Raw genomic sequence first — 461494 nt, forward strand, 5'->3', positions numbered from 1 at the left:
GGTTTGTGTGCTTTGGGTCATTGTCCTGCTGCAGAACCCAAGTACACCTGAGCTTGAGGTCACTAAGGAACAGATGGTCGGATATTCTCCTTCAGGACTGTCTGGTAAAAACAGCAAAACTCCTGCTTCCATCTATTACAGCAAATTTTTCAGGCCCCAGACCATCAAACTACCACCACCATGTTTTACGTCTACTACGATTTTCTGAAATTATGCGTAATGTGTATTAACGTTTGTATCAGTATTAAAGTAAATATCAGTATGACAAAAGCAAAAAAAAAAAAAAGGGGGCAAATACTTCATACTTTCATGCAACTGTACATTTATCATTAGAACAGCACTACTGAGGTAAATTAGTGCTAAGGTAGCTTAATGTAATATCATTCTATGTTGGCATGTCTGCTGGGACAATAAAGTAGAAATAATATTATTATCATGATGATATCATACAAATAAATATTTTTAATTGTAGATTTTATTTAATTCATTTTTGAAAAGCGAAAAAAATTAGTTTAGGCTATGAAACAGTTAAGGGAAGTGAATTAAAAGCTGTAAATTAACTGAAAATCTGGGATCATTTCTAAATAAAATCCATTCAAATCAAATCAAAGCTAAACAAAACACAGTACAACTAGTAGTGTGACTTATCAAAGCTAATGAATAAAGTGAAATGATAAGTATGCAATATTACCTGTATAAACAGTGATTAAATCTGAATTAAACTGCTGAATAGAAGTCTGAAGTCCTTAGCCTGCGAGGGACGGTGTTTGACAGCCATTTCCTGTTCATGCCTTATACACTTCCTGTCATTCCTTTACCATCCCATTCCCTTAGGGGGAGACAAGCACGCACTAACATGCTTTAAATATATATACAGTACCAGTCAAAAGTTTGTACACACCTTCTCATTCAGTGTTTTTTTAATGCCTTATTTCTTTATTTAATATATTTTCTACACTGTAGATTCATATTAAAGACATGAAAACGATTAAGAGACACATATGGAATTACTGAATGTAGTAATCAGTAAAAAAAAAAAAGTTTTTTTATCCTCCACATTAATCCCCTGATCTAAGCCTGATGACCTGAGATGCTGATTTGAGGTGATTTAATTGGGATGAGCTGGAGCTTCACTATTGCTCAGCACCTCCAGGAACTCCTTCCTTCAAGACGCTGAGAAAACTATTCCAGGTGACTCTCCCTCATGAAGACACTGAGATTAACCCTTTCAGACCTGAATTATCTCCAGTGATGGAAATAAATGGAAGAATGCTGTTTTCTGTCTGTAATTTATTTGCTATATAGATTTTATAGTAGAATATTAGATTCTAATATTCTACTATAAAATCTATAAAGAAAATAAATTCAATTAACTAAAATATTTAATTGTTTTTTTTTACTATTTCCATTGTATTAGTAGCCTGTGTGTAATAATTTATATTTTAAATTGACCTTTTCATTTCATGAACCGTCCCTAAACAGTAAAAAAAAAAAAAAAAAAAAAAAAAAACATGGTTAAAATGTTTTAAAAATCAAATTAAATGAATAAAAAAATCATCTGTTACTTTGCCCTGTATGGCTCAAATACTACTGTTTTTTTTTCAGTGCAAGTTTTTTGTAAACGTGTTCATTGGCTGGTTCATGGTCTATTCTTATGAAAAACAAATAATGCTCTCAAATAGTGTTATGAGCAACAAAACATTTAAAAAATAAAAAAATATATGATGTCCATTGTAATACCAAGCATGTGCAGATCTGTTCTTTAAAGATAAATGTGATACTTATTAAAAAGAATATAAAGTATAAAACATATTCTAGTTTGTTTAACACTTATTGTTTAATAAATAACTCAGCATGTGTATATGTATATGTATAGCTTTAATATATTGTAGTCTTCTATATTAAATTTACAATGAAAAAAAATCATAAATAGAAAGAAAACACATTGAATGAGAAGAGGTGTATCCACACTTTTCACTGGTACATGCACAAGGCATGTCATGATGCTTGTTGCTATCTTACACCCCGTCAACAGTCTATTTTCACGCCTTGTGTCCACGCTGTTAAAATAGCATCAGAGTTTAGGAATAAATCTACACTAATGGGTGTGGTGGTCTGGAAGTGAGGTGTGTTCAGTTAAATTTCTGCCGTGTTTATATTGTGGCAGTGGGAATTACAGGTGCGCCACTGACTGATTAAAACCCTGACAACAGTCAACTAGGGCTGCAACTAATGATTATTTTAGTAGTCGTCTAATCTGCCGATTATTTTATATTTTATTAGTCGATCATTTTCTCTGCTTGACGTGGGTTCTGTTACTAGCTTTCATTATTGGTTCAAAACGAAAGAAACAGCTGAACATGGGCTTTAATGTCCTTCAAAAGTCCAGATCATTGTCCTTTGAATGTGGAAGGTGCTGATATTTAGTAAAGAAATGTGAAATCTGTTGTGATTGGGCACTTTTAAAGACGCAGGCCGTGTTTGTGTCCCCAGTACTTTGTGTAGTGCAACTAACTGACGATTAGTCGACAACAAACATTTGGAGTTGACAAATTTTTATATTTGACATTGTCGATTATACTGACTAATCGTTGCAGCCCTACAGTCAACAGTCAATCCTTTCCTTTTCTTTTTTAGCCATGCAGTGAATACCCCACTCCATACACACACAAATAAATGGACTGCAGAGCACAAAAATGAGCTGCTGGTGTATCTTTACAAGTGTAAACACACCTATGATTAATAAAGAGAATTTGTACACGAATTTTGTGCGCTTTGAGCCGAGGATATCGCCCTCACGATACACAAGACACACTGACACGCCTATATCCGGACTAGTGCGCTATTGAATTTCTGGCGTGTTTCTCTCTTGGCGGCGGGAAATACAGGTGCGTCACTGACTGATTAAAACCCTGACAACAGTCAACAGTCAGTCATTCACTCCTATCTTAGCAATGCAGTGAACACCCCCACTCCTTACACACACCAATAAACACACTGCAGATCACAAACCCAACTTTTGACTCAACAATAAACAGAATAAAGAATAAAATAACATTAATGTTCCTTAAATTCTTAAATAAGCTGCTGGTGTATCTTCACAGCGTTAACGAAAAAGGTCAGTATCTGTCTCTGCTGAGACGCACAAAAGTGTCGCGCTGTTAAGATACGAACGCGCCAAAGTCAGAGCTCACCTGGAAACTCTTAAAGGGGATGATAACTGGCACACTGATTGGTTTATTTTCTTTTACATTACGCCCAAAATTAACCACACCCCTGATTAATTAAGAGAATTTTTTACTTTTTTAAAGACACACTGATACGCCCTAAATCCAGCTGTGCAATCCACAATTGACTGGTGTGCTATTGATTGCTAAAATAGGGCACCGAAATGAGTAAATCCTAGTAAAACATAGCGTGTAGCATAAGAAGCTCATTCTCTACAGATTGAGATGGGCCAAGTAGACACCCACATCTCTGTCTGACAGTAAGGTGGTCATTCTCTCAGGGTAAAAACTGTATCAACAGGAATGTTCCTAGCGTGCTACATGCTAACACACGCCGGAGGGCGTAAACGAATATGATATGAAAGCATATCATCACCACCACACCAAACTCACCTGAATTACACACTTCAGCACCTCTTCTCCAAGCAAGTCAAACTCAAAGAATCTCACTCTTACATCTAAGTTTCATGTTCTTAACCACAAACGCTTCCTCTCGGAGAGGAACCGTGCCTTTCAGGACCTTCCTCAAAGCCAGACAGAGGGGCAGGAATTTGCCCAAGAGGAGTAAATGTGTGGAGATGTGAAGATGGCTGGGAAATCTCTTCCTGCTGGAGTTTTGAAGGCCTACATGTGGATTCCAGAGCTGCAGTGTGTTTTATGATCATGTGTCTGCGTGATGTATTATTGGGAAACTATTGGGGATCTAGCACTGCTGGAGCAGGATAAGCATTAGCCAGTAAACGTGCTAAGCGCAAGCTCTTTTACCATTCAGTGGTGAGCTAGCAGTTAGCCGTTGAAGCTCTTTACTCACCCAAATAAACAGTTTTCAGGAGAGAAATCTGCGTAGATTAACATCCAGCACTCGTTTGACGTCAAAAGAAAGTTTAGCTTAGCTTTACTTAAAGGTACATTCTGTAGTTAAAGAAAGCGAGCGTGAGAAATAGCTACAGCAGTTCAAGTTTTTAAAACATTACAGAGAGTAGTCTGCACCGCCCACCCCTCCCCAGACACGAAGCTACATCGGGTTGCCAAGTTGGGCCAGGCTGGATCTACACAATCCAGTTAAAGACGCGTTCAGTAACTTCTACCATGGCAAGAAAGTCATATTTGTGAACTTTATCCATAGCTAGCTAAACTAGCCTCATGCACCGCTAGCTGCGTTAGCCTAAGCCAAGCCTGTTATTTCTGAAAAATCTCACTCTGCTCCTAGTAATATAACATATAACACTGCTTAGCTTAGCAAAGCCAGTTTAGACTGAGGACTAGGAGAGACAGAGAATGGAAAGGGACTCTTCTAAACCCTGTAAATAGCGTTATATTGACTGCTAAACAGCTGAATAGCTAGATAGTCGCTAGGGATGGCCATAAGTAACGTTTACTATTAATCGTTTTGGACATAACAAATCGCTCAATACATAAACACATTGAGAGCAAAACTGAGTTTAGCTAACTTTGCTAACTTATCTATCTCTCTCAGATACCCTGTGCCTTTTTATCCCAGCTGCACTCAGATCACTGATATGAATGTGAACACTCATTTTTAAATTAATTTAAACACCATTTCTCTATTAAGCACCTCTAGTGGTGATGATAAATTACCTGACTAAATTAGCTATAGCCAGTTAGCTTATACCTGTTCAGGAGAAAAGCAGCAGCTCTGGGATCTCAGCTCTTGTTGTCTTTTTGAGCTCTAAGTCTCCAACTTTTAAACTCACTGCCAATATTCACTCTTGTTATATTCCTTCTTTGGTCACTGAGCTTTTTTGAGACATGTGATGCTTTTTAACCCTTGTGTGGTGTTCATATTTTTGTTACTCGTTTACTTTGTTATTTGTATTTAATTCAGCAAAATTAAGCAATTTTGCATTAAAATGCTTTACACATGCTCGCTTCACCTAAATTGCAAGCAATATAAACAGCTTACATGGTTAATATTTGCCCTTTACCTTTCTTATGTTACATTTCTTTTAAAAAGTGCTACTCTTTTTTTATTAGTTTTTTAATAAAATGTAAAAGAAAATGAATTAAACTCAAGATATGAGTAGAAAATTTGTTTAGTTTCAAATTTACAAATGAAACAATGTTTATTAGCCCTTGGCCTAACATACTGTATGTAATATAAATGTGTGGGGGGGGGGGGGGGGGGGTACAGTGTGTGTTTATCGAAAATGTGTTTTGATATGTGTTTTTCACAAAAAATGAACCAATGCCAATGAGTTTGAGTTAGAAAAAATATTTTTTTTAGGATCATTTGATAAAAAATGAAAACGGGTCCCACAGACCCGAACACCACACAAGGGTTAAGCTGTGTAGCAGCTTTAACTGAAACAGCTCTGCTAGCTCTAGCTCTTTTGCTGCAGCACCCATCGCTGTAGTGTAGTGTGGGTGCTGGCAACCTCTGGGGTAAAGTTAGTGTTGGGAACGAGCAGCAGGTGGAGACAGAGGACAAAACAAACACAAAACTCCGGGACGGAGTGCACATTTAAAATAGAAACATACTGCTGAATCCCTGCTGACAAGAGCTGCCAGTGCTTTCACTCAACATGTTTCCTTAATAGCTGATGATAAAAGGATCATTTACTACTGAATAGGGCTGGGGCGGTATTGATTTTTTATAACCGCGGTAAAAAAGTAACGCATCACCGCGATATTGCGGTTAACCGCGAGACCCCAACACCCCCCCCCCCCCCCCCAAAAAAAAAAAAAAAACACCGCAAATTTATTGGTAACAAATCTTTATTCTTCAAACCATACAGCCTACATACAACTTCTACATAAACCATAAATACAGCATAACAAGTGAACATATGCTGCCTGTATAATTCGTCATTGTACAGCTAACCTGTCTTTTTCCGTGCAGACTTTTTGAAGGAGGAGCTTGTCCGCCTCCCCCTTCTCCATCCATAGATCTATTTTAGGGCTGGCCCGAATAGCGGTTTTGAGCTCAGGATATTCGGCAGTAATTGGTAGCGAATATTCTAATATTCGTTTAAAAAAAAAAGACGAATTAATCCACAGCAAAATTTTCCACTGACCCCCGGCCCCGAAAAAAATATATTTCTCACCCCTTTCCTCGGGCCGTTCGGGCTCAAGGCTCAAGAAGTCTGTGATAGGCGTCTGTTTTTTTTTTATTCACACTCTTCTTATTTCTCATTAAATATCTACTACATACAGATTATATCTGTACAGTATCATTTATTTCACTTCCCTCCTGAATATTTGGAGTGCATTATGTATCCTTATGTTGTGTAGTTATGTAGTTTTCACCCCAGAATTTCTGCTGCTGCCCAGGCTTCGGCTGCATCGCAGGGCAGGAGCGCAGCTGCGTTACGGCTATTTCGTTTGAATTGTGCAGTGCAGAGTATTACAGATTTTGTATTTTTGCACTTGGGCTATTAGCTCAATATTAAATATTTCGTTTGTTTATAAATTATTTTATATTCTTAAACCATGTTAAATTATATTCGATTGGAGGAAATTAATTCAGACATCATTTCTTTTTTGTCCCGTTACCGTTCCGCAAAAAAAATCCTTCTTTTAATCCCGCATCAGCCCGCCACATACACAGTTTTGCCGCACCTGCCCCGCGGTCCTAAATAAATTTAATAAATTACATTTAGTGCTTAAAATTAAAAAAAATATTTATTAAAACCGCGCGCGGTCAAGTTTCTTACCACATTACAAAAAAAAAAAAAATCGGTGTGTGTGTGCGCGTGTCGGTCCATTCTCCGCTCCTTTTTTGTGCTTAGGGTTTTTTTTGTTGCGTGCATGAGAATCACTGCGTGATTATTACAATTTTCTTAACTATTTATTAATGTGCTCCCACATCCTCTGGATTGATTAAACTCCTGTTCCCGCCAATAACAATTCAGTTCTGTCTGTGCCGCAAGATATCCTGACGGGACCCGCGTCATATAATATGTTGATTAAAATGTCGTGACGTTAAGAAATCGGCTCGCAAGAGACAACCGACCAAAAAAAGACATTAGTTCCATTTTAAAATAATAGAAACCTGTCCTTTATGTTTGACAATTTTTGTTTCACTTTACGTGTCCTTACTCATCTGAAGTTTATTTATCTGAACTGAGTTTCATATGGTTATATTTGTAGCGGTTCTGAACTCAGTTCCGCGTGCTGTGAAAGAGACAAGGCGCAGCGCATTTTACCTCAGACTTGGTCAGATAACAACATTTCAGTAAAGATGGTGGTTATAGTTTTATATCATTGCTTTGCTGTTTGAACTACACTTCAACCAACCTTACTATTTTTACCAAGACTGAGGCGCAATGCCGCGCGTTCTCCGCGGTGCTCACGCAGAACAGCCAGCAGCCAGACAATGAATTAATATATTTTACTTTCTCAAAATGTGACCACGGAACACCTTACATGGCTCTATGGTTTACCTTGAGGTGGGTGAATTAGTTTGATGTGTTGGCGAGAGGTGCAGACACCACTTTCCGGCAAATCTTGCAGATGATTCTCTTCTGTTCTGAGTCTTTTTCTTCCTTTTTTCTCAACTTACTGAGCCTGCCCTGTAGCTTCCATTTCCGAGCCAATATTAGTGCTGCTAATCTTCACTCTCTTCAGCAGCCTCAATGGAGACGAAGTGAGCAGGACCTCAATGAGTACCACGCACCGCGTTTTGCTTAACCCATTCGCTGCCGCGCCAGTGCAGCGGCAGCACAGATAAATGACAAAAAAATTTATATTCGATATTATGAATTTTGAGATCGTTTGACACCAATATCTATCGCGATCAAAATATATTTGATATATTGCACAGCCCTATAGTGTAGGACTTACACTTGACATATTAATACTGAATTCACCACAGTTGTGCTTATATGGAGCATTTTACTACCGCTCAAAACGCAGTCAATCAGATTTGACAGCCATAAAAAAATGCGGTAATGACGGTAATGAGCTCATCACCGCGGTGACGTCCCATAACCGCGGTATTGCGGTAATAAAATTATCGTCACAGCCCTACTACTGAAAATGAGTTACATATTGGTCCTCTAATTAAGCAATAGAACACGAGAGGGAGTGTGTTGTCGCAATAACACACAGCCCCAAGTGTTCTATTGCTTTTATACAGAAGTTTTTTTTTGTTGTTTTTTTTTTACAAAATAAATAAAGAAAATAAATCAAAGAACTTTAAGTAATTCAGAATGAATATGCTTTAATATGGACTGAGCCTTCCGCCAAAAGTAGTTCCACAACAACTGTAACAGAACTGAAACTTAACTACAAAAAGGCGTGTAGTTTATACAGAATAACACCACGAAAGATAGCTTGAAATCAAAATTGGGAATAAGTGAAGATGGTAACTTAAACGTCAGGACCATAAAATATTGCTAATACTCTCCTCTCCTGCTCCGTGGAGTCGTCTTCAGGTGAAAGCTGTGCGTTTTTTGAGCATTTCTGCTTGCTTTGCCGGGTGTTGTTGGTTTTAGCTAGCCGGCTGGACTGTGGTTAGGTTAGCGTAGCTTGCTTTAGCTCAGCATTAACTTAGCTTAGCCTAGCCTGGCCTGGTTAAGTTACCGATCTGGCTGTCAGACGGCATTAGCCGAGGTGATTTTCTTTCTCTTTTCCTACAAAAACAGCCAGCGTTGCGGGCGAGCATGCCGTGGCTGAGCGCTAGCCTGTGCTAAGTTAAAGCTAATGCTGCTGGTGCCGCTGGAGGTGATGATTCAAAACTGTCCTGTGTGTATATATATATATATATATATATATATATATATATATATATATATATATATATATATATATATACGCCGTTACTCAGCAACGCGTCGTTGGAGTGATACAGATTTAGTGTGAGAAGGCGGTGATGTTATCACAAATATATGTAGCACTGCTAGAACACTTCTCAACCAATCAGATTGTGAGGTCGGAACTAACCGTTGTATAACTTAAGTTATCTACCACCCCCTTGCCCTAACCTTTCAGCGGCAAGACCTACCTGCTGAATTAGAAGAGAAACATGGTGACACTAGTGTTGCATAATGCACCTTTTAATCCGGTGTGCTATTATTTACATTACATTACATTTGGCAGACGCTTTTGTCCAAAGCGACTTACGATAGTGAAGTACAAAGTAATAGAAGTTTAAAGGTAAAACATCTATAGACAGGGCTTAAAGGAGGTCGAAGGGAAATAAAGGGATAGAGAAGTGAAGGAGGGGGAGAAGGAAATGAGGTTAGAAGTAGTTAGTGTGTTAGAGGTGTTAGGAGAGTAAGTGCTCTTTGAAGAGCTCAGTCTTCAGGAGTTTATTAAAGATAGTGAGAGATTCTCCTGATCTGGTAGTAGAAGGTAGTTAGTTAGAGGTGTTAGGAGAGTAAGAGCTCTTTGAAGAGCTCTGTCTTCAGGAGTTTCTTAAAGATAGCGAGAGATTCTCCTGATCTGGTAGTGGAAGGTAGTTTGTTCCACCATTGGGGAACTCTGTATGAGAACAGTCTGGATTGCTTTGTGTGAGTGTTTGTTTGGTAAAGTGAGGCGACGTTCATTGAAGGAGCGCAGCGGCCGGGAGGTAGCGTAAGTCTTCAGGAGCGAGTGCAGGTAGGAAGGAGCTGTTCTGTCATCACCTTGTAGGAGATTGTAAGAGCTTTGAATTTGATGTGAGCATCAACTGGTAGCCAATGGAGCTCAATGAGCAGCGGGGTGACATGTGCCCGTTTTGGCAGATTGAAGATCAGACGTGCTGCTGCATTCTGGATTTATGTATGAAAATAGACCAGAAAATCAATGAAGATGTTCATTGATAGTGTTCCTTATAATCTGGTGCGCCTTATAGTATGAAAAGGCCCTCTGCCCAGATGTGAGCTGAGGATTATGAGCTAGATGCAAACCAGAGTTGGGCTCGACTTGAGGTATTTGGCTCTATTACACATTATTGTTTTAATGGATATTATCTATTAGAAGGAAAATATAGTTTTATTAACTGTATAAATGCCCGCACCATTTCTCACTTAGCATAAGATAAAGTGGTACACTCTTCTAAGCGTTTTGAGGTGAAAGCCATATTTCAGAAAGTGAATTTTGCAAGATGCAACAGGTAGGCCTTTCATGGCTGTCTGCATACCACGCTGACCGCAGTCTAACTATTACTTTCTTCTTCCCCTCTTTCGCTCTGCTCCCCCCGGGGCTGCGCACCAATATCCTGTGTAGTCTTTCCAAAAAAAAGTTCTTCTTCTATGGGATGCATAGGTTTGTTTGTGTTTACCCCTACAGCAAGATCTTAAAGAGGATCTGGATTAGAGCTGGAAGCAGGAGGAGAAAAACACACAGCGATTCTGCTTCTTCTTTCTCCTGATAGTAAAGAAGATAACAGGAGCAGAAGAGCTGAAGGCAGGATTCATTAAGATGAATTACTGAACTGGATCTGTGCTTTTATTCAGTGTTTGTACTCGTGAAGGGTCGAGATGATGAGTGTATTGTTGGTTATCTGATCTGTGTGAATCAGAGATTGAAGGAGATGAAGAGCCATCATATTTACTGAATCATCAGAGAGCGGAAAACAAACAAAGAGTCAGATAAGAATAAATGCTAGATACATTTTGCCGGGAAACATACACAGTAAAATTAGCAGTGCTGGATCAACTCCTGAAGAGTTAACTTTAACACTCCTTATTGGGAGCATATATGGTCCCACTCTACAGAGAGTAAAAATTCCACTGATAGCAGTGTTAAATGTTCAGTGTTAATATGACACTGTGCAGTGTACTGTTTACTTATGCTAGTGATGTTCATTAGTGTTATAGCAACACCTAAAGTGTTAATTTTACACCGTTTGGAGTATGTACACAGCAAAAAGGCAAGTGTTAAATTAACTCCCACAGAGTTGATTTTAACTATTTTTCAGGGAGTTAAATCAACACTTTCAAAATAGTTCAAAACATTTAACACCTTGCCAGAGTTCCTTTTTAACTCACATTTGTATTTCTTTAACTTCCTAAATTGTTACACTGTAACACTGAAAAGAGTTAAAAAATTATGAATTATGAATGAGAAGAAGATTAGTCAATTGATATGAATTTTTATTCATAAATTTTATTCAGGACAGGTTAGCGTGTAATTTTCCATTGTATTTCTTAGTGCATTATCAACACTTTATCACAATTTACTGTACAAAGGATGGTAACTTGCTCTTATAGCCTACAATATATTGGCTAGACAAACAACCATTAAACAAAATATAACACAATACCCAATGGAAGGTAGCCCTGGTGGGCTAGATTTCACACTGATGGTAAGTTAGGATCTGGGGGACACACCCATTATGTAAATAACGTGTTTAACTGGGCGGAGTTTAATTAAATCTCTGTGGAGTTGGCCAGTATTTATAGGTTTAGTGGGATTAACTACTGAAATATTCAACTCTGTCAAATAACTCCAACACTGAACACTGTTTAAATCTGAAAGAGTTAAAATTACACTTTGAGAGTGAAAATCAACTCTCAGCTGTTTAACTTACCTATTGTGTAGTTTAAGATGAACCAGAAAAAAATCCACCTTAAATGGTAGCTGCAGAAGTTATCTAGCTCACCTACATGCTGGAACTTCAAACACCAAAATTTAACAACCGTGCCATTTAGCTAGATAGCTAGCGTTGGTTAACTAGCGTTGGTTAGCTAGATAGCTAACTTTTTAATTTCGCCTTAGCTAGCTAGCTAGTTAACTTCAGGTTGTTTCTTGTGATAAGTTGCCCGTTTCACGTAAGCTAAGGCTAGAAAGCTAGCTAGGTTAGCTAACCTAGCCTTTTCTGGCAAGAGGTCCGCATTTAACCCAAGTTAAAGCTAGCTAATGCTACGCTTTTTGTTTAACTTTAGGAGCAGAAGAGCTGAAGGCAGGATTCATTAAGATGAATTACTGAACTGGATCTGTGCTTTTATTCAGTGTTTGTACTCGTGAAGGGTCGAGATGATGAGCGTATTGTTGCTCATTTATCTGATCTGTGTGAATCAGAGATTGAAGGAGATGAAGAGACATCATTTGTACTGAATCATCAGAGTGAGGAAAACAAACAAAGAGTCAGATAAGAATAAATAGCAGATAAATTTTGCAGGGAAACGTAAGAGTGCATAAGAGTGAGGGAGGATCCTTTGAGTTGTTACATTACTTTACATTTAACTTACAGTAATGATGTACATTTAGCAATAGAGGACATAGAAGTTTAACGCAAAAAAAAATAGTAATAAATCATTTTAGGAAGGGTCTAAAGCATACCTGTCAAGTCTCCCGTTTTGGCCGGGAAACTACTGGATTTTACTCCTCTTTCCCGCCGTCCTCCCGTTTTAGTATTTTCCCGTAAATTTCCCGTATTATATTAAAATAAAAAGATATAGAGACAGGGCACTGACCGTTCTGTGTCTCCTAACCAATCGTGGAGCCGGATCAAAGAGAAAGTCCCGCCTTTCAGGAGAAACAGCCAATCAGCTTGCAAAGGGGGGTCAGTGTGGGGAAGCCCCCCCGTCGCTGTGAGTTCAGGCAGCTAGTTGGAGCAGCTGATGTTAAAACATATCTGGACATACAGCGATTTTTCTAAAAGAAAGGTAACGGGAGGCTAATCATGTAAACTGTGATGAGATTTGTCTGATAGCTGCTTAAAAATACCTGTCTTAAAATGGAAGGGATACTGAACCTTCGTTGGGCTGGTGGGACGACTTTAAGCGGACAGAGGAAAATATCCCTTATTTTTAAATCTAAAAATTGACAGGTATGGTCTAAAGGAAGCTAAAGGGGAACAGTGGGATAGAGGAGAAAAAGAGTTTAAAAAAGAAATAAGGTTAGAAGAAGTTAAAAGGGTTGTAGCGATAATATCTACTTAACCACTTAACATGCCAGCATTTTGCCTGATATTACATAGCTATATCTTGATTTCTATTTAACCTCCTGAGACCCGAACGTTTGCTTGGTGTGCATTTTTAATGTATCATGTGGGATCAGTAGGACTGAACTGAAACTGAAACTGAAGTTTAAAAACTAAATTTTGTCTTTGTACAGAAAGTCTACAGTAAGTAAATAAACTAGTTTGAAACGTAAAATTGGATGAGAATTTTTACCTGGTCCATGTTTCTGTCTGGACTGGCTGTAGAAACCTGTGACTGGGATGCCATCTTATTTTAATCAATTGAGGGTAATGTTGTCATGCAACCACCAGGCAGTGTCTTCATATGAGGACAAAGGGTTAACGTTTTTTAAAAATGTAGAATCATGATGCAGAAACATGATGTTCTCATAAGAGGACAAAGGGTCTCTAGAGGATAAGCATAAAATATAAATGTTTGACAAGAAACATTACTGAAATTCTTAATAATTGTTATTGTAATAAAAAAAGAAAAATATTGAAGTGAATCTGCAACTGTTAAAATGTGATGAATAAAAATCATAAAATTGGCACTCTCCTAAACTTTTCACATTTTAAAATCAATATTTTCTTAAATATAAATTTATTTGATTGTCCCCCAAACCTTTAATTTCTTTAGATTTCCTAGTTTTCATGTATTTTACAATCATGCCTAATTGGTGGCTGATTCTTCTTAAAAATGATCTGAAATGATTAAGTGTATTAAGAGTACAATACAGCTTCCTTAAGTGTTTTTAGGAGTCTTCAATACTCTTAAACCGTTCAAAACGTGAATAACTTATTTTACTGCAGAGATAAAGAGATTTATTTTATTTCTCTTTGCTATTGTGGCTAATTGGCACCTGATTAGTGTAAAAAAGCAAATTATTATCTTTTTACCTGATGTATTTTTTGAGAAAAATTATGTCCACGTATGAGGACTTTAGTTTTATATTTGGATAGAACACAATGAAGTCGCAATTAGTATTATGTGGAAAACATTTATTTTGTGCATTTTTGGATGAGTGCAAAACAAAAGTAGAAAGAACAATAATTGTCATCCTTTGAGCAATATGGCTCATTTGAAGTGCTGCTTTAGCACAAAGACATACAGTAATTTCTGAACAAAAACTGTAAAAAACTGTAACGTGTTAAACTATTCTGCTACCAATAGGTGACAGTATAATGGACTCATACGAGGACACCAGGTCCTTGTAGAGAAAAATTTAGTGTTGTGGATGTCAGGTCCTAGGAGGTTAAATGAAAAACACTGATTTTACAAACTTACAAAATATTTTACTCATTAATTTTACATAGTTGTTCGATTATAGTAATTTATTTAAAGTTTAATTTGAAAATTAATCTTCTCTCCAATTTGGAAGGTAATCTACCCAACCTACTCATTTGGTTTCCCACTATGTAATGCCTAGTAATGTCTAGTAATGTAATGTCCCCAACACCAGGAGGATGAAGACCAGAGCATGCCTCCTGCGATCAGTGATGTCAGTAACGCGTTACTTAGTACGAGTAATCTAACGCGTTACTATTTCCAATCCAGTAATCAGATTAAAGTTACTTATTTAAGTCACTGTGCGTTACTCTCTCTCTCTCTCTCTCCACCTCATCTCCTCCACACACACACACACACACACACCGCTCCCTTACCCATTCCCCTCCGCTCTTCCCCAATCACACGCGTCTCGCTTTCTCCCCTGTCTCTCTCTCGCGCGCTCGGCGTGTCTTTAGTTTCCGCCCGTTTTCGTTTTCCGCCAGTTGTGGGGCTCCCAATCTCTTTATAAAGGCGTTTTTTTGCGGCCGCGTCCCAATTCACTAGCCAGGGCAGCGGTCTGCCACAAATTTGATTGGCAGAGGAGAGCGTTTGAAGATTTTACACCACACGTGATTGGAAGTTCACTGTGGCGCAAGAAAAGACAAGAAAAGTTCCGGTGCTTTAAATGAACACTGTCAGAATTAAATCCTTCACAGTAGTTGGGTATGGGTATGGGTCCGTATTGGACAACGTCTGGGTCCGGACCCGGACCGCAGTCCGCATATATGTGATCCCTGGCCCAGACCATATATACAGTTTTATCTTATAAAACCACTCCTTGCGTCCCTGCAGAGAACAACAGGTTCAATGTTCAGTTTTAGTGTTAAATATGTCAGGTCAAGAAAGACTTTCTTTATTTTATATATTTTTTATAAAAACAAGTATTTATGTTTAGTAAAATCAAGAAAGACCGTATTTTATTTTTTATAAAAAAATATTTATGTTAAGTTAATTTTCTTATTTTTATAAAAAAAAAACTTATTTTTTTAGAAAATAGTTCAACTTAATAGAGATAAATTGTTGCTGTTAAAAATGCATTTTCCAATAAAGGGAGTATTGGCAAAACTGGTTATAATGTTTATGTTAAGGCGGCGGGAGGTGGTGTCTGCAGCTGCTGAAAGTAACTAATAAAGTAACTTGTAAAGTAACTTAGTTACTTTTAAAATCAAGTAATCCATAAAGTAACTAAGTTACTTTTTAAAGGAGTAATCAGTAATCAGTAATCGGATTACTTTTTCAAAGTAACTATACCATCATTGCCTGCGATACATGTGAAGTTTGATTCCACCTCTTTTGCACCTGCGTCCAAAATCAAATCTGTGTCCCAAATCAACAGACTAAAGAATATATTTCTCTAACTTTCAGACACCATGACTGGATAATGGAAAGACACCTGTTGTTCATGTGCTATTTTAGACGTTTAGAAGTTTGAGTCAAGTCAGAAGTCTAGAAATAAAAATGGATCAATAGAACAAATAGAAACATATTTTTTTCCCTGTGGGACTCCACAAAATATGCCAAATGTAAATGGCTCACAAATCTTTAAGTATTCTTATATGTTGAACTTTGTTCAACTGGTTCTTCTGGTAGTACACCCCTTCTTCTTAAACACACCCCCTCACACTTTTTTTTTATTATTATATCTTTTCATGTTTTTATGAAAACACTGAAGATATGACACTTTGATACACCATACATTTGCTAGTGTTCAGCTTCAGTATAACAGTGAAAATGTACTGTACTATTAAAATAAGTCAACACAGCCATTCATGTCTAAATCCTGGTAATTGTGAAATTGTGAAAGTGAAAATGACAAAATTGTGCCCAACTAGAGCTTCACAGGTTCCTGCCTGACTACATCACAGAGCTGGTGGATGTTAGAGACTTTGTCCTTAGATAGATAGATAGATAGATAGATAGATAGATAGATAGATAGATAGATAGATAGATAGATAGATAGATAGATAGATAGATAGATAGATAGATAGATAGATTATTATTATTAGTTATTTATATAAACTTATTAGTTATTATATTATGTTTTATATACTATCCAAAAATATGACCTAACTTTTTGTTTGTTTTTTCATACTGCAGTCCTATAGTACATTTAGAAGTGCACAAGTTTTGGGTCTGTTACTTTATATTTATATTTTTTGCAGTACCTGCTCCTTTGTATGAGTTTAGCCAACGTTACCTACTGTACTTCTACTACAGATTAAATGATCCTGTAGAGAAACAGATAAACTCACTCAGTTGTTTGTTTGTTAATGTAATTGTAATGCTTTAGCTCTGCATTATATTATATCTCACCCTCTATAATCAGAAAATGCAGAAAGTGCACTGTGTCTGACAGCAGGTGGCGCTGCACCTATGCAGAGTACACCATTCACTTTCCACAACCAGCTCCAGCCAATCCATCTGTCTGTCTCTCTATCTGTCTGTCTAACTCTTTGGTGTGTGTCTCAAAGTGCAGACTACTGTCAGCATAGCTAAAATGAGATAGATAGATAGATAGATAGATAGATAGATAGATAGATAGATAGATAGATAGATAGATAGATAGATAGATAGATAGATAGATAGATAGATAGATAGATAGACAGACAGACAGATTTTTAAAAGTTTTTAAAGTTAAGTTTTAAGTTACATTTTTAAACACATAAAAACTAGACTTCAAAAAACTGCCCAATTGTTTTATAGGTATGATAGGAAAACATGTAGTAATGCTTATTTTCAGTAAATACTAATTATTCAGTATTTGCTAATAATTTGGTAATAATGTGTTATTAATTATTTATTTAGTACCTACTATGTATTCTCTAAGCACAAATTGTTCAGTACCTACTAAGTATAACTTCTTTAATTAAGTATTAGGGAGTGCTATGATGTGTAATAGTGCCAATATTACACGTTATAGCACAAACCTCAAGTGTATTATTGTGATTATACCACAGTTATATTTTCGCGGTTTATTAAAAAGATTTTGTTAGTTAAAGAAGAGAAGAATATACGATCTGTTTGGTTATAAAAATATTTCCATTGCTGCTCTGTTTGTAGCTGCGCTGTTTGGCTTGTAAGCGCTGCATCGTTGCTAGGTTACCTGTATGTGGCGGAGTAATACTGTACATGGAGAGCTTCGGTTACAGCAGTGCATTACCGGCTGATAACGGCACTTATAGAACGCCTCTCATCCAATCACATTGCAGGGTCGGAACTAACTGTGGTATAATCTGGATTAGAACATTAGTGAAATAGGGCTATTCACTGATGCTCTCAAACACATTAAGAGGCAAGAAATTCAAGTAAGCAAATTTCATATGTTTTTCTTGTTTTTTCTTTATCAGTACTTTTAAAATAATGAAAAACACCAAATTTAATGAGGTATAAACTCCCGGCAAAGGAGAGCTGCATGCGCTACCGTGTGGAGGGAGGTGGGGGAGCAGGCAGATAAAAGCCAGGGAAAATGACATGTGATGAATGTGATCATTGTTTCCCGCCGCTTTGCTGTTTCACATCATGAAGCTCTCGGAATGCAGCTACATCAGTGTTTGAGTTCCGTCTGCTCAGCCATTCACCACCTTTTGTTGTGCATTCACCTAGATCACACTGCGCAGCGACTGCACGCCCTCTATCAGTCATCTACTCAACGTTCACGCCGCCACTGACCTCAGATCTGCCTCAATCTACAGTAAAATCACATCGCTCACATGTGCACATCACCTACATGTGATTGAGGTGCAGCATCCTGATGCACGTCCTGCTAAACACGAGGAAAACTGTTTAATAAGTTTAATAATTGAGGTACTGCACTGATTAATACAGTGTATTTCGTGCATATTTACTGTGTTATTAGGCACAGTAAAGAGCTGATCTCAGGTCAGTCAGATCAGCCCGGTCGGCCCGTTTGAAGCACAAATCTCTGGATTCACACAGTGATAAGAGACCTGCATTCACAGCTTTCACAGCCACAGGCCGTGCTTCAACAATATAAGCAGCAGCAGCAGCAGCACAGTGGTGGGGTTTTGTCACTGGTATCTCAGCTGGGTGGAGGTTTCTCAGATGCTTGTCTCCGTGAAAGAGATCCAGCGATCTCCTGCATGATCCAACACCATAAGAACTAGGACAGCACTTAAGCTCAGAGACACAATCTTTCCACTTATGGATGCGAATGCTGTTCAGTGAATTCTCAACACTGTGGCACTTCCTTAATCACCACTATAAAACACACAGTCAAAGCATTCTTATAATGATAAAAACCTAAGGGCTGTGAATCAGCAGCACTGGTTTGGTGAATCAATTTGATTCTGATTCACTAGGTCCAAATTTGATTAGATTTCATATTCTATATTATTTAATTCCACATTCGGTTAGATTCTATCAAATTCAATTTGATTCTATATCGATACCATTAGTAATATTTCAGTTACAATGACAGATTTTAGGTCTGAGTATCACCACAGATTCATAGAATCGATTCAATTCTGATTTTAAAAAAAAGGCCCGATTCGATTTGATTTCTGACTGATTGGATTCAATATAGAATAATTTATAAAAAAAAAAAAAAATTAGTTACAGTTAGAAAGTTTAGAGCTGAGAATCAGTCAGTTTCATGAATCAACTTGATTCCGATTCACAAGGTCCCGATTTCCGATTTGATTTTAGATTTTATTCAATTCTATTCGATTTCCGATTTGATTTGATATTGATACAGTTAGGAATATTTTAGTTACAATTACAAATTTACAGAATCAATTCAGGTCTAATTCACAGGTCCCAATTTGAATAGATTTTCTATTCTATTCTATTCATTTCCTGATTTGGTCAGATTAGATTCTAATAAATTAGATTTGATTTGATTTCCAATTCAGTTAAATTCTATATCGATTCATTTAGGATTATTTTAGTTAAAATTACAAACTTCAGGGCTGGGAATTTCTTTGATTCTGATTCACAAGTTCATGATTTCCGATTCAATTCAATTTGGTTTGATTTCAGATTTCATTTAATAATAATACAGTTACTAATATTTCAGTTACTATTGCAGATTTACAAAATTGATTTCAAATTCGTTTAGATTTGATTATATTCGATTCAGTTGTATAGGATTTGATTCTATATCGATTAATTTAGTAATATTTCAGTTACAATGACAGATTTTAGGTCTGAGTATCACCACAGATTCATAGAATCGATTCAATTCTGATTTAAAAAAAGGCCCGATTCTATTTGATTTCTGACTGATTGGATTCAATATAGAATAATTTATGAAACTTTTAGTTACAGTTACAAACTTTAGGGCTGAGAATCAGTCAGTTTCATGAATCAACTTGATTCCGATTCACAAGGTCCCGATTTCCGATTTGATTTTAGACTTGATTCAATTAGATATGATTATATTAGGAATATTTTAGTTACAATTACAAATTTAAAGAATTGATTCAGGTCTAATTCACAGGTCCCAATTTGATTAGATTTTCTATTCTATTCTATTCATTTCCTGATTTGGTCAGATTAGATTCTAATAAATTCGATTAGATTTGATTTGATTCATTTAGGATTATTTTAGTTAAAATTACAAACTTCAGGGCTGGGAATTTCTTTGATTTCCGATTAAATTCAATTTGGTTCAATTTCAGGTTTTATTTAATATCAATACATTTACGAATATTTCAGTTACTATTACAGATTTACAGAATCAAATCAGTTCTTATTCATAAAGTCACAATTTGATTAGATTTCCTATTAAATTTTCTAGATTCGCTTAGTTAGATTCTATTGAATTCAGTTCAATTTGATTCAATTTTGATTAATTTAGGAATGTTTCAGTTACAACTTTAGGGCTGGTATCACCACAGATTAACAGAATCGATTCAGTTCTGATTCACAAGGTGCCAATTTAATTAGATTTCATATTCTATTCGATTGCAGATTCTGATAGATTAGATTCTATTGGATTCGATTTAATTCCATATCGATTAATTTATGAATATTTCAGTCACAATTACAGATTTTACCACAGGTTTCACCACAGATTTACAGAATCAATTCAATTCTGATTTAAAAAGGCCCTATTCGATTGGATTTATGATTTGATATCCGATTTGATTTAATATCAATATAGTTAGTAATATTTTAGTTGCAATTACAGATTTACAGAATCGATTCAGTTCTGATTCACAAGGTCCTAATTTGATTAGATTTCCTATTCTATTTGTTTCCTGATTCTGTCAGATTACATTCTATTAAATTCGATTTTCATACATGCAGATTCTGTTAGATTAGATTCTATATCTATTAATTTAGGAATATTTCAGTTACAATTACAGAATTGAGGGCGGGGTATCAATTTAAAAAGGCCTGATTCGATTCAATTTCTGATTTGATTCAATTTCCTATTGATTGGATTCAATATAGATTCATTTATGAATAATATTGATACAGGATCGAATTCTGATTCATAAAGTTAATTAATTTGATTTTTAATTTGATCCGATTCCCAAACTGTTTGGATTAGATTCTATTCATTTTGTTTCAATTTGATTAGGCATATTTTCCTGGAAAATGTCTCTCTCACTGTGTGGGGGGAGCATTATCCTGCTGAAAAATGGTATCAGTTGGAAGTTCTGCAATGAGAGACAGAAACACATGTATCTGCATGATGTTCTGCACAAATCACTGAGCTGTTCCTCGTATCACTACTAGGGGTAACTGACTGTCGCATGAGATGCTCCTCAGATCTTTCAGTATGTCGTAGAGATGCTACAACTATATCTATATATGTCTATAACTGTCTTCAAGGCACAGCTTGTTTAATTGTGAGGTATTAAAAAGAGATAATGTACACTGTTTAAATTTTACTGTCTGATTATTGCAGCTGGTTTTAATAACCCTGCAGCACGCGCCACGAGAGCAGACCTGCGGAGATGATGCATCCTTCCTGCTGTGAGCAGAGGGATCATTTAGAGAGCGACCTGTTCTTGGTCCCGATCCCAGCAGGGAATTCCCGATCCTCTCATTGAGAAACCTCAATTGTGATGCTTAATTTCAGCTCTTTCATCTGAGCTGTTTACGTTGCGGCGCGGAGGATCATTAATCATCACATTTGGTCTCAGGCGATGTTCTCAGACGCGAAAAAAAACACTCGTAAAAAGGGGATTTCAATCTTTTATTGTGATATCATTCAGTTTCCTGCAATCAGCCAGGCTATTTTAGATATCGTAACCTCATCGCTCACAAATAACAACTTTACTGCATCAGAAAAAACACCTACTTAACTTTTACTGTGAGTCAGTTTTTTCTATTGGCTCAATAGTCACGAATATAACAAAAGTGGCATTATGTTAAAAAGTACAAAGCAACCAAATGAACAAATGAGCATGTTTTTTGTATAACACCAAAGATAGTGTTGAATGAGACAAATTCTGACACCCCTGCTAAATAAAAAATACTATTTTTCTTATTTTTTGTATTTATTTTCTTATTTTTTCTGTTTTTTTTTTGTTTTTTGTTTATGTATTTGGCAGAAGTATATCGACATAACAGTTATGTTCCTACTATTTTTATTTACTAATCAAAGAATACTTTTTTATTGCCAAAAGTTACTAAAGGCAGTTTGCATCTTAAAACTGTTAAAATAAGATTTGATATATTCCACAAAAATTTTTAAAGTCTATTTTCATCCAATTCTTCTGAAAAATTTTACTATGCAGCCAATTTACAGTTATGTTCTGTTGAAAACTGAAAATATTCAGTTTAAAATCTGTTATTTGTCTGTTAAAAAATATTTGTTTTTGTTAAAAATCTTTTAATTTCTGTTAACAAATCTGTAATTTCGGTTAATAATTAGATATTTTTGTTAAAAAAAAGTTTTCTTTCTGTTAAACAATCTAAATTATTTTCAGTGAAAAAATTGTTATTTTGTCCTAAACATTTTATATTTTCTGTAAAAAAAAATTTTGATTTTCTGTTTGAAAAAATATTAATTCCTGTTAAAATCAGTAATTTTCTGTTAAAAATATATATATTTTCTGTAACAAAAATGCTATTTTCTGTTTTTTAAGAATCTGTTATTTTCTGGTAAGAAACATTAGATGTATTCTGTTATTTTCTATATCAGTTATGTGTTGTTAACAATTTGATATTTTCTGTATAAAAAATCAGGTATTGCATGTTAAAAAATCTGTTATTTTCTGTTAAGAAAATGTCATTTTCTGTTTAAAAAATCTGGTATTTTTTTTTTAAATGGATATTTTCTGTTAAAATATCTCTTACTTTCTGTTATTTTTTTATTTTAATGAAATAAGCTATTTTCTGTATAAATTGGATTTTTCTGTTAAAATTTTATATAGACAGTTAAAAAATATTCAAAATGTACTTTTAAATTAATTTAAAGCAATGAACAATACAATTGCATACAATCAATTGTATTTTTAAATAGGGTCATACTGTAAAGTAGCCATTTAATATTATAGATTATATTTTAAATTCTGAGTCTAAACCCAACCTTAACCAACCAACTAACCTCAAATAGTATCAACTTAAATCTGTTTTTTCCTAAATTCCACTGAATTCTTCATCTGATCAGATGATTCTACCCTGATCTGAAGCCCTGGGCCTCTGCGCTCGTCTCTGAGCACGCTCAGTACCACCGCGGCCCCAAGGCCCTGCAGACACCTGGAGGAGCATTCCATTCTGCTGGATTTGGAAATGAATGATTTTATTTATGAATTAACTTGATCAAAGATGAGGATGAGCATGACGTGACATGTGATTCTGTGTTTTTTACTGTGCACTGTGAGCTGCTGATGAGGCAGAAAGAACACAGGCGTGCAGTGGAGCATCGGCGGCGGCACTGTTACAAAGAAAGAAACAAAAAATGTGAAAAATGAAAAAGCAGCTAAAACAAACCAAGATTAAAAACTAATATATATATATATATATATATATATAAAATTTATTTTTCACAAAACAATACATGTTCAAACTTTTTTAATGGTTCACTATTTTATTACTTTTGAAAGACCAACATAAAAAAACAGAATACTTTTACATAACATTGAAACATAAAAACATTGAAACTTTTATTTTAATAAACTACAAAAACTCTGAAATATAATCAAGAGAAAGATGAGAAGGATGATCACAAGCCATCAAACCAAACTAAACTGCTTGAATTTTTGCACCAGGAGTAAAGCAGCATAAAGTTATCCTCCAAAAGCAGTGTGTAAGACTGGTGGAGGAGAACATGATGTTATCGCAGAGCTGCGTTAGAGTTACCGGGGAGTGAAATGAGCTGGAGGATCCTGATACTGGAACATCTCGAGACCTGCTGAACTTCAAAGGCTTCTCCAGCCAGGCAGACACTGCAGTGCCTGATGACTGTGTGCAGATTAAAGCTCCGGCTGGAAAAGGGCTTTTAGGCTTCGGCTCCAGTTTGTTTCATCCAGCAACGTCGCCTTTGCTTTTAAAAGGACTGTAAAGACAAAAGGCTTTACGGTGATGTCACTGCAGCTTTTGAAGTATGACATCACATACATGTGACATAATGGAAATGTGAAGAGGAACAGCGGTGGTCACCTGTGTCTGTGTTTGAAAGAAATGAAAAGATGTATCTACTGCATGACATCATAAGACTTTAACCCTCCTATTATGTTCATTTCAATCAATCAAACTTTATTTAAAATCAGAGTACATTGAGGGTGGCCCTCATTTACAATGTAGCCAAGCAATTACATAGGAAAGGAATTGACACTTTTTTTTTTAAATAAAATAAAATAAGTAAAAAAAAAAAAAAAAAAAAAGCATTTTAATAAGATTAATATATATATATATATATATATATTTTTTTTTTTTTCAAATATTAAGACATAAAACAAATAAGGTAAAAATAATAATTTAACAGTAGGAATCATAAAATCATGGGTAAAAAACTAATAGGTAATAGAACTAATAAAAAGTTAACTACAAATGAATAAATAAAAAATAAAAACACATAAAAGCATAAAATATAAATAAGCAATAGCTAAAAACAATACAAAGAACTACAAAGAAAGAAACAAAAAAGAAATATGAAAAAATCAGCTAAAACAAACCAAGATTAAAAACAAACAAAAAAAAAACTAAAAATATAAAATTAATTTTTCACAAAACAATACATGTTCAAACTTTTTTAATGGTTCACTATTTAAAAACATATAAAAACTGAATACTTTTACATTGAAACATGAAAACATTAAAACTTTGATTTTACCAAACTACAAAAACTCTAAAATATAATCAAGAGAAAGATGAAGAAGGTTAATCACAAGCCATCAAACCCAAATGAACTGCTTGAATTTTTGCACCAGGAGTAAAGCAGCATAAAGTTATCCTTCAAAAGCAGTGTGTAAGACTGGTGGAGGAGAACATCCCAATATGCATGAAAAAAAAAAACTGTGATTAAAAACCACCAGGGTTATTCCACCAAATATTGATTTCTGAACTCTTAAATACTTTATGAATATGAATTTGTTTTTTGTTTTGTTTTTTTTCCTTTATTTAAGGTCTGAAAGCTCTGCATCTTTTTTTTTGTTATTTCAGTCATTTCTCTTTTATTTTCTGCAAGTAAAGGTTTAAATGAAAATATTTTTTATTTGGAATTTGGGAGAAATTTTGTCCATAGTTTATAGAAAAAAACAACAATGTTTTTTTTTACTCAAACATAAACCTATAAATAGCAAAAACTGTTGTGTTGTAGGCTGTAAGAACAAGCATCATTTTGCGAGCTCTCTGTTTTGGCTGTGTGTTCTACTCTCTGTTCACTCTACAGTGTTTTATTTCCCCATCTATTTGCATATCAGAATTTCAAATCTATATTTTACTTACATAATTAAGTACTTATAACTTTAGAGCAGAGTACGTGGGTGGAGTTAAAATGCTGTATATTCTAAGTGTTAATAAGCTTTTTCAGAGTGAAAAAAGCTCTTGAGACCCTCAAGAGAAGAAATACACTGACTGACTTTATGCTTAATATCCTACATATCAATTGATTTTCTTTCCTGGAACAGAATGCCCAACCAGGAACCAGTAAAAAAAAAACGTATTCTTCCAAAATGTACTTTTGGAGTAATCTATTCTATATAGAAGCTATACTGTTTAAAGAGTTATGAATTGATTTATGGTTCATAAGGTACAGATTCTAAATCCAGTTGAATTGAGTTGAGGTTTAGTGAAGGCAGCAGTCTGAACACGATTGTGAATCTACAGTAATTATGATTCTGTAGATTTTTGGACTCCTGCATTGGGGTGCCTGAGGGGAACTTTGTGGATTATTGCTGAGATTAAGCTTGACAGCTTGATGATCACGTGGGGAGATAATATCCGGACCCTGCCCATGACAGCACTGGGTTGAAAGTCACGCTGACGCTGTAACAGGAGGATGTGCAGACAGGAACAGTAAAAACCACAGAACAGTTTAGTCTACTGATTGTGTAACAACTTCTAAATCAAGGTTACTAAATTATTTACGGAAGAACTCAAGGAAACATTTGCATGTCTTCTTGTTGTTGTTATTATTTGATTTGATTAAAAGGTTTTCTACTATTTCAACTAATAAGAGAGAGCAGTGCCTCTTCCATTTACTGGTTTCTGTCTAGAAACAAGCTTATGCCCATTCACAGGCTTCTGTCCATTTACAGGCCTCTGCCCAGTCACAGGCTTCTGTCCATTCACAAGCTTTTGCCTATTTACATGGCTAGCTTCTGCGCATTCATAGGCTTCTGTCCATTCACAGGCTTCTGCCTATTCACAGGTTTCTGCCCATTCATAGGCTTCTGTCCATTCACAGACTTCTGCCTAGTCACAGGTTTCTGCCCATTCACAGGCTTCTAACCATTTATAGGCTTTTACCCAGTCACAGGTTTCTGCCCAGTCACAGGCTTCTGCCCATTCACAGGCTTCTGCCCATTCACAGGTTTCTGCCCATTCACAGATTTCTTCTGTCCATTCACAGACTTCTGCCTAGTCACAGGCCTCTACCTAAACACAGGCTTCTGTCCATTCACAGGCTTCTGCAAAATCACAGGCTTCTGCCCAGTCACAGCCTTCTGATCATTCACAGACTTAAACCCTGACACAGGCCTCTGCCCAGTCACATATACATATGGTATACTGATTTAAACGTTCTCTAAAACATTACATTAGAGAGAATTTAAAGGGTTAACATCAAATTATCATGTTGAAGCAACAGTTGTTCAGGTTAATGACTATTTCAGTGTGTGCTCACCCCAGGCTGTTTGTAGGAACAGGTTACTGGTGAAAAATTAGCACAAGCAGGATGTTTTGGGGCAGAAAGACGTCTCGGGGGCAAAGGCAAGAATTGACCTGATCTCTCAATCTCTAGACCACAACTCAACACACAGGAAACCATGAGCTCCGGGGATTTCACACACTAATTTAAAGTTAAAAAAAGTGAAGCCACAATTGTATCTCCACCCATTTCCATCCTGTATGTTCTAATGACAGAACAGCCTTGCCCATTTTTCCATTTCATTTTTCTCTCTTGAATTGTCTTTCCATCTCACAGGTTTCACAGCAACACTGACCTACTGTTTATCTCTAGATCTACAGGTCTTCACCAAGATCTCCTTCAAGGACTCATTGGTCACTTCATTGGCTTGTAGTAATTATGGGTGACAGTTATTATTCTCAAATCTGACCTTTATAACATCTGGAGAATTCCATTTTCTCTCTTGAGATTAGCCACTCAAGTGCTTGTGCAGTCTCAGTCTCTTGACAATCGTCACCCTGACTCTTTTCTGTCCTGCACCAAGGTGGTGAAATTAACTTCCACTGGGTGTTCAGAACAGCAGAGTCACTTGCTGTGTCCCAGTTAAAGTCCCGAGTCCTGAGAGAGCACAAATGTCCTTGCTCTCTCTGGGTGGGTACAGTAGATGGCGCTCTTTTCTTTCCCCTCATCACTCCTAGGGTGATGTGGATCAGCACAAGGCTGCGTCTGTGAGCTGATGTATCAGAACCGAGTCGCTGCGCTTTCCTCCGAGCGTTAGCGCTGTGATGCTACTTGGCGATGCTGCATCAGCAGCAGTTCAGAAACAGCCGGTGTTTGGCTTCACATGTATCGTAGGAGGCGTGTGCTAGTCTTCATCCTCCTGGTGTTGGGGCATCACTAATGATAGGCGGAGTCCTAATGAGTGTATGGGGTAATTGCTCATGCAAATTGGGGAGAAAATGGGATAACAAAATAGAAATAAACTTGACTGGGTTTTTATACTGTGTGCCGCAGCACTGAGCCTGGTCAGTGCTGATTTCCGCTGGGGAATCTGGGAGTTTTTTGCCCAGATCCACCACCAGCTCTTTCACAGCAGGTTCCAGGCCCTCTGCTGGTGGCTGAGGGCACATGCAGCTTTCAAGACTGATCAACTTTCCTGTTAAACAGTATAATGTACAAAAAGCTTAAGCAAGCTGTCAGATAATTAACCAGTTAATCAGAACAGCTTTTTTAGTAATGCTCCTGTCCGCTTTCGCTTGTTTTAGTCCCATTACCGCACGCTCCTGCCAAAAATCGCTTGTTTTAATTCTGCGCCCATCCGCCACATACACATTTCTGCCGTTCCCACCCACAGTCCTAATATGAAATTAACTGTTTAAATGTAGTGCTTGAAATGTACTTATGTGCTTATTAAAACAGCCATATAGTGCTGGATATATAGCGTTATATTACCACATTCAAAACTAGGGCTGCAAGAAATTGAAAACATTTTACATTACAGATGTCCTTTTTCGACTATGTATATTGCAATATTAAACAATGCAGGGCCCATGACATCACCAGCCCCGCCACCTGCACGCTGTCTCGTGTCCGGACTGATCAAGAGCTGAGTCAGCGCTGAGCTCAACTCAAAACCCGAGGAAAACAGCAAAACAGCAGTAATCAGCCCTTTAATCAGGAATTTGAAACCCTCTTTAAAAGGTAAATAAGAGCGTAGTTTTTCTGGGATTAAAGGTGTAAATTAAGCTGTAACTGGAAATATCTGCGCTGCAAAACTGTGCAAAGCTTTCTACACGTACGTTTACAAGCACGTGCCCAACTATGTGGATGGAGGCCATTTACTTCTCCCTCCCCCTCGCGCTCTCCCTCCCCCTGGTGCTTCTCAGGCAGCAGCAGCCTGTCACTCACACAGACACAGAGACAGCACTGTGTATCTACTTCTTGTGTCAAGAATAAAAACATTGTAACATGACATGTTTAATTCAATTGCCTTAAGTGAAATTGCACGTCCTGCGATGTGACTACTGCGCATGCGCACATCGCAATGAGGATGCTTAAACGGTATATCGTGCAGCTCCAGTTCAAACACGTGGCGTCAGGTGAATTTACTAATATGACAACATTACGCAATTCTCACAAGTGTTCACCAAAGTTAGCAGCATGCTGAGCATCAGACTTCCACATAATGCTGCTATATATTTATATTTCATCACTCTATATATAAAACTGGTGCTTTATGTTCAAGAACTGCTCTTTAGTTCAGATAAATAAAGGTCCCGGTCCGGTTAAACACCACCTTTAGCATCACTGTGTGAAACACAGGAACGAGGGCACGGTGGGTAAAGCGTGAGGCGTGTAATACTGTGGTAACAGAGCTGTTTCATGTTTTATGGTGACACATAGCTGCACAACTTCAAATCAAACCTCAAAGTGCCACGTGAAACCGGGACCATTCACATCAAAGCACGAAGACCACAGAGGTGCACAAGGCCACCCACCAAATGCAGCAGGCCTCGAAGAACACGCAGATAAGCCCAGAGCTTAAATAACAGCAAGTCTGTCCTGAATTCCTGAAACTCTCGCTGTAACGCTTCCAAACAATCACTGTAGAAAACATGGAGGCTGCGGTTCAATTCCCTTCTGCTCTGTAGAAATTAAACAGTAATTTTGCACACAAGAGTCAGTAGAGTAAGCAGTAAAGAGTAGAGAGGGAACCAGACTATCCTATACATTTGGTAGTGCATACCTACGTATGTCTCAGACTGCCTTCATTGAGTTTAAACCAAAGCCTAAAAGACCAGAAGAATAAAAAACACCACATAAGAGGTCTGCACTCCCACGGGACTAGCAGGACCTGTATATCTTGCGGCACGGGATAGAATTTAATTGTTATTGGTGGGAGCAGGAGTTTAATCATAAATCCATATACATAATCAAAGCACATATACATCTAGAAAAATCCTGCAAATGAATAAATAGTCTAGGAAATTATAAACATAGCAAACAGAAGGAAAACATGGCAAAAGTCATGAGAAACCATGCTGTATTCCCTTCAAACAGTATAATTACACTTCTGCTATTTGATTGGCTGATTGGATAGTATAATATTTCCCAAATCAAATATAACAATAGAACAATGCATTGTACAGAATATATACTGAATGTTAATTGTTTTACGTCTATATTTATTCATGTTTATTTATACTTATTTATACTACACAATTTTTCAAGAATTTCCATACAAAACCATTTTCACAGAGTAATCCAAACAAGATCAAAGACAAACAACAATAATAAACATATTTACAAAAACATATTTTGAAAAGATATCCAGAGTGTTTTTCTCTTAAATTCAATTAGTTCAAAAGTTTGTTTAAAAACGCATTCACTTGTGATGTTAAATTTTTCCGTTGCAATTTTGCACCGACTTCCCTATAGTTTACGCTTTAAAAAAAATAATAAACCATACAATTTCTTTTTTTTTGTATATACCATATTTTAAAGTTTTTAATTTTTTTTTTTTTTTGCAAAAATGTTTTATTTTATTCCACACCTCCTTTAGACCTGTAACATTCAAAAAAAAAAAGAAAAAAAGATCAACAGTTTCTATCTGTGAACAATTTGTAATGACAGAAGCAGGGCTGTACACATTGAAACTCCATTTAATAAAGTTCTTTAATAAAATCCTTGCCTATCGAGATGAGCCAGGTAACGTCAGGTAAAATTCAGGTAAAATTTACTTTGTGATATTTTAATTGCCTGTTCTGATTCTGATTTTTTAAAATTTATATATTTTTAACTATATTGCCATACAAGACATTGCTTATGTTTTTGTATATTCTTTTATTTGAGTCAAACACCCAATTAATTTACATTTATTTAGCCCGGCCAGTTCAGCTCTTTGCTCAGGTACTGGGTGATAATGGGAAGAACAGTGAGGCAGACAGTGAGACAGTGAGACAGTGAGAGCGGTGGCGTGTCGGATCACATAACTCCACAGCAGCTTCTCTCTCACAGGCCTGAAGCCTGCAGGGACTAAAGCAATTTTTCACATAATTGCAGTAAACCTGCCGGACTGGCTGGGGTACAGGCCTCTGTACAGGTCGGCTGATATACAGCGCTGGAGGAACGGCGTTCGGCTTGTTTACTCCTTACAGAAGCTGCTGCATCGAGACCCGGGAGAAAGCAGGTCCGCCTGCATGCCTTCATACAGCGGATGCTTTCTCTCTTCTCTGAGACGCTCAGCAGAACCACAGGAGCTGAATCTCTCACTCAAACACACTCACACACACTCAGCAAATACTGTACGAGCCAGCAGTTAACCCCTTACACTCTGAAACTCAGAGAGTTACTGGGCCAAATCTGTTTTTAGTATTCAGCCCATGTACCTGGAATTATACCCATGTACAGTACAGTCCACCTTCTCTTTTTCAATGAATTTTCTTTATTTTCATGACTATTTACATTGTAGATTCTCACTGAAGCATCAAAACTATGAATGAACGCATGTGGAGTTTTATGTAATTAACAAAAAAGGTTTTATATTCTAGATTCCTCAAAATAGCCCCCCTTTGCTCTGATTACTGCTTTGCACACTCTTGGCATCATTCGCTCAATGAGCTTCTCTTAAAGAGGTGGCCACCTGAAATGAAAAGTTTTCCAACAGTCTTGAAGGAAGGAGTTCCCAGAGGTGTTTATTAGCACTTGTTGGCTCTTTGTCTTCTTCACTCTGTGCTCCAGCTCACCCCAAACCCTAAATCTGGATTGGGTTCAGGTCCGGTGACTGTGGAGGTTCAGCTCATTTTTTGTTAAGAACATAAAACTCCACATGTGTTCATTCATAGTTTTGATGCTTCAGTGAGAATCTACAATGTAAATAGTCATGAAAATAAAAAGAAAACGCATTGAATGAGGTGTGTCCAAACTTTTGGCCTGTACTGTATTTCTTTATTATATAAAAGGACTGACAAGGTTAAAGTGTTAACACAGGTAATTAATTAGGAATCAATATAGTGATATATATATATGTGTGGGGTATATATATATATGTGGGGGGTGTGGGGTAGGGGTGGTTGGAGAAACCCCCCCCCCCCCCCCCTTTTTATGCTAATGCCAGCGACCAGTATTTTTAGTGTTAGTATGTAAAATACATTTGGGACGCAGCCTTTTCTACACATAGCTTGTTCTAATCTTTTTTCTTTTTTTATAGCAACAGTTGCTGTAAAATAAAACTGGGTAGACACTTCAGATATGTGATATCACTGTATAGAACATTATGGTTAGTGTAATAATACTGCTTGCTGCGATTATCATTGATGACACATTGGTGGAAATTTCGAAATTTAATATAAAGCCATTTTTAGGATCCTGACTCATTTCTGAGTTTCAGTCTCAGTTTCCGTCTCAGTCTCAGAATGACTCTAATTAGCATATCTACGATCTTTTCTTTGAGTCATAAACTTCATACCCTGGTGAAAAAAATATATACTTTATTGTACTATACTAAATACTAACAGATTTATGTACTTACTTAAAATATATATAAAAAATCATCTCGTTATTATTTCTGTTTTCATCAAATGTTTAAAAGTAAACTTTTATCATACTTTTTAAAAAGTACAATACAGTGTATTTAAAAAAATAGACTACTATGAAGTACACTTTTAGTTGTAATTCAATATACTTCTAAAATACTTATTTCCAAATATACTTTTGTACATTTTTAGCAAAGTGTGTTAAAAACAACTGTTACAGTAGTTCACTTAAATTACAATGTATCATATAAGTTTTTAGAAATGAAATGAAATTACTTTTTTATTGATAAAAATTTTAAGTAAATCTGTAACACGCTTAAAATTGTAGTACAGTATATTAAAATATATTTTTATACCCAACGAAATATGGTAGAAGTGTGCTACTTACAATAGACAGGAACAAGAGGCATATATATTTGTACTCTAATGTAAATATAGATCACATATATTTAACATCAATTCTTAGTACATTTTTAATCTAATATACCTGGTGTATAATATAGTAATAGTGATACAGTTGTAATGCTCGTTATATTAAATATATTATAATTTTACTGTAAACATATTTAAAATATGGGGTTACATACATGAAGTATTTTATATGTTTAAATGTTATTTAAGTATATTTAAAATAGTTTTTATTTTAGTACAGTTAAGTACACTTAGCACAATTTAAGTTAGACTTTTGTACTATTTTTATACTGTAATTAAAGTATAATAAGTACACAAAAAAAGTTGTTCCATTTTAGCACTCTTTAAATATACTGATTAATAATAATGTGGCTACAAGAATACTTTAGTGCACTATAGCATAATAATGCTTAGTATACTTTAATCTACTTTTTATCTACTTCACAGAGTTTACCCTGTGAACGTTACAGAGGGGTAAATACAGTGTGTACAGCATGGGTTAAACTGAGATAGGAATTAGCCCGAGGCCGGATCCGTCCTGCTCACACGTCCCGCTGCTTTCAAGAAAACAGATCCTGAAGCGTCTGCAGAGGTTTGAGCTGATACGGGATGAAGAAGAAGAAGAAACCTGGTTTCCAGGTGTAAAAAAGAGATATCTCCATATACGTCCCTTCCTACCAACCTTCAGAGGTAGCCAGTACTGAAGTATAGGTTCTTGATTACTGTAATAAAGTATATTTTTGTATTTAAGTAAGTAAGTAAGTTTTTTTACTTTTATTCTCTACAATTTCAGAACAGCCTCGTAAAATTTTACAGGTTGTTTTAATTAACAAGTGAATCTGCTTCGGTTCATGAGAATCAAACCTCCGTACCTATCCCAGAAGTAAATATTTCACCTGTTTTTTTTTTTATAAATTGTATGTTTACTACCAGTATATTGGAATACCTGAAAACCAGTTTGCAGTTTAAAAAAAAAAAAAATCAGTATTTTTTTTTATTTTCTCATTTCTAGTTTTTGTTGTAAACTGCAGTTAATAAAATATAAAATGTTATTTCTTATGTATGATTTTACAGGTGTTTCTGTAGTTCAAGTATAAACCATTAGTTATATTTATATTGTAAAAAAAGTTTTTTTGGACTTTGAACACACTTCGAAGCATTCACTTTAATATTTTATGTGTTTTATACATCACTAATCACACTTCACCTTTTACTCATATTTTTCAGCTGGATCTTGTGTACTTCTGCCCAACTTTTATCAATGTATAGATGTATTTTACTATTAACTTAATATGTTATTGTAATATTTGTGTTAATATATTAGTTGTTTTAACCTGCCTTAAGAGTACCGGTCATCAGTTCCCCCTGGGTTCTTTAGTAAAGCCAATAAAGAGCCAACAGAAATCCTTTTTGCATAAAATTAACAATGTGAATTCTACTCAAACATATACCTATTAAAAGCAAAATCAGAGAAACTGAAGTGCTCTCTTATTTTTTTAATGAGCTGTAAATTGTTGCTGTCTGTTTTACTGCAATGCCCTGCTAACTGGCCTCCCGGCCTGTGTAGTAAAACCACTCCAGATGATCCAGAACGCAGCAGCACGTCTGGTCTTCAACCAGCCAAAACGGGCACATGTCACCCCGCTGCTCATTGAGCTCCATTGGCTACCAGTTGATGCTCGCATCAAATTCAAAACTCTTACAATCGCCTACAAGGTGATGATAGAACAGGCTCCTTCCTACCTGCACTCGCTCCTGAAGGCTTACGCTACCTCCCGGCCGCTGCGCTCCTCCAATGAACGTCGCCTCGCTTTACCAAACACTCACACAAAGCAATCCAGACTGTTCTCATACAGAGTTCCCCAATGGTGGAACTAACTACCTTCCACTACCAGATCAGGAGAATCTCTCACTATCTTTAATAAACTCCTGAAGACAGAGCTCTTCAAAGAGCACTTACTCTCCTAACACCTCTAACACACTAACTACTTCTAACCTCATTTCCTTCTTCCTCTCCTTCACTCCTCTATCCTATTATTCCCCTTTGACCTCCTTTTATCCCTATCCAAAGTTGTTTTTACCTGTAAACTTATTTTACATTGTACTTGACTATTGTAAGTCGCTTTGGACAAAAGCGTCTGCCAAATGTAATGTAATGTAATGTAATGAAAAACAAGTATCTCCAAAACATCTCCTCAGTGTAAAAAGAGTTTATTTCAGGTACTTTCTATTGGTCCTTTCAATTGTTGTAATTAAAATATATCAAACACACAGAAATGTAAGTGGCACAACTACCAAAGTACAAAGCACTGTGGTCAAACCCCTGCAGTTCCACCAGTCACAGGGATGGTGATGCATTTTTCAACAGGACAGTACTAACTAAACCACACACTGTACACATTATTATAAAGGCATGGCTGTGGAAGTCCTGACCCGTCCCTTATAGAGGAAATATGCAGAATTTTAAAAGTGCCAATACACACCTTTAAATATTGTTTGTAGGTAGCAGTATGAACGGGACCAAAAAACACCTGAAACTCTTCGTCACCTGTTATTCTCACAGCCTCAACATCTTTTAAACAAATGTTTTACCATCCTCCCTATTTTTTATTACATTTTTCAGTAGAACTAATAGCTGTAAGAAGAGGCTGGGTGAACTCCAGTACCCTCTGCTTGAGTTAACTCCAAAACAAACAGTTATGTAAGTAACCATATAATCATATAATTATACGGATTTGCTTAAATAACAGTGCTTGGCTCGAGTACAATAAGTAACTAACTGAAAAAAAAAACATAAATAACCTTTAAATTCATCAGAATGATTTAAAACAGATAATAAGATCAATAATAATAAAAGATCAAATAAGCAGATAAAATTAAAAAACTCACTTGTATACAGAAAAAAAAATTATTACATAAAGAAAAAAAAAATCTAAATAGAAAAATAGGCAGTGCATTATTTTGTATGATTATTATGGATTTTCTTTTCAATATAATTACTTGTACATAATAAATAACCACATAAATATATAAATATTAAAAATAATTACATTTATAAGTAAGTAAAAATTAGTGTATATGCATGTAAATGCATTATTTATGCATATTATCAATATTACTGTATTTAATTAAATCTTGTCTTGGCTTGACTTGAATATAAAAATAAATAAATAAAAAAAAGAATACAAAGAAGACTGGTGCATTATTGTGTGTGCATATAATGGTATGTAGCATAAAAATATATATATATTTTCGCTGTCACTTGTAAAAAAAAAAAACCAAGTACCTCTATTTTTTGTTGATATTTAGTATTTTTGTATTTAGTATATTTTCATTGGCTTCCAATGAAAATTAAAAGGTTTTATCTCCTGTAAAGTTTTTGATTGGACAGTGACGATATGTAAAATTGTTTATAAGAATTTTGGGGAGTGCATTGTTATGTACGCACATTATAGAAGTTATTTAATTAATAAAATAAAATAAAAAATAAAATAATTTGAAAAATTCAAGTATCATTAATAAAAAAAATGTAGACAGTATAATACTAAGTATGTATATGATGTGTTTACATGCAGAGCATTTCATAGATAGTAAATACTAAATCCTTCAACAAAACATGAAGTTTATCACAATATTCGTCTACAATATATGTCTATATATTTACATTGAGTCTGTCAGTGCAAAATTCCCAACATACAGGTGCATCCCAAAAAATTAGAATATAATTGAAAAAAGTTTCTTTATTTCAGTAATTCAGTTTAAAATGTGAAACTCATATATTATATACATGTATATAATAAACACAGAGTGATCTATTTTAAGCGTTTATTTATTTATTTTATTCTTGATGATTATTTAATTCAATTAAAAAAAAAATCAGTGTCTCAAAAAAATTACAGTAGAATATCATATGGATAGACATGTCATCTGCTGGTGTTGATCCACTGTGTTTTATTATCAAGTCTAAAGTCAGTGCAGTTTTGTTTTCCCACAAAATCTTACAGCACTTCATGCTTCTTCCCTCTGCTACTGACAACTTTTATGGAGATGCAGATTTCATTTTCCAGCAGGATTTGAGTACCAATTGGTTTTATATAAAATTCTAAATTTCTGAGACACTGATTTTTCGGTTTTAATTGGCTGTAAGCCATAATCATCAACAATAAAAGCAACAAAAGCTTAAAATAGATAATTCTGTGTTTAATACATCTATATAATATATGAGTTTCACATTTTTTAACTGGACTTTTCAATTATATTCATTTTTAGGATGCACCTGTAGCTGTTTTATATCCTTATATATCCACTTCATAAGTGTTTAATTATAAATACAAATTAACAAAGTCTGAGGCTCAGTATCTAATTTCCTGCACAGTTATTACTGATGTAGCAGCAGCGGCGGCGGTGGTGGTGGTGGAGGAGTCCAGGCCTGAGGTCTGCAGAGTGGAGATGTTTTAATGGTAGGGTTGGTAAGTGGTGAGGGGGTGTTGAGAGAAATACACAGAGCTCAGACTGCGGTGAGCACGACCAGAGGAAGACACCATCACCTCGGGACATCATCCAATCGCACGCCGAGCCGCTGCAGGACATCGCGACTTCCTGGAAGTCCCGGAGCGAGACTCATTAACACCTCCACCTGAGCCTGGGATCTGCAGAGACCTCCAGAGCAGATGAGAGCTTTGGGATGGTGAAGGCGGTGACAGAAGGAGGATCCAGCTTCTTTCAGCATTCCTCTCCAGTCTGAGTCTGATTTTACAGTTTCACATTAAAGACAGCATCAAAAAAGAGGAGCTGTACCCAGAAGGAAGTGTCAGATTGCAGTGATGCTTAGAAGAAAGATCAAAAAGACACCAGAAACGATACATTTTTAAACATTTAGAACAGAGGTCACTAATAGGCGGAGTGTGGACCCTGAGATTTAATTCTGACAGTGTTTATTTAAAGCAGTGGCACTTTTATTGTCTTTACGGTTTACATGCTTTGCAGCGCAGTAAACTCACAGACCAATCACGTGGGGTGTAAGATCACCAAACGCTCTCCTCAGCCAATCGGATCTGTGCAGATTTGGCGAAGTACACAGTGAGAAGCAGCATAAAGCATAAAGAGAATAAAGCGAGAAAGACTAATTCAGATGGTGCGCACCAGAAAAAGAAATTAAAATACTACATTAATAAAACATACTACTGCAGTTTTTAAACAAAGCTGATATTCTGGCCGAGTTCAGCAAACATTTCTCTCGTTTATATATTGTACGATTTGTCATTCATGTAATTATCATCATGACAGGCAGGCCTATATCTAATATAAATAAAATCAAATAGAATAAATATAGCATTGTGAAACAAAGTTAACTTTCAGATTCACATTATTAGACTCCGTTATATTTTTGAGGGTGTTTCCATTCATTGTATGATAAGTTGATCGTGTAATTATGTTTAAAACAACACATATTGTTGAAATATACTGAATAATATGTGTAATTTGTTTTGTCTTTCAGTTGTTGATGACATTAATAAAACACTGACAGAATGACAGAAGTACTACTAAGCCTCTTCAGTATACAGGATGTAATACTGAATCATAACGCAAGTTAAAAATGACGACGTAATGAATTCTAAGTAAATACTAAGATTTAGACTGTTACAGGCAATATTTGCTGACCTACACAACAAGACAAAAGCAGAATACCAACACAACCATTCCAACAGGACAATTATCAATCACCCACATACAGCTACTATCTCAAGGGCTCTCCTTGGAGATTTATTGTTGAGCTACACACCAAAAGAAAAGCAGAATTCCAGAAGGAAAAAGCTTGCCCACACACTGCTGCCATCTTAAAGGTGTAATTTTGCATAAAATACACTTTTTCTTGTTCTTTGTGAAATACAGTATATACAGCTAAATACAGGTCTCTATGAGTTGTTTATGATGCTGCAAATGAGGAAACTCTTCCTCAACCTCCATTGTCTGCAGCAGCTAGTAAAAGAAAATATTCAGAAAAACGAATCAGTCAAGAAAAGCACCATGTCTACACATCAACCCGTGGTTTAGTATTCATGGCCCCACCCACCTTGGCTCACGACCTCCCACAAGCAGAGCTGAAGCCGGGTAGCGACGCCGTCTCGTCAGATAGGAGCTAACAGCGCTAGGAACAGCATGGCGGAAATTCATTCCTGTGTTATTTGTGCGAATAACACATCAGTGTTTATATGCTTTACCCAGTAATTCAGAGCTAAGGAACAAATGATTAGAATTCTATTCTATGTCTACGGAGGAACACCAGCAGCCAATTACAATTGAGATAGGTAGGAGTATGTTTAGAACAGTTCTGATTTTTTTTTGCACTACTTAAAAGTAAAAAAATCCAACCCGGGTTTTTGTTCTAACTGCCTGGGCGACTCTGCTGCGACTCAGCCAACAAAAACCCTGTGTGGATTTTTACTTTCTGGACCTGGACTACCCACCTCTCTGTGTGTGAGTAACTATAGGTTTACATAGGATCTCCGGTGGATGTTGTGTTTTACAGAGACTCTAAGGTCAGTGGCTGAACTGCACTTACGCATGTTGTAAAGTAACATATGACATTAAAAAATATATATATATATATTTTTTGCTCATGCAGCTTTGCCATCAGCTGCCGGTGCTTAGAGGGAGCACAATTGGCTCTGCTCCCTCTGGGGTGGGTAGATGGAGCTCTCTCCCCATCATACTCAAGGTGGCGCTGGGCGGCACGAGGCGTCTGTGAGCTGATGAATCGGAACCTGGCCGCTGTGCTTTCCTCTGAGTGCGCTGTGATGCTGCTCAGGCAATGATTCATCTGCAGCAGCTCGAAAAAAGGGGTGATTGACTTCACACGTGTCGGAGGAGGCGTGTGCTCGTCCGCATCCTCCAAGGGTCACGGGTGTCACCGGTGATGGGGACGCACAAAGGGGTGGGACAATTGGATATCCAAATTGGGAGAAAATGGGGAAAAATCAGAAATAAAATTATAAACATTTCTAACTGTTGTCCGTCTTGCTGGTGTTGCAGTGCTGTTTAGCCAATCAGAGGCGATATATTTGCATGTATGAATATTCACGAGCAAGAGCCGAAATAGTTATATATAGTTACTCCCTGCCTCTCCACTCCTTCAGCGGACTAAAGCAGTGTTATACCGGATCACCAAAGCACTTTTTTTTTTCACAAAAACCAGCTCACATGGCATTAATTCATACAAGAGACCACAACTAGACACTTTAAAATGAATTTAAAAATGATGGAATGAGATCTTTAACCATTTGCCTTGAAGGTTTGTTGAGATACACATCAAGATGAAATCAGAATTCCAACAGGACAATGCTGCTGTACCAAGTTCGTGCCTTGGATATTTATTATTGAGCTCCACACAAAGAAAAACAAAAGCAGAATAGCAGTGGGTCACCTTCAGAGATGAGTCTTGCTTCTTGGTGGAGATGTTGAATGAATGAATCTGTGTGTAGACACCCCTTGGTCAGCACCAAGATCAACAGTACGCCCAGAAGGTCTGGTGTCATGGTGTGTAGTGCAGTTCAAGTCAAGTCAAGTCAAGAGGCTTTTATTGTCATTATATCTGAGTAAAGGTACACAGTGTAGTGAAATTACGTTCCTCCGGAACCATGGTGCAACATGGAACAAGTGACGACAGTGCAACATAAAACTATAACACTAAATAACAATAAATACAAAAGACGAGACAATTTAAAAGACAGGACAGTGCAGTATCAATACAGTATAATAAAGTGTATAATAAAGTGTATAGTGGGGATAAGGTGCAGAGATGTGTAACATACTGTAACATATAGAACATATATAATCACAGCAGTTACTGAGGTAGATAGTTTATAGTTTTTTGAGAGTGGCTGCAAATATTGCTGAAGGGAATAAAGTCATTTTAAGTCTCTGTGTGCTGAGTGGGTGTGTGTGTGTGTGTGTGTGTGTGTGTGTGGGTGAAGTTCAGTCTTTGTGTGTAAAGGGGGGGGGTCAGTGCAGTTTGTGTGAGTGTGTTGGGTGAGTGGTGGGTGGGGTGGGGGTTCAGTTCTGTCTCTGTGTGTGTTGAGGAGTCTGACTGCCTGGTGGATGAAGCTGTTGCAGAGTCTAGTAGTGGAGGCTCGGATGCTCCTGTATCTTCTGCCGGATGGCATCAGAGCGAAGAGTCTGTGTGAGGGATGGGTGGGGTCGTCCACAATGCTGGTTGGTGGCTTTGCGGATGCAGCGTGTGGTGTAGATCTCGGTGATGGAGGTCACTATCCGCTGTACAGTTTCGCACAATGCCTGAAAACCTTCAGTCTTTGTTAGACACGTTACAGACAACCCAACATTACATTAAAAAGGTAATGTGATGTAGCATTAGGATCTACTTATCTTACACTTCTTGGCATGTTGAAATGGAAAATGTGGACTTAATGAAGACAAGATGAACATGCCTGGTGAATCCAAAGCACTGGGAACGTGAGTCATCAACCACAATAGCGATACGACACTCCACAGTCCATCTCTTACCTCCAGAGTGATTCCTCACATCATACTGTACGTCTGTTTTAAGTCTTTCTGCAGAGTTCAAACTCCACTTCAAACGAATCACTCGGTGCCAGCGTTCCACTTTGCTTGGTCTTGTGTGGTTGGTGTGGTTGAACCAGATGAAGCAGAGTATCAAATTTATATATTCATACTTTGTGTTTATATAAAACAATGTCAGGAGGATCTATGCTTTAGTTTGTCTTATATTATTTAAATATGTACTTTACTGTATTGAAACATGCTGAACAGCATCAGAAACCACATTTGAGAATAGATTTGGCAACTTTACCCAGTTTGAACAGTGTAGGCCAAGTGTGTGATGAATTATATGTGCATTTAGCACAGCGCTAATTGCTGGGGCATATCCCCATATACCCCATGGGCCATTTATCTTCATCTTTAAATATAAATCATGGAAATGATAGTCCTCTCTCCCTTAATGTGTTGTGATTTAGCTATTGTACATAAGTTTGGACTGAATTTGAAAAGACTGCTTCATTAAAACTAAAATATGTTACCATTGAAGAGTTTTAAGGCTATGTTAAAGTCAGTTAAGTCCAGGTTTTCTTTGTGTTGCTGCCAGTCTTGGCCAGGTCTCCATTTGGAAAGAGATTTGTGGTCTCAATGGGACTCTACCTGGTTAAATAAAAAAAAATCAAACAATGTTTTGTAACATTTTAAAAAGGTTCCAAAAGGTTAGCTTGTAATCTGATAATGTATGACATAAAAGTTTGCGTCACAATGTTTCTGTCACATTTCTTTCTCTGCATCCTTATTAATTGCCACAGTTTGAAAAAGATGCAAAACATTGAAACTGTTTTTTATATGGAGAAAAATTACACACACATTGCATTACTTTATTATTTATTGCTCATAATCTGTCAAACCATTTGCATTTGTGAAATGAAAGGATCTCAAAAAAACTTCCCTTCTTAAAAAAAAAAAAAAATCCAGCTCAAAACTTAGACTACATTCACATTACCAAGCTGAAGAGACTTAAATCAGATTTTTGCTCAATGTGTCTCAGATCAGATTTTTTTTATGGCTGTGTGAATGTGCCAAATTAGATTTTTTTCAAATCAGATCTGAGCCACTTTCATATGTGGTTTTAATCAGAAACGTATCCAATCCATGGACATGTGACATGAATGTGAACGGTCAAATCATGTGGAATTCAGAAGTCTTTTTGCTTTTACGCATTAGCATTAGCGCTACGTGCTTCTCTCTGGTACCCACACTTTTCTTGGTGCAGCTATAGCTGCAAAAACAGCAAAAGCAAACCGCCTGGCCTTTTTACAAAAGCACCACATTTACCATCACTACTGTAGAACATCAAAACAAATCACACAAGTTTAGTAACACATGGAGAGAGCAGGCCACACTGCTCACTCCAATTCATGGTCTGGCTGGTTGGGTCTGGTCATGGTAATGAAAAGAAGGAGGAGCCTAGAGGTGGCTGGTTCACTTGGTTATAAACCATCCTCCAATCCCAGTCCAACCAATCAGCACACAGAGTCTGATTCAGCTCAGCAAGCACACCTGTAGACTATTAGATAATCACAGATAGAGAAGGCAGAGAGCTCAGAAAGGTAAAAGAGAAGGTGACACAAAAAAACAAAAGTTATATATCTGTAATTTATATAATCACACCACACAGATTCATCAGATTTTTTAATGGATGAACTTTTAGGACCCTATCATACACCTTTTGCAAGGCACGTCGTGATGCTCCTTGCTATCTTACACCCAAATAACAGTCTATTTTCACACCTTGCGCCCACACTGTTAAAATAGCATCTGAGTTTAGGACTAAATCTACACTAATCTACACAGAAAAACACAGGTGCGCCACTGATTGATTAAAACCCTGACAACAGTCAATCATCAGAGTCCATTCCTATAGGTTTGCAAACCCAACTTTTAACTCAACAATAAACAGAATAAAGAATATAAGAACATTTCTGTTCCCTTAAATCCCTAAATGAGCTGCTGGTGTATCTTCACAGTGTGAACGAGCAGGTCAGTATCTGTCTCTGCTGAGACGCTCAAAAGCGCCGCACTGTTAAGATAAGATGGCTCTTAAAGGGTTTGACAACTGGCGCACTGATTGGTTTATTTCATGTTTTGCCCAAAATTAACCACACCCATGATTAACTAAGATGATTAATTTACGTATTAAAGGCGTATTTGTGCGCCTTCTCAATGCCAAAGACACACAGACACGGCCTAAATCCAGCTGTATGATCGCTAAAATAGGGCCCTCATTTTTATTCATAACTTTTGATGGTAATCTTCAGTACCTGCGTCACACTTTCATCTGCTGTAAGAGCAGATTACCTCTGCAGTTTCTCTCTGAAGTTAATGCGGAGTGTCACTCAAACATCTTTACCCTCTCATCACACTTTTTCCATCGTATAAGTTCTCATCAAGCAGATTATTCCTATCTAAAGCAAAGCGCATTTTCAAAGCCTTTTCAACGACTGTATAACCATTAACGACTGCGTGATTATACCAGCCCGAGAGTAATTACAATGTATATTTATTTGTTGAGAGGAAGTAAAATACACTCTTCCACTTTACAATGAAAATATATCACCGTCTTCTTTAACAGCTCTGTGATAAAGGCCAAGACAGGAGCCGAGCTGAGCCCAGGCCTGTCCCGACCTGCGGATTCCTCTCAAATCACCTCCGAGTCAACAAAAAACACGCAGCAGCAATTAATCAAAACTGTGATTCCAGCTCGGCTCGGGCTGACAGAGAGAGCCGCGCTCATGTTTTTCTACCTGTGGAAAGAGGAACACTTCAAAAGTGCAGATCTGGAAATGCCCCATATCAAGATAGCGCTCCAGAATCTCCTCAGATCAGCTTTGATCTTTAGATAAACACATTTAGAAATAGATTAATAGGTTCTATTTGGGATGATTGAGTGTTTTATGGAAAGGTGGACCTGTTAATCATTGATCATAAACACACATATATATATATATATATATATATATATATATATATACATATATATACAGCTCTGGAAAATATGAGACCCCTTAAAAATGACAAGTTTCTTTGATTTCAAAAAGAAGGTGGATGATCACAAGCCATCAAACCAAACTGAATTGCTCGAATTTTTGCACCAGGAGTAAAGCAGCATGAATGTATCCAAAAGCAGTGTGTAAGACTGGTGGAGAAGAACATGATGCCAAGATGCATGAAATCTGTGATAAAAAAAAAACAGGGTTATTCCACCAAATATTGATTTCTGAACTCTTAAAACTTGAACTATGAATATGAACTTGTTTTCTTTGCATTATTTGAGGACTGAAAGCTCTGCGTCTTTTTTGTTATTTCAGCCATTTCTCATTTTCTGCAAATAAATGCTCTAAATGAGAATATTTTTATTTGGAATATAAAAAAACAATATTTGGAATCACCCATTCAGCTTTTTCAGCTCCTGCTGATGCAGCATTGCCGAGTAGCATCACAGCGCTAACACTCGGAGGGAAGCGCAGCGACTCGGTTCTGATACATCAGCTCACAGATGCAGCCTTGTGCTGATCAACATCACCCTAGGAGTGATGAGGGGAAAGAAAGAGCGCCATCTACTGTACCCACCCAGAGAGAGCAAGGCCAACTGATGGCAAGCTGCATGACCGGGATTGGGTCCAGCAATCTCCGAATCATAGTGGCAGCGCTTTAGACCACTGGACTACTCAGCGCCCTTTTTATATGTAAAGGAGAGTTTCAAATATGGAGGATACACACTATTCCCCCATTCCCATACTATTATGGGAGAAAAGCTATTCAAAATATATTTACCAAATATATTTGGCATATATGATATTGACCAATGTTTTTAGATTAAAAAACATCACAAAAACCACTTTGTTTTAAGCATTTGATAAGGTGCCAATAAGGTGCCAATAATTTTGTTCAGCTCATTTTTGGAGCTTTGTGTGAAATTATGTCAGATTTGCCTTTTTTTTCTATGCTGATTTTGTGTTGTGTAATATTAATAGTTATATGGGAAATTTTCAGGTATGCCAGCACTTTAGGCAGTGACTGTGTATGGGCATGCATTTCTTATCTATCACATCAATACTTTTATATTTATGTTTCATTTAAAAATGCATTCCAAACAGTTGCAGTACATCCATTTGCTGAAGGAAAAACACACTTAATCACATTTATTTCACATGTATTCCTGTTTCTGTATGTGAAACATATATACTATGAAGTCAGTGAGCTGGAATTACTTCACGTGCATGTGAATAGCTCTAAGAAACACTCCTGTAAAACCCTTCCTGTAAAACCATCAAACCAACAAAGCTTTTTAAATACCATAAATACTTTTCTCAATTGACCCAATAAAGTATTGTAAAGTATTGTTTTACGTTTAATGGATTTACAGCGTTTTAAAAAAAGGGGGTGGTCTTAGTTCTTAGTTCTGCTTTAAATAAATGATTTAATTGTCCTGCAAAGACAATACGACCGTGCTAATGCAAGCTAACGTCCTTTGTTTGTGAAGCAGGGAGGCTAAACCGCTAGGCTAATGCTTTTATGGCCTGGTTACATTAGCATTATGTGTGGCATTAGCTATTCAAGACCCACACTGGTCCCACTTGCTGGTGCTGCTTTCTCCCAGGTTTCCCACTGCTGTAATGGGAGATGGTGGCTTTTTGAGGCACTGTCATTGCTAAGGGGAGGTTAGCATAGCGCCGCTTTCAACAGAGAATGGCACTGTGCTACATTCTGCTCCCAAGACGCTGGTAACAATGGAGGACGGGGGCAGCGGTAGCAGCAGCGGCGGTGTAGTCTTTCCCCTCCGGGATGTGGTTTGAAAGCGATCCCTCAACACCTTCCCACAGTTAGCAACTAGCGAACAACCTCAGAGAGACAAGCAAATGGATGAGATGTCCTGTGAAACCTGGGAAGCTTCTCAAACGAGACAATGCTGCCCGCCAATTTAATTTGTCTCTGTCCAGCCCTGCCCTTAGACTCCATTGTACGGCCTATAATATAACCGGCGAAGCTGCCAGGCTTGTAAAAAGAAGGTTTGGGTAGATGGTGAGCGAGGCCGATAGCACCTCACCGGTTCTGATCAGAATGGAGGACCAAAACTTGGAGGACAAAATTAACAATAAATAAATGAATAAATAAAAACATAATTAAATCACTCAATAAAAATAATATGGTGATTAAAATGATAAAGAATAATTAAGATTAATATAAAAATAAGTACATATACATAAAAATTAAAATCTAAACAATTTGTTATTAATGTGTTTCTTTTTTAACGTTTCTTTTTGATTCATTTATTTATTTGCCTAACTATTTATTTCTACATTCATTTATTTTCCAATTTATTTATTTCTGCATTAATTTATTTCCCGATTTATTTAATTTCTGTATTCGTTTATTTGCAGATTTATTTATTTCAACATTCATTTATTTCCCAATTTATTTAATTTTTGCATTCGTTTATTTCCCGATTTAGTTTATTTCTGCATTTATTTATTTCCCAATTTATTTAATTTTTGCACTGATTTATTTCCCAATTTATTTAATTTCTGCACTGATTTATTTCCCAATTTATTTAATTTCTGCATTCGTTTATTTCCCGAATTATTTTTTTCTGCATTTGTTTAGTTCCCAATTTATTTAATTTCTACATTTGTTTATTTCCTGATTTATTTATTTATGCATTAATTTATTTTCCAATCAATATTTTTTGCATTCATTTATTTCCCAATTATTTTTTTCTGCATTCATTTATTTCCCAATTTATTTATTTCTGTTTTTCCTTGTCCTTATATGATAATGAAGGGGCGTGTTTTTCATGTACAGGTTTAGCAAACAAGAGTCTGTAATACGATCTAAAAGATCTTTATTAATTAATCTTTCACGTTACCAAAGTTACTGCCAAAGGAGCAAGACATGTACAATGGATCTAGGGTATTTGACATCGATCAACCAATAGGAATGCTGAGAAACCGTGACATCATTGCTGGACAGCCCCTTCATTATCATATATGGACAATGAAAAACAGGAATAAATGAATTGGGAAATAAATTAATACAGAAATGAATAAATTGGAAAATAAATAAATACAGAAAAAAAATAAATCAGCAAATAAATAAGTATGTAAATAATAAACAAATGAATAAAAACAGCAATGTTAATAGAAAAAAACATAAATAAAAATGTATTAAGATATTTATTTTTATATAAATTATAATTATACTTTTTTCCATTTTAATCACCATATTACTTTTATTGAGTGATTTACATACGTTTTTATTTATTTATTTATTTATTTTTAATTTTGGCTGTTTTGGTCCTCCACAGGTTGGCGCCCTGCAGTTGATACGCATCAGTACAAGAGTCAAAAAGTCAAAAAGGGAAAGGACACCGCTGCTGCCTTTTTTGTCGTAGAGATAACAGAGACTCATCCTCCTCCTTTATTCCTCCACCTTTTGTCCCCTAAGTCCCCACATTTACATCACTGTGACTGTCCTCACAGCACCGCGTCCAGCTGGGCTCCTCTAGCATCCAGCGTGACATTTGACCCGGCTCTGAACTGCTGCGGGTGGGGGTAATTCACCGTCGTTAAAAGGCGTGGGGGGTGGCGTTTGACCCTTTTTGTCTCGTGTCCTAATGGTGACAAACTAGTGTCCTAATTAGTGTTTGAATATGAAAGAAGGAGCAACAGTAGATGCTCCAAATGCACTGAATTCTCTTTGAACTCTCATTAGTTTAAAGGAGCCGTGAAAAAATCTGACTTTTACTCTTTACCAGAGTTTCTTTTAGCCTTTATAGGAGAACTCTGGTGTAAAAAGGACTTCTGTTGTGGTAAAACATGATAAAATGTTCTTACCTTTGATGAATAGCACACCTCCATTCTCCCACAGCGTTCAGAGATCCAGAAATTTTAACAGTTTGTCCAAACACCCTTCAGACTGGGTGACACGGGGCATAATTTACCCTGATAAATCTCTTTTTCCATCATTATCCAGCTCAAAGTAGCTCCACACCTCCTTGCTAGAATCCGGAGAGCCCTGACATTTAAAACGAGGCATTAATAACTTAAAAAGTGCACAAGAAGCTTATTAAAAACCACAGTTAACATCCTATAACGTGAACGCATAGCGTAGCAGCCGGCGCCAGGAGGCAGGCTTTGCAGAGTCTATGTATATATATGTCTACTTCATTATCAGTACAGTGATGGCGGTGCTCGGAGCTGAAGCTAGCGTTGTGGGATGTGCAAAAATTCATTTTTATTTGGCATCAATGAAGATTATTGAGCTCATCAAATAATAAGCCATAAAAGCCAAACTGCTTGAATTTTTGCACCAGGAGTAAAGCAGCATAAAGTTTTCCAAAAGCAGTGTGTAAGACTGGTGGAGAAAGAGAACATGATGCCAAGATGCATGAAAACTGTGATTAAAAACCACCAGGGTTATTCCACCAAATATTGATTTCTGAACTCTTAAAACTTGAATATGAATATGAACTTGTTTTCATTCCATTATTTGAGGTCTGAAAGCTCTGCATCTTTTTTTTTTTTTCAGCCAAATGCCAATATTTTTATTTGGAATTTGGGAGAAATGTTGTCTGTAGTTTATAGAATAAAACAACAATGTTCATTTTACTCAAACATAAACCTATAAATAGCAAAATCAGAGAAACTGATTCAGAAACTGAAGTGATCTCTTAATTTTTTCCAGAGCTGTATATATGTGATTGCTGCTTTGTGACTGATTAGCACAGTGATTTATCAGTCTACTCATGCTTGAGCAGAGCTATACACCATGAGTGTATGGGTTTAATGTTCACCACTTCAGTTTCTGAATCAGTTTCTCTGATTTTACTATTTATAGGTTTATGTTTGAGTAAAACGAACATTGCTGTTTTATTCTATAAACTACAGACAACATTTCTCCCAAATTCCAAATAAAAATGTTGTCATTTAGAGCATTTATTGTATTTGCAGAAAATGAGAAATGGCTGAAATAGCGAAAAATGTGCAGAGCTTTCAGACCTCAAATAATAATGCAAAGAAAACAAGTTCATATTCATATTCAAGTTTTAAGAGTTCAGAAATCAATATTTGGTGGAATACCCCTGGTGGTTTTTAATCACAGTTTTTTTTTTCATGCATCTTGGCATCATGTTCTCTTTCTCCACCAGTCTTGCACACTGCTTTTGGATAACTTTATCTTAACTTTCAGCTTGGTTTGATGGCTTGTGATCATTCAACTTTCTCTTGATTATATTCCAGAGCACAATCAGAGATTAAAAAAAATCATTAAACACTCCTGATTTAATGTCTGGCAGGTTATGAAAGATTAAATGTAGTGTTGTTTGTTTGATTTATTCAGTTTAGTAATGAATCTGAACTCAGATGTGACGGAACACACCCAGGCTTTGTTCCGTATCACACGTCGTGACTTCTATATCGAGGTCATTATGAAAGCTAACATTGTGCCGCCTACAATGCGCTTCTTCACAGGTCTGATGGTGTCACGTCTTCCAGGTACTTTTTCCACCAGAAGCTCTGTAATGTAAGAGGATTTTTCCCCCCCGTTCTGCATCTTCTCACTTGCCTGGACCTGTTGTAAATGTATCATTGCAGAAAGCCATGAAACAATTTAAGCTGATACTCCCAGTTTAAATTACTAAACCATGCGGTCACAGTCATTATGCTATCAATCTTCCATCTCCCTCACATGGAGAGAGAGCGCGCTCATCCTCACCTCCTGTCTTCTGTCGAGCGGGGAAGAGGTGAGGGGTTATTTTGAAAAGGTTAAGGGAGGCTTATAGGCTTTATTTACTCAGAGATACACCCATTTACTCTGCAAGCACTTTCTTCCTCTTTACTGCCTGGGAAAAAAGAAAGAAAGAAAAAAAAAATGATAATATTTCCAGAAGAGCAAACACACACTGGTGTGGTCTGGCTTTGGTGCTGAAGAACAATTTTTTTTATTTTGTATATATTGTGTATATATTATTCAAATGTTAGTTTTAGCTTAATTTAAAAAAATATTTTGTTGTATTAATCTTATCTTCTTTTGATCTATCTTAATTTCTTATCAATTAAACCAAGCTTTAATTATAATAATTATTATTATTATTTTAAGTTTTATTTTTTATCTATTTTTTAAAATTGTATTTACTGTTATTTTAAAATAATTAAATTTAGCAATTTTTTTTTTTTATCCCTGTCCCAGTCCCTTTTTTGGTAAATGCTCGGCTACACTGAAAATTAGGGTAGGGGTTGGCGATATGGCTCTAAAACAATATCATGATATTTCATGGTATTTTCACGATACGATACTCTTGGCAATATGACAAAACACTGAATTAAAAAAATATATATATTTTAAGAACACACTACTGCAACAAAATGAAAATTAAATTGAGATGAGATATAAAAAAATACAAGACTTTTAAGCAGATTTGTAACAGAAATCAATTGATCCAGAATGTCATGATACTAATAATAATGCACTCTAGTCTAAATATCTCCATATATCCAGAATTAAAGTAAAATAAATGATACTGGACAGATATAATCACTAGTATGTCTCTAGTAGATATAAAACGGAAAATAATGAGAACAGTGTGAATTTTCTTTTGCTAAAAACAGTAAAAAGTGATGTGATAATTAGGGGTGGGTGATATGGATGGCACGATATTTCAGGGTATAATATCGTTTATGTTATTCAAAAATATTGGCGATATTATTGCATACGATACGATAGGACACACCCCTTCCTAGTCAAAATAAAAGTTGATTTATTGATTGATTGATTGATTGATTTAAGAACCATACATCCATAATGATTAGAATACCCTGGTGAAAAATAATATAAAAAATATATACTTAAATTGTACTTAAAACATATTGAGAAATGTCTACAGATTTATGTACTTACTTAAAATATATTAAAAGTACATTCATAATATGTTTTCATCAAATGTTTGAAAGTTAACTTTTATCATACTTTTTAAAAACTACAATATAGTGTATTTTAAATGAATATACTACTATGAAGTACACTTTTAGTTTAATGTAATTCAATATATTGACTTCTAAAATGCTTATTTGCAAATATACTTTTGTACATTTTTAGCAAAGTGTGTTAAAAACAACTGTTACAGTAGTTCACTTAAAGTACAATGTATCATGTAACTTTGTAGAAAGAAAATTAAATTGCTACATTGGTCATTTATAAAATATTTATATTTTGGTATTACGTTAATATACCAGTTCTTAAAATATATTTCCATGTTCTGTAATTAGAATTAGGAAAATGTAATTATAAGTAAATTATAGAATAGTGTTAAATAACACATTTAAATGTCAAACAAAAAAAAATAAAGTAAATGTATAACACTTTAAAAATTGTAGTACAATATATTAAAATATATATTTTATACCCAATGAAGTATACTAGAAGTGTGCTACTTACAAAAGACAGGAATAAGAAGCATATATATTTGTACTCTAATGTAAATAGATCACATATATTTAACATCAATTCTTAGTACATTTCTAATATACCTGGTGTATAATAAATAGTGATACAGTTGTAATACTCATTAAATATATTATAATTTCACTGTGAGCATATTTAAAATATGGGGTTGAGTTACATACATGAAGTAGTTTATATGTTTAAATGTTACTTAAGTATATTTAAAATAGTTCCATTTTAGTACAGTTAAGTACACTTAGCACAATTTAAATGAGACCTTTGTACTATTTTTATACTGTAATTAAAATATAATAAGTACAAAAAAAGTTTAAATACACTGATTAATATTAATGTGGCTACAAGAACACTTTAGTGCACTATAGCATCATAATGCTTAGTATACTTTAATCTTTAATTATTTTATAGTGCACCAGAAAGTGCACTCAGACAGCTCAGCCTTTTAATTATCAGTTTACTCATAATCACGTCAGTGAAGGTCTGGTACTGAACATACGGTACCCAGCTAACGTCAAACAACACCTTTCATTAATTTAATTTACAGCCAGAACGATTTGTATTCAGTGATGTAAAATCCTCATCTCATCTGTTAAACTGTTAAACATGGTGGTGGGGGCATTATCATACCAGAATGGAGATTTTTCTGGTCTTGTTTCTGTCTGAGGGTGAGGTAATCTCGGAGAAACAAATGCTTCTGTCTATATTGTTTTATTTATTATACCACAGTTAGTTTAGACACACCAATCTGATTGGCTGAGAGGCAATCTGTACCGTTATCAGCCGGTAATGCACTGTAACCGAAGCTCTCCATGTACAGTATTACTCCGACACATACAGGTAACCTAGCAACCTAGTGCAGCGCTTACAAACCAAACAGTGCAGCTACAAGCAGAGCAGCAATGAAACTATTTTAACTGGAGTGTTTATAACCAAACATATTGTATTTTCTCATCCTTTTTAACTCAAAATCTTTCAATAAACAGCGATAATAGAACTGTGGTATAATCACAATAATACACTTGAGGTTCTTGCCATAACGTGTAATATTGGCACTGCTGTACTGATCTACGGCCACTTAATATATTGCAAATTTAATACTGTTAGAGCTGATAATTTGCGGTTTCTGAGGCTGTGAACTCTTCAGCAGGGAACTCTTGCTCTTACTTTCCAAGAGCAGTCCTGATGAGTGCCAGTTTCATCATTTATATTTTTTAAAGGTCTTTTTTACTACACTTGAGGATACTTTTAAAGTTTTTTTTTTTCCACAAAAATATAATACAATTAAACATTCACATTAATACATTATCCAGAAAAAGATGAAAAACAATAAAAAAATTATAAAGGATAAATTCAGAAAATGTTGTCTATTTTTGGGTTTGTTAATGTCCAGAGTCCTTCTTTTTTCTAGTTTGGTCATTATTTGTTATTATTAAAAACACATTCGATAGTAATGTTGCAGTTGTCCATGGCAATCACTCACTGAGTTTTCCACAGACTACATTTAACAACACAAATAACCAACCAAAGAATTTCCTTTTCATTAAAAATTCCATATTTTATGGTCATTTAACTAAATATCTTTTTTTATTTATTTGATTTCTTTTTTTCACACTTCTTTGGATCTGCAGCAGTCAAATAGTCTTGCTACTCACCTATTCACTGTGTACCTGTAACTCTACCTCTTCACTACTTTACAACTGATGCTCTCAAACACTTTATTAAGAGGCAAGAAATTCAAGTTAATTTAAATTAACTCTTGATGAGTTCAGCACAGCTGTTAACTGAAAGCCTGAATTCCAGGTGACTCTACCTCATAAAGCTGACTGAGAAAATCCAGCAGAGATGTTCAAAACTTGGTACCACTTTAAAATAAGACTACCTTTATAAAGGGTTTATAAATGGTTTACAATTACAATTAGTTTACTAATGGTCAAATGCCTTAAAATCATCAATAATCAGTTATAACACATACATAGAAAGGGCAACAATGACCTGTTGTTTGCCAAACAGTGAACCCACAGCCATCTATACTGTTGCCCTTTCTACATATGTGTTATAACTGATTATTAATGATTTTAAGGCATTTACAACCTAATTAGTAACCATTAACTATGTGTAAACCATTTATAAACCCTTTATAAAGGTAGTCTTATTTTAAAGTGGTACCCAAAACTCTCTAATCTAGGCAATATGTTTTTCTGGCTACAAATCGTTGCTGTCCAATGAAAAACACTTATCTCCAAAACAGCAACTTTACAGGAGAGAGAAAAAACCTTGTAAACTTTTAATGGAAGTCAATGTAAAAAGAGTTTATTCCAGGTTATTTTAAACAGTTTCTATTGGTCCGTTCATCAAGAAATTTTGGCACAGTGTAAAAGACAGTTTGTCTGTTCAAACTATGTATTAAACTAAAAATCGACAAAAATGGAGATAAGTGTTTTTCATAGGACAGCGATGATACGTTTTTCTTCATAGTTTGAATGACTTTAGTATTAATCTACAACCACTGAATTTAAGAAGTGTCCAAATGTATTCTCCTCAAATTCTGCTTTTTATATAAGATATCCTGTATTTTACACACTCACTTATTCATTTATTCAGTTGAAAACCTGCCCAGAGAGTTCTGGCCTGCAACCTTTAGTGGGTAAGTAGCTGTTTACAGTACAGCCATCATGGAAAAAGGCTTTATCTCTGTGGTTCACAAAGACACAGTGTGATGAGTTAATCCTCACCGTGCCCTTCTTGTTTCATTCAATCTGAGATCTTAACTTCTTTGACAACCGGTCAGGCTGACCATTTAGAGTTCAACATCTCTTTTATTCATTTTATGTTCAATATGTGTCCAATTCACTGACTCTACGTAAAGGGGTCGGACAATGAAACTGAAACACCTGGTTTTAGAGCCCAATAATTGATTGTGGTGACGGACAGTTCTGGTGGAAACAGGAGAGTTGAGGTGCACATTGAATTCTGCGTGATTTGATCAGCCGTGGTTTTATGTTTTTTGGATACAATCTGGGTTAGCACCTGAACATCCCTTTCAGACAGCTTCCTCTTACAGCGTCCACAGTTAATCCTGTTGGATGTGGTTGGTTCTTCTTGGTGGTATGCTGACATTACCCTGGATACCGTGGCTCTTGATGCGTCACAAAGACTTGCTGTCTTGGTCACAGATGCTCCAGCAAGACGTGCACCAACAATTTGTCCTCTTTTGAACTCTGGTGTGTCACCCATAATGTTGTGTGCATTGTAATATTTTGCTAATTGAACCTTCACACTCTGCTCTTACTGGTGCAATAATGTGCAATTAATGAAGATTGGCCACCAGGCTGTTCCAATTTAGCCATGAAACCTCCCACACTAAAATGACAGGTGTTCATTGTCCAACCCCTGTATATAAACATGGATGTTCAAATTTTATTCCCTTCATTCTACAGAAATAAAGCCAAAAATATCCACCATGAAGTGCACTCCAATAAACCATGCGAGCACATTGTCTCCTCTGATTGGTCAGAGCTGTCTGGTGTGGGAGTAAAATATAAATATACGAAAATAGTAAATAAAGCGATAAGATTCTGTGTTTCAGTGAGTATATCTGTGCTTTAACATTAAACGCTGAAACGCTACACTTTTAAACACAGTGTTTGGACGTGCAGCAGCGCAGATGCAAACATAGTAAATCGAGTCACGTGGCTGTGAGCAGTGAACGCAGCATAGACCACACGTGTAAACAGCATGAACACAGCGTTTGTTCATAGCTGTGGTAATTAGTGTTATCTGGCTAATATATCACTTTAAACTGCACCTAATCAGCAGTTTAGCTCAAATGAGGACTGGTTAGATCTGGTCTCGATCTGACTCAGCTATCAAATATACTTCTTTTATTTAAACTAAACTGCTGATTAGCTGCATTTGAATCTGATATATTAGGCAGATAACACTAATTAGCACAGCTATGAACAAACACAGTCTCTGCTGCTACTGCTCCATGCTGTTTGCAGTCATGCTATGTGCAGCGTTCACTGCTCTGCTGAGAAGTGTTGGACATGTCCAGGTAGCTGTGCCGTTAAAATAGCAATCCGCCACAGTCAGAGCTCACCTGGCAAATGATATGCTCACGCTCATGATTAATTAAGAGAATTAGTATATGTCTATTGCACATTTTTAGCCACAGAAGGCTTACTTTTCCTGTAAGTTCTGAAGTTGTCAGTCAGCCTACCATGAACTCTGTTGCACACACTAAAGACTCCAACTCCAAGCATGCACTTACTCCAGACCTTCCGGACTCTGCTGATCACATGACGCTTGGGTGTTCTAACTCGCCAGCATTCTAATCACACACACCTGGTCCTCCTAGTATAAATAGCCCCCTGTTTCTGTTCCTACTTGCCCAGAATTTACCTAATACACCGCCACCTATAGCTATAAGTATATGATCACCTATATAACTACGTATATGATTATATGATGAGCTGAATAATGGATGTAGAAACAATGAGTTGGTCTTAATGTAATGCTTTAGTCAGTGTAAGTATAAGTATGAAAGTAGGCATTTTTAAACTAGTGGGTAATAATACAGGTATTTGTAAGTTCATAACACTGGTATGAAAGGGAAATCATGAGATCCCATCAGCCTGCAGGGCCTATAGCTGCAGAGTAACTATCACTTATTAACTATAACTCTGCTGTATCACCGTTATTACTGGATCTGCTCAGAATTAGACGTAACACCAGGGCTGAATCACTGATATACAGGAGTCTATAGGTGTGGATCTCTCTGAGCTAAGCTGTGCAGCTGGCAGCCTCCTTATGAGTTACTACAGGCGAGCGTGTCGTCTAATTTCGTACGTAGTCATCCACGGCAAGACCTCGAGGCTGTTGTCACAACATGGCTGATCTGCACACGTGGTGATTAAGGCAGATGACATCAAAGGAACGCAGGAGCTTCAAAGGTAAATATCCACTCGTACCCGGCCCGGAAAAACACACCATTATGATGTCAGCGCTAATGCTAGAGAACATTTCATCAAGGTTATCTCTCATTTACGACCTTCAGCGGAACCTGCACTGCAAATACGACTCTTCGTGAACCTGAGGAGTTTTAATCAAACAAAAAAAAACCCTATCCAGATACTGTAAATCTGTCCATCCGGGGGTCGGACAATGAAACTGAAACACCTGTCTTTTTAGTGTGGGAGGTTTCATGTTTAAATTGGAGCAGTCTGGTGGTCAATCTTCATTAATTGCACACTGCACCAGTAAGAGCAGTAAGAGTGTGAAGGTTCAATTAGCAGGGTAAGAGCACAGTTCTGCTCTAAATATTGCAATGCACACTATAACATTATGGGAGACACACCAGAGTTCAAAAGAGGACAAATTGTTGGTGCACGTCTTGCTGGAGCATCTGTGACCAAGACAGCAAGTCTTTGTGATGCATCAAGAGCCACGGTATCCAGGGTAATGTCAGCATACCACCAAGAAGGACCAACCACATCCAACAGGATTAACTGTGGACGCTGTAAGAGGAAGCTGTCTGAAAGGGATGTTCGGGTGCTAACCCGGATTGTATCCAAAAAACATAAAACCACAGCTGATCAAATCACGCAGAATTCAATGTGCACCTCAACTCTCCTGTTTCCACCAGAACTGTCCGTCACCACAATCAATTATTGTAGTCTAAAACCAGGTGTTTCAGTTTCATTACAGAAGTATTTCTTAAAATCCATCCAAACCTCACATCACCAAACACAGCAATGCAGACCAGCTCATAATACTTTTACAGGCAATATAGTGTGAATACTATCCAGGAAACACAGGAGCGTTCAAGAAGAGGTGCAATTATTCATCCCCTCCGGCACCAAACGGTACAAGAGGATAAAACAAGCTGATCTGAGGTGATTCCTGGAAGAGGAGCCATTAGGAACTGGCATGGGTAGAGCCGCAGACATGTTGAGTATTTATTTATTAGGAGAACATTTTATGTCAAATCCTATTTCACCCTTTGGCCCTACCCCTCACCCAAACTGTACCGATTCAATGATTTACGGTCGAATTCTTCATAACAAGCATTAAAAAGATCACTAGTAGTTTGTCTCAGTAGCTACTGTAGCTATCTAACTTTCCCATTTCACCTTAAATAGTGCAACAGACGGCAAGGGCTGCAGCATTTAAGGCAGAATGGAAAAATAAAATAAAATAATAGCTAATTAAAGCTAATTTCAGTTAAGGAATGGGCAATAATAATTCATTTCTACACCACTTCTCCCCCCTTTCTGAAGACATACAATCAAATAAGCCCTAAAGTTAACTAGTTAACCAGCAGAAGCAGCGGCTAGGTTACTGAACTTTAGTGCTCCTGATGATGTATCGAGTAATTGAAGGGTTGTCCCAATTCTTAGGGGGAGGATTTTATCCCTTCTCGTTGTAGCTCTGTTCCAAGGGGAAGGGTTAGACTCTAAAAGAAGGGGTAGGGGTAAGTGGTAGGGCCAAGGGGTGAAATAGGATTAGGCCCTAATCTTAATTCCCTCTGTTCTGTGAAAAGTGAAGAGTTGATTATATCCTTACTGTGAGTTAAAAACTGCAATCAATGGATTTTTTTCAATTTCTTTTGTTGGGTAATTGGATTTTAGCTCACTTCTTCTGGTACATTCTGACATTTATTGGTCTTTAGGTATGAACATACACTAAAGGCTGGACTACAGAGCATTCTGGTTGGGACTGAGCTTCATCACTGTCTCAGAAACCAACCCTATATGTCCAAACATCTTTCAGATGTGCAAATGTACATATTGCAAAAAAAATAGAACACATGTACAGTAGGACTGCAACTAATGATAATTTTCATTATCGACTAATCTGATGATTATATTTGTTCAATTGGTCGATTAGTTGATTAGTCAACTGTTATTTCTGCCTATGATTCATGATTTAGTCTATGATTCTTTTCGAATGCATGTTTTACCTCACCTGCTCAAGTCTGCACACCTGTGAATATCACACTGTTGTCCAGTCTCTGGGCTCTATCTTACATCCTGTGCAAGGTGCATTACAATGCTCATTGCTAGCTTACACCCTGCAAAACCCTAGCAAACCCTGCCTATATTGTTTTAATAGCAAAGCAATAGGTGATCTGGAAGTGAGTTGTGTTCAGGTAAATTTGTGGTGTATTGCTATCTTGGCAACAGAAAACACAGGTGCGCATTCATTGGGATCTTGGCAACCAAACTTTTACATCAACAATAAACAGAATACTAAATAAAATAACATTGATTTCCCCTAAATGAGCTTTTGATGCACCTTTACAGTGTAAACAAGCAGGTCAGTTTCCTTTGTCGAGAAGTGTTGGACGCGTCCAGGTAGCTGCACCGTTAAAATAGCAATCCGCCAGGGCGCAAAATGTCAGAGCGCACCTGGCTCTTAAAGGGAATGGCAAGTGACACAGTGATTGGTTTATTTTACCTCATGCCCAAAAATTAACCACACCCCTGATTAATTAAGATAATTAGTACATGCCTTGTGTGCGTATTTCGAGCTGCTCAAAGTGTACTTTTCTCATCGTTACAATAGCAAAGACACACTGACATCTAAAATCACTAAATCAAGACCTAAAGTTTCAATTCAATTGAGCCATGGGTTAATGGTTAAATGAAAAAGTAGGTTTGGACTAGAAGTTGACTGGCAGAAGACTGGCAGAAATGGAAGTGATGTGGAGTGAAGAAATGGCATTTTATTCTCCCGTAATTAAGAACCCAAATTCCCAATTGACTAAAGTAACCCAAAACTCTGTGTGTATTTGAGTGTGTGTTCCCGCCCTTAAATTCCCCTAGTGTCTACTGTGTGTTCTACTGCCAGTTGAACTCCCCTCCCCCAGAAACCACGAGCTGGTCCATCTCAGAACGTTTAGGTGCATGTAGGAACCTCAGATGTAGGAAGATTACGCCTCACCCAGTGAAGGCTGCATGTGGGACCACTATACCCCACACCGAACCGGGACAACAGCACGCAAAAGTATCATATGGGGTTCAGAGATCGTTAAGAATACCACAACACATGCCAGAATTCACGCAAGCCCTTCAAAGGAGCTCTTTAGAGGAGTTCAGTCAGAACGCCGGCTCCCCATGTCTCCAACTCTCGCTTGCGAAACACGTACTTAAAGGGATTTTTTTCCTTTTTTTATGCAAACACTATCAGTATTAAGAGCTCGTCTCAGCGCTGCACCCTCGCCTGCCTAATCTCGCCGTCTAGTAATGTTCCCTATGGGCTTTGTGGAGCTCATTTTGGAATGTTTACAAGCAGCAGAAGCTTGTCAGGAAAAGGGTGGCTTATAGAACAGTGGCCTACCTGAAGCACTGTTTTGCACAAACAACGATGAATGCAGTAATGTAAAAAGAAAGAAAATGGACAGTTTACCTTTTCTACATCTGTAGTAAACATGCAAATCCATATTACTGCAGATTAATTGCTGATAAAGTTGCTGGTAAACTGGCCAACCCAAAAAAACTTTTTTTTAACCTTTTGGTAGTAAACTAATTGGCCCGAACTTGTACCAACATCCCGGTTGTTGAGTAGGGTATTGGAATTGGTCAGAGCTGCTTGTACCTACACCTGGTTGTTGAGTATAATATGGGAATCAGGCCCAAGCCGGTTGTGCCAACACCCCGGCTGTTGAGTATAGTATGGGAATCAGCCTAAGCCGGTTGTTGAGATAGAATGGGAATCGGCCCAAGCCGCTTGTGCCAACACCCCGGCTGTTGAGTATAGTATGGGAATCAGCCCAAGCCAGTTGTGCCAACACCCCGGCTGTTGAGTATAGTATGGGAATCAGCTCAAGATGGTTGTGCCAACACCCCGGCTGTTGAGTATAGTATGGGAATCGGCCCAAGCTGCTTGTGCCAACACTCCACATGTTGAGTATAGTATCAAAATCAGCCCAGACAGCTTGTGCCAACAACCCGGTTGTGGATTATAGCATAGAAATTGGAGCAGGTCTCTTGTGCCAACACCCTGGTTGTTGAAGATAACATGGGAATCAGCCCAAGCTGCTTGTGCCAACACCCATCTGTTGTGTATAGTATGGAAATCAGCTCAAGCCACTTGTGCCAACACCCCAGTTGTTGAGTATAATATGGGAATCGGCCTAAGCCGCATTTGAGTATAGCCCGTTGTTAAGTACAGTATGGAAATGTTGGAAATGTTGTGCCAACACCCTGGTTTCTAAGAATAATACGAAAATCGGCCCAAGCTGCTTGTGCCAACACCCCGGTTGCCAAGTATACTATGAGAATCGGCCAAGCTGCTTGTGCCAAGACCTTGGCTGTTATGTATAGTATGGGAATTGGCCCAAGCCGCTTGTGCCAAAACCCCAGTTGTAGAGTATAGTATGGGAATTGGCCCAAGCTGCTTATGTTAACACCCCGGTTTGCCAAGTATAATATAGAAATCAGCCCCTAGACGCTAATATTAATATCCTGGTTGCCAAGTATAATATGGGAATCGATCCCAAGCCGCTTATACGCCAACACCCCAGTTGTTGAGTGTAATATGGGAATCGATCTAAGCCGCTTATATGTCAACACACCCCGGTTGTATAATACAGGAATCAGCTCCAAGTCACTTATGTCAATAGTGTCAAAGTGCTATAGTATACACATGCTGTTTTTGTTTTTTTTTAGTGGAGGGAATAAGTTGATAACAACATTGTGGTAGAACAGCCAAATACACCACTTTTTACCATGAATAGTTCTAGACTATTAAAGCCAAAGTTAGTGTTGGTAAGCCTCTTTTAACTTTCTGAATAGGAAATCTGACTTGTGGGGGCGTTACAGTTTCAGTTACACTTCATTCATAAGCACTGAATAAGGTATTTCTAAAGCAATTTTTGGATATTCATGACTAGTTCACGCTATTACTTTATTCTAACTTCTATGAATGATTTTGAGGCTATTCAAACTATTTTCCATTTAGAAGACCTTAATTAGGCAGAACTCAGTAGACATGTTATGTATTGGAAATGTGATTTCATGCTTAAATTAATTAGCTTTTTATGTTTTTTTCCTCTTATAAATCTATGAAGTTTTTAAATCTAGTATTCAACAATCACATATTTATTTCAAAACTTAAAGTCTTATGTCATGTTGCATGTAATAGCATGAGCTGTTGAAAAATATATAAATAATATTTTATGAATGTGCATTACCCCTTTAACCATACAGAACTCTACTTATGTAGATGCAGTATTGTTCTTCCAGTGCATTCTTGCTCTACAGAACATTTTCAAAGTATTTATTTAATTGTTGGCAACCCATTCACTTTAAGTGTGCAGAAATCTCACGCAACCCCGACCCTGTAGAGCCCCCCATAAGTACACTGTGTGTTTGAAGGCCTTTCAGGCCTTCAAGCTTGCCTCGCACTCTGCAATTTGCTGCACACGTCTCAGGTGCTCGTGCATGTCTCAACCAGACGAAAAAAACAAAAGTATGACTGACGGAATTATGTGCCGGGTGATTTATGGACGGGCAGAGGGTGGAAAAAACACATTTGCCTCCGCGCTCTCCTCTTCAGCGTCCAATTACTGTCTTTATTGTTGTCTTTTGACTGCAGCCGCAGCTTATCTGCGCTGATTCGTCTTTTGATGAGCAACCAGCACTTTCTTTCTTTAGTCCCGTCGCAATCAAAGACGCTTCTGACACCATAAATTACGGCATTAGTCTAATATCTGTTTTAATATCTGAGTGGAAAATAAAAAAAAAACTATATCTCATATCTCATTCGTAGCAAATTTATAGGAACCTTCTGGAAAGGTCTGGAAACGCCTCGAGCAGGAATGTGGGATGCTGACTCCAAATTTTAAAAGCTCCAATAGATACATATAAATGAAGCCATTTCCATAGCAAGTGGCAAAAAATATGAAGCTCTGGCGAAGATCCAAAGCTAAAAAGCTGCCGAGAACGGACTCGGACACGAGTGTAGCACTGAAAACTCAGGAATGAAGTAGCACGCTGAGCCTGAGTTGCATTGACCCGAATCTGGGTTAAAATTAGTCCAGTTTCAAGCCTAGACCATGTGCTGCATGTGCCAAGACCCTGCTTCTTATAATATATATTATATAAGTATAATATAGGAATCAGCCTATGCCCCATGAGCCAACACCACAGTTGTTGAGTATAATATGGGAATTAGCCCAAACCTCTTGTGCAAACACCTCGGTTGTTGAGTATAATATGGGAATTTGCCCAAACCTCTTGTGCCAACACCCCGGTTGTTGAGTATAATATGGGAATTGGCCCAAACCTCTTGTGCCAACACCCCGGTTGTTGAGTATAATATGGGAATTGGCCCAAACCTCTTGTGCCAACACACCGGTTGTTGAGTATAATATGGGAATTGGCCCAAACCTCTTGTGCCAACACCCCGGTTGTTGAGTATAATATGGGAATTGGCCCAAACCTCTTGTGCCAACACCCCGGTTGTTGAGTATAATATGGGAATTGGCTCAAACCTCTTGTGCCAACACCCCGGTTGTTGAGTATAATATGAGAACTGGACACAATCTGCATTTGTCAACACCTAGTTGCTGAGTATATTAAGAGAATCGGCCCAATTTGTAATATAATAGGGCATTGGCCTAACCACATGTGCTAACACCCCAGTTGCTGAGTATAATTTACAAATCTGGTCAAGCCACGTGTGCCAAAACCCCAGCTGCAGAATATAATATGGCAATTGACCAGAGCCAGCTGTGCGAACAACCCGGTTTCTGAGTATAATATGGGAATCGGCCCAAACTGCTTGTGCAAACACCCCAGTTATATAATATAATATGGCAGTTGGCCTGAGCCACATGTGCCAATACCCCAGTTGCAGAGTATATTACGCTAGTCGGCTCGAGTTGTATGTGCCAAAACCACGGTTGCTGAATAAAATATGAGAATCTGGTCAAGCCACATGTGCCAACACTCCAGCTGCGGAGTATAATATGGCAGCTGGCCCGAGCCACTTGCTTGGGCCAACATGCCAGTTGCAGAGTACGTTATGTTAGTTGGCTCAAGCTGTATGTTCCAACACCCCAGTTGTTGAGTATAATATGGGAATTGGCCCAAGCTGCTATTGTCAACACTCCAGGTGCTGAGTATAATAAAAGAATCGGCCCAATTTGTAATATAATAGGGCAGTTGGCCTGAGCCACTTGTGCCAACATGCCAGTTGCTAAGCGCCAGCACTCGAATGGTGTGTGCCAACATCCCAGTTGCTAAGTATAATATGAGACTCTGGTCAAGCAGCTTGGGCCAACTCTCCAGCTGCGGAGTATAATACAGCAGTTGGCCAGAGCCACTTGCTTGAGCCAACACTCCAGTTGCAGAGTATATTACGCTAGTCAGCTTGAGTCGTATGTGCCAACACCCCGGTTGTAGAGTATAATATGGGAATTGGCTGTTTATTGGCTGTTTAATTGGCTGTTTAAGCTGTTTATGCCAACACTCTAGCTGTAGAGTATAATACAACAATATTGACTAGCTACTTGTTTCAACACCCCAAATTTTTTGTATAATATGGGTATCGGCCACAATATGCATAGTATATTATGGCAGTTGGCCCGAGCCACCTATGCAGAGTACAAAGTACAATCGGCCCAATTCTGCATGCCATTAACATTTTACCATTGTGACCTATTTAGCTGTTAACCAGCCAGCTAACTGTGCCAGTTCTTTAGTATTTAGTATTTGTTTTTCAGCCTTGGCCAGTGCTCTAGTCACATGTGTCTTCTGGTCAGGTCTTAGTTTTAATATTGTTTATACCATCTTTTTGGTGAAAAAATTGGATGAAATAATATTTTAATTTGTCACCAGAGCATGCCGACTCTCTCACAGCAGCTCAGGGGTTAAACTGTACTGTGGTAGCTTTGGTTAGCCCATTTGCGGCAGCCAAATATCTGGCTCTGCGGCCGAGTTGGAGGCGGCTCAGGTGCACGTCTGGGCGCTGGTGAACAGCGTGCAGGAGTCTAAGCAAAAAGAGCTCCACTTCAGATCATCCTACACATCAAACATTGTCTATATTGGCAGCGATACGTCTCTGTTTACACAGAAACACAGCTAAGAATATAATTGGTATCTGCCTGATCTCTTTACTACACAGAAAGATCTCCAGCACATGCTCGTCAAACACACAAACCAAAACAGAAGCTTTCCAGATGACAAGGCTGAGGAAGGCTTTGTTGTAAAGATACACGCTCATCATCCCCTTTTAACACTGTCAAAGCAGGTCTTCTTCAGAGAACAACATCTAAAGACCTGCAGATAGTTACCTGTAGCTTGAACTGATACATGAACACTGTGTATCAGTATTTTTTAAACAGTATTTACTCTAAAAGAAAACATAATTAGACATATAGAGGAATAATTGTGTGGCGAGACCTGTAAAGCTAAGCTAAGTTAAGTAAATAAAACTTTTATTCCTTAAAAAAAACATTTCTTTTAAAGTTAAACGAGCACTGGATGTTAAAACTGCTAGCGCTTTGCTTTACTTCTGGGCTAATTTTCTCTTTTATGGGGTCCTCCGTGATTTTATTCCTGTCCGGAACGACCATGTATGTGTTTTTCTCAGCCTGTTTCTCGCTGAACTCCGTGGTCCTCCGGTAATTTTAGTCCCGTCCGGACGCACATCTCTGAGTTTCATCTCCTCGCCCGCTTTGGGTGGACGTTTCCACTGAGATCCACTTAAAAACACAACAGAGAGTGGAAATGGAGGAGCTACTGAACGCGATTCCATGTGACCGAGAAAACCTCCTGTTTTTTCAATTGCAGTCTGGATGCAAGAGTTTTATCACTTAGTAGAAGTGTGGATGTTAATCTACACAGATTTCTCTCATGAAAACTGTTTATTTGTGTAAGTAAAGCACTTCCATTTATTTATAGTAAGCTTAGGTTTCCAGGTTTCCAGCAGCATTACCAGCTAACCGCTAGTACTAGTCGCCTGACAGAGCTATACTGAGGAACCCTGAGTGTTCTGGTAAGCCACGGTGATATTAGCTAGCGGATCGTCCGTGTAGCTTGTTTTAACATGATAGACATACAGACTACAGTCAGATAATACTCAGTGGCTAATGCTAATGCTGCTCCAGCAGTGCTTGCCAGGGTTAGAAGCAGGCTACACTCTGATTGTACTCCCTTATGAACGGCGCAAGAGTTAACGCTTAGCATAGTTAGTGGCTAATGCTAATGCTGCTCCAGCAGTGCTAGTTGGGGTTAGCAGTAGGCTACAGGCCGATAATACTCAGTGGCTAATGCTAATGCTGCTCCAGCAGTGCTAGCCAGGGTTAGAAGCAGGCTACACTCTGATTATACTCCCTTCTGAACGGCGCAAGAGTTAATGCTTAGCATGGTAGTGGCTAATGCTAATATTGCTCTAGCAGTGCTAGTCGGGGTTAGCCGTAGGCTACAGGCCGATAATACTCACCTCTGAATGGCAAAACTGCTAGCGCTTTGCTTTACTTCTGGGCTAATTTTCTCATTTATGGGGTCCTCTGTGATTTTATTCCTGTCCGGAACGACCATGTATGTGTTTTTCTCAGACTGTTTTTCGCTGAACTCCGTGGTCCTCTGGTAATTTTAGTCCCGTCCGGACGCACATCTCTGAGTTTCGTCTCCTCACGTTTAATAAAAAGATATTTGTCCACCCTAATTATGCTTTGGGCGGGCGTTTCCAGGGAGATCCACTTAAAAACACAACAGAGAGTGGAAATGGAGGAGCTACTGAACACAATTTCATGTGACCGAGAAAACCTCCTGTTTTTTCGATTGCAGTCCGGATGCAAGAGTTTTATCACTGAGTAGAAGTGTGAAATATTTTGAGAAATTAATCCCGTCCGGATAGGGCTTTATATCTATCCACCACCTTCCAAAGAAGAGGAGCTGTGTCTATGGTTGAAGAAGCTAAATTTGAAACATCTATATCACTTTATTTGGATGGTCAAACACAGATGCTTCATAGATGCTTAACTAACTGTCAACCATGTGTCTTTTGAATGCAATTGAATAAATGATTTTCTGTAGAATGTAACCCTAAAACTAACTCTAACCCTAACTCCAACTCTAATCTTAATATTTAAGGGCTAGGTTTAGGATTAGATTTAAAGTTTATCTTAAGTGTGATTGATGATTGAGATTAGGTTTAGAATTAGGTGTAGGTTTGGTTCTATAGATCAGGGGTGTCCAAACTTTTTTTTGTTGGGGGCCAGAAGGAGAAATATATTTGAAGTCACGGGCCACAGACTCTGTAATAAAACAAATAATGAAATATACCACTTTAAATAATACATTTTCCTGATTACTTTCATTTACACACCATTTTACTTGACTTACTATCTTTATCTTTGACAGTGTTGCGTAAACTAAGATTTTTTCAAATTGATGTTTAATTTCATGATGTCTCTTAATATTAAACTCCTTAGAGCAACTTTTAGACTCTTTGGCCCGTTTTTCAGCGCTAGAAATGCTCACTCTCTCCGCTTTTAGACTCTTTGCTCTTTTTTTATGTGCTAGAAATGCGCACTCTCTCCGCTTTTAGACTCTTTTGCCCCATTTTTCTGCGCTAGAAATGCGCACTCTCTCCGCTTTTAGACTCTTTGGCCCGTTTTTCTGCGCTAGAAATGCGCAGCCTCTCCGCTTTTAGACTCTTTGGCTCGTTTTTCTTCACTAGAAATGCGCACTCTCGCTGCTTTTAGACTCTTTGGCCCGTTTTTCTGCACTAGAAATGCGCACTCTCTCCGCTTTTAGACTCTTTGGCCCGTTTTTCTTCACTAGAAACGCGCACTCTCGCTGCTTTTAGACTCTTTGGCCCGTTTCTGACACCTAGCGTTCAAACTTTGAATCTCACGTTATAAAAATCTGCTTAACAGCGGGCCAACTTTCATTCTATTTCTAAAATACCTCCAAAAAAGGAAAACGGGCCGCAAATGGCCCGCGGGTCGTAGTTTGGACACCCCTGCTATAGAGAATCATTTACATTCAAAATAAATTTTCAGATTTAAGTTGCATTAAATAGACATTGAGTTAAACACTAGTTAAATGTATGCTGAGCATCTCTGAGGTATCTATATAATAGACCATCCAAATAAAGTGTTACTAAAGCAACCACCCAAACGGCCATAAATCTGCTCTGACCATTCTGTGGAGGAAAACCTGCACCACAATTTGGATTGAGGAACTTTAGTTTTTCAATAGAAATTCAGCAGCATTTAATGATTAACTCCATTCCTGCCGTGAAATTCCCCGTCACTAAGAATAACTACCCAATGACCTCAATGGGCAGCAGCTGATGACTCATGCTGAAGCCTCAGAGATGCTAAAGAGTTAGGACTCACTCACAGTCCTTTAGAATGGGGATGAATGTGATGAATGTTATAAAGGCTTTAAAGGTTCTGGTTTAACTTTAACCAGGTTGGTGTTCTGACCCAGCTGGCCATTATCCAATGCCTTGTATGCCTATTGCATCCCAAACTCCTCTTTCTACATCAGTATATCTCAACCCTGGTTCTGGAAGCCTACTGTCTTTACGCTTTTAGAGATTCCCTTGCTGTAAAGCTAAACTATAATATAAGAGAATCTGCCTGAGCTGCTTGTGCCAATTGGCCAATTGTTAAATATGATATAGGAATCATCACCAAGGTGCTTACATCAACACTCTGGTTGTTGATTATAATATGGGAATTGGCCAAAAACCCTTGGGCCAAAACCCCAGTTGCCAAGTATAATATGGGAATCAGGCCATGCCTCATATGCAAACAGCCAATTTGCAAAGTATTATATGGAAATTGGCCCAAACTGCTCTGGTTATTGAGTATAATATGAGAATTGGACCATGCCTCATATGCAAACACCCTGGTTGCAGAATATAATATAGGAATTGGCTCAAAACCCAAAACCCCAGTTGCCAAGTATAGTAAAGTAACTGGCACAAAACACTTGTGCCAACACTCAGAGTATAATATGGAAATTGGCCCAAACTGCTTGTGCCTACACCCTGGTTGTTGGGTATAATATGGGAATCGGACCATGCCTCATTTGCAAACACACTGGTTGCAGAGTATAATATGGCAATCTGACCGAAACGCTTGTTTCAAAACCCCAGTTGCAGAGTATAATATACAAATCAGACCATGCCGCATATGCAAACAGCCCGATTGCAGAGTTTAATATGGGAATCTGCCCATGCCTCATATGCAAAAATCCCCGGTTGCAAAGTACAATATGGAAACTGGCCTACTCTGCTTGTGCCAACACTTTGGCTGTTGAGTATAATATGGGAATCAGACCATGCCTTATATGCAAACACCCCGGTTGCAGAGTATAATATGGAAATTGCCCAAAACACTTGTGCCTAAACCCCAGTTACCAAGTATAATCAGGTAACTGGCCCAAGCTACTTGTGCCAACACTCCGGTTGCAGAGTATAATACAGGAACGGGTCAGGCTGCATGTGCCAACACCCAACAGGAGTATAATACTCCTGAGTACAGTATAATACAGCAAAAGCCAGCTAACATTGCCTATAGCTCAATACTGGGAAGAGTTTTTTACATAACCTTCAAGCACATGCCTGGTATTATACATGCTCCAGAGGCTTTTATTATTGTGGCAATATTTATTTAGCAGGAAATTTTCTTTACCAATAGGATGACCGATAGTTAGCAAGGTTTGCTTACTCTGTGTTCGAACTTCAAGTTCAGCAATGGATCATTGAATTCTGTATAGATTACACCCACAGTGATAATAAATGTATAGAAAGACTACTATAATAAATTCAGTTTGAAGAAAATTAGAATTTTTTGAACATTTTGTGGAGGGAAACCAACAACAGAACATCCTTCACCAAAATATACTAAATTCAGTTGCTCTCATCAAGACCGCCCCAGCAAAGGAAGAGCAAGAGTTTCCTCTGTTGTACAGGATAAGTTCATCAGAGTTACCAGCCTCAGAAACCACATGTTAACAAACAGCTCCCCAGATAAGAGCACCTAAATGCTTCTCCTCCACCAGTCTTACACACTGCTTTTGGATAACTTTATGCTGCTTTATTCCTGGTGCAAAAATTCAAGCAGTTCAGTTTGGTGGTTTGATGGCTTGTAGTCATCCATCTTCCTCTTGATTATATTTCAGAGGTTTTCAATTTGGTTAAATCAAAGAAAATGTTTTAGAAAATGCATTTCAGTACTGTATACTGTAAATGTTAATGTGTGTGTATTTGAATGCATGTTTAATTGGATTTGTAGAGCATGACGATTCCAGCATTCATCCCACAGTCTAAGCTCTGAGCAGTTAACGGTTCTGCTAATGGATGAACTGTCCTCTGTTGGAGACTAGCTTACATTTTGTGGCTCGCTGGAGGAGTTGTTGTAGCAACAGGCAGTTTAGGACTGAATGAAGAGGACAGTTAACGCCATTAATCACCCAACAGGACTGGCCCCGCCCACAACAGCAGGCCATCACCAGGCCATCACCATGCACCCTGTGACCCTTTGACTTTAAGCTTTTACTGGTATATAGTAAAACGTTTTGAGACACAACGGTTTTTATTATTATTTGGGTGGTGGATCATTTATTCTCAGCACTGCAGTGATTAGCAGTGATTAGCATGGTGGTGGTGTATGAGGTGTTAGTGAGTGTTGAGCTGGTGGTACAGTGAGTGGATCAGATACAGCAGTGCTGCTCAGGGTGTGAATTATACAATGATAATTGGGGGGGGGTCAAGTATTTCTTTGGGTTGCTGTATATCTACAACATGTAAAAGATAAATCCATTACATCAGCTAATGTAGCACTTATATACCACACAACAATCTTTATAGTCATAAATAATACATTATACAGCTAAATCCACAGTTAATCCTGCAAAAACACACACAATGCTATTGGCTGCTATATCTTTCATCAACTTTCTTATCATTACATTTAAAATTCCTATTCTACAGGATCTCTCCCACAGGAATCATTTGTTATTCACTTCTAAATAAATAGAAAATAACAATGTAACTGAAAAAAATCCCTGAAGATAAATAAGGCTTTTGTACCATCTCAGTCACATTTTATGACACTATTAAGACTGCAATATTAAATGTAAAGGGGAGATATGTAGGAATGCATGTATATAGATTGGCTATATATTTGTTTAGGCAGCCTAATAAAAAGATCAAGAAAATAAGTCTTACCTTAAAAAAATGTGTAATACATCAGTTTACTGTAACTAATTCCTCATTGAAGTCTTACAGTCCTTACAGTGTCTCGCTTCCTTACTGTAATGTGTAACATTACAGCACATAAAATATAAATCCATTACATCAGTTAATGTAGTGCATACATAGCACACAATAACCTTTATAGTCATAAATAATACATTATACAGCAAAATCCACAGTTAATCCTGCAAAAACACACACACAATGCTATTGCCTGCTATCTTTCATCAGCATATTCCTATTACTATTCCAGGATCTCTCCCACAGGAATAATTTGTTATTCTATTCTAAATAAATAGAAAATAACAATGTAAGTAAAAATCGCAGTAAGTAAAAGGCTTTTGTCACATATTCTGACGCTGGGACTACAATATTAAATATCAAGGGGAGATGTAGGAATGCACTTATATAGATTGGCTATATATTTTTAAATTGCCTAATAAAAAGATAAAGAAAATAAGTCTTACCTCAAAAAAATTGTGATACTTCAGTTTACAGTAAAACTACTCATCTGAGTTACTAATTCCTCACTAGGTCTAACTTACTGCAGCGTATGAACCTTTTAGTTTCTTGTTCACATTTCCCTTCCGCCTTAAAACACATTTCCATTCCACCTTAACAGTTTCCCTGCATTAAAACTAATTTTACATTTCATTTCATTTCATTCATTTTACTAATCTTTATGTTAAAACACAGTTTAAGTTCCTTCTTTAGACTGTAGTTAGTAGATGATAAAGTGTTTTAAGAGTTTAAAAGTCCATATAAATCAGAACGTGGTTTCCCATTTAAATGTAGATTTGTTCCACCTTAAAAGCGCCAAAATAGTATCTACAGCCTGAAGCTTGTGTGCCATGACAGCGGCATTTAAGGTGGAATGATAAATTAGCAGCATTTAAGGTGGGATAGCAAATTCATGTTGTTCATGAGTTATTTATGTAAGGAAAAGTGTGTTTAAAGTGCATATTTAATAAAGCTACGAAGATAGCGCTACTTACAGTAATGCTGTAACTCGAGCAGCTTGTGCACCTTAATTTAGATGCAAGTCACCTGACCAATAATGAGGCAGCAGGCAGGTAAACGAGAGGAATGGTATGATCCACATATTAACATGGAATAATGGTATGAACCACTTTAGGGGTGCTTGAAATCCTATCACAATAATCTTCCAGGCAGAGATAATGCATTGTTTATGTAGTATTTAACATTATATGTAAGAATAATATATTTAAATATTTTAAAACCCCTAAACTATTGTTTTTACCCCTTTAGGGGGGGTTGAAGTCTTAATTGGTGGTGTCTGACACCTTGTAGATATTAAAGGTATGAAAAATATCTCCATTCATTACTCTGTAGGTAGAAGTATATTGTAGATACTCTGGTTTAAAATACTAAAATACTGTAAATGTAAAAGTTGGAAAAAAAAAGTATCAGCTCAAGCTTTTTACTCTTTAAGTAAAAGTGTTTAAAAAAGTACTGGATTCAAATCTACTTAAAATATAAAAGTAAAAGTAATATAAGATTTAAATAATAAAGCCATTAAGAACAAAAGCTTAGGCCACGCCCACAGAGTCCTATAGTGCACTACGCCCCCTCCCCCCCAAAAAACACATTTTACTAACATTTTTCTAAAAGCCTTAATGACTATAATGTTCTATTATTAAAAGGCTAATGTTGATAATATAATTTGACGGGATGCACTAGGCTGTTCCCTAGTGTTTCAGCTGCATATATGCCCCATTGTAAATTAATGTATTTATTTTAGTAGAATGTAAATATATTATATATATATTTAAGAAGCTTAGTTGGACTGGAGTTTGTCTGGAGTTCTCTTCAGTCTCTGCACGCATCGGGAGTTCGCTGGTTCGAATCCCAGTCATGCAGCTTGCCATCAGCTGCCGGAGCCCTGAGAGAGCACAATTGGCCTTGCTCTCTCTGGGTGGGTACAGTAGATGGCGCTCTCTCTTTTCCCTCATCACTCCCAAGGGTGATGTCGATCAGCACAAGGCTGCGTCTGTGAGCTGAAGTATCGGAACCGAGTCGCTGCGCTTTTCTTTGAGTGCGCTGTGATGCTACTCAGCAGCAGTTCAAAAAGAGGCGGAGTCTAACTTCATATGTATCAGAGGAGACATGTGCTAGTCTTCACCCTCGATCATCTTCATACTAGGCTACATACGTCTGCTATGTTCTTGCTGGGGTGTGCAGGTGTGGTAGATCACAGTATAAACCAATAGGGAGTCGGAATGGTATATGTTTATACTTCTCTACATCCAATCACAATCAGATTCACTCTATCTGGATAAAGGAGAGATTTATCTGGATAGGGGTTTTATTCTTGAACAAGTTGACAAAAACGAAATACGAGTAACAAGGTAATTTTTTTTTAAACGTAAGGAGTAGGAAGATCAGATAATGACTAATTACTAAAGAAAAGTATAGATAACCATTTTTTCTACTTAAGTAAGTGGGAAAAAAACATTTATACTCCATTAATTGACACCTATAGTCCAATTTAATTGGATTAAAATGTGCAACTGTTTAAAAAACGCCCATAAAATCCAGATCCAGTGTAATTACACACAAACACTGATTTATAAAAGAAAGAAGAAAGAATTACTCACAGGACACAGTAAATCAGCGGAATGCATATGCTTGATTTTAATGACACTACCATCTTCAGGTATTCACATATAACCATGTAAATGTCACCCATTATTCCATTACTACCGCATGACTAGGTTGAGAGGTGTTGCAAAAAAATTAAGCTGAAAATAAAAACAATATAAATAAAACATCCATATAAAAATACTCTTTCACAAAATATATTCTCTTACCAATTATTTTCAGTGTAAATTCAAATTTGTCTGGGAATATCACTATTCCAGGTCAAATTAAGCTTGTAATCAGTAGTTCCCTTGTTTTCTCCAGTGTCCCACCAAATGTGATTCTCCAGACTAGCAGCAAATAAAAGGGAAATCGCTCACGGAAAGCAATTCGTTAGTAAAACTGATTTACTCTTTAAAATAAAGGTGCTACAATGGGTTCTTTGAGGGATGCCATAGAACAGAGTTCATGAAATCTGGACGTTGAATCCAGTTTCTAGCCCTGGATTTATTTTCTAGTTCTTACTGAAAGTTAATGGAAGAATTATAAACAAAATATTCACCATGTAGTGTCACACCTACCAGGAATCACAAGTCAAAGAATGGACACTGGATTCATGGTCCAGATTTGAAGACCTCTACCATAGAATTACCATTTGTTGCCATTTTTGGTCTCATAAAGAACCATTTTATCATGGTGGAGATCTTTAGTGATGCTTGAAAGTTTGTAAAACCTATAAAAATATAAATATTTCTGCATGAATTTGCTTTAAAATGTTAAAAAAAACATAGGTAAGAAGAACCAATTAAAACAAACAAATTACACCAAAAATATTATACTTTTTTTAATTTAGTTACTAAGGAAATGACCCAATATAACACAAGTAAGTGCCAAAAGTACATTAAACTTTTTAAACGATTTTGAAAAAGGTGTTTTTTAAATCAGTGGGATGATAAACAGGGTTTAGAGGATGGGCCCTGTCTAATCTGTGACACATGGTGGTGGTAGTATCATAGTTTGGGGCTGTTTTGCTGCATCTGGGCCAACAAAAAAACACTGTTGGAACAGTAAATTAGTAAATTGTTGGTAAAAAGTAAATTTGTCTGTGAGCTGAAGCTCAAGAGAACGTGGGTCATGCAGCAAGACAATGACCCTAAGCAAAGAAGTGGTTCTACCAATGAATGAGCAGATAGCATAAAGAATCTGCCCAGAATCAGCCATTCAGAATTGACCCGACTGTGGTTAATACTTGGCAACCGTGTTGTTGGCACATGAAGAACTTAGCTTAAATGTAAACCAAGCAATTGGGCCAGAATTGGGCCTAGATACAAACCTAAGCCAAGCCAAGAAATTGCATTGGTAATTTTTGTTATCTGAGTGGTTAAAAAAGTATAAATTTAATGTTTTGGAATGAGGCTGAGTCAAAGTCTTGACCTTTATCCAATAGAAATGTTGTGGGAGGGGCTAAAGCAGCAGTTCAGTGGAGGATGGGCAGAACTAATCAATAATTATTGATTACTTAAAAGAGAACACAAAATACTGAAAAAAATCATGTATTTTTTTTACCTATTACAGATATGTAATATTGAATAATTTTCCTTAAGCCAGTCTAATTTGTGTCTAACATTTGTTTCATTTGGTTATATATATATGTACTTTTAGAACTTGGATGAATTAAATTTTATTAAAGTTTTTAGCTCATTTTTAAGCAGAAATAATTAAATTTCTAAAGGGTTTACAAACTTTTATGCACCAAAAATGGTTCTTCTACTGCAGATATCTACTAATCTGGACCATGAATTAAATCCCAATCCCTTTACTTTGTGATCCTTGTTGGTTGCAACACTACATGGCCAAACAAATACCTTGTTTTTCAGACTATAAGGCGCACTTCAAATCCTTTAATTTTCCCAAAAATCGACGGTGTATGAATTCTACCAGTCGGGTATTAAGGAGCAGTAAAGCTACTCTGCTGAAGTACAGCGTTATAACGGTGAGTTTTCTTTTAGTGAAGTTTCTCCAGCACTAAGGCTAGGTGCAGCAGCATTAACATTAGTCGCTAACCACAGCGCTAGCTCTCTTGCCGTTCAGAGGTGAGCATATTAGATTGTATCTGCTGGTTTACAGTATTAAAACAAGCTACGTGAGACGAACCGCTAGCTGAAAGCACAGTTAGCAGCTAATGCTAATGCTGCTGCACCCAGCCTTATAGTGATGGAGAAACTTTACTAAAAGAAAACTCACCCTTAAAACTCACAAAATATTGGAAATCGTAGCTTACTGTAGACAAACAGAAGCGCATTACTCACACAAATAAACAGTTTTTAGCAGAAAAATCTGTGTAGATTAACATCCAGCACTCGTTTGACTTTAAAAGAAAATGTTTTGTTTTTTTAAGAATTACAGTTTTGTTTGCTTAGGCGCTTCCCCCAGCTTCCAAATTAGGAGGGAAACATGGCGACACTCGATGTAGCATCCTTACTAGTGTCGCTTAATCCAGTGCGCCTTATAGTCTGAAAAATATGGTACATTACATCTTTTAAAAGTTCTGAAGGACTATTTCAGGCACTATTTCATATGTTAAAAGACTTTCATAAGTCTCTTGATTGGTTTTTACTGGTTCTAAAAGTGGTTCTTAGTTGGCATCGCTCTCAGACACTTTTGTAGCATCTTTATTTTACTTTATTTTAAAGAGTGTAGACATGCAATGCTACAACAGGCCACCTCTGTATTTCTGGAATACACTATACTGTATCTCAGTAAGCTTTTTTTTCAGGTTCCAGTGTGAATCTACGTACTGTCAACGTTTGAAGACATGCAAGGCTCCACTCACTACAGTATTTCGTACAGTAAGCCATCAAAGGCGTGACAAACGACAGTAGCTTGCTTAATTAATAAATAAATAAAAGTCGTCCTTTAAATGAAACGTCAGCGTCCCCGTCCAGGGAGGCTTATCGTGTAATGTCCCACAAAGTCAAGGTGCACACACCTATCATTATCAGTCTAACATCGATCCAGGGTGGAGAAAAGTCTAGTAGCTTAGACACATTTCAGACAGCTCCAGACTCGCCCGAGCTGCGCCGACGCCGCGGGCCTAATAAGGTCAGCAGAGCCTGATGAAGACGTGAAGAGCGCTGGATCCAGGATGGATTGGACTTTAGAAGGAATGGACAACATTGTGTCTGGCAATTTCAGAGCAAATGTCATAGGTTTTATCCATTATATAGACACTTTCAAGTCTACTGGACCAGTACTGGCCAACAGAATCTACCCAGTAATGTCCAGCAGATGGTGGTCCATGGTTGTACTCTCCATTGTAATAAAAAGTCCCTATTGCTTCAGTTGCGTACTCTGCTGGATTTTTTTTTCTGGTGTCTTTCCAAGAAGAAAGTCCAGGTTTCTCCAAAAAGAAGAAGAAGATCCAGTTTTCTTAATCCACAAGTTCCAGAGGTCCATTGATATGTTTTATTCCATTGTTTTAAGTCATTTAAAATTCTGCTACATACCTTCCCATTAGAGTACAGCACGTCTAAAAAGCCCACTTCCACTGTTTTGTCCCATTCTGCTGTCAGTTCAAACTCTACTTGATAGATCAACCAATGCATGGTCCAAAGCCACTGTTGCATAGTGTTCAGCAGGTCTAGAAAGGCCAATTTCAATGGTTCGTTCCATTTACAGTCAGTTTAAAGTCCACAAGATGCCTCATTCAGTCCAGCAGATCTAGTAGGGCTACGTTCACTGCTTTGTCCAAAGTCAAGCAAGTCCAAAACCATTGCCTTTGCGTTTTTCTCCATTGCATAGTCATTTTAAAGTCTGCTAGATGCTTTCATCAGTGTAAAACACAGACATTATTGAGTCCAGCAAGTCCAGAAATGTTATTTTAGCTGTTTTTCACAGTTTAGAGTCAATTAAAAGTCTGCAAATGCCTCATTGAGTCCAGTAGATCCACAAAGGCCACTTCCACTGTTTTGTACAATTCTACAGTCAGTTTAAAGTCAACTCAATGCTTTTTTCAATGAAAAGCCTTAACACTGGATTTCCTCCATTGCATAGTCCTTTTCAAGTCTGGTAAATCCAATGTTCATCAATGTAAAGCACCTTTACTGTTACTTGTTTCCTCCACTAAATGCTTTTTTTTCCAATGGAAAGCCTAAACATTACTGAATCCAGCAGGTCCAGAACCACTATCATTGATTTTCTCCAATGCATAGTGCTTTTCAAGTCTAGAAGATGCTATTTCTAATGTAAAACACAGACCTTATTGAGTCTAGCAGGTTCAGAAATGTCATTTTAACTGTTTCGACCCAATCTAATGTCAGTTTTAAGTCAACTAAATGCCTTTTCCCAATGTAAAGCCTTAACATTATTTAATCCAGCAGGTCCAGAACCACTGTGATTGATATTCTCCAATGCATAGTCCATTTTAAGTCTGCTAGATGCTTTCTCCAGTGTAAAGTAAAGACCTTATTGAGTCCAGCAGGTCCAAAAATTTAATTTTAATTGTTTTGTCCCATTCTACAGTCAGTTAAAAGTCAACTAAATGCTTTTTCCCAATGTAAAGCCATAACACTACTGAATCCAGCAGGTATAGAACCATTGTCATTGCTTTTCTCTATTGCTTAGTCCTTTTAATGACGGCTAGATGCTTTTGCCAGCGTAAAACACCAACATTATTGAGGCCAGCAGATCCAGAAATGTCATTTTATTTGTGTTTTTTTCCCTCATTCTAGAGTCTGTGTAAAGTCTAGAGTCACTAGTTGCCTCATTGAGTCCAGCAGGTCCAAAAAGGCCACTTTGACTGTTTTAAAGCAATCTAAGGCCTTCTCCAATGTAAAGCATTGACCACATTGAGTGGTTTGTCACTGCTTTGTCCCATTCTACAACAATGTAAAGCCTTAACACTATTGAATCCAGTGGATCCAGAACCATTGTCGTTGATTTTCTCCATTGCGTAGTCCTTTTCAAGTCTGGTAGATCCAACGCTCATTGATGTAAAGCACTTTTACTGCTTGTTTCCCATTCGATAGCCATTTTTAACATCTGATAGATGTGTTCCCAGTGTACAGCACCAAATCTCTGAGGTCCAGCAAGTGCAATAAGTCCAAAATTTGTGTATTTTAGTAGTGTATTCATAGTCAGTCATAGAGTCTGGACACTTTGTCCTCCATTGTAAAACAAGACTGCACTGACGGTGTCGAGCGTAGGAGTCCAGCAAAAGCTCAGGACTACTGAAGATATTTTTGTTTCGTTTTCTAATCATTCTCAGGTCTGCTGGACACTTTCTCCAGTGTATAGCACTTGACGCTCATGGTTACATCCCATAAGGAGGCACTGTGCAAAAAAGACAACAGCAATTACATCTCAATTCAGGTCCTGGAACGCTGCATCCTGGAACGAACTCACTGAACCGCCGCACGCCGAGGCGGCCAATCCCAGCAATAACCCTCATTTACAGGTATACACCTCTGTCCGCTCGCTGCAGGTGTTGCATTTGACGTAGCAGCACCACAGGAACTTGCAGTTGCACTGCCACACCCGCGAGTACTGGTGCGTGTTGTAGCCTCGGCCGCAGCACATCAGGTCGCAGCCGCCGGCGTGGTGGGTCAGGGTCTTGTTGCAGACTCGGCCGTGGGTGCCCACGCTGCCCGTGATGGGGTCCGGCTCGCAGTAGCTGGGCGACTTCTCGATGTAGACCAGGTCCGTGTCCATGGGCTTGCGGTAGGAGAAGGGTTTCTTGATCTTCAGGAAGGTTGGACGCTTGTTGCGGCTGGCCTTCACCGGCTCCACGTGCACCGCCTGAGAGTACTTCTCTTTGAGGAGGTAGCCGAGCTCGCGGAACTTGGGTAACGTCGTCCAGCAGGTTTTGGTGGTGCACGAGCCGGAAACGCCGTGGCACTTACACTCCAGACGCATGTTCCTCTCCAGAACCTGGACAGAGGGAGAGATTGTAGATCATCAATTGGTCATTTTAGGAAAAAAGTTCAGAGTTCAAGAGTTAAGCACCATTTCTGATATATGAACAAAAGTATTAGGACACCTGCTCTCTTTTATTAAGTATCTTCTCAATTTTCCTGCTTTTGTTGGACATCATGGACACAGGTACAGAACATTGCATAGTTAAAAGTAGGAGTAGCCGATATGACCCTAAAACTAATATCACTATAAAATAAATAAAATTTTATTCTATTGTTGCATACAATATGGAATGGCACACCCCTAACTGAGATATAATAAAAAATACAAGAATTTTATCAGATTTGTAACAGAAGTCAATGATCCAGAATGTCATGATACTAATAATAATGCACTCCAAATATCTCCATCCATACATATTCAGGATTAAAGTAAAATAAATGATACTGGACAAATATATATATATATATAGATTATATAGGGGCTGCACACTGAAACACCTGGTTTTAGAGCACAATAATTGATTGTGGTGACGGTCAGTTCTGGTGGAAACAGGAGAGTTGAGGTGCACATTGAATTCTGCCGTGATTTGATCAGCCGTGGTTTTATGTTTTTTGGATACAATCCGGGTTAGCACCCGAACATCCCTTTCAGACAGCTTCCTCTTACAGCGTCCACAGTTAATCCTGTTGGATGTGGTTGGTCCTTCTTGGTGGTATCTCACTGACATTACCCTGGATACCGTGGCTCTTGATACATCACAAAGACTTGCTGTCTTGGTCACAGATGCTCCAGCAAGACCAACAATTTGTCCTCTTTTGAACTCTGGTATGTCTCCCATAATTTTGTGTGCATTGTAATATTTAGAGCAGAACTGTGCTCTTACCCTGCTAACTGAACCTTCACACTCTGCTCTTACTGGTGCAATAATGTGCAATTAATGAAGATTGGCCACCAGGCTGCTCCAATGTAGCCATGAAACCTCCCACACTAAAATGACAGGTGTTTCAGTTTCATTGTCCAACCCCTGTATATTGCATAGTTAAAAGTATGGGTGGGCAATATGGCCCTAAAATAGTATCACAATATTTCATTGTATTTTTTTGATAATGATACTCTTGGCGAAATGACAAAACATTAAGTAAAACTAAATTATATTATTGCATATGATATGATATGGCACATCCCTAACTGAGATATTTAAAGAAATGCAATAATTTGATCAGATTTGTAACAGAAGTCATAATCCAGAATGATCAGTCATGATACTAATAATAATGCTCTCCAAATAGCAAAGAGCATCAAAACAATTATAATGATGAAACTGGCACTCATCAGGACCTCAGGATTCTTCAAGCCAATTTTAGAAGATTGAAATTTGACTAGCTAAATCTTCTATATATATAAAACACCTTCTAAATACCTTAAAATACCTTATTCTATACTATGTAAATTGGGCAAAAATTGTGTAACTTTTCTTCTAAAATCAAGGTATAAAGAGAGTTTATCCTGCTTTTGTTGGAGTAACTGCCTCTACTGTTCAAAGAAGGCTTTCTACTGGATGGTGACTCCCCCAACTCATCCTTTTCCAAAAGTATTGGATGGAGCTCCATTATTCCAGAGAACACCTTTCTCCACTGATCCACAGCTCAATACTGTGGTTGAATGGCAAAAAACAATACTAAACAATACTTTGAGGTACAACCACACACACATACATACAGTACAGGCCAAAAGTTTGGACACACCTTCTCATTTTCAATGCGTTTTCTTTATTTTCATGACTATTTACATTGTAGATTCTCACTGAAGCATCAAAACTATGAATGAACACATGTGGAGTTTTATGTACTTAATAAAAAATGAGCTGAACCTCCACAGTCACCGGACCTGAACCCAATCCAGATGGTTTGGGGTGAGCTGGAGCACAGAGTGAAGAAGACAAAGAGCCAACAAGTGCTAATAAACACCTCTGGGAACTCCTTCCTTTAAGTTTGTTGGAAAACTTTTCATTTCAGGTGGCCACCTCTTTTAGAGAAGCTCATTGAGAGAATGATGCCAAGAGTGTGCAAAGCAGTAATCAGAGCAAAGGGGGGCTATTTTGAAGAAACTAGAATATAAAACATGTTTTTTTAGTTATTTCACCTTTTTTGTTAAGTACATAAAACTCCACATGTGTTCATTCATAGTTTTGATGCTTCAGTGAGAATCTACAATGTAAATAGTCATGAAAATAAAAGAAAACGCATTTAAAAAGAGAAGGTGTGTCCAAACTTTTGGCCTGTACTCTACACACACACAGCCTGACACCTGATCCGCATGCTGTGTGTACACTATAGACAGAGTTACTCCATCAGTCACACTGCATTCATTCATGGAGAAAGTGAACTTCTCCTGACGTGGAGATAAGTTGAGGGGCACCTTGCTGGTGATCCACCTTCACCTGATCTCATTTGGTGTCAGATTGCAGATCTTCTCCAGCGTTAAGCATGTTTATATTGTTAGTACACACTCGTATTTACAGGTGCATCTAAAAGAATATATAAGAATATAATTGAAAAGTTACTTTATTTCAGTAATTAGTAATAAAGTACAGAGTGATCTATTTTAAGTGTTTATTTCTTTTATTATTGATGATTTTGGCTTAGAACCAATGAAAACCCAAAAATCAGTGTCTCAGAAAATTAGAATATTATATAACTAAGACCAATTGGTACTTTTGTCAGTGTGGGCCGTGTGCCAAGTCCTGCTGGAAAATGAAAAATCCGCATCTCCATAAAAAGTAGTTGTCAGTAGCAGAGGGAAGCATGAAGTTCTGCACTGACTTAAGACTTGATAATAAAACACAGTGGATCAACACCAGCAGATGTTGAGACATGTCTCTCCAAACCATCACTGATTGGTGGAAACTTCACACTAGATCTCGAGCAGTTTGGACTGTGTGTCTCTCCACTCTTCCTCCAGACTCTGCTCCCTTGATTTCTTTTAAATGAAATGTAAAATTTACTGATGATCAGTGATGGTTTGGAGAGACATGTCATCTTCTGACGGAGATGCGAATTTCATTTTCCAGCAGGAAAATGAAGGTTTTGATGGTCTTTGCGGTGACTGCACTTGAAGATACTTTTCTTTACTTAGTTGAGTAGTTCTTGCTTTTCATAATATAGATTAGAGCATTACTCAAATATTCTATTATCTCAAACACATAAAGAGACAAGAAATTCAAGTAATTAACTCTTGATGAGTTCAGCACAGCTGTTAACTGAAAGTCTGAATTCCAGGTGACTCTACTTCAAAAATCCAGCTAAGATGTGACAAACTTTGTTTTGTCGCTTTTGTAGTATTAATCTACAATGCAGAACATTTTAAAATAATGAAAAAACACTGAATTTAATGTGTGTCCAAACTTTTGGCTGGTACAGTATACTTAAAAATATTTTTTTAAATACTTGCTTTGAAATTTAATGCATCACATTTTCCAGTGTACCAACAGTTCAGTGAGATACTACTAGATACATCTAGCTAGGTCTGTTACAGAATCAGACTGTATTTGTTCCTCTGACATTTTCTTCTTTCTTTCATCAGCATGATAGCAATACTGGGTATTAGATTTCCATTATCACTATTTTTTCATGTCAGTACACTCATGACTATACGCCAAACTGGCAGTTCCAGGCTTTTATCTGTCAGGTAAATGATGAACACACTGTGATAACACATCACGGAGAAAGAGCAGTTCCGTTAAAGCGCTGCGCTCCTCGAAAATGTCATTCTAAAAGTCAATCTGCAAAACAAGCCCGGCCGTATTGTCAGCCTGGCACAAAGTTCCTCTCTTTTCCCCACACCAATCAAATGGCCTTTTCGGAGCCACTTATCCGTTAACAGCCTTTGTTATCTCCTGTTCAGCGGTGGGCAACGATAGCTGGGATCTTACCCAATGTCATTACACCGGCCAGCATAAATTACGAGTCGGGAGGGGAGCCTTCCCAACAGAGGCCTCTTTTAGCAGCCTGGAGACAAAACCGCTCAGATAGAATGAACCTGGAAGCGAAGTCGGTACACTAAGAGGCAATTCTGCCATTTAGATAAGCCAGCGTGAATTCAGCTATCGGCCAAGAGGGGGAAAAACGTCCGCTGTGAATCGGCCGGGTGAGCGAGGGGACGTCTCTCTCCGGCCATGAATCGCCTCTCTGTGACAGAGAGAGGAACACGCCAGACACAAAGATGGAGACCGCTTTTCCTCCTCATTAAACCCAACCGGGAGCTCAGAGGGGGGTCAAGAACATAGTCTTTTCTAAAGGGTTTGAGCTATAAAATTGATTTTATTCACTTTTAAACCCTCCACACCTCTGCAGGGGTCGGCAATTAAGTTTGGCTGCGGGCCAGACATTTTCCAAGCCATTACGTGGTGGCCACAAAAAACAAATAATCTGTTTTGTAAAATGAAGTGTAATGGGATGGAGTGCTACAGACTAGTAGCTCTCCAGCCCAGAGGGTTGTTGAACTAAATTGCAGAACAGTTCATCTCAAAGCAGGTAAACCCAAGAAGAAAGGACGGGTAGTGAATTGGGACATGGCCGGGAAAAAGCGCCTTTATAAAAAGATAAGGAGCACAAGAACGGGCGGAAAAATGAGAACGGACACTAAAGTCACGCTGAGCGCGACAGAGAGAGAGACAGGGGAGGAACGTAAACAAAAGCTCGCCAGAGAACAATTTTATTTTATTTAAATAAATAGAACATTACATATTAAACACACACACACTGTGCTAGTTCTGGAAAGAAGATTAAACCACTGAATAAAACACAGATTTTTTAATAAAGACATTTTAAAAGGGGGGCTTATTCTGGCCGTGGAGCTAGAGAGGGAGAACAAGACCCTCTAAGGCCATCACAACCCCATCCAGAGAGGCAAGAATCAAGATAGGTAACACTGTGGCCTGAATATTTTAAGAACACTCCAGGTCTGGTTCATTGCGCACCTGACTCTCAAAGGGAATGGAAAGTGATGAACTGATTGGTTTATTTCACATTACGCCCAAAATGAACCACACCCGTGATAAATTAAGAGAATTTGTACATGCCCTTTGGATGCTTTGAGCCGCTCAAGGTGTACTTTTCCTGACGTTACGATAGCAAAGCCACACTGACACACCCTAAATCAAGCTACACAGCTGATGGCTCACCTATAGGTCACTAAAAAAAGAACCCCATTTAGTACAGTATGATGTTGTTCCGATTGGTTGCTCATAAGACTTTTCCTCTACTGGATACGTCCAGGTAGCTGCGCCGTTAAAATAGCAATCTGCCAAAGTCAGAGCGCACCTGGCTCTTAAAGGGAATGATAAGTGACCAATAACGCTGATTGGTTTATGTCACATTCTTTTGCGTGTTTTGAGGTGTACTTATCCCATCGTTACGATAGCAAAAACCCACTGACACACCCTAAATCAAGCTGCACGGTGCACAGTTGATGACTCACCTATAGATCACTAAAATAGGGTTCCATGTGGTACAGTATGATGTTGTTCCGATTGGTTGCTCGTAAGACTTTTCCTCTACTGGATACGTCCAGGTAGCTGCGCCATTAAAATATCAATCTTAAAGGGATTGAATCTTAAAGGCTCTTAAAGGGAATGATAAGTGACCAATAACGCTGATTGGTTTATGTCACATTCGTTTGCGTGTTTTGAGCCGTGTAAGGTGTACTTTTCCCGTCGTTACGATAGCAAAGACACACCTTCACGCTCTAAATCAAGTTGCACAGTGCACAGTTGGTGGCTCGCCCTTCTAGTTTGCTAAAATAGAGCCCCATGTGGTACAGTATGATGTTGTTCTGATTGGTTGCTCATAAGACTTTTCCTCTACTGGATACGTCCAGGTAGCTGCGCCGTTAAAATAGCAATCTGCCAAAGGGAATGATAAGTGACCAATAACGCTGATTGGTTTATGTCACATTCTTTTGCATGCTTTGAGCCGCGCAAGGTGTACTTATCCCATCGTTACGATAGCGAAAACACACTGACACGTCCTAATTCAAGCTGTTGGCTCGCCTATAGGTCTCTTAAATAGGGTTCCATGTGGTACAATATGATGTTGTTCTGATTGGTTGCTCATAAAACGTGCGAGCTGTTGTGAACTGCAGGAGATGTTATTTAGTTATTAAGTCATTAAGTTGGTGAGATGTGTTCTCCTGTCAGTTTCCAGCGCCTAAAGTTGTCAGAAAACTAAAGCCGGCCCGAGGCCTCGGGGTTCACTTGATCTGCCGGTGACGAGAAGAATGCGTGTTTTTTTGGTGCGCCGGCACGACAGCGGGCTTTTATCACGACGATTCGGGCTGGAGATTTAGCTGCAGATATTAACTCGCACCACATCAAAGGCAGCTGGAGGTGTGGAGCACTTTCAGATGCAGGTGAAAGTGAAAAACGCATTTAATAGCGCAAAAAAAAAGAAAAAAAAGAGAAACGCTCCTCAAAAACAAAAACAGGGCGTCAGAGATGAAACATGTTGCCTTTCTCTGAGCAGCAGATGAAGAGATGTGGTCTATAGGGGATCGCGGTGTGAGTCAGTGGCGTAAACTGAGCAGAACATGGGGGAGCGCAGGCTTTTGTGCAGATCCAGTCTGTTTGCCATTCTCTGATCTAGTTTGTAATCAAACTCTGCCACTTAAACTGCTCTTACCCCAAAAAGCTTCCCATTATTGCGCTGCCAGCTCAGTCTTGGCCCCAGCGCCAGCCTGTTGACGAGCGGGCACCGCCGCGCCAACTCCGCTGACTCCCTTCGGCCTCGCTGACTTGTTTCTAAACCACTCACTTGAACCGAATTAGGCCAAAGCCATCATTTAGAGGCCAATAAGGGATAAGCAAATATATATACAATATAATATAATGATATAATGATAATAATGCAATAATTAACTAACAGCAGTGCACAGCGCAATAAGCTGTAATTATACAATACCAGTCAAAGGTTTTAATACTTCAGTTTCTGAGGCTGGTAACTATGGTGATAAACTTATCCTGTGCAACAGAGAAAACTCTTGCTCTTCCTTTCCTGGGGCGGTCCTGATGAGAGCCAGTTTCATCATCATCATCTGATGGTCTTTTTTTCAACTGCACTTGAGCATACTTTCAAAATCCTTAAAAATTCTTCTCTTCCAATTGACTGACCTTAAAGTCGTTTTTTTTTTTCTTTACTTAGTTGAGTAGTAGTTTCTAATCTGAATTAGAACATTACTCAAATAGGGCTATTCACTGTATACCAACTCTACCAAATCCAGCCAATATGTGCAAAGCTGTAATTTAATCATAAAATATAAAACATATACTGGTTTGTATAACACTTTTTTTTTATTTTTATTAATCTCTTTGTCAGTCCTGACGTTGTCAGTCTGCCTGCTCTGGACTCAACAAACACTCCAATTCCCAGCATGCACTCACACCAGACCTTCCTGACACTGCTGATCAAATGACGCTACGGCGTTCATGCTCTCCCAGCTTCTGATTGCTCTCACCTGGTCTTTTCTATATAAATACCCCTATTATTCCTTAGCTCCTTACCCAATATTGAATCTAGCTCTCTAACTCTTTCACTAAGCATTGATTTTGTTTGTTTCCGATTGTTACCAACCTTTTTTTCTTTTTATTTTTCTTGCTCACTCTGGTATGTTGTTTATTATTGCTACCATTTTGATTCTCACCTTGTCTGTCCCCTTTGTTAATAAATTGTTTGATTGGTATCTGCATGTGTCTGTCCGTTTGGCCTGCGTTTGACTCTTTTATCTTCTTTTTATCTTAATTTCTTATCAATTAAACCTCAAGTTTTATTTCTATCTGTTTTTAATCTTTTATTCACTGTGAATAAAATGATTAAATGTAGTTATTATTTTTATTTTTCGTGTCAATCCCTGCCCTCAATGTACTTCCGATAATAAAAATTAATAATAATAAAAAAAGGTTGATTGATTGATTGATTAACATACTGCTGTCCCAAAACATTTGGCATGCGGTGTAATGGATTCAAATGCCGCCAGTAACACAGTCTGACTATAAAAGCTGTTAAACAGAAGCAGACGTTCCAATTTCAGTACCGTACCTTTCGTCCCACTTCGTTGTTGTGGAGGTTCATGAGTGTCCTGGCGCTCTGCTTGATTTCTCGAGCGTCCACGAACACTTTGGAGAAGCCAAGGCCGTAGCGGATGTCGGCGGAGCAGCCCCCCCACTTCCAGCCGTCCCCCCGGCCGTGAAAACCCTGTTTCTCCTTATCACAGCTGCACTCGCTCAGGTTGCCCTGCGTACACGCCGCCGTGATGGCGTGAGCCACCCCTGCTGCGATGATGGCGTAGGTGAAGGCTGCCTCTTTACTTCCTGTTGGACAAAAAAGCTGCTTTATTAATAGAGAATATGGAGCATATCGTTGCTGTCCTATGAAAAACACTTATCTCCATTTTTGTCGATTTTTAGTTTAATACATAATTTGAACAGACTAACTGTCCCTTACACTCTGCCAAAATTTCTTGATGAACGGACCAATAGAAACTCTTCAAAATGACCTGAAATAAACTCTTTTTACTTTGACTTCCATTGAAAGTTTACAAGGTTTTTTCTCTCTCCTGTAAAGAGTTCAGAAATCAATATTTGGTGGAATAACCCTGTTTTTTAATCACAGTTAAAATCATGCATCTTGGCATCATGTTCTCCTCCACCAGTCTTACACACTGCTTTTGGATAACTTCATGCTGCTTTACTCCTGGTGCAAATTCAAGCAGTTCAGTTTGGTGGTTGATTATATTCCAGAGGTTTTCAATTTGGTAAAATCAAAGAAACTCATCATTTTTAAGTAGTTGCTTATTTTTTTTGCCAGAGCTGTAAATGAAAGAAGCTGGAGTTAGACGTTTGTCTGGAGTCTCTGCACAGATCATCTTCTTATACTAGGCTGTGATGACAATATAAACCAATAAACCAGTATAAACCAATAGTTTTGTTCATAGTTATAACAGTCACTCCAAAGGGTGATGTCGATCAGCACAAGGCTGCGTCTGTGAGCTGATGTATCGGAACCGAGTCGCTGCGCTTTTCTTTGAGTGCGCTGTGATGCTACTCAGCAGCAGTTCAAAAAGAGGCGGAGTCTGACTTCACATATATCGGAGGAGGCATGTGCTAGTCTTAACCCTCGATCATCTTCATACTAGGCTACATACGTCTGCTATGTTCTTGCTGGGGTGTGCAGGTGTGATGGATCACAGTATAAACCAATAGGGAGTCGGAATGGTATATGTTTCTACTTCTCTACATCCAATCACAATCAGATTCACTCTATCTGGATAATGGAGAGATTTATCTGGATAGGCGTTTTATTGAACGATGAGGAGCCGGAATTAAAAAACGAGCTGTAAAGAGGGAGCTGTCTGGATGAATAAATGAATGAATGAGAGTGAGGAGAAGCTATTGATTGGTTTATGGGTTGGACACACTTACATCCTGAGGTTATCACACATCTAGCCTTTCATAAATCATTTACACACGCTGGAGTGTTTGCATTATCGGCATATAGATAGCAGCTGACTGGGATGAGGGGCTGAATCTGACAGGCTGGACAGCTCAAGTCCTAAATCATGAACTACAGTAGATAATGCTGCTGAAAAACCTCAGCTCTCAGGTTTATGGGAAATATTTGAGAATATACCACAATCGTGAGGACTATACTCAGTCTCTGACCAACTTAAAGACCCTGTTGCATCAGTACTTATCTTATTTTCATTATTATTTGAATATATTGTCGCTGTCCTATGAAAAACACTTGTCTCCATTTTTGTCGATTTTTATTTTATTACATAATTTGAACAGACAATCTGTCCCTTACACTCTGCCAAAATTTCTTGATGAACGGACCAATAGAAACTCTTCAAAATGACCTGAAATAAACTCTTTTTACAATGACTTCCATTGAAAGTTTAGAAGTTTTTTTCTCTTTCCTGTAAAGTTGCTGTTTTGGAAATAAGTGTTTTTCATTGGACAGTGACGATATAAACTTTTAGAAGAATGAGAAAAACTTGTAGTCATTTTGGAGCATTTCTATTGGTGCATTTATCATGAAATTCTAATACAATATACTAGTGCATCTCAAAAAAATATATATATCATTGAAAATGACTTTATTTCAGTAATTCAGTTCAAAATGTGAAACTCATATATTATATAGGTATATTACACACAGAGTGATCTATTTTAAGCGTTTATTTCTTTTATTGTTGATGATTATGAAGCTTACAGCCAATGAAAACCAAAAATCAGTGGCTCTTTGAAAATTTGAATATTATATAACTAAGACCAATTGGTACTTTTGGCAGTGTGGGCAGTGTGCCAAGTCCTGCTGGAAAATGAAATGACATCCGCACATACATAAAAGTTGTCAGTAGCAGACGGAAGCATGAAGTGCTGTAAGACTTTAGACTTGATAATAAAACACGGTGGATCAACACCAGCAGATGACATGTCTCTCCAAACCATCACTGATCATCAGTAAATTTTACATTTCATTTAAAGGAAATCAAGTGAGCAGAGTCTGGAGGAAGAGTGGAGAGACACACAGTCCAAACTGCTCGAGATCTAGTGTGAAGTTTCCACCAATCAGTGATGGTTTTGGTCCACAAATGTTTGGAGATCTCATAATCATCAACAATAAAAGACATAAACACTTAAAATAGATCCCTCTGTGTGTTTAATACATCTATATAATATATAAGTTTCACATTTTAAACTGAATTACTGAAATAAAGTAACTTTTCAATGATATTCTAATGCAACTGTATAAAGAACAAATGCCAGGTTCACATTTTTATGTCAAAGAGTGAAAAATGGACAAAAGAGGATAAACAAGCTAAACTACTTTGTGAAAAGTATTCGTTCACCCATTTAATTCACTAAACTCAGATGTTCCTGAATCACTTCCATGTTGGTGTGTCTTGAAACATGCAAAAGGCTTGTACTAATTCTCTGAATTAATTATGGGTGTGTTTAATTTTGATTGTAACGTGTAATAAACCAATCAGAGTATCACATGCCATTCCCTTTAAGAGCCAGGCATGCTCTGACCTTGGTGGATTGCTATTTTAACAGCGCAGCTACCTAGACGTGTCCAACAATTCTCAGTAGAGGAAACTGACCTGCTTGTTCATTCTGTTTATTGTTGATTTAAAAGTATGCTTTGCTGCCAACAGGCATGTGCAATGTGTGTGTAACAAGCCGAAATGTACGTACATTGGGGATGCACCAGTATTGACAATTCACTGCCAAGATAGCAATGAACAATATAACTGGTGACTTCAGTCTAGGTTGTATTTAGTCAGTGGTGCACCTATGTTTTCTGTTGCCAAGATAGCAATACCTCCACACTCATCAGCGTAGATATATTCACAAGCACTCAAGCACTATTTATAGTTGCTATTTATACGACACAGGCAGAAGGTGTGAAAATAGACTATTGGTGGGGTGTAAGATAGCAATGAGCATCGCAACGCACCTTGCACAGGGTGTAAGATTGGGCAACAAGTGTTAATAAAAAGCTTTAGCATGAAGTTTCGGTTTTATACATCTTTTTTTTTATACATTTTGTGGTTACAAAGCAGAAATCTGATTATTGTCTGACTCGTGTAAACTCAGATTTCTCCCATCATCTGATTACCCAAGCTGATTAAAATGCATTGATCAGATTTCTGACAAACTCCGCTGTTCTGCAGGCAGGATGATGGGATGATTGAGTACGTGTAGGCACACACTCTGTCACTGATGTTGATTCTTGAGGAGGAAATGCACTAATTTGTCTCCCTCTTTTATTTTGAGTTAAATACCTTGTAACTCATACCCGTGGAAAGAGCATGCTATCCGTCAGTGCCAGCGACACAGATAAGATGGCACAAAAAGATGGTGAATGGCTCTCTCAGGAGACCGCGTTCAGGAAAGTGGAGTGATTAACATTGACACTTTTTCCTCCTAACCCGCCGTGTTAAACTCGATACAGCCCTGCAAACCGGAGCCTGGCACAGCTGACATAACACAGCTTCACAGGGAGCGATAAACCAGCCAGAAACAACTGTGTCCCTTTCAGATTGTGTTGCTGGCGTGCAAAAACCTTGTATCTCTAAAGTGGTAACTTTACAAGAAAAAGAAAGAACATTCCTAGCTTTCTAACCTCTATTGATTAAGCCTCATCTAGGAAAGTACAGCATAAATAAATATAGTCTATTCCAGGGGTGTCCAAACTTTTTTTGTTGGGGGCCACACTCCGTAATAAAACAAATAATGAAATATACCACTTTAAATAATACTTTTTCCTGATTACTTTCATTTACACACTATTTTACTTGACTAAATATCTTTATATTTGACAGTGTTGTGTAAACTAAGATTTTTCAAATTGATCTTTCATTTCATGATGTCTCTTAATATTAAACTCCTTAATTACGGCAACTTTTAGACTCTTTGGCTCATTTTGCTGCACTAGAAATGCGCACTCTCTCTGCTTTTAGACTCTTTGGCCCGTTTGTCTGCGCTAGAAATGCGCACCCTCTCCGCTTTTAGACTCTTTGGCCCGTTTTTCTGCGCTAGAAATGCGCACCCTCTCCACTTTTAGACTCTTTGGCTCAATTTTCTGCACTAGAAATGAGCACTCTCTCTGCTTTTAGACTCTTTGGCCCGTTTGTCTGCGCTACAAATGCGCACTCTCTCCACTTTTAGACTCTTTGGCTCAATTTTCTGCACTAGAAATGAGCACTCTCTCTGCTTTTAGACTCTTTGGCCCGTTTGTCTGCGCTACAAATGCGCACTCTCTCCGCTTTTAGACTCTTTGCCCCGTTTTTCTGCGCTAGAAATGCGCACCCTCTCCGCTTTTAGACTCTTTGGTCCGTTTCTGACACCTAGCGTTCAAACTTTGAATCTCACATTATAAAAACCTGCTTAACAGCGGGCCAACTTTCATTCTATTTCTAAAATACCTCGCGGGCCGCTCCAAAAAAGGAAACGGGCCGCAAATGGCCCGCGGGCCGTAGTTTGGACACCCCTGGTCTAGGGTTAATCCCTGTCTGTGAAACTAAACCTATTTACAGTACAAATGTTTTTGGACACTCTGCTAATGAATGCATTTATCATATTACTTCAGGTCACACCTATTGCTGACTCAAAGCTTATCTAGTCCCTGTTTTTTTAAATGTTTAAAGAGATCTCACCAGCTCTATTCTTGCCTGTTTCAATCCCTTTTAGAATAAGCCGTTTAAGTGCTCTGTCACTTTTATGCAAATACGCTGTTGCTGGCCACGCCCCATGTATATGCTGAGCGTTTATCACACATTAGTTTTAGCTTGTGCTACAGTAAATGGCAAAATATTAACAAGCTAGTTCATGCGTAACTGCGATAGAAGCACACACACAGTAGGGATAGATCCACCCCTCAGAAGAAGTCTGCTGGCCAATTCTGCTGTGTACTATGACCGAAATGGCGGAACTTTAACTAAAAGATCTAGTAGTGTCATTTTGCTTACAGTTAATAAGAGGCGTATTTGCAAGGGAGCTAGCTTGATAGCTAGCATAGCCTTAGCTTCATAATAAAATTAAAGAAGCAAATCATATCATTATCATACCGAAAATGATACTAAATCTGACTGTGTTTGGAGGAAACTAATCACAGTAATGTAATGAGGAAGGCTCTGGATCTTCTACTACTTTTATTTTGTATTAAGCTCTGGCGCTCTGATTGGGCACGCACCTCCATGTGCTTTCATGACCATGAGTACCAAGCATGCATTCACATCATCCTGCAGACATCTCAGGCATGCGGGGAAAGAAGTCTGAGCTGAACCGGTCAATCACTTCCTCAACTATTCAAGTCAGATTAACCCGTCTCATCGCTCTGAGCCCTGAGAACTTTCAGATCTGGCTTATCTATCAGTGTATAACCAATCGGTGGCCAACGAATCATTGGCCAGCGAATCAGTGTACAGCAAATTAATACTAAGTGAACCAGTGGCCAGCGAATCAGTTGCCAGTGAATGTGTGTACAGTGAATCAGTAGGCAGCAAATCAGTGTAAAAAAAACAGTTTACAGCAAATCAGTGATCATCAAATCAGTGAATAGCAAATCAGTGGCCTGTAAATCAGTGGCCAGTGAATCAGTGGCCAGTGAATCAGTGGCCAGCACATCAGTGTATAGTGAATCAGTGGCCAGCACATCAGTGTACAGTGAATCAGTGGCCAGCACATCAGTGTACAGTGAATCAGTGGCCAGTGAATCAGTGGCCAGCACATCAGTGTACAGTGAATCAGTGGCCAGTGAATCAGTGGCCAGCACATCAGTGTACAGTGAATCAGTGGCCAGTGAATAAGTGGCCAGCACATCAATGTACAGTGAATCAGTGGCCAGTGAATCAGTGGCCAGCACATCAGTGTACAGTGAATCAGTGGCCAGTGAATAAGTGGCCAGCACATCAATGTACAGTGAATCAGTGGCCAGTGAATCAGTGGCCAGCACATCAGTGGCCAGCACATCAGTGTACAGTGAATCAGTGGCCAGTGAATCAGTGGCCAGCACATCAGTGGCCAGCACATCAGTGTACAGTGAATCAGTGGCCAGCACATCAGTGTACAGTGAATCAGTGGCCAGTGAATAAGTGGCCAGCACATCAATGTACAGTGAATCAGTGGCCAGTGAATCAGTGGCCAGCACATCAGTGTACAGTGAATCAGTGGCCAGTGAATCAGTGGCCAGCACATCAGTGGCCAGCACATCAGTGTACAGTGAATCAGTGGCCAGCACATCAGTGTACAGTGAATCAGTGGCCAGTGAATCAGTGGCCAGCACATCAGTGGCCAGCACATCAGTGTACAGTGAATCAGTGGCCAGCACATCAGTGTACAGTGAATCAGTGGCCAGTGAATCAGTGGCCAGCACATCAGTGTACAGTGAATCAGTGGCCAGTGAATCAGTGGCCAGCACATCAGTGGCCAGCACATCAGTGTACAGTGAATCAGTGGCCAGTGAATCAGTGGCCAGCACATCAGTGTACAGTGAATCAGTGGCCAGTGAATCAGTGGCCAGCACATCAGTGTACAGTGAATCAGTGGCCAGTGAATCAGTGGCCAGCACATCAGTGTACAGTGAATCAGTGGCCAGTGAATCAGTGGCCAGCACATCAGTGGCCAGCACATCAGTGTACAGTGAATCAGTGTACAGTGAATCAGTGGCCAGTGAATCAGTGGCCAGCACATCAGTGTACAGTGAATCAGTGGCCAGCACATCAGTGTACAGTGAATCAGTGGTCAGAGAATCAGTGCATCAGTGTACAGTGAATCAGTGGCCAGTGAATCAGTGCACAGTGAATCAGTGCACAGTGAATCAGTGGCCAGCAAATCAGTGGCCATTAAATCAGTGGACAGTGAATCAATGTACAGGAAATCAGTAGCCAGCGAATCAGTGGAAAGTGAATCAATGTACAGCGAATCAGTTGCCAGCAAATCAATGGCCAGTGAATCAGTGCACAGTGAATCAGTGGTCAGCGAATTACTGTACAGCGAATCAGTGATCAGTGAATCAGTGCACAGCAAATCAATCGCCAACGAATTAGTGGCCAGTGAATCAGTGTACAGTGAATCAGTGGACAGTGACTCAATGTACAGCGAATCAGTTGGCAGCAAATCAATGGTCAGTGAATCAATGAATCAGTATACAGTGAATCAGTGGCCAGCAAATCAGTGTCCAGCGAATCAGTGTAAAGCAAGTGAGTATACAGCGAATAATTGGCCAGTGAACGAGTACAAAGTGAATCAGTGGCTTGCGAATTAGTGTTCAGCGAATCAGTGTGCTGTGATTCAGTGGCCAGTTAATGAGTGTACAGAGTATCAGTGGCCAGTGAATCAGTGGCCAGTGAATCAGTTATCAGCGAATCAATAGCCAGCCAATCTTTAGGAGTGTTACATTGCACACTTAGCAGCATGCCCAGCCCAGAGTTTACAGTTTCCCTGCAGTAATTACCATTTAAATCTACTATGGTAAAGTTTGGTAGTGTGTTTGGTAAAGTTGTGTAACCTACCCACTTTCAGCTCCTTCCCAAACACGGTTCTTTCTCCCAGTGCGGAGCAGTTCCAGCGCCCATGCTTAAACTGGAACTGGCACTCGTTGATGCCCATCTGTGCCCCCTCTCCGATCACGATGATGGCATCAGGGCGGCTCTGGCAGATGATCCTCTGCCGGGGGGCCAGGCCGGGGATCTTGTTGCAGATGATGCTCGCTCCCAGAGCTATGACCGAGGAGAAGCCCCTGAAAAGTGAGCAGATCCAGGAACAGTTCAGTAAAGACAATAAATAGGTGCTGATGTTGGATGATGGGTTCTAAGACACGACAGATCACAAAGAAACACAATATATCAGACTAGTAGCTCTCCAGCCCAGAGGTTTGTTGAACCCAATGGAAAAAAAATAAATGATGCTAGTAAAAGCTATTGTACATCTTTCTAAAGACATACAATAAGAGCCCAAACTACAAGACCCATTTAGAGAGAGCACGGTCAATTGTGTGAGCTCTCTCTCTGACTCCGGCTGCTGATGCCAAAGCAGCATGACCCATAACACAACCTCACAATCCTCAGGCTATAGTGTCAGTGTCTTAGTCTGCTGAGCCAATCAGAGCCCTCAAAACAATTCTCAGTTCACTCTTACTGACACTGCAGGCATTTAGATGCATGCATAGCCTTTTTGTTTAACCACCAAAGAAAAGCACTGTCAATATAATAGGATGCTCTGGAGCCTGCAGCCAGTACCTCAGAAGATTTAGCAGACTTTTAGCTGCAAAAATTAGTTTTAAGTTATTTCTATTTCTATGTTCCTATGTACATTATTATCACAGGAAAGACTATTAGAGCAGATAGAGCAATTATTAAGACCTGTTTACTCAATTTACAATTTTAAATGAAGTGGACTAGATGCTGTAATTATGCCTAAAACCTGTCAATAGTGAGGACAATGCAGGTTTAATCCATTTTGTAGACTTATTTTTAAGGATTTTTAAGTATTAAGACCCTTATACTCATTTTACATTTCTAAATTAAATGGAGTACATGATGTAATTAAGCCTGTTAAAAGTAACTCAAAGTAAGGGACTTTTTTGTAGACTTTTATCTGCTAAAAGTAGTTTTAAGTGGGTGAAACACACATTTCTATTTCTATGTTTCTAAATAAAACATTATTATCACAGGAAAGACTATCAGAGCAGATATAGCTTATGCTAATTTATGCCATAGCAATTGAGCCCTTCCAATGAATCAACATATATATATATATCAGTCAAGCATGTGAATAAAGCATGTTTCAGTTTTTAATGTTACAAAAGGCCCAAATAAAAAAAAGAAAGTAAATGATTGATTTATAGATTGTTATTTATTGTAAGAGCTCAATTGAGGTCCACATAAAAAATAAAGCCTAAATTTATTTAAATGTGTATTTCACCCATTAAATAATAATAATAATAATAATAAGTCTACGGAAATTGTTTTTTACACCTCTTAGGCTGCTTTTATCAGTCTGACAGTCTGTATAAGAAAAGTAGCACACCTTCATTTTATACATTAGCAATTGAAATCCACATAAAAGCATTTTTTAAACAAATTATGAAGCGTAAATCAGTTTAAACTTGCACTTTACCCACTTAAAACCACTTTTAGCAGAGAAAGTCTATGCATATCATGTTTATCATGTCTTTTAAGTTAACACCTGTATTCCAAACATATAATAATACATATATAATATGTTTCACAAAGAAGGTTTTAATATTTCTAAGTAATTTCCCACACCTTTAGCTAGACAGTGATGTCAAACAATGACTGAGCTGATTTCTGTTGATTTGTATCTGATAATAGTAGTTTTAAGGTGGTGTAATATGTGTTTAAACTGATTTAGGCTCTGTCTCGATTGTTTTATGTCAACATCAGCTGCTACAGTATTGAATAAAAATGCAGGTCTATTTTTACAGCCTTTCATGTGGTTTAAGGGGTTTAAAATGAGAGATTTATACATCTTTAAAAGCAAAAAGGTGATTTATATAGATGCCATTGTTCTTATTTATACTGGCAGCTGGTAGAAGCAGAAATATATGTAAAAATTACAGCGAATAATGTTTTAGATCTGCTAAAAGTAGCTCAAAGTGAGGGAAATGCAGACAAGTGGTAGCAGCAGACATATATGCAAAAAAATACAAAAATTATGATTTCTATCTGCTAAAAAGTAGTTTTAAGTGGGATTAAGCATCATGTTTTGTCTGGAGAAATGTTTTATTTCTATATGTTTTATTTATATAGTAATTTTATGACTCATTTGATCTAATATAGACATATTTTTAAGTATTAAGTCCATTATACACATTTCTATTAAACACACATTTCTAGTTTAAGTGGGGTAGATGCTGTAATTAAGCCTAAAACCTGTAAAAAGTGGCTAAAAGTAAAGGAAATGTAGATTTAATCTTTATATAGAATTATTTTTAAGTATTAAGAACTTTAAACACAATTTATCATTCTAAATTAAGTGGATTAGATGCTGTTATTAAGCCTAAAATGACAAAAAGTGGCTTGAATTGAGGAAAATGCAGGTTTTAAACTCATTTGATCTTCTTATAGATTTTAGAATATAACAGTATTTAAAAGAATTAAGTCCTGTATTTCTAAGTATGTTTAAGTAATAAGACCCTTATACACAATTAAGTGGAGTAGATGCTGTAATTAAGCCTGAGACCTGTTAAAAGTAGCTCAAAGTAAAAGAAGCAGACATGTGTGGGGACAAATTATGAGAAATAATGATTTTGATCTCCTAAAAGTAGTTTTAAGTGGAATCAAGTGTCATGATTTGTCTGGAGAAATGTTTTATTTCTATATGTTTTAATTGTATAGTAATTTTATGAAATAAAAGTAGCTTGAATTGAGAAAAATGTGGTTTAAGCTTCATATAGATTTCAGAATATAGCAGTATTTTTATACTTCTATATTATACATAAGAATATAGAAGTATTTTTAAGTAATAAGTCCTTTACACACATTTCTATGATACATATATTTCTAATTTTAGTGGAGTAGATGCTGTAATTAAGCCTAAAACTTGTCAAAAGTAAGGAAAATGCAGGTTCAATCTATATTAAGACTTATTTTAAGTATGTTTAAGTATTAAGACCTTTTAAACACAATTGATATTTCTAAATTTAGTGGATCAGATGCTGTAATTAAGTGTAAAAACCTGTTAAAAGTGGCTAAAAATGAGGGAAATGCAAGTTCAATCTATTTGCAGCCTTATTTTTAAGTATGTGTAGGTATTAAGACCCTTATACACAAATTATATTTCTAAATAAAGTGGAGTAGATGCTGTAATTAAGCCTAAAATCTATCAAAAGTAACTCAATGTGAGGGAAATGCAGGTTCATTCTATATTAAGACTTATTTTTAAATATGTTTAAGTATTAAGACCCTTAAACACAATTTACGTTTCTAAAGTAAGTGGAGTAGATGCTGTAATTAAGTGTAAAGACCTGTTAAAAGTGGCTAAAAGTGAGGGAATGCAGGTTCAATCTATTTGCAGACTTATTTTTAAGTATGTTTAAGAATTAAAACCCTTAAACACAATTTATATTTCTAAATTCAGTGGAGTAGATGCTGTAATTAAGTCTAAAACTTGTTAAAAAGTAGCTCAAGGTGAGGGAAATGGAGGTTCAATCTATTTGTAGACTTATTTTTAAGTATGTTTAAGTATTAAGACCCTTAAACACAATTTATATTTCTAAATTCAGTGGAGTAGATGCTGTAATTAGTGTAAAAACTTGTTAAAAGTGGCTCCAAGTGAAGGGAATGCAGGTTTAAACCAATTTAATCATTAAGACAGATTTTAATCTTTTGATTTTTAGGCATTAAACATATTTCATTTAATATTTTTGGTCTAGTTTATCTAGAAGCTGTAATTTAAACCTGTTTAAAAGTAGTTGAGAGAAATGAAAATTAGGAGAAGCACAGGTAGGAACTCACCCAATCTTCAGGTAGATGATTCCCACACACAGCAGAATTCGGAATATCCACAGACGAGTTCTTCTGCTCATGGTGAAAGTGTGTGTGAGTGTGTGTGTGTGTGTGTGTGTGTGGTAGCTGTGTTGAGTCACTGAGCTTCCTGAGCTCCTTCAGGATGTAAACACGCCGACTGATCTCGCATGGTGCCACAGGGAGATGGGCATGAAGCACAGTGATCACACTGATCTCCAGCTGCTTGCTGAACGCTGAATGCTGAGTGCTGAGTGCTGACTGCCTGCTGTGCCGTTGTCTTCACCCTCAGCTGCTCTCAGCAGGGGCGTGGACTCGCACCACAGCTCCTCATTCCAGCCCACTGGAAGAACCGGCCCAGGTTTTCCCTGTGCTCCACGCTCTGACACACCTGAGCCAGGTAAGCTGCAGGTGCTGCACACTGCTGATCGAGTGTGTTACTGCATTACTACATGTGTATCATACCGACCTTACACTGCAAGACCTGGAGAAGACCCTGAAGATTACACACTTTTATACACGTTTAAAATCTAACAAAATCTATATTTCTAAATTCAGTGCAGTAGATGCTGTGATTAAGCCTAAAACCTGTTAAAAGAGCGGGAAATGCAGGTTTAATCTATTTGTAGACTTATTTTTAAAGTATGTTTAAGTATTAAGACCCTTATGCACAATTCATATTTTTAATTTTAGTGGAGTAGATGCTGTAATTAAGCCTAAAACCTGTTAAAAGTGACTTAAAAAGTGAAGGTAATGCAGGTTTAAAAACAATTTAATCATTAGGACAGGCATAAATGTTTGTATTTTTTTAATTGTTGCATGTTTTTAAGATCTTTAAACGCAATTTATATTAATTTCTAAATTAAGTGCAGTAGATGCGGTAATTAAGACTAAAACCTGTCAAAAATGAGGGAAATGCAGGTTCAATCTATTTGTAGACTTATTTTTAAAGTATGTTTAAGTATTAAGACCCTTAAACACAATTTATATTTCTAAATTCAGTGGAGTAGATGCTGTAATTAAGTCTAAAACCTGTTAAAAGTGTCTAAAAGTGAAGGTAATGCAGGTTTAAAAACAATTTAATCACTAGGACAGACATTAATGTTTGTATTTATTTTTTTTTTTCATATTTCTGGTCTAGTTGAAAAAAGCAGGTTCAATCTATTTGTAGACTTATTTGTAAGCATGTTTTTAAGATCTTTAAACACAATTTATATTAATTTCTAAATTAAGTGCAGTAGATGCGGTAATTAAGACTAAAACCTGTCAAAAATGAGGGAAATGCAGGTTCAATCTATTTGTAGACTTATTTTTAAAGTATGTTTAAGTATTAAGACCCTTGTGCACAATTTATATTTCTAAATTCAGTGGAGTAGATGCTGTAATTAAGTCTAAAACCTGTTAAAAGTGTCTAAAAGTGAAGGTAATGCAGGTTTAAAAACAATTTAATCATTAGGACAGGCATAAATGTTTGTATTTTTTTTTTTCATATTTCTGGTCTAGTTGAAAAAAGCAGGTTCAATCTATTTGTAGACTTATTTGTAAGCATGTTTTTAAGATCTTTAAACACAATTTATATTAATTTCTAAATTAAGTGCAGTAGATGCGGTAATTAAGACTAAAACCTGTCGAAAATTAGGGAAATGTAGGTTCAATCTATTTGTAGACTTATTTTTAAAGTATGTTTAAGTATTAAGACCCTTAAACACAATTTATGTTTCTAAATTTGGTAGAGTAGATGCTGTAATTAAGCCTAAAATCTGTTAAAAGTGTCTAAAAGTGAAGGTAATGCAGGTTTAAAAACAATTTAATCACTAGGACAGACATTAATGTTTGTATTTTTAGGCATTAAAGATATTTGATTTCATATTTTTGGTCTAGTTTATCTAGAAGCTGTAATTTAAACCTGTTTAAAAGTAGTTGAGAGAAATGAAAATTAGGAGAAGCACAGGTAGGAACTCACCCAATCTTCAGTTAGATGATTCCCACACAAAGTTTATACACTTTTGTACACGTTTAAAATCAAATTAGTGCCAAATGGAAAGGCAAACACTAACATCAAAGAACATGTAAATGCAGTTTACAAAATGCATGTATTGCTTTTCCTCACTTGCATGCAGACAATGTGCTAAAATGCAATGCAAAACCAATATTGCTCTATTACACTCTATTACACTACTGCACTAGATTTTCAAAATCAAACACTGTATTTGTATAAGAATTGCACTTTAAATGGAATCAGCTTAACTGCTTTGTATTTCACTGTGGCGCTGCGAATGCTAAAGCAAAAGCAAATCACAATGCACAGGATTGCAGTTCGTCTAGGAGCAGCACAGAATTCGTGCCAAAGATTAAATGTAATCACTGTCCAATCAGAACCCACTACTGAACTTGGGGCGGGGCTGAGAAACCATAAAGTCAGATAGGAGTACTCATAGCTGTACTTTAAACCAGTGAAAATGTCTTTTTTGACAGGATATAAGACAGAAAATAAAAAAACTGTAATTCTATAGATAAAAATAAGTTAAAAAAATCGATAGATTAAGGCTGGCACAGTTACATAAACTGTGTGCTTTTCAGAGTTTAATGAATTTGAACAAACTGGCCTTATTTCCAGACCCAGGTGTGCTTTCTCCAGGGCTTTGGCAAGTTTGTTCCAGCGTGAACATTGCTTTTAAACCCAGGCGCGATCAGTGCAGGATACTGACCTCTGGTCAGTTGTCTGGGGTTCGCCGGTGCAGACTGTGCCGTAGGTGTAATTGATTAATTTTTTACCATGCAGCTTTCCCTTTTTGAATTGTACTCTGACTGGTTTCTCAGCCCCGTCCCAATTCCAGTAGCAGGTTCTGATTGGACCGTGATTACATTTTATTGTGGCACAAACTCCACAATGCTCCTAGACGAACTGCAATCCTGTGCATTGTGGTTTGCTTTTGAACATACGCAGCCCAGCCACACAGTGGAATACAATGCAGCTGAGCTGACTGACTGCATTTTAGGGAGGTTTGTGTGCAATTCTGACACCAAAATGTCAATTCTTGTGTATTGTTTTTTCAATAAAGAAATCAACGGTAGTCAAATGTAATGTAATAGTGTTTTTGCATTTTATATTGGCAGGTATTCTGCATGTTAGTGAGGAAAAAAATTAATTAAAGACTTAAATTAAATTAAAGAATGCATTTTGTGCATATTCATAGTCTTCATATCTATCTATCTATCTATCTATCTATCTATCTATCTATCTATCTACCTACCTATCTATCTATCTATCTATCTATCTATCTATCTATCTATCTATCTATCTATCTATCCATCCATCCATCCATCCATCCATCCATCCATCCATCCATCCATCCATCCATCCAGTCTGGCCCAAGGATAACAAGGATTGGACTGTCATTAAAGCCAATTCAATTCAGTTTAATTCCAATAAATTCAGTTCAGTTCAGTTGGGGCTGCTAACAGGTTCATTATACAATTGTGGGACAATCATATGGCCTGTGGTTGTCATGGTCATGATTTAATTTAATTCAGTTTTATTTAATCCAATCCAGTTAAATTCAGTTTAGTTCAGTTAATTTCTGTTCAGGTCAGTTTAGTTTAATTCAGTTCAGTTCAATTAGTGTGAAAAGACTGATAGGTTCACAAGCTGATTGAGGAAAAAACCCAAGGTTGTCATGGCTCAGATTTATTTCAGTTCAGTAGAAATTACTTCACTTTACTTTATTTTTCATTTCATGTTAGAAAGCTGATAGGTTCATTAAAGAATGTTGAGATAAAGTTATGGACTGGTCCAAGGTTACGTCAAGTCAATTCAGTCCAGTTTAATAAGAGAATTAGAAGAGCTGTATTAGAGAGAGGCAGAAGTAAATTATGGACTGGCTCTCTGCCACCAGGAACCGGAGTGGAAACCTCTGTCCTATAGATAAATGTACTTACTGATCCCCCCTGTGGAATCCAGGAGATGCTGCAGCACATATTCAACTTCCTAGAAAGCAGAGCTGTGACTGCATTTAATTATTTCTATTTTAGATTAAAGAGCAAAAATGGAGAAACTTAACTAAAAATTCTTTATATAAAATGAATCAGAATGATTTATCCTATGTAAAAGAAAGTGTTAAAGCAGAATATGCTTTATATTTTAGATTGATTATATTTAAATGTTTAGATTAGACAGTTTTGCACATCTCTGCTGGATTTTCTCAGACGGTTTTATGAGGTAGAGTCACCTGGAATTCAGGCTTTCAGTTAACAGCTGTGCTGAACTCATCAAGAGTTAATTACTTGAATTTCTTGTCTCTTAATAAAGTGTTTGAGAGCATCAGTTAAAGTAAAGTAGTGAAGAGGTAGAGTTACAGGTATACAGTGAATAGTGAATATTTGAGTAATGTTCTAATCCAGATTATGAGAAGAACTAAATAAATAGTTTAAGAAGAAATAAATCTACAAACACAAATAATGCAATCAATAATAATAATGATTTAAATCTTCCTCAATATGCTGCAATACCAACGCAGTGCAGTCTATAAAAATAGAATACAAACAAGATATACATTTTATTAAATGTAAAAGTTATAAAAATTCAATACAATCCACAACGTTTAATCAATGTCGAATAAAAACGATGGATTTCTTTGATTTTACCAAATTGAAAACCTTTGGAATATAATCAAGAGGAAGATGGATGATCACAAGCCATCAAACCACCAAACTGAACTGCTTGAATTTTTGCACCAGGAGTAAAGCAGCATAAAGTTATCCAAAAGCAGTGTGTAAGACTGGTGGAGGAGAACATGATGCCAAGATGCATGAAAAAAAACTGTGAATAAAAACCATCAGGGTTATTCCACCAAATATTGATTTTGTGGAACTTTTAAAACTTGTGAATATGAACTTGTTTTTTTTATTTATTTATTTATTTTTTTTTTTGCATTATTTAGCTTCGTTTTTTTCTTTTTATTTGGAATTTAGGAGAAATGTTGTCCGTAGTGTATAGAATAAAACAGCAATGTTCATTTTACTCAAATATATACCTATAAATAGCAAAAATTTGAAAACTGATTCAGAAACTGAAGTGATCTCTGAAGATCACTGAAGTGATCTGATTGCTCCCCCTGCTGGAAGAAAACATCAATTACTATCTAAATTATTTATGCAAAAGACTGATTTCACGTCTTGTTGAAGTAAATTACAGACACTGAAGACTTTTTAACCATTTAACCAATTACATGCAAAAATACATGCAATATTTCCCTTTTAAAAGGACAAAACATTGCATAACCACAGTCTTCACTGAAACACCAGCCCCTCAGACAGAGCTATTAAATTGTATTTATAAGAAAGTGGAATGTTTATAGTGATAGTTTATTCTAAAGAGTTATAAATCTCCTGATTCATGTTTCTAAGGCAGTTATCATAATTGTGATCCACCCTTCCATTGTCCTCCTTTCAGATAATTATCCTCACAATTGTTTCCCCCTCAGTGCTCTGATTACGGCTTTTCCTCGCTGAGGGTACCAGGCTAAGTCTCTTTATACTGTTGGGTTTTCTGACAAACTGTATTAAAGAGTCCAGACACTAGACCCTCAATCTCCTGCATTAATATAGCAGGTGTGGTTAACTGCCACAGTTTAAAGGGGATATGTTATGCCAAACTCACATTTTGCGTGCTGTTGTATTTCCACTTGGGTCCCGAATGCCCCTATAAACATTCCAAGTGTGAAAAGAATCAGTCTTATTCTGTGAATAAGAATCAGTCATTAGCCATCAGACTTCGTCTGAGGGAGGAATCTGTACCTGCTGTCCATGGAGAGTCAGCGGATGAGGGAGGTTTTGTACTTCTATCACAGTTAAACATGATCTAGCTTGTTCGTGTTTTGCCATTTAGCACAAGCTAACACTAACCTGTGGAAAACGCTTAGCGTAAACATGGGGCGTGGCCAGCAAGTGCTTGTTTGCATAAAAGTGACAGAGCCCTTAAACAGCTCATTCTTGAAAGGGACTGAAACTGGTAAGAATAAAACTGGTGAGATATCTTTATGTGAGAGTAATTTTGTGTAAAGAACTTCAAGAACATGTTTTGTTTACTTCATAGACCTATTCTATCTTGGGTAAAAAAAAAAAAATAATAATAATAATAATATGTGTCAATTTAGGATATTGAGAAATTGAGTTTTTTAGTTATATTTCCCAGCCTGTCAATACATCAACTTTCAGAACTGAGCTGTTTGCTAATATATATATGGCAGTGGTTGTAATGTTATGGCTGACTGGAATATATGATTTTTTCTTCTTCTTTAAATCCCATGTAACGAGTCCCTTCATTTAACCTGGTGTTTAAAAAAGAAAATGAAAGAACTTAACTGTAGCCTTTTAGTATAAAAAGAGGTAATATATTTTAATATTTAAATTATCTTCAGTGTTTTACAACAGCATAAATTTATTAGGCCATGTCCACATTATTTTTTTTATATATTCACATACAATATGTAATATTTTCTCTTTTATTTGTTTGTTTCTTGTCTTGTCTTTTTTCTCTTTTCACCCACTGTCATTGGTCACCCCTCTACAAAGATGCGACAGAGAAGTGAGCTTTGACTGGGGCTTTTATACTGTGTCCCACAGCTGAGCCTGGTCAGCACTGATTACCGCTGGGGATTATGGGGGTTGGAGTCTTTTGGCCCAGACCCACCAACAGCTCTTTTACTGTAGCTTCCACACCCTCTGCTGGTGACTAGTGGTATAGACTGACTACTGCTTTCATATTTAAGAGCATTCACATTCATTACTCTGTAGGTAGAAGTATAGATACTAGGGTTTAAAATACTAAAATACTTCTGTAGAAGTTGAAGAAATATCAACTCAAGCTTTTTACTCTTTAAGTAAAAGTGTTTTAAAAAGTACTGGTTTCAAAACTACTTGAAGTATAAAAGTAAAAGTAATAAATAAGAAAAAAATAACGTCATTAAGAACAAATAATGCCCTACCCTCTTCCCAATACATATTTTCCTAAAAGCCATAATGACTATAATGTTAAAATATTAAAATAATATAATATATAATGTTATATAATAAGGTTATATAATGATATAATGTTAATAATACAAGTATGTTTTCTTGTTTCAGCTGCATATATGCCCCATTGTAAATTAATATATTTTAGTAGAATGTAAATATATATTAAAGGGTGTCGGAATGATATATGTTTATACTTCTCTACATCCAATCACAATCAGATTTACTCTATATGGATAAAGAGATTTATCTAATTAGGGGTTTTATTGAACGATAAGAAGCTGGAATAAAAATGAGCTGAAATGAAATGGGAGGTACGAGGCTATTTTTTGTTAAAATGTATAAATGAGTAGAAAGTTCATATAATTGTGTGAAAATGTAAAATAATGACTACAGTAAAGTATAGATAACCAACATTTCTACTTAAGTAACGTAATAATGGGCTGTGGATGGTCTGGGTCCACTGGGTTCTTCCCTATCTGCCTCTGGATCGCAGGGGCATGGTGGCGGTTTCTTGCCTCCATTGTGGTAGGCATTTCATGACATAATCCGTAACACATGACATATTTTTGCAAAAAACAATAGAATAGAAGTAACTGTGCGTGTGTGTGTATGTATTTATGTGTATGTATTAATATGTATGTATATTTATGTATGTGTGTATATGTATAAGCATATGTATAGTTAGATATGTGAGTATGTGTATATATGTATGTTTGTTTATTTTATGTTTATTTTATTTTATTATTATTTTTGTTTGTTTGTTTGTTTGTTTGTTTGTTTTTTGTTTAGTTTTTTTTTTTTTCTCTTTTCTTTTTCTTCTTCTTGTACCCCCCTCCTTTACCTCACACTCCGACCCTTCCAACCCTGAACTTCCACAACTATATCCACACAAAATATATATATATATATATAAAAAAAAATAATAATAATAAAAAAAAAAAAAATAATAATAATAATAATAATAATAAAAAATAAAATAAATAAATAAAAATAAAGTATTAATTGTCCTCCGAAGAGGGGGGGTGGTGGTTGGGCCAAAAAAAAAAAAAAAAAAAAAAAAAAGTAACGTAATAAAGTATTTATTACTGTTCCTCTATAATGAAAAGTACAGTATATATCCAATATTTCTGATAATTCTATAAGACATTTTATCACGATATAATAAGGTACTCAGCTCTAATTAATTATAAGTGTAAATCCAGTGTAAATCAGTGAGTGTAATGCATACCTGTCAAGTTTTAGATTTAAAAATAAGGGATATTTTCCTCTGTCCGCTTAAAGCCGTCCCACCAGCCCAACGAAGGTTCAGTATCTCTTACATTTTAAAACAGGTTTACAAAAAATCTAAAATAACCACATGTGAACCACTTACACACTACAATTAGATTATCAGAATCTGAACATGTTGTGGACATTCCTACATATGTCATTCTTTTAATACAGCCAAATTAAAAACCCTTTTCTATATCTTTTTTTTTATTTAAGATTTCATGTCTTTTTTTGTAATAAATGCACTCTTTTATATGATATATTTTTTATTTATTTAATGGATTTAAAATTGAACAAAGAGTGCACAAATTCTGCAAAATGACTGTTGGTGACCTAAAATAGTATTATGAGCTTTTACTAAAAGGACATGGACCAGATATATTCCATCAGTAAAAATTAGTCCTAAGGGGCCTACACAATAATTTTTAATTAATACTAATTCCTTTTGATCACTCCACCCCTGATCAGTTCAGTTAATGTCGGTCCTCTCCACATTTCTAGAGTCACAAGCTGTAATTTTTTTTTATTTTAAAAGGTTTAATCTGTGTGTTTTATTTCGGAGTATTTTTAAGCAGCTATCAGAAAAATCTCATCACAGTTTCCATGATTAGACTACCGTTACCTTTCTTTTAGAAAAATCGCTGCATGTATGTTTTAACATCAACAGCTCCAACTAGCTGCCTGAACTCACAGCGAGGAGGGCGGGGCTTCCCCACACTGACCCTCCTTGCAAGCTGATTGGCTGTTTCTCCTGAAAGGCGGGACCTTCTCCTTGAACCGGCTCCACGATTGGTTAAGAGACACAGAGCGGTCAGTGCCCTGTATCCTCAATAATATATATTTTTTTATTTTAATAAAATACGGGAAATTTACGGGAAAATACTAATACGGGAGGACGGCGGGAAAGAGGAGCAAAATACGGTAGTTTCCCGGCCAAAACGGGAGACTTGACAGGTATGGTGTAATGCTGGATCAGTCCACTAGGAGTGAGCAGTGGCTGCGCTTGACTCCTCTGGGCTGCCGTAGTAAATACAGCTGATACAGTAAAGCGAAACTCTTCCTGAACAGATCAGTGTGTGTGTGTGTGTGTGTGTGTGAGAGAGAGTTTTAGTGTGTGTGTGTTTCTGCAGCAGTATGGAGGAGTGTGTTTACCCCAGTCTGCATCTGGACTGTCTGATCAGTATCTTCTCTTTCCTCAGTGAAGATGATCTGGTCACTGTCTCCTATGTGTGTAAGGTGAGCTGCTGTATGTGTTTAGCTGTGTTTAACTGTGTTTAGCTGTGTTTAACTGTGATTAACTGGGTTTACTGGGTGTAGCTCTGTGAGCTGCTGGGCGACGCCCCTTAAAACTACTGCAGCCATTCAGTAACTATACTAAATTGTTAATATACTGTTAATATACTGCTTTATTACTCTTTATTACTCAGCTCTTTATAATCAGATTATCCTTTACTGCAACACAACAGCACAAATACACTGATTTACTGTAGTGCTTTATATAACGTTCAACTTAGTCTATACAAGTTAGTAAGGAGAATCTAGTAGTGCTGTCAATCTATTAAAAAAATATTACTGTTACTGTCAGTGGTGTTGCTGTCGGTGATGTTAATGTCAGTGGTCTTTCTGTCCATGTAGTTACTATCACCGTGTTACTGTGAGTGATATTAATGTTAGTGCTCTTTCTAACATGTCTTTCTGTCATTGCTGTTAATGTCAGTGTTGTTAATGTCAGTAGGCTTTCTGTCTTATTGTCACTGCTGTTACTCTCAGTGTTTTTTTATGACAGTTGTCTTTCTGTTCGTGTAGTTACTGTCACTGTCTTATTGTCAGTGGTCTTTCTGTTACTGTGGGTGGTGTTAATAGTGGTCCTTCTGTCACTGATGTTAATGTCAGTAGTGTTTATGACGGTGGTGTTAATGTTAATGGTGTCTATAATATAAATGTCAGTGGTGTTATTGTCAGTGGTGTTACTGCCAGTAATATTAATGTCAGTGGTGTTATTGTCAGTGGTGTTTATGAAGGTGGTGTTAATATTAATGGTGTTACTGCCAGTAATATAAATGTCAGTGCTATTACTGCCAGTAATATTAATGTCATTGGTGTTATTGTCAGTGGTGTTACTGCCAGTAATATTAATGTCATTGGTGTTATTGTCAGTGCTATTACTGCCAGTGATATTAATGTCAGTGGTGGTGTTATTTTCAGTGGTGTTACTGCCAGTAATATTAATATCAGTGGTGTTATTGTCAGTGGTGTTACTGCCAGTAATATTAATGTCAGTGGTGTTATTGTCAGTGCTATTACTGCCAGTGATATTAATGTCAGTGGTGGTGTTATTTTCAATGGTGTTACTGCCAGTAATATTAATGTCAGTGGTGTTATTGTCAGTGGTGTTACTGCCAGTAATATTAATGTCAGTGGTGTTATTGTCAGTAATATTAATGTCAGTGGTGTTATTGTCAGTAATATTAATGTCAGTGGTGTTATTGTCAGTGGTGTTACTGCCAGTAATATTAATGTCAGTGGTGTTATTGTCAGTAATATTAATGTCAGTGGTGTTATTGTCAGTAATATTAATGTCAGTGGTGTTATTGTCAGTGGTGTTTATGACGGTGGTGTTAATGTTAATGGTGTTACTGCCAGTAATATTAATGTCAGTGGTGTTATTGTCAGTGGTGTTACTGCCAGTAATATTAATGTCAGTGGTGTTAATTTCAGTGATGTTACTGTCAGTTCTGTTACTGTCAGTGCTGTTACTGTCAATGTTTTTGTCAGTTGTCTTTCTGTCTGTGCAGTTAATATCACTGTCACTGCCAGTAATGTTAATGTCAGTGGTATTAATGTTTGTGGTCTTTCTGTCACTGCTGTTACTGTCAGTAGTCTTTCTGTCAGTGGAGTTACTATCACTGCTGTTACTGTCAGTAGTCTTTCTGTCAGTGTAGTTACTATCACTGCTGTGGTGATCAGTGGTGTTACTGTCAGTAACGTTAATGTCAGTTGGGTTTCTCCCACTGCTGTTACTGTTAGTGCTGTTATTGTCAGTGGTCTTTCTGTCAGTTGTCTTTCTGTCGGTGTAGTTACTGTCATTGTGTTACTGTTAGTGGTGTTAATGTCAGTTGGGTTTCTGTCACTGCTGTTACTGTGAGTGGTGTTCTCGTCATTGATTTTACTTTCAGTAATATTAATGTCAGTAATGTTAATGTCAGTGGTGTTACTGTAACTGCTGTTACTGACAGTGGTGTTATTGTACACATGTGATTGTTAATGGCTGATAATCAACTTCCCAGTCTGTTTTTTTTTTTGTCAGTGAGTATATTTTTTTCATAATCGGCTTATTTCACTGGGCTAATGACACTCTGTTCTCTTGTTTAGGAATGGTATGAAGCTGCAGAAACTCCATGGTTATGGAGGTAAGTTTATATCAAACTGAGATTATAAGTGCTTACAATCGCCTACAAGGTGATGACAGAACAGGCTCCTTCCTACCTGCACTCGCTCCTGAAGGCTTACGCTACCTCCCGGCCGCTGCGCTCCTCCAGTGAACGTCGCCTCGCTTTACCAAACAAACATTCACCCAAAGCAATCCAGACTGTTCTCATACAGAGTTCCCCAATGGTGGAACAAACTACCTTCCACTACCAGATCAGGAGAATCTCTCACTATCTTTAATAAACTCCTGAAGACAGAGCTCTTCAAAGAGCACTTACTCTCCTAACACCTCTAACTAACTACCTTCTACTACCAGATCAGGAGAATCTCTCACTATCTTTAATAAACTCCTGAAGACAGAGCTCTTCAAAGAGCACTTACTCTCCTAACACCTCTAACTAACTACCTTCTACTACCAGATCAGGAGAATCTCTCACTATCTTTAATAAACTCCTGAAGACTGAGCTCTTCAAAGAGCTTTACTCTCCTAACACCTCTAACTAACTACCTTCTACTACCAGATCAGGAGAATCTCTCACTATCTTTAATAAACTCCTGAAGACTGAGCTCTTCAAAGAGCTTTACTCTCCTAACACCTCTAACAAACTAACTAATTCTAACCTCATCTCCTTCTTCCTCTTCTCTACTCCTCTATCCCATTATTTCCCTCTGACCTCCTTAAGGCCCTATCTATAGATGCTTTATTTTTAACTTCTATTATTTTTGTACTTAACCTCTTCTATTATTTGCACTTCAATATTGTATGTCGCTTTGGACAAAAGCGTCTGCCAAATGTAATGTAATGTAATGTAATGTAATGTAAATAACAATGCTGCATTTTTACACTTATCGTCTAATAAAAGCTCTCTCCATAAAAATCTCTATTTTCCAGAGAACTGTGCCTGCACCGCTGGGGTTTCTGTAACCTGGGCCAGCTGCTCTGCGACAGTGAGCAGCACACCTGGAAGAGGTATTTCCTGCGGCGCTCCAAACTGGAGCAGAACATGAAGTCCGGAAGGACAGGTGGAGACTACACCTGTAAGAGCCTGAGAGGTCATAAAGGTAAATCTGTCCAACAACTACGAGTCTAAGGTTATAATTGTGAAGAGAATTTAGATATTTGACTATATTTTGATCAAAAGTTTACTTCGAAAAGTAAAAAAAAAAATACAATTCTGCAAATTTTCATTAACACAGGGTTAATACATTCATTTTGAAGCCCAAAAAGGTGGATTAGACATAATGGACAACTGGTGATGCTAACTGTTTTCTGAGCGGAATAAATTGCTGATGTTTGGTAACAGATAGATGGCACTGTGCTGGTCAGATCAGTTAGCTAACCTCTGTATAAGTTTACACAGCAGGTACAAGTCCCCTGAATCTAATATTTTTCGTCAAATATATCACCGATATACGGCTCTGGGGAAAAAAATAAGAGACCATTTAAAAATGATGAGTTTCTTTGATTTTACCAAATTGAAAACCTCTGGAATATAATCAAGAGGAAGATGGATGATCACAAGCCATCAAACCACCAAACTGAACTGCTTGAATTTTTGCACCAGGAGTAAAGCAGCATAAAGTTATCCAAAAGCAGTGTGTAAGACTGGTGGAGGAGAACATGATGCCAAGATGCATGAAAAAAAACTGTGATTAAAAACCAACCAGGGTTATTCCACCAAATATTGATTTCTGAACTCTTAAAACTTTATGAATATGAACTTGTTTTCTTTGCATTATTATTTGAGGTCTGAAAGCTCTGCATCTTTTTTTCATTATTTCAGCCATTTCTCATTTTCTGCAAATAAATGCTCTAAATGACGATATTTTTATTTGGAATTTGGGAGAAATGTTGTCTGTAGTTTATAGAATAAAACAACAATGTTCATTTTACTCAAACATAAACCTATACATAGCAAAATCAGAGAAACTGATTCAGTAATTGAAGTGCTCTCTTAATTCTTTCCAGATCTGTATGTGTGTTTATGTGGCAGCATAAAAGTCCAAAAAACATTGAATCTGATATTTCTTAATACAATTTGTGCCACTTCAATATGTGATATTGAAAACGGATTCACAAACTGCACAGTTCAGTCTGAACAGCCCAACTGGACTACATGCAACAATGAAAACAAGTTAAAAAGGAATGATGGCAGTGAGTAAGGGTTTCAGTGATGATATTCTACAGCGAGGTAACAGCGTTTATAAATAAAAAAATATTTAGGGAAATTAAACACATAAAACTATTGTTAAAATAAACCAATGGTGCAAATTAAGCATTGTATTCCATGCATCAGTGGCTGCATAAAATTCTCGTTTTACATCAAGCTGCAATGCTGTATAGCTGCTGTCTTTCTGGCAGGGATAAAACCGAAACTTAATGTGAATTGTTGCTTTTTTTGGTGAGAAATTTGGATTTGGGCCACTTTTGAGACATATTGTGCTGTTCATGCTTTCTACAGTCAAATCTGTGACATATGTGTTGAAATAGTTGATTTTTCCATCTTTTTTATCAAGGCAGGCTTGTTGGTTTCTCCTACCTGGTGGAAAACAGCAGCGTCCAGGACAGCTGGAACTGCTCACCAGTGGTCTGCAGCGCCTCCAGTGATGGAACAGTCAAAGCATGGGACATTCACAAGGTAATATATACATATATTGACTTTTAGGAATGCCCCAAAAAGCTAATTTTTGGTCAACAAAATTAAACATATGGCTGAAGGACAAATACCAGACTGCAAGTTTTTAGTAAATTTGTCTTTTCTTCGCTACTTAATTGATTACATAGAATAAATTACATTTTCTAAGAAGAAACAGTTACAAAACTATTTTAAATTGATATTTTGTATTATCACAGCAGGCATATCAAAAAGGAATTTACCTCAGCAGTGCTACTCTAACAAACATTTTAGTTTCACACACATTATTATTAAATGACACATTGACCTTGCATAAAAATATATCTGATGCATGCATTTTGCATGTGTTCCATATATTTCAATTCAATATGCTGTTGCTGCTTAAAAAGATCCTATTTTTCGGTACATAAGGCGCTCTTAAAATCCTTAAATTGTGTTCCTTTAATTTTGTTTTCCATAAATCGTCACTGCGCCCTTTAATCTGGTGCGCCTTATGTATGAATTTTACCAGTCAGGTATTAAGGAGCAGTAAAGCCACTCCACTGAAGTACAGCGTTATACAGGAGTTTCAGTTTAGTTTTCCAGCAGTATTAGCATTAGCCACTAACGGCGCTAAGCGCTAGCTCTTTCGCCATTCAGAGGTCAGTATATCTCACTGTAGCCTGCTGCTAACCCCGGGCTAGCACTGCTGGAGCAGCATTAGCTTTACCCAATAACCGCGCTAGCTCTTTTTTTTCCGTTCAGGGGCGAGTATATCGAACTGTAGCCTGCTGCTAACCCCGGGCTAGCACTGCTGGAGTAGCATTAGCATTAGCCGCTAACCCACTGAATTAGAAGTTCCTTATGCTCCTTATGTATGAAAATAGATCAGACAATAGACTTTATTATTTAAGTGGTATACCTCTAAAACACCTTATAGACTGAGGTAAAAAAAATTGTTTAGGTTTATATATAATAGCTTTTTTTTCTCACTTGCAGGCTGTTAATCTGTGGACCACCACTGGTCAGAACCCCCTGACGGCCATGTTCACCGATCCTCAGCGGTGCCTTGTAGGAGCTTCTGATAACACTGGAACCATTAAACTGTGGAACGGGGAGACTGGAGAGGAGATAGCCTCTTACTCCGGCGGCTCGTCTCAGTGCACTCTAATGCCCTTTAACAAGGACGAAAACGCATTTCTCATGGTAACTCTTATAAAGTATACTGTATTTCTGAAAAAGGCAAAAAAAAAATGTGAGGAATAGTTTGGGAGGGGCACTGGGTGATGTATGGGTTTAGGGGTGGGACAGAAGAAGGAGCTGATAGGACAGCAGCAGCAGTGAGCCTCTAATAGCGGTAAGACGCAGATGGTTGGATGTCATGAGGGGGTGGAAATGACCAAAATTACTTCAGAGGAACACATTTTAACCAATAATGAAAAAAAAATATGGTGTAGGGTTTAGTTCCTTTTTTAAAAAGTGATAAAAACAAATATGAATAGGTTTAAAAGTATCAGAAAAAAACATATCTAAAATAACATTTGGTTAAAATGAACTACTTTAAGTTTAATGTTATTTTATTGTGAACAGTAATAATATTTAAACACTATTATTGTCATTTTAAGAGCATTTAAATGCTACTGACATAATGATAATAAAACAGTACAATGAAGCTTTCATACCCTTTTAAAAATAACAGCATTTTAATTCCTTATAGTTTGGAATATATATATATATATATTTTTGTTTATTCTCCTACTGAAGTCTATGCACACTGTGTGTATGGAATCACAGTTAAAGCATGACTAGCTTAATTACTGGTCACTGTTATATACTGCTCTGGGAAAAAAAATATAAGAGAGCACTTAAAAATTATGAGTTTCTTTGATTTTACCAAATTAAAAAAACTTTAAAATATAATCAAGAGGAAGATCGATGATCACAAACCATCAAACCAAACTGAACTGCTTGACTTTTTGCACCAGGAGTAAAGCAGCATAAAGTTATCCAAAAGCAGTGTGTAAGACTGATGGAGGAGAACATGATGCCAAGATGCATGAAAAAAAACTGTGATTAAAAAACAGGGTTATTCCACCAAATATTGATTTCTGAACTCTTTGATTTTACCAAATTAAAAACCTCTGGAATATAATCAAGAGGAAGATGGATGATCACAAGCCATCAAACCACCAAACTGAACTGATCAAATTTTTGTACCAGGAGTAAAGCAGCATAAAGTTATCCAAAAGCAGTGTGTAAGACTGGTGGAGGAGAACATGATGCCAAGATGCATAAAAACTGTGATTAAAAACCAGGGTTATTCCACCAAATATTGATTTATGAACTCTTAAAACTTTATAAATATGAACTTGTTTTCTTTGCATTATTTGAGGTCTGAAAGCTCTGCATCTTTTTTTCATTATTTCAGACATTTCTCATTTTCTGTAAATAAATGCTCTAAATGACGATATTTTTATTTGGAATTTGGGAGAAATGTTGTCTGTAGTTTATAGAATAAAACAACAATGTTCATTTTACTCAAACATAAACCTATAAATAGCAAAATCAGAGAAACTGATTCAGAATCTGAAGTGCTCTCTTAATTCTTTCCAGATCTGTATGTGTGTTTATGTGGCAGCATAAAAGTCCAAAAAACATTGAATCTGATATTTCTTAATACAATTTGTGCCACTTCAATATGTGATATTGAAAACGGATTCACAAACTGCACAGTTCAGTCTGAACAGCCCAACTGGACTACATGCAACAATGAAAACAAGTTAAAAAGGAATGACGGCAGTGAGTAAGGGTTTCAGTGATGATATTCTACAGCGAGGTAACAGCGTTTATAAATAAAAAAATATTTAGGGAAATTAAACACATAAAACTATTGTTAAAATAAACCAATGGTGCAAATTAAGCATTGTATTCCATGCATCAGTGGCTGCATAAAATTCTCGTTTTACATCAGGCTGCAATGCTGTATAGCTGCTGTCTTTCTGGCAGGGATAAAACCGAAACTTAATGTGAATTGTTGCTTTTTTTGGTGAGAAATTTGGATTTGGGCCACTTTTGAGACATATTGTGCTGTTCATGCTTTCTACAGTCAAATCTGTGACATATGTGTTGAAATAGTTCATAATTCTGAATTATGAATATGAATTTGTTTTCTTTGCATTATTTAAGGTCTGAAAGTTCTGCATCTTTTTTTTTTTGTTATTTCAGTCATTTCTCATTTTCTGTAAATAAATGCTCTAAATGACAATATTTTTGTTTGGAATTTGGGAGAAATGTTGTCTGTAGTTTATAGAATAAAACAACAATGTTCATTTCACTCAAACATAAACCTATAAATAGCAAAATCAGAGAAACTGATTCAGAGACTGAAGAAAACTCTATACACTATTTTTTTCTTTCAGGTGGGAACTGTTCTGGGATCATTGATCACACTCAGCTCTCCACAGCTCACTGAAGTCTCCAGGCATATGGTGTGCGACTCATTTAAATTAAATGTTCTCGTCTCTTCGCCTGATGCGAAATGGATAATCGCTGCTACAAAGGAAAGCTCTGATTTAAGCCTTGTGGTAAGTCTGTTATATTACCCTGTACTTTCACACATCTGTTAAAAAAACGAGTAATATACTGTAGAAATGAGTAATCAGTATAATAAAATTATTTTAAACATAGTGGGAACTCAATACTCTTCATTTAATATGATAAAATTCATGACAAAAAAACCCTATTTTATCCATCTATAGTGCAGCTTGATTTAGGGTTTATCAGTGTGTCTTTGCTATCGTAACGACGGGAAAAGTACACACCTTGTGCAGCACAAAACACACAAAAGGCATGCACTAATTCTCTTAATTAGTCATGGGTGGGTTAATTTTGGACGCAACCTAAAATAAACAAGTCAGTGAGTCACTTACCATTATCTTTAAGAGCCAGGTAATCTCTGACTTTGGTGGATTGCTATTTTAACAGTGCAGCTACCTGAACGTGTCCAACGATTCTCAGCAGAGGAAACTGACCTGCTTGTTCACGCTCATTCATTCTGTTTATTGTTGATGTAAAAGTTGGGTTTGTGCACTGCTGTGTGTTCATGTGCGATGGGGCATGCGCCTGTGTTGACAATTCACTGCCAAGAAAGCAATAAACGTCTGACTGTTGAAGTCTGTCTAGGTTGAATTCAGTCACTGGTGCACCTGTGTTTTCTGTTGCCAAGATAGAGAAATTTACCTGAACACACCTCATTTCCAGACCAACACTCCCATTAGTGTAGATAAATTATGTAGACATACCGGGCGGCATTCACTAGTGCTAAGCACTGATATCCATGCTAAAATATTGGAAATCTAAGTTTACTGTAAATAAACAGAAGCTCTTTACTCTTTACCCAAATAAACAGTTTTCAGGAGAGAAATCTGTGTAGATTAACATCCAGCGCTCGTTTGACTTTAAAAGAAAATGTTTTTTTAAGAATTACAGTTTGGTTTACTGGGTGCTTCCCCCCAGCATCAAGACCTGCTGAATTAGAAGGAAAACATGGCGACATCCCTGTTCCTTACTAGTGTCGCTCAATGTTGTGTGTATGTACTTATTGAAGCACTGATTTGTCATTAAAGCATGACTGTCTAAAATACTTTGATTTTACCAAATTGAAAACCTCTGGAATATAATCAAGAGGAAGATGGATGATCACAAGCCATCAAACCACCAAACTGAACTGCTTGAATTTTTGCACCAGGAGTAAAGCAGCATAAAGTTATCCAAAAGCAGTGTGTAAGACTGGTGGAGGAGAACATGATGCCAAGCTGCATGAAAAAAAACTGTGATTAAAAAACAGGGTTATTCCACTAAATATTGATTTCTGAACTCTTTTCTTTTAAAGTCAAACAAGTGCTTTATAATCCTGTGCACCCTCCCTATGTATGAAAATGTTTATTAATATTGCACCTTATCATTCGATGCCCCTTATAGTCCGAAAACGTTTCTGCTGGCAGGTGTTGTGGAGTGAGAGTGTGTGTTCTCCGGTTGCGGGTGAGAAAGTGGTCAGTATGAATCTGCCGGTCTGCGGCTGCAGCGCTGCGGTGTTCCTCCCCTCTCAGCGCTCCAGACTGGCTGTAATCCACACCGACGGTCTTCACGACCAGAGAACGGTCACTGTCTTCGACTTAAGCCTGAAGAAATCCCTGTACAAGGAGGAGCCTCAAGGTAGGGCAACTTACAGTACAGTCCTGTAACCTGGGTAACAGGAATTCATCATAGTAGACAGCTCAGCGCAGTGGGTGCAAATGATGGTGACTGGCAGTGTCTGGCTACAATTGTCCATTAGGGGTGGGCAGTATTATATCGTATACAATATATCGTGACACAGAAATATCATAATATTAAAAATCCATATCGTGATAATAGGGCTGTTCTGTCTTAAAAGTAGTCTATTATTTACTGTGAAGCTTTAGGTGTATTTATTGTATAATTGTTTTAGTTTGCAGTTTATATGCATGCACTAAATATTCTGCAATATTTTTTGCTGCATGATATTATTTTACGCTATATTATTTATTTTGCCACATTATGATTATACTGTTATACTATTATACTATATTCCTGAAATGAATGAATTATTTTAGTTTTCCTATATCGCCAAGTATATCGTTATCGCAAAAATACCCTGAAATATCGTGATATTATTTTAGAGCCATATCGCCCACCCCTATTGTCCATTCAAAAAGATAAATAAATTACACATACATTCAATGCTGACCAAGACACACACACACATATCCCACACATCACTGCAGCATTCTTTAGCTTCCATGGGACATGGCAAAAGTCATGGGACAAGATACTAGTTCGTGTGCCAGTGTAGCCTCATCACAATACACTATAAATGAGTTTCGTTTTAGGTTTGTATTCAACCTTCACAACTATTAAGAAAAACATATGGAATTAAACAAAGTGTTAAACAAACCAGAATATGTTTTATATTTTACATACTTCAAAGTAGCACCTCTTGCTTAGATTTGACAGTTTTGCACATCTCTGCTGGATTTTCTCAGTCAGCTTTATGAGGTAGAGTCACCTGGAATTCAGGCTTTCAGTTAACAGCTGTGCTGAACTCATCAAGAGTTAATTACTTGAATTTCTTGTCTCTTAATAAAGTGTTTGAGAGCATCAGTTAAAGTAAAGTAGTGAAGAGGTAGAGTTACAGGTATACAGTGATTAGTGAATATTTGAGTAATGTTCTAATCCAGATTATGAGAAGCAAGAACTACTCAACTAAATAAAGAATCCAAAAAGAAGACCATCGAAAACGTTATATAGTAAATGATGAAACTGGCTCTCATCAGGACCGGCCCACAGAGTATTTTGTTTTTTTAACCACTGTCCACCCTGTTTTTGTTCACCCTGTCTGAAAATAAAGACTGATTAAGCTTGAAAACTTGATTTCTAAGTTTATATATAGTCTTATAAATATGATAAATTGTCAAAAAATATAAAATCCGGTCTTTTTTTTAAGGTTTCAAGGGCCAAAATTCACAGTATCCTGATAATGATGACCCTTTATATTGAACTCGGGTGTTATGGTTCACAGCACAGCCTCCTTACTGTGTCAGCTACCTAGTACCTAGGTAGATAGTAGGACCCAAGGGATGAGTAGACGAGATTGAGAGCAGATTGAGTTGAACTGAATTAGAGCTGGGCGATTCATCGATTTTATCGATTAATTCGAATTTACATTTAAGGACGATGTGTTTTTATGAAAATTGGAGTTTCTCCAACCCTCCCTCCCTCCCGCTCGTGTATTTGTTTTTTGAGGGTGTGTTTATTTATTTATTTTTTTAAGTTTGAGAGTGCATTGTGTCAGTACCTAAACTATGTTGGAGAAAGCTTTCTAAAATTACTGGATGTTCTCACTGTTTACAATTGTTTTGCTTGTTTCTGGTTGCACTTTAACCAAAAAGAAAACATTTTAAGTGAAAACAAATAAAATAAGAACATCTTTGATTTAAATCGAATTTTTTTTTTTTTTTTTTTGGGCCATATCGCCCAGCTCTGAACTGAATTAACATAAACTTTTTTTTTAATTTCTAAGACAGGCTTAAAAGGGTTGGGTCCTGAAAACAGATGGAAAACAAAAGAAAAGCCCACACCTGATGTGTGGATTTTGGCGGGAAACAGAACAAAGGACTGCAAGAGGAGCCTGGCTTTCCCAATAGAGATGGAAAATAGACAAACTAAACAAAAATGGCTCCTTTAACAAAAAAAGGAAACTTACACAGTTAAATGTAAGTTTGTAACTTCAAATTATTTTTTTCTGTTTCTCTCTTTGAGTTGAGAGAGTAAAAAAAAAGAAGAGAGAAAGAAGAAAAGAAGCTGTAGAGACTCAAGAGCTTGAAATTAGAAGGAGTAGCAGCAACTTGGCTGCTCACACACACAAACAAAGACCCAGCAACTGGCGGCCTGTGTTCCTCCCTCTCTTAAAGCCAGGCCACAGGTGTTGCTGGTTAGGCCTGATTGCCTGCAGAAGTTACCTGTCGACTCCCTCTATTGACCGTAGGCTGCCGAGCCCTAGAGCTAATCCTTAAACACTTATTGTACAATAATCACACATGACAGTGTTCAAGAATGTGTGTGGGAGTTTTAAAGTTAAAGTTTAAAGTATTACACAGGTTTTACTCTTTCTGAAACCAAACTAAACAAAATTCACACCTCTCTCCTTTGTAAAATAGCTGTAAAACCTCAGAAGGCTCTTTAATTACAATAATAATAATATTTTATTTATATAGCGCCTTTTCTGAAAACTCAAACCACTTAACAACACAGCCATAGACAGTAGGTACAATGCATAAAATAAAGCTTGCATACAAGAAATATTCAGAATAATGCAGGTAAAAAAACATGTGCATGTAACAGATAAAAGATATGAACAGATAAAAGAACATGATGAGTAACAAAATTAAAGTATCCAAGTAAAAGTATACTAGCAGCAATAAGCGTCCCTAAAGAGATGAGTTTTAAGTAAAGATTTAAAAGAATTCAGGCACAGTCTGCTGGCTGGGTTTTGGTACCATGAGTAATCCAGAGCTCTCTAAGCGGGCAGCGGGACGGACATTACGGGGTTAAAAGTTCAGAAAGGTAATCCGTTGCAGTGTTGTGTAGGGCTTTGTATGTAAAATGTTAGCATGTGCCAGAGATTTCTGTAAATCATCAGCCGACACTCTAGGATTCTTCCTCACCTCATTGATCATTCTGCGCTGTGCTCTTGCAGTCATCTTTACAGGACTTTACCACGCCTAGAGAGAGTAGCTCCAGTAACAGTGCTGAACGTTCTCCATTTGTAGACTGACTGACTGTCTTACCGTGGACACATGAACATCAAGGCATTTAGAGATACTTAAACGATTCTTGAACGTAGGTCTTCTGAGAGCTCTTTTGCGCGAGACATGATTTACCTCAAGCAATGCTTCTAAAGAACAGCACAGGGACAGGGCAGCTTTAACCTCCCTCCAATTAGCTCTTAAAAAAGTAATTAGCTTAGGGTTCACATACTTTTTTCACCCTGCACTGGGAATGTTAACATGTTGTGTACAATATAACCATGCAAATATATATATATATATTTTTTGTGTGGTTTTAGTTTAAGCAGACTGTGTTTGTCTATTGTTGTGACTTAGAGGAAGATTAGGACACATTTAATGACCAATATATGCAGAAATCCAAGTATAATCCCAAAGGATTCACATACTTCTCTTTCTTGCAACTGTAAATGCTAAACAGAAGTGGTCTGAGTACAGAACCTTGTGGAACAGCACAAGCAGGACTGGAACAGGATGACTATGTCTCATCGCCTCTCACATACTGTACTGCTGTCGAGGCTGTGCATGTGCTCCCTTCTCACCCTCTCAAAAGCATTCAATATAGACATTGATTGCCCCAGATTACAAACTTGTTGTCTTCGGCTATTCTGGCGGCTCTGTTTGTTTCGAACCCCCGCTTATGCAGCTTTGCCATCAAGCTGCCGGCGCTCAGAGGGAGCAAATTGGCCCTGCTCCCTCCGGGTGGGTAGATGGCGCTCTCTCCCCACATCACTCCTACGGTGATGTCTGCAGCACAGGGCGTCTGTGAGCTGATGTATCAGAACTGAGTCGCTTCACTTTCCTCCAAGTGAAAAGAAGCGGTGGCTGACTTCACATGTATCGGAGGAAGCATGTGTTAGTCTTCACCCTCCTGGTGTGTTGGGGCATCACTAGTGATAGGGGGAGTCCTAATGAGTGGGTTGGGTAATTGGCCGTATAAATTGGGGAGAAAATGGGAAAAATTAGAAATAAAATTATAAAAAGAAATACTTATATTTTGGAAATCCCCTGTGGCGCCATGTTTTCAAAGGTGTTTAACTGAGATATTATTCATTGTACAAATGAATCGGTTACATTGCAATGACTTTAAATTGTAGAAATTATTTTGCGGTTTTGAGTCACCTCGAAGGGACCTAGTTTGATACTAGTCCCAGTTTTAGATTTGATATATTGTCTTATATTCTTTATAATGCTTGTACTTCTTCTTCTTCTCTCCTTTCTCTCTTTTCGTTTTAGATGCTTCGGCGATAGTTTATATTTTTGATAGTAAATTGGTATTATTTGCATATGTATTGTGTTTTTATGTGATATTTTATTGAATCTGTGTGTATCTGAGGGAGACCCGTGGTTTTGATGTTGTGTTGCAGCTCAGCAGGTCGAGTCGTTTAAGCTGGAGTTAAATCAGTGGCATTCGGACCTCATCCTGAAGGCGAAGGGGAGCAACACCCTCCTGCTCACTGACGGCAACGATCTGAAGGTCTACACCCTGAAAGGAGCTCTTATTGCTACTTTTAAGGACCACACCCAGCCAATCATCTCTTTCTGTGTGGTAAGCCCCTCCCTTCCTCTCCTTCGCTTAACTTGTTGCACCCATTGATAACTTTTCTAGTTTCTGTTGGAAAGAATCACTGCCAATACAATAGGACTCCGTCCAATACTTCAATACTTGTGGATGGGTTTACACCGTAAACATGTCTTCTACCCTGACAAGTAGAGACAGTTACTCCAACAAAAGCAGCATAAAAAAAAGAACAACATTTGTAAATCTTCTGTATTTTGGCCACATTCCTCCTGTTTATGTTCCTGACATAAATAGTCAACATTTCTAAACTGTGTTAATATAAAATCATTGCATAACTATGATGTCATTGATTATGTCATCATGTTTTTTGTAAATAAAACATGTATAGAAAATGACCCACAAAGGAGGAAAATGAGGAAGTGTTATAAAATACAGACTTCAGGAGAAACTGATTCAGAGGTGAAACTGAGTCTAGAAAACAAAATTATCCTTACAGAACAAAAGAAGTGTTTAAAAAGTGTTTTACACTGTGCTGGTTCTGCAGGATAACTTCCGGGTGGTCACTGCATCACGTGACCTGTCTCTAAGAGTGCTGACGTGGAGAAATGACCGAGAGGCTGGTCTGACCCTGGAGAGCCAGTACCACCTACTGGGAGGCTCCCACAGTATGTCCAGGTACAGTATTACTGTTATACTAAATAAATACTGAAGTGATTCAGACTATGAATGAAGGAACACATCAGGAATCATGTAGTAACTTAAAAGTGTTAAACAATCCAAAATACTCTGAGAAGAAGCATCTAGGTGCTCCTATCTGGAGAGCTGTTAACTTGCGGTTTCTGAGGCTGATAACTCTGATTGCTCTTCCTATCCTTGGCCAGGCCTGATGAGTGCCAGTTCCATCATTACACCATTTTTGATTGTCATTTTTTTTGGCAACTGAGGATGCTTTGAAGTTCTTGAAATTCTTCGTGTCGGATTGACTGACCTTCATTTCTTAAAGGCTGTGTTCACATTACAAGCCACATTGCTCAAATCTGTTTTTTGGCTCCATTCACTAACATAAGTGATCTGTATCTGTGTGTAATGTGAACAAATCTGTTCCTGAATCCTGGGGTGTTGTTTCTCGTTTCGCGGGGCCACGTCACGTGTCTTTACGCACTTGCGTCACACCTACAGCCTCTTAAAGAGGATCCGGCTCAGTTTTTCTGAACGCGAGCGGCTGGTGGAGCAATGGAGACTTCAGAAGAGGAAACTCAGAGCTCAGTAGCTCATTCACTCATAGTAAAACCAAAGAAACAAAGGAGTGAAGTTTCTGACTGAGCTCTCTCTCTCTCTCTCTCTCTCTGACTGAACATAACCTGGAATCGGATTCATCCGCTCTGAAAGGAGGAGGCCGCATCACACCCACCCAGTTTAAAGCGATTCTTCCGCATGCTCTTTGCTAAATTACCCATTCTCACCAGAGAGGCACTAAATCCCTAAATCCTAAAACCTACGGACATCAGCTTTAAGAAGCAAGAAATTCAAGTAATTACTTGGACTCTTGAGGAGTTCAGCACAGCTGTTAACTGAAAGCCTGAATTCCAGGCGACTCTACCTTATAAAACTGACCGAGAAAATCCAGCAGAGATTAGCAAAACTGTTTAATCAAAGCAAGAGGTGCTACTTTTGAAAAATCTAAAATATAAAACATATTCTGGTTTGTTTAACACTTTTATTTTGTTTTTAAATAATTCCATATGTTGTTCTTCATAGTTTGGATGACTTTAGTATTAAACTACTAATAAATAATGTCAAATAATGTGTATATACATAACAAAATCCAGTGTTTTTTGATATAATATTTGATGAATGTTTCTTTCTGCAGAGGATTCAGCCAGGTGGAGTGTGATTACGCCAGTATAGTCGCCTCAGTGGAGGCCGTGGACGGGAAGGATGTGCTGAAGGCTTATATTTTTAATTCTTGATAAAAGTTTGAATTTCAAGAGAAATAACATAATAACTCTATATACTGTTTGTTTATGGATGAATGAATATCATTCCAGAGTTGAAAACTGTGGTTTACCTTTATTTTATATATATTTAATATGACTGTGCTTCATTTATATTCAAAGAAACTCTCATTATTAAATGCTGCAAGAAATAAAAACACTTTTATTACAGCAGTTTACATTAAAACAGTTCTACTGAAGTGTTTAAACCAGTGATACATCTTAAGGCTGTTAAAGGTACAGATGCCTGAGGTATTTTCTTGTTTGCTGTGTTTGCCTTAAACCATATGACTTAATCCTGTAAATAACTGCTGATATTTCCAACAATAAAATATATAATAGAAAATATTCTTAAATGTCTTTCTCAAAATTATTTTTCTACATTTAAACTGTATGTACAAATATGGTACAAAATAGTATTATAAAACCAATAGATTCAAGTTTAACCATCATGGCACAACTTTTTTTTTCACTTTGTGTCATTAAAGTGTATTTTCTAAAATATATATAAAATACAGCTGATGCCTTGGGCAAAGAGCAGCAGATTAATTCTCATGATCTGCATCAGGGCTGGATGATTAAATATATTTTTATTAAAAATATTATTTGAAAGAGTGCAAATCTGCAAGAAGTGCAATATTAATTAATATTATTATTATAGATTAATCAGTAGACACCAACGAAAAAAACCCATGTGCTGTGCCATGCTATGCCAACACAAACACCAGGTGCCAATAGAAAAGAAGTGGTCAATGGCAGATTAAGCTCAATTGTTATATAAGGTTAATTCAAGTCAAACATCCCATTTAAATGTACTGTATACAGGGGTTGGACAATGAAACTGAAACACCTGTCATCATTTTAGTGTGGGAGGTTTCATCATGGCTAAATTGGAGCAGCCTGGTGTTCAATCTTCATTAATTGCACATTATTGCACCAGGAAGAGCAGAGTGTGAAGGTTCAATTAGCAGGGTAAGAGCACAGTTCTGCTCTAAATATTGCAATGCACACTATAACATTATGGGAAACATACCAGAGTTCAAAAGAGGACAAATTGTTGGTGCACGTCTTGCTGGAGCATCTGTGACCAAGACAGCAAGTCTTTGTGATGCATCAAGAGCCACGGTATCCAGGGTAATGTCAGCGAGATACCACCAAGAAGGACCAACCACATCCAACAGGATTAACTGTGGACGCTGTAAGAGGAAGCTGTCTGAAAGGGATGTTCGGGTGCTAACCCGGATTGTATCCAAAAAAAATAAAACCTCGGCTGATCAAATCACGGCAGAATTCAATGTGCACCTCAACTCTCCTGTTTCCACCAGAACTGTCCGTCACCACAATCAATTATTGTGCTCTAAAACCAGGTGTTTCAGTTTCATTGCCCAACCCCTGTATGTAGCCACAAATGTTGACTTTAGGGCTGTAACTAATGATTATTTTAGTAGTCGACTAATCTGATGATTATGTTTTCGATTAGTTGACTAGTCAACAATTATTTCTGACATGTCCTCCATCTCTAAAAAAGATAGAAACAGCTGAACATGAGATTTAAAAGGCGTTTAAATGTTTGGAAATGTTTAAATATGGAGAGTACTGATATACAGTGAGTAAATATGTAATCATTTACCCATCTCCCATTGCGTTTCTGTCCCCAGCACTTTGTGTAATGCAATGCCATAACAAATTAACGATTGGTCGACAATGAAATTTGTAGTCGAAAAATTTTAATAATCGACATTGTCGATTATATCAACTAATCGTTGCAGCCCTGGTTCACTTAACCCAAAGTAATTGAGTAATGTTTGGAAATTTTTAATTTTAGATAAAACAGACTTTAATATTTTCTGTATTTTACTCAGAACTGTTTTTTTATGTAGTGTGATTTCACAGTTATCAGGTGGCCCTGCGATCTAACTGCAAGCATTTTAAGTTGGCCTGACTGTATATTATTTACAGTGTTGGCAAATACATACAGTCACAGTTGTTTCCAACACAAAAAAAGTTCTCCAAATTAAGAAAAGGGTCACACTTGAACACAGAGGCACTCAGCAGACTCTTCCAGTAATCAGTACCACTGACTTCTATTGCTGTGGCGTCTCCTCCATGGCAGTGCTCCTCATGTCCCGTAAAACTCGCTTCAGGACTGTCTCCATTATCCTGTAGACGTCCTGCCCGTCGCTCACCTTCTTCACCTGTAGAGAACATGTTAGAAACATGTCAGAAATTAGCATGTTTACATGAGTAGTAGTGTAGTATAGCAAAACATAGTATAGTATAGAATAGCATAGTATAGTAGTACAGTATAGTATAGAGTATAGTATAGCATAATCTAGTATGGTGGTACAGTATAGAATAGTAAAATGGAGTATAGCATAAGATAGTATATTAGTAGGGTATAGTATAGCATAGTATAGTACAGTATAGTTTAGTATAGTATGGTAGTACAGTATAGAGTTGTATAGTATACCATATTATAGTACAGAGGAGTATAGTGTAGTATATTATGGTAGTACAGTTTAGAGTATAGCATAGTAAAGTTTGGTAGTACAGTATAGAGTAATATAGTATAGTATGGTAGTACAATATAGAGTTGTATAGTATAGCATAGTATAGTACAGAGGAGTATAGTGTAGTATATTATGGTAGAGTTGTATAGTATAGCATAGCAAATAGTACAGTGTAGTATAGCATAGTATATTAGTATAGCATAGTATAGTATGGAAGAATATAGTATGGTAGTACAGTATATAGTAGTATAGCATAGTATAGTATGGAAGAATATAGTATGATAGTACAGTATATAGTAGTATAGCATAGTATAGTATGGAAGAATATAGTATGGTAGTACAGTATAGAGTAGTATAGTATAGCATAGTACAGTTTGGTAGTACAGTATAGAGTAGTATAGTATAGTATGATAGTACAGTATATAGTAGTATAGCATAGTACAGTTTGGTAGTACAGTATAGAGTAGTATAGTATAGTATAGTATGGTAGTACAGTATATAGTAGTATAGCATAGTACAGTTTGGCAGTACAGTACAGAGTAGTATAGTATGATAGTACAGTATATAGTAGTATAGCATAGTATAGTATAGAAGAATATAGTATGGTAGTACAGTATATAGTAGTATAGCATAGTACAGTTTGGTAGTACAGTATAGAGTAGTATAGTATAGTATAGTATGATAGTACAGTATATAGTAGTATAGCATAGTACAGTTTGGTAGTACAGTATAGAGTATTATAGTATAGTTTGGTAGTACAGTACAGAGTAGTATAGCATAGCATAGTATAGTACAGAAGAATATAGTATAGTATGGTAGTATAGTATAGAGTAGTATAGCATAGTATGGTAGTACAGTATAGAGTAGTATAGCATAGTATAGTACAGAAGAATATAGTATAGTATGGTAGTACAGTATAGAGTTGTATAGTATAGCATAGCAAATAGTACAGTGTAGTATAGTGTAGTATATTATGGTAGAGTTGTATAGTATAGCATAGCAAATAGTACAGTGTAGTATAGCATAGTATATTAGTATAGCATAGTATAGTATGGAAGAATATAGTATGGTAGTACAGTATATAGTAGTATAGCATAGTACAGTTTGGCAGTACAGTACAGAGTAGTATAGTATAGTATGATAGTACAGTATATAGTAGTATAGCATAGTATAGTATAGAAGAATATAGTATGGTAGTACAGTATATAGTAGTATAGCATAGTACAGTTTGGTAGTACAGTATAGAGTATTATAGTATAGTTTGGTAGTACAGTACAGAGTAGTATAGCATAGTATAGTACAGAAGAATATAGCATAGTATGGTAGTAAAGTATAGAGTAGTATAGCATAGTATAGTACAGAAGAATATAGCATAGTATAGTTTGGTAGTACAGTATAGAGTATTATAGTATAGCTTGGTAGTACAGTACAGAGTAGTATAGCATAGTATAGTATAGTACAGAAGAATATAGTATAGTATTGTAGTACAGTATAGAGTAGTATAGCATAGTATAGTACAGAAGAATATAGTATAGTATGGTAGTACAGTATAGAGTAGTATAGCATAGTATTGTTTGGTAGCATAGTATAGCATAGCACATAGTATAGTATAGTATATAAATATCAGGTAAAGCGTACCTTTGTGAAAGCCTTTATAATTCGCTCCACAAAAGCATCCTCCACCTCTTCAGGTACGACCAGCAAATGAGCAAAACAGTCCAATATAGAAACGAGTATTTCTCTAGGTGCCTGAAATAAAGCATGATATTAATAAATACAGGCCTGTAATTGACTCTGTAGTATTGGTATGATTTAAATGAATAATCTAATAGCATACATTACACTTACATGCCAAATGTCATGGGATAGGAAGTAGTATTATAGCATTTGCCATGTTGCATTAAGCTAAAGCATGCTGCACTGATATTGAGTGCATTTCCCAAAATGCTCCTAAAGCTAAGAACTTCGTAACCTTGTGCCTAGGAACATTCTTAAAATTTCAAGCATTTCCTAAAAACCTTCGTAAAGTAAGTAGTTCTCAAACTTGTTTGTGACTTAAGATAATTGTGACCCACTTGTAACAGTTCCACCTAAAAAAATGTCAGATGCCACCAATTTTCCTTTAAAAAACGTACAGATGTTGCTGTCGCTATGATCAAGAGATTGCTGGAACGAATCCCGGTCATGCAGCTTGCCATCAGCTGCCGGAGCCCTGAGAGAGCACAATTGTTCTTGCTCTCTGGGTGGGTACAGTAGATGGCGCTCTTTCCCCTCATCACTCCTAGGGTGATGTGGATCAGCACAAGGCTGCGTCTGTGAGCTGATGTATTAGAACTGAGTAGCTGCGCTTTCTTCTGAGCGTTAGCACTGTGATGCTACTCAGTAATGAAAATACTCAAAAGGAGGCGGAGTCTGACTTCGCATGTATCGCAGGAGGCATGTGCTAGGCTTCACCTTACTGGTGTTGTGGAATCACTAGTGATAGTGGGAGTACAGCTGAGTGGGTGGGATAATTGGCTCACAGATGCTTTGTGCAGAACGACATCACTCTAGGAGTGATGAGGGGAAAGAGCACCATCTACTGTACCCACCCAGAGAGAGCAAGGACAAGTGGGCACTCTCGGGGCTCCGGCAGTAGATTGCAAGCTGCATGACTGGGATTCAAACCAGCGGTCTCCCAATCATAGTGGCATAGTGGCTCACTGCACTCACTGTCCACTCTGAGTGGAAATATTAGCCTTTTTAAAGGCACACTACACATACATTGATAAATAAATGTGATGATTTTAACGTTTATCTTTTAACCTGGTTATAGAGCAAATCAGAACACATTTCTCACCCGCTCTAGTGAGCTGAGGACAGTCTTTGGGTCTGGGTTGGGGAGATCCAGGGCCTGGATGTCTTTAGCTGAGAGGATGGGCTCCTTTAGCTGCTCCAGCCAAGACCACAGTATTCCAGTGAGAATGAAGGGGTCTCGCTCCAGACACAGCCGCTCCCACGCCCCCTGATAATTCAGATCTGTCTACAGAATCACACATTACACCATTAATCCATTAACCAGGGAAAGAACCACTACATTTAAAAAAAATTAAAGGTCCTAACATACAGCCTGGTGGGATTCAACATAGTTATAGTTTCTACTTTAGGACTAATAACTGAATAATAAATCTCGGTTTCAAGATTTAATCAGTATATACTGCATATACAGTGCCAGTCACAAGTCTGGACACCTTCTCATTCAATATTTATTTCTTTTACATAGTAAATGAATAGTAAAATGATCCAGACTATGAAGAAACTCATAAAGAATCATGTAGTAACTTAAAAGTGTTAAACAAACTAAAATACTCTGTGAAGAAGCTTTTAGGTGCTCTTATCTGGGGAGCTGTTAACTTGTAGTTTCTGAGGCTGGTAACTCTGATAAACGTATCCTGTGCAACAGAGGAAATTCTGACTCTTCCTTTCCTGGGGTAATCCTGATGAGAGCCAGTTTCATCAGAATGTTTTAATGGTTTTTGCAGCTGCAAAAGATTTTTAAAGCGTTTTGTCTTTACTTAGTTGAGTAGTTCTTGGCATAATATGGATTAAAACGTTACTCATACATTAAGAGGCAAGAAATGCAAGTAATTAACTCTTGATGAGTTCAGCACAGCTGTTAACTTAAAGCCTGAATTCCAGGTGACCCTACCTCATAAAACTGACTGAGAAAATCCAGCAGAGATGTGAAAAGCTGTTAATCTAAGCAAGAGGAGCTACTTTGGATAATCTAAAATATGAATCATATTCTGCTTTGTTGATTGGATGACTTTAATAGTCATCTACTAATAAATAATGTAAAATAATGTGTATGTATAGCAAAATCCAGTGTTTTTTGATATAATATTTGATGAATGCTTCTTTCTGCAGAGGATTCAGCCAGGTGGAGTGTGATTACGCCAGTATAGTCGCCTCAGTGGAGGCCGTGGACGGGAAGGATGTGCTGAAGGCTTATATTTTTAATTCTTGATCAGACCAAGGTTTGAATTTTAATAGAAATAACATAATAACTCTATATACTGTTTGTTTATGGATGAATGAATATCATTCCAGAGTTGAAAACTTTTTTGCATACTAAAAAATGTTATATGTTTTTCTTTATAGTTTAGATGACTTTATTATCAAACTGTAATTAAGAACATTTTAATATAATGAAAAAAACAAAAAAAAAACACTGAATATAAGGGGTTTCCAAACTTTTACTTTATATATACTGTTTCTACACTCTTTGAAAGACTGTTTAATATAGTACAGTATATAATATAGTACTAAAATGTGTAAAACCTTTTGGTGCTCAACAGAGTAAACATTTAAGCATTTAAACAGTTCTGTAAGTTGTCATGGTTATAAGTTACATTGAAAACCTCCTTTAAAAATGTTACTTGTCATAAGATATTTAACGTTATTGTTTCCCAACCCTGGTGTTTTCCAGCTCAAACACATCCACTTAACTGTGCCTATTTATGACTGATTGTGTTAGAACTGTTAGAAACTCTAGCAAGAGAGTTTCTCATGCCTACCTGCCAAGCAGAGACCTTCTGGATGTGCTCCTCCATCCCATCCTGGTTGAGATCCACGGCCAGCGACTGAGCCACCAGCAGGCGCCGAGCCTCCAGGTTCAGCTCTGACTGGATGGTGATGAAGGGTACCTCCGACAGCCGGTCCTCCTCCTCGTCTCTAGCGTGATTCACTTTGCCAGTTTTGGTCCCTTTATGGTCAGCATCATCTTTGGTCTCCTTCTTCCAGGACAGCAGCCTGGCGAAGGTGCTTCTCTTGTCTGAATTATCGGATACGCCGAGGGACTGGCTGCGCTGCAGGACGGACTGCCGCCGGGTGTTCAGCAGAAAGCATCCCTCCTTCTGATCCTTGATTGTCTTCAGCTCCCAGAGGTTACTGCAGGAACCGTGGGTCACCAGCTTGTTTGGAGTTCCATGGGGGTTGGCGTTGCCCTGTTGAGACGGGTCTCTCTGGGATGCATCCTTGGCCGGGGTAAGGGAGGCTAAAACAGCCAGAGGGTTTCCGGTGAGGTTGAGGGTGTCAGCCAGCCTGCGGAGGTCCGAGTCGCTGTAGCTAAGGCTCTTGCGGGCGTAGTGAAGAGGTGGCTGAGACGCATCCCTAGGAGACACGGGGAGACCGGGAAGTCGTGGCTGGATCATAGTAATCCCTCCAGACACCATATGGTTGGTAAACTGTGGCACAGGAGTATAAGATACAGAGCTTTCATCGTCTGACGTGACGTCAGGAACCTCCAGGATGTCCTCCTCGATAACCTGCCGGTTCTCCGCAATGTCCAGTAAGAGTCTGCAGATGATCAGGACGAGCTTTGGCATGTACCTGAGCTGCCGAGCCTCGTACCCGTGCAGCATGTGCTTCTGACGGATCAGGTACTGGGAAAGGGTGACGGGGTTGGCTCTCGGCTCAGCGTGGGCGAACAGGTTCCTCAGCGGAACGAGGAACTGAGCAAACTGCCTGACGCACACCAACTGTCCTCTGGTTTGGATGGAGTTGGGACGCTTAGATCGCACAAATAAAATGGCCTGGTCTGCGGTCATCCGTGAGGTGAAGACCAAGAAGCAGGCTAATAAAACACCTGTGGAATAAGAGTATTTAGTGTTAAATCAAATTAAATACTATAGTCTTACACCATTATAAAGATTCGTATAAGGCACTGTCGTACCTGTTCTACCAAGGCCTGCGTGACAGTGAACAGCCATTTTTCCTTCCTGTAAGGCGAAGGACATGACCTTCACCATATCCAGGATTGTGGCGAGAGAAGCCACGCCATAGTCGTTCCATCCAAAGTTGTAAAAGTATACTGCAACACAGAACATTGGTATGAGTCGAAGAGAAAATTATTACTGTATAAAAGAATAGTGAAGTGATCCAGACTATGAAGGAACACATAAGGAATCATGTAGTAACTTAAAAGAGTTAAACAAACCAAAATACAAAATACTCTATGAAAAAGCGTTTAGGTGCTTTTATTTGGGGAGCTGCTAACTTGCTGTTTCTGAGGCTGGTAACTCCGATGAACTTATCATGTTACGAAAGAGGAAATTCTTGCTCTTCCTTTCCTGGGATGGTCCTGATGAGTGCCAGTTTCAACATGTTCAGCATCAGTTTTTGATGTTTTTTGCGGTGACTTCACTTAAGGCTACTTTCAAAGTTCTTCAAATGTTTCGGATTGACTGACCTTATTTCTTAAAGCATTTTTTTCTTTACTTACTTTCTTTCCATTACTCAAATAGAGCTATTCACTGTATACCAACTCTAGATGTTCAAAACTCTAGACGTCATCTAAGCAAGAGATGCAACTTTTAAGAAACTAAAATATAAAATATATTCTGGTTTATTCAACACTTTGTGTTCAATAAATAATTCCAGATGTTTTTCTGATTTGAGTTTTGGTGATTTTTGTATTCATTTACAATGCAGAACATTTTAAAATAATGACAAATTACAGAATTTAAGGTGTGTCCAGACTTTTGAGTGGTACTCTACTTATAAAACTGATAAATTACCCATGCTTAATACTAACATTACATAACTGTAGATCAGGGGTGTCCAAACTTTTTTTGTTGGGGGCCAGAAAGAGAAATATATTTGAAGTCACGGGCCACAGACTCTGTAATAAAACAAATAATGAAATATACCACTTTAAATAATACATTTTTCCTGATTGTTTCATTTACACACCATTTTACTTGACTTACTCTCTTTATCTTTGACAGTGTTGTGTAAACTAAGATTTTTCAAATTGATGTTTCATTTCATGATGTCTCTTAATATTAAACTCCTTAATTACGGCAACTTTTAGACTCGTTTGCCCCGTTTTTCGGCGCTAGAAATGCGCACCCTCTCCTCTTTTAGACTCTTTTGCTCCGTTTTTCTGCACTAGAAATGCGCACCCTCTCCGCTTTTAGACTCTTTGCCCCGTTTTTCTGAGCTACAATTTCACTCTCTCCGCTTTTAGACTCTTTTGCCCCGTTTTTCTGCACTAGAAATGTGCACTCTCTCCGCTTTTAGACTCTTTTCCCCCGTTTTTCTGAGCTACAATTTCACTCTCTCCGCTTTTAGACTCTTTTCCCCCGTTTTTCTGAGCTACAATTTCACTCTCTTCGCTTTTAGACTCTTTTGCCCCGTTTTTCGGCGCTAGAAATGCGCACCCTCTCCGCTTTTAGACTCTTTTGCCCCATTTTTCTGCACTAGAAATGCGCACCCTCTCCGCTTTTAGACTATTTTGCCCCGTTTTTCGGCGCTAGAAATGTACACTCTCTCCTCTTTTAGACTATTTTGCCCCGTTTTTCTGCGCCAGAAATGCGCACTCTCTCCTCTTTTAGACTCTTTGGTCCGTTTCTGACACCTAGCTTTCAAACTTTGAATCTCACATTATAAAAACCTGCTTAACAGCGGGCCAACTTTCATTCTATTTCTAAAATACCTCGCGGGCCGCTCCAAAAAAGGAAACGGGCCGCAAATGGCCCGCGGGCCGTAGTTTGGACACCCCTGCTGTAGATGATATGCACTCTCTACACACTTCTTTAGGACCACTGTTCTAATGGACCACTGGGCAAGGTGCTATAAATCTCAAGTTCTATCACATCCAAAAGGCGTTTTACAGGATTCTGTTCCTAATGATCACTCTTTATAGTAAATGAAAGACTTTAATGGTTAATCTGGTTAATCTGTGGTCATTAAGGGATGCACATGGTCAGCAACAAAACTCAACCTATGGCATTTAAGTGATGACTGAAGTCAACAGCCCTAAATTTATATTACTGAATACATTGCCATCCAAATTATATCACACATCTCTACAAGCCTTATTTTTACACAGACCTAATTCTACCTCAGCTTTCCAGCTCAGTAACACAGACAGCAAACAGACCTACTAGGCAGACTACCAGACTACATCCTCAATCACAATCCACAATCACAGGTAAGCACTTAATCACTCACTGCCAGCCTCCATGAAGGTCTCGGGCCGGTAAGTGAAGCCGCTCTCGGGCTCTAACGGATTGCCACAGTTGGCATGCTCTCCGGGTCGCTGCAGGTTTATAACCGTCCTCAAACCACATCTCAACATGCAAAGACACAGAGACGGCAGAACGTAACAGACACTGACCCACATCTCAGCAAGGTGAGGGTTAAAGACACACTATGCAGCCTTTTTCAATTGATTAATGTGTTTCAAACTATAAGGCACACTATCTATGAACGTCTTTTGTCTGGTCTATTTTCATACATAAGGTGCTCTGGATTATAAAGTGCATTAAGTGACACTAGTAAGGATGCTACATTGAAGTGAGCAAGGGTGTCGCCATGTTTCCCTACTTATGGTAAAGCTGAGGAAAGCGCCTAAGTAAACAAAACTATAATTCTTAAAAATATATATTTTCTTTCAAAGTCAAGCGAGAGCGCTGGATGTTAATCTACACAGATTTCTCTCCTGAAAACTGTTTATTTGTGTAAGTAAAGCGCTTCTGTTTATTTACAGTAAGCTTAGAATTTCAGTATTTTGTCCAAAGGATACCCAGACCCAGTTAGCAGCAATACCCAGACCCAATTAGCAGCGCTAGCCTGACCCGGCTAGCAGCGATACCCAGACACAGTTAGCAGCGAAACCCAGACACAGTTAGCAGCGCTACTCAGCTCTGGTTAGCAGCGATACCCAGACCCAGTTAGCAGTGCTAGCCAGTCGTGGTTAGCAGCAATACACAGACCTGGTTAGCAGCGATACCCAGACCCGGTTAGCAGTGCTAGCCAGTCGTGGTTAGCAGCGATACCGAGACCTGGTTAGCAGGGATACCCAGACCCGGTTAGCAGTGCTAGCCAGTCGTGGTTAGCAGCGATACCGAGACCTGGTTAGCAGCGATACCCAGACCCGGTTAGCAGTGCTAGCCAGTCGTGGTTAGCAGCGATACCCAGACCTGGTTAGCAGAGATACCCAGACCTGGTTAGCAGTGCTAGCCAGTCGTGGTTAGCAGCGATACCCAGACCTGGTTAGCAGTGCTAGCCAGTCGTGGTTAGCAGCGATACCCAGACCTGGTTAGCAGAGATACCCAGACCTGGTTAGCAGTGCTAGCCAGTCGTGGTTAGCAGCGATACCCAGACCTGGTTAGCAGTGCTAGCCAGTCGTGGTTAGCAGCGATACCCAGACCTGGTTAGCAGAGATACCCAGACCTGGTTAGCAGTGCTAGCCAGTCGTGGTTAGCAGCGATACCCAGACCTGGTTAGCAGAGATACCCAGACCTGGTTAGCAGTGCTAGCCAGTCGTGGTTAGCAGCGATACCCAGACCTGGTTAGCAGTGCTAGCCAGTCGTGGTTAGCAGCGATACCCAGACCTGGTTAGCAGAGATACCCAGACCTGGTTAGCAGTGCTAGCCAGTCGTGGTTAGCAGCGATACCCAGACCTGGTTAGCAGTGCTAGCCAGTCGTGGTTAGCAGCGATACCCAGACCCGGTTAGCAGTGCTAGCCTGTCGTGGTTAGCAGCGATACCCAGACCTGGTTAGCAGCGATACCCAGACCCGGTTAGCAGTGCTAGCCCGTCGTGGTTAGCAGCGATACCCAGACCAGGTTAGCAGTGCTAGCCAGTCGTTGTTAGCAGCGATACCCAGTCATGGTTAGCAGCGATACCCAGACCCAGTTAGCAGCTCTACTCAGCTCTGGTTTAAGTGAAGGTTTGTTAAGATAGATAGTTAGACAGTTAGACAGTAGAAAGGTCACAGGTCCTTACCTTTGAAACTGTTCAACGATGTTGTACTTTTCTATGATTTCGGTTGACGGCCGTGCCGTAGCGAGCAGGTTTTCAGTCACCCTGAATGAGGAAGAAATATAACAACCATAACAAATATAAAACAGGGTTTAATGCATTACTGAAGACAATATTAGAACTGAGGGGGGACTGATTATGTGGTAAAATGTTTGGAGACTGCGGATTGGTTGGTAGCCAAATCCCATTTCACCACTGTGTAGCCTTACCCCTTTGTTTTGCACATTCACGCCTAGGGTTAGGGAGTCCTGATTGTTTTTAGGCTTGAGGGGTAGGGGGAAGTGTTACATTACATTATATTACACAACATTATATTTAGTGGACGCTTTTATCGAAAATTACTTACAAATAATGATTTACATTGGCAATAGAAGACATAGAAGTTCAAGACAAAAACATTTTAGATAGGACCTAAAGAAGGCGAATAGGGGAATAGTGGAGCATAGAGGAGAAAAGGAGGGGAAGAAGGAAATGAAGTTAGAAGTTGTTAGTGTGTTAGAGGTGTTAGGAGAGTTAGTGCTCTTTGAAGAGCTCTGTCTTCAGGAGTTTATTAAAGATAGCGAGAGATTCTCCTGATCTGGTAGTAGAAGGTAGTTAGTTAGAGGTGTTAGGAGAGTAAGTACTCTTTGAAGAGCTCAGTCTTCAGGAGTTTATTAAAGATAGTGAGAGATTCTCCTGATCTGGTAGTAGAAGGTAGTTAGTTAGAGGTGTTAGGAGAGTTGGTGCTCTTTGAAGAGCTCAGTCTTCAGGAGTTTATTATTAAAGATAGTGAGAGATTCTCCTGATCTGGTAGTAGAAGGTAGTTAGTTAGAGGTGTTAGGAGAGTTGGTGCTCTTTGAAGAGCTCAGTCTTCAGGAGTTTATTAAAGATAGTGAGAGATTCTCCTGATCTGGTAGTAGAATGTAGTTTGTTCCACCATTGGGGAACTCTGTATGAGAACAGTCAGGATTGCTTTGTGTGAGTGTTTTTTAAAGCGAAGATGGCCCTGGCAAAATTGACCAAAGACACAAGCAAATTAAGTAGTTTCCTTGTTGAAAATTGTGATGGCCACTGCAATACCATAGTTTAATGTGTAGTTTCAATGTTTATATAAATCCCTAAAGTTTAGTAGTTAAATCAGCAGCAGTTGCTGAACTTTAGCGCTCCATTGCTATAACGCTATAGCTATATCTGTATTGGGTGCTTGAAGGGTTGTCCCAATTCTTAAGGGGAGAATTTCAACCCTAAGTGTACCAGGAGGAGTAGAGTCCTTTGATGGCCTGTTTGTCTGGACTCCAGTAAGACGGGTCTTCGTATTTGCACGCTCGGCCGCCACATCCGATGGCACACTGCATGTGGCTGGGTATGACCAGCCGAAGTGTCTCTCCAACCAGGGTGTACTTCGCTGTGGCCATTGTGGTTCTCACTGGGAGAAAAAAGAAACAGGTGATACTTCATAATACTGATTCAAGATTCAAGATTTTACTGTAATGTCACAGAGTACAGGTGTAAATGTGAAAAATTTGGGTGCAGATTCCCACCAATGTGCAAAGAATAATATTTACAAGAAGAGTAATAAAATAACATATAATAAAAATAAGACATACAGATAGCTTTACAGTATAACACTATACACAATACACTCAATAACAATACACATAATAACTTGCTCTATAGACAAATACTGCACAGAACAAATATTGCACAGATGTAGATATGCAGATATCTAGAGTGCAGTAGGTGACAGAATAACTATGAGTAAGTGAAGGTAAGGAATGAGTTGAGTGGGGAGTACAGGGTGCAGAATGGTGTATAATGTGGGAAAGTCTGATGGATGCAGTGTAAAGTGCAGGGAGCAGAGTTTGTATGGGTACACAGTTCTACTGGCTGTTCCACAGCCTGGCCGCCTGGGGGAAGAAGCTGTCTTGAAACCGGCTGGTTCTGGCCTTCAAGCTTCTGAGCCTCCTTCCACTCGGCAGCTGTGAGAACAGGGAGGGTTTGGATGGGACGTGTCCTTCATGATCCTTTTGCATTTCCTCAGGCAGCGGTTGGTGTATAAATCCAAAAGGTTTGGGAGCTGACCCCCAGTGATGAACTGCGCTGCATGCACTACCCTCTGCAGGGATTTCCTCTCCAGAGCAGTACAGTTCCCGTAACAGGTGGTGATGCTGCCCGTCAGAATGCTTTCCACAGTGCAGGTGTAGAAAGTCCTGAGGATGCTCGGGTTCAGACCAAACCTCCTCAGCCGCATTAGGAACTACAGGCTATGTTGTGCCTTCTTCACCACCCGTGTGGTGTGTTCTGTCCACGTCAGATCCTCGCTGATGTGAACACCCAGAAACTTGAAGCTGCTGACCCTCTCCACCGCAGTCCCGTTGATGGAGATGGACGAGTGTGCTCTCTCCTGCTTCCTGAAGTCCACGATCAGCTCCTTGGTCCTGCTGACATTTAGCGAGAGGTTATTCTCCTGGCACCAGTTTACCAGGATGTTAACCTCCTCTCTGTAGGCCGATTCGTCGTTATTGGACGATTCGTCGTTCACTGACATGAACATTCAGGAGCATTCAGCTTGTGATCATATCATATTAATGGAAACAAATAACATTTATTAAAAATGGTGGCTAAAGGTCTATGTTACCTCCCGGCCCCTGTTTTCTCTCATTGTTGCCTAGATTTGCCAAACATTCATATAAAGCAATCTACACTGTTCTCATACAGAGTTCCCCAATGGTGGAACCAACTACCTTCCACTACCAGATCAGGAGAATCTCTCACTATCTTTAATAAACTCCTGAAGACTGAGCTCTTCAAAGAAGTAAAAAAAAGTTTTTGCCTTGAATTTCTGTTCTAACTAGAATATTATATAAGACCAATTGGTAGTGTGGGCAGTGTGCCAAGTCCTGCTGGAAAATAAAATCAACATGAAGTGCTGTAAGATTTTGTGGGAAAACTAAACCGCACTGACTTTACTTGACTACTTGACTTGACTTTAGACTTGATAATAAAACACAGTGGATCAACACCAGCAGATGACATGTCTCTCCAAACAAACCATCACTGATTGGTGGAAACCTCACACTAGACCTCAAGCAGCTTGTACTGTGTGCCTTGAATTCCAAATGAAATGCTAAATATACTGAAGGTCAGTGATGGTTTGGAGATGCGGATTTCATTTTCCAGCAGGACAGGAAAATAGTCATGTGTAATACATATATATATATATATATATATATATATATATATATATATATACAGTGCCCTCCATAATTATTGGCACCCCTGGTTAAGATGTGTTCTTTAGCTTCTCATAAATTGAGTTTTGTTCAAAATAATATAGGACCACGATGGAAAAAAAGAGTAAAATACAACCTTTAACTCAAGTGAATTTATTCAGTAGGAAAAAAATCCCACATTAAGAAATAATTATTTAACATCAAATCATGTGTGCCACAATTATTAGCACCCCTGATGTTAATACTTTGTACAACCCCCTTTTGCCAACAAAACAGCACCTAATCTTCTCCTGTAATGTTTCACAAGATGGGAGAATACAGAAAGAGGGATCTTTGACCATTCCTCTTTGCACATTCTCTCTAAATCATCCAACGACCTGGGTCCTCTCCTCTGCACTCTCCTCTTCAGCTCACCCCACAGGTTTTCAATGGGGTTGAGGTCTGGGGACTGAGATGGCCATGGGAGGAGCTTGATTCTGTGTGCGGTGAACCATTTCTGTGTAGATTTGGCCACATGTTTAGGGTCATTATCTTGCTGAAAGACCCAGTGACGACCCATCTTCAGCTTTCGGGCAGAAGCCACCAGATTTTGTTTTAAAATGTCCTGGTATTTTAGAGCATTCATGATGCCATGCACCCTAACAAGGTTCCCAGGGCCTTTAGAAGAGAACTTTTCTGCATACTCAGCTCTTGTGTTACGCCAGACCCACTTAGAGCATTTGTTGCCAAAAAGCTCTATCTTTGTTTCATCTGACCAAAGCACACGGTCCCAGTTGAAGTCATAGTACCGCTTAGCAAACTCCAAACGTTTGCGTTTATGATTGTGAGTGAGAAATGGTTTCTTCCGTGCATGCCTCCCAAACAGCTTGTTGGCATGTAGATAGCGCCTGATGGTTGTTTTGGAGACTTTGTGACCCCAAGAAGCTACCATTTGTTGCAATTCTGTAACAGTGAGCTTTGGAGAACTTTTTATTTCTCTTATCATCCTCCTCACTGTGCGTGGTGGCAAAATAAACTTGCGTCCTCGTCCAGGCTTGTTTACCACTGTTCCAGTTGTTTTAAACTTCTTAATAATTCCTCTGACAGTAGATATGGAGAGTAGCGATTTTCTTGTAGCCATTGCCTGACTTGTGAAGGTCAACACACATCTGCCTCACTTGAATGGTATGTTCCTTTGTCTTTCCCATGTTGAAGATAAATGGCCTCTGTGTCACGTCATATTTATACCCCAGGGAAACAGGAAGTTGTGAATTACTAATTAAATGTTCCTACATACTCTGATCAACTTCGTAAACTACTGTAGAAGTGACAGAAATACTTTTATTAAATTTATTTCCTAAGAATTGTTAGGGGTGCCAATAATTGTGGAACAGGTGATTTTATGAAGAATAATTATTTCTTAGTCAGGGATTTTATTTCCCCCTTAAAATTTACTTGAGTTAAAGGTTGGACTTTACTTTTTTTTCCCATCGTGGTCCTATATTATTCTGAACAAAACTCAATTTATGAGAAGCTAAAGAACACATCTTAACCAGGGGTGCCAATAATTATGGAGGGCACTGTATATATATATATATATATATATATATATATATATATATATATATATATATATATATATATATATATTATATATATGAGTTTCACATTTTGAACTGAATTACTGAAATAAAGTAACTTTTCAATGATATTCTATTTTTTTGAGATGCACTAGCAATTCTCATCATATCAGCAGGTAGTTTGATGGTAAATCAGAGCTTAATGATGGTAAATTATGTAAGCTGCTGCTGATGGACTGAGGCACTACTTTCTCTCTTTTTACTGTACACTAACATGCCAAAAATCATGGGACAACAGTAAGTTGAATTAATCATGGGGTGTTACTTTAGGGGATGGCTTCGAGTGAGGTCTGATAGTGGGTTCAGATGTGTTGAGCGGGTATTTAAAGAGGACATATTCTATTTTTTGTTACCCAAATTACATGCTGATGAGGTTCTTTTCACAAAATCACTCTCATATAAAGAGATCTCAACGGCTCTATTATCACCAGTTTCAATCTCTTTCAGAATGAGCTGTTTAAGGGCTCTGTCACGTTTATGCAAATAAGCTGTTGCTGGCCATGCCCCTTGTTTACAGTGAGCGTTTACCACAAGTTAGTGTTAGCTTGTGCTAAATGGCAAAATACAAGCAAGCAAGTTCATATTTAACTGTAATAGATGCACAAAACTCATGATTTGAGAGTTCTTACATCTCCCTCTTTTGTTGACTTGCTACAGACAGTAGATACAGATCCTTCCTTCAGACGAAGTCTGCTGGCTAATAATCCTATGTACTGTCTGAGGTTCTTTAACTTATCTAATGGGTGGGGTTCTGGTTCGGGTTAACGAGTGGGGGTGGAGCCAGGATGGTTTATAGGGAGTGTTTATAGGGCCAGTCTAGACCCAAGTGAAAAAATACAAATGTGGATTTTTTTTAACAACTTTAACATTCCTCTATCCACAGTGTCACATATGTACCGGTAATACCAGTCACAGAAGACTAATATTACCACCCACAGTGGACAGGGTAGTAGGTCTTAATGATCTGACGATAACAGCCCAACTAAAAGGAGAGAGCCAGAGGGTAACATAGACACAAAGGTACCCAGAAACACTATTGCTGATACTCAATACTCCAGGACCTCAGTACACACAGCATCCATTTGTATTGTTGTAAGGTATTGTTTTAAGGTATTTGGCTATAATTGTCTAAAGTTAGTATTATTATGTGTATAGAAACTCCTTACCAGCCTCCATTGGAGCTTACTGGAAATCTGCAGTTTCATCAGAGTTGAACTATAATCAGACTGATGCCCACCTCCATTATTAAACCTGTAAATTACAGTATAAAATAAATAATGAATAAATAAAACACAGCAGAATTGAGAGTTCTCATTTACAAAATACACAATTAAAATGATAAACATTTACCTGTGAAATCCTGGAGAATGCACCATCCATTAGTTTAAATTCTCAGACAGTCCAACACATGGATCTTCACACGGCAAATGAACCTACGCTGGATTACCATGAAAATTAGCATTTCACACCCAGTCCAGGCCAAAGAACTAGAGAGAATCTAGTTGGAGAAGCTGGTCAACAGTTCAGATTAGATCAGGCAACCCGTTTTACAGTTATTGTGACCAGCATGATGCTCCAAGCTGCCCTATCTTGTCTTTGCTCACTTTAAAAAAAAAACAAAAAAAAACTCTAATCCGATGTAATCTAAGCTTAACTAATTTTACAAGGGTTCTGATTTGGGATTTTCAGCCTATAAAAAAATGTAAAAAATAAAATAAAAAGGTAAGTAATCCACGGTGCAACAAAGGTTTCGATGCAGCTGATTCTGTAGGTTGGAGACGCCAAATGAGGCCGCTATTTCTGACTCCTCCTGCTTTAACCCACTAATCCAATTAGTCCTGAAGCAGCACGAGAAAAAGCTCACCAGAATCAAAGCCTGGGAGAAATCCCTCTGACCAGGCAAGTCCATTTATTTACATTCAGCAAAAGAAAAAGCTGAGAAAATACTGTATGAAATTGTGTTTTTAAATGATATACAATTATATATATATTTATAGCAGCTCTGGTCATTTTGATTCAACTTATATTAAAACGAGACGTCTTTTCTTTAGAGAAATTACAGATAAAGCCAGAGAGAGGTGAGTACTGTTTCCTACATCTTCAAACTCAGACTTTTGGAAACTGGAGAAAACTGCTACAGGAAGAGTCACGTCTGGCTGACCCACATGGAAACAGCAGCTTTAGCCTTCAGCTCAGCTTAACATGATTAGACTAAGTCTCAGTTTCAGCAGAGAAGAGAAGAATTAGACTACTAAACAATAGGGATGTTCTAAAACTTTTGACTGGTGTATATTTGTGGGTATAACAGTTTATCAGTCATTAGAATGAAAGGGTCCAGTTTTTTTGTCAGACATACAGTGGTGTGAAAAAGTATTTGCCCCCATATAGATTTTTTCTGTTTTTGCTTTTTTGTCATACTGAAATTTTTCCGATTATCAAGCAAACTTTAATATCAAACAAAGATAAGCTGAGTAAATATAAAAAGCACTTTTTAAATGAGAATGTTATTTAATAAAGGAAAAAAAAATATTCAAACCAATCTAGTCCTGTGTGAAAAAGTGTTTGCCCCCTAAACCTGGTTGTGTCACTCTTGGCAGCAACAACTGCAATCAAGCTTTACCTCTTCTTTTTTTGTTTTAAAGCATAAACGTCTGGTTTAAGATCATCCACAGCATCTCAATCAGCATTTAACTAGTGGACTCCAAAACCTTAATTTAGTTTTTCTAAGCCATTCATCGGTGGACGTTTTGTTTGTGTGCTTTGGGTCATTGTCCTGCTGCAGAACCCAAGTACACTTGAGCTTGAGGTCACGAATATTCTCCTTCAGGATTGTCTGGTAAAAACAGAAGAATTCCTGGTTCCCCAGACCATCACCACACTACCACCACCATGTTTTACAATTAATTCATGGGGGCCAAACACTGTTCACACAGGGTTAGATTAGTTTGGATATTTTTTATCCCTTAATAAATTAAATCATAAGTTTATATTTGTCTGAAATACTATTATCAGGAGAGCCAGACAGGATTTTCAGTGGACAGCAACTGTAACGAAGAGCTGTGAGAGAAACGTCTGAGTAAACATGGCTGAGTCGACATGTTTCACAGCCTTCAGACCGAACGCTGCCAGGTCTGACAGTCCAGGAGCGGACAGTGGGAATCGGGACAGTCATTGGCTTATTTACAGCAAATCAGATTAAAGCACAGCGTCCTCAGCAGGAAATACCCTCCACGGTTTGACCTACTGACGGCCGCCGTGACGGGGTAATGAGCAGGTCAGGAGGAAAATGACCAGTCAGCACCAGTCTGAAGGCTCCTTGCTCCTGGACACTCCTTCTTAAACGGTGACTTAAACCCCGTGGCCCTTCGCCTGCAGAGTCCACACTCAGGTGACGTCAGCAGCGTTCACACCTATATATAGTGCACGAGTCCTCGAGAGCACCAGGAACACAAGAGTTCAAACTTCAACACAAGACTAAAGAATGTTTGCTGGACTGGCTCTATTAGTGCCAATCAATACATAGCAACCACCTAGAAACAATTTACCCTCCAATGGCTATACTACAGCAACACCATAGCAACCACATATAAACAATTTACCAGCGAACAGCTATATACTACAGCATCACCAAAGCAACCACCTAGACTCAATTTACCCTCCATTGGCTATACTATACTATAGCAACGCTATAGATACCACATATAAACAATTTATCAAACAACAGATATATACTATAGCAACACCATAGCCATTACCGTAGATACCACCTCAACCACTGTGGAATTAACCAAAAAGATTTACTACTGCAACACCACAGCAACCCGTACACAGTCACTCAGTAACACCCTAATAATCCCCCATGATACCACAGCAACTTGTGTGGAATCATTCAAAAGCTGTACTACAGCAACACCTTAGCAACCACTTAGCAAAACCACAGCAACCAAAAGCTTTACTAAAGCAACACCTTTGGTACCATAGCAACCATCTAGCAGTCACTTAGCAACACCATAGTAGCCAAAAGCTACACTACAGCAACATCTTAGCAACCACTTAGCAAAACCACAGCAACCAAATGCTATACTAAAGCAACACCATAACCCCATACTTTTGGTACCATAGCAACCATCTAGCAGTCATTTAGCAACACCATAGTAGCCAAAAGCTACACTACAGCAACATTTAGCAAAACCCCACCCAATGTCAGACATAGGTGGATTTGTTCCCCCAAAAATGATTCCAAAGAAAAAGCAGAAATTGTTTCAATAGACTTTTATTTTGAAAGTGCGCTGAAATCTGCACCCTCACCATGAAAAGCACCCCCTCTCAGGAGCGCGTTTCTATTTAAAGTTAAAGAGGGTTAAAGAGGGTGCTTTTCATGGCGGGGGTGCAGATTTCGGCACTACTACGTTTAGTCTGCAATAAAGACAATAACAGTGTATAGAATTTCATGGGATTCACCTTTTAATAAAATCCTTCATCATCATCTCACATAATCCAGCATAGATCCATTTTACATTATAAAACCATCACATTAATGAATTTACATGCAAACATATTTTGCACAGAAAGAAAAATGGTCCTCAGTGTGATTAAACAGTACATTATGGGGTAGTACAGCATATGGAATTAAACTTCTTAAAATAAAAAAAAAAAACAGATTACAGTAACACTAGCAATGCAAAATCTATTACTGATCTAATTAGTAATAAGTGCAAATTATTTCAGATCACCAAAAAAAAAAAGAAAATGAACGTAGTGGTGAATAATGTGTAGAAACTGCTGCTGCTGCTGCTGAATACTCCTGTAGTCTGTAGGTTAAAGTGAGTCCTGCCATAAAAATACCTGAGCCCCTCCCACAGTAAACTACTGCAAAGTGCTACATCATTCCTCGCCCCAGTAAACAGTCTGGTCCTGCTGGTTTTGAGCGGGTGATGGTCAGTCTGGGTTCCTGTGTTCTTTTATTTCTTTTTCTTCTGATTCCCTTAAAGAGAGAAGAATTAAATAATATCAGTGTAAAATACTATAGAAGGCCTGGATTAAAAGCACTTTTCTATATATTACTTGAAAAATTACACACACTAGACTGGATTATACAGCGCACTGGATTATACAGCGCACTGGATTATACAGCGCACTGGATTATACAGCGCACTGGATTATAAAGTGCACTGTCAATGAACGTCTATTTTCTGTACTATTTTTATACATAAAGTAAATTACACTAGAAAGGAACAGGGGTGTCGCCATGTTTCCCTTCTAATTCAGTAGGTCTCGACGCTGGGTGGTGAGCTCTCTCTCACCTGTCTGACTCCAGATGGTTCGGTTCAGCTTCTCTCCCAGCAGGTACAGTGGAGCCATGCTGAGTGAAGAAGCTCCCAGGAACAGAACCAAGCCTCCCGGACTGAGCCGGGCCATGATGGGGTAAACCCAGTGCCCCGACACATGATGCACCCATAAAACCCTAAATACACAATTAATATACGATTAAAAGAGAACGAGAACAGCAGCAGCATTATCATTTAAAACATATAGAGCTACATAAAGACAAAAAAAGTTAAATTGTATAGTAATAGCAGCAGTTATGATAGTTACACAGCTAGTATTACCTAAAATGTCAGTAACACTAGCAGTGATACCCTTAAGAAAAGACCTAAAGGGCAATTTGGCATTAGTTAATTTAGTAAAACAATTACTATTTAAAAAAAATTCAGACTATAAGCTTAACCAGATTATAAAGTGCATTAAGCAACACTAGTAAGGATGACTACATTGAAGTGAGCAAGGGTGTCGCCATGTTTCCCTTCCAATGGAGAAGCATCTAAATAAACAAAACTGTAATTCCAAAAAAAATAAATAAAAATAAAAAGTTAAAACAAGTGCTGGATGTTAATCTACACAGGTTTCTCTCCTAAAAACTGTTTATTTGGGAGAGTAAATAGCTTCCATTTATTTACAGTAAGCTTAAATTCCCAATATTTTGTCTAAGGGTGAATTTACAGTGAAGTTTCTCCAGCACTTTAAGGCTGGGTGCAGCAGCATTAGCATTAGCCGCTAATCGCAGTACTAACGGGCGCAAATGCTGCCCGATAACGCTAGACTGAGACACTATCAGCTAGCAGTATAATTTATGTGGTTTCATTTCAATTTAGTCAAACTTCATCATAAATTGTATCTATTTTATCTTTTAATCTCTTTATTAATTTTATTACTGATTGCACTGCATGTCCAATACTCTTTAATGTTATTAGATTTTTTTTTCCTTTTCTCTGAAAGTGTTTTGTTAAGTGTTGTGCTGCTGTAATTGATGTTTTGTTTAAATCCAGATGTTCCTTTTTTTCCCCGCATAGTTTGTTTTAACATGGTAAACACAGACTAAAACAGAATACAGTCTAGTATAGTCTCCACCTAATGACAAAAGAACCATCGCTGTGGTTAGCAGCTAATGCTCATGTGGCTGCACCCAGCTTTAATGCTGGAGAAACTTTACTGCAAACTCATTCTTATAATGTTGTACTTCAGCAGAGTGGCTTTACTGCTCCTTAATACCTGACTTGTAGAATTCAAACATAAGGTGTACTGATGATTTTTGTTAAATATTATAGTAAATTATTATAAAAATAGAGTATAATAACAGTATTAAAATAGCTCAAATTACAGTATATATTTATAGTATAGATATGAATTACCAGGCTAGATATAGGGAAGCGAACAGAGCCAAGCCGAGGATCCCATTGAGACGACTGGGGTGTCTGTGATGCTGAATGTACATCTGGATCAGAACCAGAGGCAGGATTACAGTGTGCTGTAGCGGGGGAAAAAAAGGAACATCTGGATTTAAACAAAACATCAATTACAGCAGCACAACACTTAACAAAACACTTTCAGAGAAAAGGGAAAAAAAATCTAATAACATTAAAGAGTATTGGACATGCAGTGCAATCAGTAATAAAATTAATAAAGAGATTAAGAGATAAAATAGAAACAATTTATGATGAAGTTTGACTAAATTGAAATGAAACAACAGAAATTATACCACAGTCTGTTACGACCCTGCAATTTGATAGGCTGAGAGGCGTTTTAATAATGACATTATCAGCCGATAATGCACTGTAACCGAAGCTCTCCATGTATTATTTCGCCACATACAGGTAACCTAGCAACGATGCAGCGCTTACAAGCCAAATATTTATAACCAAACAGATCCTATTCTCTGCTCCTCTTTAACTCAAATCTTTTAACAAATAGTGATAATGGAACTGTGGTATAATCGCAACAATACACTCAAGGTTCATGCTACAACGTGTAATATTGGCACTGCTTTGCTGCGGATGTAGGCACGAGGTTAGAGTCATAGCACTACTTCTCATGTATTATTGCTTAAATATGCACAGAGATAAGAAAAACAAATATATACCATGATTAAAAAAAGGTTTCAAAACATTAACATAATTTTTAAACATAGCAAACACAAGCAATATTTCACTATACATTATTCACATCACAGGACATTTAACATAATTCGTTTTTCTGCAGCATTTAAATTATTCATGCTAATATTGGAGTTATATTATACAAATAAAAATTAAGAAATACAATAGGATATACATTTATTTGTCCAACCCTAGCAGTAAGACACAGTAAAAGACTTCAAAATTTTAAATTAAAAACCAAAAACAATGCACGTTCAAATACATATACACACAGTACCAGTCAAAAGTTTGAACACACCTTTCCATTCAATGATTTTAATTAATTATTTAATTATTTTTCCTAAACTGTACATTAATCCTGAAGTGCTTTTATCTGGGGAGCTGTTAACTTGCGGTTTCTGAGGCTGAATGTATCCTGTACAACAGAGAAAACTCTTGCTCTTCCTTTCCTGGGGCAGTCCTAATGAGAGCCAGTTTCATCATTATACTGTTCTCAAAGGTCTTTGTGGTGACTGCAGTTGAGGATACTTTTTAAAATTCTTCTTTTAGACTGAATGACTATTTCTTAGTCATTTTTCCTCAACTCTACCGCATAAAACTGACTGAGAAAATCCAGCCAAGATGTGCAAAACTGTCTAATCTAAGCAAGAGGTGCTGCTTTTAAGAATGCGAAACATAAAATATATAATGTTTGTTTAACAATTAAACCACTAAATTTAAGGTGTTTCTAAGGTTTGACTATATTTTTCAAATCTGTACAGTCAAACTTTTAACATAAACAAAAAAGTAAATGAATCCTACATATTCAGTCCTGTATAAATGGGCAGTTAATCAGCAAATCTGTTATAGAAATTCTTACCATAGCATGATTCAGCCAAATAGGAATCAGTTCATCTAAATACTTCGGATAGACCAGCTCCCGGTCGATGGTGTAGAGCGCCCAGAAGGAGATGAACACAAACTGAAATACAACACAATTAAACAGAAGTTTAATACTCATCTCAGTTCCACAAACAACTTTTTCATTTCTTAAAATTTCAGATTCAAAAACACAGAAAACTAAATTCTATGTCCTAACTCACTTTTATAAGTAAAACCTCAAACTAAATCCATTCTGACTAGTCACATGACCAGGAGCACTTATCCTTAAAATTTTTGACTAGACACATGTTACCATTAATTTACATTTAGGTTCACTCTCTCTTATTTTGTTTAAAAAAAATATATATAAAAATTGGGGCGCCGAGTGGTCCAGCGGTCTAAAGCGCTGCCACTATGAGCAGGAGGTCGCAGGTTCGAACCCCTGCTCATGCCGGCGCTCAGAGGGAGCACAATTGTCCCTGCTTCCTCTGGGTGGGTAGATGGCGCTCTCTCCCCACATCACTCCTACGGTGATGCCTGCAGCAGGGCATCTGTGAGCTGATGTATCAGAACCTGCTCGGTAATGCTACTGAGATTCACTTTGACAGTTTCTATATGTAAAGATGTTCAAATCTCCATTATACCATTTTTAAAATGGCATTAGCACAAGAAATTTAATTAAATCAAAGTAATTCCATTAACCTTGCAGCCCTAATATCAACTTTCATTAATTTAATTTCCATCAGAACATAAGAATTTCATGACATCAGATTTATGTATTTTATACACAATAAGGCGCACCGGATTATAAGACGCGTTATGCAACAATAATAAGGAACAGGGGTTTCGCCATGTTTCCCTTCTAATTCAGCAGGTGTCGCCGCTGGGTGGTGGTGGTGGGGTAGGATAACTAGGTTAAGTAAAGCTAAGCTAAGTAAACAAAACTGTAATTCTTAAATAATAATAATAATAATAATAATAATAATAATAATAATAACAAAAAAAATTACTTTTAAAGTCAAATGAGTGCTGGATGTTAATTTACACAGATTTCTGAATGTTTTCTCCTGAAAACAGTTTATTTGGGTGAGTAACGCGCTTTCATTTATTTACAGTAACTTAAATTTACAGATTTTAAGGCTAGCCACGGTTAGCGGCTAATTCCGCCCAACAAGGTAACCCTGAAAGAGCTAGCGCTTAGCGGCTAATGCTAATGCTGCTTCAGCAGTGCTAGCCGGGGTTAGCAGCAGGCTACAGGCCGATTTAGTCACCTCTGAACACCGAAAGAGCTAGCACTTAGCGCCTAATGCTAATGCTGCTGGAGAACTAAACTGAAAGTCCTGTATGACTGTACTTTAGTAGAGTGGCTTTACTGTTCCTTAATACCTGACTGGTAGGATTCATACATAAGGCGCACTGGATTATAAAGCGAACTGATGATTTTTGGTAAAATTAAAGGATTTTAAGTGCGCCTTATAGTGTGTAAAATACTGTATATGTGCACATCAGTTTAAGGTTGATTCAACACTGATTTAATCATGGTTTGTGTATTCATTTCCTGAAGTGTCAAATTGAGGAACAGATACTCACAGTGCCCACAGGAAACGCCAGCACGGTGAAGAACCCGTCTCGAACTTTAATAAGGAACAGTGGAACGCCGCTGCGGGTGTTCTTACTCGGCAGAACAGCGAGAACTAAATCAGTGAAAAGACAAAATCCGAAAAACACCGTCTGCATCACCTGCACAGAAAAAACAATACAGTAATTAGTGCTGAACTGCATGAACAAAAGTATCGGGACATCTGCTTAAGCTTAATTTCTCCTGAAAGTAAAGATATTTTAAAAGAGTTTCTGTTTTTTTATTCTACTGGTAATACTTCTTTTCATGGATCAGACAAGCTGTGTGTGCGCTTTTGCACCTCTGTGTCAGCAACAGGTGCAACTGTAAATAGCTTAAGGTGTTTAATTGAAAACTCTTTTCAATTCCTAATATATACTATTTCATATACCAATACTAGTACTTATACCAGTGTAAATTATAGAATATCACTGAAAACTGTGATCTATTTAATTTCTTTTATTGTTGATTATTGTGGCTTACAGGCAATCAAAACCCAAAAATCAGCGTCTCAGACAATTAGAATATTTTATAAGATTAATTGGTACTTTTATCAGTGTGGGCAGTGTGCCAAGTCCTGCTGGAAAATGAAATCTGCATCTCCATAAAAGTTGTCAGCAGCAGAGGGAAGCATAGGGAAGTAGGATTTTGTGGGAAAACAAAACTGCACTGAACTTTAGACTTGATAATAAAACACAGTGGATCAACACCAGCAGATGACAGACATGTCTCTCCAAACCATCACTGATTGGTGGAAACTTCACACTAGACCTCCAGCAGTTTGGACTGTGTGTCTCTCCACTCTTCCTCCAGACTCTGATCCCTTGATTTACTTTAAATGAAATGTAACATTTACTGATGATCAGTGATGGTTTGGAGAGACATGTCATCTGCTGTCCATCCATTCATCAATGTATCTACCAATGAATAGTCCATTTACACATTCTTCTCTCTCTCTATCTGTGTAAATGGTATGGTATGTCTTCATCTGAACATTGAAGGTATAGTTAGTGTGAAGTGGGTTTTTTAGGCAGTGAGCTCTTCACACAGAGAGAGATTAATAAAGTAAATTATCTCTTTATGTAACAGCAGTTATTATGTATATTGTCTGTATTTCTGTGTAAACCAGTCCCTCCAGTGATCTGTAGAGTACAGTTCAGTGATTAGAGGATAATAGTTCAGTGTGTGAGAGAGCTGCAGTTCAGTGATCAGAGCTGAGATAAACAGTAAGTGTGTGTAAGGTCACTGTCTGTGTGTGTGTGTAACAGAGTGTGTGTGTAACAGAGTGTGTGTGTAGCAGTATGTATAACAGCCTGTGTAGCAGTGTGTGAGTAACTGTGTGTAAATGTGTGTGTGCAACAGTGTATATGTGATTGTGTGTGTTTGGTAGTTGCTCTGACCAGGTTGAGTAAGGTGTGTGTGTGTGTGTGTGTGTTTGTGTGTAGCAGTGAGTGTGTGTGTAGTAGTTGCTCTGACCAGGTTGAGTAAGGTGTGTGTGTGTAGCAGTGTGTGAGTGTGTGTGTAGCAGTGAGTGTGTGTGTGGTAGTTACTCTGACCAGGTTGAGTAAGGTGTGTGTGTGTGTGTGTGTAGCAGTGAGTGTGTGTGTGTGTGTGTGTGTGTGGTAGGTACTCTGACCAGGTTGAGGAAGGTGTGTGTGTATATGTAAGTGTGTGTATAGCAGTGTTTGTGTGTGTTTGGTAGTTACTCTGACCAGGTTGAGGAAGGTGAGGTACTTCCAGTGTGTGTGTGTGTGTGTGTGTGTAGCAGTGTGTGCGTAGAAGTGTGCATGTGTGTGTGTATCAGTGTGTGTGTGTGTGTGTGTGTATGTGGTAGTTACTCTGACCAGGTTGAGGAAGGTGAGGTACTTCCAGTGTGTGTGTGTGTGTGTGTGTGGTAGTTACTCTGACCAGGTTGAGGAAGGTGTGTGTGTGTGTGTGTGTGTATGGTAGTTACTCTGACCAGGTTGAGGAAGGTGTGTGTGTGTGTGTGTGTGTGTGTGTGTATATGTGAGTGTGTGTGGTAGTTACTCTGACCAGGTTGAGGAAGGTGAGGTACTTCCAGCGGCCTCCGTAGGTCCGGACTCCGGGGTGTCTCCCCTTGAAGTCCAGGCCGCAGTTCTCCCGGAGGGTAAAAACATACCAGCCGAAGATCAGCACGTGCAGCAGCAGCGCCCTCAACACCGACCCACCTGCCATCATCCCCCGCTCTCCTTCACTGATCCTGATCCGGAGCTCCTCTCACTCTCAGAGACCCGCAGCGCCCCCTGCAGGCCCGGCAGAACACTGCAGCCCACACCAACCAGCAGCACCGACTGATTTAAAGGAGACTTTTTACTTTTGTTGTAGTAAAACATGATAAAAAGTTCTTATCTTTGATGAATAGCACACCTCCGTTCTCCCACAGCGTTCAGAGATCCAGAAATTTTAACAGTTTGTCCAAACCATAGACTGTATATAGCTGGACAGAGCATCGTCTCTTAAAAGTGAAGCCACCACAGGTCGGGCGCCCCCTGCTGTTCGGCTGCAGAAAGCTGTGTAATTCCACCCATCCCCATACCTCCATTATTTAAATGCAACAGCTAGTGTAACCTCTGCTTATATTGTCAAATTTTTATATGCCCACAGAATTCGTTTTTTAAAACTTTATTCGGCTCTATTCAAAAAAGGTGTGGTTATGGTAAAAGGGCTGCCTATGGGCGGGACCAATAACAGACCGTCAGCTCCGCTCCGCCCCGCTCTGCAGCCTGTGACCGCGAGGCAGCCCTCAGGGGCGGGGTTATTTAAATGAGTAGGCGGTCTCTCCATAGCCTTTCTCCCTCCTCTGGTCTCTACTGCGCAGACTCTGGTCTCTGAATCGCCAAAACGGCGGAAGATTTTGGCTTCATTTTCATTGAATGAATGGGAACGGCGACACGGCGTCCATCTTTATATACAGTCTATGGTCCAAACACCCTTCAGACTGAGTGACACGGTGCATAATTTACCCTGATAAATCTCTTTTTCCACTGTTATTCAGCTCAAAGTAGCTCCACACCTTCTAACTAGAATCCGGAGAGCCCTGACATTTAAAACGAGGCATTAATAACTTAAAAAGTGCAGAAGAAGCTTATTAAAAACCACAGTTTACATCCTATAACGCTAGCTTCAGTGCAGAGAGCCTGGATAACGGTGTAAAAAGTGATTTATCAGGGTAAATTATGCCCTGTATCACCCAGTCTGAAGGGTGTTTGGATAGACTGTTTAAATTTCTGCATCTCTGAAAGCTGTGGGAGAACGGAGGTGTGCTATTCATCAAAGATAAGAACTTTTTATCATGTTTTACTACAATAAAAGTATTTTACATCAGAGGTCTCCTTATTAATTAGTTAATTAATTCCTTTAGTTCCTTATTAATTATTTAATTGTAGTCTACTTAAAAGCTTACTAAAAGCTCTGTTTACATCTGTTTAGACAAACTGTTAAAATGTCTGGATCTCTGAACGCTGTGGGAGAACGGAGGTAAGTATGTTTTACTACAAAAAAAGTCAATTTTACACCAGAATTCTCCTTTAAGTTATTTTTTCCCTTTCAGTATAGTGAAATGGAAAAATAAAAAAATGGAAAAAGGATGAACACTTATTTCTTGTACACTGCACTACATAAAAAAAAAAATAAAATAAAAAATTTACATTCAATATTCTATTTTTGCATTTAGCCTGAAACTGCTAGAAAATGTAATTAATAATGGTTACACTGAGCATAGGGGCATAACATTATCCATAAAAACAAAGGTCTATTTTTATACCATTAACAAGTAGCTTAAAGTAGCTCCACACTGCATTAGTAGAATTCTGAGGATCCATAGATTTAAAACAACCACTGAGAACTGAATACTGAAGTCATCCAAACTATAAAGGAACACATAAGGAATCATGTAGTAAATTTGTAAAAAGTGTTAAACAAACCAGAATACTAAATAATATGAAGCATTTAGGTGGCTCTGATGAGCTGATCCTGCGCAACAGAGGAAACTCTTGTTCTTCCTTTGCTGGGGAACTCCTGATGAGAGCCAGTTTCATCAGTATAATGTGTTGATGGCCTTTGCATGACTGCACTTGAGGATACTTTCAATGTTGAGTTATTTTTTTACTTAGTTGAGTAGTTTATAGTAGTCTTTAATATGAATTAGGACCGTGATTCACAAACAGCTTGTAAAAAATGTAAATACACACAAAATTTAAATAATTAATGCTCATCTGACTTTGTATTTGTCTTTTATATTGGGGAAAAAAAGTTTCTTACTAATGTATTCTAAATGTAGAGAAACGAAATGCCTAATTTTAAGGCCTTATTAATTTTGTGCAGTTTTAATATTTAATTTTACTGTAGTAACTTTTATACATGTAGTTGTCATGTTTCTCCTCAGTTTCTTTAAAAACATTGCTTTTAAATTCACTTTGCATTGAATATATGTATATTGAAATGTATTTTTGAAGGCTATTTTTAAAAATACATTCCTTTGATTTGCATTCTATAAAAGTAGGTTAAGATGTGAAAAAGCTGTTTAGTGCAAAAAAAAAGCTATTTAGTGCAAAATAACTACTTAGTAAAAATGTGCAAGTAAAATAAAAACTATATAAAGTAGTGCACACACCATACCTATAGCTTTAGTTTGAGTAAAGCAGGTAGTTTCACACTTTTTCTGTGGACACTTTTGAGTCTTTATTTACTGATATTATTTGGTTTGAAACATCATATAAATATGTTTGAAGCACTAAAGGTTAATAATATTGGTTGGGGAAGGAGATCTCATCACTTTTTAGGTGTTTTTCTCAATGGGTTTCTTGTAGATTTAGCTTCACTGCACTGGGATGTGATCACTATTTTTAGAAAGAGTAAGCTCCACCCTTTCTAACCATATATGGATTATGTTTATGTGTGAAGGGATTCCTGAGTAATTAAGATGAGAACACAAGATGCGATTTTGGACATAAATCCTTCCATAGGGTTCTAAGGGTTAAAAGAGAATCCGAACCAACAGAAGAGATGTACAGTAAACTCAATAAAAGTAAGTTACAAAGTCATTATAATCAGATACCATCAGACAAGACAAGACAAGGCATCGTTCACCTGAAGCACAGCAGTTTATTTCTTTTGTGTAACAAATATGAATTCAAGAAAACTGATGCTCAGGTAAAATGTATCAAGGTAAAGGCAAACCGTGGCATGTTAAGTACACTTAAAGGAGAGATAGGTCCCATTAAAGAGTAGGCAAGTTCTACAAACAGTACTGAGAAATCTTAGAAAGATCCAAAAGTCGAGAGAACAACCAATCAGAAAATATTTGATTATTCAATGTCATTTTTTTACGAGCTCATCCCTGATATTTATCCTTATAAAAGTAGAAAAAAAAAAGACTATACAAATGGTATTGTAGTTGAACAGCCTTATTAAGATAAGACTGCTATGAACAAGAATAAATCATTCAGCAACGGCCACATCTCACATGCCTGTTTTAATGCCAATACAGGGTAAATTAAGTGTGATTGGGACAGTTTCAGGGTTTTTGTATCCATTATTGCAACATAATAGCCAAACAAATAATCCATTTCTATTGTAATGAAGACGTTAAAATGAAAAAGATGATGTTGATTGTGGGGTTTCACAATGAGTTAAGGCTCAACAACTCAAAATAACAAAATAAACCAAAATATATCCAAACCGCCCCATTTACTCTTACGTCCCAAATCACCCTCGATTCATCCTGGTCTTAAATCATGCATAAAATGCCCCAAAGCACATATTTGTCAAAGAAAGGTTAATATCAGACAAATTCATATTTTCATACATTTCTACACAGAGCTGCTATTCACAAAAATGTAGCTTAAGAAATGAAAAACAAAGGTTATATAACTCAAATTTTAAATCATAAGTCCAAATCACAGTCCAGTGCTGGTGCTGCTTCTTCTCCTCCGTAACTCCAGGCACTCTTTGTAAAGTAACATTCGTTCCGTGGTGTGCTGCGGCAGCCTGCTCCTCCGCGCCCTCACTATACAAGCTGCCATTGGAAAGAGCCGTTGGAACCCTCCAGAAGAAGCTGGCACAGACAGGAGCCTGTGGCAGATGCTCTGCAACTGTGGGAATCGTGTAGCTTCTCTCCAATACGTATGGATGGAGGAGTCTCCGTCCAGCAAAGGTTCTGATATGTAGAGATCCAGCTCTGAGATCTTCACAGCTTTTTGGGTGGGCTGCATGAAGCTGAAGATCTTTTTTGACTTGATGTTGCCCACGCTAGCAGCTTCTGCAGCAGCCACGTCGTCGTGATTTAGATTGGCACTGCCCTGCTCTACTGGGATCCACGTGTTGGCTTCGCTCATGGCCGATTCTAGAATTGAGCAAGCCATGTATTTTGTAGGGGGGCTGAGCGTGGTCGACTCGGTTTCGCCTTTGCCACCAACGAAGGGCTGCAGCTTAATCCGCGGGTCCAGGACTGTGGCTAGTATGAAATCTTTCTGCTGGATTACAGGTTGGAGGTAGTCGCGGAGGCCTGAGCGAAGGGTTTTGCAGAAGTGGGTGTAGCTCGTGGCCTTTTTCTCGAGGGTTTTATCAAGCCCGATGAGCGAAGGAATGATCAGGGAGAAGGTGGAGCCCTCGGCTTGAAGTACCTGAATAGCCTCCTCAAATGGTTCCAACAAGCCGATGATCTCAATCAACTGTTCCCGCTTGATGTGGACCGACGGCGGTGGAACCGCGGACTCGTTCGCCTCTTTTCGAGCCTGCGCCAACAAGGCCATCACCGAACCCCAAGCAAACTCCTGCGCCAGTTTTCGAATGATAGCGAAAGTGGAGTTCCAATTGTAGCTGCTGTAGTTGTGAGGATTTGCAAAAGAGAGCTTGCACTCCTTCACGAGAACTTCGTTCCAGTAGGCACTGCGTCGAAAAAAGGCCACCACTTCTTGAGCTTGAGAGAGCGTGTACTGTGCAGACTTGGAGACGTTCAGAGCATCCTTGATGACTAAGTGCAGCAGGCTGGTAATGCAGTCCACGTGTGTGCCCAACAGGATTTCAGAGAAATCGTCGACAATCGCTTGATCGTCGAGAAAGTCCAACAGCTCGTCCTCATCAGGGTCATTCTTCTGCGCGGTGTGCATGATCTTGTAATCACAGAAGAGGTCATGCGTAGAAATCGTGTTCTTGGCCTCGTGGGCGATGACGTAGCCGATGTTGTGGTGAAACAGCCCGTAGCTTAGAAGAACGGCCTCCAGCTCTCTCGTTACCATCGCGTTCAAATTCTTCCCACTCAAATGGCGAAAGGCGACCGTGGGTCTGTGAACTTTGAAGTCGTCGTCGAGGAAATGCAGCTGAACGCTGAGTATGGGGTCGGAGTACTCGCTGGCCCAAATATCTGCGGTTACGTGAACGGTGCCGTGACCGCCGCTCACAGCGACGCAGTCCCTGAGCTGTCTGATCAGATGTGGCTTGACCGTCTTCTCCACCTCTTCGTAGAGCTTCAGCCCTACCGTACGCTGCGAAAGTTTGGGGTATTGTGGAGCAATCGTGGACATAAAGCTCCTGAATCCAGATCCCTCCACGATGTTAATAGGCAGCATGTCCTCAGAGATCATTTGCAGAACTGCGTCTGTGACGGTCTTCTGTCTGTACTGCATTGTGCTGCTGAGGGAGGAAGCTGAAGTTGTGGGAGAGTTGCCGTTGGTGTCGAGACCTGGAGAGATGGTTTCATTTGGTATTGGCATATGCTTGGTAAAAGTGCTTTTCCTCTTAGCCCTTTCAGGATTTCTCCTTGGCTCTTTCAACTGCAATGAAAGGATTATGGTGTGTTCATATTTTCAGAAAAAGAGCAATAGATCAAATAAAAATAAGATTAATAGTGCTGTATGACTTGTTTAAATTCCACTTCTACTGTCTCAATATTCTGTATAAAAGATGCATTATTATGCTACAGTATTGTTATTATCTTACTGAAATAAAATGCTCTTGAAATAATAGTTTAATCACAATTATTTCTGTTACAAAGTATCCAACAATAATATAATAATATTCCAGGCCTTCTCTGGAACTCCCACTCATAGTTTGCAGTGGAATCACCAAGAATCAAACCTGTGATTTTTAGGACTGAGTATTAGCAAGAACTTGGCAATCCGACACCCATCATTATACTTATATAGTGCTTATGATTCAATGAATCGTAATATATTGTAATACTGTAACAAGGTGATACAATATATTGCAACTGTTTACACAAAATTTAAGCCATACTTATAGTAGAACACATTTTAATAAAATCTGAGTAAAGGAAACCTGTTCAATGGAATTTAATGACAGAAGGGGCTCTCTTGTGGGCAGGGCCTAAGCACAATGCTAAATGAACCACTGTGACGTCAATCTTTACATGCAATTATTAATGAAAAATCAATACTGTGTTTCTGTCAATCAATACAATATTGTAAAACAATACAATACCAGTCAAAAGTTGAGTGTGTGTCTTTCTTTTTATGATTTTTTACATTGAAGACTATATTAAAGCTAAATAGGAACACATGCATATGTTTTATACTTAAGATTCTAAGTATCACATTTATCTTAGAGGACAGATCTGCAGACTCTTGGTATTTTAATCTCAGTGTCTTCACGAGGAGGAGTCACCTGGAATAGTTTTCTCAGCATCTTGAAGGAAGGAGTTCCTGGAGGTGCTGAACAATATTTGCTGCTTTTCCTTCAGGCTGTGAAGCTCCAGCTCATCCCAATTAAATCACCATCTCAGTTCATCAGGTTTAGATCAGGGGATTAATGTGGAGGAATAACACTTTTTACTACTTAAATCCATATGTGTCCCTTAATCATTTTCATGTCTTTAATATTAATATACAGTGTAAAAAAAATAAATTACTTGAAGAAATAAATAAAAACGGAATAGGTAGGTGTTTCCAAACTTTTGACTGGTACTGTATAGCAATATGATACAATATTGATATTTTCTCATATCCCTACTGATTTCCTAAATGATGAGATGATGCTTATAGACATCATCCAAGTCAGTGCTTGATTTGGTTAAATAAAATGTTCTAGCTAAAGTGGAAGTCACAAATACATTTAAATTATATTTTAAGTATTTCAAACAGCACTAAACACTCACGTAATTAGCAACGTCCACCACTGGACCTGACTCCAAAACAACATCACAGCAGAACTCCTGGAAACTCGTATTGGGAGAGCTGCCTGTAGATTTTCTTAGCTAGGAAAGAAATAAACAAGATAATTGTCATTCTAAATCTATGAATGGTCTATAAATAGTCTAAAATTGTTGTGTACGATACAATATAGCACAGTCCTAACTAGAAAAATCCAACCTGTAGAGGGGAAACCATGTGGATTACACTGCATATATCTTAAATAATACTCAGAAAAGTCCTTAGTTAATACACTTGTTTCTACACTATATTAGTGCAGCTGTGTAGTTGTATTTTAATTACACACTCACTAAATTAACAGACACTGATCATATAAACATAAGAATTACAATTAATCCTTTACATACTTAGCACTGTCTGTACAGAACAAGTAACATTCATCTAAATGAACCATGCTCATATTAGTAATAATAAGTTACTTATTCACAAGCAGCAGGAAAGTAAAATAACTAAAGAGAAAAGCAAAATAATTACAGAGACTTAAATCAAACCTTGACTTGTTTTGCAGGAGGAGAACCTTCATCCTTTTCAATAGACTGATTCACAGAGGCCAAAACCGAATCCTGCATCACCAACGTACCAGTTTCCAGTTTACGCTTTAGGGTTGAATACCAGCGATTCTTAATAGAGTTATCTGTTCTGTTAAACACAGGAATTAAAAAATAACTTTACAAAAATACCATTTACATAATTCAAGTGTTTACATGCACTTTAATGCATTTTAAATTGCTCATAATAAATAAAAAAAAAACACATACAGCTTTGGAAACAAATTATTAAAAAAAATACAGATGAGAAAAAAATTGAGTTTCTTTGATTATACCAAGTTAAAAACCTCTGTAATATAAGAGGAAGACGGATGATTACAAGCCATCAAATCACCAAGCTGAACTGCTTGAATTTTTGCACCAGGACTGGCATAAAGTTATCTAAAAGCAGTGTGTACAACTGGCGGAGAAGAACGTTGTCTCCTTTGCATTATTTGAGGTCTGAAAGCTCTGCATCTTTTTTGATATTTCTGTCATTTCTCATTTTCTGCAAAGAAATGCTCTAAATAACAAATTTGTTTTATTTGGAATTTGGGAGAAACGTCTGTAGTTTATAGAATAAATAATGTTCATTTTACTCAATTTTTTGCAGAGCTGTATAAAATATAATAAAAAAATCGTATAGATAAAATTAACAAGACCTGGATTTTATCTTAAAAATCAGATTATGGATTCAATTAAAACAAACCTGCCAGGAAGTAATCTGGCAATCTTGGCCCAGCGAGTTCCGAGCCTTTTGTGGGCACTGCAGATGATGAGATCCTCATCTTCAGTCCACGAGTTTTTATTCACTGAAGGATCCAGGTGATTGTGCCACCGCTCTCTGCACTGCTTCCCCCTGCGACCTTTTAGATAACTGGCAATCTTGGCCCACTTCTTATCTCCAAACCTCGTCACTAATTCAATAAGCTATTAAAAACATGAGTCGGCATTAGTATTTACAGTTTCTTATTGCAAAAAAATACCAACACATAACAGCGGGGAAACATGTTTCAGAACAAATGCATTTGAACCTAAAGGTATAGACAATATATTCAATATACAACGATCATAAATAACATTATGACCATTTAGCGAAAATTAATAAAGGGTGTAAAAGAAAGGAGGTAGTCATAATGTTATGCTTGACTGGTGTGTTGACTGAAGTCAGTTCAAAGCCACCTTTGGAGTTTTACTCTTTTGGTTAGTATTGCTTTATGCTATTAGCGGTAGCACCTACAAATCATCCAAACATGCAATATATTTATCATATTTAACATATTTATCTTTAAAGCTTTGTTTATGAGAGTTGGAAGAAGTGTACCCTCCCTCACCATGTTATCTTCTTCTTTGGTCCAGGCTCCTTTTATTAGAGCTGGGTCCAGAACGCTTGTGAAGCGATACTTACACTCCTGTTCAGTGCGACTCTATGGAGAAATAATGAATTCTGTGAAAACACTTATTATATTCTGAAAATACTAATATTTAAGAACTTATGCATCCAAAAGATATGATCAGGTGGAGCAAACAACATACTTTAAAGGCTCAAAGATGCTATTTTTATATTTATACTTTATTACTTTTCATGTGGCTACAAATTAGTGGACTATGTTTGCTGTTTATGAAATTCAACGTGAAGGAGCCAAAATACAGGAAAAAGAAAAGGTGCATTTGTATTAAACTATATTGTGATGAGTTTTAAAATACTTCAATGTTAAATTTTTAAAACAATCTCAAGTAAGGATAAAAGGATAACCACATACTAATAAGTAAAGCAAAACAAATACAATGAGTATGATGGACATTTTCCATTTACAAAATAGGTTTTACTTACAGGTAAGCAGCCAGCAACAGACTCCCATTTCTGTGTGCCAAACTGCTGAACCAATGATATAAGGGAGTCATCCTGAATAAAAAAGTATATATGGTCCATAAAAAAATTGGTATTTTGGCAAACCTGGTATGTTGTTAGCAGTAAAATACCAACCACAGCTTCCCATGTACTGTATTTTCTCTCAATCTCTCTATTTATCTATCTACCATACTATATATATATATATATATATATAGTTAAAAACAACCTGTATTCGTGTTTATTCGTTCTGAATAACTCAAACCTAAAAAAAAAAAGTGTAAAATATAATATGCTAATATCACTCACTTCATCTTGAGTCCATTTGGGCCTGGCTTTTTCATTCCCCCTCTGTTCTCCCAGGGCTTCTTGTTTGATATCAAGTTCTGCCAGGTCTTCTTCTTTAATTTCAAGTTCTGCAGATTCGTCCATCTGGCTGAAAATGACAGATTACTTAGATTAATTAACTTGGACGTATATAAAAAAAATAGTATTCATGAGTTCACCCTGCTTTTGTTGGAATAACTGTCTCTACTGCCCAAATAGAACTTTCTATTGAAACAGTCATTAGGGAAGTACCCTTGTTATTGTGATATGATAATAGAAAACAGCTGCTCCAAGCACAGCTAAGCTACAGTTGAAAATACAGGCTGTAGGCATTTCACATAACGTTACATTATCGACTTATTGTACAATAAATGGACATTACCTTAATTATATATAATAATCATTTGTATACATTTTTCTTGTTATTTTAGCCAAAGGATAAGTGCGATGATAAATGATTTAATAACTGCAACCACATATACATAGTGTGGACTGTAGTATGCAAAGAAATTTTTTTTCCCCAAAACTATGAATAAAACTTCATAAATAAAATTAATTCTTTTAAAGTATGCGATTTTTCTGTTGTACTATTCTATTCTATTATCATTATGTCAGTGGCATTAAATAGTCTTAAAATGACAATAATTGTTTGTCGCAATAATTTCTGGAATTATATATTGCCCACAAATAATTGTTAGGCGCAGTTTTACAAAGTTGTCTCTACAAAAGCTTTGCCGTCATATATTCATGATATTCAAGACTTAAGTATGTTATGTTATGTATGTTTCTACCAACACACTAGAACAGAAAATTAGTTAGTCGATTACAAATATTAAAAATATGTATTATCTATTAGCTAACCAACAGTCAGCTCATTAGCCAGTTTCCATTAGCCTGCTGTTGTAACGGGCAGCTGCTTTTTTAAAATGAAGCACGCGCTGCTTTTTATTTTAAACCGTCCCAACGATTCAAACTCAAAACGGAAGAAATAAAGCCAACAGATCGTTACAAACGCGAGTAACGGAAGCTACATGTTCTGTAACGTTAATGTATTGCTAAAACTAATATCTCATATTTCTCTAAAAGCGCCACAAGCTAATAACATCAGGCAACTTTCCAGCCCAAATATAGTTAGGCTAAGCTATGCTAAGCTAAGAAGTTTAGGCTAGGTGATAAAAAGTTCACTCTCTATCAGTACTTACTTTTATTTCTAACACTTACATTCATCCAAATATACTTTAACACCTTTGCAACTGTACAGGGTCGACATTACTTGTTTATAATGGTTAAAAAAAGTTTATGTATTGTCACAGTTAGTTAAGCTAGTTAGCTGGCTAGCTAATAGGCACGGCTAAGAGTCTGTTTTATTTTAAACCGCCCAGCGATTTAAATTTAAAACGGACGAAATTAAAAACGTTACAAAGGCGAGTAACGGGAGCTACAGGTTCTGTAAAGTTAACGGCTTTTTTGAGCCTCACAAATGTAGCTAACTAGCTCATGGCAAAAGCCAGCTTTCCAAACCCAAGTAAAAGTCAAGCAAAGCTATGCTAAGCTAAAGTATGCTAAGCTACAGTGAAAAATAGAGGGTGTTTGAGAAGTTTAGACTAACTTGGGTATTAAAACTTCACTCTTTTCCAACATTGGTTGTAACGTACTTATTTTGTTATTTTTAACACTTATGTTCGTACAAACATAATATTTAACACCTTAGCAGCTGTACAGTGTCGAAATTGCTCATTTACAATGGTTAAAATGTTTATATAATATTGCAGTTAGTTAAGCTAATCAGTTAGCCTGCTAGCTAATAGGCATGGCCAAGTGTGCGTTTTATTTTAAACCGCCCCAGCAACTCAAACTCAAAACGGACAAAATAAAAACCCGTTACTAAAGTGAGTAACGGGAGCTAAGTTACAGGTTCTGTAACGTAAACGTATTACTTACTAACGTTACTGACCCTTATTAAGTTACTTCTCCAAAGCCCTATATTTATTTAGCAAGCGTTAGCTAAATACCTAGCTCATAACAGCAGGCAGCTTCCCCCAAACACACATATAAGTCAGGCTAAGCTATGCTAAGCTAAACTATGCTAAGCTACAGTTGAAAATAGAGGCTGTGTGAGAAGATTGGGCTAGGCGTGTAAAAGTTCACTCAACAAGACTGCTTTTAACATTCATGTTTGTATAAACCCACTATTTAACACTTTATTAGCTGTATAGAGTCGTAACTGCTAGTTTATAATTTATACATTATATTTTTACAGCTTTAAATAGCTAATAGACATGGTCGATGGAATAAATAAATACAGGACTTATTCAGAACGTTTTACTTCATAGGATATCCTATTTAAAATACTTTAATTTTGAGGTAATTCATTAATTTTGAGGCAATTCAAAAATTCATTAATTTTGAGGTAATAGTACAATGTATATGAGCTATGTAATCTTTTATTTTTCAAAAAATATCTAAAAGTGATTTAAATAATGACTTAGTGTCTCAAAATAGTGAGATGGCAACTCAAAATAGTGAGACAGCCTCATAAAACCTTGATAGTATCTCAAAATTACATAATATGCAATAAAATTTGTCTCAAAATAATGCATTCGTATCCAACAATAATAAGCATCTCGAAATAAATCTTAAAATAATGCTTTATTGTCTCAAAATAGTGAGACAGCACCTCAGACATATGACTTATATGACTAACAATTCAATTTTAACATTTTTATCATGAGTTTAAATAGCAGGAATGGAATGAGCTTTAACAACAGTGAGATCGGGAGATTCATGTATTAAACGGATAATATAGATAAAAACGCTACAGAGGTAAGTAACAGAATGTTACTTACAGTTTCGGTAACGTTAACGTTTACACATCTAAGTTAGCTAAATTACTAACGTTACTGTTCCGAATTTGTTCTCAAACGTCATATAACTTATTTAGCTTGGGAAGTTAGCTAGTTAGCTTATTTAGCTAATAATAGCATGCAGAGCTTCCCCAAACCCAACTACAGTTAGGCTAAGCTAAGCTAATCTATGCTAAGCTACAGCTAATAACAACGTTGGTAACGGTGGTATCTGAAGCGTTAGCCGACCTAGCTGCAGCTAGAAGCTAACAGCAGTAGCAACAGGCAGCCCGGGCAGTGCCTGATTTAATTTATTAATCGTTTTGTTTAGAAACTCATGTATTTGTCTGCTATTGATCCACGTTTGTGTTTCTGCGGTATAAAAGCTCCGGACCGTGTTCCAGCTGACCCCAATCCCCGGGGCGTGATTTACCCCGGTTGTGAGTTCCTGCAGGCGGGCACTGCCGGTGGATCCTTGCGGGGTCTTCCAGGAGTTTCCAACTGCAGGATTTTTACTAACCGACTTTAAAGCGGTAACGTTAAAGTAAACGGGGCGCGCTGTCTGTCCCGCGCTCCGCCGCAGCACTGCTGTCGCTCTTAGCGTATCCGCACGAATCTCCGCAGCTGTCCGGTTATCGTCTCCGCGCTCCCGCAACTCCACTCCCCCCCCCCCGCTTCTCTCCCGCGCACAACTTTCAACTGCAAACCGCCGTTTACCGCTCACTCTCAGCACAAGCTCCTGCACGTCACAGCAGCGCTGCATATGCGCAGGGGGTGGGCTTAGAACCCAACATGTCCAGCTAATTTATTATGCGCAGATTCTACGCAGCCAGTAAAACACTCGTATCTGCGGGACCAAACTATAAGCAATAAAATAAACCTTACAGAACAGGATTAAAAAACAAGAATAAAACAGGTTTAATTTATCCATATATGTCCTGTATATATACTCTATATATATACTCTATAAAATACTTGTAATGCGTCCAGTGTGTGTTTTTGTTAAAGCCCTTTCAGTTCGTATATTACTATTTGTTTATTAATTATATTAAATGAATATCAATGATGTTTCCTCAATAAATAGTTCTCTCAATTTAACAAAGTGTACCACTGGTTATTAAATCATTGCCTCAAAAAAAAAAAATAGGTCCATCAATGTAATAAATTGTTCAGACAGCTAAAGAAATACTTTCCTCAGTTTAATTTTTATTCTTCCTTTAAATTAAGAACTAGGTCCCTTAATTATTTATGTATTTATCATCAGTTACAAAGCCCACATACCCTTATCTACACTGGCATACAGTGGAGGCAAAAAAATGCCTCTAGGAAAAGCAAAATAATTAGGGATGCACAATGATAAAGAAATTGTATCGCCATCGGCCGATTTGCCCAATATTTCAAACAGATACTTGCTTACATATTTATTGTATGACAGAAAAAGACCAAGCAACACTAGTCACACTGCTACAATTGGCCAACACTGGCCATGCAATGTTAAAATGTATTCATTTAAGCTAGTTTTTATTTAATGTATTAGTTTTCAAGTTATTCCTAAACTGCATCGGCAGATATATACATGTATAATCTGATATCTGCATTGACCCAGAAGTCCCACACCTGTGCATCCCTAAAAATAATTGCACTTTCTGTCCAATTCATGTGGAAAATGTTTTAATGATTAATTTTAAGTAGGTAAGCAGGTCCCTTTAACCAGGAACAGTCTTGAACTACAGGTCAGAGCCTTTTTTCCCCCACTTCTCAGAACATAAACTGCCCTGATCCACAACATTCCAGCAGATGTTGGAAACTTACTAGTCTCAGACTGCAAAAGGTCAAAAGGCATGTCTCCAAAATGATCAGTTTAAAATGTTGTAATAGTAGTGCACTATAGGACTCTGTGGTACCATCTAAGTTTTAGTCCTTAATGGCACTTTTCCCCCTTACATTACTTTTACTTTTATACTTAAAAAAAAGCTTAAGGTTGATATATCTTCAACTTTTACAGAAGTGTTTGAAACTCTAGTATGTATGTGTGTATATATATATATATATGTATATATATATATATATATATGCACACTTCTACTTACAGAGTAATTAATGGGAATACTTTTCAGACATTTGCTGAACCTTTTGATGTTTTTTCATTTTTTTTTTGACAATATGCCCTTTAACACTGTAAACATTTCACTGATGTTACTTCACAGCTTTGGCAAAAATCTGACTAAGCACTTACACAATGAATGAAGTTACTATTAATATCAAGTCAGAAAACCCCCAGATTTTGTAAGTTTGTAACAACAGAAAAACTTTAAGGAGTTTAAAGATCATGAAACCTCTAACATCTACATTATTATTTTCTAGTTAATGTTCAGCTGGTGACGCCCGTGTGCAGAAGGTGCCTGGAGACTTGTGTCTACCAGTATCTACACCAATCGTGTCTCTCAGCCCCTGAGCTAGATGATGTAGGAGCTGACGTAAATGCTGGCTGTCCAAAGCCACACTGATCCCAACGTTGCCACAGCTCACCAACCCAAACACACAGTATCGACTTCTGGAGGACACAGGGAACACAGTGCTCTTTTCAGAATGGAATGTACATTCTCATACGCCCAGCCGAGGATCCCAGTTACAGGTGATTGTGCGAATTCAATTGAAGGGGAAAGGAAAAAGCAGAGAACAGGGCGCAGCTGACCTCTCCATGTTCCACCTACAAATACAATCTTTTGTAGTTACTGTTGTAAGGCTGGACACACTTACAGCACTTTGGAAAAACTCCCAGTCAAGCTAATTACAGCTTGTACCACACAGCTCCACATCCGTCCCTTTCAGGGGGTTTAACACTTACAGTTCCTTGTTTGGTCTGGACCTTCAGACTTTTCAGTTTGGTTTAATTAAGCAGGTGGGAAAGGGGGCGCTGTTCTGTCAACTTGTGCTACATTGTCAAATCGGTCTCCTATTGTGTAAATTTACAAGTAAAGCAACCTAAATAAAAAAAAAAGTAGGTTGGTTAAAAGTAGGGGTGAATGATACTGAAAATTAGGGGTGGACAATATGGCTCTAAAATAATATCACAATATTTCAGGGTATTTTTGCGATAGCGATATACTTGGCGATATAGGAAAACTAAAATAATTCATTCATTTCAGGAATATAGTATAATAGTATAACAGTATAATCATAATGTGGCAAAATAAATAATATAGCATAAAATAATATAATGCAGCAAATAATATTGCAGAATATTTAGTGCATGCATATAAACTGCAAACTAAAACAATTATACAATAAATAAACCTAAAGCTTCACAGTAAATAATAGACTACTTTTTAAGGCATAACATCTCTATTTTCACGATATGGATTTTTAATATCATGATATTTCCGTGTCACGATATATTGTATACGATATAATATTGCCCACCCCTACTGATAATCATGATATTGATATTTTGCAATACTCTAGATATAGCAAAACAATTACTTCACAGCATCTGAAGAGAATAAAATACTCCTAATTAATCAAATACCAAGAATTATGGATTTATTGGTGACAGTTTTACAAAAAATTAACAACCAGTATTGTTCACAGCAGTTTTACCCTGTTCATCTGATTATAATGCCACCACATGGATTAATGAAGCAGTAATTCAGGGAGTTCAGAGTGCCTATGTTTTAATAAAAATATTGATATTTGACAACACATATTTGTAATGAATTGCAAACTAAAACAATACATTATATTGCAATGTTGATTATTTGTTCATCCTGTAGATAATAATAGTAATGATTATATTAGAAAATGCTATCAGTTATGAAATAAGAAGCCATAATTTTGAGACAATAAATCAAAGTTAGTTAGAGACAGTGAGTCACAGTTACAAAAAACTGTTTCATAGTTACAAGATAATGAGATCAGATATTATATCAGATATTAAGTCATAATTATGAGACAATGAGTCACAGTTATAATATAGTGAGTCCCTGTTACAAGATACTGATTTATAGTTTTAAGTTTCTGAGTTACAGTTGAGATAGTCACTGTTACAAAATACTGGTTCATAGTTGGAGATACTGAGTCACAGTTATGAGTGAGTCCCAGTTATCAGATATTAAGTCATGATCTCATAACAACGACTCACTGTTATTAGAAGATAATAAGTTATAGTTATGAGATAATGAGTCCCAGTTATCAGACATTAAGTCATAATTATGAGGCAATAAGTCATAGTTACGAGTCTCAGTTATGAGATAATGAGTCACAGTGCAGGGTGAGGCTAAGTATTCAAAAGAGAAATACTCAGCCACACCCCTAGCCTCTGTCTCTGATAATGAGTCACAGTTAGGAGAAAGCAGAAAGACAGTGAGTCATAATTATGAGGAAGTGAGTCACAAGTACGAGATATGAAGTAACCTGGAGTCATCAGAGTGAAAGTCCTCCTCCGTCGTGTCCATCTTGCTCTCCGGGTCGGACTCTGAGGTCGGGTCCGAGTCCGGGCTCTCGGGGCTCGGGCGGCCCGGTGCCGGTGGGCTGTACTGGTTCCAGGCGAAGAGGAGCGGCACGGTGCCGGGCTGGAGTCTCCGCAGCCCGGCCGCGGTCACGGCGAAGTCCCCGGGCTGGAAGTGGCTGCAGCAGACGCGCGTGTGATCGGTGGGGGTGAAGTTGTCCCTGCGGATCTGCTGCACCCACCGAGCGCGGAGCTCCGGGTCCACCGGGAAGCGGTGGAAGCTGATGAGGGAGTTGTAGCGGGAGGAGCGGCTGCAGTGCGGGACGCAGCAGTGCAGCGCGGACTTCGTCACCCGCTGGAAGCTCAACCTCTTCTTCCTGAACCGGAGCGCGCTCATTATTATATTAACAGCAGATACAGCTCGGTTAGCCCTCCGCTCCGGTTCCGCATCAGACAGGAAACACTCAGCCACACTCCCGAGCGCGCTGCAGCGCGAGGGAAACTGAGAAGCGCCCCCTGCTGGACGGAGTGAGCGCTGCTGCCCACACTATAGTGACAGGGTCAAAGCTCTGTCCGTGCAAAGAAACCACTATTTTCAGGGGTGCACATAACTTTTTTAGTGAGTTACTCATGTGAGTACCAGCAAATAGTGAGTGATGTCTTTATTGAGCTGCAAGATGGCCTCGTATTTTTGGAGAATGTTGCAAATTGTTGTGTTTCCAAAACTGTGGAGGCCTTGCATTTCCTGAGGCCAGGTTGAAGGGTCAAATACTAAGAAGTGATCACATGACTTAAGGGAGTCATATCTAGTTTCAAACTCTTCAATTAATGCACTGAGTAAGTCTGTCTTGTCTATGTCAGCCTCAGCATTAGAAACAGTCTGTGCACTATGGTCTCCAGCATCCAGCATAAGTTTGAATTGCCCAATGGCCACCATGAGTTTGTCCTTACATTCCCCTATGGTCAGCTTTTCTTTCTGAAATCTGATTGATGTGGTCTTCAAAATGTTGCCAATGTCAACCATGTGTGTTAGAAAGCATTGAAAACGCTCTGTGCAGATATGCTGCAAGTCAGGGTTATCACTTGTAGCCAATTGCATTTTAATGGCTGGCAATAGTCTTGATATTTTTAACAGTACTTCGTGCCGCCATGCAGACCACCTAATATTATGAAACTTTCCCAATTTCACAAAGGAGATCCCATTTTCTTCACATAGCTTCTGCAATGCAGCTGTTTTTTTCGCACCACCTTTCTGTAAATAAAACTGCAGCAGCCTGACCACAGACAGATTGAAGGTTTTGCAGTACGGAACCTTGCAGTCAGCTGATTTTGCGCAATTCTCCAGCGTGTGTGCAGTGCACAGAATGTGCACAAGATTGTCTCCAATCACAACTAGTCCCTTTAGTTTTGGCACAACGCCGTTGTACACCCCGACGTTAACAGCTGTGCCATCTGTGCACACAGCGACCAACTTTGTTCTCCAGTCGTCCAAGCATGCGTCCTGAAAAAGTTTTACCAACCCGTCTGTTATTGCCTGTGCGGTGCGGTCGGCACCCAATTCGACCAATCCGAGAAAGTCTGACGAAAACTCTCCATTGGTGGATACTGACACAATGTACACAATCTCCTGCTCAGTTTTTGTGATGTCTTCGGACCCGTCAAAAAGCAGTCCCCAAAACTGAGCAGCCTGCAACTTTGCTCGTAGCTCCCTGCTGATGGTATGCGCTATGCTCTGCATAATCCTTGTGCCCCCTTCACGTGAATGATAAGCAGTCCCAACATTAACTCCTAGCCGCTTCAGCAACGGAATATCCTCCGCAAATGATGACATGGGACGGGTGTGTTTCGCTTTATGGAAAGCAAGGAGAAAAACGTTAAAAAGGGCTTGCCTTTGTTGATCAGTAAGCTTGTCTCGCCATCTGCTAAGTGGACGACTTGCTATGTCTTCTCGGCTAGCTTGTTTATTAGCAATGGCTTGCGCCACAGTGGCATGTTCCTTGCTCTTTTCGTGTTTGTTAAATAACGGATGATTGAAATTCTTCGACCCTTTATAAAACGCACCTGTTTTGTCTGCTAGCTGTGGATGGGCACGGGAAATCTTGCACCACATTTCTGTTCGCTCATCATTAGCCTCAAGCCACGGCACTTCTTGCAGCCACTTCTCCGAAAAAAGTATTTTCTTCGGCTCTGGCTCCAGTTGCTGTTTCTTAGTTGGGGGCGAAACTCCAAAGAAGCTGCTTACTGTTGTCTGTTTCTTCTTAGACATGTTTGACTATAATTACCAACATTTACTGATGTACACTGGCGACTTGAGCAGTCATGTGAAATATTTCAGGAGGGATAGTCAGTACGCAAGAGCGCGGTAGTGACCCAAGTGGCAGTACGCGTTGCTAATTTTTGTCGCGCATGCGTACCTGCGTACCAGTTATGTGCATCCCTGACTATTTTACACCATTAACACACTCAAAGCAGCTCCACACTTTACTGGTAGAATTCTGAGAGCCCTGGTATTTAAAACGAGGAATTGAGAGCTTTGCAAGTGAACAGGTATTTTATTAAAAACACTGTTTATACTCACAGTACCTTCAGTTTACAGTGGTGCTTGAACGTTTAGAATGTTCTATATTTCTGCATAAATATGACCTAAAAGAATATTTGTGTTGGTTTCTCGGGACTCACTATCTCATAACTGTGACTCACTATCTCATTACTATGAGTTAGTATCTCCTAACTATGACTTACTGTCTCATAACTATGACTCAATATCTCATTACTATGACTCAGTAACTCTTAATACTGACTCACTATTATAACTATGACAATATATCTTAATACTGACTCAGAATCTCATAACTGTGACTCACTATCTCATAACTATGACTTAGTATCTCTTAATACTGACTCACTATCTCATAACTATGACTTAGTATCTCTTAATACTGACTCACTATCTCATAACTATGACTCACTATCTCATAACTGACTCACTATCTCATTACTATGACTCACTATCTCATAACTATGACTCACTATCTCATTACTATGACTCAGTAACTCTGAATACTGACTCACTATCTCATAACTATGACTTAATATCTCTTAATACTGACTCAAAATCTCATAACTATGACTCACTATCTCATAACTATGACTCACTGTCTCCTAACTATGACTCACTATCTCATAACTATGACTCAATATCTTATAACTATGACTCACTGTCTCATAACTATGACTCACTATCTCATAACTATGACTTAGTATCTCTTAATACTGACTCACTATCTCATAACTATGACTCACTATCTCATAACTGACTCACTATCTCATTACTATGACTCACTATCTCATAACTATGACTCACTATCTCATTACTATGACTCAGTAACTCTGAATACTGACTCACTATCTCATAACTATGACTTAATATCTCTTAATACTGACTCAAAATCTCATAACTATGACTCACTATCTCATAACTATGACTTAATATCTCTTAATACTGACTCAAAATCTCATAACTATGACTTAATATCTCTTAATACTGACTCAAAATCTCATAACTATGACTCACTATCTCATAACTATGACTCACTGTCTCCTAACTATGACTCACTATCTCATAACTATGGCTCACTATCTCATAACTATGACTCAATATCTTATAACTATGACTCAGTACTTCTTAATACTGCCTCACTATCATAATTATGACTGAATATCTTATAATTATGACTCAGTAACTCTTAATACTTCCTCACTCGCATAACAATGACTCACTATCTCAAAACAATGATTCACTATCTCATAACTATGACTTATCTGGTGGACGGAGTGGACAGTGCTGATATAAAGCCCTGCTGGTGCATAGAATTTCCTTATTAAAGAAATCACTATATTTACACCATTATTAAACTCCAAGTAGCTCCACAATTCATTGGCAGAATTTTGAGAGCCCTGACATTTAAACCGAATTATTAATCATTATTCAGATGATTCATTTTTTAAAATACTGTATTACAGTTTTTCTGGATTGTTTACACACATTTCTGAAAACATGCCTCGTATTCTCAGAACTCTACACACAAATCCAACAAACACACACACAATGGGCAAAACCCTTCAATTCTCCTGCAAAATGAAACTTTACATTCAAAACAGTTTTATCTCTTCACAAAAGGCCATTTTGTGTTCAGATGACACACACAAACTATCATATGAACAGACAATTAAAAAAAGCATTTAAACACTGATGTGCTCAGTGTAAAACACCATTCTCCATTCAGCATTCTGACGGGCAGCATCACCACCTGTTACGGGAACTGTACTGCTCTGGAGCGGAAATCCCTGCAGAGGGTTGTGCGCGCAGCGCAGTACATCACTGGGGTTGAGCTCCCAAACCTTTTGGATTTATACACCAACCGCTGCCTGAGGAAATCCAAAAAGATCATGAAGGACCCGTTCCATCCAAGCCATTCCCTGTTCTCACAGCTGCCGAGTGGAAGGAGGCTCAGAAGCTTGAAGACCAGAACCAGCCGGTTCCGAGACAGCTTCTTCCCCCAAGCAACCAGGCTGTGGAATAGCCAGTAGAACGGTGTTCTGCCCAACCCACCCCACTGACACCCATACAAACTCTGCACCCTGCACTTTACTTTACACTGCATCTATCAGACTTTCCCATATTATACAGCATTCTGCCCCCTGCACTCCCCACTCAACTCATTCCTTACCTGCACTTACTCATAGCTATACTGTCACATACTGACTACTTCCACACTATCCGCATATCTACATCTATGCATATCTGTTCTGTGCAATATTTGTCTATAGTGTAAGTTATCATGTTTATTGTAATTAAGTGTATTGTAAATAGTGTTTATACTGTAAGTTATCTGTATGTCCTATTTTTATATATTTTATATTATTTTATTACTCTCTTGTAAATATTATTCTTTGCGCATTGATGGGAATCTGCACCCAAGTTTTTCACTCACATGTACACCTGTACTCTGTGACGTGACAATAAAAATCTTGAATCTTGAATCATAATGACTTTTTGTTCAGTGTTACACTTACTACAGACATTAAATACATAAGTGCGTTGTAAAATATTTTAGAATATTGTTTTTATACTCAGAACACACAAATATACTGTAACAAACATGTTTTATTTTTCCCACAAAACAATGTACACAGTGTACATCCCAACCGACACAAAGTTGCACATACAGTGCAGAAGATTTTACTGTATACAGTTAATAATAAAAAAACAAAACAAAATAAACTATGCTGCATCCTCTCTTCTGTTTCGGTCTGGCCACAGCACCTCATCTACATCACAAGCAATGTTTTCCCTGGCCAAGCAGCGGGGGAAATATCACCTAGCATGGCGAATCCAGCCATGAAAAGCATCAACTGCTATATCTCCACATGCGTCTTCCATAGCTTGGAAAAGGGGTATACGCGTTTCTGAATTTAGGTCGTACACTTTCCATCTCCAGGCAGAAAAAAATTCCTCAATAGGATTGAGGAATGGAGAATATGGAGGGAGATAAACAACTGAAAAGCGTGGGTGGTCAGTGAACCAGTTATGAACCAGAGCAGCCCGGTGGAAGCTTACGTTGTCCCAAATGACAACGTACCTGAGCTGCTCTGGGCCGTCTATCTGATCTGGTGGAATGAGTGTGTTGTGTAGGGTGTCCAGGAATGTGATCAGATGGGCAGTGTTGTAGGGGCCAAGGTGGGTCATCGCTGCACACATTGTGATGTTCCCTCCGCGCTGGCCAGGGACTTCAACAATGGCACGCTGGCCGATTATATTCCTTCCCCTCCTTCGTCTTTTTGTGAGGTTGAATCCAACCTCATCAATGAAGATGAACTGGTGCTCCACTGCATCCACCTCCAGCTCAAGGACTCTCTGAAACACACATGACAATATCAGAAGTAGACATGGAGCGGTCACTATTGTGAAGCACAATCATTATGATTACAATATAATAGAAAGAAATATGTATGATATATACAATGTTGACAGTATGCATCAAGGGTGGGAATGTATAGGACGTACTTGCACATAGTTATATCGCAATTCTTTGACTCTTTCTGAATTGCGCTCAAATGGCACCCTGTAGACCTGCTTCATCCTCAGTTTATTTCTATGCAAGACACGGTCCAGCGTTGATAAACTTACCCTATCAATATTTTGAAATATCACATTGTTTTCTATTATTTTTCTTTGTATTTGCCGTAAGGTAATGGCGTTATTTTCAAGAACCATGTTCATGATCTCTGTTTCCTGTTCAGGAGACAGAAGACGGCCCCGTCCACCTCTTGTTGGTAATCTTTCAGTTCTGCAATACAAAGAGTGCAATACTGTAAATACTGTGTAGGAATACATTTCCCAAATACTCGAAACACAATGTCCTACAGAACAGTCCACAGGTAATACTGTACTACTGTACTCATTGAGTACTGTATTGATATGCAGTACTGCAGTTTTGTAGTGAGAGTAGATTTCTTACCTATTCTCATTGCGGAAAGTCCGGATGATGGATGCTACAGTGTACCTGCTCAAATTTGGCTGTACTCTTTGCCCAGCCTCCCTCATTGTTAGGCCATGGTTGACCACATGGTCAACCAAAGTGGCTCGGATCTCATCAGAAATGATTGTCCTTGGCCTTCCTCGTCCTCGTCCTCCCCATCGTCCTCCTCTTACTCTCACTCCTCTGGCTCTGGCTCTGCCTCTGTTTACAACATTGGCCTCCATTGCTCCAAAACAGAAGAGCTCACCTGTCGCCCTTTTATGCTAAAGCTCTGATTCCTGAGTGGAAACATGTATGTTAGGTGTTTGCCCATGTGAGGAGTCAGTGTGCATAGTAGGGCAATTAACTTTAGAGTTTTGAATAACAGTGTGTTCCTTGTGAAAACAAGAGATTTTCTTCATGACAATTGTGTGTAGAGTTTTGGAAAAAGTGTGTTTTAGAACTGCAATTTGAGTGTAAAGCAGGAATTGTGCTTGTAGTTTAGCAGAATTGGTTCAGGGGGTTGGTGCATGAGTTACATTTTGTGGTCATTGTGTTTCAAGTACCAATATTTGTGTGTAAACAATCGAGAAAAACTGTAAACATCAAAATTGACAGCTCTAATACTAACCCAAAACACACAACAAAATGCACAACTTTCGAACCAACAGAGAGTTTAATAAATTGCTGGCAGTATATATGTATACCATGTTCTTCAAAACACGCAAAAATCATGTACAACAGTTAATTATTGTCACTTGTATTATTTTCCTAAAAACAAAACTTAAATGCATCAATGTGCCACTTTGACATTAACAGTATAGTCGTTATAAGATAAGCTACAAGTACTAATACATTGTTTTCAAAATTACAGTATTTATGCTTGGAGTTTTTGTTAAAGAACAAAAATTAAAAGAAATGTTTATATAAGATTTGCCCTAAAACTAAAAAAAAAAAGAATGAGCAAAAAGGTTAACAGACAGGTGGATGGTTTGAGTTAACTATATGCTCTGAAGTAATTCACAGTCAATGAAAATAAAACAATATATGAGCTACATTTCTGAAATAGACAGTGTTCAACAGCTGTTTCCATCATTGGCCCTTTCATTGGCCTTCAGTATAACACACGAAAATTAATATTATCCATGTTGTAATTAGCTCAAAGCAAAAAAATTGTCATACACATAATAATTTTGCTCCCTTAATATATATGGTTACATGTCCACTTGCCGATCCTGATGGAAATTACTCAAGTCTCTTGAGTTTTCTTCCTCTAGTGAATTTTAGCCCACATTTCTTCGAATTTCGAGGAAATGTAGGCTTTGTATCCAAGTAGGACACAGTAGAGACACCAGCATTCCAGGATGATCCCTGTAAGATTATGAAACGTTTACCAATTCTGTTACTGGAATGGATGCCTACTGTCCAGCGCTGGAAACACAAATTTATTTGGACACATCTATATCCTTAACATGTGTCAACACCAGTCTAGTCAATAAATTTGTAAGCTGATGACCCAGACGGCATGAAGCATCGGCCCGAACTTGGCTTAGGTATAGAAGCACCTGGCTAAGACTCAATATCTGACAGGTGTCATTTGGCAAAATATGGTTTATACTCCAAATGGGGTTTTGGGACCAGTTGCTCAGGCCAATTCCTATAATATACTCAGCAACCGATGTGTTGGCAAAAGTGGCTTGGGACAATTCCCATATTATACTCAACAACCAGGTCTTGAATCCAATTACATATTATACTTGGCGACTGGGGTGTTGGTACAAATGGTGCGAGCTGATTCCCATATTATACTCAGCAACCGGGGTATTGGTATAAGTGGTGCGAGCAGATTCTTATATTATACTCTGCAACTAGAGTGCTGGCAAAAGTGGCTTGGGACATTTTCCATATAATACTCAGAAATCGAAGTGTTGTCATAAGCATCTCGGATCCAATTACATATTATACTTGGCAACTGGGGTGTTGGAGCAAGCGGCTCGGATCTGTTTTTATATTATACTCTGCAACCGGTGTGTTGCTACATGCAATTTGGGCTGATTCCTATATTATACTCAGCAACCAGCATGTTGGTACAAGCGGCTTGGATCCATTTTTATATTATACTCTGCAACTAGTGTGTTGCTACATGCAATTTAGGCTGATTCCCATATTATACTGAGGAACCAGGGTGTTGTGCAAATTTCAATATTATACTCAACAACCAGAGTGTTGGCACATGTGGCTTGAATCCAATTACATATTATACTTGGCAACTGGGGTGTTGGTATAAGCGGTGGGAGCTGTTTCTTATATTATACTCAGCAACTAGAGTCCTGGCAAAAGTGGCTTGGGACACTTTTAATAGTACTCTGAAATCGAAGTGTTGGCATAAGCGGCTTTTGCTGATTCCCATATTATACTCAACAACCGGGGTGTTGGCACAAGCATCTCCGATCCAATTACATATTATACTCAGCAACTGGGGTGTTGGCACTTGCAGCTTGGGCTGATTGCTGTAAAATAGGACTTGGTGTGAAAGGGGCTGTATTAAGGCATTGAGACACATAACCATGTATAATAATGCTTAAACGATAAAACTTCTGGAAAGCATTATTAAGTGTTTCTATCCTCTATGTGTAACTTTTAAACCCATCAGTAGTTTACTCCAGAAGGCACAGGAAATAAAACATTCTTATTAAGCATTAAGGGGATGTTTGGGTTTATGGCTCTGAGGTTTTACACTGGAAACAAGAAAAGTAATGCAATTAATTCACTTAATTTAAACAAGTTCATCATTTCCACAAAAAAATATACTTTATATACTAGGGTTTCAGTTATGTGGCGTTTTTGTTGTGTCTGCCATACCATTTGGTATTTGGTATATTTGGCTTCTACATTAAAGACCTACCGACCTAGCTAGCTTACAAATTAGCACCAATTCCACCAAAACAGAAATCACACATAAAAAAAAACAAACAGCATCAGCTTTCTATTCAAATTGATTGTTACCTTAGCTTAGCTACCAAGCCAAAATTTTCTCACTTTTCCCCAGTAAAGAAATCAAAAATATTATATCTGCTTGTATTAAAACAAACAGCCATATGCCTATTTATTAGCCATAGCTAGATACATTGTTTACCACTCATTTAGTTCAGCAGAGCACAAAACAAACAGTTGTTGCTTTTGGCAATAACTTATTTAACCTTAATGAAAGCTGGAAGAATGGGTGCTAATTTGTTAGCTGCTAAGCTACACTAGGCTAATCATCTAAAAGGGAACTTGCAATTAAAAGCTAAAAGTTGAAATGGATAAGCTTCCTACTGGTGAAATGGGCACTAATTAGTTAGCTGGCTTGCTAAGCTACACCACACTATTTATCTAGAAGGGATTCTAGCCAACCTAGTAGAGCACACTGCAAAACACACATTCCCTGAAACACAAGGGGACTTGGGATTAAAAGCTGTGATGGAAAAATAAAAGTTGAAATGGATAAGCTTCCTACTGGTGAAATGGGCCCTAATTTGTTAGCTGAGCTAACTAATCATCAAAAAAGCATTCTAGGCAACTGAGTTTAGCACTTTGCAAAACACACAGGTGACTAAAACACGAGGGCGCTTGCGGTGAAGCTTTCTACTGGTGGAATGGGCACTAATTTGTTAACTTTTGTAACAAAAAACGCTTTTCATCTAAAAGAGATTCTAGCCGACCAAGCTAAGCTTTCTGATTCAGAGCTGTGCACAGGTTAGGTGTTAGTGCTAACTAGCTAGCCAGCTATCCAGTCCCTGATATACAGCTCTGGAAAAAGAATAAGATACCACTTAAAAATGAGGAGTTTCTTTAATTTTACAACATTTTCTGTAAAATAATTATTATGGACTTTTTGCACCAGAAGTGGCATAAAGTTATCCAAAAGCAGTGTGTAAGACTGGTGGAAGAGAACATTAAAAACCAGGGTTATGCCACCAAATATTAATTTCTGAACTCTTAAAACTCTTTTTCTGCAAATAAATGCTCTAAATTACAATATTTTTATTTGGAATTTGTGAGAAATCTTGTCCGTAATTTATAGAATAAAACAACAATGTTAATTTTACTCAAACATAAACCTATAAAAAGTTTCTTAATTTTTTCCAGAGCTGTCATATGAAATCCAATATGTAGCCTATCTAAGGACAGTTTTGTCTTCCAGTGTAAACACTCTGGGCATTGACTGTTCTGATGTAATACGTATTATTAAACGTGAAAATGATGAACGTATTTGAATGAATGATAAATAGATGCATCACTATCTTCAGGATCTTCAGGATCTTCAGGGTAAGGCAGGCGGGAGATTGCGGTCAGTGCATGAAGGCACCTGAGCAGGCCTCACTCGGAGGCTCAGAGGAAGCTGTTGTCGCTGGAGACGTAGGAGAATCCACTGAAGGCGTTGGAGCTGCTGTTGGCCAGGCTGGGGGTCAGTTCTGGAGTGCGGCCCACCGAGTTTGGCACCATCTCTCTGGTGAACTCTGGGTCAATGTGCTGCAGGTCGGCTGGACCTCTCTGGGGAAATGATTTTAGTGGGTCAACAGTACAAGTGTTCTAGTCGTATCTACAAGTCGTATCTTATCAGTAATGCTGACTGTATGGGCACGACACTTTCCACCCCTATGTGATTATACACGGACATGTCAAATGTCATGGGACATCAGGAGACAGCTTCGGAATGCCTACATCTGTATAAGTTGTGAGGTGTTATCTTGTGAGTGAGGTTAAACACTGGTCAACATGCTCATGGCAAGGCATAGCGAGTTAACAAATTACTGGAGATGGAGTGAGGCTGAATAGGGGGTCTTAGATGGATGGAACAGAGAAGATTTTTCCCTCTGTTATATACTGTAGCGGTAAGCTCCGCCTCCATGCATTTGTAGTCGACATGTTGAAAAATATATCATAATAAAAAACATAGATAGATAGATAGATAGATAGATAGATAGATAGATAGATCACTTTATTAATCCCAGGGAAATCCAGGTTAATATAATGTTGTATATAACGTATATTGTTTAAAGCTCTAAACTTAAAAAAAATAGATTTTTTACAAATATTAATTGAAAAAAACGTTGTCTGTAGTAAAGCAGTACTGGAACAGATGATGTTACCGCACTCTCTACTGCAGCATTTACACACTTCTATTAAAAGAATAAGTCTTTCTCAAAAAAGACATGTTTTTACACCTTGAAAATACTCTTGAAAACTGGACAAAACTGCTACAGGAAGACGTCTGGCTGACCCATATGGCAACAGCTTTAGCCTTTAGCTCAGCTTATATACAGCACTGAAAAAAATTAAGAGAATTTAAGTGTTCAGAAATTAATATTTGGTGGAATAACCCTGTTTTACAAACATAGTTTTCATGCATCTTGGCATCATGTTCTCCTCCACCAGTCTTACACACTGCTTTTGGATAACTTTATGCTGCTTTACTCCTGGTGCAAAAATTCAAGCAGTTCAGTTTGGTGGTTTGATGGCTTGTGATCATCCATCTTCCTCTTGATTATATTCCAGAGGTTTTCAATTTGGTAAAATCAAAGAAACTCATTATTTTTAGGTGCTCTCTTATTTTCTTTTCCAGAGCTGTATATATTTGTAAAAGAATGCAAAAAATAGCAAAAAAATGACGTGCAACCTACCACATTGGGGTTATACGGTGGAGTGATGCGCTTGTGGTAAAGGTCGTCCCAGTTAATGTGAGTGAAGAACACATGGTTTTTAATCTCCAACTGCAAACCAAATAACGCATGCACATATTTAAAAACTGCTGCTACAAACACCTGAGTAGAAAACAGTAATGGAAGCAGAATTAGGATCTTTTGATGTAGGTTGTATCCTGTATGTACAGGAGCATCTCAAAAAAATTAAATATCACTGAAAAGTTAATTTATTTTAATAATTCAAAATTTACTAATGGTCAGTGATGGTTTGGAGAGACATGTCTGTCATCTGCTGGTGTTGATCCACTGTGTTTTATTATCAAGTCTAAAGTTCAGTGCAGTTTTGTTTTCCCGCAAAATCTTACAGAACTTCATGCTTCCCTCTGCTACTGACAACTTTTATATAGCTGCGAATTTCATTTTCCAGCGGGACTTGGCACACTGCCCACACTGCCAATTAGTACCAATTGATCCTTTAAAATATTATAATTTTCTGAGACACTGATTTTTGGGTTTTCATTGGCTGTAAACCATAATCATCAACAATAAAATAAATAAACACTTAAAACAGATCACTCTCTGTGTTTAATACGTCTATATAATATATGAGTGTCATATTTTGAACTGAATTACTAAAATAAAGTAACTTTTTAATGATATCCTTTTTTTGAGATGCACCTATATATGTGTTACCTTAACTACTTCATGGTTCCTAGTTTTGACTTTCTATTAAACCAAATTTCTACAGTAATATCATTTGACACATTCTGTATATACACATATATATGCATATATCAAAGCATATTTAGCCTGAAAAGATGTAGGCAGGCTGTACTCACAAAGTCAGCGATGGCTCCTAATCTGCGGTGCTGGTCTTTCTGCAGAAGTCCCTGCAGCAGGTGGCCCACAGCGTCAGATTTTCCAGGAGGCATCTGCAGGGGCTTGTATAGGATGGCATCGTACATCTCTGCTACATCTCGCCGGTAGAATGGAGGCTGTGCAGGAGACATGATAAAACAGGTACCAAACATGAGGGAATAATTCAGATTCAGGTCACACAGATAAATAAGCTTAAGAGCTCTTATAATATATAACAGATATATTAAGCTATGATAAAATCTATGAATCAGGGTTCAAAATGATCCACTTTTGAATATAAGGACTGATTTCGAAAGGCAATGAAGTTTGTAATAAATTATTTTTTAGGTAATTTAAGCATATTATCATTTAAGAAGTTTAAATAGTATACAACAAAGAAATATAAAATAAATGCCAAATCACCTTCTGACATACTGTATAGGTTATCATATAGATATAAAATTATATGTGTTAGAAAATATTATTAAAGTGACAGTGTGTAAGTTTGAGGGATTCAGGGATTTAGCGGCCTCTCTGGTGATAATGCGTAATTGCATGGAGCATGTGATGCAGTAGTTTTATAGAAGGTTAATGCAAATAAATTCCTGTGTAAAATACTGTGTTTTCAAGTATGTTGTTTTGTTATTATTAATAATATAGTAATAGTGATAAAATATAGAGAGTAGTTGCATCTAACAAGCCTACCAGACCACTAAGATATTAGATGCTGCAGGGATGGCTGTGCCAAATTAGCTACTAATTAGTAACTAATTATCTGTAGTTTTCTTTGGAATAGATCTGCTGAGGTACAGTTAGCACTTGATTAGATCTGCTGAGTTACAGTTAGGACTGGAATAGCACTGCTGAGGTACAATATAGACTGGAATAGCACTGCTGAGGTACAGTTAGAACTGGAATAGATCTGCTGAGTTACAGTATAGACTGGAATAGCACTGTTAAGGTACAGTTAGGACGACTTGAATAGCACTGCTGAGGTACAATATAGACTGGAATAGCACTGCTGAGGTACAGTTAGAACTGGAATAGATCTGCTGAGATACCGTTAGGACTTGAATAGATCTGCTGAGTTACAGTATAGACTGGAATAGCACTGTTAAGGTACAGTTAGGACGACTTGAATAGCACTGCTGAGGTACTACTAATTAGCAACTTAATTGGCTATAGTTTTCTGCAGTTGGATAACCTGATTATTATATTTTTTAAATAGTTGATTAGTCAACAATTATTTCAGCATTTTAAAATAATAAAAAAACAGCTGCACATGGGATTAAATGTCATATACATACTCAGAAGATGTGGATAATGAGGAAAGCACTGATTTTTAGTAAGTTAATATGAAGAGTTAGTTTGCAAAAACAGATCAAGGTATGATAATTAAAGATAAAACCTTATCTGTTTTTGCAAATTAAAGTATCTGTCAGGGTTGACCCAGGCAGAGAGACGAGGAGGCGGACGTATTCACAGGTAAGGTGAGAATTTATTAAATAAGTAAATAAACAAATAAACAAAGAACAGCGAAACAAACCAAAACAAACTAGGGAGACTAGAGAACAAGAAACTAAACAAACGCTGGAAAATAAACTAGGAATAAACAAGAGAGAATAAGAATAACTAAACGGAGTATATAAATATATAAGGAAAAAGACTAATAAAACTAGATAAACAAAACAGAACTGTACAAAACAAGAATTACACAAGAAGATAAACAAAGAACAAGGGACTCGGGCTAAGGCTACGAAAACACTGAGAACAGAGAAACGCAGAGGGACAGACAACGGGGGACAGTGCAAAGACCGACAGAGGACAAGTGACAGAGGAAGTCTATTTAACTAAACAGGAAACACACTGGGAGTGGAAACACCTGGGGAAGGGGTGGAGCTACAAATGAGACATGAGGTAATGGAAAATCACAGGCAGAACACAGGGGCACGGGTCACGTGGGACAACACAGGCACGAGGACAGACAGGAAACAGGGTCAGGCGTGACAGTATCCATATGTAATCTGTTGTGTTTGGGCAGTTTTGAAGACTGTAGTGCAATGCGGTTGCAAATTAATGGTTAGTTGACACTGAAATTTTAATAATCGACAATCAATTATAGCTGATAATTAGTTTGCAACTGGGACACGTCTTAAATATTTGTGCATACACAAGGCATTCATCCACACTACACAGTATATAGAAGCCCTTATTTCCAAAGTAATTCTAAACTATTGCATCATCTTTATTAGCATCATATAAACATGTCTATGAGGCAGCACACTATAATGTACTACAGGAACTCACTAAGCTGAAGAGCATTTCATAAAGCACGGCTCCTAAGCACCACCAGTCCACTGTGCGGTCATACGGCTCTTTCCGAAGCACCTCTGGAGCCAGATACTGAAATTACAGACAAAAATTAAGTAAACTTAATGATGATACAGACAAAAAACACACAATCATGTCTTCACTGAGTTTTCTGACAGGTCTCACCTCAGGTGTTCCGCAAAACGTGGAGGTGGTCGCTTCAGGTTCCAGACCTTCTTTGCACAAGCCGAAATCAGTTAGCACCACATGACCCTGAAACAGACCATAATATCTTCAGAATAAATTGCCAAGACGTCTATTAAACACAATAAAGAGTCATTAAAGTGCGCCCTTACCTGAGCATCTAACAGGATGTTCTCTGGCTTTAGATCCCTGAGTGGATACAGACAAGACCGGGCAGAGAGGTTATTACTAATCATTATAACTATACTGACATGGCAAAAGTCATGGGACAGTAAGTACAGCTCTGGAAAAAAATTAAGAGAGCACTTCAGTTTCTGAATCAGTTTCTCTGATTTAGCTATTTATAGATTTATGTTTGAGTAAAATGAACATTGTTGTTTTATTCTATAAACTACAGACAACATTTCTCCCAAATTCCAAATATAAATATTGTCATTTAGAGCATTTATTTACAGAAAATGACAAATGACTGAAATAACAAAACTGATGCAAAGAAAACAAGTTCATATTCATAAAGTTTTAAGAGTTCAGAAATCAATATCTGGTGGAATAACCCTGGTTTGTTATCACAGTTTTTATCTTGGCATCATGTTCTCCTCCACCAGTCTTACACATTGCTTTTGGATAACTTTATGCCTTCATGAGGTTTTCAATTTGGTAAAATTAAAGAAACTTATAATTTTTAAGTGGTCTCTTATTTTTTTCCAGAGCTGTATAAGTATTGTATCTTACAGCTTTTGCCATATCCATGAAACCTAAAAATGCTGCAGTGATTTGTGGGATATGTGGGTGGGGTCTCCAGCATTGAATGTGGATTAAGGCTTTCTATAGCTTGTCTGTTCCCATGGACAATTCACAAATACAAGTAGCTGCGCCATTAAAATAGCAATTCACCAAAGGGAATGTCAAGTGACACCCATGATCATTACAAGAATTAGTACAACATGCCTTTTGCTTGTCTTGAACCACGCAAGGTGTACTTTTCCCGTCGTTATGATAGCAAAGACACCCTGACACATCCTAAATCCAGCTGAGAGGTGCATGGTTAATGGCTCACCTAAAGATCGCTAAATTAGGGCCCTAAAAGTGTTATTTTTATTTTATTTAAACTACAAGGAAAAGTGTGGAAAGGAAAAATAACCCCTACCAGTTACTGACCTATAAATGATGTTGAGGGAGTGAAGGTAGCCGATGGCACTGGCCACCTCAGCGGCATAGAATCGAGCCCGTGGTTCGGAGAAGCATCGCTCTCTTTGAAGATGAAAGAATAACTGAAAAAAGGTAAAACACTGCTTTAGGCCTGGACTACATATTTGGCAACCAATGTAATTCAGCTGAAAGAACTTTTAAACTCATAGAAAGATTTTTAAACACCAGCAGCAGAATCACACTGGAATAGCACTGCTGAGGTACAGTTAGGACTGGAATAGCACTGCTGAAGTACAGTTAGAACTTAAATCTGCTAAGGTACAGTTAGAACTTAAATAGCATTACTGAGGTACACTATGGACTTGAATAGCACTGCCGAGGTACAGTTATGACTGGAATAGCACTGCTGAGGTACAGTTATGACTGGAATAGTACTGCTAAGGTGCAGTTAGAACTTAAATAGCATTACTGAGGTACATTTAGGACTTGAATAGCACTGCTGAGGTACAGTTAGGACCTGAATAGCACTGCTAAGGTGCAGTTAGAACTTAATTAGCATTAATAAGGTACACTTAGGACTTGAATAGCACTGCTGAGGTACAGTTATGACTGGAATAGCACTGCTGAGGTACAGTTAGGACTGGAACAGCACTGCTGAGGTACTGTTCGAACCCAAAAAGCACTGCTGAGGTACAGTTAGGACTGGAATAGCACTGCTGAGGTACAGTTATGACTTGAATAGCACTGCTAAGGTACAGTTAGAACTTAAATAGCATTACTAAGGTACAGTTATGACTTGAACAGCACTGCTGAGGTACAGTTAGGACTGTAACAGCACTGCTGAGGTACAGTTAGGACTGGAACAGCACTGCTGAGGTACAGTTAGGACTGGAACAGCACTGCTGAGGTACAGTTAGGACTGGAAAACCACTGCTGAGGTACAGTTAGGACTGGAACAGCACTGCTGAGGTACAGTTATGACTTAAATAGCACCGCTGAGGTACAGTTAGGACTGGAACAGCACTGCTGAGGTACAGTTAGGACTGGAACAGCACTGCTGAGGTACAGTTAGGACTGGAACAGCACTGCTGAGGCACATTTCAGACCCAAAAAGCACGGCTGAGGTACAGTTATGACTTGAACAGCACTGCTGAGGTACAGTTAGGACTGCAATAGCACTATTGAGGTACTGTTAGGACTAAAATAGGTAGGTTAGTTTTAACTGATAGAGAATATAACTAAATTTACTAAGTTAATTGATTAATTGATGTTTGAATCACTTCCACATGATTGGAAATGCATTAGCTACTTTTCTCAGTGCAGCCAGACGTTATCTGAACTGTGTTTGAACTCGGTTTCCATACAGAAAGATGGGTGGTATCCTGGTGCAGCTGGAGAGTAAACATGTCTGATGATAAGAAATCATGTAGTACAGGATTACAGCCTGGTCCTCCTGCCAGGGTTACGCACCTCTCCCCCGTTAACGTAGTCCAGCACGAAGTACAGCTTCTCCGGGGTCTGGAACGAGTAGTGGAGGCCCACCAGAAACGGGTGCTTCAGACTCTTCAGCAGAACGTTCCTCTCCGCCATGATGTTCTTTTGCTGGGAGACACAAAACAGCATTAAATTTAAATTACAGCTCTGGAGAAAAAATAAGAAACCACTTCAGCAGTTTCTAAATCACTTTCTCTGATTTTACTATTTATAGGTTTATGTTTGAGTAAAATGAACATTGTTGTTTTATTCTATAAACTACAGACAACATTTCTCCCAAATTCCAAATAAAAATATTGTCATTTAGAGCATTTATTTGCAGAAAATGAGAAATGGCAGACTGCGATGGATTGGCGGCCTGTCCAGGGTGTATCCTGCCTTCCGCCCGATGCCGGCTGGGATAGGCTTCAGCACCACCCCGCGACCGTTTATGAATAAAGCGGTTGATAATGACTTGAGAAATGGCAGAGTTGTCAGACCTCAAATAATGCAAAGAGAACAAGTTCATATTCATAATGTTTTAAGACACATGTGTCAAACACAAGGCCCGCGGGCCAAATGTGGCCCGCCACGTCTTTTTATGTGGCCCGCGAGAGCTTGTAAGATCTTAGTGTCTATAATAAATAAGTCAGAAGCGTTCTTTGACCAAAAAATACATTTCCCACAATGCTTGTCGATTGTATTACCCGCAAAGTTACGGCTTACTGCCACTACACGGCAGTGTAGTCATTGATGTGGAAACCCTGCCGGAGGGAAGGTGTAACTTCGCGGGTGGAATTGAGACATATAAATGTTTATCCCATAATGTCCAGAAAAAGAGAAGTTGATGCAGACGGACGGCTGTGCTTCAAGGCGAAAGACCGGTATGCCTTTTGTGTTACGAAGAGTGTTACTGACCAAAATAAACGCTTTTTAGGAGAGATATAAGTTCTGTGTAAATATTTATAAGACAATAGCTGACAAAATCTGTTTTAATGACGTTAATAAACATCACTGTGACAGCGCTAGTCGCAGTTTCACCGCAGTAAAGGACGAGGAGGTGAATCACTTATCTAACCAGCCTTTACTGATTTCTGCCCCCAATAACCCTTTCAATATCCTCCAATAGCCTTTAATAGTCTTCAGTAGCCTTCAACAGTCTAACCTTGCAGCCGTGGTGTGTCCACTAAACTCCGTAGTTATAAACATCCTGAGGTTAGCAGCGCGATAACTGACCTGTTTATAATGTAATCCCAGCAGTGACTCATGCTCTAAACGGCTGCTGTTAGGTGATTGGGCTGAAAGATGAACTGTAGAGAGCTGTATTATTCGGTTACAAAAATCTTTATTTCATACACAGAAGAACTTAAAAATTTTAAAAACGCTCCAGACTGGCTGAGCTGAGCCCTGTAGCCCGTGGCTGGGCTGTAGCTCTGACTCAGTAAAGACTGCGGACTTGTGGTGCTGCTGCTGCAGCTCCCACTAGTGGTTGGATGAGGAACTGCTAAATCTGAGGAAATGCTATGTTCTTAACAGCTCACAATTTGATTTTATATTTATTAAGCCTTATTTCAGTTAATAATTTCAAAGTTAATATAACTTGATGTCATGTCATTTCTATTCACTTGAATAGTTTGGTTCTTGATTGATGGAGTTTTTGGATTTCATGACATGACAAATTAAAAGGATTTATGTTAACAGAGCAACAAGCAAACATTTTTTCCATGCAACTGTAATATTTGATTGAATAAATAATATATTGAGAGTTATTTAACATTAAGGAGTAATTACATTCATTTACATATATTACATTTGGTTACATTTTATTACATTTATAAGTTACATCTGGCCCTCGGAGGACAGCCAATATGCCAATGTGGCCCTCGGCCAAAATGAGTTTGACACCCCTGTTTTAAGAGTTCATAAATCAATATTTCGAGGAATAATCCTGGTTTTTAATCACAGTTTTCATGCATCTTGTCATGTTCTCCTCCACCAGTCTTACACACTGCTTTTGGATATCTTTACGCCATTCCTGCTGCAAACAATCAAGCAGTTCAGCTTGGTTTGATGGCTTTTGGTCATGGCTTGTGATCTCTTTATTACATGATTATTCAAAGAATTTCTCAATAACAAATATAGCTAATCGGTAATATGGCTTTATATGACTAAATATATCATATATTAAAGTATTGTACACAATAGAGTACCCTATGACTTGATGACTTAGTAAGTGATTCAATTAATAGCTTTGATTAATCAATGACTAGTTTACTAATATAACTGATAATACAATATGATTCCTTTGAAAACAACCATTAATCTATAAAGAATAGTCTATTGCTAATATAAAACTAAAATGTTACTTTTTTAAAACTCTGGGTAAGTCAATTAATCACCTAAATTAAACAGCTACTAGTTTGTTAAAAAAACCCTAATAAAGCATGCAGAGTATTCCTAATAATAATAATATAAACATTAAATAATATTTCAAACATGTGAGAAGTTGCTATTTAACTAAGATAACTGATAGTGTGTGTAGTCTGAAAAATATTTACCCATATAGAGTACTCTACTGATTAATCGATTACTAGTTTGCAAATAAAACTAATAACAAAATATCTCTTCAATATCAACTCAATGATATAGCACAGGTATTTATAAAAAAAGCTCTGATTTCTAATGCAATTAATATTGTAACTGATTAATAATCAATATAGACTATTAATCTATTCCTTTTTATGAACCTGATGACTTTTTTTGTCGTCAATCCATGTATTGATTACTCCATTCCAGAGATAGTTTCCTTAAAGTGATCAGTTGAAAACTGTTAAAAACGCATTATTTATGTATTTAACTTATGCAAAGTTTTATTGGTGTAATTTTTACTGGGTAAAAAATAAATTATTATTAAAAATAACTTTTTTATAGGGTACTTTAAAATGTTGAGTGCAAAATGTTGCTTTGATTTCTTAAAAGTAAATCCAACAGATGTGTGGTTTTGTCCAGTATTTGTATTTAACAGTTAGTTTTCTTAAAATTGCCAGTTAAACACAAGTAATTTATGTTTTTATTTATCGATTACTTCAATTATTAATAAAGAAATCTGACTATGCAATTATTTGTGATATTTGATCACCTGTTAACTAATATATTCTATAGAAGACAGAAGAGCATTGTCCGGCGGATGCTGCAGTGAGACAATGGTACAGTGTGGGAGATTCAGGAGAGCTGTGGTGAGAATCTGCTCACACAGCGGCTCATTCTCACTACTTTCACTTATTACAGACAATGGACCCATATGACTGGCTCATCCTCACCGCTTTACTAACAGCATTTCAGTCCTGTTTCACAGCCAGCGAACGGGGAGGGGAGCGTCACTGACTGGAGGTTATTTAGAGGAGGTAGCATAGGAGGGAGTGACTACACACTGACGGGGAGCGTCACACACTCAGTAAGCAAATAGAGGATATGTGTCAAACTCAAGGCCTGCGTGCCAAATGTGGCCCTCTACGTACTTTTATGTGGCCCGCGAGAGCTTTAAAGGTCTTAGTGTCTAAAAATTAACAGGTCAGAAGCGTGCTGTGACAAAAAACTACATTTCCCATAATGCATGTCGATTGTGTTACCCACGAAGTTACAGCTTGCCGCCATTACACAGCAGTTCAGTCGCTGATGTGGAAATGCTGCCGTAATTTTGCAGACAAATGTTTACTGTAATCAAAGCATCTTATTAATTAGATGCAAGGCTGATGCAGTAAAAAATGTGAAGTGCTGCATCTGTCACATGTTCTAAGCAGCTCACAATGTTTGGTTTTATACTAATTAAGCCTCTTTTCAGTATGTCAGTTTTGATCAAAGTTAATATTATAACTTGTGTTTGATGTTATTTTTTACTCACTCGAATAGTTTATAACAGAGCAAAAAGCAAACATATTTTTTTCCATGTAATGTTTTAATTGAATAAGTAAAACATTTATTTTACATTATATTTGGTTACATTTTGTTTAGTAGTGGTGTCAATCGATTAAAAAAATTAATCAGATTAATCACAACAAAATTCTGTGATTAACTGCGATTAATCATATTTGTTTTTCTTCAGACGCATTTTCACGAAATGTGAAATGCAATTACTGTATATTAGTGGTGTTCATTAAAATAATAGTATATACTTGTATGTTTGAGGGGAGATAAAATCAAGGCAGGGTGCCGGAATAAATAATGCATGATAAATTGGATTGTAAATGTCTCAGTTTGGCTGTGACAGTGTGAGAGAGAAATAGAGAGAGAAAGAGAGAGAGAGAGATAGACAGAGAGAGAGAAATAGAGCTCTCTGACCGGGTCAGAGCTGGAAGTTCAGAGCGCGCCATTCAATCGTTCAGCCAGACAACAGATCAGTGCATTGGGTGGGGCAGATTAAAGAGGAAGTTGGTGCCTTAATTAACTTGGGTTAAAAAAATAGTAATGCATTACTGATTCCAAATTAAGAGCGTGCGTTAACACTTTAACATTGCCAGCCCTAATTTTGTTACATTTATAAGTTATATCTGGCCCTTTAAGGACAGCTAAAATGCCGATGTGGCTCTCGGTGAAAATGAGTTTTGAAACCCCTCAAATAGAGGATGCCAGGAACCAATGGTAAAAGGGGGGAATCTAACTAAAACTATTAAATAAAATCAACAATTCTGAATTGTAAATTTGAGTGACATCAACTTAAATTCAGTACATGTCACTGAAAATGAATTAAAGGAGTTAGCCCAGGGGGAAAGACTACACACTGATGGTGAGTGCCAAGAACCAATAGGAAAGGGGGCATCTGTTAATGTTTTAATCTTTAAAATACCTAGAGAATTTAAGCAACAACTCTTTACTACATTTACATTTATTTTTCTGTTAATTCATAAACTAAAAACACTAGCTATGTCATCTGTGCAACACTCTATTGGCTCTTTTACTAAAAGAACAGGCTGTTCTCAAAGCCAGGCTTTTAAAATAGAGATAACTCACACGGACACGCCCCCTAAAGAAATATAAACACAACTTCTCATTTTTTTTTACTGACAGAAACATGTTAAAATACTGCATATTTTCAATGATATTTCTACATAATAACAGTCATTTTTTATAGTGCACTTAAAAAGTTGAATGCAAAATGTTGCTTTCATTTCTTAAAAGTAAATCCAACAGATTTGTTTTTGTTCAGCTGGATGAGTTTTTATTAAAATTGCCAATTAAACACAAGTAATTCATGTTTTCCATGTATACAGATTTTTTTAAAAAGCAGTCTAATTTTGTTGTTTTAAAGGGATTTTTTTAATCCAAAAAAATGTTTTTATTCAATTGGATGAACTTGATGGATGAATTTGTTAAAAACAGATAATTCATGTATTCCACTTATACAGATTTCTTGTCATTTTAACAGTTTTCTTTTCCAGTATTATAGGGAAATATTGTACAATTTTACTGGGTACTTAAAAAGTTAAGTGCAAAACAAAATCTAAGTTTTTTTTTATTTCAGAGAACAGATTTACAGGGAAATACTATAAAATTTAACTGGATAAAAATGTAAAAAAAAAACTTTATTTTTTACAGTGTATTGTAATCCAACAGATTTGTTTTATTCAGAATTTGGATGAAATTTAATTTGACTGTAAACTGATAAAACATTCCCACCTTAATAACAAAGAAAACTTTTTATTTTACAGTTAGTTTCTTTAAAAAAGTTTCTTTTAAATCTTTAAAACCAACAATAAATCATTTTAAAACATTTAGTTTATTTAAGTTTAGAGAACAGAGAACTCTGAGATGTTGTAACCAGAATCTGCTGGATTTTATTTATAATTACGTCTCGTTTAGTAAAAGAGTGATTTTTTAATTCCTGACACATTAAAGGAGAAGTTAGATGTTAAGAAGTTTGAGACCTGCAGTTAGAAATGATTGTCACGGTACAAAGGACAGAACATTAGAACATATGATCAGATTAGATTAGATCAGTGGAAAAGCAACACCTGAGTCACGACTGCTGTCCTTCTCAAATCAACCGCACTAACAATCACACGCGCTCTTATACGGGTCATTATTACCACAATACTGCGTCTTTCGCGTCTTTGCGTTTCTTATAACTATAAAAAAATTACAATTTTACTTAAGAACGAGGATTTTTAATCCTTTACATTTTTTATCAATATTTCTAAGACTTTAAACGGCACAAAAAACATATTTCGCAGCTTAATCACATAATTATTATTAATATTATTATTTTCTTTTTTCTTTATTTTTTTATTATGTCATGCATAATAAACAGGGTGGACTATAGCCATATCTGGATGTTGGATCTGGATGGATCTGGATATTCAGTAGCTCCTCCATTTCCACTCACTGTTGTGTTTTTTTTTACGTGGATCTCCATGGAAACGCACGCCTAAAGTGTAATTACGGTGCGCAGCAGTGGACAAATAGCTATTTTATTAAATGTGAGGTGACAAAACTCAGAGATGTGCATCCAGACGGGATTAAAATTACCGGAGGACCACAGAGTTCAGAGAAAAATAGTAGATAATTCAGCCTGTAATTATTTTATCAGAGAACGTCTGAGAAAAACACGTACATGGCCAATCCATAAAGGACCCACACAGGTGCTCCACTGACTGAAAAAACCTAGACAGACGCCCACAGTCAGACATTCATTGCTATCTTGGCAGGGCAGGACATGCAGCAGTGCACAAACCCAACTTTTACATCAATACTAAACAGAATACTGAATAAAATAACATTGCTGTTCCTCTGCTGAGAAGCGTTGGACACATCCAGGTAGCTGCACTGTTAAAATAGCAATCCGCCAAGTCAGAGCTCAACTGGCTCATAAAGGGAATGACTGCAGCTGCACAAGGTGTACTTTTCCTTTCGTTACGATAGCAAAGACACACTGACACGCCCTAAATCAAGCTGCACGGTGCACAGTTGACAATTCACCTATAGTACACTAAAATAGGGCCCATAATATTGTACTGTACAAACCTCTTTTTTCTTTAGGATGACTTTTTTCTGCAGAACCTTCACGGCATAAAATTTTCCATCTGCTTTGAGTTTGGCCAGCAGCACCTGCGGGTCAGAAATATCACAGTGTTAGTAGAGCTTTTGGGCAGAGAGTTAAACTGTACAGTGTAAACCTGCTGCAGTACGGTCTAAAGATAGCACAGTAAACAAAGTTCAGCACATTTCCTATTAAGAAGTTAATGATTTCTCAGCTCTATTACAGGCTTTCCACAACACGCTTACCTTCCCAAACGTTCCCTTCCCGATCACCGCCAGAAAGTCAAAGTCAGTGGGCTTGGCACTGAGAAAGGGATCATACACATACATTAAAATACAGTATATACATAATATATACAGTATATACAGTCACTCTAATACATATTATATATTAGGGGGGCGCCATATCACCTTATATGGAATAATATTGGCAAAAATTCCCACGATATCTTGACAGTCGCAATATTTCTGAATGTAGTACATTTGTATTTGTTTTGCTACTTATTCAATTTACTTTCATTTTTTTTTTGTTTCAGCCTTTTGATAGACTTTTTTCGTTAGGTTACTTTATTATTGATATTTATTTTGTTTTGTTACACATGGGTCTTGGCAAGTTACTGTTTATGAAAAGAAAAGAAACATATATAGATGTATTCTAATTAAAAAACTCATATATTTATAATAAATAAAACTTTCATAATAATAATAATAATAATAATAATAATAATAATATACTGTGATATTATTTTAGGGCCATATTGCCCACCCCTAATATAATATGCATATATGAAGAGAATTTCTCATCTTATTACAAAACTAGACTCTCTTCACAATAATCGTACATATATAAAATATATATTTTATATAAAAAATTTTCCACACCTTAAAAACTGCCCATTATTGTTTTGTATAGCAATACAAATGTTAACTCTTATATTTATGAGAAATAAAATAATTATAAAAAACAGGAGAAAGATAAAACCTTATTAACTTTCATTGGAATTCAATGTAAAAGTATATTTCATGTAATTTTGGTGAAATTTGATTGATCCATTAATCAAGATTTTTTAACAAAGTGTAAAGGGCAGTTTGCCTGTTTAAATTATGTAGCAAACTAAAAACTGACAAGAACTGAGATAATTGTTTTTCATTGGATATATTGGACTATAAATATACAGAACTGTCACAATAATCGATAATACATAATTTAAATTAATTACTCCACACCTCAAAATTGCCCATTATTGTTTTTGTACAGCAATATTAATGTCAACTCTTATATTTATGCTACATAAATAAAAAACAGGAGAGATATTAAAAAAAATCTTAACTTTTTAAGTGGAATTCAATGCAAAAAAAAAAGTTTGTTTCCAGTCATTTTTGGTAGTTTACAGAAATACAGAATTACTACTAAACTATGGTTGGACATGATTTACATCATTTCTCCACTCCAATTGCCCATTAATTTTTTTTGTGTGTGTTCTTGTACAGCAGACAAGAGCCCATTAATGTGAATGAGTCATGTTAGTTTTTATTTTTCTTGTTCATGTTCTAATTCCAATATCTGATACTTTTTAACCAAATAAATAATAATAATTAAAATGTACTCCTCTTTGAAGAGCGTAATTGCTTTATTATATTACCATACCACACCGGCAGCAGCATATAAAAAAGGTCTAAAAATGACTGCAGTATAGTATAGTATAGTTTATTGCAGTAATCTCTATAGTAGATATAAAAAGCTGAATACAGAGATTCTGGATACAGAACTGAGACAGACTCACTGAGGATTGGCTGAAGCTCCCAGATTGACGTCGCTGGCCGAGGGAGACGGTGGAGGCTGAAGGAGAAATGTAGAAATGTTGAAATGTTGATTCCAGGCTGCGGTATTGAGGTGAAGAGTAAAGCGAGGTTATAATACAGGACTTACTTGGTTATAATGCGCCATGTTACCGTTCCATTCCCCGGTTCCACCAGTTCCCACAGGACAGCGCAGGCCGCATCAACGCTGCGTCTGAAAGGAGAAGCAGGGTCAGGGTTTGATGACTCCAACCTCTACGAGAACTGCTGCCCTGCTGAGCTCCACAGAACTGGATCTACAGGTTTGTGGCACGAAAGGAGGCCATGAAGGGCATTGTAACACACCAGTTCCCACCGGGTTTACACAGTAAACACCTCCTCCATAACTGGACAACTGGCCTCTATTTACTGCTCGGCGTTTAGGACACATAATAGAAACACAAAGACGCAAATGTGGCATAATCGAGTTACACAGAAAACAACAGCAGAACATGTTTTTCAGATAATCCAGACTATGAAGGAACACATAAGGAATCATGTAGTAACTTAAAAACAGAGGTGGAAAGTAATTAATTACATTTACTCACATTACTGTAATTGAGTAGATTTTATGAGTAATTTGTAATTTTTTAAGTAGTTTTTAAAATAGCACAAGCAATTTACTTCACTACATTGGAAAACTAAAATGCTGAGGAAAAAAAACGAATTGTCTGAATTAAAAAAAAAAAAAAAGAGTTTTGTTCTCCATGGCAGCGCAGCTGAACATTTCCCAGCAGTGTTTATTATTACGGTTAGCGGGAGAGACGCTATGTCACTATATAAATCAGCTGGGGGGAAGCGGTGTTCTGTCGAGTTATGCTACCCATCGATATGTGCATCTTTACGGCACTGCGTGTGCACCAACCAACATTCTTTATGATTTCATGTTTTTAATGATAATTCCTTAAGTTTTCATTGGGAACATTAAACAATCTGTTTAAATGTTTAAAAACAAAACATGCAAATATCAGTTAAAGCATAGCAATGGAGAGTTAAAAAATAATAATGAACTGTAAAACTATTAAAATACGGTTTATAGTCACCTATATGATCATAACTTTTTAACTTTTTAACAGTAAAGAAAAAAAATAGATCATAAAAACCTATACCACTTGTTCTTAAAAATGTTTTATGGGGTGGTCAGAACAAATACTGCAAATACTGAAAGGTCCAAATTATTATTTGGAATAATAGTTCATTAAAAAGATTTAAGTTATGATTTGTACTTTTTTTACATCAAATAAATAAAAGTAACTATGTAACTTTTACTCAAAGTACATTTTAAATTGAGTACTTTTTTACTTTTACTCAAGTAGATTTTTAGATGGGTACTTTTACTTTTACTTGAGTAGAATTTTAGCAAAGTAAACGTACTTTTACTTAATTACAATTTTTCAGTACTTTTTCCACCTCTGATTAAAAGTGTTAAACTAACCAAAATACTCTGTGAAGAAGCTTTAAGATGTTCTTATCTAGGGAGCTGTTTTTAACTTGTGGTTTCTGAGGCTGGAAACTCTGATGAACTCCTCCTGTACAATAGACGAAACTCTTGCTCTTCCTTTCCTGGGGCGATCCTGATGAGTGCCAGTTTCATCATCCCAGCTGACCACCAACGTCAATAGTAGGGGTGTGCCATATCATATCGCTTAAATTTTTGAATATTGTAAATTATATTATACCTTGAAATGTCGTGTCATATCACCCACCCCTAATTATCACATCAGGGTACTACTTTTTTACTGTTTTTAGCAAAAGAAAAGAAAAAATCACACTGTTCTCATTATTTCCCATTATATATCTACTAGAGACTAGAGATTATATCTGTCCAGTATCATTTATTTTACTTTAATCTTGGATATATGTTGGAGATATATGGAGAGTGCATAATTTTTAGTATCATGACTGATCATTCTGGATCATTGGCTTCTGTAACAAATCTGACCAAATTCTTGTATTTTTTTTTAAATATCTCAGTTAGGGGTGTGCAATGTCATATTGTATGCAAAAATTAATTTAATTTTTTTTTATTTTGTTGCCAGAGCGTATTCTTGAAATAATTTTTGTGCTTAAGTGTTCTGTCATATCGCCAAGAATATCGTTATCGCGAAGAAAAACAAAAAAAAAAACATGAAATTATGTGATATTATTTTAGGGCTATATCGCCCACCCCTAGTCAATAGACATATTTTTTTGGATTGAATGTTGGTCATGAAGTCAAATAACAAAAATGTTACGTCAGGATAATGTGTATTACTGTTGCTTGTCTGCAGGCATGATGTTTTTTTTATGTTCTTTGCGACAACTGCACTTGAGGATACTTTCAAAATTCTTGAAATGTTTCTGCTTGACTGATTAGTCTTCTTGTATTAACTTAAAAATGTTAAACAAACCAAAATATATACAGTACAGGTCAAAAGTTTGGACACACCTTCTCTTTTTCCATGCTTTTTTTTATTTTCATGACTATTTACATTGTAGATTCTCACAGAAGCATCAAAACTATGAATGAACACATGTGGAGTTTTATGTACTTAATAAAAAATGAGCTGAACCTCCACAGTCACCGGACCTGAACCCAATCCAGATGGTTTGGGGTGAGCTGGAGCACAGAGTGAAGAAGGCAAAGAGCCAACAAGTGCTAATAAACACCTCTAGGAACTCCTTCCTTCCTTCAAGACTGTTGGAAAACGTTTCATTTCAGGTGGCCACCTCTTTTAGAGAAGCTCATTGAGAGAATGATGCCAAGAGTGTGCAAAGCAGTAATCAGAGCAAAGGGTGGCTATTTTGAAGAAACTAGAATATAAAACATGTTTTTTTTAGTTATTTCACCTTTTTTTGTTAAGTACATAAAACTCCACATGTGTTTATTCATAGTTTTGATGCTTCAGTGAGAATCTACAATGTAAATAGTCATGAAAATAAAGAAAACGCATTGAAAAAGAGAAGGTGTGTCCAAACTTTTGGCCTGTACTGTATGTGCAACAGAGGGAGCTCTTCCTATTCCTGGGCTGATACTGATACTAAAAAATGAACAGTGTTGTTTTATTCTATGAACTACGATCAACATTTCTCCCAAATTCCAAATTAAAATATTGTCATTTAGAGCATTTATTTACAGAAAATGAGAAATGGCTGAAATAACAAAAAAGATGCAGAGCTTTCAGACCTCAAATAATGATGCAAAGAAATCAAGTTCATATTCATAAAGTTTTAAGAGTACAAAAATTAATATTTGGTGGAATAACCCTGGTTTTTAATCACAGTTTTAAACATGCATCTTGGCATCATGTTCTCCTCCACCAGTCTTACACACTGCTTTTGGATAACTTTAAGATAACTCCACTCCTGGTGCAAAAGCTGTGAAGTAGCACATAAGGAATCATGTAGTAACTTAAAAGGGTTAAACGAACCAGAATACGCATGTGCAACAGAGGGAGTATCAGTATCCTATTCCTGGGCCGATACTGATGAGTGCCAGTTCAGTCATAATGTTTTCGATGGTATTTTTTTCAATATATATTATTCAATATTTGGTGGAATAACCCTGGTTTTTAATCACAGTTTTTTATGCATTTTCGCATCATGTTCTCCTCCACCAGTCTTACACACTGCTTTTGGATAACTTTATGCTGCTTTACTCCTGGTGCAAAAATTCAAGCAGTTCAGTTTGGTGGTTTGATGGCTTGTGATCATCCATCTTCCTCTTGATTTTATTCCAGAGGTTTTCAATTTGGTAAAATCAAAGAAACTCATCATTTTTAAGTGATCTACTACAGCAGTAGCCTTCACAGCATATATGTGTTGTGTTTACAGTATGTAAAATATAAATGTGTTAATGGTTTTGAACAGTGACAAACTAATGGTTTAACTGTAGAAGTATATATAAATAAATAAATAAATAAATATATGTATATATACAAGAGATCAGATATATCTATAAGCAGATAAAGGTCACTGCATCCACATATGTACAAAGATAAACTACTAGAAACTTTAAGAAAGCTTGGAAACATTTTATTTTTTACTTTATACACAAAAACATATATAATGCAGCATGTAAATATTTAAAGCTATCTGCTATGTTTGTTATATAATGTATGTTATGCTGTTTTGATGAGAATTTCCAATATAATCTTAGTTTTTAATCAAAATTAAATGAGTTAACCCTTGTGTGGTGTTCGGGTCTGTGGGACCCGTTTTCATTTTTCATCAAATGATACTAAAAAAATATTTTTTCTAACTCAAACTCATTGGCATTGGCTCATTTTTTGTGAAAAACATATATCAAAACACATTTTCGATAAACACACACTGTACACCCCCCCCCCCCTACACATTTATATTACATACAGTATGTTTGGCCAAGGGCTAATAAACATTGCTTCATTTGTAAATTTGAAACTAATCAAATTTTCTACTCATATCTTGAGTTTAATTCATTTTCTTTTACATTTTATTAAAAAACTAATAAAAAAAAGAGTAGCACTTTTTGAAAGAAATGTAACATAAGAAAGGTAAAGGGCAAATATTAACCATGTAAGCTGTTTATATTGCTTGCAATTTAGGTGAAGCGAGCATGTGTAAAGCATTTTAATGTAGAATTGCTTAATTTTGCTGAATTAAATACAAGTAACAAAGTAAACGAGTAATAAAAATATGAACACCACACCATACCTGTCAAGTCTCCCGTTTTGGCCGGGAAACTACCATATTTTACTCCTCTTTCCCGCCGTCCTCCCGTATTAGTATTTTCCCGTAAATTTCCCGTATTATATTAAAATAAAAAATATATATTATTGAGGAGACAGGGCACTGACCGCTCTGTTTCTCTTAACCAATCGTGGAGCCGGATCAAAGAGAAAGTCCCGCCTTTCAGGAGAAATAGCCAATCAGCTTGCAAAGGAGGGTCAGTGTGGGGAAGCCCCCGTCGCTGTGAGTTCAGGCAGCTAGTTGGAGCAGCTGATGTTAAAACAGATCTGGATATACAGCGATTTTTCTTAAAGAAAGGTAACGGTAGGCTAATCATGGAAACTGTGATGAGATTTTTCTGATAGCTGCATAAAAATACTCATCTCCGAAATAAAACACACAGATTAAACCTTTTAAAATAAACAAATTTACAGCTTGTGACTCAGTTTAACTAGAAATGTGGAGAGGACCGAAATTAACTGAACTAATCAGGGGTGGAGTGATCAAAAGAAAGAAGTATTAATTAAAAATTATTTTGTAGGCCCCTTAGGACTAATTTTTACTGATGAAACATATCTGGTCCATGTCCTTTTAGTAAAAGCTCATGATACTATGTTTAGGTCACCAACAGTCATTTTGCAGAATTTGTGCACTCTTTGTTCAATTTTAAATCCATTAAATAAATAAAAAATATATCATATAAAAGAGTGCATTTATTACAAAAAAGACATGAAATCTTATATTTTTTTTTTAAAGAAAAGGATTTTTAATTTGGCTGTATTAAAAGAATGACATATGTAGGAATGTCCACAACATTTCAGATTCTTATAATCTAACTGTAGTGTGTAAGTGGTTCACTTGTGGTTATTTTAGATTTTTTGTTAACCTGTCTTAAAATGTAAAGGATATTGAACCTTCGTTGGGCTGGTGGGACGGCTTTAAGCGTACAGAGGAAAATATCCCTTATTATTAAATCTAAAACTTGACAGGTATGCACCACACAAGGGTTAATACAGTGAATATACTGTAATTACCTGTTTTCACTAATAATTTCAGCTGCTGTATTGTTCATTATGTAGATGTTAAAGTGATTAATGGTGATTAAATGTGGTAATTTAAGGTAAATTAGTGTATGGAGGTGTATTATATGGAGTGTAGGAGAGGAGATAAGTGGAGCTACAGTGTAAACAAGCCGTGACGCGCTGAAACTCTCAGGAGATCCAGAGCTCCCACAGCCCAGACCCGAGGCTTTACTGGTAAAATCCCGGTCTGAGAGGAGCTGCTGGGTGTGTGGAAGGGTGTGGGAGTGTGTGGGAGAGGGTTTACCTGCTGCTGCTCCGGTTCTGGAGGGTCTGGAAGAGGTTCTGGAGCTCCGGGAGGTCCGGCTGGGTCTGTTCTCCTGCTGAGAGTTTATGGGAGTGAATGATCTACCAGAGCACAGACTGAGGGGCAGGACAGCACTGTGTGTGTGTGTATGTGTGTGTGTGTGTGTGTGTGTGTGTGTGTGTAATTGGGTGTTTTCAGTGCGTTGAGGGGATAATATGTATTTAAAAAAAAAGTTGTGGGGACTTTTATCTGTTCTCATTATTTCCTTAAAAAAATTAGATTCTATTTTTTCATCAGAGAAAAAAAATAGTTTTTTATTTTTAGTTTACTATAAAAGCGATTATTTTTAAACAAGTAAATTAAAAGATTTTGTAGGTATGGAAACATTTAAGCAACTTTTACCTGTTAAATAATACAAATATATAAAATACAATTATACAAAAAAGTACAGTGAGGATTTTAACATAGTATTTGCCCTCTAAAATTTATTTTCTAAGAAGAAAATATGATCGTTTTATTTCTGTATTTATATGACTTTTTTTTAGCAAACGTCCCTGTTATTCCCAAGGATACAAATATCCTTATTCTGATAAAAAAAAGGTGTAGTGAGGATTTTAACATGTATTTACCCTTTAAACACATTATTTTTGTATTTATATATATATATATATATATATTTAGCTATTTTTAACTGTTAAAAATACAAAGTTACAAATATTTTCATTATGTGTAGTGAGGATTTTAGCATGGCATTTTCCCTCTAAAATATATTTTTGTTTTATATAGAAACATGATTGTTTTATTTTTGTATGTATAACATTTTTATTAGCTACTTTTCCCTGTTAAAAAATACAAATATATAAAAATACAAGGATACAAATATTCTCAAAAAAAAAAAAAAAACATGTAGGGAGGAATTTTAGCATGGTATTTTCCCTCTACAATTTTTTTTTTTACAAAAAATATGGGGACTTTTGGCTATCCTCCACAATTAAAAAGTATTTTCTATCTAATATATCAGGTTTTAATAAAGAAAAAATCTTTATGCAGAGCTTTAAGACCTCAAATAATGCAAAGAAAACAAGTTCATATTCATAAAGTTTTAAGAGTTCAGAAATTAATATTTGGTGGAATAACCCTGTTTTTAATCACAGTTTTTTTTATGCATCTTGGCATCATGTTCTCCTCCTCCACCAGTCTTACACACTGCTTTTGGATAACTTCATGCTGCTTTACTCCTGATGCAAAAATACAAGCAGTTCAGTTTGGTGGTTTGATGGCTTGTGATCATCCATCTTCTTCTGGATTATATTCCAGAGGTTTTCTAAAAACTCAACATTTTAAAGTGTTCTCTTATTTTTTATATGCATGCAAAGATTCACTTAAGAGCAACTGTTTTTAAGAAACTAAGGACAAACATGACAACTGCACAAAATAAATATTAGATATTTCACTTATCTGCTTTTCTGTGTATTTAGAGTATATTAGTAACAAAATCTCTCTATCGCTCTCTTTTTTTACCTCAATAAAAAAAAAAGAAGAATACAAACTCAGGTGAACATTTATAATTTTTAATTTATAATTTTCTTATGTATTTAACATGTCCTCGACCCAGTTTTGGGTCCAGGCCCTCCAGTTGAGAATCGCTGGTTAAAAGAATTAATAAGAGACACGGTTAGATAGAAGTTGAATTAAACATTTATTAATGTCGATGAGCTGAAAGACAGTTTGTTACTCAATAACTGTACATTATTATATCCCTTCAGAGAGAGAATGGATCATCAGAAACAGATTAACACTGGCGTTGGATGAACTCCTCCCTAATCTCTGTTAATTAAGAAAATAATGAACACAAGTTGAACAGTATGAGCAGCAGAGCAGCTCTGCAGACGCTCCGGATCTGCTCTGCAGTGGCTCAGAATGTGCGTTAGCTCCACCTGTTGGCCGAGATCATATATATAAAGTGCATAAACATTAACACGGGTTAAAGAAGGGGATCAGGGGGTAGCACCAAGTCTGCCCGAAGCTGCCCAGCTTTCACGTAACACCTGCAACTCAAAATACATACAATAAAATACCCCATCAGAGCTTTATTAGGCTGTCCAGAGCGCTCACAGCTCTCTCTGTTTTACATGCTCACGACAGCTGAGCTAAAATACTACCTTAAATATTAAGGGTGTAAAAAACTTGGTTGTAACTCGATTAAGGTCCTGCAGAAACCTTTGCTTAAAATCCAGGTGGTTTCAGGCTCCGAGTGGTCCAGCAGACTAAGGTGCTTCCACTATGATCAGGAGATCGCTGGTTCAAATCCTGGTCATGCAGCTTGTCTTCAGCTGCCGGAGCCCTGAGAGAGCACAATTGGTCTTGCTCTCTCTGGGTGGGTACAGTAGATGGCGTTCTTCTCTTTCCCCTCATCACTCCTAGGGTGATGTGGATCAGCACAAGGCATCTGTGAGCAGATGTATCAGAACTGAGTTGCTGCACTTTAAAAGCAGTTCAAAAAGAGGCGGTGTCTGACTTTCCATGTATCGGAGGAGGCATGTGCTAATCTTCACCCTCCTGGTGTGTTGGGGCTTCACTAGTGATAGGGGAAGTCCTAATGAGTGGGTTGGGTAATTGGCCAATAAAAATTAGAAATAAAATTTAATATACAAAAAAAGAAATCCAGTTGGTTACTAAGGTATTGCTATCATGTCTGTGGTGGTTGCTATATTGTTGCCTAGGTGTTTCTTGGTGGTTGCAAAGAGGTTGCTATGGTGTTTCTAGGAGGTTGCTAAGGTGTTTCTATCATTGCTATAGAATTTAAAAGAATAAAATGCAATACATTTTTTAATTTAAAGAAATCAAAAAGTTTAGATTTTAAAAACTTAAAAGTAATTTCAAAAAGAGCTTTAAACAAACTGTAGTTAAAACCACAGGTCAAATGTAACATTTTATGATGCATAAAATCATTCCACAAACAACTCAACCAATTAAAATGATAACTTATTAAACTGAATTATAACTGATCTCACACAATGCATTAAATTGTTTGCAACTGAAATTACGAAATTACTAAAATTGAGATTTCACAATGATTTGAATTATTTCATGAAGAACTTTTGAATTTAATTAATTTGTAGTTAAATAACAGTTTTTATGAAGCATTAAAACATTTCCCAAAGAATTAGATCAAATCAATCTGAACGATGCATGAAATGCATGCATGAACTGATGTCTCTGAATCATGATGTTTTGTGCTGCTGTTAATTGAACAGATATGATGTTTACACCCTTAATATTTATAATTAATAATTCACTTGGGAACAAAACAAAAATACTAACAGATTCACAGTCTTGTCCAATACCACCGTTAAAACACATCAATATCGGTGGTACCGTGATCCCAAAAAACAACAATATATATCTCAACGACTTGGATAGACCTAAATCCACTGGCTGTCTAAAAGCAGGACAGACAGTGAGCACCAGGACAGCCCACGGCTTCGTTCTGGTTTGGGATTCGATTGCTTCTCTTTTAAGAAAAACAGAGCAGCATCAAACTACACTGAAAAAAGTGATGCACTTAATATTAATCTACTTTAAAATAAGTGTTTTCTCTGGCATAAAATTGACTTTTGGTGTAGTGAAACATGATAAAAAAATTCAACCTTAGTTAAATAGACCACCTCCACTCTCCTGCAGCTTTATGAGATCCAGTAATTTTATTCTGTTTGTCAAAATAGCCTTTAGACTGGGTGATATGGGGCATATTCTTCATGACCCTGCAGATACATCGCTTTTTACACCGTTACTATATGTTACTGCTCGTCACTGTACTGATCAGGTTGTAAACAGTGTTTAAAACACTTGTTTTAAAAGTCAGGGCTCTCCAGATTCTACCAATGAGGTGTGGAGCTCCTTTCAGCCTGGATAACGGTGTAAAAAGTGATTTATCTGCACGGGCAAAAATATGTCCCATATCACCCAGTCTAAAAGATGTTTGGAAAAACTATATAAAATTGCTGGATCTCAGAAAGCTGCAGGAGAGCGGAGGTGGGCCATTCAACAAAGGTTAGCATTTTAATCATGTTTTAATACACTCAAACTCAATTTTACACCGGAGTTCTCCTTTAAAAACAGTGTAATTACACATTAACAACCGTGTGATAGCAATATAATTCCTTGTGATGTATACAGTATTACAGCTGGATTACAGTAGCACAACTTCAGCTACTATAACTCATTATGCCTGCGCCCACTGCTGACACAGATGTGCAAACGCACACACACAGCTTGTCTAAGTCCCTGTAGAAGCGAAGTATTGCCAACAGAATAGGACTGTTCGTAGCAGATCAACTTAAACATGGATCTACTGGCACCATGTCTAATGCCAGTCATGGTCTATGCTCTAGAGAGATATAAAGCACCCCAGCATTGATCTCTAGTTCTTGTTGCTGAGTGCAATCAAATCCTCATAGCAATGTGGTGTTCAAAATTTAGTCAAGTTGCAAGGGTTGGACAATGAAACTGAAACACCTGTCATCATTTTAGTGTGGGAGGTTTCATGGCTAAATTGGAGCAGCCTGGTGGTCAATCTTCATTAATTGCACATTATTGCACCAGTAAGAGCTGTAAGAGTGTGAAGGTTCAATTAGCAGGGTAAGAGCACAGTTCTGCTCTAAATATTGCAATGCACACAACATTATGGGGGACATACCAGAGTTCAAAAGAGGACAAATTGTTGGTCTTGCTGGAGCATCTGTGACCAAGACAGCAAGACTTTGTGATGCATCAAGAGCCACGGTATCCAGGGTAATGTCAGTATACCACCAAGAAGGACCAACCACATCCAACAGGATTAACTGTGGACGCTGTAAGAGGAAGCTGTCTGAAAGGGATGTTCGGGTGCTAACCCGGATTGTATCCAAAAAACATAAAACCTCGGCTGATCAAATCACGGCAGAATTCAATGTGCACCTCAACTCTCCTGTTTCCACCAGAACTGTCCGTCACCACAATAAATTGTTGTGGTCTAAAACCAGGTGTTTCAGTTTCATTGTCCAACCCCTGTACATTTAATCGAGTTAAAAGAGACACTTGTGTAATTATTATAATATAACACTGTTATAACACATTATTGTTAATGTGTAATTATGCTGTTATTATTAAATACACCTATATAAAGTTGATACAAATGGATTTATCCCATTTAATTTACTTAATGTACACAAATTATACACTATTTACACATAAATACAATGTATTACATCAACACAACTCCTGTGTAAAGTACGTAAACATAGTTATATATTGAATTATGCTGGTGTAATATATTGTATTTGCACACACATTTGAATCAAGCTAATTCAGTACATCACTTTTATCGGTGTGGGCTCAGTCATGCTTCACTTTTCCCCCTTCCCCTTTCACTCTCTCTCTCTCTATTTCACTCTAGCTCTCTCTCTCTTTCTCTCTCTCTCTCTTTGTGGTGGGGACATTGGTAAACACCTAACACATTATGGGTGATGGATTGTGGGTAAATGGGCACGTCACACAGCTCTGAAGAGTCCGGCAGTTCCACTACAGTCCTTCATCAGTGCTCTTGAACATCAGGATGGCGTTGTAGATCTTCAGGGCAGGTCCAAGCTTGATACTCATTATCTTCACTATATCGGTTTGAGTCAGCAGGAGGAAGGCCTCTCCATCGATCATCTGTGGAGGAAAATATAGAAAAGTAATCGTATTTATCTGAAGGTAAGGCTGAGAGAAAACTACTACAATACAGCTCTGGAAAAAAATTAAGAAAACACTTTAGTTTCTGAATCAGTTTCTCTGATTTTGCTATTTATGGGTATATGTTTGAGTAAAATTAACATTGTTGTTTTATTATATAAACTATATTATGAATATATAAATATAAACAACATTTATCCCAAATTCCTAATAAAAATATTGTCATTTACAGCATTTATTTCCAGATAAAGAAAGAGAAATGGCTGAAATAAAAAGATGCAGAGCTTTCAGACCTCAAATAACGCAAAAAAAAAAAAAAAAAGTTCATATTCATAAAGTTTTAAGAGTTCAGAAATCAATATTTGGTGGAATAACCCTGATTTCTTTTTTATCACAGTTTTCATGCACCTTGGCATCATGTTCTCCTCCACCAGTCTTACACACTGCTTTTGGATAACTTTATGCTGCTTTACTCCTGGTGCAAAAATTCAAGCAGTTCAGTTTGGTTTGATGGCTTGTGATCATCCATCTTCCTCTTGATTATATTCCAGAAGTTTTTAATTTGGTAAAATCAAAGAAACTCAACTATTTTTAGTGCTCTCTTATTTTTTTCCAGAGCTGTATATCAAATAGGTTTTAACTCTTTACTTCGTCTTTGAAAAGCTGGGCCTGCTCCTCACAACCTATTAGATTCTGCACAAATCCAAAGACCTGAAAATTAAACAGAACACAGTGTTATTAACCACTCAAAGGATTGCTGCAAATCTCAACACGCAGAAACAGTACCAGTCAAAAGCTTAGACACACCTTAAATTCTGTGTTTTTTTATTATTTTAAAATGTTCTGCATTGTAGATTAATACTAAAGCCATCCAAACTATAAAGAAAAACATGGAAATATTTAGTAAACAAGTCACCTGGAATTCAGGCTTTTAGTTAATACAGGGTTTATACAGTCAGTTTTCAACCAATAAATTTACATAACTTGAAGGAAAATTCTGAGGACCATGCAATCTTTAAAACATTAGTGCAGGCATGGACAATAAAACCAAAAAACAACTATACCAACTATAATCCAAATATAATTGACAAAACGTATCTCCAATAATAAAATGTGTGTCAGTTCCTGAGAGCTTCATTGTGTTGGGCTACATTATTGAATTCACTCTGAGCTGATGAATTTGTTAGCTCAAAATAGCTTTTCACTATTAATAAATGGAATCACAAAGATTTGTAGAGCAAATTTCCACAACTTTTACAAAACTTTCTGTGTATTTTTGTTTTTCCAAAATTTATCCAGGCCTGGAATTTGCTGTTTTGAAATTCCATGACTTTTTTCAAGAGTTAGTTACTTGAATTTCTTGTCTCTTAATAAAGTGTTTGAGAGCATCAGTTAAAGTAAAGTAGTGAAGAGGTAGAGTTACAGGTATACAGTGAATAGTGAATATTTGAGTAATGTTCTAATTTATATTATGAGGAGCAAAAACTACTCAACTAAGTAAAGAAAAATAATATTTATGATGAAACTAGCACTCATTAGGACCACCCCAGGAAAGGAAGAGCAAGAGTTTCCTCTGTTGTACAGGATAAGTTCATCAGAGTTACCAGCCTCAGAAACCACAAGTTAACAGCTCTCCATGTAATGCTTCACAGAGTATTTTGGTTTGTTTAACACTTTTAAAGGAGAACTCCGGTGTAAAATGTGTTGATTTTTGTTGTAGTAAAACATGATCAAAAGTACTTACTTTTGTTGAATAGCCCACCTCCGCTCTCCAACAGCTTTCTGAGATACAGTAATTTTGTGCTTTTTGCCAAGCACTCAGTACAATGGCCATTTTGGGGCATATTTTGCCCCAATAAATTGCTTTTTCCACCAATATCCAGTAGCTCAAAGAATCCCAACAGCTCCATGCTAGAATTCAGAGAGCACTAACATTTAAAACAAGGCATTAAAAAAAGCACAAGAAGCTCATTAAAAACCTCTGTTTACATCCTATAACGCTAGCTTCAGCTCTGAGTGCCGCCATTACTGTACTGATAATGACAGATATATACATAGACTCCAATTTGCCCGCCTCCTGGTGCTGGCTGCGGCAAAATTACTGTATCTTAGGAAACTATAGGAGAGAGGTGGCCTATTCAACAAATATAAGTACTTTTTACCATGTTTTACTACACCAAAAGTAATTTTTACACCGGCGTTCTTTAAGTTCTTTAAGTTACTACATGATTCCTTGTGTGTTTTTTATAGTCTGAATCACTGCAAAATATATTTATAATGTAGGTCGAGTTTCGAGTTTTGCAGAATTATAGTATTGTTATATCCTCGCTATCATGGGCAATGTATCATGATATAATAAAATATACCACATATAAAGTGATGGTGCATGTAAGATCTGGTACAGAGGCCTACCTCCTCTACAGACCATGTAGCTACTTGGTTTGCGTGGATTCCAGCAACTCCAGGCAGTAACTTGCAGTGTTGCTCCCAGCAGAGAGAGAGAGTGCGATCCGAACTGGCCGTCAGAGCCGACATGAACAGGGAGGGATACATACTCTCTGAAGACATGTCTGAACAAAACCCACACAAAAAACTGAAGTTGTGAAAGCTGATATTATAGCTCCATAACTTATGTTAAATTCTTCCTGTCAAATAAAAATACATGAATTATTTTCACAGCACTGAGTTCATCTGCATTGCCAGAAACAACACAATCAACCGGTGCTTTTAACTCACTCTGATAAGCTCTTTGCTGATTCTTTCGATATTTTGGTGGGCGACCAATTCTGAAAATGAAAAGAAAAAAATGGAAATTATGAGGGGTCCTTATCTTACACTCAGTGCAAAGTGCGTTGTGATGCTTACTGCTATTCTATACCCCACTGTAACAGTATATTTTCACGTCTTCCATCTGCTTTGTTTTAACAGCAACAGTGCTTGTGAATAAATCTACATTGCTATCTTGGCACTGAATTGTCCAAACAGGCATCTCCAGCCATCTCCAACAGTTGTATACTCCGCTTGTTACACACACAAACCCGCAGCAGTGCACAAACCCAACTTTTACATCAACAATAAACAGAATGAATGAGCTGAGAAGCGTTGGACACGTCTAGGTAGCTGCACCATTAAAATAGCAATCCGCCAAAGAGAGAGCGCACCTGGCTCTTAAAAGGAATGGCAAATGACAGGCTGATTGTTTTATTGCACGTTATGCACAAAACAAACACATGATTAACACCTAGGGTGTACTTTTCCTGTCATTACTTTAGAAAAGACACACTGACACGCCCAAAATCAAGCTGCACGACTGAAGGCTTGCCTATAGATTACTAAAGTAGTAGTGTTACTAGTTCAGGGTGCACACAACTACTGTTCCTGCTTTTAATATTAGGACATTATTCTATAATATTACGACTTTACTCTCGTGACTTTTCCTGGTAGGCTACTGTATTTTTTCAAAACCAGCCATATCGCAGCACTGTTCGCGGTACAAAATGTTACAGTAGTATATTTTGTTTCAGTAGCATAATTTAAAGATAATTATTAATTCTTTGAATTGCAGATAACTAAGAGTTTTTTGTATAAAAGAAAAAGCACACTGTTATGTTTCAGAAAAATATATTTTTTTCACCCAGTTATTTAAGATGCTGAAGCCAAAATAGAGCATTTTGTTTATAATATTAAACCTCTGTTCTTGTAAATTATTTTTAACTGCAGGGGACTGAAGGTGCATTTCCATTTTTTTTATATCGCGAAAAAATCTAATTGTGATCTTAGTAACGTGAATCGAATCGAATCACAAGCAGAGTGTATAATTACACCCCTAGGATTAACTGGTAACCAGGACGAGCACTAGGTCGTAACCTACCTGCCGTGGTAGCGGGACTTTTTAGCCCTCTGGCCGAGGACGAGGAGGTTGCGCTTGGACCCCTCTGTATCTGAGAGGTCAGTTTTAACCCTGCCCTGATTCCTCTCTGCCAGCGGGCAGCCTGATATACAGTGATGTGCAGTAAAACGTCCTGTCACATGACCCGACCCGTCACACCCAGGAGTAGGACACTTCCTGTTTCAGACAGAATATGTACTGATTAGCACTGAAAATAGAGAAAATAAGACCAACTAAACAGAGCAGTTACACAAGAATTTGTATTCTGAACCAGAACACTTTAACACAAATACCATTAATGCTGTACTGAATAAATATATACAAATTCATATTATTTTATAACAAAATGTGACCATTAAGGAGAGACCTAATATTTTATCCTTTGACATTTTATTAGTTTAAAATCACTACAAGCAAAACATTATATATAAAACATCTGTCAAAATTCCAGGCATGATTATTATTACGTTTCACAGTACACACCATTTGTTTTTTATATACGTCGTACACATATTGCTGTTTTTAATCTCCAGAAAAGCAACTTTACAGCAGAAAAAAAACCTTATTAAGTTTCAGTGTAACAATATTTTACTTCAAGTAATTTTAGAGCATTTTTATTGATTTATTCATCATGATTTGCATAACATCAAGAAGTCAAAAGTGGTGAAATTGGGGAAAAAACCCGCTGCAATTAGCAACCTTTGGTATTGCAGCAACAGTGTCTAAAGCAGGGGCTCTCTAATGGTCTCAGCATAGTTCCCACATTTTCTTATGGCCTTAAAGTCATTTTTATATAATACAAACCAAAAAAAATATTTTTGAAAAATAGCCTTCAAAAACACATTTAAACACACATATGCAAGCAAAGTGAATGTAATAGTAACTTTTAAAAGAAAGTGAGGAAGAACATAACAACTACATGTATAAAAGTTACTACCTTAAAAATAAATATTAAACCTGAAAAAAAAGGCCACAAAATGAGATATTTTACTTCATTTTCACTGCATTTAGACTCCATAAGTAAGACACTATTTTTCCCCAAAATAAAAAAAACAGAAATCAGATGAGCATTAATTATATATATATATATATATATATATATATTTTTTTTTTTTCTTTATGCATTTATTTTTTACAAGTTGTAAAAATAACAGAACGTGTCCGCAACCCACTTTTGAAACCCAACCCTCCAGTTGAGAGTTGCTGGTCTAAAGTACATCCTCCTTTCTGACATGTATGCGATTGCCACTAAGTAATACTTCAAAACAAAATTTCTCAATATAAAAAGTCTCAATATACGCATCTCTTCCTGTTTTATATACAAAATATTATTTTATGCTGCATGTCTTTCAATATATGTATATGTAATTAATAGCATACAAAGATGGTGATGGTAAACAGACCATACTTTCTTAATTTAGATACTGCACATAGTAGAGCAGCACTTACAGTACTTATAGTAGAGGAGCAATTACAGTTGCAGGTTCTTCAGTATGTGTTTACACTTAAAACTATTAACATAAACAGAATTATTCAACAGCTACATTTCATTAATCTCTAAATGCATGGGTTTGACATTTGTGCAACATTAGTGACTATGTCGTAACACAGACTGCCCTAAAATCGGTAAAAATCGCATAAAACTGGAGTTATTTGACAACTGCAAAATGATAGAATCATATGTATCAGGGAAAGAGTAGGACATACCTGTGGTGGAAGCTGTACTTGGAGGTGTTTCGGGAGTGTGGGACAGTTTTAAAGGGTGCAGATGTGTAACTGGGCTGCCCGAAAACTGTGTTCTCCTTAGGGCCTAAAGAAAGAACCACCAGCATTAATCTGCAGCACATACAGTAACCAAAATACAATACAACAAAAAATAATTTAAAAAAATACTTTTTTTATTTTATTTATTTTCTACATTGTAGATTAATATTAAAATATATGAAGAAAGTGTTATTCCTCCACATTAATCCCCTGATCTAAACCTGATGAACTGAGATGGTGATTTGAGGTGATTTGGAAGGAAAAGCAGCAACTATTGTTCAGCACCTCCAGGAACTCCTTCCTTCAAGACGCTGAGAAAACTATTCCAGGTGACTCTCCCTCATGAAGACACTGAGATTAAAATTAAAACCAAGAGTCTGCAGATCTGTCCTCAAAGATTAATGTGCTTCTTAGAAGAATCTAAAGTATATAAAACGTATTCAGGCTTCGTACCATGCTGCTGTGTGCTGGAGGGGTCGGGTGGGGGCTTGAAAGGGTGGCCTGTGCTTTCACACCAGCCCACAGGGTGGATGTCTGGGTTGTCTGAGTCCGTCCACTCATCATACACATGACTCCAGCCATCGAAATGGATCTGCAGATAACAGAAAGCAGCTTACTGACAGCATATTTACAAAAGTAGGCTTTATTAATGGGACACTGGAAGCAGAGTTGCCAGGTTTGTGGTTTTCCCGCCAAATTGGGCTTGCGTGAAAATTCAGGGGTGGCGAGGTGCTTTTTTTTGGGCTACTTTTAAAAATTTTTGCGTTTGCCAAAAAAAAAAAAAACTTGAGTGTTTCCTTGGATGTTACGTCCTACGTAGGGCTATGTAGGGCTTAATTAAAACAATAAGAACCAGGAGAACATAACAACATAAGGGAGGAGTGTGAATGAGAGAAAGAGAAAAGGTCAGTTCTTTTTTTTTTGCTAATTATGTTACTATTAAACGTTCTTGACCATAGACTGTGTATAGCTGGACAGAGCATCGTCTCTCAAAAGTGAAGCCACCACAGGTCGGGCGCCCCCTGCTGTTCGGTTGCAGAAAGCTGTGTAACCCCACCCATCCCCATAGGTTTCAATGGCAAAACAGACAACTTTCAATCACGTTTTTTTTTCTAATATACTGTAATTCTACCTCCTTAATTTAAATGCAGCAGCTAGTGTAAACTCTGCTTATATTGTAAAATTTTTATCTCCCCGCAGAATTAGTTTTTTAAAACGTTATTCAGCTCTATTCAAAAAGGTGTGGTTATTGTAAAAGAGCTGGTTATGGACGGGACCAATAACAGACCGTCTGCTCCGCTCCGCTCCGCAGCCTGTGACCTCCAGGCAGCCCTTCAGGGGCGGGGTTATTTAAATGAGTAGGCTGTCTCTCCACAGTCTTTCTCCCTCCTCTGGTCTCTACTGCGCTCTACAGACTCGGGTTTCAGGATCACCAACATGGAGGAAGATTTTGCTTCATTTTTTAATTGAATGAATGGGAACGGCGACACGGCGTCCATCTTTTTTTTACAGTCTCTGTTCTTGACTGGAATATAAAACTTTTACAGAACTAATAAAGCAATAATGTGACAAGATAATTAATGACTTTAAGATAAATAGCAATACTGATAATTAATCTCTTATAAACAAAATAAGTTGTACACTCAAAAGATAGATATTTTGGGATTGTTTAGGCTTTTGAAGGGCAGGTTTTAGACTGACTTTGGGCTGGATATTTTTGTTGGACCTGGCAACCCTCACTGAAAGTGTAATCAGTAGAAGATGTGGGGCTGTAAGACACTGCTGTGGTGATATGGTGTTCAAACCTTAATCCTGTGTGTGTCCACTTCCTGCACAGTGGCCGCCCGGATCAGTCCAGGACTTCTCTTATCCACAGCCTCCAACTTCATATTCACCTGGAAGCTGTGTGGAGGTCTCTACACACAGCCAGAGAAGCAACATACATACATACATTACTAATAGAACACATTTACACACACAAACCTTGCAACATGGTTGCACTGGATGTTTTTCTTAGTGTTTTTATGTTAATTTATGCCTTATATGTTTGGAATTGTAAGATTTTTTACCCTGGTGTACCTTCGAACTTGTAAGAATAATTAGGTACATGTCTCTTTTTTCCACCATTTTCTCCTCCATCCTCCCCATTTTCCTTAGCTAATTACCCAACCCTATCACTAGTGATGCCCCACCACACCAGGAGGGTGAAGACTAGGGCACGCCTACTCCATTACATGAGAAATCAGCCACCGCTTCTTTTCGAGCTGCTGCTGATGCAGCATTGCTGAGCAGCATCACAGAGCTAACGCTCGGAGGAAAGCGCAGCGACTCGGTTCTGATACATCAGCTCACAGACGCAGCCTTGTGCTAATCAACATCACCCTTTTAATTTACTCTTTGTGTGTGGCAAATTTACTTTAATTAGATTGTTTTTATTTAATTTATTTATTTGCTATTATTTAAAGTAAAATAAAAACATTAGATCACTGTAAAGAATCATATTTTTTGCAGTATAAGGAGAACTGGGTTATTAAGGCACAATATCAGTAAACGTCTATTTTCTGGTCTATTTTCCTACATAAGGCACCCTTATAATAAGGAGCATTACGCAACACTAGTAAGAAACAGGGGTGTCGCCATGTTTGCTTTCTAATTCACCAGTTCTTGTAGTTAACGAAGTTAAGTAAAGCAAAGCTAAGTAAACAAAACTGTAATTCTTAACAAATATTTTTTAAGTCAAACAAGTGCTGGATGTCAATTTACACAGATTTCTCTCCTGAAAACAGTTTATTTGGGTGAGTAAAGTGCTTTCGTTTATTTACAGTAAGCTTAGATTCCCAAATTTCTCCAGCACTAAGTTAAGGAGCATTAGCAGGTAATGAGCATTAGCATTAGCAGCTATCCGCTAGCACTTACCACGGTTAGAGGGTAATGCTAGTACTGCTTCAGCGGCGGTTAATAGCAGGCTACAGACTGATAATACTCACATCTGTATGGCAAAAAAGTTAGATTTTAGCGGCTAATGCTAATGCTAATCCAGCCCTCGTGCTGGAGAACTAAAAAACTGAATGCAGAGTGGCTTTACTGCTGCTTACAATCTGACTGGTAGAATTCAAACATAAGCAGACTGTTCTTTTTTGGGAAAATTAAAGGATTTTAAATGTGCCTATTAGTGCAAAAAATACAGTATCTCTTAGTATTTGTGTGTGTGTGTTTGTGTAAAAGCTGCGCACCACTTTAAAGGCCTCGGCGGGCACAGCTGTAGAGCCGGTCTCCTCCAGGTACCTCTCCCAGGAGAACTTTCCTGGGTCGGGATAGTCTATAAAAAGAAGGGCAGCAGAGAGAAGCTGTGACCCTCAGAGGTTAACAACACCTGGAAACTCTGCTGCCTGAACTGAGTTGAATTATTTCTCATGCTCAGACCCTACCAGGAGATGACTGTCAGTCACCTTGTGGGGGGGTGAGGGGGAGGCCTCTCTCTTGGCACCAGCCAACAGGATGTATGTATGGACTTCTGGCATCACACCTATAAAACAAAACAACAGCAAAGTGGCATTTATATCTCCAGCACATTTACTAGTGATGTCAATCACAATCTAAAAAAAATTGATTATCATTAAAAAAATTCAGTAATTCAGTTGAAAATCTGAAACTCATATATTATATAGATGTTTTAAACACAGAGTGATCTATTGGCTTACAGCCAATGAAAACCCAAAAATCAGTGTATCAGAAAATGAGAATATTATATAAGACCAACTGGTACTTTTGGCAGTGTGGGCAGTGTGCCAAGTCCTGCTGGAAAATGTAATTGTTGTCATCACTGATTGTAGAAACTTCACACTAGTGATTTGGGCAGATTTGGGTAGTTTTATGTTTTTTGAATACAATCCGTGTTAGCACCCGAACATCCTATTCAGAAAGGTTCCTCTTACAGCGTCCACAGTTAATCCTGTTGGATGTGGCTGGTCCTTCTTGGTGGTATGCTGACATTACCCTGGATACCGTGGCTCTTGATGCATCACAAAGACTTGCTGTCTTGGTCACAGATGCGCCAGCAAGACGTGAACCAACAATTTGTCCTCTTTTGAACTCAATGTTGTGTGCATTGCAGTATTTTAAACAAAACTGTGCTCTTACCCTGCTATCTGTTACAGTATAAAAAATCTGAGCTGTATGTCTATACTGTGTATGTTAAAGGCTGCTGACCTAAGACTAGCTAGAACTCACCAGTAGTCATACGTGTCGTCCCAGTTATCGAAGTGAACTAGGAAGCGGTTTCCCACCAAGTCCGTTACCGTGGCGACGCAGATGAGCGAGGGGTTCATGCGGTCTACAGCTTCCAGCTTCATTCCCACCTCGAACCCACAGTCCTTATCTGTCTGTGTGGTAAGAAACAAATAAACACATATTCAGATTAATGCTGTATTACTGTGAACAGCTTTCAGAGCTCTATCTTTAGCTTTAGTTCATATATATAATGCTTACTTTGGCAGAGCTTGTAAACAGTTCTTTTGGAGCAGCTTGTGCTTTAGTGAGCTTCAAGTAGCTGGCCCAGGAAAACTCCTCTTCTTTATAACCTATAGTACACAGTGTGAGAAACTAACAGTGAAAAGACTGAGTTATCCATGCTTAAACATAAGAAACTAATTCACTGAACTGACTTGAATGTACAAATCACTTACAAATAATAGAATATAATACACAGAAAGACTGGGGACCCTAATTTAGCAATCTAAAGCATACCGGTCAATTGTGCATTGTGAAGCTGGATTTAGTGCATGTCTGTGTGTTTTCAGTATCGTGAGTGTGCAAAACACACGCTTTGCGCCGCTCGAAACGCACAAAATGCATGTACTAAATCTCTTAATTAATCATGGGTGTGTTTTGGACGTAACATGAAATAAACCAATCAGTGTGCCAGTTCTCATTCCCTTTAAGAGGCAGGTGAGCTCTGACTTTGACACGTTTGTATCTTAACAGTGCAGCGCTTTTGTGCTTCTCAGCAGAGACAGATACTGACCTGTGAAGGTACGCCAGCAGCTCATTTATTAAGGGAACAGCAATATTATTTTTTCTATATTCTGTTTATTGTGGATGTAAATTGGTGGATTTGTGCTAAAGTGTGTTTATTAGTGTGGTGCTCCTGTATGGCTAGGATAGGAATGGATGTCTGACTCTTGACTGTTGTCCGGGTTTTAATCAGTCAATGGCGCACCTGTGTTTTCCACCACCAAAATAGAAACACAACATATATTTACCTAAACACACCTCACTTCCAGACCACCATGCCCATCAGTGTAGATTGTGTAGTAGGTGTGAAAATAGACTGCTGACTGGGTGTAAGATAGCAACGAGCATCGTAACATGCCCTGCGCTGAAGTTACAGTCACGTTTTACTGTTTCTCCAGCTTTGACTGTGGATTTATATTAATTGTGGGAGGTGTAAATATAACAAAACTGTGATGTAACAGTTTTAAGGTTTTGAAATTGGCCTGTTTTACAGATTTTTGGTTCATGTTTTGTCACTTCTAAGTCCAGAACTCTCACTAGTCAACCACACCAACATAAACAAAGATTAACAATCTAACATAATAAATGTTTTTGTGATATAAAAAGTACATTGTAGGGTTTTTTACCTTTTGGAGTGTACAGTTTGTGTCCTGTGCTCTCACACCACCCAGGCGGGTGAATATCACTGCAGTTAGCATTGACCCAAAAGTCATGGCAGTCTGAGTAGCCGTCAAAATGAAGACGTAACCTGTAGCCACAGACCTGCAGAATATGTCAACATACGCTGTTTGTACATTAATACAACTAAAAACATCAAGTATCACATCAAACAGAGACTGTGCTGTACCTCGGCCACTGTTAGAACGAAGTACATGGAGGGGTGCTGGGGGTCGATACCCTCCAGCTTCATGCCTTGGCGAAAGCTGCTCAGACATTCTGGAACTCTCTGAGACTTTAGAAACAGAAACAGAGATAGCTCAGTGTTAAACTCAAAAACAGTGAAGTCTGAACACAGCGACTCGGTTCAGATACATCAGCTCACAGACGCAGCCTTGTGCTGATCGACATCACCCAAGGAGTGATGAGGGGAAATAGCGCCATCTACTCACGCAGAGAGAGCAAGGCCAATTGTGCTCTCTCAGGGCTCCGGCAGCTGATGGTAAGCTGCATGACCGGGATTCAAACCAGCGATCTCCTGATCATCTGTTGTCATCTGTTTTCCCTCCAACTTATGGCCCTTTTTATTTTCAATGACACATAAGCTGCATAAATTCAGCTATTAAGACTATATTGGATTGCCAATTATCGGATGTGTATCAGATTTCGATATCATCTCAGAATGATGTCAGATTCATTGTATTTTTGCCATTTGCACTATTACAGAAATGCTGTGTGTCACATAGGACAAATATATTTTTGAATTGAATATCGGTATATTTGTTAATTTACAGTTGAAATGCACAGTTATTATCTTTTAATTACTTAATGTGAATGTACTACTTAATACAGGGTTCATACACTTTATTCATGACTTTTCCAGGCTTTCAAGGCAAATTTTCATGACCATACGATTTTTAAAACATCAGTGCAGACATGGACAATAAATCCAAAAAATCAACTAAAACTATAATCAAAATTAATTATAGTAGGCCTAAAATAAATCTGAAACACACTTTTTAATAAAAAAATGTGTGTCAGATCCTGAGAGCTCCATTGTGTAGGGCTAAATTACTGAATTAACTCTGGGCTGATGTGTTTGTTAGCTCAAATTAGATTTTATCCTTCGACAAACTGAATCACAAAGGTTTGTAGAGCAAATTTCCATGACTTTCTCAAACTTTCTGGGTATTTTTATGTTTCCAAAACTTATCCAGGCCTAGAAATTGCTATTTTAAAATTCCATGACTTCTCCAGGTTTCTCATGACCATACGAACCCTGTTAATATATTGTATAAATTAGGGGTGGGTGATATGGCTCTAAAATAATATCACGATATTTCAGGGTATTTTTGTGATAACGATATACCTGGCGATATAGAAAAATAGAAGAAAAAAAAATTTAATTTCAGGAATATAGTATAAGAGTATAACAGTATAATCATAATGTGGCAAAATAAATAATATAATGCAGCAAAAATATTGCAGAATATTTAGTGCATGCATATAAACTGCAAACAAAAACAATTATACAATAAATACACCTAAAGCTTCACAGTGAATAATAGACTACTTTTAAGACAGAACAGCCCTATTATCACGATATGGATTTTTAATATCATGATATTTCTGTGTCACGATATATTGTATACGATATAATATTGCCAACCCCTTGTATAAATAGTCCTATCCAAACAGTGATACAGTGTAAAAGACAATAAAAGACATAAGCAGCTAAACAGCTAAGGCATGCATTGTTGAGTATGGTTAAGTAAAAAGCTACAGTTAAGTATCAGGTGGTGGTGTAAACGGTCAGCACCTCTTGGAAGAGTTTGGGTGGAGCTGCCACTGCCTTCTGTTCTTCTAGATACTGCGCCCACGACCACGGCACAGCTTTAGCATCTGCTGCTCCTGCACAGATAAACATGCTATTGTAGGCTTTCAGTTCAGGAGACGTTAACATAGATAACACAGATAATCACAAAAATAACTGAAAAGTTGATTCAAGGACTTAAAGAACCCTTAGAAGTCAGTTAAATACAGTGAAAACAAGTGTAAACTGTACTTTTGGTAGGTATGTCCAAACTCAACTGAAACAAGCTGAGAAATTGTGGAAATTGTGTGGAATTTGTATGTAAATTCAATATTTAATCTAATTTCCTCAACAAAATTACATGATTACAGTTTAATATATTAAAGAAGCAATACGTATTATATTTTCTGTAATAAAATGATCAGGATGTGTGATCAGATATTAAGAAAACATGCTAAGTTTAAGCATTGCCATCTCCTGACAGCAGTCCTTTACTATGTTCTTCTTTGAATTGTTAGAATTTTAGTCTCTGATCCCGCCCTCTCCACATTCCGCCCACTCCACACCCCGGGATGCCAGGTATGGAACACAATTGCAAGCAAACACAGTGTCCGGAGACGGAGTAAAACACCAGTAAATATATTCAATGTAATAGATCAGAGGTGTATACTGATTAGAGACCAGAAGGAATACACAGGGTTCTTGCTCCACATTAAAAGTCAAATTTAATGCTTTTTAAGACTCAAAAACGTAGTCATAACTTCTAATGTAGAAAATAATTTATTTATTGTATTGAAAATTTCAACTTAATGTTTTAAATTAGTTATATTTGTTATCAGTTTTCTTTTTTAATTTTGTTCCATTGTGATGCGGAACATGTTAGCATGTTAGCTAGGTCACCCCTATGTGAGTTAGCGCTCTGCTAATCCTAGTTTTCTCCCCGGTAGCGTAGCTAACTCTCTGCTAATGTTAGTAAGTTAGCTAGCTTGCCGCTAATGTTATCTAGCTCTCCGCTAACCTTAGTTCTCTCCCCAGTAACGTTAGCTAGCTCCCGGCTAATGTTAGCTAGCTCTCCACTAACCCTAAGGCTCTCCCCACTAATTCGCCGCTAATGTGAGTATGTGCTTTCCCACTGGCATTAAACACACCATCAAAAAATATAATACCTACAGCAAATTTTGAGTAAATTTAAGACAATTTATTTTAATAGATTTTAATTTAGGACACTTTAAGACTTTTAAAGGACCCGCAGGAACCCTGATACAAGACGAATACCGAGATGGCTAATTTTCTTTACAACATGTGAAAATGTGTTTGATATATGTAGACTAATCTATATTATGGCAAGAAGTCTTCAACTAAGTAAAAAAAAGTTAAGAAAATATAGAAGGTAAGTCAAATCCGAAACATTTCAAGAATTGTTTCAAGAAAATATCCTCAAGTGCAGTCACAAAAAAACATCAAAAACAGCAGAAAGAATCTGGCACTCATCAGGACCGCCCCAGGAAAGGAAGAGTAAGAGTTTCCTCTGTTGTACAGGATAAGTTCTTCAGAGTTACCAGCCTCAGAAACCACAAGTTAACAAACAGCTCCCCAGATAAGAGCATCTAAAAGCTTCTTCACAGAGTATTTTGGTTTGTTTAACACTTTTAAGTTTCTACATGATTCCTTATGTGTTCCTTCATAGTCTGAATCCCTTCACTATTCATTTACTATGTAGGGAAAAATAAAAAATAAAAATAAAAACACTGCATGAGAAAGTGTGTCCAAACATATGACTAGTACTGTACATATCATGATTTATCACAGCGTCTTCAATACAGGTTGTTAAATTCATTGAAACTGACACCAATAAATCTAAAAAATCCTGGTATTTACTAATTTAGGAGTATTTTCTCCTCTTCAGTAACACAAATGCTGATAAGTATCGTAGAAAATTGTCTTGTAATTGAGTCTCGCAAGATATCATTAATATCGAGGGAAACATATCGTGATAATATTGTATCGTGAGATGCCTTGTGATTCCAAACAATAGTACATATTGGTTCTTTAAGTAGAAAATAGTAAAGTACAATAAAAGCCTGTATGAATATAATTCACTTCTAAGAGCTACAGAAATGGCAGGTAATAGTTCTGTAACAGTGGTAACAAATGATGTATGCATTTTAATGACATAAATCATTATAAAAACATGAAGCCCCAGGATATAGAACACACACACCTGCTTTCCCCTGCCCTCCATCTGCTTTCGAGTCTTCAGCTTTCTCCTCCTTCAATGACAAAAAGTATACCAACATTAAGCAGCTCTTACTATTCTACTTTATTATTACAGTTAAATATTTTAGTGTGGTGATGAAAAGAAAAAGAACTGATTCATCTCACCATCGCCTCAGTCTCAGAGTCTTCCTCAGAGGGGCTTAAATAGTCCCTCCTCCTCTTCTTCTTCATCGGCTTCAGCAGCTCGGGGCCACGAGAGGTCACCTGCACTTCATGGATTCTCTCAATACTTCTTGGGTTAGACGAACTGAAAATAAGCCCAAAAACCCAAAAATCAGTGTCTCAGACAATTAGAATATTATATAACTAAGACCAATTTGTACGTTTGGCAGTGTGCCAAGTCCTGCTGGAAAATAAAATCTGCATCTCTAAAAAAGTTGTCAGTAGCAGAGGGAAGCATGAAATGCTGTAAGATTTTGTGGGAAAACAAAACTGCACTGACTTTAGACTTAATAATAAAACACAGTGGATCAACACCAGCAGATGACATGTCTCTCCTCTAAACCATCACTGATCATCAGTAAATTTTACATTTCATTTGTAAATCAAGGGATCAGAGTCTGGAGGAAGAGTGGAGAAGTGAGTGGTGAAGTTTCCACCAATCACTGACGGTGTGGAGAGACATAGTGGTGGAACAATATAAGCCTAAAACAATGGTAAACCTTTCCCTCTAAAAAGTATTAGCTGGGTTTATGTTATGTTACACTATATATCCTTGTATGTGGGTCTACATTACCTTTTTATTTTGTTCACACACTTTGCATTTTCTATAGAATTTTTAATAAGACATTATCTTCACTAATTATTAAAAAATATCTAAATGAGAAAAATATATAACATTAAATCAAAACACAAATAAATGTCAAGTTTTCTACAATTATACACATAGGATTCCATACTAGAAATTAATTTGCAATTTGCGACAACTATGTGTTTTAGTTTGTTGTCAGCTAGTTCATGCTTAACTGTGATACAAGCACAAAACTCATAATTTGAATTGGGGTGGGCGATATGGCTCTAAAATAATATCACGATATTTCAGGGTATTTTTGCGATAACGATATACTTGGCGATATAGGAAAACTAAAATAATTCATTCATTTCAGGAATATAGTATAATAGTATAACAGAATAATCATAATGTGGCAAAATAAATAATATAGCATAAAATAATATAATGCAGCAAATAAAATTGCAGAATATTTAGTGCATGCATATAAACTGCAAACTAAAACAATTATACAATAAATACACCTAAAGCTTCAAGGTAAATAATAAATATTATCACAATATGGATTTTAATATCATGCCCACCCCTAATTTGAATCTATTTCACCTGCTGACTTGCCATGGGCAGTAGGTACAGATCCGCCCCTAAAACGAAGTCTGCTGGATAGTCCTGCTGTGTATGGTCTGATGTTCTCAACCAGCAGACCTAAATGGCGTTTTTTTCAACTGATCTAGTGGGTGAGGCTCTGGTGGCTCCACTTGCCCCTGCAGATAAATCGCTTTTTACACCGTTATCCAGGCTCAAAGTAGCTCCACAATTCATTGGTAGAATCCAGAGAGCCCTGACATTTAAAATGAGTCATTAATCAATTTAGCACAATATTGCTGAATCTCGGAAAGCTGCGGAAGAGCGGAGGTGTGCTATTTAACAAAATATTTAGTATGTTTAACTACACCAAAAGTCAATCCTTTGCCGAATCTTCCAAGTCAGCCTTTTCTTATTGAATAAATGATTTATATTTATATAATACTTCTCTGCTACTGGTTCCCGGCGCAGCTCTTCGGGATAGGCCCGTTTGGCCACCGGCTCATTGTTCTTCCGCTGGACTGGAACTTCCTGGACCTCTGCGCTCCCTTTCACATGCCGTCCACCGTCTGCAGCAGCAGCTGGACCAGCAACACCATGTAACTGGACCTCTAGAGGAACAGAACGTCTGGGTTCATTAAAGATCTCTTTGCCAGAGCACTGGCTAACTATTTGACTGGTTCTAGGCTACACCCCATTTATTCTACAGCAATTTTAGAGTGTTTATAATTGCTATTACGTACTATCTGTTGCAAATTTACTAGAGTAGATGTACAGAAAATGTACACTGCCTAACCAATAAATGGGTGCATGGGTGATTATAATGTTTCAGCTAGCAACAAGTTAGTTATTTAACTCTAACTGATGCAGGGAGTAGCTTCTCATTTATTAAACAAGAATGTGGAACGACTTCGATAGACATCCCATAGTAGTGGAAAATATCTTAATCTGTTTCAGAAGGGTAAAATTATTGGCATTCATCAATAATGCAGAGAAAAGATCTAAGGAGGTTGAACTACTAAAACGACTAAAATCAGGTTAAGAATTTCCCAAAGCTTTATTATTAAAATATGGAAAGACAGTGGGAAAACATCCTCTTCCAGGAAGGAATGTGGTTAAAAAGACATCTTGAATGATGGTGATTGACAATCACTTAAACATTTGGTGAAATCAAGAAATCAAATGGTAGAAAAACAGCTCTAGAACTTAGGGATATGTTGTTTAATAGTGAATGTAAGAGCTTTACCACATGCACAATGCAGGGACTAAACAGCTGTGTAGCTTTAAGAAAATCACTTTTCCGTGAGGCTAACCAGAAAAATCAGCTTTAGTTTGCTAGGGAGAATAAATATTGCACACTGGAGGAATAGAAGAAGATCATGTGAAGGTCTGATGAGTCCAGAGTGATGAAAGGCAGCTAAAGTGATGCACCCATTATGACTAGTACACACTGTACAAGCCTGTGGGGGCGGAGCTATGATCTGGGGTTGCTGCAGTTCAACTGTTCTCCAGCACACCTGGTCCCTAGGTGAAGCAGACTATCATCAGCCTATTTAGGAACACTCATTCTCAGATTTTGCTATTTCTTCTCTATACAAACGAACACAGATCTGCTGTGAGACTCATACTGTACAGTGCTGACCTGCTGGTGGATCTGGACCAGGTTTCAGGGCCAGTTTGTGCTCTCCACCGACCGGCTTTACTGGAGCTCCCTCAGTGAGCGAGTTGGCCGAGCTCACTTTTCCCTGGCTGATCACCTCCAGCGTCCCGCTGTCACTCACACACAGCTGCAGAACAAAGAGAACAAAAATTTTTAGGAAAAATATTTTTATATTGTTATAAAAAAGGAAAATAAATATATCAAATATATGTTTTAAAAGATACCTGGTTAATTTGTTATACTTTGCAATAATTGAAAGTTATTTTCGTTTGAATTTTGCAAGTCTTTGCTTTCGTTAGGCTAGCTCAGGGGTTTTTAACCTGGGGGTCAAAAGACTACTTCCAGGGGGGGTTTCTTAGCTAAAATTGTGACGAATCAGATTTGGGGGCCAATTTGTGCTTTTCTTTACTAAATCAAACAGACTCATTCTCTCAGGCTTGATTCAGGGATTTACATGCTTAAATTAGGTCGCTTTTTTATAACGTGTTCTGTTCACGGATTTAAATGGACTTATTTGCCGTTTTACTCAACTCTTCGATATCAATCTCGATTCAGGTTCACACATGCACGCCGTGGCTCTGCAAGTCCAGGCTGGATTAAAAATCCAGAAACGTCTAAAAAAAATGAATAAAGTGAGAAAATATGATGAAAAGTACTTGAAATATGGATTTTTTTTCTAAACTGATTTCTGGATTTTACTGTTAATGGAGTTCAATGGTGTTAAAAAAAACTCTTAATTTTTAAATCATTTTTCTCTGAATCTGGATTTTACTTGCTAAAAAACAAACACAAAACCCGAAAAAACAAATAATAAACAATAAAAAATATTGCAATTCTTCAATATATCCATAGTTTCATAGACCCCTATTAAATATTTGATTTTCTGAGTGTAAGGTGCAATCCTTTTTCTAATTTGGCAGCAGGAAATACAGGTGCACCACTGACTGATTAAAACCCTGACAACAATCAAAAGTCAGTTGCCCAGTCTTATCTTAGATATGCAGGAGCACCATGTGTACTGCACTCACAAATAAACACGTTGCAGTGCACAAATCCAACTTTTAACTCAATAATAAACAGAATAAAGAATAAAATAACATTGCTGTTCCCTTAAATGTGCTGTTGGAACACCTTCACTGCGTGAACGCGCAGGTCAGTATTCTCTGCTGAGACGCACAAAAGCGCTGCGTTGTTAAGATACAATCAGAGTGTACCTGGCTCTTAAAGGGAATGAAAACTGGCATACTTATTGGTTTATTTCATGTTATTCCAAACACACACTGACACGCCCTAAATCCAGCTGAATGATGCGCAATTGACCGTTGCGCTATAGATCTCTAAAATAGGGTCCAATGGCCATAAAACATTGAGAGTACACGTTAATCTATAATAATATAACTAGTGGATGGTGTATAAAATGTCTGTTTACCTTTAAATTGCTGCCTGGAAGGATGGCCATGCCTTCTTTCCACTCCAGAACATGGACGATACTGCAGGTGCCGCCCACCTGGGCAGCCAGCGAGGTGGTCTCCAGGCTGGATCCCTTTACATCCTTTGCAGCATTTGGGGGGACCTCCACCTTCGGCAGTGGATGAGCGGATGCTTTATAGGGAAAAAAGGTCAAAACTTGCTAAAAAAACAAATCTTACACTGCTGGGTGATATTGTAAAAAAAAAAAAAAATTTCCAAGCCAGATCCAGATCCAGATTAGTAATCATGATATTTACTGTGATCTTAATATTAACCAACATAATGGAGATAACAGATTATTCATAATCAATTGTCAAAATTTCAATATATGGATTATGTAGCTATATATCATATAGAAATTAATCTTAGTCTTGGATTACACAGAATTTTGAATACAGATTTTTACAAGAAAATAGTCTATGACTATGATTAGGGCTCTATATTACACCCCGTGCAAGGCCCGTTGTGATGCTCATTGCTATCTTACACCCCACCAACTTTCACGCCTTCCACCTGCTTCATTTAAATAGCAACGGTGCTTCTGAATATATCTACACTGATGGGTGTGGTGGTCTGGAAATACGGTGTTTTCAGATAAATTCCTGGCATATTGCTATCTTGACAACGAAAAACACAGGGGCACCACTGACTAAATACAACCTAGACAGACGCCAACAGTCAGACATTCATTGCTATGTTGGCAGTTAACTGTTAACACAGGCACATAACATGTTGGACACGTCCAGGTAGCTGCGCCGTTAAAATAGCAATGTGCCAAAGTCAGAGCACACCTGGCTCTTAAAGGAAATGGCTAATTGGTTTATTGCATGTTATGCAAAACATATAACCATGATTAATTAAGAGAATTAGTCCATGCCTTTTGTTACGCCTTGAATCAAGCTAATTCAATTCTAAGAAGATAATTTACTTAAGATCATTCAACTAAAGAGAGTCTAGTTGCATTTAATGGACACAGAGTCGAATATTAGTTAAGCATCTACAATCCATCTAGAATGAACCATCCAAGTAAAGTGTTAGTGTTTTGTTATAAAATTAAACAAACTACGATACACACTAACCTCTGTATAGTCAAATTGCTAGAGAATATCACCTGGAAGGATGATGGTGGTGGTATTTGGGGGTCTTGGCCGCTGAGATAAACTGTCCTTTGAGGGAAATGTGCCATTGCTTTCGGGTGAAGCATCTGCATCTTTTGGCAGGACATCCACATCTACTTTGGCACTCATGACAAGACGCTCAAAGCCACATTTAAAAGGGAGAAGAGAGCAAGAGAGCGAGAGAGAGAGAGAGAGAGAGAGAGAGAGAGAGAGAGAGAGAGAGAGAAAGAGAGGGAGAGAGAGAGAAAAAAGGGGTTATTCTACAGGAGATTTCACACATCTGAAGAAACTGACCCATTATTACTGGGTCACTTCTTCTTAAACACTGGTATATCCTCCTGTCTCACATTCAGGTCAGTTATGCAAGAGATCCACAGCAGTGTAGATAGATTACTACCATTCTCTTAACTATCATGGTATCCTACTGGGTTTAACATTAAGTTCTATAGGGCAAGAATATTATTATCGAACAAATAACCTAAAATATTGTTATATTGCTGTCCTTACCCAAAAGGATTGCCATATTAAAGCCTTTGGGTTAGGACAATAAACAGAAATATCAGAAATATATAAAATATTTATATTTTTCACCCACCTAAAGCTATATTGTTATCTATTAAAGCCTGTACAATGCACCAGATATCAACTCTCAATACTGAGCTCACCATATAACCCAAAACCAGGCAAATGGAGGCCAATAAAGCTGATTATTAGTGATTTATTGATACACTGTGTTATAAATGGCCAAAATAATCTGAAATATTTTGATATTATTTTAGGGCCATATTGCCCAGCACTACTGAACAGTACTGTGCTTTATTGGTATGTCATCTCTAGTTTATATAGCTAGATTATGGCATTTTTATATATTACATTTGATATATATTATATGATATATTGTTTTAGGGCAAGAATATCGTTAATGCAAATATAACCTGAAATATAAACATAGAAATATTGTTCATTTTCTTTGGGTTAGAATAATGAAAAAAAATATGAGAAACAGGCCAGACATCAATTCTCACTGCTGAGCTCACCATATAACCCAAAACCAGGTAAATGGAGGCCAATAAAGCAGATTATCAGTGATTTATTGATACATAGTGTCATAAATAGGCAAAAATAGCCGGAAATACTGTGATATTATTTTAGGGCAAGAATATCTTTATCGCAAAAGAAATATTGTGATTTTATTTTAGAGAGGTAATAAAAATAGCCTGAAATATTGTGATATTACAGCTCTGGAAAAAAACACTTCAGTTTCTGAATCATTTTCTCTAATTTTGCTATTTATAGATACATGTTTGAGTAAAATTAACATTGTTGTTTTATTCTATATATTCTATATACTACGGACAACAGAAATGGCTGAAATTGGCATGTTCTCCTCCATCAGTCTTACACACTGCTTTTGGATAACTTTATGCCTTTACTCCTGGTGCTGAAATTCAAGCAGCTCAGCTTGGTTCAGCTTGTGATCATCCATCTTCCTCTTGATTATATTCCAGAGGTTTTTAATTTGGTAAAATCAAAGAGTGGTCTCCTTTTTCCCCCAGAGCTGTGTTTTAGGGCAAGAATATTTTATTGTAAAAAATAACCTGAAATATTAAAAAAAAAAAATGTTTATATATTTTTGTCCATTTTCTTTGGGTTAGGATAATGAACAAAAATATGAGAAATAAAAAAATAATAATAATTTTCATTAATTTTTTGCAATAAAATATTCTTTATACCCATTTAAAGCTCTATATCTTAATCTATAAAAGCATGTAAAATGGGCCAGACATCAACTCTCAATACTGAGCTCACCATATAACCCAAAATCAGGCAAATGGAGGCCAATAATCAGTGATTATCAGTGATTTATTGATACATGGTGATATAAATGTGCTGAAATAGCTGATTTATGCCCTTGGGGACTGAATTAATCTGTGTAAAGTGTGTTTATTTCTTGATTATAGCAGCTGAGAGAGATCTCTGCTCTCAGTCCTTCAGAAACTAAACGTTAGATTAAGTGAGAGCAGCTGCGAAATGGCGGACTCCTTGTTTTATCGGGGGTTTATTTAATAAACTGAGGTAAACTCTTATTAAATACAGGATTTAACACATCTTAAACATGTTTCTGCCTGAATTAAACACATATGCAGATTTATATTAACCGAACAACAGAGAAAATAGCAGTAAAACACACCCTGCTGCGGGTTTTCGCGGGCTTTTATCGCCGGCTAATGAATATATTTAATTTTAGGTGGAAAAACGGCCAGACTCGCGGCTAATTATCCCTGTTTTACACATTATTACCCCAAAACCGGCCTCAACGCGAACAACACCGATAATCCACACTACTTATACCCGCTGATAAACAGGAAATAACCCGTTTTTATGGTTTAAATCCCGCTGTATGAGTATAAATAGTGAAGCACTCAGTCGATCACATTAATCAATTTTTTCTTACCAGCGCTCCGACCTGCTCCTCAGCGACCGCCACTGCGCATGCGCCTGTCACAGCGATGTGGAGCACACAACCCCCCTCCCTCCCCAAAATACTAAATAAATATAAAATAGTGTATATATTGTAATATATAAGAGAAACGGCTAAAAACTACTTATTTTGAGGTTATATAACATTTATACATGTTAATACAATCGACCTTCAGCAACTGAAACAAGCAAATTCGATCAAATAATAAGTGAATGAATTGTATTAATTAAATACAAATAAAATGCATTTTTTTCATATTCTTAAATATACTGACTCATAATAATGTAAAACATTATATTGGTAATGTTCAACAAAATAAAAATATATATATACATTTATTTACTACTAAATCATGTTTACTGCTTTTAACACTACTGGTTAATAAAATAATAATAATAATAATTATAATAATACACATACATTATACACACACACACACATATATATATATTATAATGTTTATATAATAATTTATACATAACTGGATCAAAGAAATTTGACTTCTGCTTTGTACAAGACAATAAATTACAATGCCTTTTTTGTTTGTAATATTCTCATTTACTGTCTTATAATAATTGATTACATTAAAATTGTAATATTAAACAAAATACAAATAAATAAAAAGATAAGATAAAAGCTAAGAGGCAACAAAATCTTACACATGTATTATGATTATGGTTAGTGAGTATTATGGTTAATTTTATTTTATACACTTTTTAAATAACATAAATGAACACAAGGTTTTTTCCTTACCATGAGAAGTTGGACCATAGCTCTTAATGCAGTACAGATCTGCAACACTGCAGTTTTTAACTGTAACTCCTGACACCTGATAAACCTGATCCAGAACATTACCTCAAATGTTACACACAGATTTGCTGAAAATGAAATTTTCCCCCAGTTATGAAAATCTCCTCCACACTCCTGCTCTAAAGGTACATAGAAAAAATTAAACATTTACAATCAATGGAAAACAAAACAAGACCACTAAAATTGTATCAACGAGGACTTTTAATAAAATGAACAATAAAAATGGACTGCCCGCACTTTTTAATTTAAGACATCACATCAGGAACGCAGGTGGGATTAATGCTTTAACAGGACGTGATCAATCCAAATAAATAACGAAAGAAAACCAAACACAAGGTGTGTGTTTGATGGAAATGACAACGCCACAAGACAGTTCATCATATTATTCAGTTATATTAGTTGTTACTGCAAGTTTTTTTTTTCCTTTTCACTTTTTTAAATCTGAATTGAGAAAAAGAATGTCTAAATGGGCAGAACAGCATCAGCAAATCAAGTCAGAACGGGCCAATCACGTCAGGTTATGAAGAGGGTTATAATATCATGACTTTTGCTGCTGATGAATTGTTTTGCACAACACAGAACTAAGCTGAGAATATGTTTAAGTGTAGTAAGTCTGCTCATGCAATGTATAAAACACCTAGGCTACCCGGTTTAAATGTTTAATGATCCCGCCTCCACCAAATGTAAGACAGGTTTGTTTTTTTTGTTTTTATTTATTTATTTATTTTTTTACAACTGATTAAATGTTTGGAAGAAAAATAAAACGAAAAAAAAAAAAAAAAATCCCCCTTTACTACACTGTTTCATGACATGTGCCGTACCAATCTAGTCCTGGGAGGCGGACCTAGATCTAGATCTGGACCTGGATCTGGATTTAGAGTGAGATGCGGTTTTGGATCGTGAGCGTGATCGAGAGCGGGAAGCTCGTTCCGGAGACTTTGAGCCGCTTTTCTCGGCCTGGGGAGACGGCGAGCGAGAGGCGGACTTGTCGCGCTCTTCGTTGCCGTTCTCAGCAGGTGAGGCAGTGCGACTGCGGGACTTCTTACTGCTGGATTTCTCCTTGGACTGGCCGCGAGACCCACGCTCAGACTTCACCTTGGAGGTGCTCTTGGAGCGAGACTTGCGGGTGTCAGAGCGAGAGCGGGACTTGCGGCTAGCCGACCGGCTGCGGGACTTGTGAGTGCGGGAGCGAGAGTGAGACTTGCGAGAGCGGGACTTGCTGGAGGGAGATTTGGAGCGGGACTTGCGGCCTGAGCGGGAGCGGGACTTGTGGTTGGACCTGGAACGGGAGTGGTGCCGGCGGGAATGAGACCTGTGGAAAAAATAAAACATAATTTTTATTAATCATATATATATATATATATATATATATATATATATATATATATATATATATATATATATATATATATATATATATATATTTATATATATATATATATATATAAACATAACACATTAAATAAACAGTGTGTGTATGACATATCTTGTCCTTTCAGTAATATAATTCTAAAGGACATCTGGACAATATTTAAAGAGCCACTAAACTAAACTTTAACTATATTTATTCCATTAATAACTGAAATATGTTAATTTGAAGTAATAAAACGTACCAGTCCTGCTTAACCCTTTCAGACCCTGCATCCATTACACAATGGACATCATATATGAATGATCCACATCATCATATCATATGAACCAGCCAATGAAACGCTTAGCTTAGCCTCACCAATGCACTGGGAAAAACATCAACACAGACATAAAGGGTATGGCAGTACCTAAAGCAAAGAGCCAATGAGGCAAAGTGAGAGATAATTTTTAATATTTTTAAGTGATTTAGAACACTGGTTTTAAATTGTTGGTTTTACTGTTTAAGTAAATATCAAAAAATAAAAAATGTTAAAAGCAATTCAATATTATATATATATCAATCACTGGGACATAAATCAGGTCTGAAACACACTTTTATTGTGGTAATCTCAGCCTCTGCAGCACCCTCTCAGGTTTAACTGTGCTATAGGTGTGGGTAATGTGTCCATCTACTTTGGAACGCAGACACATCACAATATGCAGATCAATTAATCAATAATACCTAAACCTGATGAACTGAGATGGTGATTTGAGGTGATTTAATTGGGATGAGCTGAAGCTTCACAGCGTGAAGGAAAAGCAGCATCTATTGTTCAGCATAACCATTTTCTGTTCACTAAATAATCAGACACTTTCAAAGGTATTAAACTAAGTAAGTTGTAAGCTACAATATTTATTAGAAATTATATGTGCATTGTGGGAATTTATAATTTTTCTCATAAAATCAAAATGGCCAATATATTGAATATAAAAATATATAAAATATAAACAGGGATCCATTTCAAATCACACTTATTATTTATATACTCTATTGCTTGCTGACATTCATTACAGGGTTTATTATTACAATAATTATTATCCTATTATCCTGTTTGTTTTACTGTTACCCAAAAGAATTCAACCAATGCACGAATGTGATGGCACATAACCTTTCTAAACCTTTAGCACTCTATAAAACACAAGTGGACCAGTATTGTAACCTTGAGCGAGACCTTGATTTGCTCCGGGAGTGGCTGCTTCTGCGGCTTCTGCTGTGCGAGCGGCGGCGGCTTCGGGACCTGCGGACAAGAACCAGGTGAAATCAGAACTACAGCACCTCAGCTGTCTATCCCCGACCAGTAGTGATGCCTCACCCTAAGGAGGGTAAAGACTAGCACACACCTCCTTTGACACATGCGAAGTCAGACTCCGCCTTTTTGAGCTGCTGCTGATGCAGCATTGCCGAGTAGCATCACAGCGCTAACACTCGAAGGAAAGCGCAGCAACTCGGTTCTGATACATCAGCTCACAGACGCAGCCTTGTGCTGATCAACATCACCCTAGGAGTGATGAGGAGAAAGAGCACCATCTACAGTACCCACTCAGAGAGAACAAGGCCAATTGTCCTCTCTCAGGGCTCTGGCAGCTGATGACAAGCTGCATGACTGGGATTTGAACTAGCACTTTAGTCCACAGGACATTCTTGAAATAACAGCAGAAATTCATCCCCAGATAAGAGGCCACCTTTTAAGTTACTACATGATTCCTTATGTGTTTCTTTATAGTCTGGATGACTCCAGCATTTATTTACAATGTAGAAAAATAAATTGGTACTGTATATCTATTAATAACTGGAATATTGTCTGAAACTAATCAGATATTTTCTTTAAAATTAGCTACTTTTAATTAAATGCCTTATTAATGATCTATGGACTTTTAAAACACCCTACTACCCCATAAAACACACAGCTTTCACCACCTCATCCAATCAAGACTTTTCTGCTGCTGTTATTGTAGATGAATATCGACAGGCTCTGTAATCGTACCTCGAGCGACTTCCAGAGTACGAACGGCGAGAGCGGCGCGCCTTGTCCTCCACCAGGCGGATCTTCCTGCCGTTGATGTCTGTGCCGTCCAGTTTCTCCAGAGCTCTCCGCATGTCAGACTGGGAGCGGAACTCGATGACCCCCTCGTTGGTGCGCTCCTTATGGGCATCCGCATAGGTCACCTCCCCGGCCTGACGCATGAAGTCCTGATGAACAACACACACTGTTAACTCAGCACACAGCAGTGTCACTTTTATATTGTGGAGTAGTAAGGATGCACCAAAATAACTAAAATATTAAACACTTAGCCAAACACTAACACACACAACCAAACACACAACAAAGGCTGAAAACTTAAACTAAAATATTTGGGAAAAGTGCCTTTATTTTTATTTTATTTTGATTTTCAGATGTTCAGAATTCTTTGTAGCTAAGGTCTAGAAAATCATCTTTTGTCCTTTGTGAATCAATTCAGAACCATTAAGATGCATGTAAAGCCTTATTCGGACAGTACTAATTTTTTCAGGGGTATTTTTCTCTTTTATGGGGGTCCTCTGTGATTGTATTCCCATCCGGAACGAACATGTAACGTATTTTTCTCAGACAGATGCACATCTCTGAGTTCCGTCTCCTCACATTTAATAAAATAGCTATTTGTCCACTGCCGCGCACCGTAATTACACTTTCGGCGGGCGTTTTCCATGGAGATTCATGTTTAAAACACAACAGCAAGTATAAATGGAGGAGCTACTGAACGCGATGTCATGTGACCGAGAAAACCAAAAAAAACTCACTGGTCCTCCTGTTTTTTTCAATTGCAGTCTGGATGCAGGAGTTTTATCAGTATCACTGAGAAACGAATCCCCTTCCGGATAGGGCTTAAGAATTAAAAAACAAAATCCAACCCCTAGTTTTAAGCATATAGGAGCAGATGTTTTAATGTTTTTGGGTCAGAAGAAGTGTATGAACATGGAGACCTTTAGCGCTAAACTAATTTGCCACGGGGATGGAAATCTTGGGTGGTAAATAAAAAAAGGAAACACTGAGATTACAGTATTTGTTCTATTCTAATTTAAACCGCATCAGATTCCCACTTTACCTTCAGGTCCTGCCAGCTGCAGCGGCTGGAGAGATTCTCCACAATGAGGCGGTACTCTGTGCGAACCGGAGGCCCGTACTTATCCCTGCCAGAGCGACTCCTGCTGCTGTATCCACCTTCAACAGACAGGAGGAGAGAGGGAGCGGCAGTCAGAGAGAGACGCTCCTCTCGGGGAGGAATTCACTCAGAGCCTAAAGTCATACAGTGATGCTGGCAGCAGCTGCCTTCTGACAGTGTTCTGTTGCTGCTTATATAGCAAACCTGTTCTCACTCAGGCTCAGGCATGAGCTCTGTCTGCTGCCTCCCAGACATGGCATTACTATTAGGAACAGGGATATAGGAATTTATAAAAAGAGACACAGAGCTGATCAGACAAGGAACTGAGGTTAATCTGTCAGAGAGAAGCATGGCAACTGGCTGCATAGAGAATCTAGTACATACACATTGAATTCACATTCACACACACAATTCAAGACATGTTTTTCTCCCTGGTCTGTAACATCACTGACCACATACAGAACAGTAAAGCCTAGCCGAGAATACCTCCCATTCACAGATTGCTTTTTACATCTTTGCCTAGAGGCTTTTCCATATCGACAACATAATAACTAGCATTCCTCACCATCACCCCTGGTCTATTGGCAAAAGGCTGCGGTCATCTTGGCTTCCGGTTAGGTCAGCCAAAGCATCAAGGGGCAAAGGTCACACACACATTGTTAGGTGAAGGCCAAGGCCAAACCGGTCAGGTAGTCATCTTAGCCACAACGAACTCGGACTCAGCCTCAGCCCCCACTGGACTCTTTCAAATTGAAACATCAAGGTCTCTGTTACTGTGGCAATCAAACTGGAAATAAAATTGCAACTTTTAGCAGTCATACATAATAACCGACATTTAATATGTTTCCACTGGGATACAACATGAATTACATACAAAACAGTCACATCAGTTACAAAAAAAAAAAATATGCTGGAGAGATTATTTTTTGTTGTTTTTTTTTTAACCTCCTTCTAAAATAAAAAAAAGAATAAAATAAAACATTTTATAAAACAAGACTTTTCAAAAGTTTCTAATTCAATTGAATTTAATTTAAGAATGCAATGGAACACAAAAAAAAAACGTATTAAATAATATTTATTATTATTATATACATTTGACTAGGGGTTAGGCCTGTGACAATAATTGCAATATCAATTTGTCGTACAATAAATGCCTCAATATGACCTCAATAATTTTTGATAATCATGATCTTGTCTATTTTGTGTTTATTTGTATGTTTGTTCACATATAAAACAGTGAACAGTATTTTAGCAAATCATGTTTCAATAACTGTGGCTCCATAACATACATACAGTGTGGACTAAAGTAGGTAAGGAAATAAGCATATAATAATAATAATAATAATAATTCCCAAACTAATTATAATAAATGATTTATAAAAATTTTGTTGGCTTTAAAAAAATGTATAATTGCTTTTTTATGCTATTCTTTAATTATTTATGTCACTATGTCTCTTTAAAACGCACTGAGACACTTTTTTTTATTACAAAAATATTGTGTATCACAATAATTTCTGGGACAATATATCACCCACAAAAAATTATCGTGACAGGCCTACTAGGGGTGTAATGGTACATGCACAGTATTTAACAGTATCAAACAGTCGAAGTACGGAGTCACGGTTTGGTGCGTGCAGTCACATGGTAGATACATGGTACACAATATAAGGCTAAATAGGGTAAACTGTGGGGCTGCACAATTTGAGCAAAAAAAATAAAAATAAAATCTAATTGCGATTTTTTCAGAGAATATTGAAGGAAAAAAAATGCGTTAAACCCTACACCTGTTTTAGTGGTTAACATATCTAACAAATATAACTATAAACTTCTTTTCACATAAAATATTCCCAGGGTTCTCAGATTAAATGCAGACGTCATTTTATTTTAAATTTCAGGGAAAAAAAATTATCAAAAAGTGTTGCAGCTTTTATATATTATTGGAAAGAACTAACTAAGACATAAATATTAAGACATTGCCACAACGAAGATTCTAGCTGGGATTAAAGGGAAACTTAACGTGAAGCACAGCTCTGGCATGTATTTGTTCCACTTAAAAAGCGCAAACAGTTCAGACAGATGCCAGATATTATGGACCAAAATAAAAAGCTGTTAGCTGTTTTATTTGCATGGTATCGTGGCAAAGGATACTATAGAGGGATTGTGTGCAAATACTCATATATTCATAAGGTCCAAAACGCAGCACAAACCAAACTGTGACTCGTGTGTACCATTAAACCCCTACAATTTACTTAATATTTTATATTCTTAAATCTTTCATATCAGTCAGTCTCTAATATCAATTTAGGTAAACGTAAATCAGTCATTTTAACATATTAATAATATTTTACTCTATATTACAAATAAATTAATTATCTTTAAAAGAGGCATCATATATCATAATTACGTTTATCGGTCCTCTTTTATTATGTTTTGAGATGTTTCCAGTTAAATCATTAAGAATGATGATTTAGGTGCAGATAGAAATAAGATATAAAATTAAAGACGGTTAGATTTCTTCAATCAAGAAAAATTAATGAATTAATTTTAGTGGCTTTTTCCATTCCCAAATCAAAAAGGCATTAAAAGCAGTAGCACAACAAATATAATAAACATTTTTGCTGTGTTTCTAATGTGTGTACTATCTAGAAAAATGCATTTAAACTACATAAAGCAACAATATACTATTAATATAAAGAACAATTATAAAAACTTAAAAAAAAAAGGTTCTTAAAATCAAGTGCAGGAAATTCGCAGTAGTATAAGTTAAACAAAAAAAAAAACAGCCAAATAAGTTGTACTAAAGTGGCCTAGACTCAAAAGTTTGGGACTTTCTTTCATTTAATTCTCAGAATCCTTCAGTTACTGTTTATAATAAAGATATTTGGGTTGTTTTATGTGCTATAAATCATTATTAAACCAACCCTAAGTTATTTAAAATACATATCATTTTATAAAACTGTAACTATTAAGCAGAAACTCACATCTAGCTTTAAAAGAATACTTATATCTTCACACTGTGGAGCACACTTACTGCGACCTCCTCCATAATAACCCCCTCCACCATATCCATCGCGGTCCCGCCGGGGTCCCCTCGCATGCTCCACCATCACCCTCTCTCCACACAGCTCCTTCCCGTTCAGCTCGTACACGGCGTCGTCCGCGTCCCGCGTGTCCTCGAACTCCACAAACCCGTACCTGCAACAGTATTATCACATTAAAACAGAATATACCTCAGATATGCCGCTGCATGCTTTATAATTTTAGTACTGTGGAGGAGATGCCTGGCAGTGTGGCCTGTTGGGATTTCCTATAGTTTCTACAGAAATCTATTAATTCCAAATGAATAAACTAGTGCATCTCAAAAATCAGAATTAGAATATTATTGCAAAGATACTTTATTTCAGTAATTCAGTTCAAAATATAATATAGATGTATTACACACAGAGTGATCTATTTTAACTGTTTATTTCTTTTATTGTTGATGATTATGATTTACAGCCAATGAAAACCCAAAAATCAGTGTCTCAGAAAATTAGAAACTTATTATTTAAGACCAATTGGTACTTTTGGCAGTGTGGGCAGCGATTCCTGCTGGAAAATGAAATCTGCATCTCTATAAAATTTGTCAGCAGAGGGAAGCATGAAGCATGGAGACTAGGGTACCAGGTCTGGGTAATTATCATGCGCTACACCAATAGAGTCCTTTTTTTTTTTGCTGTTTTTAGCAAAAGAAAAATTCACACTTATCTCATTTCTCCTTTATATATATATATATATATATATATATATATATATATATATATATATATATATATATATATATATATATATATATAAAACATATCGTTTATTTTACTTTAATCCTGGATATATTTGCATTATTATTAGTATCATGACTGATCATTATGGATCACTGACTTCTGTTACAAATCTGATAAAATTCTTGTATTAGTTTAATATCTCAGTTAGGGGTGTATATCATATCATATTGTATGCAATAATACACTAGGGGTGGGCAATATTATATCGTATACAATATATCGTGACACAGAAATATCACGATATTAAAAACTCATACTGTGATAATAGAGATGTTCTGTCTAAAAAGTAGTCTATTATTTACTGTGAAGCTTTAGGTGTATTTATTGTATAGTTGTTTTAGTTTGCAGTTTATATGCATGCACTAAATATTCTGCAATATTATTTGCTGCATTATATAATTTTATGCAATATTATTTATTTTGCCACATTATGATTATTCTGTTATACTATTAAACTATTTTCTTGAAATGAATTCATTATTTTAGTTTTCCTTTATCGCCAAGTATATCGTTATCACAAACATATCACCCCTATAATACACTTTAATTTTTTTTTTTTTTTTGGTGTTTTATCATATCACCAAGAGTATCGTTATCACGAAAATACCATATAATATCGTGATATTATTTCAAGGCCATATCGCACACCCCGATATGATATGCAATTTCATATATGTTATTTATTATAATAAACTATTTACAAAATTTAAATATTTTTACATTATATAAACTATAATTTGATGGCCTGCACTTTTTAAAAACGAATATAAAGCGAAATTAAACATTTAAATCGGGATTATAAGTGAATAAAATAGGAGAATCTTAAGTAGGACACCGAAGTTCCCGAATTTTCCGTTCCACCTTAACAAGCCCATGTATCGCAATGCACTATTTAAGGTAGAATTGCTAACTCGCGTCCCGCCGCGCTGCTGATATTCTCGCTTATATAAGGCAGGAGGTTGTAGTGTTGTATAATCCGCGGTTCTGGCCGCGGCGAAATCGTGCAGCGCCACGCCGCGCTGGGGCTCTCCTGCAGCGGTAAGAGTCGGTGCGGTTACCCGTTCTTCAGATCCACCTCCAGCAGCTTCCCGTAGCCGCTGAAGAACCGCTGGATGTCCTTCTCCCGGACGTGGTAGCTCAAACGGCCGATATAAACCCGTGGCATGTCGGCAGCAGCTTCAGCACAGGCCCGCAGAACCAGAACCGCGGCCCAAAGACCCCCACCACCACCAGGCTCCGCCCACTGCTTCCCCCAACCCTTCAAAATTAAAGTCTGACTCCTACGCTACAATACATACACCACTAACATGCTCCGCCTTTTGCTGCCCCGACCCTTCAAAATAAGAGTCTGACTCCTACACTACACTACACACACCACTACCACCACGCTCCTCCCACTGCTACCCCGACCCTTCAAAATAAGAGTCTGACTCTTAAACTACACTACACACTGAACACCAACGTACTTAACTCTAATTCAGACTTACAAATAATCGTTAAAACGCCCTATTAAACAAATCTTTTTCAATAAAAATTAATAAACAATGACTGTAAAATAATTTCCCTCAATTTATTTATTCCCTAAATTATTTTCTAAATCTAACAGCTTAATAAAATATTTTCAAAACAAATGTCATAATCTTTTTTTCTTTTAACTGTTCTTTTAATAGTATATAAATTATTATTAATTTCCCCTGATTTAACAAATAATTGTAAAATTTGTCAATGCAAAACAATGATGATTTACAACAATTAGCTGTAATAATCCAGTCCATCAGTTCAATCCCTTTTTTTACTCAATTCAATGATCAGTTAAACTTCATAGATTATTATTTCTTTCAAATGTCATAATCTGTTCCCTTAAGTGTTTACTCATAATATTCTGTTCACTTTAGTGTAAAATTATTAAATAAAAAAAGGTTTAATTAACAATTTCTTTCTATTTAATTTACTAAATTATTATTTTTATAATTTTATTATAAATTATACATTTCTCTTGATTTAACAAATATTTTAATTAATGTAATAACCAATGATGATTTAATGATTTTTCACAGTTATTAATAATAATCCATTCCATCAGTTCAATACCTTTTTTTACTTAATTCAGTGATCAGTGGGATTTGATAAATTATTTCCTTCAAATGTCAGTCTGTTCAGTATGAAATTAATATAAATGTTCATTTAATTCATTATATTTAATTTAATATACTTAATAAATTATATAATAATAATTGTATTATAACTGATTGATTTCTCCTTATTTAACAAATATTTTCGTTAATGTAAAAACATTTTTGAAATTTGACTTAGTGTTTAGTGCCCCTTTAAACAGTAAGTCTTACATCTGATTTGATATTGCATATCGCAATGTTACAATATTATTGCTTCTACGTAAACATAACACAAAAAAAATAAAAAGATGAAAGAATAAAAGCACATTTCTGCAGGTTTCCGTCAGTCAGAAGAAGCTTTTATTGAATCGGCTTTTATTAAATGGTGAAAGTGCGTACAGGGTCCCTCTTTGGATTAATAACCACAGTCCTGGTCTGATTCGTCCATAAAAACAACAGAATACACATAAATATAAACCTGCTGCGGCTACAGAACTGGATCAGGCCTGATCGTAAAAATGCATAGATGTAATATTTCATTAGTACATAAATATAATAATGATGTTGAGTTGAGTTTGTGACTGATTAAGTGTTTTCTGATTTACAAATTTAATAACTTTGGTTTGTGGAATACTGACCAAGTGAGCCAAATATACTGTATATATAACATAATAAAAATTCAAATGTATACACTTCATATATTTATGTATATATTTATGTGTGTAAGACAAAAATATTTATAGATCAATCCCATACATCCGATATAAATGAATTATGAATGTTCCCCAAAACCATCACTGCACACAGATGTGAATAAAATAAGCAATAGAAGAAAAAAAAAACTGAATTGTTTAAATTGAAAATTTAACTAAATTACATGTTCACTGAATGTCCGCCAACATGCCAGCATCCTGGGGTCAATATATTTAAAATATTTAATAAATCAATTCTATATAATAACAAATTTGGTAGTATTCCTACTGGTCCTCTCATTATTAATACTTATAAATATTTTTTGTTTTTGATTGGACAACAGATGATATCTGTATAAAATAGCCATCTTGATTAATGAGTAACACTAGATATTTTATTGCAGTTTATTAAAGATGATTTGACTTGCAGTCAAAAGTTTGTACACACCCCTTCTCATTCAATATATCTATATTTTATTATTTATTAGTCTTATTTATTCATTGTAGATATATACTGAAGGTTTTCTCAAACACTGCTTATTAATAATTGTCATCTCACGCAAATTAAGGACTTTGATCCCATCCGGTGTGCTGGTTTTAATCAGCTCCTGGACGGTGGGACGGTGTTAGTCTGGAGCCTTGATAATAACATAAAAAAAAGTATTTCAAAAGCATCAGTTTTTATTGGTGTTTGATTGATTTTGTTTTTAATGAAGGTTTAAAAAAAATATACAAAAAACTGTTAGTAAATTAAATATATATTAATTTTGCCAATATAATTATCACAGAAATATTCCAAAAATACTGTGATATTATTTTGGGATTTTTTTGCCCAGCCCTACATCACTATGAAATCTAACAGAAACACAAAAGAAAAGATAAAATTCTTTCACAGTTCTGATGTCTTCAATATCTTTGATCTACAACATAAATAAAGAATTAAAAATAGGAAAAAAAACATTGAATGAGAGGGTGTCCAAACTTTTGACTCGTACTGTAACAGATTTTTTTTGCAGTGTACGCAACATTACATAACATAACATCACGGATTTGGCTTTTTAGATGCTGCTGTTCTGTAGGAATTGTGTTGATGGTTATTTGAGGTAGCACTCTGGACTTTTATTCACTTAAATAAATGAGTACAGACTGATTTAATCCAATATCAATCATGTTTAACATGCCACGTTTATCAATGCACTTCAACATGCACTGTAAAATGTGCAGCACTATTATTATTATCATTATAATCATTATTATCATTATTAATTTTAACGTAACGTTTGCTACAGATACTGAAGAAAAACAAAAAATATGTAATGTGACTATAAGCTACACTGATTTTATAAGCTATAAAATAATAACAATAATAATATATAACAGAACATATGTAGCTTTCTAAAGTGCGATCCTTCCTTTAATTGATTCAACCAATCAGAACTCTCGATACAAAGTTACAAAACGCTTTGCTTTGCTGTCCTCATAGCAAAACTATCTCATCTCATTGCTAATTGATTGTTTGCTTATAATATATTGTTTAAACACTCTTCAATCCATTTACATTCAAAACCATTATATATTTATTATAAGTGCAAAAATAAAGATAATTACTACATTTATATATATATATATATATATATATATATATATATATATATATATATATATATATATATATATATATATCAAAGGTGCATAAGCAAAGGGAAGCGAGACATGCTAAAATATATAGATATATGTATGTATATTTAGATACACAGTATAGTGTACAGAAACCTCACATGGTCTAAGCTGGGAGATCTGGAAGCTCGTTCCTTTTTACAGAAGCGATTGTGAAACAGGATAAGCAGTAGAACTCGGGCAGGAGGGGCTTATTGAGCGGGTCAGAGTGGGCGTGACCCCGGTGAGGGTCCGAGCTTTGAGCTTTGGGGTCGGTGATGGTGAGATTGATTGGTCATGGGATCATGCTCAGTCCTTCAGCTTGCTCTCAATAAAATCCTGGATCTTGTTGATTTTCTCCTCCTGCTGGTCCAGCAGATCCAGGATGACCCCCATGGGCGTCTTCTTCAGTCCCGCGCCCTCGATCTTATTCTCCAGCTTGTTCTTCATGCTGCGCAGCCGCAGCGAGGCGTGCACCAGGATCACTGCAGGTAAAGAAAAAATACGCTTATTATTACGATACTTATACTTAGAAATAAATATACTATACTGCCACGGCGGCTCTTCTGAAGTCTTGATGTCTTGTAATTCATTTAGTCTATATACTAGCGAATCTCAAAAAATTTGAATATCATTGAGAAGTTACTTTATTTTAGTAATTTAGTTCAAAATGCAAAACATATATATTATATAGATGTATTAAACACAGAGTGATCTATTTTAAGCCTTTATTTCTTTTATTGATGATGATTATGGCTTACAGCCAATAAAAACAGCCAAAAAAAGTCAGTATCTCAGTAAATTAGAATATTATATAACTAAGACCAATTGGTACTTTTGGCTACAGTGTGGGCAGTGTGCCAAGTCCTGCTGGAAAATGAAATCCACATCTACATAAAAGTTGTCAGCAGAGTTCAAGCAGTTTGGACTCTTCCTCCCTTGATTTATAAATGAAATGTAAAATGTACTGATGATCAGTGATGGTTTGGAGAGACATGTCTGTCATCTGCTGGTGTTGATCCACTGTGTTTTATTATCAAGTCTAAAGTCAGTGCAGTGTTTTTTTCCGACAAAATCTTACAGCACTTCATGCTTCTTCCCTCTGCTACTGATAACTTTTATGGAGATGCGGATTTCATTTTCCAGCAGGATTTGGCACACTGCCCACACTGCCAAAAGTACCACTTCGTCTTATCTAATATAAAAATTTTCTGAGACAGATTTTTACAATAAAATAAATAATAAACGCTTAAAATAAATCACTCTGTGTGTAATACATCTAATATATAATATATGAGTTTCACATTTTGAACTGAATTACTGAATAAAGTAACTTTTCAATATTCTATTTTTTTTTAGATGCACCTGTATCATCCAATATATGGATACAACCTCAATAATTTTACTTATCTAGGAAAGTCAATCAAAGCGAATGAGCCTGTACAATACCAGTGAAAAATTTGGACACACACCTTCTCATTCATTAATTTATTAATTTTCTACATTGTAGATTAATTATTAAGACATGAAATTTAAGGGACACATATGACATACATAGGTAATAAATAGAAAAAAATTGTCGACATTGATTAGAACCCTGTTTTAATTTTATTAACATGTTATTTATTTGAGATATAGGCCTGTTATGATAACCACTTAATTGTAAGATTACATTTACAGATTACAATTTATTAATATGCTTTTGTTTCATCAGTGGCATAAAATTGTCTTAAATAAAAATATATTGTTTATCACCATTATTTTTCAGACATTTTTGATCCACACCAAAACACACATTGTGACAGGCCAGACCTTTCTTTGCAACTAGCTATTAAGCTAATAAACAAGTAAAAAAGTGTGTGTTTAACTGTGTATAAGTGTGTTCTGTGGTCAAGTTAAGGATGTGTACTTATTGCCACATGCATTTAGGCATTCAGCTGTTAAAGGGCGTGTCCGTCAGGCTCTGCTGCTCCTATTGTAAGAGAGAGAGCAGTAGGAGAATGTGAACCATGCGTTATCATTCTTCAAACTATCAGATAACTACAGGAGATTCATCAGGAGTTAAGAGGACTTAAGGTACGCCCAACTGCACACTAGTTACAAACACTCACTAGTTTTTGAGTTAATATTAAATAGAATAGATAAAAATATTAAAGTTCAGTATACTCACATCCGCCAGTTAGTTTTTGTGTTTGGATAATTTGGACATAATTATCCTGCATTGCCAATATCATTCACTGTTCTACTAATTAGTTTCACCACCACTGTTCTGAGTTTTGCATTCTTTGTATAGTTATCAATTCCCCCGGTAATTACGTGCCCTCAAAAAATTTTGGAACAGTAAGGTTAATCCCTTTATTTTTGCTCTAGATGGGAAAAACACTTGAGTTTAACATTAAAAGCTTAATATGAGACAAAATATCAACATTTCAGGGTTTTTTCAAGCATTGGATCAGATAAAATAAATGAAAGTTAATAAGACTTAGTTAATTTTTAGATGCAACTTTGATCTTTATTGATCTTTTGTCTCATTTTCAACTTATAATGTCAAACGTTGTGTTCTTAATTGTTTTAGTTAAGCTACTGGATGCCTATATTGCCTTTGGGACTACAGTGGATATAAAAAGAGACCAAGATAAAAAAATGTTTTACCTTTAATGTGACCTACCTATGGAAAGGAAGTAACACCCCAAGTGGAAGCATGACGTTATAAAATGAACCAATCACGTAACCGCGCACGCTGCACTGGGAGCGGATAGTGTAAACACCTGCAGTGAATCAACCACACTTGAAGCTAAACCCAGACCACTGATTTCAGGAGAACCAGAGATCAGTGAAATCAGTGTGTTAGTGTATTCTCTTCTCTATGTTATAGTATTATTTTGTTGTTTGAAATTGGGATGCAGTCTAGGTCTGAGGTGGATTTGGCCCTTAATTCAGCTCTGTGTAGGTATGTGTTAGTGCTGTGCGATATGATGATAAATATCGTGGGGACGATAGAAAAGTGTCTATCGTGCTACTTACCTTCTATCCTCCCTATCGTTTCTACAGTAATTTCATCAATTATTCATGCAGATATATAAAGTAGGCTACGATGAAATGTATTGGCGTGGTCACTTTGCATAAACTCGGTTTATATAAGTGATAATAAAGTAGTCTTCACAAAAAAGCTTCATAATGTGGTTTTGCGACGTGGCACTGCTTTACATTATTTGACGGACACTTTAAAAAATGTTAATTGAGTTTATTTTGACAACTCAATTTAAATACCTGTACAATTATGAAAAAATGAGCTACTGCATCTACCTCATCTGTTTTCATTTGATACATATATATTGCTGCACTAAAAGGTAGTAATTCTCATTTGTGAAAGTTTAATGGTTTAAAGGTTTAATGTCACTTTGAAATAAAGTTGGAAGAATGTAAGCAAAGATATTATTTTGTCATCTTTTTTGAAGAATAACTGAAAACATACTCAAATGTGGTATATCATGATATATATATATATATATATATATATATATATATATATATATATATATATATATATATATATATATATATATATATATCACAATATAAAAAAACACCATATCGTGATATAAGATTTTTCCCATATCGCCCAGCACTAGTATATGTATTTCTAGTTTAATCATAATTTAAAAGAGTCACAGCATGAATATCAGATTGCTGCACTTTTCCGTTATTAACTATCCTGCAGACAGACCTGCTCTTCTAACTCTCAGCAGAAGGATTTGAATTTAACGCCAGTCTGTGCCAACTGCTCCTGCCAGCCAATGCTAAAAATGTATATAGTGTAATAAGGGGAACACAGCTTTTGACTTCTTTAACAACATAGCAACCAGTTCTCTCTCTCTCTGTCACACACACACACACACACACACACCCTGTTGTCCATGACAACGTCAAACACACACACCCTCACTCGGCCCTTTACAGTAAATCCTGAGGAATGTGTGTGCTGGGAGGAAACCCACGGTTTTGAACAGTGCTGGAGTGACTCAGCAGCGTGTGAATACGCTCTGCTCTCTGGGCTGCTGGTTGTGATGGTGTGATTTGGCTTTTTACAGTATTTGATTGTTTATAGTCTGACGGTTTCACTGTATTTTATTTTATTTTATTTTTTTATTTTGCATGATAAAAATGATCTTTCAAGCTTTAAAAGGGCTATAATTGCTGCTCTTGACGATTTTTTTGTACCTTGTGTCCAGAGGTTTAGGAAGGTTTATCTCTTGTGCTAAAAAAAAAAAAAAAAGATTCCACACCCAGAACTGATTCTGGGCTCGGCTGGGGGACGAGTCACTCCTATTGCAAGGAACAGCAGGAGGAGCTCCTCAGATAAAGTGCTGTTCTCATTTCTCTCCAAGCAGGACAGAGTAAGACGAGCGTTTTCACATGTTAAAGTTGTTTGGAATGCTCTTATCAGTTTAAAAAGTCAGAAAACTGTCCTCAGCAAAACTATAAAAATCATATATTTGTATTTGGTTGTGCTGTCTTCATGTGTGCTGTTTTTCAACTTTAGGAATAATAATTTTAATAAAGCCTATAAATATATATTTTTTTATCTGGCAGCTGTTCTTTACATTGTGCCCAGATTTAGTTATCGGTAATAGAAATCATCCAAAACTGACAAAAGACAGATTGATGCTTTTGAGTCAAATCAACTTAGAGTAAACCCCTCACTTTGCATGCGACACAGCGAAGTGCGGTACTCACAGAGTAAGGGGAAGGTGATGCCGAAGATAAACACCATCACCCCTCCACACAGCGACAGCAGGAAGTAGCTGGTTCCCATCACAGCGAAAATAAACAGGGTGGGATTCTTCTTCTTAAAGTTCTTGATCACAGCCATGTTCTCTCCAGCCCAGACTGCGCCCATGAACACCAGGGTGACCACCGCTCCACCGAGGAACATCCCCAGAGGATTCATAAACCTGCAACATGCATTAAACACAGTCAGAATGGAGTCACATTTATAATGCTTATAGTTCATAATGGGCTGGGCGATATGGAAAAAAATCTCATCACGATATAGTTTGCCATCTCCTTTAAGATGTGCAGTCTGTTAGCCTAGCTAGCAAAATCATTCCGGCATTGTGAATGTAATAAATAACTATCTTAAGTGAACTACAGCCATAATCCACATCTAATATCAAACCACAGATCCTACCAACCCTAACCAGCACTAAGGAATCAATCTGTTATTAAAAAACAGTGATTAATTTAGCTCGGAAATACAGTTAGCATCGCCAGTTAGCCGTTAGCTATTGCAGCTAATCCTCTATGCTACATGTCAAAATAAAAGTCTCCTGCACAACCGTTGCAAAAAATGCCCTGAATTTAATATTTAACGTATTTAATATTTTACTTTTTTTTTATATTTAATAAAAATTCAAACATTTTATTTGAAAGGAAACTATTGTGTAATTGCATATGAAGTGTGTCAAATAAATGACTTTTGAATGCATTTACATTAAATGCACCTGTGGATACTCTTAAAAGGGGTGTGTGGTCTGTTTCAGCCTCATTATTTAACCTTAATCATAGTACTATTAATAAACTAAAAGTATCTGTATTTGTATCGGTATCGGCAATCTTATATCAGTTTTATATCGGTATCGGATCGGAGCTGAAAAAAGTGTATCGTCCCATCACTACTCACTGCCCACCACTATCTAACAGTAGAAAACTTTTAAATAAGAAAAAAAAACAGTTTTAAATGTTTTATTGAAAAAATAAATGATTAAGCAGAACCCAAAACCTTCAGGGACTGTAAGGGTGGGTACGGGTGGGTCCTCACAACAATGTACCATCAGAGCAGAGTTCCCTCTTCAGCTAAACATAGTCTAAATGACTCAGTGATTCCAGACAGCTGAGACGATAGCAGCTGCTCCAGCTTAGTGATCATCAGCCAATCATCAGCTCTATCATCAGATCACTTCATAAACAAATAAGTATAAAATAACAATTAAAGACCTAGAAATTAATCTGTGCGCTGCTTCTTTAAGACTATCGCTGTGTTTGGATGTAAAGCTTCACTGAAAGCTAGAGGTTGAAAGTAACTTAACCCTCTCATGCCCAACAACTGTGTTTAATATGGTTCAAAAAAAATTTACAGAGGTGTTGTCGTGTGACATCACACGAAGATATTCTGTATAGTTATGATTCATAGGGATTCACCAATGTGTGAATTCTGGGATGATGCTGATATACACATTTATAACTTACAGAGAGTCTTAAAACAAAGAATACAGTACCAGTAAAAAAAAAAAAACTCATTCAATGTTTTAATTAGTTTTCCTACATTATAAGTAAATACTGAAGTGATTCAGACTATGAAGGAACACATAAGGAATCATGTGAAGCATTTAGGTGCTCTTATCTGGGAAGCTCTTAAGCCAGTTTCATCACAACAGTTTTGATGGTCTTCGCGACTGCACTTGCTGACACATTCTTGAAATAATTCTTGATTTTTTTTTTCCCAGATTGACTGACCTTCATTTTTTCTTAAAATATTTGTTTCTTTATTTAGTTGAGTAGTTTTCGCTTCTCATAATAGGGATTAGAACATTACTTAAATAGAGCTATTCATTGTATACCTGTAACTCTACCTCTTCACAACTTTGCAACTGACGCTCTTAAACACATGAAGAGGCAAACATTTAAGTAATTAACTCTTGACGAGTTCAGCATAGCTGTTAACTGAAAGCCTGAATATGTCTATATAGTGTGTGTGTGTGTGTAGTGTTTGTGTATATAGTGTGTGTGTAGTTTAGTAAAGGAATTCAAGAGACTTTTATCAGAGTTTATATGTATGTGTATTGAATAGGTCCCCAAATGTTTGGTACTATATCACATTGGACAAAATATGCTTATTTACAAAATAAAGTGATTTTTGTTTTATTGAGGCATTTTTGAGCAGAATTGTGTTGTCAGGTTCTCTCTAGCTCATTTAGAAAAGGGTGTCCCCACAGTGTCGGCCTTTTTTCATAAGGCCTCAAATGTGTCCTAAGACAGTATAGGTGTGTGTAGTGTGTGTAGTGTATATACTGTGTGTGTGTGTGTGTGTGTGTGTGTGTGTGTGTAGAGAGAGAGAGAATCAGACAGCAGATGGAAGGGGGGGGGGTGTTAGGCTGGTGGTAAACAGGGCGGCTGAGCTGCAGATCTTACCCCACTATGATGAACACCAGCACGGCCACGGTCAGGTAGTTGGTCTGGTAGTACAGCAGGTTGCTGATGACCCGGTTGTTCCACTTGCTGAGGTCCTGCAGGTCCGGCCGGGAGAAGCGCTCGGCCCCGGGGAAGAAATCATCCCACGGCCTGAGCGGAGCTACTTCCATCCCCGACATCACCACGACTCCTGCACCAGCGCACTGACTCACTACTGACTCACTGAAGCTCCAGCAACCAGCACCCAGCACTCACACGGCTGCGAACCGACTTTCTCAACTGAACGAGTCAGGAGTCGACTCCAGCAACCAGCACTCACACTGCTGAGAACCGACTCTTTCAACTGAACGAGTCAGGAGTTGACTTTAGCATCTAGCACTCACACTGCTGCGAACCGACTCTTTCAAATGAACAAATCAGCAGTCGACTTCAGAACCCAGCACTCATCACACTACTGAGAACCGACTCTTTCAACTGAACAAATCAGCAGCCGACTTCAGCAACCAGCGCCCACTCACTGAGAACCGATTCTTTCAACTGAACGAGTCAGGAGTCGACTCCTGATTCCTGACTCCTGATTGTAAGCCTTTTTTGTTTTCTGTTAAAATGTGTTAAACTAAACCCCAAGATTTTTGCTGACTCCACCCTCAGCTCAAAAAAAATGGGAGGGGCAATTTAGAAGGGGAACTGCAGTGATGTATGGGTTTAGGGGTGGGGCATATTGAGAGCTGATAGAGCTATACAGGCCAGTTTAGGCCCAAACTCTTTTTTGTTAGTATTTTTTTTAAGTCTGTCTAAACTGCAGGTTCCAGGAGTATCTTTGTTTTGCATTTATTTTAATGTATTTTTTACGTACATTATTTGTTGTATATTATTTTTAAATGAATCCAGTTTATTTAAAAATACTTTTATGACTATTCATAGTGCAGCTGGTTCTTACAGAATATATTTTCTACATTCTAGTTTAAATGGCTCTTTAATTTTTGTATTTTATTTGTATTTAATGTATTTTTGTGACACCCTGTATACTCCATGTATATGTGTTTATTAATATGGTAAATAAAGTAATATAAATAAAACATATGTGATATAATGTGTGTTTTTACATCAGTTACACAATTCATTTTACACATCTTTTTATAATACATTAATTTAAGCTACAAAAAAATCTAAAGAATCACTTCTTAGATTCACTTAAAGATTCTCTAAAAAGATCCGGAATTCTCATCACAGACACAGCCTACAGACAGAGAGCCGGTTTAAACAGAGACTGCCCACTTCCTGTTCTCCCGTTATAATAGAAAATTACCACGAACCGCTAGAGGGCGCCCGCGAGTGAGCCCAAAATGAATGGGGGTGAATGGAGCTAAACGGCTAAAAACACAAATTAAATATAATAAGTATCCATATGTCCAAGATATTCTTTTAATTTTCTAAAGTATAATAAGGTATTTTAATAAAATAGCAAATAAAACATAACTGTGTATTTTAATTTTTTAACAGTAAACAGGTTTTGGCCAATAGATTCGCTAGCGTTGCTGCTACTACTGTGTGCTGATTGGTTGGTGAGCTGGTGCTAGAGTTTTAAAGTCTTATTAAATGAGTTTAAAAGCTTTTTAAATTATGTATTATATACTGAAACATTTACTAATGTTCTGGGTTGAGAAAATGAGTACACTGTAAGTATAAAAAATCTTTAATATTTATAATATCTAATTTTACTCATTTTCTCTATAGGAACCTATTCATTTTGGACTCGCTCGTGAGCGCCCTCTACTGGTCACACAACAAACCGCAAGAGATTCCCAAGTGGTCTTTCTCCTGCTGATGAGCATCAACTATACAAAATAAAAGCCCCTTAAAGCTTTTTTAAAGACAATTTTGTAAAAAAAAAAAAAAAAAGAAGAAGAGAGAAATTTTTAAATCTAAAATAATATCTACCATAATTGTGTCCTTTTGACCTTAACTATTATTATTATTATTATTATTATTATATTTCATAGAATATTAATAATGCCTAAGGCTATATAATTAAAATATATGGTTTTCACCATTTTTCTTCATTTTTCTATATACACATAGGTTGACATATTTGTAATTACTTTGTAAATACTCTGTAATTAAAAGGTAGCTTACAAAAATCTAATACATAAAGACATTTTTTTAGGTCCACATGCTTAAATAATAGGTTAACAGGATACCATTTAACATTTACCATTTAAAAAAAAAGGTGTATTTGGATATTGAGAAAAATTGTATATCTTTATTCATCAAAAGTTACATTACTTACAACAATACTGTGTTTGAGACAAGAAACAATAATCCCATATGTTATATATATTATTACTTTAGAAGATTATTATATTAACATTTCTACTCTTATTACTAATATAAATAATAAACTCTGAATGGTGTTTTCCTCTGCTGTCTCTTTCCTCTGCTCACAGTAACAGGTTTTATAGTGACTTATAGAGTCTTTATTAACTGATCCACAGCTTCCGTTCTGTTCTTACCACAGAAGCTGCTGAGTAAAAATAACCTGTTGATTTTTCACACTGCTGCTGTTGGAGAGTAAGAACCACAGAACAGAGGAAATGTGACGAAACATCATAGCAACCAAACCCAAACTCTCTTCTGTTTATTTATCTCCTGCTACCAGTGAAGACCAGAGATCAGTATCGACACACACACACACACACACACACACACACACACACACATACATACATACAATCACCAATTAATCTAATAAGTCTGTCAAAATATAATAAAAATCACATTGTGTTTAATGAGACGTGCAGCACAGATGCAGATTTTCAGTGCATGAAGCTACACATAAACTTCAGATCATTTCAAGTTTTCCGCACCCCACTTTTCCCAAAACTTTGGCCCGCCCAATCACAGAGCAGCTTACAACCTTTTCTTCAAAAGTTCAGAACCCGTATGCAGACGCTCCCTCAACCTCCAACCGATAAATGACCAGAGGTGGAAAGTAATGAATTACATTTACTCACATTATTGTAATTGAGTAGATTTTATGAGTAATTTGTAATGTTTAAAGTATTAAAAAAAACATTAAAATAGGTAATTTCACTTTTACTCAAGCACATTTTGACACAAGTGTTTACTTCACTACATTGGAAAACTCCCCATTACTGAGTAAAAAAATTAAATGCTGAGAAATTTTTTTTAAATTAAATTAAAAAATAAAAAATTGGCACAGATGCTCGTGCGTGGAATATTGAGGCAATAACGTCCTCATGCAATACAAAATGTGCCCCGCCGGACAGAGCTAATTTATGATTTGTTTTGCTTTTTTACATCAAATATTTAAAAGTAACTATGTAACTTTTACTCAAAGTACATTTTCAAATTGAGTACTTTTTTACTTTTACTCGAGTAGATTTTTAGATGTGTTCTTTTACTTGAGTAGAATTTTAGCAAAGTAAAGGTACTTTTACTCAATTACAAATTTTCAGTACTTTTTCCACCTCTGTAAATGACATATGAAAAAAGTTGTATTAATGCTATAAAATGTTAATTTCGGATATGTACAATTTCTACAATTATAAAAATAAGAAGAATCCTTTGTCACAAAATCACCTGAAAATAGCTTGAATATTTTTCTGTTGGATTGTTAAAGATATTCAATAATAAGTATGTACAAATTCACATAAAAAAAGTCTTACATTAGTATCTACATAATGCACCTGAAATCATCATCCTGTACATTTTTATTTAATGTGCACTGTAGGGGAATATATGAATATATGAATGAAATCTACCAGTCAGGTATTAAGGAGCAGTAAAGCCTCTGAAATACAGAGTTATAAGGATGAGTTTTTAGTAAAGTTTCTCCAGCACTAAGGCTGGGTGCAGCAGCATTAGCATTAGCCGCTAACCACAGTGCTAGCTCTTTTGCAGTTCAGAGCATAGACTCTATACAAGTATGGACAGGATGACAACAGCTAAAAAGTGAAGCTTCTAAGTCTCTTACGCTCTCTGGTGGCTGGCTCCGGTATAACTTTTAACCCTGCCTATTTCTATTTATTTAAATGGGAGATGATAGAATTTTTCATCTAAAATTACACATTCATTAATTATTTTTTACCATTCTGCAAGCCCCCCCCCCCCCTTCGATGCTAATAACCCCCAGTGTTTTTCTTTACAGTTAATGTAAAGTAAAGTAGTCTGTTTGTTTGCCTTGTTAAAACAAGTTACGTGGGAAGAACTGCAAGCTGATAGCACCCTGTGTCGGGCAGCCTATCGGGCAGCATTTACTAGCGCTAAGTGCTGCTAACCGTGCTTGCACTGCTCACATAACGTTTCCAGCTAGGTGAATTTTAATATTATACAAACGTTAAAAGTAACATTCCTAAAACGATTAAATTAAAACACAGACACAAGTGACGTTACAGCGACTTAACCAATAAATGCTGTTATTTAATGTTCTAAGAACATCCACAAAATTTGACAAATTGATATTTAGGAAGGCCCTCAGAAGCTGATTTTGGGTAGTGTACCTCTTGGTGAGAGATTATTATCTGCTAGACTTTTCTTTTAAACAAAATACGACATAATTTCACACAATTCCAGCAGTTTCTTCAGACTTTTCAGAGCTTTCCAGAAGAAATAATGCTTTAAACAACCAAATAAACAACTTTTTTAAAGAGCTTTGAGATATATCGATTATTATACCACAGTTAGTTAAGACCCTGCAATGTGATTGGCTGAGAGGCCTTTTATGAGTGACATTATCAGTTGGTAATGCACTGTAACCGAAGCCCTCCATGTACAGTATTACTCCGCCACATGCAGGTAACCTAGCAACGATGCAGCGCTTACAAGCCAAACAGCACAGCTACAAACAGAGCAGCAATGGAACTATTTGAACTCTTTTCACCATTTTTTCTAGTCCTACTGCACTGTGAGAGTGTGTGTACTTGTGTGTGTGTATTAGGGTCCTCGGAGTATATGTGGACACATGACCTGTATGAGTGTGAAGGTGTTGTTAAGGGGGAGGAAGTAGAGCGCCCAGTAAAAGAACAAGTTACACACAAACTGAGGAACGAAAGGCCAAAGGATGATCCAGTTCAACCACCCCAACGCTGTGCCCAACACGTGCCAGCCGGCCATTTTTAATACTGACCTGAAATTCAAACACACACAAAGACATTTAATTAATGACCTGTAAAACTCTGCATGCAGTTTGTACTGTACCAGTTAAAATTGTAGATTATGCATGTAGATTAATACAACAGTCATCCAAACTATGAAGAAAAAAAAATAGGATTAGTTAATAAACAAAAAAGTGTTAAACAATCGAGAATTCTTTTTATATTTTAGATTCTTCGAATTAAAACCCTCTTAATGAATCAACTAAGATGAACAGCTTTATTAGGTAGAGTCCCCTGGAATTCAGCTCTTTCAGTTAACAGCTGTGCTGAACTCATCAAAAGTTAATTACTTGAATTTAATGTCTCTTAATAAAGTGTTTGAGAGCATAGACTGTGTATAGCTGGACAGAGCATCGTCTCTCAAAAGTGAAGCCACCACAGGTCGGGCGCCCCCTGCTGTTTGGTTGTAGAAAGCTGTGTAACCCCACCCATCCCCATAGGTTTCAATGGCAAAACAGACAACATTCAATCACATTTTTTTTCTAATATACTGTAATTCTACCTCCTTTATTTAAATGTAGCAGCTAGTGTAACCTCTGCTTATATTGTAAATTTTTTATATCCCGTTTTTTAAAACATTATTCAGCTCTATTCAAAAAAGCTGTGGTTTATTGTAAAAGGGCTGGTTATGGGCGGGACCAATAATAGACCGTCAGCTCCGCTCTGCTCTGCAGCCTGTGACCTCGAGGCAGCCCTCAGGGGCGGGGTTATGTAAATGAGTAGGCTGTCTCTCCACAGTCTTTCTCCCTCCTCTGGACTCTACTGCGCAGACTCGGGTTTCAGGATCACCAACATGGAGGAAGATTTTAGCTTCATTTTTATTGAATGAATGGGAACGGCGACACAGCGTTCATCTTTTTTACAGTTTCTGTTTGAGAGCATCAGTTAAAGTAAAGTAGTGAAGAGGTAGAGTTACAGGTATACAGTGAATAGTGAATATTTGAGTAATGTTCTAATCCAGTGTCCAAGCTTTTCTTGTTGGGGGCCAGAGAGAGAAATATATGTGCAGTCATGGGCCACAGTCTCTGTAATAAAATAAATGATGAAATATACTACTTATAATAATATAATAATACATTTTCTTGATTACTTTCTTGACAACTTACGATTTTTCAAATTGATGTTTCGTTTCATAATGTCTCTTAATTATTATTACTATACTCCTTCATTACAGCAACTGATTTTTTTTTTTTTTTTTTATATTTCAAATTTTTCCCATTTTCTCCCCAATTTACACGGCCAATTACCCAACCCACTCATTAGGACTCCCCCTATCACTAGTAATGCCCCAACACACCAGGAGGGTGAAGACTAACACATGCTTCCTCCGATACAAGTGAAGTCAGCCACCGCTTCTTTTCGAGCTGCTGCTGAGCTGTAGCATCACAGCGCGCTCGGAGGAAAGTGCAGCGACTCGGTTCTGATACATCAGCTTACAGACGCCCTGTGCTGCAGACATCACCGTAGGAGTGATGTGGGGAGAGAGCGCCATCTACTACTGTACCCACCTGGAGGGAGCAGGGCCAATTGTGCTCCCTCTGAGCGCCGGCAGCTTGATGGCAAAGCTGCATGAGCGGTGGTTCAAACCTGCGACCTCCTGCTTATAGTGGCAGCGCTTTAGACTGCTGGACCACTAGGCTCCTTACAGCAACTGATTTCTAACGAATTAAACATACACACTTCCCTCTGAGCTCAGTGAAAAGTTGGTAATTTTTGCCTGGAATTGGCTGTATTTGCTGTCTATTTTCTGTTTCTTTGGAGCTGCCATGTTTTCCCAAAAGCTCAGGAACATTAACGAAGGCATAATGAAGGAAGGAAAGGAGATGAGGAGCATTTTAGATTTGAGACTTTAGATTTTAACGTGACAGCTAGTGTTAAAACTTTGAATCTCACATTATAAAAACCTGCTTAAAAGCAGCCAACTTTCATTTTATTTCTAAAACACTTCGCGGGCCATTCTATAAAAAGGAAACGGGCCACAAATAGTCTGCGGGCCATAGTTTGGACACCCCTGTTCTAATCCATGTTATGGAAAGAACTATTAATTAAGTAAAGAAAAAATACTGAAGAATGAAAGTATCCCTAAGTGTAGTCATTGCAAAGACCATCAAAAACCTTATAATGATGGAAATGGCTCTTATCAGGACCACCCCAGGAAAGGAAGAGCAAGAATTCAAGAATTACCTCTGTTGCACAGGATAATTCATCAAGTTAACAGCTCCCCAGATAAGAGCACCTAAATGCTTTTTCACAGAGTATTTTGTATTTTGGTTTTTTTAACACTGTTTTTAAGTAACTACATGATCCCTTATGTGTTCCTTCATAGTCTGAACCACTTCAATATTTATTTACAACTTAGGAAAGTAAACTGAATAAATAAAAACATTAAATGAGAAAGTGTGTCCAAACTTTTGACTTTTACCTGAGGTCAGTGCGGCCCCACAGGAGCCTCAGTAGGCGGGCTTCCCGCAGGGTCAGCAGGAAGGCGTTCCAGATGACGAAGAGTGACGTCCAGTAATGAACGTCCAGCCAATCCCACGCAAAGTCTGCCAGCAGCTGATAGGGCAGGAGGCAGAGCTTCACCAGGAACTCCGCCCACTGTGCCCAGTCTGGAGGTTCCTGCTGTAGTCCACAAGAGGGCAACCAGGTTACATTAAACTTTAAATATATTTTTCAAATTTAACTCCTGAAATGTTCACATTTCAAACACTTATATGCATTTATAACATATATATATAACAGGATAATAATGCATAATATAATGCATAATAATGCATAATATAACAGGATATCATTAGTGCTTAAAGAATACTAAAAGTCCTATTGTACACTCTGCACAAGGTGTGTTGTGATGCTCATTGCTATCTTAAACGCCGCCAATCTTATATTTACATGCCTTTTTTTACATGTGTTTGTGAATATATGTATGCTGATGGGTGTGTTGGTCTGGAAATGAGGTGTGTTCAGGTAAATTTCTGGTGTATTGCTATCTTGGCAACAGAAAACACAGGTGCACCACTGACTGAATAGAACCTAGACAGACGTCAACAGTCAGACGTTCATTGCTATCTTGGCAGTGAATTGTCAACACAGGTACATCACATCCCCAACACAAAAGTGCACAAACCCAACTTTTACATCAACCATAAACAGAATACAAATTTAAATTACATTATTTTACATCCATACAAAATATAGGTTGATATAGGTCACAGCTTTAAAGAGCAGGTCAGTTTCCTCTGCTGGGAAGCGTTGGACACATATAGGTAGCTGCGCTGTTAAAATAGCAATCCACCAATATCAGAAAGCACCTGGCTCTTAAAGAGCATGTAAGGCAAGTGATATGCTGATTAGTTTATTTTACATACACTACATATATCTCTCTATCTCTTATCCCTGTCTTCCTTATTTCTCTCTCACCATTTCAAATTAAAAGCCTTTAGAGTTTTGTAATTACGATTTATTTTAATCCATCCATTGTTTAATCCATCCACCCCCAAACATACAGTACATTCATACATATATATATATACATACTCTACATACAAATCTATTCAAACCAGTCTAGCCCTGTGTGAAATGTGTTTGCCCCCTAAATCTAATAACTTAGTTGTGTCTCTCTTGGCGGCAACAACTGCAATCAAGCTTTACTGATAACTGACAACGAGTCTTTCACATCTCTGTGGAGGAATTTTGTTCCTCTCTTCTTTACACAATTGTTTTAATTCAGACACATTGGAGGATTTTCCAGCATAAACATCCTGTTTAAGATCATCCACAGCATCTCAATAAGACTTTGACTAGGCCACTCCAAAACCCTCACTTAGTTTTATATTTTAAACCATTCAGAGGTGGACTTTTGTCTGTGTGCTTTGGGTCATTGTCCTGCTGCAGAACCCAAGTATTCCTGAGCTTGAGGTTGCTAAGGAACAGATGGTCGGATATTCTCCTTCAGGATTGTCTGGTAAACAGCAGAATTCCTGATTCCATCTAATACAGCAAGTTGTCCAGCAGCCCCAGACCATCACAACACTACCACCACCATGTTTTACTACAGTCAGTATGATGTTCTTTTTCTGAAATTATGTGTTTTATAGTTTTACACCCAATATAACGGAACACACATCTTCCAAAACGTTCCACTCTTGTCACGTCAGTCTAAAGAATATTTTCCTGTAGCTTACCAGGTTCCTGAAGGAGAGCCCATCATCTGAGCTCTTGGTAACGGATGGACAGCTGATGTGGATGAGGGGCAGAAATGAATCGTAGTAATCGAAGGCGTAGATGTAGAGGATGGTGAGGCGGGGAGAGTTGATCATGGATAGAAGTAGAAAGAGAGATTTCCCTCTGTGTAACGCCTGCAGGAAATTCACATAAAAGAGAATAATTAACATTATAAAAAAATAATCAGTGCACATTTAAAATTATGTACTAATCTGCTGTCACACTGGAGTGGAAGCTTTAAAGTCAGCTAGCAAGACTTTTGGCACAACAATGCATTTTTTTAGACTGCAAATAATGCAGCATCAGTGGGGCTCAACACGCTTGAAGGAGAACACTAACTGCGCTGTGTTTGATCCCTTGCAGCAGCGTAAACTATAGACTGTGTATAGCTGGACAGAGCATCGTCTCTCAAAAGTGAAGCCATCACAGGTCGGGTGCCCCCTGCTGTTCGGTTTCAGAAAGCTGTGTAACCCCACCCATTCCCATAGGTTTCAATGGCAAAACAGAACAACTTTCGATCACGTTTTTTTCTAATATACTGTAATTCTACCTCCATTATTTAAATGCAGCAGCTAGTGTAACCTCTGCTTATATTGTCAAATTTTTATATCCCCACAGAATTCGTTTTTTAAAAACTTTATTCAGCTCTATTCAAATAGGTGTGGTTATTGTAAAAGGGCTGGTTATGGGCGGGACCAATAACAGACCGTCAGCTCCGCTCTGCAGCCTGTGACCTCGAGGCAGCCCTCAGGGGCGGAGTTATTTAAATGAGTAGGCTGTCTCTCCACAGTCTTTCTCCCTCCTCTGGTCTCTACTGCGCTCTACAGACTCGGGTTTCAGGATCGCCAACATGGCGGAAGATTTTGGCTTCATTTTCAGTGAATGAATGGGAACGGCGACAGTGCGTCAATCTTTTTTTACAGTCTCTGGCGTAAACAATTAATCTATGAACAAATCATTTGTAAAAGAAAATCCTGTATCAGTGGTGCTCAAACTTTTGCATACCAGTGTATTTATGTTCTTATCCACTGAACAAAAAACTTTCAAATTTGCCTTAAAGGTCTCCTTCGGCTAAAATACTTTGGTGAAATTGGATATGATGCTGCATATGAAACTGTTCCTCAACCCCCATTGTGTGTAGTAGCTAATAAGAGAAAATCCTCAGAAATACGAGTGAATCAGTAAAGGCTCTGAAGTCTAGGTCAACCAATGAGTTCATGGCCTCGCCCACCTCGGCTCAGGGCCGCTTACAGTTCTGTTTACTCTACTTAGCGTTAGCTATCTTGTGTAAGTAGTTATAGGTTTAAATCGGATCTCCGGTTGATTCTGCGTTTTACCGAGACCTTAAATTAAACACTAGGGAAGCACGGTTTGATAAGACAGCAAAACTGAAAAGAACACCAGTCAAAGCGGGTGCTGTTCACATCGGATTTTATGATATAAAGCGGATTCTGGGGCTTCGCTGCCCAAACACAGAATAACCAAGCCTGAGGTAAGAGTTTGAAAAACGTTTCTCGGCTGTGGGGCTGTTCAACCCTGAGAGTTTATGGTTTAACAAAATGTAACTTTTTGGGTTAACTTTACCTAGCACTACCTAGTCTTAGAGCTGTAAAATTGACTGTGGGGGGAGGCTGGTAGGCGTTCTCTGCTGCAGTGCTGTTAGCCAATCAGAGGCGATATATATTTGCATGTATGAATATTCATGAGCAAGAGCCAAAACCTGTCTTTCTTCAGAGACCACTAATTCAGTGATCTAAAGCAGGGCTAAATAGAAACACCTGAACCCTTTTTTTCCCACAAAAAAACATAAATGAAAAAATGGTGGAATGAGACCTTTAACAAAAATATTAGATTTGATCTTTGTTTTCACATGAGAATCAGCTGAAAGTAAAACTGTCTCCATTCAGAATTTTTGGCTGGTGTTTTCCAGATCAAACTGAAAGCGTGACTGCTCTGTTTAGAGTCACGTGACGCAGGGCAGGGGTAAGGCTTGTGGTAAAAGAATGGCTGGAGATAACAGCACTTTATTTATTTTGTAATAAGAATTTCCCTCAGCTGCTCCAACTGAAACTGTGATGAGGTGATATAGACTCACCTTACATGACCTGTATCTGATATCAGGGCTTCTCAGAAATCCAACAAAAGCTCAAACAGCCAAGCCCACATGTTTCACACTGGATATAATAAGTGTTTTATACAATCTTCTTGTCACAATCACTTTTTAATGCACATTTACTTTATACTACTATTAACTAACAAATGCATATACACTATATTGACTATACTGGCAAAAATATTCGCTCATGCATGCAAATCATTGAACTCAAGTCACTTTTCCATGTTCACAGGTGTTTAATAAAAACAGCAGCTAGGCATGCTGGGACTGCTTCTACAAATATTAGTAATGAAAGAATGGGTCTCAGGCTCTCAGGAGCTCAGTCAACTCCAGCACTGTGGTACTGTGATAGGATGCATCAATTGTGCAACAAGTCCAGTCATGAAATTTCCTCACTACTAAAGCTCTTCATCATAGATCTGCTACAATTATTCAGTGTATCAAACAGTGTTTGAGGAAAATGTGATAGCATCTTTCTAGATGCAGAACATGAAGCATCACACAGCTGAGAGAATTCTGCATGGAGGAGTGGGAAACACTTCTGGAGTTCACTGAGCTCCTGAGAGCAACCTGTTCTTTCACCAATGTTTGTAGAAGCAGTTTTCATGACTAGCTGCTGCTTTTATATATTTCTGTGGACGTGGAAGCGATTGGAACCTGAGATTTGGATGGGTATAGGATATAGTCTATATCTGCTTCACATTTTCACTGCCTATAGTTACAACATCTACATTTACCAGAAACGTTTTTCAAAACCATATATAAAACCTAAGATTAAATTAACACTGAACCAAGCTGAGGTCAGATCTTTTAAAAAGCAGTCCTAGTGTATCATGTGACCCCTTGGGAAAATTAATTGCCCATATGATAAAATATGTAAAAAAAAAATAAATAAAATACAAGCGTTTTCATGTCCTAATTTTTGCATGCTTGTATAAATACCTTATATTCCCAGAGAGTCTGAGGACGTTTAAAGCCCAGTTCCTGCACAATCTGCACCTCCTTCAGCAGAGCACGTCTATGGAGCTGATTTACTATACTGTAGGGAGGCTTCAGTAAGTCCTGCTCTGAAAGTACATTCAGCAATCTAACACACACACACACACACAAATATAACTAAGAGAAAACACATACAACACATATAAACACACATATATATGAACTATTATGGTGGTGCTGTACCTGCCGTTAACCTGTTCCCTGCTGAAGGTGTCTCTGTATGGAGAAGCCCACGCCCCCAGATTCTCCATCCACATGTTCACCTCCTCCGTTGACCACGCCCCCAGCGGCTTCTTCACCAGCAGCTCCACCTTCGAATCCCCACCGCTCCAGTGAAACACCAGAAACACCGCCTAACAGCACCAAACACCGTAATTAAACATTTTATTACAAAAAATATATACTTTATTAGTTGAATTACTGGCCACTTTATTGGAAACACCAACCTTATACAAGTTGTAATTGGCCATTTTACTAGAAACACCTGCAATACACTTCCACTCACTGGTCACTTTATTAGTAACACCAACACATCACCTTTCTAAATGCTTTAACTGGTCAATTTATTAGAAACACCAACTTTATATATACTCCCACTGGCCACTTTATTAGAATCACCAACCGTAGACATGTATTAATTGGCCACTTTATTAGAAACACCAACCGTAGACATGTATTAACTGGCCACTTTATAAGAAACACCAACACACCACCGTTATATATGCTTTAACTGGTCAATTTATTGGAAACACCAATTTTAGACATGTCTTAATTGGCCACTTTATTAGAAACACCAACCTAATACATGTCTTAACTGTCCACTTTATTAGAAACACCAACCTAATACAGGTCTTAACTGGCCACTTTAATGGAAACACCAATCTTACACAAGTCTTAACTGGCCAACCTAATAAATGTTTAACTGGCCACTTTATTAGAAACACCAATCTTAGACATGTCTTAACTGGCCACTTTATTAGAAACACCAAGCTAATACATGTCTTAACTGGCCATTTTATTAGAAACACCAATCTTATACATGTCTTAACTGGCCACTTTATTAGAAACACCAATCTTATACATGTCTTAACTGGCCATTTTATTAGAAACACCAAGCTAATATGTCTTAACTGGCCACTTTATTAGAAACACCAATCTTAGACATGTCTTAACTGGTTACTTTATTAGAAACACCGTGCTAATACATGTCTTAACTGGCCACTTTATTAGAAACACCAATCTAACACATGTCTTAACTGGCCACTTTATTAGAAACACCAACCTTTCACGTGTCTTAACTGGCCACTTTATTAGAAACACCAACTTTTCACATGTCTTAACTGGCCACTTTATTAGAAACACCAACCTTTCACATGTCTTAACTGGCCACTTTATTAGAAACATATGCAAACACACCTCCACTCACTGGCCACTTTATTAGAAACACCAATACACTAGCTTTATACATGCTTGAACTGGCCAATTAATTAGAAACACCAACTTCATATGTGTGCTTCCACTGGCCACTTTATTAGAAACACCGACCTAATACATGTCTTAACTGGCCACTTTATTAGAAACACCAATTTTAGACATGTCTTAGTTGGCCACTTTATTAGAAACACATGCAAACACACCTCCACTCACTGGCCACTTTATTAGAAACATCAACACAACAATCTATTTTACATTTTTAAATTCAATTCCCATTGCTATTTACGAGTAAATTACCTTTTTTTTACAATATACTAATGTGATTGGCTGAAAGGCATTCTATGAGTGCCATTATCAGCCGTTAATGCTCTCCATGTATTACTCCGCCACATACAGGTAACCTAGCAATGATGCAGCGCTTACAAACCAAACAGCACAGCTACAAAACAGAGCAGTAATTTTAACTATTGTAACTGGCAGAGTTTTTATAACCAAACATATCCTATTTTCTTTTCCTCTTTAACTCAAAACCTTTCAATAAACAGCGAAAATGAAACTGTGGTATATTTGCAATAATACACTCAATTGTTAGTGGAAACTGCCAATATTACACTTTACAGCACTCTCTCTTACAGGTTTTAGTTATTTATTTTTCCTGGATGTTTAATGCAAAATGTTGTACACTTCATTTTGCACCTTTTTCAGTTACTGACTGGACCTGAAGATCTTAAATGGCAAAAATAAAGGTAAAAACTTTTGACGGTAGTGTACATTCCAGTTAGAGGATTGATATTTCCTCATTGGGATTCCCCACATCGCTCTGGTTGTGGTAAATAATGGAAGCAATATTTTCACTTTTATTTTTGAGTGCCTGAGTGTTTCAGGTGATGCATTTCAGGAATTCTGTGAAAAGCATATGAACACACATACCTTCACCACAGTAGTGCACAAAAAAATTTTAATTACTAAAAAATATATTGATTTACTATAGTGTGCATTACAGCATACAATGACACTTTACAGTTTGTGTAAGGCTGGTAACTCTTGCTTTTCCTTTCTTGGGTCAGTCCTGATGAGACCCAGTTTCATCATAACGTTTTTGATGGTATTTGAACTGCACTTGAGGATACTTTTAAAGCTCTTGACTGACCTTTATTTTTAAGTAATCTTTTTTAGTACTTCTCATAATCTGGATTAGAACATTACTCAAATACAGCTATTCACTGTAGACCTGTAACTCTACCTCTTCACTACTTTACAACTGATGCTTTCAACTTTAATTTATGGTTGTTTAACTCACAGCGAGGATGGTGAGAGCGATGAGGACTCCAGAGAAGAGACCACCAGTACCCAGCCATGGTCTCCACTGCACCGGTGGAGCTCGAATGCAGCGGATTGTGACTGGTTCAACCTGCTCTGAGAGCTTTAGCACCAGCAGAGCTTGGGCGACGGCCGGATCAGCCTGGATGATTTGCTTCCTTTTCTCCACATCAGCCCCAAAATGCTTCTGCACCAGATCTCTGCAAAGAAAATCACACGTACAAACATGATTTCATGCATGGGCTGTGGTAAACAGTTAATTTTCTATACTATTGGAATCATTTTGAAGTAGATCCATAACTAAAAGTGGGAGCTAGCAGGTTAAATTACAGCCTTCAAACATGGTGGAGGTAGTTTCAAACACTGTGGGCCTTATTTGAGTAATCTACAGCTCTGGAAAAAATAAGAGACCACTTCAGTTTCTGAATCAGTTTCTCTGATTTTGATATTTATAGGTTTATGTTTGAGTAAAATAAACATTGTTGTTTTATTCTATAAACTACAGACAACATTTCTCCCAAATTCCAAATTTAAATATTGTAATTTAGAGAATTTATTTGCAGAAAATGAGAAATGTCTATAATTACCAAAAAACAATTAAGCAGAGCTTTCAGACCTCATATTTATGAGATTTTAAGAGTTCAGAAATCAATATTTGGTGGAATAACCCTGTTTTTTAATCACAGTTTTCATGCATCTTGGCATCATGTTCTCCTCCACCAGTCTTACACACTGCTTTTGGATAACTTTATGCTGAAGCTCCGGAGATGTTGGACCTTCCAACAGGACAATTATCCCAAGGATACCTCCAATTCTACTATGGCTTGGTTGCAGAAGAAGGACTGCAAGATTCTGAAGTGGCCATCACAAACACTGACTTAAAGGTCTCCTTCTGCTAAAATCCACTTTTTCTTGTTCATTGTGAAATACTATAGGTCTCTCTATAGGAGTTGTATATGCATGCTGCATATGAAACTGTTCTTCAGCCTCCACTGTCTGCAGTAGCTGATAAAAGAAAATCCTCAGAAATACGAGTTGATCCAGAAAGGCTCAGAAGTCTACGTCAACCAGTGAGTTCATGGCCTTTCCTGCCTCAGCTCAGGATCTGATCCATGGAGGAGCTCACAGCTCTGTTTACAGAGCTAGTTAGCGTTAGCTATCTTGTGTAAGTAACTATAGGTTTAAAACGGATCTCCAGTTGATTCCGCGTTTTAACGAGACCTTAACTATACACTAGGGAAGCACGGTTTGACAAGGTAGCTCAACTCGACAGAACACCAGGCAAAGCGGGCGCCGTTCGCGCCTCGGATTATATGGTATAGAGCATCTCTGGGGCTTCAATGTGGTTAAACTGCCTAAGCATCGAATCACCAAGTCTAAGGTAAAGAGTTTAGTAGCGTAAGTTTAGCTGAAATAAATGTTATCAAAGCCGCAAGGAGAGTCTGATGTTACGCAAAGTTTAGGGGTTTACTTTATCTATCACTATGCTGTATCTTTATAACTAAGGCTGTATCTCTGAAAACATTTTGTCCTTTGAGTTTTAGAGCTGATATAATTGCATGTATGTATATTCATGAGCAAGAGCCAAAACCTGTCTTTCTTCAGAGACCACTAACTCAGTGATCTAAAGCAGGGCTAAATAGAAACACCTGAGCACTTTTTTTCACAAAAAACGGCTCGCATGGCATTCATTCATACTAGAGACACAACTAGACTGTTTAAAATGAATTTAAAAACGATGGAACTGAAGATGGAGACCTTTAAATCCCATAAAAATCTCTGCTAGGACTTGAAGAAGGCAGTTGCAACATAAAAGCCCAAGAATGTTGAAGAACTGGAGGCCTGTGCCCATAAACAATCGGCTACAATACCTGGTGATTGCTGCAAGAAACTTGTGTTAATCTCTGCTTGATGTCAGAAGGACATTATTACTATGTATTAATGTTGTATGTGACTAACTAAGAGTTGAATAATTTTGTCAATGAGGAATTTAAAGTAAATATAGTTGTAATTTAAGTCCTTATTGGATCTGATTGTGAAAAAGATAAAAAAAAATAAGTGTTAAACTATGGCGTCACATCAATGCCGAGGACGCAAAAATGCAAGTCGGGGGCGCAAAAATACCATGTGAAAAAAATTAACCAGCACGTTTTAACATTTTGCGTGTGTAAATTAACTTCTCGTGAGCACAAATGTGAAACTAGCGAGCAAAAAAAAGTGAATTGTGTGTGCGCTGAAGAAAATTTTGCTCTCGACTGAGTTTTTTTGCGCTCGAGTTTTGAAAGGGGTGGTTTTGACAGTTTGGGGGCGGGGTCAGGGTCACCTCCCTCAGCGAATGCTATTGGCTGATATCTCCAGGGTTTTTGACGGACCGCCTACCTCCACGAGCCGGAGGAGGGAGGGGAGAGAAGGACGGCAGGAGAGTTAGCTAGCTGGCTATGCTAACATCCAAACAACCCACTGTCCGACGCTGTTAACCCGAGTTTAGTGCCCGGAGCGACTGGCTCTGTTTGCTTGGGTTAGTGCCTGGAGCAACCAGCTCTCTGGGCCAACAGCACCAGTGGCTATAAGCACCAAACCCGGGCAGACAGAGCCAGAGGGCGGGTTGTTTGGATGTTAGCATAGCCAGCTAGCTAACTCTCCTGCCTTCCTTCTTTTCCCGCCCTCCTCCGGCTCGTGGAGGTAGGAGGTCCGTTACAAACCCTGGAGATATCAGCCAATAGTGTTTGCTGATGGAGGTGACCCTGGCCCCACCCCCAAACTTTCAAAACCACCCCCTTCAAAACTCGAGCACAAACCGCTGCTACAGGTAATTCACCTGGTATTTTTGCGGCCTTGACTTTTGACATTGATGTGACGCCAGAATAAACTTGCTAAAACACTTTACTGCAGTGGAGGTTGAATCATTTGGAACACAACTGTATACATGTGAGAGTCACGGGAGCTGCAGGAGAAGTGAGATATCTGCTTACCTGAATAAAATGTTGATCTTAGGGAAGCTCCACCAGATCTGGCGGCACTCTGGACACTCCTTTTTGAGCGAGGTCAGAAAACACTGGGCCAGGCAGTGGCGGCAGAAGGTGTGCCCACAGGTGAGGGTGGTGGGGTCCACCAGGACCTGATAGCAGCAGTGGCAGAGGAACTCTTGTTGTGGGAGCTCTTCATCTTCTTCCTCATCCTCTTCTGAGGAATCTAGATACCCGAGCTCTATAGCACAGTGGTCTGGGTTCTGCTGGACATCCATTGGACTTATCTAATAGCCAATAGAAGAGTTAATATTAATATAACATACCATTTGTGTCACTACTTTACTCTAAATAAACACATTTTTACATATAGAAAAAACATGAGTTATTAAATTGGGGATGAGTTATTGAGTTAGGGAAGAGCTATTGAGTCAGGCATGAGTTACTGAATTGGAGATAAATTACTGAGTTGGGGATGAGTTATTAGTTTGGGCATGATTTATTGAGTTTGGGATGAGTTATTGAGTTAGGGATGAGCTATTGAGTCAGGGATGAGTTTTTGAGTTGTGGATGAGTTATTGAGTTGGGGATGGGTTATTGAGTTGGGGATGGGTTATTGAGTTGGGGATGAGTTATTGATATGGGGATATGGTGGGATGGGATGGTGATCATCCAACATCCTGACCTCAATAATTCTTGCTCTTGTTACTAAATGCAACCAAATCCTCAAAGCAGAGCTCCACAGCATCTAGTATAGTTTTCTCCAGACAGTAAAGACAGTTACTCCAACAAAAGAAGGATAAACTCTTATTAATACCCATGATTTCAAAGCATACAACAAATAACAAGGTGTTAAAACATTTTAAATGTAACCGTATAAAAGTGATACTCCTATTTACCAGTTTTAATGTGAAAACATGCAACCATGCTGTGTTTACCTCTGTTTAATTCATTTTCAACCATCTAAATATTTAATTTGGCCTGTATAATACTAATGAGTCATTTAAAAATACGTTACCAGTCAAAAGTTTGGACACACCTTCTTATTTAATGTTTTTTATAATTTTTTTCTACATAGTAAATGGATACTGAAGTGATTCAGATTATGAAGGAACACATAAAGAATCATGTAGTAACTTAAAAGTGTTAAACAAACCAAAATACTGTGTGAAGAAGCATCTAGATGCTCTTATCTGGGGAGCTGTTTTAAACTTGTGGTTTCTGAGGCTGGTAACTCTGAAGAACTTATCCTGTACAACAGAGGAAACTCTTACTCTTCCTCTCCTAGGGTGGTCCTGATGAGAGCTAGTTTCATCATTTTAATGTTCTGGCTGGTCTCTGCGGTAACAGCACTTGAGGATACTTTTAAAGTTTTTGAAGTTCTTCTTTTTGGATTGCCTGACCTTTATTTCTTAAAGAATTATTATTTTTTACTTAGTTGAGTAGTTTTTGTCATAATCTGGATTAGAACATTACTCAAATATTCACTATTCACTGTATACCTGTAACTCTAACTCTTCACTACTTTACTTTAACTGATGCTCTCAAACACTTTATTAAGAGACAAGAAATTCAAGTAATCCACCTCATATAGCTGACTGAGAAAATACCAAGATGTGCAAAGCCTAAAAGTCATCTAATCATAAAATCAATTTAAAATATAAAAACATATTCTGGTTTGTTTAACACTTTTTTGTTGATTAAATAATTCCATATGTTTTTCTTCATAGTTTGGATGACTTTAGTTCTAGTCTACAATACAGAACATTTTAAATCTGTAAGTAAAAGTCATTATGAAATGATAGAGAGAGAGTTTGAGGGTTGTTTCTACTTACAGTATGTTTGAGAAGTTCATAGGCGGGAGCGTGAGGAAGCTTGTGACAAATATGAAAGTGTAACTCAACTTTAGTAAACAGCAGTAAAGTGAAAGTAACGCCCACATGCCTGACGAGGGGAACTCAGCCTAAACCTGTTTTCTGAACCTGTTCATCCTTTATAAAGCTTTACAAAATGTTTATGAGCATATTAATACGATTAAAGGATAAAATAAATGTTATTTCTGTGTAGAGAAGTTGGTAAACTTTGTGTATATCGAATCTTTAGGTTAAATTGTCGTTTATTGAATATATAAAGTATATACACCAATCAAGCATAACATTATGACCACCTCCTTGTCTCTGCACCCATTATCCCGTTTAGTTTCAGCTCCTCTGATCATATAGAAGCATTCTGTAGTTCTGTGATATATTTACAGGCTGTAAATATCTGTGGGTAGCATCCTGTAGGCAATGTCCTGTTGGCAGTATCCTGTGGGAAACGTCCTGTAGACAGTGTACTGTGGGCAGTTTCCTTAGGCCATTGTCCTGTAGGCAAAGTACTGCGTGTAGTGTCCTGTAGGCAACTTCCTGTGGGTAGTGTCCTGTAGGCAGGATCCTGTGGACACTGTTCTGTGGGCAATTGGCCTGTAGGCAATGTCCTGTGGGTAGTGTCCTGTAGGCAGCAATCTGTGGGTTATGTCCACTGGGTCGCATCCTGTAGGCAATGTCCTGTGGGCAACGTTTTGTAGGCAGCGTCCTGTGGACAGAGTCCTGTAGGGAGTGTAGTGTGGGCAGCATCCTGTGGGCAAAGTCCTGTGGACAACGTCCTGTGAACATTGTACTGTGGGTGATTTCCTGTGGGCAGCGTTCTGCGGGCAGCAATCTGTGGGTGATGTCCTGTGGGCAGCAATCAGTGGACAATGTACTGTGGCAACAACCTGTGAGCAGCCTCCTGTGGAAATTATACTGTGGACAGTATCCTGTGAGCAGCGTCCTGTGGACATTCTCCTGTGGGCAGCGTCTTATGGGCAGTGTCCTGTAGGCAGCATCCTGTGGACAGTGTAACATGGGCAACATCCCGTAGGTAACGTCCTGTAGGCAGGGTTTTGTAGGCAGATTCCTGTGGCCATTGTCCTGTAGGCACTGGGTGATGACGACTGTAAACTGTGCAGCAGCAGATTCAGATATTCTGTCTCTGATTTTACTTTTTATCTACAGGGTGTTTCAGCTGTAGGTAGGAGTGTGTAATAGAGTGGAGGACAGTGAGTGATGATTAAACACAGTGTTTAAAAACTCCAGCAGCACTGCTGCATCTGATCCACTTACTGTACAATGAGCTCAACACTTACTAACACCTCATACACCACCACCATGCTAATCACTGCTGCATCTGATCCACTCACTGAACCACCAGCTCAACACTTACTAACACCTCATACACCACCTTCACCATGCTAATCACTGCTGCATCTGATCCACTCACTGAACCACCAGCTCAACACTCACTAACACCTCAAACACCACCACCATGCTAATCACTGCTGTATCTGATCCACTCACTGTACCACCAGCTCAACACTCACTAACACCTCATACACCACCACCATGCTAATCACTGCTAATCACTGCTGTATCTGATCCACTCACTGTATCACCAGCTCAACACACACTAACACCTCATACACCACCACCATGCTAATCACTGCTAATCACTGCTGTATCTGATCCACTCACTGTACCACCAGCTCAACACACACTAACACCTCATACACCACCACCATGCTAATCACTGCTGTATCTGATCCACTCACTGTACCACCAGCTCAACACTCACTAACACCTCATACACCACCACCATGCTAATCACTGCAGTGCTGAGAATTTACATTTCCATTCCAATGCAAAAATATACCACCAGCATTACTTAGCATGTGATTTCTCTGAAACAAAAAAGGCTGGTATGATTCCTGGACTTCCCCCAAACCAACATAAACAGCACTGTTTAATTACCCAGCACTTCCTCTTGTGACACAAAACAGCCTCCAAAATCACCTGGCCAACATAACCAAACAGCTCAGCTTAAAACCAACTCACCAAACTGGATAGCTGTAGTGTTGGCCACAATCCAAATATGGAAGAAACATACAATACCAGTCAAAAGTTTGAACACACCTTAAATTCAGTGACATTTTCATTATTTTAAAATGTTCTGCATTGTAGATTAACACAAAAGTCTTCCTAACTATGAAGAAAAACATAAGGAATTACTGTATTTAGTAAATAAGAAAGTTTTATACAAACCAGAATATGTTTTATATTTTACATTCTCAGATTAGACAGTTTTGCACACCTCTGCTGAATTTTCTCAGTCAACTTTATAAGTTGGAGTCACCTGGAATTCAGGCTTTCAGTTAACAGCTGTGCTGAACTCATCTTGAGCTCCTGCATTACCATCCGCAAAGCCACCAGCATTGTGGACGACCCCACCCATCCCTCACACGGACTCTTCGCTCTGATCCTCCACTACCAGACTCTGCAACAGCTTCTTCCACCAGACAGTCAGTCTCCTCAACACACAGATACAGAGCTGAACTTTCTGCAGATGTTTAAGTACGTCTTTTCATGGGGAAACACTGACAAAATGACACTTTGACACAATGAAAAGTAGTCTGTGTGCAGCTTATATTACAGTGTCAATGTATTCTACCCTCAAAATAACTCAATATACAGCCATTATTGTCAAAACCCCCAGCGACAAGGTACACCCCTAGTAGATTACACCACTAAAAGTTTAAACTGAGACAAGAATGTCCACTACATTTGTGTTACTGGGTCTCAGGTGTGCATAGGGAGCAGGTGTGTTAAATTTTGTAGTACAGCTCTCACAATCTCTCATACGAGTCACTGAAAGTTCCAACATGGCACCTCATGGCAAAGAACTCTCTGAGGATCTTAAAAGACAAATTGCTGTGCTACAGGAAGATGGCCATGGCTACAAGAACTCATTGTGTCAAAGTGTCATTTTGTCAGTGTTGTCTAATGAAAAGATATACTTAAATATCTGCAGAAATGTGAGGGGTGCACTATATATATTGTACTGTTTGTTCCATCGTGCACTGTGTTGGTTCTGGAGAACTATTATAAAAAAAAAAGTGTTCTTGTACTCTTCTTGAAAAAAAATGTGCTTTTTCACAATAAGAGTCCTTTAAACTGGAGCAAAGAAATAAAACATGACACAGTGAACATGTTTAAATAGAAATTTGTATTTACATCAATATTAACATCAAGAAACAAGATAAATGCACCAGTAATTTACATCCGGATCAAAGATAACAAGCATGTAAATTACCCCTCCTCACTTTTTAAAATCTATTTCCATTTCCTTTTTTTAACTGAAACTGCACAGAGATATTCTCTTCAGGACATTTAAAGGTATTTCAACTTCTCTTTTTAAAAGAACAAGGGAATACAATCTGGCGGGAATTTGATTTTCAGATTATTTGCGTCAAAATGAATCAAATTAAACACAAAAAAATTATTTCCAGGCTGGTGAGGAATGGAAAGTAGCCCTGGAAATTCATACAACAAAGAAATGGAATGTTTTAAGAATATTTTAAAATCATTTTTTCAACCAGCTGTCTACAGCACGTCTAAAATAAAACTGTAATAATAATAATAATAACATTATTATTTAATAGCAATTTAATCAAATGTCCTCCTGCACAGTCAACCTCCACTGGCCACACCATAAAAAAAAAACAAAAAGATTAAACGCCGCTGAATCAGAAACCACTTACATCTCATCAAAAGTGATATACAAAGGGGGCGTGGCTTTCACGCCCCCGACACAATCACATGAGTATGCCGAAAAAATTCAAAAAGTACTGAACCATTAAAAAAAAATGGAAAAGTAAAATCTTTGGATTGCGCAAGTGTTTAAAGGTAGATTCGTGAAAAGCTATACATGTCAATAAATGAGCATAAAGGCTACGAAATAGGAAAAAAATGAAAATAAAGAAAGAAAAATAAATGTTAAATGTAATTTATAAAATTGGTATCAAAATGTTTTTATCAGATTTAAACCAGATGTTGATTCTTCAGACTGATTCTGTCATTACTACAGAAGTAGGAGATTTTTTCTTTTTTTTTTAATATATTTTAAAATATTTTTACAATTTATACTCAGTTTTCTCCCCAATTTAGCTCCGCCAATTAAATCAACCCACCCACTCACTCATTATAAACTGCAATGCTCCCGACACTAGGAGGGATCAGGACAAGCGCCTCAGGCAAATGCCTCCTCCGATACTTGTGAAGACAGACTCCGCCCCTTTTTTTTTCTCTTTTCCAAATCCCACAATGCACTTGGTATATATAAATTAACAGATGCCTGTGCTGACCAACATCACAATAGGAGTGATTGCGTTATATACTATATTGTACCCACCAAGAGAAAGCATGGCCAATCTTGCGTGCTTTCTCTCTCTCTCTCTCTCTCAGACTCCGGCTGCTGATGCCGAAACAGATTAAAGCCGGGAGTCCAACCCAGGTCTTACTCTACTAACCTCCTACAACTGTAGTAGTTATTGTAATTATGTTATATTGTAGAAATTTCCAAATTTGACTCCCTCACTGTATTGCAACTCAAATGCGCCACATTTACAGCATTTCAGTATATCAGTATTTCTATATATATGAAGCATCACTTTTACTTACATTTGTTTTGTACGTTTCATATAAAATTAAACAAAACAAAACAAAAAAGTCATAAAACCAGCTTTAATAATAAAATCTGAGGAGAAAACGTCCTGGAGAAATTCATATATTTTCTTTTCTTTTCTTTTTTTTTTAATAAGAAATGGAAAAAAGTGCTTTCAAAGGAATAGAAAGTGGTGACTTAAATTAAAAACCACAAAAAAATTAGTATCAATAAAATATTAATATAAAATAAAAATAAAAAATCACCTCACCCTCTCCCCCCTTTTTTGTAATCGAAATATCAAAATATTGAAAATAAAAGCTGTATTGACCTATAAGACAGAATAGGGAAATCATATCTTAAATACCGAGTCCGACAATCTGTGCAAAAAACAGTATGTGACCTACAAAAAGCAGATATGATACATTTGAAGCTTATTTACACGTTGAAAATATTCACAGACAAAAAAAACTTTAAAAGTTTAGGGGGGTTAAAATCCATCCGTCGTAAGAATGTGACATCACTTATACTACTAATACTGCAGTACCTTCAGTACCTTTACTCTGTGAAGTTTGTGAAGCTTTTGAGCTAAAAAAAAAAAAAAAAAAAATCCATCCCGGGGTGAGATTTTATTGCTTAAAACTGCATAAATAAAGTTGAACTCTGTGCTTGCTGCCTTTTTTTTTTTGGATTCGTAATCAATCAATCAATCAATATATCACTCAATCAATCAGTCAAAAGAAAAAAATCAATCAATAATTCGATAATTCAACTAGAACCACCGTCAGATCTTCAGAGAGGACGTCCAGAACCGGCGCGGGTTCGTTCTCTCAGTCTCCAGTAAGGCTAGAATGACCAAGAAAAATATTGCAACGTTCCGATTGGCCGAATGCCAGCTTTCGCTTTTCCCGGTAAAGTGCAACCATAGCCGCGTTCTGGTGCTCCTTTTCGCTCCGAGTACCTTCAGACAAGACAGAGGGTGGTCTTACATCCAAAACGGTCGACACAGCGTGATATACATTCTGACGAATTGCTGAGGAGGCCTTTTCATCTGTGTTCATATTTACGCTGGACCATTTTCATTTCAGGGGTTTTACGTCTTCTTTGTAGTCCATCATCTCGATATCTCACTATCGTAACATCTCGATATCTCAGTATCTCAATATTGTAAGATCATAATATTGAATTATCCCAATATTGAAATAGCTTAATATTGGGATCTCTCAATATCAGACAATCTTAATATTGTATTATCCAAATATGATAATATTTCAATAGTGTAGTATCTCAATATTGTGATATCTCAATATCGTAACATCTCGATATCTCAGTATCTCAATATTGTTATATCTCAGTATTGTAATATTTCGATATCATAATATCTAGATATCTCAGTATCTCAATATTGTAATATCTTAAAATTGGGATATCTCAATATTGGATAATCGTAATTTGTAATATCCCTACATCATGATATTTAAATAATGTAATATCTTATTATCATAACAATATTGTAATACTTAATATTGTTATATCTCAATATCGAAATATCTTAATATTATATCTCAATATTGCAAAATTTTAATATTATAATATATCAATATCATAATATTGTTATATTTCAATATTGTAATATCTCAATATCTCAGAATCTTAATATTATAATATCTCAATATTGTATTATTTTAATATTAAAATATCTCAATAACATAATATCTCAATATTGTAATATCTCAATATCGTTATCTCTCAAAATTGCGTTCTCAATATCGCAATATCTTAATATTGTAATATCTTAATATCTCCGTATCTCAATATTATAATATCTCAATATTAGAATATCTCAATATCGGACATATCTCAGTATTAGAATACTTCAAATTTGTAATATCTCAATATTGCAATATCACAATATCTTATTATTGTATTATCTCAGTACTGTGATATCTAAATATCTCAATAATGTAATATCTCAATATCGAAATATCTCAATATTGTAATATCTCAATATCTTATTATTGTATTATCTCAGTACTGTGATATCTAAATATCTCAATAATGTAATATCTCAATATCGAAATATCTCAATATGGGAATATCTTGTTTGCTCAGTTTTGGTCCAGTAAAGTGGTCGAGACTCGTCTTTTTGCTTTGAAAAACAGAAAAGAAAAAAGAAACAAACAGACGAATGAATCTCCACATAGAGAAAGAGAGAAGACAGTTCTGAGGACAGTTCTGAAGATGATGAGTCAGCTGTACACTCCATTTCAGTCCTGTATTGTATTGACATCTCTGTCTCAGCTTTATGTATATAGAGACATTTCGACATGTTATGTGTGTGTATAAATATATATATATATATATAGGGGGTGGACAAAATAACAGAAACATCACAAGAAGTATTGATTTCCATTTTTTTTCCATTGTATTTTACAGTATAAATAAGTTAAGGGTTTGCGTCTCGCGATAATGATGATATAACATTACTGCGATTCGGCGATACTCGATACATCACAAGATAATTCTCTACGATACTTCACTTCAGCTGTGTTACTGAAGAGGACAAAATATTCTAAACCAGAAACCTATACCAGGAATTATGGATTTATTAAGAACATATGTTCCAATAAACATATTGATATTATACGTCACGTTTTGATAATGTATCGCAAATGAAAAATTTTTAGTATTGTAATATCTCAATATCCCAGTATCGCAATATCGTGATATCTCGATAACTTAGTATTGCAATATTGTAATATCTCGATATCGTAGTATGGCAATATTGTAATATCTCAATATTGTAATATCTCGATATCTCAGTATCGCAATATATTAATATCTTTAATTAATATCGTTATATCTTGATATCTCATTATCGTAATATCTTGATATATCATTATCGTAATATCTCGATATCTCAGTATTGCAATATCGTAACAGCTTGATATCTCAGTATCTCAATATTGTAATAGCTTGATATCTCAATATGGCAATATTGTAACATTTCAATATCGTAATATCTCGATATCTCAGTATCACAATATTGTAATAGCTAAATATCATAATATATCTATATCTCAGTATTTCAATGTTGTAATATCTCAATATCATAACACTTCAATATCTCAGTATTTCATTATTATAATACCTCAGAATCTCAATATGGTAATATCTCGATATCTCAGTACTTTAATATCGTAATATCTCAATATCTTAGCATCTCAATATCATAATATCTCAATACTGTGCAGGTGCGTCCTGCAGTAGTATGGGTACAACAGATTATGGAGCAGGTGATTCTGTATCTACTGTAACTGTAGATTAATCCTTATTTATAAACAGAAATAAAGAGAATCGGAGGGGAATCTGTTACACTTATTCTGCTGTGGTACAAACCTGCACTCAAAGAGATTCAGGCTCTTTTAGGGAGGCAGAATTCGGCACAACACCTATAAAGCCAAATATCCAGGCTGAGAGCATCCTATAAACCAATCAGAGTGGAGGACTTTAGCACGCTCAGTCACTAAACTGCAGTGTGAAAACGGACTAAACTAACCGGATCAAATCTGGTTTTTATTTGGTGTTTCAATTATTTTGTCCACCCCCTGTCTGTTTTAAGTGTGTGTGTGTGTGTGTGCGTGTGTGCGAGTGTAATCTGGCCATTTCCCTTGAAGTGAGAGGAGCTACACAGCAGTGTATATGTGTGTGTGTGTGTGTGTGTGTGTGTGAGTCTCTCTCTCTGAAGCTTCACAGTGTCCTTATTCCTCAGAAGCGGCGGCTCGTCCTCCTCAGATATATTTCTGTTAAACGAGACACAAACAAACAGAAACAGCTAAATCTCAAAACATCTATCGATCATTCACTATAGACACAAGCAGGGTATCTGCACACTTTAAAAGCTCAAATTTATAATTATAACAAATCCTCTGTTATTATTTAATGCCTTCCCTCCTAAAATTCCAGACATTTTAAGACATTTTTGGACCTTGAATATGTAAAACAATATCATAATATTTCTATATCTCAATATTTCAGTATCACAATATTTTAGTATCACAATTTTGTAATATCTCAATATCATAATATCTCGCTATCTTAGTATTGTAATATCTCGATATCTCAATATCGCAATAACATCTTAATATCTCAGTCTCAACATCGCAATATCTTAATATCTCAGTATCACAATATCGTAGTATCTCAATATCGTAATATCTCAGTATCTCAATACCGTAATATCTCAATATTATGATATCTCAGTATTGTAATGTCTCGATATCTCAGTATCGCAATATCGTAACATCTTAACATCTCAGTATCTCAACATCGCAATATCTCGATATCACAATATATTAGAGTCCCTAAACAACATAATATCTCAGTATCTCAATACCGTAATATCTCGATATCTCAGTATCACAATATCGTAACATCTTATAATCTCAGTATCTCAACATCGCAATATCTCAGTATCACAATATCGTAGTATCTCAATACCGTAATATCTCAATATTATGGTATCTTGATATCTCAGTATTGTAATGTCTCGATATCTCAGTATCTCAATATCGTAATATGTTGATATCTCAGTATCTCAATATCGTAATATGTTGATATCTCAGTATCTCAATATTGTAATATTTAGTATCTCAATATCCTAATATCTCAATATCTTAGGATCTCAATTTTGTTATATCTTTATATTTCAGTATCTCAATACTGTGCAGGTGCATCATGCAGCATTATGGGTACAACAGATTACAGTGCATGTGATTCTGTATCTACTGTAACTGTAAATTAATCCTTATTTATAGTCATAAATACTGTGAGACAAACTTCCACTCAAAGGGATTCCGACTCTTTTAGAGAGGCAGATATTAACCAATTGAAGGCATTATAAGAGTTTTTAAGGAACCACAGGTACCCTGACAAGAGTTTCCAATAAAGTGGACACTTGCCTATATTTCACACGTTCAGATCACTGTAACTCACCTGTTCTGGGCCCATCGGCATCCTACCCATCATGCCCATGTTCATCTGACCCATGTGAGCGGGGTTTCCTCCTCCTCCTGTGCCCATTCCTCCATTCATCATCATCGGTCCGTACTGACCGGAGCCCTGCTGTGCAAACGGCTGCTGCGGGTACGAGCTGCACACCACAACAGAGCAGCATGAGTTAATACACATTAATATACAAAAAATCCAAATAAAAATATTGTCATTTAGAGCATATATTTACAGAAAATGAGAAATGGCTGAAATAACAAAAAAAGATGCAGAACTTTCAAACCTCAAATAATGCAAAGAAAACAAGTTCATATTCATAAAGTTTTAAGAGTTCAGAAATCAATATTTGGTGGAATAACCCTGATTTTTAATCAGTTTGTTTTAATGCATTTGTCAGCATGTTCTCCTCCACCAGTCTTACACACTGCTTTTGGATAACTTTATGCTGCTTTACTCCTGGTGCAAAAATTCAAGTAGTTCAGTTTGGTGGTTTGATGGCTTGTGATCATCCATCTTCATCTTGATTATATTCCAAAGGATTTTAATTCGGTAAAATCAAAGTGCTCTCTTATTTTTTTCCAGAGCTGTATACTACACACTGTACTCTTACACTCATCTGTTGTTGAGTTTCTTCAGATGGGGGTATAATAATGTGCTGCTTGTTTTTGAGATCTTTTATCTGCTTCATGTTGTCAGACAGGTTCTATTTAAGTGATTTCTTGATTCTTCAGGTCTAGCAGTAATCAGGCCTGGTTGTGGTCAATAGTGAAATTAAACTCAGCTTTCCAAAAAGTGTGATTAATCACAGTTAATTTATGGGGTTATGGAAGATATATACAGTTAAATGTATATATCTTATCTAGAGCTGAAGTATTCCTCATTATCTAGAGTTTCTGGTCGTATTAATAAATTGGTGAGTTTCTGAAGTACATCAAAAAGAGAGTGTTATACTAAGAGGTTCATAACTATCTTATCCTTCAATTCAGCTCACCCATTGTGTTACAACAACATTTTTATTATAAAAATATATAACAAATATTATAACAAAAAAATTGATTGACAGAGTGTTGTTTTTAGCCAATGTGAAATTACCTGTTGCGGCCCATTCCTCCTTGTGGCCATCCCTTCATATCGGGGGTCTGGTACATGGGCCCCCCCTGAGGGTGCTGCTGCATCATGGGGTTTTGTGGGGGTCCCAGGCGGCCGGGCATCATGGCATTAGGGGGACTTCCTCCAGCTGGGGCAAACGAGGGGTCTCCCTGCTGACCCATCCCTATATACACATAAATATATATCTATAAATATATATGCAGAATAGAGTTAAGGTACTGGCTCATGCATCACAATGCCAGGAACCCTATGAGAGGATAATCCTGCCAAGAATAAACCTGAAATGAAAACACTAAAATGAAAATTAAAATGCAAATTCAGTTTTGCACCTTCTTTTTCCAAATGAGTAAAAATTTAATTAAATTAAATTAAGCATGGGTCAAATAAAAAAAAAATAAATAAATTGGCATTTCATTTTCACTACCATACGGGTATTTCACAGTCAAATCTAAAATGAAAAAGCTAATTGTAAAAATTAAAAAGAAAAAAAAATCAAAGCTTCACTTTGGCCTTGCTAGTATTGATAAAACTGTATAAAAAATGTTTAAATCAAACTCTAAAAAAAAAAAAATAAATAAAATGCAATTATAACGTTTCTATTTTTTATCCTTGCGATAGGTTGAATGTCTGACAGAATGTCTAAAATGAAAACACATAATGAAAAAAAATAATAATAATAAAAAAAAATCAGTAGCTACAATTTTACATGTATTTGCATGCTGGTGAAGTTGAAAACGAAAAAGCAAAGTGGGAAATAAAAAGTAAATCACCGGCCTTTATTGCCTATTTATTTTGACACTTATTTAGTTTTGACACTTGCAAGGAAATTTTTATAAAACTGTAACCAATGCCTTTAAATTGTATTTTTGGCATTTATTATGCTCATATAGTTCATCAAGAAAAGGCAAGACCAAAGTGAAGCTTTTATTTATTTATTATTTATTTACAGTTAGTTTTGTAATTTTAAATTTGACTGTAAAATACATATATGGTAATGAAAATTAAATGGCAAAAAGCCTTTTTCTATTTTATTTTATTTTTGTCACATATGACCTGTGCTCAAGGGAAAAAATAAATTGCAAATAAATTTTGTCATATTATTTTCACAAGCAAAAACGGTATTTGCATTTAATTTTAGTGTTTTTTTTTATTTCAGTTTTATTTTTGGCAGGATTTACTTCTCATAAGAACCCAGTCAATTCGAAAGCATCAAACCTCAAACCAGCTGAAGACACTGAGCTGTTTAAACATTTTCCGTACCGTAGCTTCCGTATCCGAACTGCTGCTGGCCAGGCCCACCCATGCCCCCGTCCATGCCCGCGGGGGCGGTGACGTTGGGCGGAGGGCTGAAGCCTCCGGCTGCTGCTTGTTGCTGCTGCATCATCATCATCATCCGCTGTCTCCTCATCTGCATGGTCACCATCTCCCTGCTCCTCTGAGCCATCATCTGAGCGTTCAGGAAACCAGGCTACAGACACAAACACACAAACAGACTCCTATTAAAACACAACAATACTCATTCGTTACAATATCACACAGCAAATTAGTACAGTTACCTGCTCTTCTTCCAAAAACTGTGTTCAGGTGAGAAGTGTATAGCTGCAGCCTGGAGCACCTCCAAAGGGGAGGAACATACCTCCAAACAGGCGGAGCCTACCTCCAAGTAGGATGGTGCTTGGTGTTACGCGGTATGGTGTTTTTCAGACGTTTTGTGCTTTTAAATAACCCCAAAGGTTAATTAATTAATCTATTTTGTTTATTAAATACTTATTTCTTATAAAATGCATTTTCTAAGAGTCTAAAAGCATGTTGTGCACATTGCAACCCCATTTTATTTATTTAAAACGTTTAAACATTTGCCATGCTGTGAATTTTTCAAATTATAAAATAGTAAAGATCTAAATAATAAAGGCAGTTGTTTATTCATAGCCAATAATATTATAAATATATATACACTACACGTATTTTATTATATTGACATTTAAGAAATATAAATAATCATTAATTATTGACTAATATATTTATTGACATCCATGAGCCTTTTAATCATGGAGGACTTTTTTTGTGGCATTTGGCAGAGAAATGGAGCTGTGTTGAGTGAGGTCTCCCTGCCTTACGATGTAGACTTTTATATAATATAATATAATATATAATATAATATAATATAATATAATATAATATAATATGATAATACATTCTATATAACATTAAATTTGATTTAATAGAATAATAGTAATAATAATCACGGAAGACTTTTATTATGACATTCGCCGGAGCCGTGGTGAGGGAGGTCTCGCGCACAAATGCCTCCCAGTCTCGAGCCGTACACTGTTGGTGGACTTCCCACTTGGAGGTAAGCCCCTCCCCCTTGGAGCTGTGGACCTCCCACTTAGAGGTAAGCTCCAGAGGTGCTCCAGTCTGCAGCAATACATACTTGGTGGGCATAGTCAGGTGATTACAAATGAGGCAATGGTGACCTCTACAGGTGAGTAACACATAGGGTTTATACCCTATATTTTTCACAAGGTAAAATTCAAGCACTTTTGAGGCCTTTTTTCAAGTTTCAGCTGTGGTAAATATATATATATATATATATGTATATATATATATATATACATATATATATATATATATATCCATCCATCCCAGCTCATAAGCATACCTGTCAAGCTTTGGATTTAAAAATAAGGGAAATTTTCCGCCACCCGCTTTGAGCCGTCCCACCAGCCCAACTGAGGTGAGGTATCCTTTATATTTTAAGACAGGTTTACAAGAAATCTAAAATAACCACCTGTGAACAACTTAAAAACTACAATTAGATTATCAGAATGTAATAGGTCTTCCTTTGTTGACACTAAAATGCTGTGGATATTCCTACATATGTAATTTTTATAATACAGCATAACCTTTTCTACATGAAATCTTCACTTTTTTGGCAGGAACGCTCTCTTTTATATGATAATATAAAACACTTCAGTCCAGTCCTGATCAGTTCAGTTAATTTCAGTCCTCTCAACAATTTTTCTCTCTCCAGCTCAACCATCTCTTCTACCCCTTCTAAATAATAAATTACACCAAATTACACTAACAAACCCTACAACTAGATCTGCGCTCCGCAAAACCAGCAAGCTGATTGGCTGTTTCTCTTGAAAGGCGGGACTTTCTCCTTGAACCGGCACCACGATTGGTTAAGAGACACACAGTGGACAGTCGCCTTAATAATAAAGTTTTTTACATTTTCATATAATACGGGAAATTTACGGGAAAATACTAATACGGGAGGACGGCGGGAAAAGGAGTAAAATACGGTAGTTTCCCGGCCAAAACGGGAGACTTGACAGGTATAATATATATATTATTATTATTTTCATATAGAGCTCCTATCCCTTTATAACGAAAGTGAGTTACACTCAAGTAACACAGACGGAGCGCTGGGTTCGTTAAATGACTCTTTACTCAAATCTTTAGTGTTTTTATTTGGTAGCTTCAATTAAATGAACACACAGCTCTGCAATTATCTCTGCAACCAATCTTAAATTGTAAACTAGTACTGAAACTTTTAAAACCTTCTAGTGTGAATAAATAAAAAATTCAAAAACATTTGTATTACACTCAATCATACCAAAAATATGAATTATTAATCAAATATCACCCCAATCTTTTTTTCTGTCCTTTTTTTCCCCCACCCACGTTCCAGGCCTGTTACGGTGCTTGGGAGCGTTGAGGCCGTAAAACAATAACAACACTGGCCGCTTCACCTCGTAGGGCTAAATAAAAGAAAATAAATGTAGCGCTGCGGATCTCAGAAAACTGCCAATTCTGAGTCGTTTCTGGCTCCTTTCAAACGTTCTCAGTCACTCACCCACTCTCTCTCTGTCTCTTTCTCGGCTGCAACTCTCACTGACGGAGCTCTGGAGTCGTGCTTGCTGCTCCAGCTAACCGGGCTATGGAGTGGTGTAGCTCACTCTCACCAAGGCAAAGTCAAGCTCTCCTGAAGTACAGCGACAGTCCCTCACTCGTAGCTGACGGTGAACTTGCTCTCCTCGCTCGTCTGGCTTCTCCAGCCAAACTCAGGCACAAGTTAGAACAGATGCTAAAAATACACTCAGCTCACTAACTTATTCTCTCTCTCTCTCTCTCTCTCTCTCTCCCTCCCCCTCCCCCCTCCCTTGATGCTTTTCTAGGAGAAATAGAGTACTATTAAGATAAGTGTGGCCTAGTCTTAATCTAGAAATAACAACTTCATCCTTCCTTTTCCACCCTCCTCTTTTACAGGATACTGAATCAGTCACTCTTGCACACAATGAGAATAAATGTCTTCCTTTAACCTCTTGTTAAAGGAAGCTGCTTTGTGACAACATCAGCTGTAAAAAGCGCTATATAAATAAATTTGTTGTGATTCGATTTGATAAATAAGGTGCACCAGATTATAAGGCACATTAAGCAACACTATTAAGGATGCCTACATGGAAGTGAGAAAGGGTGTTGCCACGTTTCTCTTCTACTGGAGAAATTGGGGGAAAAGCCTAAGTAAACAAAACTGTAATTCTTAAAAAAAAAAAAAAAACGAAATCTACACAGATTTCTCTCCTAAAAACTGTTTATTTGGGTGAGTAAAGAGCTTTCGTTTATTTATGGTTATTCTCCAGCACTAAGACTGGGTGCAGCAGCATTAGCATTAGCATTCCACTAACCGCAGTGCTAGTGGAACTTAAATGACGCCCGATAGCCCTAGACTGAGGAACCCTGAGCCAGTAACCCAGGGCTCTATTAGCTAGCAGTTAGCGGCTAATGCTAACACTGCTGCACCCAGCCTTAGTGCTGGAGAAACTTAAGGAGCACCGTATTATAAGGCACACTGTCGATTTTTGGGAAAATTAAAGGATTGTAAGTGCACCTTAAAGAAAAGGACTACAATTAAAGAAAACTGCTGCTGTTATGATTAATTTATGCATGCAGGTAAGGCCTACCTGTCCTCCCATTCCGGGCTGCATTCCAGGCCGCATGCCGGGGTTTCCTCCTCCAGGATTCTCCATCTTCATCCCCATCCCCTGCCGAGCCTGGCTCAAAAACTACAGAACCAACCAAAAACACCACATCTCAGTTTCATGACCTGGGCTGTGTATTAACCCTTAACAGGCCAGCATAACTGTAAAATAGATCCCACATTTTTCGCTCTATAAGGCGCACTATCAATGAACGTCTACTTTCTGCTGTATTTTCTTACATAAGGTGCAATGGATTATGAGGCGCATTATGTGACACTAGTAAGGAACAGGGGTGTCGTCATGTTTTCCTTCTAATTCAGCAGATCTCATTCCTGAGTGGTGAGAAGTGTAAAGCTTAGCTAAGTTAAGTAAACAAAACTGTAATTTTAAAAAAATCAGAGTAAAACAAGCGCTGGATGTTAATCTACACAAATATATCTCCTGAAAACTCTCCTGTTTATTTGGGTGAGTAAAGCGCTTCTGTTTATTTACAGTAAGCTTAGATTTCCAAGCTAAGTGCTACTAGTGCTACACTGATGGAAATTTGAGTGTTTTAGAAGGCCAGGGCGATAATAGCTAACGGTTTATCCCACGTAGCCCGACAATACTCAACTCTGAATGAAGAAAGAGCTAGCACTTAGCGTGATTAGCGGATAATGCTAATTCTGCTCCAGTCTTAGCGCTGGAGAACTAAACTGAAACTCCTGTATAACGCTGTACTTCATTAGAGTGGCTTTACTACTTCTTAATTTGCACCAGGTTATAAGGCACACTGTCGATTTCTGGGAAACTTTAAGGATTTTAAGTGTGCCATATAGTGCGAAAAATACACTGTGTACACAATGTGTGTGTGTGTGTGAATATATATATATTACCTGTTGCCCTTGTAGTCTCTGCTGCAGCTGTAGTCTGGTGGGTTTGGTGGCGCTCATCATCCTGGGCCGCATCATGCCGGGGCGAGGGTGCCCCATGCCCCCCATCGGACCCATGCCCCCCATCCCGGGGAAGCCCCCCTGCTGTCCCATCTGGTTGAGCATTGGGTTGTAGCCCCCGGGCGGCGGCTGGCCCTGCATGGGGTTTCCTCCGTAGCCCGAAGGCATGGGCATGGAGGGGGGTCCCGGGTAACCCTGAGAGTACATGGGCTTCTGCTCCATCACCATCGAGGGGTCCTGCCCGGGGAACGGCTCCGGCTGCAGATCTCCACCCGTACCCTGAGGAGAGAGAGGAGAGAGGGAGGAGAGGATGGAGAGAGAGGGGTAAAGATAGCATCTTAGTGCTTAGGGGTGAAAGAGGTAGTATGTCTGTAATGTGTAATATGAAGTATACAGTATTACAGTACAGAGTACATGAATGTTCTCTCTATAAAACATTGGCTGAACAATCGGCTGCACCCTTTAACCAGTCTCTGCCAGTGTAAGGTGTATTATATAATATATTTACCAAAAAAAAAAAAAAAAAGCAAGTAGAGACAAGCACATGCCTCCTCCGATACATGTGAAGTCAGACTCCGCCTCTTTTTGAACCCTTTTTCCGAGTAGCATAACAGTGCTAACGCTCGGAGGAAAGTGCAGCAACTCGGTTCTGATACATCAGCTCACAGACGCAGCCTTGTGCTGATCCACATCACCCTAGGAGTGATGAGGGGAAAGAGAGAGCGCAATCTACTCTACCCACCCAGAGAGAGCAAGGCCAACTGTGCTCTCTCAGGGCTCTGGCAGCTGATGGTGAAATCATAGTGACAAAACGCCTGAACAACTGTTTTTAAGAAATACAATTCTGATCTGATAAAAGCTCCAAAGCGACACAGAAAAACTGTAATCTATAAGCGATTTTAGTTATGATTATTAAATTATAAAATGATGTGTTTGTCTCATTGCTGACCTGGCTGATGAGGTCAGGGATGCCCAGGGCTCGGTCGATCTCCTCCAGGGCCATAACGTCGGTGTTGTTGAGCAGAGAGTCCAGCTGGTCGAGCAGCGCTCTCTCGTCACTCTGACCTTCAGAGGTAGAGGGAGGAACCAGCAGCTCATCCAGAGCATTACCGAACTGTCGCCTGCAACACACACACACATTACAGTATTGTTTTGTATATAACACACAGTATTGTGCAAATGTTTTAGGCACCTGTGTGAATTTCAGTAAAGAAAAAGCTTGTAATCTGTGCAGTAAGTGTTTATTATCTCAGTAAAACACATTACAGCATTACAATAAATACAAACAGCAATTTTACACAAAGCAGTTACAGCTTTCACAGCCCTGTTTCCCTTAAAACAAAATCTCCTAATCTCTCCTCCTCATCTGAGTTTAACAGAGTTACAGTATTTCTAGTTCTCATCATATTAATCAACACCTGGTTTAGTAATATTTAGTAATATTTGGTAAATGTGGTAAATCAGGTGAGCTGCTGACGGAACTGAACATAATAATATACACATGCTGGCTGAGGAGCATCCAGGAGAAATCTGGAATCTCTACACTTTGTTCTTTAGCTTGGCTCCCAGGATAAAACATTAACTTATCATATAACATATCCAGTTAGGAAACAGTTGATGGCACACATTCATGACTAGCAGTGCAATAGTCGCGACTACTACACAGAAACAGCCCCAGCATGTGTGTGTGTGTGTGTGTGTGTGAGATGTAAAAGCTCTGACTGACCTGCTGTTGTCCATCCCCATCACATTATCAGGCCAGGAGGGAGACTGGCTGTCCGGACACTGCTGCTGCCCGAAAGGACCCATTCCCATATTCACATCACTAGATCCTGAAGAGGGAAAAGCAACACCAGAGCAACCGCTTAGCAACACCATAACAACCACCTGACAACCCTTTAACACCATAGAAGCCATGAACACTACCAATCCTCCTGATCCAGTCCCAGTATACCCACCCATTTCCATCAGCTGCTGCTGCAGCATGGACCTGGTCCCAGGGACGCTGTTGGACCGGTTGACCATGGGTCCTCCCATCATGCCCTTGGAGTTATAGGAGTCCATGCCAGGCCGAATCATGGACGGGTGACCACCGGTGCCCACAGGACTGGCACTCGATCGGGGCATCCCCCAGTCTCCGGGTCCTCCCATCGGAGACCGCTCCGGAACCCCCATCCCTCTGTTCATCATTCCTGAGAATAATAATATTGCAGATTTTTCATGAAAAGTTCTTTTCAGTATGTTTACTATAAAAGTAGCTACATTTATTACTCTATTACATCATGTTATCTACTGAAATAAACAGAACTCTGCTGCACAGTGACATAGGTAGTAATAAACTCCTACCCATGCTGCTGTGGTAGGATTCAGACCCTGCCATCATGCGCGGGCCGTCCAGGCTCTCCTGTTTGATGGGCATGGGGCAGGGGGCGCCGCGGCGGCTGGCCAGCCCTCCTCCAGCGGACAGCTTAGAGTCCAGCGACATGGCCTTCTGTAACTGCGCCCGACACCCCAAGCTCATCCCAGGACTCCCCGATCCTGAGAGATAAACAGCAGGACACCGCATCACCCAACTGTGCTACTCAACTAACTTTTAGTAAACTTAAAGTAAAGTTGTGACACTACTTGAACAAAAATATAGTTCTAATTGTTGCTTAAAAGTTTCTATAAAGGTCTATCTATGTTGTTCCTAAATTAATGGATTTAATGGATTTTTTGTCTGTTAGCTTTTTTTTCGGTTCACACAAATTTAATGACTAAGCATTTCCTGTTTGCTCTTTTAAAGTTGCTTATGTAGCTTATTAATAAATATAATGGCTTTTGTACGCAATTAAAGATTTGTATTTGTATTTACAGTGAAAGGTTACTTGGCTTGTATGTACATTCAGTGACTGTTAGCAGTGTTAGCTTTGTATCTCATGTTTGCTGTTTTAAACTTGTTTATGTAATTTCAATAGATCAATAGATTTAACGAATTGTCAAAGCAATTAAATATAAATGTTGTCTTTGTCTATATTTACAGTGAAAAGTTTAATGACAGTCTATACTCAGAGTTTGTTAGCAGTGTTAGCTTAGCATTTCCTGTTTACTGTTCTTTAACTTGTTTGTGTAGCTTATCAATAAATTTAATGGCATTTTAAAGCAATTAAATATAGATTTTCTTTTGCATTTACAGTAAAAAGGTTAATGAAAGTCTTTATTAAGGGCTTATTAGCAGTGTTAGCTTAGCATCTCCTGTTTGCTCTTTATATGTATATGTAGCTTATCAATAGTTTTAATGTATTTTGAAGCAATTAAACAAATATCGTGGCTTGTATTTACATTCAGAGATTGTTAAAATGTTAGTTTGTGTTTTTTTAAACTTATCAATAGATTTTATTAATTAGAAAGTAAGTGTGGCTTGTATTTACACTTAGAAATTGCTAGCAGTGTTAGCTTTTTTATTATAATAATTAGATGTGTTAGCTTAGCATCTCCTGTTTGCTGTTTTAAATTTGTTTATGAAGCCTATCAGCAGATTACAGCAGCAACTTTCTATAATTTTTTAGATTAATTAAAATGGTAAAATGATAAAAAAATATGAGTGTCTACTTTCATTTGCATTCAGAAACTGCAGTCCTGATGAGTGCCAGTTTCATCACTATAATGTTTTTGCAGTGACTGAACTTGGGGATACTTTTAAAAGTTCTTGAAATCCTTCTGTTTGGATTGACTGTCCTTTATTCTTCCTTAAAGTGTTTATTTAGTAGTTCTTGCCATAATATGGATTAGAACTGACTGATAAAATGTTGAGATGTGTAAAACTGTCATTTAAGGAAAAGGTGCTACTTTAAATGTAAAATATAAAACTATTTTCTGTTTTTGATTGAGTTTAGTTTAATTTACTAAATAAACAATAAATAATAAAATGATAAATAAATAATGAAAAACACTGAATTTAAGGGGAATCCAAACTTTTGACTGGCATGTACTCTTAGATGTTAGGAACTACATCTGCTTTACCATCATCAGGGAATGAATGAAGCTTGTTTCCTCCATCTGAAGCACCGCCGACGTCTCCCTGCTCTGGGAAATCTCCTCCAGAACCTCTCAGGCCTCCCAGGATTGTGTCCAGCTGCAAGACAAAACTCAATAAATGAGACACAAACTTATGAACTTTAAAATATGAGAATCACCAAACCAAGATGAGTTTTAGCCGTAATCAGCCGTAATCACCTGCTGCAGCTCTGATGTGTTAGTGTCGGGTGAGAAAGAGCTGCAGAACTGGGGTTAAACTCTGCAGGGACGCCCAGTGGAGCACAGTACTTTCCAACAGTGAGGCAATATGTTAATGAGATCATACCTCAGTATCAAATAGCAATTACGGGCAAAGAGCCAAATTTTTCCTTCGATTTCGGGACTTTAAAGCGCGTCTTCAGAGTCTTAAAGTCTTAAAACGTGAAAAAAAAGATTCACTTTTATTCTACTTCATTCTTGTCTAAGCATATCTCTCCAAACCATCACTGATCATCAGTAAATTTTACATTTCATTTGTAAATCAAGGGAGCAGAGTCTGGAGGAAGAGTGGAGAGACACACAGTCCAAACTGCTGGAGGTCTAGTGTGAAGTTTCCACCAATCAGTGATGGTTTGGAGAAACATGTCTGTCATCTGCTGCTGTTGATCCACTGTGTTTTATTATCAAGTTAATAAAAGCGGATTTCATTTTCCAGCAGGACTCGGCACACTGCCCACACTGCCAAAAGCAGTCTTAGACACTGATTTTTGGGTTTTCATTGGCTTTAAGCCAAAATCATCAACGATAAAATTAATAAATACATCTATATAATATATGAGTTTCACATTTTCAACTGCAATACTAACCCTTTGAACTCTAGGCTGTTTTGTTGTGTTTTTTCTCAGTTTTTGTTTTCAGTTCCTCTTTCAGGTCTTATAACACAGTAATTATATCAGACAGACACATGCCCTGATCTCTTTTACTCCAGAAGACATACGGCTGCTCTAAAATATAATCATTTAAAATGTAAAAGGAAGCAGAATTGTTCTATTTTCCTGGAACTGATCATGTTTTGGTCAAAATTTTACCAAGTGCCTGTTTTTTTTTTTTTTTTTTTTTTTTTTTTACATATTTTTGAATGTATAGACTTTAAATATATTCACACCTAATATATACAGGTGCTGGTCAACGAATTAGAATAATTTGAAATAGTGAAATCATGAAATTCTTTGAATGCATTTTTTGTGCAGAAAGCAAATCAGGTGTTCACCGCACCTGTCCTACTCGTTAGACTAATCACAGAACTCGTTACCTGGAAAAAAATTTGCTCAGCTGAGCTTTTCAAAAGGCCCATTTAGGCCATTTAACTGTGACACTGTTGTTTTATTGAATTAGAATAATGGAGAAACCGTTTCATTGAATTAGAATAATTTTTATTATAATTACAATCATCACTTTCTCAGTATTTTGTGGCTGCCCCCTTGGCTTGTATGACTGCCTGAAGTCTCCGCGGCATCGATTTGACCAGCTTGTCGCAAGTTTCCGCACTCACAGCTTCCCAGGCAGTGGCGATGTTCTGCTTCAGTTGGTCCAGCGTAGTAGGCTTTCTGTCGCGAATTTTCCGCTTGACGATGGCCCAAAGGTTTTCAATGACATTGAGGTCAGGCGAGTTGGCCGGCCATGCCAAAACTTCAAGCTGTTTTTTAGTGAACCTATCTTTGGTCGACTTTGCCGCATGAGCCGGTGCAAGATCCTGTTGAAATATGAAGTCTTCTTCGCCGAACTGTTCCTCAACAGTCGGAATCAGGAACGTTTCCAGAACATCTTGATATACGGCAGCATTGACAGTCTTCTTGAGGAAGCAGAGTTTCCCTACACCTCGAGCGGACATGCATCCCCAGACCATAACGCTCTGGGGAAACTTGACGGATCTTTTCACGCACTCGTGGTTGTAGGTTTAGCCACCACGACGTCAGACACGAGGACCTTGGTCACCGAAGGAGATGCAGAAGCGTGATTAGTCACTGAAGACTACTTTCTGCCAGTCTTCAGCAGTCCACTCGCCGTGTTCTTTGGCCCACTTCAGCCGTTTCTCCATTTGTTTCTTGTTCAGCATCGGTTTTACTGCTGGAACGCGAGATTTGAAGCCGAGTTCGCGCAGACGACGGTAAGTGGTTGATCTGGAGACGTCAGCGCCGGTCTGCTTGTTCCACAAGTCGGTGAGCTCGAAAGTGGGCTTGAACCGGTTTTCTGACTGCGATCTTTCTCAGCTGCTTGTTGTCGCGAGCAGAAGTTTTTCGGACGCCGGAACAGTTAGTGCGCTTGCTGCAGTTTTTCTTGAGAGCTTTGCAGACGGAAGACTGGCTGATGCCGAGCTGCTCAGCAATTTTAGTTTGGGTCAAGCCTTGTTGGCGAAGGGCTTGAATTTGAGCCACTATTCCGGTTGAGAGGTCGCGCTGCTTACCCATGATTGATTTTACAACTTAGAAATTCTACTCAACCCTGACTTTATACTGCACAGTGAACACTCTTCACAGAAAACAAAAATTCGAGCATTTATTCTAATTCAATGAAACGGTTTCTCCATTATTCTAATTCAATAAAACAACAGTGTCACAGTTAAATGGCCTAAATGGGCCTTTTGGAAAGCTCAGCTGAGCAAATTTTTTTCCAGGTAACGAGTTCTGTGATTAGTCTAACGAGTAGGACAGGTGCGGTGAACACCTGATTTGCTTTCTGCACAAAAAATGCATTCAAAGAATTTCATGATTGCACTATTTCAAATTATTCTAATTCGTTGACCAGCACCTGTACATGTAGATACTAAAAACCTGACACTCAGAGCAGCCTATGCCTTTCAGTATATTATTATTTTGTAAAATGTTTAGTGCAAAATTGCTACTTAGTAAAAATGTGCAAGTAAAATAAAAACTATATAAAGTAGTGCGCACACCATACCTAGCTTTAGTTTGAGTAAAGCAGGTAGTTTCACACTGTTTTTTCTGTGGACACTTTTGAGTCTTTATTAACTGATATTATTTGGTTTGAAACATCATATAAATATGTTTGAAGCACTAAAGGTAAATAATATTGGTTGGGGAAGAAGATTTTTCACTTTTTTAGGTGTTTTTTTTTCTCAATGGGTTTCTTGTAGATTTAGCTTTACCGCACTGGGATTTCGTCACTATTTTTAGAAAGAGTAAGCTCCGCCCTTTCTAATATATTCATATATGGATTATGTTTATGTGTGAAGGGGTTCCTGAGTAATTAAGCTGAGAACACAAGGTGAGATTTTGGACGTTTGAACTGTAAGTTTGAGGAGAACCAGAAACACAGGGACGTACCTCATCAGGAGGCTCAGGCTTGATCTTGCCCTCCATGCTGCTGAGCGGGGTGCCACCGTTACCCCCGGCTGCCCCTTTGCCCTCCAGCTCCTCAGGCTTTGGCTTGATGTCGGCGGGCTCTTTGGAGTCGTCCTTGTTGAGGAGGTAGTGCAGCAGGGCGTGGGTCTTCTTCTCCTTGGGGCTGTGCTGCTCCTGCTTGGGGTCGGAAGCTCCAGAGCTTCCGCCAGACCCACCTGTAGCTCCTCCTGCACCTGCGTTGGCACCACCTGCCTCGCCTCCGCCAGCTCCGCCCCCTTCCTGACCCAGCGTCACCTTCCCCGTGGCTTCTGCGGTGATCTTGGCCACTTCATCTGGAGTGTTTCCATTCTGGAGCAACTTGTGTAGGATTTTGTGCTTCTCTTGCAGGGATGCTGTGTAGTGGGGGGCGGAGCCTAGAGCTCCGGCTGCTCCTCCCCCTGCTCCGTGAGCTTGGCTTTGATTGGTGGACGAGGAGACACCAGTCGAGGATGGACTTGTGACGCAGCTTGGCTCTTTCCCGTCCATGCCCAACGAGGCATTCGGACCACTTTGTGATGCTGAAGGAGGTCCGGAGGGTCCAGAAGGTCCTGGAGGTCCACTTCCTACCCCTAACCCAAGCTCCTCTGTGGGGGAGGTGAGGAGCTGGAGCAGTTTTTTGTGCCCCTTGCTGTCAGGGACCCTCCGCTGAGTTTCTGCTGAAGCATTGGCAGCTTCATTGCCTCCCTCACCGGACTCTTTGCCCCCTGGACCCGCCTGGCTGTCCGGTCGCTCGCCGCTGCTGCTCTCAGCCTGGTGGGCGTGGCTGTGGTGGTGATGGTGGTGGTGCTGCTGATCTCCAGCCCCCATTCCGAAAGCTCCAGCGGGGCTCTTGGAGTCGCCGTGCCCTGGCTTGCAGGGGCCGCTGGGCTGGGAGGAGGAGGAGGAGTGGACGCTGGGGGAGCTGTCAGGTTTGTGGGCGGGGGACAGGGAGGTGAGGGTGGAGGGATGAGAGGGAAGGGAGGTGCCCACACCTTCGCTGATGGCCTGGAGGGCGTTGAGGGAGCTGCTGGAGAAGGAGGTGCCACCTCCTCCTCCTCCTGTTCCCACACTGCCAGGACCCATTGGGGAATGCATGCCTGAGAAAAAGACGGAAAAATTAGTAGAGTTCGGTACATTCCCAATTATTTTAAACAGACAGACAGGTTGGCATCAGTTGATTGGCCTGTCATAAAAAAGTAGGTTATTGATTTACCATACAATATATGGGCATGACCTCCACTGGCAGACATGTAGAGGGAGGTCTAAAGTGCTCTCTAGACTTTTACGCATCATTTTTTTCATTGTACAGCACTTACCTCCTGGGGAGAACTGGTTGGACGCCATCTTTGGACTGCCCCGGTTCCGAGGGGACATGAGAAGACCCTGCTGAGGTCCGTTCATACCGGGGCTGCCTTGAGACGGGCTGTTCATGCCCCCGAGCCCGTAGCCCCCTCTGGCCTGGAAGGGGGGCTGCTGGTGGTGCTGCTGCTGCATCCCAGGACCCGAATGATTCATCGCATTCATCTGACCCATCTGGTTCATTTGATTCATCTGATTCATTTGGCTCATTGGATTCATCTGATTCATCTGATTCATTTGATTCATCTGGTTTATCTGCATCATTCGGTTACCCATGTTACCCATGTTACCCATGTTGCCTCCATTGCCCCCATACATGGGTCCGCCTCCCATGTGGCCCATGTCGTTCATTCCGTAGCCCCGGTTCATGCCCATCCCTCCCATGCCACCCATACCCATACCCCCACCAGGGCCCATGTTCATTTGAGCATTAGGGTTGCCACCCCCCATTGCCTGCTGCCTCATGCCCCCCTGCATCATGCCACCCCCCTGGTTAGGGCGACATCCGTTGGGCTCTCTGTGGGGAAAAGAGAAGTAGATTTTATTTAGTAATTTAGATTTAATTTAAGTTTAAAATGACTTTAAAATCGATTAAACGATTTTAAAATCAGTATAGTGTCAAAAGTACTTTACAAATTAAAGAGCTTAAGAGGTATTAAATATACTATTTATTGCACCACTAAAAAAAACTATGCACAAAAAACATTATGATTTATATTTATTTTTCAGCATTTTGTTACTTTGCCCTCACCCAAACCCAGACTTTAAAACCCATTTTGCTTTAAAATAGATAAAAAAGGTGATACATTCTTAAGAATTACAATTTTGGCTAGGGTTAGGGTTTACTTTTGCACATTTTTTTAATATGCTATAAATTCCACATAATGACATAATTAATTCAACAGCCTGTGATTTTTTAAAAGTGAACAATAGAAACTGACAGACACCATGGAGCTTGATTTAGGGTGTGTCAGTGTGTCTTTGCTATTGTAATGACGGGAAAAGTACACCTCGAAACTCGCAAAAGACATGGTGCTAATTCTCTTAATTAATCATAGGTGTGGTTAATTTTGGGTGTAACTTGAAATAAACCAATCAGAGTGTCACTTGCCATTCCTTTTAGGAACCAGGTGTACTCTAACTTTGGCAGATTGCTATTTTAACGGCGCAACACTTCTGCACTTCCCTTTATTGGGTTTATTGTTAATGTAAAAGTTGGGGTTTGTGCACTGCAGTGTATGTATGTGTGCATAATATTTATGTATCTATCTATGTGTAGACAATTCACTGCCAAGATAGCAATGAAAGTCTGACTGTTGCCATCTTTTCTAGGTTTTCTTCAGTCAGTGGAGCACCTGTGTTTTCCGTTGCCAAGATACAGAGCAATACACCAGAAGTTTACCTGAACACACCTCATTTCCAGATCACCACGCCATATATCAGTATAGATATATTGAGAAGCACTGTTGCTATTTAAACGAGGCAGGTAGAAGGTGTGAAAATAGACTGTTGGTGGAGTGTAAGATTGGGCTCAAACTGTAAAAAATGCTAAATATTGAAGAATCCCCCCGGTACAGTATGTGTACATTATACAGGTGCTGTACCTCTGCAGCAGGTGAGTAGATATGAAGCCCTGGGGCTCGTTGCTCATCGGGTGGCGGTAGAGTTTGCTCTTGGTCTGTGCCGAGACCGGGGTGCCATCCGCCAAGGAAAATCTGTAGATGGGGGTCTCGGCATGACCCTGCAGAAAGGCTGATCAGAGAGAGAGAGAGAGAGATTAAAAATACAGCATAGGCTAATATATAAAATATTACAGAAAGCACTGTATATTTAGTTTATTTATGGCATCAAAACCCACCCTCATGGTAGTGGCGTTTATGGGACCAGGGCTGTCCGTCACTGTGCTGCAGGAACATCTGAATACAGCGTCTCAGCAGGTCCTCCCAGCCCGGACGCATGGAGGCACGCAGGGAATTCTGGTCTATCTGGATCAGCTTACCTGTCAGGAATAAATATAATAATATGTATAATAAGTATATACATACAGCTGTGGAAAGAATGAAGAGAGCACTTCAGATTCTGAATCAGTTTCTCTGATTTTGCTATTTATAGGTTTATGTTTGAGTAAAATGAACATTGTTGTTTTATTCTATAAACTACAGACAACATTTCTCCTAAATTCCAAATAAAAATATTGTCATTTAGAGCATTTATTTGCAGAAAATGAGAAATGGTTGAAATAACAAAAAAATGCAGAGTTTTCAGATTCATAAAGTTTTAAGAGTTCAGAAATCAATATTTGGTGGAATAACCCTGTTTTTTAATCACAGTTAAAATCATGTATCTTGGCATCATGTTCTCCTCCACCAGTCTTACACACTGCTTTTGGATAACTTTATGCTGCTTCACTCCTGGTGCAAAGTCAAGTGTGTGGATATAAATCTGCACTGAAATGGTAACCAGCAAAAGAACCAGCACTGGATAATTTTAAGCTAAACATGGCCTGTAGTTCTACATTTTGTTCACTGGGAGGCGCCACGTTTATATATTTGATTCAGTGATCTCAGCTTTAAAAGCAGCAGTAATTTTAAGAGTAAATATTGGACTGGGAGAAGAAGGCAGAGAGAATGAGGCAATTTTAACTACAAATTCAGTTTAGTGTAGAATTAGTCTCAAATTACGAACCTGTGTTTACTTTTCACAGTATACTGAAGATAATGAGAGGAAATAAATGGACCAGTCTAGAGCTGCACGTCCTGACTATTCAATTACCCTGGATTTAATAGATATGACCATTACAACTATATACAGCTGCATTATATATATATATATATATATATATATATATATATATATATATATATATATATATATTATAAAAAAAGAAAGAAAGAAAGAAAAGGCCAACAGCCCAGTCTGACCTGAGAGCTCGTGTCTGGTGTTGAAGCTCTCAGTTCTCTCCACAGCCGTCACTCGCCGCGCCACACAGATCATACACGACTGTAGATCTGAAAACACACACACACACACACACACACACATTACAGAACACATTATAACTAAATATAAAATACATACACATGTCAGTGTAATGTTTAAGAAAATTGAGGGTAAAATTTCTTTACTTTTTAACTCTTACTATTTGGTGTAGTATAGTAGAAACGGGTTTCCATCAATTATTTTTAAATTTTCTATTATTGTGTTTATTTCTGCACCTCACAATTAGGTGAATAATTTTAGGACAAATAAAAATATTTAAAAAATTAAAAAAATATATATATATTTTTTTAATGTTGTAACAAAAGTAAGTTGCATTATACCATCAGCTTTATGTTACAAGATGCAAAAAAGAAAACAAATGAGAGAAGATTTTTTTCCAATTCTGTTAGTGAAAGTCAGAAATGAAAAACTAAAGATTTGATAAAACATATGAAAATCAATTTCTTCTTCACCAAAGTAAATGTAAAAAAAAATGAAATAAAAAAGTTACACTGACTTTTTTCTTTTTACTTATTTTGCAGTATGTAATAACCTAAATCTGGCAGCTGCTCTTTGCATCAATACCATTTTTTCCAACAGAGTACAAGTACGTGTATTTTTTTCAAATAAATTTATTTACCTATCACCAGGAGGGGGAAGACACGCCTCCTCTGATACATGCAAAGTCAGACTCCACCTCTTTTTGAACTGCTGCTAATGCAGCATTGCCGAGTAGCATCACAGTGAAAGCGCAGCGACTCGGTTCTGATACATCAGCTCACAGACGCAGCCTCGTGCTGATCCACATCACCTTTAGGAGTGATGAGGAGAAAGAGTGTCATCTACTGTACCCACCCAGAGAGAGCAAAACCAATTGTGCTCTCTCAGGGCTCCGGCAGCTGATGGCAAGCTGCATGACCAGGATTAGAACCAGCAATCTTCCCATAGTGGAAGCGCTTTAGACTGCTGGACCAATTGGAGCCGTACATGGGCACAGTATCGGGACGATACCAATACCAGTGTCAGTATTCGCGCATTTCTGATAGACTTTCACTGAATAAACTTAATAAAACATTAAAAAATCATACCTTCTCCCTCCTCCATCATGGCTTTGGGCTGCGTCAGGGCGAAGCACTGCATGGTCTCGTAGCGCGGGCCCCCGGGGGCCTCCTCGCCAGGGCCGGGGCCATGACCGAACTTCACCAGCATCCGGCAGTTAAAGGTGTGGCTCTTCTGCCGAGGAGCCTCGCCCCCCCACGACATGCCATTTACTGCAGGGGAAGAGAGAGAGGACAAACCAGTTTAATGAATGTTTATTTACTAATATATTTCCTCATTACTCTTGAATTTTTGCAACAGGAGTAAAGGAATAACGTTATCCAAAAGCAGTGTGTAAGACTGGTGGAGGAGAACATGATGCCAAGATGTATAAAAACTGTGATTAAGAAACTGTGAGTTATTCAACCAAATATTGATTTCTGAACTCTTAAAACTTTAAGAATATGAACTTGTTTCTTATAACTTTTTTTGGTTATTTCAGCCATTTCTAATTTTCTGCAAATAAATGCTCTAAATGAGAATATTTTTATTTGGAATTTGGGAGAAATGTTGTCTGTAGTTTATAGAATAAAACAACAATGTTCATTTTACTCAAACACAAACCTATAAATACCAAAATACATATATATTAAAGTGATTCCAAAATAAAGGTAAACCTCATTTTGAACAATTTCTTTGCTATTTGTAGTTTAATTTTTAGTAGGGGAAACACTAATTACAATTGAAAATCTGATTTTTTTTTTGTAGGCCATATCGCCCAGCTCTACCAGTTGGTAATGATGGAAGTGGCTCTCATCAGGACCAGCCCAGGAAAGGCAGAGCAAGTTACAAGAGTTTCCTCTGTTGCACAGAATATGTTCTTCATAGTTACCAGCCCCAGAAACTGCAAGTTAAATAAAGGACCCCAGATAAGTTTAACACTTTTAAGTTACTACATGATTCCTTATGTGTTCATTCATAGTCTGGATCACTTTACTATTCATTTATAATGTAGGAAAAATAAATAAATGAATAAAAACATTAAATTGAGAAAGTGTGTCCCAACTTTTGACTGGTACTGTATATAACTGAAGTTTTGGTGCATATCTTTTTTTTACTACCCATGCTCTCAGAGGTGGCTGTGCTGAAGGTGACTCCACACACACACAGCTGTGTTGGGCTCTAATGAAAACAGATGGGTCCCGGTGCTCCACACACAGCCCAGCTATCGGAAATCGACAGCCCTCGCTGCATTCAGACCATGCTTCATTAGCCCAGCGAGAAACAGCAGCGCACTCCTCTCCCTGTGTGTCACTGAGGTTGGAGAAGGAGGGCAGCTGACTCAGCTTCTTACTCTTTAGTTAAAGCTTATTTACGTTGAACAGGAATATCTAACGTACAAGAGAAAACCTCCAACAGGAAGTATTTTGCTTCTTTGCTTTTTTTTATATGTATGTGCGTTGGGGATGCTCCTGTTTTACAATTCACTACCAAGATAGCAATGAACGTCTGACTGTTAATATCTGTCTAGGTTGTACTCAGTCAGTGGCGCACCTGTGTTTTCTGCTGCCTGAAGACACCTCATTTCCAGATCACCACACCCCTCAGCATAGATATATTTAAAAGCACTGTTGCTATTTAATCGATGCAACCTTCTATTTTTTAATTAATTTAAAAAGCACTTTTTTTATTATAATTTTATTTATTAAAGGGGAAAAAACTATCCAAACCAATCTAATCCTGTGAGAAAAAGTGTTTAATAACTGCAATCAAGCTTTACTGATAACTGGAAACGAGTCTTTCACATCTCTGTGGAGGAATTTAGTTCCACTCTTCTTTACAGAACTGTTTTAATTCAGACACATTAGAGGATTTTCTCATCCACAGCATCTCAATCAAGCAGACTTTAACTAGACCCTCCAAAACCTTCATTTAGTTTTTGTTTTTTTGACCCATTCAGAGGTGAACGTCTTGTTTGTGTGTTTTGGGTCATCGTCCTGCTGCAGAACCCAAGTACAACTGAGCTTGAGGTCACTAAGAACAGATGGCCAGATTCTGATTCTTATTCAGGATTGTCTGGAAAAACAGCAGAATTCCTGGTTTTATCTACTGTTTTACAGCAAGTTGTCCAGCAGCCCCTGATCATCACACACAACACTACCACCACCATGTTTTACTACGTTCAGTATGATTTCAGTTCTTTTTTTCTGAAATTATGTGTTAGTTTATAGTTTTACGCCAGATGTAATATAACACAAACCATCCAAAAAGTTCCAATTTTGTCTCGTCAGTCCTGTAAAGAATATTTACCCAAAGTTCTGGAGATCATCAGGATGTTAGTTAGTAAATAGGTGACGGGTTGTTGTGTTCCTCTGTTTTTGAACTCTCTTTCTTACTATTGAATCATTAACACTGATCTTAACTGAGGCGAGTGAGATCCTGCAGTTCTTTAAATGTTGTTCTGGTTTAAAGGTGACCTCCTGGATGAGTTGTTCATGCCCTTTTGGAGTAATTTCAGTGAGTCGGCCGGTCACTCCTGGGAAGGTTCACCAGTGCTCCATGTTTTTTTCTCCATTAGTGAATAATAGTGAATCGTTGTGGTTCACTGGAGTCCCAAAGCTTTAGAAATGACTTTATAACCTTTTCCAGACGAAAATGATAGATAGATGATCAATAAATTTGTTTTCTTATCTGTTTTGGAGTTTCTTCAGATGGGGGTTTAATAATAATGTGCTGCTTTTTGAGATCTTTTATCTGCTTCATGTTCTCAGACAGGTTCTATTTAAGTGATTTCTTGATTCTTCAGGTTGCGGCCGTTAAAACCACTAGGGCTCTGTGTGTGTGTGTGTGTGTGTGTGTGTGTGTGTGTTTCTCTCACCGCTGTTCCTGGGCAGGTTCTTGTGGAACTCCTCGCGGTCCTCCTCGTGGAGGATGTTGTAGACGCTGGTGTTGATGAGCTCCTCCTGTTTGTACTGCAGGTACTGAGTGACGTTATCCGACACAAACACGATGCTGCCCTCCCGGTTCACCACAAACAGGAAGCCGTCCAGGGCCTGCAGAGACACAGGAAACACAGAAATGATAAAATAAAGATTTAAAAACAGTCCTGTAATGACCCTCAACACAGTACCCTCTATAGTGCTTCATATAAGCCCTATCCGGAAGGGATTAGTTTCTCAACGGGTTCTGGGGTAATTTTCATGGGGGTTTTTATCCTCTGTGATTTTATTCCTGTCCGGAACGATCATGTACGTGTTTTTCTCACATGTCCTCTGAAAAACAAATTACAGTCTTAATTATCTGCTGTTTTTCTCTGAACTCTTTTCGTGGTCCTCCGGTAATTTTAGTCCCGCCCGGACGCACATCTCTGAGTTTCGTCTCCTCACGTTGAATAAAATAGCTATTTGTCCACAGCCGCGCACCGTAATTACACTTTCGGCGCGCGTTTCCGTGGAGATCCACGTAAAAAACACAACAGTGAATGGAAATGGAGGAGCTACTGAACGTGATGTCATGTGACTGAAAAAGCCTAAAAACTCACTGATCCTCCTTTTTTTTTATTGCAGTCTGGATAAGAGTTTTATCAATGAGTAGAAGTTTAAAATATCTTTCACAGAAGTCCAGACAGGGCTTAAGACCATTTTTCTTTGTCGGGAATATATATAATGTGTTGCTTTTTGAGATCTTTTATCTGCTTCATGTTGTCAGACAGGTTCTATATATATATTTAATTGATTTCTTGATTCTACAGGTCTGGCAGTAATCAGGCCTGGTTGTGGTTAGTAGTGAAATTGAACTCAGCTTTACAAAAAGTGTAATTAATCACAATTAATTTAACACTGGGTTGATTTAAGATAATTTTGTTTGCTAGTTTGACCCTGACCATATTCTTCCTTTCTTTACTTTATTTTTATTTTATTTTTTACCTTTACTGCCGCGCACTGTAATTACACTGGGCGAGCGTTTCCACCGAGATCCACGTAAACACAACAGCGAGTGGAATTGGAGGAGCTACTGAACGTGATGTCATGTGACCGAGAAATCCACCTACCCATCCATCCATCCATTCATCCATCCATTCATCCATCCATCCATCCATTGATACATCCCTGCTCATGGCTGAATAAATGCCTCCAACAGTTCTTTATCCTACAGCCAGAATCCACATGCCTATGACTTGCAGACTTGTTGCATATCATTTTACTTGCAAGTCCTTTGCGGCAAACTACCAATCCTGACTGTTTAATGTAGCAATTATTGGCACTTCCCAAACATTAAGGGCCCCCTTTTAGCTTCATTTAGTTAAGCTTGATTTAGGGCGTGTCAGAGTGTCTTTGCTATCGTAACGGCGGGAAAAGTACACCTTGAGCGCTTGGAAACGCGCTATGGCACGCTCTATGGATTTGTGCACTGCTAAGTGTCCCTGTGTGTGTAACAAACAGGTATGTATGTGCGTTAGGGATGCTCCTGTTTTACAATTCACTACCAAGTGCACCTGTGTTTTCTGCTGCCAAGATAGCAATACACCAGAAATTTACCTGAAGACACCTCATTTCCAGATCACCACACCCATCAGCATAGATATATTTAAAAGCACCGTTGCTATTTAAACGATGCAGGTGGAAGGCATTTAAATAGACTGTTGGATGAGTGTAAGATAGCAATGAGCGTCTCACCTGTAGTAGAAGTGGCCCCAGATGATCCTTATCGATGACCCCCTGACCAGTGGAGGACACGTCAGCTTTTTGGACATCGTCATCAATGGACGAGGCTTTACCTGTTGATATGAAGAGATAAGATTAGATAAGATAAACCTTTATTAGTCCCTTAAAGCAGACTTTAGAGTCTTGGGGAGTTTAAAGAGAATACGTTTCAATACAAATATAAAGATATTTGACATTATGTATTGATGCGACATGATCGAAACTATACAACATATCACAATATACTCCGAAATCACTAGTGTGAAAGTGTATGTATGTGTGTGTTCAATGAATGCCTAAAATGGATAAAAATTAGATTAATTTGCGTTGTATTACAGTGTGATGGTGATAATGTGTTCAAATCTAATTTCTAAGAGAGCACTTACAAATGATGAGTTTCTTTAAATTTTAACAAATTGAAAACCTCTGGAATATAATCAAGAGGAAGATGGATGATCACAAGCCATCAAACCAAGCTGAACCAACTGATTGGATTTTTGCACCAGGAGTAAAGCAGCATAAAGTTATCCAAAAGCAGTGTGTAAGACTGGTGGAGGAGAACATGATGGCAAGATGCATGAAAACTGTGATTAAAAATCACCAGCGTTATTCCACCAAATATTGATTTCTGCAAATAAATGCTCTAAATGAGAATATTTTTATTTGGAATTTGGTATAAATGTCTGTAGTTTATAGAATAAAACAACAATGTTCATTTTACTCAAACATAAACCTATAAATAGCAAAATCAGAGAAACTGATTCAGAAATTGAAGTGTTTTTTTCCAAAGCTGAATGTTGTACTATATCAGCACAGAAGTGTATTTATTGGTAAAGGTCTCAGACAGCAGGGGGCGCTGTGGTCCAGCCTCACTCACTGAGCTCTGTGTTTTACTCTGCTCCCCATGAGGGGGGAGTGGAGGAGGTGGGCTGGAGGCGCAGACAGGTAAACGCCCGCCCCGAGCTCTGTATTCCAGCGGAGAGAGAGAGAGAGACAGAAAGAAAGAGAGAGAGAGAGAGAGAGAGAGAGAGAGAGAGAGAGAGGAGGCATTAAAGCAGAACCGAGCCAATCAGAACCAGAGTGACGGGAATCATTCCATCTGATGAGTTCCCTGGAGGAAGATCTACAACAATACTACTACTGAGAGAGAGAGAGAGAGAGAGAGAGAGAGAGAGAGAGAGAGAGAGAGAGAGAGAGAGAGAAGAGTAAAAAAAGAGATATTAAGACAAAGGAAGAGGAAAGACAGTGAAAGAATGGTGAAAGAGAGAGACAGAGAAACAGAGGCACAGAGAATAAAAAGGGACAGAGAAGGAGAGAGATGGAGGAAGAGATGGAGGGAGAAAAGGAGAAGGAGAGGCAGAGAGAGAGAGAGGGGGAAGAGGTAACAACATAAGATGAGAGCAAGAGAGAGAGAGAGAGAGAGTTAGAGCGAAAGAGAGAGAGAGAGGAGAAGAAACAATAGAAAAGGAATGATGAAGAAAAAGAGAGAGTAGGTCAAAGGAAGGGGAGAGAGGGAGATGGAGAAATAAGGAGAAGCAGAGAGAGAAAGATGAAATAAGGAGAGAAAAAGAGGAGAAAGACAGAGAGAGAGAGAGAGAGAGAGAGGAAAGGTGAAGACAGTGGAGGGAGCAAAAAATGAAAGATAGTAGAAAGGAGAGAGAGAGAGGAAAAGTGTAGAAAAAGAAACATTAAGACAACAGAAAGGGAAGAGAGGAAGATGAAGCGAGTGACAGAGAGAGAACGGTGAAAGAGAGAGAGAGACAGAGAAACAGAATAAAGATGCAGAGCTTTTAGACCTCAAATAATGCAAAGAAAACAAGTTCATATTCATAAAGTTTTAAGAGTTCAGAAATCAATATTTGGTGGAATAACCTGGTTTTTAATCACAGTTTTTAAATGCATCTTGGCATCATGTTCTCCTCCACCAGTCTTACACACTGCTTTTGGATAACCTTATGCCTTTACTCCTGGTGCAAAAATTCAAGCAGTTCAGTTTGGTTTGATGGCTTGTGATCATCCATCTTCCTCTTGATTATATTCCAGAGGTTTTCAATTTGGTAAAATCAAAGAAACTCATCATTTTTAAGTTTTTTTGTTTCAGAGTTGTTGATCGAGAAACACATAAAGAGGCAAAAAAAAGGAGAGAGGTGAAGGTAGGGGGGAAGAGAGATGGATGGAGAAAAAGAGAAATAAGGAGATTAAGAAAGAGAAGAAATAAGAAGAGAGAAAAAGAAGGAAAAGAGAAAGGTACAAATGAAAAATCCAAAGTAAGTGTTGAACAAAAGAGTAAGACAAAAGGGAGATGGAGAAAAAGGAAGATAGAGGAAAGGAAATGATGGAGAACAATGACAAAGAGAGAGTTTGAGACAAAGTGGAGACAAAATGAGACAGAAGAGAAAAATGAATGGAGATAGAGAAAGAAAAGGACATATAGAGGGAGGGGATGGAGGTAAAAACCAGAAAAGAAAGAAAGACTGAGAGAAATATAAAGAGAGTGAGAGAGAAAGAGAAGAGAGAGAGAGATAGACAGAGACTTCCCGTATCTATGGCAACCCATCTACACCATTGAGCCCCAGCTGGACCCTCTGGCTGCCTCTGCTGCAGGGTTAGTGGTGAGCTCGGCTGATCAGGGAATTGAACCCTAGTTTTCTACAGGAAAAGGTGGAGTTGATTCTGATTCTTCTATAGCTGCTTAAAATCAGCATCAGTTATACTGTCTACACAGTTAAAGGCTTATGATTCTGCATCGTTTCAACGCATTGTCAACAACAGGTGTCAGATGAGGCCTGAAACATGAAACATCTGGCCTATGAGGTTTTTTGAAGTATAATAAATTCTAAAAAAAAAAAAAATAAAATAAATAAATAATATAATTCCCTGGTGAGCTTTTGTTTATATTCCTCCCCTGTCTCTCTCTCTCTGTCGTGCTCGTTGTGACTTTAATTTCTGCCCGTTCTCGTTTTTCTGCTCGTTCTTGGGCTCCCTACTTCCTTATAAGGGCGTTTTGTCCCAGCTGTGTCCCAATTCACTAGTACTGTATTGGACCCCGACCATGACGACACGGGTTCGATACCGCGTTTATTCCTTTCTTCTTGGGTTTACCTGCTTCGAAATCAACTGTTCTGCAATTGGGTTCAACAACCCTCTGGGCTGGAGAGCTACTAGTCTGTAGAGCTCCATCCCATTACACTTCATTTTCCAAAACAGATTATTTTATAAATATCTGGCCCACGGCCAAACTTAATTGCTGACCCCTGATCTACGGTGTAGCCTGTGCAAGCGCCCTACGCTGCTGCCTACGTTTTTTCTTATAAATGCATCCTGGGTGATCTAATCATGAATGATTGGCAGAAGGCATGTCTGCTCACACCTGGCATTTTAAATGCATCTCCTGCATCTCCAGTCTTCAGGTTGTCTTTGGACGACTCTTTGAAGTCCTCTGAGTCCTTTGTAGTCAAATCCATATGAGGCAGCTGGTTTGTCTTAGTATCAGCTTAGTATCAGCTTAATGCATTAGCTTCTTATTGTATGTAGCGAGATTAGCTAACCCCTCTGGATAGTGGATGATGCGGTTTCAGAGTTATTACGTATATTACAACAAGGGGTGGACAAGATGCTTTGCTGTGGGCACCGAGTGGTCAAGTGGTCTAAAGTGCTGCCACTATGATCAGGAGATCGCTGGTTCAAATCCCGGTCATGCAGCTTGCCATCAGCTGCCAGAGCCCCGAGAGAGCACAATCAGCCTTGCTCTCTCTGGGTGGGTACAGTAGATGGCGCTTCCCCCCCCTAATCACTCCTAGGGTGATGTGGATCAGCACAAGGCTGCGTTGCATCTGTGAGCTGATGTATCAGAACCGAGTCGATGCGCTTTTCTCTAAGCGTACATTGATGCTACTTGGCAATTTTTCGAAAAGAGGCGGAGTCTAACTATATAACTATATAATACTAGTGATGCAGGATATATAGCTGCAAAAGCCCTAGCTAAATTGGGAGAAATGTGATGGGATTATGATTATGTTCCTCAAGATGCATCATCCTGTTCACACTAGGGCTGCGACTAATGATTATTTTGGTAGCCGACTAATCTGATGATTCGTTTTTTTTCGATTAGTCGATTAGTCAACGATTATTTCTGACATGTCCTTCATCTCTAAAAATGATAGAAACACCTGAACATGAGATTTAAAAGGCGTTTAAATTAACGTTTAGTCGATAATTATATTTGCAGTCAACAAATTTTAATAATCTGCATTGTCGATTATATCGACTAATCGTTGCAGCCCTAATTCACACCTGTTCACACTTAGTGCTGGATGCATGATAATACCAAGTGTGAACAGGGCCACCCTGTACTCCCAGAACACCAAAAATGATCCATCAGGATCGTAAACCTGATTCCCATTCAAATGCCGCCAGACTTCACATTCAAATGCTGTCAAATTCATGTTAAATTGCGTGTGATGGAACTGGCATCATCTCGCCAAACCAGTTTGAGTGGCAGCGCTGGTCCATGCAAACGCCGGGCGATTTGCATCTTCAAACACGGGAGATGAGGAGCCACTCCAGAGCGGCGTCTCAATCACTTTAAGTGTCTTTAAAAACAGATCTGTTCACTATAAAACATCCTCCTTACTCTCTTTGTAGCTTCGTTTGATGGAAACGAGCCAATTGGCAGCTGGACTGCTCTTAAAATAACGGTGCTGATTAGTTTATGTGGGCACTGTTAAATAAATAAACTAGATTTATATACAAGAAATCCACTGATAAGATAGAAAATAGAAGGTCTAAATGATTGTGGAGACTGCTCTAATTAAAGAATATACTACTATAAGTTGCACCCGTTGCTTGTTTAGTCCAGTAGAGAAGATCTCTTAAGATCAGATACTAAAGGATAGCAGAGCACTATCTCACCTTGCTCTTTAATCTGGCGAATCTGCCGCACCGTCTCCTTCAGGATGGCGCACTTGTCGGGTTTGACGTTGAAGCTGTCGATGTCGCTGAGGTTAGCGGAGATGAGCTCGGCTAGCTCTTCGATATACTTGCTCTCCTGCTCTCGTCGCCGCTTGTCACACCTGCAGGGGGCGCAACAGCATGTTGTTAGACCCTGTATCACAGGGCTCAGCAATAGGTGGCCCGCTGGCAAAATGTGGCCCGTGAGATTGTTTGAACTAAAATGAACGATAAAAAAACAAAAAGTTTCTCTGGTGAGCTTCTGTTTACATTCCTCCCCAGTCTCTCTCTCTGTCGCACACGGCGTGACTTTAGTTTCTGCCAGTTCTCATTTTTCCGCCCGTTCTTGGGCTCGCTATCTCTTATATCCTATAAGAGCGTTTTTTTTCCTGGCCGTGTCCCAATTTACTAGCCGCGGCAGTGATAATGTATTGGAGCGCGACACTGACGACACGGGTTTGATCCCGCGTGAAGAGCGGTGTGTTTATTGATTAATTTATTTTGTCCTTTCTTCTTGTGTTTATCTGCTTTGAGATCAACTGTCCTGCAATTGGGTTTAACAACCCTCTGGGCTGGAGAGCTACTAGTCTGTAGCAGCACTCCATCCCATTACACTTCATTTTACAAAACAGATTTTTAAAATATTTTTCTGGCTGCCACGCTTAATTGCGACCCCTGATATATCAGGTAAACTCCTATAAATGACTCTTTAACTGTTAGAGGTTAGACCAGAACACGTCTAGAATGTGTTGTGGATTTGTCAGACACTTGAGGGCGCTCCAGAGTGAGTCCATAATGAATGGGATCATTTGGAGCATTTCTCAGTTTCATATTTTTTATACTGAATATTGTTCTTATTTCTCAAAAACAGAACAATAACAGTTCAGCACAGGTTTTTATTAATTTGGAATTAACACAATTAATGACGCCACCAAGTTTGATCCCGACTTCTGCCGATATCTGCCTTGCCCAATGCACAGATTAATTTTCTGGAGCAATTCACTTGTGGTGAGAACATGATCTAGTCTCGATCTAATCCAGCTGTCAAATATACTTCTTTTTAGTTGACTTAAACTGCTGATGAGGCTCAGTTTAATCTGATATATTAGCCAGATAATGTACTGCTATAAACAAACACTGCCTCTGCTGCTCCATGCTGTTTACACGCTGAGCGTGGTATGTGCAGCGTACACTGCTTGCATCTGCGCTGCATGTCCCTTTGAAAACACTGTGTTTAAAAGCCCCTTGGCACATTTTAAGCATTATTTAATCACTATATTTACTTTCTTGCTCCTGCACTTGGACCAATCAGAGGAGACGATGTGCTCGTGTGGTTTATTGGTGCACATTTTGGTGCGTTTAGGTTTATGCCTGTGTGAAACCAAACCAAACAGAGGGAGAAACTCTCCAAATAAACAAATTTATCAATTGATCCAGACCATAGAAACTAAAAATTGCAACTAAAAGTGTGAAAACTCTCTTTTTAATATTCAGCTTATTAATTTCTAATTCAGAAATCCTTACAACCAAGCTGAGATGTTTATAATAAAGTAAAATAAAGTTTTCTCGGTTCAATTTACCATGCATTCTTAATTCCAGCGCCCCACGTTACGGCTTTATCTCCCCTCATACATACAAGTATATACTAGTATTTTATTCATCACCACTAGTATAAATATAATTTTATACTTTTTACATTTTTACCTTTACCTTTATCTTTACCTTTCTTTTATTTGATTGTATTTGTTAATAACTTGTTAATATGCTCGACCATTAATGCCTTTAACTTTTATAATGATATTAAACTTTTAAGGACTACGCCTAGTCCAGCGGCTGTCTGGGTATATCTTGTGATTTTTTTTATATTGCAATAAAAAAATCTTGGTCTCACATTGTTACACAATTACAATCCATGTAATAACAGTGTAACTACTGGTGAATTACGCACTGTTACAGATTTATTACAGTTTTACAGGTTTTATCATTTTCCCATAGTAAAATCTGGAAAATGTATTTTTTAGCATTAAACACAATCATAGCCCTAATTACATACCAGACAAGAGACACTAGAGAAATATACATATATAAATATACACAACTTATTTCACAAACACAATGCCCAACTAAACACAAGTCAAAATTGATATTGATACACACGTGTAATTATATAATCTATACAACTGTAATCAATCTGTAACAAAATCCACTCCACCATTAGTTACACTGTTATTACATGATTGTTACTGTGTAATTACACAGTTATTACAGACACTTATTATAAAGTTAAGCTAAAATTGTAATAAAAAGGTGTTTTTTTTATATTTTACCCGAGCCCCGGCGTGTCGCAGGTGGACAGCTTGCGTTTTCGGTCGGAACACAGCGGCTCCATGGAGTTCTCCCCCACTCCACTCATCTTCTACACATATCAGCACCTGCAATCAAACACACACAGACAATATATATATACAGCATCTCCCAAAGCATTTACAAAAGATTTATCCTTAAAAACATCTCAAATTTATCATTTTTTACTTAGAACTCTGATTTACCCACAAATTCTTCCCTCAAATTAAAAATTCAACATGTGTCCAAAAGTTTATGAATAATCCCTTTTTTTACATTGTTCTTACGAATAGAATTTGCATGCTGTTAACAGAATAAGCTAATGCCTTTAGTTTGAAGTCTAAGTGCACCAAAATAAAATAAGGATAACAATAATAGATGGGTTAAACTGCGGAGATTGCCGGCTTATCTTCTACTGTAAGGATCTGGGAACCATCACATATCGCAGCTGTCCAATAAAATTTTTTTTTTCAACATTCAACATTTTTGTAGATTTTTAGTTTACTACATAATTTGAACAGACAAACTGTCTCTTACACTAAGCCAAAATTTCCTGATGAATGGACCAATAGAAACTCTTCAAAATAACCTGGAATAAACTCTTTTTACATTGACCTCCATTAAAAGTTTACAAGGTTTTTTCTCTCTCCTGTAAAGCTGCTGTTTTGGAGATAAGTGTTTTTCATTGGACAGCGACGAGACGATATGCAGTCTCTCATGGCAGGACTTTCAACTGGCATTTTCAGCAGGATAATGCTCACCCACACACAGCAAGGGTTTACCAGGAATGTCTTCACCAGATTTATCACCAATCCAGTATTTATGGGAGAAATTGAACACATTTTTTCACGAGAACATGCGAGAACTAAGCGTACACGAGATCGAGCAATGCTTTGCCATGGAATCTCTATAGAGGAGAATACCCACTTGAAGTGAGTCCAAAATGAATGAGATGGATGGATGGATGGATGGATGGATGGATGGATGGATGGATGGATGGATAGATAGATAGACAGATAGATACTTTATCCCTGAGGGGAAATTTTGCAGTGGGTATACACAGTACACAAAAGTAACTAGGAAGGATAAGATAAAACAAAACTTATAAAAAATACAAATACCAAAAAATGTGTATAACAATTTGGATTTGTAAAATAAAAAAAATACAAATACATTAAAATATATAAAGTATACAAGTACAAAAGTACAGTCAGTAGTGTGTAATAGAGGTAGTGCAGTTGAACACAGTAGACAATGAACACCAGTTGATATGCATATAATGAGGGTATATGATGCCAGCCATACAAAAAGTGCAAATACACAGTTATATAATAATTTAAATTTGCAGTGCAAAGTGGGTTCCTATAGAGCAATTAAGCAAAATCTAAGTTTATAAATGTCTGATAATTTTTACACTAAAATATATGCCTTTAACATCCTCAACACAGAGCAATATCAAACATCGTAACATACTTTTAAAGTTTCTAAACTCCAGTTATGAGCATTTTAAAGGAATACTCAGAAATATCAGTTAATTAAATTGCCAAATCCTGCTGGAAAATGAAATCCCCATCTCTACAAAAGTTGTCAGCAGATGTTGAGACATGTCTCTCCAAACCATCACTGATTGCTGGAAACTTCCCTCCAGACCTCGAGCAGCTTGGACTGTGTGTCTCTCCACTCTTCCTCCAGACTCTGCTCCCTTGATTTACAAATGAAATGTAAAATTTACTGATGATCAGTGATGGTTTGGAGAGACATGTCTGTCATCTGCTGGTGTTGATCCACTGTGTTTTATTATCAAGTCTAAAGTCAGTGCAGCACTTCATGCTTCTTCCCTCTGCTACTGACAACTTTTGTGGAGATGCAGATTTCATTTTCCAGCAGGACTTGGCACACTGCCCACACTGCCAAAAGTATCAATTGGTCTTAGTCATATAGTATTCTAATCGTCTGAAACACTGATTTTTGGTTGTTTTTTTTTTGATTGGCTGTAAGCCATAATCATCAACAATAAAATAATTATTAAACGCTTAAAATAGATCACTCTGTGTTTAATACATCTATATAACAATATATGAGTTTCACATTTTGAACTGAATTACTGAAATAAAGTTGATATTCTTAATTAATTGATATTCTAGTTTAATAATAATTTACACCAGTGCTTTTAGACAAACACACATTTCAGCTCACAGTAGCTGCTGTTCTTAATTCCTCACTGCTCTTTGTGTTCCCCACACACACACACACACACACACACACACACACACACACACATACTCACAGACACACACAGACACACACACACACACTCTCTCTCTCTCTCTCTTCACCCAGCATGCCGCTCAGCAGACGTTTTGATACCGAAGTCCATCATTCCACATTTTCCAGCTGATTAGTGAGCGCTGGGCGAGCGGGGAGGGGCGAGGCGTGTGATTGGTCGAGCAGCCGGACGGTGAGAGAGGCTGATGCAACAGAGAGGTAAACCCTGCCGCCAGAAACGGAGATACAGACCCACTGAAGATTCACACAATGATATCTATACACTCAATCTCTCTCTCGCTCACTGTCTCACCATCGCTCACTCTCTGCTCACCTTTCTTCCTTCCTTTCTTCCACAATCTGTCTCTCTCCACCAATTCTCCTTCTTCCGTCTCTCTCTCTCCATTTGCTTTCTTGCACTCGTTCACTCTCTCTCCACCTTATGTCTCCCCTTTCTTTACCTCAGTCTCTCTCTCTCTCTCTTTGCATTTTATTCTCTTGCTTTCTCCATTGTTGTCTCTCCCCCTCTACTATACTTCTTTCTACACCTCTCTCTCTCTATTCCATTCTCTTGATTTCTCGTCCTGTCTCGCTCTTTATTCCTTCCCATTCATTTTGTCTCTCTTTCTGTTAGTCTCTCTTTGCATTTTATTCACTTGCTTTCTCCATATTGTTGTTTCTCTTCTCTCTCTCTCTTATTTCCCACTTCAGTCTCACTCTATTTCTCCTCCTATTCATTCTCTCTCTCCCTCTCGCCTTTTGACTCTCTCTCTCCAACTATTCTCTTGATTTCTCATCCTGTCTCGCTCATTCTCCCTTCCCATTCATTCTGTCATTCTCCCGCTCCAAGTCTTTCTCGCTCTCTCTTCCTGTCTTTCTCTCACTTTCTCATATTTCCCAATTTTGTCTCATTCTATCTCACCTCCCCTTTATATTCTCTCTCTCCATTTCTAAACCTCTCTCTCGCCTTTTGATTCTCTCTCTCTACCTCTCTTTGCATTCTATTCTCTTGCTTTCTCCATATTGCCCTCTCTCTCTTACTTTCTATAATTTCCCACTTGTCTCACTCTATCTCTCCTCTCATTCATTCTGTCTCTCTCCCTCTCTAATCCCCACTCTCTTGACTTTTGACTCTCTTTCCATTCTCTTGATTTCTCATTCTGTCTCACTTTTTCTCCCTTCCCATTCATTCTGTCTCTCTAAGTCTCTCTCTCTCGCTCTCTTTTTACATTTTATTCTCTTGCTTTCTCCACATTGTTTTCTTTCTTCCTGTCTCTCCCTCACTTTCTCTTATTTCCCACTTTTGTCTCACTCTATCTTTCCTTCTATTCTCTTGATTTCTCGTCATGTCTCGCTCATTCTCCCTTCCCTTATTCTGTCTCTATCCCTCTCTTAGTCTCTCTTACTCTCTTTGCATTCTATTCTCTTGCTTTCTCCATATTGTTCTCTCTTGCACTTTCTTTTATTTCCCACTTGTCTCACTCTATTTCTCCTTCTTTCTCTCTAAACTCCCCTTTATCTCTCTCTTGCCTTTTGACACGCTATCTTTCCATACATTCTTTTGTTTTCTTGTCCTGTCTAGCTCATTCTTCATTCCTATTCATTCTGTCTCTCTCCCTCTCAAAGTCTCTCGCTTTCACTCTCTTTGCATTGTATCTTTCTCACTTTCTCTTATTTCACAAATTTTGTCTCACTTTATCTCTCCTCCCATTCTTTCTGTCTCCTTCCCTCTCTAAAACCATCTCTTGCTTGCCTTTTGACTCTCCTCCTATTCTCGTTTTCTCGTCCTGTCTCACTCATTCTCCCGTCGCATTTATTCTGTCTCTCTCCTTCTCTAAGTCTCTCTCTTTCTTTCTCTTTACATTATATTCTCTTGCTTTCTCCATATTGTTCTCTGTCTCACTTTCTCTTATTTCAAACTCTTTTGTTTCACTCTATTTCTCCTCCAGTTCATTCTGTCCCTCTCCCTCTCTAAACTTCTCGCTCTCTTGCCTTTTGACTCTCTCTCTTTCTTTCTATTCTTCTTAATTTCTCATTTTGTCTGTCTCCCTCTCTAAGTCTCTCTCTCTTTCTCTCTCTCTCTCACTCTCTTTTTACATTGTATTCTTTATTCCCTCTCTATATCTTGCTCACATCTCACATCTTTTTCTCCTCTTGCTCACTCTATGCTCACTTCTCTCTCTTCTATTCTCGCTCAATCTATCTCCCCCTCCATTTTATCCATTTCTGTCTCTCTCTCTTGCCCCCTGTATGACCAATGTATTTTTCTGCTGCTTCTGTATCTCTCAGCTTGTCCAGAAATGCATGTATTTTCTTTACGTGACTGGGTTACACTAAACCATACCCTACACTGTAATGAGTTGTGTTCAAATACACACACTTTCACACTTTTACACTAGTAATAAATAAACTTTTGTTGATGCCTTTATTTTGTGTTGTAGTTGGACGCTATTGCTCTACACAGATGGTGTTCTAACTCTACTTCTGTAGCTTAGCTTCACGCTGTGTATATATGAAGAGTTTGATTCCAAAACGCGATAAACACAGTTTTTTTTAAAAATTAGTTCGAGCCAGAATCAGAATGTTATGTGACCACTCTTGAAAAGCCAATATTCAATTTTCATCAAAACGCCACACCCGCCGTGTAATACTGCCCTGCTTTCTCTCTTTCTTTCCAAAATGCGACAAACGCCAGTGTTGATTTCCCGCAGAACGCCACATCTCCCCTCATCCAATCACAGTGCAGCATTCTGTGAGCTATAGAATGTAAACATCATAGCACGCGCCCTGTTGAGCCGGCCGGCATTTCGTGTAGCCTACTTTCACTTTCGTTTTTCACTCAAAGTCTGTGAAAATGAGCGGGTTTGATGGTATAGAGGAGCCTGTTCGTGAAGCAGTTATTGGAAAAAAGAGAAAGCTATCAAAAGAGTCTCATGTACGTGAAAAGGTAAAGAAAATGAGGCATTCAGGAGGGGGGAAATGCCGGCTGTCATCTGCAGTTCACACACACACACACACACACACACACACAATACACACTATACTACACCACACTACACTACATTACACTACAGCACATTAATGTAACGTGATTTTCTGGATTTTATTGTCTTAATGTCTTGTTCGTTAATGAAATTTTGCAGAAAAGTTTTGAAATTTGTGTTTTTAGGCCCAATGGTCAAACTATTATATTCAGATGTACAATTTACTGTTATTTATTATTGTATTTTGCACATTTTCAGTAAAAAAAAAAAGTTCTATTGGTGACAAAGGATATATAAGACATTTTGAAAAAAAACTTGGCATGGATTTATTGCGTTTTGCGAAAAAACGAATTATTTTTAAAAATAAATCTTTAAATATTAAAATCTTGATTTGATTTTTGTGTGTTATTTTAACCTTAGTATGGTATTTGATAGTTTGAAACAGAAAACGGTGGTTTTCAGCCTACCACTTTCTCGCTAAAGAAAACCCTTTTTTACTCAAATTGATAAAAATGGATTTAAAGCATTTTGGAACCAAACTCTTCATATATACATATATATTTTATATTTATATAGTGATGGTGGGTTTAGGCATGTCTTCCAGTCGCACTCCTTCATTGTTTTCACAGCGATGATGAGCTGCTCGTCTCTAATTGTCTTCTGAAGCGTGGCGTTAGCGTTCCCCGAAGCAGAGGAAGCAGTCGGGCACACCGCAGCCTTCAGCGAGCGCCGACACGCAGACGCGGCGACAGCCTGCGCACCGGTGCAGAGCGAGCGCCGAGACAATTTCTCTCAATTAGCCCAGCTTTTCATCAACACACCTCGCGCTCGTCCGCGTACCGGGTGACATCCTCTGTCACATGTCGGGGATGAATCACTCTGTGTTCCATTTGCCTTTCAGAAAGCCGCAGAGACGCGCCTCCACCCGTTTCTCCCAATTAAACCACGCGTGGTGCGCCGAGGCCCCCGGCCCAAACCCCTCGACGGCGGCGCGGCGGGCTCCAGACGGCGCGTCGGAAATGACACTGGCCCTAATTGAGGAGCACAGCTCTGCGGATGAATAAACACGCGGCAGCAAAACGCTGCGAGACGAAACACGCGGGAGGCGTCCTGCTACTTCTGAAGGAGACGTGTTTTACTCCTTTATTCTCATTTATTCTCTCGGTGTACTAAAACTCCCTCTGCTCTCTGATAGACAACTGTGACGAGTTTTAAACTAATAACACTGAAATTCTTTGTTCGGTGCAGATGTATGATGTGTTGTAGCTGCAGAGATCTGATTATCTGATTATCACAGGACTCCATTAAGAACCTCTACAACTCTCTACATGCTGGCATGCTGCAGCATTACACATACACTATACACTATTTCAGAATGTATAGCTCAATTAATATGACTTATGTGACAAAACTTAGAAAAGTAGATAATTCAGCCTGTAATTTTTGTCATTCTCGAAAATACAATAAGTACTGTGATATTATTTTAGGGAATGTATGTATTGAACATTAGCCTTGCATCTCCTTGCTTAAGGGCCCTGTTTTAGCGATATATAGGTAAGCCCTCAACCGTGCACCATGCAGCTTGATTTAGGGCGTGTCAGTGGGTCTTTGCTATCGTAACGACGGGAAAAGTACACCTTGTGTGTCTCGAAATGCACAAAACGGTTTATGTACTAATTCTCTTAATTAATAATGGGTGTGTTTTGGGCGTAACATGAAATCTTGCTTATCAACTTTCTCATCATTCCCTTTATGAGTCAGGTGAACTCTGACTTTGGCGGATTGCTATTTTAACGGCGCAGCTACCTGGGCGTATCCAACGCTTCTAAGCAGACGATACTGACCTGCTCGTTCACGCTCGTTCATTTGGTTTAGGAGTAGTGTTATCTCAAATGTACCATAAAATATTGTGATATTATTTTAGGGAATGTATGTATTGAACATTAGCCTTGCATCTCCTTGCTTAAGGGCCCTATTTTAGCGATCTATAGGTGAACCCTCAACAGTGCACCATGCAGCTTGATTTAGGGCGTGTCAGTGTCTCTTTGCTATCGTAACGACGGGAAAACTACACCTTGTGTGTCTCGAAATGCACAAAAAAGGTTTATGTATTCTTAATTAATAATCGGTGTGGTTTATTTTGGGTGTAACATGAAATCTTGCTCATCAACGTTCTCATCATTCCCTTTAAGAGCCAGATGTGCTTTGACTTTGGGGGATTGCTATTTTAATGGCGCAGTTACCTGGACGTATCCAACGCTTCTAAGCAGACGATACTGACCTGCTTGTGCAAACTCATACATTCTGCTTATTGTTGATATAAAAGTTGGGTTTGTGCACTGCTGTGTGTTCATGTGTGCATAACAACCGGGGGTGGTTGACCAAGATAGCAATGAACGTTTGACTGTTGACGTCTGTCTGGGTTGTATTCAGTATTCAGTGGTGCATCTGTGTTTTTCGTTGCCAAGATAGAGATACCAACACGCCCATCAGTGCAGATATATTCAGAAGCTCTGTTGCTATTTAAACAATGCAGGTGAAAGGCATGAATATAGACTGTTGGCGGGGTGTAAGATAGCAATGAACTTTGCAACGCACCTTCTTAAAGAAGCATCTGAGTGCATCTGAGATAAACAGCATACAAATCTTAATGTACGCAATTTTCAAGGTGCTCTCAGACCTTTTCCCAGAACTCTCTTCCCTGAACAACACTGTGGTCCAGCAAGGTCACTCAGAGGTCAGCGTCTGGAGGAGGAGGCAGAGATGGAGGAGGCTTTTCTCCACCACATGAAGAAAAGAGCTCTCTAATTGCACGGGTGGAGAGACAGTGCAGGAGGAGGACGGCTTATTATTCGCCGACTGAATGCCTGAGGGAAATGGGTCACCTCCAGTCTGGTGGGTACGAGCAGGTTCCTGTTATTTTGTCCGGGTTCTAAACGCGAGTGCTGGAGCAGGTGGGAGTTGAAGCAGCTGACGGATGCTGCGGGAGAGATGGAGCAGGGTGTTACACTAACAAGGACACGCGGCGTGACGGATGTGAAGCTGAGCTCGTCCACAGCACTCCCGCTGCTCACTCCTCTCCCTCCGGTCATCTCCGTAACCCGGGAGATACGTGGTTAGAGTGACGGAGAGGGTGTCAGTAAACAGTAGGGGTGTGTAGTACAATTAAAACCACCTCCTATATCTGTTGTTTTCTGCACTAAGCAATACGATTCGCTTAAGATTCTCCTGGATCTTTTCTCTCCCACTGAACTCTGAGTAATAAGTTATAACACAATACTGCTGTTGTTTTCCTTCACTGGCCTCAACTCAACCTTCACCTCAGTTCAGCCTTCAACCCACATCTGAGAGAGAGAAACCAGGGCTTGAGTATGGAGGGCTTGTGTTGAGAGCTTCAATCCTCCCTGTACTGTGCAGTGTGTACAGCGACTACTACACTACTCGACTGCTGCTGTGATGATGATCTGAAAAGCCGATGACAGTCACTCACCCCTAGTAGTGATACGAGGGGTGACTACCTCCACTAGTGCTGCACGATATTGGAAAATTTTACATTGCAAATATTCTTGTTTCGACGATATACAGGGGTTGGACAATGCAACTGAAACACCTGTCATTTTAGTGTGGGAGGTTTCATGGCTAAATTGGAGCAGCCTGGTGGTCAATCTTCATTAATTACACATTATTGCACCAGTAAGAGCAGTAAGAGTGTGAAGGTTCAATTAGCAGGGTAAGAGCACAGTTCTGCTCTAAATATTGCAATGCACACAACATTATGGGAGACATACCAGAGTTAAAAAGAGGACAAATTGTTGGTGCACGTCTTGCTGGAGCATCTGTGACCAAGACAGCAAGTCTTTGTGACGTATCAAGAGCCACGGTATCCAGGGTAATGTCAGCGAGATACCACCAAGAAGGACCAACCACATCCAACAGGATTAACTGTGGACGCTGTAAGAGGAAGCTGTCTGAAAGGGATGTTCGGGTGCTAACCCGGATTGTATCCAAAAAACATAAAACCACGGCCGATCAAATCACGGCAGAATTCAATGTGCTCCTCAAGTCTCCTGTTTCCACCAGAACTGTGCGCGCGCTGTCTCGTGTCCGGACCAATCAAGAGCTGAGTCAGCGTCGAGCTCAACTTAAAACTCGAGAAAAACAGCAAAACAACAGTAATCTGCTCTTTAATCAGGCATTTAAATGGCTTTTTAAAAAGGTGAATAAGAGCGTTTGTTTTTCTGTGATTAAAAGTGTGAATTCAGCTGTAACTGGAAATATCTGCGCAGAAAAACTGTGCTGGACTGAGGTGCACAGCTTTCAACACGTGCTCACGTTTACAAGCACGTGCCCAACCATGTGGATGGAGGCCATGCGGTTACCTCGCTTCCCTCCCCGTCGTGCTTCTCAGGCAGCAGCAGCCTGTCACTCACACGGACACAGAGACAGCACTGTGTATCTACTTCTTGTGTCAAGAATCAAAACATTGCAACATGACGTGATTTCGCACGTCCTGCAGTGTGATTACTGCGCATGTGCACATCACGATGACAATGCTTAAACCATATATTGTGCAGACCTAACCTCTACTGTGTTTTACATGTGAGCTGGTATGTTTGAGATCATGAGCAGATCTCTTTGTTCTCCAGACTTTAGGTTTATCTGTGTCTCATCAGTCCTTGATCAGTCCACAGGTTTTAGTCTCTGTACTTCTTGGTAAATTCCAGCCTAGTCTTCCTGTTCACCTTGTTAATAGTTTTTATTAGGAACTTACAATGTTTCTGGTTCATCAATTGCTGGAGTTTTCCTTGGTCTACCTGTTTATCACCTGTTACTTAGTACACCAGTGACGACCTCCTTCTTCTCCTCTCAGCTTCACAGTTGCTTGCATTTTACCAAAGACTCTCATAGCTCTCTGGTTTTCCTGTTACAGGTTACTCCCCTAACTGCAAATGCAGTCTGCACAGATAAAACCCAAATCTGAAACTGAGGGTTCAGACATTCAGCTCTATTTATTGGTTATATAATCAAGGTACGACAATGCTCACAAGAAAAACAGAAGGTGTATCAGATCCAGATGTAAAAACCCACATTTTGTCAGTTTTTCTACAGTAAAAATACATATCGAGGAGACTGTATCCTGTTTACACACATAAACACACTGATAAAAACAGCACTCACCTCTTCAGCAGTGTTTAATCAAAGAGCTCCTTCTTCATTCAGCTTCACATCCTGAAACAGAGGAGAGGAGAGGCTGATTAGCCCAGCTCACGTCCATCATCATCAATATCAAACATGTGACCTGAATATCAGCAGCCCTTAAATGAAGAGCGACAGAACGGACATGCATGAGGCCCATTGATTTTATTTTTAGTGGGGGGTTGGATAACCACACACACACACACACACACACACACACATACACACAGTTTTGAGTAGAAAGCTTATCTTGGTTGGAAAGAATCTCTTCTAGCAAATAATGGTTTACAAATTAGTGCCCATTCCACCAGTAGAACGTTTTTAATTTCAGCTTTTAATCATCAATTCCCTTATGTTGTTTAGGGATGTGTTTTGCTGGGCATTCTTATTAGTTGGCTAAATATCTTACAGATGGTTAGCGTAGCTTAGCTAAGCTACACAGTTAACAAATTAGTGCCCATTCCACCAGTAGCTAGTTTATCCATTTCACATTTAGCCTTATATTTTGAGGATGTTTGTTTGTTTCTGGGTGATTTAATTGGTGGCCTACAATCCCTTCTAGATGGTTTGTTTAGTATAGCTTAGCTACTCAGCTAACAAATTAGTGCCCATTCCACCAGTAGAAAGTTTATCACATTCAACTTTTAATTGCAGCTTTTAATCCCAAGCCCCCTTATGCTGTTTAGGGATGTGTGTTTTGCTGGGCATTCTTATTAGTTGGCTAGAATCTCTTATTATAGATGGTTAGCATAGAGTAGCTTAGCTATCCAGCAAAAAAAATAAAAATTAGTGCCCATTCCACCAGTAAAAAGCCTATCTTTTTCAACTTTCAGTTTTTGATTGCAGATGTTAATCTTAAACCCTCTTATTTTGTCTAGAGAGGGGTGTTTTTATTGGTTGGCTAGAATCACTTATAGATGGTTAGTGTAAAGTAGCTTAGCTAACCAACTAACAAATTAGTCCCCATTTAACCAGTAGAAAGCTTATACCATTCAGCTTTCAGTTTTTGATGGCAGATGTCAATCCTAAATTCCCTTTTATTTTTGAGGGATGTGTGTTTTGCAGGATGTTTTTATTGGTTGCCTTGCTTTGATGGTTTGTGTAGTGTAGCTTAGCTACCCAGCTAACAAATTAATGCCAGTTTCATCAGTAGAAAGCTTATCCCATTCAGCTTTTAGCTTTTAATCCCAAGTCCACTTATGTTGTTTAGGGATTTGTGTTTTGCTGGGAATTATTTTTAGTTGGCTAGAATCCCTTCTAGATGGTTAGTGTAGTGTAGCTTAGCTATCCAGCTAACAAATTAGTGCCCATTCCACCAGTAGAAATCTTACCCATTTTAACCTCAAGATTTTAATTGTAGCTTTTAATCCCAAGTTCCCTTCATTTTAGGGATGTGTATTTTGTAGAGTGCTCCTATTGGTTGGCTAGAGTCCATTAGCTTAGCATAGCTAACACAAAAAACTTAAAGTTGTATCGAGTGTGCTCTGCTAAACTCATAAATAAGCGTGCCTTGACAGAGGAAAGTGCCGGATTTCTAGCTCCGATACATCAGCTAACAGATGCCTGTAGAGGCCAGAATTACATACACTGCTGAAGCAGCATGATTACGGATTTGAATCGTCGATCCTCGGATCATATGGGTCTGGAAAAAATGAAGAGAGCACTTGAGTTTCTGAATCAGTTTCTCTGATTTTCCTATTTATAGGTTTATGTTTGAGTAAAATGAACATTGTTGTTTTATTCTATAAACTACAGACAACATTTCTCCCAAATTCCAAATAAAAATATTATCATTTAGAGCATTTTTTTAATGAGAAATGGCTGAATAACAAAAAAGATGCAGAGCTTTTAGACCTTAAATAATGCAAAGAAATCAAGTATTTCATATTCATAAAGTTTTAAGAGTTCAGAAATCAATATTTGGTGGAATAACCCTGTTTTTTAATCACAGTTTTCATGCATCTTGGCATCATGTTCTCCTCCACCAGTCTTACACACTGCTTTTGGATAACTTTATGCTGCTTCACTCCTGGTGCAAAGTCAAGCAGTTCAGTTTGGTGGTTTGATGGCTTGTGATCATCCATCTTCCTCTTGATTATATTCCAGAGGATTTTAATTTGGTAAAATATTTTTTTTTCAGAGTTGTATTAACAGTGCCTTTGAACACTCGGTAGTTCAATTTTAATGGTATATTTTACTTAGAACCACATGTCCAGGTCTAGAACCTTTTGGGAAGCTTTATTTTAAGCCCTAATACACACACACACACACACACACACACACACACAAATACACAGGGAGGAGTGTGAGCAGCTGGTGGGGGGCTGAGGGAAGGTACGGTGAGGCTGAGGAGAAAATGAGCATGAATGATTTAGGATAGGAGGAGGACGGCTCTCATGACTAATGATGTTTATGTGTGAGAGATCCATTAGACATCTGTTTACAAGCAGAGAGAGAGAGAGAGAGAGAGAGAGAGAGAGAGAGAGAATATGTCATATTCATGGTAAATGATCTGGTTACAGAGTGTAAACTGCTCTACTTCATACAACACTACTCAATCCTCTAAACACCTTCAACCCCACACTAACTCTGACCTTTAATTTATACACCTTTCATTCAATTAATATCATTAATTATACAGTACCTACTATAGATGATTCAGTATCAACAATAAATTACTTTGTATTTACAATAAATGACTCTAATAGAAATAATTCAGTGTTTACTAGAAATAATTCCATATCGACTATGTATTGAAAAAGACTATGTATCTACTACAAATGATTCAGTTATTGAGTTACAACTACAAATGATTCAGGTAAAACTACAAATTATTCACAAACTACTATAAATGTCTCCAATAGAAATGATTCCTTGTCTACTAGAAATAATTCTTTATCGAATATGCATCGAAAATGACTGTGTTTTATACACTTTTATGCATCTACTACAAATTATTCAGTTACTACCACAAATGATTCGTTATCTACTATAAATGTCTCCAATAGAAATGATTCAGTGTCTACTAGAAATAATCCTGTATTGATTATGCATCGAAAATGTTTAAAACACTTTTATGCATCTAAATCAAATGATTCAGTTACTACTACAAATGATTCCGTATCAACAAGAAATGACTTTGTTTCTAAAATAAATACCTAAGAGAAATAATTCAATGTGTACTTGAAATAATTCTGTATCAAATATGTATTGAAAACTGACTTTATCAATGACAAATGATTCAGTTACTACTACAAATGATTCAGTTACTACTATAAATGATTCAGTTACTACTACAAATGATTCAGTTACTACTATAAAAATTCAGTTACTACTATAAATGATTCAGTTACTACTATAAATGATTCAGTTACTACTATAAATGATTCAGTTACTACTATAAATGATTCAGTTACTACTACAAATGATTCAGTTACTACTATAAATGATTCAGTTACTACTATAAATGATTCAGTTACTACTACAAATGATTCAGTTACTACTATAAATGATTCAGTTACTACTATAAATGATTCAGTTACTACTACAAATGATTCAGTTACTACTATAAATGATTCAGTTACTACTATAAATGATTCTGTTACTACTATAAATGATTCAGTTACTACTATAAAAATTCAGTTACTACTATAAATGATTCCGTTACTACTATAAATGATTCAGTTACTACTATAAATGATTCCGTTACTACTATAAATGATTCAGTTACTACTACAAATGATTCAGTTACTACTATAAATGATTCTGTTACTACTATAAATGATTCAGTTACTACTATAAAAATTCAGTTACTACTATAAATGATTCAGTTACTACTATAAATGATTCCGTTACTACTATAAATGATTCAGTTACTACTATAAATGATTCCGTTACTACTATAAATGATTCAGTTACTACTATAAAAATTCAATTCGACTATGTATCTACTACAAATGATTCAGTTATTGAGTTACAACTACAAATGATTCAGGTAAAACTACAAATTATTCACAAACTACTATAAATGTCTCCAATAGAAATGATTCCTTGTCTACTAGAAATAATTCTTTATCGAATATGCATCGAAAATGACTGAGTGTTTTATACACTTTTATGCATCTACTACAAATTATTCAGTTACTACCACAAATGATTCGTTATCTACTATAAATGTCTCCAATAGAAATGATTCAGTGTCTACTAGAAATAATCCTGTATTGATTATGCATCGAAAATGTTTAAAACACTTTTATGCATCTAAATCAAATGATTCAGTTACTACTACAAATGATTCCGTATCAACAAGAAATGACTTTGTTTCTAAAATAAATACCTAAGAGAAATAATTCAATGTGTACTTGAAATAATTCTGTATCAAATATGTATTGAAAACTGACTTTATCAATGACAAATGATTCAGTTACTACTATAAATGATTCAGTTACTACTACAAATGATTCAGTTACTACTATAAATGATTCAGTTACTACTATAAATGATTCAGTTACTACTACAAATGATTCAGTTACTACTATAAATGATTCAGTTACTACTATAAATGATTCAGTTACTACTACAAATGATTCAGTTACTACTATAAATGATTCAGTTACTACTATAAATGATTCAGTTACTACTACAAATGATTCAGTTACTACTATAAATGATTCAGTTACTACTATAAATGATTCAGTTACTACTATAAAAATTCAGTTACTACTATAAATGATTCAGTTACTACTATAAATGATTCCGTTACTACTATAAATGATTCAGTTACCGTACTACTATAAATGATTCCGTTACTACTATAAATGATTCAGTTACTACTACAAATGATTCAGTTACTACTATAAAAATTCAGTTACTACTATAAATGATTCAGTTACTACTATAAATGATTCAGTTACTACTATAAATGATTCAGTTACTACTACAAATGATTCAGTTACTACTATAAATGATTCAGTTACTACTATAAATGATTCAGTTACTACTACAAATGATTCAGTTACTACTATAAATGATTCAGTTACTACTATAAATGATTCAGTTACTACTATAAATGATTCAGTTACTACTATAAATGATTCAGTTACTACTATAAATGATTCTGTTACTACTATAAATGATTCAGTTACTACTATAAAAATTCAGTTACTACTATAAATGATTCAGTTACTACTATAAATGATTCCGTTACTACTATAAATGATTCAGTTACTACTATAAATGATTCAGTTACTTCTACAAATGATTCAGTTACTACTATAAATGATTCAGTTACTACTATAAATGATTCTGTTACTACTATAAAAATTCAGTTACTACTATAAATGATTCAGTTACTACTATAAATGATTCCGTTACTACTATAAATGATTCAGTTACTACTATAAATGATTCAGTTACTACTATAAATGATTCAGTTACTACTATAAATGATTCAGTTACTACTATAAATGATTCTGTTACTACTATAAAAATTCAGTTACTACTATAAATGATTCAGTTACTACTATAAATGATTCCGTTACTACTATAAATGATTCAGTTACTACTATAAATGATTCCGTTACTACTATAAATGATTCAGTTACTACTATAAAAATTCAATTCGACTATGTATCTACTACAAATGATTCAGTTATTGAGTTACAACTACAAATGATTCAGGTAAAACTACAAATTATTCACAAACTACTATAAATGTCTCCAATAGAAATGATTCCTTGTCTACTAGAAATAATTCTTTATCGAATATGCATCGAAAATGACTGTGTTTTATACACTTTTATGCATCTACTACAAATTATTCAGTTACTACCACAAATGATTCGTTATCTACTATAAATGTCTCCAATAGAAATGATTCAGTGTCTACTAGAAATAATCCTGTATTGATTATGCATCGAAAATGTTTAAAACACTTTTATGCATCTAAATCAAATGATTCAGTTACTACTACAAATGATTCCGTATCAACAAGAAATGACTTTGTTTCTAAAATAAATACCTAAGAGAAATAATTCAATGTGTACTTGAAATAATTCTGTATCAAATATGTATTGAAAACTGACTTTAACAATGACAAATGATTCAGTTACTACTATAAATGATTCAGTTACTACTATAAATGATTCCGTTACTACTATAAATGATTCAGTTACTACTACAAATGATTCAGTTACTACTATAAAAATTCAGTTACTACTATAAATGATTCTGTTACTACTATAAATGATTCAGTTACTACTACAAATGATTCAGTTACTACTGTAAATGATTCAGTTACTACTACAAATGATTCAGTTACTACTATAAAAATTCAGTTACTACTACAAATGATTCAGTTACTACTATAAATGATTCCGTTACTACTATAAATGATTCAGTTACTACTACAAATGATTCAGTTACTACTATAAAAATTCAGTTACTACTATAAATGATTCTGTTACTACTATAAATGATTCAGTTACTACTATAAATGATTCAGTTACTACTGTAAATGATTCAGTAACTACTACACATGATTCACAATCTACTACAAATGATTCAGGAACTACTACACATGATTCAGTAACTACTACAAATGATTCAATGACTATAGCAAATGATTTACTATCTACTATAAATGATTCAGTAACTACTATAAATGATTCAGTAACTACTACAAATGATTCAGTAACTACAACAAATGATTCCCGATCATCCCGATCAACAAATGATTCCCGAAATGAGCCCCGATCTACTATTAATAAATTTAGTAACTACTACAAATGATTCACAACCTACTATAGATGATTCAGTAACTACTACAGATAATTTAGTAACTACAACAAATGACTCAGTCTACTATAAATGATTCAGTCACTACTATAAATGATTCAGTCACTACACCAAATGATTCAAAATCTACTATAAATGAATCAGTCACTACTGATACTCATTATATATATATATATATACAAGTAACTTTATTCATTCATTCATACAAATGATTCAGTATCTACTACACATGATTCAGTCGGTTACAAATGATTCAGTAGCTACTATAAGTAATTCATTCACTATTACAAATGATTCAGGGTATCTACTATCTACTATGATTCTGCATCTACTATGATTTTTATGTAATATAAATTATTTACTTTACAGTATACTATACATTTTGTTGTAAAATGTTGGGTATTAGGAGAGATGTACAGTGAAGAGATTTTTATTCATGCTATCATCTTACAGGTGAGTTAATACTGGACTCTGGACGACCCTCATCTGAACTATTGGAGACGTGTTAAAGACTCCAGAAAAGCCTCTGATAATCCAATTATCCACTAAAACCACAGAGCAGCGGTCTAAAGACTGTAACAGAGAGGATGAGCTTTAAAGAATAGAGGAATACAGGAATAGAGGGGTTATAAAAAACTGAATATTACTGCAATACGCACAAAGATAGAAATAAAAGAGAACAGAGGAAGAAAGAAAAAAGCAAGTGTGAGAGACAGTGTGTGCGTGTGTGTGTGTGTGTGTGAGAGAGAGAGAGAGAGAGAGAGAGAGAGAGAGAGACAGTTCACAGGAGGGTCAGGGTACCTGTGAAACACCTTTCTGTTTCTCACATACTAGAAAACAAACACACACACACACACACACACACACACACACACACGTCTGTTTGGGTCTGCTGTCTGCTCGTGTTGGCATCTTCTTTATTTTGAGTACATGTGTAGGAGGCTGGGTTCAGAGTGTGTGTGTGTGTGTGTGTATGTGTGTGTGTGTGTGTGTGTGTGTGTGTGTGTTTGTGTTCAGCCAAGCAACAGGCGTTAGCAACACGCCATTGGTTCAGTCAATACAGACGCCTCTCAGACGGCCGGCCAGCGTCATTTTACTAAACACACACCCCACTGACTGACCGACTGAGTGCCTCTGGAGACAAAACACACACACACACACACGAGGCAAAAGAATGGACAAAAATATTGGGACACCATTGTTCATTATTCATTATTTTTTCCCACAATAAAAAAAAATAAAAAAGATTTTATCCTACATTAGCTTGATTTGGGGTGTCTCAGTGTGTCTTTGCTATCGTAACGAAGGGAAAAGTACACCTTGCATGACTGTAAATGCGCAAAAGGCATGTTCTTAATTAATTATCTTAATTAATCATGGGTGTGGTTAATTTTTGACGTAACATTTTAAATAAACCAATTAGAGTGTCCAATCAGAGTTTTGTGATATATTTTTATTGTTACATTACTTTATTTATGTTATACTATTATAGTTTAATACACAATCAGGATATTGGTTCGTTTCTGGTTTCAAAATAGAATCTGAAGTTATTTATTGTATTTATTATAATTATATATATTAATAACAAACTATTCAATTGTTCCATTGTTCAGTAACCAGTGACTGCTAAGAAACTACTATTTAGTAATAACTAGTTTATAACTAATAAATCAAATAATATCTAAATATTTTAATACTAATAACTATTCTGAAAATTTAGTAATAAATCATTAATTAGTGTTTATTGATCATTTAGTGTACATTATTTATTTAGTAACTACTGACAGTTGAGTAATTACTCATTATTTTGTCTCAACTAATTATTTAGTATTAATCGTTTATAACTAATAAATCAAATAATATTGAAATATTCCAATAGCAAGAATTATTCTGATTATTTAATAAGTAATCATTAATTAGTGTTTATTGATCATTTAGTATACAATACTTATTTAGTAACTACTGACAGTTGAGTAATTATTAATTATTTAGTATCAAATGATTATATTAATTTAGTAATGACTAATTATGCTAAACTACTAAATATTTAAAAACTAATGATTCCTTGGTAAATTAAAATTATTTAGTATCTAGTGAATGTTAAGTGATTACTATTCAGTAATGACTACTTGCTAAAAAATTTAATAATACTGAAATATTTAACTACAAGTAAATATTATCTAGTAAATACTCTTTATTCAGTAACAAGCAATTAAGCAATTACTAAATAAGAGGAAACAATTTATTCATTAATGTTCAATTATTCAGTAATTACCAATTACTGAGTAACTGTTAGTTATACAAAGATTACTTATTGCTGAGGCATGACTAATTATAATACAAATTATTCAGAGACAACTAGGAAATTAATATTTATATAATATTTATCTTTATTATTTAAAGGTAATAAAGGGGTTAATCAGGGCTAACGATGCTCTCTGCTTAATTAACTACAATACCCACAGTAATGATGTAATTATGGAGATATTGCTCCGCCCCTCCCAGCACATAACTAGTGATTGCTAACTAACTAATATTTAGTAATACATTGTTCATAACTAATAAATCAAATAATATCGAAATATTCCAATACTAACAATTATTTTGATAATTTAGTAATACATCATTAATTAGTGTTTTTCAATAATTTATTATACATTACTTGAGTAATTATCAATTATTTAGTATCAAATGATTATTTTTATTTAGTAATGACTAATTATACAGAAACTACTAAATATTTAGAAACAAATGATTCCTGGGTAATTTCATATTATTTAGTATCTAGTGAATGTTAAGTAATTACAATTCAGTAATGACTGCTAATTAAAAAAATAAATAATACTGAAATATTTAATTACTAGTAAATTCTATCTAGTAAATACTCTTTATTAAGTAACAAGCAATTACGCAATTACTAAATTAGAGGAAACAATTTATTTTTTATTTATGTTTAATTATTCAATTACTGAGTAACTGCTGGTTACTCAAAAATGACTTTTTACTCAGTAATGACTAATTATAATACTAATTATTCAGAGGCAACTAGGAAATTAATATTTATATAATATTTATCTTTATTATTTAAGGGCAATAAAGGGGTTAATCAGGGCTAACGATGCTCTCTGCTTAATTAACTACAATACCCACAGTAATGATGTAATTATGGAGATATTGCCCCGCCCCTCCCAGCAGATCTGATGCCCGTCTGAAGAAGCCCACCTTGTGTCGGAGAGGAGAAAAGGTGGTCCGATTCCTCCACAGCAGAACACACACTCACACACTCACACGACCTGAGAGAGAGAGAGAGAGAGAGAGAGAAAGAGAGAGAGAGAAAGAGAGAGAGACAGAAAGAGAGATAATAAGCGCTTCTGTTTGACACTGGATGTTCATTATTGTCATATTACAGCTGAACAGCCAATGGTATTAATCAACATCTTAATGACGGCACAGGAAACAGAATTAACATGCTAATGATGGATGGAGCGCAGGAGGAGAGCAGCTTTTGTTCGCCTTATAAATAAAGAGCTGCTGATTCAATGAGCTGCTCACACACTCGCACTGAAAACACACACACACACACACACCACGAAGCTGCTGCCAAGCATCATATAACAATCACACAATAATATAATATAATATATAATTCAGTGTAATTCGCTTATATATATACACTGCCTGCTCAAAAAATAAGGCAGGTAAAATATATAGCTCTGTAAAAAAATAAGTGACCACTTAATAATGATGTTTTTTCTTGATTTTACCAAATTGAAGGATCATAAGCCATCAAACCAAACTGAACTGCTTGAATTTCTGCACCAGGAGTAAAGCAGCATAAAGTTATCCAAAAGCAGTGTGTAAGACTGGTGGAGGAGAACATGATGCCAAGCTGCATGAAAACTGTGATAAAAACCATCAGGGTTAACTCTTAAAACTTTATGAATATGAACTTGTCTTTTCTTTGCGTTATTTGAGGTCTGAAAGCTGTGCACCTTTTTAGTTATTTCAGCCATTTCTCATTTTCTGCAAATAAATGCTCTAAATGACAAAACATCACTTGATCACTTAAAGCTGATGTCTGTAAGTTTTGGGATTTGGGGGATTTAGTGCCTCTCTGGTGAGAATGGGTAATTGCACCGAACATGCGGAAGAATCATTTTAAACTGGGTGGGTGTAATGTGGTCTCCTTTCAGAGCGGATGAATCCGATTCCAGGTTATGTTCAGTCAGAAAGAGAGAGAGAGAGAGAGAGAGAGAGAGAGCTCAGTGAGAAACTTAACTCCTTTGTTTCTTTGGTTTTACTATGAGTGAATGAAGCTACTGAGCTCTGAGTCTGCTCTTCTGAAGTCTCCATTGCTCCACCAGCCGCTCACGTTCAGTAAAACTGAGCCGGATCCTCTTTTAGAGGCTGTACCTGTGACGTAAGTACGAAAAGACGTGTGACGTGACCAAAAGAAGGACTCCCGCGAAAAACAACCCGACACCCCAGTTTTTAGAATGAATATATTAGAATTAGGCTTAGCCGGGATGGATGGTGGAACAAGCAAACTGGTACCATTAAACACTATATTGTATCCATATTCTTCTCCACTCAGAAATGCTTCTGCTTTCAGCTTAGAAACAAAATAATATGGACTGCCACTTTAAACCTTTTGTGAATTCAAATCAAACGGTAGAAAAAGTTAAAAGTTAATGATGTTAATATTAATAGTGAAAGTAAGAGCTTTCCCCACACACAATGCAGGGGCCTAAACAGCTGTGTAGCCTGAAGAAAAGTATATATTAGCTTCAGTTTGTTCAAATTTCCTGCACTGAGAAAAGTTGGACACGTCTAGGTAGCTGCGCCATTAAAATAGCAATCTGCCAAAGACAGCGCACACCTAACTATTAAAGGGAATGGCAACTGACACATGAAAAAAGACACCCATGATTAATTTACAGAATTAGAACATGCCTTATGTGCATTTTGAGATGCTCAATGCGTACTTTTCCTGTCGTTATGATAGCAAAGACACACTGACACGACATAAATCAAGCTGACTGTGTCTTTAAATGGCTAAAACGGGCCCATAGACTACATCTAGGAGGATTTTGCTTGCTAAAATAATTTTTTTTCAAGTGTAGTATCACTTTTCTCACTTTTTGTGCATTTCTTATAACACAAATTCTGCCCAGCGGACGACCCCGGGCCCCGAGCTGCTCCCCTCGTGAAGGCCTCTCAGTGAACCGTCGCGCAGCCTCGGCGCTGAACCGTGAGCCGTGTTAGTGCAGCGAGCGGAGGGAGGCCTGAGCTGAGGCCCCGTGCTTTTCATTACCCTCTGGACCAGAGGAGGAATGCGTCGATGGCCGGGAGCCACGGCAGGAAGCGCAAAAAAGCCCCAGAGCAGCAGATCCAGCACTGTAGCTTATACAGTTCATTAAAAACGGGGGCCAGAAGTTTCCAAACTCATTCTTTATGCAGTCAGAGGAACATAATCATAACTTCTCCAGCGGCCTGCAACGTTTCAGACGTCTCTGCGGGTCATACATCACAACCCGGGCCCGGACCGGTTAGCCGCACTCAGCTAATGGAGCTGACGGGAGCTTCCTAATACAATTTATTCAGAATTTAATTTTAAAAAGTACAAAAAGAACAGAAAGTAAACAAAGTCAAATTGAGTAAAATCAGGATTATATAGCATTTTTGGTTCAAATAGAAAGTTGTGATGCTCCACTGACTGTAAATGCACCTCTAACATTGAACTGATAATAGGTGCACTATGTATCTCTGGTGAAGCAGCCAGGGAAAAAAACGATTGCACAAACTACTACTAATTAAAATGCATCATGCATCCACTGTGGAATTGTCTCGATAAGCTTCTGCAACGTCACAAAATTTAATTTAATCTAGTGTTGCATTAATTTATTCATTTTTCACCAAGATCTTGCAGCAGCATTGATGATGGTAGAGTCTGACCACTGCACAAAGCAGCTCTTCTCCATCCAGCACATCCCAAAGATTCTCAATGAGGTTAAGATCTGGACTCTGTGGTGAACTCAATCCATGTGTGAAAATGATAAATGATGATCTCATGCTCCCTGAACCCTGAACTCTTTCACAATTCCAGCCCCATGAATCCTGATAATGTTTTCTTGGAATATGCTCGTGTTCATCAGGTAAGAAATATAAAATCCATTAATGGAATAACCTGGACTATAATATTCAGTATATTCACGTAGTCAGCTGACCTCATTCTTTCAGCACATACTGTTGCTGGACCTAAACCTGCAGACCAACTGCAGCATCAACCAACCCCACATCATTAACTTACTCAACCACCTCAATCCACATGCTTCTCTCACTTCTCTCACTTTAGATGCTGCTTCTGCTTCTCTCAGCTTGTCCAGAAATGCATGTGTAAAGCTTGTCCTTTATTGATGGTTCCAAATGCTAATTTAAAGAAAGATGGAGGACCACAAGCCAACCATCAAACCAAGCTGAACTGCTCGAATTTTTGCACCAGGAGTAAGGACATAAAGTTATCCAAAAGCAGGGTGTAAGACTGGTGGAGGAGAACATGATGCCAAGATGCACGATTTTAACTGTGATAAAAAACAGGGGTATTTCATCAAATATTGATGATTTCTGAACTCTTAAAACTCTTTATGAATATGAACTTGTTTTCTTTGCATTATTTGAGGTCTGAAAGCTCTGCATCTTTTTTTTTATTTCAGCCATTTTTCATTTTCTGCAAATAAATAAATGCTCTAAATTACAATATTATTATTTGGAATTTAGGAGAAATTCTGTAAACACAAGTATTCTATAATCTCCTTAAAATAACATGCAGCTTCTGTGAATGTTTACTATAATATACTATAATATAATATTTTTTTTGTTTGATATAAGTGCATCAAACTATCAAAATCTAATGCAAAATTGGTATTGGTGACTAAATGTTTATCTGTCCTCATGAGTAGGAAGTACAAATATAAATATATATAAAAATAATCGCGACTAATCATCTAATCATCATTAATTAAACAATTAATATGCAGATTATTTTTTAAGTAACTACTAAAATAGTCATTAGTTGCACATTTGCACACCTGTGTTAGCAACTGGTACAACTTCTTAAGGTAGATGAATGCATTCATTCGAACATATAGTTTGTATATATGGACAAATATGGACTTTTATTTTGAAAAAAACTATTGAACAGACATAAATCCACAAAAATACAAAAATAAAAATAAAAACTTCACTTCCTATTAAACTATGTCTTCGGAGGACAAAGTCTGAGAGATAAGAGACACAAAACAATATGAGGAACTGATGAGCCATCCGTTTCCTCATTTCCTGCTGGGTTTCTACAGAGCTCACACACTCACCTCCACAGTTCACCACCAGCCAACAACACACACACACACACACACACACACGGACTCACGCAACTTCAACCACCTACAGTCCACTGCACTCTACTCTCACAAACTGCTCAGTTATTATCACAACACTGCTTCTTCTGCTCATCAACACCTTTATAAAATAGATTTTTATTTTACTGAGTATTTATTATATTTATAATACTTCAGACTACACAATAAATTATATGTATTATATATTATATCCAATATACAGCTCTGGAAAAAAATACGAGACCACTTCAGTTTCTGAATCAGTTTCTCTGATTTTGCTATTTATAGGTTTATGTTTGAGTAAAATGAACATTGTTGTTTTATTCTATAAACTACAGACAACATTTCTCCCAAATAAAAATATTTTCATTTAGAGCATTTGTTTGCAGAAAATGAGAAATGGCTAAAATACCAAACAAAAAGATGCAGAGCTTTTAGACCTCAAATAATGCAAAGAAAAAAACAAGTTCATATTCATAAAGTTTTAAGAGTTCAATAATTGGTGGAATAACACTGGTTTTTAATCACAGTTAAAATCATGCATCTTGGCATCATGTTCTCCTCCACCAGTCTTACACACTGCTTTTGGATAACTTTATGCTGCTTTACTCCTGGTGCAAAAAATCAAGCAGTTCAGTTTGATGGCTTGATGGCTTGTGATCATCCATCTTCCTCTTGATTATATTCCAGAGGTTTTCAATTTGGTAAAATCAAAGAAACTCATCATTTTAAGGGGTCTCTTATTTTTTTCCAGAGCTGTATATACAGGTGCATCTAAAAAAAATAGAATATCATTAAAATGTTATTTTATTTTAGTAATCCAATTCAAAATGTAAAACTCATATATTATATAGATGTATTAAACACAAAGTGATCTATTTTAAGGATTTATTTATTTTATTGTTGATGATTTTGGCTTATAGCCAATGAAAACCCAAGAAACATGAGAATATTATATAAGACCAATCCGTATTTTTGTCAGTGTGGGCAGTGTGCCAAGTCCTGCTGGAAAATGAAATCTGCATCTTCATAAAAGTCGTCAGTAGCAGAGGGAAGCTTTTGATTGAACTTATCCTGTACAACAGATGAAACTCTTGTTCTTCCTTTTCTTGGAGTGGTCCTGATGAGTGCCAGTTTCATCATAACATTTTTACCATAAATATTCACTATTCACTGTATACCTGTAACTCTACCTCTTCACTACTTTACTTTAACTGATGCTCTCAAACACTTTATTAAGAGACAAGAAATTCAAGTAATTAACTCTTGATGAGTTCAGCACAGCTGTTAACTGAAAGCCTGAATTCCAGGTGACTCTACCTCATAAAACTGACTGAGAAAATCCAGCAGAGATGTTCAAAACTGCCATTTAAGCAAGAGGAGCTACTTTGTTTAACACGTTTTAGTTTACTAAGTAAATCCATATGTTTTGATTTATAATATTAAATGAGTTTAGTATTAATCTACAATACCGAACATTTTAAAATAATAAAACACACTGAATTTAAGGCGTGTCCAGCTTTAAAACTACAGCAGTGAGATTTATGTAAGGAAGAGTGTGAGCAGGACACCCACAGAGTGACCTGAGGGTGGAGGGTGAAGGCCGTGTCCTGGACTTGAACCAGGATGGAGAGGCAGGAAACGGAGATAAACAAAGCGAGAGGAAACGTGGGTTCTGTCAGACACAGACCTGAACTCTTATCATAAAAAATAAAAACCCTGACGCAGGAACAGTGAAGACGCTTTCAGTGTTTTCAAGCCAAAAATCTAAAATCTAAAAATTCTCCATTGAAAGGTAAATGTAATACGTGATTAGGCCTAATCCTACTAAGGTGTTGCTATACTTTATGTATTGGTTGCTAAGGTGTAGCCAGGTGGCTGCTAAGGTGTTGCTACAGTATCAGAGTTGGCTGCTAAGCTTCTGCTATGATATAAAGGAGTTGACTGCTAAGGTGTGGCTAATTGGTTGCTAAGGTGTAACTAAATAATTGCTATAAGCTGATATTAAATTGTTGCTAAGAAGTTGCTAAGGGCTTGCTATAGTTTGGATATTGGTTGCTAAGGTGTAGCCAGGTGGCTGCTAAGGTGTTGCAACAGTTTAAGAGTTGATTGCTGAGCTGCTAATATGATATACAGTAGTTGACTGCTAGGATGTTGCTAATTGATTACTATGGTGTTACTAAGTCATCAGTATAAGAGCTACAGTATCAGAGTTGGTTGCTAAGCTTCTGCTATGATATAGGAGTCGATTGCTAAGATGTTACTAAATGGTTGCTATGGTGTTCCTAAATATTTGCTACAAGGTGTCATTTAATTGTTGCTAAGAAGTTGCTAAGGGCTTGCTATAGTTTGGATATTGGTGTCTAAGGTGTAGCCAGGTGGCTGCTAAGGTGTTGCAACAGCTTAAGAGTTGGTTGCTAAACTGCTGCTATGATATATAGGAGTCGATTGCTAAGATGTTACTAATTGGTTACTATGGTGTTACTAAGTCATTTCTATGAGGTGTTATTAAATTGTTGCTAGGAAGTTGCTAAGGGCTTGCTATAGTTTGGATGTTGGTTGCTAAGGTGTAGCCAGGTGGCTGCTAAGGTGTTGCAACAGTTTAAGAGTTGGTTGCTAAGCTTCTGCTATGACATAGGAGTCGATTGCTAAGATGTTACTAATTGGTTGCTATGGTGTTACTAAATAATTGCTACAAGGTGTTATTTAATTGTTGCTAGGAAGTTGCTAAGGGCTTGCTATAGTTTGGATATTGGTTGCTAAGGTGTAGCTACAGTATCAGAGTTGGTTGCTAAGCTGCTGCTATGATTTATAGGAGTTGACTGCTAAGGTGTTGCTAATTGGTTGCTATGGTGTTACTAAATAATTGCTATGAGTTGTTATTTAATTCTTGCTAAGAAGTTGCTAAGGGCTTGCAATAGTTTGGATATTGGTTGCTAAGGTGTAGCCAGGTGGCTGCTAAGGTGTTGCTACAGTATAAGAGTTGGTTGCTAAGCTTCTGCTATGATATAGGAGTCGATTGCTAAGGTGTGGCTAATTGGTTGCTATGGTGTTACTAAATAATTGCTATGAGGTGTTATTATATTGTTGCTAGGAAGTTGTTAAGGGCTTGCTATAGTTTGAATATTGGTTGCTAAGGTGTAGCCAGGTGGCTGCTAAGGTGTTGCAACAGTTTAAGAGCTGGTTGCTAAGCTGCTGCTATGATATATAAGAGTTGACTGCTAAGGTGTTGCTAATTGGTAGCTATGGTGTTACTAAATAATTGCTATGAGGTGTTATTTAATTGTTGCTAAGAAGTTGCTAAGGGCTTGCTATAGTTTGGATATTGGTTGCTAAGGTGTAGTTACAGTATCAGAGTTGGTTGCTACGCTTATGCTATGATATAGGAGTTGATTGCTAAGATGTTACTAATTGGTTACTATGGTGATACTAAATAATTGCTACAAGGTGTTATTTAATTGTTGCTAGGAAGTTGCTAAGGGCTTGCTATAGTTGGGATATTGGTTGCTAAGGTGTAGCCAAGGGTGTGCTAAGGTGTTGCAAAAGTTTAGGAGTTGGTTGCTAAGCTGCTGCTATGATATATAGGAGCTGACTGCTAAGGTGTTGCTAATTGGTAGATATGGTGTTACTAAATAATTGCTATGAGGTGTTATTTAATTGTTGCTAAGAAGTTGCTAAGGGCTTGCTATAGTTTGGATGTTGGTTGCTAAGGTGTAGCCAGGTGGCTGCTAAGGTGTTGCAACAGCTTAAGAGTTGGTTGCTAAGCTTCTGCTATGATATAGGAGTCGATTGCTAAGATGTTACTAATTGGTTGCTATGGTGTTACTAAATAATTGCTACAAGGTGTTTTTTAATTGTTGCTAGGAAGTTGCTAAGGGCTTGCTATAGTTGGGATATTGGTTGCAAAGGTGTCGCCAAGGGGCTGCTAAGGTGTTGCAAAAGTTTAGGAGTTGGTTGCTAAGCTGCTGCTATGATATAGGAGTTGATTGCTAAGATGTTACTAATTGGTTGCTATGGTGTTACTAAGTAATTTCTACGAGGTGTTATTTAATTGGTGCTAAGAATTTCCTAAGAGCTTGCTAGGTGCTTACTGAACAGTGTAGCCAGGTGGCTGCTAAGGTGTTGCAACAGTTTAAGAGTTGGTTGCTAAGCTTCTGCTATGATATATAGGAGTTGACTGCAAAGGTGTGGCTAATTGGTTGCTAAGGTGTAACTAAATAATTGCTATAAGCTGTTATTAAATTGTTGCTAAGAAGTTGCTGAGGGCTTGCTATAGTTTGGATATTGGTAGCTAAGGTGTAGCTAGAGTATCAGAGTTGGTTGCTAAGCTGCTGCTATGATATATAAGAGTTGACTGCTAAGGAGTTGCTAATTGGTTGCTATGGTGTTACTAAGTCATTTCTACGAGGTGTTATTAAATTGTTGCTAAGAAATTGCTAAGGGCTTGCTATAGTTTGAATATTGGTTGCCAAGTTGTAGCCAGGTGGCTGCTAAGGTGTTGCAACAGTATCAGAGTTGGTTGCTAAGCTGCTGCTATGATATAGGAGTCAATTGCTAAGATGTTACTAATTGGTTGCTATGGTGTTACTAAATAATTACTATGAGGTGTTATTTAATTGTTGCTAAGAAGTTGCTAAGGGCTTGCTAGGGGCTTATTATGATGTTTCTATACTTTAGATATTGGTTGCTAAGGTGTTACCAAGTGGTTGTTCAATTGTTGCTACAGTACAAGAGTTACAAAAACGTCCTGTTCTGTCAGACACAGACCTGAACTCTTAACTGCACTCAAAAAATCATAAAAAATAAAAACCCTGACGCAGGAACAGTGAAGACGTTTTCAGTGTTTTCAAGCGAAAAATCTCATTTCCACGATTTTCCATCCCGCGTTAAAGCAGTCACGCTCTGGGCCCGTGTCCCAGATTAGGCTTAGTCCTGGTCCAGTATGAATTATGAACGGGGATTCTCCATTGAAAGGTAATGTAATATGTGATTAGGCCTAATCCCTGTCTGGGAAAGCTGCCCTTAGCGACACGGCTAATAAACGCAGCTATAAAGCAATAGGAGCTTATGTTTACATATTAGCAGGACGCTAACTCCACGCCAGACTCACCACACGCTCACCTCAAACCATGTGGACGCTTTCAGACACCCTTAATAGACTTGTTTATGTGGTTTCTGGTTCTGTGTGACTCACTGGTTTCTGACTGGTTTTAGCATTTTAGCATCTCCCAGATGAATCTTTCAGTATTTCTCCAGAAAACAATGTTAAATTAATCCAAAAAATTATTAAAAAAAGTTTATATTAGCCTGATTATACTTTAGGTATTGGTTGCTAAGGTGTAACCAGGTGGCTGCTCAGGTATTGCTACAGTATAAGAGTCAAGCTGCTGCTATGATATAGGAGTCTTGCTAATTGGTTGCTATGTTGTTTATTAAGTTGCTGCTACAAGAAGCTGCTAAGGGCTTTCTAGGTGCTTACTAAGGTGTTTATATGCTTTAGGTATTGGTTGCTAAGGTGTTGATACATTTTAAGAGTTGGTTGCTAAGCTGCTGCTATGATATAGGAGGTGACTGCTAAGGTGTTGCCAATTTTTTGCTATAGTGTTACTAAGTAATTGCAAAAAAATTATAAAACGTTTATATTAGCCTGATTATACTTTAGGTATTGGTTGCTAAGGTGTAGCCAGGTGGCTGCTCAGGTATTGCTACAGTATAAGAGTCAAGCCGCTGCTATGATATCGGAGTAAACTGCTAAAGTGTTGCTAATTGGTTGCTATGGTGTTAAGAAGTTGCTAAGGGCATGCTACGTGCTTACTAAGGTGTTGCTATACTTTAGATTTTGGTTGCTAAGGTGTTGCCAGGTGGCTGCTAAGGTGTTGCTACACTATAAGAGTTAGTTGCTATGCTGCTGCTATTATAAGTCGACAGCTAAGGTGTTGCTAATTGGTGGCTATGGTGTTACTAAGTAATTGCTATGAGGTGTTTTGGAATTGTTGTTAAGTTGTGAGCGCTTGCTATATTGTAGATATTGGTTGCTAAGGTGTTAATACAGTTTAACAGTTGGTTGCTATGCTGCTATGACATAGGAGTCAACTGCTAAGGTGTTGCTAATTGCTTGCTATGGTGTTACTAAGTAATTGCTAAAAGAAGTTGCTAAGAGCTTGCTAGGTGCTTACTAATGTGTTGCTATACTTTAAGTATTGGTTGCTTTGGTGTCACTAAGTAATTGCTATGAGGTATAGTTAAATTGTTGCTAAGAATTTGCTAAGGGCTTGCTGGATGCTTACTAAGGTGTTGCTACAATCTAGGTTTTGGTTACTAAGGTGTAGCCAGGTGGCTGCTAAGGTGTTGCTAAGCTGCTGCTATGATATAGGAGTCGACTGCTAAGATGTTGCTAATTGGTTGCTATGGTGTTACTAAGTAATTGCTATGAGGTGTTATCAAATTGTTGCTAAAAAGTTGCTAAGGGCTTGCTATATTTTAGATATTGGTTGCTAAGGTGTTACTACAGTTTAACAGTTGGTTGCTATGCTGCTATGATATAGGAGTCGACTGCTAAGGTGCTGCTAATTGGTTACTATGGTGTTTCTAAAAAGAATTGCTACAAGAAGTTGCTAAGGACTTGTTTATTAAGGTGTTGCTATACTTTAGGTGTTGGTTGCTAAGGCGTTGCAAGGTGGCTACTAAGGCATTGCTACAGATTAAGAGTTGCTAAAATGTTGCTATGATATAGGAGTTGACTGCAAAGGTGTTGCTAATTGGTTGTCATGGTGTTTCACGGGTGGATGCTAGGATATTGCTTTGGCATATGTGTTTTTAATGTGCTACTATACTTAAGGTGTTGGTTGCTATGGAGTTGCAAGATGGCTGCAAAGATGTTGTTAATCCAGTATAAGAGTTGGTTGCTAAGCTGTTGCTATGATATATGAGTCAACTGCTAAGGTATTACTGAGAGGTCTCTATGGTATATGTTGATAGATACTGTAGGTGCTTACTACAGGGAGTAAGCAGATGCTAAGGTGTTCCCAAGCTGTTGCACAGGCCTTGCTAAGTGGTTGCTATGGTGGTGCTATTGCTACAGGTTTCAATCAGGCATAGGTCTGAATGAAACTAAGTCTAAGACGCTGCCACTATTAATAAGAGACTGCTGGTTCGATTCGAATCCTAGTCATGCAGCTTGCCATCAGCTTGCCGGATCCCTGAGAGAGCACAATTGGTTTTGCTTTCTCTGGGTGGGTACAGTAGATGGTGCTCTTTCCCCTCATCACTCCAAAGGGTGATGTAGATCAGCACAAGGCTGCGTCTGTGAGCTGATGTATCAGAACCGCTGAGTCGCTGAGATTTCCTCCGAGCGTTAGCATTGTGATGCTACTCAACAAAAGTTGTGGCATCACTATTGATGGGGGAATGAGTGGGACAACTGACCAGATAAATTGAAAGAAAAATGGGAGAAATTTAAAATAAAATGTATTTTAGCAGCATGTGGACGAGCATTGTTCTGCTGATAAAATGCACTGGAATTTTCTATTAATGTAACAAGTAACACCATGAAGACAGGCTGTTATAAGCATCACAGTGCCTCCACACGCATGGATGTGTCAAAATAAGACACCAGATTCACTAAAGCAGCCTGTTTTTGTTTGCTAGAACAGCAGGACACGCGAAGGCTCAGTGGGTCTCGGCTTTGGGCGAGGGTCCTAGTTGCGATAGCAACGAAAAGCAGCAGCCATTAGCAGCAGCAGCAGCCTGTCATGATTGGAATCAGGCTTTCGCGGGGTGTTGCGAGTGTGGCTGTGTGTAAATGTATGTGTGAATGTACGTGTGTGTGTGTGTGTGTGTGTGCTGTCAGTGGCGTCAGCCTCCTGACCGTTCCTTGCACTCGGAGATTGGTACCAGATGACGCCTGTCAGGAGTGTTCTAGTTTGGGTGATGTATGGACCCTCGCAAACCAACAAAGCTCCTTTTTCACTTACGTGCTCTCTATTAATTGGGGGCGAAAGTGAAAAAAAAGAGAATTTATAGCGAGGCTGTGACAAAAGAAGAATTTCATCTCGACCGTAAACCCGATATAAACCAGTCTGAAGCCTCCGTTCCCTCTCAGTTCCAGGCCAGCTCCCCGATTCTGGCTTTCTCAGTAATGCCCCTTTGTGTTTGAAGTAACTACAGACCAGGAGGAGGAATCAGTTCGGACTGCAGATTTATTGCATTTTCAATGGCAGCCCCGACTCCGAAAAAAAAAACGCCTCTGAGAAAAGCCTTGTGAAAATACACACATGCTGACACTTTGTCAATGTGTGCGCTAATAAAATAAGAGTCCCGCACCAGCGTGACCTCAAACTCCAGTAAATGTACAAACTACACCATGAAAAAGCTGAAGGAGCTGTGCAGATGTTCATACTGCAGAAACATGCCATGCAGCGGCTGCAGATACAAGTATACAATACAGTGCAAAAGTTGGTTTTAAAGAGGTTTTAAAGAGATATAGTATGCAAAACTCGCTTTTTGCATGCTTTTTTAAAATTTCCACTTGGGTCTCAACTGCCCCTTTAAACAATATATACTAAACTCCAAGCACCCAAAAAAAAAAAGAGTTTGAAAGAGTTTGTTATGGCGGTTTCATGCTATGTCCCAGTATTTTTATTATTATTTATTAATATTTATTTGTATGACTGAGCTTTAATATAGGTTTGTGACTTACTGTACTGTTAGGAGTACATATAATATCAAACACTAATGCTATAAATTAAAGCTTTGATTAGTGTTGGGTTCACTTTGCCCCACAAAATTAAACAATATATGAATTAAATCAGAGTCCATTATCAGAAAAAGGCCAGCAGACTTTGTCTGAGTGGGGGATCTGTACCCACTGTCTGTTAAGTATGAACTTGCATGCTTATTTTAAATTCCCACTTGGGTCTCAACTGCCCCTATAAACAACATATACTAAACTCCAAGCACCAAAAAAAAATCCATTCAGTCAGTTGGCAGCTGAAAGAGTTTGTTATGGCGGTTTCATGCTATGTCCCAGTATTTTTATTGTTATTTATTAATATTTAATTGTATGACTGAGCTTTACTATAGGTGTGTGACTTACTGTACTGTTAGGAGTACATATAATATCAAACATTAAGGCTTTAAATTAAAGCTTTGATTAGTGTTGGGTTCACTTTGCCCACAAAATTAAACAATATATGAATGAAATCAGATTCCATTATCAGAAAAAGGCCAGCAGACTTTGTCTGAGTGGGGGATCTGTAGCCACTGTCTGTTAAGTATGAACTAGCTTGTTTATGTTTTGCCATTTAGCACAAGCTAACTCTAACATTTGGTAAAGGCTCTTAAACAGCTTATACAGAAAGGGACTGAAACTGGCAAGAATAGAGCAGTAGTAGCACAACAACCACCTAGGGGTGGACAAAATTACCCTAAAGTATAATCACAATATTTCAGGGATTTTTTGTGATATTCTTAATATTCAAAGATGTTCTTTGTGATATGACCACTGAACACTGAACAATATATAAGAATATACGACTGCTGCAAAATTAAACGTTTTATGGTGTTTTGAGTTTCAAACATTCAAAAAACAGTAAAGTGCAGAACATTTAGTCCATGAATAAAAACTGCAAACACAAAACATATATGTCAGTAAACACAGCTTTACAGTTAACAGCAATACAAATATAAAATGTTTTCAATGTGCTATAATTATATAGCACAGACCTTCACCATAGCATCCATCCAGGACATCACAGCAAACACAGTGATTCATTAGTGCTCTAAAGCAGTGTTTCTCAACCAGGGTGCCGCGGCACCCTGGGGTGCCGTCTGGCTTCATCGGGGGTGCCGTCAAAATATTGCGCCTCACGTGCATATTTCCTTTCCAGAGTCAGCTCGTGTCGGGGTGTGTCCCAATTCACAGGCAGCATACTCTGAAGGATGCGACCCACAGAGGCGGTGTATTACTGCGCAGCTGTGACGCAATCTGTCTTCGAATACAGCCTCTGAAGGATGCAGCCCTTAAATTGGGACACACTGTAAAGTTTTTGTCCCCCACGCGATGCACGCGCTATTTTATTTCATATTCCGCCAGCAACACCCCTCGTTCTCACCTGAAGTACTGCGCCAGCACCCCCCCAATCCCCCCACCATCCCCCTCCCCCCCCGTTCTCACCTGAAGTACTGCGCCAGCACCCCTCCCCCCCCCCCGGTAAACTGGGGTGCCGTGACATCTCGCATATATTTAAAGGGTGTCGTGATAGAAAAAAGGTTGAGAAACGCTGCTCTAAAGACCCCACCCACAACGAAATACACAAAATGCAATAATTATGTATTATGTATATTATCTATATATATATATATATATATATATATATATATATATATATATATATATATATATATATATATATATATATATTATTAGAGAATTAAAAGCTGCAAAGATTGTGACTCGCTTTTATTCTCTCTTTCTATTTCTCTCTCTCTCTCTCTCTCTCTCTCTCTCTTTCTCTCTCTCTCATACTCTCATTCTTTTTCTATTGCTCTCTCTCTTTCTTTCTCTTTTGGAGCAGCAGTGTGGGGTACTGGCGGCAGCCAAGCACAGTGAGTGACACTGTGTGTTTTTAAGTGTGTGTATGTGTGCGTGTGTGTGTGTGCGAGAGTGTGTGTAGCCACAGCTTTAGAAAGCACACAGTAATGGAGACAAAGAGAGGCAGTAATGCTGCTGGGAATAAGATGTGTGTTTCAGTGTGTGTGTGTGTGTGTGTGTGTGTGTGTGTTTGTGTGTGTGTGTGTGTAAAGGTGATCTGCACTCAGCAGACAGCAGGAGGAGTGGAACAGCAGAGCTGCTGAACTGTGTTCATTGCATTAAAAGCACCCAGGAATTAATAGACAAAATAATGGAAACACTGGTTGCAATACTTATAGATAACATTCACTGGACATTTTATCAGAAACACCTTAAAGGAGATAAGTGAACAGTTACAGACTGTCGTCTACATGCTCAATTATTCAGCTCATCCATCCATCAGCAGAACAAGACCACTATAGGACCACCATTGGACCAACACTGACCTGATGGGCCACCACAGGACTCCTCTATTGGACCACCATAGAGCCACCATAGGACTACAATAGAATCACCACACGAGCACCATAGAATCACCATAGGAGCACTTATGACTAGATGTTACTTTGGTGGTGGACCATTCTCAGACCAGGTCCCATTTAGGACCATCATAGGACCACCACAGGACAACCATTGGATCCTCTATTGGACCACCATAGAGGCTCCATATCACTACCATAGGACCACCATAAAATCCCCATAGGAGCGTTGCTGACTAGATAATATTTGGGTGGTGGACCATTTTCAGCTTCATAGATCCACCATAGGACTCCCATAGGACCTCCATGGGACCCCTATAAACCATTATAGGAACACCTCTGACTAGATATTATTTGGGTGGTGGAGGATTCTAAGCACAAATCCCCATAAGACCACCATAGAACCACCACAGATCCACCATAAAACTAGCACAAGACAACCAATGAATCCTCCATTATACCACATATTTACCACCACTGGACCACCATAAAAAAACATATTAGAACCACCATGGACCAACACTGACCTGATATTTTTGTGGTGTGGGCAATTCTCAGCATAGGACCATCATAAGACAACCATAGATCCACCATAGAACCACCACAGGACCTCCAATGACAATTTGTTTTGGGTGGTGGACAATTCTTAGCCCATAGTCCCAATAGAACCACCATAAGACTTTTATAGGACCACCTCTGACAAGATATTATTTGGGTGGTGGATCATTCTAAGCACAAGTCCGCATAAGACCACCACAAAACACCACAGATCCACTATAGAACCACCACAGGACCTCCAGTGACAATATTTTTTTGGGTGGTAAACAATTCTCAGCCAATAGGACCGCCATAAGACTCCAGTAGAACCACCATTGGACCCCCATAGACTATTAAAGGACAACTTCTGACTACATATTATTTGGGTGATGGAGCATTCTAAGCACAAGTCCCCATAAGACCACCACAAAACACCACAGGACCACCATAAGGCAAGACCCGCACAGGACAACCATTGGATGCTCTATTGGATCACATAAGAACCACTGTAGGACCACCATAAGACCACCCTGTAACCATCACAGAAACTCCACAGGACCACCATAGAACTCCCATATGATTTGATTGAACTCCCATTTCATTGAACCCCCATAGGACCATTGCTGACCAGAGGACAACCATAGGATCCTCCTTGGACCACCATGAAACCACCTAGAACCTCCAATGACTTGATATTATTTGGGTGGTGGGCCATTCTAAGCACAAATCCCAATAAAACCACCACAAAACCGCCCAGGACCACCACAGAACCACCATAGAACCTCCACTGATGAGATATGTTTGGGTGGTGGACAATTATCAGCCTAGGTCTCAATAGGAATAGCACAAGACAACCATTGGATTCTCTATTCACCATAGGACCACCATTTGACCATCACAGAAATTTCATAGAACCATCAAAGGACCACCACTGGTGACTAGATATTGTTTTGGTGGTGGAACATTCTCAGCACAGGTCCTTTTACAACCACTGTAATGCTATCATAGGGCCATCATAGGACCATCATAACACCACCATAAAAACAACCCCCAGAGGACCACTGCTGACCAGAGGAAAGCCTCTATTGGACCACCATGAAACCACCATAGAACCACCAATGACTTTTACTGATATTATTTGAGTGGTGGAACATTCTCAAAACAGGTATCTGTACAACTACCATAGACCCACCATAGGACCACCGTAGGACCATCATAGAACCTCCATTGGACCCACATAGGACCACCTCTAAGGCACCATAGGTTAATAATGAATTATTATTGCACATTACGAAACAATATCATAGCAACCACTTAGCAGCACTATAGGTACCTTTATAGAAGTAGACTGTATCAAAACCAGTCACCAATAAAAATAAAACACCATGTCAAAATAAAAGTCACTACTACAAACAAATGCAGCATCAAAATATTATAATCAAACTGACTAACACACAAAGATAGACAGACAGAGAGACAGAGAGACAGACAGATAGATAGATAGATAGACAGATAAAATAAAGAAAAACAAAAAATATAATAAAAAAGCAACTACGAGGAAACGTATGATGTGCAGAATATATATCAAAATAAAAGTCACTCACACATATAAAAGATTGTTCTCACATTTATCTCATATATAAAATGATCTGTAAAATGATCCAAATCATGAGTTATTTAAGTCAAAACTTTTCCATAACATTTAAATGTACCTGTAACTCTAGAATCTGCTCTTCTCACCGTTTTTCTGCACTTCTGCTTTACTGGACGGGTCTAATCTCAGACGGACAGAAGTAGAAACCCTCTCAGGCTGCAGATGGCTCATTATTTGCCTGCTTCAGATTGAATTTTTTATATTCCACCTTAAAACGTTGCAGCGGTTACTTTCAGGTTCTACTACAAGCGTCTGCATCATTTAAGGCGGAATGGAAAATTCAAATAAGGATTCTGGGCCTGTCCAACACTTCACTTTCCGCTTTAAACTGTGTCCATATGTCTCTCGCCCTCACTCTCGCTCTCTCTCTCTCTCCTACTCTCGCTCTCACTCAACTTACAACTCTTCCTGCCTTTCACTAAAATCACACACACACACAGAGAGAGAGAGAGAGAGAGAGAGAGAGAGAGAGAGAAAGCTACACTGAGTGAACTCTCAGTGACTTCCAGCTTTACCTCTCCAAAAAAAAATCCAGCATTTTCACAGAAATGCAAATAGCAGCCAGGCCACAATCTGGCACCTGGCCACTCGCTCGCTGCAGCACACCACCGAGACTAATAAAACCAGAGAGAGAGAGATACAGAGAGAGAGAGAGAGATTTCTCCAGCAGAAACTTTCGCAGCTAAAGCCTGTCTCAATATAAGCCCAAGTTCACCAGTATAGTACAGATTCTCTCCAGTAAACTGAAAGTACAGAAAATTAACCATAATAACCGTAGAACTCTAGCGGGTAAATGTGGCCCATATCCGATATATATATTTTAGGCTGTTCACGTAATCTTTTTAATGTGACACATAATATCTAATATCTGCAACAGAGCAACAGAGCAATGCTTCACATTAAGTTTCACTTTAATCCGCGTCGAGTCTGGGGGATGCGATGCGATGAAAAGTTGAGCCGAGGTGAACTTTATGCAAATGAACCCACCCGACCCGATCCGTCTATCCAATCAGAGAGCAAGTGTTTGCCTGATACGTGTCCTCAGTGTAGTGGATAAATAAAATAATATTTTAGTTCCGCTTTTAAGTGTCCAGAGAAGCATAGAGGAGAAGTTTCAGGCTTCCTTGCCTTTTATGCTAAATCCCTGCTGTTTTACAGAGACAATATAATTTAATTGGAAAAGTTTGATTTTGTTAGCCTATATGCTGCTCAGAAGACAATGAATGAAGCTCGATCAAACATTTATATTTATTAGTTTATAGGAAATAATAATAGCCTGTGTAAAAGCATTTCCCATTTATTAAAGCGATTTAATTGGACGGCGCAGTGAACGCCTTTGTAATGCCCACATGCGACCAGTGACGGAGCAGTGTAAATGCACCGCTACTCGCTGCTGTTGTCCATTTTCCCGCCTACTTATATACACTTTCTGTTCTCCTCACTGTCCTATTTCTCTCTGTTTGACATAAAAGGTCTGTTTGGCATGAATTCATATTTTCAGTAGGGGTGTCACGATTCTCTAAATCCTCGATTCGATTTTATTTTAGGGTCACGATTCGATTCGATTCTCGATTATCTTTTTTCTTATTTTTTTTACAGCAGAGAGGCCTATGCCAGTTTTAGATTAGTCTATGGTCAGTCATTAGTTTGATTCATCAAATTTACAATATCTTATTTTAAAAGGTGGGCTTGATATAAGCGATCTGTAATACACCACATTACGCACTAACAATCAAATTTAAATAATTTAATTAAGATATATATATATATATATATGTAATGCCATCTAGTGGCTTTTTTTGGTAGCAGCAGTGTGCACTATTAAAACAGCAATGTGCAACATAACAAAATAAATAATAAAAAAATACAGGAACAGTCATGTACAAAATAATAGAACAATTAGAGCCTTAACAAACTGAACCCTATCCTACTATAACAGTTAAACATGAAAAATAAGACTCGGTCCCTGAGAATGAGAAGATTTTTTCTTTAATAAAGATATATTATTAACTTTATCTGAAACAAATAAAAACACTGCCAGATTGCGGCTAGCGTCTAACATACATAAGACGTCCTCAGATAATCCAGAATTAAAGTTTTACCATGTTTATTAAATGTCTTTTAAACGTCTATTACTGATGTCTAAACGACATCTGACCAGGATTAAAGGGAAACTTAACGTGAAGCTCTGCTCTATTGTGCATGCACGTCAGTTACACAGTGCAAAACCACTTCAGATTTCAGATATGAGTCACTTTTACCTGCTGTTTAGTCTAAGGTTATTGTGCAAGCTGCTTTCACGCTGAAGCACATGTCAGCTCCCTTGAGGGGATATGTCCAATATATACATTAGATATGCATGTCAGGGATGCTGCAGTCGGTCCCAGCTGTGCTGGACATACATGTGTGAGAGTCACCACATCAACAATACAGCACACACAATCAATACGACTGAGATACAACACAGGAAAGAGGAGCAGCTGCATCTGCTGCACTATAGGGTGTTTGAGAGCATCAGTTAAAGTAAAGTAGTGAAGAGGTAGAGTTACAGGTATACAGTGAATAGTGAATATTTGAGTAATGTTCGAATCCAGATCATGAGAAACAACAACTACTCAACTAAGTAAAGAAAAATATATCTTTAAGAAATAAGGTACCGTATTTTTCGGACTATAAGGCGCACCGTATTATAAGACGCACTATCAAAGAACGCCTATTTTCTGCTATTTTTCCATACATAGGGCGCATCGCATTATAAGGCGCGTTAAGTGACACTAGAAAGGGTGCCTATATCAAAGTGAACAGGGGTGGCGCCATGTTTCCCTTCCCCCACCGGGGGTGGTCGCTTGCCGGTGGAGCGTCTCAGTATACAAATCTAACGTTAGCTCTTTCAAAGTCAAACGAGTGCTGGATATTAATCTACACAGATTCCTCTCCTGAAAACTGTTTATTTGGGTGAGTAACGTGCTTCAGTTTATTTACAGTAAGCTTAGATTTCCAGATGTCCACTTGCTGCACCAGCGTTAGCATAGCTATCCGCTAGCACGCTAGCTAGTCACCTAAACTAGTAAAGTTAACCCAAACTTAAACGACAGCGTTACACTGAGTAATCCTGCGTGTTCTGGTAAGACAGTGAGATATTAGCTAGCGATTCGTCCCCCGTAGCTTGTTTTAACACTGTAAACAAGCAGATTACAGGCTGATAAAACTCACCTCTGAGAGAGTTAGCGCTTAGCATCTAGCTAATGCTAGCCAGGCAAAGCAGCACAGACTTACAGGCCGATAACTCACCTCTGAACGGTGAACGCTTAGCGATTAGCATCTAACTCTAATAATACTGCTCCAGCAGTATTAAAAGTGCTAAATTTAGAAAATACTGATCTCTGAACAGTGAAAAAGCTAGCTAGCTAAGCGGTTAGCATCTAGCTAATGCTATTGCAGCTCCAGCCTCGGAGCGGCACGGCTCTGCACGGAGTGTGTGTTTACTGCTCCTTACACCTGACGGGTAAAATTTAGATAATACTGATCTCTGAACAGTGAATAAGCTAGCTAATGCTATTTGCTGCTCCAGCCTCGGAGCTGCACGGCTCTGGACTCTGTATAGCACTGAAACTCTGTATAACGCTGCACGGAGTGTGTGTTTACTGCTCCTTACAACCTGACGAGTAAAATTTAGATAATACTGATCTCAGTGAATAAGCTAGCTAGCTTAGCGGTTAGCATCTAGCTAATGCTATTGCTGCTCAGCCTCGGAGCTGCACGGCTCTGGACTCTGTATAGCACTGAAACCCTCTATAACGCTGCACGGAGTGTGTGTTTACTGCTCCTTACAACCTGACGAGTAAAATCCATACAAAAGGCGCACCGTATTATAAGACGCACTGTCAATTTTTGTGAAAATTAAAAGTTTTTAAGTGCGCCTTATAGTCCGAAAAATACGGTAAGTCAACCTGAAACATCTTAAGAACTTTGAAAGTATCCTCAAGTGCAGTATGATGGAACTGGCTCCCATCAGGACCACCCCAGGAAAAAAAAGAAAGAGCAAGAGTTCCCTCTGTTGCACAGCATAAGTTTATCAGCGTTACCAACCCCAGAAACTAGGGGTATAATGGTACGTGTATTTTCTGGGAACCGTTATGGTACGGGGGGGGTCACGGTTCAGTTCGCGATAACCACGCAGAATACACGGTAAAAGGAGTCTATAGGAGACTTCTGGAACCAATGAACGAAACCCAGAAAGTGTAGCTGTAGCACTGTTGCTATTAGCAACTCGCTACTGATCTAGCCATCGCTGCGCTGCCACAGGAAACTAATGGCTGCCTGTTGATTTCCAGTGGAAACGCAGGGTTAGGCGCTCGTACTGTCTCGTTCTGTCTCTCTCTTTCGCTCGTGCTGTCTATCTCCCTCTCTCTCTCTGTCTCTGAGATATTATAATACATTATGAAATGATCTAGTCTGCCAGAATACCAAAAAACACTATTATTACTGTCCCCTCAAATAATACTGGGAAATACCATGAATTTTCTCTACCGTTATACTCCTACCAGAAACCACAAGTTAACAGCTTGTATTTTGGTTTGTTTAACACTTTTAAGTTACTACATGATTCATTATATGTTCCTTCATAGTCTGGATCACTTTACTATTCATTTATAATGTAGGAAAAATATATTGTTTCTAGAATATATAGCTCTAGTTATCGTGTTCTCCTTTAACAAACACAACTCACACTCTCACACACTGAGCTTTTATAATCACACTCCACCGGCCATGTGCACAGTGACAGGACAGCTACAGGAAATAGATAGTCCAGTATGACATCCTGTTGTTTTGTGTAGAGGGGCAGACAGGAGGTTGGTGAGAAGCCAGGCCGTCTCTTCCTCCTCTCCGCACACGGACACTTCACTCCTCAGCCTCGCCCTGGCCCAAACACGCCCGTCTGAGACCCAGACACGCCCGTCTGAGACCCAAACACGTCCGTCTGAGACCCAAACACGTCCGTCTGAGACCCAGACACGCCCGTCTGAGACCCAAACACGCCCGTCTGAGACCCAAACACGCCCGTCTGAGACCCAAACACGTCCGTCTGAGACCCAGACACGTCCGTCTGAGACCCAAACACGCCCGTCTGAGACCCAGACACAGGTAAACAGGATGTGCTGCGACTCGGGAACATGCCAGAGTGAAAACGTCCAGCAGCAGCAGCAGCAGCGTCCACTCACTCACGTCACGTGACGTTTACCAACCACGACAAACTCTCTTGCTCTCTCCCTCTCTCACTCTTGCTGTCTCTCATTCTGTCTCTCACTCTCTCACGCTGTCTCTCGCTCAGTTGCGCTGTCTTTTGCTCTATCTTGCTGTCTCTCGCTCTGTCTCTTACTCTCTGTCCCTCTCTCGCTCTTATACTCACTTGCGCTGTCTCTTGCTCTCTCATTCTTTCTTTCGTTCTCTCTCGCTGTCTCTCACTTACTTATGCTGTCTCTCCCTCTCTCACCCGTGCTGTCTCTCATTCTGTCTCACACTCTCTCTCGCTCACTTGCGCTGTTTCTTGCTCTCTCCCTTTCTTGTCTCTTCGTCTATCGTGCTCTCTCATGCTGTCTTTTGCTCTCTCATGCTGTCTCACGCTCACTCAAGCTGTCTCTCCCTTTCTTGCGCTGTTTCTTGCTCTCTCGCGCTGTCTCTTCCTCTCTCACTCTGTCTCTTGCGCTGTCTCTCCCTCTCTCACACTGTCTCTCCCTCTCTCTTGCACTGTCTTTTGCTCTCTCGTGCTGTCTCTATCTCTCTTGCTCAGTCTCTCCCTTTCTCTCACTGTCTCTCGCACTGTCTCTCCCTCTCTCTCGCTGTTTCTCACTCACTCGCACTTTCTCTTCCTCCCTTGCGCTGTATCTCCCTCTCTCGCCCTGGCCTTCCTTCTCTCGCGCTGTCTCTCACTCACTCGCTGTTTAATGCTCATGCTTAATTGAGTTTACTACTGTATAAAGAACAGTCCAGGTAATTTCATATCAGTGTGTCAATAAAACAAAACCCATTACTATGCAATTATTATATTATTATAATTATTATATCTCACAGACAATATAGTAGCTAGCAAAATCTGTCTTAAAATTACTTACATTTCTCTTTTAACATATTTCACACTGGTTTATTACAGTATTATACAGCGTTTTTATTTTTAAACTATTTATTCCCTCATTCTTTGACTCCTTCATTTTGAAATGCATGGGCACATAGCTAGCAGAGGCACTGAGGGTTTTATATCTGCCGGTAGTGAAGCGATAGAGTGTGTGTGCTGTGTGTGTGTTGGGTAAGTGTGTGTGTGTGTGTGTTTTGTGTGTGTGTGTTGTGTAAGTGTGAGTGAGGGAAGAAATGCAGTGGAAACAGCAGTGACTAAATTAAGCCCTGTGTAAACGCGAGGAGACGACACTCAGAGATGTGCGTCCGGACGGGATTAAAATTACTGGAGGACCACGGAGTTCAGAGAAAAACAGTAGTAGATAATTCTGCCTGTAAAAAAAAAAAAAACACCTACATGGTCGTTCCGGACGGGAATAAAATCACAGAGGACCCCCATAAAAGAGAAAATTACCCCAGAACCCCCTGAGAAACTAATCTCGTCCAGATAGAGAGCTTTAGTCTGATCTCAAATGCTTGAATAAGTGTTTTTGGCCACTTAAATGAACCGAGGCTTCGTATGACTCTCATTCTTATTCTCTCTCCAATCCTATAAAAGAATTTAGTGAATTAATTTCAGTCCTAATTGAAATACCAGGAGAAGATCAGTCTGCTACCATAACAGTCTAATCTCAGCCTGTTCAAAACCGCAGAGCGAAGGAATAACGGCACAGAGGATGATAGAGGGGCATGGAAAAGAGAACGGGTAAAAACGAGGGGTAGAGAGAGAAAGAGAGAGAGAGAAAGGGGGAGAGGCTGTAATTTGGGCTGTTAAATAACGAGCGAAAAATGAAAGGAGGGAGAAAAGCGGTAAAATTATATCCCTCTTCAGGAAAAAGACACAGTTTCCAAACATTCAGCTCAAACTATTTATAATGTAATTACAGGACTAGAGGGTCGCGGACGCTTTCTACCTCTACACTGACAGCAGAGAGAGAGAGAGAGAGAGAGAGAGAGAGAGAGAGAGAGAGAAGGAGGTGATGGAGGGAGTAATGGAAAGAGAATGGAGAGAGACAAACAGAGAAAAAAGATAAATAAGCAAAGATAGGGAGAAAGATGAAGGCAGACATGGAGGGAGAAAAATAAAAATAAGGAGAAGCAGAGAAAAAGAGAGAGATAGAGATAGAGAGAGAGAGAGAAAGAGAGGAAAAGAGTAAGAAAGAGAAATGAGAGAGATGGAGGGGGTAAAAAGATAGATGAAAAAAGATGTGAGTGAGAGGGAGAAAGAGAAAGACAGAGAGAGGAGAAGAAGGAATGGAAAAGAAAATATGGAGAAAAATGATGGAGAGAGTATGAGACAAAGTGAGAAAAAATGAGAGCGAAAAAAAAAATGACTGGAGGTAGAGAGAAAGAAAAAGAGATATAGAGGAAGAGAAGGAGGGATGAGGCTTGAGTGAGAGGGAAGGAAATATATGATCAAGAGAGGAAGAGAGAAGGGGAGAGAGAGAGAAGAAAAGAAGAGAAAGAATGAGAAACAGATGGAGAGAGAGAGAGGGAGAGAGAGAGAAAGAGAAGGATTAGAAAAGGAAAGATGGAGAACAATAATGAAGAGAACAGTTTGACACAAAGTGGAGAAAAATGACTGGAGGTAGAGAGAAAGAAAAGAGATATAGAGGGGGAAAGGAGGTAGAAATGTGAAAGAGAGACAAAGAGAAAGATAAAGAGGAAGGAAAGATATAAGAAAGAGAGAGGAAACGAGGAAGAGAAAAAATGATAGAGAGAGATGGAGATACAATGAGTGAGAGGGAAAGAAAGATATGAGTGAGAAAAAGAGACAGAGAAGAAGAAGAAGAAGAAGAAGAATAGAAAAGGAAAGATGGTGAAGAGAGAGTAATGAAGAGAGGGAAAAACAATGATAAGAGAGAGCTTGAGAAAAAGTGGAGAGAAAAAAATAATGGAGGCAGAGAGAAAGAAAGAGATATAGGAGGAGGAAAGAAGGTAAACATCTGAAAGAGAGATAGAGAGAAAGATAATAGGAAGAAAATATATCAGAGAGACAGAGGAAAAGAGGAAGAGAGAGAAAATAATAGAGAGAGATGGAAGAACAACGAGTGAGAGGGAAAGAAAGATATAAGCGAGAGAGATAAGGAGAGATAGAGATGGAGATTCTTGAATAAAGAGTTTGACAAAATGAGAGAAAAGAAAAATGAATGGACATAGAGAGAAAGAAAAAGAGATATAGAGGGGGAGAAGATAGAAAGGAAAAAGAAAGAGAGATAAAGAGAGAGACAAAGGGAGGTGGAACAGAAAGAGAGAGAGGGAAAAAAGAATATGAGCGAGAGGGAGAGAGAGAAAGATAAAAAGAAGAAGAAGAAGTAGGAATAGAAAAGGAAAGATGGAGAATAAATGTGAAAAAAGAGAGTGTGAGACAAAGTGGAGAAAAATTGAGAGACAAGAGAAAAATGACTGGAGGTAGAGAGAAAGAAAAGTAGACAGAGGGAGGGGAGAAGGATAAAATGGAGAAAGAGAGACAGAGAGACAGATAAAAAGAAAGACAGGGAGGTGGAAGAGAATGTGAGAGAGAAAGAGAGAGAGAGAGCCTAATTAAACTAACAGGGTCAATCAATACCCGCCTGCTCTGCAGCGTCACGGCTAGCTCTCTCTCCAGCTCTGTGCTAATCTGTTATTTTAACTCGAGCGCACACACACACACACACACACACACACACACACTACACACACACACTACACACACACTACACACACACACTACACACACACTACACACACCTCACTGTGAACGAGCTCAACCAGTGATAGGATGCAGCACCTGTGCAACAAGTCCAGTCGTGAAATTTCACTACTCACTACTAAATATTCCACAGCCAACTGTCAGTGATATTATAACACAGTGGAAGAGACTGGGAGCGACAGCGACTCTGTGCTCTGTCAGTGTAAACTAACAGTGCACAGAGTTCACCAGAGTTAGATTAGAGTGAGATAAAGAGAGACAGAGAGAGAGACAGAAAACTGGAGACTGACAAGAGAGATATACAGAGTGAGACAAAGTGAGATAAAAAGAGACAGGGAAACAGAGAAAGACTGAGATACACAAAGAGACAAAGAGAGACAGAGTGAGATAAAAAGAGAGAGAAAGACAGCAAGAGAGAGATTAAGAGATAAGGAAAAAAAGAGAAACAGAGATAATGAGACAGAGAAAGACAGAGAGACAAAGAGAGACGGAGCAAGAAAAAGAGAGAGAGACAGGAAAAAAATAGATATAAAGAGAGATAGAGCGAGATAAAGAAATATAGGGAGACAGAGAAAGACAGATAGATACAAAGAGAGACAGAGTGAGATAAAAAGAGAGAGAAAGACAGAGTGAGATAAAGAGATATGGAAAAAAAGAGAAACAGAGATAATAAGAGAGAAAGTCAAAGAGAGACAGAGCGAGATAAAGAGAAATAGAGAGAGAGAGAAAGACAGAGAGACAAAGAGAGACAGAGTGAGATAAAGAGAGACAAAGAGATATAGAGAGAGACAAAGACAGGCAGAGGGAGACAGGCACAGAGAGAGTGTGAGAGATAAAAGAGAAAATAGAAATAGAAAACAAGAATAAATGAAAGAGAGAGAAACTAGATAGAAAAACAGAGAGTAAGTGAAAATGCGACAGACAAAGAAAGGAAAGTGAGAAAGTGTCAGAGAGAAAGAGACAGAAAAAGAAAGAGACACAGGTAAAGAGAGAGAGAGACAGGGAAAAAAGAGATACAGATAGAGTGAGAGAAAGAGAGAGAGAGAGAGGGAGTAATCAGCTCTATTTTTAGCCTGTATCTAAGAAATGTCCAACAGATCTAACGAGAACACACACACAGAAAAACGAGTGCAATGAGTTCATTTCTCTCTCTCTCTTTTTCTCTCTCACACACACACACATACACACACACACACACACTCAGACACACACACACAGTCAGAGAGACACACAGCCCACACTGAGTGTCCCTGTGGCCCATATTTCGTCTGTGAGTCTATTAATAATCTGTTATTCCTCTTATCCGTGCTGCATCTCCACCATCATCTCCACAGCAGAGTCTGAGAACTCAGCATATACCCCATATATACCCCATATATATATATATATATACCCCATATACACCCCATATAACCCATGTATATAGCTCATATATACCCCATTTTCAAGCTGAACTGCTTGAATTTTTGCACCAAGAGTGACATAAAATTATCCAAAAGCAGTGTGTAAGACTGGTGGAGGAGAACATGATGCCAAGATGCATGAAAAAAAAATAAACCAGGGTTATTCCACCAAATATTGATTTCTGAGCTCTCTTTTCTAGTCCCTGTAGCACAGAGGTGCCACCAATCAACGACATGGCATCACTGACTCTAGCTGTTGTTGCTGAATGCAATCAAATACTCACAGCAATGTTCCAAAATCAAATGTTAGGATTTGATTGCATTCAGCAATCGACAGAAACCTCAATAAAGTCAGGTAGATCTCAATGCTTCTGAAAAAGCCTCCTCTCATTTAGCAAAGCATCAACTCTTATATGAAGGCTTTACATTTGATGCTGGAACATTGCTGTGAGGATTTGATTGCAGCAGGTCACAGATGCATCCAAAAGTATTGGATGGAGCGCCAACCATCATTCTAGAGAACACAGTTTGACTGTTCCACAGCTCAATGTTGAGGACTTCATATACCTCAGATGGGTCACCACATGGCCTCCATCCACATGGTTGGGCACGTGCTTGTAAACGTGGGCATGTGTTGAAAGCTGTGCACCTCAGTCCAGCACAGTTTTGCAGCACAGATATTTCCAGTTACAGCTGAATTCACACTTTTAATCCCAGAGAAACAAACGCTCATTTTTGCCTTTTAAAAAGCCATTTAAATGCCTGATTAAAGGGCTGATTTCTGTTGTTTTGCTGTTTTCTCGGGTTTTGAGTTGTGCTCTGCGCTGACTCAGCTACTGATTGGTCCAAACGTGAGACTGTGAACGTGATTTATATCGTCAAAAAAGAAACATTTGCAGTGTAAAATGTTTCCAGTATCGTGCAGCTCTAGTGTGGATACTTTTGGCCACATTGTGTTTCACACTCTACAATACTGAAGGCTAAAAAAGCTCCAATGACAAGAGAAAGAGTGTGCTGAGAATATTCACTTGTGGTGGACACACACACACACACACACACAGAAACACACACAAACAGACACTCACAGAAACACACACACACACACACACACACACACACACAGAAACACACACACACACAGAAACACACACAAACAGACACTCACAGAAACACACACACACACACACACAGGCAAAGTATTCAGATCACATTCACAGTCCTAGAGGAACAGACACACTCTCAAAACCACATGAGCATTCCCAGCACACACACACACACACACACACACAAACACACACACACACACACACACACACACACACATACACACACACACACAGCGGAAGCATCCAAATCACATTTACTCCCTGCCCGTCATCCATCATCCCCGCACACAAAAGACACACAGCACACAGAAAACTGCATGGCAACAAACTCTCTCCCTCCATTTCTCTCTCTCTCTCTCTCTCTCTCCATTTCTCTCTCTCTCTCTCATTCTCTCTCCCTCCATAATACCTCTCTCTTTCTATCTCCATTTCTCTCTCTCCCTCTTCATTTCTCTCTCCCTCTGTACCTCTCATTTCTTTCTCCCTCCATTATATGTATATATATATATATATATATATATATATATATATATATATATATATATATATATATATATATACATATATATATTTAAATATCCATTTCTCTGACCCTCCATACCTGTCTCTCTCTCTATCTCCATTTCTCTCTCTCCCTCCATACCTCTTTCTATTTCTCCATTTCTCTCTCTTCCTCTTCATTTCTCTCCCTCCATACCTCTCTTTCTTTCTATCTCCATTTCTCTCTCTCCCTTCATACCTCTCTCCATTTCTCTGAACCTCCATTTCTCTCTCTCGCCCTCCATACCTCTCTCTCCCTCTCTCCATTTCTCTCTCCTTCCATACCTCTCTCTTTCTCTCACTCAATTTCTCTCTCCCTCCATACCTCTCTCTCTTTCTCTCAATTTCTGTCTCCCTCTCTCCATTTCTCTCTCTCCCTCTATACCTCTCTCTATATATATTTTCTCCCGCCATATCTTTCTTTCTTTCTCTCCATTTCCCTCTCCTTCCACACCTCTCTCTCTCTTCATTTCTCTCTACTTCCATACCTCATTCTCTATATTTCTTTCCTGCCATATCTCTATTTCTTTCTCTTCATATCTCTCTCTTCATTTTTCTCTCCCTTCATACCTCTCTCTCTCTCCATACCTCTCTCTCCATTTCTATTTCTCTCTCTCCATTTTTCTCTCCCTTCATACCTCTCTCTCGTTTCTTTCTCCCTTCATAATACAGCTCTCTCTGTATTGCTCTCTCTCCCCCTCTCTCCATTTCTCTCTCTCCCTCCATATCTTTCTCTCTCTATATTTTTCTCTCTTCCTAGATAGCTCTCTCTCCATTTCTCTCTCTCTATGTCGATAGCTTTCCTCCCTCTTTTCTTTTTTCTCTTTTTTTGATCTCTCATCTTTTCACTTGGTTTCTCTGTCTCTGTGTCTTTGGTATCATGAGGGTGCTTAATTAATACTCTTAACTAATACTCTTAATTAATAATGGGTGTGGTTAATTTTGGGTGTAACGTGAAATAAACCAATCAGTGTGTCAGTTATCATTCCCTTTAAGAGGCAGGTGAGCTCTGACTTTGGTGCGTTCGTATCTTAACAGTGTGGAGCTTTTGTGCGTCTCAGCAGAAGAGACTAACCTGCATATTCACGCTGTGAAGATACACCAGCAGCTGATTTAAGCGAGCAGTAATGTTATTTTATTCTTTATTCTGTTTATTGTTGAGTTAAAAGTCGGGTTTTGTGCTCTGTGTACACAGGTTCAGCGCACGGCATGGCAAAGATAGAAGTGGGCATTTGCCTGCTGACTGTTGTCAGGGTTTTAATCAGTCAGTGGCATACCTGTATTTCCTGCCTCCAAGATAAAAACATGCCAGAAATTTACCTGAACACACCTCACTTCCAGACCACCACACCAAACCATCAGTGTAGATTTATTCCTAAACTCTGACGCTATTTTAACAGCGCGGGCACAAGGCGCAAAAATAGAATGTTAGTGGGGTGTAAGATAGCAAAGAGCATCACGAATCACCTTACGCAGGGTGTACAATAGGGTTCACTTAATCAGAAGAGGTGTGTCTAAACTTTTCACCATGTTCTTGAGAACACACAGCTCCAGTATGGTCTACACAGACTGTAGAAGTAGAGGTAGGTGTTGAAACTTCACTTTTATTTTTGTTTTTTATGATATCGGCCCTTTAACTTCACCTGACTCGGCTTTGTGAGCGCGGCGGGGCCCCGGGGGGCGGGGCAGGAACATTAGCATGCATTAGCAATCCTCCAGTCCTTCAGATCCTCCGTTTCCATCGTCCGTCTTTTCTGCAACCCTGTCTTTTTCAGTCTACGTTTGTCCCTATCCTCCCTTCTTCCCCTCAGACGACCCCTCCGCTCTCCCGTGAAGGCCACCTCAGTGCAGGGCTGGATCAGGGCGGGTGGGGGGCGGCGGCTCCTGTTGCAGGGGCTGCTGATCCCGAGCTGATAGAGGCCGTGAAGAACAGAGACCACCATATTCTACAAACAAAGGATGACTTTCATCTACTGCTCAGGAGATGCTCTCTCTTTCATCTACTGCTCTCTCTCTTTCTCTCTCTCTCTCTCTTACACACACTCGCACTCTCTCTCTCTCTCTCTCTTACACACACTCGCACTCTCTCTCTCTCTCTCGGCCTCAATTCAATCCAGTTAGCTTTATTAGCATGACTGTATTTAGTAACAGCACTGCTAACAGCCTCACTGAAATATTAAAAACTGGCATTAAATTGAACTTTTTGCACATTTTTATACATAGATTTTATACATAGCTCTGAAAGGAATTAAGAGAAAATTAAGAGAATCAGTTTCTCTGATTTTGCTATTTATAGGTTTATGTTTGAGTAAAATGAACATTGTTGTTTTATTCTATAAACTACAGACAACATTTCTCCCAAATTCCAAAATGAAAATAATGAATATTGTCATTTAGAGCATTTATTTGCAGAAAATGAGACAAGTTCATATTCATAAAGTTTTAAGAGTTCAGAAATCAATATTTGGTGGAATAACCCTGATTGGTTTTTAATCACAGTTTTTTTTCATGCATCTTGGCATTATGTTCTCCTCCACCAGTCTTACACACTGCTTTTGGATAACTTTATGCTGCTTTACTCCTGGTGCAAAAATTCAAGCAGTTCAGTTTGGTGGTTTGATGGCTTGTGATCATCCATCTTCCTCTTGATTATATTCCAGAGATTTTCAATTTGGAAAAAAAAATGAAACACATAATTTTTAAGTGGTCTATATGTATAGTGGGCCCTATTTTAATGATCTATAGCACTCCGGTCAATTGTGGATTGTGCAGCGGGATTTAGGAAAAAAATAAATAAATTGTGCGGCTCGAAACAAGAAAAAAGGCATTTACTAATTCTCTTAATTAATTATAGGTGTGGTTAATTTCGGGCATAACATAAAAAAACAAAAAAAACAATTGGGGTGCCAGATATCATATTCTTTAAGAGGCGGGTGAGCTCTGACTTTGGCACGTTGACATTGTGAAGTTTGGCTGAAATTAAGCTCCAACATTTAACAGACGTTTAAACATGAACTTTTAAACATTTTGTGTACTTAAAAACATGACAAAAAAACGAACTAATAACGAATTATTTTTACACGGTGTGGACGTTACCATTACAAAGTTAAGCAGATGCTAAAACATTGGGTATACGTCCGAATCCAGAGTGAATTATGGTGGAAACTAAAGCTAATTAACATTAAAAAACATTAGACAGATGTCAAATTTTGGCTTCAAACGCCTTAAAACTATTAGAGTAGCCTCAGACAATGCAGCCCAGCGCACGACTCAGAGGAGCAGAGTGGAGGAGTGTGTGTGTGTGTGTGTGTGTGTGTGTGTGAGTGTGTGTGTGTGTTGCCCTCCTCGTTAACTCGCCCACATTCTGTTGAACTGGCAGAATGGAGCCGTCGCTCGTCCTGTTTGATCAGTAATGAAGGAAAACATGAGAGCGCCAAATCACTCCTCTCCTCCTTCACCCTCCTCACTCTTCATCTCTGCTTCATCCCTCTATCCCTCTCTCTCTCTCTACCACCCTCTCCTTTATTCACTCTGTTCTTCCTCTTTTTTTCTATAGGAGAGCTCTCTGTCTTTCTCTTTCTCTTTCTTTTTCTCCCTGCTTTCCTTTTCTTTATACATCTAGCTTCTATCATTTTTCCTCTCTTTCTATCTCTTTCTATCCATCTCTCTTCCCTTTTGTTTTCCACCTTTCTCTATTGTTCTTCCTGTCTCTTTGTCTCTTGTTGTCCTACGTTTTCTCTTCTCTTTTATCTCCCTCTCTCTCATTCCTCCTTCATCCTTCTTTCTCTCTCTCTCTCTCTCTACCTCCCTCTCCTTTATTCATTCCATTCTTCTCATCCCTTTTGTTTTCTACATTTCTCTCTCTCTCTCTCATCATTCCCTTTCTCTGCTTTGTGCTTCTACCTCTCTTCCTTCATCCCTCTTTCTCTCTCTCTACATCCCTCTTGCTTATTCACTCCATTCTTCCTCCTCTTTTTTTCTATAGGAGAGCTCTCTGTCTTTCTCTTTCTCTTTTTATTTCTCCCTGCTTTCCTTTTCTTTATCCATCTAGCTTCTATAATTTTTCCTCTCTTTCCATCTCTCTCTATCCATCTCTCTATCCTTTTTCTATTGTTCTTCCTGTCTCTTTGTCTCTTGTTGTCCTTCTACATTTTCTCTCCTCCTTTATCTCCCTCTCTCTCATTCCTCCTCCCTCTTTCTCTCTCTACCTACCTCTCCTTTATTCATTCCATTCTTCCTCCTCTTTTTTCTTTCTCTCTTCCCTGTTGTTTTCTACATTTCTCTCTTGTTCTGTCTATTTTCTCTCTCTCTCTCATCATTCCTTTTCTCTGCTTTGTGCTTCTACCTCTCTTCCAATATCTCTCTCTCTGTTTCTATCCTTTTCTCCTCTCTTTCATTTCCTCTCGTTCTCTCTTGTCTCTTTCCATTCTATACTTTGTCCCTTGTTATCCTTTTACATTTTCTCTCCTCCTTCATCTCCCTCTCTCTCATGCCTCCTTCATCCCTCTTTCTCTCTCTCTACTTCTCTCTCGCTTATTCACTCCATTCTTCCCTTTTTTCTAGTCTTTCTCTTTTTCTTTTTATTTCTCCCTGCTTTCCTTTTCTTTATCCATCTAGCTTCTATCATTTTTTCCTCTCTTTCTATCTCTCTCAATCCATTTCTCTTCCCTTTTGTTTTCAACCTTTCTCAATTGTTCTTCCTGTCTCTGTTTTCTCTCTCTCTTTTTCTATTCCTTCACTCTTTGCTTACTGCTTCTACCTCTATCTCAATTTCTCTTTCTGTTTCTATCCTTCTCTCCTCTCTGTCGTTTCCTTCCTTTCTCTCTCGTTCTTCTTGTCTCTTTTCTCTCTCACTTTGTCTCTTGCTATCTTCAAACATTTCCTCTTCTCCGTTCTTTCTCTCTTTCTCCTTTCTGTTGTCCTCTCTCGACCTTACTGTTCTATCCTTCTCTCCTCTCTGAATCTTCCTCACTCTCTCTTTCTCTTTATCCAGCAATTCTTTTACATTTTTCAACATCTTTTTCTTTCTCTCTCTATCCCTTTCTCTTCCCTTTAGTTTTCTACACTTCTCTCTTGTTCTTTCTTGTTTCTATTTTCTCTCCCTTTTCATTCCTACCTCTCTCTCAATTTCTCTCTCTGTTCCTATCCTTCTCTCCTCTATTTCATTTCCTCCCTTTCTCTCTCGTCTCTTTCCTTTCTTTACTTTGTTTCTTGTTATCCTTTCCAGATTTTCTCTCCTTTTTTCTCTTCCTCTCTCTCTTTTTCTTTCTATGGCCCCCCTCTCCTATTGTCCTGTCTGTCTCTCTTTTTCTCACTTTTTCTACCATTCTCTCTTCATTCTCTCGCTCTCTCTCTCTCTGCTTTGTGCTTCTATCTCTCTCAATTTTTTTCTCTGTTCCTAACCTTTCATTTTCTCCTTTTCTATTGTTCCTCTTGTCTCTTTGCTTTCTCTACTGTGTCTCTTGCTATCCTTTTACATTTCCTCTCCTCCTTTCCTACTATTGTCTGTCTTGCTTTTCTCTCCCTCTCTCTCTCTCTCCTTTCTGTTCTGCTGTCTTTCGTTTTCACCCTGCTATCCCTCTCTTCTATCTGATTCTACCTCACTTTCTTGCTCTCCCTTTTTTTCTCTCTCCCTCTCTCTTTATCCAGCTATCCTTCTACATTCATTTGTACATTCCTTCTATCCTTTTTTTAACATCTTTCTTTATCTTTCTGTCCTTCTCTCTTCTCTTTTGTTTTGTTTTATTTCCCTCTCTTTTCCCTTGTTTTTTCAATCTCTCTCTCTTTTCGCTCTCCTTACCTCTATTTTGTGCCTCTTACTTTCTCTCTCTACTTTCTACTTCTGCCTCTTTTTTCATCACTTACTCTCTCCCAAACCTCTCTTGCCCTTCTATCTTCTCTTTTTACCTGTCTTCCTCTCCCCTCTCTATCACACAGAGAGAGAGAGAGAGAGAGAGAGAGAGAGGTACACACAGAAAGGGGAGGGAGAGTGATAGCAAATACAAAAGAGAGAAAGTGAGAGAGAGGGGTAGAAACCAATGACTGTACAAAAAGAGGTCTAGCACCTCAGTTATAATGTGTAGCTCCACCCATTCCCATATGTTTCAGTGGCTAAAGCAGCCCCGCCCATTTTTATTTGTTTTTTTGATTTTCTAAATGTTCTCTTTAAAACTGTCAACTGTTTAAAAAACACTTTAAAATAAGACTACCTTTATAAAGGGCTTATAAATGGTTTACAGTTAGTTTATTAATGGTTACTAATTAGGTTGTAAATGCCTTAAAAATCATTAATAATCAGTTATAACACATAATTAGAAAAGGCAACAGTATAGACGGCTGTGGGTTCACTATTTGACAAACAACAGGTCATTGTTGCCCTTTCTATGTATGTGTTATAACTGATTATTAATGATTTTTAAGGCATTTACAACCTAATTAGTAACCATTAATAAACTAATTGTACATCATTTATTAACCCTTTATAAAGGTAGTCTTATTTTAAAGTGGTACCGGAAAAACTAACAGTTGACAGTTTTAAAGAGAACATCAATTTAGAAAAAAAAAAAAAAATAATAAAAATGGGCGGGGCTGCTTTAGCCATTGAAACATATGGGAATGGGCGGAGCTACACATTATAACTGAGGTGCTAGACCTCACTTTTGTACAGTCATTGCTTTCTACCCCTCTCTCTCACTTTCTCTCTTTCGTATTTGCTATCACTCTCCCTCCCCTTTCTGTTTCTACCTCTCTCTCTCTCTCTCTCTCGCGCGCGCGCTCACTCGCTCTACCCCTCCACAAACCTTCCTCTCCTGCTGTCTCAACCCCTCCCCCACTACCCCCCCTTTCTCTCTCTCTATCTCTCTCTCTCTTTCTTTCTCTTGTATTCCTGCTTTCGCTTTATCTCCTTTTCCTTCTCTCTCTCCCTCTCTCTCTTTTCGTCTGTCTCTTTATGTCTCTCACTCGATTTCCCTCTCTCTCTCTCTCTTTTTCTACTGCATGCAGTTCTGCACGCATCCCTGGCTGCTACACAGGCAAGTGTGTGTGTGTGTGCGCTAGTGTGTGCGTGTGTGTGCACCAGTGTGCGCGACAGTGTGTGCACCAGCGTGTGTGTGTGCGCGAGAGTGTGTGTGAGAGCAATGGCCGCTCCTCCTTGGCTCCTCCTTCCTCCTGCGGGGTCAAAAGTTTACCGTGGTTTTAATTTCACCTTTCCTCAGCCAATCAGAGCGCGGCGACGGCTGGCGGCGAACTTTAGCCCACTCGCGAATTAAAACGTCAACGATCTGCAGCTTCTTTCCTCACTAGAACCCCTCAGAACCACGCTGAACCCCCCAAAACCACCCTGAACCCCCCCCCACCAACCCCCCAAATACACCAGATCTCTCCTTCTCTCCTGTGTCGCCTTATTCCTTCCTTTTCTTTCCTTTCCTTTCATTTTATTTGCTTTCCTTCGCTTCTTGCACATTCTCTCTCTCTATCTTTTTTTTTTTCTGTCTTCCTCTCTCCCTCTTTCGCTCTCTCTCTCTCTCTCTCTCTCTCTCTCTCTCTCTCTCCTCAGGTTCTTCTCAGAGCCTCGTCTCACTGCGGATTGGAAACATTAAAAAAAAAAGTTATTTCATTATTTAAGAATTTAAGAGCCGCTATTTACATCTTTTTACTCTGCCTTCCTTTTGATATGAATAAACAAGAGCAAGAGAGACAATGAGAGAGAGAGAGATAGAGAGAGGTAGAAAGAGAGAGGGAGAGATAGAAAAAGAAAGAGGGAGAGAAAGAGGGAGGGAGGGAGGGAGGGAGAGAGAGAGAAACCGACAATCCCCCTGAGAAAACACTGCACACTGCACTCTGGATCTGCATCTATCTGCATTCTGCTCTCGTTATTTATGAAAAATGCAGAGTGAACACAATCCCAGTCATTAATCAATACCCCCCCCCCCCCAATATGCAGATAGACCCCCGCTCTGAAAGAGAGAGAGAGAGAGAGAGAGAGAGAGAGGTGGGCTACCGTATTTTTCGGACTATAAGGCGCACCGTATTATAAGACGCACTATCAAAGAACGCCTATTTTCTGCTATTTTTCCATACATAGGGCGCATCGCATTATAAGGAGCGTTAAGTGACACTAGAAAGGGTGCCTATATCAAAGTGAACAGGGGTGGCGCCATGTTTCCCTTCCCCCACCGGGGGGGGGTTGGCTTGCCGGTGGAGCGTCTCAGTATACAAATCTAGCTCAAACGAGTGCTGGATATTAATCTACACAGATTCCTCTCCTGAAAACTGTTTATTTGGGTGAGTAACGTGCTTCAGTTTATTTACAGTAAGCTTAGATTTCCAGATGTCCACTAAGGCTTGCTGCACCAGCGTTAGCATAGCTATCCGCTAGCACGCTAGCTAGTCACCTAAACTAGTAAAGTTAACCCAAACTTAAACGACAGCGTTACACTGAGTAATCCTGCGTGTTCTGGTAAGACAGTGAGATATTAGCTAGCGATTCGTCCCCCGTAGCTTGTTTTAACACGGTAAACAAGCAGATTACAGGCTGATAAAACTCACCTCTGAGAGAGTTAGCGCTTAGCATCTAGCTAATGCTAGCCAGGCAAAGCAGCACAGACTTACAGGCCGATAACTCACCTCTGAACGGTGAACGCTTAGCGATTAGCATCTAACTCTAATAATACTGCTCCAGCAGTATTAAAAGTGCTAAATTTAGAAAATACTGATCTCTGAACAGTGAAAAAGCTAGCTAGCTAAGCGGTTAGCATCTAGCTAATGCTATTGCTGCTCTGTGTGTTTACTGCTCCTTACACCTGACGGGTAAAATTTAGATAATACTGATCTCTGAACAGTGAATAAGCTAGCTAATGCTATTTGCTGCTCCAGCCTCGGAGCTGCACGGCTCTGGACTCTGTATAGCACTGAAACTCTGTATAACGCTGCACGGAGTGTGTGTTTACTGCTCCTTACAACCTGACGAGTAAAATTTAGATAATACTGATCTCAGTGAATAAGCTAGCTAGCTTAGCGGTTAGCATCTAGCTAATGCTATTGCTGCTCAGCCTCGGAGCTGCACGGCTCTGGACTCTGTATAGCACTGAAACTCTCTATAACGCTGCACGGAGTGTGTGTTTACTGCTCCTTACAACCTGACGAGTAAAATCCATACAAAAGGCGCACCGTATTATAAGACGCACTGTCAATTTTTGTGAAAATTACAAGTTTTTAAGTGCGCCTTATAGTCCGAAAAATACGGTAAATTAATCATCGATTATAGAGGAATCAGCACAGCCGAGAAAAAAGAGAGAGAAAGAGAGAGAGAGAGTAAATATCATTTATAATAGAAAAACAGTCACTAGTTAATTAGTGTGATAAGCAGAGTCGCCACAGAGAAATCTTTAATTGATCTAAATCTACTAAATCATATAAAAACAACTATCTATTACTACCCAAATTCAACACACACGAACGAACGAACGAAGTTCAACTTATATAGCACCTTTCTGGAAACCCAAGGACGCTTTACAATTAACACGTTTTACACACAAGCACATTACACATCAACACTCATCCACACTCCAGTGAGAAGCAGCAGCCAATAGCGCACAGCGTACTCTCAACCGGAAACAACCACCGTCCACCTGGAGGACTGCATCAAGCACTACAGCATTTACCCAGCACACAGTGCCAAATTAATATCTGGGCACAGTCATACACACACTTTTACACAAACACTTTTACACAAACACTTACACAAACAAACCTAAATACATACCACACAATTTTAGAGTATTCAATTTTTCTGGGCAACTTAGAGTATCCAATTTACCTGATCTCCATGTTTTTGGACTGTGGGAGGAAACCGGAGTCCCCGGAGGAAACCCACGCAGACACAGGGAGAACATGGAAACTCCACCCAGATAGAGACTTGAACCCAAGACCCCAGTGCTGGGAGGGGAAGGTGCTAACCACTAAGCCACCGTGCCGCCCACACTATATGGACAAAAGTACTGAGCCCAAAAAAAGAAAGAAAAGTTTATCCTGCTTTTGTTAGAGAGTAACAGTTAGGGGTGGGCGATACGGCCCTAAAACAATATCACAATATTTCATGACACTTTCGTGATAACGATACTCTTGCAGATGTGTTATGGTGCACATAAACACAGTGTAGACAGAACAATAGTGCAACAGTACAAAAGTGCAGACAGACAATACAACACAATACAGACAAAGAATAATAAATAACAAGACAGTGTGCAAATTATGCAGTGTGCAAAAAGTGTGCAAAAAAGACCAGTGAGGTAGTAATTACTCTATTACACAGTGTGCAATAGAGTCCAGTGAGGTAGTAGGGTTTTTAGTGCTTTCCATTTTCTGGGGTAAGTGGGGTAAGAGTGTGTGTGCATGTACAGAAAAACCATCAGTTCAGTCTCTGCAGTTGAGGAGTCTGATGGCTTGGGGGTAGAAGCTGTTGCAGAATCAGGTCGTGCTGGACCGGATGCTGCGGTACCTTCTTCCCGAAGGCAGGAGGGAGAACAGTTCGTGTGAGGGATGAGTGGGGTCATTCACAATGCTGGTTGCTTTGCGGATGCTGCGGGTGGTGTAAATGTCCGTGATGGAGGGGAGAGAGACGCCGATGATCCTCTCAGCTGTCCTCACAATACGCTGGAGGGTCTTGCGGTCAGAGACGGTGCAGGTCCCAAACCAGGCAGTGATGCAGCTGCTCAGGATGCTCTCAATGGTCCCTCTATAGAAGAGTGTGAGGATGGGTGGAGGGAGACGGGCCTTTCTCAGCTTCCGGAGGAAGTAGAGACGCTGCTGGGCTTTCTTGGCTGTAGAGCTGGTGTTCAGGGTCCAGGTGAGGTTATCTGCTAAGTGGACACCAAGGAACTTGGTGCTCTTAACAATCTCCACAGAGGACCCGTCGATGTTGAGTGGAGAGTGGGTGTGTTGTGCTCTCCTGAAGTCAACAACCATTTCCTTTGTCTTGTCCACATTCAGGTGAAGGTTGTTGACTGTACACCAGTCTGTCAGCCGCTGCACCTCCTCTCTGTAAGCTGACTCGTCGCCTTTGGTGATGAGACCCAGCACGGTTGTATCATCGGCAAACTTGATAAAGCTGTTAGAACTGTGTTTTGCAGCACAGTCATGAGTCAGCAGGGTGAACAGCAGAGGACTCAGGACACTGCCCTGGGGGGCCCCAGTGTTCAGTGTGATGGTGCTGGAGGTGCTGCCCCCGAACCGGACTGACTGGGGTCTCCCCGTCAGAAAGTCCAGGATCCAGTTGCAGAGGGGGGTGTTGAGGCCTAGCGAGCTTAGCTTCCTGATGAGGTTCTGTGGGATGATGGTGTTGAATGCTGAACTGAAGTCTATAAACAGCATTCTGACGTAAGTGTCCTTCTTCTCCAGGTGGGTGAGGGAGAGATGAAGGGTGGTGGTGATGGCATCGTCCGTGGAGCGTTTGGGACGATACGCAAACTGCAGGGGGTCCAGTGAAGAGGGCAGTCGTGTCTTGATGTTCCTCATGACTAGCCTCTCGAAGCACTTCATGATGATGGGTGTAAGTGCAACGGGACGGTAGTCATTGAGGCAGGACACTGTGGACTTCTTCGGCACGGGGACGATGGTGGTGGACTTGAGGCACGTTAGGACAGTGGCGCTGCACAGGGAGATGTTGAAGATGTCCGTGAGAACATCTGTCAGCTGGTCTGCGCACTCCCTGAGCACTCTGCCGGGGATGTTGTCTGGTCCTGCAGCTTTTCGTGGGTTGACTCTGCGCAGAGTGTTCCTCACATCCACTGCAGTCAGGCACAACACCTGCTCGTCCGGCTTGGGCATGGTCTTTCTCACCATCGTGTTGTTTTGTGCCTCAAACCGTGCATAAAAGTTGTTCAGGGCATCAGGGAGGGAGGCATCACGTTCACAGGACGGTGGCATTGTCCTGTAGTTGGTGATTGCCTGGATGCCCTGCCACATACGCCGCTCGTCACCCGTGTCCTTGAAGTGGCTGTGGATTCTCTGGGCGTGTGCGCGCTTTGCCTCTCTGATGGCTCTTGACAGGTCGGCTCTCGCTTTCCTCAGGGCCACCTTGTCACCCACTCTGAAGGCGGAGTCGCGGGTCCTCAGCAGCGCACGTACCTCAGCAGTCATCCAAGGCTTCTGGTTTGGGCGTGTAGTGATGGTCTTGGAGACAGTGACATCATCAATACACTTGCTGATGTAGCCAGTGACTGATGCTGCATACTCCTCCAAATCAACAGAATCGCCTTCAGTAGCAGCCTCCCTAAACATGTCCCATGCAGTGCACTCAAAACAGTCCTGAAGGGCAGAGATGGAGCCTGCCGGCCAGGTTTTCACCTGCTTCTGAACTGGTCTGGAGCGTCTGATGAGTGGTGTGTATGTTGGAGTCAGCCAAACACACATGTGGTCCGAGAAAGCGAGGTGGGGGCGGGGCTCCGCCCGGTACGCGCTGGGGATGTTTGTGTAAACAAGATCCAGCGCGCTCGCTCCTCTCGTTGCAAAGTCCACATGTTGATGGAATTTAGGGAGCACTGACTTGAGATTTGCGTGGTTGAAATCTCCGGCGATAATAAACAGTCCGTCTGGGTGTTTGTTCTGCAGATCGCTGATAGACCGATAGAGTTCACACAGAGCCTCTTTAGCATTAGCACCAATGCTAGCGCTGGGTGGGATGTAGACAGCAGCTATTAGCACGGCGGAGAACTCCCGTACTAAATAAAAAGGTCTGCACTTGACTATCAGGAACTCCACCAGCGGAGAGCAGTGTTTGGCGACAGTCACAGCGTTGTTACACCATTCCGTGTTGATGTAAACACACACGCCTCCACCGCGGGTCTTCCCGGATAGAGCCGCGCTCCTATCCGCTCTGAACGCGGTTAGCCCGTCTAGCTGAATGGCGCTGTCCGGAATGTTGTCGTTCAGCCACGATTCCACAAAAACCAAAACACAGCAGTCTCTGAACTCACGCTGGGTTGTTCGCTGGAGTCGGATGTAGTCCAGTTTATTGTCAAGGGAACAGACGTTTGCCAGAAAGAGCGATGGTATAGCCGGCCGGCTAGGACTAGCCTTTAGCCTCGCGCGGATCCCGGCTCTCTTTCTGCGCTTCCGCTTACGCTCGCACCGCTTGCGATGGCGCTTCCGCTGGGCTCCGGCGTCAGGAAACACCGCGGGCTGGCGGCCTGGGTCTCTTAGCTGGCTAAGCTCAAGTAGCGTCCGCAGAACCTCGTCCGGTAGCGTGTTTTCTGGCTGGTTTCTCCACTGTAGCAGGGTCTGGCGGTGGTAGAACATGTGCACGGGTGTTCCGATGCACATATTTGCAGGAAAAAACGACAAATAGTAACACAAAAGCACCATTTAACGGACCCGGAGCGGCCACAGATATATCCAGGATCAAAGTAAAATAAATGATACTGGACAGATATAATCTGTCTCTAGTAGATTTATAATGGGAAATAATGAGAATGTGAATTTTTCTTTTGCTGAAAACAGTAAAAAAGTAGAACCCTGATGTGATAATTAGGGGAGGGTGATATGCCGCCATATTTCAGGGTATAATATCGTTCACGATATTCAAAAACGTTGGCGATATTATTGCGTATGATACAATATGGCACATGTCTAGTGTTTGTCTCTTTTGTCCAGGGAAGATATTCTACTTTCTGCTTTCAAAAGACAGAATAATGTTTTAATTTTAACTGCTCACGTAAATGGCTGAAGAACTTAAAGAAGTATTTAGGTGCTCTTATCTGGGGAGCTGTTTTTAACTTGTGGTTTCTGAGTCTGGTAACTCTTGCTCTTCCTTACCTGAGGTTGTCCTGATGAGTGCCAGTTCCATCATCATAACGTTTTTGATTGCCTTTGCAGTGACTGCACCTGAAGATTTCACTTTCAAAGTTCTTAAAAGTCTTCTTTTCAAATTGAATGACCATATTTTTTTCGTGAAGTAATTTTTAATCTTTATTTAGTTGAGTAGTTGTTGCTTCTCATAATCTGGATTAGAACATTACTCTAATATTCTCTATTCACTGTATACCTGTAACTCTACCTCTTCACTACTTTACTTTAACTGATGCTCTCAAACACTTTATTAAGAGACAAGAAATTCAAATTCAACAAATTTAACTCTTGACGAATTCAGCACAGCTGTTAACTGAAAGCCTGAATTCCAGTTAAAAATTGCCAGTTTGTCTTATAATAAGGTGCATCCTAAGTATGAATTCTATCAGTCAGGTATTATGGAGCAGTAAAGCCACACTGCTAAAATACAGTGTTATACAAGTATAACTGGAGACTGGAGCACATGGTGACACCGCTGTTCCTTACTAGTGTCACATAATGCGCCTTATATAATCTAGTGCACCTTATAGTGCTGAAATTACGGTATAAGTTTTTAACATATAGTGAAACAACGTTGACTCTAATGGTGTAATGGTTAAGTTTAGGGCTACATTCTTCCACACAAACACACTGAAAAGTAGCACTGAAGGACCCGGTTAAGCGCTGCCAAAATAAAGAGCTCCTCAGCAGCTAAGCTGAGTGGAGAGTGGGAGTCGCGGTGGCTCGGGTTTCAGCTGCAGGTCGGGTTGCAGAGTTAATTGCCTGGTGAAGAACAGTTCGATTTAAACAACGTCAACTGCAACCAAGCCCCCTGCCACTCTTGCCCGAAAGGTACCCGCCAGCCCCAGACGTGCTGTATAACACCCCTCTCAACATACACACACATACACCCCGCCCACAACAAGCCACGCCCCTTTCAGCTACTGGTACCATGCAGCCAGAGACCAGTGTGTACTATGAGTAAAACCTGTATATACACCATATAAAGAATCATTAGTACACTGTATGTTCAAATGTTTACTGTGTTCACATGCTTACAGCCAATGAAACCCAAAAATCAGTGTCTCAGAAAATTTCAATTCCAAAAAACTCCCAGACCAATTGTTTTTTTTTTGGCAGTGTGAGCAGTGTGCCAAGTCCTGCTGGAAAATGAAATCCACATCTCCATAAAAGTTGTCAGTAACAGAGGGAAGAAACATGAAGTGCTGTAAGACTTTAGACTTGATAATAAAACACAGTGGATCAACACCAGCAGATGACAGACATGTCTCTCCAAACCATCACTGATCATCAGTAAATTTTACATTTCATTTATAAACCAAGGGAGCAGAGTCTGGAGGAAGAGTGGAGAGACACACAGTCCAAACTGCTCGAGGTCTAGTGTGAAGTTTCCACCAATCAGTGATGGTTTGGAGAGACATGTCTGTCATCTGCTGGTGTTGATCCACTGTGTTTTATGATCAAGTCTAAAGTCAGTGCAGTTTTGTTTTCCCACAAAATCTTACAGCACTTCATATCTTACAGCTTCCCTCTGCTACTGACAACTTTTATAGAGATGCGGATTTCATTTTCCAGCAGGACTTGGCACACTGCCCACACTGCCAAAAGTACCAACTGGTCTTATATAATATTCTAATATTCTGAGACACGGATTTATGTTTTTTTATTGGCTGTAATCCACAATCATCAACAATAAAATAAATAACGCTTAAAATAGATCACTCTGTGTTTAATATATCTATATAAAATATGAGTTTCACATTTTGAACTGAATTATAAATATAATTTTTTTTGAGAGGCACTAGTATGTCAGATTTAGATGTTAAATATAAACATTCTACCCTTCTAGCAATGATAAAATCCCTGTGCTTAAGATTCAGTGTACATTCCCACCGAATAAAAAAATTAGCAGTTACTGAAACTTACTCACGAGCATAAAAAAAATCAGTAAAAGAGACCATGCTTTTAAAATGCCCCCTAATTAAATTACCTTCATTTGTGTTTAAAATAAGCTCGAATAGCCTATTTTGTTTTATATTATACTTGAACCATTAAAATAGACGTATAAATGACGTATAAACAAATGAAATTGTTCAAAATAGATTCAGAGCTTCCCACTATGAAACAACTAGTATCTCTTGCTCACAATAGCATAATCAGCTATATTACTATAAGGTACCACTTTAAAATAAGACTACCTTTATAAAGGGTTTATAAATGGTTTACAATTAGTTTATTAATGGTTACTAATTAGGTTGTAAATGCCTTAAAGATCATTAATAATCAGTTATAACACATACATAGAAAGGGCAACAATGACCTGTTGTTTGCCAAATAGTGAACCCACAGCCATCTATACTGTTACTCTTTCTACGTATGTGTTATAACTGATTTTTAATGATTTTTAAGGCATTTACAACCTAATTAGTCACCATTTATAAACTAATTGTAAACCATTTATAAACCTTTTATAAAGTGGTACCTACTATAAACATCGGAGTAGCTTTACTTAGTTGAGTAGTTCTTGTTTCTCATAATCTGGATTAGAACATTACTCAAATATTCACTATTCACTGTATACCTGTAACTCCACCTCTTCACTACTTTACTTTAACTGATGCTCTCAAACACTTTATTAAGAGACAAGAAATTCAAGTAATTAACTCTTGATGAGTTCAGCACAGCTGTTAACTGAAAGCCTGAATTCCAGGTGACTCTACCTCAAAATTGCATAATTACATAATTGTATCAGCACCAATTTTGACTTGTGTTTAATAGTGCATAGTGTGTGTTAGGGGTGTGCCATATCGTATCGGACGCGATAATATCGCCAACATTTTTGAATATCTTGAACGATATAATACCCTAAAAATATTGTGCCATTTCACCCACCCCTACTTATCACATCAAGGTACTACTTTTTTATTGTTTTTAGCAAAAAAAACAATTAACACTGTTCTCATTTCCCATGATATATCTACTAGAGACAGATTATATCTGTCCAGTATCATTTATTTTACTTTAATCCTGAATATATGGAGATATTTGGAGTGCATTATTATTAGTATCATGACATTCTGGATCATTGACTTCTGTTACAAATCTGATCAAATTCTTGTATTTTTTAATATCTCAGGTAGGTGTGTGACATAAATCGTATGCAATAATACAATAAAATTTTCATTTTGTTGCAGTAGTGTATTCTTGAAAAAAAAAATCATTAATTTATATCGCCAAGAGTATAAGAGTATCGTTATCGCAAAAATACCATGAAATATCGTGATATTATTTTAGGGCCATATCTATTTTTTTAGGGCCACACCCCTATTTTGTGTACGTATAAATGTATATTTCTCTAAACGGTCTTTTCTGGTATGTAATTAGGGCCGTGATTTCAATACTAAAAATTGTATCATGGGAAAATAGATCAAATATTCGACCAGGTCTAACTGCCACTGATACACATGTACAACTATAATAAATCTGTGACAATGTGTTCTCCACCAGTAGTTACACAGTAATTACATTAATATTAATGCGTAATAATGCAGTTATTACCGACACTTATTATGAAATAAGGCTAACAAATGACTAAAACAAGTCTCTGTATCTCCAGCTTTACACACACACACAGACACAACCAGAGCTGTGTAGTTCTGTGTCTGAAGACGTAAGTCCTCATCGTTAGCACCTCAGTATACGCACTGTAGGATCCTGACAGCGGGGAGCTGTTGGCCATAAAACACCCTAACGTTCCTTTCTTCTTCCGCTCAGACTCAGACAGGAAGCTGAGGGGAAGGGAGGTGTTAATCAGAGGACAAACTTAGGCAGAGCATCTGACGCTTTTCCAGGAATCAGCAGTTCAGTAGTGAGAACATCGTCTGTCTGGGGTTTAAAAACCTGTAAATTTCACTTCAGTCTTCAGGGAAAGTCTGAAAACAGCAAGTTTAAGGTTTAGTATCATATCTGGGAACCAGCCAGACACTGCTGTACACTGTGGCAAACTTTAGACACTTTCTACTTTCTACTGATCACACTCTGCTCTTACTGGTGCAGTGTGCAATTAATGAAGATTGACCACCAGGCTGCTCCAATTTAGCCATGAAACCCCCCACACTAAAATGACAGGTGTTTCAGTTTCATTCTCCAACCCCTGTATACAGCTCTAAAAAAAATAGAGAGATCACTATAGTTTCTGAATCAGTTTCTCTGATTTTGCTATTTATAGGTTTATGTTTGAGTAAAATGAACATTGTTGGCTGAAATAACAAAAAAATGCAGAGCTTTCAGACCTCAAATAATGCAAAGAAATCAAATTCATTATCATAACGTTTTAAGAGTTCAGAAATCAATATTTGGTGGAATAACCCTGGATTTTAATCACAGTTTTTTAATGCATTTTGGCATCATGTTCTCCTCTACCAGTCTTACACACTGCTTTTGGATAACTTTATGCTGCTTTACTCCTGGTACAAAAATTTGATCAGTTCAGTTTGGTTTGATGGTTTGTGATCATCCATCTTCCTCTTGATTATATTCCAGAGGTTCTGGCCATCATTTGTAATCCGATCACCCAGGACGCATGTTAATATCGATAGGGTCTTATATTTTTAAGGATTGTACTGCTTTAAAATGCTACGTGCTGCTATTCTATCCATTGGATGCTAAATTCCTTTAGCATCCTAGCCTCTCCTCTCCAGCTAACCATCAGATGTGCCGTCCAGAAGCACCGTCTGTCAGAACAGCCACTTCAAAGCCTGAGAGTGTGCCGGACGGAAAGGTCAGGCCATACCCGTGGCCCCGGTGTGCATTATTAATGTGGCCGTATTCTCTTTCTCTAGACTTCAGTCCACCTTTCTGTCAGATCTGAGAGTGAAGGCTTTATTTAGACCAGCCAGCTATGATCACAGGTTTGAATCCTGGGTTGTGCTGCTTCTCCATCAGCAGCCGGAGTCTGAGAGAGCAAGAGTGCCACGCCCTCTCTTGGTGGGTACAGTAGGTGGCGCTCTCTCCCCGCATCACTCCTAAGGTACAGGTGTTTGTTAGCTGATGTTTTGGGTAGAGCTGGCTATCTAGCAATGCTACATCAGCTATCTAGCGATGCTACATCAGCTATCTAGCGATGCTACATCAGCTATCTAGTGATGCTAAGTCAGTTGCAATTTGCAAATTGCAATATATCATCCCTGAAATTAGACCTTTAAATTCCACTGACATAATGATAATAGAAATGCATTACAAAGCAATTCATACCCTTCAATTACAACAAAAATTTAATTAATCATAGTTTGGTAAATAAATATACTAAATATACTTTTTTTCTTCATCTACTGCTGTCTGTACACACTGTGTGTGTATGGAGTCACAGTTATTGAAGCACTGGTCATTAAAATGAGACTGTCTAAAATACAATTTACTGTATGTGAACAATATTGTGTTTATTGTACGAAAAGTCAATAATATTTGTAATTATCGTGACATGCTTAGTGCTGGGGGCATTAATGAGATAAGATAATAGTTGATCATCTGAAAAAAAAGCGGATAAAACGGGATCTAAACTTAGAAACTAATATTTTTTAAAAAGTAAAATAAAAAAAAAACGCTTCACTCGCTCAACAGTGTTCGTTCTAGGGTAAAGCCACGCCCTTCAACAAAAGGACCAATCAGTGGCAGAGGATCAGCATTACAGTGGGCTAGCCCCCAGTGGATGTGGAGATCTGCGCAGGCGCAGTAGCCAGGACAAGAAGATAAATCGTGTTTTTGGTGCGTTTTGGAGACAAATGCTACAAACTGTCCATGAAAGTTTTATCAGATTTTATTAATAATATATAAACATGTAGTTAAAATGGTAATTAGACTTTTGGTTGAGAGTAGGGGTGTGCCATATCATATCATACGCACTTATATCGCCAACATTTTAAAGTTTATATCGTGATCGATATTATACCCTGAAATATGTTGTCATATCTCCCACCCCTAATTATCACATCAGGGTGCTGTTCTCACTATTATATATATATATATATATATATATATATATATATATATATATATATATATATATATATATATATATATATATACTAAAGACAGATTATTTCTGTTTAGTATCATTTATTTTATTTAATCCTTAATTCTAAATATGTAGATATTTGGAGGAGTGCATTATTAGGATTATTAGTATCATGACTTTCTGGATCATTGACTACAAATGTTACAAATCTAATAAAATTCTTGTATTTTTTTTTAATATCTCAGTTAGAAGTGTGCCATATCATATTATTTAATTGTCATTTTGTTGCAGTAGTGTATTCTTAAAAAAATCGTTAGCGCAAAAGTACCGTGAAATATCATGATATTATTTTAGGGCACTATCGCCCACCCCTAGATCAGAGTATTTTGGTCTCTGCACATTCAAATACCCATAGATAGAAGAAGATAAGGAGATATAACTGCTTGATGGTGTAGAAAGGTGTCCGTAGACTGAACTCACTTGCCTATAAAGACTATGATTTGGTTTGGTTTGATACCTGTGATTATAACCAGGGTCTGATCACAGTCTGCTGAGGTGAACGAATAAAAAGTAAAGAAGAAACAAACTAAAAAAACTTTAAAAAAACATAAAACTGCAACTTCAGAAAGTGTTGTGTCAACAGCTCTGCCGGCTCTGGGGATTTGGGAGCTGCATAGCTGAACAATGCCACGCAAGATCAGGCATGACCGCGTACCACCCACCACCCAGCACAGCTTCAGCTCAGCTCCTGTAGATGAAACTGACACAGTGGAGCCGCAGCGGAGGCTTGGGAACGGTAACAACTGGCGAGACAACAGAGAGACACCTTGCGCTCATGTACCCGCATGATGAGCTGAAGACGAGCGCAATCTCCATCGCCCGTCTCCGCCAGGTCTAATGAGGCCTGACCGTTCCATCAAGTCTACAGACATGACAAAACATATGAGCATCCGCCCAGGAACACGTCCACCACCCTCAGAAAACCAGCGCTCCAGCCACCCACCACGACGTCTACCAGCAGAAAATACAATCTGATCGACCACACAAGTCTAGTTTTTGATTTTGGAGATTTACTTAAATGCAACTGTAATTTTGTGAATTTAAAATACTTTAAAGTTTCCCCCCAAAATCCGGTGCGCCTCATGTATGAATTCTACCAATCAAGGGGTTGGACAATGAAACTGAAACACCTGTCATTTCAGTGTGGGAGGATTTATGGCTAAATAATGGCCAATTTTCATTAATTGCACATTATTGCACCAGTAAGAGCAGTAAGAGTGTGAAGGTTCAGTTAGCAGGGTAAGAGCACAGTTCTGCTCAAAATATTGCAATGCACACAACATTATGGGAGACATACCAGAGTTCAAAAGAGGACAAATTGTTGGTGCACGTCTTGCTGGTCCATCTGTGACCAAGACAGCAAGTCTTTGTGATGCATCAAGAGCCACGGTATCCAGGGGAATGTCAGCGAGATACCACCAAGAAGGACCAACCACATCCAACAGGATTAACTGTGGAAGCTGTAAGAGGAAGCTGTCTGAAAGGGATGTTCGGGTGCTAACCCGGATTGTATCCAAAAAAAATAAAACCACGGCTGATCAAATCACGCAGAATTCAATGTGCACCTCAACTCTCCTGTTTCCACCAGAACTGTCCGTCACCACAATAAATTATTGTGGTCTAAAACCAGGTGTTTCAGTTTCATTGTCCAACAGTGTAATAAGGGTGAGTTTTCTTTTGAAGTTTCTTCAGCACTAAGGCTGGGTTCAGCAGCATAAGCCGCTAAGCGTAGCGCTAGCTCTTAATGCACGGGGAATCTGATGGTAGCAGGGTCTGCGAAAGTTTCACTGATGTCTCAGGACAGGCTAAACTGTTACCAGCGAGATCTCGTAACTCCGTAACAGCAGAGGAGTTCAGACAAAGTTGAAGCCATTCACTTGCTGAGCTCCATCTGGTAACATTTACTCCGAGAGAGAGAGAGAGAGGGAGAGAGAGAGAGAGAGAGAAGAGAGAGGGTGTTTGTAAAATCTGTTAAATGGGGGGATCTTTCTCAGAATGGAAAAGTGAATGAAATGCTTGTGGTATACGATTTCCTGCTATATCTGAACTCGATTCCACTGAACTGAACTCTGAGCACTGTAACTCTACCCACAGTCCATATTTACTCCATTCACAATGGAGGAACTCCCAGAGAAACTTTTTAAAATGTCTAGTTTTTTTTTTATTTCTATCCAAAAAATAAATAATTTATTCTTTTTAAACATATTTTTTATTTTCTACCATTTTTCTCCCCAATTTAGCTAGGCCGAATGTCCTATAGGCCGAGCAGTGAGTGACTTAAGTGTGCTCGGGCACGGATTGTTTAAACGCATTGTAAGTGCAGGCCAGTGGGGGAGTGGGGAGGGGGCAGAACCGTGCTCCAACACAATTCAACCAAACCGTGCCTAGGTTGAGTACACTCTAACTTAAAGTTAGCTATCTTAATCTGCTGTACTATTCTCCCTTCACCTCCTCTCTCTGTCTTTTTTATATCACTCTTCCTTATATCACACATCCTGTATCCCTTCATATTTCAATATGCAAAGTTTTGCAACTATGGGTAACACTTCTATGAACCCTGTATTCATAATGTATTATAAATGCATTTATAATGCATTACATGACATTAGGCCTGTCACAGTAATTATATTATCGACTTATCCTTCAATAAATGGACACAAACTCAATCAATTTAATTATTGTGATATCGTCCATTGTGTTCGCACTTCGAAAAAAAATGCACATATATTGTGATGCCGGTCCAACGTGGTCCAGCTGGGGCAGACCGGATAATGGAAACTGTATTGACTTTCAAAGGGTGTAATCCCTTTGTTATGAAATTATGCTATCATTACATTAGTGCCATTTATTTAAATTTTAGTCTCAAAATGTCAAAAATATCGTCTATCGCAATAATTTCTGGGACAATATATTGTTCGCAAATAATTGTCATCGTGACAGGCCTACATGACATGCATAATACCTTATAATGACTGTAATAAGCCTGTATAATAACTCATAATTACTTACAGAGGCATTCTTGATATATTATTAACTACAAGTATAAGGGTTTATGAAGAAAAGGCTTATAATGCCTTATAATATCTGTTCATAAGAGTATTGTACAATGTAGCGTTGTAATGCACTATAACACAAGATACAACAAGATTTGGTATATTTTGGTATAATGCATTATAATATGCAGCTGTGATTTCTCAAATTAAGCATTTATATAGGCATATGAAAAGCATATAAAAATTCACTTCACTTAAAGTCAGTAATGACTGTATATAAGGCTTTATAATGTGTTACGCACTTATATATAAAAGCTTAATTTGACAAATCATAGCTGCATATTACAATGCATTATGCCAAAATATACCAAATCTGTGTTATAGTGCATGACAACACTACATTGTACAATGTTCTTATGAACAGATATTATAAGACATTATAAGCCTTCTCTTCATAAACCCTTACACTTGTAGTTTAAATTGTGTTATGAATGTCGCTTTAAGTATGTATGAGTTATTATACAGACCTATTACAGTCATTATAAGGTATTATGCATGTCATATAATGCACTATGAATGCATTCATAAGGCATTATGAATACAGGGTTCATAGGAACTGTTACCCAGTTATGATTTCATGAAATTCCATACAATTTTGGTATAATGCATTATAATATGCAGCTATGATTTCTGAAATTAAGCATTTATATAGGCATATGAAAAGCATATAAAAAAATTTACTTCACTTAAAGTCAGTAATGACCGCATATAAGGCTTTATAATGTGTTACGCACTTATATATAAAAGCTTAATTTGACAAATCATAGCTGCATGTTACAATGCATTATGCCAAAATATACCAAATCTGTGTTATAGTGCATGACAACACTACATTGTACAATATTCTTATGAACAGATATTATAAGGCATTATAAGCCATCTCTTCATAAACCCTTACACTTGTAGTTTAAATTGTGTTATGAATGTCGCTTTAAGTATGTATGAGTTATTATATAGACTTATTACAGTCATTATAAGGTATTATGCTTGTCATATAGTGCACTATGAATGCATTCATAAGGCATTATGAATACAGGGTTCATAGGAAGTGTTACCCAGTTATGATTTCATGAAATTCCATACAATTTTGGTATAATGCATTATAATATGCAGCTATGATTTCTGAAATTAAGCATTTATATAGGCATATGAAAAGCATATAAAAAAATTTACTTCACTTAAAGTCAGTAATGACCGCATATAAGGCTTTATAATGTGTTACGCACTTATATATAAAAGCTTAATTTGACAAATCATAGCTGCATGTTACAATGCATTATGCCAAAATATACCAAATCTGTGTTATAGTGCATGACAACACTACATTGTACAATATTCTTATGAACAGATATTATAAGGCATTATAAGCCATCTCTTCATAAACCCTTACACTTGTAGTTTAAATTGTGTTATGAATGTCGCTTTAAGTATGTATGAGTTATTATATAGACTTATTACAGTCATTATAAGGTATTATGCTTGTCATATAGTGCACTATGAATGCATTCATAAGGCATTATGAATACAGGGTTCATAGGAAGTGTTACCCAGTTATGATTTCATGAAATTCCATACAATTTTGGTATAATGCATTTTAATATGCAGCTATGATTTCTGAAATTAAGCATTTATATAGGCATATGAAAAGCATATAAAAAAATTTACTTCACTTAAAGTCAGTAATGACCGCATATAAGGCTTTATAATGTGTTACGCACTTATATATAAAAGCTTAATTTGACAAATCATAGCTGCATGTTACAATGCATTATGCCAAAATATACCAAATCTGTGTTATAGTGCATGACAACACTACATTGTACAATATTCTTATGAACAGATATTATAAGGCATTATAAGCCATCTCTTCATAAACCCTTACACTTGTAGTTTAAATTGTGTTATGAATGTCGCTTTAAGTATGTATGAGTTATTATATAGACTTATTACAGTCATTATAAGGTATTATGCTTGTCATATAGTGCACTATGAATGCAATTCCATACGATTCTGAAGGAACAGCATAATATATATATATATATATATATATATACATATATATATATATATATATATATATATATATATATATATATATACACATATATATATATAGTGAAAACAGTGGTGTCAGCTCAGTCAGTGATGCAGGTAAAGAACATTTCCATCAAGCCATCAAGTGCTGAAGAACGGATTGTACATTCTGAGACTCTACGCTCAATATTTTCTCAATATTAACATGACTTAAGGGTAGACTCTCTCTCTCTCTCCACTGTTCTCAGAAGGGTGGGGGGGATGTTATAGGAGGATGCCTCCCCCCCTAAAGGAAGGGAGCACAGAATCCGCCAAAATAAATACCGTAGCTGAAGCCGGTGTGGCGGTGAGCGGCGAGCCTCGGGTGGACCCAGAGCAGCGCTCTCCGGCTCGTCTGCAACCCGACCCGCCGGCCGCCCCTCAGACCGGCTAAATATTTCATCAGCTGGCAGCAGCAGAACCCGCTGGCCCACAAGGTCCGAGGCTTCTTTTGTTTGTTGCTTTATTACAGAATCTAACCAATAAAACGCTCAGGAGCTCCACAGGAAACAGCGTTCACTTTTACAATGATTTTATATCATTTCTAGCTCTGTAATGATTATTACAAACATGGTGATACGCATCATAATACAGGGATTACGATTATATAATTTTCAATATATTGCGATATCCAATTTTAGATCCAATTTTAGAAAACACACAAACATACTCTAGTGCATCTCAAAAAAATGTAATATTAGGGGTGGGCAATATTATATCGTATACAATATATCGTGACACAGAAATATCATGATATTAAAAATCCATATCGTGATAATAGGGCTGTTCTGTCTTAAAAGTACTCTATTATTTACTGTGAAGCTTTAGGTGTATTTATTGTATTATTGTTTTAGTTTGCAGTTTATATGCATGCACTAAATATTCTGCAATATTATTTGCTGCATTATATTATTTTATGCTATATTATTTATTTTGCCACATTACGATTATTCTTTTATATGGTTATACTATTATACTAATAGTATAATGTATACCAAGTATATCGTTATCGCAAAAATACCCTGAAATATCGTGATATTATTTTAGAGCCATATCGCCCACCCCTATTTAATATAATTGCAAAGTTACTTTTATTTCAGTAATTCAGTTCAAAATGTGAAATTCATATATTATATAGATGTATTAAACACCAGAGAGATCTATTTTAAGCGTTTATTTATTTTATTGTTGATGATTATGAAGCTTACAGCCAATGAAAACCCAAAAATCAGTGTCTCAGAAAATTGGAATATTATGTAACTAAGACCAATTGGTACTTTTGTCAGTGTGGGCAGCGTGCCAAGTCCTGCTGGAAAATGAAACCCACATCTCTATAAAAGTTATAAGCAGAGGGAAGCATAAAGTGCTAAATCCTCTAAAGAAAAGACTTCTACTTTTAATAATTACAGAGTTCTCTGTGATTCTGTGGTTTGTTTTTTGTTATTATGATGTATGAAAGTGTGAACGTGCTGTAAGTGTGTAAGTGTGTGAATGCTGCTGCAGTAGAGAGTTTAATCTGTGTTAATTGCAAACTTTTGTTCAGTGGATTTTGTACCATTTCCAGTTATTGACCTAAAAAGACCTTATATGGCAAAAATAATGAGGAAAAAATAAGCTGTTCTAAAACTTTTGACTTTTTCGGTAGTGTAAATAATTGTTTGTTTTTTTTTGAAAAGCAAGAAAAAATACATTTAGGCTATATGATTAATTTAATGTTTAAAAAAAGTGGCAATATTCAGCTCTGGAAAAAATAAGAGACCACTTCAGTTTCTGAATCAGTTTTTCTGATTTTGCCATTTATAGGTTTATGTTTGAGTAAAATAAACATTGTTGTTTTATTCTATAAACTACAGACAACATTTCTCCCAAATTCTAAAATTAAAAATATTGTAATTTAGAGCATTTATTTGCAGAAAATAAAAACTGGCTGAAATAACAAAAAAAAAGATGCAGAGCTTTCAGACCACAAATAATGCAAAGAAAAAAATATTACCCTGGTTTTTAATCACAGTTCTCCTCCACCAGTCGTACACACTGCTTTTGGATAACTTTATGCTGCTTTCAAGCAGTTCAGTTTGGTTTGATGGTTTGTGATCATCCATCTTCCTCTTGATTATATTCCAGAGTTTTTTTTATTTGGTAAAATCAAATAAACTTATAATTTTTAAGTGCTCTTTTATTTTTTGTCTTTGATATTTACTATTTACAATTACGATGCATCACTAAATTTAATGCTACTCTCTGAATATTCCTAATAATTTATATTTCGGATTTTTATATTTCATTTCAGTTCTTTAATAGGGTATAAAAGCCTTATCATGCTATTTTACTGTCATCATATCAGTGGAATAACATGTTCATACAAATGATAAATGACAATAAAGTCATTTATCGCAAATATTTGTAGAACAATGATGTCGAGACAGGTGTACGTATTTCTTTCTGTCTGGCTATTTCTCTGCTTTCGCACCTGTCTCTGATGCTCTCGCTCCCGCCCTCCCTCCATCACCACCACACCGTCCACCCCCCCCCCCCCCCCAACCCAACCCCTCCACCACCCGACTGTCTCCCGTCCTGGCGCTGAGCATCGCCGCGCTCCTGGAATGAACGACCTTGAGCCAGCATGCGGGAGTGTGTTGCCATGGCAACGGCGCTTCACACAACCGCTAACAGCTGGATGCAACACTCTCCCAGAATTTTAGCTGGAGTTAAAAAAAAAAAAAACGAGAGACAGATAAAGAAAGAGAGAAAGAAAGAGAGAGAGAGAGAGAGAGAGAGAGACATCCGTTCACTGAATCACTTTGCTCATTTCATGTCTTACATTCATAAAACCAGGGCTTTTCCTAAACTCCTAAAATTTAACGTACTACACAGAGAATAAAATACTGTATTTTTCAGACTTTAAGGTGCACTTAAAAATAATTTAATTTTCCCAAAAATCGAGATTGTGCCTTATAATCTGCTGCATTTTATATAGGAATTCTACCAGTCGGGTATTAAGGAGCAGTAAAATCACTCCACTAAACTACAGCACTATAGCTAGGTGCAGCAGCATTATCACTATCTGTTTAATTTATATATATATATATTTAATATATATGTATATATTTGTAAGCAGAAACAGTTGGAGGGAGTGAGATGCAGAAGCGGGTAAAACAAAGGGAGAAAAAACAAACAAACAAACAAACAAACAAAGAGAAATAAAAAAATTAGGAAAGAACAAGACACACATATATATAAATATATACCAAAATTTAGTTAAATAAAAAACAGAATCATGAACTTATGTGCGATTTTCAACTAATGATTTTGCTACGGTTTATCTTGTGTTGGATTATTATATGATTTACTGTAATGTTTGAATTAGATGTGTCCAAATTGGGTCTAAATCTGTGTTTCTGATTGGTTCTGAGTGAGTGTCTAGAGAGAGATAGTCTGTTAGTAGATTTTTCCAGTGATTGATGTTAATGTTATTTTTTGATTTCCAGTTTATGCGGATGACTTTCTTGGCGGTGACTATCGACTTTAAGATTATTAAGATTATCAGACTGTAGTCTGCTTGTTTGCATTGTTAAAACAAGCTACGTGGTATGAACCGCTAACTGATAGCGCCCTGGGTTACCGGAACACTCAGGGTTCCTCAGTGTAGCTCTATTGGGTGGCATTTACGTCCCGCTAGCGCTGCGGTTAGCATCTAATGCTAATGCTGCTGCACCTAGCCTTATAGTGCTGCAGAAACTTCACAGAAAACTCACCCTTAGACAAAATATTGTAAACCTAATCTTACTGTAAATAAACAGAAGCGCTTTACTCTCACAAATAAACATTTTTCAGGAGAGAAATCTGTGCAGCAATAGCATTAGCCGCTAACCACAGCGCTAGCTCTTTCACCATTGAGAGGTGAGTATATCAGACTGTAGTCTGCGTGTTTGCATTGTTAAAACAAGCTAAGTGGGACGAAATGCTAGCTGATAGCGCCCTGGATAACTGGAACACACAGGGTTCCTCAGTGTAGCTCTACTGGGTGGCATTTACGTCCTGCTAGCGATGGAGTTAGCGGCTAATGCTAATGCTGCTGCACCTAGCCTTATAGTGCTGGAGAAACTTCACTAATAAACTCACCCTTTGACAAAATCCTGGAAATATAATCTATCTAACTGTAAATAAATGGAAGCACTTTACTCTCACAAATAAACATTTTTCAGGAGAGAAATCTGTGTAGATTAACATCCAGCGCACGTTTAACTTTAAAATAAAATGTTTTTTTTTTAGAATTACAGTTTTGTTTACTTAGGCGCTTCTCCCAGCTTCCTCATTAGAAGTGAAACATGGCGACACTCTTGCTCACTTCAATGAAGGCATCCTTACTAGTGTCACTAGGCATCCTTACTTTAATTAGACGCTGCGGTTAGCGTCTAATGCTAATGCTGCTGCACCTAGCCTTATAGTGCTGGAGAAACTTCACTGAAAACTCACCCTTAGACAAAGTACTGGAAATCTAAGTTTGCTGTAAATAAACAGAAGTGCTTTACTCACCCAAATAAACAGTTTTTAGGAGAGAAATCTGTGTAGATTTTTTGTTTACTTAGGCCCTTCTCCCAGCTTCCCCATTAGAAGGGAAACATGGCGACACCCTTGCTCACTTCAAAGAAGCATCCTTACTAGTGTCCTTAATGCATCTTTAATCCGATGCACCTTATACAGTAAGCTTTATCATTTATGTAATGGTGAAAAAAGTGTCCAAATTAATGAAGTCCTGCAAAAGGTATGTGTTGTGTTGTTTCGGCCCTGGTTATAAATGCCACCTGCAGCACTTTCCACATACGCCCGAAGATACCAGCAGCTGTGAACGCCGCCCATCATCAGTAAAAACAGCTCACTAACTGCTGAAGCTGTTGTCACGTTTTCCATGAGAAGCCACCAGTAAATTTAATACAAAGTCCATCTGGAAGCCATTCCAGGAGCGGCCGACTCCAAACGCCTACAGTGACCAAACACTTCTGTGTGAGAACGTCATCAGCCGACCACATAAACACACGTCCAAACAAACCCAGACTGGGAATAGAACTGAACTGGGTTTCAGGGGAAGTATAGAGAGCATGCAGGTCTCTGATAATGAAGATACAGATAAAAACAGTTTTAATGTCCATTTATCAGATTCACTGATCATACAAGATTGACAATTGTGTAGTTCTAAATTATTAGTGTGATTGCAATAGGCAATTACTGTACTGTTCTTCTTAAGTCTTTACCTTCTATTTTATTATTAATCCTACAGATTTTTGCAATCCTGCAATTTTCGAGATATCAATTCTGTTCCAACTTTAAAATAAGCGTCGTGATCAGGAATGGTGAACTTGTATACAGCGTTTTGATCGGATGTACAGTAGGGGTGGGCGATATGGCCCTAAAATAATATCACAATATTTCATGGTATTTTTGCGATAACAATACTGATTTTTTTTTAAAGATTACACTACTGCCCAATACTAGTAATGCACTCCATATATATATCCATATATCCAGTTCTGCAGTAAAATTAATGATACTGGACAGATTTAATCTGCCTCTACTAGATATTTAACGGGAAATGAGAACAGTGTGAATTTTTCTTTTGCTAAAAACAGATGTGATGTGATAATTAGGGATGAGTGACACGGCACGATATTTCAGGGTTTAATATGGTTCACGATATTCAAAAACGTTGGCGATATTATTGCGTACAATATGATATGGCACACCCCTAATGTACAGATTTTGTCAAAACTTCGTTAATGTCCGATTTTTTACCTGTTAAGAATGAAAGGCGGGGGGAGGGGGGGGTGGGGGTATTTGCACACCCATGTACGTAACAATTTTGAGCCATATGCCCAGAGCAACATTGCAACACCTCAGTAACCACCTAGCAACACCTTAGCAAACACTTAGAAACAATGTAACAACTAACACATACATAACATGAATACTGTAATAATAGAGACTATAAAGAATTACATAAGCAATCATGTAGTAACTTAAAAGTGTTAAACAAACCAAAATACAAAATACTGTGTGAAGAAGCATTTAGATGCTCTTATCTGGGGAGCTGTTTTTAACTTGTGGTTTCTGAGGCTGGTAACTCTGATAAACTTATCCTGTACAACAGAGGAAACTCTTGATCTTTCTTTCCTAGGCTGGTCCTGATGAGTGCCAGTTCCATCATAATATGTGTTTTGATTGCTTTTGCAGTGAGCTTTACTTAGTTGAGTAGTTGTTGTTTCTCATAATCTGGATTATATAAAACGTTACTCAAATATTCACTATTCACTGTATACCTGTAACTCTACCTCTTCACTACTTTACTTTAACTGATGCTCTCAAACACTTTATTAAGAGACAAGAAATTCAAGTAATTAACTCTTGGTGAGTTCAGCAGCACAGCTGTTAACTGAAGGCCTGAATTCCAGGTGACTCTACCTCATAAAGCTGACTGAGAAAATCCAGCAGAGATGTGCAAAACTGAACTAGTCTAATCTAAAAAATAGGAACTAAATAATTCCATATGTTTTTCTTCACAGTTTTTTGGATCACTTTAGTATTAATCTACAATGCAGAACATTTTCAAATAATTCAGACATATAGTGTTTTTCTTTAAAAACCCTGAGAAAGGAGCAGCAGTCTGATGGGCGATGGCTGACTGCTACTTACACCTAAGCAGACTCTGATGGATGGGGGTGTAATTGAGGGTGGGTGAACAGTGAACACCCTAATCGGCCACCCTTCAAAAAATCTAAACAGAAGCCCACTCTGAATGGGTGGTCCTGTGTGGGATTTTCCCATGTTAGAGGAACGACAGACGTGATGAGAGAATAAAAACACGTAGAGATCCGACTGACTGCACTTATACTGTAAATGTACCCTCAGATAACGCCAACATCAGGGTGCCCTCAGCATTTAAACTGACCTGGCATGATTAATATGACTGGGCCAGAGCCAGGTGAGGTACAGCATACCTGCCTCCCACTTAAATTCACCTTAAAATCAGTGTTTTCATTATTTTTTTTAAATGTTCTGTATTGTAGATTAAGACTAAAGTAATAAAAAAAAAAACTGTGAAAAAAACATATGAGATTATTTTGCAGCTTTTGTTTAGATTTGACAGTTTTGAACATCTCTGCTGGATTTTCTCAGTCAGCTTTATGAGGTAGAGTCACCTGGAATTCAGGCTTTCAGTTAACAGCTGTGCTGCTGAACTCATCAAGAGTTAATAACTTGAATTTCTTGTCTCTTAATAAAGTGTTTGAGAGCATCAGTCAAAGTAAAGTAGTGAAGAGGTACAGTTACAGGTATACAGTGAATAGTGAATATGTGATTAATGTTCTATTACTTATTATGGGAAGCGACTAAATAAATAATTATAGAAGATGCTAATTGCTTGAAAAATTAACTATACCCTATAAAATAGAAATAAATATAAATATGCTGTAACCTCAGATAAGTATCTCACCTACTACAATGGTCAAAGAATATATACAAGAATATATCAATACAAAAACTATACACAGTATGAAAGTACCCTAACCGTAGACAGAAGTTAGTGCAGTAACGTAGAACAATTTAGTATAAGTGTAAGTATAAGGGATAGCAGTTATCAGCAGATACAACAAATACTGAATACAAACCTGTACATATTTATATACACCATTATGATGATGGAACTGGCACTCATCAGGGCCGCTCCAGAAAAGGAAGAGCAAGAGTTTCCTCAGTACAGGATAAGTTCATCATAGTTATCAGCCTCAGAAACAGCAAGTTTACAGCTCCCCAGATAAGATCATTAAAATGCTTCACAGAGTATTTTGTATTTTGGTTTGTTTAACACTGTTTTTAAGTGACTACATGATTCATTATGTGTTCCTTCATAGTCTGGATCACTTTATATTTATTTAATATGTAGAAAACAAAATAGAAAAATAAAAACACTGAATTAGAAGGTGCGCTCAAACTTTTAACTGATACTGTAGCTACATCTTCTTTAGTAGATGTCTGGTTTCTGCATAGCAAATATTTATTTTGCTAATTTTGCTTTAGAAACAAAAAGGTGGTCACATTTTAATGTTTATTTTTTAGCAATGCTACATAGAAGGAAAGTATCAGACACCTAAGGCCCTATCATACACCATGCGCAAGACGTGTTGCTTTGCTCATTGTTATCTTTCACCCCATCAACAGTCTATTTTCACACCTTGTGCCTGCGTTGATAAATAGTGTCAAAGTTTAGGAATAAATCTACACTGATGGTTTGGCGTGGTGGTCTGGAAGTGAGGTGTGTTCAGGTAGATTTCTGCCGTGTTTCTATATATCTTGGTGGTGAAAAACACAGGAGCTCCACTGACTGATTAAAACCCTGACAACAGTTAATTATCAGAGTTCTTTGAATTCTTAAATGAGCTGCTGGTGTATCTTCACAGTGTCAACGAGCAGTTTAGTATCTTTCTCTGCTAAAACACACAAAGCGCCACACTGTTAAGATACGAACTCGCCAAAGTCAGAGCTCACCTGACTCTTAAAGGAAATGACGAGCACTGATTGGATTATTTCATGCTAAGCCCAAAATTAACCACACCCATGATTAATTAAGAAAATTAGTTCATGCCTTTTGCTCATTTCAAGCTCCGCAAGGCTTATTTTTTGTGCCCTCATGATGATATATCAGCATATTACAGTATGAGAGAATAAAGCTAGCCTCAGTAATGTCAGAGTCAGACATTCCTCCAGTTTATGGCACTAATGTGTTTTACACACATATACAGTACTATTTTTTTAAGTTTTACGCCCTTTTTTACACAATTATATATGAGTTAATACTGTAAAATCTCACAATCTCATTAAAACAGGTGCAGATTAACATAAATACAATAAAAATAAGGAAGAATTTCTCATTCTGTAGAAAGAAGTGGAGATCTTGTGAGCTAGTCTAAGGAATAAAGCTCATGTGTTCAATTCCATCAGCAGCTCACCTGATTTCCCATCATTAAACTATAAACTGATATGATGAACTATAAATAATACTATATTGCATGAGGAGAGATCAGGAGATGATGCAAAATCACCACTTTCTGTAATGAATGTTATTTGTCATATTTGTCATTATTGTCAAATTACTGTGCCTTTTGACCCTCAAATAAAAGATTTCAGACAGAGATTTGTAAACTTTTGAGCATTTATTATATTTATAAGATTTTTATTTTTTATCTTAATCCTTTTTTTTTTTTTTTACTTACATGCAATCGTATCATATGCAATAATAGCCAAACTTTTTGCATATCATTATCGTAAAAAATACCCTAAAATAGTGTGATATTATTTTAGGGCCATCAGGGTATACGTTTTTAATGTTCGTATCAAAAGAAAAATTCACACTGTTCTTATTTCTCATTAAATAATATCTACTAGAGACAGATTATATCAGATTATATATGTCCAGTATAATTTATTTTACTTTAATCCTGGATATATGGAGATATATGCAGTGCATTATAAGTATCATGACATGTTGAATCATTGACTTCTGTTACAATCTGTTGAAAATCTCAATTAGGGGCGTGTCATATAATTTCTCCCAATTTAAACAATTTAAACTGGTTAAACTAATTTAAACTACTTGTAAAATGTAAACAATTTTCTCACCCATTCAGCTCCTACTCAGCTGTATATCCCCCAATCACTAGTGATAAAACAATACAAGGCTAGTGAAGACTAACACATGCCTCCTCCGACACATGTGAAATCAGACTCCGCCTCTTTTTGAGCTGCTGCTGATGTAGCATTTCCGAGTAGCATCACAGCGCTAACGCTCGGAGGAAAGCGCAGCGACTCGGTTCTGATACATCAGCTCACAGACGCAGCCTTGTGCTGATCCACATCACCCTAGGAGTGATGAGGGGAAAGAAAGAGCGCCATCTACTGTACCCACCCAGAGAGAGCAAGGCCAATTGTGCTCTCTCAGGGCTCTGGCAGCTAACGGCAAGCTGTATGACCGGGATTCGAACCAGCAATCTCCCGATCATAGTGACAGCACTTCTTTTTCTTTGCATTATATACATCCATTACAGTAGTAGTATGTTCTTGATTTTTTTTTTATCACATGTTTGGTCATTTTGTTATTATTTTAGGGCCATATATCACCCAACCATAGTGGATAGTTTTAGCCAAAATTGTCATTTGACAGAAATATGGTTGAGCTAGAGTTGCAAAAATGTAGAACTGTTCATAATGATCTTTTTAGTTCTGTTTTAAATGTATATTTTAATTTTCTACAATTTTTTTAATTACCATTATATTTTTAAGCCTAAGCTTTACCTCTTTAAGTTCAGTATGGAGATAATATGAGAAGTATAAAGTGAATTTAATATTATTAATATTATTGAAGTGTCTTCAGTTCCCTTAAAAATGCCACAGTGTGATGGTTCTGATGTCACAAATATTAAAGGTTACTTTCTTAAAGGGGCGGTGTTAGATTCCCTTTAATATGACAGGGTGGACAGGGAAAACTTGGACACATTTTAAAAAGCATGATATTTCTATGAAAATGGTTAAGTTAATAATTAAAATGTCTAAAATCTTTAAAACGTTGGGAATCACAAATTTTTAATTAATAGTTCAACTTAACATTGCAACATTCAGCACTGTGGATATAACAAAACAAAGAAAACCCACATTAAAGAATTTACTGTAAAAAGTGTAAAAAAAAAAAAAAAAAAAAAGTTATGTAAAGTAATGATTAACGAAATTCCTATATGTGTAATAGTGCTCTGCGATATGATGATAAATATCGTGGGGGACGATAGAAAAGTGTCTATCGTGCTACTTACCCTCTAGCGTCTCTATCATTTCTACAGTAATTTCATTATTCATGCAAATATATATATATATATACATATATATATATATATATATATATATATATATATATATGTATATATATATTGTGGTAGGCCCCTGGGGTTAGGGGCGTGACCACTGTGACCCGGAAGGAGGAAGCTCACAGAAATACACAGACACGGGGAGTAAATGAACTCAAAATATACCTTTATTTTCTTTTAACGCCCTCCACCACACCCAGAAACAAACTTAAAAGAACATAGCTCGGCCCAATGGGGCTCTAGAGTCTATAAACCACTTCGGGGTCGTTTTAAAGGTCCGTGCGGCCTCAGCTCACTCCTCCCAAGTCCAAGTCTCTCCCGAGTGTGAGCTGAGGCAGAGTTTTTATGCCTGTCCCAGCTGGCGGCTTAATCAGTCCTGAATGCACACCGGCTGGGACAGACATGGCTGTGAGTTCCAGCGTGGGGCGGACCCACGGTTCCCCCGCCTCCTCATGCCACAATATATATATATATATATATATATATATATATATATATATATATATATATATATATATATATATATATATATGTGTGTATTGGTGTGGTCACTTTGCATAAACTTGGTTTATATATTAAGTGATAATAAAGTAATCTTCGCAAAAAATCATGTTTGCGACATGATGCGGCTTTACGTTATTTGACGGACACTTTAAAAAATGTTAATTGAGTTTGATAACTTAATTTAAATACCTGTAAAATTTTGAAAAAGCAACATATTGTGAAAGTTTAATGTCACTTTAAAAGTTGGAAAAAAAGGAAGCAATGATATTATTTTGTCATATTTTTCGAAGAATAACTAAAAACATACTCAAATGTGGTATATCATGATATATATCTTTATCCTAATATAAAAATTCCATATTGTGATATATGATTTTTCCCATATCGCCCAGCACTAATGTGTCTTGATGTTTTTATTGATTTCCTTATTGTTACACAGTGTTTGTATAAAATTTAAACACAAAAGACACGTCATGCTGATTCTGACCTGCTGAACTTTTTAATTCTAATTTTCACACATTCGCTCAGTACTCTATTCTACTATACTTGTTTATACTAAACGGCGCAGACAAAGGTCAGCTGAAGACGATCTGCGGTGAACAACAGTCTCTTACTCACAGAAACAAGATAGCGTTCAGTGAAACACAAGGCCAGAGCTTTTTAATTACCACACCAACAAAGGCTAATTCAGTCTCCAGTTCATTTGCATGTGTAAAGGAGAAAGTCAGTGTATTCCACTGCAGCTTAGACTGAACAGAGGTGTGTAAAGTCTGGCTGCAGCTGGAGATGTGAGATCATATTTTTATAGTCGTCACAATAAGAGTTTCTGTATTAAAACACATTTGTATGGGATGTGATTGCAGAACGGATGTCCAATTACAGTATTAACCTTTATTCTCATCTACAAACCTGTAAATCACTTTGTATTAATAAACAATGACTATAAAACACACAGAAGCTGTCTTTCTATTTATTTCAGTTCTATAGAAATTCAAAGTCAAATTGTACTACTATGAGAGTACTAGGGGTGGGCGATATGGCCCTAATATCACGATATTTCATGGTATTTTCGCGATAACAATACTCTTTGTGATATGACAAAACTCTTTTTAAAAATACAATACAATTTCAAAAATACACTATACACTGCAAGAAAATAAAAAAAAAAACAATTACTATTACATACAGTATAATACTGCACACCCCTAACTGAGATATTAAAAAATACAAGAATTTTACCAGATTTGTAACAGAAGTTAATGATCCAGAATGTACTGCATAGATCTCCATATATCCAGGATTAAAGTAAAATAAATGATACTGGACAGATATGTTCTGTCTCTAGTAGATATATAATGGTGAAATTAGATGGGTGATATGGCACGATATTTTAGGGTATAATATTGTTCACGATATTTTAAAATGTTCGCGATATTATCGTGTACGATACGATATGGCACACCCCTAGAGTACCATCATGTGCAACAGGGGTCGGCAATAGGAAACATCTGGCCTGTGAGGTTGTTTAAACTGTAATATAATGAAAGGTAATTAAAAATAAATAAATAAATAAAATGCTTCTCTGGTGAGCTTTTGTTTACAATCCTCCCCTGTCTCCCTCTCTCTCTGTTGCGCTCAGCATGACTTTAGTTTCTGCCCGCTCTCGTTTTCTCCCCCTGTTTTTGGGCTCCCGATCTCATTATAAGTGCTTTTTTTCCCGGCTGTGTCCCAATTCACTAGCGTGGGCAGTGGTAGTGTATTGGATTGCGACCCTGACAACACGGGTTCGATCCTGCGTGAGGAGCGGTGTGTTTATTTATTTATTTATTTATTTCCTTTTTTCTTGGGTTTACCTGCTTTGAGATCAACTGTTCTGCAATTGGGTTCAACAACCCTCTGGGCTGGAGAGCTACTAGTCTGTAGCACTCCATCCCATTACACATTTTCCTTCTTTTTTTTTTTTTTGTGGCCACGTAATGGCTTGGAAAATATCTGGCCCAAACTTAATTGCCGACCCAATAGAACAAGCTTGTGTCTCAGACTGCCTTCATTGAGTTTACAGTGCTGTCTAAAGGAGCAGAAGCGAAGCAAAGCATTTTTCCACTAGATTCTCAGTTTGTCTAGTTTGTCCAGTAAGTGTAATGTCTTACCAGTAAAAGATCTTGCAGATCATGTAGTTTATTACCAAACCCTTTACATTTCCAATAAATCACACAGTATTGTAAGGCGCATTATCAATGAACGTCTATTTTTTATTCTATTTTAATACTTAAGGTGTACCAGATTATAAGGCGCATGCTAAACGACACTTGTAAGGATGCTACATCGAAGTGAGCAAGGGTGTCGCCATGTTTCCCTTCTAATGAGGAAGCTGGGGGAAGCGCCTAAGTAAACAAAACTGTAATTCTTAAAACAAAAAAAAAAACTTTCAAAGTCAAACGAGTGCTGGATGTTAATCTACACAGACTTCTATTCTAAAAAAGGTTTATTTAGGTGAGTAAATCGCTTTCGTTCATTTACAGTAAGTTTAGATTTCCAATATTTCGTGTAGCAGTGAGTTTTTTAGTGAAGTTTCTCTAGCACTATAAGGCTGGGTGCAGCAGCATTAGCATTAGCATCAGCCGCTAACCGCAGCAATAGCAGGACGTAAATGCCATCCGAGGTGCTACAAGATAGCGATTTGTCCTACGTAGCTTGTTTTAATGAGGCAAACACACAAACTACGGCTCTGAACAGTGGAAGAGCTAGAGCCGCAGTTACGTAGCAGCTAATGCTAATGCTGCTGCACCCAGCCTTAGTGCTGGAGAAACTTCACTAAAAGAAAACTCACCCTTATAACTCTGTACTTCAGCGGAGTGGCTTTACTGCTCCTTAAAACCTGACTGGTAGAATTCATACATAAGGAGCACTGGATTATAAGGCACACTCTCGATCTTGCGGAAAATTAAAGGATTTTAAGCGCACCTATAGTCTGAAAAATACGGTAATTGTAGGATAAGAAAGTCAAAAGTTTACATACAGCAAAAAATCTATTTCTTGGTTTGAGAGAGGTTTCTGGCCTCTGCAGAGGAACATCAAGATTCATACTGTACTATACTATAATATACTATACTATACTATACTATACTTTACTACAGTACAATCACTCACAACATGTTTACACGCTCAAATCGTCTCTAATCACAATTGTCCTTGAAGGCAGGGATTCCACTGAATTCCTTGAATATTTCTTTCTCTTTTCCCTCCAACTCCTTTCTTTGAAGGCCAAGAAAAGGAGGAGGAGCCCCGAGAACAACAACAACAAAAAAAGAGCGAAAGAATGGATCCTCTCTTCCCTCCTGGTCCTGAGATATCAGAGTCACAGTGAAAGCCACAGAAAGATTCATTTATCTTTAATAAACGCTGATACGCTAAAAAGGAGGCCCTGCAAGCCTGTGAAAAGGAGCTGGCCAGCTTGGTGGGATCCCACCATGAGGCAGAACGGAGGGAGAGAAAAGAGATAGAGGGGGAAAAAAGAGCCTGAGAAAAGAGGGGGCACAGAGTGCACATACACACACACACACACTCTTAACGAGAAAGAGTTTGGGAAAAAGTGAGACAGGAAAAACTGTTCAAAAACAGTATACATTATTATATATTTTTCATTTTGCCTTGGGACAGAAGCATTATTATACTATAGTGCACTAAAGTGTTCTTGTAGCCACTTTATTATTAATCAGTATATTTAAAGAGAGCTAAAATAGAACAACCTTTTTTGTTCTTATTATACTTTAATTTTATACTTTAATACAAAATTTAAATTTTGCTAAGTGTACTTAACTGTACTAAAATGGAACTATTTTAAATATATACTTAAGTAACATTTAAACATAATACTATTTCATGTATGAAGCCCCATATTTTAAATATGCTCACAGTAAAGTATTACAACTGTATCACTATTATTATTATTATACACCATGTATATTAAGAATGTACTAAGAATTGAGGTTAAATATATGTGATTTATTTACATTAGAGTACAAATATGCTTCTTGTTTCTGTTTCGGCCTGTCACGATAATTCCAGAATTTGTTTATTGTGCAATATACAGACTTGTACACAGTAATTATGTCCCATTTAGGGGTGGGCGATATGGCTTTAAAATAATATCACAATATTTCAGGGTATTTTTGCGATAACGATATACTTGGCTATATAGGAAAACAGGAATAATTCGTTCATTTCAGGAATATAGTATAATAGTATAACAGTATAATCATAATGTGGCAAAATAAATAATATAGCATAAAAAATATAATGCAGCAAATAATATTGCAGAATATTTAGTGCATGCATATAAACTGCAAACTAAAACAATTATACAATAAATACACCTAAAGCTTCACAGTAAATAATAGACTACTTTTAAGACAGAACAGCCCTATTATCACGATATGGATTTTTAATATCATGATATTTCTGTGTCACGATATATTGTATACGATATAATATTGCTCACCCCTAGTCCCATTATGTTTTTCTTAGCACTTTAGAGAAGAGCACTTTACTGTGAATGCCCCAAATGTTGACTAGGATATTAAATGTTTAGGATATTTTTTAAAAAGTTTTATTGCGATTCGAATGTCTGAATATTCTTAAGAATTAAAAGTTTACATTACTCTATGAAAATGTAATATCATGATATTAAAGTGTCATGGCAGTTTACTGCATTTTTTTGGGACAATATATCATCCACACAAAAATAGATATGGTGACAGGTCTAGGCAACAGGTAAAGTAACAGGATTGTAAACAGGCCTGCAAAACTGCATTTGAGCATTTTTCACCCCAACTCTAAAGTTATGCACTATGCACTAGAATACAACAACAGATAAAAAAGCAGATCTCAATGTTTTTACCCCAATTAAATCACATATACAGTATACATCAAATAGCATTTTCAAATCTTAGTAAATGTACTACGATTAGAGATGCACCCTAAGGGTTTTTGTCTAAAGGTAGAGATATACTTGCTGTTAACTACGCGTTCGCGTACACATCATGGCTGCTTCGCGTATCCTGCGTCTGTTTGGAGCGTAGGTCATGCACGTCCTGCAAAAATTAATGCGAAGCATGCGCGAGGTGCAATACACACAAAACCGCTAGGGGCAGTGTAGCCGCTAACCAGCATGTTTGTACCGTTCAAATCAGAAAGCCCTTTGCCATGTTTACATTGTGTAAATCCCGAAGCCCTTTCTACGTTCTGCCCTCTAGTGGAAGCCTCCAGTTCCACGTGTTGCACATAGGCTAACATGTTGTCAGTCACATTCACAATGCAGCCGGTTGTCTACGCAAACGCATGGGCAAACAGTATGTTTGGGCAAGTATGTTTCTACCCTAAGGGTGAGTTTTTAGTAAAGTTTCTCCAGCACTAAGGCTGGGTGCAGCAGCATTAGCATTAGCCGCTAACCGCAGTGCTATCAGGATGTAAATGCTACCTGATAGTGCTAGTCTGAGGAACCCTGAGTGTTCCGGTAAACCAGGGCGCTAACAGCTAGCGATTCTTCTCATGTAGCTTGTTTTAACACGCTACAGACTACAGTCCGATATACTCGTCCCTGAACGGTGAAAGAGCTAGCGCTCTGGTTAGCGGCTAATGCTAATGCTAATGCTGCTGCATCCAGCCTTAGTGCTGGAGAAACTTCACTGAAAACTCACCCTAATAACACCTAACTGGTAGAATTCTTATATAAGGTGCACCGGATTATAAGGCGCACTGTCGACTTTTGGGAAAGAATTTTAAGTGCGCTTTGATAGTCTGAAAAATACTTTAATAATTTAAGACAACACTCCTCGTACTTCCTGCTGCCTGAGGATCGTTGTGGTTCCTCATGTTCCCAGCCCCCTCCACCTCCACCTCCACCCCCTCCTGATCCTGACCCAGTCACCACCTCCTCCCTGCCCCCCTTTCTTCTGGCAGATGCCATCCATCACTGTCTCCCGGCGTCTCATTCATCCCGGTGACCCCCGCGTGGTGAGCGGCGTGGCGGTGTCGGGAAACCCTGTTCCTCAGGATTTAGGAGCCCCTCAGCTGGGCGAGCGCGAGAGGCAGGAGCGCTGCTAATTAGGAGGAACTCTGGAAGAAAGATGGCTGTGTAATTCTCTCCTCTCCACGTCCGCTCTCGCGCTAACGTGACAAGCGGCCATTCCTCACGGCCGACACGCCCCTCGCCTCCCACAACAAACAAGCAGGTCAGCGGGGGAACCGAGCTGCTCGTCTTTAAAGCACCGGTATCTACAGCCGTTCTCAGGCACAAACACACACTCACTTTAACCCAGGATTAAGAGGCTGTTTCTCCACACTCTGCAGTAATCGAGTTGTGCTGTACTGTTTTAATATAGGTACATTACTGGAGTTACATACAGTTAATTACGTAATGACTGAGAGGGGAAAGCGTATATACAGCATATTATATATTTAGACTTACCTGGACTTTACTTTATTTTACTGACGTGCTGCTATGCTTGATTTTGCACACTATAAAATCATGACAACTCAAAGAACGATTGAGATTAGGGCTGAATGATAAGAATCACAGCAGTGCTGTATGGCACATTGTTGGGGCTGCTCAGTCACAGAAAGCTGCAGTACATCGTTCAACCTTTAGATGGAACTCCAGTGCTGGAGCACAGTTGCAGCTATTTGCTTATTAGCAGCCAATCAGGGCTACAGACTTGGCTCAGCACAATCAAGCCGAAGTTCAGTATTTTACTCTGTTTCTTGTAGAATGTGTAAGATTAACGCACCTTACGATGGAAAGAGAACAGATTTTATCTCCACTAACTGGATTTTACAGCTCTCTATTGTGCAGTGTTCAACCTATACAGTGAGTAGCAGAGCTAACAAACACCACTAACCACACAAACCAGCAAACACTGCAGACCACACTGAACAAATCCCGCTCAAAACTGAAACTAATGTACACAATCTCTTATATTTTCAGTCTTTGTTCAAAGATGGCCTTTAATTTTAGCTAATATCTCCCTGGCTTACCAGACCTCTCAGGGTTCCTCAGCCTAGTGCTGTTTAGGGTGGCATTTACTGTTAGCCAACAATGCTAATGCTGCTGCACCTAGCCTTAGTGGAAATCTGGAAATCTAAGCTTACTGTAAATACACATAAGCATCTTACTCACCCAAATAAACAGACTTTAGGAGTGAAATTTGTGTAGATTAACATTCAGCACTCGTTTGACTTTAAAAGAAAATGTTTTTTTTAAGAATTACAGTTTTGTTTACTTAGCTTAGCATTACTTAACTCAGTTAGCCCAACCACCACCACCCAGCGGCAAGACCTGTAAAATTAGAGGGAAAATATGGCGACACCCCTGTGTCTTACTAGTGTCACTATGTGTATGTGTAGTTTATCTTCCTCAGGAACACAGATGCTGTGAAGAAAATGATCATAGAAAATTGTAATTGTAGGAGTATTGTGTATTGTATCATGAGTTTCTCTTTTGCTGTGTCCGGGTAGTTTTTCCTCAGTTCTTGCTGGTCAGGAAGGGTAATATTAGCAGATACAGATAAACTAGTCAGTAGAGAAGAGGACACTGAAATGATGGAGGGTTCAGAGGACAGTGACCGGGTCATGTGTGGTGTGAATCTCTCTAAATCCTTGAGTCATTATAATCCCTCTCTTATCCAAACGTCCACAGTTCTTTACGACGCTAGAGATACAGCAGCAGCTCTGACATGCTTTATGTTTTACACTGAGCTCCTTTCATTAGCAGATAGAGACATTAGTGTGGTGCAGTCAGTGCTGAGGATAAAGCTGCGTCCAAAACGGCTCCCTGTTACAGAAACAGATAGAGGTCTTTATACAGCGTAACACTGGAGCATCAAATCTCCAGACCTTTTTCTAGCCACGTCACTTTACAGCAAACATTACACCTAATATTTAAACTAATATTTCAATAGACAAGAGACCATAACTGTGATTTCTGATAGAGTCGCTTGTCCGTTTGCATGGACAATTCCAGCCAGACGCCGCCGGTCACCATCACTACCACCCGCTGCACTCCTCTACTGTTCACTGTGGTTGGTATTATTAGCCTATTAGCCTATTAGCGCTTTTCCACCAGCGTGGAACCAGCACTGTTCTGGTTTTCAAACCTAATTTTGAACCGTCCGCCGGTTTTATCTCATTTTCTCCTTAATTTACAAGGCCAATAACCCAATCCACTTATTAGGACTCACTTACACCTATCACTAGCGATGCTCCAATACCAGGAGGGTGAAGGCTAGCACACGCCTCCTTCGATACATGTGAAGTCAGACTTCGCCTTTTTTTGAACTGCTGCTGATGCAGCACTGCTGAGTAGCACCACAGCGGCTCGGTTCTGATACATCAGCTCACAGACGCAGCCTTGTGCTGATCCACATCACCCTAGGAGTGATGAGGGGAAAGAACAACATCTACTGTACTGTACCCACCCAGAGAGAGAGCAAGGACAACTGGGCTCTAAGAGCTATTTGGCAGGTGATGGCAAGCTGCATGAACGGGATTTGAACCAGTGATCTCCTGATCATAGTGGCAGTGTCTTAGTCTGCTGGACCACCGTTTCTGCTTCACAAACATAATTTATTTCCACTAACAAAAGTAGGTTCTGGAACCAGGGACATTCATTCACAGCAGGAACCGAAGAATACCGGGTTCTTTAGCGAGAACCATATTCACTGCCACTGTGCAACACCCTCTGTTGATGACGTACGATGTGACGTTTTGACGGTTCCACTAAAACTGGTGGAAACATGAGTTGGTTCACTGAAAAGCATCAGGGTTCTTATAAGCTCGAATGGAATGGATTTCTTTTAGTGGAAAAGTGCTATATGAGGTATTCCCGGTAAACACCTGACACCAATTCTTGTGTAGCCATTGTTCAGCCTCGCTCACAAGATACCACCTCACATCTTATACAGGTGTGGGAACTCCCAAGCTCTCCCATGAGGTACCACTGCTGGTTCTTCTTTATCATTTTTGATTCTGACATTGTGGTGCATCTCTCTTCACGCAGTTTTCAAAATGCTTGTCTTGTACCTACCTTGCAACATTGTAGCAACCATCCAGCATGCACTCTGCAAAATCATTAATCACCTGGAATATCACAGCAACCACCCAGCTAACACTTCTAGGGTACCACAGAAACTGCTTAGCAACTACCAAGCAACACCATAGCAACCACCTGAAATACGATTACAACCACTGTGTAGCACTGTGGAAACCATTCAGCAGCCACTTAGCAACATCACATCAACCACCTGAGATACCATAGCAGCCATCTAGGATACCACAGAAAGTGCTTAGCAACCACCTAGCAACATCACAGGGCCACCTTAAATGCGATTGAAGTCACTGTGCAACACTGTAGCAAGCATCCAGCAGGCACTCATATGATCACAACCACTGTGCAACATTGTAGCAACCAGTAACCATGCAGCAGCTACTTAGCAACATCACATCAACCACCTGAGATACCATAGTGGCCATTTAGGATACCACAGAAACTGCATAGCAACCACACAGCAAAATCATAGCAACCACCTGAAATATGATCACACTCACCATGCAACACTGTAGCAAGCATCCAGCAGGCACTCATATGATCACATTGTAGCAACCAGCAACCATCCAGCAGGCACTGAGCAACATCACATCAACCACCTGAGACACCATAGTGGCCATCTAGGATACCACAGAAACTGCATAGCAACCACATAGCACAATCATAGCAACCGCCTCAAACACGATCACAGTCACCATGCAACACTGTAGCAAGCATCCAGCAGGCACTAAGCAACATCACAGCAATCACCTGAGATACCATAGTAGCCATCTGCTTAGCAACACCCTAGCAACACTTAACCAACCACTATGAAACATCATAGCAATATCCTACAATATGATCAAAGTTACCATGCAACAATGTAGCAGAGCACATATAGAATTGCAACAAGCTACCAACCACTAAGCAACACCATGGTAACCACTGTGAACAGCGTAGCAACCAGCTACCCTTTTTTAGCTATGAGAATCAGTGTATATTAGTTCCAGTATGAACTGTTCTTTACACAAAGCAAGCGAACCGCTATAAATCACTATCAGCACCATCATCCCGGCTCCTGTTGTTGTTCACGTCCTGCAGTTTAAAATAATCATAACGTATTAAATACGAGCTGCACCCATCGCTCGTCCCGGGTTAGAGCTGTATGGGACAGGGGACTTTATTAAAGCGAGGATGCAGAAAGTGCTTTATTACACTTCATTAATATCTGCCTGCAGCTTTATACAGAACGGCTGATAAATAAAGATAAAAAGTGACAGCAGCTCCACTGAGGAGGATTAGTCCTAGTCTGCAGCAGACGACTCATAAAAGCTCCTCACTGAGCTCAAGGTTTCATTCTTCATTAGTTTAGATTAGGGGTGGGACAATATATTGATATATTGATATTCGATTTATCATATCGTTTCAATCGGATTGATACGTGGCGTCAAATATCGATATTCTTTTTAAACATAGGCGCTCTGAACTCCCAAAACTTACTGGGATAAGTGGGATCTAACCACAGAGTACAACACTGCTACCTAGTGGGCTGGGTTTAAACATTAAAGGTTGTGAATTACAACTTCAGTGTAAGTAACTATAGGTTTACATAGGATCTCCGGTGGATTTGGCATTTTACAAAGACTCTAAGACTAGATCAATGGCTGAACTGCACTTAGCAGGGCATTATTACACATGTTGTAAAGCAACATATAACATTGCAAAGACTGTTATTAGTGTAAAAATGTCTTTATTTCAAAGCGTTTCTAACTGTTGTCCGCCTCGCTGCCTCCTGGTGTCGCAGTGCTGTTAGCCAATCAGAGAGGATATGTTTGATGTATGAATATTCATGAGCATGAGCAGAAATCCTATTGTTTTTCCTCGCTCCACTCCTCCACCGGACTAAAGCAGCGTTATACCCAATCACCGAAGCACTTTTTTTCACCAAAACCAGCTCACATGACATTTATTCATACTAGAGACACAATTAGACATTTAAAAATTAATAAAAAAACGATGGAATAAGACCTTTAAATAACACTAAATAAACCACTTCTGACACCAATCTTTACATCTAAACTAATCATTAGAAATTGGTACTGTGTTTTTAAACTGAAACAGAACTTTATACAGAACAAAATATTGCGATACTTATCGATATCAACATGTTCTTACACCCCGAGTAAACTGAGAGCACAGCTGCTTAGTAAGTATCTGCTGTTTGTTCAACTCCTCACTGAGAACAGTCTCCACTGCTCTTCAATCCAGCATCGTTTGCTAACATGCAAATATCAGTCTGTGAATTCTCCTCTCTCCATCCGGCTCGTTTCCTGTCAGACCCGTCAATCAACAGCTCTGCTGTTTGTTCTTCTCCATGTAAATCAGCAGAACCAGAACCAGAACCAACGTACACTTCAATCACTCCACACGGAACCAACAAACCTTCAGTTTCTATAATGGGGAATATTATGCGAAAGTCAATTTTTGCGTAGTTTAGTTTTTCTACTCTTCAACCTGCATAGAACCTCCCAGAGCTCCACCCACAAAATTAAAGAAAGTTTGCTAGTTGAGAACCTCACAGACAGTACACAGCAGGATTAGCAAGCAGACTTCTTCTGAGGGAGGAATCTAGATCTACTGTCAGCAGGCAACTCAGCAAATTAGGGAGATTTTACAACTTTCAAATAATGATTTCTGTGCTTTTATCGCAATAAAGAATGAATTAGCTTGTTTGTGTTTTGCTGTATAGCACAAGCTAACACTAACATGTGGTAAACACTCAGTTAAAACATGGGGCGTGGCAAGCTCACAGCTTATTTGCATAAAAGCCTTTAAACGGCTCATTCTAAAAAGGGTGAGATCTGTTTATGTGAGGGTGATTTTTTTGTAAAAACCTTCACAAACATGTTTTGTATGGAACACAGACCTTTTCCAACTTGTGTAAAATTAGTGTAATATGTCTTCTTTAAAGAAATTGAGTAATTCATATTTTATTTAAATTAATTTAATAATCAATGAACATAATTAGCTACTATTTGAGTAATGACAGTGCTATAACCTAATTATGTAAAAAATCAATTAACATAATTAGCTAGTATTTGAGTTATGACAGTATTACAACAAAATTATTTCAATAATCAATTAACATAATTAGCATTAGCTAGAATTTGAGTTATAAAAGTGTTACAACTCAATTATATCAATAATCAATTAACATAATTAGCAAGTATTTGAGTTATGACAGTGTTACAATTTAATTATTTCAATAATCAATTACCATAATTAGCTAATGGTGGAGTTATGACAGTGTTAAACATTCATTATTTCAATAATCAATTAACATAATTAGCTAGTATTTAAGTTATGAAAGTATTACAACTCAATTAATTTAATAATCAATGAATATTATTACCATAATTAGCTAGTATTTGAGTTATGACAGTGTTACAACTCAATTATTTCAAATCAATAATCAATTAGCATAATTGCTAGTATTTAAGTTATGGCAGTGTTACAACTCAATTATTTCAATAACCAATTAATATATTAAATTATGATTTATATATTATTATTTACACTATAACTGCTATACTGTGCTAACAGCAGTCTGATCTAGCAGTCAGTCTACAGCAGCTTAAGGCATGTGTGTACAGGAAAGCAGACAGGGCGAGTGTGTGTGTGTGTGTGTGTGTGTGTGTTTACAGCACAGATCACCCAATTAAAGCAGCGTGTGTGACGGCGGCGTTTTGTTCAGATCAGAAGTGAAACCTGAGCGAGGGTCTCGGGGAGTTTCAGTCTGAGAGCTGCTTCACCTGCAGCTTCTGTTCTATAATATAACTCTACTCAACTCAATACAGCAACTCAACTCTACAGTTGAGTGATGGTTTGGAGAGGCATGTCATCTGCTGGTGTTGATCCACTGTGTTTTATTATCAAGTCTAAAGTCAGTGCAGTTTTGTTTTCCCACAGAATCTTACAGCACTTCATGCTTCCCTCTGCTACTGACAACTTTTATGGAGATGTGGATTTCATTTTCCAGCAGGACTTGACACACTGCCCACACTGACAAAAGTATCAATTGGTCTTATATAATATTCACATTTTCTCAGATACTGATTTTGGGTTTCTAATAAACGATTAAAATAGATCACTCTGTGTGAGATACATCTGTATAATATGAGTTTCACATTGTGAGCTGAATTACTGAAAAAAGTAACTTTTAAATGATAAGATCATTTTTTTTGTTTTTGCGATGCACTAGTATATATACCAGTATACTGTGATATATATATATTAAATAGTAATTCCTATATTTTGACAGCCCTGATTAAAAGATTACCAAACTCTGAATTCTGCAGCAAATTTGGGTGGAATTTCCCTTTAAATATATCCAATTGGATCTTATAGTTATTAAAGGAGATCCAGCAGATCCAGCAGCAGTGAGTGACGGTGCAGGTGTGTAAGTAAGTGTTTGCTGGTGGCTTGCTGAGAGGGTGTCAGACACAGGCTGGCATAAATAAATGCCACCTTCCTTCTGAGAATGCATCAGTGCATGCATGATTTGATGCATGCATGCCAGACAGTCAGAGCAATGCATGCAGGTGAGGGATGCACTTTGTGTGCATGCATGCAACTCTTTGTGCATGCATGCAACACAGACACACACACACACACACTCTGTGCATGCATGCAACACACACACACACACGCACGCTCACGCACATATACACACGCTCGCACGCTCGCGCGCACTGTTCAACTCCGCCGTATCGTGAATCGCGAACCGCTGCTCTAACCCACCACAACAAAACAGCAAAACCCCGCGAGCGCAAAACACAGCGCAGAAATAAAGAAGTGCACTCACCTGCAGCCCCCAGTCTGTACAGTCCTCTATCGCTCTATCACTCTCTCTCTCTCCCTCTATCACTCTCTCTCTCTACACTCCTCTCTCCGCCATCTTCCAGCCCTGTTTGTTTAAATGAGAAACACTCCCCGAGAGCACGCAGCCAGCTTGTACACCGCTCGCGCGCGCGGCGCACTCTGGGTAATGTAGTCCACGCCCCTATACTCCTGCACGCGGGCTGTGGCGCGGAGGACTACATTTACATGCACACGCGTCACGCCCAGCGCGAGCGAGCGAGAGAGAGAGAGAGAGAGAGAGAGCGAGCGAGCGCGCGCCCTGTGTGCAGACGGCCGGCTGGCGGAGACATGCACCCGGTTTATTTATAGTGCAGCCGAGCTGATGGGCAGCGCGAGCCCCAGCGCGCGCTCACTATCAACACACTGCGCACGCAGACACAGAGCGCAGAGCGCGCGCTAACTAGCGTTAACTAACTAACTTATTAAATAACTAATTAACTAATTAACTAACTTACTACACACCTGTTCAGTGTACAGCTCATACACTGGAGGATCTGCGCTGAGAACAGAGGAATAATATATTATAAATATATAAATTCATCTGAATTATGGAAAAATTCTATAATCTATATTTATTGTAGCTATAAAATAAAAAATGATAAATCTAGTAAATTAGTAAATATTACCAATTTTTCCATGTAGACTGACGTGTTCAAAAGCACAGACAAGTTATATGATGATGATCAATTATTATTACTATTATAATATAAACAGGTATCAATAAACACACAGTTCTGGAAAAAAATAAGAGAGCACTTTAGTTTCTGAATCAGTTTCTCTGATTTTGCTATTTATAGGTTTATGTTTGAGAAGAAAATAAACATTGTTGTTTTATTCTATAAACTACAGACAACATTTCTCCCAAATTCCAATAAAAAATGTGGTCAACGACTGTTGGATGCCCTACAGTCAGTGTAATGCTCCTCAGTTACATTTTCTGACTGTGCAAAAAAAAGTGTAAAACTTAATTATATCAATAATGTCATAAAGAAGAAATATTTTGCATTGTTGCCCCCTACAGTGAATTTCAGAGAAAGGTCAGTGTAATGTTTAGCAGCTTAATTTTCTAAATGTTAAACTAAATTTGAAAATATAAAACTGAGTGTAGAACTGAATTATTTATTTTTTCTCTTTGGAACAGTGAAGAAGAAGAATTGGGGTTTCATCCAATTGTCTAGTTTTTTTTATTTTAGTATTTCACAAACAGAATTTTAAGGAAAGAAAAATTAGTTCTAAAATGAGTTTCTATCTTGTAACTTAAATATAATTTTACTTTTGTTACAAGATGCAAAAACAGAGAAATAAAAAAAGGATACATTTTTTAATTTTTCACAAAATTCCAATTGTGATGGAGAAGAGCTGAAAATTAAAAACGGGAAAATTTATGAAAAGTCTTTATTTATTATGCACTACACTAAATATGAAATAATGAAACTTATGAAATAATGAGTTTCTACATTACATCTTGTTTCTCATAATCTGGATTAGAACATTAGTCAAATATTCACTATTCACTGTATACCTGTAACTCTACCTCTTCACTACTTTACTTTAACTGATGCTCTCAAACACTTTATTAAGAGACAAGAAATTCAAGTAATTAACTCTTGATGAGTTCAGCACAGCTGTTAACTGAAAGCCTGAATTCCAGGTTACTCTACCTTATAAAACTGACTGAGAAAATCAAAGCCAAGATAATCAAATAATCAAAAACACTGAATTTAAGACCATTTATGTGTGTCCAAACTTTTGTCTGGTATTTTTTGATGCGAGAGGAGAAACTTTAGCATGGAATCGTCTTCAATCCATCAGACTGAAGTTTTTTCAGCTTTCATAAGTGTTTCAATGCCCAGAGGCGTAAAGAGCAGCTCAAGCTTCCCAGCTAAACCGTTCAGACTGGAAAAAGAGAGTTGGTGCTTTCAAGCTCAGAAATAATCAATGCAGTGGAGATGAGCGGAGTGGAGATTGGAGGTTTTTTCCCTCAGCTGACCTGCAGAACTGGATGAATCAGGGTCAGGAATATTTTATGACTTTTAAGTGGAGTTGGTCCATCAATGTGGGACTTACATTAATACAAATGTACAAAATTATCACTTTTAATAGAAACCAAAGTAAAAAGATTTGATTTCAAGCTATTTTAAAGCATTTCTATTGGTCCATTCATCATGAAATTCTTATAAAATATAAAGAAAAAATACAGGTGCATCTCAAAAAATTTGAATTTCATTAAGAAAAGTTACTTTATTTCAATTATTCAGTTTAAAATGTGAAACTCATATATTATATAGATGTATTACACACTTAGTGATCTATTTTAAGTGTTTTTAAGCCAATGAAAACCCCAAAATCAGTGTCTTAGACGATTATTAGAAAATTTTATATAAGACCAATTGAAACTTTTGGTTCGCAGTGTGGGCAGTGTGCCAAGTCCTGCTGGAAAATGAAATCCACATCTCCATAAAAGTTGTCAGTAGCAGAGGGAAGCTGTAAGATATGAAGTGCTGTAAGATTTTGTGGGAAAACAAAACTGCACTGACTTTAGACTTGATAATAAAACACAGTGGATCAACACCAGCAGATGACATGTCTCTCCAAACCATCACTGATTGGTGGAAACTTCACACTAGACCTCGAGCAGTTTGGACTGTGTGTCTCTCCACTCTTCCTCCAGACTCTGCTCCCTTGATTTACAAATGAATACTGTAAATAAGGTTATCGTCACAGTGCATAAATCGAGTAGCTGCTCCCATCTCAGTCATTAATGTGACTGCAGTACTGTGTGTTTATGGAGGAGCTGCTGGATAAATCAGCTTCTGGTCAAAAGTTTAGACATATAGTTTATACATTACTTAGCCACCACCTAGCAACACCATAACAACCACCATGGCAACACCTTAGCACCCTGGACACCAGCCAGGACTGTCCAGAGCAGCCAGCACTCCAGTCCTGTGTGTGTAAGGTACAGCTATTGGACAAAGCAGCTATTGGTCAAAGGTTTATACATATAGTTTATACATTACTTAGCCAACACCTAGCAACACCATAGCAACCACCACAAATACCATGGCAACACATTAGTACCCCGCACACCAGCAAGCGCTCCAGAACTGTGTTTGTATGGAGGAGCTGCTGGATAAACCAGCTATTGGTCAAAAGTTTAGACATATAGTTTATACATTACTTAGCCAACACCTAGCAACACCATAGCAACCACCACAAAAACCATGGCGACACCTTAGCACCCCGCACACCAGCAAGCGCTCCAGAACTGTGTTTGTATGGAGGAGCTGCTGGATAAACCAGCTACTGGTCAAAAGTTTAGACATATAGTTTATACATTACTTAGCCAACACCTAGCAAAACCATAGCAACCACCACAAATACCATGGCAACACCTTGGCATCTCGCACACCAGCCAGAACTTCAGTACTGTGTGTGTATGGAGGAGCTGCTGGATAAACCAGCTACTGGTCAAACGTTTAGACATATAGTTTATACATTACTTAGCCAACACCTAGCAAAACCATAGCAACCACCACAAAAAACATGGCAACACCTTGGCATCTCGCACACCAGCCAGCACTTCAGTACTGTGTGTGTGTATGGAGGAGCTGCTGGATAAACCAGCTACTGCTCAAAAGTTTGGACACCCCACATGTCCAGAGCAGCCAGCGCTCCAGTACAATGTGTCTATGGAGGAGCTGCTGGATAAACCAGGTACTGCTTAAAAGTTTAGACATATAGTTTATACATTACCTTTGCAACCACCTAGCAATCAGCCTCAAATCAGCAATGCAATCACACTCGCTGGTTCTGCAGGAACTTCAATCTAGTTTATACTGAGATTTCTAATCCTGTGTGAGTTATTAATACATTTTACATTTTTAGCGAATGAGGGTTATGTTGTATAACCTTTATTTGCGTGTTTTGCATTCATAAACTCAGCAGAGTGGAGCAGGGAGGCTCAGAAAGCCACGGTTCTGAAAGAAAACTGTGAAACTGGGGCTGTTCGCTGGTCGACTGCCTGAGGGAAGAGCTCGGAGATCCAGGCTGGATCTTAATGCTGGAGCCCATATGTGAGCTCCATATGCGAGTGGAGAGCCGGGTCACACCGCGGCCAAAACTGCCGGAGAGCGCCGCGCCTCGCCTCAGCCCCGGACGGCGCTGGCACCTTCCTCCAGCCGCCAGCAGAGCGCATGGCACCAAACTGGTTGCCATGGTGACGGTGGGCAAGGCGCACTAGTGGTGTTTCGGGAAGTTTGGAAGCGGCAAAAAGACACTGCAGAGAGGGAAAGAAGGAGATCAGCCATAACATTAAAACCACTGAAAGGTGGCATTAATGTTATGGACGTTTTTGATTTTCTGGTTCCAATGCAAAGCAAGGCTTTAGGCAGCGAGTGAACAGTCTGCTCTTGCTTAAAGTTGAAAATGAGCACGAGTAAGAATCCAAGACACATCAGGAAGGTCTTGTCTGTTTTTCACACCTGCACCTTTAAGATCAGCCTCGCCGGAGTTCTAATAGGCTGACTCCACCCCTCCTACACACCTGTGGGGGATCACCTGATTACCTGGACTATATATACTGGTTGTCTCACTGTCAACAGTCTCCAGTTACAAGATATTGCCACTCCTGTATCTTATCTACAGTTATACCACAGTATAACACAGTCTGACCCTGCAATGTGATTGGCTGAGAGGCGTTTTATGAGTGACATTATCAGCCGGTAATGCACTGTAACCGAAGCTCTCCATGCAGTACTCGAGGGCGGCACGGTGGCGCGGTGGGTAGCACTTCCGCCTCACAGCAAGACAGCCTGGGTTCGATTCCCGGCTGGGGCGACCCGGGTCTTTCTGTGTGGAGTTTGCACGTTCTCCCCGTGTCTGCGTGGGTTTCCTCCGGGTTCTCCGGTTTCCTCCCACAGTCCAAAGACGGCACGTTCAGGCTAATTGGAACTTGATTGAAATTGCCCCTTAGGTGTGAGTGTGTGAGTGAATGTGTCTGTGTGTCTGTCTGTGTCTGTCTGCCTTGCGATGGCTTAGATCGTAGAACCTTGTGATTAGACAGTACCTTTCCTGCCGCGAAATAGCCGACGAGCTGATGTGGCGTTAAACTCGACTACCCAACCCAACCCAACCCATGCAGTACTCTGCCACATACAGGTAACCTAGCATTGATGCAGCGCTTACAAACCAAATGCGATGTCATTATACACCTCTGGGAGGAGCTGGATCCCATACAGGCACAGTGCGGAAACGCTAAGCCATATCTCCAATAGGCGGCACAGATAAAGACGCGGTCCCACAAATTAATAAGACCAGCGATTAAAAAATATGCATTATTACACACATTATCAGGAACCAAAATCAGATTAAGAGGTGTTATTATTAAAATTAAAGCTTAAGTGTATATATTTTGCAGTTAATATAGGGTATTTTAAGCTGAATGTAAGGTAGACTCTTGTAATTCAGGTCTTTTTTAATTCTTAAAAAAAAAAACATTTTCTTTCAAAGTGAAACGAGTGCTGGACTTTAATCTACACAGATTTCTCTCTTGAAAAACTCCACAAACTGTCATTATGAGACTGAGCCTGATTAAAACCCCACATTTTTTAATAAGTAGAGTGATGTTAAAGTTATGTTAATTAACATTGCAACACAGAAGAAGTATAGACATATTATTTAATTAAAACGCTTATTAAGAAATGATAAAAAGCTAAATTCGGCTACAAGAATGATGTCTTGAGTGACTTTCCTCTAATCTAATATAATGTAACCTAGTTTAAGAATATAAAACACTTTTTAAACAAACCATAGACTCTATATAGCTGGACAGAGCTTCGTCTCTCAAAAGTGAAGCCACCACAGGTCGGGCGCCCCCTGCTGTTCGGTTTCAGTAAGCGGTGTAACCCCACCCATCCCCATAGGTTTCAATGGCAAAATAGAACAACTTTCAATCACGTTTTTTACCAATATACTGTAATTCTACCTCCTTTATTTAAATGTAACAGTTAGTGTAACCTTTGCTTATATTGTCAAATTTTTATATCCCCACAGAATTCGTTTTTTAAAGTTATTCAGTTCTATTCAAAAAAGGTGTGGTTATGGTAAAAGGGCTGGTTATGGGCGGGACCAATAACAGACTGTCAGCTCCGCTCCGCCCCGCTCTGCAGTCTGTGACCGCGAGGCAGCCCTCAGGGGCGGGGTTATTTAAATGAGTAGGCGGTCTCTCCACAGTCTTTCTCCCTCCTCTGGTCTCTACTGCGCAGAATCGGGTTTCAGGATCGCCAAAGCGGCGGAAGATTTTGAATTCATTTTTATTGAATGAATGGGAACGGCGACACGGCGTCCATCTTTTTTTACAGTCTCTGAAACAAACAAACTTTTTTATACTGAGTTTATAGCCTCTGTCTGAAAACAATCACGCCCAAAAAAATGCAATAAGGCTATGCACTGCACAATCAGCAACCCACTGTGTTTTATTATCAAGTCTAAAGTCAGTACAGTTTTGTTTTCACGAAAAATCTCACAGCACTTGCCTCCCTCTGCTACTGACAACTTTTATGAAGATGTGGGTTTCATTTTCCAGCAGGATTCGGCACACCGTCCACACTGCCAAAAGTACCAATTGGTCTTATATAATATTGTAATTTTCTGAGATACAGATTTCTGGTTTTTTATTAGCTGTAAGCCAAAATCATCAACAATAAAGGAAATAAATGCTTAAAATAGATCACTCTGTGTGTTTAATACATCTATATAATATATGAGTTCCATATTTTGAACTGAATAACTGAAATAAAGTAACTTTTCAATTATATTTTATGATATCTAATTTTTTGAGATGCACCTGCTGTATCTGTTGTTGGTTTAAATACAGAACTGTGATTTTTTAAAAATTCCATTAGTCCTTTATTCATCATGAGATGTTTCTGAAGAGATCAGGTAGAAGATAATTTACTTAAATATGTAAGTTTCCAGGAAAAGGAGTTCAAATAAATGATTCAAAGATGCAGAGAAAGTGGGACCTCAACAACAATGTAAGACCCAGTAGACCACCAGCACTGACCCCATCAAACAACGCTTTCATCTTAAAGCTTTCATCTGTGAGATAGAGGAGAAACCAAGCTGCTCTCTCACTTCAGATCTGAGAACATCCACAGGTGCTTGAGTCCATCCCTCCGTTCACTGTGAGAAGATGACTTCCTGCCCTGGGTCTGAAAAAGATGTGGAGAAAAGTCATAGTGATGAATCTGCTGACACTTTCAGAACAACATGCTGACCAATCCAGAGAGTCCAGGACTCAGCGTCATTCAATGATCCTCGGGGATCAATAAAGTATCTATCTATCTAACAGCCATGTTGTCCATATATAGACTCTAATAATTTATTAATAGTAAGATTCGTAGCTTAATCAGAATAAAACAATTAACAGTTAACAGCTGTGCTGAACTCGCCAAGAGTTAATTACTTAAATTTCTTGTCTCTTAAAGTGTTTGAGAGCATCAGTTGTGAGAGATTCTAGTGAGATAGTAAGAGAGAGAGAAATAGAGAGTTTAAAAATGAGAGATAGTAAAAGGTAGAGAGAGAAACAGAAAGATATATAGACAAAAATAGAAAGACAGTGAGGGAGATGGAGAGAGAACTAGAGAGATATTGTGTGAGAGAGATAGAGAGAGAAATTATGAGATAGCGATAGAAATGTAGAGAGAAATTGTAAAATAGCGAGAAAGATAGAGGGAGAGAAATAGTGAGACAAAGAATAAGAGACAGAGAGAGAAATAGTGAGAGCGATAGAGAGATAAACAGAGAGAGAAATGGTGAGATAGTGAGAGATAGATAGAGAGAAAGTGTGAGAAAGTGAGAGAGAGAGAGAGATAAAGAGAAATTGTAATACAGTGGGGGAGATGGAGAGAGAACTGGAGAGGTATTGTGTGAGAGATAAATAGGGAGAGAGAAATTATTAGACAGCGAGAGAAAATGTAGAGAGAAATTGTGAGATAGTCATAGAAAGAGATAAAGAGAAAGATATATAGAGAGAAATATAGAGAAAGATATATAGAGAGACAGAGAGAGATAATTTGTGAGATAGTGAAGGAGATGGAGAGAGAAATAAAGAGGTATTGTGTGAGAGAGATAGAGAGAAAGAAATGATGAGAGCAAGAGAGAAAGATAAAGAGAAATTGTGAGATTGTGGGAGAGAGAGACAGACAGAGAAAAAGATAAAGGGAGAGACAGAAAGAGAAATAGTGGGAGATAGAGTAAGAGACAGAGAGAGAAATAGTAAGATAGTGAGAGAGATAGAGAGTAAAAAAGTGAGATTGTGAGAGATAGATAGAGAGAAAGTGTGAGATAGTGAGAGAAAGAGATAAAGAGAAAGATATATAGACAGAAACAGTGAGAGAGAAATAGTGAAATAGTGAAGGAGATGGAGAGAGGACTGGAGAGGTATTGTGTGAGAGAGAGATAGAGAGAGAGAAATTATGAGATAGCGAGAGGAAAAGGTAGAGAGAAATTGTAAGATAGCGAGAAAGATAGAGGGAGACAAATAGTGAGAGATAGAGAAGCAAAGAAAGAGAAATAGTGAGATAGTGAGAGATAGAGATAGAAACAGAGGGGGGAAATGGTGAAATAGTGAGAGAGATAGATAGAGTTGTAAAGTAGTGAAGAGGTAGAGTTACAGGTATACAGTGAATAATAGCTCTATTTGAGTAATGTTCTAATCCAGATTATGAGAAGCAAGAACTACTCAACTAAATCAAGAAAAAAACAATTTTACTGACAAAATGAAGGTTAGTCAATCCGAAAAGAAGAATTGGGAAGTATCCTGAAGGGCAGTGACCACAAAGACCATCAAAATCAGTATAATGATGAAACTGGTACTCATCAGGACCACTCCAAGAATGGATAGAAGAGCGAAGGTTTCCTCTGTTGTACAGGAAATGTTTATCAGAGTTACCAACCTCAGAAACTACTAGTTAACGGCTCCCTAGATTAGAGCACCTAAATGCTTCTTCACAGAGTATTTTGTATTTGGGTTTGTTTAACACTGTTTTTAAGTTACTACATGATTACTAGCAATCACAACGTCCGCATCGGCTACCATGACATAATTTCGATCGATTTCGATATTTTATCGAAATCGATCGAAATGATGTCATGGTAGCCGATGCGGACGTTGTGACTGCTGAAAGAGCAGCCCTTTCTCCAGAGAATGTGAACATTCTCATCTTCTTACAGAAAAAAAAGAAAATATAAAAATAACAGTTGTTTTGTCTAGCCTCAAATATGTTAATAGTTTGGTACCTTAAGAAGCATCTTTCTCTCAGATAAAGTTAATAATATATCTTTATTAAAGAAAAAAACTTGTCATCCTCAGGGACCGAAAAAGTCTTAAAGTCTTATTTTTCATGTTTAACTGTTATAGTAGAATAGAGTTCAGTTTATTAAGGCTCTAATTGTTTTATTATTTTGTACATGACTGTTCCTGTATTTTTTATTATTTATTTTGTTATGTTGCACATTGCTGTTTTAATAGTGCACACTGCTGCTACCAAAAAAAGCCACTAGATGGCATTACATATATATCTTAGTAAAATTATTTAAATTTGACCATTAGTGCCTAATGTGGTGTATTACAGATCACTTGTATCACTTTGCATCACTTATATCAAGCCCACCTTTTGAAATAAGATATTGTAAATTCGATGAATCAAACCAATGACTGACCATAGACTAATCTAAAACTGACATAGAGAAAAAGAAAAAAGAAAATCGAGAATCGAATCGAATCGTGACCCTAAAATCGGAAATAAAATCAAATTGAGGATTTAGAGAATCGTGACACCCCTAGTTCCTTCATAATCTGAATTACTTCACTATTCAATTATAATGTAGAAAAATAAATAAAAACTAAATTAAATGAGAAGGTGTGTCCAAACTTGTGACTGGTCCAGTATAAATATTGCAAAGGTATTTCTTGTTTTGTACACAGTGTTAACAGCATGTTGTTTAATCAGAGAAATAAAATAACTCCTTTATAATCCTGCTGGATACAGACTGAGGTTTTTTCCTTTTCCTGCACTCAGACAAACCAGACACTCAGACACACGACCAGGAGAGAGAGACAGAGAGAGAGAGAGAGAAAGAGAGAGAGAGAGAGAGAGAGAGAGAGAGAGAGAAAGAGAGAGAGAGAGACAGAGAGAGAGGGAGAAAGAGAGAGAAAGACAGAGAGGGAGAAAGAGAGAGACTGTGTGACAAACACAATCTAACCAACCAACACCACTTTATACCTCCACTCTATTACTGCTGCAGAGAGAGAGAGAGAGAGAGAGAGAGAGAGAGAGAGACAGAATGATGAACATGAAGCACATGGATGGATGTTTGGACTGAGAGAGACAGAGAGAGAGAGAGGGAGAGAGAGAGAGAGAGAGAGAAAGAGAGACAGATAATGTTTATCATTCGGAGCAGGTAGCAGAATCCTGAAGCCGACGCCACCAGAGAGTGGAAAACTACTGCAGATACAGGTGAACAGAGAGAGAGAAAAGAGAGAGAGAGAGAGAGAGAGAGAGAGAGAGAGAGCATAGGGAGGAAAAATATTATAAAATCAAAAGGATTGGGACATCTGCTCATTTATTATTTCTTCTAAAATCTGAACACATAAGGAATCATGTAAGAACTTAAAAGTGTTAAACAAACCAAAATACAAAATACTCTGTGAAGAAGCATTTAGATGCTCTTATCTGGAGAGCTGTTAACTTGTGGTTTCTGAGGCTGGTAACTCTGATTAATTTATCCTGTACAAATGAGGAAACTCTCGCTCTTCCTTTCCAGGGGTGGTCCTGATGAGTGCCAGTTTCATCGATGTTTTTGATGGTCTTTATCGTGACTGCACTTGAGGATATAATCCTTGAAATATTTCAAATTGACTGACCTTTACTTCTTGAAGTATTTGTTCTTCACATGTAATTCTTTAGTGTGTAATAGTGAGATAGTAAAATAGATAGAGAGAGAGAGAGTGTGAAAGAGAGAGACAGAGAGAGACAGAGAAAAATGAATAGGTGGCGAGATTATAATGAGATAGCGAGAGTTAGAAAGAAAAACAGAGAGAGGTAATGGTGAGAGATAGAGAGAGAGAGATTGGGAGAATTAGTATGTTAGAGACAGAGAGAGAGAAATGGCGAGATAGTGAGAGAGATAGAGAGAGAGAAACAGAAGAAGATAGATACAGTGAGAAAGAAATTGTGAGAGGTAGGAAAGAGATTGAGAGAGAGAGAGAGAGAATAGTGAGAAAATGAAAAAGAGAGAAAATCAGAGAGATAAATAGTGAGATAGTACAAGTTGGAAAGAAAAACAGAGAGAGAAATGGTGAGAGATATAGAGAGAGAAATAGTGAGATACTGTGAGAGTGATATGGTGAGATAGTGAGATATATATATATAGAGAAAATGTAAGATAGTGAAAGAGTTAGAGAGAAAAACAGAGAGAGAGGGAAATTGTGAGAGATAGAGAGAGGGACAGAGAGATAGACAAAAACAGAGAAATGGTAAGATAATGAGAGAGAGACAGATAGAGAGAAATAGTGAGACAGTAAGAGATAGCGAGAAACAAAAAAAGAGAAACAGTGAGATAGTGAGGGAGATAAAAAGAGATAGAGAGAAGGAGATAGAGAGAAATAGTGAGATGAGGGAGATAAAAAGAGAGAAATAGAGAGGTATTATGAGAAAGGGAGAGAGAGAAGTAGTGAAGTTTTTTGTGTGAGAGAGAGAGATATAGAGAAATAAATAGTGAGATAGTGAGGGAGATGGAGAGAATTAGTGAGGTACTGTAAGAGAGAGAGAGGTAGAAATAAAGAGAAATAGTGAGATAGTGAGGGAGATGGAGAGAGAGAAATAGTAAAGTATTGTGTGAGAGAGAGATATAGAGAGAGAAATAGTGAGATAATTAGGGAGATAGAGAGAGAGAAATAATGAGGTATTGTAAGAGAGATAGAGAGAGAGAAATGGTGAGATAGAGATAGAGAGGCCGGGTCTTCTCCAGGGGAAAATGTCAAACCGCTGTGAATGCGTGCCACTGTTGTCATGGTGACAGCATCCCTGTGAACAGCAGCAACCGACTCGCATGGACACCTGCTCCTCATTAGCATAACTCCACCCATCATACACACAGAGTGCATGAATATGTATGAGGTTTGGGATAAAGATGCAGACAGTATACAGTAGGCTCTACTGTTCACTAATTAACAGAACACGCCATTATTTAAATTATATATTACATTTATACACTTACTATTATCACTAATACCACTTACAAATGTACTACTGTACACAATACAAGCCTTATGTTCACCATGACCAGAAGAAGCTCCGCCCATTTCTCTACTACAATACAGAGTTACTATATTCACTAATACCACTTTACTACAACTTTACTACTGTACACAACACAAGCCCCCTTATGTTCACCATGACCAGAAGAAGCTCCGCCCACTTTTCTACTACAATACAGAGTTATTATATTTACTAATACCACATTACTACAACTTTACTACTGTACACAACACAAGCCTTATGTTCACCATGACCAGAAGAAGCTCCGCCCACTTTTCTACTACAATACAGAGTTACTATATTCACTAATACCACATTACTACAACTTTACTACTGTACACAACACAAGCCTTATGTTCAACATGACCAGAAGCTCCGCCCACTTCTCTACTACAATACAGAGCTAATATATTCACAAATACCACTTTACTACAACTTTACTACTGTACACAACACAAGCCTTATGTTCACCATGACCAGAAGGAGCTCCGCCCACTTCTCTACTAAAATACAGAGCTACTATATTCACTAATACCACTTTACTACAACTTTACTACTGTACACAACACAAGCCCGCTTATGTTCACCATAACCAGAAGAAGCTCCGCCCACTTCTCTACTACAATACAGTTACTATATTCACTAATACCACTTTACTACAACTTTACTACTGTACACAACACAAGCCCCTTTATGTTCACCATAACCAGAAGCTCCGCCCACTTCTCTACAATACAGAGTTACTATATTCACTAATACCACTCTACTACAACTTTACTACTGTACACAACACAAGCCTTATGTTCACCATGTCCAGAAACCCCACCCACTTATCTCCTACAATACAGAGTTACTATATTCACTAATACCACTTTACTACTGTACACAACACAAGACTTATGTTCACCATGACAAGAAGACGCTCCGCCCACTTCTCTACTCTACAATACAAAGTTACTATATTCACTAATACCACTTTACTACAACTTTACTACTGTACATAATACAAGCCTCATGTTCACCATGACCAGAAGAAGCTCAGCCCACTTCTCTACTACAATACAGAGTTACTATATTCACTAATACCACTTTACTACAACTTTACTACTGTACACAACACAAGCCTCATGTTCACCATGATCAGAAGAACCTCCGCCCACTTCTCTACTACAATACAGAGTTACTATATTCACTAATACCACTTTACTACAACTTTACTACTGTACACAACACAAGCCCCCTTATGTTCACCATGACCAGAAGCTCCGCCCACTTCTCTACTACAATACAGAGTTACTATATTCACTAATACCACTTTACTACAACTTTACTACTGTGCACAACACAAGCCTTATGTTCACGATGACCAAAAGCTCCGCCCACTTCTCTACTACAATACAGGGTTACTATATTCACTAATCACCACTTTACTACAATTTTACTACTGTACACAACACAAGCCTTATGTTCACCATGACCAGAAAAAGCTCAGCTCACTTCTCTACTACAATACAGAGTTACTATATTCACTAATACCACTTTACTTCAACTTTACTACTGTAAACAACACAAGCCTTATACTGTGATCACCATGACCAGAAGAAGCTCCGCCCACTTCTCTACTACAATACAGTTACTATATTCACTAATACCACTTTACTACAACTTTACTATTGTACACAACACAAGCCCCCTTATGTTCACCATGACCAGAAGCTCCGCCCACTTCTCTACTACAATACAGAGTTACTATATTCACTAATACCACTTTACTACAACTTTACTACTGTACACAACACAAGCCCCTTTATGTTCACCATAACCAGAAGCTCCGCCCACTTCTCTTCTCTACAATACAGAGTTACTATATTCACTAATACCACTTTACTACAACTTTACTACTGTACACAACACAAGCCTTATGTTCACCATGACCAGAAGAAGCTCCGCCCACTTCTCTATTACAATACAGTTACTATATTCACTAATACCACTTTACTACAACTTTACTATTGTACACAACACAAGCCTTATGTTCACCATGACCAGAAGAAGCTCCGCCCACTTCTCTACAATACAGAGTTACTATATTCACTAATACCACTCTACTACAACTTTACTACTGTACACAACACAAGCCTTATGTTCACCATGTCCAGAAGAAGCTCCGCCCACTTCTCTACTACAATACAGAGTTACTATATTCACTAATACCATTTACAACTTTACTACTGTACACAACACAAGCCTTATGTTCACCATGTCCAGAAGAAGCTCCGCCCACTTCTCTACTACAATACAGAGCTACTATATTCACTAATACCACTTTACTACAACTTTACTACTGTACACAACACAAGCCTTATATTCACCATGACCAGAAGAAGCTCCGCCCACTTCTCTACTACAATACAGAGTTACTATATTCACTAATACCACTTTACTACAACTTTACTACTGTACACAACACAAGCCTTATGTTCACCATGACCAGAAGAAGCTCCGCCCACTTCTCTACTACAATACAGAGCTACTATATTCACTAATACCACTTTACTACAACTTTACTACTGTACACAACACAAGCCTTATGTTCACCATGACCAGAAGAAGCTCCGCCCACTTCTCTACTACAATACAGAGCTACTATATTCACTAATACCACTTTACTACAACTTTACTACTGTACACAACACAAGCCTTATGTTCACCATGACCAGAAGAAGCTCCGCCCACTTCTCTACTACAATACAGAGTTACTATATTCACTAATACCACTTTACTACAACTTTACTACTGTACACAATACAAGCCTTATGTTCACCATGACCAGAAGCCCCGCCCACTTCTCTACTACAACACAGAGTTACTATATTCACTAATACCACTTTAATACAACTTTACTACTGTACACAATACAAGCCTTATGTTCACCATGACCAGAAGAAGCTCCGCCCACTTCTCTACAATACAGAGTTACTATATTCACTAATACCACTTTACTACAACTTTACTACTGTACACAACACAAGCCTTATGTTCACCATGACCAAAAGCTCCGCCCACTTCTCTACTACAATACAGGGTTACTATATTCACTAATACCACTTTACTACAACTTTACTACTGTACACAACACAAGCCTTATGTTCACCATGACCAGAAGAAGCTCCGCCCACTTCTCTACTACAATACAGAGTTACTATATTCACTAATACCACTTTACTACAACTTTACTACTGTACACAATACAAGCCTTATGTTCACCATGACCAGAAGAAGCTCCGCCCACTTCTCTACAATACAGAGTTACTATATTCACTAATACCACTTTACTACAACTTTACTACTGTACACAACACAAGCCTTATGTTCACCATGACCAAAAGCTCCGCCCACTTCTCTACTAGACTCTACTGAAGGAATGTATTAATGGACCATCACACAGTACAAACACAGTGTATTGTAGTCAGTCGAGACCCAGTATCAGAAGAAATGGACACCATATAAAGTGAAAAAAGACAAAAAGAACGCCAAAAAAAGTGCATTGCACAAATTATTACAAAGACATGGTCCTGCAAGAAGAGGGTACAAGTCCTGATCTGTCCTCAGTAGAGAATATATGCAGAATTTTAAAGCAATAAATGCGACGAATATGACCTTATATCGTCTTTGGTAAAATTGGAATTTCTCTTTCAGATATAATTTGAGTGAAAAACTGCAGAACAGCAGTTTTCAGATGGTGTAAAAAAAAAAAGGAGGTACAGAGGGACTGGCATTTTCTCACACACACACACACACACTGCAGCAGGGCAGCCTCAGATTGAAGCAGTTGAGTCTAGAGTCACTGCAGTGAACACACGCATAATAATATACACCACCAGGAGTGCAGGTGTACACACACACACACACACACACACACACACACACACACAAACAAAGCAGTGGACTGAGGAGAGTGGCTGATCTGGAACAGTGCTGAAGTGTCATGCCCTAGATTCTGTACTTCTCTCTCTCCGTCTGTCTCTCTCTCTTTCTCTCCCTGTATCTCTCTCTCAGCAGAGAGACAGACTATTGGCTCAGTAACTGTCCGCAGGCAACACACACTCACTCCACATGGCACTGCTGCAGCATTAATCAGCATTCTGACCAACCACAGCATAGAACACAGACGCAGGAACGAGAAGAGATATGATGAGAAAAGTGTGAGAGAAAATTATGAGAGGAAAGAAGAAAGGAGAAAAGAAAAGAGTCCATAAAAGAGGACATGACATAAGGTGCAAGCAGAATATAAAAGAGATAAACAAGAAGATGAGAAAAGACCATCAGAGAAGAGAAGAGACCACCAGACAAGAGAAGAGAAGAGAAAAGATCACCAGAGTAGAGTAGAGAGAAGAGAAAAAAAGAGACCACCAGAGAAGAGAAGATAAGAGAAAAGACCCCAAGAGAAAAAAGATATAGACAAGAAGAGAAGAGAAAAGACCACAAGAGAACAGAAGATAAGAGGAGAGAAAATACCTCCAGAGAAGAGAAAAGATAAACAAGAAGAGAAAAGAAGAAACTACCAGGGAAGAGAAGAGAAAAGACCACCAGCGAAGAGACGGGACTGCCAGAGAAGAGAAGAGAAGAGACCGCCAGAGAAGAGAAGAGACCACCAGAGAAAAGAAGAGACCGCCAGAGAAGAGACCAAAAGAGAAGAGAAGAGACCGCGAGAGAAGAGAAAAGACCGCGAGAGAAGAGAAGAGACCGTCAGAGAAGAGAAGAGAAGAAAAGAGAAAAACCGGCAGAGAAGAGAAGAGACCGCCAGAGAAGAGAAGAGAAGAAAAGAGAAGAAAAGAGAAAAACCGGCAGAGAAGAGACCGCCAGAGAAGAGAAGAAAAGAGAAAAAACGTCAGAGAAGAGAAGAGACCACCAGAGAAAAGAAAAGAAGAGAAAATACCACCAGAAAAGAGAAGAGCAGTGGGTATGGGAGGTGGTGATGATGGGGTAACAGGGTGGTATATGGGGTGGTGTTTGGGTAACAGGGTGTATGGGGGAGGGGGCACAGCTGGCGTGAGTGGGTTAGTGGGTCTGGTCCGGCCCCCTGGTGCCCCCTGTGCCCCTCTGCTGGGGCTAATTGTGAGCTATTAGTCTGCAGTGCTGAAAATTACACGTCTTATTAAATACAGAATTCCAAATGAGGCGAGTTAAATCACAGAGCGCTGCGCTTTTAATGAAGCTCATTTATATGGAAATTGAGCGTAATCCACCCGATTCCGGGGCAGATTTGTCCTCGCTGGGTGGAGCTGCAGAGTGCACTGCTCACGCTGCTCTACTGTAGAATTCAGCGATGAGGTCAAGCTGGAGTTGGTGGCTTGCTGAACGGTCCTGACCCTGTCTGGAGACAGCTTCAGCTTTTAATCCAATTTAAATACATTAAAAACATTATTAGAGCTCATAGAAAAACACTGTGGACAATTTGGAATTTTGCAGGTACATTTTCAGTTCTGGTTAAATATTTAACAGTTAAATATTTGATTGTTTGGGGCTAAATCAGAAAAAGTCCAACACCGCCTGCGCCAATGAGCAAATGCCTAACACTGCCAACACCAACTACCAAACACCCAACAGCGCCAACACCACCTGCACCAAGAGCGCCAACTAATAAATGCTTAACACTAACAGGACCAACAACCAAACACCCAACAGCGCCAACACCACCTGCATCCAGAGCGCCAACTAATAAATGCTCAACACCAACAGCACCAACAACCAAACGCCCAACAGCGCCAACACCACCTGCACCGACAGCTCCAACTAGCAAATGCTCAACACCAACAGCACCAACAACCAAACGCCCAACAGCGCCAACACAGCCTGCACCAAGAGCGCCAACTAATAAATGCTCAACACCAACAGGACCAACAACCAAACGCCCAACAGCGCCAACACAGCCTGCACCAAGAGCGCCAACAAATAAATGCTTAACACTAACAGGACCAACAACCAAACACCCAACAGCGCCAACACCACCTGCATCCAGAGCGCCAACTAATAAATGCTCAACACCAACAGCACCAACAACCAAACGCCCAATAGCGCCAACACCACCTGCACCGACAGCTCCAACTAGCAAATGCTCAACACCAACAGCACCAACAACCAAACGCCCAACAGCGCCAACACAGCCTGCACCAAGAGCGCCAACTAATAAATGCTCAACACCAACAGGACCAACAACCAAACGCCCAACAGCGCCAACACAGCCTGCACCAAGAGCGCCAACAAATAAATGCTCAACACCAACAGGACCAACTACCAAACCCCCAAAACCACCACCAACAGCACCAACCAGCAAAAGCCCAACACCACCAACACCAACAGCACCAACCAGCAAAAGGCACAACACCAACAGTGCCAACCAGCAAACATCCAGCACCAACTACCAAACGTCCAACACTGCCAGCACCAACCAGCCAACGCCCAACACCACCAACGCCAACAACGCCAACTAGCAAACACCCAACACTGCCAACACCAACAGCACCAAATAGCAAACGCCCAACACCAACAAGCAAACACCCAACAGAGCCAACACCGACACCAACAGCACCAACTAGCAAATACCAAAAACCACCAACACTAACAGCACCAACCAGAAAATAAAAAATAATAAGAAATAAAAAAACTCACCAGCCTCACAATCTGAAGTTGCTACTTGCCAACTACCAAATGACCAACAGCGCCAACACAACACCACCAATATCAACAGCACCAACACCAACTATCAAACTACCAACAGCGCCAACACAACACCACCAATACCAACAGCACCAACACCAACAGCACCAACTACCAAACGACCAACAGCGCCAACATAACACCACCAATAACAACAGCCCCAACACCAACAGCACCAACTACCAAACGACCAACAACACCAACAGCACCAACTGGCAAATGCCCAACACTGCCAACACCAACAAGCAAACGCTCAACAGCGCCAACACCAACACCAACAGCACCAACTAGCAAATACCCAACACCACCTGCACCAACAGCACCAAAGAGCAAATGCTCATCACCAACAGCACCAACTAGAAAATGCCCAACACTACCACTAATACCAACAGCACCAACCAGAAAATAAAAAATAATAATAAAAAAAAAACTCACCAACCTCACAATCTGAAGTTGCTACTTGCCAACTACCAACAGCGCCAACACAACACCACCAATACCAACAGCACCAACTGGCAAACTCCCAACACCGCCAACACCAACAAGCAAACGCCCAATACCAACCAGCAAATAACAAAATACAATGAAATTATGAAGCTGGTGGATGTTAGACAGCTTATGCTCCTCCACCTCATCCTACCTTCCTCTTGAGGATGCTCCACAGGTGCTCAATTGGGTTTAGTTCTGGAGACATACTTGGCAAATCCATCACCTTTACCTTCAGCTTCACATTTTCTTGGACTTGCTTGTCTTCAGCAAACTGTTTGCCTCAGTCAACAATCTCTCACCAGGAGGTGCACTACTACCTTCTGAGTGATTATCACAGTGAATAATCAGAACACACCTGTAATCATTTACATATCTGTCAGGGACAGAACTGCATGCTGAGATTTAAGACTGTTTTCTCTTTAAATATTGAAAAATGAAGCAGAAAAAAACATAAAAAACACAATTTAATGTTAAGGGGTTTAGTCGAGCTGCGTCTCCAGCAGGTTACCTGGAGGTCAACAGGAGCATGACTCAGGAAGGAGGCGGAGCAGCGATGCTGACCCACCCATCAATCACTCTGCTGATTCTCAGAACCCTGCTGTACTCTGGGCTGTTTTACACTCTTGTTTCTACAGAGGAACCTAAAGAGAACCAGCCTTTAACTCTGTGTGACCCTTCCTCTGATCCTCTGATTCCCTCTCTCTCATTGGCTGCAGAATCTCTCTGTCAGTCACTGCAGACAGACACTGGAGCGCCAGTGATTTATTAATGCAGAAGCTGGATGCAGTACATAAAGCCTGTTAAAGTGTTCAATGGTGCCACCGTGTGGAGATCACCAACAGTGCAAGCAATCTACAGATAAATACAATAAAAAAACATCAGAAAAAAAATAAAATATTGTTTTAAAGGGTAAAGAGCATCTCATAATTGTACGTACACCTCTCATCTATCTGCAAATATTTATTTTATTATATTTTTTTTCATGGGAGAACTCTATAGAAATTAATTCAACACACAGCCATTAGACACATGTCTAAAAAGCTAAAAACACAAGTAAGTACACCTCAAAAAGAATTTGTCCAAATTGAGAATATATTGTGACCACCATTATTATCTAGTGCTCTTGAGTAAGGAATTCACCAGAGCTGCATCTCAAAAAAAATAGAATATCATTAAAAAGTTACTTTATTTCAGTAATATTTCAGTTCGTAATGTGAAACTCATATATTATATAGATGTATTACACACAGAGTGATCTATTTTAAGCATTTTTTATTTCTTTTATTGTTGACTATGACTTACAGCCAATGAAAACCCAAAAATCAGTGTCTCAGAAAATTTGAATATTATATAAGACATTTGTCAGTGTGGGCAGTGTGCCAAATCCGGATGGAAAATGAAATCCGCATCTCCATAAAAGTTGTCAGCAGCAGAGGGAATTTAATAAAGTGCTGTAAGATTTTGTGGGAAAACAAAACTGCACTGACTTTAGACTTGATAATAAAACACAGTGGATCAACACCAGCAGATGACAGACATGTCTCTCCAAACCATCACTGATTGGTGGAAACTTCACTCTAGACCTCGAGCAGTTTGGACTGTGTGTCTCTCCACTCTTCCTCCAGACTCTGCTCCCTTGATTTTAGAAATGAAATGTAAAATTTACTGATGATCAGTGATGGTTTGGAGAGACATGTCATCTGCTGGTGTTGATCCACTGTGTTTTATTATCAAGTCTAAAGTCAGTGCAGTTTTGCTTCCCTCTGCTGACAACTTTTATGGAGATGCAGATTTCATTTTCCAGCAGGACTTGGCACACTGCCCACAGTACCAATTGGTCTTATATAATATTCTAATTTTCTGAGATACTGATCTTTGCCTTAAAATTGATTCATCTGTATGTAACACATCTATATAAAACATGAGTTTTACATTTTGAACTAAATTACTGAAATAAGTAACTTTTCAATGATATTCTTGTTTTTTTTTTTTTTTTTTTTTTTAAGATGCACTTAGTAAATCTATACAGTTAAACAAGCTGTACACTGACATTTAGTTTTATTTATACTTTTTTGATCATGTGTAAAGAGAACAAAGACAAGATGCTTTAAGGTTAAGCAAAATTTTAATTGAAAAATAAAACCAAAAACAAAGAAAGAGAAAAAAACAAAAAACAAAGATTTGCATAAATACATAGATTAATAACATCTCTTATATAAAAGCAAAACATTTCAACATAGACAAGCGTCTGAAATAAAGAACAGTGCATACGCAGAAAGCCGAGAGTAGAACCGTTCCGATTGGTCGACCTGTTGCGGCGTCTTTGAGAAAGCTTTGGTGCACCTTTTGACCTCAACAGGTGTTTGAAGGTCGTTGATCCAGGGCTCGTCTGCATCGGACCGGTCTGAACGCTGGTCTCGGGTCAGTCTGAGCTGTTCATTTCTGAACCACAGTGAGTGACTGACCCTGAGATCAGATACACTGTATGTCCAAAAGTACCCAGACACCCCAGACACCACTTTAAACTGCACAAAAACTGATTATTTCATTTTTAAAGGGCTTTAAAGCCTCAGTATTGAGCTGAGGAACAGTGGAACTGAGTTCTCTGGAATGATGGAGCTTTTTAACTATCGTATTTGTTTTATTTCCTGTTTTCATCTTTTTATTTTGTCCCTTTATTTATTTTATTAACTTTATTTCCATCACTTTCTTTATAATCTTGGTGTTATTTTAGCCACTTCATTTAATACCACTTTAAATTAAGACTACCTTTATAAAGGGTTAATAAATGGTTTACAATTTGTTTAATAATGGTTAATAATTAGGTTGTAAATGCCTTAAAAATCATTAATAATCAGTTATAACACATACGTAGAAAGGGTAACAATGACCTTTACTATAATGACCTGTAATGACCTATATTGTTGCCCTTTCTATGTATGTGTGTTATAACTGATTATTAATGCTTTTTAAGGCACTTACAACCTAATTAGTAACCATTCATAAACAAATTGTAAACCATTTATAAACCCTTTATAAAGGTAGTCTTATTTTAAAGTGGTACCAAAGGCATTTTCCACCTAATTAAAAAATGAAGGGTACCACTTTAAAATAAGACTACCTTTATAAAGGGTTTATAAATGGTTTACAATTAGTTTATTAATGGTTACTAATTAGGTTGTAAGTGCCTTAAAAATAATTAATTATCAGTTATAACACACATATGTAGAAAAGGCAACAATATAGATCATTACAGGTCATTATAAGTATATACAGGTCATTGGTGCACTTTCTATGTATGTGTTATAACTGATTATTAATGATTTTTAAGGCACTTACAACATAATTAGTAAGCATTAATAAACTAATTGTAAACCATTTTTAAACCCTTTATAAAGGTAGTCTTATTTTAAAGTGGTACCCTTCATATTTAGTCCTCTAATTTATTAGTTTTTTTGGTAATACTTTTTAACTATAAAACTTATTTTTCACATAAAAAAAAAACTAAAAAGTTGCTATTACATTTGTAAATAATAATGAACGCATTGATTGCAACATAAACTGCAATTGATAAACATTTGCCCGGTTTAATATTCGTGTTTACTAGTGATTTATTAATGCTTAAATTCTGATGATCTAATCATTTGCAAGCATTTTTAAATATATATTATTATATTTTTAAATATATTAATATATCTATGCTGATAAAAAAGTGTCATGTGTGAGCATTTTTTTCTCTCTCTTTATTTATATTATTTATTTATATTTATGAAATTCCTTATTTTAGCTCACCTGATTAAATACTTTCATTTAAATTTCTTTCTTTCTTTCTATTTTAATCACATTTTCTCCCTAAATGAACACAGCCAATTACCTAACCCACTCATTAGGACTTCGCCCCCCCCCTTATCACTAGCACATGCCTCCTCCGATACACGTGAAGTCAGACTCCGCCTCTTTTTGAACTGCTGCTGATGCAGTAGCATTACTGAGTAGCATCACAGCGCTAACGCTCTGAGGAAAGCAGCGCATCGACTCGGTTCTGATACATCAGCTCACAGACGCAGCCTTGTGCTGATCCACATCACCCTAGGAGGGATGAGGGGAAAGAAAGAGCGCCATGTACTGTACTGTACTGTACCCACCCAGAGAGAGCAAGACCAATTGTGCTCTCTCTCAGGGCTCCGGCAGCTGATTGCAAGGTGTGTGAACGAATTAAATGTATTTTTTAGTCCCTTTAAATTGTCAATGCTAATAATGTAGGTGAACATAAGTATTTGGACATATAGTGCAGTGTATAGAGATTTAATACAGACGGCCAATCAGAGCTCACAGGCCAATCCCAAAAAATCTGCTTCAGATTCAACAACTACAGGCACAGAGTTTCATACACAACGTCTAAACGACTACGCCAAACAAAAAACACAGCGGCTCATTCGTTTTAGCACCCCTTGCATAAATCAATAAAACAAATCCAGTTGTGACAAACAAACTATCAAACAAACAAAACAAACAAACGAAAAATCCAACGTAAAGAAAAAAAAAATGAAGCTTGCTGGCTGGGTGAATTCAGTGGCCAACATTAAGAAAAACAAACACACAAATAAGAGAAAAAAAAACACCATGATATAAAACTCTTATTTTACACTGATTTTGAGATTCTTTAAACAAACACACAAAATTCTGAAAATCAAACTGAAATCAGCACAAAAAAACAAACAAAACAAACAAACAAAAAAAAAAAAAAAACACTCAACTCAATCAGAGAAGGAGCTTTGCTACCCGGCAGTAGATGATGATGATGAGGAATTTCACCACGGTTTCACACAAACCCCGCCCCTGCTGAAGCCCCTCCCACCTACACCACCAGTCAAAAGTTTCAGAACACCCCAGGTGGTTACCATCTATTGTGTCCTAGGTGGTTGCTAGGTAGTTGCTATGGTGTTTTCATAGTATTTCCGTTAGTTGCAATACAGTGTCCCAGGTTGTTGCTTAGGTGTTGCTAAGGTGTTCCTAGGTAGATGCTATTGTATACCAGGTGGTTGCAATGGCAGCCAATACAGAATTTTATGTGGTTGCTGTGTCGTTTGTATAGTATTTCAGGTGGTTGTATAATGGTGTCTCAGGTGGTTGTTTATGTTTAGCTAAGTGGGTGTAATGGTGTTGCTAAGGTGTTCCTAGGTAGATGCTATTGTATACCAGGTGGTTGCAATGGCAGCCAATACAGAATTTTATGTGGTTGCTGTGTCGTTTGTATAGTATTTCAGGTGGTTGTTTATGTTTAGCTAAGTGGGTGTAAAGGTGTTGCTAAGGTGTTCCTAGGTAGCTGCTATGTTATACCAAGTGGTTGTAACAGCAACCAATACAGATTTTTAAGTGGTTGCTATCTATTGTATCTTGGGTGGTTGCTAGGTACTTGCTATGGTGTTTCAGTATTGCACTGGTAGTTCTGCTTTTCTTGTTTTCTAATATTATTATTAAGGGCAATTACACGCAATCAATAATCTGATAACGGCTAAAAATCTGATTTCCTTTAACAGTAATTTGACCCACAGGTTTATATGCTCTTTATATTATATTACAATAACCACAAAAAACTCAGCACCTCAGATTCTCTCAGTAAATCCAATCAACTGGTTTACATGCACTCAAAAATCTGATAACTGCTAGAAATTCGGTTTTGTAAATTCCGTTTACAATCAAAGTGTTTCCAAGCACTAACTAATTTAATAACTGCAGAAAATCAGATGTATGCTAATGCATGTAATCAGATTCCTGAAAAAAAAATTCTGCAACCTAAAAATGTTCACATGCCCTCAAATAACTGCTAAAAACATGATGGGCAATAATCCAATCAATGCACTGAATAATCTGATAACTGCAGATAATCTGATGTGGCCACTAATGTACTTGATCCGATTACTGAGGAAAATCAGATTTTGCATTTAAAAATGCTAAAAATTGCTAAAAAAAAACTAATTTTGTCAATAGTGCAATCAATGCATTCCTATGCATTTAATAATCTGAACTAAAGAAAATCTAACCGTAAAAAATCAGAACAAGACATTTTCAAGCATGTGATAATCTGACATCTTCAGAAAATCAGATTTTTACAGTAATTTAAGATTGTCTTAATAATATATCACGAGAACCACAGGAAACTCAGTAACTCTGATTCTCTCAGTAAATCAAAATCAACTGGTTTACATGCATTTAATCTGATAACGGCTAAAAAATCAGATTTAGTCTATAAACCAATCAATGAATTTATTAGTCTGATAAATGCAAAAAAAATATGATTCTGTTTAATGCGATCATGTTTCCAAGCACTAACTAATATAATAAAAATCTGATTTTGCCACTAATGCATGTCATCTTATTCCTGAAGGAAATTTTCTGTAATCCAAACATGTTCACATGCACTCAAAAATCTGACAGTTACAAAAACATGATTGGCAATTATCCAATCAATGCATTAATGCATGCACTTAATAATCTGAAAACTGCAGAAAATCTGCATCGGAAACAATCTGAATCAATGCATTTTTACATGCACTTAAATCAGATAACAAAAAATCTGATTGTCCGTAATCTGATCAACACGTTTACAAGCACGTGACAATCCGAAAACTGTAGAAGATCAGATTTTGCCAGTAATTCAATCTACATGCGCTCAATAATTTGATAACTGCAGGAAAAAAATCTGATTTTGACAGTAATCAGACAATGGAAAAACTCTGGGTTTACATGAGTTTGCATGAGGCAACAATTGAATTTCTACTTTGCAATCAGCCAGTAAGCTCAGAGATGCAGGAGACGTAAACTTCAAACTTACTGCTTTTATATTCAGATAAGTGCAGAAATCTGAAGATGATCAGATTATTATTAAATGCATTTAAATAGACTTTCTTGCTACCACTCTATGCATCAACCCTGCAGCTCCAAGTCTTTCCTTCAAAGCTAAAAGTAAGACTTGGTCCTAGGGTAAATCAAGTGGTTGCTAAGGTGTTTTATGTCTTATCTAAACGGTGTTCCTAAGAGGTTTCTAGGAGGCAGTTGCTCTGGTATTTCAGGTGATTGCTATGGTGTTGCTAATGTTGCTATGATGCTTCTATGTGGCCACAGCTGGCAGTTGACAGTAAGGTCTTAGGTGGTTGCTGTGGTAGCCCAGAAATCCAGAAGTACAGTGTAAATACTGCAGTATTTAATAGGCTTTTCAAAACATGCCTTAGTGAACCAATGACTTGTTCTCTACAAAAGGTACTTTTCCCTAAGGAATCTGTTGCACCTTTGTAAAATTTACAATTACTAGACTTGGGGAAAACCTGGGGGTGTTCTGAAATGTGTGACCAGTAGCGTAGCTAACAGACTCTTAAAACAGCCCCAACTTCACCGATCACATCCACAGCGTTAAGGGGTAGAAAGCTCTCCAGCACGGTACAAAAATAAAACTCAGAAATCAATAAGGCATAAAAAAATAAGGTGAGCTAAATAATGATAATCTTTCTACAGTTGTTTCAACTCTATAAAAATAGTTTTAAAAATCTAACAAGAGTTCAGTACAGTGTCTCAATAGATCATCTACACAATACGGGTTCTCGGAGAGCGACGGCTCGAGAGTAGAAACATAAAAAAGAAGGAGAGAGAGAGACTCTTCCGCTCTTTCCCTCCTCAGACATCGCCGTAAAGATCAGCTGATCAGAGGAACAGCGGAACAGCTCGGGTTCGACTGGCTGTAAGACGCGGTAGCTGGGTTTAATTCTGCAGTGAAATGTGATCACAGCGCTAATATGAACCTTATGCATCAATTAAAACCTGTAGGCATTACGCAAATAAACAATTAACTCAGGGCATTCTTTCCACTTTTGCAAAGTGGTTGCTATGGTATTTTAAGTGCCTTCTAAGGTGTTCCTAGGTAGCTGCTATGTTATAGCAAGTGGATGCAAAGGCAGCCAATACAAAATTTCAGGTGGTTGCTAGGAAGTTGCTATGGTGTTTCCATAGTATTTCAGGTGGTTGCACTATAGGTTTCCTAGGGGGTTGCTAAGGTGTTCCTAGGTAGCTGCAATATTATACTAAGTGGTTGTTACGGCAGCCAATACAACATTTCAGGTGGTTGCTATCTATCGCATCCCAGGTGATTGCTGGGAAGTTGCAATGGTGTTTCCATGGTATTTCAGGTGGTTGCTTATGATAATGACAATGGCTAATGATTCTGGGTGTTAAGGTGTTGCTAAGGTGTTCCTAGGTAGCTGCTATGTTATACCAAGTAGTTGCAATGGAAGCCAATACATAATTTTAGGTGGTTGCTATGGTGTTTCCATGTTTTTTCAGGTGGTTGCTTTTGTGTAGCCAAGTAGGTGTTAATGCGTTGCTAAGGTGTACCTAGGTAGCTGCTATGTTATACCAAGTGGTTGCAATGGCAGCCAATAAAAAAAACTTAACATGGTTGCTATCTATTGTATATTAGGTGGTTGCTAGGTAGTTGCTACGGTGTTTCCATAGAATTTTATGTGGTTGTATTATGGTGTTCCAGGTGGTTGCTTATGTATAGCTAAGGTGGTGTTAAGGTGTTGCTAAGGTGCTCCTAGGTAGACGCTATAGTATACCAGGTGGTTGCAATGGAAGTCAATACAGAATTGTATGTGGTTGCTATCTATTTTATCCTAGGTGGTTGCTAGGTAGTTGCTATGGTGTTTTCATGGTATTTTAGGTGGTTGCTTATGGTTAGCTAAGTGGGTATTAAGGTGTTGCTAAGGCGTTTCTAAGGCATTCCTAGGTAAATGCAATAGTGTACCACGTTGTTGCAACGGCAACCAATACAGAATTTTAAGTGGTTGCTATCTATTTTTAGCCTAGGTGGTTGCTATGGTGTTTTCTTTAGTATTTCAGGTGGTTGCAATATGGTGTCCCAGGTGGTTGCTTATGTGTAGCTAGGTGAATGCTAAGGAGTTCCTAGGTAGATGCTATGGTTTTCCAGGTGGTTGCTTGTGTTTAGCTAAGTGGGTGTTTTTGTTGTTGCTAAGGTGTTCCTAGTTAGATGCTATAGTATACCAGGTGGTTGGTAGGTAGTTGCTATGGTGTTTTAGTTATGGTGTTTTTTCTGGTGGTTGCTAAGGTGTTGCTAAGGTGTTGCATTCCTTTTTTTTTTAACTGAGAAAAATCAAGTCAGACAGGACAGGAGTCACATTGCTGATCTGTGTACAGATACTGTAAATGAGTGTTTTTACTTTGCACTGACTTCATTTTAAGATATAAAAAGTGTGTTAGCATAATTACAGTTAGCCACTTTGCTAAAGACACGTAATGAACCTGGTGATATGAACACGGCGATATCTGAATCACCGGGAAAGAGCGAGAGTTCTCCTTTACACGATTTGGCAATTAACACACGTACAGCATCGGACACAAGTGTGAGTGTGTGTGTGTGTGTGTGTGTGTGTGTGCGTGTCTGTGTGAGTGTGTGTGAGAATGTAAGTGTTTATACACGCTCAGAAAAAGCTCATCAGAGTGGGAGGAAAGACCACCCGTCACTCACAAACATATTTTGGTTGTAAAAATTTCAGAGAAACGAACAGGACCTTTACACAAGCGCAGTTTTTTTTTCACCCACATGCCCCTAAAGTGTGTTTTAGAGTGTCTGTCAATCAATCAATCAATCAATCAATCAATCAAAGTCTATGGGCAACAAGGTTCATGCACGGTCCATATCATGCACACGTGCACGCATCTGCACATCTGCACCACTGCGGCTTTTTCCGTAAAGAAAAAAAAACACAAACAAAAACAGGAAACAAGTTACGCACTTCTTACGCAAGTTACGCAAAACTCTCACCAAGGAGGCCACTACCTCACGAAGACACACACAGAGAGAGCAGAGCGCTCGTCAGTCTGCTCTGAAAACAAGCCGTCCACAGCGTTTACTGTCGTTATCTTTTTAAGGACACTTGATAAAGGATTGTATCGTTTCGTTAGAAACCACAGCAGCCCTGAAGCGGCCCTGCTCACAGACTTGGGAGACGAGGCCGATACTACTGTGGTGGAGAACACGGGCTACCATAAAACAAACAAAAAACCCTATTCAAATAAATACTAAAAAGGCATAGCTGGGCAATTTTCACACTTCATTAGGTTAATTGGAATTAGAGTTTAAATCAGGCAAAAAAAATAAAATAAAATAATAATAAAGCCTGCAAAACGTTCTGCCTGAGCTCCAGCTGCTCCACCAAATAAACACAGAGCATGTTTCCCAGTCTAAAGACTTAAAAACGTGTAAATAAAAGTACCAGCAACACCACGGCAACGCGTCTCCTTCACATCATCCCTCTTCTACCACAGCTTAAAGATCTCTGTACGAAAATAAAGCAAATATCACTGTAAAATACAACATCTTAAAGTAGAGCCAATGTGACCATGTAGGCCTGGGAGTTACTACAGAATCTCTATTGTAATAGATATATATAGAGATATAAATATAAATATATAGAGATCACAATAAAATAACTGTAATAACTATGTAGCTACACATCAACAATCGCGTAATAATAACTACTGGTGAAATATTTGGCGTAGAAACTTGGGGGGGGGGGTTGTTGGGTGTCCCACCCAATATCAGAATATAATATGATATTGATATATGATGCCACACAAAAAGCCAAAAAAGGGATACAGCAAAAAAAAAGGCAGAAATTGTTTTAAAAATAAACTTTTATTTTGAAAGCGTGCCAAAATCAGCACCCCCGCCATGAAGAGCACCACCTCTCGGTAGCGCGTTTCTAATTAAAGTAAGCTGAAGCAATTACCTCCACTTTTATCAAGAAGACGTGGGTGCGCACTCCTGAGAGGTGGTGCTTTTCATGGCGGGGGTGCAGATTTTGGCACAACGATACAGTAACAACTTACTGCAATAAATACTGCAATAAATACTGCAATAAATACTGCAATAAATACTGCAATAAATACTGCAATAAATACTGCAATAAATACTGCAATAAATACTGCAATAAATACTGCTGATAGACTTGGAAGGTTTAGGTTATCTAACGTTTATATTAACTGCTGCCAAAAATCTCTATAAAACGTAAAGTAACATTTTTTTAATAATAGGATAACATGTAAAAAGTGCTTTTAATAGAAAATAAATTAAAAAACACAGGACCTAATGCTACTGAGTGGAGAAAATGTAAGTATACTACTACTACTACTACTACTACTACTAATAATAATAATAAAACTTGTTATATAATTTTAAATATTAGGTGATAACTGATAAGTTTGTCATGTGTATTTCTCATATGTATATAATCCAGATATTTGTTCTCATACATTTTTCTAACAATAGTAAATGTAATGTGGAGGAACATGTTTAGGTTGTAAAGTCATATTTCGTTAGATTTAACTAATAATAAACAGAATTACAGAAAAAAAACCTAATTTTGTTTTTTTGGGATTAACTGTAATTTCGCAAATGTTACTCTTTGATTCATTTAAGCAAATTATTGCCTTAAGGTAAAATACAGATTTACTGTGTAATTATATAACCTGAATACACTGTATATAACCTGTAACACTGTGTACTTCACCAGTATTAACACTGTTGATACATGTATTGTTATTGTGTAATTACGCAGTTACTACAGACACTTATTATATAATGGGAGCAAAAAACTAAAAAAAAAAAGAAAAAAAGAAAAAAAAGCACTATGATAATATATTTTTATATATTTTGGTCAATCTGATCTCTAAAAACAAAACAACAAAACTGAAATCAGCTATAAAAATTATATGATCAATGCTGCCCTACTTATGTTGTTTCCTCCCAGCCTACAGGGGGCGCTCTTTAATAGTTAAATCATCAAACTCTTACATTACAAATTATGTTTTCCGGGAAACACTGGCTAAAATATGAACTATTACCAGCTATTATTAATCATCAACAATAACAATTCAGCATCGCACCCCCCAAACTGTCCGTAGGGGGAGCTCTTCTCCAAAAAACTGTCTGCGAATGGCAGTACAGCACTACCGATAAGGCTCATTTGTACTCCCTTCACGTACAAAAACAAAAATGAATACAACCAATAGAAAAGCATTCGTTTGGATGGTTTGGATGTAAAACATTTCATCCACTGATATTCTGGGCCTTTCTGAGTGAAAATGTGGTTGTAATTCATGTTCTTTCCACAAAAAAAAGAAAAAACATGAAAGAGGCAGTGGTGTAAAGAACTGTAAAAAGTGTAAAAATGTTCTGTAATATATATTTTTTCAACTTTTTGTCAGAGTTGTGTCTTTGTTTCCATATGGCAGTAGCTGTGTTTTGCATACATTTCAAATAGTACTGATCAGGGGCGTCGCCTGGCCTGGGCTTCTTGGGCTTTAGCCCCGAATAATTATCCAGTAGCCCCGAATCGTTTTGCTCAGCTCAGCTGTATTAATAATGAGAAGACTGCTGTGTGAATGGAAAATCTCTTAACGCCAATCACGGAGCCAGTTCAAGGATAAAATTCCACCTTTCAGGAGAAACAGCCAATCAGCTTGCTGTTTTTTTGGAGTGTGGAGGATTAGTATATATATATATATATATATATATATATATATATATATATATATATGAGCAAAGGCCAGTATATATATCTTTACATACCCAGGCCATGCCCCTGGTACTGATCATTCTATCTGTATCCGTAAGCTTTTAGAGAATGTGCATAAATACGGACAAAATCATTGCAGAACACGGACAGGAGGTTCGATCCGTATACAGTATTTATCCATATTCGTAAGCTTGTAGAGAATCTGCACAAATACGGACAAAATCATTGCAGAACACAGACAGGAGGCTTTATCCGTATCGTTATCTGTATCCCTAAGCTTTTAGAGAATGTGCATAAATTTCAAACAAAAAACAATGCAGAATACGGACAGAGGGTCAGTCTGTATGTTTATCTGTAAGGTTTGAGAATAACGGAAAAAATCAAAGCAGAATACGGACAGAATCTCCATCCGTATCTTAATCGTATCTGTAAGCTTTTAGAGAATTTGCACAAATTTACAGGCAAAAATGCAGAATACGGACAGGAGGCTCCATCTGTATCTTTCTCTGTATTTGGAAGCTTTTAGAGAATGTGCACAAATACGGACAAACCAATGCAGAATACGGACAGGAGGCTTGATCTGCATACAGTAGTTATCCATATTTGTAAGCTTTTAGAGAACGTGCACAAACACGGACAAAATCTACGCAGAACACGGACAGGAGGCTCTATCCATATCTTTATCTGTATCCATAAGCTTTTAGAGACTGTGCATAAATTTCAAACAAAAAACAATGCAGAACATAGACAGAGGGTCCATCCGTATCTTTATCTGTATCAGTAAGCTTTTTGAGAATAACGAAGAAAATCAAAGCAGAATACGGACAGAATCTCCATCCGTATCTTTATCGTATCTGTAAGCTTTTAGAGAATTTGCACAAATTTACAGGCAAAAATGCAGAATATGGACAGGAGGCTCCATCTGTATCTTTCTCTGTATTTGGAAGCTTTTAGAGAATGTACACAGATACAGACAAAGCGAACGCGAGAGTACAGACAGGCGGTTGAGTTCATATCCGTATCCATAGGGTTTTAGAGAATGTGCACAAATACGGACAAAATCAGTGCAGAATACAAACAGAATCTCCATTACAGAATCTTTATCTGTAAGCTTTTTAAGATTGTGCACAAATAGGGACAAAATCAACGTAGAATACGGACAGAGGGTCCATCTGTACCTATCTGTATTTGTAAGGTTTTAAAGATTGTGCACAAATAGGGACAAAATCAATACAGAATATGGATAGTAAGCTCCAACTGTTTCTTTACTGTATCTGTAAGCCTTTAGAGAATGTGCACAAATACTGACAAAATCAATGCAGAATACGGAGAGGAGGCTCCTTGCATATCTCTACCTGTTTTCGGAAGTTTTCAGAAACTTCGAACAAATGCGTACAAACTCAATGTAGAATACGGACAGATGGCCCATCTGTATCTTTATCTGTATTTTTAAAGTTTTAGAGAATGTGCACGAATACGGACAAAATCAAGGTGAGGGTACAGACAGAAGGTTGTGTTCATATCTGTATTCATTAAGAATTTGGCAAATGCTGAATACGAACAAAATGTTTCATCCAAATCCATAAGGTTTTAGAGAATGTGCACAAATACAGACAAAACGAGTGGAGTACAGACAAAACGTGTCCTCATCCGTATCTGTTAGCTTTTAGAAATAGTGCTCAAATATGAACAAAATGAGCGCTTCTGAGTTCTTCCGAGACGAATAAGGACAAAATCAATGCAGAATACAGACAGAAAGCTCCATCTGTGTCTTTATCAGTAGCCGTAAGCTTTCAGAGAATGTGCACAAATATGGACAAAATGAAAACCAGAGTACGGCCAGAAGGGTGCTTTCATATCTGTTTATATAAGATTTTAATAAACGCAGAGTACGGACAAAATGTTTGATCTGTAACCTTTTTAGAGAATGTGCTTAAATACAGACCAAATGAACACAGATTACGGAATAAAGGTTCTGTCTGCAGAGACAAATACGGACAAATCAATGCAGAATACGGACAGTAGGTTGTGTCTGTATCTTTCTGTATCCGTAAGCTTTTAGAGGATGTGCACAGATACGGACAAAATTAATGTGAGTACAGACATAAGGCTGAATTAATATCCGTTATCCATAAGATTTTAGTGAATGCAGAGTTCGGGCAAAATGTTGTGTCCGTATCCGTAAGATTTTAGAGCATGTGCACACATACAGACCAAATGAACACAGATTACGGACTAAAGGTTCTGTCCGTGTCTGTTTTAACTTTTAGGGACTGTGCTCAAATATGAACACAATACGGGCTCCTTCTTCCTGATACATGGAGACAAATGCAAACAAAATGAATGCAGTATGCAGAGTATGGGCAAAAAAGCTACTTAAGTATCCGTATTTAAAAAAGATTAATGAATTGATTTAGATTTTCCGTATTTGCACACAAGTGGCTCTGTCCATATCAATATTGAAATGTTTTTAAAAGAGAATGTGCACAAAAACAGAAAAAAAATGAATACAGAGTACAGACGAAAGTCTTTGTCTGTATCTGTATTCTTCATTTTTTTATTTTTAGAGAATGTGCACACATACCATACGGACCACATGAACGCAAATTACAGATTACAGAGTCTTCTGTCCGTAATCTGCATTCGGTTTGTTCTTGCTCTCTTAAAAGGATGTGCATAAATATGGACAAAATAAAGTAGTAAAGAGTATGGACTGCTTTCAGAGGAGATGCTCAAATACTTACAAAAAAAGAAAACATACGGAATACGGATAGAAGTGTCCGTCCGTATTTTAACATTATTATTATTTTTTAAACTGTACCCATGCTTAATGAATGAGCATAAATGAGCCTTTAAAATGCCAGTTCTTCTTATTCTTTTTCAAACAAATTCAGTCCTTATTACGCAGCAGAGGCCGCAACGTGCATCGCCTCGACCGCCGAGCCTCAAACAGAACAACCACTGATCTTTAAACGTAGCAAAAATGGTTAAAACACAGCTAAAGAGGGCTAAATCTCACAAACAAAAAAAGGGCACTTTTTAAAAAGCCATCCTCCATCCTCACAGACTGAGGCTGAGGAGGGCATCAAGTGAAGCACCAGGGCTGGAGACTCTACCATCAGTTCTTCAGGAGTTAAATGCTAAATGCTAAAAGTTCGGCGAACCCTGAAGAACGAGAGAGAGAGAGAGAGAGACAGAGAGAGAAAAAGAGAGAGAGAGAGAAAAAGGTTCCCCTGATGAAGATATCAACCACCCACTTTACACACTCTCAAATAAAATCTGTATAAGCTAATCAATCAAACAAGCAATCAATTAAAACATTAGCCAGCTAGCATAGAGCTAATACTGGCTAGCATTTATGTTTTCTTTTTAAAGCATTTTCAGCTTTTCTTAAAACTCCTTCACATTACCAACAATATCAGCTCAATCTTCACTAAACCATCTCTCACTCCAAACTTAATCTGAAGAAAAAAAAATGAGAAAAAAATTAAAATTTCAGAAGAAAAACTAACGAAAAAAAAACACGAAGAGAAAAAACAAAAAAAAAAAACACTCCCACAGTCTGCTGCTCTGCCGCTCGCTGCGCCGGACCGCACGGATTAAGGGGACGGTGAGACTCTTTCAGGCGGTTCTTTCAGGAGAAATACGACGCGAACCTTTCCGTTTTTCTACAGTTGGAGTTTAGAAAGACAGAGAGAAAGAGAGAAAGAGAGAGAGAGAGAATAGAAACAGTGTCTCGTTTTCAGCACCTCGCCTCCATTCATCTAGGAGGCTTTCGTTTTTCTGGCTCTGGGTGACGTTTTCTCCTCCGGTTTCATCACTCCGTTCACTGATCCTCCTGTCAGAAAATCAAATAAAACACTGTATTAAACTATATTATATTATAACACACTGAGAAAGACCCTCAACCCTCTCTGTACTGTAGAGGGAAGCTGGAGCTTAGCTACACTTATACTGCTGAAATATTCACTCACCCCTCCACAGGAATCAGCGCCATTAAATGTCCTTCATATTTATTATTATTATTATTCATTTATTAATAATAACGATTATATTTTTATTTTTCAGCTCTGTAAAATTTATCTGTTATCTAAATAAAAGTTTTAGAGGAAATGATATTAAAAAGTTCATTTTTATTGGTGTTTTAATTCACTAAGAGAGAATGAGAATAAATGAGAGAGAAAAGTGTGAACGAGAGAGAGAGAGAGAGAACAGGAGAGAGATAAAACGAGAGAGAGAGAGAGAGAGAGAACAGGAGAGAGATAAAACAAGAGAGAGAGAGAGAGAACAGGAGAGAGATAAAACAAGAGAGAGAGAGAGAGAGAGAACAGGAGAGAGATAAAACAAGAGAGAGAGAGACAGAGAGAGAACAGGAGAGAGATAAAACAAGAGAGAGAGAGAGAGAGAGAGAACAGGAGAGAGATAAAACAAGAGAGAGAGAGAGAGAACAGGAGAGAGATAAAACAAGAGAGAGAGAGAGAGAGAGAACAGGAGAGAGATAAAACAAGAGAGAGAGAGAGAGAGAGAACAGGAGAGAGATAAAACAAGAGAGAGAGAGACAGAGAGAGAACAGGAGAGAGATAAAACAAGAGAGAGAGAGAGAGAGAGAGAACAGGAGAGAGATAAAACAAGAGAGAGAGAGAGAGAACAGGAGAGAGATAAAACAAGAGAGAGAGAGAGAGAGAGAACAGGAGAGAGATAAAACAAGAGAGAGAGAGACAGAGAGAGAACAGGAGAGAGATAAAACAAGAGAGAGAGAGAGAGAGAGAGAACAGGAGAGAGATAAAACAAGAGAGAGAGAGAGAGAGAGAACAGGAGAGAGATAAAACAAGAGAGAGAGAGAGAGAGAGAGAGAGAGAACAGGAGAGAGATAAAACAAGAGAGAGAGAGAGAGAACAGGAGAGAGATAAAACAAGAGAGAGAGAGAGAGAACAGGAGAGAGATCAAACAAGAGAGAGAGAGAGAGAGAGAGAACAGGAGAGAGATAAAACAAGAGAGAGAGAGAGAGAGAGAGAACAGGAGAGAGATAAAACAAGAGAGAGAGAGAGAGAACAGGAGAGAGATCAAACAAGAGAGAGAGAGAGAGAGAGAGAGAGAGAACAGGAGAGAGATCATTTTGCTCACCTCTTGGGAACAGTACAGTAGATTACATGATCACAGATTTAGATCCTTTCTCTCTCAGTGCATTCACTGTAAAACCACTAACCCCTCTGTCTGATCACAGTCAAATTACTGTGTTCATTAAAAGGACAGAGACTAACAGCACAGCACACACTCAGCCCAGTAAGCTGTACAACATCCGGAGACCATACAGATGGGCCCAAAACAGCACAGAAGAGTTCCAGAAAACAATCAGCACCCAAGAAATTCAAACTCAGTTAGACACCTTTCTGGATACCATATATTATCACAGTAAAGAAGGAGTCAATCTGGCAGTAAAAAATCTAAATACAATATTCAAAAACACATCAGAAAAGGCTAAATTAAAAATTATTAATACATCAAAACCTAAGCTTAAAAAAGAAGATAACTGGTTTGACCAGGAGTGCCAAAACATACGTAAGGAACTAAGGAAATTATCAAATCAAAAGCACCGTGACCCAAAAAACACCCACATACGCCTTCTTTACTGTGAGACATTAAAACAGTATAAACGTACACTCAGAACCAAAAAAGCCCAGCACACCCACAAACAACTGACACTAATTGAGGAGTCAATCAAAACCAATCAATTTTGGGAAAACTGGAACAACCTTAAAAAAAGAGACCGTGAAGTATTGGCTATACAAAATGGAGATATTTGGACGAACCACTTCCAGACACTTTTCAGAAAAATAGAGACAAATTCAAATCCACAGCAAAATAATATAAACAAAAAGCTTAAAGAACTAGAATTAGCTGTTAAAGACAATCAAAACCCATTAGACTTCTCAATTACTGCGCAGGAACTTAAAGAAAAGATTAACAAACTAAAACCAAAGAAAGCAAGTGGGCCAGACGGCATACTAAATGAAATGATAAAAAGTTCAAGTTCTAAATTACAGCTGGCAATTGTGAAATTATTTAACCTGGTTCTGAGTGTAGGTTACTTCCCTGAAATCTGGAACTATGGACTTATAACACCAATCTTTAAAAATGGAGATAAATTCGACCCCAATAATTACAGAGGCATCTGTGTGAACAGTAATCTGGGGAAGTTGATGTGCAGCATCTTAAATTCTAGACTTTTAAACTTCCTTATGGAGCACAATGTCTTGAGTAGAAGTCAGATTGGATTTTTACCAAATTTCCGCACCACTGATCATATTTACACCCTACACACCCTAATTGATAAATATGTTACCCAAAATAAATCCAAAATTTTTGCATGTTTTATTGACTTTAAAAAAGCATTTGATTCAATCTGGCACCAAGGATTATTATACACTCTGCTAGAGAGCGGTGTAGGGGGTAAAACATATGATCTAATTAAATCAATGTACACTGGAAACAGATGCGGAATAAAAATTGGCAGCAAACAAACAAACTCCATCTCTCAGGAGCGCGGAGTGAGACAGGGCTGCTGCTTGAGTCCAACATTATTCAATATTTATATTAACCAATTGGCAAAAATATTAGAGAAGTCTGCAGCCCCGGGTCTCACTCTGCACGACTCAGAGATCAAATTCCTGCTCTACGCAGACGACCTGGTCCTGCTGTCCCCCACAGAACAGGGTCTACAGCAGAACCTGGACCTGCTGGAGCAGTACTGCCAGACCTGGGCCCTGGCAGTAAACCTAAAAAAGACAAATATTTTAGTATTTCAAAAAAGATCCAGATCTCAGGGGCAAAAGCACATATTTAAATTAGGTACAAATAATATTGAATATTCAAAAAACTACAATTATTTAGGTATTACAATCAGTTCATCTGGAAACTTTACATTGGCAGTGAATGAACTGAAAGGAAAAGCACGCAGAGCTTTCTACGCCATAAAACAACAAATTCCTGTAGAAATTCCAATTAGAATTTGGTTAAAAATATTTGAGTTTGTAATTCAACCTATTGCCCTTTATGGCAGTGAAGTGTGGGGTCCGCTTACAAACCAAGAATTTAGTAAATGGGACAAACATCCAATTGAGACCCTGCATGCAGAATTCTGTAAAATTATTCTGAAGGTTCACAGAAACACCCCAAACAATGCATGCAGGGCAGAATTAGGCCAATTTCCACTGATTTTAAAAATACAAAAAAGGGCAATCAAATTCTGGACACATTTACAACACAGCGACCCCCACTCTTACCATTATAAATCTCTGCAGTACCAAGAGTTGAGCAAAGACACCAGTCCCCTCACTCAGCTGGTCCTGAAGCACAGTTCTACACTCACACACATTAACACACTTACACACACAGCTCTAACACACACTAACACCCCACACACTCAGGACCAGACACCAATCAGATTCAACCAAATTACAAAACAACTCCAACAAAACTACATCAGCTATTGGGAAACTCAAACTAAATCTCAGAGTAAACTACAGTGTTATTCGGCCCTAAAGCGTCAGTACAGAGCAGCGGAATACCTGAGCACCCTGACTGACCCCAAACTGAGGTCCACCCTGACCAGGTACAGACTCAGTGCCCACAGCCTGGCCATAGAGACGGGCAGGCACAAGAAATCCTGGCTGCCCAAAGAGCAGAGAGTGTGCCCACACTGCCCACTGAACAGACCAGAGACAGAGCTGCACTTCCTTACAGAATGTCCCAAATATTCCCAGATTAGAACCCAATTCTACACCAAATTCACCCACAAATTACCTGCATTTAAAAACATCCCCGATCCAGAAAAACTCCCCTACCTGCTGGGGGAACACAGTGAGTGCTGCACTCTGGCAGCGCAGTACGTCCAGGCCTGCCACAGCCTGAGGGACAGTGAGTGACCACAGATACACTGCTGTACAGAACTACAAGCTCTATTACTCTTTATTATAAATCATATGTTTTTTTTTTTTTTTTTTTTTTTTTTTTTTTTTTTTTTTTTTTTTTTTTTTTCTTATAATAATTAATTTAATTGTTTACTTAAACTTGTGTTCAAATTTACCTGTACAGTTATCTTATGTTAAATTTTGTCAGGAATATATATATATATTTGTTAATCACAGCTTTGGCAATACAAATGTGAAAATTTGTCATGCTAATAAAGCAACTTTGAATTTGAATTTGAATTTGAGATCAAACAAGAGAGAGAGAGAGAGAGAGAGAGAACAGGAGAGAGATAAAACAAGAGAGAGAGAGAGAACAGGAGAGAGATAAAACAAGAGAGAGTGGATGAGAGAGAGAGAGAGAGAGCGAATGAGTGAGCAAGACAGAGCAAGAGTGAAAGAACAAAATGTGCGAGAGGGAGTGAAAGAGAACAAAAGAGAATGAGTGAGTGAGAACACAAGAGACAGTGAACGAGAGAACAAGAGAGAGACAACGAGAGGGGGAAATAAAATAAGAGAGAGCGCGAGTGAATGAGAGAAAAAAAGAGAAAAAAAGTAAACGAGACAGAGAAAACTAAGAAAAGAGTGAACGAGAGAAAGAAGGAGAAAATGAATGAAAAAATGGACAGAAAGAACGAGAGAGGTGGAATGAGGGAGAGAGAAAACGACCATACAAAATATAGAGAGAGATAGAGATAGAGTGAATGAGTGAGCAAGAGAGAGCAAGAGTGAAAGAACAAAATGTGAGAGTGAAAGAGAACGAGAGAGAATGAATGAGAGAGAAAACAAGAGATAGTGAATGAGAGAGACACAACAAGAGGGAGAGTGAATTAGAGAGAGAACGAGAGAGAGAAAAGTGGACGAGAGAGAGTGAAAAAGAGAAAGAGCAAAAGAGTAAACGAGAGAGAGAAAGAGAAAAAGTAGACAAGAGTGAGAGTGAAAGAGAGTGAACGAGTGAAAGTGAACAAAAGAGTGAACGAGAGAGAGAAAACAAATGAAAAAAATAGACAGAACGAGAGAGATAGAATGAGGGAGAGAGAAAACAACCAAACAAAATGAGAGAGAGAGATTAAGAAAGAATGAGGAAGAGAAAAAAACAAACAGAGAGAGAATGAGAGAACGAGAGAGTAAACACAGGAGAGAGAAAATGAGAGTAAATGAGAGAGAGAGAGAAAAACAAGAAAAAGTGAGAGAATGAGAAAGAGACAACGAGAGAGTAAATGAAAGAGAAAACGAGAGAGAGAGAGAGAAAACAAATGAAAAAAATAGACAGAACGAATGAGAGAGAAAATGAGGGAGAGAGAAATAGAATGAGAGAGATAGAATGAAGGAGAAAGAAAACGAACAAACAAAATGAGAGATTGAGAAAGAATGAGGGAGAGAAAAAACGAACGGAGAGAGAATGAGCGAGTAAACAAGAGAGAAAAAACGAGTGAATGAGAGAGACAGAGAAAAATAGAGAAAGAGAGTGAACAAGATAGCAAACGAAAGAGAGAGAAAGGAGAGTGAATGAGAGAGAGTGAAGGAAAGAGAGAATTATTAATTAATTAAACTTCTTTTACTATAGTTGCTTAGAAGTTAAACTGTGTTTTACTCATCAGTGCCTTTTTACTTTCAGTTATTTCTGAAATTACTAATATTAACTGACCTTAACTTTGTTTATTAATAATTCAGTTATCTTTATCTTCACTATCATTACCTTCTTTATAGCATATTTAATAAGAGGTGAAAACAATAAGATAAAATGTGTAGAATATTAGAAACAGCAGTTAGACAGACTCTAAACTCCAGCTTGTTTTAAATCTGTGTTTATATCTGCAGGAGCTGTAATGAACTCTCACCCCTGGACGAGTCTTTCTTGGTGGGTTTGCTTTTAGGACTGACTGTTTTCTTCTTGCTGGCCTGGATCTGGCTCTGCTCTCTCCACTTCTTCAGCTGGAAGTTGATGAATTTCCACATCATCCAGGCCTGAGTCAGACAGATAGCCGACAGACACGTCATCCTGAGAGAGAGAGAGAGAGAGAGAGAGCACAGAAACACATAAACCAGACTCAGAGACGCAGTAGTGACCTTAAAAGTGCCGTATTGTGTTTATAGTGAGAAAAATATGGGTCTATTTTTATTTTACACACTTTTATTTCACACATTTGTGCCAAATCCTGCTGGAAAATGAAAACCATCACTGATCATCAGTAAATTTTACATTTCATTAGTAAATCAAGGGAGCAGAGTCTGGAGGAAGAGTGGAGAGACACACAGTCCAAACTGCTCGAGGTCTAGTGTGAAGTTTCCACCAATCAGTGATGGTTTAGAGAGACATGTCTGTCATCTGCTGGTGTTGATCCACTGTGTTTTATTATCAAGTCTAAAGTCAGTGCAGTTTTGTTTTCCCACAAAATCTTATTATATAGAGGTGTGGATTTCATTTTCCAGCAGGACTTGGCACACTGCCCACACTGCCAAAAGCACCAATTGGTCTTATAATATAATATTCTAATTTTCTGAGACACTGATTTTTGGGTTTTTATTGGCTGTGAACCATAATCATCAACAATAAAAGAAATAAACGCTTAAAATAGATCATTATGTGTGTAATACATCTATATAATATATGAGTTTCACATTTTGAACTGAATTACTGAAATAATGTAACTTTTTAATGATACTCTAATTTTTTATGATGCACTAGTATTTGATACCACTAGGGGGCAGTAGGAATACAGTACCTGACAGTGAGAACATTAAAGTTTCCTTCTGCCAATGAGAATCCCTGATTATCCGTACGAGACAATCCGAACCCAAACGTCAAAACAGAAAGAGTGAGCGTCAGGAGACGAGCGATAACGAAGAGGAGCGCCCACAGTGTAAACCTGAGAGAGAGAGAGAGAGAGAGAGAGAGAGAGAGAGAGAGAGAGAGAGAATAAAGGGGAGAGAGGGGATAAAAGACTTGACTTTTACATGATCTTTATTTAACATTAGATCAAACAAACATGGAAATAAATGTCAAAAACAACTTGAATCATCATGTATAAAACTAATATATATATATATATATATATATATACTAATGTACTTTCAAATACTAAGAGAGAGAGAATAAGAGAAAGCGCAAGAGAGAAAGAACCACACGAGAAGAGTGAAAGGAGTGAGAAAATTAGAGAGAAAGACAGTAAGAGAGCAAAAAAGCAAAAGATTGAGGTAAAGACAGGTAAAGGGAGAGAGCGCAAGAGTGAAAGAATGAGAGAATGAGCGAGAGAAAGATAGAGAGCAAGAGATTAAAAGAGAGGGAGAAAGAGAGAGCAAGAGATTGAACGAGCAAGCAAGAGAAGGCAAAAGAGAAAGCGCAAGAGAGAGCGAGAGAGCATGAGAGAGCCCAAAAGAAAGAGTGAGCATGAGAGCGAGAGCAAGAGAGAGCACAAAAGAGAGAGAGAGAGAGAGAGAGAGAGAGAGTGCGGAAGAGAGAGGGAGGGTACAAGAGAGAGCGAGAGTGAGTCCAAAAGAAAGAGCAAGGGAGAGAGTGTGAGCACACAAGTGAGCAAAAGAGAGAGAGAGAGAGAGAGGGAGAGAAAGCAAGACAATGTGCAAGAAAGTCAGCGAGAGAGAGATTGTAAGAGAGCAAAAAAGCAAAAGAGAGGGCAAGAGAGATAGAGAGTGAAAGAGGGAGAGCACGAGAGAGAGAGAGAGAGAGGGAGAGAGAGAGAGCAAGAAAGCAAAAGATAGAGGGAGAGAGTGCGCAAGAGATCAAATGAGTAGGCAAGAGAGGGCAACAGAAAGCAAAAAAGAAAGAGGGTGCAAGAGCAAGAGAGAGAGAGAGAACCAATATGACATTAACTGAACTATTCCAACATTTCTCCTGATAAATGATAGTTGAGTTAAAGCAGCACTAGGTAGGATTCCCTTGATTTTTGATCTTCTTAAAGAAGTAAAATTACAGCTTGAAACTCACTGCAGCGCTGCATTGAGGTGTAATAGGAGGAATAGCGGTGCTCTCGTGTCTGTGCCGGAGCTCCTCTGAGCTCAAACCAGACTCTGTAAGTTTTCCAAGGCGGCCGCGACCAACGCTCGCGAGAACTGCGACCTGCTTTCCGACCTTTAGTTCTAACAGTTCCACAAGGACTACTGGTTCATTCTTTACAAACTAACATACAGACACTCTGGCAGAAGCTGGGAAGAGACCGATTATGTCTGTGAAAGCCAGAAAACGAGAAAGAGAAACTAATCGGCCTGAAACATTTATTACACTCTACAACTGTAGGGGGAGCCCACGAGCACAAAATCTCAATCCTACCTAGTGGAGCTTTAAACAGTGGTGTAAATATGGAGGTGGTGGTGATGGTGGTGATCGTACCCTTTCTGCTTGTTCTCGTTACTGAAGTAGAAGAGTCGTGAGGCGTGGAAGAGCAGCTCCACCAGGTAGTGAGGAATCAAAAGGACCAGACCCAACCGGTGAAGACTGGAGGAGACAAACGCAGAGATTTACATTAATAAGAATTAATTCCTTTAACTTCCCTCTGAATCAGAGTTCTGTATTCCTGTACAGCAGCATGAATACAGAGCGCTGGAGCT

The 461494-nt window shown here is 38.0% G+C and overlaps 13 protein-coding genes and 1 long non-coding RNA gene across 21 annotated transcripts in view; 1 reads left to right on the plus strand and 13 right to left on the minus strand.

Moving 5' to 3' along the window:
- Nucleotides 1–73507: 73507 nt before the first annotated feature.
- Nucleotides 73508–99718, minus strand: LOC103046044 (protein Wnt-7a). Its single transcript, XM_022676785.2, has 4 exons — nt 99434–99718; nt 95468–95694; nt 87484–87755; nt 73508–79405 (listed from the first exon to the last, which is right to left on the minus strand). Exons 1-4 carry the CDS (start codon nt 99502–99504, stop codon nt 78923–78925), a joined length of 1053 nt encoding a protein of 350 aa, XP_022532506.2. The 5' UTR covers nt 99505–99718; the 3' UTR covers nt 73508–78922.
- A 9077-nt stretch (nt 99719–108795) lies between these two features.
- On the plus strand, nt 108796–132278 carry fbxw12 (F-box and WD repeat domain containing 12). 2 transcript variants are annotated; one of them, XM_049463145.1, is made up of 10 exons: nt 108796–108964; nt 111101–111138; nt 112050–112219; nt 113675–113796; nt 114772–114978; nt 117192–117356; nt 118776–118986; nt 123503–123684; nt 124202–124332; nt 132068–132278. In XM_049463145.1, exons 1-10 carry the CDS (start codon nt 108863–108865, stop codon nt 132165–132167), a joined length of 1428 nt encoding a protein of 475 aa, XP_049319102.1. In that variant the 5' UTR covers nt 108796–108862; the 3' UTR covers nt 132168–132278. The 2 variants fall into 2 exon arrangements, with proteins under 2 accessions (XP_049319102.1, XP_049319101.1); XM_049463144.1 differs by lacking the exon at nt 132068–132278 and adding an exon at nt 125528–125999.
- ptpdc1b (protein tyrosine phosphatase domain containing 1b) lies at nt 125795–139425 on the minus strand. Its single transcript, XM_022676783.2, has 8 exons — nt 139204–139425; nt 137935–138015; nt 136157–136275; nt 133875–134012; nt 132718–133787; nt 131001–131183; nt 129800–129910; nt 125795–127846 (listed from the first exon to the last, which is right to left on the minus strand). The coding sequence occupies exons 1-8, from the start codon at nt 139362–139364 to the stop codon at nt 127736–127738; spliced, it is 1974 nt and encodes a 657-aa protein (XP_022532504.2). The 5' UTR covers nt 139365–139425; the 3' UTR covers nt 125795–127735.
- A 371-nt stretch (nt 139426–139796) lies between these two features.
- LOC125780653 (uncharacterized) lies at nt 139797–144633 on the minus strand. Its single transcript, XR_007423924.1, has 3 exons — nt 144152–144633; nt 143968–144052; nt 139797–140390 (listed from the first exon to the last, which is right to left on the minus strand). It is a non-coding gene; the product is annotated as an uncharacterized LOC125780653 (long non-coding RNA).
- A 2609-nt stretch (nt 144634–147242) lies between these two features.
- Nucleotides 147243–154939, minus strand: adtrp1 (androgen dependent TFPI regulating protein 1). The gene is made up of 6 exons (XM_049463169.1): nt 154748–154939; nt 152686–152835; nt 151094–151195; nt 149491–149606; nt 148105–148265; nt 147243–147785 (listed from the first exon to the last, which is right to left on the minus strand). The coding sequence occupies exons 1-6, from the start codon at nt 154910–154912 to the stop codon at nt 147763–147765; spliced, it is 717 nt and encodes a 238-aa protein (XP_049319126.1). The 5' UTR covers nt 154913–154939; the 3' UTR covers nt 147243–147762.
- Nucleotides 154940–157817: 2878 nt separating this feature from the next.
- mybl2a (v-myb avian myeloblastosis viral oncogene homolog-like 2a) lies at nt 157818–172360 on the minus strand. 5 transcript variants are annotated; one of them, XM_049463113.1, is made up of 8 exons: nt 171864–172359; nt 164590–164716; nt 164263–164334; nt 163763–163855; nt 163138–163358; nt 162393–162540; nt 161847–161945; nt 157818–160506 (listed from the first exon to the last, which is right to left on the minus strand). In XM_049463113.1, the coding sequence occupies exons 1-8, from the start codon at nt 172292–172294 to the stop codon at nt 158632–158634; spliced, it is 3066 nt and encodes a 1021-aa protein (XP_049319070.1). In that variant the 5' UTR covers nt 172295–172359; the 3' UTR covers nt 157818–158631. The 5 variants fall into 5 exon arrangements, with proteins under 5 accessions (XP_049319070.1, XP_049319072.1, XP_049319075.1 ...); XM_049463115.1 differs by lacking the exon at nt 171864–172359 and adding an exon at nt 167884–168152; XM_049463118.1 differs by lacking the exon at nt 171864–172359 and adding an exon at nt 167454–167582.
- A 4948-nt stretch (nt 172361–177308) lies between these two features.
- LOC125806742 (uncharacterized) lies at nt 177309–178975 on the minus strand. The gene is made up of 4 exons (XM_049486359.1): nt 178419–178975; nt 177965–178247; nt 177540–177814; nt 177309–177342 (listed from the first exon to the last, which is right to left on the minus strand). The coding sequence occupies exons 1-4, from the start codon at nt 178661–178663 to the stop codon at nt 177309–177311; spliced, it is 837 nt and encodes a 278-aa protein (XP_049342316.1). The 5' UTR covers nt 178664–178975.
- Nucleotides 178976–179075: 100 nt separating this feature from the next.
- On the minus strand, nt 179076–205105 carry sgk2a (serum/glucocorticoid regulated kinase 2a). Of its 2 annotated transcripts, none has more exons than XM_049463161.1 (13): nt 204986–205105; nt 199062–199145; nt 198916–198971; nt 197378–197435; nt 197117–197200; nt 190097–190228; nt 188636–188748; nt 187630–187666; nt 187460–187546; nt 187271–187366; nt 184945–185100; nt 184085–184174; nt 179076–179789 (listed from the first exon to the last, which is right to left on the minus strand). In XM_049463161.1, the coding sequence occupies exons 2-13, from the start codon at nt 199077–199079 to the stop codon at nt 179664–179666; spliced, it is 1053 nt and encodes a 350-aa protein (XP_049319118.1). In that variant the 5' UTR covers nt 199080–199145; nt 204986–205105; the 3' UTR covers nt 179076–179663. The 2 variants fall into 2 exon arrangements, with proteins under 2 accessions (XP_049319118.1, XP_049319117.1); XM_049463160.1 differs by having other exon boundaries at nt 179076–182954; nt 204986–205103.
- A 1555-nt stretch (nt 205106–206660) lies between these two features.
- Nucleotides 206661–234225, minus strand: l3mbtl1 (L3MBTL histone methyl-lysine binding protein 1). Its single transcript, XM_022676781.2, has 22 exons — nt 234132–234225; nt 231670–231814; nt 230518–230690; nt 229071–229215; nt 227874–228039; nt 226219–226360; nt 226058–226106; nt 223843–223934; nt 222214–222318; nt 221993–222128; nt 220842–220933; nt 220584–220735; nt 219803–219879; nt 219587–219672; nt 218159–218269; nt 216807–216945; nt 216297–216399; nt 214572–214766; nt 213437–213486; nt 213113–213270; nt 211349–211411; nt 206661–210679 (listed from the first exon to the last, which is right to left on the minus strand). The coding sequence occupies exons 2-22, from the start codon at nt 231803–231805 to the stop codon at nt 210548–210550; spliced, it is 2502 nt and encodes an 833-aa protein (XP_022532502.2). The 5' UTR covers nt 231806–231814; nt 234132–234225; the 3' UTR covers nt 206661–210547.
- Nucleotides 234226–235151: 926 nt separating this feature from the next.
- srsf6a (serine and arginine rich splicing factor 6a) lies at nt 235152–244582 on the minus strand. Of its 2 annotated transcripts, none has more exons than XM_022676780.2 (6): nt 244399–244582; nt 242551–242714; nt 239463–239578; nt 238364–238569; nt 237551–237616; nt 235152–236280 (listed from the first exon to the last, which is right to left on the minus strand). In XM_022676780.2, the coding sequence occupies exons 1-6, from the start codon at nt 244503–244505 to the stop codon at nt 235794–235796; spliced, it is 1146 nt and encodes a 381-aa protein (XP_022532501.2). In that variant the 5' UTR covers nt 244506–244582; the 3' UTR covers nt 235152–235793. The 2 variants fall into 2 exon arrangements, with proteins under 2 accessions (XP_022532501.2, XP_022532500.2); XM_022676779.2 differs by having other exon boundaries at nt 237539–237616.
- A 1209-nt stretch (nt 244583–245791) lies between these two features.
- Nucleotides 245792–255268, minus strand: arl6ip5b (ADP-ribosylation factor-like 6 interacting protein 5b). Its single transcript, XM_049463171.1, has 3 exons — nt 254994–255268; nt 252540–252757; nt 245792–248287 (listed from the first exon to the last, which is right to left on the minus strand). Exons 1-3 carry the CDS (start codon nt 255170–255172, stop codon nt 248112–248114), a joined length of 573 nt encoding a protein of 190 aa, XP_049319128.1. The 5' UTR covers nt 255173–255268; the 3' UTR covers nt 245792–248111.
- A 3489-nt stretch (nt 255269–258757) lies between these two features.
- Nucleotides 258758–275147, minus strand: LOC103026904 (bifunctional apoptosis regulator-like). The gene is made up of 8 exons (XM_007246082.3): nt 275065–275147; nt 273236–273516; nt 270244–270463; nt 267693–267862; nt 267453–267597; nt 264355–264528; nt 262593–262792; nt 258758–260142 (listed from the first exon to the last, which is right to left on the minus strand). Exons 2-8 carry the CDS (start codon nt 273505–273507, stop codon nt 259950–259952), a joined length of 1374 nt encoding a protein of 457 aa, XP_007246144.2. The 5' UTR covers nt 273508–273516; nt 275065–275147; the 3' UTR covers nt 258758–259949.
- A 7761-nt stretch (nt 275148–282908) lies between these two features.
- On the minus strand, nt 282909–416996 carry LOC103026609 (nuclear receptor coactivator 3). The gene is made up of 24 exons (XM_022676777.2): nt 416781–416996; nt 336996–337066; nt 326961–327011; nt 316518–316622; nt 314152–314312; nt 309214–309314; nt 307416–307590; nt 304588–304770; nt 303442–303528; nt 302379–302519; nt 302125–302272; nt 300478–301037; nt 299126–300258; nt 295788–295899; nt 294132–294323; nt 293744–293977; nt 293512–293617; nt 292735–292906; nt 291729–292064; nt 290836–290937; nt 287126–287333; nt 285848–286028; nt 284741–284897; nt 282909–283548 (listed from the first exon to the last, which is right to left on the minus strand). The coding sequence occupies exons 4-24, from the start codon at nt 316601–316603 to the stop codon at nt 283537–283539; spliced, it is 4587 nt and encodes a 1528-aa protein (XP_022532498.2). The 5' UTR covers nt 316604–316622; nt 326961–327011; nt 336996–337066; nt 416781–416996; the 3' UTR covers nt 282909–283536.
- Nucleotides 416997–452497: 35501 nt separating this feature from the next.
- The window catches only part of zgc:113278 (Translocating chain-associated membrane protein 1-like 1-like), a 17325-nt gene continuing 8328 nt past the window's right edge, over nt 452498–461494 (minus strand). The window contains exons 8-11 of the mRNA XM_022676776.2: nt 461277–461381; nt 459655–459798; nt 458770–458930; nt 452498–452799 (exon numbers count right to left, since the gene is read on the minus strand). Coding sequence (XP_022532497.1) covers nt 452726–452799; nt 458770–458930; nt 459655–459798; nt 461277–461381 — 484 coding nt within the window. The 3' untranslated portion in view covers nt 452498–452725. The remainder of the gene's footprint in view (nt 452800–458769; nt 458931–459654; nt 459799–461276; nt 461382–461494) is intronic.

Source organism: Astyanax mexicanus, chromosome 13, assembly GCF_023375975.1.
Source record: "Astyanax mexicanus isolate ESR-SI-001 chromosome 13, AstMex3_surface, whole genome shotgun sequence".
Classification (NCBI taxonomy): domain Eukaryota; kingdom Metazoa; phylum Chordata; class Actinopteri; order Characiformes; family Acestrorhamphidae; genus Astyanax; species Astyanax mexicanus.

Excerpts from the sequence above, each read along its gene's own strand:
- l3mbtl1 (XM_022676781.2), bottom strand. The coding sequence starts at position 231,805 with ATGAGTGCCAAAGTAGATGTGGATGTCCTGCCAAAAGATGCAGATGCT. Across the intron at positions 220,736-220,841 it reads TGTTTACAAGCTCTGCCAAA|ACAGATAAGGACTGTGGGTT; the intron begins GTAAGCATTATA and ends CTTACCACACAG. Across the intron at positions 216,400-216,806 it reads CTCCAGCACACAGCAGCATG|GCCCTAAGGAGAACACAGTT; the intron begins GTACGAAGCCTG and ends TTCTTTCTTTAG.
- LOC125806742 (XM_049486359.1), bottom strand. The coding sequence starts at position 178,663 with ATGGAGGCCAATGTTGTAAACAGAGGCAGAGCCAGAGCCAGAGGAGTG. Across the intron at positions 178,248-178,418 it reads ACTTTCCGCAATGAGAATAG|AACTGAAAGATTACCAACAA; the intron begins GTAAGAAATCTA and ends TTTGTATTGCAG. Across the intron at positions 177,815-177,964 it reads TGCGATATAACTATGTGCAA|AGAGTCCTTGAGCTGGAGGT; the intron begins GTACGTCCTATA and ends TGTGTGTTTCAG.
- ptpdc1b (XM_022676783.2), bottom strand. The coding sequence starts at position 139,364 with ATGGCCACAGCGAAGTACACCCTGGTTGGAGAGACACTTCGGCTGGTC. Across the intron at positions 136,276-137,934 it reads ATCGTTGAACAGTTTCAAAG|ATGTGGTTTGAGGACGGTTA; the intron begins GTAAGGACCTGT and ends TTGCATGTTGAG. Across the intron at positions 127,847-129,799 it reads TTATAAAGGCTTTCACAAAG|GTGAAGAAGGTGAGCGACGG; the intron begins GTACGCTTTACC and ends TGTTCTCTACAG.
- LOC103026904 (XM_007246082.3), bottom strand. The coding sequence starts at position 273,507 with ATGGATGTCCAGCAGAACCCAGACCACTGTGCTATAGAGCTCGGGTAT. Across the intron at positions 270,464-273,235 it reads AAGATCAACATTTTATTCAG|AGATCTGGTGCAGAAGCATT; the intron begins GTAAGCAGATAT and ends TTTTCTTTGCAG. Across the intron at positions 267,598-267,692 it reads AGGGAACAGGTTAACGGCAG|ATTGCTGAATGTACTTTCAG; the intron begins GTACAGCACCAC and ends TGTGTGTGTTAG.
- LOC103046044 (XM_022676785.2), bottom strand. The coding sequence starts at position 99,504 with ATGAGCAGAAGAACTCGTCTGTGGATATTCCGAATTCTGCTGTGTGTG. Across the intron at positions 95,695-99,433 it reads ATCATCTACCTGAAGATTGG|GGGCTTCTCCTCGGTCATAG; the intron begins GTGAGTTCCTAC and ends CTCACTTTTCAG. Across the intron at positions 79,406-87,483 it reads ACAACGAAGTGGGACGAAAG|GTTCTGGAGAGGAACATGCG; the intron begins GTACGGTACTGA and ends CCCTCTGTCCAG.
- LOC103026609 (XM_022676777.2), bottom strand. The coding sequence starts at position 316,603 with ATGAGTGGAGTGGGGGAGAACTCCATGGAGCCGCTGTGTTCCGACCGA. Across the intron at positions 314,313-316,517 it reads TGCGACACGCCGGGGCTCGG|GTGTGACAAGCGGCGACGAG; the intron begins GTAAAATATAAA and ends CGCCCCCTGCAG. Across the intron at positions 293,618-293,743 it reads GCAGCAGCTGATGGAAATGG|GATCTAGTGATGTGAATATG; the intron begins GTGGGTATACTG and ends TTCCCTCTTCAG.
- sgk2a (XM_049463160.1), bottom strand. Across the intron at positions 187,667-188,635 it reads TCCCTCAACATCATTTATAG|GGATCTAAAGCCAGAGAACA; the intron begins GTCAGTAACTGG and ends GTATCCACTCAG. Across the intron at positions 182,955-184,084 it reads CACCGTATAACCCCAATGTG|AGAGGTCCAGCCGACCTGCA; the intron begins GTAGGTTGCACG and ends TCATTTCCCCAG.
- adtrp1 (XM_049463169.1), bottom strand. The coding sequence starts at position 154,912 with ATGATGGCAGGTGGGTCGGTGTTGAGGGCGCTGCTGCTGCACGTGCTG. Across the intron at positions 151,196-152,685 it reads TGGCGTTTCCTGTGGGCACT|TTTGTGTTCATCTCCTTCTG; the intron begins GTGAGTATCTGT and ends GTTGTATTTCAG. Across the intron at positions 148,266-149,490 it reads GCTTCCCTATATCTAGCCTG|GGTTTTATGGGTGCATCATG; the intron begins GTAATTCATATC and ends TTGTGTATTTAG.
- mybl2a (XM_049463113.1), bottom strand. The coding sequence starts at position 172,294 with ATGAGCGCGCTCCGGTTCAGGAAGAAGAGGTTGAGCTTCCAGCGGGTG. Across the intron at positions 164,717-171,863 it reads TTTCACTCTGATGACTCCAG|CCAGATGGACGAATCTGCAG; the intron begins GTTACTTCATAT and ends TGTCATTTTCAG. Across the intron at positions 164,335-164,589 it reads CCAAATGGACTCAAGATGAA|GATGACTCCCTTATATCATT; the intron begins GTGAGTGATATT and ends TTTTTTATTCAG.
- srsf6a (XM_022676779.2), bottom strand. The coding sequence starts at position 244,505 with ATGCCACGGGTTTATATCGGCCGTTTGAGCTACCACGTCCGGGAGAAG. Across the intron at positions 242,715-244,398 it reads GAGGTGGATCTGAAGAACGG|GTACGGGTTTGTGGAGTTCG; the intron begins GTAACCGCACCG and ends ATACTGTTGCAG. Across the intron at positions 236,281-237,538 it reads AAATCAAGGTCTCGCTCAAG|GTCTCATTCCCGCCGGCACC; the intron begins GTTACAATACTG and ends TTTTTTCCACAG.
- fbxw12 (XM_049463145.1), top strand. The coding sequence starts at position 108,863 with ATGGAGGAGTGTGTTTACCCCAGTCTGCATCTGGACTGTCTGATCAGT. Across the intron at positions 112,220-113,674 it reads GAGCCTGAGAGGTCATAAAG|GCAGGCTTGTTGGTTTCTCC; the intron begins GTAAATCTGTCC and ends TTTTTTATCAAG. Across the intron at positions 124,333-132,067 it reads GGCTCCCACAGTATGTCCAG|AGGATTCAGCCAGGTGGAGT; the intron begins GTACAGTATTAC and ends TTCTTTCTGCAG.
- arl6ip5b (XM_049463171.1), bottom strand. The coding sequence starts at position 255,172 with ATGTCGGGGATGGAAGTAGCTCCGCTCAGGCCGTGGGATGATTTCTTC. Across the intron at positions 252,758-254,993 it reads CTGGTGTTCATCATAGTGGG|GTTTATGAATCCTCTGGGGA; the intron begins GTAAGATCTGCA and ends TGCATGTTGCAG. Across the intron at positions 248,288-252,539 it reads CATCACCTTCCCCTTACTCT|TGATCCTGGTGCACGCCTCG; the intron begins GTGAGTACCGCA and ends CTTTACCTGCAG.